Raw genomic sequence first — 487,587 nt, 5'->3', positions numbered from 1 at the left:
ACTAGTAAACTAAGACATTTTGACCAACTGGGGACATTTTGCTAGTTCCCTCAAGGAAAAAGGCTATTTCTAGGGGGTTTAGGGTTAAGGGTATAATTTGTGTTAGGGTTAGAATGAGAGTTAGGTGTTAAAGGTCAGGTTTAGGAGTTAGGGTTAAGGTTAGATTTTGGGATAAGGTTAGGGTAAGGGTTAGGGTTAGGGAGGGTTAGGGTTAGGGGTTAAATGAAAAAGGATTTTGAATGGGAAACAATTGTGTGTCCCCACAAGGTTAGTTAAAATGTGTGTGGTGTGTGTGTGTGTGGTGTGTGTGTGTGTGTGTGTGTGTGTGTGTGTGTGTGTGTGTGTGTGTGTGTGTGTGTGTGTGTGTGTGTGTGTATACAGTCACACAGATATCCTGTGTGTGTGTGTGCCATTATTTGATCAATGCAAATGCTCTCACAACCCTCTTTTGAGGGACATGGGTAAAACCTTTTTGGGGGGACCAAGTTGTAATCTACTGCAATGTCTTTCCAACTACATTTGATATTCTTTACCTTCCAAAAGAAGTGTGTAGATATAGCGCCCCTTAGTGTTCACATATGGAACAATATTGTCATCGTTTACAATCTGAGAATCTGTTAAATGGTCATTTCAATTGTTGATACGTACTTATTCATTATTTAAGTATATAACCAAAACAAGTGGTAATTATTTAAGTATATAACCAAAACAAGTGGCAGGGCTGCCATTTTGCTGAAATATGAATCCCAGATTGTCGCTTTAAGAGCCACAGCTGTTCTTGTAGGCAGGTTTTGACCAGACTGCAATAGGAACACCCATCTGTGTCTGAGCATCCCTAAGAGGTTGAGAGAAACATCCCAACAATGTGGAGACTTTAGCATAACATTTTATTTGCAAAAACAAACCAAAACGGATTAAAATAAAAATACAATACATTCTTAAAACTTTTTTCTCTACAAAACAATTTCACAGAAATTACCTTGGAATGTATATTCCTGTTTTTAACTTATATATGTATATATTTTCATGTTTCATTTTTAAATAGTCCTGTGTCAATGCTTAATGATATACAGTAGACCTTTCTTTAGAGGGGGAGAAGAGGAAGGGGCAAATAAGAGGGATTTTAACTATCATAGTCAATAACCAATCATTAGCAAGCTAACGCCCATATATGGCCTTCTTGAAGCCTTCCAGTCCATCCCGTCACAATAAGTACTGGGTAAGTAAACAAATTGGCCTCCAGTCATTCTGATGGGAGCAGGTGGCTTCCTGTTACACAGCTGAAGCTGCCAGTGTCTCTCCATCACACCTCACATACCCTTTAGGCCAAAGACCCCCCCCCCAACCACAGACCACCCTGGTCCTCACAGTTTCTATAGCTTTATACCTCTTTTCCCTCTCTCTCACAATCCCTTGTTCTTTCTCCCCCTCTCTCTCTCTCATTCTCTCTGTATCTTGGAACTTGTTTGTTCAGTGTATCAAGCTTTTTGAGTAGGATGTAACATTTATAGAATGTTCCAGATAGAAAAGTAATGTACAGAACTGACACGATTCCATCATTCTACCTGACAGGACATCCTTTTTGCTCTACAACATGTATTTCTATCTGACACTTCTGTAAAGTCACCCCTCTTGAAAAAGCCCCCTGGTATTCTCTTGATTCCCCTGCTTCTCCCCTCTTCACTACCTAAACTATAGACTCCCACCAAACCCAGGATAAAAGGCACACATTGTAAAATGGCCTTCCACTACCAAATCTCACTCAAATAAAATCTGTTTGACTTTATGTAGATCCACATCTTCAGGGAAGAGCTCCAGTGCTCTGAGTAACTCCGTCTGTCTCTGTGTGCGTTTCTCTGTTAGTATTCTTATGTAGCTAAAGAAATATGAAGCTTCATCCCGAAACCCAGTCATACTTTGATTAACCAAGTTCAGCTCAGCATATGTTTAAAACATCACAGGCCTTAAAGCATAAATGTAAAAAAAAAAAAAAAAATGTTTCAAAGTCTACCACTTATCACTCACAGTTCACTGCTCCCTTCCCAGTGCACTTCTTGGTTCGTTCCAGTTATATCTGAGGGTTTTTCAGAGAACTCTGGGGAATGGAGCGTACCATCAGCAGGATCAACGAGGGATCAGGGGATAAACCATGTGCCGATTCAGTGTCTGAGAGAAATAATAGTACACCCAAACCCAATATTAGTGCCTTTATTCAACCCACTCATCACTGTGACCTGAGATAGGTAGGCATCTGTTTTCTGAAATACCTCTGTAGGGGATAGTAGATCAACCTGGAATATTTTAATCAAATGCATCAAGTAATAAGTCAAGTAATTCATTAGTGTTGGCTAGCCTGACCATGAACACAGCACAATATCATCTGTAAATAGTAAGGGGAGAGTGGGGTAAGTTGAGCCTTTCTTTACATTCTGCATCACTCCGTGAAGGAAAATATGGCATTCTTTCTAACAAAGATATCTACATACATTTCAGGATGTTGTGTAATCCTGGAAATAAGCAGAATTCATGCAAACATTACAGTTATGAAAACATAGCTTGTCCAAAAAAAGTGGTCTCTTGGCACAGGTATCGGGCAAGTTGAGCCACAGGACAGGGTAAGTTAGGCCACCTACACATTTTTGCAATGATTTAAATATTACTAATACATTTTTAAAACTATGTCTATCTTTATTTCCCAAACACAATTCAACACAATCACTTTTCTGCCTTTAAATAATTTTAAGCATCTTTTAATACAAGCTTAAGTTAACACCTAACAGACACGTTGTAAAAAAACATTTAACATAGGCCAGGCCCTGTTGTTACCTCATATCCCAGTGATAAAATGCCTTGAATTATGGCTGGGAAGAAAACACTTCAATTTGCCAATGGCTGAACTTACCCCAAAGTAAACATTTTGACTATATTAGCCCACACAGCTACAATGATGCACTTTCATGCTAGGTTTAGGACCTCATATTGAAGCGTATATAGACCCCAAATGATTTAACAATCTTAAAATTATCCACATTGGTTTAAATACAAGCATCATGAAACCTGTAACACAATGAATTCATTTGACTTGGTGAAAACAATTTTTTTTTGGCCTAATTGCTTACCACTTTTTCGATGTGGTTTCTTCCTTCATAGACTCCATGAAGTGATGACCTCTTCCTAAATGTTAGGTCAAATTATTAATTACGTGTATGGTTTCCTAGAAATAAGGGCGGCTCAACTTACCCCTTTGACTCAACTTACTCCACTCTCCCCTAAAATTCTTCCAACAAAACAGCAGCGAGGCAACGCACAATGTTAGGAAAGATACAAGGAATCCATGTCAATGCCAGAAAAGAGAGAGAAACAGAGAGAGATAGCGAAAGCGAGAGAGAGAGATTGTAGAGAAAGAGAGCAATAGATAAGAAAATAAAAACAAAAAAGAGAGAGAAAGACAGACCAAAAGAAAGCAGGATAGACTGTGAAACGAAGTACGTTTTGCAAAGCACTTTGATAAATCTGATGCCTCACTGTGGATCCCCCACTCCATACGGTCCAGTGTCTGTGTCCTCCTCCCATAGAACTGTACACATAACAGAGCTTATATTTAATATGCAACAATTTAGGGTTAACTTTCCCAAAATTCCCAGGTTGGAAGATGTTAAAAGATATCCGTAATCAGGAGTAAATAAGCAGGACATTTGGGAAAGCTGCACATACCGCATCATAGGCCTCTATAGTACATATGAAGCACCCCGGTTAGGTTTATATGAAGAAGCACATCAGGTAGACCCACTACACACTGTTACTTTCAACACCCAGACATGTCGTTGCAGTACTAATATCTGAAATTTGACACCCGAGTGACAGAACACGTTTCCGGAACGACTACTGTTCGCACGTACCTGAACACAAACAAATAAACATACTGTCATCAACACAAAGTCCTTCTGACGTTCCTCAGACATCTCCTCACATGGATGTTTTTGTAGAAAATCTTAGGTTGTCTTTACAAATGTCTCGCTAGAAAATAAAATATGCTTCCTCTGAACAAAACAAACAAAATACAAATAAACAACATTTTTTAGTCTGTCAGGTAACATTGCACCAAAAAAGAAAAAGACATCGCCTCTACATTGAGTTCTGTTAGTGAGGCGAAAGGTCAAGTCTATCCGGGTAGACGTCAATACCAACATAAAAAACAGATTCCCTCGGTTTTCCCCCTCAATGTCCTCCATTGACGGAAAAAAACATCCTCAGGGAAAAGATGTTCCTCAGAGAAGCAGGGATGGGCATCCCTGAAAAGTGCCTATCTAAAAAAGGCAAAGTCAGGCAGTAAGTAAGCTTATTCAGGGTCTCTCCTCACACACAGTGGAGCTGCAGGTATAGGCCATGTGTTTTGGGTCCTCCAGGCCCATGGGGGGGGCATTAGCTAACCCTTGGGGGTTTTCTTGTTCTGAGCATTCCACATGCCCCTTTTGGAGTGGTAGTAGTGGAAGAAGTTCCTCAGTCTCAGTCTCTCCACCTCGAGACCGTTCTGTAGTACCCTTGAAGGAGGGAAGAGAGGAACAATCAGGTTAGGAGCCAGCGGTTGCTATAAAAATCACTCCTTTTCTTGTCGCCTCCAATGAGTATAAAATACTTAACAGGTGAAAACAATGTGGTGGAAGCTCAACATTAGCTCAACATTAGGCTGATTTCCATCTGGTCAGCTCTTTCAAATCAGTGCAATGAAGAAGAAGAGAATACATCATTTTAAGACAATTGAGAAAGAGCCCAGAAAGGGGGGAAAGAGGGTTCAAAAGCCGAGGGTGTTGTGTTTGCAATGGTGAGGGTTGCCAGTTTACCTGTCCAGTAGTTCCCAGTCCTCTCCTCCCCAGCGGTCTTTAAACTCCTCTGTGTTCATCCCTCCGATCTTATCAAAGTCCGACTTATAAATCCCAAACAGCCCAAAGCCATTCACCTCCCAGTAGCCTGCAGAGGGAAAGTAAATCCCAAACATGGTGTGTGTGTATATGTGTGGGCATGCTGCATGCGAGATATGTGTGCATGTGTGTGCATGCCGTGTGCGTGATGTGTGTGTGTCTAGCATGTGTGTATTACCATCAGGCTCTAGCGGGGAGCTGCCACAGCCCAGTCTCATGACGATAGGGGCAAAGGCCAGACGTCCCTCTACACAGTGCTTCCTGATGCTCTCCAGGATGTTGTGGGGGAAGTGGATGTGAAGGTCACACAGGAATGCTATACTGTGGTTGTCCTGTAAAACACACATACACAAATACGGTGTAATCAAAACTAAAGTACACACAATCATGGTTACAGACTCCCAACATACTCAGTCCCACAAACTCAAACGCCACCCAAAAACAGTTAATCTAAATGCTCTACTCTACTGTGTGTGTGTGCGTCTATGTTTGTGTGTGTATGTGTGTGTGCGTGCGAAGCATGCACTTGTGTGTCTGTATGTGTGTGAAAGGCTTTCATATAAAACACCCACAGTCATTCAACTGTGAGTGACACCCCAGTCTTCCCAATGTGACAGGCTTGACACTCAAATGACAGACAACTGTTTACCCAAATCATTGAGAGAGAGGGAGAGAGAGAGAGAGAGAGAGAGCAAGAGCGAAAGAGAAAGTCTACGTGAAAGTCATGACACTCCAATGATACATAACTGTCTGCCCAAATCCCTGTCGCACAGAGAAAGAGAGCGAAAGAGAAACAAAAAAAACAAGAAAGAGAGAGTTGAGAGAACGGAGAGAGAGAGATAGAGGGGAGGGTAGTAGTGGGAGAGGGAAAGAGAAATAGAGAAAGTCTATGTGACAGCTTTGACACTCCAATGACAGATAAATGTCTGCGCAAATCCCTGTCGCACAACAGAAAGAGAACCCCATTGAATACATGTCTGTCTGCCTGTCTGCCTGTCTATCAATCTGTCAGGCTATGGGGTCACAGAGAACTGGACAGTTTGTGACAGTCTGAATGTGTGCGTGACTCCCGTGGGAGCATCTGAGACCTCTTGACCTCTGCAAGTCTTCAGAGTCAGAAGCTAACCATAATAATTTAAAGGGAGCTCCGAATACGGCCCCTCACGATATCAGAGCATATACCGTGACTATCTCACTGTATTAAAAAAGACCTCACTGAGATTGAGTAACAGTTACAAGAGTTAGGATATAAATTGTGATGTATGTAGCTTTTTATATTACTCATCCTGTCAATGTGAAATTGTATGGTTAGTATGGTCATGGCGTGTCATTGTAAGAGTAAAAAGTTGTCTAGAAGCTTCAGCCTGCTCTCTATTGAGTGTGCATGTGTGTCACCTCAATCAGGGAATTTGCAAATGTATTGGCTGTATATTAATTTTCTTTCCCTTCCTGAAGGACCGCTATCTCTCACCTCGATAGTGTCCACTCCGATCTGTAGTCCCGCTGAGCGCTCAAAGTTCCCTTCTCTTCTCAAGTACTCATACCTGACAAAACACACAAACGACCACATCAGTCAACTCCAGAGTTTGGTCCAATTACATATCCAATATGTGTGTGTGTCAGTTAGAATTGCTCCATAGGACAGTTCATAAATTCCTGAATCAATTCAATTCCTGTAGTAATTCAAATGCACTCCCATGGGAGCTACGGATGAATTCTGAGACAAACACACACACACGCACCTAGGCACAGTGCTCTCTCGGAGGGCCTGCTCCACGTCCATGTCGGTGCTCTCGAAGTCGACAATGATGATGCTGAAGTTGTCGTCCTTAGTCTGACGGTGCAGCTCCTCCATGTCTGTGATGAACTGCTGCACCCAGCGAGCCTGGTTCTTCACTAGAGACACACAGAAAGAGTGGTAAGTGCATTAACTTTCCATGCCAATAAAGATTATTGAATTGAATTGAGGAAGGGGGAAAAATTGTGTTTACAACACAACATTACCTAAATCAGATAGAGCAATCTTCAATTCCCAAGCTTTCCTTTCAGATCTACAAGAGTGTCTGCTGTATTTTCCAAACCTCTCCCCTGCCATTCCATGTAGTTTATCTATTCCGGAGCTAGCACACTTTCCAGGGCTACAAAAAAAGGGTGAAACGTGTGGGAGTCCTTGAGGAATGGTTTGAGAAACACTACTGTTGGAGAAGGGACTATTGACCCAATGAGAGGTCAACCCTCCAGTACTGGGGCCTCGTTTATAACCGTAATAAATTGCACACAACATTTCTGCGTGCTGGTTTTTCTGAAAAGTCTACGCACGTACAGAAATACTGAGATTCATAAACTTGCCGCACGCCATGTTTCCCGTTATAACTCAGAACTGTCAAAACTGTGCACGCGTTAACAAGCATGAAAACTCTGCCTGGAAAATGCCTCCATTCACCTTTTATGGTGACAATAACTGTTGGCATTACGCCATGGCATGCAAAAGACAAATTGTTGTACAATATTTAGTTTTTCAATAGACTGGGTTTAAATATCCTGCCTGGGCATAGGCGCAGAGATTAAAAAGGCAATGATTATGCACTCTTATCACACAGCAATACTGTAGCCTGCCCATGCTGTCAAATATTTTACATACAGTGCATTGGGAAAGTATTCAGACCCCTTGACTTTTCCCACATTTTGTTACGTTACAGCCTTATTCTAAAATGTATTAAATACGTTTTTTCTTCATCAATTTACACACAATAACCCATAATGACAAAGAAAAAATATATTTTTAGAAAACAGAAATACATTATTTACATAAGAATTCAGACCCTTTGCTATGAGACTCAAAATTGAGCTCAGGTGCATCCTGTTTCATTTGATAATTCTTGAGATGTTGCAACAACTTTATTGGAGTCCACCTGTGGTAAATTCAATTGTTTGGACATAATTTGGAAAGGCCCACACCTGTTTATATAAAGTCCCACAGTTGACAGTGCATTTCTAAAAAACCTGCTTTTGCTTTTTCATTATAGGGTATTGTGTGTAGATTGATGAGGAACATTTAAAAAAAAACATTTTAGAATAAGGCTGTAACGTAACAAAATGTGGAAAAAGTAATGGGTGCCTGAATACTTTCCGAATGCACTGTGAGTTACTGTCCGCAAATTCTGAAACGTTGTAGGGCAGGCTACTCAGCTTTGGATGTGCAGTAGATTCTGCCAATTAAGGGCAGGCTACTCAAACAAATGCAGTAGTTACAGTTATTTATTGTGTATTTTTGTTCTACTTTACTTTTAAATTTATTTTTTTATAGTACTACTGATATACATTACTGCATTGTTGGGAAAAATCAAGCACGAAAGGCATTTCACTGTAGGCTACTTGTGCACATGACAATAAAAACATGAACCTTGATACATAGACCTACTTAAATGTAAAAGTTTGCGCTGCCTATGATGTTGCAAAACTTTAAATACATCTATTTACTAGGCTACTTGGTCCAATTAAATGAGAGATGCACATGGTAATTTGTTGTATTGGCCCCTTTGGGAATATGAACCAGTCAGAAAAGGTGGAGAATATATTCTGCAATGGGTATGAAAAAAAAAAATAGGAAAAAGATTCCTTTGTCTAATTATAAGCTTCTTATGTCTAATTATTTTAGACTATCCCTAATGGCAAATGGTTGCATTCTTGTTAATATGTTTTCCTGTTTTTAGTTTTTTTATGAGTAAGCTTTTCATCATATCTCCCATTTGCACAAAATACTTACTTTCCAGCTTGCAAAATAATATTTCAACCATTAGAAAATGTGCTTACACAGGGTCTAAAGTTTGCGGGGAGGTGAGCACATTCTTACGTCAAGTGAAAAATAAATAAATGCCAACTTTTGCGTGAAAACTGGTGCACACGCGAGGCGCCTGGTACCTACCTGGCACCACAAAATGCACCATCACATCCTTCCGCCACTGCAGCATGACCGGCTGGCACAGCAGGGGGTTGGCGTAGGCCGTGCCCCATGGGGTGGCCCCGGGCTGGGCAGGGGGGTGTGTGGAGGTTGGGGGTGCGGGGGTGCTGAGGATGAGACCAGGTGGGGACCCAGCAGGGGCCGAGGCGGGGATGAACTCCGTGTTCTCCAGGCTGTCTCCTCCCAACCGGCCACGGTGGAGGAGAAGGTATATGTATTCCGAGAGGCGCACCACGTTCCGACCGCGCTCCATCAGCTCCAGTTCCACCAGGTAGCGGTTTCCCCTGGCTGAGTCTCGCCTCTTCTCCACATTGATGATCCGCAAAAGGGTGTAAATACTGGGGGAGAAAGGGGAGGGTGTGTTTAGTAAAACAAACATGCAACTTCACTGCATTGCTTCCTTCAATACACATTGCTTCCACCAATACACACGCACACGCACGCATGCACAAACACACACGCATGCACAAACACACACACACACACGCACACACACACACACACACACACACACAGAGAGAGTTCAAATACTTTAGCTGGGCTTGATTGAGCTTTTCTGGGGCAATTGACCCAATAAAAAAGTTACAAGACTGTAAACCTCGCCCATCTAGTACTCCAGGCAGGATAAGGCAAACACTAAAAGTATTCATATAGTATCTGAACCCAGGTCTGGCACAATCACACACTAACCCTCCGTTGCGCTCGTTGAGCTTCTCCATGTACTGTGCCAGCACATCCACCACCTCGCTCTCGGCCAGCTGCAGGTTCCCAGACACGTTGCAGCGCAGGTCATTCCAGTCGGAACGCAGCAGCTCAAAGTCCATGGGGTTGACTGAAAACGTTCTCTGCCAGTTGATGCTCTCCTATTTATTCATAATTATGTTTATTTGACAGTTTCTACACTTAAAACATACATGTTTTATGCATTGTACCAGATATAGGTAGACAGTCCCTGGGCAAATGAACAATAAAATCATTCACCATTAGAGCTTGAGCGATAGGCTTTGGGATTTTTTGTGTCTGACTCCAATTTTTTGGAAGTTATTTTGTTGTTATTTTAGACAAGGGATGAAATATAGACGTGTTCTGCATAAATTGAATTTCAAATGAAAAACAGCTCAGATACTTTGAATGCTGATTTCTTACATTTGAAAAATAAACATTATTACAATGAACTGATTAAGATTAGCATGACGTGTTGTTTATTGTAGGGAAGAGTGGGGTAAATTGAGCCTTGTTTCGAGGAAACCATACACAAAATGAATCATGTGACCAAATATTTAGGAAGAGGTCATCATTTCATGGAGTCTGAAGGAAGAGGACCACATGGAAAAGAGGTAAGCAAGTTCGGTCCCCAAAAATGATTTTCACAAAGTCAAATGAATTTATTGTGTTATAGGTTTCGTGATGCTTGTATCTAAACCAAAGTAGATTGTTTTAAGATAGTTTTGTACATCAGTTGGGGTGTCTATAAGCTACAATGTGGTCCTAAACCTAGCATGAAAATGCATCATTATAGCTGTGTGGGCTAATATAGTCATAATGTTTGCCTTGGGGTAGGTTGAGCACATGGCCATGGGGTAAACTGAGCCCATGGTCACCACACCCCATACAAATTAGGATTAAATCCTGTTTGTTTTATGCATGCTATGCATAGTATTTTGGCAATGTGTCATGGATAGTGTATTTTTATTGTTCCAGAGCAGTCATCATCATGCCCCGTGCATACAAACGTAAAATAAGCAGGAGTCTAGCCCCCCGTGAGGTTCTTGAGAGAGCAGACAAGGAAGTGAGAGAAGGGTAGAAGTCCATTTGAACCGCAGCAAAGGGATGAAAAAAATGACACTGAAGAGGTACATTTAACATAAAATTAAACAAACATGTACCTGCGTGAAAGAGAGGCTATGATAGATGGGCAGAGGCACACAAGGTCTTCTCTGATGACATGGAGTCTGAGCTTGATAAACATATCAAGAATCTAAAAGGAGCAGTTTCATGGCCTACAAATTGGCACACAGAAACAACAACCCTGTCCAAGACAAGTGGTCAAGAAATGGAAGGGTAAGTGATATTGAACATAGAGCTCTATATCGGAATGTAGGCATACATTTAAGATATACAATATACCACACCCTTATTCCATAAACTAAACACAGCACCATCACCTACTGTCACAGGATACCATCACCAACTTACTCCAAGGCAGCTCAACTTACCCTGTCCCTATGCTCAATTTACCCTACTTACCCACTTACCCAGGGTAAATTGTACCAAGAGACCACTTTTTTTTGGAGAAGCAGATTATTTTCAGGGATACACAACATCCTGAAATATATGTTGATATATTTGTTAGAAAGAATTCTACATTTCCCTTGAGGGGTTGATTAGCCATCTGGCAATTCTGGCAAATGCCAGATGACTGGACAGTTTTTTACTTGGGTGGGCTGGACAGTTTTTTTAGTTGGGTGGGCTGGTCAAAATCGACACACGAACACACTATTTTTTTTATACAAATACAAATGGTGACATGGCCAGCAGGCCATGGGCCTGTTAAGATTTTTGTGCAATTTCTCTGTTATACTAATCTATAATGGCTGATCAGTGGGCAACGGCCACTGACCAAGATGGGCCGGCCCGGCTGGCTTATAGGCTGAGCTGAGGTCACACAAACTCACATTCAAAGTCAAACGTGGCATCAGCAAAAGAGACCTCAGATAAACATCAAAGATCATGGATCTTTACAAAATGGAAAGGGTGCCTATAAATGTAGAATATGCACATTCTACATCGTTACCTCAATCAAAGCACTCTATTTTTTGGCCTCTAAAACCATGTTTTGACCAAATAGTAAAGTGTATTATCCTCATGATTCCGTTCATGAAAGTATGTGCACCTGTGCCTGTTTCGCTGGGGCCTGCTACTGTAATGAACAAGTCACTGTCCTCTTCCCCCATCCGCTCGAAAAATGTGTTCTGAATGTATAACATTTTAAGATGCAATTGCTGAAAAAAACAGCTTTGGAAGCTTCATCCCTTGTCCCTGTCGACGAGACGAGGGCCTCGTCTTTCTGTATGTATAATTTGTATTTCTCAACTCTCAATATTCAGCTCAATAACAACTATTTTACAACCAATATATTTGATATTGCCTTGTGATGTTGGAGTGGCACACGTGCGAAATGCGCACCAGCAATTGCGAGAGCATAGGCATATAGGTCTACTACTGAATGCTGATTGGCGACCCTCTTAAGGATTCGCCCCTTTTTAAAGATTTTCGCATAAAATGACAGACCCAAATCTAACTGCCTGTAGCTCAGGACCTGAAGCAAGGATATACATATTCCTGATACCACTTGAAAATAAACACTTTGAAGTTTGTGGAAATGTTAAATTAATGTAGGAGAATATAACACATTAGAGCTGGTAAAAGATAATTCAAAGAAAAACGTGTTTTTAAAAAAAAAATTTGTACCATCATCTTTGAAATATAAGAGAAGGGAAATAATATTATTCCACCCCAGGCACAATTTAGATGTTTAACACTAGATGGCAGCAGTGTATGTGCAACGTTATAGACTGATCCAATGAACCATTGCATTTCTGTTCAAAACTTTGTATCAAGACTGCCCAGATGTGCCTAATTGGTTTATTAATACATTTTCAAGTTCATAACTGTGCACTTTCCTCAAACAATAGCATGATATTATTTCACTGTAATAGATACTGAAAATTGGACAGTGCAGATAGAATAACAAGAATTTAAGCTTTCTGCCAATATCAATATATGTCTTTGTCCTGGGAAATGTTCTTGATACTTACAACCTCATGCTAATCACATTAGCCTACGCTAGCTCAACAATCACGCGGGGACCCACCGATCCTGTTGAGGCGCATTCCAGCAGGAGTCTATTCCACAAGTTACCAGCAGCTAAATCTATGACGTTAAAATGACTATTTACTCTGTTCCAGAGTAGCAAGCAAGGGATAAGAACATCGCCAGCCAGTATGGCAATGGAACATTTAGAACAAACGACTGGCAACCAAACCAATAGAACAAACCACTCCATCTTGTGGAAGGATGAAATAGTATGAATAAATCCATAAAAATAATGTTTTTAATTAAAATATTTCAATCATTATTTTAATATGTTGCATAACAGTGATAATGCCCTCGAAGCCGGTGTTTGGAGGATACATTGGCATGGATTGTCAGCGCGGGCCTAACACCTGTGCCAATATATCCTCCAAAAACTCTAAACACTACCTATGATATTAGTTTGTACACATAAAGATGTATGTAATTAACCTCTATTGAACCAAAAAAATCAGGAAAGGAGTCCTATTTTGACAGTAAAATATAGCAATTACAGTCTTAATTGCCAACCCAAAATGAATGACAATCACTGGATTAGGTTGCACAAAATCTTGAAAAATACCTCCCTGCTTGGACGTGTAAGAAAAAAATATATAAAAAAAATATATAAATATATTGAATACCTCCGAAGTCTATTTATTACATTCTTAATAAAGCACTATGAAGTACTTTATTTGGCCAGGGGCTGGTGCTACCAACTGTAAAAGTTAGTGGGACCAGTGACACCAGGGGAAAATATCTGGAGCCCTGTAATAGTAATTAACACTTAGGGTGTGACAGGCACTAATTTGTATTATAAACTGGATGGTTCAAGCCCTGAATGCTGATTGGCTGACAGTTGTGGTACAGTGGGGCAAAAAAGTATTTAATCAGCCACCAATTGTGCAAGTTCTCCCACTTAAAAAGATAAGAGAGGCCTGTAATTTTCATCATAGGTAAACTTAAACTATGACAGACAAAATTAGAAAATTATTTTTTTACATTTTTGTAATGAATTTATTTGCAAATTATGGTGGAAAAAAAGTATTTAGTCACCTACAAGCAAGCAAAAATGTCTGGCTCTCACAGACCTGTAACTTCTTCTTTAAGAGGCTCCTCTGTTCTCCACTCGTTACCTGTATTAATGGCACCTGTTTGAACTTGTTATCAGTATAAAAGACACCTGTCCACAACCTCAAACAGTCACACTCCAAACTCCACTATGGCCAAGACCAAAGAGCTGTCAAAGGACACCAGAAACAAAATTGTAGACCTGCACCAGGCTGGGAAGACTGAATCTGCAATAGGTACGCAGCTTGGTTTGAAGAAATCAACTGTGTGAGCAATTATTAGGAAATGGAAGACATACAAGACCACTGATAATCTCCCTCGACCTGGGGCTCCACGCAAGATCTCACCCCGGGGGTCAAAATGATCACAAGAACGGTGAGCAAAACTCCCAGAACCACACGGGGGGACCTAGTGAATGACCTGCAAAGAGCTGGGACCAAAGTAACAAAGCCTACCATCAGTAATACACTACGCCGCCAGGGACTCAAATCCTGCAGTGCGAGACGTGTCCCCCTGCTTAAGCCAGTACATGTCCAGGCCCGTCTGAAGTTTCCTAGAGAGCATTTGGATGATCCAGAAGAAGATTGGGAGAATGTCATATGGTCAGATGAAACCAAAATATAACTTTTTGGTAAAAACTCAACTCGTCGTGTTTGGAGGACAAAGAATGCTGAGTTGCATCCAAAGAACACCATACCTACTGTGAAGCATGGGGGTGGAAACATCATGCTTTGGGGCTGTTTTTCTGCAAAGGGACCAGGACGACTGATCCGTGTAAAGGAAAGAATGAATGGGGCCATGTATCGTGAGATTTTGAGTGAAAACCTCCTTCCATCAGCAAGGGCATTGAAGATGAAACGTGGCTGGGTCTTTCAGCATGACAATGATCCCAAACACATCGCCCGGGCAACGAAGGAGTGGCTTCGTAAGAAGCATTTCAAGGTCCTGGAGTGGCCTAGCCAATCTCCAGATCTCAACCCCATAGAAAATCTTTGAAGGGAGTTGAAAGTCCGTGTTGCCCAGCAACAGACCCAAAACATCACTGCTCTAGAGGAGATCTGCATGGAGGAATGGGCCAAAATACCAGTAACAGTGTGTGAAAACCTTGTGAAGACTTACAGAAAACGTTTGATTTCTGTCATTGCCAACAAAGGGTATTTGTATCAACAGTATTGAAATTAACTTTTGTTATTGACCAAATACTAATTTTCCACCATAATTTGCAAATAAATTCATTAAAAATCCTACAATGTGATTTTCTGGATTTCTTTTCTCATTTTGTCTGTCATAGTTGAAGTGTACCTATGATGAAAATTACAGGCCTCCTCATCTTTTTAAGTGGGAGAACTTGCACAATTGGTGGCTGACTAAATACTTTTTTTGCCCCACTGTATATCAGACCATATACTGAACCACGGGTATAGCAAAATGTATTTTTACTGCTCTAAGTACATTGGTAACCAGTTTATAATAGCAATAAGGCACCTCAGGGTTTCTTGGTATATGGCCAATATACCATGGCTGTATCCAGGCCCTCCACATTGCGCCGTGTATAAGAACAGTCCTTATCCGTGTTATATTGTCCATATACCACACCTCCTCGGGCCTTATTGCTTAAATATAGCCTAAGTCATTATCTTTTATAATGTACAGTATAAGGCTTAAGCAGGCAGGCAGACAGACAGACAGACAACTAGAAGAAGCACAGTGACAGCAGAGAAGATGCGGAGACAGGTAGACAGCACAAAAGGGAGGCAAACAAAATGTCTAGAGCAGAGCCACAGTTACAGTGGTGGGTTGTATTTCCAGTGGTGTTTTTACATATTGTATTTGTTTTAAGGAAGTGGCTGCGGATCCAACTTTTCAGGATCTTTAGCATAACGTTACTGTAAGACAAAAACACAGCGCATTTTTCTCGTGGCCAAAACTCAACAGCTCGTGCCACTAGGCAAAATACACAGGTAGGCTATATTCTACAGTTAGTTAACAACTTCTGCTCTAAAATTCACTCTGCACATCAGTCAAAAAACAACACGGTAGGCTACTTCGAAACAACACTGTATAACTCAAGATCTAAATGCATATCTCCATGAAACTGATTGAGATGAAATGGTTGATGGGTAAAACATGAGGAATTATCATTCACGATTGAATGCGGTGGTGTGGATATATTTGGTTCCGTTATGTAGAATACTGTGATTATTATGTGAGACATTGATTCAACATGATCCAACTTTATTAAACAAGCACCAATCGCCTGAGCAGTCTGTTCTCTGTGCGTAAAAGTACCCCAAAAAGTCACAACCTTGTTTTAAACATGAGTTGGTTAAAAAAAAGAAGAGGAGGACCATGTCTCGCCACTTGTACCGAAATGGTTAAGAAACGCTATACTGTACAGCCCTAACGCCTGTGTCTATGTAGGGTGTGTGTGTAGGGTCAGGCTGTAGGATTTATGTTTGAGGATGGGGAGTGGGGGAGGCGGTGACTTGGTGACTCTGGCTCAATTCAATACAATCAGAAACAGTTAAATCACAACAAACCTCAGCCCAGCCTGGACGCGCCTCTTCAGCCTCATAACTGTAGTCGGACACCCCACCCTCCTCTGGTTCTGGGTCTGGGTCAGCGTTCGAGCGGATTGGATCAGGGTCTGGGTCGGGTTCTGAGGGTTCTTGGTCTGGGTCGGGTTGTTTTTGCTGTGACTCAGTGATCTCAGAGGTTTTGAGGTATGAGGTGACCCTGGTTTCTAGCCTGCTTTCAACCCTGCTCTCGATAGTTTGGGGATTCTCCAAAGAGTTGGGGGGAGTGGGTGAATGAGGTGGCGGGGGCTGGAGGTGCTGGGGCAATGGGGTGCCTCTTTTACTGGGTAAGGTGACGTCTGCGGCAGCCTCTCTTTCTGGGGGTATGTGGGGCTCCCTTCCCCCTCCTCTAACTCTCCTCCTCTCTCTGTCTCGGAGCCTCACTACCGCCACCCTGCTGGCAGCCTGGTGAACTGCGCCTTGTCTGCTAACACTAGCATTAGTGTCACGTGGGGGAGCTTTGCCGTCTCTTAGTGGGGGTTTGGGCCAGAGTTGGGGGGCAGTGACGAGCCCCCTGCTCCCCGCTCCCCCTCTCCCCCTGGATCGAGTGCTCTGGAGGTTGACCAGTCTGGTGGTCTTTCCACTCTGGTACAGAAACACCCCAGGAAAGACCTCTCTCGGATGACGCGACCCCGGACCCCTGCCCCTCTCCCTCTCCGCCCTCCTCTCCTCCTTCTCTCGCTCCCTTTCTTTGACCGGCCGTGGCCTGGTGATGTAGATCTTGTTTTCATCCTTCTTTTCCCTATTGTTGTTGTTGCCGGCGGCGGCGGCGGCAGCATTTTTGTCATTACCATGGTTACGGGCAGCGTTATCATGGAGGCGGGCGTTGGCGGCGTTGTTGCCGGGGGCGGAGTTACTAAGGATCTGCTTGGCATGGCTGGCAAGGGCCGAGAGAGAGGTCTTCTGGGGGAAGAGCAGGGACGACTTGCTCAGTTTGGGAGGGGTCTCCTCCCCTGCACCCCCTCCTCCTCCTCCCTTCCTGCCCGGCCCCCCGGGTCCTAGCTCAGAGGGACCCGTCCTGATCCAGGAGAGGGAGCGACCGTGGACCACGTTGTCCGACTGCGGGTGCAGCTCCTCGCTCTCTGCCTCGGGTCTCTCTAGAAGTCCCCTCCTGGAGGTCTGTCCCCCTCTTCTCCTCGGCCCGTCCTTGTCCCACTCTCTGTCTGTCTGTCCATCACTCTTGAGGAATTGTTTTTTCTCTCTACGGACCACAATACTGTTCTCCTCCTCCCCCTCTCTTTCTCCAATGGTGGGTCTGGAGGTGTGGATAGATAGGCTGGGGTGGGAGGTCCTCTTAGCTGATAGGCTAGGCAGAGCGGTCCTATTTGGTGATTGGGTACCTACGATCTCGGCCTCATCTTCCGGGTCCACCCCTTCCTCCTCTTCCGGGAAATCTGTGGCAACAGAGAAAGTTAATCGTTAAAGGGTGTGTGTGTGTATGTGTGTTGTGTATGTATATGTGTATCTGTGTGTCAGTGGGTATGTGTACTTACCGTCTGGGTTAGGGAAGAAGAAGGGTCTATCATCGTCCTCCTCGTCTATCTTCATGTACTTGTAGAAGCCAAACCTGTCAGAGAGAGAGCACGAGAGCGAGAGAGCGAGAGAGACAGTTAGCACACACATATACACAGAAGTCTAACAATACCCCAACTAAGTGTTTCTCTTTCTCGCTTCTTTCTTTTCTGTTTTATATATTTTTATGTTTGTATCTCTCCACCTATGCTTTTGAGAGTGGTTACATTTGTCCATCTTCATCCTTCCAAACCAAGTGGTGGAGCAGGCATATTTCTCTGCTCTGCTTCCATCTGTGAATTACAATATAATAATCAAATGGAAAATAGCCAACCGAACTTACTTCTCCAAGTAGATGGGCGACTCCCTGTAGAAACACTTGTTCTCTCTCTCCATGTGTGTCAGACGTGTAAAGTCATTGGGATAAATGAAGGACAGGTACACCTGAGGGGGAGACAAACAGGGACAAGTCCGTGAATAAAGACAGAACTAATAGATACAGTGCTAATAACATGTATGGATAAATACTGATCAAGTGCAGGGTCCTGTTCATTAAGGAAAAGGTTTTGCAAAGGAAAAGGAAAGTCCAGGGTAGCCCCTTACTGTTTCAGTCTGTTTTTATCCGTTTGGTGCCTAATGAATATGACCCTGGTATTCCTTCCTCAAAAAATATGATATTTATCTGATAATAATATTTTGGTGTAATAACACACTTTGACCAAATGAGAACCCTAGAGGTTTGTTCAGCGCTGTCTTCAATACAGAAGAGGAAGAAGATGAGTTTTAAACACTCAAACCAGTAGAAATCCATTTTTTCGAGCTGAAAAATGATGGCCAGAGCTTACCCATGAATTTGCACAACAATGTAAGTCAATAAGTCATAGTCTTTGTCAAAGTATGATATATTTGGGCTATGTTTCAGGGCTGGGTTAAATATGAATGGTAGCACCCATCATTGTTTATGAATCAGAAACACATGCAGCGTTTGAGAGTCGTGACTGAGCTGAGCAATATAATAGATCATCTTTGGCTATAGCAAACATGGTGGCTAAATGAAGATAGTTTACTCAGGCTTTTTACCATTTACCAAATGGTCAGTTCCGGTGTACATAATGCCTTTTGGTCCCGCTTTGAGGACAATACAGTGCCACTGACACGGCCTGCAACGAAAACATGCGGTCTCTCCTTCACTGCAGCCGAAGTGAGTAAGACATTTAAACGTGTTAACCCTCGCAAGGCTGCAGGCCCAGACGGCATCTCCAGCCGCGCCCTCAGAGCATGCGCAGACCAGCTGGCCGGTGTGTTTACGGACATATTCAATCAATCCCTATACCAGTCTGCTGTTCCCACATGCTTCAAGAGGGCCACCATTGTTCCTGTTCCCAAGAAAGCTAAGGTAACTGAGCTAAACGACTACCGCCCCGTAGCACTCACATCCGTCATCATGAAGTGCTTTGAGAGACTAGTCAAGGACCATATCATCTCCACCCTACCTGACACCCTAGACCCACTCCAATTTGCTTACCGCCCAAATAGGTCCACAGACGATGCAATCTCAACCACACTGCACACTGCCCTAACCAATCTGGACAAGAGGAATACCTATGTGAGAATGCTGTTCATTGACTACAGCTCGGCATTCAACACCATAGTACCCTCCAAGCTCGTCATCAAGCTCGAGACCCTGGGTCTCGACCCCGCCCTGTGCAACTGGGTTCTGGACTTCCTGACGGGCCGCCCCCAGGTGGTGAGGGTAGGCAACAACATCTCCTCCCCGCTGATCCTCAACACTGGGGCCCCACAAGGGTGCGTTCTGAGCCCTCTCCTGTACTCCCTGTTCACCCACGACTGCGTGGCCATGCACGCCTCCAACTCAATCATCAAGTTTGCGGACAACACAACAGTGGTAGGCTTGATTACCAACAACGACGAGACGGCCTACAGGGAGGAGGTGAGGGCCCTAGGAGTGTGGTGTCAGGAAAATAACCTCACACTCAACGTCAACAAAACTAAGGAGATGATTGTGGACTTCAGGAAACAGCAGAGGGAACACCCCCATCCACATCGATGGAACAGTAGTGGAGAGGGTAGCAAGTTTTAAGTTCCTCGGCATACACATCACAGACAAACTGAATTGGTCCACTCACACAGTCAGCATCGTGAGGAAGGCGCAGCAGCGCCTCTTCAACCTCAGGAGGCTGAAGAAATTCGGCTTGTCACCAAAAGCACTCACAAACTTCTACAGATGCACAATCGAGAGCATCCTGGCGGGCTGTATCACCGCCTGGTATGGCAACTGCACCGCCCTCAACCGTAAGGCTCTCCAGAGGGTAGTGAGGTCTGCACAACGCATCACCGGGGGCAAACTACCTGCCCTCCAGGACACCTACACCACCCGATGCTACAGGAAGGCCATAAAGATCATCAAGGACATCAACCACCCGAGCCACTGCCTGTTCACCCCGCTGTCATCCAGAAGGCGAGGTCAGTACAGGTGCATCAAAGCTGGGACCGAGAGACTGAAAAACAGCTTCTATCTCAAGGCCATCAGACTGTTAAACAGCCACCACTAACATTGAGTGGCTACTGCCAACACACTGTCAATGACACTGACTCTACTCCAGCCACTTTAATAATGGGAATTGATGGGAAATGATGTAAATATATCACTAGCCACTTTAAACAATGCTACCTTATATAATGTTACTTACCCTACATTATTCATCTCATATGCATTCGTAGATACTGTACTCTATATCATCGACTGCATCCTTATGTAATACATGTATCACTAGCCACTTTAACTATGCCACTTGGTTTACATACTCATCTCATATGTATATACTGTACTCGATATCATCTACTGTATCTTGCCTATGCTGCTCTGTACCATCACTCATTCATATATCCTTATGTACATATTCTTTATCCCCTTACACTGTGTATAAGACATTCGTTTTTTTGGAATTGTTAGTTAGATTACTTCTTTGTTATTACTGCATTGTCGGAACTAGAAGCACAAGCATTTCGCTACACTCGCATTAACATCTGCTAACCATGTGTATGTGACAAATAAAATTTGATTTGATTTGATTTTCCTAGACTTGACGCTCTGGCGATTCTCTCAAGCTCTGTCAAGTTGGATGGAGAGCATCACTGCACAGCTATTTTCGGTCTCTCCAGAGATGTTCAATCGGGTTCAAGTCAGGGCTCTGGCTGCGCCACTCAAGGACAATCAGAGAATTGTCCCCAAAGCAACTCCTGTGTTGTCTTGGCTGTGTGCTTATGGTCTTTGTACTATTGGAAGGTGAACCTTCACCCCAGTCTGAGGTCCTGAGCATCTCGATCCTGACTAGTCTCCAAGTCCCTGCCGCTGAAAAACATCCCCACAGCATGACGCTGCCACCACCATACTTCACCGTAGGGATGGTGCCAGGTTTCTTCCAGACGTGGAATGCCAAATAGTTCAACCTTGGTTTCATCAGACCAGAGAATATTGTTTCTCATGATCTGAGAGTCCTTTATGTCATGTGCCTTTTACTGATGAGTGGCTTCTGTCTGGCCACTCTACCATAAAGGCCTGATTGGTGGAGTGCTGCAGTGATGGTTCTCCTTCTGGAAGGTTCTCCCATCTTCACAGAGGAACTCTGGAGCTCTGTCAGAGTGACCATCGGGTTCTTTGTCACCTCCCTGACCAAGACCCTTCTCCCCCGATTGCTCAGTTTGGCCGGGCGGCCAGCTCTAGGAAGAGTCTTGGTGGTTCCAAACTTCTACCATTTAAGAATGACAGACTGAGTTCTTGGGGAACTTCAATGCTCCAGAAATATTTTGGGACCTTTCCCCAGATCTTGTGACTCGACACAATCCTGTCACGGAGCTCTACCGACAATTCCTTCGAGGTGTGTGCCTTTCCAAATCATGTTGAATCCGTTTAATTTACCACATCTCAAGGATAATCAATGGAAACAGGATGCACCTGAGCTCAATTTCAAGTTTCATAGCAAAGGGTCTGCATACTTATTATGTAAATAAGATATTTACTGCGACCTGGCCAATATACAGTGCCTTGCGAAAGTATTCGGCCCCCTTGAACTTTGCGACCTTTTGCCACATTTCAGTCACATATCTTTATGTTTGAAGCCTGAAATGTGGCAAAAGGTCGCAAAGTTCAAGGGGGCCGAATACTTTCGCAAGGCACTGTAAAGCAAAGCAGTGCAACAAAAACAACAACATAGAGTTACACATGGGAAAAACAAAAGTACAGTCAATAACACAACAGAAAAATCTATACACAGAGTGTGGAAATGGAGTAAAGAGGTATAAGGCAATAAATAGCCCATAGTAGCGAAGTAATTTCAATTTAGCAAATTAACACTGGAGTGATAGATGTGCAGATGAGGATGTACAAGTAGAAATACTGGTGTGCAAAAGAGCAAAAAAAGTAAACAAAAACAATTTGGGGATGAGGTACGTAGTTGGATGGGCTATTTACAGATGAACTATGTACAGCTGCAGTGATAGAAAAGCTCCTCAGATAGCTGATGCTTAAAGTTAGTCTTCAGCTTCAGCGATTTTTGCAATTCGTTCCAGTCATTGGCAGCAGAAAACTGGAAGGAAAGGCAGCCAAAGCAGGTGTTGGATTTGGGGATGACCAGTGAGATATACCTGCTGGAGCGCGTGCTACGGGTGGGTGTTGTTATGGTGACCAGTGAGCTGAGATAAGGAGGAGCTTTACCTAGCAAAGACTTATAGATGACCTGGAGCCAGTGGGTCTGGCGATGGATATGTAGCGAGGGCCAGCCAACGAGAGCATACAGGTCGCAGTGGTGGGTGGTATATGGGGTTTTGGTGACAAAACGGATGGCACTGTGATAGACTGCATCCAATTTACTGAGTAGAGTGTTGGAGGCTCTTTTGTAAATGACATCGCCGAAGTCGAGGATCGGTAGGATAGTCAGTTTTACGAGGGTATGTTTGGCAGCATGAGTGAAGGAGGCTTTGTTGCGAAATAGGAAGCTGTTTCTAGATTTAATTTTGGATTGGAAATGCTTAATATGAGTCTGGAAGGAGAGTTTACAGTCTAACCAGACACCTAGTTATTTGTAGTTGTTCACATATTCTAAGTCAGAACCGTCCAGTGTAGTGATGGTCGTCGAACGGGTGGGTGTGGGCGGCGATCGGTTGAAGAGCATGCATTTAGTTTTACTAGTGTTTAAGAGCAATTGGAGGCCACAGAAGGAGTGTTGTATGGCACTGAAGCTCGTTTGGAGGTTTGTTAACACAATGTCCAAAGTAGGGCCAGATGTATACAGAATGCTGTCGTCCGCGTAGAAGTGGAACAAGGAGTCACGCACAGCAAGAGCGACATCATTGGTATATACAGAGAAAAGAGTCGGCCCGAGAATTGAACCCTGTGGTACCCCATAGAGACTGCCAGAGGTCCGGACAACAGGCCCTCCGATTTGACACACTGAACTCTATCTGAGAAGTAGTTGGTGAACCAGGCGAGGCAGTCATTTGAGAAACCAAGGCTGTTGAGTCTGCCGATAAGAATACGGTGATTGACAGAGTCGAAAGCCTTGGCCAGGTCGATGAAGACGGCTGCGCAGTATTGTCTTTTATCGATGGCGGTTATGATATCGTTTAGTACCTTGAGCGTGGCTGAGGTGCACCCGTGACCAGCTCGGAACCCGGATTGCACAGTGGAGAAGGTACGGTGGGATTTGAAATGATCAGTGATCTGTTTGTTAACTTGGCCATCAAAGACTTTAGAAAGGCAGGGCAGAATGGATATGGGGGATGACTGCAGCAGCTTTCCAATCTCTAGGAATTTCGGACGATACAAAAGAGAGGTTGAACAGACTAGTAACAGGAGTTGCAACAATGGCGGCAGATCATTTTAGAAAGAGAGGGTCTAGATTGTCTAGCCCAACTGATTTGTACAGGTCCAGATTTTGCAGCTCTTTCACAATATCTGCTATCTGGATTTGGGTGAAAGAGAAGCTGGGGAGGCTTGGGCAAGTAGTGTGTGTGTCCAGAGGGTGCGGAGCTGTTGGCCGGGGTTGGGGTAGCCAGGAGGAAAGATTGACCAGCCATAGAAAAATGCTTATTGAAATTCTCAATTATCATGGATTTATCGGTGGTGACAGTGTTTCCTAGCCTCAGTGCAGTGGGCAGCTAGGAGGAGGTGCTCTTATTCTCCATGGACTTTACAGTGTCCCATAACTTTTTAGAGTTAGAGCTACAGGATGCATATTTCTGTTTGAAAAAGCTAGCCTTTGCTTTCCTAACTGTGTGTATTGGTTCCTGACTTCCCTGAAAAGTTGCATATCGCGGGGACTATTCGATGCTAGTGCAGTACCCCACAGGATGTTTTTGTGCTGGTCGAGGGCAGTCAGATCTGGAGTGAACCATGGGCTACATCTGTTCTTAGTTCAACATTTTTTGAAATGGGCATGCTTATTTAAGATGGTGAGGAAATGACTTTCAAAGAACAACCAAGCATCCTCTACTGACGGGATGAGGTCAATATCCTTATAGGAAAGCCGGGCCAGGTCGATTAGATAGGCCTGCTCGCAGAAGTGTTTTAGGGAGCATTTGACAGTGATGAGGGGTGGTCATTTGACCGTGAACCCATAACGGATGCAATGAGGCAGTGATCCGCTGAGATCCTGATTGAAAACAGAGGTGTATTTGGAGGACAAGTTGGTCAGGATAATATCTATTAGGGTGCCCTTGTTTACGGATATAGGGTTCCACCTGGTGTTCCTTGATGATTTGTGTGAGATTGAGGGCATCTAGTTTAGATTGTAGGTTGGCCGGGGTGTTAAGCATATCCCAGTTTAGGTCACCTAACAGAACGAACTGAAGATAGATGAGGGGCAATCATTTCACATATGGTGGCCAGGGCACAGATGGGAGCTGAGGGGGGTCTATAGCAGACGGGAACAGTGAGAAACTTATTTCTAAAGAAATTAATTTTTATAATTAAAAGCTCAAACTGTTTGGGCATAGACCTGGAAAGTATGACATAGCCTGCAAAGTTATCTCTGCAGTATATTGCAACTCCTCCCCCTTTGGCAGTTCTATCTTGATGGAAAATGTGGTAGTTGGGGATGGAAATCTCAGAATTTTTGGTGGCCTTCCTAAGCCAGGATTCAGACATGGCTGGCTCCTTGGAGGAGTGAGCTAAAGCAGTGAGTAAAACAAACTTAGGGAGGAAGCTTCTGATGTTAACATGCATGAAACAAAGGCTTTTACGGTTACAGAAGTCAACAAATGAGAGCACCTGGGGACACACAGGGCCTGGGTTAACCTCCACATCACCCGAGGAACAGAGGAGGAGTAGGACGAGGGTACGGCTAAAAGCTCTCAAATCTGGTCGTCAAGTACTTTGGGGACGGAGAATAAGAATAGATTCAGGGAATAATGTACAGACAGGGGTATGGTGGGGTGCGGGTACAGTGGAGATAAACCTAGGTATTGAGGGACAATAAGAGAGGTTGCATCTCTGGAGGCAATAGTTATGCTAGGTGACGTCACCCCATGTGTGGGAGGTGGGGCTCCGCAGTAAAATAAAATAATGATAACTACCCTAAACAACAGTATACAAGGCATATTGACAGAGAGAGACATAAAGCGAGGCATAAAGCAATCACAGGTGTTGATTGGGAGAGCTAGCTAAGACAACAACGGGTAAGACAGCAACAGCTAATCAGAAACACAGGGCCTGAGTTCGAAGGATGGGGCCGAAAGATAAACAAAATAAACTAAATGGAATACCGTGATTAATGAACAGTCCAGCAGGCACCAGCTATGTAGCCTTGTGATCAGCAAAAGATGAAACAGTTAAGTCGTTACTACGCTAGCAAGCGGGAGACACGGCGTTCATAAAGATAGCAGGCTGGGGCTAGCAGAAGCGTCTTCACCGACGTCCTACAAAGGCCGGTTGAGGGCACATCGGACAGAACATCGGACAGACCAGTCATGATGGATTGCTGGGGCGCCGTGTCGACAAAGGCTCCAGGCCAATTGGCAAAAGAGGTATTGTAGATGGAGTAATTTCGTAATTTTGTTTGCTAGCCAGGAGATGCGCCTGGCTCAAGGCTAACTGGTGCTAGCTTCGGGACAAGGGCGTTAGCCACTATAGTCACTCAGTAGCAGCTAGCTGGTTGTGATGATCCGATGCAAAGGTTCAGAGCTTACAGCAGGAATCCGGGGATGTAGTGGCTTCTAGTAGCGTTAGTGAAGAGTCCGGGAGGCATCAGCTGTGTAGCTCAGTGATCATATGCTCCACTGAGCAGGCTGGGAGATGGGCCTGGCTCAAAGGCTAGCTTCGGGGCTGGGCAACTCGGTAGCAGCTAGCTAGCTGTGATGATCTGGAGTAATGGTGGAGAAAAGCAGTCCGATATACTCAGGGTTGATATCGTGTTGTGCAGACTGGCGGGTATTATCCAGGGTAAAAGCGGCTGGTGTCAAAGCTAGAGGTAAAGGCCGCTAGCAGCGGCTAACAATGACTAAATAGCTAGTAGCTAATTAGCCGGTTAGCATCTGATGGCTAGCTGCTGATGGAGGTTCTAGCTATAAGGTATAAAAAAAGAAATAGCAGATCCATATCACATTCTGTGAGGCGGGTTGACGGAAGGTACATTTAATTTAAAAATGGAAAAAGATATTGAAATATGTTGAAATATATTTTAAAAAACGACGAAAAAGGACATTTACATGGGACAAAGACAAACACGTCTGCACTGCTATACCAACTTGGAATGTAAAAAATAAAGGTTAATTAAAATAATTCATTGATATATAGCTAGCTAGCTTGCTGAAATGAAAACAGAGAGAATAAAGAATATCGCTACAGTGCCTTCAGAAAGTACACTGCTCAAAAAAATAAAGGGAACACTAAAATAACACATCCTAGATCTGAATGAATGAAATATTCTTATTAAATACTTTTTTCTTTACAGAGTTGAATGTGCTGACAACAAAATCACACAAAAATGATCAATGGAAATCAAATGTATCAACCCATGGAGGTCTGGATTTGGAGTAACACTCAAAATTAAAGTGGAAAACCACAAAACAGGCTGATCCAACTTTGATGTAATGTCCTTAAAACAAGTCAAAATTAGGCTCAGTCGTGTGTGTGGCCTCCACGTGCCTGTATGACCTCTCTACAACGCCTGGGCATGCTCCTGATGAGGTGGCGGATGGTCTCCCGAGGGATCTCCTCCCAGACCTGGACTAAAGCATCCGCCAACTCCTGGACAGTCTGTGGTGCAATGTGGCGTTGGGGGATGGAGCGAGACATGATGTCCCAGATGTGCTCAATTGGATTCAGGTCTGGGGAACGGGCGGGCCAGTCCATAGCATCAATGCCTTCCTCTTGCAGGAACTGCTGACACACTCCAGCCACATGAGGTCTAGCATTGTCTTGCATTAGGAGGAACCCAGGGCCAACCGCACCAGCATATGGTCTCACAAGGGGTCTGAGGATCTCATCTCGGTACCTAATGACAGTCAGGCTACCTCTGGCGAGCACATGGAAGGCTGTGCGGCCCCCCAAAGAAATGCCACCCCACACCATGACTGACCCACCACCAAACCGGTCATACTGGAGGATGTTGCAGGCAGCAGAACTTTCTCCACGGCGTCTCCAGACTCTGTCACGTCTGTCACATGTGCTCAGTGTGAACCTGCTTTCATCTGTGAAGAGCACAGGGCACCAGTGGCGAATTTGCCAATCTTGGTGTTCTCTGGCAAATGCCAAATGTCCTGCACGGTGTTGGGCTGTAAGCACAACCCCCACCTGTGGACGTCGGACCCTCATACCACCCTCATGGAGTCTGTTTCTGACCGTTTGAGCAGACACATGCACATTTGTGGCCTGCTGGAGGTCATTTTGCAGGGCTCTGGCAGTGCTCCTCCTGCTCCTCCTTGCACAAAGGCGGAGGTAGCGGTCCTGCTGCTGGGTTGTTGCCCTCCTACGGGCTCCTCCACGTCTCCTGATGTACTGGCCTGTCTCCTGGTAGCGCCTCCATGCTCTGCAGACGCTGACAGACACAGCAAACCTTCTTGCCACAGCTCGCATTGATGTGCCATCCTGGATGAGCTGCACTACCTGAGCCACTTGTGTGAGTTGTAGACTCCGTCTCATGCTACCACTAGAGTGAAAGCACCGCCAGCATTCAAAAGTGACCAAAACATCAGCCAGGAAGCATAGGAACTGAGAAGTGGTCTGGTCACCACCTGCAGAACCACTCCTTTATTGGGGGTGTCTTGCTAAATGCCTAAAATTTCCACCTGTTGTCTATTCCATTTGCACAACAGCATGTGAAATTTATTGTCAATCAGTGTTGCTTCCTAAGTGGACAGTTTGATTTCACAGAAGTGTGATTGACTTGGAGTTACAGTGTGATGTTTAAGTGTTCCCTTTATTTTTTTGAGCAGTGTATTTACGCGCCTGGACTTTTTCCCCATTTTGTTGTGTTACAAAGTGGGATCCAAATGGATTTAACTGAACATTTTTTGCCAACGATCTACACAAAATACTCTAAAGTGAAAGAAACATTTGAATAAAATAAATTGTAATAATGGAAAATACACTTGAATATATCTTGATTATATAAGTATTCAAAACCCTGAGTCAATACATGTTAGAATCACCTTACAGCTGTGAGTCTTTCTGGGTAAGTCTCTAAGGGGCCGATCCCAACTTAGGAATTTATGCCTTTCCTACGCACGCCTTCCTATGCACTTCTCAGTATTTGGTATTCAGACTTTCCTTATTCAGTCGCGTAACACGCACTGCAGGTGTGGTTACCTTGCATACTCTAAATAAAAATCATTCAACTGCTGAAAACTCTCCCACTTGATGGCCAACAGATTTTCTTGTGGACTTTTCATTCAATGGGGCTTTCAGTACAACATCCCTTTACATATGGTGTTGCACCTTTAATTATAATTCTGTCGACAGAGTCAATAGAATACATTGAGAGAATAGATTCTGAACATATGGATCAATGAAAACGACAGGTAGCCTAGTGGTTAGAGCATTGGGCCAGTAACTGAATGGTTGCTAGATCGAATCCCTGAGCTGATAAGGTAAAAATCTGTCATTCTGCCCCTGAACAAGGCAGTTAACCCACTGTTCCTAGGCTGTCATTGTAAATAAGAATTTGTTCTTAACTGACTTGCCTAGTTAAATAAAGGTTCAATGTGAAAAAAAGAAAGCAGTCTATTCAAATTAGTCTCTGTTTCAGCACCAACTGGTAGATTTAATAAATACTATGATCTTGTAAATTATTTTGACACATTTTAGGGTTAGGAAAGTATGAACATTTTTATTTTCAAATGCACAAAACACTAGATAATGATGAATAAAAAAAACAGTGGTTTGATTCATCCTGAAAGTTGTCATATTCAAGTTCAATCCATTAAATGTTGGAAGGTGGAAAAAAATGTACAGTAAGAGTTGAACAATAATCTCTCTAATCATGGAACTGTATGACAAGGGTCCAGTTGTCGTGAACCGTGCGCCAGGCTCCAGGTGTAGCCTGCTACGTGTGGTCGGATTTCCATAATGATTCAAATAGGCTACATGTCCTTAATTATTGCACAACGTTAGCCTAATATGATCCACTAATGCTAGTGACCCTCAGGAACAATTTGCAAGGACATGACAGAAGAAACAAAGATAAACAGAATGGAATGATGCAAAAATAAATGTATGTGGGTTTTACTGACGGTGGCTCCCGAAAGCGGCTAATATTTAACATGATAAAAATTGTAAAATAAAATGGAGAAAAGCCCAGGTATATAATAAAAACATTCTAATCAACTCGGCAGGTTCATCCCCACAGAAGCCTCCAGTTTAGGTCTCCAAACTTCATCCATGCAAATTATGAGGGCACACAATTACAATTCTGAATAACAGCGCAGCTACTCATATCCTATTTCACTGTGGAAGAAGGGCTACAATAAATGTCTTGCATATAGCTGGTTTCATAAGAAATCAACTACAACAATTGCTGTGTGTATTTACAATCGCCTTCTCCCAACGGATTACTAATTTACCTAGCTCTTATGAATTTACAAATTACAGTGTATGGAGAATGCTGTTATTTCTATCGGAAAAAATGAAGTAAATGCTTTTTCCAATTGAAACCAGTAGGTTTGCTAGTCCTTATTCATGGTTTCCTCGCACGTAACGGTGGTGGAATTATTAGGGATTAAATCAAAGTCAGAATACGGTGTAATCTGTAGACACACATCCGCCACACCTTCATATATGCATGGTCCACCTCAAATGAATAGAGGGTGTATAGCATGCTATTGTCATGACGTGGCCCTTTCTTTGTGTAGATCGTGGAAAATTCTGAATGGTACTCTGAAGTATACATTGTAACCACCTACAACAACAAAAGACTTTGTAACTTCAATGAAAGTTAACCAGAGACTCTGATGAACCCTACAGGACGATCAAGGATTCCAACAGAGAAGACAACAACGACACACAGGCGTAAATATATATACATTGCAATTATTCTCGAATGAGCGCCCGTTCATGTGCAAAGGATTAGCATTTCAATTAATATAATTATAGACTGTCTAGTAAATCAATTTGTCTTTCACGCTCTTTCTCAGTCCCACCCCTTCCTTTTGTCTACCAAGCTGTCATATCAGCTTAGCCCACTAGGGACTTTTCTATCATTGTTAGTAACCAATATTTACAGTTGGTTTGTTATGTATTTCTGTGATTATTTAGTTAATTAAAAACAGTTGTATATTGCTGATTCATCATTTATACTAGGATTCGTGCAGATAACCAATAATTTTATGATGTTAAGATGAGTCTGATAGAAGGTAAAGAATAATCAATGATTGACTGCTATTGATATAAAAGATCTTTAAGAGTGGATTTGGGAGATAGCTTCCGTGGTACCCCAGATTCCTAATGAGTTAGTTATTGCCTGATTAATTTAGTTAGGTAATTGATTTGAAAATAGCATGTCATCTCATTTAACCATAGTAAAGACACAACACAACTATTCTCATGCTTAAATTCAAGGTCAGAATACGCACAGAAAGAAAAGCACATAAAAAGGGATTTGCGTTCCATTTAGTTTCAGTTTAGAATCTGGACCTAAAGGCTTTGCACACCTGGATTGTCCATTATTCTTCAAAGAAATCTTCAAGTTCTGTCAAATTGGTTGTTGATCATTGCTAGACAGCCATTTTCAAGTCTTGCCATAGATTTTGAAGCCGATTTAAGTCAAACTGTAACTAGGCCTCTCAGGAACATTCAATATATTTGGCCTTGTGTTTTAGGTAATTGTTCTGCTGAAAGGTTAATTTTTTCCCCAATGTCTGTAGGAAAGCAGACTGAAACAAGTTTTCCTCTAGGATTTGCCTGTGCCTAGCTCTACTTAGAATATTTCCTAAAAAAACTCCCTAGTCCCTGCAGATGACAAGCATACCCCTAACTTGATGCAGCCACCACCATGCTTGATAATATGGAGAGTTGTACTCGGTGATGTGTTGTGGTGGATTTGTATCAAACATAACGCTTTGTATTCAGGACAAAAAGTGAATTTCGTTACCAAGTTTTGTGCAGTATTACTTTAGTGCCTTATTGAAAACAGGATGCATGTTTTGGAATATTTTTATTTTGTACAGGTTTCCTTCTTTTCACTCTGTCATTATTTTTGCATTGTGGAGTAACTACAATGTTGTTGATCCATCCTCAGTTATCTCCTATCACAGCCATTAAACTCTGTAACTGTTTAAATCCTTATTGGCCTCATGGTGAAATCCCTGAGTGGTTTCCTTCCTCTTCGGCAACTGAGTTAGGAAGGTGCGTCTGTATCTTTATAGTGACTGGGTGTATTGATATACAAATCCAAAGTGTAATTAATAACTTTGCCATGCTCAAAGTGATATTCAATGTCTGCTTTTTATTACCCATCTTCCAATTAGATGCCCTTCTTTGCGAACCACTTTCATCAAACAACTTTTTTTCCAAAAGGTTGCTAAGCACGTAACAGGCTGATTGGTCGGCTGTTTGAACCATTAAAGGGTGCTTTGCTATTCTTGGGTAGCGGAATGACCTTTGCCTCATCCATGTCTGAGGGCACATACCATCTACTAGGCTTAAATTGAAGATGTGGCAAACAGGAGTCACAATGATTTTGCTACCAACCTCAGCATTTTACCATCCAGGTTGTCGGTACCAGGTAGTATGTCCTTATTTGTAGAAAGCAAAAAAACTACAGTGCTTGTCTTTCCTTATTTGGTCCATTATGCAATAATACGAAGGCTCAGCATTTGTTGTTTGCATGTCATGCCTAATTTTGCTAATCTTGTCAGCAAAAAAGTTATTAAAGTGGTTGGTAATATCAAAAGGTTTTGTTATGAACAAGCCATCTGCGTCAATGAAGGATAGAGCCGAGTTTGCTTTTTTGCCTAGAATTTCATTTAAAGTACTCCAGAGCTTTTTACTATAATTCTTTATATAATTTATTTTGTTCCATAATATAGTTCATTTTTATTTTTTTTATTTTTATTTGGTGTAGTTAAGTGATTTCTCAATTTACTGTATGTTTGCCAGTCTGCTATGTTGTCAGACTTATTTGCTATTCCATTTGCCTATTCCCTCACATCCATCTATGGGAATTTGGAAGTTTTGACAGTCAGTTTCCTGATGGGCGCATGCCTATCAGCAACAGAAAGAAGCAGTTTCTGTCACGCCCTGATCTGTTTCACCTGTCCTTGTGATTGTCTCCACCCCCTCCAGGTGTCGCTTACTCTCTGTGCCAGTTTGTCTTGTTTGTTAGTCAAGTAAATCAGCGTGTTTTTCCCCATACTCCTTCTGCTATTCTCTTTTCGATAGTCTTCCTGGTTTTGACCCTTGCCTGACTCTGGAATACTTTCCTGCCTGCCTGATCATCCTGCCTGCCCTGACCTTGATTTTGCCTTCCCTTCGGTACCTTTTGGACTCTGAACTGGATTTGACCCTTTTCCCTGTCCACGACCGTTCTCTTGCCTTACCCTATTGGATTAAAAAATATTGTAAGACTCCAACCATCTGCCTCCTGTGTCTGCATCTGGGTCTCACCTTGTGTCATGATAGTTTTGTGAATTCTTCAAGTCCGGCGTCGGGTTATTCCTCATAAAACACATCAGACCAACAAATATTTTTCACATCTTCAACATAGGAATCATCGCAAAACCTCTTGTATGATCATTTATACACAATCTTTGGAACTGAGTTCTCTCTGGATATGGCTATTATATTATGATCACTACATCCGATGGATGTGGATACTAATTTAGAGCAGATCTCTGCAGCATTAATAAAGATGTGATCAATAAAGGTGGATGATTTAGTTCCTGTTCTGTTTGTAAATACCCTGGTAGGTTGAACCAGATTGCAGGTATTGGTTACAGCTTCTTTTTTAGTAGACAGCTTGATGACAACCAGTCAATATTTAGGTCACCCAGAAAATGTACTTCTCTGTTGATATCACAGACATTTAAGTGATAATGCCCAAGAAACCGGTGTTTGGAGGATATATTGGGACGGGTGTTGTTAGGCCCAAGATGAAGTCCAAACACTGGCTTCGAATGCATCAATCACTTTTAAATGGGTTACCAACATATTCAAATACTGATTTCATATTTGTATTTTATTTTAATGAATTTATTCATATAATTTCATCCTTCCACAAGATATAGTCCCGACGCAAATCTATGGTTTCTTCCCAAGCTGGCTGGTCTGTCACGACTTAAGTCGGACCCTCTCCTTGTTCGGGCGGCGTTCGGCGTCACAGGTTTTCTAGCCATCGCCGATCCACCTTTCATTCTCCATTTGTTTTGTCTTGTTTTCCCACACACCTGGTATTCAATTCCCTCATTACATGTCGTGTATTTAACCTTCTGTTCCTCCCATGTCTGTGTGCATAATTGTTTATTGTTGAGGTTGGCATGCTTCCGGCTGGTTTGCGCCGGGTTAATTTTATTACCGTGCTTTGTGGCAGCCTGTACTTTGTACTTGTGTTTTTTGTACTTTGTGCTGCTTCACTGGTTCATTGGGCATTTGTTTTGTGACGCAGTTCCGTTTTGTGCATATGATTGCCTTAGTAAAGTGCTTTGTCCACTCATCTCTGCTCTCCTGCGCCTGACTTCGATGCACCAGCTACACTAACCTCTTGACATGGTCGTTCGTTCTTTCGGGTTTGGTTTGGTTGCCAGAGACGTGACCCAGTCATTTGGTCTTTTTGTATGCATCTATGGACGCGTCCAAGTCATTCGTTCTGAATGTTCCATTGCCATACTGGCTTGCAACATTCATATCCCTTGTTTGCTAGCTAGCAAACTGAGGCTAACTTAGAGTCATGTTAAGAAGTGCAGCCAGAATAACAGTCAAGAAGCCCCATTTGTTTAAGCTGTTTTCTAGTGACATTTATTTGGATACATTCATAACAATGAGCTAATGAGGTGCCATTTCGCCGGCATAGAAAATGTGCTCACTCGTCTGGACACTGTTATTCAGAGGAGCTAGCCAACAGCACATCTAACATAATGACTTCAAACTGGAACTGGAAAGACTGCAAACTAGCTGCACTTAATTTCGTTTGACCTTTTTTCAATTGACATTTCATTATATATAGCCATAAAAATTATGCCAGCTGATTCATGACTTTGACTAGCTGAGAAATTCTGCCTGTCTGTCTCTCTCCTCCCGATACGTTCGTTACTATGGGACAGCTGGAGATCAAATGTCAGAGAGACAGACAGCAAGGCTTATACAAATCTCTACTGTTGAAAACTAAATGTTAGTCTAAAAGAAATGTGAGATAATGTTTTTTAGGTTTTAGGTTTAGGTTTTTATAGTGGAGATCAAGTTTATAAATTGCTTGTCTGGGCTGAATAGACAGTGGATTGCGCAGTCAGATGGAACAGAGTAAAAAGGCATAATGTCATACATTTAGCCGTTGGTAACTTGTGGAATAGACACCGGCTGGAATGCAGTTTTAACCAATCAGCATACAGGATTAGACCCACCCGTTGTATAATATCCAGCATTTCACACATTTACTCCAAATAATGACTTCAAGCATGCAGTGGTCTATACCAACTTCCGACGCAAATAGTCTTTAGCTGAGGCAAATGAACCTGTAGCCATATTACTTCTACTTCACCTGACATGGAATATGACTCTGGACATACTTAGCAACACCTCCTCCATTTGCATTTCTATCTTTACTATATATTCTATAGCCATGTATAGCTACTATTGCATCAAACTAATTATCTAAGTGTGTTTCAGAGATGGCCAGAACATGAATGTTGCTAAATGCATTGTAGAATTCTTAGCTATCAGACATTCAACTTTGATTGAGAAACTATTTCATATAAACATTTTGTGTAAAAACAAAGTGTAGGAGAGAATGCTGTTTAGCTGCGTGCTCTGATGACCCCCTCCTTCTCTCTCTCTCCATCTCAGCCCCTGTGTGCTGTTCGTTGAATTCATTGTTGGCAGTGAGTAAGGGTACGGCCACACAGAGATTTTGTGTGTGGAAATTACGGATTGAGACAATGTTTTTTAAAGGGTGTCATCCTTTGATGGCTGATGGACAATGAAGAGGATTGTCAGAAAAAAATGCACAGTATATCCACCTTGCATGCAACCTTTCTGAAAAGGTAGAGATTAGTTGAACTTTTGACAGACAAAAACGGACAATGATGAATGCGTTTGCATTTTCATATGTGACTCGTTTCAGGAAACTTGGCGTATGTTGCTTCACAGTAGTGCCATTTGAATGTAAACTTATTTTTTCTTTTTTTATGCGTTCTTTGGCAGAAATGCCTTCATGAACTTTCATGTGCCTTAATAACAAACGTGTATACCATCTGTAAATACGAATAAAACGTTTAAATTACGAGCCTAGTTGGTATAGCCATGGAAAAAGGAAGGAACCTTCCCGCTAGCCATAATTGGCTAAGATAATGAGTGGGCTGGACATGCCAAGAGATGAGTTTGGATTGGTCTGCCATGTAGCAGGCTTCTGTCTACAATATGAGCTGGTCAGTATGTGTAGGTAATCCTTTCTAACACGTTTTTTAAAAAGATATCACGTAGTAGAACTGTAAAAGTGTTGCTCTCCACTTTCTGGAGGACCGAGTTTTGAAATCATTGGAATTAGAGTATGATAGCTAAGGAGATGGAGAAAATGCTGCCGTTTTATCGTAAATATGCAAGAAGGCTGTTGTCTAAAACACCTGTCTCCGAATTATATCTTCGAACTGGGCAACAATGGCATCCATGACAGAGAGGGAGAAGCATCCATCCATGAATACAGGTAAAAGAGAGTAAGAGAGAACATTTTCAGATATTACACATTTCAAATTTGGTCAGAAAGTTGTTTTCTTTTCAGGTTAAAGTGTACTATTAGCGACAACTGCGACAACTGTCGATAGACGTAGCTGGTTAATTCGTTCTGGCTATCTACTCCAATTTCAATCTCGTCTGAGTGTGCCAGAGCGCAGAATAACTGACTAATTTACAAACGCTCAACACCCGTTGAATATGGCCGGTGTCAGTAAACATTGGCAAAACAGCGTAATTCAATTCTTGGCAGCAGGACAGTTGCAGTCACCAAAGCTCTGGATAACATAAAAACAGCGTAACTAGCTCTGCTAGAGCGAGTGAAATGGTCAGAGTGAGTTGTTCTCTCATTTGTGTCTGGAAGTAGCTAGAAACCTAGCCAATGTTAGCCATTTAGCCTGGGTGCTTGACTGCTGTTTTTAGGGCAGAACGCTCAGATCAACCCTACTTTTCGTCCAGAGCTCCGAGGGTGAAATACTCTGAATTTACGAACGGACAATCTGACAATGCTCTGAGTTTACGAACGCCCAGAGCACACTCTGGCATTCCAGATTAAATTGACAAACACACCTGTAGTATAAGCCAGCTTTAAGTCTTGAAATATTTGGTTGTTTAGTACATAGTCTCACATGTGAATCCTTGAAGAAATGTGTGGGGCTAAAGCTTAAAAGGGTGTGAACGATGCTGAATGGGTGTAGACAAAGAAGAGCACTCCAGTAGGTACCAAAACATTCAAGAGCCATTTTCTCAAAAGTGAGGTTACAAGTTTATCAACTTTCAAAGCATAATTACTTTCCCATTGTTCCTCAACTGTAGTGTATGATATACCATTTTCTAGCTCTGAGTCTCTAATTTGATCCAATATAAAAAACAACATTTAAATTTTGCCACGTAAGACCGAATCCTCTCTGCTTTGTTCTAGGCTGAGGTCATTTGAATATGAAGTGTAAGTCCTTGATGTGTGCTGCTCTAAACAGGTGATAGGGCAGGGCAGCATCCCAAATGACCCCTTATTCCCAATAGGACTCTGGTCAAAGGTAGTGCACAATGTAGGGAGTATGTGCCATTTGGGACACAGCCTAATGACCCCACACAAGTGTGTGTGCATATAAAAATGCATGGATACACATCCACAAACACACACACACACACACCCTCTCTCTCTCTCTCACAAACAAACAAATGCAAACACACCCATTCATATCATGTTTCAAGTTCTCATGTTTACAGCATGTTTCACATGGAATACTCACACCCACACATGCCCACACACAGAAACGCGCACAATGTGTGACCGTCAGTCTTCCCTCCCATGAGGGGTTAGTTACAAAATGCCTTGATGGGTAAGTACCCCCTAAATAGGTGGACATGCGGACACCAACACGCACATGCACGCAGGAACGCACACACTTATGCATACACACACAGAACTGGAGGGCTGACTTACAAACTGTAGGCCCTGGTATCTGGCTATGGGGAAGTCTTTGACGACGTAGGTAGGGGAGTAGAGACAGGCTGGCAGCACGTTCTCCAGACGAGATGCCTGGATCATAGGGGCTAGAGAGAAGGATGGAGGAGGGAGAGAGAGAGAGAGGAGATAGACAGTGGAACGCAGTTTCTATACTAGAATGCATACTCTAGAAATACTTTTCTGAACAAACACTTGCACTTCAATCACCCCCCATTTCCATCTCTGACATTGCTGATAGCTACTTCATTGAGGAAAAGTGTACATACGATGCCTGTGATATGTGGTTGTCCCACCTAGCTATCTTAAGATGAACTAACTGTAAGTTGCTCTGGATAATAGACTAAAATGTTTGTTTTTTTAAATTTAAAAAAAAATATTGCTTCATTGTAGGTGTTATGCTATATATGGATACTGGAGTAGAGGCATGATGGAGTTTCTAGAAAAAGGAAAAATAGGGTAAGATTAAGAGAGAAAAAGACTGGTAGAGAGAGATGTGCATGGCTGCCTGCTGCTATACTATATACTTACTGCTATAGAAAGTGTCTCGGGGGTCTGGTTTGAGCATGTCTGCTCCGTGCTGGCTGCTGAAGTGACTGTGTTCTTGTGACTGTTCCTCTACTGATGATGGTCTACTGTGACTGGCCAGGGTCTGAGGGATGTGTTCCACACTGTTCATCTTCAGACTGGATTCATCTAGGACAGGGGGAGAGTGAGAAAGTGGGGTTGAGAGCAAAATAGAGAGAGGGAGAGTGAGAAAGCGGGGTTGAGAGCAAAAGAGAGGGAGAGGGAGGGACGTACATAGGCACCTGAGCAATAGAGCAAACGGAGCAGCTCCACCCCACTTTCAAAATAGAGGTGCAAATGATTTGTAATGTTTTAAGCTAGTCTGTATTCAAATAGATACAGTATGTCCGTATTATATAATGATCAACAGATTGTAATTTTTGCTTCGCTCTTACGCACCACTGTTTTGATTCCGTGCAGATAGAAAGCACTAGTTGCACCACTGGTGTTTAAAATGAAAAGCCACCTGCAAAATAAAATTGTTTATCTACTATTTTTAGCTGTGTCCAGTGGTGTTGGTTCAATGGAGTTGTTACAAATCATTTGAGCTGCGCACCACAAGCAAATGTATTGTATAATTTAAATGTGCCTGTAAGAACCATGATGAGCACGGGCATGTCTGATTCGCTGTAGAGCAGATTCTGACTCTGAGTAGCCTTCCATCAGCCTACCAAAGGTTGCACTTGAGCAGGAAACTGCATGTCTGGTACCTCACGGGCTGTCAATGAGTAGCTTGCAAGTAGATAGTGAGAAATAATCAGTAGTAATATTAAATATGTGAAATAATTTTCATCCTCAAGATTTACAGTCATCTACATTCTGCATTTTTGCTATCTATTTTCCCAACTTAAATCGGCTAAATCACATTGTTAAAATGTGTACATTCAGTTACAAAAGTAACAGTCCTGGCTGGGCAACCAGAGTATTATACATTTTTCTGTATGTAAATCTGAGACTCTCCATTCAGTGTGATGTGTTACATTTCGTTAAGGTATGTATTCATTGGTGGATGTCCATCATCCATTAAGTATGATATGTTCCAAATTACAATTCGTATGATAAGTTACAAATTTGCAAAACGTATAATATGTTCTAATTTGTTGTGAGTAACGTTAACTAGGTGGCTAGGTGCATAATGCTAACGTGGGGTTAGGGTTGAGGTAAGGGTTAAGGTTAGGTTAAAAGGTTAAGGGAAGGCTTGGATAAAAGTGTTAAGGTTAGCGTTAGGAGAAGGGTTAGCTAAAATGCTAAGTTGCAAAGTAGATCAAAAGTAGAAGTGGTTGAAAAATTGGCAATTACCAAAAATGCAAAAGTTTCCTTTGGGTTGCTAGACATTCGCCTTATACATAATGCCAAAATATGCAGGGTGTATATGAGTAGCTCGTGATTTTTTTTTTAGGTTGCAACAAAATGTTGGAAACCCCTGCTCTACCCCAAACTGTTTGAATATGTTGCAGATTTGGGACCGCAATTTATGGATATATATAGCTGCCCCCAAAAAATCACATTTGATAATGATAATGATAAATTATGGCCAAGTGCCAGTGAGACGTGAAATGAACTAAGCCAGCTCGGAGTCGGACTCCGCAAACTAAAGGCAAGTGGCTATACAAGTAAGCACCTAGAGACGCAGCTGACAGACTAGTGGATTTGGGAGACGCTGGACATAAGGCCTTTTATTTTACGACCGCGACTGCCTGCCGTGTCTACAAACCAATGACAGTATACAGTGGCAAGATAAAGTATGTGAACCATTTGGAATTACCTGGATTTCTGCATAAATTGGTCATCAAATGTGATCTGATCTTCGTCTAAGTCACAACAATAGACAAATATAGTGTACTAAAACAAATTTATATATTGAATACATAATTTAAACATTCACAGTGTAGATTGTGAACCTCTAGGCTAAAGACTTCTCCAAGATTAAGTTGCCACATTGAATTATGCCAATAAAGAAAATCTAAACACAACATAACGTAAAGTACTGGTTCCACGTTTCATGAGCTGAAATAAAAGATCCCAGAAATGTTCCATAAGCACAAAAATCATATTTCCCACAAATTTTGTGCGGAAATTTGTTCACATCCCTGTGCGACGAGATTGGAGATGCCTTGCCCTATAAAAAACACACACAATTTGAGTTTGCTATCCACAAGAAGCATTGTCTGATGTGAATCATGCCTCGAACAAAATAGATCTCTGAAGACCTAAGATTAAGAATTGTTGACTTGCATAAAGCTGGAAAGGGTTACAGAAGTATCTCTAAAAGCCTTGATGTTCATCAGTCCACGGTAAGACAAAATGGTCTATAAATGGAGAAAGCACTGTTGTTCAGCACTGTTGCTACTGTCCTGCAAAGATGACTGTAAGAGCACGGTGCAGAATGCTCAATGAGGTTAATAAGAATCCTAGTGTCAGCTAAAGAACATGCTAACATCTCTGTTGACGAGTCTACGATACATAAAACACTAAACAAGAATGGTGTTCATGGGAGGACACCACTGAAGAAGCCATTGCTTCACATCTGAAGTTTGCAAAAGTGCACCTGGATGTTCCACAGCACTACTGGAAAAATATTCTGTGGTCAGATGAAACTACAGTTGAGTTGTTTGGAAGGAACACACAACACTATGTGTGTAAAAAAAAGGCACAGCACACCAACATCAAAACCTCATCCCAACACTAAAGCATGGTGGAGGGAGCATCATGGTTTGGGGCTGCTTTGCTGCCTCAGGGCCTGGACAGCTTGCTATCATCGATGGAAAAATGAATTCCCAAGTTTATCAAGACATTTTGCAGGAGAATGTTAGGCTATCTGTCCGCCAATTGAAGCTCAAAAGATGTTGGGTGATGCAACAGGACAACGACCCAAAACACAGAAGTAAATCAACAACAGAATGGCTTCAACAGAAGAAAATACTACTTCTGGAGTGGCCCAGTCAGTCCTGACCTCAACCAGATGGAAATGCTGTGGCATGACCTCAAGAGAGCAGTTCACACCAGACATCCCAAGATTTTTGCTGAAGTGAAACAGTTTTGTAAAGAGGAATGGTCCAAAATTCTTTCTGACCGTTGTGCAGGTCTGATCCGCAACTACAGAACACGTTTGGTTGAGGTTATTGTTGCCAAAGGAGGGTCAACCAGTTATTAAATCAAAGAAAGGGTTCACATACTTTTTCCACCCTAAACTATGATTGTTTACACCGTGTGTCAAATAAAGACATGAAAATGTATCATTGTTTGTGTGTTATTAGTTTAAGCAGACTGTTTGTCTATTGTTGTGACCTAGATGAAGATCAGATCACATTTTATGACAAATTCATGTAGAAATCTAGGTATTTCCAAAAGGTTCACATACTTTTTCTTGCCACTGTACATGAATATACAAAGCCATTGGTCACATGACACCATTCATTCCTATGGGAAGACTCAATAGCGCATTAAAGACAAATGAAGTCGGTTAAGATATCTCATGGAGATTTAACATGCGCAATTCGAGCTACTCCAGGTTGTGACGTTGAAGTCTAGCTCAGTGCTGCCCCCTCTCATTGAGTAACTCAAGTTGAAGGCCGGCCGGGATACTGCAGGCTGTCATTAGCAGCTAAATTAACTTTAATAACCAGTTGTGCACTCATTCTACAAGAGTCAAGTTTTTTTTTTTTTTTTGGGGGGTGTTTGTAGCAGGGGAGACCCTCTCTCATTGAAGCCACGGAAGTTCAAGGCCAACCGTTCCAAATTAATCTTTGTGTAAATATTTTTTTTAAACTTGATGTTGTAGTCGCTTATACTGTAGATATGTCAGTCCGTCAGTCAGTTGGCTAGCTACCGCAGAGACTTCTATTACTATTGCAGTAACGTTAAATGGCTCTGGCAAGTGTTAGCCAGCTAGCTAGTTGGCTGGCTAGAAGGATGAAGTAAGAAGCGAGCGATAAACGGAGCTTGACCTCAGCAGGAGCAAAATATAAGCTACTCAATTCTAATCATAACGTTGCTTTACAGAGAGTACTAGTGAAACAGAGTGACGAGGGTGAGGCAGGCTGCAATGCATGCAGAAGAGACACAGAGAGAGGAAGCAAGCAGGGAGAGAGGTTATTACATTGGCTCCCAAACTTGGAATCGGGGCCCCATCTGGGATCCCCTGAGAAAATCTGTGTTAATCTTAGCAAACAAATTAAGAACTTTACAAAAGAAGAAGATATGTTTCAATATGAACATCTCTCCGTGACCTACCTAGTAGGTCTACATTAAAATGCAATCAAACTGCAAACAATACAGTTCTAAAAATGTAATACTCTTTTGTTTATATTCAGTGGTTGTTTGTCTTATCCCGATTTCCCATTACATCACTGGGTATTGTCATTATAGCAACCTTGGATCTCGACCAGGTGTTGGGTTGACGAGAAGAGAAGAGACGAGAAGAGGCAAGGAAAGGAGATGCAAGATGAGGAAAGGAAAGGAGAGATGGACGAGAGGAGAAGAAAAGAGGTGAGACGAGTGGGTATAATTACACCAATCAATGGTGTGCAGGAAGGAGTGAGTGCCAGTGATTTATAGAGTGTCAGTAGCAAGGCCTGAGATGAGGAATGCTTTATAATTAACAGGGCAGCCGAAGTCGTCTTTTTAATCCCAAATGGGATTGTGGGTAAAGCAGAGTGGTACTGTATGAAGCATTTTCCCGGTGGAGAAAGTAAGAGAAGATGTGTGTGTGTGTGTGTGTGTGTGACAGAGAGAGAGACCCAAGGAAGAGTAGCTGTTGGTAAAGGATTAGCTTTATTAAATAAATGAATCAATGCAAAAAGCTGGCAGGTGTCCCCCCACCTCCTACTTGGTTCACCTGCTCTTGGCACCATGTGCTGAAGGGCAGGTTCAAAGAGTGTGTGTGTGTGTGTGTTTGGAGGATTTTGGACTGAGGAATAGAGCTGGATGAGAAAGGATTGGCAAGAGAGTTCACATTGAGTTGAGGATCAGTTTCAGAGCCAGAGAGTTACTTCAGTGTGTGTTTGTGCTGCATACTGTAACAGCTGGGCCCTTCCTGAGCCAAGAAGAAGCAGTGAGGTATAAGTGGAAAAGATCTGTAGGGCACTTCATTAAGTTTGCACCAACGACACGCGCACACGCACTCCTCCCTTATCACTTATTTGATGGAGCGGTCAGAATGGAGAGGGTTAACAGGATGCCAGCCTCTGACATCATGGTTGCCAAGTGAACTGTTGCTAGTGTCACGTTCATTTAAAGATGGATTGGAACAAGGTGCAGCGTGGTAGGCGTACATTTGTCTTTATTTTAAATGACACCGAAAAAACAACCAAACACAAAAACGAATGTAAAGCTACATGCAGTGCAGAAAGCAACTACACACAAACAAGATCCCAACAAACTAAAGGTGGAAAAAAGGCTGCCTAAGTATGATCCCAAATCAGAGACAACGATAGACAGCTGCCTCTGATTGGGAACCATATCCGGCCAACAAAGGAATATAAAAACTAGAATGCCCACACAAATCACACCCCGACCTAATCAAATAGAGAAATAAAAAGGCTCTCTAAGGTCAGGTCATGACAGCTAGGCAACAATCTGCATCTGAGACCCAGTAATACGGAACTTGTTAAAACCTCTTTGGGCTGCAATCCCGTTAACGGGATGATAGGACAACAGCCAGTGAAAGTGCATGGCGCCAAATTCAAAACAGAAATCTCATAATTAAAATTCCTCAAACATACATGTATCTTATACCATTTTAAAGGTAGTCTTGTTGTTAATCCCACCACAGTGTCTGATTTCAAATATGCTTTTCAGCGAAAGCACCACAAATGATTATGTTAGGTCACCACCAAACCACAATAAAAACAGGCATTTTCCCAGCCAAAGAGAGGAGTCACAAAAAGCACAAATAGAGATAAAATTAATCACTAACCTTTGATGTTCTTCATCAGATGACACTCATAGGACTTCATGTTACACAATACATGTATGTTTTGTTTGATAAAGTTCATATTTATGTCAAAAAATCTGAGTTTACATTGGCGCGTTACATTCACTAGTTCCATAAACATCCAGTGATTTTGCATAGCCACATCGATTCAACAGAAATACTTAAATGTAGATGATAATACACATGGAATTATAGATATACCTGTCCTTAATGCAACCGCTGTGTCAGATTTTTTATTTTTTATTACGGAAAAGGCAAACCTGAGACGGCGCTCATAACAATCAAGTCAAATTAGCCGCCATGTTGTAGTCAACATAAACCATAAATTACATGCTAAATGTTCCCTTACCTTTGATGATCTTCATCAGAATGCACTCCCAGGAATCCCAGGTCCACAATAAATACTTGATTTGTTCGATAGTGTCCGTTATTTATCTCCAATTAGCTACTTTGGTACACCTATCCAAACGCTGGTGATGCTCGACCATTTTTTCTGACAAAATCTTCAAAAAGTTATATTACAGGTCAAAGAAACATTTCAAACTAAGTACAGAATCAATCACTAGGATGTTTTTACCATAAATCTTCAATAAAGTTCCAACCGGAGAACTTTTGTCTTGAGGAGGAACGGAACGCAAGTGGATATCATGTGGAATGCACGTGGCCAGGAAATGGCTGACTGCCAGACACATGGCTAATTCTGCTCTTATTCAGTCCCACAATACAGTAGAAGCCTCATTCAAATTTCTATAGACGGTTGACATATATTGGAAGCTCTAGGAAGTGAAACTTCATTCATATCGCAATGGGATTTCAATAGGGAATGGTTAGAAAATATACCAACCTCAGATTTCTCACTTCCTGTTTGGATTTCTTCTCAGGTTCTTGCTTGCCATATGAGTTCTGCTGTACTCACAGACATCCTTCAAACAGTTTCAGAAACTTCAGAGTGTTTTCTATCAAATACTAATAATATGCATATATTAGCAACTGAGACTGAGGAGCAGGCCATTTACTCTGGGCACCTTTCATCCAAGCTACTCAATAGTGCCCCTGCAGCCATAAGAAGTTAATTATCGTTAATGATCATGAGGTCATAGATTCATCAACCTTCCATTACAACACTAGAATAAAGTGTTTTGAGATGGGGTGTTGTTAAATGTGTTAAAATTAAAGTATTCATAGAGCTATTGGAAATCTTTGGACATCCATTGTGACACTCCATGATCTAAGGGGGCCAAGGGACTGTAACATACTCTGTTTCAGGGGAATCATGGCTCTCTCCAGATATACTGTCCCCATCCATACAGCCAGCAGGGTTCTCTGTACATCATGGTGACAGGAAGAAAAAACTCTGGGAAAAAGAAAGGCAGGTATATGTTTCATGATGTGATTGTGGTAACATACAGGAACTCGGGTCCAATTGTTCTCCCCATATGGAATAACTCACTATCAAATGCCGACAGCATTACCTCCAAAGATAATGCTCTTCATTCATCGCCACGGCCGTGTATACTTGACTTTTTCCACATTTTTCTTTATTTCAGCCTTATTCTAAAATTGATTGAAATGTTTTTTTCCTCATTAATCTACACACAATATCCCATAATTAAAAAGCAAAAGCAGGTTTTTAGAAATGTTATATATATATATATATATAGTAAATGTCACATTTACGTAAGTATTCAGCCCCTTTTACATTGAGTGTTCTTGGGTATGACGCTTCCATCTCGGCATACCTGTATTTGGGGAGTTCCTCACATTCTTCCCTGCAGATCCTCGTAAGGTCTGCCAGGTTGGATGGGGGGCGTTGCTGCACAGTAAAATTCAGGTCTCTCCAGAGATGTTAGATCGTGTTCAAGTTGGGGCTCTGGCTGCAACATTCAAAGACTTGTTCCGAAGCCACTCCGGTCTTGTCTTGGGTCGTTGTCCTGTTGGAAGGAGAGCCTTACCCCACCCAGTCTGAGCGCTCTGTAGCAGGTTTTCATTAAGTATCTCATTGACTGCTCCATTCATCTTTTCCTTGATCTTGACTAGTCTCTCAGTTCCTGCCACTGAAAAACATCCCTACAGCATAATGCTGCTCCATGCTTCACCGTAGGAATGATGCCAGGTTTCCTCCAGACGTGAAGCTTGGCATTCAGGCCAAAGAGTTCAATCTTGGTTTCATCAGACCAGAGAATCTTATTTCTCATGGTGTGACAGTCTTTTGGCAAACTCTAAGTGGGCTGTCATGTGCCTTTCACTCAGGAGTGGCTTCCGTCTGGCCACTCCACCATAAAGCCTTGATTGGCGGAACGCTGCAGAGATGATTGTCCTTCTGGAATGTTCTCCCATCTCTACAGAGGAACTCTGGAGCTCTGTCTGAGTGACCATCAAGTTCTTGGTCACCTCCCTGACCAAGGCCCTTCACCCCCGATTGCTCGGTTTGGCCAGACGGCCAGATCTAGGAAGATTTTTGGTTCTTCCAAACTTCTTCCATTTAGGAATGATAGAGGCCACTGTGTTCTTGGGGACCAGACATTTTTTGGTACCCTTCCCCAGATCTGTGCCTCGACACAATCCTGTCTCAGAGCTCTACAGACAATTGTGCCATAGAGCACACTGCATTGCAGTCTGGCGTCACTACAGGCATCACTATCTTTGGCCTGAATGATAAGCATCATATCTGGTGGAAACCTGGCACCATTCCTACAGTGAAGCATGGTGGTGGCAGCATAATGCTGTGGGTATGTTTTTCAGCGGCAGGGACTGGGAGACTAGTCAGGATCGAGGCAAAGATGAACAGAGCAAAGTACAGAGAGATCCTTGATGAAAACCTGCTCCAGAGTGCTCAGGACCTCAGACTGGAGTGAAGATTCACCTTCCAACAGGACATCTACCCCAAGCACACAGCCAAGACAACGCAGAGTTGTGGCTTCGGGACAAGTCTCTGAATGTCCTTGAGTGGCCCAGCCGGCGCTTGGACTTGAACCCGATCTAACATCTCGGGAGAGACCTGAAAATAGCTTTGCAGGTGTGCCAAGCTTGTAGCGTCATACTTCAGATGACTCGAGGCTGTAATCGCTGCAAATGGTGTTTCAACAACCTACTGACTAAAGGGTCTGAATACTTATGTAAATGTTTTTTTCGTTTTTTTATTTTAATACATTTGCTTCAATTTCTACAAACCAGATTTTGCTTTGTCATTATGGGCTATTGTGTGTACATTGATGAGGGAAAAATTACTTTAAATCCATTTAAGAATAAGGCTGTAATGTAACAAAATGTGGAAAATGTTAAGGGGTCTGAATACTTTCCAAATGCACTGTATATTTATTTTCCGCACTCTGACATTGCTCGTCCTAATATTTTTATATTTCTTAATTCCTTTCTTTATATTTTTGTGGGATTTGTGTGTATAGTTTTGTATAGTTAGTAGTACTGCACTGTTGGAGCTAGGAACGTAAGTGATAATATCTGCAAAACATGTGTACGCAACCAATACAATTTGGTTTGATTTGAAGAGGAATATGTAAGACATTGGAAAAATGTCATGGAATGGAAAGTAGCTAGGTTTCTGTCTAAGTTAGTCAAACTTAACCATGGGTGAAAAACTGTAGTTGTGTGTGTCCATGATAGAGAATATTTTGGAAAATTGTGATGCAAAAGATTCCATGAATCTATGACTGCGTCCCAAATTTCACCCTATTCCCCATATCGTGCACAAATTTTGTCCAGGGCCAATAGGGCTCTGGTCAATAGTAGTGCTCTATATAGGGAAGAGGGTGCCTTTTGGGACGCAGGCCATGTTTCGATTATTGAATGTTTACGAGAGATTTAAGTCCATTCCTCCAGTATGTCCCAAAATTACAGCAGTGTATAAATGAAAGGATGGTGGAAAGAAAAGAAAGATAAAGAAATGGAAATTGAGAGTGAACTCATTGAATAGATCATGGCTTAGATTCTTGCCATCTCTCTGTCCCTCCATCACATCACCATAGAGATTATACGTAATGTTGTCAAGCAATTCTCCTGTGTTTATGTCTATGGTGGTCACCCTGGTCTCTATGGTAAGAAAGGGGTCAGTGTTGTGTTTCCCTGTGTCCAAAATGTGTTCTTACATTTTTGATTTACTTGAACTTGATCCTCATATGTTTATGAAAGGCAGGGTGAATGACAACAATATGGCAGCCATTTGGGGGTAGCCCAGACTGCGATTCAAAAACCCGGAACCAGTGACTGTCATTCCATCACCTGAGCCATTATGCCAGAGCTCCAATCCTCTTGCAAGGTTGGGTTAAGGTTGTTACAAAATGATGGACACAACCATGAAACACAATACTTCCTGATATAGTATTTCTAGTCCATTGGTCCAGAGCGAAGGGACTGCACTTTGTTCCTTAGGTCTGCCTTCCTGTCTGCTGTGGAACAACAGGGCAGTGCAGCCTGGAATAGCATCTGTGCTCCAATCTACCTCTATCACCCTAATCAACCCCAGGGAACAGTGTGTGTGTGTGTGTGTGTGTGTGTGTGTGTGTGTGTGTGTGTGTGTGTGTGTGTGTGTGTGTGTGTGTGTGTACCAAAACTACAATGAAAGCAGCAAGACTCGTTCTTTCGCCATTGGGTAGATATGTGCCTAAGGGGAGCTTCTAGCCAGAGCATTACGGCCAGAGCCAACCAAAAAACAACAAACACAGCTTACCTGTGTAGAGGGAAATGTAGGCAGAATCGATGACCTCATACTTCAGACCTGGCAGGAATGGACGCCACTGAAAGAGAGGAGAGAGAGAGAGCAGGTGAGACAGACTGCTCGAACGTACAATTTAACTTCATGTGTCATAGGCTGCGTCCAAAATGGCATTGCAAAGGCGCCTGGTCAAAAGTAGTGCACTATATAGGAAATGGGTGCAATTTGGGATGCAGTCATAGTACAAGATTTGCCCTGTTCATTTTCACACTCAGTAGTACTTATGTAAAGATGGATTCAGGGGAGGGGAGGAGAAGAGAAAAAGGAGAAGAGGGGATGAGAGGAGAGGAGAGAAGGGGAGGAAAGTCTGAACCTCTGTCTTATCTCAGAACAGGGGTGAAATGTTGCTGGTTCGAATACCCGAGCCGACTATGTGAAAATCTGTTCAAGGCACTTAACCCTAATTTGCTCAAGGGGTGCCGTACCACTATGGCTGGCACTGTAAAAACAACACCTACCCGGCATATGTGACAATAAAAAATAAACATAAAATTACCCTCTAACTTCAAGCGCCACTATGCCCAGAGGTCTACCATTACCAGAAAGACGGAGAGATGCAGAGGAGAGACGGAGATGGACGCAGAGGAGTCGCAGAGAAACAGAAAGGGTAGAACACCAGACAGAAGTATCGATAGACACAGAAAGATAAAGAGGGCTTAAGAATGTGGGAGCAACAAAAGAGAGAATAAGTACAGCAGTGGGAGAAAGAGGCAGACAGACCAAAATGAGGAGACAAAGTAGAGCAAGCAAGGAGAGTGCTTGGCTGGTCTGTGAATCCTGTGCTTGGGTAATACGCAGAGTGCTTGCAGCAGCACAAACAGAGACTGCGTCCCAAATGGTACCCTATTCCCTATATATTTCTATTTGGTAAAAGGTAAGGCATTATATAGGGAATAAGGAGTCATTTGGGACACAAACAGAGAGAGAGACAGGCTACAATCATTTTAAAGAGATTCTGAATTGACCAAGTCACTACTGGTTACCAGCAGTGTATTCATGGGAGGCAAGTCATTTTCTACATTTATTTAATACATTTGTATAACTTTTATGTCGTCAGGGGAAACCCTTTGAGACCAGGGGCTCATTTTTTAAGCTGCCCTGACCACAGCAATAGAACATTACAAAATCACCAACAAAGATACAAATAAATAAAAAATATATAAACAAATAGTTACAACTTTCAACATTACAACCACAACAATCTAAAAACAGGAACTCTCATTATACCCATCTTATACTACAGTCTTAAACTGCTCTGGCGGCACCAGGGAATCAAGATGCAAGGAGTTTTGCAGACGATTCCAAGAAAACTGAAAGCAGATCTACCTAGATTGGTATGGACGAGTAGAACCTTGAGAGTTAACCATCCCTGTGAATGGTTTTGGTGTCTCATATTTTACATTGTAACAGTGGGTTGGAAGATTTTTCCTACAGAGCTCTGTAAACAAAAAGGGAGTAATGAAGTGATCAACAAGATGTTAGTGAGGACCAGCTGACACAGGGATGAGTATTAAACCTTATTTATTTATCTTTATTTAACTAGGCAAGTCAGTTAAGAACAAATTCTTATTTTCAATGACGGCCTAGGAACAGTGGGTTAACTGCATGTTCAGGGGTAGAACAACAGATTTGTACCTTGTCTGCTCAGGGATTTGAACTTGCAACCTTTTGGTTACTAGTCCAACACTCTAACCACTAGGCTACTCTGCCGCCCCAAATGGTTTTACCATAGTCCAAAACTGGCAGGAGAAGTTGATTGTACAATCTGCTTCCTGCTTTTTAGAAAGAGGCAAGATCTATTTCAATATTAGTAAGTTTTTTAAAGGCCTCTTTAAATATATATATTTTTTTACTTTATCCATCCAAATGCCCAGATATTTATAGGCGGGGATCTGCTGGATGAGAGAAGCATCCAATCAGTATATGTGTAGCCCATCTAAAGAGTTTTAAATCAACAAGGGATTTCTGCAAAGTCAGATTGCAGCTCTAACATAGCTTGGTCAACAGCATATACTGTATAACCATATCATCTGCATACAGATGAAAAATGGCGCCGATAGATAGGGCAGCCGTGCTTCTAGCCCCTAGACAACTTTGCAGTATTTAGCTTTTTTCATTGTTATTTCTTACATTATGAGCCCAGAATTTATTTTGTGTTATTACATACAGCCGGGAAGAACTTTTGGATATCAGAGAGACGGAAACTCACCAAAATTACCAGCATGACGACCAGGAATATGACTTTCCCAAATCGGATTCTTTGTTCGTACCCCTCAGGGCAATTGAACTGATTCCAACGGCTGATCCAAAACACTGCAGGCGGAGAAGAGGTATTTGGAGTGGACTTCTAGTCCGACTCGGGAGGCGCACACACCACCCACCACTTCCGAGTATATTACTCGCTAATGTTCAGTCTCTGGATAATAAAGTTGACTCGCTCAGGGCGAGGATTTCCTTCCAGAGAGACAACAGGGATTGTAACATACTCTGTTTCACAGAAACATGGCTCTCTCGGGATATACTGTCTGAGTCGTATAGCCAGTCGGGTTCTCCGCAGAAAGGAATAAATAACCCTTCCGGGAAGAAGAAGGGCGGGGGTGTATGTTTTATGATTAACTACTCATGGTGTGATTGTGATAACATACAGAAACTCAAGTCCTTTTGTTCACCCGACCTAGAATACCTCACAATCAAATGCCGACCGTATTACCTCCCAAGACAATTCTCTTTGGTTATAGTCACAGCCGTGTATATTCCACCTCAAGCCGATACCACGACGGCCCTCAAAGAACTTCACTGGACTTTATGTAAACTGGAAACCACATATCCTGAGGCCGCATTTATTCTAGCAGGGGATTTTAACAAAGCAAATTTGAGGAAAACGCTACCAAAGTTCTAGTACTCGGGCTGGTACCACAGTCAATGTGGTACTCCAACCACTGGTACTCCAACTTCCGGGATGCGTAAATGGCCATTCCCCGCCCTTCCTTAGGCAAATTTGATCACAATCAATGTTGCTCCCCCCTTCCGACAGACAGAAACTCAAACAGGAAGTACCCGTGCTAAGGACTATTCAATGCTGGTCACACCATTTGGAATCCACGCTTCAATATTGTTTTGATTCCGCAGACTGGGATATGTTCTGGGTAGCCTCCGAGAATAACATCGATGAATACACTGATATGGTGACTGAGTTTATCAGGAAGTGTATAGGAGATGTTGTACCCACTGTAACTATTAAAACTTACCCTAACAAGAAACCGTGGATAGATGGCAGCTTTCGCTCAAAACTGAAAGCGCGAACCACCGCATTTAACCGTTGTAAGGTGACTGGGAATATGGCCGAATACAAAAAGAGTAGTTATTCCCTCTGTAAGGCAATCAAACCATCAAAATGTCAGTATAGAGACAAAGTGGAGTCGCAATTCAATGGCTCAGACACAATAGGTATGTGGCAAGGTCTACAGACAATCACGGACTACAAAGGGAAAACCAGCCACGTCGCGGACACCGACGTCTTATTTCCGGACAAGCCAAACAATTTCTATGCCCACCTTGAGGATAACACAGTGCCACCGACGTGGCCCGGTACCAAGGACTGTGGGCTCTCCTTCTCCGTAGCTGACGTGAGTAAGTAATTTAAGTGTGTTAACTCTTGCGCATGTGCAGACCAGCTGGCTGGAGTGTTTACGGACATATTCAATCTCTGCCTATCCCAGTCTTCTGTCCCCACATGCTTCAAGATGGCCACCATTGTGCCTGTACCCAAGAAAGCTAAGGTAACTGAACTAAATGACTATTGCCACATAGCACTCACTTGTCATCATAAAGTGCTTTGAGAGACTAGTCAAGGATCATATCACCTCTACCTTACTTGACACCCTAAACCCACTTCAATTTGCTTACCGCCCCAATAGATCCACAGACGATGCAATCGCCATCGCACTGCACACTGCCCTTTCCCATCTGGACAAGAGGAATACTTATGTAAGAATGCTGTTCATTGACTATAGATCAGCCTTCAACAAAATAAGCAAGCACCAGTTAGCCTGGAACTATCCTAGTGCTAGGCCCATCTCCCAGCTGGCTGAAGAGGTCCATCAGCCACTCTTTGGGCTACAATAGCTATTTTGAGAATTGGCCTGGACTCCTTTTACTGCCGACACGGCGCCCCGCCGATCCATCACGACTGGTCTACCGACGTAATCCACCCGAGGGGGTTTCAACAGGCTCCTCCGTCACAACGTCCCCTGAAGGCCCATCTGCTAGCTGTCTAGAGCATATCTGCTCAGCTATCTGAGCAGCTTACCGATCTCTGCAGCTGTACACAACTCTAAATAGCCCAACTACCTACCTCATCCCCATATTGTTTTTATTTACTGTTTTGCTCTTTTGCACACCAGTAGTTCTACTTGCACATGCTCATCTGCACATCTATCACTCCAGTGTTTATTTGCAAAATTGTAATTACTTCACTACTATGGCCTATTTATTGCCCTAACTCCTTACTCCATTTGCACACACTTTATATAGATTTTTCTACTGTGTTATTGACTGTACTTTTGTTCATCCCACATGTAACTCTGCATTGTTTGTGTCGCACTGCTTTGCTTTATCTTGGGCAGGATGCAGTTGTAAATGAGAACTTGTTCTCAACCAGCTTACCTGGTTAAAAAAGGTGAAATATATATTTTTTTAAACTGGGGCCCCACAAAGGATGCCTGCTCATCCCCCTCCTGTTCTCCCTGTTCACCCATGGCTGCGTGGCCATGCACACCTCCAACTCAATCATCAAGTTTGCAGATGACACAACAGTAGTAGGCCTTATTACCAACAATGACGAGAAAGCCTACAGGGAGGACGTGAGGGCCCTGGGAGTGTGGTGCCAGGAAAATCACACAACGTCAACAAAACAAAGGAGCTGATCGTGGACTTCAGGAAATAGCAGATGGAGCACCCCCCTATCCACATCGACGGGACCATAGTGGAGGAGGTGGAAAGCTTCAAGTTCCTCGGCGTACACATTACTGGCAAACTAAAATGCTACACCCATACAGACAGCGAGGCTAAGGAGGCTGAAGAAATTTGTCTTGGCGCCGAAAAACTCCCACAAACTTTAACAGATGCACAATTGAGAGCATCCTGTCGGGCTTCATCACCGCCTGGTACGACAACTTCACCGCCCGCAACCTCAGGACTCAACCTCCCTATCACCGGGGGCAAACTACCTGCCCTCCAGGACACCTACAGTAACCAATGTCACAGCAAGGCCAAAAAAATCATTAATGACAACAACCACCCGAGCCACTGCCTGTTCACCCCACTACCATCCAGAAGGTGAGGTCAGTACAGATGCATCAAAGCTGGGACCAAGAGACTCAAAAACAGCTTATATCTCAAGGCCGTCAGACTTTTAAATAGCCATCTAGCACATTAGAGGCTGCTGCCCTGTATACATAGACTTTAAATCACTGGCCACTTTAATAATGGAACACTAGTTGTCTGTCCTCACACTAGTCACTTTAATAATGTTGAAATATTTTGCATTACTCATCTCATATGTATATACTGTATTCTATTCTACTGTATCTTAGTCTATGCCACTCTGACACTGCTCGACATCTCTATGTTTTGGAACATAGATCCAGTAACACCATCATACTGCAATAGACTTAGGGCAATATGTGTTAGTGCATACTCCCGCTTACAAACAACACACCCGTACATGATGCATAAAACCTCTGCTAAAGTGTGTACAACTAAGCACTGTTCAAGTGCCTACTACCCTTTGGTGTATCTTTTCATCTACTCTTTGTGATGCACCAAACACACACACACACACACACACACACACACACACACACACACACACACACACACACACACACACACACACACACACACACACACACACACACACACACACACACACACACACACACACACACACACAAATCACACTCTCTCTCTTACTCACACTCGAACACATGCACACGCACACACACACTGCAGAAAGACAGCACAGCAGGGCATGTATGAGGTTTTAGCATGCTGCCATTGTCTCTTCTCAAGGTCGACTCTGCCTGTCCTCTCAGGGATCAATGGAAACTGGCACCCCAACACTGTCAGAACAGCCCAGGAGACAGACACACACCACTGCACCGAGCAAGCACGTGAAATGTGCTACATACTTTTCATTGTGTCTTGCTGAAAAGGCGTAAACATTTAGATTTGAAAAAGGACTAGGGTTCAATTAAATAGCAATGACAGCAAAAAAAAGTAATGGCATTCTAACATCTAGAAGATTCTCCTTGATAATACATGTAGATGTTGAAGAGTTATGGTGGGGACAATCTAAATATGACGATTCAGGAGAAAGTGTGTGTGTGTGTCTGCATGTGCGTGCATACACAAGCGTCGATGCGTGTGCATGTGTAGGTCTGCATGTGTTTGTCTGTGTGTGCTCTGACACAGCTTGACGGGAGAACCTGAGTACTGCTAACTGGCACTGCAAGATCAACAGAAAGGAAAGAAAATCAATATAGTTGGGGGAAATAATAAAAAGGACGAATCGGACATCAAAATGGAGTAGGCGGCCAACAGTCTCAGTCTTTCAGCCCCAACACGCCCTGTGACATATAGGGATATAATATTGTTTTTTTAAACTACTTGACTTTTAAAAATCTAAATACTTACTTCCAAATGTCTATAAAGGTCATTGAAATACCCTAAATAGTACTTGAACCCAGGTCTGCTTTCACCCCTAACCTTACCGTCCTCTTCTTCACGGACTCAAATCCCTCCCTATTCTCCTCATCTCCTCTCCTTTATAACTACTTCTGAAAAAGCTCTACTCCTTCTCTCCTGATCAGAAAAGGTCAGAGTAAAAACAACAACAAAAAATGGCAGAAACGTTTCTAGTTCTTTCACCAGGACATGGGAGGAAAGAGAAGGCCTTTGAATGGAAAAGGACAGTCCGGTGGAAAATACCAGGCAGACAGTTTACTCAGTGAGGTCAGAGTGGAGAGATTTACTGTACTTACTCCACACACACACACACACACACACACACACACACACACACACACACACACACACACACACACACACACACACACACACACACACACACACACACACACACACACACACACATACACATACACACACACAAAACACACAGGCACACACACACACACACACACACACACACACACACACACACACAAAACACACAGGCACACACACACACACACAAAACACACAAAACACACAGGCACACACAGTGAGAGCCCTCTGGCAGAGTGGACAGCAACACAAGACAGATGTTACAACTACTATGGGGGAACAATGGAAGACTACAAGACACTATTTAACTTCTTATGGCTGCAGGGGCAGCATTGAGTAGCTTGGATGAAAGGTGCCCAGAGGTACCCAGAGTAAACGGCCTGCTCCTCAGTCTCAGTTGCTAATATATGCATAGTATTATTAGTATTGGATAGAAAACACTCTGATGTTTCTAAAAATGTTTGAATGATGTCTGTGAGTATAATAGAACTCATATGGCAGGCAAAAACCTGAGAAGAAATCCAAACAGGAAGTGAGAAATCTGAGGTTGGTCGATTTTCAGGCCCTATTGAATTGAAAGTGGGATATGAATGAAGTTGCACTTCCTAGGGCTTCGACTAGATGTGAACCGTCTTTATAAACTTGAATGAGGCTTCTACTGTTTTGTGGACTGAATGAGAGCTGAATGAGTCAGGTTACTGGCAGAGAGCCATTTCCTGTGCAATGTGATTTCTTTTGCAAACAAAGTCGGGCTGCTGGGCAGGTCATGTTAGTGGGCAAACGTACATTGCCAAATCAAAACCAAACCTTCATTTACCCGTTGTGAAGAACGAATGTTCCAAAGATTATGGTTAATTGTTTAGCTAGCTAGCTACATATCTTAACAATAGATTCCACTATGCAAGTACCCATTTCAAGATAGTCTAGCTAGCTACATTTTCAGATATTACATGTTTCTAATTTTGACAAATTATTTTCATTTTAAGTGTACTGTTAGCTAACGTGGATGTCGAGGTTATCTTTTAGTCTTGATTGCAGCCAACATTTTCAAGACAATTTCACCCTCTAGTTGGTATATTAGTTCTACTGTTACAGAATGACCCTGCTGTGGCACTAATTTTCAGCATGTGTGTTGTTTATGTCCGGCAAGTGCTGTGTAGAATAACTCCCCCCTCACGTGAAAGATATTGATCACCTCCAGCTCATGCCTTCAGCCAATCAGACTGTCCCCATGCACCCCACACTCTGCCCATGTACTGATCTTGCATCCTGTGATTGGTCAGATGTTCCTAGCTAGCCCAGCACTGGCTCGTCTGGTTTGTTGCATGCTCTCTCAAACGTATATGTATTACCCGGGCCTGAACTGTGTTTTCCCACATGTGCATGAGACGCGTAAACAAAGTAAGTTGCCGCTGAACATCACAGAATGTTCTAGAGCTCTTTTGTGGTCCTTTATCTGGCCGGATTTGTGACTTTTCTGACACGGAGCAGACTAAGGGCGATTTATGTGGTTGACAATCATTCCGTGGCAATTTACCTGACATGTTGTTTGAATGGAAAACTAATGTTGATGGTCTATCCTACTCTTATATTTTTATCTGTTTCCAATTTATGTAATCCATTAAATACAACTGTCTTTAAAATAAAATGATCTGATATGGTAATTTCTTATCAGGATCGGAGGTAAAATATCTCTGGACCAGCCATACTTGAAATGTGTAACTAAATCAAGTAAATTGTGATTGAGTTATATGATCTATAGTCATAAGTTTTTCACAATTCCTGAATTTAATCGTAGTAAACATTCCCTGTTTTAGGTCAGTTAGGATCACCACTTTATTTTAAGAATGTGAAATGTCAGAATAATAGTAGAGAGAATGATTTATTTCAGCTTTTATTTCTTTCATTACATTTCTAGTGGGTCAGAAGTTAACATACACTCAATTAGTATTTGGTAGCATTGCCTTTAAATTTTAATTTGGTTTAATAAAGTTTAATTTGGGTAGCCTTCCACAAGCTTTCCACAATAAGTTGGGTGAATTTTGGCCCATTCCTCCTGACAGACCTGGTGTAACTGAGACAGGTTTATAGGCCTCCTTGCTCGCACATGCTTTTTCAGTTCTGCCCACAAGTGTACTATAGGACTGAGGTCAGGGCTTTGTGATGGCCACTCCAATACCTTGACTTTGTTGTCCTTAAGCCATTTTGCCACAACTTTGGAAGAATGCTTGGGGTCATTGTCCATTTGGAAGACCCATTTGCGACCAAGCTTCAACTTCCTGACTGATGCCTTGAGATGTTGCTTCAATATATCCACATAATTCCTACCTCATGATGCCATCTATTTTGTGAAGTGCACCAGTCCCTCCTGTAACAAAGCACTCCCACAACATGATGCTGCCACCCCCGTGCTTTACAGTTGGGATGGTGTTCTTCGGCTTGCAAGCATCCCCCTTTTTCCTCCAAACATAATGATGGTCATTATGGCCAAACAGTTCTATTTTTGTTTCATCAGACCAGAGGACATTTCTCCAAAAGGTACAATCTTTGTCCCCATGTGCAGTTGCAAACCGTAGTCTGGCTTTTTTATGGCGGTTTTGGAGCAGTGGCTTCTTCCTTGCTGAGCGGCCTTTCAGTTTATGTCGATTTATGGCTCATTTTACTGTGGATATAGATACTTTTGTACCTGTTTCCTCCAGCATCTTCACAAGGTCCTATGCTGTTGTTCTCGGATTGATTTGCACTTTTCGCACCAAAGTAAGTTCATCTCTAGGAGACAGAGCGTATCTCCTTCCTGAGTGGTATGATGGCTGAGTGGTCCCCTGGTGTTAATACCTGCGTAGTATTGTTTGTACAGATGGACATGATACCTTCAGGCATTTGTAAATTGCTCCCTAGGATGAACCAGACTTGTGGAGGTCTACATGTTTTTCTGAGTTACTGGATGACCTCCTTTGATTTTCCCATGATGTCAAGCAAAGAGGCACTGAGTTTGAAGGTAGGCTTTGAAATAAATCCACAGGTACACCTCCAATTGACTCCAATTATGTCAATTAGCCTATCAGAAGCTTCTAAAGCCGTGACATTATTTTCTGGAATTTTCCAAGCCTTTTAAAGGCACAGTCAACTTAGTGAATGTAAACTTCTGACCCACTGGAATTGTGATACAGTGAATTATAAATGAAATAATCTGTCTGTAAACAATTGTTGGAAAAATTCACAAAGTTGATGTCCTAACCGACTTGCCAAAACTATAGTTTGTTAACAAGAAATTTGTGGAGTGGTTAAAAAACGTCTTGTTAATGACTCCAACCTAAGTGTATGTAAACCTCCGACTTCAACTGTATGTAGTCTATATGTAGTCTATAAAGTTATTTTGAATATATTATATTATTTTGCCATTTTGAAACGTTTGAATGAAATATAGGCCTATACTTCTGTCATGACGTTGGCCTGGGGGGTAGGTTTATGACAGTCATAAATACCTCATCCCCCCCTGTTTACTCTCTCTACCCTACTGATGTGACATTTGAAAACCCCTTGGTTAACATAGTGATTCTGGGAACATCAGAAGGTGGGGGAAATGAACTATATTCTTGTAATCCAACCAATTGAACATATGCGATGGTACTTAAAGAATGTGATGTCAGTTCGGGTGTCATCTGAGACATTCTCATCAATGACAGGATGACATAAACTCTACAGTGGAAAGTCTGCACACTGTAGTTATCGAGATTCACATGGAATTGTTGTTCAATTTAAATGTTTGAATATTAAATTATTGGTGAAGAGATTAAATGTAATTTTAGCTTCCAAATGAGAGATTTGGGTTTTCATAAGGTTAGGGCTCTGCTCAATCAGTGGCCCGCCCCTGTGAAGAGACATGGGTTATAAAACTTTTCAAACACACCCTTCTCGCTCCACTATATAAAGCCTTGACGAAAATGTAACCTCCTGTTCCAAGTATGTGAGGTCTGCAGCCTCTGCGTTAAAAGGACTAACATGTCAACTACAGAACTAAGCCAACCTCAGCGTGAGCTTTGGTTGAGAATGGTATGAACTTTGAACTGTTATTCACTACAGAAGTGATACTTCCTAGCCGTTGAGTTAGCAACAGCAGCTGCAAACGCGGCTAGGAAAGAACAGACAGAGTATCCCGTCTACCACACAACGACGTTACTACAACGTATTCAATTGACCACCAGAGACATTCTTCAAAGGACAAAGAACTCGGTTTGGCAACACGGCCTTCCATCTACCACCAACCTACCAAAGCGCGGCTCAGAGTAAATATTTTTTTGCATTTTCCTTTTCCAAATGGGCGGTAATTTAGAATGCATAAGATACTGTATTTACGATAGCAAAGCTTCTCCCTTTTGTCCCTCAGTCTTCCCGCTCTTTCACTCAAACCCAGCCCCTTTTCTTTTGTGTAACTGTTATCTGTTCCTTCCGCTAGGGACGTTTTCCTTTTTGACGTAATTTGTAATCAAGGTATAATTCATTCTGTGTATATGTAATTCTGTGTGATTAGTTAGGTATTTAGTAAATAAATAATTAAACCCAATTTTGTTTTGCTGATTCAAGTTGTTAGCCAGGGTTCGTGAAGATTTAAAACTTTCAGATGAGACTGAATTAAGGTGACGATTAATATTGACTGCTATTGATGTAAAATATTACTAGGTCTTTAAGAGTTTATTCGGAAGATCAAAGCTCTATAAATATTATTTTGTGGTGCCCCGACTCTCTAGTTAATTACATTTACATGATTCGCTCAATCAGGTAATATTAATTACGGAGAAAGGATTTTATAGAATAGCATGTCATATCACTTAATCCGTCATAGCCAAAGACACGACACTTCTATATTCCTATACTCAAATAAGTATTTTTGCATTCACCAGCCTTATAGTTACCAATGCTCCTGATAAGTGAATATTTAATTTGGGGAGGCAGTAGAGAATCTAGACCACTTCCTGGTATCATAATCACTTGACACGGTAATAACATTAAATAAACTGATCTGCTGGTTTATCGTTGTGTTTTTTTTTGTTGAAATCAAGCTTAGTTTAGCCCGCAGGTGCATACCATTAGTAGCGTTTTAAGAACATCAGCGGTAACCTGAGCACGCTATGTTCTGCCTGTTTGTGGCAATCAAGTGCCTACTCTGGCACCAGGCACTGAATTAGGGCAAACAGAATTGGGCTAAGTTAAAGCTAATTCGATTGAGGTGGCTAACAGCACACAATTACATAACCTACTGTATCGTTACGACTACATTAATATATGACCTGTCTCAAGAAGCTAGGCATATGTTGCACGTCACTACTTCACAGGAGAGGCATTTGATTAGATTTTTTTGTTGCAAAATGTGCTTTTGGGCAGAAATGCCTTCTGGAACACATGAACTTTCATGTGCCTTAATAACAAACGTGTATGCCATCTGTAAATACAAGTAAAATTGTTAAATTATAAGCCTATTTGGTTTAACCATGGAAAAATAACCTTCCCGCTACCTATGATTGCTTGAGATAATGGATGGGCTGGACATGCTGAGAGATGAGTTTGGATTGGTATCCCATGTAGCACGTTTCTGTCTTTAACATGAGCTGCTCAGTATGTACAGATAACCCTTGCTCCCGCAGCTTTTTAAAAATATATAACTTTAGCCATAGCTACTGCTCCCAACAACATTGCTGCCCAGAATATAGCAGGCGCTACTGACAATGATCAGTGGGCAAAAGTTGTGATGGACTACATTCTGCACACAATCAGTGTGAACCAGAGTAACTTGACATAACAATGGGCCAAACAAGCTGTAACTAGCGACATTGCATTGCTAGTTACAGCCTAATGTTAGCTAGCCTCTTAAGGATCAGCCCCTTTTTTAACATTTTCGCCTAAAATGACATACCATAATCTAACTGCCCTGAAGCAAGGATATGCATTTTATTGGTACCATTTGAAAGGAAACACTTAGAAGTTTGTGGAAATTTGAAAGGAATGTAGCATTAGGAATGTAGCTTTATAACACATTAGATCTGGTGTAAGATAATACAAAGAAAAAACAAACATTTTTTATTTATTTTTTGTACATCTTTGAAATGCAAGAGAAAGGCCATAATGTATTATTCCAGCCCAGGTGCAATTTAGATGTTGGCCACTAGATGGAGCAGTGTATGTGCAATGTTTTAATTGATCCAATGAACCATTGCATTTCTGTTCAAAATGTTGTATCAAGACTGCCCAAATGTGCCTAATTTGTTTATTCAAAACTTTATGTTCAAAAGTGTGCATTCTCCTCAAATAAAAGCATGGTATTATTTAAATGTAATAGCTCATGTAAATTGGACAGTGCAGTTAGATTAAGAAGAATTTAAGCTTTCTGCAATATCCGATATGTCTATGTCCTGGGAAATGTTCTTGTTACTTACAATCTCATGCAAATCGCATTAGCCTACGTTAGCTCAAACGTCCCACAGGGGACACACTGATGCTGAATAAGCTAGCTAACATTAACCATGTTACTACAGCATTTAATGCATGGTGGCTATCTATGACAATCCGTTTGTATTACTAGTAGTATGGGATGGGTTTATGGTTAATTGTTTAGCTAGCTACTCTACTTTGCCAGATGATTACATGACCCATCAAGTTAGCCAGGTGTGTCTGGGGGTGATTACGGCCATCCATTGTATTTCATGAACATGTGTACATGTCTAGACAATAGTGACCCATCCACTTTCCATTTTCCATTTTCCATTTCTTTCACATGACCCATCAATTTAGACAAATGTGTCTGATAGGGGTGTGCCGATATGGCCATACTCAGACTCATAATTATATCAGTAAATTGACAGTTGGATCAGATGAGACTCGTGATCGGAAAAAACGGAAGTGTTTTAATATGCCTAAATTGATGTCGGGAAAATACCTTCCTGCACGTTCTCACTGGGAAAAAATGCAGATTAGAAGCAGTGCGTGGAGGTGTCACGCCCTGACCTTAGATATCGCTGTTTTCTATATATTTTGGTTTGGTCAGGGTGTGACTAGGGTGGGGACTCTAGGGTTTTTGTATGTCTAGGGTGTTTGTATGTCTAGGGGTTTTGTATGTCTATGTTGGCCTGATATGGTTCCCAATCAGAGACAGCTGTTTATCGTTGTCTCTGATTGGGGATCATATTTAGGCAGGCCTTTCTCTCACTTTCTGGTGTGGGATCTTATCTATGTGTAGTTGCCTGTCAGCACTATATTGTATAGCTTTGCGTTTTGTTTGTTATTTTGTTAGTTTGTTCGGTGTTCATTCTTTTAATAAGAGAAAGTATGCATACCACGCTGCGCCTTTGTCTCCTTCATACGACGAACGTGACAGGAGGGGTGTGTGTGTCTGTGTGTCCTCAATTTGCAGCAGGCAGCTGGGTTTGCTGTCACTCAGTCAGAATGTGCATTAGCATTTCATATTTTTTCCTACCCTTGCCCCACTTGTTAAATATTATTCTCATTGATAGCTTGATAGCAAATATACTGGCCATGTGATTTATCATAGTAGCGGGCAGCAGCAAGCTAAATCTAAAAAATCTGATTAGGATATAGGCCAAGGATTTGATTAACTGTATTTTTACCTGGAGATTTTCTTTATTGTAGGCTACTACTTTCACCACTTTTAGTCTTGAAGATATTGGTTGTTTACTACACTATGTTGATCAATCTGATTAGCACATGGTCTCACATGTGTATCCTTAAAGAGATGGATGGGGCTAAGGTTTAAGAGGGTGTGAACGATGCTGAATACATGTAGACAAAGAGCTCTCCAGTAGGTGTACCAAAATATTCAAAGGCCATTTTCTCAAAAGTGGGATTACAAGTTTATTAACTTTCAAAGCAGCATTACTTTCCCACTGTTCCTAAACTGCATTGTAAGATATACCATTTCATAGCTCTGAGCCTCTACTTTTATCCAATTTAAAAAAACACAATTTTGTTACATAAGACCGAATCGAGGTGGTGGTCACATATGCTAACAGAACCAATTTAAGCGAAAGTTAACACCATAGAGGCGACACTACGGCTATACTTTGGCTATGCTACAGCTAACAACCAATACTAAAGCATTTGATTAATTGTTCAGCAGTCTTATGGCTAGGGGGTAGAAGCTGTTAAGGAACCTTTTGGTCCTAGACTTGTTGCTCCGGTAGCGCTTGCCATGCGGTAGCAGAGAAAACAGTCTATGACTTGGGTGACTGGAGTCTCTGACAATTTTATGAGCTTTCCTCTGACATGCCAATTATATAGGTCCTGGATTGCAGGAAGCTTAGCCCCAGTGATGTACTGGGCCATACGCACTATCCTCTGTAGCACCTTAAGCAACCGGTCAGGTTGCGTACGCACTACCCTCTGTAGCGCCTAATGCAACCGGTATTTTATTGGATGACATAAGTATTTGATACATCAGAAAAGCAGAACTTAATATTTGGTACAGAAACCTTTGTTTGCAATTGGCTAGGCCACTCTGGCTAGGCCACTCCAGGACCTTGAGATGCTTCTTACGGAGCCACTCGTTATAGTTGCCCTGGCTGTGTGTTTCGGGTCGTTGTCATGCTGGAAGACCCAGCCATGACCCATCTTCAATACTTTTACTGAGGGAAGGAGGTTGTTGGCCAAGATCTTGCGATACGTGGCCCCATCCATCCTCCCCTCAATACGGTGCAGTCGTCCTGTCCCCTTCGCAGAAAAGCATCCCCAAAGAATGATGTTTCCACCTCCATGCTTCATGGTTGGGATGGTGTTCCTGGGGTTGTACTCATCCTTCTTCTTCCTCCAAACACGGCGACTGGGGTTTAGACCAAAAAGCTCTATTTTTGTCTCATCAGACCACATGACCTTCTATCATTCCTCCTCTGGATCATCCAGATGGTCATTGGCAAACTTCAGACGGGCCTGGACATGTGCAGGGGGACCTTGCGTGCGCTGCAGGATTTTAATCCATGACGGCGTAGTGTGTTACTAATGGTTTTCTTTGAGACTGTGGTCCCAGCTCTCTTCAGGTCATTGACTAGGTTCTGTCGTGTAGTTCTGGGCTGATCCCTCACCTTCCTCATGATCATTGATGCCCCACGAGGTGAGATCTTGCATGGAGCCTCAGACTGAGGGTGATTGACCGTCATCTTGAACTAATTCCATTTTCTAATAATTGCGCCAACAGTTGTTGCCTCATCACCTAGCTGCTTGCCTATTGTCCTGTAGCCCATCCCAGCCTTGTGCAGGTCTACAATTTTATCCCTGATGTCCTTGCACAGCTCCCTGGTCTTGGCCATTTTGGAGAGGTTGGAGTCTGTTTGATTGAGTGTGTGGACAGGTGAGATTTATACAGGTAACGAGTTCAAACAGGTGCAGTTAATACAGGTAATGAGTGGAGAACAGGAGGGCTTCTTTAAGAAAAACTAACAGGTCTGTGAGAGCCGGAATTCTTACTGTTTGGTTGGTGATCAAATACTTATGTCATGCAATAAAATGCAAATGAATTACTTAAAAATCATACAATGTGATTTTCTGGATTTTTGTTTTAGATTCCGTCTCTCACAGTTGAACGGACAACAAAGTCAAGGTATTGGAGTGGCCTTCACAAAGCCCTGACCTCAATCCTGTAGAAAATTGGTGGGCAGAACTGAAAAAGTGTGTGTGAGCAAGGAGGCCTACAAACCTGACTCAGTTACACCAGCTCTGTCAGGAGGAATGGGCCAAAATTCACCCAACTTATTGTGGGAAGCTTGTGGAAGGCTACCCGAAACGTTTGACCCAAGTTAAACAATTTAAAGGCAACGCTACCAAATACTAATTGAGTATATGTAAACTTCTGACCCACTGGGAAAGTGATGAAAGAAACAAAAGCTGAAATAAATCAATGGGAAAATCAGACTTTTGGAAATTGTTCCCAAGAATGAACCAGACTTGTCTATAATTTTTTCCTGAGGTCTTGGATGAATTCTTTTGATTTTCCCATGATGTCAAGCAAAGTGGCACTGAGTTTGAAGGTACATACAAGGATTCCACTAATTGACTCAAATTATGTCAATTAGCCTATCAGAAGCTTCTAAAGCCAATACATAATTTTCTGGAATTTTCCAAACTGTTTAAAGGCACAGTCAGCTTAGTGTATGTAAACTTCTGACCCAGTAGAATTGTGATATAGTGAAATAATCTGTAAACTATTGTTGGAAAAAATGACTTGTGTCATGCACAAGGTAGATGACCCAACCAACTTGCCAAAACTATAGTTTGTTAACAAGACATTTGTGGAGTGGTTGAAAAACAAGTTTTAATGACTATAACCTAATGTATGTAAACCTCCGACTTCAACTGTACATGTACGACAACGTGCTCCTGTTCCCGCCAATATCTTTGCTTAGCCATTAAAGATGAATAGGACAACATTCCACAGGCCACAATCAACAGCCTGATCAACTCAATGCAAAGGAGATGTGTCGCGCTGCATGAGGCAAATGGTGGTCACACCAGATATTGACTGGTTTTCTGATCCACACCCCTACTTTTTTTTAAGGTATCTGTGACCAACAGGTGCATATCTGTCTTCCCAGTCATGTGAAATCCATAGATTAGGACCTAATGAATTCATTTAAATTGACTGATTACCTTAAATATGTCACGTATATTTAAAGAGCTCGGGAGACAGGCGAAGGAATGCATGTAAAGGCATGGGAACGAAGACCAAACAAACACATATACAAAACACAGGGTTGTAACCCAAACAAAAGAGGAACGGAGTACCTCGAATAAATAAACGGGGAGCACAATGATTAACACATGGGATGAGACCCATAATCATCTGCACAATACAAGTGGCAAGAAAGCCAAAACAACAAAGCACAGGTACACACATGACATTGTAACAATAATGGATAGCACCATGGTGAACAAAAGGGCACATATATACAAATACACCCCCAACGCAGCAAATTCGGTCTCGAGGACGATCACAGTAACGTAGTGCGGGTCAATCAGGACCCGAGCTGCCGAAGTTGCGTCGTCGGATGGGCCAGTTTCTGCTGTCGAAGTTGTGGCGGCATCGAATGGACCAGTAGCAGTGTTGTCGGATGGACCGGTTGTGGCTGCTGAAGTTGTGTCGGATGGACCCGTTGCGGCGGCGCCGGATGGACCAGTCGTAGCATCATCGGACGGGCCATTCCCGCTTTCTCCCTCAATGGTCCATTATTCTGTCACATTGGTATGAAGGGTTGAGAGACAGGCGCAGGAATGCGAAATAGTTTTTTTTATTATACCCCAAATTATGGAATACCATGTAAGGCCACGGGGACGAAGACCAAACACTATTCAACACACAGGGTTGAAACCCAAACAAAAGAGAAAGGAGTACCTCAAATAAATATCACTAGCGCACAATGATTATCACACAGGACTAGACCCGTAATCATCTGCGCACTCAACAATGGCATGAAAGCCAAAACACACAGCACAGGTACTCACACGCACCATCGGACATTGTAACAAAAATTGACAGCCCAACGGAAACCAAAAGGCACACTTCTACAAGTACTAATCAGTGGGAATATGGGACAGGTGTGCGTAATGAAAGTTCCGGAGGGATCCGTGACAATATAAGATAAGAAACAATACTGTTCAGCCGTATTCATTGACCTGGCCAAGGTTTTCGACTCTGTCAATCACTACATCCTCATTGGCAGACTCGACAGCCTTGGTTTCTCAAATGATTGCCTTGTCTGGTTCACCAACGACTTCTCTGATAGAGTTTAGTGTGTCAAATCGGAGGGTCTGTTGTCCGGGCCTCTGGCAGTCTCTATGGGGGTGCCACAGGGTTCAATTCTTGGACCGACTCTCTTCTCTGTATACAGCAATTATGTTGCTCTTGCTGCTGGTGAGTCTCTGATCCACCTCTACGCAGATGACATCATTCTGTATACTTCTGGCCCTTCTTTGGACACTGTGTAAACAACCCTCCAGGTGAGCTTCAATGCCATAAAACTCTCCTTCCGTGGCCTCCAATATACAAGTAAAACTAAATGCACGCTCTTCAACCGATCGCTGCCTGCACCTCCCCCCCTGTCCAACATCACTAGTCTGGATGGTTCTGACTTAGAATATGTAGACAACTACAAATACCTAGGTGTCTGGTTAGACTGTAAACTCTCCTTCCAGCCTCACATCAAACATCTCCAATCCAAAGTTAAATCTAGAATTAGCTTCCTATTTCGCAAACAAAGCATCCTTCACTCATGCTGCCAAACATACCCTTGTAAAACTGACCATCCTACCAATCCTCGACTTCGGCGATGTCATTTACAAAATAGCCTCTAATACCCTACTCAATAAATTGGATGCAGTCTATCACAGCGCAATCCGTTTTGTGACCAAAGCCCCATATACTACCCACCACTGCAACCTGTACGCTCTCGTTGGCTGGCCCTCGCTTCATACTCGTCACCTAACCCACTGGCTCCAGGTCAGCCACAAGACCCTGCTAGTTAAGTCCCCCCTTATCTCAGCTCGCTGGTCACCATAGCAGCACCCACCTGTAGCACGCGCTCCAGCAGGTATATCTCTCTGGTCACCCCCATTTGGCCGCCTCTCCTTCCAGTTCTTTGCTGCCAATGACTGGAACGAACTACAAAAATCTCTGAAACTGGAAACACTTATCTCCCTCACTAGCTATAAGCACCAGCTGTCAGAGCAGCTCACAGATTACTGCACCTGTACATAGCCCATCTATAATTTAGCACAAACAACTACCTCTTTCCCTACTGTATTTATTTATTTATTTAGCTCCTTTGCACCCCATTATTTCTCTCTACTTTGCACATTCTTCCACTGCAAATGAACCATGCCAGTGTTTAACTTGCTATATTGTATTTACTTCGCCACCATGGCCTTTTTTGCCTTTACCTCACTTATCTCACCTCACTTGCTCACATTGTATATAGACGTATTTTTCTACTGTATTATTGACTGTGTGTGTGTTTACTCCATGTGTAACTCTGTGTTGTTGTACGTGTCGAACTGCTTTGCTTTATCTTGGCCAGGTCGCAATTGTAAATGAGAATTTGTTCTAAACTTGCCTACCTGTATAAATAAAGGTGAAAAAAATATATATATTTAAAAAATATGAACAATAACTCAGTAAAACCTTTGAAATTGAAAGAGCACATATTGCACCAGTTTTAAGCACTGGCTGCCTGTGAGTTTTAGAATTAATTTAAATATTATTTTACTGGTTTTTAAATCAATCCACGATTGTGCACCCCGATACATGTCAGACAGGCTTTTTAAGTTAAGTACCCAGTAGGTCACTCAGGTCCTCTGGCACTAGCCTTTTAACTATCCCATAGCCTAGCACCAAGAGGCATGGAGAGACAGCCTTCAGTTATTATGCCCCCAGCCTCTGGAATAGCCTGTCAGAGAACCTGAGGGGGACCAAGAGGCATGGAGAGACAGCCTTTAGTTATTATGCCCCCAGCCTCTGGAATAGCCTGTCAGAGAACCTGAGGGGGACCAAGAGGCATGGAGAGGAAGCCTTTAGTTATTATGCCCCCAGTCTCTGGAATAGCCTGCCAGAGAACCTGTGGGGGACCAAGAGGCATGGAGAGGAAGCCTTTAGTTATTATGCCCCCAGCCTCTGGAATAGCCTGCCAGAGAACCTGCGGGGGCCGAAACTGAGGACATATTTAAAAGAGATCTTAAAACACATCTTTTAGCTTTGCTTTTCCTTAGGGTGCTTTTAAGTTGTTCAGTTTGTGTCATTCTTAATTTTTTTATCTTACGTTTGTGGTGTAGTAAATATTTAATATTTTTTATTTTCATTATTCATTTGTTTGTTTTCCTGTAAAGCACATTGCATTGCATTTCATGTCTGAAATGTGCTGTATAAATAAATCTTGATTTTATTTATTCCATAATTCTAACCTGTGAAAAGAAGGGAGTATTTTATTCTCTCTTTTTATTCGCTCTCTTTTAAAGATCCACATGGACGTTTAGTTGCACATTTTTTAAGTAAAATGTTGGTGTGAATGTTAGCTGTGTGGTTCATATACACATTTCTTATCTCATGAAATCACACAGATCCATTGTTTTAGGCAAACATACTGTACCAGTGGAGGCTCCTCCTCAGTGAATTTCATAAAAATGTAATTTGTAAAATATTTAAAAAGTTATACTTTTTAGGTAAAACTATACTAAATATAATCATGTCACCAAATAACTGATTAAAACCTGGGGAATAGTTACAGGGGAGAGGAGGGGGGGATGAATGAACCAATTGTCATCCAATGTAAAGTAATAGAAATAAGGCCATGCTTATGAAAAAAACGAATTCTCCCTCATCTTAAATGGCACTGACCACCACTGTACTGTACTGCACTATACTTTTTCTCATGCAGGTGGGGAGGACTGTACATTTCTATCCAATAAGGTAATTTCTGCACAATATTTCTGTCCATTTAGGGGGCCCCCTCAAGGGTTTGCCCACATGGGCAAAAGATGCGCATAGCTTCTCACTGCTGAAACTAATGCTAACAAAACATCTCAGCTGATCTACAGCTCCCCAGAGAGACATCATACCTTTAGCCATGGTATCGTGGGCATTTCAGTATAAAGACGAGTGTGAATCCGTTTCTATCTTTTCCTTTATAAATCAGTGTCTTGGCCACTGCAATTTATTGCGCCCATTGGCTAATGCGGCTGCGGCGGCCTAGTCACGGTAAATCTGTTGTTTCTGTCAAAGTGTGAAATTAATTCCGCTATTAAATCCAGCACAGGGGCCTTGCTAAGCCAGTGTAACCAGTAAGATAGCTCTCTCTCACACACACACGCACACACACACACACATACACAGCTATATATACACACACAGCAATATATATACACAAACAGCAATATATATACACACCCACACACACATGATTTGCAGCGTGTCTTTTCTATGCAGTTCAAACTGACTTTTACAGCCTCTGGGGTTGGTTTCCTATTCTCTGTGCAGTCTCAGGTTTCGTCCCAGGTTCGTAGTACATTAAATATAGGGTATTGGGTGCCATTTAGGACACATTTCAGAGGAGAATGGAGACGGGTGCCCATATGACCTTGCTACTATAGATATAATCAGGTTCTTCAAAATAATGGCTGCCGTCTTTATGACACTGATGATGATGATATAAAGCTTATATAGTCTTACTCAGAAATACCATGAAGTGGAAAGAAAAGACAACCATAGATCCATTGATTTCTCCTTTACTCGCTGTCTCCCTCCCTCTATCCATCTTTTCAAATAAAGTTGAAAGTTCACATTTTCCTCTCCTCTCACTTTCTCATTCTCCTCTTCTCTTCTCCTCACCCCCTCTCTTCCCCCATGTTCTCCCTTCCTCTACCTTCAATCCCCTCTCCTCTCACCTCCTTCTCCTCATCTTCTCTCCCTTTCTTAGACAAGTCTGTTCAGTCGCTCTTTGTCTCCACATAAAGCAAGGCCAGCTGTGTGTTAGGACGGTACAAATGCCAGTGTGTCCGAGTGGAGTTGGGCACTCACATACACGCACATATGCATGAGCACATGCATATACTGTATACGCTTGCATGCATGCACACACGTACACAGACACAGGCATACATGCGCATGCTGTCTCTCTCTTTGTTGCTTCTCTCCAAACTTTACAATGAAACCACCACAGAATGTCATCATCACCAGCCATCTCAGAGTTCCATCTCAGTTCAGTTCAGTTTCCAATTTCCATGACAACCTGGGCAGCAGAGATGGTGTGTGGATGATGGGCCCAACTCAATGTCTCATATACGTCTGTCTGTCTGGATACACATTTTTACTTCAGCATGTAGGCAGCTCTGGACATTCAGTTTACTCCGGACCAGGCCCTAATCCCCTGGACTCGAAAGCGGAAGCGGCGGCTTGGGAGCAACCTGACGAGACTACATCGGCAAACAAATGGACCGCCATTGCCATAGACCGTGGCGTTCCAAGATGGCGTAGCAGTCAGATGTGTGTTTTCTCTTCTCCTGTCCGTTGTAAATATCGTTTTCCTCATTTTGTTTTCCTATATTTTTCGTATAAATTTTAATCTCACTTTCTATCTACAGACTGAATATACTGTCCTGCAACCTGCCTCACCCAATGTGGTAAGGATCTGCTATTTTTATACTTTAGAACCAGAACCCCCATCAGAAGCTAGCCAGCTAACTAGCTACTAGTCAGTTAACGGTGAAGGCCGCTAGCAGTGGCTAACTCGGACACCAGCCAGCCTCAGCTCGGTCAATAACTGCCAATCTGCACAGCGCGATATCAACCCAGAGCATATCGGACTGCTTTTTCTCTACCACATCTCCAGATTCCTACCGCATGCTCTGAACCTTTACACCGGGTCATCGCAGCTAGCTAGCTGCATTTTGAGTGGCTACTCCTGGCTAACGTCTCTGTCCTAAAGCAAGCACCAGTTAGCCTTGAGCTAGCCTCGAGCTAGGACCATCTCCCTGCTAGCCGTAGAGGTCCACCTGCTAATTCTTGTCACTCAATGCCTAGGTTTACCTCCACTGTACTCACATCTTACCCTTGTCTGTACATTATGCCTTGAATCTATTCTTCCACGCCCAGAAATCTGCTCATTTTACTCTCTGTTACGAACACACTAGACGATCAGTTCTTATAGCCTTTACCCTTATCCTACTCCTCCTCTGTTCCTCTGGTGAATTAGAGGTTAACCCAGGCCCTGCAGCCCCCAGCACCACTCCTATTCCCCAGACGCTCTCATTTGTTGACTTCTGTAACCGTAAAAGGCTTGGTTTAATGCATTTTAAAACCTGTTAGGGATAGGGGGCAGCATTTTCACTTTGGATGAATTGCGTGCCCAAACTGAACTGCCTCCTACTCTGTCCCAGATGGTAATATATGCATATTATTATTACTATTGGATAGAAAACACTCTGAAGTTTCTAAAATTGTTTGAATTATGTTTGTCAGTATAACAGAACTCATATGGCAGACAAAAACCTGAGAAGAAATCCAAACAGGAAGTGAGAAATCGATTTTCAAAACAGTGCCAACTGAAATCCATGTTAGTTATGGATGTGCATGCACTTCCTAGGGCTTCCACAAGATGTCACCGTCTTTAGATTCTGGTTTTAGGATTCTACTATAAAGGAGGGGCTCATAGGAGCTCTTTTACTGAGTGGTCTGCAGAAAGCCTCGGTCTCATTACGCGTGGTCACGAGAGAGTATGCTCTCGTTCCAATGCTTTTCTTCAGACAATGAAACTCAAAGGTAAGTAAATATTTATAGTGTTTTTTTTCTTTGGCTATTTTGGGTTCTGAGCGCCGTTCTCAGATTATTCTTTTTCCGTAAAGTTTTTTTGAAATCTGACACAGAGGTTGCATAGAGGATAAGTTTGTCTTTAATTCTGTGAATAACACTTGCATCTTTTATCAATGTTTATTGTGATTATTTCTGCAAAATCCCTTATCTTGGAATCAAAACATTACTCCACGTAACGCGCCAATGTAAACTGAGATTGTTTTATATATATATATATATATATATATATATATAACATGATGTTTATCTTTTTATCATTTGCTGTATTGGACTTGTTAATGTGTGAAAGTTACATATTTCTAAAAAAATATTTTTGAATTTCGCGCACTGCCTTTTCAGCGGAATGTTGTGGGTGTTCTTCTAGCGGAACCCCTGGGCGAGAAAGGTTAACCTCAGACGCCTCCTCCCTAAGTTGGTTTTATTCACTGCTTTAGCACACTCCGCCTACCCTGATGTCCTAGCTGTGTCTGAATCCTGGCTTAGGAAGGCCACCAAAAATCCTGAAATCTCATCCCCAACTACAACATTTTCTGACAAGATAGAACTGCCAAAGGGGGCGAAGTTGCAATCTACTGCAGAGATTGACAGAACTCTGCAGGCTTACTATCCAGGTTTGTGCCCAAACAATTCGAGCTTCTACTTTTAAAATTCCACCTTTCCAGAAACAAGTCTCTCACTGTTGCTGCTTTTTATAGAATCCCCTCAACCCCAATGCTGTGCCCTGGACACCATATGTGAATTGATTGCCCCCCCTTCTACAGTGGGGCAAAAACGTATTTAGTCAGCCACCAATTGTGCAAGTTCTCCCACTTAAAAAGATGAGAGAGGCCTGTAATTTTCATCATAAGTACACTTCAACTATGACAGACAAAATGAGAAAAAAAATCCAGAAAATCATATTGTAGGATTTTTAATGAATTGATTTGCAAATTATGGTGGAAAATAAGTATTTGGTCACCTACAAACAAGCAAGATTTCTGGCTCTCACAGACCTGTAACTTCTTCTTTAAGAGGCTCTTCTGTCCTCCACTCGTTACCTGTATTAATGGCACCTGTTTGAACTTGTTATCAGTATAAAAGACACCTGTCCACAACCTCAAACAGTCACACTTTTCAGGGAAGTCAGGAACACACAGTCCATTAGGAAAGCTAAGGCTAGCTTTTTCAAACAGAAATTTGCATCCTGTAGCACTAATTCCAAAAAGTTTTGGGACACTGTAAAGGCCATGGAGAATAAGATAATCTTCTACCAGTTGCACTGAGGCTAGGAAAGACTGTCAACACCGGTAAACCTACGATAATCTATAATTTCAACGTCTGGCTATGCTTTCCACCTGGCTACCCCTACCCCGGCCAACAGCTCTCCACCCCCTGAAGCAACTTGCCCAAGCCCCCCTGATGCAGCCAGTCAAGATACTCTCAATGGTGCAACTGTATAACTTCTTGAGGTTCTGAGGGCCCATGCCAATTCTTTTCACCCTCCTGAGGGGGAAGAGGCACTGCTGTGCCCCCTTCACAACCGTGTGGGTGTGTGTGTGGACCATGTTAATTCCTTAGTGATGTGGACACCAAGGAACTTGAAGCTCTCGACGAGCTCCACTACAGCCCCATCAATGTGGATGGGGGGCGTGCTCGCCCATCTGTTTCCTGTAGTCCATGATCAACTCATTTGTCATGCTGACATTAAGGGCGAGGTCATCGTCATGGGTGATCAGTCCTACCACTGTTGTGTTGTCAGCAAACTTGATGATGGTGTTGGAGTCATGCATGGCAACACAGTCATGGGTGAACAGGGAGTACAGGAGGGGCTAATCACACACCCCTGAGGGGCCCCCGTGTTGGTCAGCGTGGCAGATGTATTGTTGCCTACCATCATCACCTGGGGGTGACTTGTCAGGAAGTCCAGGACCCAGTTGCAGAGGGAGGTGTTCAGTCACAGGGTCCTGAGCTTGGTGATAAGCTAGGAGGGGACGATGGTGTTGAATGCTGATCTGTAGTCAATGAATAGCATTTTTGCATAGGTATTCCTTTTGTCAAGGTGGGTGAGGGCAGTGTGGAGCACAATAGAGATTGCATCATCTGTGGATCTGTTGGGGCGGCATGCAAATTTTAGTGGGTCAAGGGTGTCTGGGATGATGGTGTTGATGTAGGCCATGATTAGCCTTTCAAAACATTTCATGGCTATAGATGTGCATGCTACGGGGCAATAATAATTTAGTCAGGTTACCTTGGCATTCTTTGGGCACAGGGACTATGGTCTGCTTGAAACAAGTTGGTATTTATTACAGGCCGGGTCAGGGATAGGTTAAAAATGTCAGTGAAGACACTGGCCAACTGGTCAGCGCGTGCTCTGAGTACGCGTCCTGGTTAGAGGTCTTCATGGATCCACCTGTACCCGAATACCTGAGACCCAATCCGGTACCCAAGTGTGTCCAGATCCAGAATTCTAAATAGTTTCACGGGTCTGGATCGGATCTGATATGATTGTCATGGATCTCGGGTATTTATAATTTTAACTGACTACAGATCCGTATGCGACTTCAGCTCTTGCTTTTCACAAGAGTGGAGCGTGGCGCATGTAGCTCGATGTTGGCCAATCATAAGTCATTAAAGCAGCAATAGTAACAGTCACAGAGCCTCGCTCCATGTGAGGCAAAAGTTATGAGATATCTAATCAATGGAAGATGGAATTAAAATGACAAAATTAAAAGTTAAAGGAGAAGGATAGGCTACAATGACTAAGAGCCAACAGGTAGGCAGGCTGCTACTGAGAAAACACATGCACTGCAGCCTCTGTTAGCCTACCTAGATACAGTGGATGCTCCACTAAAAGTTTTGTGATTATGCTGCAGGATTTAGAGGTAATTTATGGTTTAGTACGGTACCCTGCGTCACTACTTCATTGCTCCAGACCAGCGCAAGGGGGAGTTAGAGAGCTGATTATGCTTTTGGATCCCAGGGCGCTACTGTCTCATAGTGACAATGAATGGGTGACATAAACCTAAATAGAAACTGATAATTGTGCACGACTTCAGTATTACTTACTAAAACTAAGGTTTTTATTCTAAAGGAAATGTGCTCTTACTGTAGTGTAGTCTACTCCCGACCAGTCATGTTGTACAGTGCCTGAAAGGTGTAGTGGTCTAAAACACTGCATCACAGTGCAACTGTGTTGGCACAGATGCTGGTTCAAAACCTTAGCCAGCCTTGACTGGGAGACCGATGAGATGACTGTAGGTTTTTGGTTTCTCTCCCTCTAAAAACATAAATAAATAATTCAAAATAACAAACTGGATTTATTTACAAATTAGTAACAATGTCTCACCCCATGTTCAAGAATGGCCTTTTCTCGCTTATTTTACATTATTTGAAAATGAAATAATCTCCAAAATATTGTTATATTGTAAACAAATCAATTATTATTATTATAAATTTAGAATGATAAAAAAAGCCCCGTGGATATGGTCACAGATATATTATTAACCCTGTTATTAGCAGGACAATATATATTGGTCATATTGGTCATGGCTCCCGAGTGACGCACAATGGGATTGCCTTGCAGTTCTCCAGCTGTATCCACTGAAACAGCGGTGGGCGCGCGAAGTTCAAGGAACGAGGGCAGGGGGCACGGGATGGCCGCGCACAGAAGACTGACCTAGCCCATGGGTAAGGGAGGAGGGGGAATGGGGGAGGAGGATGGAGGGGGAAGGGGGGTAGCACACCTCACCCCACTGGGTAGCACAGAGCAACACTAAAGGTGCATTGCACCAATAATTGCGCTGACTAGGGAAATGTTCCCGCTGTTCTTGCCAGTCTCTCATTTAAGGCGTCAGTCAAAAGTTATACTTAAGGGCCTCCCGGGTGGCGCAGTGGTTGAGGGCACTGTACTGCTGTGCCACCAGAAACCCTGGGTTCCCGCCCAGGCTCCGTCGTAACCGGCTGCGACCGGGAGGTCCGTGGGGCGATGCACAATTGGCCTAGCATCACCCGGGTTAGGGAGGGCTTGGCTGGTAGGGATATCCTTGTTTCATCGCGCACCAGTGACTCCTGTGGCAGGCTGTGCACAGTGCACAAGGTCGCCAGGTGCACAGTGTTTCCTCCGACACATTGGTTGTCCAGGCTGGCTTCCGGGTTGGATATGCGCTGTGTTAAGAAGCAGTGCGGCTTTGGTCCTAGACTTGGCACTCCAGTGCCATGCAGCAGCAGCAGCAGTAGTAGAGAGAACAGTTTATGACTAGGGTGGCTGGGGTCTTTGACCATTTTTAGGGCCTTCCTCTGACACCGCCTGGTGTAGAGGTCCTAGATGGCAGGCAGCTTAGCCCCAGTGATGTACTGGGCCGTACGCACTACCCTCTGTAGTGCCTTGCGGTCGGAGGCCGAGCAGTTCCCATACCAGGCAGTGATAAAAGCAGTCAGGATGTTGCAGCTGTGGAACCTTTTGAGGATCTGAGGACAAATCTTTTTAGTTTCATGAGGGGAATAGGCTTTGTTGTGCTCTCTCCACGACTGTCTTGGTATGTTTGGACCATTCTAGTTTGTTGGTGATGTAGACACCAAGGAGCTGAAGCTCTCAACCTGCTCCACTACTGCCCCGTCGATGAGAATGGGGGCGTGCTCGGTCCTCCTTTTCCTGTGCCCTCTTCACGACTGTCTTGGTATGTTTGGACCATTCTAGTTTGTTGGTGATGTAGACACCAAGGAGCTTGAAGCTCTCAACCTGCTCCACTACTGTCCCGTCGATGAGAATGGGGGCGTGCTCGGTCCTCCTTTTCCTGTAGTCCACAATCATCTCCTTAGTCTTGGTTACGTTGAGGGATAGGTTGTTATTCTGGCACCAACTGGCCAGGTCTCTGACCTCCTTCCCATAGGTTGTCTTGTCATTGTCGGTGATCAGGCCTACCACTGTTGTGTCATCTGCAAACTTAATGATGGTGTTGCAGTCGTGCACACACCCCTGAGGGGCTTCAGTGTTTAAAAATACAGTGTATTAAAAATACAAAATGTAAGGATTCAGAGGCTTTACTCAATACTTTGTTGAAGCACCTTTGGCAGCGATTACAGCCTTGAGTCTTCTTGGGTATGATGCGACAAGCTTGGCACACCTGTATTTGGGGAGGTTCTCCCATGCTTCTCTGCAGATCCTCTCAAGCTCTGTCAGGTTGGATGGGGAGCGTCGCTGCACAGCTATTTTCACAGGCAGAACACTGTAAGAACGGCCCATCTTCTGAATTCTGTCGCTGTACATTTCAAAAGTGCTAAACAAATAGTTATATTGACACTGTCCAGTCTGGCTTGCTAATTAATGTCTTAATAAAAATTATGGATTGCCTCTTATCTGCTTGTCATCCCCTTATGCCATAGTTTGTACATCTCATGAGAAACCACATTTGTTTAAGCAAGTCAGACGTATCAGCTATGTTTTTAAAAGACAGTAAATGAGGCTGACAAGGCTCCACTTAAAGCTAGGTATAGCAGTGGTAAGATGTTGGGATGGCTTTATGTAAGGCCCTAACATTTTGTGGGCACTGTTTGTCACCATTATGGTGCAATTAATATATTGTATAGTGTTGTGTAGTGGCTTTGCTGGCATGTATCCCACTTTCTTTTTTTGCCCCACCAAGAATTACATGCTAAAATAGCCACTGCAAGAGATGTTTGATCCGGTTCAAGTCTGGGCTCTGGCTGGGCCACTCAAGGAAATTCAGAGACTTGTCCCGAAGCCACTGCTGCGTTGTCTTGGCAGTGTGCGTAGGTTAGTTGTCCTGTTGGAAGGTGAACCTTAGCCCCAGTCTGAGTCCTGAGTGCTCTGGAGCAGGTTTACATTAAGGATCTAACTGTACTTTGCTCTGTACATCTTTCCTTGATCCTGACTAGTCTCCCAGTCCCTGCCGCTGAAAAACATCACCACAGGATGATGCTACCATCACCATGAATTACCACAGGGACGGTGCCAGGTTTCCACTCTACCATAAAGGCCTGATTGGTGGAGTGCTGCAGAGATGGTTGTCCTTCTGGAATGTTCTCCCATCTCCACAGAGGAACTCTGGAGCTCTGACAGAGCTGACAGACCAAGGCCCTTCTCTCCCGATTGCTCAGTTTGGCCAGGTCTAGGAAGAGTCTTGGTGGTTCCAAACTACTTCCATTTAAGAATGATGGAGTCCACTGTGTTCTTGGACCTTCAATGCTGCAGAAATGTTTTGGTACCATTCCCCAGATCTGTGCCTCGACACAAACCTGTCTCTGAGGTCTACTGACAATTCCTTCGACCTCATGGCTTGATTTTTCCTCTGGCATGCACTGTCAACTGTGGGACCTTATATAAACAGGAGTGTGGCTTTCCAAATCATGTCCAATCAATTGAATTTGCCACAGGTGGTCTCCAATCCAGTTGTAGAAACATCTCAAGGATGATCAATGGAAACAGTATTCACCTGAGCTCTATTTCGAGTCTCACAGCAAAGGGAACTTAATACTTATATAAATAAGGTACTTCTGTTTTAAATTTAAATACATTTGCAACAATTTATAAAAACCTGTTTTCCTTTTGTTATTAAGGGGTATTGTGTGTAGATTGATGAGAGCATGTTTATATTGAATCCATTTTAGAATAAGGCTGTAACTTAACATAATGTAGAAAGGGAAGGGGTCTGAATACTTTCCAAATGCACTGTATCTTCTAGATGCACTGTAGCTACCTCAATTACCTCCTATACCTGCACATCAACTCGGTACTGGTACTCCCTGTATATAGCCATGAGATTTTTACTGATTATTTTTTATTCATTATTCACTGTGTATTTATTCCTTGTCACTATTTGTGTTTTATTGTATTTGTTATCTTTATCTTTGACTATACATAGTTAGTTGGAAAATTACCCGTAAGTAAGCATTTCAATGTTAATCTATACCTTTTGTTTACAAAGCATGTGACGAATACATTTGATTTGACTTGACAATACAGCCCACTTAGGTCTATGTGTCTGGAAGTAGGCAGTGGAGCATCCCAGAATAGACAGACAGTGTTACTGTATAGGAATGGTAAGAGAGAGAGAGAGGGTGTGAGGGAGAGAGAGAGGAGGCATGAAATAGAGAGATAGAGTAGGAGAGAGGGTGAGGGTGGGAGATGAGAGAAGAGAGAGAGATACATCTATACAGTATATGTATGTAGAGAGAGGGAGATGAAGAGTGGCAGGGATAGTCCCTCTGGATAGTTTGGGGGGAAAAAGGAATCCAATGTGAGATAATAAAGCACATTTTCAGAGACAACACATCACACCATGTATTATCAAGAGCCCAGCTTACCCAGTCACACACACACACACACACACACACACACACACACACACACACACACACACACACACACACACACACACACACACACACACACACACACACACACACACACACACCAGGTGTGTGGAGTACTTTCTGAAACTTTACCCTTAAGTTAGCTCTCTCCATTACATAAAGAGTGAACATTTAGTTTGCAAAACAACTGTAGGAGTGAAAAAGTGAGAGGGGGAAAAGGAGAGAAAGAGAGTCAGAGGGACAGATGCAATAGTTGTACTCAAAAGCCCTAACTAGGGTTGCAAAATTCTGGTAACTTTCCCCAAATTTTCCAGAAATATTAGATGGAATATTAGTGAACTCAGGAGTGAATAAGCAACTCAACTTGGCTCCAGACCGAGGCAACAACAACAAGGTGTGACCGTATGACATGAGCATCTCTCTGTCTCTCGCTCTCTCAGCATTCCTCCACTTCAAACGCCGCCTGTTCCCTCCCTGTACCCTGCCCACCTGTCTGCATGCAGTGGGAAGGGATTTTGTTTATTATCTACTTCACTTGCTTTGGCAATGTTAACATATGTTTCATATGCCAATAAAGCCCTTAAATTGAAATGTAAATAGACAGCAAGAGAGAGAGGGAGGGGGGAAGGGTGAGAGAGAGGGACAGAGACCCAGTATTGAGCAAGTTTAGAGAGCACTTACACAGGGTCTAGTTCAGTAGTTTCGTACAACTTCAGCTAGTAGCCTAGCCCCCCATAAATGAATAAAGTTGTATGGACTTACCCCAACCTCCACGTGGTCTGACCCCTTGTCATCCTGCTTGTGAAGGATCTCAAAGTAGTACCGTCTGGATGAGATAAGGCTAGAGAGAGGTAGAGAGAGCGAGAGGGAGAAAATGTTACATTACAATTAGGATTTAAAACATTTGCCAGATGTTATTTTTCCACCTCATGAGCTGCGAGGAGATTGAGCTGGAAAGCTGGAAATTGAGGCTACAGTGAATGTTAATGCTGAGGAACCCAAGACTACTTACAAGTCAAGTCGGAAGTTTGCATACACTTAGAATTTCCGGTCACAACTTGTGGACTTGTTTGCGTGCTGCTGTGCGTTTTGTTTGCTAACCTTACTTTGCTACCTGCCAATTTGACTGTTTTTACTTTTTAATTACCGTTTATATATAAAAAAAATTCCCTTGCTTGAATTTTTTCATTCAACTTTTTCACACCGGATGCTTTATCTGGACGTGGTTCGTCAGGACCTCCACCAGCCGAAACTAAGTAGTAACATTAACATGATGCCTTCTAATTGCAGTAGCTGTACTCATAATATACAGGAGAACGATTGCCTTATGGCGAGGATAGCTGTGGTACAAGCCCAGTTTCAGACGCAATTGTTAGGCAAGGCAGCATATGTGCAACTAGTAAGTACATACAGTAGTAAAAATCCCCTCGCACAGTCCCCGCAGTTGGACAATTTTCTCATGGTTTCTGGAAGGAAATGCTTTAGGAATGCTCAACCAGTGTCGCTCATTCAGCTGACAGAAACTTTCAACCAGTTCTCCCCATTAAGCAGCGAGTCGGAGTCAGAGGCTGAGCCTTCTCTCTACTCCTCCTTTTGCGGGGTCTGAGATGCCGACGCCTCCCACCATTAGCTCTGACAAATTGAAAACCCTAGTCATTGGCGACTCCATTACCCGCAGTATTAGACTTAAAATGAATCATCCAGCGATCATACACTGTTTACCAGGGGGCAGGGCTACCGACGTTAAGGCTAATCTGAAGATGGTGCTGGCTAAAGCCAAACTGTGGAGTGTAGAGAATATAGGGATATTGTTATCCACGTCAGCACCAACGATGTTAGGATGAAACAGTCAGAGGTCACCAAGCGCAACATAGCTTCAGCGTGTAAATCAGCTAGAAAGATGTGTCGGCATCGAGTAATTGCCTCTGGCCCCCTCCCAGTTAGGGGGAGTGATGAGTTCCACAGCAGAGTCTCACAACTCTATCACTGGTTGAAAACTGTTTTCTGCCCCTCCCAAAATATAGAATTTGTAGATAATTGGCCCTCTTTCTGGGACTCACCCACAAACAGGACCAAGCCTGGCCTGTTGAGGAGTGACGGACTCCATCCTAGCTGGAGGGGTGCTCTCATCTTATCTACGAACATAGACAGGGCTCTAACTCCCCAAGCTCCACATTGAGATAAGGTGCAGGCCAGGCACCAGGCTGTTAGCCAGCCTGCCAGCTTAGTGGAGTCTGCCACTAGCACAGTCAGTGTAGTCAGCTCAGCTATCCCCATTGAGACCATGTCTGTGCCTCGACCTAGGTTGGGCAAAACTAAACATTGCGGTGTTCGCTCTAGCAATCTCACTGGAATAAAGACCTCTTCCATTCCTGCCATTATTGAAAGAGATTGTGTTACCGCACATCTCAAAATAGGGCTACTTAATGTTAGATCCCTCACTTCCAAGGCAGTTATAGTCAATGAACTAATCACTGATCATAATCTTGATGTGTTTGGCCTGACTGAAACATGGCTTAAGCCTGATGAATTTCCTGTGATAAATGAGGCCTCACCTCCTGGTTACACTAGCGACCATATCCACCATGCATCCCGCAAAGGCGGAGGTGTTGCTAGTATTTACGATAGCAAATTTCAATTTACAAAAAAAAAAAACGTTTTCATCTTTTGAGCTTCAAGTCATGAAATCTATGCAGCCTACTCAATCACTTTTTATAGCTACTGTTTACAGGCCTCCTGGGTCATATACAGCATTCCTCACTGAGTTCCCTGAATTCTTATCAGACCTTGTAGTCATGGCAGATAATATTACAATTTTTGGTGACTTTAATATTCACATGGAAAAGTCCACAGACCCACTCCAAAAGGCTTTCGGAGCCATCATCGACTCAGTGGGTTTTGTACAACATGTCTCCGGATCTACTCACTGCCACAGTCATACTCTAGACCTAGTTTTGTCCCGTGAAATAAATGTTGTGAATCTTAATGTTTTTCCTCATAATCCTGGACTATCAGACCACCATTTTATTAAATTTGCAATCGCAAGAAATAATCTGCTCAGAACCCAACCAAGGATCATCAGAAGCCGTGCTATAAATTCTAGGACAACTCAAAGATTCCTAGATGCCCTTCCAGACCCCCCTGCCTACCCAAGGACCCAAGTACAAAAATAAGTTAACCACCTAACTGAGGAACCCAATTTAACCTTGCGCAATACCCTAGATGCAGACGCACCCCTAAAAACGAAAACATTTGTCATAAGAAACTAGCTCCCTGGTATACAGGAAATACCCGAGCTATGAAGCAAGCTTCCAGAAAACTGGAACGGAAATGGAGCTACGCCAAAATAGAAGTGTTCTGACAAGCTTGGAAAGACAGTACCGTGCAGTATCGAAGAGCCCTCGCTGCTGCTCGATCATCCTATTTTTCCAACTTCATTGAGGAAAATAAGAACCATCCAACATGCATTTTTGATACTGTCGCAAAGCTAACTAAACAGCAGCATTCCCCAAGAGAGGATGGCTTTCACTTCAACAGTGATAAATTCATGAACTTCTTTGAGGAAAAGATCATGATCATTAGAAAGCAAATTATGGACTCCTCTTTAAATCTGCGTAGTCCTCCAAAGCTCAGTTGTCCTGAGTCTGCACAACTCTGCCAGGACCAAGGATCAAGGGAGACACTCAAGAATATAGTACTATATCTCTTGACACTGATGAAAATAATCATGGCCTCTAAACCTTCAAGCTGCATACTGGACCCTATTCTAACTAAACTACTGAAAGAGCTGCTTCCAGTGCTTGGCCCTCCTATGTTGAACATAATAAACAGCTCTCTATCCACCGGATGTGTACCAAACTCACTAAAAGTGGCAGTAATAAAGCCTCTCTTGAAAAAGCCAAACCTTGACCCAGAAAATATAAAAACTAAATTGGATATATCGAATCTCCCATTCCTCTCAAACATTTTAGAAAAAGCTGTTGTCCAGCAACTCACTGCCTTACCTGAAGACAAACAATATATACTGTACAAAACGCTTCAGTCTGGTTTTAGACCCCATCATAGCACTGAGACTGCACTTGTGAAGGTGGTAAATTATCTTTTAATGGCGTCAGACCGAGGCTCTGCATCTGTCCTCGTGCTCCTAGACTGCTTTGATACCATCGATCACCACATTCTTTTGGACAGATTGGAAAACCAAATTTGGTCTACACGGACAAGTTCTGGCCTGGTTTAGATCTTATCTGTCGGAAAGATATCAGTTTGTCTCTGTGGATGGTTTGTCCTCTGACAAATCAAGTGTAAATTTCGGTGTTCCTCAAGGCTCTGTTTTAAGGCCACTATTTTTTTCACTATATATTTTTACCTCTTGTTGATGTCATTCGGAAACATAATGTTAACTTTCACTGCTATGCGGATGACACGCAGCTGTGCATTTCGATGAAACATGGTAAAGCCCCAAAATTGCCCTCCCTGGAAGCCTGTGTTTCAGACATAAGGAAGTGGATTGTGGCAAATGTTTTACTTTTAAACTCGGACAAAACAGAGATGCTTGTTCTATCTAGTTCCTAAGAAACAAAGAGATCTTCTGTTGAATCTGACAATTAATCTTGATGGTTGTCCAGTCGTCGCAAATAAAACTGTGAAGGACCTCGGCGTTACTCTGGACCCTGATCACTCTTTTGACAAACATATCAAGACTGTTTCAATGACAGCTTTTTTCCATCTACGTAACATTTCAAAAATCAGAAACTTTCTGTCCAAAAATGTAGAAAAATTAATCCATGCTTTTGTCACTTCCAGGTTAGACTTCTGCAATGCTCTACTTTCCGGCTAGTACTGAGATGTAGTGCCTTAGACCGCAGTGCCAATCGTGAGCCCTGATATTGTCCTGTGCGTAGTCCCAATCAACAGTATGCTCACTAAAACACACACAGGCAGATGCAAACATACTGGCCCCACCTTGTGATGTGACTAATCAAAAACACATCTCATCTATTTGGCCAAAATATGCTGGGTGAGACAGAGAGGAACGCCCCGATACTGGCTGCTACACATCATTAGCTCTTAATACTATTATTCTATTGACCTATGGTCAGCCCCATCTTAAATTGCCATAGTAATGTTTGACACTAAAGCATCATTGGTAGGAGTGACCAAATTGTCTGTGGTATTGCGTTTTGGATAAAATAACAGGCCACGAATTTCTCAGTGGCACCCCCCTTGTGTGACCGCGGAGAGTGAATAGAAGAGTGAGCAGCGCACAACGAAGATTGCAACAAGTAATTCAAAAGTGAACTGTAGTTCCAGGCTGTACTAATTGCTACAAAAACAATCCTTGTGTAAACAACCATCGGCTACACAGGGACCCACAATGATGGGAAAAAGTGGCTCCAGGTCCTGAAGGATGTGCCAGCTCAAGGCAGGGTCTGCAGCAAGCACTTCGCAGAGGAAGACTTCATTTCGAAGGGCACTTTTGATGTCGCAAGCGGGAGTTTCTGAATGGAAATAAGTTACACATTGAAACCCTCCATTTTCCCCTACATCTTCAACTTCGAGGGTTAAGGACCGACCATCATCGACAGCATCAGTGACTTCAGTGTCAAGGAATGAACGGAGGATGCGGTGCGAGTCAGTGAAGGTAAACTTAGCTAGATTTGTTTTAGCCTGCAGCGGCTAATGTTAGCCAGTAACATTAGCTGTCAACAAGTGTTACTAGCTAGCTACCTGGTTTTGTTAGTTCCACCTTAGATACATGTGTTATGCATCACAATGACCCACAAAGATAAAAAGTGGAAGTTGGCAATATCCATAATATCATTAAACAGCCATCACATATTATATAGTATGCACATAGCCCACTGTTCAACAGTATGGATGGGGAAGGTCGGTTAGATGGGAGCTCATCTGCTATCTTGTTGTAGGACCATCCCAGCAGACCCTCCTGAGTGCCTGAAGATAAAGAAAAGCAGTCACCTTGGGGGAGCGGGCTAGGGTTCAGAAAATGGAGAAGGAGCAGGCCATTCAAGTCCGAATCCAAAGATACACCCGTCCACAGAGGGAATCACAGTATAGATCGCTATTATGTTATGTGGTACTTTTACATAATTACATGTGTGTGTATTAGCCAGTGTTGAGTGTTATAATGATTTATGGTACGTTCCAGGATGGCCCTGTTTTGGAAAATTGACTGGGGAGGCTGCTTTAGCCTGGTGAGCCCCAACCTGTCTAGCTAGCTAAGGTAACAACAGGGCAAGCCTGCTTGAGGCTCAGTTTTTTCTTTTTTGTTATCACCGGTAAGTCTATTAATCCAGTTTGTCTTTGTAAATATCTTTACTGGATACCACTACTTGAAGACTATAAATAAATATCAACATTTATGCACCCAAACCTTCTGCCTCCTGCTGAATATCTGACCGCATTTCTGCACTACTTACCTTTGCAATGTATGCCTTTTGTCAAACAAAGTGACAATTTGAGTGTCTTAAGATCTTCAACTAGCTGCTCAGTGTAGTTACCATTGTTTTCCACTAGATGGTAGCCTAAGCTAGATGAAGTCACCACTCTAGCAACCAGGCCAGTGGTGCGTGTTCAAAGTAGTTTTATCTTCCAAGCTAGTTTCTCTGGTTACACTTGAACCTGTTGTTATAGTCGACTAAGCGAACGTCTAATATTTTTAGAAACCTTGTCTTAGAATTATAATATACAAAATGTATGGGAATGTTATTAATAATTTGAGCAGGTAAGATTGTCTAGCTTTTTGACATAATGTGTTTTTACATAATGCACAATTTTGTTTTTTAAATGTAACCTTAATTTAACTAAGCAAGTCAGTTGAGAACAGATTCTTATTTACAATGACGGCCTACCCCAGCCAAACTCGGACAATGCCAGGCCAATTGTGCACCCTCTACGGGACTTCCAATCACAGCCAGATGTGATAGAGCTTAGACCACTGCACAACTCGGGAGGTAAAACAAACTCCATGTATAGTCATTGTATTTGGTAGTAGAGGCTAGATCCAATTGACTTGTTGTATTAATGCTCAAAGCAGTGGAGGCTGCTGAGGGGAGGACGGCTCATAATAAAGGAAGGAACAGAGCAAATAAAATGGCATCAAACACATGGAAACCAAAATAGTTTGATCTATTTGAAACCATTCGACCATTTCCACTCCAGCCTTTACCACCAGCCCGTCCTCTCCAATTAAGGTGCCACTAATCTCCTGTGGCTCAAACCCTATGTAGATGCCACTTAAATCTGGGTATGCGAGCCTAATAGAAGAGACCACACACGAAGGGATGATGCGTCGTACACCTCTTCAAAGTCTCCCTTGTACTCATAGGGTGAACTGGCGGTAAGCAGCCAGTCTGCTCTGCAAAGTAAAAAACATAAATTACATTGATAGTACTTTAATCCACCATTGAAACAAAATCTCACTGTATTTATGAATTTACATTTTCCATGCTTATATTCGAGCCCCGGTCGTATAATCAAAATGTAAGATCTTTACCATCGGTAGTGATAGTAATTACTCTAGTTCTTACATTAACCTCACCATTATTGGTTGTCATTAACTGGTTTACCGGCTGCTGACTGGTTGAGTAAGCTCATCTGCCTGTTGTCCGGACCTCTGGCAGTCTCTATGGGAGTGCCACATGGTTCAATTCTCGGGCCGACTCTCTTCTCTGTATATATCAAGGATGTCGCTCTCGCTGCTGGTGATTCTTTGATCCACCTCTACACAGACGACACCATTCAGTATACATCTGGCCCTTCTTTGGACACTGTGTTAACTAACCTCCAGATGAGTTTCTTTGCCATACAGCTCTCCGTCCGTGGCCTCCAACAGCTCTTAAAAGCAAGTAAAGCTAAATGCATGCTCTTCAACCATTCGCTGCCCGCACCTGCCCGCCCGTCCAGCATCACTACTCTGGACGGTTCTGACTTAGAATATGTGGACAACTACAAATACCTAGTTGTCTGGTTAGACTGTAAACTCTCCTTCCAGACTCACATTAATAAACATCTCCAATCCAAAATTAAATCTAGAATCGGCTTCCTATTTGGCAAAAAAGCATCTTTCACTCATGCTGCCAAACATACCCTCGTAAAACTGACCATCCTACTAATCCTTGACTTTGGCGATGTCATTTACAAAATAGCCTCCGTTTTGTCACCAAAGCCCCATATACACTACCCACCACTGCGACCTGTGTGCTCTCGTTGGCTGGCCCTCGCTTCATATCCGTCACCAAACCCACTGGCTCCAGGTCATCTACAAGTCTCTGCTAGGTAAAGTCCCGCCTTATCTCAGCTCACTTGTCACCATAGCAGCACTCACCCATAGCACGCACTCCAGCAGGTATATCTCACTGGTCACCCACAAAGCCAATTCTTCCTTTGGCCACCTCTCCTTCCAGTTCTCTGCTGCCAGTAACTGGAACAAACTGCAAAAATCTCTGAAGCTAGCTTTAAGCAGGTAAGCTAGTTGAGAACAAGTTCTCATTTACAACTGCGACCTGTTCAAGATAAAGCAAAGCAGTGCGACACAAACAACACCACAGAGTTACACATGGAGCGCGTGCTACGGGTGGGTGTTGTTATCGTGACCAGTGAGCTGAGATAAGGCGGAGATTAAGATGGGCAAAAGAACACCGACACTGGACAGAGGAACACTGCCTAGAATGGCTGCATCCCGGAGTATCCTCTTCACTGTAAAGACTGGTGTTCTTCTGGCAGGTTCTCCCATATCAGTCAAGGAACTTTGTAGTTCTGTCAGAGTGGTAATTGGGTTCTTGGTCACCTCCCCAGCTGTATGCCTCATCACAATCTGAGAGATCTACGGACAGTTTCTTGGACTTCGTGGTATAGTTTTTGCTCTGGCATGCACTCTCGCACCTTATGTAGACAGCTGTGTTTATTTTCGAAATCACGTCCAAACAATTTAACTGGCCACAGGTGGACTTCTATCAAGTTGTAGTGACGTCTCAAGGATGATCAAAGAAAATGTGATGCGCCTGAGCTCAATTTGGAGCGTCGTAGCAAAGTTGTGTTCCAAAAACATGTTTCCACTTTGTCATTATGGGGTATTCTGTGTAGATGGGTGAGAGAAAAGATTACATGAATTCAGGCTGTAACACAAAATATACAATAAGTTTAGGGGTATGAATACTTTCTGAAGGCACCGTATGTACGTGTGCATGCTTGTGCATGTGTATGCATGCACACATACAAGTGGCATTGCCCGTGTGTGTGAACATTTGCAGACGTGTGTCTGTTCCTGGTAATAGCAATCACATGGACAGAGAATGACGTTCATTGGAGGGGGACGATGACATTGCCAAGTTACCTTCTGGTACACAAACAGACTGTCTCCTCAGGCCTGGATGCCCAGGGCTCTGAATATTATACATCACTGCAAGTGTGTGTGTATGAGAGAAAGGTGTGACTGTGTGTATGTGTGTATATAGATGGGATTGCTGACAACATTACGAAAACGATGCACACACTTCAATGGGGCAGAAGGCTGGGTATTGTTGAAAATCTGGATGGCCAGTTAGCAAGCAACAATGACAAAAACCTGCCATGTGGGGAATCGTAGGTGGCTCTTTTCAGCTAATTGTATCATATTCTTGATATCATGTCTTGCTTTGAGGTGTTTTGACTGAATAATTCGCTAGCTACTACTGTAGCTAACCAACAACAACTGTAACAAGGTATTTTAGAGGCAAGTGCTCATTGTGCATATATATTTATGTTTTCAATATTAGAGGAGAAATTAACATACTCTGAACTGTTTGTGTGCGTGTGTGTAATAGATTATCCTAAATAACAGCGAAAAGAGTGTTTTTCTATTTTCCAGGGAAACATTTCATTTCCTGTCTATGTTTGGTGAGGTGGTGGTTTTGAGGTGTCTGACTCACTCTGCCACCCACACACACAGGTACTGTCTGACATTTCACATAACTCCTGTCTGAGTCTGCTCTAGTGCTAGATCACTTGCCTTGTCTCCTCTCTTTCAACTCTCCTATAACCTTACTACAAACCCCCCTCACTAACGAGAAATCAAACAGACATTTTACCAGAGTCAGTTGTGGGTGCGTGTGCCTCCATATATGCTTGTGTGTGTGTGTATGCCTTTTTCCGTGCGCACGTGGTTCTGCATGCATGGGTTGGGAATTGACTCCCTCAATGACTGTTTCACCCTGAGAGGTGCTGATCGATATTAAAATGGCCGGCGGTGACCTTTGACATTTGCGTTGGGGAAAAAGGTACGGCTGAGATCAGATCCAGGTTGTGTTTGATGTCACAGCTGGCATTTGGTCCAGGAGGAGCGGCTTTCTGTTGAACTGCAGAAAGGGGCTGACATTTTCCCCATTCCTCCTGACCTCGAGCTGTCGGCGGAGGTGTCGGGTGGGTGTTTGTGTGATTATGTATTAGAGAGAGAGGGAGTGAGAAAGAGAGCTAGAGAGAGACATGTATGTATCGGTAATGACCTTTCATGGATCTTCATTGAATCATTTAAAATAACCTACACTGATCATTAAAGAAAAACTATATCCCTTTCTTAGAATGTTCAGAATCCTCTCCTCTGATTGTTTCTGTCCTCCTCTAAGCCAAACCCTTAGCTGACAGCGCTGCAGTCATATTAAAATGCATAAGCTCCAATCAGATAATTCATGGCTGTTTTTATAGTCTTTCACAGTGTTTCACTTTTGCCTCAATGTCATCTCCATTTCAAATTATACAGTTTATACACTCGGCGAAGCCTCGTTCTCCGCTAACCTCTTTCTCATCATTCTGTTAAACAGATGCTACAGTAACATGCCTGAGGGGAGGAAAGCAGAGTTTCACTCAAAGCCTCATTCGGGCTTTCAGGCTACAGCTTTATTCAAATTCTGCATGAACCCAATTACCTTGAATAGATAGAGATAGGTCTGAGGGTAAAGGAGGCTAGTGGAATTTAGTGGATTCATGCATATTGGCATGTGCAAGTGCAAACACACATGCTGCTCACTACATAAAGATGTGTCTATCTATGGCAGTGAATAAGAATGTAGATGTGTTTGTGCTAATGGACCACAAGCACACTAATAACCAAGAAGGGCTGAATTAAATCAACTTTGTCTCAAAGTAAATCTGAAACTGCTCTGTTCGCAAGTTAACAACCTATGCATTGAAATGCAGTAACGTGCAGTTCGTAATATCACCACAAGCTGTCAGCATCAGCATATATATTGAGTAGATTCACTACAGTGCTTTACAACAGTCAAGGTCATTTAAATAAACCACTTTGTCAACCTTGCAATGATAGTTTGTAATAACTAGAATACGCTAGCTATTCATTACGGCAGTGTTTTCTTACTGAAACCATAATGTAAAATACACTGTTATTCAAAACTAAATGTATTGGCTATATATTTCAACTGCAAATGGCATGCGCTGATGACTGAAACCGTTCATGCAGGAAAATGCCACACTGGGTTTAGTCACACACGTTCTAATTTAGCTAGCTAGCTAGCTAGTATGAGGATTCTGTGTTATGCACTATAGCCCGTTACCATATATGTGATCGAATATTATCTGCTGTTGGCTTGTGTCGATGTATGTATGTGTTTTGTAACATAGCTGACTTGAAACATTGTTAACAGTTTCAGGGCCATGGGCCTTTCTCATGATGGAAAAATACAGAATAACATGAAGACAGGAACTGTGCAATGAGTTGGGGGGGCACATTCAGAACGTAGTGTTGCGAGAACAAACAGTCTTTTGTTAGATAACAGGAGCCAGGTGCGAGATAACGGTATCGAGCATGAGCGCATAGATACTCGACACAGCAAGTTACATCTATCAACTGGAGTGCCCGGGGGCTGGTACCAGCTCGTACGACAACAATCAACAATAGGCTGGGTGAGTCTAAACCACGCCCAGTCTGTACTCTGACAGGCCGGCTCGGAAGCAGGAACTACTACTGTCATCAGGGTATATTATAATATCTTTGTCAGGAACAAGTCAGTTCTCTGTTTGCCCTGCGAGGTGGGACAGAGAGCCCGTATATACGAAAATTGCATTTACCACTTATTGCTTGGCTAATAAAAAATACATAGCATTCAATCGGTGACTCATTGTCATATTTATCCTGATACCAGATTCAAATTGACACAACTCTAACACTAGCCAACAATCTAGCAAACAATTAATGCAAGCACATGGCTTGAATGGTAGATCTGTGCCAACTGTCTTGCGGATTGCATAGTTTGGAAAACTAACTAACATAATAAGCCCAGACAGTAACAGTGTTATTTTAGTTTCAAGGATGAGCCCAGTGTTCACACTTAAATAACTGAGATTGCCAGCTAGCTAGCTTGGTTAACTACCTTGCTGGCTAGCGAGCCAGCTAACGTTAACTACGTGAGAATGTGATGAGGACAGGGTTGCTTGCTTGGTGAAGTGTACTTTTGATTATTTACTTATTCAAATACGCTGTCGCTGGCTGTGGCAAGCTACTCACCATCAAACCACCATACGTCCTCTCTCACGTCGTGACTTAGGGCTGAGTAATGGTCAATGAGTAGCACATAGACCACTCTCTTCAGGAAACCATTCAAAAATTCAAAAAATTACCGCAAACGAGCACATATTTATTTTTTCAGTCTATGTATATAATATTGGTGCTTTATCTGTTGAATAAAAACAGATACAAATATTTCTGGGGAGGTCATCCAATTTATCAGTCAGGCTCTAGGATTTATATACCATTATGGGTATGAGTTTCTGATAAAGTCAGAGGCATTATGCTACTATTGATGATGCTAGTTCGTCAGTAAAGGAGTTAGTTATTTATAATAAGATAACATGGAGAAAATCAGACCACTCTGAAATTAAAATGGGCCCTCCCTTCAGCAAAATATATTTAACCTAAACCCTCCCTGAACGCTTAAAAAAAAGTGATCCTCCCCTATACACAAAATAATAATTAAAACAGAGCAGAAAACAGGTCTACTGTTTACCCTCACTTCTTAGACAGACCAGAGCCTTAGATATGCAGTTTTAGAAACTGTTCTTCATCCTGTAAACATTACATGGCAACGCAGGGATTTTAATAGGGCACAGGGCTGCGGCCCAGAAAGTTCTGGGTTCGCAGACAATTGTGGACAAGAGTAAGGGTGGAAAGATCTCCTTAATAGTAAAGGCATTGCAAGAATATTTGCAAGTCTGAGAAAAATAGCTTTTTATTAACATTTCATGCAACTTTACAGAATTGGATTATTTCCCAAGCAAAGTCAGCCTCTGAATGTCATGAAACAATGACATCCTCATGTGCATCGGAGTCATGTCTTTCCCGGGTTTATTACAGATTGTTTCTAGCATAAAGCATAGCAGACCAAAGTGCTGTTATAGATCACTTTATATAATTGGTTTAATTTTCTTCAAAATCTTAAGCTAACAAGGGGTAGAGCTGTGCATTTGTTTAAAAAATATATATATTTTTAATAAAAGGTAGGCATGGTGGGTGGAGGAACTGACTGACAAATCTCTGGATATAGAAGCCTATAGCCTCATTTCGCCTGTCAAACAGGTAAGCCCGCCTCTTATTTCTTAAATAGGAAGAAATAGGCTCCAACACAAATGTTCCTACTTTCAGCACGATGGTTCCTTTCCGATTGATTGTGGATTGATTGCTCCAAGGCTGCTGCTTCAAGTTTCAGCACCACAGTCTAAGTCACTCGAATCTGGTTTATTGTGAGGTCAATAACTCTCAATAACTCTGAGAAATACATCATGGGCAAGAAACATATTATTTTTAATAAAATCAACTATAGTAGCAAGCTATCGAAGTTGACCTCCGGTCCTCCTATTCGCGCTCTCCTTCTCAAACTTAACAGAATGGAAGAAACCTTTGACTCTCCTCCTGAATTGCCACTGTAGCCCTACACACCACAGTCATTGGTTAAGCAGCACACAAAACATTTTTTTGATCAGCAAGATCAGAGCAGGCGGAGGCTCAGGGTCGGAATATCCATTGAAGTTGTTACGCAACCTAGTTGTATTTACATCATCCCAGCAGCTATCTTAGAAATATATCTTTGCACTGTGCTTCTCTGAGCATGAATTTCATAGCCTATAGCCTATATCTCATAATTTCTTGGCTTGCAATGTTTTGCAAGTTCACTAAAGTAGAGGCTATCAATGAGTAGTCTACCTTAAGCTATTCTACACACATCAGACCAAAGACTGAACACACACATTTTTCATAGTGATGGAGCTTACAGCATCTGCTATTCGCAGATGGTCTCCCATCCAAGTACTAACCAGGCCTGACCCTGCTTAGCTAGCAAGATCAGACAGGGTGGTATGACCACAAGCTTATGTTTTAATCCCATTTTTTCCCCGAATTATGACCTTGGCTCATCACTGCAACTCTCCAATGGCCTCCAAAACATGATTTGCCTGGCCTCTTATCACACTGGTCGCGTATTCCAGAAGTCAGCCACACCAAATGTGTCGGTGGAAACACCGTTTGACTGATGACTAAAGTCAGCTTGCAGGCTCCCGGTCCTGCCATAATGAGTCGCTAAAGCACGATGAGCCAAGGAAAGCCCCCTGGCCAAACACTCCCTTTCCCCGGACGGTGCTGGACCAATTGTCCGCCGTCCTATCGGGCTCCCAGTTACGGCAGGCTGTGACACAGCCTTGGATCGAACTCCAGGCTGTAGTGGCGCCTGAGCACTGCGATCCAGTGCTTTTGACCACTGCGCCACTCAGGACCCAAATGTGTAAGTTTAATTATGTCTACATGTGCAATAAAAATGATTGTGTCTATAGCTTATTTAATGAAACCCTGGCTGTTGATTTCAAGGCAACAATTCACAAAGGATGGCATCCTTGACTCCACTCTGAGGTAAACTTTTGGTTCACTTTCTCATTCATAAACACTCAAGTGCAAATACTGTTCAGCAGCTCAAATCAGCAGCTCAAATCAGCAGAATGGTAGGCATTTTTATTAGGAGGCACGTTTACTGTGGATCACTAAAATCTTTATTTTACCTTTATATAACTAGGCAAGTCAGTTAAGAACACATTCTTATTTTCAATGACGGCCTAGGAACAGTGGGTTAACTGCCTGTTCAGAACAACAGATTTGTACCTTGTCAGCTCGGGGGTTTGAACTTGCAACCTTCCGGTTACTAGTCCAACGCTCTAACCACTAGGCTACCCTGCCACCCCAATTATGAACACACTTCTTCAATTTAAATATTATGAGGACACCTATACATTTGGCAGCCAAACATGAGTTATCAGTGTAACCTATTATCGGCTAAACATGACGTTGAAATATCTTCATGCCTAGAATAAAATCCTTCAATCAAGGCTTCCGGTATAAGAATTATAGGGGACAGTTTGTAAAAATTAAATGAGATAGTGTGTACGTGTAGGCTATATGCAGCCGTTTCAGAGCAAAAATCCTGGAGTTGTGCACACCTAATGAGAGAGCCAACTTAAAACGGAAGAGAGAAGCACCATATAAACGAATTATTTTAAACCTTATCATCATGGTGAGCATGGTTATAAAGAATAGGATATGAAACATCAAGTTAAGAGGAGTGTAATGATATTTTCATTATTTTTCTATGACGTTTGGGTTCCCTTTGTTGCAAAAACCAAAAATGTGGGAGAATGTGAGATATATGGTAGCCTAGTCTTTGGCATTTTGTAAGGATTTATTTATGGTCAAGAAGTGTTGTGCTTTGCCGCGGCCCGCAGAAGGAGACTCACGCTAGCCAAATTATTTTAAACCTTATCTTTACGGTGAGCGAGTTATAAAGCAGAGGATATGAAACACCAAGTTAAGTGGAGTGTAATGATATTATTGTTGTCATTTTTTATGACATTTTGAATCGATATTTTAATTCATTTATAAAAAATTAGCCTAGAAGCTAACGTCGGCTAACGTTAGCTCCAGTCAAGCTAGCCTGTCTTGTTTTGCACGCTTTGTACAAAATAATAAAATGCAGTACTACAGGATATTTCTTAACGTAGCTCTTTATTAGCTAGCTATAACTTTTATGTTCACGTATCTCCAACCATGATCAACTGACCATGACCTAACCATTTGGGTGATCTTAACCAATCACAGCACAGTATGATACGGCGGTAAAATGCATCCAATTATAAGTCAGTATGTTTACACATATGAATATTACATAGCCTGTCGTAGTCATGGCGATAGAGGACTCATTGTAACTTGCTTTTGTTAGGGATATGTTGAGAATGACATGATGCAAATAACATGGTATTTTCCTGCCATGGAACAGTAGGACAATGAAAACAATACCACGGTACTATGATATTTTCTTGGTCACTACCGTGGCAGGAAAATATCATGGTAATGACCAAAAAAACATGATACTACCATGGTATTTTTTTCATTGTCCTACTCTTCCATGGCAGGAAAATACCATGGCATTTGCATCATGTCATTCTCAACATATCCCTAACAAAAGCAAGTCAAGAATGACCACATTTATAGCAAAGTGTTTCTTTTGTTTTGTTTCACAGCTGATAGCTAATCATACAAAGAACTACGAATACTATAATATATATCCTACCTTGTGCAATGCGCAGCAACAGTGCCTGGCAAGTGTTGAACATGAACTTTTAGAAGCGCTGTGCAGAGGCATAAATGTTGGTCTAATTTATTCGAAAGTCTACTAAAGCCAGATTTTGTTCTTGTGTTTCTTGGCTATATACATTATTTACAACTGTCAATGCTACTCTTATACATTTCTAAATAGCCAAAAAACTAAAAAATAATTTGTAAAAAGCTATTAATTATCATCTTCTCATAAATACATTTTCATCGTGTCATTCTGAACATATCCCTAACCTCAACAAGTTACAATATTTCCATTTGTTGGAGTCCTCTGTCACCATGACTACAACAGGATAGCTTACATTTACATTTTAGTCATTTAGCAGATGCTCTTAAACAGAGCTTAAGATGTTTGTTTGTTTTTGTCAGCACATTGAAAATATGTTGTTAACGAGATGATCTAACATGCTAACCAAACCGCTCACGCGTGTGTGCCTGCGTGAGCCATCGTGTGCATGTTGATTTTGTACCCCCTCACCAGACACGATCGGGACACGCAAATATCAAAACTGGACCAACTGAAAATATCAAAACTGGACCAATTATATTCATTTGGGGACAGGTCGAAAAGCATTAAACATGTATGGCAATTTAGCTAGCTACCTTGCGGTTGCTAGCTAGTTCGTCCTGGGATATAAACATTGGGTTGTTATTTTACTTGAAATGCACAAGGTCCTCTACTCTGACAATTAATCCACAGATAAAACGGTAAACCAAATATGTTTCTCCTCATCTTTCCTCCTTCCTTCAGGCTTCTTTTTCTTCTCTAGACTTTATATGGCGGTTGGCAACCAACTTTACAGTGCATTACTACAACTGACTGGAGTGTGGATGTAAGTTCATCTTTCAATCATCTACGTGGGTATATGCTCCTAAAAACCAATGAGGAGTTTTGAGAGGCAGGACTTGCAGTGCGTTGAGCGTCACAAATAGAACCAACTTCTATTTTAGCACCTGGCCACGCAGACGCTCCCTGTCGCGCAGGAGCAGTGTGGGTGCAATGATTGAATAACAAATGTGTACATTTATTTTGCAACACTCGCACACTTGACGTGTCCGGTCTGGTCAGCATGTAAGAATGTACAGAGCACTTTACTGATTAATAATTATTTTAAGCAACTTTGGCTTGCTGTATTTTTGTTCTGCTGCTAATGTCATTCTCTGTATATATTTGTATTGATTGTTGTCAGCCCTATGAATTGATGTGCTAGCTAGATCACTGTATTAACTATAACTGTCTAATTGTGATCCATGTGGATTTTATATGTTCAATGTTGTTTTTTATACTCCTTTGCTGTAAAACCATTAGCGACAATAAAATTGAAACTCGAACTTGAAGGCGCAATTAGGGTTAAGTGCCTTGCTCAAGGGCACATCGACATATTTTTCACCTAGTCAGTTCTGAGATTCGAAATATCGACCTTTCTGTTACTGGCTCTGTGCTCTTCAGGCTACCTGCTGCCTGGAGCTAATGTTAGCCTACTTTAGCTTCTCTGCTAACTGACATTTATAAATTAATTAAACTATCAAAACCTTATAAAAAAATTACAACACCAATTCATTACACTCCACTTAACTTGGTGTTTCATATCCTCTGTTTTATTTCTCGCTCACTGTAAAGATAAGGTTTGGCTAGCACAAGGCTCCCTCTGCAGGCCGCGGCAAGCACAACACCCCTTGACTTTAAATCAATCATTACAAAATGCCAAAGACTACCATATATTTCACATTCTCGCACATTTTGGATGGAAACACAGGGAACCCAAACATGAGTGAAAAAATGTACTATTAATATAGAACATATTACTACTTTTTGACAGTAACATAATACCAACCAGCGTACTGCCATTGTAATGCACAATTATCATACTTATACTTTACCATGGTATAAATCATGAAATACCATGGTAATGTTTAGGTGCAATGGCAGTACCATTATACTTCAAGGCTAAAATCAAAAACCATGCTACATTTCCATGATTCAGACTATACTATGGTATAAGTGAAAGTACCATAGTAGCATAGTACATTTTTGTAAGGGTGCTAGCAAAGGCACATTGACCACTAGCTACACTGTCACAATGATTAGAGCAGCTTGTGTGACCTCATTGTCACGGTTACCGCCCACCCTTAAAGGGGCAGCTGAACATTTCTGCCTCATCTGTGACAAAAACATTTTTAAAGTCAGGTCACAAAAATGTTTATAACATTGAGCAATATACCACATCACTTCTTACTAGTTTGGTGTAACTATGTTTTACTCAATTTGTCTTTGGGGGCTTATGTAGAATATACGTTATTTGCTTCTTTTTTTTACATTGTATAAAAGCCCAGACTCTTCTTAATGGTATATCATACAGTTGGAGAAAGCTATGGGAAAGCTATGCGGCTTTAAAAGTTGATAATCTTGTATACCCAGTTTTGAGTAAAAGCCTTTCAAAGTTTTTAACTTGCCAGAGAGCTATTCTTTGTTAACGCCCATTCAGCATCCTTCACACCCTCTTAAGCCTTAGCCCCCACCCATCTCTTTAAGGAATCGCATGGGGACAAGTGTCTGTCTATGGCCTTGTGCTAAACTGAGTGCAAGTGACAGTGGTGAAAGTAATAGCCTACAGTAAGTAATAACCCCAGGTAAAAATACAGTTGATCTAGTCCTTGCCCTATATCAATATAAAAAAATATAAAAAAAGTCAACATTAAAGTATCAGTATAAACATTTAGAAAAAGTGCCAATGCCAGTAGTAACATTTCCATTTTAGCAGACGCTCCCATCCAGAGCGACTTACAGTAGTGAGTGCATACATTTTCGTACTGGTACCCCATGGGAATCAAACCCACAACCCTAACATTTCAAGAGACATGCTCTATCAACTGATCGACATGAGACCACAAGAATTTAAACTATGTACAAGAACAATACCAATATCAATAATGATGGCAGTGATGCTGACGATAGATGAGGTAGTTATATGCATACAATCAGGGGTAAAGTGGCTTAGCAGCAGGATAAATATAATAAATAGTAGCAGCAACGCATGGTAGTTGTGTGTGTGTGTGTGTGTGTGTTATGCGAGAGTCAGGTGAATGTGCATAATCAGTGCAAATATTCAGAGAGTGCAAGTAGACAGCCGTTGATTAGCAGTTCAGCAGTCTTACTGTAGTGATGGACTGGGTCGTCTATTTCATGCTTCAACCAGGGAATCTATATTCTGAGAGCCTGTTTCTGTCCTGCGTTCGATTTTGGTTCAGGCCATGTGATGTCCATGACCTCTTAATCGCAAAACTCCCTGATCTTTTCAAAAGATATGCTCTTCGAGCTGTGTCCAGTCCGGGTAGTGTTCGTACAGACAGACCAGGGAGGATGGACGTCCGGTTTGCGCAGCAGCTGAAACCGGGTCCCGACTGAATCCGAATGCTCCTTGGAATCAACAACACCAGGCTCCAGAGCATTGAAGCTGTAAAACAGGGAAATAGACAAAACATGGAAATCTAGCTACAGTAAGAGGATGGTTCTCTAGTGTCTAGACATATTAACATTTTCATTAAACATAATATGGCTGTAGTCACACCGACACACCTGGCTAAATTGATGGGTCATGTAATCATCTGATGAAGTGAAGTCTTTTGTTAAGACATGTAGCTAGATAGCTAGGTAAACAATTAACCATAATACCAACCCATACAGTATAGCAACACAAACGGATTGTCATAGCTAGCCAACATGCATGAAATTATGCAGTATGAAAAATATCAGCTCATACACGTAACTTGCTAGCTAACTAACAGTAAGCTTTATTTAATTTTCAATTAAATTTTCTTTCTGTTCTAATTAGAAACATATATCTGAAAATGTAGCTAGACTCTTACCCGTATACATGGATGAGTGCTTCACGGGAGATGGGGAACTCCTTCGATTAGCTAAGTAAGAAGTCCTCTGTCGTTTGCGTTTTATTTGTACAGTTTGCTTGGGCCGTTGTATGAAGTCATTTCGGTTCACACTGATAGTGTGCAATGCCATAAGAATTCTGAGTTCTCTTTTCCACTCTCATTTGCAATCAAACTTCAGAATGTTCTCCATCTCCTTCTCATTCTCCGCTTCCAATGGGCATACATGTGGTAAATAGGTCAATCAAAAATGCGTGGGGGAAAGATCCCGAATCTCCTCAATGCCCCCCAGCAACATTAGCCTTTAGGCCTATGTCAATTTTATCAACAAAAATAGTGACTAAAATATTTGGAAAACACCTATTTTTCAGTGGCAATTGATGAGACTATAACTAACTAAATAGACCCAGAAAAAAACAAACTCAACAAAAATGATTTCTCATTTCAGTTGACTAAAATGAGATGAGATTAAATTATCTGTATGACTAAAATCTGACAACTAATTTGACTGGACAAGGACGCGCCACACCCGGAACACACATCCTACTTCAGCTGGTGAGCTATGGGGGAACAAGCGATGAGTGTGGGCAGACAGGCTCCGCTCAGGCTACACCTCAGATTATACACATCACGCAGGTGACTCTCTTGCTTCCACGTGGCTAACCAGTCACCACCAGCTGTCTAATTAGCTACCTTTTGACTGGTTAAGAAACACAAGCTGCATTATGAAATTAAAAACAATAGCAGCATTGAGTTTAATAGTAAAACAGTCTAGCTATGTGTTTTAAGTGTAGAAAAGTATGCCATCTTTGATTTTGTAGTCTCATTTTCCCCACCACATTTCATAGCCAGGTTATATGGCCAACACAGCCAAGTGTTTGGCTCTTTTCATCAGAGAAAATGTCATGATTCTAGCCCTTACCGTTCAAATGATAATACCCATAATACCGGCACAAATAATCTTTTTTCTATGGTGCATTGGCGTGCTGCATATGTGGGCCATTCTACAACTAGGCTACTTCCAGACTGGACCATTAACTATTTCTTCAGGCTACACCTTGTTCAGTCCTGTTAACTCATTAGCTGGCTATAGCTAACAACCTGGGGTGCGTACAGCAGCATGCAACGTTTTGAAACGTTCAGATAGAAATATTCTATGTTGAACAAACATCCCTCTCTGACATGTTGAATAAGGAATAACGTCAGCTCTATTCATTACCAGTAGCCTATATGCAAAGATTTGGTGGCAGAGAAAGAAAGGAAAAGGGATAGCCAACAATTTATTGACAAAATTCCTCTTGCCATTTTACTATATCTGACTGGGTAAATAACTTTATTTTGAGCACTGGTACTCAGACTTCAGACTCGACCTTGGACTCGAGCAAAGGGGACTTGGGACTCGATTCAGACTTGAGGTTTAGTGACTTGACTACATCACTGGGCGAAACAGTCATTAGCTCACATTCAAAGTCATTAGCCCCTGTTCTACTTTTGGACATCAATGTAGCCGCAGTGTCTGTGGAACGTTGATAACAATGGCAATGAAGTGACCGAGTGACAGAGGTGCAACCCATAATACTTTGCAGAACCATCTAGTGATTGTGGTACTCTTTCTCGCTCTCTGTCTGTCTCTCTCTGTCCCTCTCTCTAGCTGTCTGCGCTTGTGTGTCTCATTGTTTTCTATGTAACGTGCACTGTGTAAGCTGAATTAGGAATGTACATGGCCAGATCATTGTTATACAGTATATTACTATACACTTTGTCATATTTCTCCTGTTTTGAAATGAATAGGATGTTATACAGAAACATATGTTGGTAGGACAAGGCTATGTATGTTTGTGCACATGGAAGTCAGTGGTTTATGTTAACTATAGGTTAATGAGGCAATACAAATGTGATGTGACTAAAATGAAAGGGCATTTAGTTACTAAAATGGCCCACTGTTTTCATAATTTTGACAATAACTAGACTACATCATTATTCAAATTAGAAAAATTTGACTTGATATTTTTGCCAAAAAACATTTTTTTAAGTGTCAAAATTAACACTGATTTAGGCTATTGTTTATGTGTACTGCACACTATGTTGAAGTAAAAATCAGAATGCAATGCTTGTTGAGAGTTGTAGCAACACTTTTGCAGTTCTACATGGCTGTATCTTTCAAAAAGGCAGGCCTTCATGGTCGAATTGCTACAAAGAATGCACTTCTAAAGTACACCAATAATAACAAGAGACTTGCATGGGCCCAGAAACAGGAGCAATGGACATTAGACTGGTGGATATCTGTCCCAATTTGAGATTTTTGGTTCCAACCACCATGTCTTTGTGAGACGCAGAGTCGGTGAATGGATGATAACATGTGTGGTTCCCACTGTGAAGCACTTTGCTGGTGACACTGTCTGTGATGTATTTAGAATTCAAGGCACACTTAAAACCTGTTGCGAGTCTAGGGGGAGTATTTTAATTTTGGGGGAAAAAACGTTCCCGTTTTAAATGGGATAGAAAACGGGATAGAAAACTTAGGATAGAAAACACTCTAACGTTTCCAAAACTGTAAAGACATTGTCTGTGAATATAACAGAACTGATGTTGCAGGCGAAAGCCTGAGAAAAATCCAAACCCGGAAGTGCCCCATACTTTGAAAGCGCTGCGTTCCAATGAGTCCCTATTGAGCTGTGAATGTGCTATCAACCAGATTACGCTTTCTACGTATTCCCAAAGGTGTCTACAGCATTGTGACGTAGTTTTACGCATTTATGTTGAAGAATAGCCGTAGGCGGCTACATTGCGCAAGTGGTCACCTGATGCCCCCAGAGAGATTCTCGCGTAAAATACAGAGGTAGCCATTACTCCAATCGGTCCTACTGAAAAACGAATTATCCCGATGGATATATGATCGAATGGATATTTGAAAAACACCTTGAGGATTGATTATAAACAACGTTTGCCCAGTTTCTGTCGATATTATGGAGCTAATTTAGAATATTTTTTGCCATTTTCGTGACTGCAATTTCCGGGCGATTTCTCAGCCAAACGTGAAGAACAAACGGAGCTATTTTGCCTACAAAAATAATATTTTTGGAAAAAAGGAACATTTGCTATCTAACTGGAGTCTCGTGAGTGAAAACATCCGAAGCTCATCAAAGGTAAACGATTTAATTTGATTGCTTTTCTGATTTCCATGACCAAGTTACCTGCTGCTAGCTGGACAAAATGCTATGCTAGGCTATCGATAAACTTACACAAATGCTTGCCTAGCTTTGGCTGTCAAGCATATTTTGAAAATCTGAGATGACAGGGTGATTAACAAAAGGCTAAGCTGTGTCTCAATATATTTCACTTGTGATTTTCATGAATAGGAATATTTTCTAGGGATATTTATGTCCGTTGCCTTATGCTAATTAGTGTCAGGCGATGATTACGCTCCCGCATGCGGGATGGGGAGTCAGTAGAGGTTTAAACAGCAAGGATACCACAGCATTCTGCAGAGATATGCCATCCCATTTGGTTTGCGCTTAGTGGGACTATCATTTGTTTTTCTACTCGACAATGACCCAACACACATCCAGGTTGTTTAAGTGCTATTTGACCAAGAAGGAGAGTGATGGAGTGCTGCATCAGATGACCACAGTCACCTGACCTCAAACGAATTGAGATGGCTTGGGATGAGTTCGACCACAGACTGAAGGAAAAGCAGCCAACAAGTGCTCAGCATATATGGGAACCCCTTGAAGACTGTTGGAAAAGCATTCCAGGTGAAGCTAGTTAAGGGAATGCCAAGAGTGTGCAAAGATGTCATCAAGGCAAAGGGTGGCTACTTCCAAACATTTGACTAGTACTGTACATGGATAGTACCAAAACAAATAGTCTCTTCACAGCAAAATTTGCAGACCAGGAATGGTTGTATGCCCTATAATATATATATATATATATAATATATATACTGCTCAAAAAAATAAAGGGAACACTTAAACAACACAATGTAACTCCAAGTCAATCACACTTCTGTGAAAACAAACTGTCCACTTAGGAAGCAAAACTGATTGACAATAAATTTCACATGCTGTTGTGCAACTGGAATAGACAACAGGTGGAAATTATAGGCAATTAGCAAGACACCCCCAATAAAGTAGTGCTTCTGCAGGTGGTGACCACAGACCACTTCTCAGTTCCTATGCTTCCTGGCTGATGTTTTGGTCGGTTTTGAATGCTGGCGGTGCTTTCACTCTAGTGGTAGCATGAGACGGAGTCTACAACCCACACAAGTGGCTCAGGTAGTGCAGCTCATCCAGGATGGCACATCAATGCAAGCTGTGGCAAGAAGGTTTGCTGTGTCTGTCAGCATAGTGTCCAGAGCATGGAGGCGCTACCAGGAGACAGGCCAGTACATCAGGAGATGTGGAGGAGGCCGTAGAAGGGCAACAACACAGCAGCAGGACCGCAACCTCCGCCTTTGTGCAAGGAGGAGCACTGCCAGAGCCCTGCAAAATGACCTCCAGCAGGCCACAAATGTGCATGTGTCTGCTCAAACGGTCAGAAACAGACTCCAATGAGGGTGGTATGAGGGCCAGACGTCCACAGAAACAATCAATCAGATTCCAAACTCTCCACCGTGGCCAAGACAAAAGAGCTCTCCAAGGATGTCAGGGACAAGATTGTAGACCTACACAAGGCTGGAATGGGCTACAAGACCATCGCCAAGCAGCTTGGTGAGAAGGTGACAACAGTTGGTGCGATTATTCACAAATGGAAGAAACACAAAATAACTGTCAATCTCCCTCGGCCTGGGGCTCCATGCAAGATCTCACCTCATGGAGTTGCAATGATCATGAGAACGGTGAGGAATCAGCCCAGAACTACACGGGAGGATCTTGTCAATGATCTCAAGGCAGGTGGGACCAGTCACCAAGAAAACAATTGGTAACACATTACGCCTTGAAGGACTAAAATCCTGCAGCGCCCGCAAGGTCCCCCTGCTCAAGAAAGCACATATACATGCCCGTCTGAAGTTTGCCAATGAACATCAATGATTCAGAGGAGAACTGGGTGAAAGTGTTGTGGTCAGATGAGACCAAAATGGAGCTCTTTGGCATCAACTCGCCGTGTTTGGAGGAGGAATGCTGCCTATGACCCCAAGAACACCATTCCCACCGTCAAACATTGAGGTGGAAACATTATGCTTTGGGGGTGTTTTTCTGCTAAGGGGACAGGACAACTTCACTGCATCAAAGGGACGATGGACGGGGCCATGTACCGTCAAATCTTGGGTGAGAGCCTCCTTCCCTAAGCCAGGACATTGAAAAGGGGTCGTGGATGGGTATTCCAGCATGACAATGACCCAAAACACACGGCCAAGGCAACAAAGGAGTGGCTCAATAAGAAGCACATTAAGGTCCTGGAGTGACCTAGGCAGTCTCCAGACCTTAATCCCATAGAAAATCAGTGGAGGGAGCTGAAGGTTCGAGTTGCCAAACGTCAGCCTCGAAACCTTAATGACTTGGAGAAGATCTGCAAAGAGGAGTGGGTCAAAATCCATCCTGAGATGTGTGCAAACCTGGTGTCTAACTACAAGAAACGTCTGACCTCTGATTGCCAACAAGGATTTTGCCACCAAGTACTAAGTCATGTTTTGCAGTGGGGTCAAATACTTTTTGACATGCATTTTTCAGGATTCTTTTGTTGTTATTCTGTCTCTGACAAATAAACCTACCATTAAAATGATAGACTGATTATTTCTTTGTCAGCGGGCAAACGTACATAATCAGCAGGGGATCAAATACTTTTTCCCCCTCACTGTGTGTGTGTGTGTATATGTAGCATTCTATTGGTTGCAAGAATTTTGTATAATAATTTAAATAGAAAAACTCTACGTTTTTAATCGAGCGTTGTTTTGTGTATCAGTTCCGAAACCATTTGCCACGGAATCGGTATATAGAAAATCTATTCCCAACTATTTTGCAATCTGTATGGCACAGCTGTCCATTTTTAAATTCTTAAATTAAACTGGTATACGTTTTAATATATCGCTATTTTCTTTAGCCAACGTTGGTCTTTAATGCAGGGCTGACAGACAAGTTCCTTACTTTCTCCCCCTTTCACTTGACTCTTCCATTTTTGAGGTAAAGCTGCAATTAGTTGGTTGTAATTTTGAGTAGGGCAGACATTTCCATATATTATTGTTAGCTGCATGTGTGACATTAGAGACACAGATACAATCAAAAACATGTCAGTCCACCCAATCTTACAGGAATGCAAACAGAACATACACACCCTTCTCACACATTAACAGCTCTGTCACACTGACACACTCACAACAGGAACACACCATGATATCTGTGTCTGCTGTTTCTCTGAAGGCAGACCTTGTTAGCTCAGCAGTAGACAGACAGACACACAGACACACAGACACACAGACACACAGACACACAGACAGACAGACAGACAGACAGACAGACAGACAGACAGACAGACAGACAGACAGACAGACAGACAGACAGACAGACAGACAGACAGACAGACAGACAGACGAGGGGGCGGAAAGATTTTCTGTTTTAACTCCCTGCTTGAAAAACGACACCATATCTGGCAGTAACATGACAACAACAGGGTAAACCAACCGTGCAGGCAGAATATGGCAGGAACATTAACAATGATGTGTGTGTGTGTGTGTGTGTTTGTGTATGCACTTGTATGTGTGTGAGTGGGAGGGGTATAGATCAGTCCGACAAAACCATGCAGTGCTTTAATGAAATCTCTCCCTATAGGGTAGATGTTTGGTTGGCTGGCGATATAGAATCCCACCCGTGTGTTCAACAATCATGCTTAGAGAAAATAGAGAGGTCACCTGTAAGATATAAACACAAGGGCTGCAGACCTGAGAATAGTGTGAGAGGGAGTGGAGTCAAAGAGAGGCAGCTACTCTAAACGATTCAGATGCACGAGGATATATGTACAGTACCAGTCAAAAGTTTGGACACACCTACTCATTCAAGGGTATTTTTGTTACATACAGCTGAAGTCGGAAGTTTTACATACACTCAGGTTGGAGTCATTAAAACTAATTTTTCAACCACTCCACAAATGTCTTGTTAACAAACTACAGTTTTTGCAAGTCGGTTAGGACATCTACTTTGTGCATGACACAAGCAATTTTTTCAATAATTGTTTACAGACAGATTATTTCACTGTTTCACAATACCAGTGGATCAGACGTTTACATACACTAAGTTGACTCTGCCTTTAAACAGCTTGGAAAATTCCAGAAAGTTATGCCATGGCTTTAGACGCTTTTGATATGCTAACTGACATCATTTGAGTCAATTAGAGGTGTACCTGTTGGCGTATTTCAAGGCAAAACTTCAAACTCGGTGCCTCTTTGCTTGACATCATGGAAAAATCAAAATAATTCAGCCAAGACCTCAGAATTTTTTTTTGTAGACTTCCACAAGTCTGGTTGATCCTTGAGAGCAATTTCCAAACGCCTGAAGGTACCACGTTCATCTGTACAAACAATAGTACGCAAGTATAAACACCATGGGACCACACAGCCGTCATACCGCTCAGGAAGGAGATACGTTCTGTCTCCTAGAGATGAACGTACTTTGGTGCGAAAAGTGCAAATCAATCCCAGAAAAAAGCAAAGGACCTTGTGAAGATGCTGGTGGAAACAGGTACAAAAGTATCTATATCTACAGTAAAACGTGTCCTATATCGACATAACCCGAAAGGCAGCTCAGCAAGGAGTAAGCCACTGCTCCAAAATCGCCATTAAAGAAAGCCAGACTACAGTTTGCAACTGCACATGGGGACATCGTACCTTTTGGAGAAATGTCCTCTGGTCTGATGAAACAATAGAACTGTTTGGCCACAATGACCCTCATTATGTTTGGAGGAAAAAGGGGGAGGCTTGCAAGCCGAAGAAGACCATCCCAACTGTGAAGCACGTGGTTGGCAGCAACATGTTGTGGGGGTGCTTTGCTGCAGGAAGGACTGGTGCACTTCACAAAATAGATGGCATCATGAGGGAGGAAAAGTATGTGGATATATTTAAGCAACATCTCAAGACATTAGTCAGGAAGTTAAAGCTTGGTCGCAAATGGGTCTTCCAAATGGACAATGACCCCAAGCATACTTCCAAAGTTGTGGCAAAATGGCTGACGGAAACCAAATTCAAGCTATTGGAATAGAAAATGTATGGGCAGAATTGAAAGTGTCTGTGAGCAAGGAGGCCTAAAAACCTGACTCAGTTTCACCAGCTCTGTCAGGAGGAATGGCCCGAAAATTCACCCAACTTATTGTGGGAAGCTTGTGGAAGGCTACCTGAAACATTTGACCCAAGTTAAACAATTTAAAGGCAATGCTACCAAATACTAATTGAGTGTATGTAAACTTCTGACCCACTGGAATTGTGATGAAATAAATAAAAGCTGATATAAATCTTTCTCTCTGCTATTATTCTGACATTTCATATTCTTACAATAAAGAGGTGATTCTAACTGACCTAAAACGGGCAATTTTTACTAGGATTAAATGGCAGGAATTGTGAAAAACTTAGTTTAAATGTATTTGGCTAAGGTGTATGTTAACTTCCAACGTCAACTGTATGTAAGCCCCAAAATAATTTTGGTCAGTGGTAGGACTATCTAACTGCCACGTTTTACAAACAATGGACAACATGCTTGGAACAAAGTAACTATATATCAATGAATCAGTAAAAATGAACATTCTAAAGAGTAAAGTTGATCCCCGCAGTAAAAGGTCAGTGGTCACCAAGACGATAGATTTGTGCAGAATAAAACATATTGGTGGCATGCTTCTCCTATTATTCTACACAGGCCTGCATATAATCTGTGTAATATTAACACAGCCAATATTAATTGGTATATTTTCAGTTGCATTTCCTCAATTCCCTCCATCCTCTCTCCTTGATTCCTCGTGTCCTCCAATGGGTTTTGAGAAGGAGGAGACAGGACATAGAAAATACAAAATATGGTCTATGGTCTATGGTCTCCCTCTGAATCCCACTGTCGGTTACCACAACTTCACTCTCCAAGATAATGGAAATCTTGACCGGATTGTAGTGGACTTTCTTTTTGGCGCCGTCACTGACGATTGTAAGTAGGGCTACAGTTGCGTCACCAAGCTCTGGCTCATCAGAATCCTCCACCTGAAATCCACAAATACACTTGAGATGAGAATACTAAATTGACATGTTATAGAACAATATATCCACCCTGACCGATGGTTGACTGGATAAAGTTAACACCATACTCACCCATCTAATCCTGTCAGATAGCCACAGGTGGATAGGGACTAGGTGAGTTAATTGGGAATTGGCACAATAATCAACAGTAACCAGAAACCTACCTTGCATGTTTTGAAAAATCCTAAACTTCTTCACGTAGCAACACAGGATGAGCACGGAGAACAGTGGTATGCCCTGTTGACATCATGTACTTCCTAAAAGGATAAATAATGATAAATACATTTTATGACAGACTTACTAATCTAACCTGGTACATCAACAATAAACATTTAAAAATTATCCACCAGAGAAACATTCTTATGTTTAGGGCTCTATTTCCGGGTGGCGTTAAGGTGGTGCTAGTGTGAACTGGCACACTGGCCTTTTCCAGCCCTAACACCAGGTCCAGAAATGTACCTATTTGATATCAACTTGCTTGCGCTCAGATGGGCAGAGTGGAAATATTTGAGGTCCAAAGCGCTGATAGGGATATTTAAGATATCCAGCTGTGATGCACACTGCCATAATGTTTTTTCCCCATTTCATTTTATTTAATAAAAAATCAAGCATAGACACTGTTTTTTGTCTGCCCAATGCAATCGCGAAGTAGTCAATACTAGAGGTCGACCGATTATGATTTTTCAGCGCCGATACCGATTATTGGAATACCAAAAAAGGTGATACCGATTAATCAGCCAATTTATTTATTTATTTATTTGTAATAATGACAATTACAACAATACTGAATGAACACTTATTTTAACTTAATATAATACATCAATAAAATCAATTTAGCCTCAAGTAAATAATGAAACATGTTCAATTTGGTTTAAAAAAAATGCAAAAACAAAGTGTTGGAGAAGAAAGTAAAAGTGCAATATGTGCTATGTAAGAAAGCTAACGTTTTAGTTCCTTGCTCAGAACACATGAAAGTTGGTGGTTCCTTTTAACATGAGTCTTCAATATTCCCAGGTAAGAAGTTTTAGGTTGTAGTTATTTTAGGAATTATCGGACTATTTCCCTCTATACCATTTCTATTTCATTAACCTTTGACTATTGGATGTTCTTATGTTCTTGTATAGCTTCTGTCCCTCTCCTCGCTCCTCCCTGGGCTCGAACCAGCAACACAACAGCCACCATCGAAGCAGCGATACCCATGCAGAGCAAGGGGAATAACTACTAGAAGGCTCAGAGCGAGTGACGTTTGAAACGCTATTAGCATGCGCTAACTAGCTAGCCATTTCACTTGGTTACACCAGCCTCATCTCGGGAGTTGATAGGCTTGAAGTCATAAACAGCGCAATGCTTGATGCACAACAAAGAGCTGCTGGCAAAACGCACGAAAGTGCTGTTTGAATGAATGTTTACGCACCTGCTTCTGCCTACCACCGCTCAGTCAGATACTTAGATACTTGTATGCTTGTATGCTCAGTCAGATTATATGCAACGCAGGATACACTAGATAATATCTAGTAATATCATCCACCATGTGTAGTTAACTAGTGATTATGATTGATTGTTTTTTATAAGATACGTTTAACGCTAGCTAGCAACTTACCTTGGCTTACTGCATTCGCGTAACAGTCTCCTTGTGCAGTGCAACGAGAGAGAGACAGGTCATTATTGCGTTGGACTAGTTAACTGTAAGGTTGCAAGATTGGATCCCCCGAGCTGACAAGGTGAAAATCTGTCGTTCTGCCCCTGAACGAGGCAGTTAACCCACATTTCCTAGGCCGTCATTGAAAATAAGAATATGTTATATAAGAATTTAAATCGGCGCCCAAAAATATTGATTTCCGAATGTTATGAAAACTTGAAATCAGCCCTAATTAATCGGCCATTCCGATTAATCGGCCGACCTCTAGTCAATACTGTCGATAAAGAGCTTGGCTCCTGAGACCGTTTGGAAACAAATCTTAATCCCAATCTGGCCTTCAAACAATCACGGTCACCTAATCATCCACATTTTACCATAGGCTTATTCATCCCCCCTCCTCTCCTCTGTAACTATTCCCCAGGTTGTTGCTATAAATGAGAAAATGTTCTGTCAATTTACCTGGTAAAATATGGGTAAATTAAAATAAAAAATTTAGAAATATATATAAAGAAATTATATAAAATTATATAAAGAAATATCAGGTTAAAAGAGGTAACTGAGCCGCCATTCCCTTTTTTATCTATGCATAGGTAGGCCCCCATTATTTTAGCCATGCAGGTCCCATTTTGGACAAGCATAAAACCCTATTCATGATGTAGGCTACGTGTCCATTCCCATCATAAAAGGTGAGAGGAGATCCTCAGTGAATACCGTGAACCTTGTATTTAGAAATGGTATGAAACCTGTAAAAATGTGATGTTTTCCATTTCATATGTTCGAAACCCAAGCCCTTTTTATCCTGGCTATATTATGATATCATTACATTTGACATGTTTTTATTTTTTAACTGATTGCTTGTTTTTTCGTAAAATGTTACAACCAAACTTATTAGAATGGTTCACCTTCCTGGTTTTATGGTGACAACGTCCGTGGCATGCTTGCAATGCAACTACTGGAGATGTGTGAATGCAATCTTATCTGTAAAATGGTTCCGATTATGTTCATAAACAGGCCTATTTGGGAGCAGTAATAAGGTGATTGGACATTCTCCCTTTCTATTTATATTGGATCAAAACCCATTGGATAAGGTCAGAATGGAGGGACCTCTTGAGAAAGAGTGTGGAGAGAGGATGTGAGGAATCAAGAAAATGCAATTGATATTCTCCCCTGTACAATAGTTTTGACTAGGTGGAATACAGCTGTCACGTTTACTCCCCCTCTCTGGCGCTCAACGTGGCCAGTTGTCTCATTATTATGCACACCTGCCACCATCGTTACGCGTACCTGCACCTCATGAGATTCACCTGGACTCCATCATCACCTTCCTGATTACCTCCTCTATATCTGTCACTCCCCTTGATTTATTCCTCAGGTGTTTCATGTACGCTAGTCTTGTTTCTTCCATATTTGATTTATTATTCAATTTGCACTCCCTGTACTTGCTTCCCGACTCCCAGCATACACATTATAACAGCTATGACCGGAAGTGACTTTTTTGTATCAGAATTTACACTGCAGGTTAGGAATATTAACATAGCAGGTTAGGAGAATTAGGTTAAGGTTAGGAAAATGGTTAGGGTTAGCTAAAATGCTCTCCTAACCTGCCACGAAAACTCACTTCCCGTTGTAGCTATAGTCTATCTAGTCACAACCTTGTACAACCCTTTTGAAAAATCTGTCACAACAACAGAGCATTATTTTGTGTAACTCCAGATATTTAATACAAAGCTTACCTTTAATTGGTAGCATGAAGCCTAGATGAGCACCATCATCATTCAGTATGGCCTGAAGAGAGAAAGTGTAAGTGTTAGGAGTGTTACTATTCTTAACATACAGTAAGTTTAAATGTTAAGTAGTCTACATGTAAAAGTATGTTGCCCCCATAACTGTTCATACACATGACAAAATAAAATGGATCAAATAAAATTAAAAGTTATTTACGTCCACTTCAGAAAATAAACCTTTCATTAGAACGTAAGCATCCCATTCAGAATTGGTTTGTAATCGAATGTTTCACTACTCTAAATGTGCAATTCAATTCCCTTACTGCAATGCTGGCAGTGCTACAATGTAGGCAGGCAGCACTGCACTCAGAGCTCTGCCAATTTGTGCACCTCCATGCCAGATAACTTTGTGGCCTGTAGCTGCTCTCCAACAAGCTAGCTAGGTGGCATAGTTATATACTGCAAAAAGCATGATTAGATTGAGAAGATGATTTATTTCTCAAAGCCATACTTCCATCCACACATATCAAACCGATATCATTCAATGTTTTGTATTACAAGGTGTGGGTTAGATAGCTAACTAGCTTGTCTATTGGTTAGTTAGCTAACCTGAAAACATGGTGCCTGGCAGGAGGCGTGTTGTTGCACAATTCGGATAGGGATAGGAATCCTAACACTAGAAATTATCCAAAACTATGCCACACACAAATAACGGTAAAATATATCCTGTTAATATCGAGCGTTAGCTAAGTAAAGCAAATGACTCACCGTGTGAAACCTTTGGCCGCAGCGTGCACTCCTGTGTTTGTAGCTTTTTGTGTATGGAAAACAAAACAGTGCATAGCATCCTTTCAAGTCCAGTTAGCTTCACATCGTCACGCGTAGTCACAGAACTTGGCTTGTTGCATTTATTTTCCAGATTTCAGAAGTGTTCAAAATGCACACCGAACGCTCTGGCCGAAAAGTAGGGTTGATCCGAGGATTCTGACCTAACAACAGCAGTCAAGCACCTAAACTAACTGGCTAACTACTTCCAGACACAAATGACAGCTCACTCTGACCATTTTACTCGCCCTAGCAGAGCTGGTTAGGCTGTTTTCAAGTTATCCTGAGTGTTGGTGACTGCAACTGTGCTGCTGGCAACAATTTAATTATGTGTTTTTGCCAATGTTTACTGGCACCGGCCACATTCAATTGGTGTTGAGCGTTTGTAAATTTGTCAGTTACACAGAACCCAAACCGGCTGCGCGCGTGCGCCATCGTACGCTGTCTTGCATAAATGTATTTTGTCCCTCTACACCAAACGCAATCACGACACGCAGGTTAAAATATCAAAACAAACTCTGAACCAATTATATTAATTTGGGGACAGATCGAAAAGCATTAAACATGTATGGCAATTTAGGTAGTTAGCTTGCACTTGCTAGCTAATTTGTCCTATTTAGCTAGTTTGCTGTTGCTAGCTAATTTGTCCTGGGATATAAACATTGAGTTGTTATTTTACCTGAAATGCACAAAGTCCTCTACTCCGACAATTAATCCACACATAAAACGGCCAACCGAATCGTTTCTAGTCATCTCTCCTCCTTCCAGGCCTTTTCATCTTTCAACTTATATGGTGATCGCATCTAAACTTACATAGTTTTACCACGATGGCACGTGGGTGCCTGCTTCTATAAACCAAAGAGGAGATGGGAGAGGCAGGACTTGCAGCGCGATCTGCATCAGCAATAGAAAGGAGTTATATTTTAGCCCTTGGCATCGCAGACGCTCGTTGTCGCGTAAGCAGTGTGGGTGCAATAATTGAATAACATGGATTTCTACATTTATTTTGCAACGCTCGCGCACGCAACGTGTCTGGTTTGGTCAGCATGTTATTCTGCGCTCTAGCACAGTCAGGTGAGAGGCTCTTAAAATGGAGTAGATAGCCAGAGTGAATTTACCAGAGGCATCTATCGACAGTTGTTGCAGTGACATCATAAACATTCTAGTGAAATAGTTTCGTTTAGACATGTAGCTAGCTAGCTAAACAATGTACCAAAATCCGAATTTATAACATTACTACCCTGCATGAATCTGCAGGTAGCAAACCACCCAGGTTCAATGTAAGCTAGCTAACATTAGGGTATAACAAGCAACGCAAATGGCTCTGAGATACGAATGCTACACATATCATACACATAACGTTAGCTAGCCAGCCAACTAATGTTAGCTACCTAGCTAACAGTACACTTTAACTACTTTTTGACTAAATTAGAAATGTGTAATATCGGAAAATGTGGCTAGCTACATTATCTATGGACGCTTCTCCCTCTCTGTCACAGATGCCATGGTTGCCCTTAGTTTGAAGATGTAATCTGGAGTTAGGTGTTTTATACAACAGTGTTCTCTTTTCAACTCTGTCTGCATATTTGCAATCAAACGGCACATTTCTCCATCTCCTTAGCTATCATACTCTAATTCCACTGATTTCAAAACTCGGTCCTCCAGAAAGCGGACAGCAACACTTATACAGTTCTACTACATGATATCTTTAGAAAAAGCTGCATTAGAAAGGATTACCTACACATACTGACCAGCTCATATTGTAGACAGACGTGTGCTACACGGCAGACCAATCCGAACTCATCTCTCGGCATGTTCAGACCACTTATTATCTCAGCCAATCATGGCTAGCGGGAAGGTTTCTTACTTTTTCCACGGCTAAACCAACTAGGCTTGTAATTTAACAATTTTATTTGTATTTACAGATGGCATACAAGTTTGTTATTAGGCACATGAAAGTTCACATGTTCCAAAAGGCCTTTCTGCCAATAAATGTATTTGGATTTTTTTAAAGTAGTGACACGCAACATTTATATTATTTTTAATTTAACTAGACAAGTCAGTTAAGAACAAAATCTTATTTACAATGACGGCCTTCCCTAGTAAAAGCTGGGCCAATTTTGCGCCAACCTATAGGACTCCCAATCACAGCCGGTTGTGATACAGACTGGAATCGAACCAGGGTCTGTAGTGATGCCTCTAGCACTGAGACGCAGTGCCTTAGACCACTGCACCACTCAGGAGCCTGACAGATGCCTAGTTTCCTGAAACCAGTCACATATTGTCACCCATCAGACTATTCTTAATTTCATGTTGTCTTTACATATATCCTAAATAATATATGTGTGAAATTAGTTTTGATTTAGAATGGACCATTATCATGCTCCAGTTTCAGAACATGGGTATGGGGGGAAAAAATGCACTTAAATAGCATCTCTGCACTTAAATATCAAATGAAGGACGCTTTTCCCGTGGTTCATTTTCATGCCAGCCAGGTAGGCTACACTCTTGTTGTAAAGCTAAGCAATGTGCTTAATATTAAGAAAGTTGATAAATAAATATAGTAGGCCTAGCCTATATCAAATTGATGGGATCCTCCTTTTTTTAAGAGGCCATCAAAACTCTGATTTCTTACGCAATTGCATAGCCCATAGAAATGTAGCACAACATGAGCTCATGGGCTGTAATGAAGTGTTTGATTAGATTTTCGATCACATTTGCATTGATGTCAGAGTGATTAGAGGGACAATAGAGTGCTGAGTACGAGGCAGTTAGCAAGTTTGGTAGACTACTAATGACCATCAGCAGACCGTGACTAAATGGTCACGTGGATTTGGACTTCCACCATGACTCGTGACCGCCGGTGTTGCGGTAATAAGGCCACCGTAATAGCCCTAGTGTGTGTGTGACTTCCGGCGCCGACAGAGATGGCCGCCTCGCTTCGCGTTCCTAGGAAACTATGCAGTTTTTTGTTTTTTTACGTGTTATTTCTTACACTAGTACCCCAGGTCATCTTAGGTTTCATTACATACAGCCGAGAAGAACTACTGAATATAAGATCAGCGTCAACTCACCATCAGTACGACCAAGAATATGTTTTTCGCGATGCGGATCCTGTGTTCTGCCTTACAACCAGTGCAACGGAGTGGATTACATGCAGCGACCCAAAAAAACAACTCAGAAAAAGAGGGAAACGAAGCGGTCTTCTGGTCAGACTCCGGAGACGGGCACACCGTGCACCACTCCCTAGCATTCTTCTTGCCAATGTCCAGTCTCTTGACAACAAGGTTGATGAAATCTGAGCAAGGGTAGCATTCCAGAGGGACATCAGAGACTGTAACGTTCTCTGCTTCACGGAAACATGGCTAACTGGAGAGACACTATCCGAAGCGGTGCAGCCAGCGGGTTTCTCCACGCATCGCGCCGACAGAAACAAACATCTTTCTGGTAAGAAGAGGGGCGGGGGCGTATGCCTTATGACTAACGTGACATGGTGTGATGAAAGAAACATACAGGAACTCAAATCCTTCTGTTCACCTGATTTAGAATTCCTCACAATCAAATGTAGACCGCATTATCTACCAAGAGAATTCTCTTCGATTATAATCACAGCCGTATATATCCCCCCCCAAGCAGACACATCGATGGCTCTGAACGAACTTTATTTAACTCTCTGCAAACTGGAAACGATTTATCCGGAGGCTGCATTCATTGTAGCTGGGAAGACTCCCTAAATTTTATCAGCATATCGATTGCGCAACCAGGGGTGGAAAGACCCTGGATCATTGTTACTCTAACTTCCGCGACGCATATAAGGCCCTGCCCCGCCCCCTTTCGGAAAAGCTGACCACGACTCCATTTTGTTGATCCCTGCCTACAGACAGAAACTAAAACAAGAAGCTCCCACGCTGAGGTCTGTCCAACGCTGGTCTGACCAAGCTGACTCCACACTCCAAGACTGCTTCCATCACGTGGGCTGGGAGATGTTTCGTATTGCGTCAGACAACAACATTGACGAATACGCTGATTCGGTGTGCGAGTTCATTAGAACGTGCGTTGAAGATGTCGTTCCCATAGCAACGATTAAAACATTCCCTAACCAGAAACTGTGGATTGATGGCAGCATTCGTGTGAAACTGAAGGCGCGAACCACTGCTTTTAATCAGGGCAAGGTGTCTGGTAACATGACTGAATACAAACAGTGCAGCTATTCCCTCCGCAAGGCTATCAAACAAGCTAAGCGCCAGTACAGAGACAAAGTAGAATCTCAATTCAACGGCTCAGACACAAGAGGCATGTGGCAGGGTCTACAGTCAATCACGGACTACAGGAAGAAACCCAGCCCAGTCACGGACCAGGATGTCTTGCTCCCAGGCAGACTAAATAACTTTTTTGCCCGCTTTGAGGACAATACAGTGCCACTGACACGGCCTGCAACGAAAACATGCGGTCTCTCCTTCACTGCAGCCGAAGTGAGTAAGACATTTAAACGTGTTAACCCTCGCAAGGCTGCAGGCCCAGACGGCATCCCCAGCCGCGCCCTCAGAGCATGCGCAGACCAGCTGGCCGGTGTGTTTACGGACATATTCAATCAATCCCTATACCAGTCTGCTGTTCCCACATGCTTCAAGAGGGCCACCATTGTTCCTGTTCCCAAGAAAGCTAAGGTAACTGAGCTAAACGACTACCGCCCGTAGCACTCACATCCGTCATCATGAAGTGCTTTGAGAGACTAGTCAAGGACCATATCACCTCCACCCTACCTGACACCCTAGACCCACTCCAATTTGCTTACTGCCCAAATAGGTCCACAGACGATGCAATCTCAACCACACTGCACACTGCCCTAACCCATCTGGACAAGAGGAATACCTATGTGAGAATGCTGTTCATCGACTACAGCTCGGCATTCAACACCATAGTACCCTCCAAGCTCGTCAACACTCGTCAACACTGATCCTCAACACTGGGGCCCCACAAGGGTGCGTTCTGAGCCCTCTCCTGTACTCCCTGTTCACCCACGACTGCGTGGCCACGCACGCCTCCAACTCAATCATCAAGTTTGCGGACGACACAACAGTGGTAGGCTTGATTACCAACAACGACGAGACGGCCTACAGGGAGGAGGTGAGGGCCCTCGGAGTGTGGTGTCAGGAAAATAACCTCACACTCAACGTCAACAAAACTAAGGAGATGATTGTGGACTTCAGGAAACAGCAGAGGGAACACCCCCCATCCACATCGATGGAACAGTAGTGGAGAGGGTAGCAAGTTTTAAGTTCCTCGGCATACACATCACAGACAAACGGAATTGGTCCACTCACACAGACAGCATCGTGAGGAAGGCGCAGCAGCGCCTCTTCAACCTCAGGAGGCTGAAGAAATTTGGCTTGTCACCAAAAGCACTCACAAACTTATACAGATGCACAATCGAGAGCATCCTGGCGGGCTGTATCACCGCCTGGTATGGCAACTGCACCGCCCTCAACCGTAAGGCTCTCCAGAGGGTAGTGAGGTCTGCACAACGCATCACCGGGGGCAAACTACCTGCCCTCCAGGACACCTACACCACCCGATGCTACAGGAAGGCCATAAAGATCATCAAGGACATCAACCACCCGAGCCACTGCCTGTTCACCCCGCTGTCATCCAGAAGGCGAGGTCAGTACAGGTGCATCAAAGCTGGGACCGAGAGACTGAAAAACAGCTTCTATCTCAAGGCCATCAGACTGTTAAACAGCCACCACTAACATTGAGTGGCTACTGCCAACACACTGTCAATGACACTGACTCTACTCCAGCCACTTTAATAATGGGAATTGATGGGAAATGATGTAAATATATCACTAGCCACTTTAAACAATGCTACCTTATATAATGTTACTTACCCTACATTATTCATCTCATATGCATACGTAGATACTGTACTCTATATCATCGACTGCATCCTTATGTAATACATGTATCACTAGCCACTTTAACTATGCCACTTGGTTTACATACTCATCTCATATGTATATACTGTACTCGATATCATCTACTGTATCTTGCCTATGCTGCTCTGTACCATCACTCATTCATATATCCTTATGTACATATTCTTTATCCCCTTACACTGTGTATAAGACAGTAGTTTTTTGGAATTGTTAGTTAGATTACTTGTTCGTTATTACTGCATTGTCGGAACTAGAAGCACAAGCATTTCGCTACACTCGCATTAACATCTGCTAACCATGTGTATGTGACAAATAAAATTTGATTTGATTTGATTGATTTGATTTGACAAGCTATGCAACAGTTACAGCTTTATGTACCTCAGTGTATAAAAAGGCATTTTTAGAAAGGATGGAGGAGGAGGGTGAGGTAAAGGAAGAGAGGAAGAAGGATTGAAGAGGAGTGAGGAGAGGGGAGGGGGAGGAAGAGAGGAAGAACAGTGGAAAAGGAGAGAAGGTAGAGGAAGGGCAAAGGGAAGTCTTAAACTAGATCTCATATTACACTTCAAGTGTCGTATAAATAACACAGAGACAGAAACATGAGAGTCTGCACAAACTCACGCTGTCACTCATACACAAACAAACACGATCCCCCACACCCAGGGGTGTAGTGCTGCCTGAGCGTGACACTTTTTTAAATTTGAAAATACACGATGCTGTTAAAACTATTTCTAGTTAATTTTAAATTAATTATATTTCACTACCACAAAAATTCCTTGAAAAACGATGGAATGAAAAAACAAATATGTATAGCAGCCTAGAAGTAAATGCTGGTTTCAACCCTGTCTTCTCTCTGGTGGTGGCAAGCCTCCTTTGATAAATTTGAACTCAATGATATGTGAACGATATGTGACCACTTGGTTAAGGTGACACCGTTCCTGCCAAGGACACCCAAACCAGAGTGGCCACCGCAAAGCTCAAGGAACTTGACTCCTGCTGTAGCCCTCTGCTTGGGATATTGAGCTATTGGCTATTGGGTAAGACACAAAGCCCATTCTACTTTGGTATGTCAGGGTGGGAAATTGGACATGTGAATTGGGCCAAGTTGGAGGTAAAAATGCATTTAGGTTATATTTTATTGAGATGCATGAATACAACGCACCAAAATCTTGATTTTTAAGGCTGTTTTAAAACAAATTTCCTGCAATTCTGCGTAGTAGGCTGATGATTTATGTTCAGTAGACCTATTTGGACTGATAGTTCACCTCTGTTTTCTTAATATGGAATGAAGATAATCAAACCAAAGTGTATTTATGATACAGCGTAGTACAGCTACACAATAAAATGAAAATGCATACTCATAAATAAAGCTCTCCTCGCAAACAGTGCAATGAGATCAAACTATGTATTTGTATATACAGTGCATTCGGAAAGTATTTACACTCCTTTTTCTACATATTGGTACATGACAGCATTATTCTAAAATTGATTAAAACAAATTTCCCTCATCAATCTACACACAATACCCCCAAATGACCAAGCAAAAACAGGTTTAGAAATTTTTGCAATCTAGTAAAAATGTTAAACTGAAATTCGACATTTACATACTGTAAGTATTCAGACCCTTTACTTAGTACTTTGTTGAAGCACCTTTTGCAGCGATTACAGCCTCCAGTCTTTTTGGGTATGACGCTACAAGCTTGGCACACCTGCATTTGGTTGAGTTTCTTCAATTCTTCTCTGCAGATCCTCTCAAGCTCTGTCAGGTTGGATGGGAAGTGACGCTGCACAGCTATTTTCAGTTCCCTCCAGAGGTGTTAGATCGGATTCAAGTCCGGGTTCTGGCTGGGCCACTCAAGGACATTCAGAGACTTGTCCCGAAGCCACTCCTGCGTTGTCTTGGCTGTGTGCTTAGAGTCGTTGTCCTGTTGGAAGGTGAGTCTTCGAGCGCTCTGGAGCAGGTTTTCATCAAGGATCTCTCTGTACTTTTCTCCGTTCATCTTTCCCTCAATCCTGACTAGTTCCCCAGTCCCTACAGCTGAAAAACATCCCCAAAGCATGATGCTGCCACCACCATGATTCACCATAGGTATGGTACCAGGTTTCCTCCAGACATGACTCTTGGCATTCAGGCCAAAGAGTTACATTTTGGTTTCATCAGACCACAGAATATTGTTTCTCATGGTCTGAGAGTCCTTCAGGTGCCTACTCCAAGTTGGCTGTCATGAGCCTTTTAGTGAGAAGTGGCCTCCGTCTGGCCACTCTACTATAAAGTCCTGATTGGTTGAGTGCTGCAGAGATGGTTGTCCATCTGGAAGGTTCTTATGCAGAAATGTTTTGGTACCCTTCCCCAGATCTCTGCCTCAACACAACACTGTCTTGGAGCTCTACTTCCAATTCCTTCGACCTCATGGCTCAGTTTTTGCTCTGACATGCACTGTCAACTGTGGGATCTTATATTTGTGTGCCTTTCCAAATCATGTCCAGTCAATTGAATTTTCCACAAGGGGACTCCAATCAAGTTGTAGAAACATCAAGGAACTTCAATGGAAACAGGATGCATCTGAGCTCAATTTCGAGTCTCATACCAAAGTTTCTGAATACTCCTGTGAATAAGGTATTTCTTTTTAAAAATTTTAAATACATTTGCAAAAATCTATTAAACTGTTTTTGCTTTGTTAATATGGAGTATTGCGTGTAGATTGGTGAGGAAATGTATTTATTTAATCACTTTTAGAATAAGGCTGTAACATAACAAAATGTGGAAAATGGGAAGGGGTCTGAATACTTTCCGAATGCACTGTATATTAGCATGCACTGTATATTAGCCTACAAATAGCTATACCATGTAGTCGTAGGCCTTTTAGGCTATTCTACAAATTAGTGTTTGTTTTTTCCTGAACAGGCCAAATGGCAGAGATAACATTCAGCTGTCTTTCAGCACCACAAGTTGCTGAAGGAAAATAAAACTCATCATGATCTGTTGCCTACACCTAATTGTGCTATTCATCACTTATTATTAGTATTACAAATATAAGATTATCACTTCTTATAATGGTGCTCATTTAGTAAAGTTAAATCAAAGCTGAATCAATGTCTGGCAAGATCACATAATGATGAATTAGGATTTTACATAACAGAACCCAAATACCATGGCATAGTAGTTCTATAACTTTCCTGTTACACCAAAAAGCACCTAATTTCTAATGAGACTGTAGGATGGTTAGCTGAAGCTGAATAGCTGAATAGTCCCCTTAAAAAAAACGAATGCACCGAAACTCAACAGATCACGCAACAAAGGTAGGATATAGACCTATGCTAGGTTTTACTGCACTGTTGGACCTAGGAACATAAGCATTTCACTACACCTGCGATAACATCTGCTATATATGTGTATGGGACCAATACAATTTTATATGATTTTGATTTGATTGAAACAAAATACAAGAAAGGCTAATAGCACCATCTGCTCTAATTAATCTCACGAAACAGTAATTCAAGAAGATGGAAATGCATAGGCTATTCCCGTGAAACTAACTGAGATCAATCAAATGACTGGCATGCCATGCAGTTAAACTGTTAAATCGTGAATATTTGTCATTCACAATTGACAATGATGATGGCCTATTTTTATATTAAGTATGCATAGGTTGAGGTAAAAAAAAAATATATATATAACATTTTATTGAGACAATATGTGTGGATATAGGATATTCAATAGGCTACATCTTTCGGTACAAACTTTGATTGAGGAAATTGCACTCTCTCACTTGCGCTCCCTATGAGAGTCTGCATAAACACTCACACTCTCCATCTCTCTCACACACACACACACACACACAAACAAACCCACACAACCCCCCACACACAACACACACACACTGCTATCAAGTGTCCAGTCAGCACTCCAACACAGTGCTGTGTCCTGTAGCCATCTTTTTTAAAAGCCACTCAAGTAGATCCTCTTTCAACAGAGACAATTTAATGTAGTAGGCCACCAGAGTCAGAAACTATGTCCCAAATGGCACCTTATTCCCTATATAGTGCACTACTTTGGGCCATATGGGCCCTGGTCAAAAGTAATGCACTATAAAGGGAATAGGGTGACCGACAGAAGGCTACTTGACACAGGGAACACTGAAGGGCACTTCTGTGAGTGTTATGGTAAGACAGAGGGGCCTCTTCAAAGGAAACAATGAGAACAGAAGTAGAGAGAGCGAGAGGTCAAGAGTAGACGAGCTCCTGAATTTTTCAGCATTTTTTTTACAAAAAGATAGATTTACAGTTAGATAAACTTGGAGTTTTCCACAGGAACAGGATACTTACTACCTTCCACAACATAACCTTCACTGAAAAATCTAGACTCCAGACCTACAACCTGATTTTGGACAAAATTACCTGGAAAGATTCCTGCTACTAAAGATTCTTATTCCCAAGGACTATACAGAAAATTCTCTGGCAAACCATACAGTGGATCAGCAAAAGAATCACAACAGAAACCTGAAAAAACCATCCAACCTGGAACTGAGTGAGTAATCTTTAGTCTGAAGCTACTTTTAAAGCCATGAAGAAAAATACATTTTAATAATATTTTTTACTTTATAAGGACTGAATGCTAAATTAAGACTACCAAGCTTGCTAAAACAGAACAGATCCAGCTGGAATTTCAATTAGCATGGAGGTGTGAAGTGAGAGGTGTCAAAGCCCTGGATCCCAACAAGGACAGGAGAGTTCCACAGCCTTCCCCACCCAAATGCAGAGGATTTTGAAGCCCCTGCTCACTGGCCTCCCTCTGTGCAGAGGTCATTACAATAAAGTACCCCTTGGATGTAAAAACTTAGAAGGCATGGAAAGAGTACAAAATAAGCTCCTCATGGACAACCCATAGACATGTTTTGCTGACTGCTACAACTTAATCTTCCGCACAGACCATCCCATGGTATGGCACAGTTGCATATCAACACACTACCCATGGATTAACAGAAAAAAAACAGTATTTGGTAAGTATCATGCTTTATAATAAGCCTATGTTCATCCTCATTAGTATAGCTTGAGATCAGAACTCAAATGAGAAAGAGAAAGTACTAGGATACTAGACAACAAGAACTCAGTCTGCCAATGTCAACCTGTACAAGTCTGGAACAGTATTGGTACTGGGCAACCCCAAACAGTTTCAGTTGGACTTTCCCAAAATTGAAGACTAGAGAAGCTCTATCTTGAGAAAGACTCCCCCACCCCAAGCGAGTCAGACCAGACCTCTTCATTAGACAACCCCACAGACGAACAACCCCATGCTGAAAGAACCTCCCAGCGCAGAGCACTACTCCCTCACTGAAATGAAGGAAAAATGAACGCAGATGGAGGTAAGGCAGGTGGAGCTGGAACAGCAGGTGAACACACTCCAGTCAGCACAGACCAAGACAACAGTCCAGCACAACACCACCCCCTCAACCAGACCCGGAGAGCTGGAGGGGGAGAGAGACGTTCCTGCACTCTGGACTGTGGTGAGACAACTTCAACAGGAGAAAGAGCAGGAGCAGAAGAAGAAGGCCCAGCGGCAGGAAAAGAACAGAGCACTAGAGGTGAGAGTGCTGAAGAAGAAGGTGAGAAAGATGACATGTGACAGAGAACAACCCATTAGAGAGCTGGCCACCCCTGCAGAGAAGCCAGCAGAACAGCCCACCTCAGATCCTGACCATAGCCTCGACATCACAGCAGGAAAGATAAATGAAGAAGCCCAAGCCCAGGGGATCTCATCCCCTCGGAGAACCCCCTGTCAGCCTCCTGATAGCTCTCCAGACCCCCTCCCCCCCCACACACACCCACACCCACTGAGGACATACACAAGCCAGATTGTACTCCTAATGGACCCCCCAAAAAAACTTTCCCTAAACACACAGTCTCTAAACTCTGGTGTCCAAACACCCAGTGCACCCTAGACCTTATGGCTGTAGACCAACTGGGGTCACCCAGCCACATAATAATACACACAGGCACAAATGACCTGAGAGCACAGCAGGAAAGGGTGGCCATAGCAGTCAAGGGAGTGATTGAAAAATATCATTCTACTTCCCCCAACGTACAAATGTTTTTTCTCCAACTTGCTACCATAGAGTGGGTAAATGCAAGTATTTCCCATGACTGTGCCTGAAAACCAAATGTTTACCTGGCCCACCACTCCACCCTGGACTTGAACAGCCTTTACCTTTATGATCAGGTCCACCTATACAAGACGCAGTGCCCACCTTCGCCAGGACCCTAAAAGGACATCGCCCTCAACCGCAGCCCTACCACCTCACACAGGAGCAACAGATCATCAGACACCCCATCCAGACCAGTGAGACACTCTTCCAGACCTGCGGGACCCACCCCCCGGACCTACACATAGATGACCCACGCCGAGAGGACCTACATCCAGACCACAGCACCACCAGCCACATTCACCCCCCCCAATCAACCATGTCCACACCCCTCACTCCCGCAAAGAGGGCCTCAAAGTCACACATAAACCCAGGCCGTGAGCAGGCAAACAGGCCCAACTCCCACTCTTACACTAGACCAAGCCAATGGCATGCTCAGCAGGCTCTGCTCACACTTACTGGTCTGAGGCCCAACCACACGACTAATAACATTGGACACTTTCACTATTTCATCCTGGAATATCCAAGGCCTGAGGTTATATGGGGCGGCAGGTAGCCTTGTGGTTAGAGTGTTGGGCCAATAACTGAAAGGTTGCTAGATCAAATTCCCAAGCTGACAAGGTACAAATATGTAATTCTGCCCCGGAACAAGGCAGTTAACCCAAAGTTCCTAGAACATCATTGTGAATAAGACTTTGTTCTTAACTGACATGCCTAGTTAAATAAAGGTAAAACAAAAATATCTGCCTTTTGCCTAAACAGCCACCTGGACTTCACCAAAGAAATCTGAAATACAGACATTGTCATCCTTCAAGAAACATGGTATAGAGGAGATGGACCCACTGGTTGCACTCCAGGTTGCAGAGAGCTGGTAGTCCCATCCACCGAACTACTGAGTGTGAAACAGGGAAAGGACACAGGGGGTATGTTAATTTGGTAGAGAGCAGACCTGACTCACTCGATTAAAGTAATCAAAACAGGAATGTTTTCATTTGGCTAGAAATTAAGAAGGAAATGATCTCAACAGAGACAAATGTCCTCCTGTGTGATACCTATATCCACCTACTAGAATCCCCATACCATCCTAGATTGTGAAATCAATCATTTCCAGGCCCAGGAACATGTACTAGTCTGTGGCGACCTACATGCCAGAACTGGAAAATAACCTGACAACCTCAGCACACAGGGGGACAAACACCTACCTGGAGGTGAACGCATTCCCTCCCCCATAGGCATAACTACAACAACATAAACAACAACAATGGTTCACAACTCCTGCATCTCTGTTGCATGCTGGGTCATGTACAGTCATTGGCAGGCTTTGTGGGGACTCCTACGGTAGGTACACCTATAGCTCATCTCTTAGCAGTAGTACTGTAGACTATTTTATCATTGACCTCAACCCAGAGTCTCTCAGAGCGTTCACAGTCTGCCCACTGACACCCATATCAGTTGACAGCAAAATCACAGTCTACTTGAACAGAGCAATACCCAATCATGAGGCATCAAAGCCAAAGGAAATGAATAATATTAAGAAATGCTATAGATGGAAATAAAGTAGTGTAGAAACCTACCAAATAACAATTAGGCAACAACAAATTCAATACCTTTTAGACAACATCCTGGACAAAATGTTTCACAGTAATAGTGAAGGAGTAAGCAGTAGAACACCTAAACAGTATATTTGACCTCTCTGCTTCCACTTCAAATCTACACATTGCAAGCAGACAACCTAAGAAAATTAACAACAATGACAAATGGTTTGATGAAGAATGCAAAAACCTAAGAAAGAAATTTAGAAACCTATCCAACCAAAAATATACCCAGGAGACCCAGGAAACCTGAGCCTACGCCTTCATTATGGTAAATCCCAAACGCAATACAGAAATACACTATGGACAATAAGGAACAACACGTCAGAAATCAGCTCAATGTAATTGAAGAATACATAGAATCGAACTACTTCTGGGAAAATTCGAACACACTAAATGAACAACAACACAAAGAGTTATCTATCCAAAATGGAGATGTATGGATAAACCACTTCTCCAATCTTTTTGGCCCTATAACAAAGAAAAAACAGCAAAAACATATACAGGATCAAATGCAAATCTTAGAATAAACTATTAAAGACTACCAGAACCCACTAGATTCTCCAATTACGTTGAATGAACTACAGGACAAAATACAAACCCTCCAAGCCAAAAAGGCCTATGGTGTTGATGGTATCCTAAATTAACTAATAAAATATACAGACCACAAATTCCAGAATTTTCGAAAGATATAACGTTAGCCATTGAGAACTGCAAATATGTTGCTACTGCTATCAATAACATTGCTGCCTTTAATTTTTCAGGTGCTACAAAGGTCAGTGGGAAAAAGTTGTGATGGACTACTTTCTGGAGGACAATCGCGCCATGCTGACTCTGAAAATGAATCAGACGATGAGGAAATCCCTGATTGAGGTAAAAACATTTTCACAGAAGAAGACATTGTAGTCTTCTGATGACAGTGATGGGGAAGAAATGGCAATCAACAGTGTTGTTGTCCCGGAAGAAGTTGACCTACGTGTATGAAGTGTGTGTAACGTTAGTATCTGGAATTTGTCTTTCAGCATCAGTAGAACACGCCTGACTCTCCTCCACCAGTCATACAAGGTGAATGGTCTAATGTCTCCCATCAAAAAGAGAGATGGCCCAAGCAAACAAAGGTTACACACTTTGCTGGAAAGCTGCTGCCATCCCATGTGACAAAAGCAGCAGTGTAGTGTCTTTACAAGGAATCGATCACACCACTTGGCATGTTAAGCATAAACACATTTTGAATATTTAATTGACATGATTGGCACAACATTTTATTGATCTCACATTATTTCTATATTTTCCAGAGTTACGTGTAGTCGGGCTGTCTTCCTTCAGGAGTCTGTGGAGAAAACTTCTGCCCCACATCACAAGCACTAAGCCCAGGACAGACCTGTGCTGGCATTGCCAGAGGAACAACTATCAGGTCTTCATATCTGACAATCTACCAGAAGCTATTAAATCAGCCAAGCTGAAGAAGCAAGAGCAGCATCTCCTGTTTGTTCAGAGTGAGTGGTCTGTTTACCAGAAGATGTTTGCTGACTGCAAAACAACCAGTCAAGACCTGCAGTTGTCTCATCAGGATGCATTACAGATTTGATTTTGCTTAACAAGTAAGCAACATTTCCTCCTTTATACTGATTAAGGATATAGTTGGATAGATATATATACACAAACAAATAAGTATATGTATATAGTATATAGATATATATATATATATATATATATATATATATATATATATATATATATATATATATATATATATATATATATATATATATATATATATATATACATACATACACACTGCCGTTCAAAAGTTTGGGGTCACTTAGAAATGTCCTTGTTTTCCATGAAAACATACATGAAATTAGTTGCAAAAAAATAAGAAATATAGCCAAGACTGACAAGGTTATAAATAATGATTGTTAATTTAAATAATAATTGTGTCCTTCAAACTTTGCTTTTGTCAAAGAATCCTCAATTTGCAGCAATTACAGCTTTGCAGACCTTTGCAGACCTTTGGCATTTTAGTTGTCAATTTGTTGAGGTAACCTGAAGAGATTTCACCCCATGCTTCCTGAAGCACCTCCCACAAGTTGGATCGGCTTGATGGGCACTTCTTACATACCATACGGTCAAGCTGCTCCCACAACAGCTCAATAGGGTTGAGATCCAGTGACAGTGCTGGCCACTCTATTATAGACAGAAAAACAGCTGACTGCTTCTTCCCTAAATAGTTATTGCATAGTTTGGAGCTGTGCTTTGGGTCTTTGTCCTGTTGTAGGAGGAAATTAGCTCTAATTAAGCGCCGTCAACAGGGTATGGTATGGCGTTGCAAAATGGAATGATAGCCTTCCTTCTTCAAGATCCCTTTTACCCTGTTGAATTTGACAATTAATCTTGATGGTTGTACAGTCGTCTCATATAAAACTGTGAAGGACCTCGCCGTTACTCTGGATCCTAATTTCTCCTTTGACGAACATATCAAGACTGTTTCAAGGACAGCTTTTTTTCCATCTACGTAACATTGCAAAAATCGGAAACTTTCTGTTCAAAATTTATGCAGAAAAATTAATCCAACCTTTTGTTACTTCGAGGTTAGACTACAGCAATGCTTTACTTTCCGGCTACCCAGATAAAGCACTAAATAAACTTCAGTTAGTGCTAAATACGGCTGCTAGAATCCTGACTAGAACCAAGAAATTTGATCATATTACTCCAGTGCTAGCCTCCCAACACTGGCTTCCTGTTAAGGCAAGCTGATTTCAAGGTTTTACTGCTAACCTACAAAGCATTACATGGGCTTTCTCCTACCTATCTTTCTGATTTGGTCCTGCCGTACATACCTACACGTACGCTACGGTCACAAGACGCAGGCCTCCTAATTGTTCCTAGAATTTCTAAGCAAACAGCTGGAGGCAGGGCTTTCTCCGACAGAGCTCCATTTTTATGGAATGGTCTGCCTACCCATGTGAGAAACGCAGACTCGCTCTCAACCTTTAAGTCTTCACAAGACTCATCTCTTCAGTGGGTCAGAGTGTAGTCTGGCCCAGGAGTGTGAAGGGGAACGGAAAACTTAAGTACATTTTAGTAATTTCATTTACTCTCATTTACCATTGTGTTGAAACGCCTGATGTTTATTAACAGTGAGAATCGCAGAATGGTGAATTTAACTAAATGACGGAGAGTTTGACTGTGTGATATTAGATTGCTTCTTGTGTAAATATTTTCTGTCTGGATTTGAATGATTTGTATGTCATTAAGTATTTTTTAAACCAAATACTTTTAGATGTTTACTCAAATGCTATTTTACTGGGTGACTTTTACTTTTACTTGAGTAATTTTCTATTAAGGTATCTTTACTTTTACTCAAGTATGACAATTTAGGACTTATTCCACCACTGGATGCGGCTGGGGGTTATAGCATTTATTTCACATGATCCATCAATTTAGACAAGTGTATCTGGGTAAGCTCCATCTAATATTTATAAATTATTTTCATCTGGACACTTTGTTTACCTGGATTTTTTCCATTTTGTAGGCTACTACTTTTACCACTTTTAGTATTAATCTTTACTACACTATTCACTGTTTAGAACATGACCTCACATGGGGGCTAGCTTAAGAGGGTGTGAACAATGCTGAATGGGTGTAGACAAAGAAAAGCTCTCCAGTAGGTACCAAAACATTCTAAGGCCCTTTTCTCAAAAATGAGTTTTTCAAGTATATCAACTTTCAAAGCAGAATTACTATGATATACCATTTTGTAGCTCTGAGTCTCTACTTTTAACCAATGTAAAGAACAATTTCAAATGTTGCTACATAAGACCAATTTGAGCTGGTCAGTCACAAATGCAAAGTCTTTTCATGCTTTGTTGATTTCAAAAAAGCTTTTGACTCAATTTGTCATGAGGGTCTGCTATACAAATTGATGGAATGTTGTGTTTTGGGAAAACATCCGACATTATAAAATGTATGTACACAAACAAGTGTGTGGTTAAAATGGACAAAAACAGCCATTTTTTTCCACAGGGCTGTGGGGAGAGACATGGATGCAGCTTAAGCCCCACCGTCCTCAACATATTTATCTACTAATTGCGATGGCACTGCAACGGTCTACAGCACTCGGCCTCACTCTACTAAAATCTCAAGTCAAATGTCTACTGTTTGCTGATGATCTGGTGCTTTGGTCCCCAATCAAGGAGGGCCTACAGCAGCATCTAGATCTCTGCAGAGTTTCTGTCAGATCTGGGCCCTGACAGTAAATCTCAGTGAGACAAAAATAATGATGTTCCGAAAAAGGACCCGTTGGCAGGACCACAAATACAAATTCCATCTAGACACCGGTGCCCTAGATCACACAAAAAACAATACATACTTCGGCCTAAACATCAGCGCCACAGGTAACTTCCACAAACCTTCTTCTACGCCATTAAAACGGAACATAAAAGTTGACATAGAAAAGAAAACAAAAATATAATTACTTGACAAACTGGAAAGAATTAACAAATAAAACTGAGCAAACTAGAATTCTATTTCACCCTAAACAGAGAGTACACAGTGGCAGAATACCTGACCACTGTGACTGATCCAAAATTAAGGCGAGCTTTGACTATGTACAGACTCAGAAAAGGGCAACCATTGAAGAACAAACACCATTGTAAATTACAACCCATATTTATCTTTATTTATGTTACATTTTGTACCTTATTTGCACATTGTTACAACACTGTATATAGACATAATATGGCATTTGAAATGTCTTTATTCTTTTGGAACTTTCGTGAGTGTCATTTTTATTGTTAATTTTGTATTGTTTATTTCACTTTTGTTTATCTATTTCACTTGCTTTGTTTAATGTAAATATATGAGTCCCATTCCAATAAGCCCCTTAAATTGAAATGTAATTGAATTGAGGAGGCTCATTGTCCTGATTAGCTATGTTTGGTGTTGTTATTGTTTGGGCTGTTATTGTTGACAGCTTAGACTTCCAAGTTCACTCTGCATGGTCTGCATCAGATGCAACAAATTGTTGGTGAAAACTCTGCTGCTTTCCACTTTTCTGTGTGCCACTCTGTGTGTGTGCATGTGTGTGTTGTCACAGGTACTTACTGCACAGACTTTGAGGACTGGGACCTGAATTTGCTGAACTCCCCTGGAGCAGTCCACTCAGTCCCCAGCTGTAACATACAGGAGAGAAAGATTAGAAGAGTATGGGAGACGGGGAGGAAAGAAAGGCAGAAGAAAGATAGAGGGAGAGAGAGAGACAGAGAGGAGGGAAGGAAAGATATATAGAGGTAGAGCGAGGGAGAGGAAAGAGAGGTGTACAAAAAATAAAGAAGAAAATGATAGAGCAAGCATAAAAACATGAACATAATATACTTGGTTGTACATTGAGTATACAAAGCATTAAGAACCACTCATCTTTCTATGACATAGACTGACCAGACTGACCAGGTGAATCCAGGTAAAAGCTATAAACCTTTTTTGATGTCACTTGTTAAATCCACTTCAAATCAGTGGTTCCTCCTTTAAAAGTTGCATCATACTGCGGCACACCTTGAGGACTGCCGCAGCATTCTGTGGTACATCATTTAATTGTCAGACATTTTTTCTGTTAATACAAGTTAGTGCTTCTTTTGACCACCAGAAGGCATCTTTGAGAACCATTCGATAGTCTTCCATATTGCAAGCTTGCGGGAGACCGGGGTTCAATTGTCCGACCGGGAGGAAGGAGTAGGCTGTCCTTGTAAATACGAATTTGTTCTTAACTGATTCCATATATGTTATTACATAGTTGTGATATTTTCACTTTAATTTACAATGTAGAAAATAGTAAAAAATATAGACAAATCCTGGAATGAGTAGGTGTGTCCAAACTCTCGACTGGTAATTTGATTAATTTTATGGTGTTTCTATTCCATGAAAAATGAAAAACCTTCTGGGTTTCTCTTAGGATGGAATGGAAAATATGGTGCTGCACAACGTGATGGTCGGCAGTACAGTACCAGGGGAATTTAGCTAAATAATCCCTGTGTTAGAATAAAAAATAAAAAAAGCTTAATCATGCTCTCTCTCTATCCTTCTGTCTCTCGTCTGCAGGTATGATTTGATGTTAGAGAGGAAGCCAGTCCCGTCCTCGCCACCTTACCCGCTCTTAAGATCACCTTTGGGCTGACTGGGAGCCCAAGGCTGGTTCGGAGACACCGCAAGAGACACTATGTAATTGTGATGTGACTGAGAAATTATTAGGGTAGCACTGTAATTCATTAATCATATGCTGTCTTCTTGACGGCGTAGTGTGTTACTAATGGTTTTCTTTGAGACTGTGGTCCCAGCTCTCTTCAGGTCATTGACCAGGTCCTGCCGTATAGTTCTGGGTTGATCCCTCACCTTCCTCATGATCATTGATGCCCCACAAGGTGAGATCTTGCATGGAGCCCCAGACCGAGGGTGATTGACCGTCATCTTAAACTTCTTCCATTTTCTAATAATTGCACCAACAGCTGTTGCCTTCTCACCAAGCTGCTTGCCTATTGTCTTGTAGCCCATCCTAGCCTTGTGCAGGTATACAATTTTACCCCTGATGTCCTTACACAGCTCTCTGGTCTTGGCCAATGTGGAGAGGTTGGAGTCTGTTTGATCAAGTGTGTGGACAGGTGTCTTACAGGTAACGAGTTCAAACAGATGCAGTTCATACAGGTAATGAGTGGAGAACAGGAGGGCTTCTTAAAGACAAACTAACAGGTCTGTGAGAGCCGGAATTCTTACTGGTTGGTAGGTGATCAAATACTTATGTATTGCATTAAAATGCAAATTAATTACTTAAATAATATACAATGTGATTTTCTGGATTTTTGTTTTAGATTCTGTCTCTCACAGTTGAAGTGTACCTATGATTTTAAAAATTACAGACCTCTACATGCTTTGTAAGTAGGAAAACCTGCAAAATCGGCAGTGTATCAAATATTTGTTCTCCCCACTGTATATCAGGGATGGGTAACTGGCGGCCCGCGGGACGCATGCCCCCCCCTCCCACCCCTCCTTTGCCCTCAGAACAGCTTCAATTTGTCAGGGCATTAGAGCCTTCCACAGGGATGCTGGCCCATGTTGACTCAAATGATTCCCACAGTTGTGTTGTATCATTACACCCACACAGTGATGGAGGAATGAAGTTGTATTATTCAAAGCAGAGCTCTCTTAAGCTCCTCAAGCATTCACTCACTGCATCCCAAATGGAACTCTAATTCCTACATAGTGCACTACTTTTGACTAGGGCCCACACCTCTGTCTGTGTCCTTGATGGCTTAAACCTGATCACCAGCTTGGCATCGTGAATGAAAAACTTCATTACAGGGCAGAGGATGAAGAGTTGTGCCACTGGTACAAGCAAGGTAAATTAATGGAAGAACAAACTGGAGGGATATGAGAATGTTTTCGGGCCACGTTTGGAGGACAGTGAACCGGTTCATATCAAAAATACTTTTCTATGCATGCATTTGTTATTGGGACCCCATTCACTCCATATAAACCGGTATGCTGTCACTACTAGCAGTAGATCTGTTATACAATTGTTATAGCAATAGCATAATATTCATAATAGCAGTTACAGCATGTTTTTTTTTGCAATCCTCTCCACAAACTCATACTAGCACTCTTATAAAATAGCATGTCATTAAATAGTAGTATATGAGCTAAGAGCCCGTTCCCTCCCTCCCAGCTTCCCTCACCTTTAGCTCCTACTGTATGCTGCACGGTTGAGAGATGCATCTATTTTTTTATTTAACCTTTATTTAACTAGGCAAGTCAGTTAGCATCAAATTCTTATTTACAATGATGGCCTACATTGGCCACGACGCTGGGCCAATCGGGCACTGCCCTATGGGACTCCCAATCACAGTCGGTTGTGATACAACCTGGTTTCAAACTGAGATGCAGTGCTTTGGACCGCTGCGCCACTCAGGAGCCAAATAAGAGAGGGAGTGTGATGGAGAATAGTAGAGAAAACCACAGGGGATCACTTCTTCCTCCAGAATACTGACTAAATTATTTGTTTTATTTATTTATTTAAAGGGGACAATGCACATTAATCAACATCAATATTACAATAATGCAAAATCCATGTAAATGTAAAAAAAAGAATTGTGCCGAGGTTAGCCAAAGCTAATTTGCCCCTGTAGTCGCAGGGCAGGTGAGGTCAATTACACAGCCATAATACTGACTAAAACAAAATGGAAATACATTACATCCAATAATATATCATTTTAGCAACATCAACAACAACACTATCATCAACTGTCGTATTACATATACTGGGGGAGACCAGATGCTGCTGGAAGTGGTGTTGGAGGGCCAGTAGGAGGCACCCTTTCCTCTGGCCTAAAAAATAAAATATCCCAATGCCCCAGGGCAGTGATTGGGGACATTGCCCTGTGTAGGGTGCCATCCTTCGGATGGGACGTTCAACGGGTGTCCTGACTCTCTGTGGTCACTAAAGTTCCCATGACACTTATTGTAAGAGTAGGGGTGTCCTGGCTAAATTCCCAGTCTGGCCCTCATGGCACCTAATCATCCCCAGTTTACAATTGGCTCATTCATCTTCTCTCCTCTGTAACTATTCCCCAGGTCGTTACTGTAAATGAGAGTGCGTTCCCATTTAAATAATGGTTCAATAAAAATAAAACACACAAGGAACCAGAGATAATGTGTATAGATTTGAGCCATGTTTTCTATTTAAATGTAAAAGCACAATAATCAGTGCTTTTGTTTTCTATTTAAATGTAAAAGAGAAGTGAAAAAGAAAGGATGAGATTAAACAGATGAGAAATGAGAGATCGAGAGAGCCTGCCTGCCAGGAGCCTCTACGAGATGCCGGACTCATGAGGCTCCCCAGCGCCTCCTCTCTGCCCCACAGTCGCATCCCAGCCCATTAATTTCCTCAACCAGCCGAGGAAACTAACTAGAACCCTGCTGTTGCTGATCCGTAATGAAAGAATAAGGCCAGGATCACAGCGGGCTCAGCTTTAATTGTTAGTGTTGGCATTCTCTCTGGTTTGGAAGCAGGGGAGGGCACATTTTGTGGTGTAGTAACTGATCCCCCCTTCTTAGTTAGTACACAGAGAGAGAGAGAGCTTATTTCTGGGCTGCTGTGTTGGTCTGACAGGAACACACACAGAGAAATACACAGAAACACACAGAAATAATTAACGCAGGCACACACAGACACACAGACACACACACAAACAGTATGAGACACGCACACACACGAACACACATACACACACACAAACTTCCTAAGAGGGATGTACAGACTGTCCCTTCACACTCTCAGGAGCCTGTAGAACATGAGCTGTGGAGCTGCAGCTAGTACCACTGCATAAAATGACCTGTATCAAAGTGTGTCTGACAGTGTCATTTTGTCTTGACATCAAATGTTTCAGACCTAAATAGTGGAGTTTTGAAGTGTATCAGCTTGAAATGTGTCTGTTTCTGATAAATAGTGGCAGTGTTTGACACAATCAATCCAGATGCTTGAATATATCCTGACACATTGTGTCTGACAGTTTACAGTAATGTCAGTATTCCCACAAAGTAAGGTCATTGGCTATTGGTGAGATGGTGTGGAGGCTACGTCGGAGGGAACATCCAATGAAATCAAGTCAGATTTTGAACTGTTAACGTTGATGTGGTTATTTTTCAAGTGCAGTCTTAAGAAAATGGCAAGGCACTCCACAAGCAGTGACTTGATTTCAACAAGAACATTTTAATTGACCCAACAAAGTCTACGAAGGATTTCAATAACTAGCTGGGGTAAGGGAACAATTTATACATTAGATCTAATGTCTGAACATCTAATGTTTGCTGTAAATTTCAATTATTTTCTACCACCTGAATGAAGAGAGCTAGCTAGATAGCCAGCTGACTTTTGGCTAGCTACCAATTTAGATAATGCAATTTAGATAATAACATTGCTAACTAGCAGAGAGGAATACAAGTATTTTATAACTAACTAGCTAGCTAGCTTGTGTGTAAGAGACAATTTATACTTGACCACTGTATAGATGTTGTAGGCGCCGTCTGGATGGTGTGAAGCAATTGCGGAGATTCCATAGGAATGCAGAGGCCAAATTGAGCTCTGTACCACATCGCTGTGTGCTTCTCAAATTATTTTAACTATGCGGAGGGCTCCGCATAGGTCTGCACTGACATGATTGATTGATTGACGGTAGGTGAGGGCGGGAGGTCCTGTAATAAACACAAAATCCCTTCCTTGACAATTTCCTTCATAACAACTCTGCACTGCTCGGCGAAGCGCAAGAAGTATGAATGCCCTGACTTCTGCAGAGGCCATATTATCATAAATGCTGCACGGCCAATGCAGACGTCAGATTGACCATGCAGCGCCTTTTACATTAGTTTAGGGGTTTTGCTAGCTAGTTAACCTGGAGTGTTTGCCTGGGAGTTCCAGCTAGCTAGCTTCCCTCATTCATCACACAGTTGTATCATAGCCAGCCAGGATTAGGCAAGCCCATGGGTAGCCTAGGCAGCCAGTTGTGGGCAATAGATGTGCACTATCGTCTAGAATTGATTCAGGCTACAAAGGCATAATTTACCTTTAAGGGCGGGCTGTAAGAATATAAACTGGAAAAGAATGTGTACTGTCTAAAACAACGTTTTTAAATACATTTTATTTTATGAACAACTTAAGATGTTCCACACAATTGACTGAATGCGGTGTGCAACATGCTAATTGTCTGAAAGTCAGAAAATTGTGGTGGAAAATTGTGTTTTATTAAGACAGTACACATTTTTTTTGTTATTTTCCGATGGCCCTTGAGGAGAATTTCATCCATGGGGTATCTGGGCTTGTTTCATCATGTCCAAGGCATTTCTAGGTCAGTGAGATGTGTTTCACACTTAATTTCCCAGGAGGAAGACAGGTCTGGGCTTCGCGTGCTGATTGATATACCCTGTGATACCTTTTAAATACAAGCTGTCACATTTTTTACAGTCTCTGAAAGACCAGAACTCGTATGGGTTGGTACTTCGTGGGAGGTAGACACTAACAACACAATCCTTTGGGCAAAACTGAAACAACTGACCAGACCACAATGGCTTCAAGTGATTATGGAGCATATTTTTTGCTACCTGGTGACTTTCAACCACACGTTTCAACCGGAATATAGTGAAGAGGATTTGAAACAAAGAGTTAGATTTAGCTAGAAGCTTAGCTACAGTCGATGCCAGCATCAAGAAGGCAGATGACAAATACAGTGTCTTAGCTATGTAAGACATTTTTCCTGAAAGTCACATAGGTAGTTACAGTAGCTAACTTTAGTTTATCTATAAGAAACCCATATTGTGTATTCCTGGTAAACATACTACTGTGTTACAGTTTTTCTGTTTGCTAACTTAGGTAGCTAGGTATGTAGCTAGGTAGGTAGCTGAGCATCTAGCTAAATCCAACTTCGAATCCTCTTCACTATACTTCAGTTGAAACATGTATGGTTGAATGTCACCAGAAGATGTTTTACAATTGGATGAGATCTATTGTATCTTGATTGTAAAACCTATTCTCTTTTTAGTCATTTATATGGCTACTAAATATGGCCACTAAACAGCAAGCTATAACATTACAACCAGCCACCTAAAGCTAGGTTTACTAGCAAATGTTAGCACATGACTGAAGTTGGCTAGCTAATTAACCTGGCACCTGCTAACTTGTTACTATGCGCCAGGCCTCCCATTGTAACTTTTTAGCAAATGTGTAACATCAGCAACTTTAAATATTTTTACTAGCTAGCTATGTAACATCATTGATGAGCGTTAACATTGGTTATGATTATGACCGTGGATGCATTTCAAAATCCCCAAATTATAGGCATAGAATTCCAAACAGTTGTAAAAAGCAATTATTGGCTATCCAGCAAGCTAGCTAGCAATGTTTACTAGCTAACAGTGAGGAGAAACAATAATGCAACAATCTAACTGCTGTAAATATATTAAACTGATAAGGTGGTTTTATTATGAAAAATATTGGCCTAAGTATGCCTGTCAGATACGGCTGTAGCTAGATACTGTCTGCCTACCTACCTACCTACCTACCTACCTACAACTAGTCTACACACATGGAGATATGCTGGCATATTTCAACTGTCATTCAAACTGTGCAATGTATAATTTAGAGTATAATTTATTATATATTTTTGTCTTATATACAATACCGTGTGATGCCTGGGCTTCTTTGTGAAGTGGATTCTTGGAGAGAAAAATAATTCCTTGGCCTGCGTATGTCATTGTAGCAGAACTGTATACTGTGAACTGTATCCTTCTCAATGGATTGGACATTATGCTGCATTTCAAGCAGAAAATGACTCAAGAGGAGATGAATGGCAGTTTGATTTTGGAAATACACCTCCCACAGCTATAAAAGTGTTTCCTGAACTTACTGTATGTTTCTTTGGAATGGTACTTTCATCATGACCACCTCCCCCATCATCTGTTGATCACAAGTTCTCTTAGCTGCAGATTATTAAACCAGATAATGTTATTCATGCAAAGAAATTTGATATCCATTACTCCGAGTTAAAGGAAAGGTACTGCTTGGTGTAGCACATCATTTTTGACCAACCTTAACTTGGCGATGCAGTCTTGATTCATAGAAACATGAATTTCATAAAATGTCTGTGTCCAGTTGCAGGGGATCAGTTTGTATTTAGAAAACACTCAGTTATTAAAATAAATACTTTATTTGCTCCATGAAGTAATCCAACAATGTGTACGCCGCCATCTTGTATATTTCATGTCTTCTCTCATTGATCGAGACAGGTGTCTGTCATCATGACATGCGGCACTTTGGGGTGGACGCTCACTTGTCTCGATCAATGACAGAACAATTGAAAAGGGGATACCTAATCAGCTGTACAACTAAAATGTGTCTTCTGCACCTCTCTGATTCAGAGAGGTGAGGGGGGATGCCTTAATCAACATCATCAGCACCCAGGGAAGAGCTGCCTTGCTCAGGGGCAGAACAACAGATTTTTACCTTGTCAGCTCAGGGATTCGATCCAGCAACCTTTCGTTTACTGTCCTAACGCTCCTACCTGCCAGGCTACCTACCACCCCGTGTATTTTTGGATTACTTCATTGAGCAAAACAATTGTTTATTTTAACTCTGGAGCATTTTATTTATTCAAACGGATGCCCTGCAACTGGACATGGACATTTTGATACTCCTGTTTCGAGGAATCAAGGACAAAGACAGCATCGCCAAGCTTAGGCTGTGTTACACGAAACAATACCTATTCTGTAACTCCCAGTAATGGACACCAAAAATCTTTGGTTCAATCACATTATCTGTAAAAATCTGTAGCTACAGTTCTCTGCACTTCACTACACCTTAGACACACTAAAATGTACTGTTCATTCTGATTTTTTGGGGGGCATGTTACTTTTACAATATAACATTCTTGTTGAATACCCAGTTACCTTTTTGAGTTAGCCTTAAATATTGTACACTCTGTATTTTAGATTGACAAATCAATATTATTTGGACATTATTAACATTATTAACATTATTTGGATATATCTGAATGTCTAACATCTGTTTGATGCAACAGAGCCCTGTAGAGATTATATAAATATATTCTGTGAATGCATAAAGGCAGACACATTTTTAGGAGATTGATATCCTTTATACAGCTTCAGTACACTGGCAATGGTGTTAGGCATGCTGGGCTGTGGGCTGTGGAAGTAGAGTGCTTGTGGCGAATGGTCTTGTCCTATCTGTGGTGTAAGGCCAGTTGGATAAGACTGCTGGAAGTGGTGTAGGGCTCGTAGACCTTAACCACCAAGTGTTTGGACCTCTTGCAGAATATTTGCTGGCACTGCATGTCTCCTGGAAAGATATGGTTGTGTTGTTACCATTTTACAGTGCATTTGGAAAGTATTCAGACCACTTGACTTTTTCCACATTTTGTTACGTTACAGCCTTATTGTAAAATGTATAAAATATTTTTTTCCTCATCAATCTACACACAATACCCCCTAATGACAAAGCAAATGAGTTTTTTTTTGAATTTTTAGCAAATGTATTTGAAATAAAAAAACAGAAATTTACATTTACACATTTACATAACTATTCAGACCCTTTACTTAGTACTTTATTGAAGCATCTTTGTCAGCAATTACAGCCTAGAGTCTTCTTGGGTACAGTGGTTCTTCCTTTAAAAGTTTTGAGTTTATGCCATGACCATTAGTGGTAGATTGTGGCATTGCGTCATTGCACCACACTATCACAAGGGGGAGTTAGAACTCTGATCTATCGGTAGTCTAAACTGTGGCACAAATTGACTCGCTTTTTGTAAATTAATGGAGGTGTTTTCAGTCTGATAGTCTTTAATAAATAAATGTTTTGACTGTTTTGACCAAGTTAATCTGCTCATGGTGTGTGTGTTCAATTATTTTTGACATTGTGGTTACAATGAAGAATGTAAACAAAATAAATAATCAGATGCGTGTTGCAAGCTTTATTTTTCCTTATTTTATTTTTTACTCATTTATTTTCTCCCCAGCGCCCACATCACTCACAGCCACATGGCCTCAACCTGCACCATTTTGTTTCTCTCTGTGGCCCACACGCACTTGAAACATTTGGATAATAAAGCATTTCAAGTATATTGAAGACAGAAGCCACCTCTTAATGAGTTCCGAGAGCTGATCTGTTATCCAACGATTATTATTATTATTATTATTATTATTATTAACCCTGCATTATAATGATATAAAAGCCCCTTAGATATTCTCACAGACCAGATTTGCCCTAACGAAAAGTGCCCCTTAGATATTCATTTAGAATCCTCCAATCCTCTCAATTTGATTAGATCTACAGTACAAGGACATGTTATTGATCTGCAATTATTTTCAGAGTTCCGAGAGCCGTGTCATACCAATTATTAGTGGATTATTCACTAATTAATAGCTTTGGATCAAAATAAATAAGTACCAACATTATTTCTTCTTGTTTTTAATAAATAATATTCTGCTCATGTTGTGTGTGTTCAAGTATTACTATATTACGTTTTGGATCACAAAAAAAAAAGTACAATTTTTTTTTAAATTAAAATTCCGCAAACAGAAGTATTTCACACCATTTTAAAGATACACTTCTTGTTAATCCCACCAGTGTTTGATTTCAAATAGGCTTCACGGCAAAAGCACCACAAACAATTACGTTAGGTCAGAGCCAAGTCACAGAAAAACACAGCCATTTTTCCAGCCAAAGAGAGGAGTCACAAAAATCCGAAGTAGAGATAGAATTAATCACTAACCTTTGATGATCTTCATCAGATCACACTCATAGGACTTCATGTTACACAATAAATGTATGTTTTGTTCGATAAAGTTCATATTTATATAAAAAAACTCACGTATGACATGATATGTTCAGTAGTTCCAAAAACATACAGTGATTTTGCAGAGAGCCACATCAATTTACAGAAATTCTCATAATAAATGTTGATGAAAATACAAGTGTAATGCATGGAACTTTAGATACACTTCTCCATAATGCAACCACTGTGTCAGATTTCAAATAAGCTTTACGGAAAAAGAAAACCATGCAATAATCTGAGTACGGCGCTCAGAGACCAAACAAGCCAAAAAGATATCCGCCATAATGTGCAGTCAACAGAAGTCAGAAATAACATAAATATTCACTTACCTTTGATGATCTTCATCAGAATGCACTCCCAGGAATCCCAGTTCCACAATAAATGTTTGCTTTGTTCGATAATGTCCATAATTTATGTCGAAATAGCTACTTTTGTTAGCGCGTTTTGTAAACAAATCCAAACTCACGAAGCGCGTTCACTAGGAGCAGACGAAATGTCAAAAAGTTCCGTTACAGTCCGTAGAAACATGTCAAACGATGTATAGAATCAATCTTTAGGATGTTAACATAAATCTTCAATAATGTTCCAACCGGAGAATTCCTTTGTCTGTAGAAAAGCAATGGAACGCGAGCTACCTCTCACGTGAACGAGCGTCACGAGCTTGTGGCACTCTGCCAGACCACTGACTCAAAGAGCCCTTATGAGCCCCTCCTTTACAGTAGAAGCCTCAAACAAGTTTCAAAAGACGGTTGACATCTAGTGGAAACCTTAGGAAGTGCAACATGACCAATATCCCACTGTATCTTCAATAGGGAATGAGTTGAAAAACGACAGATTTCCCATTTCCTGGTTGGAATTTTTTCTCAGGTTTTTGACTGCCATATGAGTTCTGTTATACTCACAGACATCATTCAAACAGTTTTAGAAACTTCAGAGTGTGTTCTATCAAAATATACCAGTAATACGCATATATTAGCAACTGGGACTGAGTAGCAGGCAGTTTACTCTGGGCACCTTATTCATCCAAGCTACTCAATACTGCCCCCAGCCATAAGAAGTTTAAGGACCAAAACAAATACAGCTATGCCATATAGATTGCAAAATAGTTAGGAAGAAATGTCCGATGTACCGATTCCATGGCACATGGTTAATGAATTGACATTTTTCTGTTCCTCCTGAAAGCTCTAATATTTAAAAAAAAGTCTAATGCATTCTCTCCATCGCCCACACGCACTTGAAACATTAGGATAATAAAGCATTTAAAGGCTGACTTTGATTGATTTAAAAACTTCTGACACCCAAAATTCTAACTCCACCCATACCTTTGGACATTTAAACATACCCAGAAGGCATGGATTATTATAACCTACTGCAGGCCTAAAACCTATGGGTGCAAACATCGTTTCCATGATGGGCTATTAGCTGGACAGTAAACTCTTTACAAAAGGATAGCTCAGCTAGGTGTGAAAAAAATCCCCCCAATTTGCAAAGTATTAAGTACTCTAAAGTTTTACATTTCTATCTACAAACATCATGCAACCGCAAAATGTCGGGTAAAGCATATACTTTACAGTATTTCTTCATCAACATCTTTATTCTTTCGTTAATAAAAGAATGATAAAAATACTTTCAAAATGCAGATGTTTATTTCAACTATCAGCAGGACAATACTCTTGCCGAGTTTAGAGACTTTAAATATATTAATGGATCCCATAACGAAATACCATGGGAATACATTTCACTGAATGACATAGCATGGGGGCTGGTCTTGATAAATCAATCAGATTTTTATTTGTAAATGTTAGGATTATTTTGCTCTTCACTATCACAATATTAAAAACATTAAAATGCATTCATGAATTAAATCGCTTTAGGCAACATGTTTCAGTTCATCTGATGAAGGTGCACATGGGCCTATTTATATAATGAATCTAAAATTCGGAGGGCAGAAATGATTAAATATTAAAGCATTAGACCTCTCACTACAGGCATCAGTCATACAAAAGTTGCACTTAAATCCAAACTGGTTCTCTAGCAAATTAGTAAGAATGTCTCACCCCATGTTCAAGAATGGCCTTTTCCCTTTGTTCAGATTACAACAGCTAATTTTCAGGTATTTGAAAACGAAATCATCTACAAAATATCATTTTTTTAACCAGCCATAGAAAGTTGGTTGCAATTTCAGTTTAATCCACCAGAAAAGACAGATCAAATACTCCATCAAATATTGTGGTTAAAAACTAGATTTTTTGATAACATTTCAAAAAAGGTATAATCTTTGTAAATTATATCATAAATAGGACTGGTGGAGTTATGTCACACATGGAGCTAACACAAATATATGGAAATGTCGGCTCTACCCAAAATTACAACCAAATAATTGCAGCATTACCGCAAAAAAGGAAGAGGCAAGTGGAAGGGGAAAAACGTAAGGAACTTGTCTTTCAGCCCTGGAGGCTATTAGCAGGACAATAGACACGATGTGGTCCCAAAAACACCTTTCTGACATAGGGTCCAGCATATCTCTTGATGATGTCATTGAATGTCTCGCCAGCTTTGATCCATGCCTTGGCCTGCAGCACACACATTTCTTTGTTTGTCAGATGAATCATTGGGTCGAAGCTACAGAACAGTACAAAAGAAGAGAATACACATGGTTAATGTTCTGAATTATATATATATATATATATTTCCCCCCTCTGTTTCTCCCCTTTAGAATAAAGGGGTTGCAAGACGGCTGGTCCAGTTAGGCTGAGAATCGTCTTTAGAGGAGACCATGACTCCAGAGAATGAACCCTTGTGTCAGGAAGTCTGGATGAACTATGCCTTGAGATAAAGAACATATTGGGACTGAGAGAGAACTTCAGGCTCCAGTACAAGGATGTTGAATTTGGAAACAAATACATGAATCTGACATCTACAACTGAAATTGAAGGTAAAAGTACTTTGAAATGTATATACTTACCCAGTGAGGACACTAGCTCTGGCATACCAGTAGCACCATTCAATGTGAATTAAACTTTCTTATCTCAAAGCTGAAATAATACATTATTGAAGGCATGACAGAGGAAATAATCAAGTACACAGCATACCCAAATGATTCCCAATTAGAAGAGGTGGCTGAAACCTTAAGAAAGACCCACCATTGTTTCAGAGATAAAAGCATCCCGCACCGGCCTTGATGGATGGAAACACTGCCTTAAGTACAAGATGGCATACTACCCCAAGTTTGACTGGCTTGGATGCCCAGGAGTCCACGTCAACTTCATAAAATAGAAGTGGCAAGGCCGGTGAAAGGCTGCCTCAAACAAAGAAACCGAGGATGACAGGAGGGCCTAAACCACCCTAAAGGGAAAACCTCTTGATGGAAGTGAAAAAGAGGTACAACAAGATGGTGATCAATGAAAATAATTGAGTGAACCTTTCTCATACAGAAGACAGGAGGTGGTTCTGGACAAACCAATGATTGCTGAATCTGAAACAGATGGCCGGTATTGTTCAAAGTGAGCGAAGTAAGTAAAGTGACGTGCTAGATTGGTGTAAGCGCTTGAACAATCAATTGTGTGATTTAAAGCTAGAATTCTTACTTGCTACTTATAAATGAATGATATATACCCATTGATTCATTATCCTGCAGTTGAATGACCAAAAGCCCCTTCTAGTGGAGCCATGGGTGGGATTTAATTAATGTTGTTTATAATTTAGTAATTAATCAACTTTTTTTTTTACAACGAAAATCCGGGCTCTCAGCCAGCCAAATCACCAGTTGAGATCTTTATCAGCCTTTCTCCCCTCCAACACAGGGCCATAAATCGTCAGCTGTCAGCAGGGGCATAAATCACCAGCCCCTACTCAGTCTTCCTCACGTGTCAAAAGTGCACCAAAACTGAGGACCTCAACTCTGACAACTCCTTTTTCAATGCACAAACAAAATTACCAACTTCAAAACTTGAATAAAAAAATCAATATTAGATATGTTATCCCTGCTCACATGTCAGTCTTTGAAACCCATCTACATCCGGTTTGATCACAACAATACATTTCTCAATAAACCACCAATAAGCCACTCTCTGTTTATGATCTATGCATAGCCACTTTACCTCTACAGACATGTACATATTACTGTTAGGAATTTTATGAATAATGACTCAACAATAATTACATTTAAATAGAACTATAATTAATTAAACTACCCTGTTTTACAATATTAATCAGATAATGTTAGTTCCTAAGAAAGAGGTTATGTAGCATGGATAAGGAGTAATTGGAAATGATAACCATTGTGTAGGAAGGAATGTGTGTGTGTCTTAAGTAAGCAAAGAGGGTCATTAACCTATGTTTGAACCGACTCAACTATAACTCTGTGGTGATCAAATAAGACAGCGAGAGCCCCTCCAGGTTTTCTGCATCTGGAACTGTCTGCTAAAGTGGTAATAAATGATGGTGAGACTTCAGGAGTTAATCCAGATATATTGTGTGTCATGTATGTGTGCCAGTGAGTTGGAATTAACATTTGAACCTGCTTTGTCCTGGTCGAGAGGAGGAAGGACATTTTAAAACCTATGACGTCATGAGAATAAATGCTATTGGCTAATTTTGATAGACTGGTCTCTGTCTATTTTATGCAAATAAGGATCTTACAAATTCTTAGAAACAGACAGAGTGATTTTAATTGAATATGGTTAATGAACACATATAGGAATTATTAAATTCCTTTGACAATTATCTCCATTACCTGGACTAACCGATGCCCCCACACATTGAATTTGTACCGGTACCCCCTGTATATAGCCTCATTACTGTTATTTTACTGTTGCCCTTTTATCATTTGTTATTTTTCTATTTTCTTATTTTTTTCATTTTTATTTGTATTTATTGTTTCTTCAGTTTATTTAGTAAAAACTTGAACACTTATTTTTTCTTAAAACTATTGTTGGTTAAGGGCTTGTAAGTAAGCATTTCACTGTAAGGTGTACATACACCTGTTGAATTCGGCGCATGTGACAAATAACATTTGATATGATAATCATTTCAGATGTACTAGAAAATATGTCCTCATTTGCATAGTGCAAAATGGCTAATGCTAATGTGTTGATGTTTTGGCTACACAGAAATTGATTTCTGGAAAAGATGCACAAATATTTTGCGCAGCACCTATGCACATTTGGTTTACTCTTTCAGCTTTCCCAAGATGTATAACTTGTCCTATTCGGTTGAAGTATCACTATAGCATGTATGCGTGGCCCTCTCTTTGTAGTGAATTAGCGTGTGCCTCTCAGAAAACACAGTGTTGTACACAGCTTGTATGCAAGGAACACAATGACCTACTAGCCCACTGCGCTTTTGTATCGATCTGGGAAACAATTGGATAAGTCTTTGTCATTTAACAGCATCCACCTTCAGTCTATCCTGATAGTATTTGAGTCACATATACAAAGCCAGCTCTGTCCATGCTTGGACCTCAACATGGCTAGCTGTTGTTCAGCACATGGATTTGCTTTGGTGGCAGACACATTCGAGCAGGCAAGAGATGGCCTAATTGCTGCTGGACATTACTTGTAAGTAGAAACATTGCTTATTTGTATTGATTATTGGTATTATTGTTATAGCTAGAATGTGTAGTTATTGTTATAATGTTAGTTACATAGCGTGACGAGCGTTCAGGTTTCATAGAACGCCATTGTAGCCAGTAGCTTTCATATATACAGTCATTGGCTTAGCCTAAACAAAGGGGTGGAGCGGTATCATAAGACACATTATAAGGCAAACAAAACATTCAGATTGTATATTATAGAACACTATGCGTCTGCCGTAGTATTTAGAATCCTTTCAACTCTGTTCATCACATATCTTTCTGTCATGGAAAATGGATAACTTTATCACCGGAGAAACTTGAATCAGAGATGCTAGTCTACCAAGAGACTCAACCAGCAACTTCCTGTAATTATCCCGTGCGGATGGAAGATTAATGTAGAAGTCAATGGAAAATTGTGATGTTCTAAGCTACAGGAAGTAATCACATTTTGAGCCAAAGTTGGTTCTCTTGTTTTCTATTTAGCCTAGCGTGCACAAGCCAGAGATTCTTCTATCAAATACATTCCATTCCATTCCATGTCCAGTTTTAGAAGCGATATAAACAACAAATCAAATCACCAAAGAACACATTAGAAATTAGTATTTTGTCATGTTCAATGTGGATTATTCAATCAACCAGTTTGATGCTTCCAGTTTGATGCTTCCTTAATGGCTAACGCCACCATACATTCATGGACGTTGCCCTGTACACACTGTATTGTGTAGAACTGTGTTGGATTTATGGCATTTTTTTCTATTTGATGTTCCCCCTGCTCGGAGGGAACCTCTATCCTGAATGAAACCTACAAGTACTCCTGGCTGGCCAAGTTAGTGTTGTATAGCCTATTTTAGCCAATGCAAACACAACACTATTTAGGATATCTAGTTTATTCAAAATGGTATCCTGACTCGCTGAAAGAAATCCTGAACATGCTGCAAAGCAATTGTGATCCTATAAGGACCCTGTTTATAGAGTCTGTACACTATGCAGTTAAAAAAAGAATGTAGTCAGTTGAAATGCTACAGATAGTCTGTAGCACCTAGAGACTATCCAAATAAAGTGTTACCCACATTTAGTCTACTAATATGACATATTACATACATTATTCATATGTGTAAGATATCTTAAATTATCAACAAATACTGGTCCAATAATATTTTCAATGTTGCAAAGAACCTGTAAGTACACTACCCTAATTTACATTTGTTAACTGCTCGTTGCACGTATTCATGAATTGTTCACATACAGTTGAAGTCGGAAATTTACATACACCTTAGCCAAATACATTTAAACTCAGTTTCACAATTCCTGACATTTAATCCAAGTAAAAATTCCCTGTATTAGGTCAGTTAGGACCACCATTTTATTTTAAGAATGTGACATTTCTGAATAATAGTAGAGAGAATGATTTATTTCAGCTTTTATTTCTTTCATTACATTCCCAGTGGGCCAGAAGTTTACATACACTCAATTAGTATTTGGTAGCATTGCCTTCAAAATGTTTAACTATTTTGGGTAGCCTTCCACGAGCTTCCCACAATAAGTTGGGTGAATTTTGGCCCATTCCTCCTGACAAGAGCTGGTGTAACTGAGTCAGGTTTGTAGGCCTCCTTGCTCGCACACGCTTTTTCAGTTCTGCCCACAACTTTTCTATAGGATTGAGGTCAGGGCTTTGTGATGGCCACTCCAATTCTTAGACTTTGTTGTCCTTAAGCTATTTTGCCACAACTTTGGAAGTATGGTGTGCTTGAGGTCATTGTCCATTTGGAAGACCCATTTGCGACCAAGCTTTAACTTCATGACTGATGTATTGATATGTTGATTTAGTATACCCACATAATTTTCCTGCCTTATGATGCCAACTATTTTCTGAAGTGCACCAGTCTCTCCTGCAGCAAAGCACCCCCACAACATGATGCTGCCACTCCCGTGCTTCACGGTTGGGATGGTGTTCTTTGGCTTGCAAGCCTCCTCCTATTTCCTCCAATCATAACGATGGTCATTATTGCCAAACAGTTATATTTTTGTTTCATCAGACCAGAGGACACTTCTCCAAAAGTACGATCTTTGTCCCCATGTGCAGCTTCAAACCGTAGTCTGGCTTTTTTGTGGTGGTATAGGAGGTCATCAGGTTATGTCGATATTGGACACATTTTACTGTGGATATAGATACTTTTGTACCCGTTTCCTCCAGCATCTTCACAAGGTCCTTTGCTGTTGTTCTGGGATTGATTTGCACGTGATTTGCAAGTACTGTCACGCCCTGACCTTAGAGAGCATTTTTATGTCTCTATTTGGTTTGGTCAGGGTGTGATTTGGGGTGGGTATTCTATGTTTTTGTTTTCTATGATTTTGTATTTCTATGTTTTGGCCGGGTATGGTTCTCAATAAGGGACAGCTGTCTATCGTTGTCTCTGATTGGGAACCATACTTAGGTAGCCCTTTCCCTCCTTTCAGTGTGGGAAGTTAACTTTGTTTATGGCACTTAGCCCTTAAGCTTCATCTCTAGGAGACAGAAGGTGTCTCCTTCCTGAGCGGTATGACGGCTGCGTGGTCCCATGGTGTTTATACTTGCGTACTATTGTTTGTACAGATGAACGTGGCACCTTCAGGCATTTGGAAAATGCTCCCAAGGATTTGGCTAAGGTGTATGTAAACTTCTGACTTCAACTGTATGTATGCGCTAGAGCTTTGCACAGTCTCATGAATGCAATAATTTACTTAGTCAAGATTTTGAGAGCGTACTAGTACCAAAAAGCATAATCTTATGTGGATGAATAAATACATTATGTGATCATGTAAAAAAACAAACACTTCATAATACATATTCTATTGAATAATTTCAACTCACCCCCCTTTAAAACTTGTATTTTCCTTAATTTTTACACTATTTCCTTGAAGGTAAAGTGCAGTTTAAGACAATTTGAGGGCACACCACTTGTTATCCACTGGATAGAGTACATGTATAATTCTACACAGACATGATTTTAGTAATCCCCATGCTCTGCCAACACCACCTGATTGACAGTCACCTGCACACACACACACACACACACACACACAAACTACTATATCCTATCACACATGAAGTGGATGTATTGTAAAATGTAATTGCCCTGCCGGTCTAGCATGGGGTTGTGAAGAAGTTGACGAGAACCACAAAACAACTGAGTGGGCCCCACAACACTCACACACACCTCTCCCCCTCTGCCTTTCCTTCCTGCTCCTCTCTCTCACATGCACATAAACTAAACATTAAGAAGACCAATGTTCACTCCAATGGCAGTTGTGTCAAGTTGGTTGGATGTCCTTTGGGTGGTAGACCATTTTTGATGCCCATGGAAAATGGGCGTTCCTAGGAAACTATGCAGTTTTTTGTTTTTTTACGTGTTATTTCTTACACTAGTACCCCAGGTCATCTTAGGTTTCATTACATACAGCCGACAAGAACTACTGAATATAAGATCAGCGTCAACTCACCATCAGTATGACCAAGAATATGTTTTTCGCGATGCGGATCCTGTGTTCTGCCTTACAACCAGTGTAACGGAGTGGATTACATGCAGCAACCCAAAAAAACGACTCAGAAAAAGAGGGAAACGAAGCGGTCTTCTGGTCAGACTCAGGAGACGGGCACATCGTGCACCACTCCCTAGCATTCTTCTCGCCAATGTCCAGTCTCTTGACAACAAGGTTGATGAAATCCGAGCAAGGTTAGCATTCCAGAGGGACATCAGAGACTGCAACGTTGGGCGTATGCCTAACGGTGGGCGTATGCCTTATGACTAACGTGACATGGTGTGATGACAGAAACATACAGGAACTCAAATCCTTCTGTTCACCTGATTTAGAATTCCTCACAATCAAATGTAGACCGCATTATCTACCAAGAGAATTCTCTTCGATTATAATCACAGCCGTATATATCCCCCCCCAAGCAGACACATCGATGGCTCTGAACAAACTTTATTTAACTCTCTGCAAACTGGAAACGATTTATCCGGAGGCTGCATTCATTGTAGCTGGGATTTTAACAAGGCTAATCTGAAAACAAGACTCCTAAATTTTATCAGCATATCGATTGCGCAACCAGGGGTGGAAAGACCCTGGATCATTGTTACTCTAACTTCCGCGACGCATATAAGGCCCTGCCCCGCCCCCTTTCGGAAAAGCTGACCACGACTCCATTTTGTTGATCCCTGCCTACAGACAGAAACTAAAACAAGAGGCTCCCACGCTGAGGTCTGTCCAACGCTGGTCCGACCAAGCTGACTCCACACTCCAAGACTGCTTCCATCACGTGGACTGGGAGATGTTTCGTATTGCGTCAGACAACAACATTGACGAATACGCTGATTCGGTGTGCGAGTTCATTAGAACGTGCGTTGAAGATGTCGTTCCCATAGCAACGATTAAAACATTCCCTAACCAGAAACCTTGGATTGATGGCAGCATTCGTGTGAAACTGAAGGCACGAACCACTGCTTTTAATCAGGGCAAGGTGTCTGGTAACATGACTGAATACAAACAGTGCAGCTATTCCCTCCGCAAGGCTATCAAACAAGCTAAGCGCCAGTACAGAGACAAAGTAGAATCTCAATTCAACGGCTCAGACACAAGAGGCATGTGGCAGGGTCTACAGTCAATCACGGACTACAGGAAGAAACCCAGCCCAGTCACGGACCAGGATGTCTTGCTCCCAGGCAGACTAAATAACTTTTTGCCCGCTTTGAGGACAATACAGTGCCACTGACACGGCCTGCAACGAAAACATGCGGTCTCTCCTTCACTGCAGCCGAAGTGAGTAAGACATTTAAACGTGTTAACCCTCGCAAGGCTGCAGGCCCAGACGGCATCCCCAGCCGCGCCCTCAGAGCATGCGCAGACCAGCTGGCCGGTGTGTTTACGGACATATTCAATCAATCCCTATACCAGTCTGCTGTTCCCACATGCTTCAAGAGGGCCACCATTGTTCCTGTTCCCAAGAAAGCTAAGGTAACTGAGCTAAACGACTACCGCCCCGTAGCACTCACATCCGTCATCATGAAGTGCTTTGAGAGACTAGTCAAGGACCATATCACCTCCACCCTACCTGACACCCTAGACCCACTCCAATTTGCTTACCGCCCAAATAGGTCCACAGACGATGCAATCTCAACCACACTGCACACTGCCCTAACCCATCTGGACAAGAGGAATACCTATGTGAGAATGCTGTTCATCGACTACAGCTCGGCATTCAACACCATAGTACCCTCCAAGCTCGTCATCAAGCTCGAGACCCTGGGTCTCGACCCCGCCCTGTGCAACTGGGTTCTGGACTTCCTGACGGGCCGCCCCCAGGTGGTGAGGGTAGGCAACAACATCTCCTCCCCGCTGATCCTCAACACTGGGGCCCCACAAGGGTGCGTTCTGAGCCCTCTCCTGTACTCGCTGTTCACCCACGACTGCGTGGCCATGCACGCCTCCAACTCAATCATCAAGTTTGCGGACGACACAACAGTGGTAGGCTTGATTACCAACAACCACGAGACAGCCTACAGAGAGGAGGTGAGGGCCCTCGGAGTGTGGTGTCAGGAAAATAACCTCACACTCAACGTCAACAAAACTAAGGAGATGATTGTGGACTTCAGGAAACAGCAGAGGGAACACCCCCCCATCCACATCGATGGAACAGTAGTGGAGAGGGTAGCAAGTTTTAAGTTCCTCGGCATACACATCACAGACAAACTGAATTGGTCCACTCACACAGACAGCATCGTGAGGAAGGCGCAGCAGCGCCTCTTCAACCTCAGGAGGCTGAAGAAATTCGGCTTGTCACCAAAAGCACTCCCAAACTTCTACAGATGCACAATCGAGAGCATCCTGGCGGGCTGTATCACCGCCTGGTATGGCAACTGCACCGCCCTCAACCGTAAGGCTCTCCAGAGGGTAGTGAGGTCTGCACAACGCATCACCGGGGCAAACTACCTGCCCTCCAGGACACCTACACCACCCGATGCTACAGGAAGGCCATAAAGATCATCAAGGACATCAACCACCCGAGCCACTGCCTGTTCACCCCGCTGTCATCCAGAAGGCGAGGTCAGTACAGGTGCATCAAAGCTGGGACCGAGAGACTGAAAAACAGCTTCTATCTCAAGGCCATCAGACTGTTAAACAGCCACCACTAACATTGAGTGGCTACTGCCAACACACTGTCAATGACACTGACTCTACTCCAGCCACTTTAATAATGGGAATTGATGGGAAATGATGTAAATATATCACTAGCCACTTTAAACAATGCTACCTTATATAATGTTACTTACCCTACATTATTCATCTCATATGCATACGTAGATACTGTACTCTATATCATCGACTGCATCCTTATGTAATACATGTATCACTAGCCACTTTAACTATGCCACTTGGTTTACATACTCATCTCATATGTATATACTGTACTCGATATCATCTACTGTATCTTGCCTATGCTGCTCTGTACCATCACTCATTCATATATCCTTATGTACATATTCTTTATCCCCTTACACTGTGTATAAGACAGTAGTTTTTTTGGAATTGTTAGTTAGATTACTTGTTCGTTATTACTGCATTGTCGGAACTAGAAGCACAAGCATTTCGCTACACTCGCATTAACATCTGCTAACCATGTGTATGTGACAAATAAAATTTGATTTGATTTGATTTGAAACTGTTGCGCTTCAGAAACCCAGCAGCGTTGCAGTTCTTGACACAAACTGGTGTGCCTGGCACGTACTACCATACCCTGTGCTTAATTTGTCAATTGGGAGGTGGAAAAATACAGAACAAAAAGCCAGAGAGGTGGTTGACCTGGGGGGCTCAGAGGTACCGGAACACATGAAAGAAAAATCCCTTATAATAAAGCATTTCATGCATTATCATCACTTTTGCATACTGGCATAGAACAGTAAAGTAGAGAGAGGCACTGCCAGAAATTGCACCCATGGGGAAAATGTTTAATAGCCTATGGTCCGGAAAAACATTTTCCTTCTACATAATTTTAGATGACTGGAGACTTCAGCAGAATATTTATCAATAGCTTACAAATGATCGAAATGACATGCTATACTGAAAATCTGAGATCAATAAAAACGACACTGTTTTGAATCCATCAATAGCCTAGGCCTAGGTGTGTGGAGACCCACATATTGTACAATATGAGGAGGAAATTATAGTCCTAAAAAAGCTTTCCAGTTTCACTGACTCACCCAATGAGGCGCAGGCCACTCACCAGCCATGGCCTATGCACTCGTGACAAAAGCTTATCTCTCTCTTACTTTGTAAAACAATGATGTTAGCTCAAAAGGTCTATTTGGAAGTTGATAACTTGGTAGCCCACAGACAGATTATTATTCTCTTTTCAGCATGATCTGTGTTTTCCCGCAATTGTATTTGAAATATCGTGAAAGGCCTGTTTTGGATGACAGCAGTATTTCTATAACTTTGGCAAATGTATTTCAATTTATCAGGGGTGTTGCGGCACCTCCAGCACCCTTCCCACGACTATGATTCTATAAGGAAATAAATGATTAAGTACAACGCTGGAAAGATGGGAGTTTCATGCTCAGAGCAGGGATATGGAGAAAGATCACTTAAAGTGAATCTCATTCTAGTTCTGTGAGAAATGCAGGTGGCTTCTCTCTTTCACCACAGCAATGGCCACACATTGGTCTATATAAATGTAAATAGTCCGGGTGGCCATTTGATTAATTGTTCAGCAGTCTTATGGCTTGGGGGTAGAAGCTGTTGAGGAGTCTTTTGGACCTAGACTTGATGCTCCGATACCACTTGCCTTGCGGTAGCAGAGAGAACAGCCTATGACTTGGGACACTGGAGTCTTTGACAATTTTTTGGGCCTTCCTCTGACACTGCCTAGTATATAGGTCTTGGATGCAGGAAACTTGGCACCAGTGATGGACTGGGCCATACACACTACCCGCTGTAGCGCCTTACGGTCAGATGCCGAGCAGTTAACATACCAGGCAGTGATGCAACCGGTCAGAATGCAGCTATAGAATATTTTGAGAATCTGGGGACCCATGCCAAAAAATGTTTGTCTCCTGAGGAGGAAAAGGTGGTGTCGTGCCCTCTTCACAACTGTCTTGGTGTGTTTGGACCATTATAGTTTGTTGGTGATGGGGACATCAAGGAACTTGAAACTCTGAACCTGCTCCACTACAGCCCGTCGATGTGGGGCCTGTTTCAGCCCTCCTTTTCCTATAGTCCATGATCAGCTCCTTTGTCTTGCTCACACTGAGGGAGAGGTTTTTGTCCTGGCACCACACTGCCAGTTCTCTGACCTCCTCCCTATAGGCGGTCTCATCGTTGTCAGTGATCAGGCCTAAACACTGTTGTGTCGTCAGTAAACTTAATGATGGTGTTGGAGTTGTGCTTGGCCATGCAGTCGTGGGTGAACAGGGAGTACAGGTGTGGACTAAGCATGCACCCCTGAGGGGCCCCAGTGTTGAGGATCAGTGTGGCAGATGTGTTGTTGCCTACTCTTACCACCTGGGGGGCGGCCTGTTAGGAAGTCCAGGATCCAGTAGCAGAGGGAGGTGTTTAGTCCCAGGGTCCTTAGCTTACTGATGAGCTTTGTGGGCACTATAGTATTGAACACTGAGCTGTAGTCAATGAACAGCTTTCTCACATAGGTGTTCCTTTTGTCCAGGTAGGAAAGGGAAGTGCGGTGTGCAATTTAGATTGTGACATATTTGGATCTGTGGTATTCGAATTGGAGTGGGTCTAGGGTTTCCGGCATGGTGGTGTTGATGTGAGCCATTTTAAAGCACTTCATGGCTACCGACATGAGTGCTACAGGGCGCTAATCATGTAGGCGTGTTACTTTTGCTTTCTTAGGCACAGGGACTATGTTGGTCTGTTTGAAACATGAAGGAATTACATACTCGTTCCGGGAAAGTATGAAAATGTCAGCGATGACAGTTGCCAGTTGGTCCATGCATGCTTTGAGTACACGTTCTGGTAATCCTTCTGGCCCTGCGGCTTTGTGAATGTTGACCTGTTTACAGATCTTGCTCACATCGGCAATGGAGAGCGTGATCACACATCCAGAACAGCTGGTGCTCTCATGCATGCTTCAGTGTTGCTTGCCTTGATGCGAGCATAAAATGCTATTAGCTTGTTCGGTAGGCTCCCATCAATGGGCAGCTCGCGGCTGGGTTTCCCTTTGTAGTCCTTAATAGTTTGCAAGCACTGCCACCTCCGATGAGCGTCAGAGCCGGTGTAGTAGGATTCAATCTTATTCCGGTATTAACTCTTTGCCTGTTTGATGGTTCGTCTGAGGGAATGGTGGGAGTTCTTATAAGCTGTTCTGTTCTGACAGGATCCGGCTCAAATTAAGTAATGACCATACCCCGTTCAAAGGCACTTAAATCTTTTGTCTTGCTCATTCACCTTCTGAAAGGCACACATACACAATCCATGCCTCAATTGTATTAATGCTTTAAAATCCTTCTTTAACCTGTCTCCTCCCCTTCATCTACACTGATTGCAGTGGATTTAACAAGTGACATCAATAAGGGATCATCGCTTTCACCTGGATTCTCCTGGCCAGTCTGTCATTCATAATGTTTTATACAATCAGTGTACATACACATACATACACACACATATGTGCCTTGATCACTAGATAAAAAAAAACTAGATTAAAGAATAAAAAAACAAATGGTAAGAAACCCATATTATACATGTTATATCCCGTCACGCCCCTCTCATAAAAACCCCATACACGCCACCCTCATATATCACAACGTTGACACGCAAAGTATCCTATATCCCTACTACTGTGATAGTACCATAGTACTGGTATATTTTAAAGGGATATATTGTTCAGTGTTTTACCCTAATCTTAATCTGGAAAACTATCCATTTAAGGGTGAATAGAAACTAAATGAAACATAATCGAAAGAAAATAATAGAATAGAATAGTATGTGTTTGATGCAGTCCTTACCTGTCCAACGTAGACCAGTAGTCTGGCATTGAGAGGGCTCTCGTCAGGACTCACCCAGAACTCAGAGTTATCATCTGACGACACCGAAAACTGGAAATCACCTGGGAAATAGAAATACAGTCAAAATGGTTAGGGTGTGTGTGTGTGTACAAGATGTGCGTTACTGAGGCAGGACTGACAGACAGTGTCCTCAGTCCACACCTAGAGCCAGGCCCCAGCCTTCAGTAACTCTCTATATAACACTCTGTCAGTTGCTGTATGGGGATTTGGGGCCTGGTTCTGTAGCTATATTTATACAGCTGACCTCACTAAGAGAAAGAGTGTGTGTGTGTGTGTGTGTGTGTGTGTGTGGCAACGGAGTAGCAGCGGCACAAGTACACATTATGCTTCTGCTCTGGAGTTAAAGCTCACAGAGGCCAAGACAGGAATGGCCAAAAACCACAGACTGAGTGATAAGTGTGGTATGGTGGAGAAATTACAATATTATGTTATAATACTGTTATTGCATCAAATGGTTGTTTTATGCAACTGAATAGAGGATTATTATAAATCTATTGTGTTTGTGTGAATTGAAAGAGGGCCTCTGGGAGAATTAACACTGACAGTGGATTTACGATGGATTGGTGATAAAGACCGCATTCCATAGCATGATTAGTGTCTGTGTGACTGACTGTAAGGTACCAGGGAGAGATGGCTCAGGGCCAGACCCTGGTTTCTACACAATGAGGACAGTATTTACAGCAGATACGGTTGGCTGTGAATTGTTAGTAACATTGTGACCCATTGCATACATCTGTTTGTCATGAATGGACTTGGCTATAAAATGCTGTGGCTCAAACCAGCTGGTTGAGTTCTCAGTGATCACCTTCAGGGGTGATTACTGACCAGCTCCATTACTGCAGTAATTAAATAATAACGTTTGGTTGTTCTGAAGAAATCTAAAAGTCTCTCCTTTTGATTACAATAATTCCACCACAGTGGTTTGATACTATGGGGGTTATGGTGTGTGTTGGGTGACTCTTAAAGGGACATTTCACTCAGAAAGTAAAGTAATGTCAAGATGAAACCGTGTCCCAAGACATCAATAGTGAAGATCGATAGTGTAGATCCAGCTGTACGCCTCAATCTCAAATGAATGGAAAAGATAAGCACTGTCTACTTTCTTGTTTTTGGAAAAACATATTTTCCATTCATTTGGAATGGAGGCATATAGCTGGATTTATACAACTGATGTCATTGGACATGGTTTCATCTTGACATTAGACTACTTTAGAGGTTGGAAAATGTCTGGAAACAATGTTTACTTACGAGTGAAATGTCCCTTTAACTGATACAATGGGGGTTATCCATCTAACCTTTTGCAATAGCCCTTGAGAGGGTCTGAGAACCTCTGATAGGGTTCTACTAGGGGTACTTGTCAAAGGCCTCATTAGTGGATGGCATTTAGCCCAAGTTGAATTGAGTCAGTTGGTAGGGCACTTGGTGTAGTGTTGGGCACTTGGTTGGGCACATATAGGCAACTCCACCCATGGGCACTTAATCTAATGGAACTCAACCTCTAGGGTGTAAGTAGAAAGTATGATTAGGGGTTTCTCACCATCTCTGTATGGATGAATGAAACCAAATATTCGCAGGCCGTAGTTCTTCCATTTTGGAGCCACAGCCAGCTTCTTCACCGTAGTTCTCGTCTGGAATGATAGACGTGTACAAACCATAAGATGAAGACCTGAACATGTCTGGCGGACGAACGGACAGACATAGAGAAGGCAGACAGACGGACGGACAAACAGACAGACAGAGCTCTACAGTATACTCACATGGGGATATAGAGGGAAGTGCAGGTTCTTTCGGAGCTGGGCTACAGACGAGCCACACCAGTCCTCAAACACATGGAGGTTGGCCTGCCCTTTGAACTGTGAAGAGAGAGAGAGAGACCAGAGAGAAGGGATTCATTAAAATATATAATAACAATACTGTACTGTACAGTGAGTGCATATGTTTTCAGTGTGTGTGTGATCCTTTAGGGAACTGAACGAGCAGCATTGGCATGGCTAGCATCACACTCTTACCAGCTAAGCCACATAGGTTCACTTTCTGTTCATCACTTCATAACAACTGACCTAATAACCTAATAACTCCAACCTTACTCAAAACACTACAACTGAGTAGCACAAATGGTGTGATGATCAAGCCATTACTGTTATTTCTACCAATCTATAATACCATGGATTCTAGCATAGTGATCCCCTCCATTTCCCTCAGGGACGGGCATCAGAGCATTTGACATTGACAAAATAAGAGGAACTCAGAGCTGAGCCTGAACATTGTGTGTCTAAGACAGCTCGGCAGAAAAAGACCAGCCCCAGATTTTGACATTTGTCTGCATTAGCTCAGCTGCATGGGGGGAAACAGAGGACGCTCTGAGGACAAAGAGTTTGGAGCACACACATCAGAAGACATAACAGACTCAGAAGGTTTGTGTGTCATCAGAACATAAAGGGAAATTAAGGGTGACTGGTTTGAGTCCCTCGCATACATTGCAGCCTATGGGTAAACAGCAGGGGGTGGTGAAGCATACCCCACACGCCCATGCACACTCACACAGACGCACAGACATACACTAACATGAGCGCACGTATGCACACACAGACAGACAGATGTGTGTGTCCAAACTTTTTACTGGTACTGTACCATTTTCTAGCCCTGAGTCTCTACTTTTATCCAATGTAAAAAACACAAATTTTGCTATATAAAACTGAATCTAGCCGGTCGGTCACAATTATCTGTAAGGTCCCTCAGTTGAGCAGTGAATTTCAAACACAGATTCAACCACAAATATATTTTTTTACCCTATTGGTAGATGGGTAAAATGCAGATATTGAATATCCATTTGAGCATGGAGAAGTTATTAATTATATTTTGGATGGTGTATCAATACACACAGTCATTAAAAAGATGCAGGCGTCCTTCCTAACTCAGTTGCCAAAGAGGAAGCAAACCACATTTCACCATGAGGCCAATGGTGTAAAGGCTCTCCTCTTCCTCTTCTGAGGAGGAGTAGCAAGGATCGGACCAATACGCAGAGTGGTAAGTGTTCAACTTGGTTTTTAATAAGCACACTGAACAAAACAATAAAACAACAACATGACAAAAAACTACCGAAACAGTTCCGTGTGGAAACAAACCCCGACACTGAAAATAAACACCCACAACTCAAAAGTGAAACCAGGATCCCTAAGTATGATTCTCAATCAGGGACAACGATTGACAGCTGCCTCTGATTGAGAAACATACCAGGCCAAACACAGCAATCCCAAATCAATAGAAAAAAGAACATAAACAACCCACCCAACTCACGCCCTGACCATACTAAAACAAAGACATAATAAAAGAACTAAGGTCAGAACGTGACAAATGGGGAATTTAAAACAGTTACAGAATTTCATGGCTGTGACACACAGACGTGCTGTACACCCCCATGCTGTACACCCCCCCTCCCTCCACACACACACCCCACACGCACACACAAATGCTGCTAGACGAATATTATTATGATTTCTAAATACTGCACAATTTAAACACTTGCTCCCCCAATCCCCCCTTCCCCAATACACATGTAAATATTGGACTATAAATTGTGCCTTGCTGTTTTATGCTTGCGTATGTAAAAATGTATATTCTATTCTCCTGAGCCATTTACTTTATGTTTGTAGTCTTATCTTTTCTTATTTCTTATTGTTGTTGCATTGTGGAGAAGGAACTTTCCGGTAAGCATTTAGTTGGACAGTATATACCATGTGTATCCCGTTCATACGACTAATAAAACCTGACACTTAAAACACACAGCCGTCTAACTCTGTTTTGACGGCAGCCACTAAATCCTGTGTCTCGTCAGACAGTAGATCAAGCAGGGCAGAATTTTCAATAATCACATTGTTTCATTTACAACTGATATTCACCAGAGATGGGTTGGCACATGACTTTAAAATCAGAGTTATCTGTACAATATGGGGAGCTAATGTAAGTCTCAAACAAGTTTATTCACGATGCTTGGGATATTCACCGAACAACCTCTGTTACACGTTGTAATTCGCCCCCAGGATTTAATACCATATTTCCACCTAAACTCGCCAAGTTACAGATAGTATCACAAGTGAACTGCAATTATAAACTGTTCATGTATAGGACCAGTTTCCAAAACACATATTTAGTCTACTGACTTGGACTCACCATTGAAAGTGCTTATTAGTGTAAAACTAGGCTTAATCTGTATCCAGAAAAAAATGCCTTTATGTTTCAGGGGGAGCAGTTACTTCAGCTCTTAGTGAAGGTGACATCCCTCCATGCAAGGCTAAACTAAACCTAGTTTGATAACCCTACTCTGCACGGCGAAAAAGAAAACAATCAAACAAAACCAACAAACAAGAAAGGTTAGAGAGGCCAAACGGAAGGGTAAGCATCCCTTTCTGATTCCACATTCCTGCCGGCGACTGCTGCTGTTGATGGTCAAAGTCACGTTTGCTTAGTGTCACACAGGCATTCTCATGGACGGCTTGACCGGGGTCCTACTCAGTTCTGTACAGGCACTGTATTCTAGCCACCCTGCACGATAACAGCCAAGCAGTGATTATGAATCATGAATAAAGCATAAGTGATTTGTTTACAAATCTGCTGCACTCTAGTCCTTTACTGAGTGTGTGTGTGTGTGTGTGTGTGTGAGAGAGCGAGCGAGCGAGAGAAAGGAAAGAGAGAGAGAAAATAGTAGAGAGGTGAGTGTGGTAGAGAGGGGGACAGGGATTGGAGATAAGGATGGAGTGGTGGAGAGAGGGATTGGACAGGGCTGGGAGAGGATGAGGAGGGAGGTAAGGGATTTATCTGATACCAGGATGTCCCAGTATAAATATGTACCATGCAAAGCTTTTAATAGATTTCCTATGGCTTTTTAAAAGCAATCCTTTTTTAGGCTGTATTTTTTACCCTGCCTGACAAAACATGAATAAGCCACTATTCACTTTATCTACAGCAATTACATTAAATCCAATGCAATTCTGCAGAGGCTAAAGGAGATAGTAATACGTTTTGGGATGCTAAAACACTATAGAATACTTGCAGTATAGCTTTTCTGGTCACACACTGTGTACTTGTTTACTAAAAGTAGTAAACAATGGAGGGAGGCAAAAATGGGAGGAGAGAGAGAGAAAGAATGATGTATTTTGACCAGTATCAGAGTCACTCAAGGATCTGTCATACATTATTGGGAAACAGACATGTTCTTTACTCAAGGTCAATATATAGTTCAATTGGTACAGAAAGCGGTTTTCAGACTGCACTTTCAGAAGTGTGTTTGAGTAGCCCAGCAGTGTGTCCTGGATAGAGTGACTTGACACATGATTCAGAAGTCACATTTGTTAATAACATTATATTATGCCACATTATCCAAAAGTGTATTATTTTTTTCACATGTGAATCTTGCGGGAATTGAACACACAAGCTTGTCATTGCTAGCACCATGTACTTACCAGCTAAGCTACACAGAACCACATACTGTATGTGATTTTCTACTGACAAATCTAAATTGTAACATATTGAGCCCATCATGTCTGCTATCTCCAGTACCATGTGTAGAGAGAGGTATTCCTATAGAAGATCCCACCTTGAGGTTACATCCCAAATGGCACCATATTCCCTACATAGTGCATTCATAAGGAATAGGGTGCCATTTGGGACACATCCAGACTCTATTTCTGCTATGCTTTCACGTGTAACCGATGTGAAATGGCTAGCTAGTTAGCGGTGGTGTGCACTAATAGCGTTTCAATCGGTGATGTCACTCGCTCTGAGACGTTGAAGTAGTTGTTCCCCTTGCTCTGCAAGGGAAGGGGCTTTTGTGGAGTGATGGGTAACGATGCTTTGAGGGTGGCTGTTGTCTATGTGTGCAGAGGGTCCCTGGTTCAAGCCCAGGTAGGGGTGAGGAGAGGGACAGAAGCAATACTGCTACATTGGTGCAGTGACCCAGATCACTGGTTGCTACGGAAAAGGAGGAGGTCAAAAGGGGGGTGAGTATAACAGATGTGAAATGGCTAGCTAGCTAGCAATGGTGCGCGCAAATAGCATTTCAATTGGTGACGTCACTTGCTCTGAGACCTTGAAGTAGTTGTTCCCCTTGCTCTGCAAGGGAAGGGGCTTTTGTGGAGTGATGGGTAACGATGCTTTGAGGGTGGCTGTTGTCTATGTGTGCAGAGGGTCCCTGGTTCAAGCCCAGGTAGGGGCGAGGAGAGGGACGGAAGCAATACTGCTACATTGGTGCCGTGACCCAGATCACTGGTTACTGCGGAAAAGGAGGTCAAAAGGGGGGTGAATGTAACCGATGTGAAATGGCTAGCTAGTTAGCAGTGGTGTGTTTCAATTGCTGACGTCACTCACTCTGAGACCTTGAAGTAGTTGCTCTGCAAGGGCCGCGGCTTTTGTGGAGTGATGGGTAACGATGATTCGAGGGTGGCTGTTGTTGATGTGTGCAGAGGGTCCCTGGTTCGGGGTGGGGAGAGGCACGGAAGCAATACTGCTACACACGCATACCATGATGGGATGAGTGTGCTTATCTCTGTCTGTCCGTTGATGCTTCCCCATCTCTCTACCACTGTTGCTCTTTTCTCTGTCTCTTCCATCCCTCCCTCCCTCTCCATTTCTCTTTCCTCTCTCTGTCTTTTCCGTCTCTCTTTTCCGCTGTCTATATCCCCTCTCTTTTTCTATCCCTCCCTCCCTCTCTCCCTTCAGTCATCCCTCCAGGATCTGTCCTATATATAGCTCTGAGCTACATTCCTCTCACAGCAGCTCACGCACAAACACACACACACACTATGCCTGGTGTGGATTTAGAGAAAAGAGAGGAATATTTGAAGGCTCTTCCTATGGATTCGGCATATACTGTATGTCTAGAAGAAAGACAGAGGTAGGGAGGGAGAGAGAGATGGAGAGAGCGAGAGAGCATGAAAGAGAGAGAGTGAAAGAGAGCGAAAGAGAGAAAGACAGGTTATTAATAACGGTTAAATAAAGAGCTTTTCAAAACCAACGTCTTCTCTCCATTCTGTTATCAGCACCAGAATACAGCAGCCCATCTCCTACGGGACACAAACATCTTTCTGGGAATGTTGCTCTTACATTGTGGGAAGCCTCAGCTTGCCAGTTGGCTTGGCACTGACAAATGACTGAGCGTCGCTCCAGCTGACGAGCCAGTCGCACCGGCTGACATTGAAAATCCCCTTGGGAGGAAGAAACTGAGACGCAATGTTCCCAACAACAGCCCATCAGTGTATACCTAATACCACAATCCCTGTGTCAGTGGATAAGGTATTACAGTAGTGTGACTCAATACAATGATACACCTCAATAACGTGCGATTTCCAGTACATACACATACAAAAATATACAGGTTTTTGGAGAGATGTGGGTGGCTGCCACACTGGGCACCCCAAAAGCAGTTATTGTGGGGGAGTAAGTGCCTTGCTCAAGGTCACAATGGCAGGCATCAATGATTTGATACCAGCAACACTCCAGTTGCCAGCTCACTTCACGACAGATTTTTGTTGTCGGACCCATGATTCAAACTGGCAACTCCGGTTGCTGGCTCACCTCTCTAACCGCTAGGCTACCTGTCACCCCATGTGACTCAATGTCTCAACCTGGTCTCAGAGCATTTCGTATTATTCTGTACGTAAATCCAAGACCTCTATTTCGTATGATATGTTACGTTTCATATGGTATGTATTAATTTGTGGATGTCCATCATCCATTTTGCATGATATGTTACGAAGTAAAATGCATATTATATGTTACGAATTTGCTTAACCCTCTTGTTGTGTTCGTTTCATGATAATTAATTGTGTTCCCGGTCCAAAATATCCACCCCAATATAGCTGATTATAAATCCATAATAATGTTAGATCTTTTTATCAACTTAAGTTATTGTGAACATTACAATTTTTGAACTTGTATTTGCTATTTATGGCCTGCAGGCCTCATTGACCTGAGTTCATAGAACTCGTTTTTGAGTTTTAAAAAAAGCATAATGTATGGATTATTTTGACTATAACAAATACTCAGATAAAACATATTGTGCTATTTATCACAGACTACTTTGTGTCAAAGTTTAACAAGGACTCTCTCCTCCTCACCAGTGTCATGATCCAAGATATGATCAAGAGCCTCACATACAGAATGTTGTTTGGTCATTGTGCTGCCACAATGTTGTGAGCAAGGCCTCAAAAACTTTATATACCAGAGCTGCGAGAAAAGCTCTAAACTCAGCAAAAAAATAATCGTCCTCTCACTGTCAGCTGCGTTTATTTTCAGAAAACTTAACATGTGTAAATATTTGTATGAACATAAGATTCAACAACAGACATAAACGGAACAAGTTCCAAAGACATGTGACTAACAGAAATGGAATAATGCCAGTTCTTACTGTGAGATGTTACCCCACTCTTCCACCGGGCTCTTCGCTGGCTATGGCATTCCTGTCGTGCGGAAAACCCCACACAGAACTAGCAGCATGGCTGGTGACACTGTCATATGCTGGAGGGTCATGTCAGGATGAGCCTGCAGGAAGGGTACCACATGGAGGAGGATGTCTTCCCTGTAACGCACGGCATTGAGATTGCCTGCATTGACAACAAGCTCAGTCCGATGATGCTGTGACACAATGCCCCAGACCATGACGGACCCTCCACCTCCAAATCGATCCCGCTCCAGAGTACAGGCCTCGGTGTAACGCTCATTCCTTCGACGAAAAACGCGAATCCGACCATCACCCCTGGTGAGACAAAACCCTGACTCATCAGTGAAGGGCACTTTTTGCCAGTCCTGTCTGGTCCAACGACGGTGGGTTTGTTGCTGGTGATGTCTGGTGAAGACCTGCCTTACAACAGGTCTACAAGCCCTCAGTCCAGCCTCTCTCAGCAGATTGCGGACAGTCTGAGCACTGATGGAGGGATTGTGCGTTCCTGATGTAACTCGGAAAGTTGTTGTCATCCTGTACTTGTCCCGCAGGTGGGATGTTCGGATGTACCAATCCTGTGCAGATGTTGTTACACGTGGTCTGCCACTGTGAGGACGATCAGCTGTCCATCCTGTCTCCATGTAGCGCTGTCTTAGGGGTCTCACAGTACGGACATTGCAATTTATTGCCCTGGCCAAATCTGCAGTCCTCATGCCTCCTTGCAGCATGCCTAAGGCACGTCCACGCAGATGAGCAGGGACCTTGGGCATCTTTATTTGGTGTTTTTCAGAGTCAGTAGAAAGGCCTCTTTAGTGTCCTAAGTTTTCATAAATGTGACCTTAAATGCATACCGTCTGTAAGCTGTTAGTGTCATAACGACCGTTCCACAGGTGCATGTTCATCAATTGTTTATGGTTCATTCAACAAGCATGGGAAGCATGGGAAACAGTGTTTAAACCCTTTACAATGAAGATCTGTGAAGTTATTTGGATTTTTACAAATTATTTTTGAAAGAAAGGGTCCTGAAAAAGGGACGTTTCTTTTTTTGCTGAGTTTATATATTACTGAAACAATGTTGTGATTGTGAGAATGCCAATTGCTATTGGGGAAAGGTTCTCTTGGGGGTTGCCATGGAAGCCAAGAAGCGGAGTGAGGTGTGTGTGTGTGTGTGTGTGTGTTCAAACATACAGTACATGCATGTGGGGATATGGGAGAGGAAGTGTGTCCATCTAATGAATGGGCATGTGCCTGAATTCAATTTTATACACTAATTGTAGTCTCATCCATTCATTTCTAATGACTGGTCATTTTTGACCGGGAACACCACAGCAGTTAAATAAAACACCCAAAATGTTATGAAAATCATCCAAATGTATTTTGTGTGTTCAGATGGCCTGTGTGGACAAAGTCATGGAACCTTATGACAATCAGATTAAATTAACTACATTTTTCAGAGAGAAAACTTGTAAATCAGTCCAATTTGACCGGAACACAGCAGGAGGGTTAATGTATGATCTGTTACGAATTCTAGCTAGGTGGCTAACAATAGCTGGCTTGCTAATTTAAGCAAGGCTACACTCAAGGCTACAAAAAAGTTGCTATATAGAACCTAAAAGTGTTCTACCTGGAACCAAAAAGGGTTCACCTATTGGGAAAGCCAAAAAACACTTTTTGGAACCCATTTTTCTAAGAATGTAGCAGTTAGGGTTAGGAGTTAGTTTAAAGGGTTAGGGAGTTTGGTTAAAAGGTTGGGGGAAGGGTTAGCTAACATGATATGTAGTTGCAAAGTAGCTAAAAAGTAGTAAGTAGTTGAAAACTGCTAATTAGCTAAAATTTTGAAGTTGTCCGTGATGACATTTGAAATCCCAACCTTCGGGATGCTAGACGTTCGTGTTGCTAGACTTTCGTGTTATACACCCACCCAATCTCCCACCCTAATTTAATTTTTGCCATAGCCCTTTCCTGCAATCAAATGACTAGAGACCCCATGGGTGGAATGTTATTCTCTATTTTTTTTAAACAGCTGGAAATCTGGTCTTTATGTCAAACTGCTGTGTTATATTTCAGACTTCTGTGATGTAGAGTACCTGTCAAAAGTCAAGCGCTGTGATGAAACTGGATCTCATGAGGACCGCCACGGGAAAGGAAAACCCAGAGTTACCTCTGCTGCAGAGGATAAAATTTATTAGAGTTACCAGCCTCAGAAATTGAAGCCCAAATAAATGCTTTACAGAGTTCAAGTAACAGACACGTCTCAACATCAACTGTTCAGAGGCGACTGCGTGAATCAGGCCTTCATGGTCGAACTGCCGTAGAGAATCCACTACTAAAGGACACCAACAAGAAGAGACAGCATGGCCAATGTATTCAACCTTTTCTGGCCCATTGTGTTGTATGTGAATGTTTAAACCCAGAGTTGGACCACACCCACTCCACTGAATGGCAGGCTAGTGATTGCTTTGCAATTGCTTGCAGTTAGCCACTGATTCCTTACAAGCCACTCGTTGTTGAATTTGCGATTTCCAACTTGTTGTGTAATGTTTATGTCCAATAGCCGATGACCACCAATATGTTTTATCTCTAATTTCTCTTCATATGACAAGGCTTGAAAAGGATTTTCCAGTAGATTGTTGACTTGATTCATAACAATGAGTGCTTTCTAGCTTGTTTGCTAAGATTTTGAAAGTATGATGTTGACATGACAAAACCAATTAAAGCTATGGTAGATATGTTATTTGACATTTTATCTGTGGCCAATGACCTTGAGCATTCTTGGATGGGCACTTCTAATGTAACTCTATGGCAGCAACCAACGGGCTTGAAGTTCTCCCTGTAGATTTTGCGGTGGCATAGCGTCCCCATGAATGACAGAACACTGAGCCAATCACGGCACAACTACTACTCCTACTCATATATATATATATATTCAGCTGGCTGCACCACCATCACAGAAAGCACCAAGCTAGGCTGGAACAACTGCATTTTGGAGCTGCCTTACTCAAGAAAGTAAAAAAGGAACCATGTTTGTATGTGGCTTAAATAACTTTATTAATATTAAATTGTTCGCAAACTGATATTTGACACGTATTAATGGCAATATAACATGCAAAACAAGCAAAAAACAAATTATATATCTACGGTGTATTCGGAAAGGATTCAGACCTCTTCCCTTTTTCCACATTTTCTTACATTACAGCCGTATTCTAAAATGGATTTTAAAAAACAATTTCCTCATTAATCTACACAGAGTCACTCTGAAAGAGCTCCAGAGTTCCTCTGTGGAGATGGGAGAGCTTTCCAGAAGGACAACCATCTCTGCAGCACTCCATCAATAAAGCTTTTGTGGTAGAGTGGCCAGAAGGAAGCCACTCCTCAGTAAAAGGCACATGGCAGCCCACTTGGAGTTCGCAAAAAGGCACCAAAAGGACTCTGACCATGAGAAACAAGATTCTCTGGTCTGATGAAACAAAGAATAAACTATTTGACCTGAATGCCAAGCGTTATGTCTGGAGGAAACCTGGCACCATCCCTACGGTGAAGCATGGTGGTGGCAATATCATGCTATAGGGATGTTTTTCAGCGGTAGGGACCGTGAGACTAGTCAGGATGGAGGGAAAGATAAACGGACAAATGTAGAGAAAGATATTTGATGAAAACCTGCTCCAGAGTGCTCAGGACTTCAGACTGGGGCGAAGGTTCACCTTCCAACAGGACAACAACCCTAAGCACACAGCCAAGACTCACACAGCCAAGACAACAAAACAAATAGATTTCTAAAGCCCTTTTTACATCAGCCGATGTCACAAAGTGCAATACAGAAACCCAGCCTAAAACCCCAAACAGCAAGCAATGCAGATGTAGAAGCACGGTGGCTAGGAAAAACACCCAACGCAGGGGTGGCTTCAAGACAAGTCTCTGAATGGCCCAGCCTGAGCCCGGACTTGAACCCGATGGAATATCTCTGGAGAGACCTGAACATAGCTGTGCAGCGATGCTCCCCATCCAAGATGACAGCGCTTGAGAGGATCTGTAGAGAAGAATAGGAGAAACTCCCCAAATAATGACGTTTTTGCTTCGTCATTCTGGGGTACTGTATGTAGATTGACGAGGGGAAAAAAACAATTTAATCCATTTTAGAATAAGGCTGAAAGGAAACACAATGTGGAAAAAGTCAAGGGGTCTGAATACTTTCCGAATGCACTGTATATATACAGTACCAGTCAAAAGTCTGGACACACCTACTCATTCAAGGGTTTTTCCTTCTTTTTCTACATTGCAGAATTAATAGTGAAGACATCAAAACTATGAAATAACACATATGGAATCATGTAGTAACCCAGAAAAGTGTTAAACAAATCTAAATATATTTTAGATTCTTCAAAGTTGGCACCCTTTACCTTGATGACAGATTCGCACACTCTTGGCAATCTCTCAACCAGCTTCATGAGGAACGCTTTTTCCAACAGTCTAGAAGGAGATCCCATATATACTGAGCACTTGTTGGCTGCTTTTCCTTCACTCTGCGGTCCAACTCATCCCAAACCATCACAATTGGGATGAGGTCAGGTGATTGTGGCCAGGTCATCTGTTGCAGCACTCCATCACTCTCCTTCTTGGTCAAATAGCCCTTATACAGCCTGAAGTGTGTTTTGTGTCATTGTCCTGTTGAAAAACAAATGATAATCCCACTAAACCAGATGGGATGGTGTATCGCTGAAAAATGCTGTGGTAGCCATGCTGGTTTTAAGTGTTCCTTTAATTCTAATGAAATCACTGACAGTGTCACCAGCAAAACACACCCACACCATCACACCTCCTCCTCCATGCTTCACGGTGGGAACGACACAGAGATCATCCGTTCACCTATTCTGCGTCTCACCAAGACACAGCGGTTGGAACAAAAATCTCAAATTTGGACTCATCAGCCAAAGGACAGATTTCCATGCGTCTAATGTCCATTGCTCATCTTTCTTGGCCCAGACAAGTCTCTTCTTATTATTGGTGTCCTTTAGTAGTGGTTTCTTTGCAGCAATTTGACCATGAAGGCCTGATTCAGGTAGTCTCCTCTGAATTGTTGATGTTGAGATGTGTCTGTTATTTGGGCTGCCATCTGAGGTGCAGTTAAAACTTCGGGATCGGTGTCCGTTCCACGGGACGGTTGAGCTAACATAGGCTAATGTGATTAGCATGAGGTTGTAAGTAACAATAACATTTCCCAGGACATAGACATATCGGATATTGTCAAATCAAATCAAATTTTATTTGTCACATACACATGGTTAGCAGATGTTAATGTGAGTGTAGCGAAATGCTTGTGCTTCTAGTTCCGACAATGCAGTAATAACCAACGAGTAATCTAGCTAACAATTCCAAAACTACTACCTTATACACATAGGTGTAAAGGGATAAAGAATATGTACATAAAGACATATGAATGAGTGATGGTACAGAGCGGCATAGGCAAGATGCAGTAGATGGTATCGAGTACAGTATATACATATGAGATGAGTATGTAAACAAAGTGGCATAGTTTAAAGTGGCTAGTGATACATGTATTACATAAAGTATTACATAAAGATGCAGTAGATGATAGAGTACAGTATATACGTATACATATGAGATAAATAATGTAGGGTATGTAAACATTATATTAAGTTTAAAGTGGCTAGTGATATATTTTACATCAATTCCCATCAATTCCCATTATTAAAGTGGCTGGAGTTGAGTCAGTGTGTTGGCAGCAGCCACTCAATGTTAGTGGTGGCTGTTTAACAGTCTGATGGCCTTGAGATAGAAGCTGTTTTTCAGTCTCTTGGTCCCAGCTTTGATGCACCTGTACTGACCTCGCCTTCTGGATGCTAGCGGGGTGAACAGGCAGTGGCTCGGGTGGTTGTTGTCCTTGATGATCTTTATGGCCTTCCTGTGACATCGGGTGGTGTAGGTGTCCTGGAGGGCAGGTAGTTTGCCCCCGGTGATGCGTTGTGCAGACCTCACTACCCTCTGGAGAGCCTTACGGTTGTGGGCGGAGCAGTTGCCGTACCAGGCGGTGATACAGCCCGACAGGATGCTCTCGATTGTGCATCTGTAGAAGTTTGTGAGTGCTTTTGGTGACAAGCCGAATTTCTTCAGCCTCCTGAGGTTGAAGAGGCGCTGCTGTGCCTTCTTCACGATGCTGTCTGTGTGGGTGGACCAATTCAGTTTGTCTGTGATGTGTACGCCGAGGAACTTAAAACTTACTACCCTCTCCACTACTGTTCCATCGATGTGGATAGGGGGGTGTTCCCTCTGCTGTTTCCTGAAGTCCACAATCATCTCCTTAGTTTTGTTGACGTTGAGTGTGAGGTTATTTTCCTGACACCGCACTCCGAGGGCCCTCACCTCCTCCCTGTAGGCAGTCTCGTCGTTGTTGGTAATCAAGCCTACCACTGTGGTGTCGTCCGCAAACTTGATGATTGAGTTGGAGGCATGAGTGGCCACGCTCAGAAAGCTTAAATCCGTGTTAATCTAACTGCACTGTCCAATTTACAGTAGCTATTACAGTGAAAGAATACCATGCAACTGTTTGAGGAGAGTGCACAATTTTGAACATGAAAAGTTATTAATAACCAATTAGGCACATTTAGGCAGTCTTGATACAACATTTTGAACAGAAACGGACGCAATGGTTCATTGGATCAGTCTAAAAATGTGCACATATACTAAATTGCACCTGGGCTGGAATAATATATTATGGCATAATATATTATGGCATTGCATTTCTGTTGCATAACAAAGATGATGGTACAAAAAATAAAATATTTGTTTTTCCTTTGTATTATCTTTTACCAATCTGTGTAGCATTTATTTGGGCTTCAATCTGAGTTTCAGTTAACTCTGAAGAATGTGTCCTCTGCAGCAGAGGTAACCCTGGGTCTTTCATTCCTGTGGCGGTCCTCATGAGAGCCAGTTTCATCATAGCGCTTGATGATTTCACAACTGCACTTGATGAAACTTTCAAAGTTCTTGAAATTTTCCGGATTGACTGACCTTCATGTCTTAAAGTAATGATGGACTGTTGTTTCTCCCTGCTTATTTGAGCTGTTCTTGCCATAATATGGACTTGGTCATTTACTAAATAGGGCTATCTTCTGTATACCACCCCTACCTTGTCACAACACAACTGATTGGCTCAAATGCAATAAGAAGATAAGGAATTCCACAAATTAACTTTTAACAAGGCACACCTGATAATTGAAATGCATTCCAGGTGACTACCTCATTAAGCTGGTTGAGAGAATGCCAATAGTGTGCAAAGCTGTCATCCAAGGCAAAGGGTGGCTACTTTGAAGAATCTCAAACATAAAATATATTTTGATTTGTTTAACACTATTTTAGTTATTACATGATTCCATATTGTTATTTATAGTTTTGATGTCTTCACTATTATTCTACAATGTAGAAATAGTAAAAATAAAGAAAAACACTTGAATGAGTAGTTGTGTCGTCCAAACATTTCGACACCAAACATAACATATCATACTAATTTGAGTGTCCAGGATTTACATTTACTATGTCACGTCTAATCTATGACGCCACGCTGCATGTCTGGAGTGATATATTTTAGATTAGTGCAGTGGTCCTCTTCCTATGAATTTCTACTGAAGACCCTGGCATGGATTCCATAGATTGTACTATTGTATACTGGCCTAATAATCTTATGGGAGTCATCATCCAAATGCACAAAACTAGTTCTTCCATATTTTCCCTGCAGCAGGGAGACTTTTCACACAGAGAGAAGAACTAAGTATGATGCCATAAATTAATAAATTACAAGTTTGGAGTGTAATGTCCCTTTAAGACCAATCAGCCATTACTTGACTCACTATGGTCTCCCAATATAAATCAAAATAAACTATAACTACCTGTATGTTGTTTATTGTCAACATTTCCATCCGCCTTTGACCCTTTACATGACACTGTCTATGATTGATAATCTACCACTCCTTATAATTACATGCTGTTTGTCATGCTTTGGTTTATATAACTGTATTAAAGGCACTGAGATGACTGTGTACTGTAAAGTCAAGTGTTCTGGAGGATATAGCCTAGCGCATCCAGATGCCATTCAGTAGACTAAGTTTGACTCTGAAGCCTGACTCGTGTGGCTGCTGAGAGAGTGTGTTGTGCATCCCAAATGGCACCCTTTTCCCTATATAGTGCACTTCTTTTGATCAGGCCAATAGGACTCTGTTAAAAAGTAATGCACTTTTAAGGGAATAAGGTGCCATTTGTCTTTGGATTTATATTGACACGAATCCCGCCGAAGATGGTGCCTCTTCCTGTTCGGGCGGCGCTCGGCGGTCGTCGTTGCCGGCCTATTAGCTGCCATCGATTCCCTTTCCGTTGAGGGTTGAACCTGCGCCTTCACAGTGTCCGACCGGTCTTAGGTACGTGCCGCTTGGTGTCCGTGATGAATTGATTCGGTGGGCTCACACACTACCTTCTTCTGGTCATCCGGGGATTGATAGGACAGTGCGGGATCTTAGGGGGAAATACTGGTGGCCCACCTTAGCTAAGGATGTGAAGCTCTATGTCTCTTCCTGTACGGTATGCGCTCAGAGTAAGGCTCCTAGGCATCTGCCTAGAGGGAAGTTACAACCCCTCCCGATTCCACAACGGCCATGGTCCCATCTCTCGGTAGATTTCCTTACTGATCTTCCCCCATCTCAGGGGAACACTACCGTTCTGGTCATTGTGGATCGGTTCTCTAAGTCCTGCCATCTCCTCCCATTGCCTGGTCTCCCTACGACCCTACAGACTGCTGAGGCTCTATTTACCCACGTCTTCCGGCACTACTGGGTTCCAGAGGACATTGTATCTGATCGAGGTCCCCAGTTCACGTCCCGGGTTTGGAGGGCGTTTATGGAGCGTCTGGGGGTCTCGGTCAGCCTTACCTCTGGTTATCACCCAGAAAGTAATGGGCAGGTGGAGAGAGTAAACCAGGAAGTGGGTAGGTTTCAGGAGAATGGGCGAGGTACGTCCCTCTGGACGTCGAGGGCCCCTCGGCGTACATAGTACGAGCTATTCTGGACTCCGTCCTCCGGGTCGTCCTCGAGGCCGGGGTCGGCGCCCTGTGGGTGCCGCACGTCAGGGGGGGGGGGTACTGTCACGAATCCCGCCGAAGATGGTGCCTCTTCCTGTTCGGGCGGCGCTCGGCGCTCGTCGGCCTATTAGCTGCCATCGATTCCCTTTCCTTTTGTTTCTGTTAATTGGGTCTAATTGGTTACACCTGTTTTGAGTTAGTTTTTTTTGTAGGCTATTTAAGGGCACTAGGCCCGCTGGGTATTGTGAGGGCTTGTTTTCTGTTTATTGGTGTTGGTGTATTAGTGTGATCTCTATTTTTCCAGACAGTTTTAGTCCTGTGTATTTTGGACGGGTTGTTTCATGCGCCCTTGTGTTTTGCATGTCCGTGTCTCCGCTGTCTTTGGAATAAAATATCCACATACGGAATTACCTTCTCTCTGCGCTTGACTCCTCCACTCACCATTCATAGAAGACATAACATATATAAATCCTATGTACAGTTGAAGTCGGAAGTTTACATACACCTTAGCCAAATACATTTAAACTCAGTTTTTCACAATTCCTGACATTTAAATCCAAGTAAAAATTCCCTGTTTTAGGTCAGTTAGGATCACCACTTTATTTTAAGAATGTGAAATGTCAGAATAATAGAAAAGATAATTATTTATTTCAGCTTTTATTTCTTTCATCACATTTCCATTTGTTGTCCTGAAGCCATTTTGCCACAACTTTGGAAGTATGCTTGGGGTCATTGTCCGTTTGGAAGACCCATTTGCAACCAAGCTTTAACTTCCTGACTGATGTCTTGAGATGTTGCTTCAATATATCCACATAATTTTCCTGCCTCATGATGCCATCTATTTTGTGAAGTGCACCAGTCCCTCCTGCAGCAAAGCACCCCCACAACATGATGCTGCCTCCCCCGTGCTTCACGGTTGGGATGGTGATCTTTGGCTTGCATGCATCCCCCTTTTTCCTCCAAACATAACAATGATCATTATGGCCAAACAGTTCTATTTTTGTTTCATCACACCAGAGGACATTTCTCCAAAAAGTACAATCTTTGTCCCCCTGTGCAGTTGCAAACCATAGTCTGGCTTTTTTATGATGGTTTTGGAGCAGTGGCTTCCTCCTTGCTGAGAGGCGTTTCAGGTTATGTAGATATAGGACTGGTTTTACTGTGGATATAGATACTTTTGTACCCTTTCCTCCAGCATCTTCACAAGGTCCTTTGCTGTTGCTCTGTGATTGATTTGCACTTTTCACACCAAAGTACGTTCATCTCTAGGAGACAGAACGCGTCTCCTTCCTGAGCGGTATGACGGCTGCGTGGTCCCATGGTGTTTATACTTGCGTACTATTGTTTGTACAGATGAACATGGTAACTTCAGCCGTTTGGAAATTGCTCCCAAGGATGAACCAGACTTGTGGAGGTCTACAATTTTTTTCTGAGGTCTTGGCTGATTTCTTTTGATTTTCCCATGAAGTCAAGCAAAGAGGCACTGAGTTTGAAGGTAGGCCTTGAAATACATCCACAGGTACACCTCCAGTTGACTCAAATGATGTCAATTAGCCTATCAGAAGCTTCTAAGGCCATGACATCATTTTCTGGAATTTTCCAAGCTGTTAAAAGGCACAGTCAATTTAGTGTATGTAAACTTCTGGCCCACTGGAAGTGTGATACAGTGAGTTATAAGTGAAATAATCTGTCTGTAAACAATTGTTGGAAAAATTACTTGTGTCATGCACAAAGTAGATGTCCTAACAGACTTGCCAAAACTATAGTTTGTTAACAAGAACTTTGTGGAGTGGTTGAGAAATGAGTTTTAATGACTACAACCTAAGCATATGTAAACTTCAGACTTCAACTGTATTATTAACATAGGAGAGATGGAAAGCAGTGACTGCTCCTCTATTGTCTCTAGTCCCACAGCTGCCTGTCTACAGAGCACCAACGGGAGACAGGTTGAGGCACAGAAAACTAACCAACCACATGGCATCCTAACTATCTGCCTCATATGAATTTGTATACAAGCTAGAGAGAGATGGGGTGGCCAGAAACAGAGAGTGTGGATAAGAGAGAAAGAGAGGGAGGGGTCGGGAGAGAAAGACGAGAGGGAGCTGTTTCACTCTTCTTCCTTACCCCCATACTATTCATCTTCCTCTTATTCTTTTTTCCTACTCCTCCTCCCGTCACTCTGTATGCCTCTCTGACAGGCCTGCTGTAATTTGTCTCTGTCTTCCCCCTGAGTCTCTGTCAGAGTAATGCCCTGCAATAACTTCTTCACTGGCCCACCAATCACATCCCTATAAATAACAGCCAGCTCTTCCAGCTTGGCTGCCATAGACTCACAGAGACCGGACAGAATTCCCAGAACAGATTATTTTTTTATTTTTTTTTATTTTACCTTTATTTAACCAGGTAGGCAAGTTGAGAACTAGTTCTCATTTACAATTGCGACCTGGCCAAGATAAAGCAAAGCAGTTTGACAGATACAACGACACAGAGTTACACATGGAGTAAAACAAACATACAGTCAATAATACAGTATAAACAAGTCTATATACAATGTGAGCAAATGAGGTGAGAAGGGAGGTAAAGGCAAAAAAGGCCATGGTGGAAAAGTAAATACAATATAGCAAGTAAAACACTGGAATGGTAGTTTTGCAATGGAAGAATGTGCAAAGTAGAAATAAAAATAATGGGGTGCAAAGGAGCAAAATAAATAAATAAATAAAAATTAAATACAGTTGGGAAAGAGGTAGTTGTTTGGGCTAAATTATAGGTGGGCTATGTACAGGTGCAGTAATCTGTGAGCTGCTCTGACAGTTGGTGCTTAAAGCTAGTGAGGGAGATAAGTGTTTTCAGTTTCAGAGATTTTTGTAGTTCGTTCCAGTCATTGGCAGCAGGGAACTGGAAGGAGAGGCGGCCAAAGAAAGAATTGGTTTTGGGGGTGACTAGAGAGATATACCTGCTGGAGCGTGTGCTACAGGTGGGAGATGCTATGGTGACCAGCGAGCTGAGATAAGGGGGGACTTTACCTAGCAGGGTCTTGTAGATGACATGGAGCCAGTGGGTTTGGCGACGAGTATGAAGCGAGGGCCAGCCAACGAGAGCGTACAGGTCGCAATGGTGGGTAGTATATGGGGCTTTGGTGACAAAACTGATTGCACTGTGATAGACTGCATCCAATTTGTTGAGTAGGGTATTGGAGGCTATTTTGTAAATGACATCGCCAAAGTCGAGGATTGGTAGGATGGTCAGTTTTACAAGGGTATGTTTGGCAGCATGAGAGAAGGATGCTTTGTTGCGAAATAGGAAGCCAATTCTAGATTTAACTTTGGATTGGAGATGTTTGATATGGGTCTGGAAGGAGAGTTTACAGTATAACCAGACACCTAAGTATTTGTAGTTGTCCACGTATTCTAAGTCAGAGCCGTCCAGAGTAGTGATGTTGGACAGGCGGGTAGGTGCAGGTAGCGATCGGTTGAAGAGCATGCATTTAGTTTTACTTGTATTTAAGAGCAATTGGAGGCCACAGAAGGAGAGTTGTATGGCATTGAAGCTTGCCTGGAGGGTTGTTAACACAGTGTCCAAAGAAGGGCCAGAAGTATACAGAATGGTGTCGTCTGCGTAGAGGTGGATCAGAGACTCACCAGCAGCAAGAGCGACCTCATTGATGTATACAGAGAAGAGAGTCGGTCCAAGAATTGAACCCTGTGGCACCCCCATAGAGACTGCCAGAGGTCCGGACAGCAGACCCTCCGATTTGACACACTGAACTCTATCAGAGAAGTAGTTGGTGAACCAGGCGAGGCAATCATTTGAGAAACCAAGGCTGTCGAGTCTGCCGATGAGGATGTGGTGATTGACAGAGTCGAAAGCCTTGGCCAGATCAATGAATATGGCTGCACAGTAATGTTTCTTATCGATGGCGGTTACGATATTGTTTAGGACCTTGAGCGTGGCGGAGGTGCACCCATGACCAGCTCTGAAACCAGATTGCATAGCAGAGAAGGTATGGTGAGATTCGAAATGGTCGGTAATCTGTTTGTTGACTTGGCTTTCGAAGACCTTAGAAAGGCACGGTAGGATAGATATAGGTCTGTAGCAGTTTGGGTCAAGAGTGTCCCCCCCTTTGAAGAGGGGGATGACCGCAGCTGCTTTCCAATCTTTGGGAATCTCAGACGACACGAAAGAGAGGTTGAACAGGCTAGTAATAGGGGTGGCAACAATTTCGGCAGATAATTTTAGAAAGAAAGGGTCCAGATTGTCTAGCCCGGCTGATTTGTAGGGGTCCAGATTTTGCAGCTCTTTCAGAACATCAGCTGAATGGATTTGGGAGAAGGAGAAATGGGGAAGGCTTGGGCGAGTTGCTGTTGGGGGTGCAGTGCTGTTGACCGGGGTAGGAGTAGCCAGGTGGAAAGCATGGCCAGCCGTAGAAAAATGCTTATTGAAATTCTCAATTATGGTGGATTTATCAGTGGTGACAGTGTTTCCTATCTTCAGTGCAGTGGGCAGCACATGGACTTTTTCCCAGAACTTTTTTGAGTTAGTGTTGCAGGAAGCAAATTTCTGCTTGAAAAACCTAGCCTTGGCTTTTCTAACTGCCTGTGTATAATGGTTTCTAGCTTCCCTGAACAGCTGCATATCACGGGGCTGTTCGATGCTAATGCAGAACGCCATAGGATGTTTTTGTGTTGGTTAAGGGCAGTCAGGTCTGGGGAGAACCAAGGGCTATATCTGTTCCTGGTTCTAAATTTCTTGAATGGGGCATGTTTATTTAAGATGGTTAGGAAGGCATTTTTTTAAATATCCAGGATCCTCTACTGACGGGATGAGATCAATATCCTTCCAGGATACCCCGGCCAGGTCGATTAGAAAGGCCTGCTCGCAGAAGTGTTTCAGGGAGCGTTTTACAGTGATGAGTGGAGGTCGTTTGACCGCTGACCCATTACAGATGCAGACAATGAGGCAGTGATCGCTGAGATCTTGGTTGAAGACAGCAGAGGTGTATTTAGAGGGGAAGTTGGTTAGGATGATATCTATGAGGGTGCCCGTGTTTAAGGCTTTGGGGAGGTACCTGGTAGGTTCATTGATAATTTGTGTGAGATTGAGGGCATCAAGTTTAGATTGTAGGATGGCTGGGGTGTTAAGCATGTTCCAGTTTAGGTCGCCTAGCAGCACAAACTCTGAAGATAGATGGGGGGCAATCAGTTCACATATGGTGTCCAGAGCACAGCTGGGGGCAGAGGGTGGTCTATAGCAGGCGGCAATGGTGAGAGACTTGTTTTTAGAGAGGGGGATTTTTAAAAGTAGAAGTTCAAATTGTTTGGGTACAGACCTGGATAGTAGGACAGAACTCTGCAGGCTATCTTTGCAGTAGATTGCAACACCGCCCCCTTTGGCAGTTCTATCTTGTCTGAAAATGTTGTAGTTTGGAATTAAAATTTCTGAATTTTTGGTGGTCTTCCTAAGCCAGGATTCAGACACAGCTAGAACATCCGGGTTGGCAGAGTGTGCTAAAGCAGTGAATAGAACAAACTTAGGGAGGAGGCTTCTAATGTTAACATGCATGAAACCAAGGCTATTACGGTTACAGAAGTCCTCAAAAGAGAGCTCCTGGGGAATAGGAGTGGAGCTAGGCACTGCAGGGCCTGGATTCACCTCTACATCGCCAGAGGAACATAGGAGGAGTAGAATAAGGGTACGGCTAAAAGCTATGAGAATTGGTCGTCTAGAACGTCTGGAACATAGAGTAAAAGGAGGTTTCTGGGTGCGGTAAAATAGCATCAAGGTATAATGTACAGACAAAGGTATGGTAGTATGTGAATACAGTGGAGGTAAACCTAGGTATTGAGTGATGAAGAGAGAGATATTGTCTCTAGAAACATCATTGAAACCAGGAGATGTCATTGCATGTGTGGGTGGTGGAACTAATAGGTTGGATAAGGTATAGTGAGCAGGACTAGAGGCTCTACAGTGAAATAAGCCAATAAACACTAACCAGAACAGCAATGGACAAGACATATTGACATTAAGGAGAGGCATGCTTAGTCGAGTGATCAAAAGGGTCCAGTGAGTGGAGAGGTTGGTTGGGGGTCACGGCGATTTAGACAGCTAACCAGGCCATCGGTAGCAAGCTAGCATAGGATGGAGGTCTGTTGTTAGCCACCTCTTGCGTTCCGTCAGTAGATTAGTGGGGTTCCGTGTGGTAGAGGGGATTAATCCAAATCACACAACAACAACAAAAATAAAAACAATAGATATAGTTATAGAGGCCCAAGAAGAAAACAATAATAATAAAAATAAATAAATTGTCCGATTGTCTATTCAGATAGCAGCCGGTAAGACAGCTAACGGTTAGCAGGCCGCAGATGGGCGTTCAGGTAACGTCGCGATGGAGGAGCCAGCCGGATCTCCTTCGGGTAGATAACGTCGGCAGTCCAGTTGTGAAGGCCCGGTGGGGCTCCGCGTAGGCAGTAAAACGGGTCCGGATAGGTGACTGCAGCCCAGGAGTGATTGATGGAACTCAGGAGTGATTGACGGAGCTGGCTAGCTCCGGAATAATTGATGTTTGCTCCGGAATCGACGAAGGCCGATAGTCACACGGATAGCAGCTAGCTAGCTGTGAGATCCAGGTATGAATGTCCAGAGAGCAGTCGAAATCCAGGGACATGGAGAGAAAAATTGGTCCGGTATGTTCCGTTCCGCGCTGCGACGTACAGAACTGGCGATAGATTTTCGAGCTAAAGGATAGCTGATGACCACAAACCGTGGTTAGCTGAATACTAACGATTTGCCAGTAAAGAAGCTAACTAGATTCTGAACTAGCTTCTGATTAGCTTCTGGCTAGTTTCAGGCTAGCTTCTTGGAGTTTCTGGCTAGCTTCTTGGAGGATTACAGATTTGAGGTAAATAATACTTTTTTATAAATATAAATTGGTGAGGCGGGTTGCAGGAGAGTGTTTTGAAGATGAGTTGATGGAAAATAAAAATAAAATGTATGTGAAAAAAGTTGTAAATATATATATATATATATACATACACACAGGACACGACAAGACGAGGACAAAAGACGTCTGAACTGCTATGCCACCTTGGAGTAAAGATCAATACTGCCTCCACGACACATGACAATAAACATAATCCTGCATGTTTTATCCAAACATTGTATAATAATCAGCACGACTGGACAGTTTTTGTGTTATATGAGAACATTTGCCACAACACAACGAATGTTCTGATTTGCTGGGAAAACATTACTGATGTTATTACATTACCTGGTAACCTAAGAGAACTTTTGGGCAATGTTCTGTGGCGGTTGTTCTAGACGTTGTGCACAGCATGTTACTGACTGTGAGGAGAACATTGATAATGTAAAAATAATAATACTGTTAGCAAAAACGTTATTTACGTGTTTTTGGGATGTTATCATCCTAATGTTACATCTTAACTTAACGGGATTCTTAGCTAATGTTTTGGGAATGTATACCCGGTTTGCTGGTAGTCACTCCAGCTAGATTCACTCAACCCTGCCCCTACCCACTCCAGTCCAACGCACACCTGGTCAAGAACACACACACTTTTCTGATCTGTTTTAATCTGTGTTTGAAACTCACTGCTCGACTGAGGGACCTTACAGATAATTGTATGTGTGGGGTGTGGGGTAGTCATTCAAAAATCATCTTAAACACTATTATTGCACACAGAGTTCATGCAACCTTTATGTGACTTGTTAAGCACATTTTTTACTCCTGAACTTATTTAGGCAGGTAGCCTAGTGGTTAGAGTGTTGGACCTGTAACCGAAAGGTTTCTAGATTGAATCCCCGAGCTGACAAGGTATAAATCTGTCGTTCTGCCCCTGAACAAGGCAGTTAACACACTGTTCCTAGGCCATCATTGTAAATAAGAATGTGTTCTTAACTGACTTGCCTCATTAAATAAAAAATGTAATACATTTAAAAAGGTTTGTCATAACAAAGGGTTTGAATACTTAGTGACATTTTAGCTTTTTCTTTTTTTATGAATTTGTAAACATTTTGAAAAACATAATTCCACTTTGACATTATGGGGTAGTGTGTAGGCCAGTGAAACAAAATCTTTTAAATTCAGGCTGTAAAACAAAACATTTTGGTAAAAGTCAAAGGGTGTGAATATTTTCTGAATGCACTGTAGGTAGGAAATACATTTCAACTCATGATATCTACCAGTAAATGCTAAGGCAGCAATAGGTATGCAAACCAGGTACTTAAAAAGTATAGTCTGAAGTCTTTGTTCAATTTTTGCTATGTGCTATTCAGTTATGAATTTTAAATGTTGACTGCAAACTGCCATCATATGTGCGTGACTGTACATTGTAGCCTGCAGTAGGCTACTGAAACACTGCTAGCAAACCACAATGGGTCTCTTGCTAGGTGCGGAATTTAATTAAAGGGGAACTACACATAAATACTATGTTGTGAATAGTTTTTTATTTTTTTCGGTCAAAATACTCTGAGTTTCTCTCTGAGGTGCACAGTCAACAAGTGGTGCTGGTCATGGTGCTGGCAGGCTTAAATAATAAATTCATGTCAAATCAATTGGACTACTGTAAGTAGTTGCTATTTTTGTTTGTAAAACAATTATAAAACTATATTTGTATGTAGTACTTAAGCAATTTTCTGACCAGATACTTTATTACTCTTATTTACAGTTTTTTTTCGATTGCTAAACGACAGTGGGCACAACTGAGTCACATGTGCAAAACTCTAACTACAGTCTGCACTACCAACAGTCACCTGAGCTAAACAGTTCACATCACCTGCAAAACTCATTCCAAGCAACACAACTCTTAACACATGGCTCAAAACACGCTCAGTGCAGCCAAACACTATGCACAACCCTCACTGAGATAACACACCCTGTCACTCAGAACACACTGAGAGTAAAAACACTAGCATCAAACACCAATACAGAAAATACAAACTTTTCATCTTTACAATTTGAATAATTTCAGTGACTTCATACAAAGTAATATTTTCTTCAAAGAAAAGAGTGACATTCACATGATTTATATATATTTTTAGAACATAACTCTTTAAGGTAAATGAAAATTAGCAGTTTGCTTCAATAGTCTGTAGTAATTTACAGAATTACAGTAATGAGAAAAAAAAAGGTAGAAACTAAAAGTACATACTGTAATTCGAACAAATAATTGAGGGGCTAATCCTGCCTCTCTCTAGCATCAGGCCACAGGTTTTCAACATCACATCTAATGTTTTCTCTTGCCATGCACCTGGGGAAGAACCTTCTGGAGTGCCTTATCCATCCCTGGCAGTCCTCTGGACTCGTGTCCTCACATCCAGCACGCATGGCTTCCAAGAGACATTTGGTCATGTGGGTGGTGACCAAACACTTTCCACCTCCAGGCAGAGAAAAACTCCTCTATTGGGTTGAGGAAGGGTGAATATGCAGGCAGGTACAAAACCATAAATTTGTGTGCTGCAAACCAATCTGTGACAGCTGCAGAGTGGTGAAAAGCAACGTTATCGCAAACTATGACAAAAACTTGGGGGTTTATACTGGCTCCCCCTGTTCTGCTGGCACTAGCTGAGCATAGAGCTGTTCTAGGAAAGCTATAAGCCTTTCTGTGTTGTATGGGCCAATGAGTGGTGTGTTGAGAAGCAAACCATCATTGGCCATTGCAGCACACATGGTGATATTTCCCCCCCTTTGGCCTGGAACCTCCAGTGGCCCTTTGACCTATAGCATTCCTTCCTCTGCACTGTGTTTTGGCAAGGTTAAATCCAGCTTCATCGATAAATACAAATGAATGTGGTCTTTCCAGTGCTTCCACCTCCATTACTCTCTGAAAAACTGTAAGTGTACAGTTTTACTGTAGAAATGCTAGTGTTTTTTTTTACTGTAAATATTTTGTATAGCTGTGTACGTAACCTCAGACGTCTTACCTGGACATATTGGTATCTTTGCTCTTTTACCCGTTCACTGTTTCTCTCGAACGGTACAGTGTATAACTGTTTCATTGTAACTTGGTGTTTCTTTAGGACTCGAGCAAAAGTTGTTGTGCTGACAGAATTAACATTTTCAAATATATCATTATCAGCCAGCACTCTATCTTGAATCTCCCACAGTTTTATTGCATTGTTGACAACAACCATGTCAACAATAGCATTTTCCTGCGCATCTGAAAATATTTTTCCTCTTCCCCCTGTTGGGGGCAGCCTTTGGGTCCTGTTGTAAAAATATATTTTACAGTCAAACTTACTGTAATATATATCTGTGTAAATATTCTACAATTGCAATACAAAATAGATTCCTGTAATGTTTTCATTTACTGTAAGGATGTAACTCTCACCTGTTTGCATGATGGAAAATTCACATTACAGATGCCACTGTGGATCTTTGCAGATTGGGTTGCACCCTCAACCTTGCCTCTCTCAATGAGATACCATGGTTCACGACATGGTCTATAAGTGTAGCCCTTATTTCATCTGAAATAACAGCTCTTTGTCTTCTTTGTTTTCCTCCACGCATCCGCCCTCTCCCTGCCACCCTTCTCCCTCCATGAACCCATCTTCCATTTCCAAACTGAGTCTTTCTGAGCTCTACCTATATATACTGTAATATGTGTTCACTAACAAGTCTAAAACAAGACACCTGCTTAGCCTTTCAGCTGAAATTGCAATCAGCAGTGTTTGAAAGGCACAAGGCTGAAATCTATTCTGTTTTGAATGTGTGGTTCAGTTTTGACAGCAGTGTGTTAGCATTTGAACAAAGTGCTGTAAATCCACAGTGTTGTGCAGGTTGTGGTTAAAGTCATGGGATAAGTGTGTAGAGTTTTGAAAACTGTGTTCAAGCAATGAAAAACGAACTAGAGTTTGGTCCACATGAACTGCTGCTGTGCATACTGTAGTTAGAGTTTTGCACATGTGACTCCAGTTGTGTCCACTGTCGTTTAGCAATCGAAAAAAACTGTAAGTTGTTTCTTAAGAGGGCTACTTTTACTTGATTAAATTACAATCTAAGTAAGTACTTTTACTTAAGTACAGATTCTCAGTACTCTACCCACCTCTTACAGCATTTCAGTTTTACATGCCTAGGACTTCAGTGGTCCAGAATATATTTTAAATCTTGGTTAGAGTGCCAGCATACTATCATTTACATAATGGTATAGGTCTGCTTATCACACATTATAGAGTTGCCTCTATTTGATATGCTAATGCAAAGTCAGCTCTGGGCTACTTTGACAGGTCTGGAGGCACTCTCATGTCATAATTAGTGGTAGAAAGGAACCTAACTACTCGGCCAATGTCAAGGCAGAGGGCAACTCATTATTGGTAACCGACAGCTGTGTTTGTGTGTGTGTGTGTGTGCATGTGCGTGTGTAAATATGCATCTGTGTGTGTATGCTTGTTTGTGCATGTCTGTAAGTGTGTCGGAATGTGTGTGTGTTCAGCAAACCCTGCTGTGTGACAGTTGGCATATGGAAGCAGTCTGGTTCTGTGTGTCTGATGGTGTGCCACTGACAGTGCCAGCCTGGTGCCCCTCAGGCCTCTGTCCTGGCACCTGGGAACCCAACATGGCACAGTGGTGCCTGGAGAAAAGGGCTAATAAGACCACAGCTAAGGCTTCAGCCAGCCGGAGATGGATGATATGCACAAAGAATGTACTATGCCTCTTTTTTTATACATTTGACATTTTAGTCATTTAGTAGACACTCTTATCCAGAGTGAATTACAGTTAGGGAATTCGTCTTAAGATAGCTATGTGGGACAACCCATTATCACAATCATTGTAAGTACATGTTTTCTCAAGAAAGTAGCTATCAGTAAAGTCAGAGCTAGTAAGAGGGAAAAAAGTGTGAGTGTTAGTTCACAAAAGGCTTAGTCTTTCCCTCTACGCTTATTTGTTAATCTTATCCGGGATCGATTACCTTGCCATATACATTTTGAAACCGCACTATGGATTTTATCCCAAAAACCATAAGGTGGAGACATGGGAAGAGTTGACTACAGAAATTGAGGCGTGGCAAAATATTTGTTTTGACAGATATTTTGCCTGTTAAAGCAACTGGGATGTTAATTCATCTACTGAGGTCGGATTTAATTGATTTGAGTTTTCTGTTTAAGTTTATGGCAGTGCTTTTTATCTAAGAAAGAAAATATTACTACTTCCAATTATATAAAGTGGGAAACTATTGGGATTCCATAGGTAGAGATGGAGTCCTCTGTCGGGGTCTTGAAAGGCAGTAGGGCTGATTTGCTTAGATTCATTTTATAACTTGAGATGAAGCTGAATGTACCTACGAGTTTCAAAGAATTTGGGAGTGATTGAGATACACTACCGGTCAAAGGTTTTAGAACACCTACTCTTCAAGGGTTTTTCTTTATTTTTACTATTTTCTAGATTGTAGAATAATAGTGAAGACATCAAAACATATGGAATCATGTAGTAACCAAAAAAGTGTTAAAGAAAAATATGCATTTCAATTAACAGGTGTGCCTTGTTAAAAGTACATTCGTGGAATTTCTGTCCTTTTTAATGTGTTTGAGCCAATCGGTTAAGTTGTGACAAGGTGTGTGTGGGGGGGGGGGTAGACCTATTTGGTAAAATACCAAGTCCATATCATGCCAAGAACAGCTCAAATAAGCAAAGAGAAATGACAGTCCATCATCACTTTAAGTCATGAAGATCAGTCAATACTGGAAAATGTCAAGAAATCTGAAAGTTTCTTCATGTGCAGTTGCAAAAAACATGAAGCGCTGTGATGAAACTGGCTCCCATGAGGACTGCTACAGGAAAGGAAGACCCAGAGTTACCTCTGCTGCAGAGGATACGTTCATTAGAGTTACCAGCCTCAGAAATTGCAGCCCAAATAAATGCTTCACAGAGTTCAAGTAACAGACACACCTCAACATCAACTGTTCAGAGGAGACTGTGAATCAGGCCTTCATGGTCGAATTGCTGCAAAAGAAATCATTATTAAAGGACACCAATAAAAATATGTTACCGCACGGCAAGCAGTACCGGAGCGCCAAGTCTAGGTCCAAGAGGCTTCTAAACAGCTTCTACCCCCAAGCCATAAGACTCCTGAACAGCTTCATCAAATAGCTACCCAGACTATTTGCTACTCTTTGTTATTATCTATGCATAGTCATTTTAATAACCCTACCTGCATGTACATAATTACCTCAATTACCTCGACACCCTGGTGCAACCGAACATTGACTCTGAACCGGTACCCCGTGTACGGTATATAGCCCCGCTATTGTTATTTACTGCTGCTCCTTAATTATCTCAACTTTTTTTCTGTAGGTATCTTCTTAAAACTGCATTGTTGGTTAAGGGCTTGTAAGCATTTCACTTTCACTGTATTCTGCGCATGTGACAACTAAAATGTAATTTAATTTGACTTGCTTGGGCCAAGAAACATAAGCAATGGACATTAGACCGGTGGAAATGTATCCTTTGGTCTGGTGTCCAAATTGGAGATTTTTGGTTCCAACCACCGTGTCTTTGTGAAACGCAGTGTGAGTGAACGGATGATCTCCATGTGTTTATTTCCCACCGTAAAGCATTGAGGTGGTTTAATTGTGTGGGGGTGCTTTGCTGGTGACACTGTCTGTGATTTATTTAGGATTCAAGGCACACTTAACCTGCATGGCTACCACAGCATTCTGCAGCGATATGCCATCCCATCTGGTTTGGGCTTAGTGGGACTATCATCTATCATTAGTTTCCTGTCAAAATATAAGGAGTACTTTTGGGGGTCGGGGAAAATGTATGGAGTAAAAAGTACATTCTTTTCTATTGGAATGTGGTGAACTCAAAGTAAAAGTTGGTGACACCCAAAAGTACTCGTTACGTATCGAATGCTTAGCAGGACAGAAAAATGGTGCAATTCACAAACTTATTAAAATAACATCACTGGTCATCCCTACTGCCTCTGATCTGAAGGACTCACTAAACACAACATCTTCATTTGTAAATTATGTCTGCGTGTTGTAGTGTGCCCCAGGCTATCTGTAAATAAAATAAAATATAAAATTGTGTTTCCTGGTGTGCTTAATATAAGCATTTTGAAATGACAGTATAAATTTCAATTACATTTACTTTTGATACTTAAGTATATTTAAAAACCAAATACTTTTAGACTTTTACTCAAAGTGTTTTACTGGGTGACTTTCCCACTTACTTGAGTAATTTTCTATTAAAAGGTATATTCACATTTACTAAAGTATAACAAATGGGTACTTTTTCCACTACTGAATCTTTGATTAATTTTGGTTCTGATAGAAATTCCCCTGCTTCAAATTCAATAGTTGCTATATTAGCTATATTAGATAATTGATCAGCAGCAAATGTGTAAAGTACTTAAGTAAAAATACAAGTTGGGTTTCTGGGCCAGAGTGCACATTATACCGTGACATTCTGGGGCCTTAATTTTTTTAGTGGGGCCTATGTGTGCATGCACTAGCATTTTCTATTTATTATGGGCCTAATAGTAAAGATGTAATTTAACAAAAAAAAGTGTTTCCTTTTAATTTGGCATGAACACAATCATGATGTTTTCATCTTATTGTCAAATACATAACTTCAAAAAGTAGACTACCTGAGCATTTTTGTCCACTCCAAAATAACTCCAGCATCCAAACAGTGCACTGTGCACTCACGCCAATTGATGAATGGAAAGAGAACCATCGGTTGCAAAACACCAAAAGTGTTATGCCATTCGGCTATTGTCACTGGGTCTACATTCTTGTAGCCTAAATTAATTGATGCGTCATGCTGACAAAATTACCTTTTTTTGTAGAAAGAAAAGTTGGGACACCTGAAAAGGGTCTGAGAAACGGGACAGTCCCAGGATGAGAAGTACAGCCACATGGGATAGTTAAAAAAAATCATGAAACAGAGGTGGGGGTGGAGTTCCGTAAATCTGATTAGGAGCACCTGCTCTTTCCACGACAGACTGACCAGGTGAATCCAGGTGACCGCTATGATTCCTCATTGATGTTACCTGTTAAATCCACTTTAATCCGTGTAGATGGTGCTTGCAACTCCAGGGTTGTGGGTTTGATTCCCGAAGGGGAACCAATATGAAAAAGTATGACAGCTGTATGCACTCACTACTGTATGTCGCTCAAGATAAGAGCATCTGCTAAATTACTCAAATGTAATTGTGTGTGTGCAATTCAGAGTGAATGGGCAAGGCAAAATATTTAAGTGCCTTTGAATGATGTATAGAATTAGGTGTCAGGTTTGAGTCTGTCAAGAATTGCAATGCTGCTGTTTTTTTTTTTTACGCTCAACAATTTACTTTGTTATTAAGAACGGTCCACTACCCAAAGGACATCCAGCCAACTTGACATAATTGTGGGACACATTGGAGTCATCATGGGCCAGCCTAACTGTGGAATGCTTTCGAAACCTTGTAGAGTCCATGCCCCGACAAATTGAAGCTGTTCTAAGGGCAAAAGGGGGTGCAACTCAATATTAGGAAGGTGTTCCTAATGTTTTGAACACTCAGTGTACATCATTCCTAAAGACACACAGAGCCTGCAGCAGCACTCAGAAGTGAAGGACAGAGACATTGTGTGCGAGTTGACAAATCATGAGGCAAATTGGTATAAAAAAAACAGCACTTTACCCCTCTTTTTAAAGATTTTGCCTCAATATTTTGTATTAAACTAAATCAAAAGAAGTGGGACGTTGCCCCACCTGATTCAAAAGTGATGGGGGGGAATGCCAGCTCGTCACATGTTTTTTTCTTCTTGGTGGCCCTGACTCATCCTGTGTTTACTTATGAGGTAGGACCATACACATAATTCCGAATGGTCAGTAACACTATGCCCATAGCTGTGTCCATATGCCTGTTCTACACCCAATGGTTCTGGGTCCCTGTTCTGTGGACTCACTTCTGCATGCTGAACACTATTTTGGATACCCTGGGGGAACAATAGTGGAATAACTGAAGAATGAATAGCCTAGGAGAACATGGGTGGAATAACTATACAGATTTTAGTGTCTCCCCGTACTATATAGAACACACTGCATCCTGGCATATTTTAATTGTTGTCTTTTGTGGAGGAAGTAGGGTGTTGATATGCGTCTTGATCAAAGGGTAGTGAAGGTGGATCACGTGATGTGTAAACTTTCCGAGACCTGGAGACTTGCTTAAGTACATTCCATCACACACCCTTGAATGTCCTTGTGTCTCTCACACACACTAAAGAGCCAGAGAGCCATTGAAATAATAAAGGCTAAATTGGTCAGTTGTCTTCTCACTTGACCAGTTCACAGATGTGCTTTGCATTAGGTCCTCTGAGACACACAGGGCCTCCGCGGACAGAGTTCATTACACTGTGCTGAGCAGGTTACACATCGAGCACGGCTCTTCTTATCACACTTTCTCTGCTTAATTGGCCTGCCTTCTGTTCCCTATTGTTATAGCAGTTAGATGTGTGTGTGTGTGTGTGTGTGTGTGTGTGTGTGTGCGTGCGCGTATATGCGTGTCCGTGCGTGTCTGAACTGCTTACAGCTTGGAAATTAGAGTACCTTCTAGTGCTCTGGTCTAAGGTGACATTTTAGAAGGTGAAAAATGGTTTTGGAGAAACGTTCTCATCCACAAGCTAATGCAAAATAGATGGAGAGTATGTTTTCACTACTCAGGCTCTAATGTGAGGAAATGACAGTAAGTCTGCAAACCATATTTCCTATTTTGACCAGGGCCCACAAGAAAGGACAACATGGAGAGAAAACATCTCTTGAATTACAGTGCAAAAAACACCTATAATTACTTTTTATTCATTTTCTTGAATAAAATCATTTTTTCAAAGGGTACAGTACCTTTGGAAAGTATTCAGACCCATAGACTTTTCCGAAATTATGTTACATTACAGCTTTATTGTACAATGGATTAAATTATTTTTTTTAAATCCTCAGCAACCTACACGCAATACCACATACTGACAAAGCGAAAGCAGGTTTTTACAAATGTTTGCCAATTTATAAAAAAAAGAATGTATTTAAATAAGTATTCAGACCCTTTGCTATGAGACTCGAAAATGAACTCAGGTGCATCCACTGTTTCCATTGATCATCCTTGAGATGTTTTTACAATTTGATTGGAGGCCACCTGTGGTAATATCCATTGATTGGGCATGATTTGGAAAGGCACACACCTGTCTATAGCAGGTCCCACAGTTTACAGTGCATTTCAGAGCAAAAACCAAGACATGATGTCGAAGGAATTGTCTCAAGAGCTCAGAGACAGAATTGTTTCGAGGCACAGCTCTGGGGAAGAATACCATAACATGTCTGCAGCTTTGAAGTTCCCCAAGAACATAGTGCCCTCAATCATTATTAAATGGAAGAAGTTTGGAACCACCAAGACTCTTCCTAGAGCTGGCCGCCCGGCCAAACTAAGCAAACCGGTGAGAAGGGCCTTGGTCAGGGAGGTGACCAAGAACCCAATGGTCACTCTGATAGAGCTCTAGAGTTCCCCTGTGGAGAATCTTCCAGATGGACAACCATCTCTGAACCACTCCACCAATCAGGCCTTCATGGTAGTAACCAGACGGAAGCCACTACCCAGTAAAAGGCACATGACAGCCCGCTTGGAGTTTGCCAAAAGGCACCTAAAGGACTCTCAGTCCATGAGAAGCAAGATTCTCTGGTCTGATGAAACCAATATTGAACTCTTTGGCCTGAATGCTGAGCACCTGGAGGAAACCTGGTACCATCCCTACAGTGAAGCACGGTGGTGGCAGCATCATGCTGTGGCAGCATCATACCTTCCAATAGAACAACGACCCTAGCACACAGCCAAGACAACAAAGGAGTGGCTTCGGGACAAGTCTCTGAATGTCCTTGAGTGGCCCAGCCAGCCTGGACTTGATCGAACGTCTCTGGAGAGACTTGAAAATAGCTGTGTAGCAACGCTTCCCATCCAATCTGACAAAGCTTGAGAGGATTATGGTAGAAAAATGACAAGATTATGTTTACATACTGTTTATGCATCAAATAAGGTTTGATGAGTACTCTCTCACCTGTGTCTGTGGGACTGAGTTGGGCCTCTGGGGCTCAGCGCTGGCAATTGATTATTGATGGCTTGGTGATAAAACCTACAGCCTGCATTCCATATAATGAGTTGGTGTTTGTGTACTTTGAGGTACCAGGGAGGAGATGTCTCTCGTGTGGATGGCTGATAGGAGGAACCTTGTCTTAGGGGGCAAACCCTGGATTCTTTCAAATTGGAACAGTCTTCACAATAAATGCTATCTGGCTGGGGAATACTCCTTTCTCACATACAAATCCTAACCTTTTGACCTATTCCAGACACATGTTGTAAGTCATGTATTCAGGAGGATGTGTCTTAACTATAAAATACTGTGGCTCTGTTCTGCTCTTTGAGCTCTTGGCATCACACTTCAGAGTGTGGGATCGACCAGCTTCGCTATTGCAATAATTAATCAATATTAAATAAAGATGAATGTTTGAAAAAATGACAAAGTCTCTCTCACTGAATTAAAATATTCCACAACAGGATTTGCAGAGAAGAATGTGAAAAACTATGTCATACCCAAGAAGAGTCGAGCATGTATATATACAGGATATATATATTTGTAACAATTTCAAAACACCCGTTTTCGCTTCGTCATTATGGGTACACCGATTAGATTTGTTTAGAATAATGCAGTAACATAACTAAATGTGGAAAAAGGGAAGGCGTCTGAAAACTTTCCAAATGCACTGTATATACACTACTGTTCAAAAGTTTGGGGTCACTTCAATCCAGGTGTGTGGCTTAGCCAAGTCTTTAAGAGGATTCATGCCATGTTTGTTATTCTAGCCAGGGCCTCAGATAAGTTTCTCAGATACTAAGAGAGGGAGGCAGATTTTTGATCATTTTTGTTTACATTTAGATCATAAAAATGTATATCACTGGGGTAGGCAGCACCTGATTCTAGATCGGCACTCCTACACTGAGATGGTTTGTTAATAAGGGACCTGGTCTCAGAGCAGATTCCAAACACTAAATCCTTCCTGTGAACTTACCTCAGGTTTCCATGGCAACTTCTTGTGGCGCTGGCTGAGAAACTTCCTGATGTGGCCATGGTCTCTGGGGTCAGCTCCAACAGCATTGGACTCATCCTCCTGGAGAAGGACAGAGAACATGTTCAGTTGGGGTTGAGACAGGGATGACAGTTATGGAGAAAAGAGAGAGAAAGAAAAAGCATCCAAAGGACCTAGAAATTGAAGAAAGTACAGGTCTAGATGAAAGATGGATTATGGTAAAGAGGAAGAGGGAAAAATATGCACATTACAGGATGAAAAAGCAGATGAGAATATGAGAGAGGGGTAAAGGGAAAGATTGTACAGTTACTCTTTCAGTGTATAAATCAAGAAGTGCAACAATAGAAATGTGGTATCACTTGCAGTGCACATAAATAGCTAATTTATCCACTTATCCATCCATCCACAGTTCTAGCCTCCTGTGACCACATCAACAGAAACATTTTTACATTTCTTATTTAACCAGATTGGTGTCCCCCACGCGGGATGGTTGAGCTAACCTAGGCTAATGTGATTAGCATGAGGTTGTAAGTAACAAACAAAAATCCCAGGACATAGACATAATCTGACATGGGCAGAAAGCTTAAATTCTTGTTAATCTAACTGCACTGTCCAATTTACATGAGCCATTACAGTGAAAGAAAACCATGCTATTGTTTGAGCAGTGCGCACAATTATGAACTTGAAAATGTATTAATAAACCAATTAGGCACATTTGGGCAGTATTGATACAACGTTTTGAACAGGTATACAATGGTTCATTGGATCAGTCTACACTTTGCACATACACTGCTGCCATCTAGTGGCCAAAATCTAAAATGTGCCTGGGCTGGAATAATGCATTATGGCCTTTCTCTTGCATCTTTTACCAGATCTAATGTGTTATATTCTCCTACATTAATTTCACATTTACACAAACTTCAAAGTATTTGCTTTCAAATGGTCTCAAGAATATGCACATTCTTGCTCCAGGTCCTGAGCTACAGGCAGTTAGATTTGGGTATGTCATTTTAGGCAAAACACATTTTTAAAGGGTCAGATCCTTAAGACGTTTAGAACAAATTCTTATTTACAATGATGGCCAACTCCGGCTAAATTCGGATGATGCTTGGCCAATTGTGTGCCACCCTGTGGGACTGCCAATCACAGCCAGATGTGATAAAGCCTGGATTCAAACCAGGTACCATAGTGACACCTACTGCACTGAGATGCAGTGCCTTAGACTGCTGCGCCAGTCATGGATGTGTCCCAAATGGCACCCTATTCCCTATAGAGTGCATTACTTTTGAACAGAACCCTATTTCTTTAACCTTTAATTTGACAGGGAGTCATGCTCAGACCAATGTCTTTTTTTTACAGATGATCCCTGTATCAGACATACACATCAATACACACCAATATACACTATTGTTGTATTTTATCTTGAAATACACTTATTCATGTTACCTTACAATAACTTATTGATTACTTGACATGCATAATGATTGTATATGTTGGGGTCAATGGACGGAGGATAAGAACTAGGTGTATGGAAAGTTACTGAGTGAGAAAATGGAGGGAGGCAAAACATTTACATTCTGTCAAACATGTTATTCTTAAATCTCATGGATCCTATGGAGGGAGGCAAAGGGCAACAGTCTGGTTTCAGTCACTGATAAGGTAGGACAGCCGTGGATAAGGGAGGAGTGAGGAATTTGGCCCGATGTCAGGTCAGATGAAGTGACATGGAACACACATATACTTACATGCACACAAATGTTCTAGCAGGAGGCGGGGCCATGACTACACAAGTGAGAGGAACAAATTAAGACCATGACTAGCAACAGAGATGTATTGGCTGTCTACACTCTACCTAGTAGGAGGGTATAAATATACAGCACCAGTCAAAAGTTTGGACACACCTACTCATTCAAGGGTTTTTCTTTATTTTTACTATTTTCTGCATTGTAAATTAAAGTGAAAATATCAAAACTATGAAATAACACATATAGAATCATGTCGTAGCCAAAAAAAGTGTTAAATAAAAATATATTTTAGATATTAGATTAAGTGTTCATCCTTTGCCTTGATGAGAGCTTTGCACATTCTTGGCATTCTCTCAATCAGCTTCATTAGGTAGTCACCAGGAATTAATTTAAATTAACAGGTGTGCCTTGTTAAATTAATTTGTGGAATTTCTTTCCTTTTTAATGTGTCTGAGCCAATCAGTTGTGTTGTGACAAGGTTAGGGAGGGGGGGGTATACAGAAGATAGCCCTATCTAGTAAAAGACCAAGTCAATATTATGGCAAGAACATGTCAAATAAGCAAAGAGAAATAACAGAACAGTACATCATTACTTTAAGACATTAAGGTCAGTCAACACGGATCATTTGAAGAACTTCAAATGCAGTCGCAGAAACCATCAAGAGTTATGATGAAACTGGCTCTCGAGGACGGCCAAAGGAAATGAAGACCCAGGTTACCTCTGCTGCAGAGGTTCATTAGAGTTAACTGCACCTCAGATTGCAGCCCAAATAACAGACACATCTCAACATCAACTGGTCAGAGGAGACTGCGTGAATCAGGCCTTCATGGTCGAATTGCTGCAAAGAAACCACTACTAAAAGACATCAATAATAAGAAGAGACTAGCTTGGGCAAAGAAACACACGCAATGGACATTAGATCAGTGGAAATCTGTCCTTTGGTCTGATGAGTCCAAATTTGAGATTTTTGCTTCCAACCACCAAGTCTTTAATTAATAATTGTATCTTTATTTAACTAGGCAAGTCAGTAAAGAACAAATTCTTATTTTCAATGACAGCCTAGGATCAGTGGGTTAAACTGCCTTGTTCAGGGGCAGAACGACAGTTTTTTTTACCTTGTCAGCTCAGGGATTTGATCTTGCAAACTTTCAGTTACTAGTCTAACGCTCTAATCACCAGGCTGATTGAATGATCTCTGCATGTGTGGTTCCCACCGTGAAGCATGGAGGAGGAGGTGTGATGGTGTGGGGGTGCTTTGCTGGTGACACTTTGATTTATATAGAATTCAAGGCACACTTTACCAGCATGACTACCACAACATTCTGCAGTGATACACCATCCCATCTGGTTTGCGCTTATTGGAACTATCATTTGTTTTTCAACTGGTCAATGACCCAACACACTTCCAGGCTGTGTAAGGAGAGTGATGGAGTGCTGCATCAGATGACCTGGCCTCCAGTCACAGCCAATTGAGATGGTGTGGGATGAATTGGACCGCTGAGCGAAGGAAAAGCCGGCAACAAGTGTTCAGCATATGTTGGAACTCCTTCAAGACTGTTGGAACAGCATTCCTCATCTAGCTGGTTGAGAGAATGCCAAGAATGTGCAAAGCTGTCATCAAGGGAAAGGATGAACACTTTGAAGAATCTAAAATATATTTTGATTTGTTTAACACTTTTTTGGTGACTAGCTGATTCCATGTGTTATTTCATAGTTTTGATGTCTTCACTATAATTCTATAATGTAGAAAATAGTACAAATAAAGTTAAACCCTTGAATGAGTAGATGTATTCACTTTTGACTGGTACCATATGTGCTTGTGTAAACATGTATTTTTCTTTTCAGGTGTTTGACCCAGTGGGTGAATAAACTTGGTTTGAGCTTTTCCAAATCATCCATTTGAGTTTTTACACTGTTCGTTTAGAACCTAACACTATACACATCAACTGAGTGAACAAAACATTAGAAACACCATCCTAATATTGAGCTGGAACTTCCCACCCCTTTTGATTTAGTTTAATACAAAATATTGAGGGAAAAGCTTTTTATATCAATTTCTCTGTCCTTCACTTCTGAGTGCTGCCGCAGGCTCTGTGTGTCTTGACAAATGATGTTCACTGAGTGTTGAAAACATTAGAACAGCTTCCTAATATTGAGTTTCTTAGAACAGCTTCAATTTGTCGGGGCATGGACTCTACAAGGTGTTGAAACTGATCTACAGGACGCTGGCCCATGTTGACTCCAATTCTTGCCACAGTTTGTCAAGTTGGCTGGCTGTCGTTTGGGTGGTGGACAATTCTTGATACACATGGGAAACTGTTGAGCATCAAAAACCCAGCAGCTTTGCAGTTCTTCATGCACTCAAACCAGTGTTGCCTAGCACCTACTGCCATACCCCGTTCAAAGTCACTTAAATAATTTCTTGCCCATTCACCCTCTGAATGGCATACACTGCATTCGTAACGTATTCAGACCCCTTCACTTTTTCCACATTTTGTATGTTACAGCCTTATACTAAATTGGATTAAATATTTGTTTTCCTCAATCTACACAAAATACCCCATAATGACAAAGGAAAAATAAAAACTGAAATACGTTATCTACATAAAATATTCAGACTCATTGCTATGAGACTCGAAATTGAGTTCAGGTGCATCCTGTTCCCATTGATCATCCATTACATGTTTCTACAACTCGATTGGAGTCCACCAGTGGCAAATTCAATTGATTTGACATGATTTGGAAAGGCACACACCTGTCTATACAAGGTCCCACAGTTGTCAGTGCATGTCAGAGCAAAAATCAAGCCATGAGTTCGAAGGAATTGTCCGTAGAGCTCCAAGACAGAATTGTGTTGAGGCACAGATCTGGGGAAGGGTACCAAAACATTCTGCAGCATTGAAGGTTGCTAAGAACACAGTGACCTCCATCATTCTTAAATGGACGAAAAGTTTGGATCCACCAAGACACTTCCTAGAACTGGCTGCCCAGCCAAACTGAGAAATCGGGGGAGAAGGGCCTTGGTCAGAGAGGTGAGCAAGAACCCGATCGTTACTCTGACAGAGCTCCATAGTTCCTCTGTGGAGATGGGAGAACCTTCCAGAAGGACAACCATCCATGCAGCACCCCACCAATCAGGCCTTTATGGTAGAGTGGCCAGACGGAAGCCACTCCTCAGTAAAAGGCATGTGACAGCCCGCTTGGAGAGTGCCAAAAAGCACCTAAAGGACTCAGACAATGAGAAAAAAGATTATCTGGTCTGATGAAACCAAGATTCGACTCTTTGGCCTGAATGCCAAGCATCACGTCTGGAGGAAACTTGGCACCATCCCTATGTTAAAGCATGTTGGTGGCAATATCATGCTGTGGGGATGTTTTTCAGGGACTGGGATACTAGTCAGGATCAAGAGAAAGATGAACGGAGCAAAGAACAGAGATCCTTGATGATAACCTGCTCCAGAGCACTCAGGCCCTCAGACTGGGATGAAGGTTCACCTTCCAACAGGACAACGAATCTAAGCACACAGCCAAGACAACACAGTAGTGGCTTTGGGACAAGTATCTGAATGTCTGTGAGTGGCCCAGCCAGAGCCCGGACTTGAACCCCATCGAACATCTCTGGAGAGACCTGAAAATAGCTGTGCAGCTTGAGAGTACTTGAGAGGATCTGCAGAGAAGAATGGGAGAAACGCAACAAATACAGGTGTGCCAAGCGTGTAGCTTCATGCCCAAGAAGACTCGAGGCTCTAATCGCTGACAACAGTGCTTCAACAAAGTACTGAGTAAAGGTTCTGAATACTTTATATGTGATGTTTCAGTTTATTTTTGTATTTTTGTTTGTTGCAAAAATGTCTAAAAACCTGTTTTTGCTTTGTCATTATGGGGTATTGTGTGTAGATTGATGAAGGGGAAAAAAACAATTAATCCAGTTTAGAATAAGGCTGTAACTTAATAAAATGAGGAAAAAGTCAAGGGGTTTGAATACTTTCCGAATGCCTTGTACACACACAATCCATGTCTCAAGGCTTAAAAATCCTTATTTAATCTATCTACACGGATTGAAGTGGGTTTAACAAATGACATAAATAAGGGATCATAGCTTTCACCAAGGTTCACCTGGTATGTCTAAGTCATTGAAAGAGCAGGTGCTACTAATGTTTTGTACACTCACATCAATACACAAGATGCGAAACAAAATCACATAAAACAGACACATTCTTCAGTAAAAAAAAGAATTCTATGAGCCATCTGAATTGTTCTACAGGCACCAACTCTTCTAATTTTAGAGAGTTTAGGAAATTATTTCACAAGTGCGGTGCAAAAGAACTAAAAGCAGATTTAAGTAACTCATTGGATATCGAAGGGATCTTCAGAGTTAGCCATCCTTGGTAGTTTGTATGTCTATAGGTTAACAATGAAGTTAGGCACAGGTTCCCAAACTGTGGGGACGCCAACAAGAGGGGTGTGAACAGTGTGTGTCATGAACAGTGCTTGTGCCCATAGAAATAAATGTGGCATGTGCGCGCATGCACACGGGCGGGGGGTTTGGGAACCCCTGATGTAAGGTACAGCAGAAGTTTATTCAAGAGGGCTTCAAAAACAAGAGTGCAATGCATTGATCTACAGGACTTCAAAGAGGGCCAGACTACTTTCTGAAAACGAAAGCAATGATGTGTACAGAACCTGTCGCCAATAATGAAGTGTAGTTTGTTATGATAAACTGTGTCCAAACACAGTGGAAGCTGCATTCATATAAACAATATCGCCATAATCTATAACCGGTATGAATGTCGACTGAATTATTTGTTTTCTGCTATTTAACGAAAGGTATGCCCTATTCCGATAAAGGAAGTCCATTTTAATTCCTAACTTCTTAACTTACTCATCAATATGCTTTCTGAAAGATAGCTTTTTGTCCATGCAATTTACAATGTAATGTATCCCCAAAGAAGCAGCACATATGAAACCAGACTGAGATCAAGTGAATATTAATCAAGTCAGAGGGGTCACCATCTTTGTGGAGAGGGAGCACATGAGCAGACTTCCAGACCCTAGCAGCACATGAGCAGACTTCCAGGCCCTAGCAGCACATGAGCAGACTTCCAGACCCTAGCACCCAAGATAATTGTCAGGTAAAAAAAAGTGTCACTAACCAGGTTTCCATCCAATTATTTTATGCAAGTCCATAAAAATTTCAGGACAGGCCTGATAGAACATTTTTCAATAAACTTTCCAAATGTCAATATAACCAAATAATACTAGGAAATACATAACACTAGGAAATACACTGGGATCATTTGTGTCTGTAAAATTAATTATGCGAGAAATGTCAGTGGAACACGCAAGACAAGGTGGGATCTTTTATGTCGGTAAAATTAATCACGCCAGAAATGTCAGAGGAAAATGTATGCTCAAATATGGATATATTTACCTCATATCGAAGTAAACTTGGAGACACGTGCTGACATGTGGTCATCCCACTACGACTCATCGGGAAGCATGTAGTTTATTAGGCTACAGATGAAATAAGTTATGATGAACTTCACAGGGTGGTGAAAGTGCAAGGAGATGAAATTGATGCTCCTTTCCAATAAATATTGAGGGTCTTATTCTGGTGACTGAATCATCGATGCTCGGCTATCATTTGACAAATAAAAATTATCTGATGCGCGCTGTTGGCTAGAGCACACGTGCCAATACCAGAGTGTGCCCACTCGCTAAATAACGTAACATTTTTGTGAGAAAACCATCAGTAGAGTTGAAAATGCGATGGACACCCATTTAACATTTTTTTTTCGGTACAAAAGCTCTGACGAAGGCCGTGAGGCCGATACGTAAGCTTATTAAAGATCAGTGATACTATCAAGAGCAGTGTGCGGTTTCCTTTTTCCTCCGTCTTGTTCGACTGTTACCATGCACCTGCAAAAAAAGATTGCTCGGATGTGCCTTTTGAATTTTGAGGTAAATGGGAATTTAACAAAATAGTATTTTTATGTGCACTACTTCATCACACACAGCCATTTAGCTGCAACAATTCAATTTGATGGAAACATCTCTGGAAGGACCATTTTGAAAACATTCCCATGAAAATCTGTCGCCAATTGAATGGAAACTGATACCACAATTAGGGGACTAGAAAGCTGCAGCAAGAAAGGCTCAAGTGCCCTGATCAAAAGTAGTGCACTGCATACTGTACAGTAGGGAATAGTGTTGTCACGATACCAGAATTTTGACTTCAATACCAATACAAGGTTAAGTATTGCGATACGCGATACCATCACGATACTCAATACCAAAACGATACCACAGCAAAAAAAGGTATATTGGCCAAAGTCACAGAATAGCAGTTGATCTAGACATATCTTTTGAGTTCAATCTCATACAATATAAAATAAAAAAATATGCATACATTCGAGAAAATCAATTATATAATCATACAATCAATTTGATTTTCTTTTCTTTTTAAAAAACAAATGTTTAACTGCATAACATAATGGTAATCATTCATTTCAATGGTAAATCTCTAGTCTGGTGATAAACTGGGTAAATCAAGATGTACTGTAGCCTAGGCCAGTTCATAATACAGGTAAATGCATATTCAACAGGAGTTTGTGCATGCATTGAGTTATTGAGCTTGTTTTGGCTGATTTCATTGGAGTACAGATGACAATCTGTTTCCCTTCCATCTGGGAATTATTTTATTGTACTGACCAACACTATTTGCATAGAAAAAGCAATCTCCTCTTTTTATAAAAGTGTGCACTGTCTCTTTAAGACCCATGACTTCTGAGGCGCTAGAGGGTGCAATGAAGTAGACGTGCTTTGCTTGAGCTCTGCTCAATTTTGAAACAAATTCATATTTATCTTAACCTCTCACAACCTATAACTTCAAACATTGTCTGGCAATATGAAAGGGAAAAGGCACCAAAAAGGGGGCGCTAAACAAGAATTTGATTTTTAATTTTTTTTTATTTCACCTTTATTTAACCAGTTAGGCTAGTTGAGAACAAGTTCTCATTTGCAACTGCGACCTGGCCAAGATAAAGAATAGCAGTGTGAACAGACCACAGAGTTACACATGGAGTAAACAATTAACAAGTCAATAACACAGTAGAGAAAAAAAAGGGGAGTCTATATACATTGTGTGCAAAAGGCATGAGGAGGTAGGCGAATAATTACAATTTTGCAGATTAACACTGGAGTGATAAATGATCAGATGGTCATGTACAGGTAGAGATATTGGTGTGCAAAAGAGCAGAAAAGTAAATAAATAAAAACAGTATGGGGATGAGGTAGGTAAAATGGTGGGCTATTTACCGATAGACTATGTACAGCTGCAGCGATCGGTTAGCTGCTCAGATAGCAGATGTTTGAAGTTGGTGAGGGAGATAAAAGTCTCCAACTTCAGCAATTTTTGCAATTCGTTCCAGTCACAGGCAGCAGAGGACTGGAAGGAAAGGCAGCCAAATGAGGTGTTGGCTTTAGGGATGATCAGTGAGATACACCTGCTGGAGCGCGTGCTACGGATGGGTGTTGCCATCGTGACCAGTGAACTGAGATAAGGCGGAGCTTTACCTAGCATGGACTTGTAGATGACCTGGAGCCAGTGGGTCTGGCGAAGAATATGTAGCGAGGGCCAGCCGACTAGAGCATACAAGTCGCAGTGGTGGGTGGTATAAGGTGCTTTAGTGACAAAACGGATGGCACTGTGATTACTCAGCAAACAGGATGCAGTTTGAGTGTTGGAAGCAATTTTGTAGATGACATCGCCGAAGTCAAGGATCGGTAGGATAGTCAGTTTTACAGCGTGAGTGAAGGAGGCTTTGTTGCGGAATAGAAAGCCTACTCTTGATTTGATTTTCGATTGGAGATGTTTGATATGAGTCTGGAAGGAGAGTTTACAGTCTAGCCAGACACCTAGGTACTTATAGATGTCCACATATTCAAGGTCGGAACCATCCAGGGTGGTGATGCTGGTCAGGCGTGCGGGTGCAGGCAGCGAGCGGTTGAAAAGCATGCATTTGGTTTTACTAGGGTTTAAGAGCAGTTGGAGGCCACGGAAGGAGTGTTGTATGGCATTGAAGCTCGTTTGGAGGTTAGATAGCACAGTGTCCATTGACGGGCCGGAAGTATATAGAATGGTGTCGTCTGCGTAGAGGTGGATCAGGGAATCGCCCGCAGCAAGAGCAACATCATTGATATATACAAAGAAAAGAGTCGGCCCGAGGGTTGAACCCTGTGGCACCCCCATAGAGACTGCCAGAGGACCGGACAGCATGCCCTCCAATTTGACACACTGAACTCTGTCTGCAAAGTGATTGGTGAACCAGGCAAGGCAGTCATCCGAAAAACCGAGGCTACTGAGTCTGCCGATAAGAATATGCGGCAGCTTTCCAATCCTTGGGGATCTCAGACGATATGAAAGAGAGGTTGAACAGGCTGGTAATAGGGGTTGCGACAATGGCGGTGGATAGTTTCAGAAATAGAGGGTCCAGATTGTCAAGCCCAACTGATTTTTACGGGTCCAGGTTTTGCAGCTCTTTCAGAACATCTGCTATCTTGATTTGGGTAATGGAGAACCTGGAGAGGCTTGGGCGAGTAGCTGCGGGGGGGAGCTGTTGGCCGAGGTTGGAGTAGCCAGGCGGAAGGCATGGCCAGCCGTTGAGAAATGCTTCTTGAAGTTTTCGATAATCATGGGTTTATCGGTGGTGACCATGTTACCTAGCCTCAGTGCAGTGGGCAGCTGGGAGGAGGTGCTCTTGTTCTCCATGGACTTCACAGTGTCCCAGAACTTTTTGGAGTTGGAGCTACAGGATGCAAACTTCTGCCTGAAGAAGCTGGCCTTAGCTTTCCTGACTGACTGCGTGTATTGGTTCCTGAACAGTTGCATATCGCGGGGACTATTTGATGCTATTGCAGTCCGCCACAGGATGTTTTTGTGCTGGTCGAGGGCAGTCAGGTCTGGAGTGAACCAAGGGCTATATCTGTTCTTAGTTCTGCATTTTTTGAACGGAGCATGCTTATCTAAAATGGTGAGGAAGTTACTTTTAAAGAATGACCAGGCATCCTCAACTGACGGGATGAGGTCAATGTCCTTCCAGGATACCCGGGCCAGGTCGATTAGAAAGGCCTGCTCACAGAAGTGTTTTAGGGAGCGTTTGACAGTGATGAGGGGTGGTCGTTTGACTGCGGCTCCGTAGCGGATACAGGCAATGAGGCAGTGATCGCTGAGATCCTGGTTGAAGACAGCGGAGGTGTATTTGGAGGGCCAGTTGGTCAGGATGACGTCTATGAGGGTGCCCTTGTTTACAGATTTAGGGTTGTACCTGGTGGGTTCCTTGATGATTTGTGTGAGATTGAGGGCATCTAGCTTAGATTGTAGGACTGCCGGGGTATTAAGCATATCCCAGTTTAGGTCACCTAACAGAACAAACTCTGAAGCTAGATGGGGGGCGATCAATTCACAAATGGTGTCCAGGGCACAGCTGGGAGCTGAGGGGGGTCGGTAGCAGGCGGCAACAGTGAGACTTATTTCTGGAGAGAGTCATTTCCAAAATTAGTAGTTCGAACTGTTTGGGTATGGACCTGGAAAGTATGACATTACTTTGCAGGCTAACTCCTCCCCCTTTGGCAGTTCTATCTTGACGGAAAATGTTATAGTTGGGTATGGAAATCTCCGAATTTTTGGTGGCCTTCCTGAGCCAGGATTCAGACACGGCAAGGACATCAGGGTTAGCAGAGTGTGCTAAAGCAGTGAGTAAAACAAACTTAGGGAGGAGGCTTCTGATGCTGACATGCATGAAACCAAGGCTTTTTCGATCACAGAAGTCAACAAATGAGGGTGCCTGGGGACATGCAGGGCCTGAGTTTACCTCCACATCACCCGCGGAACAGAGGAGGAGTAGAATGAGGGTGCGGCTAAAGGCTATTAAAACTGGTCGACTAGAGCGTTGGGGACAGAGAATAAAAGGAGCAGATTTCTGGGCATGGTAGAATATATTCAGGGCATAATGCGCAGACAGGGGTATGGTGGGGTGTGGGTACAGCGGAGGTAAGCCCAGGCACTGGGTGATGATGAGAGAGGTTGTATCACTGGACATGCTGGTTGTAATGGGTGAGGTCACCGCATGTGTGGGAGGTGGGACAAAGGAGGTATCAGGGGTATGAAGAGTGGAACTAGGGGCTCCATTGTAAACTAAAACAATGATAACTAACCTGAACAACAGTATACAAGGCTTATTGACATTAGAGAGAGACATACAGCGAGGCATACAGTAATCACAGGTGTTGAATTGGGAGAGCTAGCTAAAACAGTAGCTATGAGATGGACAATGAACCAATTTCAACATCACCGACCCATGAGGAGTTAGCTGAAGATGCTAGCTCCCAAGAGTTCCCCACATAACCTACTCAAAGTGACCTACTGGCTGCTATAAACTTGTAGCGGTATTTATTAGAGGGGTAAAGAAAGATTTGTTCGGGCGCCAGGCAGGTATTAACCATGCCGAAAGGAGTAGAATAGAAAGAGTACCACTACCAGACCCACACACATCAGCAGAAGAGACTGCCTAGAGTGTAGCCTGTTTACCAGATAGCCAGTGGAGAGAAAAAAGAATACACACCATATAAAACCCACATCACAGCACAGGGGTAACCAACAAGAATACCTCATACAATAATAATAATGGCAGAGCAATTTAACAGCAACTTCATATAAGAAAGAACCCAGTCATCAACAGAGGATTTGCAATAATATGTATTATCGTCCAGTGGAGGAGTGCAGAGGGTATGAATGTGGGGGGTGTTCATAGACACAAAGGCCTTAAAAATGTCCACAATCTTCTCGGCCACATGTCATTAGTACACCTCAATACAGTTCACATAACAATGCATAACTTGCAAGCAACCTCCCTTTTAACTAAAATGTCCACCCAAATACTTCTGGCAGGGCAATAATAGTCCAGCTCTAATTAACTTCCATGGGAAGTGCATTGGAAAAATAGAGAGTCTGTTGCAGGGTAAAGCACTGGAACGATAGAGGGGGGAGAAAAAGAGAAAGAGAACAAGAGAGATCTTAGCTGTGGTCTTTAGGCGTGCCGGTGTACTGTCTGACTGTCCGATGGTTTGTATGTTAAAGCTTCGCAACAATGTTGCTACTAATCCATGCGATCCATAACGGGCGCGGTCCCAAACGAAAACAACCACGACCTAGCGCGATTACACCGATGATTGAGTTAAATACTTCATAAACTACACACGCTGAAAACAAACAAAACTTCTGCAGCACAGCACACACAATCAAACTGTCGCGCCACCCAAGAGCTCCTTCCCAAAGCTGAATGAGCTCTCTTTATTTCCTCCTTCCTTACTGCTCATGCGCTCTTAAAGTGGCGGTGCATGGTGAAGGCTCCGTGCAGATTTCGCCACAAACTCACTAAGCAAGAAGGTGGACACAAGGTTGGCTGATATCGGAGTATTGGGACTTTGAGGTTGAGCAGTCGATCACAAGGCCAGGACATAGAGAAACAATACACAATGTTCAAAAATTACAATAAAACCCAGAAAGCCCGATTGGAAATGCTCAAGTCGGATTCAAGACACCAGAGCATCCAAATATTTGGGATCCAGGAGGACACTGAGAAAGGGAAAACCACTGAATTTGTCTAGGAGCTGATAACTGTATTGCTGGGGAGTGAAAACTTCAAAATGGCCATCCTGATCGACCACGCGCACAGATCACAGGCAACGAAGCCGGCCAAGGGCGCGCCACCAAGGCCATTTATTGAAAGGCTGCACTAACCCCAGACCAAGGATTTTATCCTCAAGCTGGCTAGTCAAAAGTTCCCCCTTAACTACAACGGAGCCAGGGTGTCTTTCTAACCAGATCTTACTTAGGAGGTGAGGAACCAACGCAAAGAGTATGATGAGTTACGCAAGAAATTCCTCTTCCCAGCCCGGTTTAAGGTGACAGTCAAGGGATCAACACATACGTTTGACAACCCAAAAGAGGCCGATCTGTTCTTGTCAAGCAAACTCCCTGGCTGAGGATACAGAACGGCTGTGTCAACCGGCAAAATGGCCAAATACAGGCCAGGACTGTGTTTGAATGTGTTTGAATGTGTCTTTTTGATCAGAAGATCAGAAATTGGGACTTATATGATGGGTGAGATGTTATGGCTTATATAGCATTGTTTAGCTTATCATGTTTTAGCACCACTCACCCCCTAAAGTGAGAGTTATATGTCTACAGGTTGGCGACCGTGGCGCTTAGACGCATACTCGTTGAAAGATGAGACTTTTTGTCAGTATTTGAAGGAGCAGATTGCCTTTTTCCTCTGAGCTAACGACATGGTGGATGTTGACGACTCCACCCTTTGGGAATCTCTAAAGGCTGTGATTAGAGGTTACATAATTTCTTATACATCAGAGAGGAAGAAATGCGCCAATACTAGGCTGAGAGAAACTGAAAGAGAGTTAGGGGAACCGGAGAATGTTTTTAGGATGAATTCCTCGAATGCAGTCCTTGAGAAGATCACAAAGTTGAAATATGAATACAATACCATCCTTTCGAAACGAGGGGGCTCTTTACTTGCTAGTCATTACAAAGTTATTTTGAACTGGGTGACAAACCACATAAATTATTAGCAAGACAGCGAAGGCATGTACGGGCATCTAGAGCTATTCACAAAATAAAAGACGACAAGGGTCAAGTAGTAACAGAACCACAGGATATTAATAAATGCTTTGTGCAGTTTTACTCAGAGTTATATCAATCAAAATGTGATGCTACTGATCCACAAACTAGGGCACGCTTTCTCGCTGAATGTGAACTTTCTAAAATAGACAGAGGGGCAGCTGCTGCTCTCGATGCTGGGATAACTTTAGAGGAGATTCACAATTTCCAAACAGCAAGGCCCCTGGGCCAGTCTAGCTCCACTTATATTGCGAATGTTTAAACATTCCAAAGACAATGCCAAACTCCGCAAACACTGTATGAGGGTACAATAGTGCTGAGCTTGTAAAATATATAGATTCCATTGAGATGCCGTCTTATCGCCCCATGTCGTTACTCCCCATAGGTGTTGACAAAAATATAGTTAAACCGATTGAAAACATATATTCCTAACATCATACACCCTGACCAGACAGGTTTTATCCTGGGCCGACATATACTGTATACTACAATTTGAGACGCCTTTTCAGCGTAATGTATCATGATCATAACGTTGAGACAGTGGTAATTGCTCTTGACGCAGATGAGGCATTTGATCAGATTGAGTGGAAGTAGATGATGTCGGTTCTGGAGCATTTCAGGTTTGGAAAGGAATTTATTAATTGGATAAGAATTATTTATGCACACCCAATGCTGTCCGTGGTAACCAATCAGGAAATGTCGCAGTCATGCCGCCTGTTCAAGGGCTGCCTGCTCTCTTCGCTATAGCCATGGAATTCGTGCATGTGCCAATATAGCTCCGTTTAAAATAAAAGACACGCAGCACGGAATTTTCCTATAGGCAGACGATGTTCTTTTGTTTTTATCCAAGCCTAAAACTTCTATCCCCCCCTTAACCTGATAAATATATTCGGCTCATTCTCTGGCTACAAGATAAACTGGTAAAAAAGCGAATTGATGCCGAATATCACGGTCTGTGATATGGTCTGGGATATGCCATTTCTGCAATCTACCCCATTTAGGACAGTGGTGGACAGGTTCACAAGCCTTGGCATTGTAGTGACAAGAAAACTTGATCAGCTATTGAAAGCGTATGGGGAATGAAAATGTAACAGCTTAAAGAAAATATCGATTTTTGGAAAACTCCTTGGTTGGTCGTATAAAAACAATTAAAATGGTTGTCCTACCCAGGTTTCTTTACCTCTTCCAATGTCTCCCGGATTTCATACCACAAAGCTATTTTAAGAAACTGGATTCAATAGTAATTACATTTTTATGGGATAACAAGGAATTTCAAAGAAGCCTCTATGCAAGTACAAGATAGAGGGGGGGCTTTGGCCTTCCTGCCAACGTTCCTCACTCCCTGCACTTGTTAATAGTCCAGCATATGTGAAGAAAGCCACTTATGCCTCTAAATCAGTCATTTGTCATACTCTTAGGATCTGGAAACAAATGAGGTATTTTCTTAACATACCGACTGTAATACAGTTAAAAGTTATACAGGCTAATAGTTTTGAGAATGACAAATATTAATTTCTACAAAGTTTGCTGCTTCAGTGTCTTTAGATACTTTTGTCAGATGCTACTATGGAATACTGAAGTATAATTAAAAGCATTTCATAAGTGTCAAAGGCTTTTATTGACAATTAAATGAAGTTGATGAAAAGAGTCAACATTTGAAGTGTTGACCCTTATTTTTCAAGACCTCTGCAATCCGCCCTGGCATGCTGTCAATTAACTTCTGGGCCACACATGATGACAGCCCATTCTTGCATAATCAATGTTTGGAGTTTGTCAGAATTTGTGGGTTGTTGTTTGTCCACCTGCTTCTTGACGATTGACCACAAGTTCTCAATAGGATTAAGGTCTGGGGAGTTTCATGGTCATAGACCCAAAATATCAATGTTTTGTTCCCCGAGCCACTTAGTAATCGCTTTTGCCTTATGGCAAGGTGCTCCATCATGCTGGAAAAGGCATTGTTCGTCACCAAACTGTTCTTGGATGGTTGGGAGAAGTTGCTCTTGGAGGATGTGTTGGTACCATTCTTTATTCATGGCTGTGGCAAATTAGGCAAATTTGTGAGTGAGCCCACTCCCTTGGCTGAGAAGCAACCCCACACATGAATTGTCTCAGGATGCTTTACTGTTGGCATGACACAGGACTGATGGTAGCGCTCACCTTGTCTTCTCCAGAAGACATTCTTTATTCATGGCTGTGTTCTTAGGCAAAATTGTGAATGAGCTCACTCCCTTGGCTGAGAAGCAACCCCACACATGAATGGTCTCAGGATGCTTTACTGTTGGCATGACACAGGATTGATGGTAGCGCTCACCTTGTCTTCTCCGGACAAACTTTTTTTTTTGCCCCAAACAATCGGAAAGAGGATTCATCAGAGAAAATGACTTTACCCCAGTCCTCAGCAGTCCAATCCCTGTACCTTTTGCGGAATATCAGTCTGTCCCTGATGTTTTTCCTGGAGAGAAGTGGCTTCTGTGCTGCCCACCTGGCCATCCTCCAAAAGTCTTCGCCTCACTGTGCGTGTAGATGCACTCACACCTGCCTGCTGCCATTCCTCAGCAAGCTCTGTACTGGTGGTGCCCCAATCCCGCAGCTGAATCAACTTTAGGAGACGGTCCTGGCGCTTGCTGGACTTTCTTGGGTGCCCTGAAGCCTTCTTCACAACAATTGAACCGCTCTCCTTGAAGTTCTTGATAATCCGATAAATGATTAATTTAGGTGCAATCTTACTGGCAGCAATATCCTTGCCTGTGAAGCCCTTTTTGTGCAAAGCAATGATGACGGCACGTGTTTCCTTGCAGGTAACCATGATTGACAGAGGAAGAACAATGATTCCAAGCACCACCCTCCTTTTGAAGCTTCCAGTCTCTTATTTGAACTCAATCAGCATGACAGAGTGATCTCCAGCCTTGTCCTTGTTAACATTCACACCTGTGTTAACGAGAGAATCACTGACATGATGTCAGCTGGTCCTTTTGTGACAGGGCTGAAATGCAGTGGAAATGTGTTTTGGGGGTTCAGTTCATTTGCATGGCAAAGAGGGACTTTGCAATGAATTGCAATTCTTCTGATCACTCTTCATAACATTCTGGAGTATATGCAAATTACCATCATACAAACTGAGGCAGCAGACTTTGTGAAAATTAATATTAGTGTCATTCTCAAAACTTTTGGGCACGACTGTTCAATGACAGACCGATTTGCCTGAATCATGCTTCCACCCTGCATTGGATGATATGTTTTCTTTCACAGTGGAGCGAGAAGGGGCTCACAACAATTGGGAACTTATACATTGATGGTCAGTTAGCTGAGTTTAACATGCCAACAACATATTTTTCCAGATACTTCCAAATCAGGAATTTCTTAAGGACACATATCCCAGTGTATGGCATTAAGCTAAGTAATCCTACATTAGATGATCCTTGTCAGACCCCATCCAAAAGGGTCGGTCTCTAGACTGTATGAGGTGCTACAGGCCCATGTAGAGGTATACACAGACACTATTAAAAGGGCTTGGGAACAAGAACTTGGTTCAGAAATCTCAGATGAGGACTGGGTAGAAACTCTCAGGAATATAAACCACAGTTCAGTGAATGCCAGACACAAGCTTGTACAGTTTAAGGTGATACACAGGTTACATACCTCAAAAGTGAAACTGCATAAAATATTCCCAGACACCTCACCACTGTGTGAGAGGTGCAATCAGGATGAGGGGACATTGACCCACTTATTTTGGACATGTCCTAAGTTACATGCTTACTGGGCTCTCATTTTTGATTACTTATCTAAAGCCTTCGATAGAGTTATAGCCCAGACCCATTGATCGTTCTGTTTGGTACAGTTGTTGGGAATAACCAGGAAGGGAAGGCTGTCTCTCTTTGTACTCTATTAGCCAAAAGGCTCATATCGCAATTTTGGAAATTGGAGACTGTACCTACCTTTGAAATGTGGTTACGGGATTTAGGGAATGTAATACATATGGAGAAGATTCGATACCTCCAATAGAAGTCCAATGTTTTACAAAATATGGCAGCCGATACTGGATAAATGGTCTAGTCCCGCTTCATAACTGGGTTGATGATCTGCTGCTACTCTGTGCTGTACTCCACTCAATATTTATTTTTGGCTTAACTACACTGCTTGTACTGACTATATGCTGTCTTCTTATACATGTGCCACCTAATAGGATTTAGTTTTATTTTGTGTATGTGTGAGTTAAGTTTTGTTTTGTCCTCTAAATTGGCCATCCCATTCAACAGTACAATGAATGTCAATGTTTGTATTGCTGTCTTTTTTTATTTCTTTTTTTTATTGGAAAATAATAAACATATTATAAAAATGTAAAAAAGACCCATGACTTCATTCACACACACATTGAGTTTGAGGTTTAAGAAAATACTGTATGATCTTGACTGGGAGAGACATGAGGCGGGGGAGACGACGGAAAGTAGAGACAATGGGAATTAATAATGTTTTTTGGTGACAATCAGCGTTAAAATCAGCAGTCTTTTGGTTTATGGTTATCGTTCACAAACAAGGTACTGGGGCAGGCCTGGGTAAAGGCCGGCCCGGGGGGCATATACGGCCCGCGACCTGATTCAATACGGCCTGCGGAATCATGCTCAGATCACATAAAGAATTTGCGATGGTAAAGTTTTGAAAAACGTATTTGTTATTCAAATTAAAAGCCCAACGAATAATCGCCTTTGTGTAATGATTTAACTCCCTCCGCTTGTGGGACATTTATTTTGAAGGCACGTATAGATAACAACTGCACAGGACAGACAGTGACTGACAAGCTGACACAAACATCACAGTTAGAAATAGTAGCTAGCTAGAAATTGCGCAAAAATTTGTTTTCCAAAGATTTCAAATAAAAGGAAAGAAGACAATGAATGTTGGGTGTTCCAGCAAGAGTGGAAATCTTAATATTTATTTATTGAGGTATCAGGGAAAGCTGTGTGCTTATTGTGAAAAGAGAGCATCGCTAACTTGAAAGACTACAACTTGTCCCGACACTTCCAGGCGAAGCATGCAGAGAAATATAGGAATATGTCTTCTGAGCAAAGGGAAAGTGCATTGAAAGAGTTGCTATCTCATTTGCTAAAGCAGCAAGGGCAGCAGCAACAATGGCCGAAGAATCAAGACTCCTGGACGTGGGAGGAGATCCTAGACGGGAAAGGACCCTGGGCACAGCCAGGGGAATATCGCCGCCCAAAGGCAGAGCTTGAGGCAGCCAAAGCGGAGAGGTGGCGGTTTGAGGAGGCAGCACGGCGGCGCGGATGGAAGCCCGAGAGTCAGCTCCAAAAATGTATTGGGGGGACGCACAGGGAGAGTGTGGCAGAGTCAGGAGTCAGACCTGAGCCAACTCCCCCTGTTTATCGTAAGGAACCAAGGAGGAAACCAGAACCAGAGCCGGTGTTGGAGTTGAGCGAAGCAGAGACCGTGAAGGAGTTAATGGGGAAATTGGAGGAGAGAGTTATGAGGGAGTTGCTGTGTTGGTGAATGAGGTACGGCATTCGCCCGACGGAGCGTGTCGGGGATTTGATGGCACCTGGGTCAGCTCTCCATACTCGTCCTGAGGTGCGTGCTAGTCGTCTGGTGAAGATTGTGCCAGCCCCACACACCAGGACTCCTGTGCACCTCCCTAGCCTTGCACGTCCTGTGCCAGCTCAGCGCTACAGTGCTCCTAGCAGTGCTAACCGTGGCGGGCGTGGTACTGGTCAGGCACTGTGTTATGCGGTGGAACGCACGGTGTCCCCAGTACGCGTGCTTAGCCCGGTACGCTTCCTGTGCGTGTCCAGAGCCCAGTAATCCCTGTTCCTCCTCCCCGCACTCACCCTGAGGTGCGTGTCCTCGGCCCAGTACCACCAGCGCCGGCACCACGCACCAGGCCTACAGTGCGCCTCGCCTGTCCAGAGCTGCTAGTCTGCCCAGCGCCACCTGAGCTGCCCGTGTGTCATGAGCCGCCAGAGTCTCCCGTCTGTCATGAGTCCTACTCTCCTTCCCAGGAAGAAAGCCGTTACAAAAACTGCATTCAGCAAACGACAGAATTGTGAGAGCTAGCTATGTACTGTCCCACAAAATTGCTAAACATAGCAAGCCATTCGCTGAGGGCAAATTCATTAAAGAATGTTTAATTGACTCTGCAGCAATACTTTGCCCCAAAAAGAAAGAGCTGTTTGAAAATAATTCCCTGTCAAGACGAACAGTGTTGAGGACATCGCAGAGAATATGGAACAACAGTCGAAAGACAAGGTAAAGGATTTCACCCATTTCTCCTTGGCCCTAGATGAGAGCAGTTGTTGATATTCTTACGAGGCATAACTCCAGACTTTGAAATTACAGAGGAGCTTGCTTCAGTGCAGTCAATGAAGAGCACAACCACAGGGAAAGATTTATTGGAGGAGGTTAATAAGTGTGTGGCAAAGCTGGGACTGGGACTGGCTTTTTGAAAAGGATACAAGATCAAGTAGCTGAGCTGAACCCAGATCAGAAAATAATATTTATCAGGAGGTGCTCTGTAATTGTGTTCTGAAAATGAGACATGTTGTGGATACAGTCACTAAAGTGGTAAACTTCATAAGAGTAAAATCTTTAAACCACAGGTAGTTTGTCTCACAGTTGGAAGAGACAGAGTCGGGTCATGCAGATCTCCCCTACCACACAAACATGAGATGGCTGAGTTTGGGGAAGGTGCTTAAAAGGGTGTGGGACCTGAAGTCGGAGATTGCTGAGTTTTTGCAAATGAAAGGAAAATATGTGGATCTCCCTCAACTGCAAGATAAAGAATGGCTGGCTGATGGACATCATGGCCCTCAAGAAGGAACAGAATTCCAAACTACAAGGGAAGGGCCTTTTTGCACATCAGATGTAGGAGTCATGCTCAGAAGATGTTTGTACTGTTAGGGTCAACCTATGTAAATAGACATTTTCAGTGAGGAAATACAACAAGTCAAGGCACAGGTCATCTCTTACTGACTCTCACCTCTCAGCAATCCTGGGCATAGCGACATCAGAAAATATACCTGACTTCCCTGATCTAGTCAATGAGAGGCAAATCAGTTAAGAACAAATTCTTATGTTCAATGACAGCCTAGGAACAGTGGGTTAACTGCCTGTTCAGGGGCAGAACGACAGATTTGTATCTTGTCAGCTCAGGGATTTGAACTTGCAACCTTTTAGTTACTAGTCCAACACTCTAACCACTAGGCTACCCTGCCGCCCCAGTTGATGTGAGACATGTCAAAGAAGTAGTGAAAGCAATACGAATTCTAGTACCAAACTGTTTTTCATGTTCTTGTATCTTGTATCAAAAAAGTACAAAGGTTCCGGTATACCTTGCAACATTAGTAGGGAATAGGGTGCCATTTGGGTCAAATTCCATATCACCCCACAGTCATCTGTCTTTAATTCATGAAGCTATGCCTTTTTAAAACATACTGTGCATTATGCAATGCTGACGTTTAGTAATATCTCAACATCTCAATTACACTCTGGCAGCATGGCTCGCTGTTTCATTTTGCATTGGTAGGAGCTGTAGTGGTGCTTTTATGTACTTAGTGGAGTAACAGACGTGCGCAGACAGGCGTACACACACACATGTGCATGAACACACACACACCCCCCCATACATGCATACACACTCCCTCACCAGTACTCGCCTTGCCAGGGCTAAGCCTGCGGACCACAATTAAAGTGCCAGTGGAATCTCCTTTCACTATTCATGCCCTTGTCCCGCATTTGACTTCCTAAAGCCTAATCTCTGACATACTCCTGCCATCCGCCCTATTGGCCAACAAACCACTTCCTAGGACCCCTGAAGTCCTTCCCCTGATCAGGGATTTACACTACTACTCAGAATGCTCCGTGGCTCTTTTCTCAGCAGCTCTGGTAAAAAGCATGTTAAATGGTAATGTTGTTGTAAAGGCAGCCCACAGGAGTAGCTAAGCAGGCAACAAAAAAAGGAATGGCGCTCAGATCCCTGAGGAGAGAGAGTGAGTGTGAGTCGGAGTGCTGTTAAACAAGCCTCCTCTATTTGCCGGGGATGTTGGAGAGAGAAAGGTACAGCCCCGGAGAGATGGATCTATTTAAACAGGTGCCTGCCTCACACGCAAAACAAGAGAAGAACAATGGCTTTGTCACGAAAGCTTGAGCAGTATGAGAAAACGGAGAAAATCACACACAAAAAAAAAAGAAGTGAAAAGTTTGGTGCTGAACTTTTGATTACATTTTTTACTTCCAACAGAATGAAACAAAAGGGGAGGGAAGAGGGTTTGCACACACAAAATGAGCAAACATGCATGCATGCGCATGCATAGGCTTCTCTGAACAACTAAACTCTTAATTGTGGAATAAGGGAGTGATTATGAAGGAACCATCAGGGAAAGAGATGTAAGCTTCCCTTTCAGGGTAAATGGAGCAGGGGAGGAGAGAGAGGGTAGTATATAGTTTCTACATTGTAATTCTCTACCCTTCACCGGAAGTGTGCCCTCGTACAAATTAAAAGGAGTAGATTGGTGTTAGGAATATGGTGGAAACTCCCTCCAGCCATGCTTGCACCAATCCAATGATTTGAAATGCATGAGTGGGAGAGAATGAGTGCACACTTCTGGAGAAGGTTAGAGAATTGGAACACAGACGTGCGTTCGGTTCGCTTGAATGTTTGCTACATTCCGGAACGATTTGTATTGAACAAAACATTCTTGAACGGACTTTGAGGTACATTATCTCCCATTTGGTGGGTGTGGCAAGTTGTAGTTTGAAGCAAGGAGTGACACATTTAAACGACAGTGGCCACGCTGACAGTGTTCCTTAACCCACAACCCTCCCCATTGTTCAACTGGTCATACAGCACACACAAACTTACTGAACAGATCCCAGTTAGGCTAGTGGGTCAGACAGGAAGGAAGGGGGGGGAGTCTTTTCCTGTCAATGAGGTTACTCTTCTAAACACAGTTGTGATTGCATCCAAGTAAAAAAAAGTCTCAATACTTCCAAGGAGAGTCAAAGTACTAACACTGCAACATGCCATGACATCACTTGTTTCAATGCTTCATCATTCACATTCAATATGAATTAAAATACACATTGAAATAGTCCGGTACTGACCTGAGATTGTAGAATTATGCCCATTAAATATGAATTAAAGTACACATGAAAACAGTTCTGCAATTGACCTGAGAATGCAGAATTATGTTTTTCTTAAATGGCACATCTTTACTTTCAGCATCTGCTGTGTTGACCCTCTCGATGACCATGGATGATACTACTATGTATTCTGTGAATGTTTACCCTATTTGAAATCAGTCATTATTTTCTATTTCAAACATAAATGTATTTCTCAATCTATTTTTATCTGGCAGTGGGCCCGATGCTTGTGTTATCACATTTCACTTTTAATTAAGGAGTGCGTTCCCTACTTTTGACCAGGGCCCATAGGGATCTTGTCAAAGTAGCGCACTATGTAATAGGGTGTCATTATGTAGGAAATAGGGTGTCATTTGGCACACAGACAAGGTTTATGCCTGAAGAGCCCATCAGATAGCCTCATGCATTAAGCATGATGGTATTGAAAGTCGTCATGGAATATCAATCAAATGCTGACTAGACTGGTGATTTATTCAGCGTTTACATTACCGTGTTGACTTTAAATCGGAGAATATGATAAACGATCGACTATTTAAGAGCTTATGGTAGGGAAATGCATCTTAACTGACTTTCTACATCCGTTACCATAAAAGTGTAAGCCATAAAGTAGAACCCAGGGTGTCAGGAAAATTATTTAAAGATGAAACGTGTCTATCTTTTTGCAACGGAAAACTACAATTAGCACTTCTAATTGGACAAATCCAGGAAGACTCTCCCTGTTTCAGTCTGCTTTCTTCCAGTTGGTGCCTTATGAACACAACCCAGACTTTTCAATGTGATAGGTTTTGTGTGTAAACAATTTAACCAGATAGAATCCTCTCATCCATATATTTCCTCTCTCCCTGTCTTACATTTCTTCCCTCTCTTCCCCTCTTCCCCTCAGCCACTTTTGAAACGAGCGAGGAATAACGACCCTGTTGATCCCAGCCCAGAGAAACAGCTGGAACCACAGCCCCTGAATACCAATCATCTTAATTAATTCCACCCGTTAAGCACAAACACGCCCCAGTCTGAGAGAGCAGAGAGAGAGAGAGAGCAAAGGGGGAGAGGGAGGGAGACGGCGGGAGAGAGCAAGGAGGGAGAGATTAAAGGGGGAGAAATAGATAAAGAGAGAGCAGTAGGGAGGGAGCAAGGAGAGAGAGAGTCCACAAATCATAGTTTCAAATCTAGCGACCCAGCGACATTGCACAAGTTAATAACCGGAATGGAATAATTGATACGGTAGCATGTGGCCTCGGTGGTCTAGGCGTTTGGGCTGCAGCCTCCGGCACGCATGTTGGCATGGGCTTGAATCTCACTTACTGCCTTCTGACACGTTCTCCCTCTCACTTTCCATTCTGTCATTCTCGCTGATGGGTGTTCAATAAAAAAACAGAAAGAAATGATACAGTAGCATGTATCCCAAGGTGCCGGTGGAGAAATTGTGATGCTTTAGAGCTGACCACCAAGTGTACCCTTACAAAAAGGAGATTGGGGTGGCAGGGTAGCCTAGTGGTTAGAGCGAAAGGTTGCAAGTTCAAATCCCTGAGCTGACAAGGTACAAATCTGTTGTTCTGCCCCTGAACAGGCAGTTAACCCACTGTTCCTAGGCTGTCATTGAAAATAAGAATTTGTTCTTAACTGACTTGCCTAGTAAAATAAAGGTAAAAAAAAAAAGATTCACATATGAAAATTGTGTTTTCGAAATTTGAATCGAATTTGCAGTTTTACATGTGAGAAACATTCACATGTGGAATTGCAAGTTCACATGTGGGGGTGAAATAGTGTTATTCTCCTCACTTGTGAAAAGGCGGTGTTAACATGTTGCAGTAGCATTGCTCATTCTGTGATGCCATTCTCTAAAAAGGTTACTTAGCCAGGGACTCCCAAACTAGGGTCCTGGGGTCCCCCTGGGTGCACATTTTGCCCTAGCACTACACAGCTGATGAAAATAATCAAAGCTTGATGGTGAGTTGGTTATTTGAATCAGCTGTGTAGTGCTAGGGGAAAAAACACAATGTGCACCCAAGGCATACAATTTTAACTTCATAATTATTGTAATCCTCCATGGTGTTGCATTGATATACAGTGGGGCAAAAAAGTATTTAGTCAGCCACCAATTGTGCAAGTTCTCCCACTTAAAAAGATGAGAGAGGCTTGTAATTTTCATCATAGGTACACTTCAACTATGACAGACAAAATGAGAGAAAAAAAATCCAGAAAATCACATTGTAGGATTTTTTATGAAATTATTTGCAAATTATGGTGGAAAATAAGTATTTGGTCACTTACAAACAAGCAAGATTTCTGGCTCTCACAGACCTGTAACTTCTTCTTTAAGAGGCTCCTCTGTCCTCCACTCGTTACCTGTATTAATAGCACCTGTTTGAACTTGTTATCAGTATAAAAGAGACCTGTCCACAACCTCAAACAGTCACACTCCAAACTCCACTATGGCCAAGACCAAAGAGCTGTCAAAGGACACCAGAAACAAAATTGTAGACCTGCACCAGGTTGGGAAGACTGAATCTGCAATAGGTAAGCAGCTTGGTTTGAATTGATTGAATTGTTTTTGTCCATCATCAATCTATACACAATACCCCATAATGACAAAGCAAAAACAGGTTTAGAAAATGTAGCTAATTTATAAAAAATAAAAAACTTAAATATAACATTTACATAAATATTCAGACACTTTACTCAGTACTTTGTTGAAGCACCTTTGGCAGCGATTACAGCCTCGAGTCTTCTTAGGTATGATGCTACAAGCTTGAAAAAACTGTATTTGGGAAGTTTCTCCCATTCTTTTCTGCAGATGCTCTCAAGCTCTGTCAGGTTGGGTGGGGAGAGTCACTGCACAGCTATTTTCAGGTCTCCAGAGATGTTCGATAGGGTTCAAGTCCGGGCTCGGACTGGGCCACTCAAGGAAATCTAGAGACTTGTACCAAAACCACTCATGTGTTGTCTTGGCTGTGTGCTTAGGGTCATTGTCCTGTTAGAAGGGGAATCATCATCCCAGTCTGAGGTCCTAAATGCTCTGGAGCAGGTTTTCATCAAGGATCTTTCTGTACTTTCCTCCGTTCTAGGATTCCCTAGATCCTGAATAGTCTCCCAGTCCCTGCTGCTGAAAAACATCCCCACAGCATGATGCTGCCACCACCATGCTTCACCGCAGGGATGGTGCCAGGTTTCCTGCAGATGTGATGCTTGGCATTCAGGTCAGAGTTCAATACTGGTATCATCAGACCAGAATCTTGTTTCTCATGGTCTGAGAGTCTTTTAGGTGCCTTTTGGCAAACTCCAATCTGTGCCTCGATACAATCCTGTCTAGGAGCTCTACGGACAATTCATTTGACCTCATGACTTGGATTGTTCTCAGACATGCACTGTCAACTGTGGGACCTTATATAGACAGGTGTGTGCCTTTCCAAAGCATGTCTAATCAATTGAATTTTCCACAGGTGGACTCCAGTCAAGTTGTAGAAACATCTCAAGGATGATCAATGGAAACAGGATGCACCTGAGCTTATTTTCTGAAAATTGTCTGAAAATTGTCTGAATACTTATGTAAATAAGGTGTTTCTGTTTTTTAATATTTTTTAATACATTTGCACACATTTCTAAAAAAGTATTTTCACTACGTCATTATGTAGGTTTGTGTGTAGATTGATGAGGGAAACAATAATTTTATACATTTTAGAATATGGCTGTAACGTAACAAAATGTGGAAAAAATCAAATGGTCTGAATAACTTCCAAATGCACTGTATAGCAGTGCTTTGAAAGGCTGGTCATTGCTCACATCAACACCATCATCCCAGACACCCTGGACCCACTCCAATTCTCATACTGCCCCAACTGATACACAGATGGCCTCACCCACCTGGACAAACGGGAATACCTATGTAAGAATGCTTTTCATTTCTATACACTAGAGCATTCAACACCATAGTAACCTCCAAGCTCATAACCAACCCTGGGACTGAACACATCCATCTCCAACAGGATCCTGGACTTTCTGACATGCCAAACCCAGGCAGTGAGGGAAGGCAACAACACATCTGTTACGTTGACCATCAACAAGGGGGCCCCTCAGGTGTGTGTGCTAGGTCCCCTCCTGTACTCCCGTTTAACCCACGACTGCGTGGCCGTGCATGACTCCAACACTATCATCAAGTTTGCTGATGAAACAGCGGTGGTAGGACTGATCACCTACGACGATGAGGCATCCTATAGGGAGTAGGTCAGAGACCGGGCAGTGCGGTGCCAGGGCAACAACCTCTCCCTCAACTTCAGCAAGACAAAGGAGCTGATCGTGGACTACAAGAAACAGGGGTGAGCACGCCCCCATCCACATCGATATAGTGGTATTGGAGTTTCAAGTTCGAGAGCTTCAAGTTCCTTTCTGTCCACATCACTAAGGAATTAACATGGTCCACACAGTTGTCAAGACAGCACAACAGCTAATCTTCCCCCTCAGGAGGCTGAAAAGATTTGGCATAGGCCCTCACATTCTCAAAAATGTCTACAGCTATGCCATTGAGAGCATCTTGACTGGCTGCATCACCACTTGATATAGCAACTGAAAGATACCTGACCGCATGACCCTACAAAAGGTGGTGAGTAATACCCAGTACATCACTGAGAGCGAGCTCCCTGCAATCCAGGACCTCTATTCCAGACGGTGTCAGAGGAAGGTCCAAAAAACTCTGCCATCTGAATGGCAAGTAGTACCAGTGCCCCATGTCTGGAACTGACAGGATCCTGAGCAGCTTCTACCCCCAAGCTGTAGAACTATTTGTGTGACTGTCCTTGTCTATTTGTGTGACTGTCATTGTCTATCAGTATATCAGTATTTTGTTACTTGTAATGTTGTGTGTCTTTTGTGGACCCCAGAAAGTGAAGATGCTACTTCTGCAAAATCTAATGGGAAGCCGAATAAACCATAAGACTGGTAAACAAGGCTACTACGGTAAATAGATCATCAAAATGGCTACCTGCATTTTTCTAATTATCTTGCACACTCTATCCACACACAGTGGACTCTATCAACACACACTTACACTAACACCCCAACACACATACAGTTTAGTGTCTATCCTGCTGCTTACTGGTACTTCCTGCATATAGCCATGTTATATTTCTCATGTGACTATTTCTATCTTTATTTTTAACTCTGCATTGTTAGACCCATTGGTAAGCATTTCACTGTTGTTTTCATAGCATGTGACAAATACAATTTTAATTGAAGCACCAATGTTTGATGACTACATTTTTGTCATTTAGCAGACACTCTTATCCAGAGCAACTTACAGTACTGAGTGCACATATTTTTGTATTTGTCCTCCATGGGAATAGAACCCATACCTCTGGAGTTTCAAGCAACATGCTCTACACACTGAGCCACACAGTACACAGTTAATAAACACTTGTAAAGGTTACATTGCATTAATAAATATTTGTGAAAATATTGCATAAAGAAATGGAAATATTCATGAAAATACCCTGAACACAATTTTCGAGAATTTCAAAGATTTCAAGATTTTATAGTTCATATGAGGAAATCAGTCAATGTAAATCAATTCATCAGGCCCTAATATATGGATTTCACACAACTGGGAATACAGAAATGCAAAACACCATCTGCCTGGGACAGTTGAAACCGGGATTCATCTGTAAAGAGCACACTTCTCCACTGTGCCAGTGGCCATCAAAGGTAGGCATTTGCCCACTGAAGTTAGTTACGACGCCGAACTGCAGGCAGATCAAGACACTGGTAAGGACAACGAGCACGCAGATGAGCTTCCCTGAGACGGTTTCTGACAGTTTGTGCAGAAATTCTTCGGTTGAGAAAACCCACAGTTTCATCAGCTGTCCGGGTGGTTGGTCTAAGACAATCGCGCAGGTGAAGAAGCCAAATGTGGAGGTGCTGGGCTGGCATGGTTACACATGGTCTGCGGAATGAGATGCAGGTTGGACGCGCTGACAAATTCTCTAAAACGAAGTTAGAGGCAGCTTATGGTACACAAATGAACATTCAATTCTCTCACAACAGCTCTGGTGGACATTCCAAATAATAGTGAAGACATCGAAACTATGAAATAACACATATGGAATCATGTATTAACCCAAAAAATGTTAAACAAATCAAAATATATTTTAGATATTAGATTCTTCAAAGTAGCCACCCTTTGCCTTGATGACAGCTTTGCACACACTTGGCATTCTCTCAACCAGCCTCATGAGCATTGCTTTTCCAACAGTCACTCTGCGGTCCAACTCATCCCAAACACTCTCAATTTGGTTGAGGTCGGCTGATTGTGGAGACCAAATCATCTGATGCCGCACTTCATCACTCTCCTTCTTGGTCAAATAGCCCTTACACAGCCTGGGTCATTGTCCTGCTGAAAAACAAATGACAGTCCTGCTAAGAGTAAACCAGATGGGATGGCGCGTACTGCTGCAGAATGCTGTGGTAGCCATGCTGGTTAAGTGTGCTTTGAATTCTAAATAAATCACTGACAGTGTCACCAGTAAAGCACCCCCACACCATCACATCTCCTCCTCCATGCTTCACGGTGGGATTCATACATGCATAGATCATCAGTTCACCTATTCTGCGTCTCAAAAAGACACAGCGGTTGGAACCAACAATTTCAAACTTGCACTCATCAAGCCAAAGGACAGATTTCCACCGGTCTAATGTCTATTGCTCGTGTTTCTTGGCCAAGCAAGTCACTTCTTCTTATTGGTGTCCTTTAGTAGTGGTTTCTTTGCAGCAATTTGACCATGAAGGCCTGATTCACACAGTCTCCTCTGAACAGTTGATGTTGAGATGTGTGTGTTACTTGAACTCTGTGAAGCATTTATTTGGGCAGCAACTTCTGAGGCTGGTTTTCCTTTCCTGTGGCGGTCCTCATGAGACCCAGTTTCATTATAGCGCTTGATGGTTTTTGAAACTGCACTTAAAGAAACTTTCAAAGGTCTTGACATTTTCCGCATAGACTGACTTTCATGTCTTAAAAGTAATGATGGACTGTTGTTTCTCCCTGCTTATTTGAGCTGTTCTTGCCATATTATGGACTTGGTCCTTTACCAAATAGGGATATCTTCTGTATACCACCCCTACCTTGTAGTAACTAACACCACAACTGATTGGCTGAAACATATTAAGAAGGAAAGAAATTCCACAAATTAACTTTTAACAAGGCACACCTGTTAATTGAAATGCATTCCAGGTGACTACCTCATGAAGCTGGGTGAGAGAATGCCAAGTGTGTGCAAAGCTGTCATCAAGGCAAAGGATGAACACTTTTAAGAATCTTCAATACAAAATATATTTTGATTTGTTTAACACTTTTTTGGTTACTACATGATTGCATATGTGTTATTTCATAGTTTTGACGTTTTCACTATTATTCTACAATGTAGGAAATAGTACAAATCAATAAAAAATTAATGAGCAGGTGTGTCCAAACTTTGACTGGTACTGTTTATAGCATTGTGTTGTGTGACAAAACTGCACATTTTAGTGTGGCCTTTTATTGTCCCAACAAGGTGCACCTATGTAATGATCATGCTGTTTAATCAGCTTTTCGATATGCTACACCTGTCAGGTGGATGGAGATTTACAGGAATGTAAACAAATGTATGCATAATATTTGAGAGGAATATGCATTTTGTGTGTCTGGAACATTTCTGGGTTATCCTATATCAGCTCGTGAAACATGGGACCAACTGTAGTGACGTTCGTACTGGCAGCAGAGAAGTCAGGCGCAGGAGAGCGAAAATGGATTTACAACAGTGTCGTTTTAATATCCATAAACCACCGTCAACAGCACAATACAATAAATGGGTCAAACAAAACCCGGTAAATACCAGCATACCGTTGCATAAGCACTACAAGAAACAATTACCGACAAGGACATGGGGGGGGGGAACAGAGGGTTAAACACACAACATATAATTGATGGAATTGGAACCAGGTGTGATGGAAGACAAGACAAAAACAATGGAAAATTAAAAGTGTATCAGCAATGACTAGAAGGTCGGTGACTTCGACCGCCGAACGCCGCCAGAACAAGGAGAGGGACAACTTCGGCGGAAGTCTTGACACCAACACTTTACATGTATATTTTTGCTCAGTGTACGCTCATGAAAAGTTATAAAAACATATTGAGTCAAGGGCTCTTATGCATTATTCTACAAAGGCATACTGCAACACATAGGCGTTACTTATTTTAATGTCTCTTACAATAAAAACATTACAGTGTAATACATTTGATACTTTTTATTTGTAGATTTTATTAATACTAGAGTTATAGTGAGTAATACAGTCCAGTTACAGCTTCTTCTGATCAAGTAGAAACGAAAAGGAGGAGTCTTTTTCCCAGGTGTGAGCTATTTCCCGGGAAGAGCCAGGTGCGTTGCTGCCACAATTCTTACACTATTGTTCTAAATTAAAATACCCTCTTCACCCTCCTCTCTTCATTCTCATTATTCAGTTCATTCAAATTCAATCGTGAAGTCATGTGCAGAATAATTGAGGAGAGAGACAAATTGCCGCCTGGGTTCCAAAGCCTTACTTATAATTTGTCTTGGCCTTAATGTAGTAATATCTGTAAAAGAAAAAAGGTCAATGGCATCTACATACGTCACTGCTTGTGATTTGATTTTAAAAGTCTGACAACTTAGCAACATATAATACAGATATTTAGGAAAAGTCAGGGAAGGACGTTGCTACGCATTGCAATGTGGAGATGTTTAGGTGTGGGGTTGCTAAGATCATTTGTTTTCCCTGCATTGCTGATGACTATTTTTGTCCGCTCATACAGGAATAATAAAGGCCGGGTGCACACATTTTGGGTTTGGCAAATGCCAGGAAAATGCCCCAATGCCCCAACGCTACATGCCCCAATGCATACTGCCAACTGTAAAGTTTGATGGAGGAGGACTAATGGTTTGGGGCTGTTTTTCATGGTTCAGGCCAGTTCCCTTAGTTTCAGTGAAGGAAAACCTTAACATTCTAGACGATTCTGTGCTTACAACTTTGTGGCAACAGTTTGGGGAAGGCCCTTTTCTGTTTCAGTCTAACAATGCCCCAATGCAGAAAGCGAGGTCCATACAGAAATTGTTTGTCGAGTTCGGTGTGGAAGAACTTGACGGGCCTGCACAGAGCCCTGACTTCAAACCCATCGAACACCTTTGGGATGAATTGGAATACTGACTATGAGCCTAATCGCCTAAGTCCCCGAAGCAATGTTCCAACATCTGGTGAAAGCCTTCCCAGAAGAGTGGTGGCTGTTAGAGCAGAAAAAGGGGTACCAACTCCATATTAATGACCATGATTTTGGAATGAGATGTTTGACAAGCAGGTGTTCGCACATTTCAAGTGACTATACTTCGCCCCCCCAAAAAAAGATTTTTCTTTTAAAATGTGCTGAGGCGTCTCTGGATATCTTATGAGCATTTTGCATCCATTGATTTTCAGAAATTTGATTTGTGATTTGTTCAAACGATACAAGTGTTTTTGTTGTTGCTGTAAGGGTAGGACACAAGCCCTCGTCTAAACCCACTCATACAAAGAGTCATCCAAACAACTTGAGTGACATGGGTCAACAATATCAACTCCCTTTCTGTGTGAGGGAGACCAGGGTCATGTTCATTAGGACATGCAACGGAAAACAGTTTAGAGTGTTTTGCAACGGAAAATGTGTTTCTTGTTGGAAAGTCTCTCCCTGTTTCAGTCCGCTTTCTTCCATTTGGTGCCTAATGAACACGACCCTGGTCAAGAAGCGAGAGGCAGCAGGATAAGGTATAGACTCTCAAGCAGCCATTCCTAATTGGCATACAATAACTCCAGGATGTACAATAATACTATTATATTCTTGCACAGTCACCTCCTTTCCATAAGCACAGAGACACCTGAGGAGCAGAGAGAGAGAGGGAGTAAGAGAGAGAGAGAAAGGGAAACAAAGACAGACATGTAGACAATCCAAAAGACAGACAGACTGACAGAGAGCGAGTGAAAAAAGATAAAGGGATAGAGAGCCAAAGAGACGCGAGGGAGAAGTAACCTCTAAAAACAGCCTCTGGGCATCGTGGGATCTCGCCAGACTGGCACGGGGAAAGGAAACACTCTTAATCACTGATTACACTCCCTGAGTGCCAAGCAAACTATCTGAGGCTGCTATGGATTGATTCACCCCTTGCACCTGCACTGCTCTTACAAAGAAAAGTCAGTTACACCAAAGAAACAGAATCACACCATTACAGGCCAATTGACGTGAATGGGGATGCCTATTCTAATGATTATATTTCTATGGGTAACACTTAAAGCCTGTAGATATAATGCTTTATGACTTTTATAGACGCGTATGAGGTTTTATAATAATATAATAATGCTTTCTGATTTTCTCTAATTTTGCATATTTTTGATACTGAATGTTATTAGATCTTCAACTAAAACCTAATATTAGATAAAGGGAATCTGAGTTTACAAATAACAAAAAATAGATCTACTTATTTTCTTTATTTAATTAACAAGTTATGCAACACTCAATTTCCCTGGGTGAAAAAAGTAATTCCCCTTTCACTCAATAACAGGTTGTGCCACCTTTAGCTGCAATGACTGCAACCAAATGCTTCCTGAAGTTGTTGATCAGTCTCTCACATCACTGTGTAGGAATTCTGTCCTACCCTTGCATGTAGAACTGTTTTAACTCAGCAACATTTGCGGGTTTTCAAGCATGAACTGCTCTTTTCAAGTCCTGCCACATCTCAATTACGATTAGGTCTGGACTTTGACTAAGCCATTCCAAAACTTCAAATTTGTTGCTTTTTAACCATTTTCATGTAGACTTGATTGTGTATTTTGAATCATTGTCTTGCAGCACGACCCAGCTACGCTTCAGCTCACAGACGGATGGCCTGACATTCTCCTGTAGAATTCTCTGATACAGAGCAGAATTTGGTTCCTTCTGTTAAGGCAAGTCATCCAGGTCCTGAGGCAGCAAAGCATCCCCAAACCATCACACTACCACCACCATGCTTGACCGTTGGTATGAGGTTCTTATGGTATGAGGTATGCATTCTTGGAATGCAGTGTTTGGTTTTCACCAGGCGTAATGGGACCCATGTCATCCAAAAAGTTGACTCAAGTTTGCCAAAAACCGCCTGGAAGCACCCGGATGATCATCAAGACTCTTGGAAGAATGTTCCATGGACAAAAGTCAAAAGTAAAACTTTCTGGATGACATGGTTCCCATTATATACAGTGGGGAGAACAAGTATTTGATACACTTCCGATTTTGCAGGTTTCCCTACTTACATGTAGAGGTCTGTAATTTTTTATCATAGGTACACTTCAACTGTGAGAGACGGAATCTAAAACAAAAATCCAGAAAATCACACTGTATGATTTTTAAGTAATTAATTACTTACATCATTTACAAACAAAGCATTTGTGTTTAGTGGATCTGTCACATCAGAGGCAGTAGAGATGCCAGGGAGGCTGTTTTGATAAGTGCGTGAATTGGCCATTTTCCTGTCCTGCTAAGCATTCAAAATGTAAGGAGTACTTTTGTGTGTCAGGTAAAATGTACAGAGTAAAAAGTACAATATTTTCTTTAGGAATCTAGTGAAGTAAAAGTAAATGTTTAGATACCCTGAAAAACTACTTAAGTAATACTTTAAATTATTTTGACTTAAGTACTTTACACCACTGCACACGCACATGCACGCACATGCACACACACACATGCATCATTGATGCTGCTAGTTATATTGTTTTTTATATAAGCTGCACATTTCATAGTCTATTCCAGGGGTGGCAAACTCATTACATGGAGGTCCTAGTGTCTGCAGGTTTTTTGTTTTTCTGCTCATAACGTCCATACACACCATCTAATTATTCAGACCTCTTGACTTTTTCCACATTATGTTACATTTCAGCCTTGTTCTAAAATTGGTTCAATTGTTTTTCCCCTCATCAATCTACAGACAATACTCCATAATGACAGTTTTTCTTACACTTTTTAAAGTAAAAAATAAATCAAATGAAATATGACATTTACATGAGTATTCAGAACCTTTAGTCAGTACTTTGTTGAAGCACCTTGGGCAGTGATTACACCCTTGTTTCTTCTTGAGTATGACACTACAAGCTACACCTGTATTTGGGGAGTTTCTCCCACTTTTCTCTGCAGATCCTCTCAAGCACTGTCAGGTTGGATGGGGAGCGTCACTGTATAGCTATTTTCAGGTCTCTCAAGAGATGTTCGATAGGGTTCAAGTCGGGCTCTGGCTGTGCCACTCAAGGACATTCAGAGACTTCCCCGAAGCCACTCCTGCGTTGTCTTGACTGTATACTTAGGGTCATTGCCCTATTCAAAGGTGAACCTTAGTCCCAGTCTGAGGTCCTGAGCGCTCTGGAGCATGTTTTCATCAAGGGTCTCTCTGTACTCCCTGCCGCTGAAAAACATTCCCACAGCATGATGCTGCCACCAACATGCTTCACCGTAGGGATGGTGCCAGGTTTCCTCCAGACGTGGCACTTGGCATTGAGGCAAAATAGTTCCATTTTGGTTTCATCAGACCAGAGAATCTTGTTACTCATGGTCTGAGAGGCCTTTAGGTGCCTTTTGGCAAACTCCAAGCGGGCTGTCATGTGCATTTTTACTGAGGAGTGGCTTCGGTGGCCAAACTGGGGACCTTCAATGCTTAATACATTTTTTGGTACACTTCCCCAGATCTGTGCCTCAACACAATCCTATCTCTGAGCTCTACAAACAATTCCTTCAACTTCATGGCTTGGTTTTTGTTCTGACATGCACCTTCAACTTTAGACAGTTGTGTGCCTTTCCATATCATGTCCAGTCAATTGTATTTACCAGAGGTGGATCAGAATACTTATGTAACTAAGGTAAGGTTTTTAATTTTAATACATTTGCAAACATTTCTAAAAACCTGTTTTCACTTTGTCATTATGGGGTATTGTGTGTAGATTGATGAGGATTTTTGAAAAATGTAATCAATTTCAGAATAAGGCTGTAACGTAACAACATATGTAAAAAGGATATACAGTGAATTTGGAAAGTTTTCAGACCCCTTGACTTTTTCCAAATGTTGTTAAATTACAGCCTTATTATAAATTGATTCAATAAAATTTGACATTGCTCATTCTAATATTTCTACATTTCTTAATTCAATGTTTTATTTAGTTTGGGGATTTGCGTGTATTGTTTTATATTGTTAGGTATTACTGCACTGTTGGAGCTAGGAACAAAAGCATTTCACTCCACCCGTGATAACATCTGCTAAATATGTGTATGCAACCAATAACATTTTATTTTTTTGAGCAAGGAAGAGAGAGAGAAAACGAACAAGGGAAAGCGAGAAAGAGGCTGTGTTATTCATATTCATTCCCCCAGCTCTTACCCAGCAGAGGTGGCGCCCCACTTGTGATTGGTCCCCCCAAAAAAAGTTATTGGTAAAAAAACGTTAACATACTTTTGTTAACTAATATATATAATATATATATTATAATTTATGGATTATGTTCTAAATGCTCATGAAGGTGTGGTAAATGTGCACATTTTTCTGTTTCAAAAATATATTATTCAAAACAATCTGTTCAGTTACTACTCTGCCCCTCGGTCACTGCCAGCAGTGGCAGCTCCACCTCTGTGGGCGCAGGGGCCTTGTGAGCAGTGCTTGGATTGTGTTGCCAGCTATTTACTATGAGGTGGAACTTCCCCTAGCATAAAAATATAACAGAACAAAGTAAGTCAGAACTTCTGGGGCTGTGCTCTAGTCTCCTTCCAATGAGTCTTTCTCGCCAGACTGCTTACTCCCGCACGTGACTCTAGGTTGAAGATGGGAACCTAGACTTGACTATATCTGCTGTCAGATTGGGCTTAAGCAAAAAATGAATCGTAATTAACTTGTAAATAAATAATAATAACAGTCATAGGAGCCAGGGACCTGATAAACCGGAAAACTACATCCAACGAGAGTCGAAGGACAGAGGGATAGACTAGATAGAACCTTCTCATCGCAGATCTAGTAGGATAAAAAATCATGGACAATTTTATTGTTTCCCCCTGATGATGTTTGTCAGGTTCTACTGTAGGTGACAGGGCAACATGTTGTACCAACTAAAACAGCATAAAACTGGGTGTATCACAAAGCATGATCAAATTAATTAGCCAGCTACAGTCATTTTGAGAAATAGTTTGGTCGATTTTTGGTGTCAAATTAACCAGTTATCTACTGTAAAGACTTCGTCATTTATCAAGACACATTCTGACACCCCCTTGTCGTCAAAGAATAGAGAGTGAACAAATGTGAATTATGATTAAGGCCAGTGGTGAAGATGCGTCGAGCGACTTGCTGTCACCGAGACCGAGCATTGTATTGATGGCTCGCCATCTGTGGGCTATCACCAGGACTGCTCATTCAAGCTTGTAATTCACGCTGCTCATTGGTTAGCGAATGCTCCTGCTACCTGTCTCTCCCTAACTTGCTCACAATGTTTTGGCTCTCTGCCCTGCATTTTACTGCTTGTTTCTACAGAACCAACTTGCGAGTTGGTCATCTCCCGCTCGTATAGTGCATGTGCAGCTAGGATCAATACAGTGAGTAAGTCATCCTCTTTCCTTCTATTTGCCGTACTGGTGTGTGGCTCGGGTGTGTGTTGCTTGTGTGTTTGCCATTTCACTTGCTGTTCTTTTTTGGGAGGTGGGGTGCGGGATGTATTTGTGAACCCACTGTAGCTCATAGCAAACTTTTTGTGAATTCCTGTCAAGAAGAGACATGCTATCCTAGCTAGCCTGTAGTTTCAAATGGAGGTCACTAATGAAAGTGTTCAATGCTGCAGGAGCTGTGTTGATTTTTGCTCTATTCCGGGACAAGGTGATCCGTCTGGACTGATCAATGTAGCAACTGTTTGCTTGCTACAGGGTCGAAGTGGCTACTCATAGCAAACAAGTAGAACATTTACACAAGCTACTGGGGAATCCACACCCACCTATTTTCTCTTTCTCTTCTACTCCAAAACTGGACACCGCTTTGGCCTGGTGGGAGTGTTCGGCGCCTCTCTCTATAGCCGACTGGCCATTTCTCTGCTCTGCAGAGATACCTCCCCGAAGGGCGACTGGAGTTAATAGGTTGCTTCTGGATGACTTAGTGTATATTCCTATCCTACCAACCAGCCATGGAGGCACGTCACTCACCATGGAAGTCGAAAGCATCGGCCTTTGGTAATAGGAGCCTCCTTGGCGATTGGAAAGCCCAGACTGGATCCAGAGGTTTTGACGCTTTTATTCCTGGGGGCTTCCACTTTGAGATCGGGTCCGAAGTTCCCTGCACCTTCCCCCTCTGCTCTTTCTCCATTTCCAGTGGCTTCTACCATGGGTTCAGACCTTCAGAGCTCACCCTCATTAAACTGTGAAGGTCTTTGAGACTCTGGACCCTTCATCAGCTACGATTGGTTCTACGGCTGGCTCGGGTCCATTGGGCCCCACCTCAAGTGGTCTTCTAAACCACTCGAGGCGAAAGAATGCCCAGACGCCATCAGCCATTTCACCAGCTTGGAACTGCTGAAAATTGACTTTGAAGAACTGATTCTAGCTCTGAAAGATTCCAAAATGACCCGGTACCATTGCTGAGTCTCGGCTGTGAAAGATTCAGCAGGCTACTGGCATTATACACCTGGCTAAAAGACTACTGTAGCTCTTTTGGCATAACGTTTAAAGATAACTTTGAAACATTTAGGAAACAAAAGATGCTCTACAGCCTTCAAACTCAACTTTGGACCTTGAAGCCAGTTCCATTAAATTTGTTTATTGCTCCTCTCTAATCAGGGACTGATTTAGACCTGGGACACCAGATGTGTGCAATTAATTATCAGGTAGATCAGAAAAACACCAAGCTCTGGACCGTTGAATACCGCTGCTCTACAGGAATGACGGAGTCCATCCAAATCATCTTGGCTCCTGGACCCCGTTAGCACATTTAAAGGCTACGTTGTGACAATTAATGATCAGTGACCCAAGCCCTGCTCAGATAATCCCTACCATAGTGTCGCTGAGTTGTTTTAATGCTGCTGCAAATGTACATTGTCCCAGGGTCGTTGGCAGTCATAATGTAAGTAACCTAATAACCGAATAACCTAATAATAATAACCTAATAACCTAGTAATCTAACGTAAGTCCCTCTAACTGCCCCGAATGCCTCTGCTGATCCCACAGCTATTGTATGCAGTTATACTGTTAGCATTTAGGTGGATTGCACTAGTAGGAAGTCCACCATGTGCAGCTCACTCTGCACTCTCAGCTCAAATATGAATATCACTGTCATGTCTACCTCAGATATGCCTCCCAGTAAAGCAATAAAAATCATGGAGAATTCTTGAAAAGTAAAAAAAAAATTGCCCACATTAGTTAAGAACAAATCCTTATTTACAATGACGGCCTACCCCAGACAACGCTGGGCCAAATGTTTGCTGGGCCAAATGTGATGCAGCCTGGATTTGAACCAGAGACTGCAGGTACGCCTCCTGCACTGAGATGCAGTGTCTTAGACTGCTGCACCACTAACTCATACTGTGCTTAGCTTAAGGAACAAGGTTCATGAAATAGATAACTTGCTAGTAACAGAACATCCATTGACAGAACTTTCGGAAAGTATTCAGACCCCTTGATCTTTTCCACATTTTGTTACATAACAGATGTATTGAATAAAATGTATTAAATACAATTTTAAAAACGAAGCAATCTACACACAATACCCCATAATGATAAAGTGAAAACAGTTTTTTTTAAATGTTTGCAAATGTATTAAAAATACAAAACATAAAAACCTTATTTACATAAGTATTCAGACCCTTTGCTATGAGACTCGAAATTGAGTTGAGGTTTCCAATAATCATCCTTTAGATGTATCTACAACTTGATTGGAGACCACCTGTGGTAAATTCAATTGATTGGACATGATTTGGAAAGGCACATACATGTCCATATACGGTCCCACAGTTGAGAACGCATGTCAGAGCAAAAACCAAGCCATGAGGTCGACGAAATCGTCCATAGAGCTCCAAGACAGGATTGTGTGGAGGCACAGATGTGGGGAAGAGTACCAAAAAGATTCTGCAGCATTGAAAGTCCCCAAGAACACAGTGGCCTCCATCACTCTTTAATGGAACTACCCGGCCAAACTGAGCAATGGAGGAGAAGGGCCTTGGTCAGGGAGGGGAAAAAGACCCAACGGTCACTCTGACAGAGCTCCTCTGTGGAGATGGGAGAACCTTCCAGAAGGACAACCATCTCTGCAGCACTCCACCAGTCAGGCATTTATGTTAGAGTGGGCAGATGGAAGCCACTCTTTAGTAAAAGGCACATGACAGCCCGCTTGGAGTTTGATACAATGCTATTTCAGAGTAAACAAATGAACAACATATTTTCAGCACACTTATAGGAAAGAACATTCAACATGTACAGCACTTACACAAATGACTGATGTTTGGCTAAGAGAAATTAATAATAAAAAGATTGTGGTGGCTGTTTTTTTAGACTTCAGTGCAGCTTTTGAAATTATCAATCATAATCTGCTGCTGGAAAAATACATGTGTTAAAGCTTTACATACCCTGATATATTGTGGATCGAGAGTTACCTGTCTAACAGAACATAGAGGGTGTTCTGTAATGGAAGCCTCTCCAACATCAACATAATCCAGGTCGAGTCAGGCATTCCACAGGGCAGCTGTCTAAGCCCCTTACTTTATTCAATATTTACTAATGCCACTGGCTCTGACTAAAACCTGTGTGTCTATGTATGCTGACAACTCAACACTATACAGGTCAGCTACCACAGCAACTGAGTTTCAGAATGGGTGGCAAGAAATAAGATAGTCCTAAATATAAAAAAAACTAAAAGCATTGTAATTTGGACAAATCCTTCACTAAACCCTAAACCACAACTAAATCTTGCAATGGATGTGGATATTTAGTAAGTTGGGGAGAGTAAACTGCTTGGAGTAACCCTGGATTGTAAACTGTCATGGTAAAAATATATTGACGCAACAGTAGCTAAGTTGGGAAGAGGTTTGTCCATGATAAAATGCTGCTCTGCTTTCTTAAACAACACTATCAACAAAGCAGGTCCTAGAGGCCCTAGTTTTGTCGCACCTGGACTTCTGTCCAGTCATTTTGTCAAGTGCTACAAAGAGGTACTTAGGAAAATTACAATTGGCTCAGAACGGGGCAGCATGGCTGGCCCTTAAATGTACATAGGCTCTCTTGGAAGAATAAAACCTGAATTTAAACTTTGATCAAGGAGTCATTGGTAATTGGTAGTGGGGATTTGTAGTAATTTGAAAAAAAAAAATCTGAAGATTTCTGGTATGTACCATTTGATAATTGTATTCTTATTGCATAACTGTAATACATTTGACTACTTTTAAATGGAAACGAACCGTAGTCCTTACATTTCTGAGTAATATTCCTTGAATTATTGTTTGGTGTATTGTCTTATGGCAAATGTTATTCACAATACACATAGCAATATATGCTTGGCCTCTTAACTATGCAGCTCTGAGTTAAGGTTAACTCAATCATTTAATTCTAGGACACTGATTGCAAGATATTAGCTCCTTGTCCCTTTGTCTCTTAATAATTGCATAACAGTACACCTAAACACGTGCGTCTTATAGTATTCCGAGAAGTGGCGCAAGGCTCCCTACCTTAGCTAGATTCATTAGATATGATTATGGGCCTCTAGCATTCACATGATAATGGAGTCAGTTGGTAGTATGGTAATATTCCACTACACTAATTCTCTGTCATCCTCAGAGGAAGTGGATTTTCACTAATCTACACTCTCACCATGGAAACAGAGGGTCTGTCGACACGAACATGCGTCGCTAAAACATTCCCATATCAATGCAGAAATTACATTTTTGTTCCCACATTGACGGAGACAAGTCTAACGGGACTTGTAACTGTCTGTAACTCATATTCATTAGAGACATTTTCACAGTAATTGGCTCTCTCTCTCTCTGTGTGTCTGTGTGTCTGTGTGTCTGTCTGTCTGTCTGTCTGTCTGTCTGTCTGTCTGTCTGTCTGTCTGTCTGTCTGTCTGTCTGTCTGTCTGTCTGTCTGTCTGTCTGTCTGTCTGTCTGTCTGTCTGTCTGTCTGTCTGTGTGTGTGTGTGTGTCTTTGTGTGGGGGTGTGTGCATATGCACGTAAGTTTGCACGCTCAAATATAAAGTGAGTGTACTAAACATTAGGTGCCACTGCTCTTTTCATGACATAGACTGAACAGTTGAATCTAGATGAAAGCTATGATCCCTTATTGATGTCAGTTGTGAAATCCACTTCAATCAGCGTGAATTAAGGCGAGGCGACAGGTTAAAGAATATTTTTTAAGCCTTGAGACAGTTGAGACATGGATTGTGTATGTGTGCCATTCAGAGTGTGAATGGGCAGGACAAAATATTTAAGTGTCTTTGAAAGGGGTATGGTAGTATGTACCAGGTGCACCAGTTTGAATGTGTCAAGAACTGCAACGCTTCTGGGTTTTTCACGCTCAACAGTTTCCATTCCATCACCCAAAGGACATCCTTGACACAACTGTGCAAAGCATTGGAGTCAACATGGGCCAGCATCCCTGTGGAACGCTTTGGACAACTTTGTAGAGTCCATGCCCAGACAAACTGAGTCTGTTCTGAGGGCAAAAGGGTGACTCAATATTAGGACGGTTTTCCTTTTTTCTTTATTTTGCATCTATTGTTCAATGAGCATAAGGCAATGTGCACACATAGGCCTAAATGTCTTTACGCATAACATTCGCACATCTACACAAATTACTAGGCTCCTGTAAAGTCTATCATTGCCTATGTGTGAGGCACAATATCTCAATAAACAAGATAAATCTACCATTGATATGGCATTATAGGAGGACTGAATAATTTCAATACATTTGGAGAAGCATGTTTTCTGAAATTGGATGAGGGGCACTCTTTGAAAATGGGGATGGATACCTTAACAAGATGTAATGCAGGTATTTGAATTGTGAATCATGAAAAAGCAGTTTGGCAAAAATCTCCCAAAAATGTCAAGGCACTTTCAGTAGACAATTAAAAACTCCTTTATTGTTGGGGTTTACTTGGATGATGCATGGCCAGGATAAAAAAGACACACCTATGTGAAGCTGCTAAACCAGCCTTGATTTAGGGGAGGGGACAGTAGGCTATGCTTGGTTTGAAATCAAATTAACCTATTAAATTAAATATTTTCTAAATATGTATCTAAATACGAGGTTCAAGGCACATCTCTCGTTCCATTGGCACAGTGTGTCACGGCTGGATAGGCTCCACCTCCTCACTCAAAATCCATGCCATAACCAACTGCCTTAACTCTAAGACCAGCTTTTGATTTTTCTTAAATACCCACACCAGCGCTGCATCCATTTGGAACTTTAGGACACACCTCAGATATTGCCACAGGTCCATTACGAATCCTAGTGCAAGGGTTGGAAAATAGTAGAGCGCTGGCTTTAACAGGTCCAAATTGCCACCGAGAGCGCGTCTGACAATTGTGCTGACAATTGTGCTGGCTTAACGCCAGACGGAAATAGAGCCCGTCATGCATCAATGTCATTTGGAGGTTTTTACTAAAATAGTCACAATAACAGCATATTTCAGGTAATTCAGGGATTCAGCCCTCAGTGGTCACTTTACCACCTTCCCTAAACAACAGCCATATAAATATAATTACTAGATGGGACACAGTGCTTCAGACTGCAAGGGCTGATTTCAAGGTTTTACTGCTAACCTACAAAGCATTACATGGGCTTGCTCCTACCTATCTCTCTGATTTGGTCCTGCCGTACATACCTACACGTACGCTACGGTCACAAGACGCAGGCCTCCTAATTGTCCCTAGAATTTCTAAGCAAACAGCTGGAGGCAGGGCTTTCTCCTATAGAGCTCCATTTTTATGGAACGGTCTGCCTACCCATGTCAGAGACGCAAACTCGGTCTCAACCTTTAAGTCTTTACTGAAGACTCATCTCTTCAGTGGGTCATATGATTGAGTGTAATCTGGCCCAGGAGTGGGAAGGTGAACGGAAATGCTCTGGAGCAACGAACCGCCCTTGCTGTCTCTGCCTGGCCGGTTCCCCTCTTTCCACTGGGATTCTCTGCCTCTAACCCTATTACAGGGGCTGAGTCACTGGCCTGCTGGGGCTCTCTCATGCCGTCCCTGGAGGGGGTGCGTCACCTGAGTGGGTTGATTCACTGATGTGGTCATCCTGTCTGGGTTGGCGCCCCCCCTTGTGTTGTGCCATGGCGGAGATCTTTGTGGGCTATACTCGGCCTTGTCTCAGGATGGTAAGTTGGTGGTTGAAGATATCCCTCTAGTGGTGTGGGGGCTGTGCTTTGGCAAAGTGGGTGGGGTTATATCCTTCCTGTTTGGCCCTGTCTGGGGGTGTCCTCGGATGGGGCCACAGTGTCTCCTGACCCCTCCTGTCTCAGCCTCCAGTATTTATGCTGCAGTAGTTTATGTGTCGGGGGCTAGGGTCAGTTTGTTATATCTGGAGTACTTCTCCTGTCCTATTCGGTGTCCTGTGTGAATCTAAGTGTGCGTTCTCTAATTCTCTCCTTCTCTCTTTCTTTCTTTCTTTCTCTCTCTCGGAGGACCATGCCCCAGGACTACCTGACATGATGACTCCTTGCTGTCCCCAGTCCACCTGGCCGTGCTGCTGCTCCAGTTTCAACTGTTCTGCCTTATTATTATTCCACCGACCATGCTGGTCATTTATGAACATTTGAACATTTGAACATCTTGGCCATGTTCTGTTATAATCTCCACCCGGCACAGCCAGAAGAGGACTGGCCACCCCACATAGCCTGGTTCCTCTCTAGGTTTCTTCCTAGGTTTTGGCCTTTCTAGGGAGTTTTTCCTAGCCACCGTGCTTCTACACCTGCATTGCTTGCTGTTTGAGGTTTTAGGCTAGGTTTCTGTACAGCACTTTGAGATATCAGCTGATGTACGAAGGGCTATATAAATAAATTTGATTTGATTTGATTTGCAACAATTTAAGTGGAAAATTTATGGGTACACATTTATATCTCATCCTAATTTTACTCCTATGGCTCCACCCAGCACATGGCATTGACTTGAATGGGAACCTCATTCTGCCAATAACATTTCAATGGTATGAACATTCCCTACCACAGTCCTAATCTTAAAACAAAAGAATATGTGAAACACACACACTACTCTCAAATAGGGGGTTAGATGGCCCAGACAAAGATATCTTGAAAACAACATTCACTACCTGACAAAAAGTGTGTGGGCATCTGCTCATCAAACATCTCATTCCAAAATCATGGGCATTAATATTGAGTCCTCTGCTGCTTGGAATATTGATGTGGGGACTTGTTTCCATTCAGCCACAAGGGCATTAGTGAGGTCATCCCAAAGCTGTTCGATGGGATTGAGGTCTGGGCTCTGTGCAGTCCAGTCAAGTTCTTCCACACCAATCTTGACAAACCATTTCTGTATGAACCTCACTTTGTACACGGGGTCATTGTCATGCTGAAACAGGAAAGGACCTTCCCCAAACTGTTGCCACAAAGTCGGTAGCACAGAATCGTCTAGAATGTCATTGGATGCTGTAGCGTTAAGATTTTCCTTCACTGGAACTAAGGAGACCAGACTATTATTCCTCCTCCACCAAACTTTACAGTTGGCACTATACATTGTGGCAGGTAGCATTCTCCTCCTAGCATCTGCCAAACCCAGATGTGTCTGTTGGAATTCCAAAAGGTGACGTATGATTCATCACTCCAGAGAATGAGTTTCCACTACTCCAGAGTCCAATGTCGGTGAGCTTTATTCCACTCCAGCCGACGCTTGGCATTGTGCATGGTAATCTTATGGCTTGTTTGTGGCTGCTCGGCCATGGAGACCCATTTCATGAAGCTCCCTACGAACAGTTCTTGTGCTGACGTTGCTTCCAGAGGCAGTTTGGAACTCGGTAGTGAGTGTTGCAACCAAGGACAGACTATTTTTACGCACTACGTGCTCCAGCACTCAGCGGTCCCATTCTGTGAGCTTGCGTGGCCTACCACTTCGCGGCTGAGCTGTTGTTGCTCCTAGACGTTTCCACTTCCACAATAAGAGCACTTACAGTTGACTGGGGCAGCTCCAGCATGGCAGAAATCTGATGAACTGACTATTTGGAAAGGTGGCATACTATGACAGTGCCACATTGAAAGTCACTGCGCTCTTTAGTAAGTCCATTATGCTGCCAATGTCTGTCTATTGAGATTGCATGGCTGTGTGCTCAATTTAAAACATCTGTCAGCAACGGGTGTGGCTGAAATAGCCAAATCCACAAATCTGAAGGGCTGTCCAGATACATTTGGATATACAATGCATTTTGGAAAGTATTCAGACCACAATACCCCATAATGACAATTATTAAAAATTAAAAATTAAAAAATAGCTTATTTACAAAAGTATTCAGACCCTTTCCTATGAGACTTGAAATTGAGCTCAGGTTCATCCTTATTCCATTGAGTATCCATGAGGTGTTTCTAGAACTTGATTGGAGTCCACCTGTGGTAAATTCAATTGATTGGACATGATTTGGAAAGGCACACACCTGTCTACATAAGGTCCCACAGTTGAAAGTGCATTTCAGTGCAATAACTAAGCCATCAGGTCAACGCAATTGTCTGTAAAGCTTCGAGACAGGATTGTGTCAAGGCACAGATCTGGGGAAGAGTACCAATAAAATTGCTGCAGCATTGAAGGTCCCCAAGAACACAGTGCCATTCATCATTCTTCAATGGAAGAAGTTTGGACCCACAAAGACCCTTCCTAGAGCTGGCTGCAAGGCCAAACTGAGCAATCGTGAAAGAAGGGCCTTGGTCAGGGAGGTGTCCAAGAACACAATTGTCACTCTGAAAGAGCTTCAGAGTTCCTCTGTGGAGATGGGAGAACCTTCCAGAAGGACAACCATCTCTGCAGCACTCCACAAATCAGGCCTTTATGGTAGCGTGGCCAGGCGGAAGCAACTCCTCAGTAAAAGTCACATGACAGCCCGCTTGGAGTTTGCCAAAAGGCACCTAAAGGACTCTCAGACCAGGAAAACAATATTCTGTGGTCCAATGAAACCAAGATTGAACTCTTTGGCCTGAATGCCAAGCGTCACGTCTGGACGAAACCTGGCACCATCCCTAAGGTGAATCATGGTGGTGGCAGGGTCTTGCTGTGGGGATGTTTTTCAGGGACTGGGAGACTAGTCAGTATTGAGGGAACGATGAACAGAGCAAATAATAGCGAGATCCTTGATGAAAACCAGATCCAGAGCGCCCCATCCAACCTGACAGCGCTTGAAAGGATCTGCAAAGAAGAATGGGATTAACTCCCCAAATGCAGGTGTGCCAAGCATGTAGCGTCATACCCAAGACAAATTGAGACTGTAATCACTGCCAAAAGTGCTTCAACAAAGTACTGAGTAAAGGGTCTGTCATATTTCTGTTTTTACTTTGTCATTATGGGGTATTGTGTGTAGATTATTGAGGAAAAAATACAAAATCAATTTTAGAATAAGTCTGTAACATAACAACATTTGGAAAAAATAAAGGGGTCTGAATACTTTCCGAATGCACTGTATAGTGTACTTCTGAGAGAAAAAATATATTTAACTGTGCATAATTCTAATATCAAAAGTTGCCAAGTGTGAAAAAGAGCAGCAATACTAAATGATTCAGTCCATTGAACTTCACAGTCTGGCATCCCTCCAGAACCACCTACATTACAATAAATCTACAGTACGTTATATACTCAAATATGAGAAGAGTAGCTCTTTAAGGCTATGTAATAACTACATGTTTCACTTCTCAATGTGAAAGCCAGAATACTATACCACTGCAAGGAAGGCTAAACCCAAACCAATCTACAGTATATCATCATCTGTAGTCCTATGTGCTTGACTTTGCCATTGTCTCAATGGTCATCTATGATGTGTGAAGTCACAGAGCTCAAGAAACACAAGTCAAATTCATGTAAAGGGCTAGCAGGCTAACATGGTGAAAGATCATACATTCAGTTTTCAGATGAAAGAAGCCCATAACACTGTCGATACCGTGACAGACCAAAACCTAGAAGCCAAGAGAAGAGGTTTTGGTCTCTTTTCCTGCATTATTCATACTCGTCGACAGGAGAGCAAGAACGAGAGAAAGAGAGAGATGGAGAGATGAGAGAGATGCTAAAAAGGGAGAGGTAGAGGGGAAGAGGGAGGGAGCTAACAAACGACGAGTGAGCTGGAGTCGATAAAACTTCTGATAGAGAGGCTCTGATTCATTTGCTGAAAGATAAATGAGCCAGCAGTAAGAATGAGGGGCGAGACAATCAGACACTATGGATTGTGTGTGTGTGTGTGTGTGTGTGTTTGTTTGTTTGTGTGAGTACAAGCATTGCAGGGAGAGAAGGGCAAGGGAGAGAGAAGGGAGGAAAAGAGGGAGAGAGAAGGGAAAGAAGAGAAGAGAAGTAAGAGCAATTAGCGACTTCATATGTAGTTACACACCATTGAGTGCAACATGATTCATATGATAAAAGGGGTGCATGTTTTGTGTCTGTGTGTGTGTGTACAAAGGTTATACATGCAAGTACATCTTTAAGGGAGAACTATTGAACTGTCATCCTTGGGACTTGGTCAATATCTCCCGTTTACAGCCAAAGGTGAGTATATCTGGAGTGAATCCTCTAGAGATCGATGGAAGCATTCACAGAAACACAGCTTTCTCTCGGACTGTGTCACAAACGGCACCCTATTTCTTATTTAGTACACTATTTTTGGACCAGGGCCCATAGGGCTCTTGTCAAAAGTAGTGCACTATACATGACCCGATTCAGGAAACTAGGCGTATGTCACAAGTCACGACTTCACAGAAGAGCTGTTTGATTGTAAAAAACATTTTTTTTTATCAAAATGTGTTTTTTGGCAGAAATGCCTTCTTGAACATGTGAACTTTCATGTGCCTTAATATCAAACTTGTATGCCATCTGTAAATACAAATACAATTGTTAAATTATGAGCCTAGTTGGTTTAGCCACAGAAAAAGTGAGCAACCTTCCCGCTAGCCATGAATGGCTGGGATAGTGAGTGGACTGGACATGCCAAGAGATGAGTTTGAATTGGTCTACCATATAGCACACGTCTGTCTATTGGAGCTGGTCAGTATGTCTAGGTAATCGTGTTGAACACTGACTTTTTTATGTATCGCGTAGTAAAACTGCATAAACCTAATGTCCAGTTAAAGTGTACTGTTAGCTAGCTAACTTTTGCTGGCTGGCTCGCTAGCTAACGTTGCGTGTATGATCTCCACTTTCTGGAGGACCGAGTTTTGAAATCAGTGGAATTCGAGTATGATAGCTAAGGAGATGGAGAAAACACCCGTCTGGATTACATCGTCAAACTAAGGCAACCATGCATGGCATCAGACAAGAGACGTTTCCAACTATGATGTATACTGGTAAGATTTTCAGTTTATTACACATTTCGAATTTTGACAGAAAGTGGTTTCATTTCAAATGTACTGTTAGCTAGCTAACGTTAGCTGGCTGGGTTGCTTGCTAACGTTATGTGTATGATCTTATTCTTCGTATCTCAGACACATTTGCTTGACTAGTTATAGCCATAAAACCTGGTTGGTTAACTACGTGCAGATTCATGCAGGCTAGTAACGAGTTCTGATTATGGTCCACTGTTTAGCTAGCTAGCTACATGTCTTAACAAAATACTCAAAATAATAAAATAATAATAACAAAATAATAACAAAAGTTTCAATTCAAGTTAAAGTGTAATGTTAGCTGGCTGGCTCGCTAACTAACGTTACGTAATGCGTTGGGATTCGTATTTATCTAGCTAGCTATCGATCTACATTTCGTCTTAGTGTGCCAGAGCGCAGAATAACTGATACATTTTTGAACGCTTCACACCCGTTGAATATGTCCGGTGTAATTAAATTGTTGCCAGCAGCACAGTTCCAGTCACCAACGCTCTGGATAAAATGGAAACAGTCTAACCAGCTCTGCTAGGGTGAGTCAAATGTTCAGAGTGGGGTGTTCTCTCATTATGTGTCTGGAAGAAACTAGCCAATGTAAGCCAGTTAGCTTGGGTACTTGACTGTAGTTGTGAGGTCGGAGCTTTCGGAACAACCCTACTTATTGGCCAGAGCGTCCAGTGTGCGCTCTGAAAGCGAAACTACAGATTGAGCGATAGGAAGAGTAATGTTCATTGAGCTGTCCTCTATCTCTTAGATGTCTGGAACTATCTGAAAAGTTGGTACAGAACGGTTGGCTCAATCCTTAAAGAGATGGGTGGGGCTAAGGCTTAATTTTTTTATTTCACCTTTATTTAACCAGGTAGGCCAGTTGAGAACAAGTTCTCATTTACAACTGCTACCTGGCCAAGACAAAGGAAGGAAGTGTGACAAAAACAACAACACAGAGTTACACATACACAAACGTACAGTCAATAACACAATAGAAAAATATATAGAGAATAGGTTGCCATTTGGGACACTGCCTGTATCTCCCCTGTCCTGTAACCTGCATGCTGAACACCAGCTGGGTCTTGTTTATTAGGACATGCAATTGAAAATAAATTAAGACGAAAATGAGTGTTTCTTATTGGACAAGTCCAGGTAATCCATCGCTGTATCAGTCCATTTTCTTCCTTTTGCTGCCTAATGAACACGACCCAGATATTTCATATAGTCTGAGAATGTGGTGATGTAAGGAGGATAAGTGGGAGAGAAGGAAGAACGAAAGAGAAAGAAAGAAAGAAAGAAAGAAGAAGAAAGAGAAAGAAAGAAAGAACAGAAGGAAGGAGAGGTAGAGAGGACATAGTTTAGTTGGTCATCAGTGTCAGAAACCGTTGTGTCCTCTCTGATTAGCTCCGATTTGGCTGTGATTTAGACCAGCCGGGAAACTGAGCTGTCAATCACCTCTGGTAGCCCTAGGTTGCCTGCTGCTAACTGCTCAGCTCGGGCCTCATCAGTGGCTTATATATGGTTAATGATCAAATACAGTTGTGTGTGTGTGTTGTGTGTGTGTGTGTATAGAGAGAGAAGTGTGTGGGGGGTTGACAGAGAGAGAGGGAGAGGAGTGTGACTGTGTGTGTGTGCGTTCCTGCCTGATATGTGTATTTAAGTCACATAGGACGGCGCACATTTGGCCCAGCATCGCCTGGGTTAGGGGAAGGTTTGGCCGGGGGGGTAGGTCCTCATTGTAATTAAGAATTTGTTCCTAACCGACTTGCCTAGTTAAATAAAGGTTAAAGTAAAGAAAATGTGAACAAATATTTCTGTGTGTGTTTCTCTGTGTGTGTCCATGCATGTGTGTGTGTGTGTGTGTGTGTGTGTGTGTGTGTGTGTGTGTGTGTGTGTGTGTGTGTGTGTGTGTGTGTGTGTGTGTGTGTGTGTGTGTGTGTGTGTGTGTGTGTGTGTGTGTGTGTGTGTGTGTGTGTGTGTGTGTGTGTGTGTGTGTGTGTGTGTGTTATGAATGCCTGTGTCTCAAACCCGAATGTGAATGAGAATGGGTGGATCTCAAAGGGTAATATTAGCTATTAATCAATCAGTCTCTCTCCACCCATGCTGGTCACTCCAGGTCAACCCAGCTATAACTTATGGTGCACACACACACAAAAACACACCAACAAAAAACAAGTATTTAGCCTGCAGAGAAAGACAGATCAACTGTATAACCAAAGAACACCACAATGTACTGTACTAATACTGTAGAAGGTTATTACAGTGAATATATTAAAGAGGCTAAATTATGAATGAATGAAATATAGGCCGGGAGTAGCAGATTAATTACATGGAAACACAATTAGCTACTCCAGAGCCTCTGGCTGGGGTTGAACTCCTCTAACCTCCACCTCTACTACACATAAACACAGATGAACAGACATACACACACTTAAGTGCATCACACACACGCATATAAAACATACACAAATAAGTGCATCACACACAGGCCTGCACGACAATGTATTGCGAGCTGACATTTGCCCCAGCATGGTCTAATGTAGCAAAATTAGAAATTGTGTTTTTACATTAGGATAAAAGTAGAGACTCAGAGCTAGAAAATGGTATATCATGGAGGAACAACGGAAAAGTAATTCTGCTTTGAAAGTTGATAAACTTGTAACCTCACTTTTGAGAAAATGGCCCTTGAATGTTTTGGTACTTACTGGAGAGCTATTCTTTGTCTACACCCATTCAGCATCATTCACCCCCTTGTAAGTTTTAGCCCCACACATCTCTTTAAGGATTCAGATGTGAGGCTATGTACTAAACAACCAAAGATTTCAAGACTAAAGGCGGGCTAATACTACAGGTGTGTTGGTAAATTTTATCTGGAGTGTGCTCTGGGTATTTGTCGGATTGGCCGTTCGTAAATTCAGAGCTCTTCACACTCGGATCATTCAGAGCACACACTGGACACTCTGGCTGAAAACTAGGGTTGATCTGAGCGTTCTGACCTAACAACAGCAGTCAAGCACCCAAGCTAACTGGCTAATGTTGCCTAGCTTTCTAGCTACTTCCAGACACAAATGAGAGAACAGCTCACTTTTACCATTTTACTCACCCTAGCAGAGCTGGTTAGGCTGTTAGAAACGTGTAATATCTGAAAATGTAGCTAGCTAGACTCTCTTACCGTATACATGGATGGACACTTCTCCCTCTCTGTCACAGATGCCATGGTTGCCCTTAGTTTGAAGATGTAATCCAGAGACAGGTGTTTTACAACAGTCTGTTCTCTTTTCGACTCCGTCTGTATATTTGCAATCAAACGCCAGAATTTTCTCCAACTAGCTATCATACTCTAATTCCACTGATTTCCAAACTTTGTCCTCCAGAAAGTGGAGAGCAACACTTATGCGGTTCTACTACGTGATATCTTTAAAAAAATCTGCGTTTGAAAAGATTACCTACACATACTGACCACCTCATATTATAGACAGAAGCGTGCTACATGGCAGACCAATCCAAACTCATCTCTCGGCATGTCCAGCCCAATCATTATCTAGCCAATCATGGCTAGCGGGAAGGTTGCCAGCTTTTTCTGTGGTTAAACCAACTAGGCTTGTAATTTCAAATCAAATTTTTTTTAAACTTTGTCACATGCGCCGAATACGTGTAAGCTTTACTGTGAAATGCTTACTTACAAGCCCTTAACCAACAGTGCAGTTCAAGAAGAAGAAAGTATTTACCAAGTAGACTAAAATAAAAAGTAATAATAAAAAGTAACACAATAAGAATAACGAAGCTATATATAGGGGACACCGGTACCGAGTCAGCGTGTAGGGGTACAGGCTAGTTGAGGTTATCTGTAAATGTAGGTGGGGGCGAAGTGACCATGCATAGGTAACAAACAAGCAGCGACTAGCAGCAGTGTACAAAAGTGGAGGCCAAACAAGTTCCTTATTAAGGGACAGGAAAGTTCACGTTCCAGAATGCATTTCTGCCACAAAAAAATGCATTTTGATAAATAAATAAAAGTTCAAATGGCTCTCCTGTGAAGTAGTGATGCGCTACATCTGCCTAGTTTCCTGAAACGAAACAAACAAACCAAACAAATTTGGTGTATATTCAAACTTGGGTTGACTAGGCTACCTATACTTTTTCAATTCAAATATATTAACTGGAATTAATTAATAAACACAATAGCTGAGAGTTTGACAGGGTTTTCATCCTCCCCGAGGCCAGGAGTTGTTCCAGGAGATTTTTAAAACCATGTGGATTAGAAAAAACTCTGATTCCATCATAGCCAATATTTTTTTTTAAATCCGACTGAATAATCATGTCATACCGTATCAGGTCCAGAGTTTAACCTGGTTAGGTTACCAGATCAGAAAAAAACTATGGGTCCCAGAAAAGAAAATGCCCCAGCACTCTGGGACCTGTGGTGCCAACTCTGAGTACACATGCACATACACACATCAAACAAACAAACACACACACACACACTCACGTATAGACACTTATCACACACACACAGACACACAAAGTTCACACACATAAGCGTATAAACTAGGACGCACACACACATTTGCACATAAACACACACACAATCAAACACACTCGATAATATTCCATGTCAGTGAAAAGGATTCTCATCAAAAGAATGGAACAGCACAGATGAATGTAAAGACACTGGCAGCTGGAGCCAAAGCCCTGGTATTACAACTAGCAAAACACACACACACACGAACACACACACACACACACACACACACACACACACACACACACACACACACACACATACACACACACACACACACACACACACACACACACACACACACACACACACACACACACACACACACACACACACACACACACACAGTGTATGATGAGTTGTGTGTGAGCTGAGGACCAGGCAGATCGCTCAAGATTGACTCTGAAAGTTGTCATCTGTCCATGTCTTGAGGACATTGGTAAATACCTTAAAAAATGTCCACTAGGGGCAACATTGAGTGCTACTACCATCGAGTAGGCTTTGGTTTTGCTAGGGTGTTGTGGACGGTGGTTGGCGGATAGACGTAAAGGTTGTTTGTTCAATCCCAGAGGTAGACACTCTTTTTTTTTTTACCCAATCCCAAACCTTAAAGGCCGATTGCACTTGATGTGGCCTTGTTTTTCATCAATGTTCATAAAAAATGCTAGCGGCCATAACTGAAGAAAAACGAGTGTTGTACTGGGGGTGGTGGTTTGATTTGGGTGTTTCTTGGGTGTGTTTTTTCCATTCAATCACAACAAAGGGCAGTAGTGAGTACAGCGAGGTAAGCTAAACTAGCTTTGCTATGGAGAGAACAACATTTTTAAATTGAGGACTTCTCCCCTCCCGACTGACTCGCCATCTCAAGATGGCCAGCTAATTCAGTTCTATATGTAGGCTAAACCTTGTGTAGCAAATACAAATAAATTGTGTGTAGAGTACAACTTCAGCTGTCTGACCAGAACTAGAATGGCATTCTAGAATGGCAACTAGAATGTCTATTTGGGGAAATCTAAGGGTTTGGCTGTCTATCCACACACTGACATGCACTGCACTGACATGCACAGGTTCAGTATTCAAGTCTCCAGTGGGTGATGAAGTCCTTTCAATCTATTTAATGTATTACAGGTTATGGACAGCTGCAGTCGGGTAACAGGAGGGGTGGAGTGCATGACACTCCATCCTAGATAGAGTTCACCTCAGCCCATGGGTCCAGCAGGCAGACTTCAATAACCACAGGCAGGTGTGAGATGCAGGAGGATGGCACTCCCTGACATGTTTGAAGAATACATATCATGAGCCTGTTTGTGTGAACAATGTTGATCCTGTTTATGGGAACATTATTGAGCCTGGTTGTGGGAATACTATTGAGCCTGGCTGTGAAAACAGTCTGGTGGGAAAGATATGTTCCCAAAACAACAAAAAACGGTCCAGTTGTGTGGATGACTCTACAATGTTTTTTTTAGGGTAAAAAAAAAGAATTCACCTGATTTTACAAGAACATTCCCAGAACACATTTCACCTGTTCTTTAAAAGGCCCCCAGAATGTTTATTTAGGTTGTAGGAACATTGTGGGGATATGACAAAACACAAAAATCGGCCAGATGTGCAGACATTCAGATAATGTTTGTAACAGGGTGCACAAAATACACCGGATAGGTGCAGTGAAATGTGTTATTTTAAAGGGTCAGCCATAGAGTATGGCGCCCCTGGAGCAAATTAGGGTTAAGTTCCTTGCTCAAGAGCACATGGGCAGATTTGTTACCTTGTCGGCTCGGGTATTCGAACCAGCCACCTTTTGGTTACTGGCCCAACGCTCTAACATTAAATGTTCCCAGAACATTTAATAAGGTTGTTGGAATAGTGTGGGTACATTACAAGAGATAAGTTCCCAAAACACAAAATATGCTCAGTTGAGATGACATGAATTAAATGCTATGTTTAAGTTAGGTGCACAGGTTAGTTAGTTAGGTGCACTATAAGTTAGGTGCACTATTAAGTTAGGTGCACAATAATAACACCTGGTCTTAGGTCTTTAAAGGTTCCAAGAACATTTAATTAAGTTATGGGAGTATTCTGGGATGTTGCAAGAATATAATTGTGATATTCACATGGGTTGCACAGAACATTCCCGCAATTAAGTCAGTTTTATAACGTTCACAGGATATTTGTTTTCGGTTAAACATATTATTCAATTGATGTTCAGAAGATTTCAAGAACATTTAGAAAATGTGATATTTTAAGCAACAATATGTCACTTTTTGGGTGACCCGACAAAATTCCCTTAGCAAGTCTAAGAAGCGGTAGATACAGTATGTGTGCTATTTCTATGCTTCCTGTTCTTCAGTTTTGTTTTTGCGTCTTTTACTTTCGGTTTTGTACACTAGCTTCAAACAGCTGAAAATACAATATTTATGGTTATAGAACATATATTTCACAGCGGTTTAGATGATACAACAATTCTCTACACAATGACTGCTTGTTTTGTCAGATAAACTGAAAATAGGCAAACTATTAGAATTTTAGCAACCAGGAAATGGCGGAGCTATTTCCTCATAGTGCATCTTTAAATTTGACTTAATATTACTGTTCTGCCTCTCATTTGGGGTATGTATGCAATTTGAGATTTAGCGCCATCTGCTGACCTCTTTATTTATTGCATAGTTAATGTTACCTTTTGTGGTACTAGCAGTATAAGCAGGAAGCAGGAAGTGTTAAATTTCATTTAGCACATTTTATTAGAACGGTTATGCACTCATGATGCTCTGTTGTCATAATTGTGTTATGCATTGCTAGTTATGTTAGCCCTTTGCCTTCCATTGTACAGATGCTACCTAGCATGGTTATAGCCTATTATTTTACTTCAGCAGAGTGCTGTATTTTGTATTTTATGTGCTTGGAACATTTTACACTGAACAAAAGTTTAAACGCAACATGCAACAATTTCAACAGTTTTACTGAGATACAGTTCATATAAGGAAAACAATCAATGGATTAGGCCCTGAACTATATATTTCACATGACTGGAAATACAGATATGTATCTGTTGGTCACAGATAAGTTAAAAAACGTTAGGAGCGTGGATCAGAAAACCAGTCAGTATCTGGTGTGACCACCATTTGCCTTATGCAGCGTGACACATCTTCACATAGAGTTGATCAGGCTGTTGATTGTGGCCTGTGGAATGTTTTCCCACTCCTCTTCAATGGCTAAGCAAAGTTGCTGGATATTGGCGGGAACTGGAACACTCTGTCGTACACGTCGATCTTGATCATTCCAAACATGCTCAATGGGTGACATGTCTGGTGAATATGCAGGCCATGGAAGACCTGGGACATTTTCAGCTCCCAGGAATTATGTACAGATCCTTGCGACATGGGGCCATGCATTATCTTGCTGAAACATCTGGTGATGGTGGCGGATGAATGGTATGACAATGGGCCTCAGGATCTCGTCACGGTATCTCTGTGCATCGAAATTGCTATTGAAAAAATGCAATCGTGTTCATTGTACGTAGCTTATGCCTGCCCAAACCATACCCCTACTGCCACCATTGGGCGCACTTTGGCATCAGCAAACCGCTCACCCACATGACGCCATACGTCTGCCATCTGCTGGGTGGAGATAAAACCGGGATTCATTCGTGAAGAGCACACTTACCCAGCGTGCCAGTGGCCATCAAAGTAGAGCATTTGCATACTGAAGTCGGTTACGATTTCGAACTGCAGTCAGGTCTAGACCCTGGTGAGGACGGCGAGCACGCAGATGAGGTTCCCTGTGTCGGTTTCTGACAGAAATTCTTTGCTTGTGCAAACACAGTTTCATCAGCTCTCCAGGTGGTTGGTATCAGATGATCCCACAGGTGAAGAAGACGGATGTAGAGGTTCTGGGCTGGCGTGGTTACATGTGGTCTGCAGTTGTGAGGCCGGTTGTACATACTGCCAAATTCTCTAAAACGATGTTGTAGGTGGCTGATGGTAGAGAAATGAACAATCAAATTCTCCCCCAACAGCACTGGTGGAAATTTCTACAGTCAGCATGCCAATTGCACGCTCCCTCAAAATAAATTTGTGAACAGAATTTGAGAGAAATAAGCTTTTTGTGCATATAGAACATTTCTGAGATCTTTTATTTCAGCTCATGAAACATGGTACCAACACGTTACATATTGCACTTATATTTTTATTTAGTATAAATACAGGCTCAGTACCTTCAAACTAAATATGAAAACAATTGGACCTTTTCTCAATTTAAATCAAAACACATAAATGCAAGCAATACCCATTCTGAAAAATGATGATATATAATAAATACACAAAAACAAATTCACATGCAAAAAATGTGATTATATTTGATTGATTTAAAGGTCCAATGCAGTCATTTCTGGGTAACAATTAAGAAACTTACTGTGATTGCTTTCAATAAAAATTGTTTAAAAAAACAAATAAACGCAATAGCAAAGAGCAAAATCATAAAACACAGTCTTACATGTACACGGCATATGAAGAGGATTGGGTAATTGTTTCCAGATTGACCATATTGGACAAAACAAAAAAACGCAATGCCACAGCTTTCCCCTGGTGCAGAGGGTTAACCCTTTACACTCGCAGGAATTGGCCTATATGGATAGGGCTAAAATGAAATGTTTCTTACAGAATAAATATGAAAATGCATACCCATGGTATCAATTGAAAGGGAACAGTTTAGAGATAATGGGAAAATTATTAGACCAAAGGTGAGGAGGACACGACACTTCACCTGACTGACACAAGACTGAATCCAAATATTACACTGTTTATTTTGTGCCTTTTACTGTACTTTTGGCCTCATTTGTTGATAATGAAATCTGAAAATAATCTGGATACATTCAGTAACACGATAAGAATATTCCTGGAAAATGTGGGGTAGGTGCAACATGAAAAAATAATTACAAGGGTTTGAGTGAGAGGACTTTTTACTAGTGCACAAAGTAGATGTCCTAACCAACTTGCTAAAACTATCGTTTGTTAACATGAAATTTGTGGAGTGGTTGAAAAACGAGTTTTAATGACTCCAACCTAATTGTATGTAAACTTCCGACTTCAACTGTATATATGAAGGTAGGAGTAAAGTGACTATGTATGAAAAATAAACAGCGAGTAGAGGCAGCGAAAATAAAAAATAAAAAGGGGGGTTCAATGCAAAGAGTCCGGGTAGCCATTCGGGACCTAGACATGGCTCTCCGGTAGCTCTTGCAATGAGGGACTCCTTTCCTGTAGTCCACAATCATATCCTTTGTCTTGATCATGTTGAGTGAGAGGTTGTTGCCCTGGCACCACACTGCCAGGTCTCTGACCTCCTCCCTATAGGCTGTCTCATCATTGTCGGTGATCAGGCCTACCACCGTTGTGTCGTCTGCAAACTTAATGATGGTGTTGGAGTCGTGCTTGGCCACTCAGTTGTGAGTGAACAAGGAGTACAGGAAGGGACTAAGTACACACCCCTGAGGGGTCCCCATGTTGAGGATCAGTATGGCAGATGTGTTGTTGCCTACCCTTTCCACCTGTGGGTGTCCCGTCAGGAAGTTCAGGATCCAGTTGCAGAGGGAGGTGTTTAGTCCCAGGGTCCTTAGCTTACGGAGGCGCTTAGAGGCCACTATAATGTTGAACACTAAGCTGTAGTCAATTAACAACATTCTCACACACAGTGGGGAGAACAAGTATTTGATACACTGCCGATTTTGCAGGTTTTCCTACTTACAAAGCATGTAGAGGTCTGTAATTTTTATCATAGGTACACTTCAACTCTGAGAGACGGAATCTAAAACAAAAATCTAGAAAATCACATTGTATGATTTTTAAGTAATTAATTTGCATTTTATTGCGGGTCTTTCTGACAGGCTACAGTGAAGACAGACACATCGGGGAAGCAACTGCATGCGTCCTTATCCAATTCCAAGGTGCATATTGAAGATATTGGAAGAACTGTCCACATTTACTTTTCTTTAGCCAACAAGATGAGTAGGCCTAACGAACAGAAAAAGCACTGGCCTTTGTCAATCTACTATCCCCCATAGTACAAAAGTTGACCTATTCTGTGCGAGAAATAAATATTCCAAACATAGTCTGGGACAGTTGTGGAATGCGATAGATCCTAAACCACTAGCATCAAGAAATGTTTTTTTACTCAATGTGGCTGACGCAAAAAATGTTGATAATCTATTAGGCTATTTCTTCACAATTTAAGCGCAGCAATGTGCACACTGCAGTAGGCTATAAGCACACATGTTCCATTAAGGGGGAAACACCATTATCAAAAGTGACCGCAAATGTGATTATGCATTTTATCTTCCCCAAACTTGAAACTCATGCGTTGCTTATGTATGCCAGTCAGGCTCTACACCCCTTGTAAAGTGGATTAATGTGCTTCATTTTAAGAAGTTATCTGGCCACAAACCCAAATGTTGTTTCTTGCCACAGTGGAAGGGCACACTTAAATAGCGAATGGAGGACGCTTTATTTTCATGCCAGCCTGGTAGGCAATACTCCTGTTGTAAAGAGAAGCAATGTGCTTAATATTAGAAAAGTTGAGAAATGAATATAGTATGCATAGCATATAGAAAGCTGATGGGATCCTCCTCTTTTTAATAGAGGCCATCCCTCTGTGTTCTTGCGCAATTGCATAGCCTATAGAAATGTTGTGCAACATTGAAAAGCTCATGGCCTTTCATGAAGTGTTTGATTAGATTTTCGATTACATTTGCATTGATGTCAGATGATTAGAGGGACCATGGAGTGCTGAGTACGAGGTAGTTAGCAAGTTTGTTAGGCCACTACTGACCATCAGCAGCATCAGAGCTTGGAGAAGCCCAATTACCTTGACTAAACGGTCAAGAGGAATTTGACTGCCTTCCTGACTCGTGACTGCCAGTGTGGCGGTAATATGGTCACCGCAACAGTCCTGGACACAGACCACCACCCGTCATCTTACCGGAGGTAGCTGTTCTCTCTTGCCGATGCACAGAAAACCCAGCCAACTGTATATTATCCATGTCATCGTTCAGCCACGACCCGGTGAAACATAAGATATTACAGTTTTTAATGTCCCATTGGTAGGATAGTCTTGAACAGAGTTCATCGAGTTTGTTCTCTAATGATTGCACGTTGGCCAATATGATGGATGGTAGAGGCGGGTTACCCACTCACCGACAAATTCTCACAAGACACCGGATGCGAAGGACGGGATTCGGGCCTGGTCCGGTAGCAGCAGGAAATCCTTTGCGTCCAGTTCCAATATTAGCCAGTTCGAGGTGAGTAATAGCTGTTTTGATATCCTTAAGCTCTTTTCGGTCATAAAACAAAAATGAGAAAATAAGTTACAAACAACACGAAAAAAACGCAAAATAGATCAACTGGTTAGGAGCCTGTAAAACGGCAGCCATCCCCTCTTGCCACATTCTGCTCAGACAACAACTACTCAAAAGAAGCCCAATCAACGGGAGGGATGGGGTGCTCAAATTTAGATTGTCTCTCAGTCAAAACCCAAACAGTGCTGTGAAATGGAAACCCTGAGCTCTGACGTCATGTATGGCATGTTACTGTATAACCAGGTGCTTATTAATGACCAAATCTGCCACTTTCAGCGTCTTTAGTGACGACTTGCGGCAGTGGGTTCAGAACAAAAATAGATTAAAAAAAACAACATTTTGGAGAAAAGAGAGGGAGCTGCAATGAGATTCAGCTGAGCCAAGATTTCTAATCAATTCACACCATGTTATTCATCCCATTCTTATAAATAGATAAAATACATAAAATAGCACTTCACACAGCCAGAAGTGTATTCCAGTTCACCAGCGGCTCTATAAACAAATTATACACACATATACTCGCGCACACACACGCACGCACACGCACACGCACACACACACACAATACATTAGTATGCATACACAATACATTAGTATGCATACACACACGTTGGCATGGTCCTGTATAGAGTCTAATTGATTGAACACAATAACGGGGCCTGGCAGTTCTGCTGACCAGCACTCCCTAGTCTTCTACCCCTCCTCTACTCCCTTTTCTCTTCCTTTTCCTCTCCTATCTTCCACTCCCTCCGCTCATCTTTCCCTCCTCTGCTCCTCTCCTCCTAATCACTACATCTCCACTGTAGACATGAATAGAATGTCTCAAACATTCTCTCATGGGTCCTCTCTCTCTCTGTAATATCTACTGTGGGTGTGTAAGACTGTGGTTTATAAAAAGTGAACCTTATTTTACTATTGCTTGAACAAAAATCTAAACTTTATATACTGCAAATTTTCTTTAATTGAATCATGTTAATTTGTTTTTGCAAGATTGGATCGCTTACAAACTCACACTATTAAAAAAACATAACCACTTGTTGCTGGTACGGTATAAATAAAACCATATCAAAACTTGGTTAACAGTGTGTGTGACTGGGCCAGGATTGAGGAAAGAAAGGAAAGGGGAAATAGAGGAGAGAGCAGCCATGCCAGACATTTTTATCTCAGTAAATAAACTATGCATTCTGCCAGTAAAGCCTGTGGCGTCAGGGGACATATTTCCCTCCTTCCTACTCACACCTTTTTATTTTCCTTCTCTTTTTCTCTCTTTTAACTTCCCTGGTCATCCTCAGACCCGGGGAGAAGTCAGGCACCATCGCTTATCTCAAACAAGGTGTGTGTGCATGTGTGCATGCGTGCGTGTGTGCTGCTTGCGTATGTGTGTGTAAACCTAACCTGTCTTTGAACTGAAGCATCCCAAAACACCTTTTTCCCCTCTTGGTATCTTTTCCTCTCTGTCCCTCTCTCATCAGGAGGAGCAGACAGACCAGAGGGGAGCAGCAGTGGAGAGCAGCAGTCTGTCCGCCCACTTGTTTGTCTATCTGCCGGTCTGTCTGCCTGCCTTCCTGTCTGTCTGCCTTCCAGTATGTCTGCCTTCCTGTCTCAGTCTCTCTCTTTTATTCATCCCGTTCTTATGAATACATAAAATAACACTTCACACTTCTACAGTGCATGCATACACACACAATGGTAGTGTATTGGGTATGGGCCTGTATGGTCTCGCTCTTTCGCTCTCTCTTTTTTCTCTCTCTCTGTCTCTCTCTCTCTGTCCTTCTCCCCCTCTCGCAATGTGCTGTGAGCAGCCATCTGCAAACATCCCTCACCTCCTTCATCTCCATGACAACAACAGACCGAGAGTAATTAAAAATGCACCTGCAGCTTGGTGCTTAATGTCCCTGTCAGGCCACCATAGTGTTGAGAGCCATACGCTACCAATGTTCCAAATGGCACACTATTCCCTACATACCTTTGACCAGGCCCCACCTACTAAAGTAGTGTACTATGTAGGGAATAAGGTCTCATTTGGTTCACAGACACACCCTATCGATATGCCAACCACAGTTGCCACTTGATGACTTTGAAAAGTGCCAGCTTCCAAGTACACACTGATCCAAGGTCTTAAGTCTCTTACTTTAATGTTTAAGGTTAGGGTTATGGTTCGGTAAACTAATCCTAGACCTGTCACTGAGCTGCTGTCAGGCGACTTCTAAACCGACGCTCCACTTGAAACTGTAATGTTTCATCAGGGGCTTCTCTTACAGTGTGCGTGTGTGATCATGCATTATCCAACAGTGCAAAAACACCCTGCATGCATTCACTGTATAAAACCAGAGCTATACTTTTATTATCACCTTCTGCACTTCATTTTGGTTGAGAAAAATTTGTCCTATCTCTCACGAGATAACTTTTTATCTTAATGATTGTCTGAATGTACACAGCAGGGATCGGTCCTGTGTGCGGTGATTGTTTGACTGGCCTGCGTGTGCTGGTCTCTGTGCTGGTCTTGTTGGCCTGGGTGAACATGGATTAGTCGCCAGTACCGTTTTGATTAGTTGCATTATATAAACATGACGCTAGCATCAGTTCCCTCTCTCTCACTCCCACACACACTCCCCCACACGCTTCTATGCTCCCACAAACAATTGAAGCACCCACTGCAATAAACACATAGCATCAAACCTGTCAATCCAAAATGCACATCTCTCTCCAGACTGAGAGGGGTCACAGTAGTCCAGGCCATGCCTGCTTCTCAAATGGCACCCTATTCCATGTATATGCACTACTTTGGACAAAGCCCTATGGGTCCTGGCCAAAAGCCCTGGTCAATAGAAGTGCACTACATAAGGAATTGGGTACCAATTTGGGATGCATCCCACGCCTCCAAGCCTGCTGTATCGACCTGGAATGTCAATAATCATGGACTCCTACTACCTCATGTGAGGAAAATCAAGCCGAATGCTTGTCTAACGACAGAATAAATCCAGAAGGAAGCTTAAAGGAGTCTAAAACCTGGCAAAAAGAATAAATCGCTTGACTGACTTGATGTGTGGCACTACTGTAGTCATGGAGAGTGGAGTGGATCTGTTTATAAGATGAATCAGTCCAAGGAACACATGGATCAATGGAGAGAGGGATAGGAAAAAGGAGAGAAAGAAAACAGTCCACTGGGCCCACACTCGTTGAATCAACGTTGTTTCCACGCCATTTCAATTAAATGACTTTGAACCAGTGTCAAATTGGCATAAGTGCCCAGTGGGGAAATAATAGGAGGGATAAAATCTCATCCGTTTCACTTTCTTGGGACTGTTATCCAAATAGTCTCTCAGACATGCACATACACACACACACACACACACACACACACACACACACACACACACACACACACACACACACACACACACACACACACACTAATAATCAATATATATCTCTGTGTCCATCTAAAAATATAGATTTTTAATTTGTCGTCCGATCCCATCACAACCGAGATACACTACAAATCTCAGTGACTTTCAACGTGGCATAGAATGCCACCTTTCCAACAAGTCAGTTCGTCAAATCTCTGTCCTGCTAGAGCTGATCCAGTCAACTGTACGTGTTATTGTGAAATGGAAATGTCTAGGAGCGACAGCGGCCCAGCCGCGATGTGGTAGGCCACACAAGCACACAAAACTGGACCGTCGAGTGTTGAAGCACGTAAAAATCATCTGTCCTCGATTGCAACACTCACTAACGAGTTCCAAACTGCCTCTGGAAGCAACATCAGCACAATAACTGTTTCTTCGGGTGCTTCATGAAATGGGTCTCCATGGCCGAACACAAGCCTAAGATCACCATGCGCAATGCCAACCGTCAGCTGGAGTGGTATAAAGTCGGCTGGAGTGGTGTAAAGCTGGCTGTCATTGGACACTGGAGCGTTCTCTGGGGTGAGGGGCTCCAGGATGGGTTGGGGGTGCAGGCAACAATGGATCAGTGAGGAGATCAATCAGGCCTGATCAATGACAAGTGAGGCCCACAGGCATTTTATCAACAGGAGAAACTACATTATGGACGATACAGAGATGAAGGAAGAGAGACAGGTGGAGAGGGAGGGGAAGACAGGGTGAGAGGAAGTGCGAGAGTGTGAGAGGGAGGGAGTGGAGAGAGAGAGTGGACAGGATAGAGAGAAAGAGAGAGAGAGAGGTAGTGCTAAGGCCAGGCCCTGACCTTTACCCATTAATCAATGAAATTAAAATGTATAAGGTGGTTTGACCAGCTCCCGGACATCATACAGGCCAATAGAAGGTGCCAGAGGTTAATAATGGAGCAAACCACCCGAATCAATCAACCAACCAAAAATGCATTTGTTTCAAAGTGGAACAGAACCCCTTACAGAGCAAGTGACAAACAACAAGAAACCTTAAGAGGAGCAGAGAGCGTAGGTATATTTATTTAAGCAATAGTTTCTTCTCAAAAATCTGGGGTCTTGTGTAATAATAGCAATAAACTGACTAGAATGTTGCCTTGGTATGGTTGTGGTATAGATTGTAATGTTTCTTGCTCATCCCAGATTTTTTTTAAAGAAAGTATTCTATAGGAGCCACTCTGCTGCTCACACCTATAGAAATACCTGGGCGAAATAGACATACACATTCTAAAAAATAAACCAGAAATGAAACGTAAAATCCCCTCAGTGTCCAAAGAGATATAGCACAGCCTCTCTTTCTGTGATCCAGACAAACAGCCATGATGATGAAAGCCAAAGTAGGAGGTGCTCCCACGGGAACCCCAGTGAATGCACAGCTCTTTCACGTGAATACAGGAAATTAAAGAGAATTAAAAAGCTAGAAAAAAAATAAAACGCAAATCCAGAGACTTCAGTCTTCGCATCCATAATTCATAGCATTCAAGCCGTCCACGCTGCTAGGTTGCCAAATCTCTCGTTAACTCCTTTAGTCTTTGAGGTAAATGCTTCAGACATAGGAGATTAAGGAGAGGAGATGGAGCCTGAGTGTGAAAAAACACTTTTTTTTTTTTTTTTTTTTTTTTTTTGGTAGGGCCTCATTCCTCTCTTTGAATCTCTCTGGTAGAGGAGGGTGTTTGTAGAGAAGAGGAAATAACATAGAGTTGTTTTTCTTTTCTTTACCACATTCTCTTTGTCCAAGTGCAAGAGCAGCAGCACCTGCTCTTACTACACCCACTCGAATCCCCCTCTAACCCTCCCATAGAGAAACAGGAGGTACAGAGCAGACTGGTATTATCGGGGAAGAACGCTTTTATTGTTTCCCCCCCTGCTGAGTACCCACCCTCTCGCACTGTGATCTGGCCCTCTGTGGATGCTTAACATAGGCCTAATTTGTCTTGTGATTTGTCTTGATTCTTGTGAGGGGGGGTACAGGGCCCCTGAGTTCAAGACACTCCCCGCTGTCCAAATGTACATACAAGGGTGTTCAGAATTGCACCACTGCTACAGGTACAGGTGAGCTCCCAAAGTATTGGGACAGTGACCATTTTTGTTGTTGTTTTGGCTCTGTACTCTACAACATTGGATTTGACATGGTATAATGATTATCAGGTTAAAGGGCAGACTGTGTGTAATGGTCGTTAGTGGTGGAAGAAGGTGAGGACCAATGCGCAGCGTGGTAAGTGTCCATCTTTTTAATAAAGTAAATGAACCCTGAACAAAAACAACAAAGTGAACGAACAAAACCGAAACAGTTCTGTCTGGTGCAGATACAAACACTCAACAGAAAACAATCACCCACACCACACAGGTGGGAAAAGGCTACCTAGGTATGATTTTCAATCAGAGACAACTAACAACACCTGCCTCTGATTGAGAACCATACCAGGCCAAACACAAAAACACCACATAGAAAAAGGAACATAGACAACCCACCCAACTCACACCCTGACCATACTAAAACAAAGACATATCAAAAGAACTAAGGTCAGAAGGTGACACTGTGAGCTTTCATTTGAGGGTATTTTGCATTTACTGTTTGTTTTGGTTGTGTTTCAGATTATTTTGTGCCCAATAGAAATTAATGGTAAATAATGTAATAATGTATGTTATTTTGGAGTCACTTTTATTGTAAATAAGAATAGAATATGTTTCTAACCACTTCTACATTAATGTGGATGCAACCATGATTAGGGATAAATGAATCGTGAATAACGATGAGTGAGAAAGTTAGAGGCATAAATATCATACCCTCCCAAAAAATACTAACCTCCCGTTATTGTAATGGTGAGAGGTTAGCATGTCTTTGGGGTATGATATTGTGTGTCTGTAACTTTCTCACTCATCATTATTCACAATTCATTCAGGATTATCCCTAATCATGGTAACATCCACATTATTGTAGAAGTGTTTAGAACCATATTATATTCTTATTTACAATAAAAGTGACTCCAAAATGACACATACATTATTTACCATTCATTTCTATTAGACACAAAATAATCTGAAACACAACCAAAACAAACAGCAAATGCATCCAACACGTTTGTACAGGCACAAGCTTAATGTAGTCATTGCATGCTAGGAATATGGAACTAAATGCTTATATTTTTACTACTTTAATACACATGCAGTATAAGTGAATTTGTCCCAATACTTTAGGTCCACAAAATGGGGGTGACTATGTACTAAACGGTTCATCCGATATGAAAATACCCTCAAATTAAAGCTGACAGTCTGTACTTTAACCTCATTGTGTCATTTCAAATCCAAAGTGCTGGAGTACAGAGCCAACAGTCCCAATACTTTTGGAGCTCACTGTAACTGCACGAATAGTGCAGAACGGCTGAAAACTGTCAGATTTGGCTGATTAACGCCTAACGTCTAAAATGAATGAACGCCTAAAATGGATGCAGCGGCTGTACAGTAACATGCTCTGGCGTTGCGCTTCACAGCGCTGTATGGGTTTTGACTGACAGCCGTTCTGAACTTGAGCATCTCGTGCGACAAGAAGTCGTCCCCATCCCTCCCGCTAATTGGGGAACTTGTTCATTGTCTGGGTGAGGGAAAGGCTGTAAATTAAGAAGACTTAAGACTCTTATGTATTTTGAAAGACGAGAAAATGAGGATTATAATAAATACCGCTTTGATGTCATACAAGCAAGCCAAACACCAGTGAGTCCAAATGTGCACATTTCCAAATCATAAAACTAATGTCATATACAGTGCCAACGTTTATGATGACTATGTTTGATGTACAGTTACAAGATGACATGGCGTCATACCCTGGGTTGTTTTGAACAGAATGAGCCTATGTTTGTCTACATGCACCTCAATGCACTCATGACTCCTTTCTATGCGCATCAAAATTATGATTGGTTTCCCTGAATTGCATTGTGAAAGCCCAACACTGTTGGCAATAGAACAATCTTATACCCACCTGACCCAGGTTGTGATTTATAATGGACCGTTTTTGGATTGCGTAAACAACAACAGTAATTGTGTGATGGCGGGGATGCAGGGATCCAAATACAACAAGTCCAAGTGTTCTTGCTCTAGTTCCTCAATGGCACAGCTAGGAGAGCTCAAAAAAGCCCTTTATAGTTAAAGACTATTATTTGAGTCATTAAAGTGCATGAAAGTGACTTAGGAACCGTGCACACTTCAGTGAGATGTGTGGCCACTTGGAGACACCAGTCGGTCCTCTCACTCAAACCCTTGTAATTATTTTTTCGTGTTGCACCTACCCCACATTCTCCAGGAATATTCTTATCATGTTACTGAACGTATCCAGAGTATTTTCAGATGTATTTATCAACAAATGAGGCAAAAAGTACAGTAAATGTAAAAGGCACATAAAATCAGTCATATTTGGATTCAGTCTTGTGTCAGATGAACTGTTGTGTCCTCCTCACCTTTGGTCTAATCATTTTCCCATTATCTCTAAACTGTTCCCTTTCAATTGGTACCATGGTTATGCATTATGCTTTCACATTTATTCTGTAAGAAACATTTCAATTTAGCCCTATCCATATTGACCAATTCCCACGAGTGTAAACGTTAATCAACACTACAAAGGGATTTCACGACTGCGTCAATAGTCCACAACTGTTTCACAACGGCATTAAAGGAAAACATCGGGCCCTTTTTCTACTTCCCCAGAGTCAGATGAACTGAACTGGTTGATACCATTTGTATGTCACTGTGCAGTTTGAAGGAAGCTGCTAAACATGGTATCCACGAGTTCAATTCAGCATTGAAAAAAGGCGTAAGTTTAAGTTTGTTCCACCTGAGCGAGTCTGACCAAGTCAGAGACCACTATGATGACACACCAGATGCGATTGATGGACCCTTTTTGTCTTCTTCTATTGACTATTAAGGGAAAGTAATCCAAAATTAAGGTAATCAAATTACATTACTGAGTTTGGGGATAAAAGTTACGTTACTGATTACAATTTTTGGACAGGTAACTAACTAGTAACTGTAACGGATTATATTTAGAAAGTAACCTACCCAACCCTGGCTAGGAGCGAGGATGAGAGGCACAGACACCATTGTGTAGGCAGATCTCTCTCCGTCTCTCTGATTCGTCTCAAAAATACTGCGTTCACATAGGATTTACGATATTTTAGATGTAATTTTTTGAGACATTGTTTATATCACCCCCTTACAAACAGGCCCATTTTTTCCACATTCTTGCCTACAATTACAGTTGAAGTCGGAAGTTTACATACACTTAGGTTGGAGTCATTAAAACTTGTTTTTCACTCCACAAATGTCTTGTTAACAAACTATAGTTTTGGCAAGTCAGTTAGGACATCTACTTTGTGAATGACACAAGTAATTCTTCCAACAATTGTTTACAGACAGATTATTTCACTTATAATTCACTGTATCACAATTCCAGTGGGTCAGAAGTTTACATACACTAAGTTGACTGTGCCTTTAAACAGCTTCGAAAATCCCAGAAAATTATGTCATGGCTTTAGAAGCTTCTGATAGGCTAATTGACATAATTTGAGTCAATTGGAGGTGTACCTGTGGATGTATTTCAAGGCCTACCTTCAAACTCAGTGCCTCTTTGCTTGACATCATGGGGAAATACAAATAATTCAGGAAATTCCTCCCCAAAAAATGGGAGACCTCCACAAAAGTCTGGTTCATCATTGGGAGCAATTTACAAATGCCTGAAGGTACCACGTTCATCTGTACAAACAACAGTATGCAAGTATAAACACCATGGGACCACGCAGCCGGCATAACGCTAAGGAAGGAGACGTGTTCTGAACATACTTTGGTGCGAAAAGTGCAAATCAATCCCTGAACAGCAGCAAAGGACCTTGTGAAGATGCTGGAGGAGACAGGTACAAAAGTATCAATACCCACAGTAAAACGAGTCCTATATCGACATAACCTGAAAGGCAGCTCAGCAAGGAAGAAGCCACTGCTCCAAAACCGCCATAAAAAAGCCAGACTACCGTTTGTAACTGCACATGGGGACAAAGATCGTACTTTTTGGAGAAATGTCCTCTGGTTTGATGAAACAAAAATATAACTGTTTGGCCATAATGACTATCATTATGTTTGGAGAAAAAGGGGGAGGCTTGCAAGCTGAAAAACACCATCCCAACTGTGAAGCACAGGGGTAGCAGCATCATGTTGTGGGGGTGCTTTGCTGCAGGAGGGACTGGTGCACTTCACAAAATAGATGGCATCATGAGAACGGAAAATTACGTGGATATATTGAAGCAACATCTCAAGACATCACAAGTTAAAGCTTGGTCGCAAATGGTTCTTCCAAATGGACAATAACCCCAAGCATACTTCAAAAGTTGTGGCAAAATGGCTTCAAGACAACAAAGTCAAGGTATTGGAGTGGCCATCACAAAGCATGCATGCCAGCATACCGATGACGAGTGGTAGTAGTGGTGTGCTGATGGGCATCTATTTTGATAAATCCATTGAATATACACATTCAAAAATAAAAATCCATTCTGAATTATTTTAGGCAGGTCCTAAGAAACATTATAAGACTAATAAAATGTATTTTCAAAACAACAGAAAGGCATATTTTGAGTTTAATTATGCTACATCCAAATAAATGAAATCGATTAATACCAATTCTATTTTCAAAAGCATCTGAGTCTCGAGCTATACCACCTCCACTTATTTGCCCAGCCAGAAACCAATTAACCAAATAGCCCACACAGATGGAGATTCAGTTGAACAAAAGCACATTGATTGAGACAAGTCAGTGAAGTCACAGGCTTTTGGTCGGGAGTAGGATTAGGCTACTAGTGACTTTGAGTGGAAAGCAAAATAATCCACTTGTTAATAACCTCTTGAGACTAGGGGGCTTTGATGTTTGGATGAATAATGTACCCAAATGAAACTGCCTATTTATCAGGCCCAGAAGCTAGAATATGCATATAATTGGCAGATTAGGATAGAAAACACTCTAAAGTTTCCAAAACTGTCAAAATATTGTCTGTTAGTATAACAGAACTGATATTGCAGGCGAAAACCTGAGGAAAATCCAATGCTGTTATTTTGAAACCTCTCTGTTCCATTGCAAGCCTGTCCACCATTTAAAGGGATATCAACCAAATTAATTTCCCTATAGCTTCCACAAGATGTGAACAGTCTTTAGACATAGTTTCAGGCTTTTATTCTGAAAAATGAGTCGAGAATGATGTCATTGCATCGGTGGATGGCTGTGTCCCCAGAGTTTTGCATGCGCGAGCAGCTTGGAACAGACCTTTTCTCTCTCTCTCCTATTGAAAAGGCTGCCGCCCAGTTGAAATATTATCGATTATTTATTGTAAAAACAACCTGAGGTTTGGTTATAAAAAACGTTTGACATGTTTCTATGAACTTTATGGATACTATTTGGAATTTTCGTCTGCCCGTCGTGACCTGCATCAGCCTGTGGATTACTCAACAAAATGCGCCAACCATTTGGTTATAAAAATAATCTTTATCGAACAAAACAAACGTTTATTGTGTAACTGGGAGTCTGAGTGCAAACATCCGAAGATCATTAAAGGTAAGCGATTAATCTTATTGCTTTCTGACTTTTGTGACCAATCTACTTTGCTGCTAGCTGTTTGTAAAGTTTTGTCTGCTGAGAGAGCTATCCTAACATAAACGCTTGGTTTGCTTTCGCTGTAAAGCTTTTTTGAAATCTGACATGCCAGGTGTCAGATTAACAACAAGCTAAACTGTGTTTTTGTATATTGCACTTGTGATTTAATGAAAATGTAATATTTTTAGTAATTTAATTTGCAATTCAGCATGTTGACAAAAATGATCCCGCTAAATGGATCGGTGCGCCAAGAGGTTTTAAACTACATAAAATGCTGGCAAAATGTTCTAATAAATGAGCCAACTAGACAAGATGATCATGAGCAGCACTCACCTCAACTTAGCAAACATTTCCCCCATATAATTGTAGGCTGCGGAGATTCAGTGAAAATCTGACATCAATTGATTTATCAAGACGAGTTCAGATGCCTGTCTCAAAGCAGTGCAATGGCGCTGTCCCAATCCAAATGGTGCTGAAATGATCATCTAGTTGACTACATGTGGATAGGCTATTGATTAAAATTTACTACAACGATTGGATAACTTTGAGAGTTTGAGGAAGCAACAATTTCAGACATGCCTTTAATTGCATTAGCCTAATTTATTCCAATATTTTTGTAATTCAGTGATATTTATTCCCAAAGTAATACTTATTGACCCACCCAGTTGTGGTAAAGAAAACATTGCATGCTTAGTGTAACAGTGCATGCTTCGTGGTGGGATATGTGAAGAGATGGGAGAAGTGACATGTCTAGCAAAGTTTAGGACAGGCAGGAGGATGGTTAACTGGCACTGCCTTGCAATCATAAACACTTCCGGCGCCGACAGAGATGGCCGCCTCGCTTCGCGTTCCTAGGAAACTATGCAGTTTTTTGTTTTTTTACGTGTTATTTCTTACACTAGTACCCCAGGTCATCTTAGGTTTCTTTACATACAGCCGACAAGAACTACTGAATATAAGATCAGCGTCAACTCACCATCAGTACGACCAAGAATATGTTTTTCGCGATGCGGATCCTGAGTTCTGCCTTACAACCAGTGTAACCGAGTGGATCACATGCAGCGACCAAAAAAAAAACGACTCAGAAAAAGAGGGAAACGAAGCGGTCTTCTGGTCAGACTCCGGAGACGGGCACATCGTGCACCACTCCCCAGCATTCTTCTTGCCAATGTCCAGTCTCTTGACAACAAGGTTGATGAAATCCGAGCAAGGGTAGCATTCCAGAGGGACATCAGAGACTGTAACGTTCTCTGCTTCACGGAAACATGGCTCACCGGAGAGACGCAATCCGAAGCGGTGCAGCCAGCGGGTTTCTCCACGCATCGCGCCGACAGAAACAAACATCTCTCTGGTAAGAAGACGGGCGGGGGCGTATGCCTTATGGCCAACGTGACATGGTGTGATGAAGGAAACATACAGGAACTCAAATCCTTCTGTTCACCTGATTTAGAATTCCTCACAATCAAATGTAGACCGCATTATCTACCAAGAGAATTCTCTTCGATTATAATCACAGCCGTATATATCCCCCAAGCAGACACATCGATGGCTCTGAACGAACTTTATTTAACTCTCTGCAAACTGGAAACGATTTATCCGGAGGCTGCATTCATTGTAGCTGGGGATTTTAACAAGGCTAATCTGAAAACAAGACTCCCTAAATTTTATCAGCATATTGATTGCGCAACCAGGGGTGGAAAGACCCTGGATCATTGTTACTCTAACTTCCGCGACGCATATAAGGCCCTGCCCCGCCCCCTTTCGGAAAAGCTGACCACGACTCCATTTTGTTGATCCCTGCCTACAGACAGAAACTAAAACAAGAAGCTCCCACGCTGAGGTCTGTCCAACGCTGGTCCGACCAAGCTGACTCCACACTCCAAGACTGCTTCCATCACGTGGACTGGGAGATGTTTCGTATTGCGTCAGACAACAACATTGACGAATACGCTGATACGGTGTGCGAGTTCATTAGAACGTGCGTTGAAGATGTCGTTCCCATAGCAACGATTAAAACATTCCCTAACCAGAAACCGTGGATTGATGGCAGCATTCGTGTGAAACTGAAGGCACGAACCACTGCTTTTAATCAGGGCAAGGTGTCTGGTAACATGACTGAATACAAACAGTGCAGCTATTCCCTCCGCAAGGCTATCAAACAAGCTAAGCGCCAGTACAGAGACAAAGTAGAATCTCAATTCAACGGCTCAGACACAAGAGGTATGTGGCAGGGTCTACAGTCAATCACGGACTACAGGAAGAAACCCAGCCCAGTCACGGACCAGGATGTCTTGCTCCCAGGCAGACTAAATAACTTTTTTGCCCGCTTTGAGGACAATACAGTGCCACTGACACGGCCTGCAACGGAATCATGCGGTCTCTCCTTCACTGCAGCCGAAGTGAGTAAGTCATTTAAACGTGTTAACCCTCGCAAGGCTGCAGGCCCAGACGGCATCCCCAGCCGCGCCCTCAGAGCATGCGCAGACCAGCTGGCCGGTGTGTTTACGGACATATTCAACCAATCCCTATACCAGTCTGCTGTTCCCACATGCTTCAAGAGGGCCACCATTGTTCCTGTTCCCAAGAAAGCTAAGGTAACTGAGCTAAACGACTACCGCCCGTAGCACTCACATCCGTCATCATGAAGTGCTTTGAGAGACTAGTCAAGGACCATATCACCTCCACCCTACCTGACACCCTTGACCCACTCCAATTTGCTTACCGCCCAAATAGGTCCACAGACGATGCAATCTCAACCACACTGCACACTGCCCTAACCCATCTGGACAAGAGGAATACCTATGTGAGAATGCTGTTCATCGACTACAGCTCGGCATTCAACACCATAGTACCCTCCAAGCTCGTCATCAAGCTCGAGACCCTGGGTCTCGACCCCGCCCTGTGCAACTGGGTACTGGACTTCCTGACGGGCCGCCCCCAGGTGGTGAGGGTAGGCAACAACATCTCCTCCCCGCTGATCCTCAACACTGGGGCCCCACAAGGGTGCGTTCTGAGCCCCCTCCTGTACTCCCTGTTCACCCACGACTGCGTGGCCATGCACGCCTCCAACTCAATCATCAAGTTTGCGGACGACACAACAGTGGTAGGCTTGATTACCAACAACGACGAGACGGCCTACAGGGAGGAGGTGAGGGCCCTCGGAGTGTGGTGTCAGGAAAATAACCTCACACTCAACGTCAACAAAACTAAGGAGATGATTGTGGACTTCAGGAAACAGCAGAGGGAACACCCCCATCCACATCGATGGAACAGTAGTGGAGAGGGTAGCAAGTTTTAAGTTCCTCGGCATACACATCACAGACAAACTGAATTGGTCCACTCACACAGACAGCATCGTGAGGAAGGCGCAGCAGCGCCTCTTCAACCTCAGGAGGCTGAAGAAATTCGGCTTGTCACCAAAAGCACTCACAAACTTCTACAGATGCACAATCGAGAGCATCCTGGCGGGCTGTATCACCGCCTGGTATGGCAACTGCACCGCCCTCAACCGTAAGGCTCTCCAGAGGGTAGTGAGGTCTGCACAACGCATCACCGGGGGCAAACTACCTGCCCTCCAGGACACCTACACCACCCGATGCTACAGGAAGGCCATAAAGATCATCAAGGACATCAACCACCCGAGCCACTGCCTGTTCACCCCGCTGTCATCCAGAAGGCGAGGTCAGTACAGGTGCATCAAAGCTGGGACCGAGAGACTGAAAAACAGCTTCTATCTCAAGGCCATCAGACTGTTAAACAGCCACCACTAACATTGAGTGGCTACTGCCAACACACTGTCAATGACACTGACTCTACTCCAGCCACTTTAATCATGGGAATTGATGGGAAATTATGTAAATATATCACTAGCCACTTTAAACAATGCTACCTTATATAATGTTACTTACCCTACATTGTTCATCTCATATGCATACGTTGATACTGTACTCTATATCATCGACTGCATCCTTATGTAATACATGTATCACTAGCCACTTTAACTATGCCACTTGGTTTACATACTTATCTCATATGTATATACTGTACTCGATATCATCTACTGTATCTTGCCTATGCTGCTCTGTACCATCACTCATTCATATATCCTTATGTACATATTCTTTATCCCCTTACACTGTGTATAAGACAGTAGTTTTTCTTTGGAATTGTTAGTTAGATTACTTGCTCGTTATTACTGCATTGTCGGAACTAGAAGCACAAGCATTTCGCTACACTCGCATTAACATCTGCTAACCATGTGTATGTGACAAATAAAATTTGATTTGATTTGATTTGATTTGAAACAGCTTAAGAGTGTAGTGTGTGCCAATGCTGCCTCAACAATACGGCTACATTTCATACTAAGCTGTAGGCAGAAGTTTACAGAAATTATTACTTCAGTGGTTCTTCCTTTAAAAGTTGTGTCATACTGCAGCACAGCTTGCCAGCTGCCGCAGAATTCTATGGCACGTTATTTAAGTGTCAGCCATTGCTGCCATTAATGCTAGTTAGTGCTAGTTTGACCACCAGAGGGCATCATTGAGAAGCTTTTGACTGTTATTAATATTGGCTGTACTAGAGAATTTAAAAACCTTTTTTGTAAGAACATAGTATATGGGATTGATTTTAAGAATTTTAACATTAATTTGATTACAATGATGGTGTTTCTATTCCAAGAAAAACAAAAAAGTAGATATCTAACAGACAGCGCCTGATTCAGTAACAATAAACAAGGATTAGATGGAGACAGATGTTATAGGAAGAGCCATGGATGTATAGCTGAGGGAAAGGTGGGAAGTATCTGGGCACTACAGTACCTTTTATTTAGCGAGAAGAAAATAGGAGAATAAAAAAGAGATAAAACGTTTTGTTAACATGGGGGTGGGGGAAGCGGTGACTTGCTTTCAAAAGTTGGCGCTGTACAACGTGACCGGTTGGGAGTAGGCTACTAAGTGACTGCAAGTGAAGAGCAAAATAATCCTAGCATCTCCACACCCTAATTGTAGGTTTACCAATACCCAAATGGAGATTCAGTGAAACATACAATCTAATTGATTGATCAAGACCAGTCCCCATACTTGTCTCAGAGCAGAAATAGCTGAAATAGTCGACAACACGCGGGTAGGCTATTGCTTCAAATCTAATTATAACAATGACTTTGGGTGTGCCAGTAAGCAACCATTTGTTGCCTTTATTAGCCTACTTTATTCTTAAAAGAACTCCAGCACAGAGAATAGAAAGGAGCCTTAAATAATTAAACAATAAAGCGATTGAATTCACAAATGCATTTGACTGTTTTTAATATTGGCCAGCAACCTAGATTTTTATTTATCACAATTTTCTTCAATTTTGGTCTTTAATGCAGGGCCGACAGACAAGTTCCTTACTTCTGTCTTTTCTGGTGGATTAATGTCACGATCGTCTAAAGAATAAATGGACCAAGGCGCAGCGTGCGTAGAGTTCCACATGTTTAATAAATTAAACTCACCAAAACAATACAGAACAAACGAAACGTGAAGTCAATGCAGTGCTCACAGGCACTACACAAAAACAAGATCCCACAAAATCCCAGTGGGAAAAAGCTGCCTAAATATGATCCCCAGTCATACACTACAGTTGAGGAATAATGGGAAAGTATTTCTGCTTTGAAAGTTGATTAACTTGTAATCTCACTTTTGAGAAAAGGGCTTTAGAATGTTTTGGTACCTACTAGAAAGCTCTCCTTTGTCTACACCCATTCAGCATTGTTCCCACCCTCTTAAGCCAGACTAAAAGACTAAAAGTGGTAGTAGCCTACAATAAGGAAACATTCCAGGTAAACAGATACAAATATTTAATAAATATAAGATGACGCTTAAAAAGTACTATGTTGTCACTTCAGTAAAAGTATAAATAATTTCAAATTCCTTATATAAGCAAACCAGACGGCACAATTGTATTTTTTTTTAAATGATTTGACGGATAGCCAGGGGCACAACTTACTTAAGTATCAAAAGTAAAAGTTGAAATATAAACCGTTTCAAATTCCTTATATTAAGCAAATCAAATTGCACAATTTCATAATTATTCTTGACGGAGAGCCAGGGGCACACTCCAACACTCAGACATAATTTACAAACGAAGCATTTGTGTTTAGTGAGTCTGCCAGATCAGACGCCGCAGGGATGACCAGGGATGTTCTCTTGATAAGTGTGTGAATTGGACAATTTTCCTGTCAAAATGTAACAAGTACTTTTGGGTGTCAATGAAGATGTATGGAGTAAAAAGTACATTGTTTTCCTTACGAATGTAGCGAAGTAAAAGTTCAATAGGGTAGGAAAGTATAAATAGGAAAGTAATAAGTAAAAACTACTTAAGTAATACTTTAAAGTATTTTTACTGAAGTACTTTATACCACTGTTACACATGCACTTATCACATAGTATTCCATACCTAAATTAAGGCCATGCAACCTGAGTTGAAACCTGAGTGAGTTTTTTTTACAGTACATAAACTGATGCATGCTCCATATATTTATGTGGTGGACACTGGATACAGTCACAAGATATTATTGTGGTATGTCATAAAATCATGTTACGACCACACATCAATATTGATTTTATATATCAATATTTTGCTAAGTCTTGCTAAGTGGATGGTCTCTACAGAAGGTGTAAATGATACAGCCAAATGGTTACTTGCTTAGTAGCAATATCAGAAATAGATAGTGTCAATATAGATAAAATATACAGTATGTAAAAAAAACAATATCAATAACGATATCAGTGACAGACGAGGTAATTAAATGCATACAATCAGAGGTAAAGTGGCTGAGCAGCGGGGTAAACAATAGTATCAGCAACATATAGGAGAGAGTCATGTGAATAGAGGCACTACAGATAGAGCTCATGTCTGGTCTGTCCAAACCACACATGAACAAAGGGAATCTATATTCCCAAGCAGGGAGCCTGCTTCTGTCCTGTCCTTGACTTTGGTCAGGGCATGTGATGTCCATAGTCTCTTCATCGCAAAACTCCCTGATCTTGTCAAAAATATAGTTTGTCTAGCTGTGTTCAGTCCAGGTGGTGCTTTTACAGGCAGACCATCTATGGGAGGAAGGATGTCAGCGTTGCGCAGCAGCTGAAACCTGGTCCCAACAGTCCGAACACTCCTTGGCGACAACACCAGGCTCCAGAGCAACGAAGCTGTAAAACAGAGAATAACAACAACAACAAAAAATGGAAAACATTACAACCCTGCACAAATATCAATTCACCTCCCAAGTTTAGATAAGAATAACCTCATACAATGATTTTTTTTATTTTTACCTGAAGTGCTGATACCGCTTGATCTGTGGCAGAGGCCTGGAGTACAGCGTAAGGTGTTGTTGCCAACCATAGCTTTCCACCGGCACTGTACCATCCTCCAGTCCAACCAGCTGTGGGATGTTGATTCCTGTCACAGTACTGTCCTTCACAACACCAGCAATCTCAGTGTTCACTCTGGTCTTTTGGAAGCACTGCTTGATGAGGCCGAAGCACCAGTCGGCGGCAAACTTGGTGTGGCCTGTGATCAGGAAGTGAAGGTCCAGATTCTGGTGGTCCACCAGGCACAATACCAGAGCACAAACTTGTTCTTGTTTTGGCCACTGCAGTTATCACAATTCAGGTCCACAGCTGTTTTTCCAACTCGGTCGTTGGTGAAGAAATGGTGCATGTAGTTGATGACTGCGCTGCTGCCTTTGCTTGCTAGCTCTCTTTTTGATGACTGTATGGCTGGTGGCTTTGAGTCAGGTGTGTTCTACTGATTGAAGCTGAAAGAAATTCCAGATAGAAATATTTGAGCATTATCATGCAATAGATGCGAAATGTCATTCTGAGAACATCACTGCACACAGTTCATACAGGTAATGTTAGCTACTGTAGCTAGCCGGCCATCTAACTGCAAGCTTTAACTAGCAGTACAAACCGATCGTCATAGCTAGAGTTAACCAATAGGTTCAATGTTAGCTAGTTAGCTAGCTAATATTAGGCTATAACTAGCAATGCAAAATGGCATTCTGAGAAAACATCACACATCACACACTAACATTACACACATACACATACACATAAGTTAATGTTAGCTAGCAAGCCAGCCATCTAACCTCAGCTAAAGTTAACTAGCTAACAGCAAGCTTTAGCTTGGGATCTTTTGTTTAGACAGGTCACGTTAACGTTAGCTAGCTAAAAAATGAACTATAATCCTAATCCACAGAGTAACATTACAAGCAATACAAACCATTGGTCATAGCAAGCTAAAGTTAACCAAATAGGTTATTCATTAGCTAGCAAGCCAGCCATCGAACTCCAACTGGCTAGCTAACAGCAAGCATTAGCTTGCAATGAAAACTGCTTTCTGCCTAAATTAGAAATGTATAATATCTGAATCTCTATCTGAAGCTAGATTCTTACCTGTATACATGGATGAAAGCTTCATGGCAGACTGCAATCCCGTTTATAAGAGTTCCTGTGTTGTTTCCATTTAGTTTGCACAGCTTGTTTGGCCTGTTGTGTTCCACTGATTATAAAACATGTTAATTTCAGAGCGAGAGAGCCAGCATTCCTCGTTCAGAAAATAGTCCATCACAACTTTTTCCCACCTTTGTCAACAGCGCCTGATAAATTCAGGGCAGCAATGTTATTGAGAGCAGTAGCAACATATTTGCAGTTCTCCATGGCTAACATTATATCTTTAAAAAATACTGCAGTAGAAAGGCCAATCCAAACTCATCTCTCGGCATGTCCAGCCCACTCATTATCTCAGCCAATCATGGTTAGCGCGAAGGTTGCTCCCTTTCTCTGTGGCTAAACCAACTAGGCCAGTAATTTAACAATTTTATTCGTATTCACAGATGACATACAAGTTTGATATTAAGGCACATGAAAGTTCACATGCTCAAGATGGCATTTCTGCCCCCAAAAATGTATTTTAATAAAAAATTAAGTTCAAAAGTTCAAAAGGCTCTCCTGTGAAGTCATGACCTGCGATATATGCCTAGTTTCCTGAATCGGGTCACATTTTCAAAGACTTTACTGAGTTACAGTTCATATAAATAAATCAGTCAATTTAAATAAAATTAATTAGGCCCTAATCTATGGATTTAACATGACTGGGTATACAGATATGCATCACAGACACCATCAGAAAACCAGTACCTGGACTGACCACCGTTTGCCTCATGCAATGCGACACAACTCCTTCGCATAGAGTTGATTAGGCTGTGGATTGTGGCCTGTAGACTGTTGTCCCACTCCTCTTCAATGACTGTGCGAAGTTGCTGGATATTGGTGGGAACTGAACCATGCTGTCATATACGTTGATCCAGAGAATCCTAAACATGCTCAATGGGTGACATGGCTGGTGAGTATGCAGGCCATGGAAGAACTGGGACATTTTCAGTTTCCAGGGATTGTGTACAGATCCTTGCGACATGGGGCTTGAATTACTATGCTGAAACATGAGGTGATGGCGGCAGATGAATGGACTCAGGATCTCGTCACGGTATCTCTGTGCATTCAAATTGCAATTGATAAAATGCCATTGTGTTCGTTGTCTGTAGCTTATGTCTGCCCATACCATAACTCCACTGCCACCATGGGGTACTCTGTTCACAACGTTGACATCAGTAAAACGCTCGCCCACAAGACACCATACACGTGGTCTGCGATTGTGAGGCCAGTTGGACGTACTGCCAATTTCTCTAAACCTACAATTATTTGGCAACAGCTCTGGTGGACATGACTGCAGTCAGCATTCCAATTGCATGCTCCCTCAAAATTTGGGACATCTGTGGCATTGTGTTGGGTGACAAAACTTCACATTTTAGAGTGGCATTTTACTGTCCCCAGCACAAGGTGCACCTGTGTAATGATCATGCTGATTAATCAGCTTTTTGATATGCCACACCTGTCAGCTGGATGGATTATCTTGGCAAAGGAGAAATTGTCCCTAACTGGGATGTAAGCTAATTTAAGCACAACATTTGAGAGCAATAAGCTTTTTAGTACATTTAGAAAATGTCTGGGATCTTTAATTGCGGCTCATGAAGCATGAGACCAACACTTTACATGTTACATGAATCTTTTTGTTCCGTGTAATATGAAGTAGACATCTTTATCAACTCTTTCTCTCCCTGCATCTGTAGCTCCGTCTCTCTTTCACTCACTATCCCACTCTATCTACATCTATGTCTCTGCATAGACTGAAGTTGTTGTATTTAATATGGATGATAAATCTTCAACACTCTCTCATTATCTTCCTCACTCTCTCTCTCTCTCGCCATGTCTTTCTGTCCATCTCTCTTTCATTCACTCTCCTCCGCTCTCCCACTCTCGCTCCTTCTCTGTCTCTGAGGAGAACTCACCTACTGACGGTGTTGTGCGTTTGTCATATGGAGAAGAAATGTTTATCAACTCTCTTCCACACCCTCTCTTTGTCTTTCTGTCCCTTTTTGTCTATGAGGAGAGCTCACCTACTTAAGGTTTTGTATTTAATATGGAGAAGTAATCTTTAGAACTGCCTGGGGAGGGATTTGACAGTCTCACTAACACCTCCATAAACCAGAGGTAGGAAGACCCAGAGGTACAATAGCTCTACCGGTACAGCCTTGTGCTTTTTAAAACAAGTCCAGGGTGCCTCAAAATCACTGTTATACTGAATCTAAATCACAGACGTCTAGATGGACCCTGAGCCCTATTCTGGTTGCGTGGCTGAAGGAACACTTGAGGAAAGTCCCATTTTAAATACATCTTATATCATTTAGCCAAAACAGGGAATGGACTGGCTATAATAGCTTCTAGCCTTGCCTTGGCAACTGAATAAGTGCTTTACTTCAAATCACAGAAGACTGAACAAACCTAGAGCCCTAAATGGGCTTGATGACACACTTGTGGAAAATGACACAAAGCAAACCCTGTGTCACACACACACTCAAGGCTAGGCTATGTACTGTAGAACCTCTGTGCCAAATGCCTCATGGGAGATCTACATCCCCTTAACCAACAAGCCAATCAGCTTATCGATAACAAAACCCAGCTCTATATGGAGGCACTTGTTCATTCATTCCTTTCATTCAGACATTTAGGTCAAGTTTAGGCCACCACTGTAATAACTCTACATAAATAAACCAATAAGATATTAATAAATCCACAAACCAGCATTGTGAATGCTCTGGTAACATTTCATTAGTTTGTGGGAAAGGTGTAGGAACATAAGTTAGCTAATGTCCTGGGGGTAGGAACAAAAGTAAGCTGATGTTTTTGTTTTCTTGTGTTAGGTTTGTGTTGAATCACCTAGCAAATTACAAAGTGTAACTGTGCATTGTATTCTATCACAGATTAAAGGACCTAAAAAGGTGGAGCTTAGGACCCAGATCTCCACATCAATGGAAGCCATTGTGAACTCCACCCAGTCCAGTCAGTGTATTCTGTCTGCGTTCTGTCTGGGAACCATACGTTTATTTACTAGCTGCTCCATCCTCTCTGTTATCCATCACGCCAAGGATGGGCGCTGGATGTGGCGGGCTCCGCCCCCTTCTCCCATAAAGCATCTGGCAAGGCCTCGACGGCCATATTTACTGCTCAGAAAGCAATCGGAGGTTAACAATGAGGCTGACTGCTTGGCTTTACGAGCGGCTGTAATCCCGCCAGTATGATTAAAATCGGCTTCAAACGGGAGCGTGTTGTAAATCTGTGGCTCGCCGTGACCTTATTTACTGGGGCCTCTCTGTGTCATTATACCGCCCCGTTGCCACTATTAGAGCGTTGTTCTGTGTTCCAATAGTTTCCTTTCCTTCCTCTACTTATCTCACTTATGCACTTTCTCTATTCTTCTTTCTCTTAAATACAGTGTTACCTGAGTCTGAAAGTGAGGACATTGGGCTCGATATCCAAATCAGGTCAGTGGAAAGGAGATGTGTATTTAGTGAAGTACAGTAGGGTGAGAGGTGTTACTGTACCTACAGTACCTCAAAAAGAGGTAGGGCTAGAGGGTGGACAGGTGGTGTTACCTGTATCTAATGGAGGTATAAATAGGGTGAGAGAATGGATAAATTATGTTAACTGTGAATGGGAGAGTTAGGGTCAGAGAAAGGACATTAGGCTACATGTCTAAGGGAAGGGCGAGGATATGAGGGCTGGTGTTACCCATGTATAATGTAGGTAAGGAGGTGAGAACAGAGAAAGACTAGTGGAGGGAGTGTGAACGAAAGGACAAATGCTGTTACCTATGTCTTGAAATGGTAGAGGGTGGATGGAAGTTGAGAGGGTGGATGGAAGGCGTTACCTATGTCTAAGTAAGAGGGCATTTGGCTAAATAGGGAGAAAGAGATGAGAGATGGTGTTACCAATGTCTAAAGGGTAGGTGAGAGTATGGACATTAGCTTTTACTAATTCTGCATCCCAATGAACATTAGCTTTTACTAAGGTTGCACACCAAATGGCACCCTAATCCCTATTTAATGCACTACTTTGAAACAAGCCCCATAGGGCTCTGTTCAAAAGTTTTGCACTATGTAGGAAATAGGGTACCATTTGGGAAGCAGCTAAAAGACCCACGCTAAAGTGCTCTCCTGTTCTAAAAGCTTTTACTTGTGTTTAGAGGAGAGAGTGGGGAGGAGTGGGGAGAGGGAGGAGAAAAGAGGGAGAGAAGAAGGGATGTTCCTTTGAGTAATTTCTGTAGCACAAATAATTACACACTTCTCTACTTCTATCACACGCCTGAGAACCTGGGAAATGGGTCGTCCTCCACTGCGAGAAAATGCACCTTTATCTCCCTCCTAAAATCATAGCTAAGGTTTTAACGGCTTTGCATTGCCTCAAAACCCAGAGTGTAACTGGAAAAATGATCATTTACTTTACAACTAGGGTATCTGACCATCTCCCTTGTTGCAATTAAATTCCATCCCCAGGAGTGACTTTACTATCCCCCTGACCCTTTCACCCCTTCCTAGGGACTTTCCAGGTGGCCCTAACTGACACACTACACTACTTAAAGATCCACTAAGCTGTGTGTGTGTGTTGTGTGAGTTTTGTGTGTGTGACTGTGTGCCTTTCTCTCCCAGGGAATGTGGCAGATCTGTCCCATGAGGCTGTACCTCATCACACATACCTGATGAGAGACTGGGGGGAGGAGAGGGATGAGGGTAGAGGACGATGACAGGGGAGGGAGTAGGACATTTTGAGTAAAGGGAAAATGGGAGAGAGGCGGTAGGGAAGATTGGGGTGGAGTAAGGAGATGACAGGGAAGGAAGGAAGGGCGTACACACATTAAAAAAAGGGATCCAAAAGGGTTCTGTCCCCATAGGAGAACCCGTTTTGGTTCCAGGTAGAACCCTTTGGGTTCCATGTAGAACTCTTGGTGGAAAGGGTTTTACATGGAACCCAATAGGGTTATACCTGGAACCAAAAGGGTTCTATCTGGAACCAAAAAGGGTTCTTCAAAAGTTTCTCCTATGCCAGCCGAAGAACCCTGTTAGGTTCTAGATAGCACCTTTTTCTCCTAATTGTTGACTTCCGGCGCTGACAGAGATGGCCGCCTCGCTTCGCGTTCCTAGGAAACTATGCAGTTTTTTGTTTTTTGACGTGTTATTTCTCACATTGGTACCACAGGTCATCTTAGGTTTCATTACATACAGTCGAGAAGAACTACTGAATATAAAAGCAGTGTCAACTCACCATCAGTACGACAAAGAATATGACTTTCCCGGAGCGGATCCTGTGTTCTGCCTTCCACCCGGGACAACGGAATGGATCCCAGCCTCCGACCCAAAACAACGACGTCGTGAAAGAGGCAAACGAAGCGGTCTTCTGGTCAGGCTCCGGAGACGGGCACATCGCGCGCCACTCCCTAGCATACTACTCGCCAATGTCCAGTCTCTTGACAACAAGGTTGATGAAATCCGAGCAAGGGTAGCATTCCAGAGGGACATTGGGGACTGTAACGTTCTTTGCTTCACGGAAACATAGCTCACTCGAGAGACGCTATCGGAGTCGGTGCAGCCAGCTGGTTTCTCCACGCATCGCGCCGACAGAAACAAACATCTTTCTGGTAAGAAGAGGGGCGGGGGGGTATGCTTTATGGTTAACGAGACGTGGTGTGGTCACAACAACATACAGGAACTCAAGTCCTTCTGTTCACCTGATTTAGAATTCCTCACAATCAAATGTCGACCGCATTATCTACCAAGGGAATTCTCTTCGATTATAATCACAGCCGTATATATTCCCCCCCAAGCACACACATCGATGGCTCTGAAGGAACTTTATTTGGCTCTTTGCAAACTGGAATCCACACATCCTGAGGCTGCATTCATTGTAGCTGGGGATTTCAACAAGGCTAATCTGAAAACAAGACTCCCTAAATTGTATCAGCATATCGATTGCGCAACCAGGGCTGGTAAAACCTTGGATCATTGCTATTCTAAATTCCGTGATGCATATAAGGCCCTCCCCGCCCTCCTGCAGGAAAAGCTGACCACGACTCCATTTTGTTGCTCCCTGCCTACAGACAGAAGCTAAAACAAGAAGCTCCCACGCTGAGGTCTGTTCAATGCTGGTCCGACCAATCTGATTCCACGCTCCAAGACTGCTTCCATCACGTGGACTGGGATATGTTTCGTATTGCGTCAAACAACAACATTGACGAATACGCTGATTCGGTGAGCGAGTTCATTATAACGTGCGTTGAAGATGTCGTTCCCATAGCAACGATTAAAACATTCCCAAACCAGAAACCGTGGATTGATGGCAGCATTCGCGTGAAACTGAAAGCCCGAACCACTGCTTTTAATCAGGGCAAGGTGACCGGAAACATGACCGAATACAAACAGTGTAACTATTCCCTCCACAAGGCAATCAAACAAGCTAAGCGTCAGTATAGAGACAAAGTAGAATCGCAATTCAACGGCTCAGACACAAGAAGTATGTGGCAGGGTCTACAGTCAATTATGGATTACAAAAAGAAAACCAGTCCAGTCACGGACCAGGATGCCTTGCTCCCAGGCAGACTAAATAACTTTTTTTCCCGCTTTGAGGACAATACAGTGCCACTGACATGGCCCGCAACCAAAACATGCGGACTCTCCTTCACTGCAGCCGAGGTGAGTAAAACATTTAAACATGTTAACCCTCGCAAGGCTGCAGGCCCAGACGGCATCTCCAGCCGTCTCAGAGCATGCGCAGACCAGCTGGCTGGTGTGTTTACGGACATATTCAATCAATCCTTATCCCAGTCTGCTGTTCCCACATGCTTCAAGAGGGCCACCATTGTTCCTGTTCCCAAGAAAGCTAAGGTAACTGAGCTAAACGACTACCGCCCCCGTAGCACTCACTTCCGTCATCATGAAGTGCTTTGAGAGACTAGTCAAGGACCATATCACCTCCACCCTACCTGACACCCTAGACCCACTCCAATTTGCTTACCGCCCAAATAGGTCCACAGACGATGCAATCTCAACCACACTGCACACTGCCCTAACCCATCTGGACAAGAGGAATACCTATGTGAGAATGCTGTTCATTGACTACAGCTCAGCATTTAACACCATAGTACCCTCCAAACTCGTCATCAAGCTCGAGACCCTGAGTCTCGACCCTGCCCTGTGCAACTGGGTACTGGACTTCCTGATGGGCCGCCCCCAGGGGGTGAGGGTAGGTAACAACATCTCCACCCCGCTGATCCTCAACACTGGGGCCCCACAAGGGTGCGTTCTGAGCCCTCTCCTGTACTCCCTGTTCACCCACGACTGTGTGGCACGCCTCCAACTCAATCATCAAGTTTGCGGACGACACAACAGTGGTAGGCTTGATTACCAACAACGACGAGACGGCCTACAGGGAGGAGGTGAGGGCCCTCGGAGTGTGGTGTCAGGAAAATAACCTCACACTCAACGTCAACAAAACTAAGGAGATGATTGTGGACTTCAGGAAACAGCAGAGGGAACACCCCCCTATCCACATTGATGGAACAGTAGTGGAGAGGGTAGTAAGTTTTAAGTTCCTCGGCGTACACATCACAGACAAACTGAATTGGTCCACCCACACAGACAGCATCGTGAAGAAGGCGCAGCAGCGCCTCTTCAACCTCAGGAGGCTGAAGAAATTTGGCTTGTCACCAAAAACACTTCTACAGATGCACAATCGAGAGCATCCTGTCGGGCTGTATCACCACCTGGTACGGCAACTGCTCCGCCCACAACCGTAAGGCTCTCCAGAGGGTAGTGAGGTCTGCACAACGCATCACCGGGGGCAAACTACCTGCCCTCCAGGAGACCTACACCACCTGATGTCACAGGAAGGCCATAAAGATCATCAAGGACAACAACCACCTGAACCACTGCCTGTTCACCCCGCTATCATCCAGAAGGCGAGGTCAGTACAGGTGCATCAAAGCTGGGACCGAGAGACTGAAAAACAGCTTCTATCTCAAGGCCATCAGACTGTTAAACAGCCACCACTAACATTGAGTGGCTGCTGCCAACACACTGACTCAACTCCAGCCACTTTAATAATGGGAATTGATGGGAATTGATGTAAAATATATCACTAGCCACTTTAAGCAATGCTACTTAATATAATGTTTACATACCCTACATTATTTATCTCATATGTATACGTATATACTGTACTCTATATCATCTACTGCATCTTTATGTAATACATGTATCACTAGCCACATACTCATACTTACATACTTACATACTCATCTCATATGTATATACTGTACTCGATACCATTTACTGCATCTTGCCTATGCCGCTCTGTACCATCACTCATTCATATATCTTTATGTACATATTCTTTATCCCTTTACACTTGTGTGTATAAGGTAGTAGTTTTGGAATTGTTAGCTAGATTACTCGTTGGTTATTACTGCATTGTCGGAACTAGAAGCACAAGCATTTCGCTACACTCGCATTTGCTAACCATGTGTATGTGACAAATCAAATTTGATTTGATTTTGATTTTAATTGTGTAGGACAGGCGAAGTAAAGGAAAGAGAAAAATATAAACAAAGGAAAGAGAGAGAGGAAATTAGAAAAGGAGAAGAGTGAGAAAGAGATACTGTCCTCCATTTGCCTAATCAGGTAGCGCTGAACCAACTGGTGAAGGTGAGAGAGGAACAAGCTGCTTAGGGCTGCTGAATTAAAAAAGGAGAAACAGAGAGAGAGCGAGAGTGAGAGCGAGAGAGAGAGACAGCGAGAGAGAGAGAGAGAGAGAGAGAGAGAGAGAGAGCGAGAGAGAGAGACAGCGAGAGACAGAGAGAGAGATTCCAAGATCTCTCGTGTATTTTCCTACTAGCACTGACTTCGCTGATAAATACTTTGTTGAGGGAGAATGTACTTGATACAATTGTGCTGTGTTGTTGTCTCATCTAGCGATCTTAAGATGAATGTACTAATTGTAAGTTGCTCTGAATAAGTGTGTTTGCTAAACGACAAAAATGTTCAATGCTAAAGAAGACAACAGGAGGTCATGGTATGAGACTGGGGAAGCAAACAGGTGATTGAGAGGGACTGGGAAAAAAGAGAAACACATTAGAAAGAGAGAGAAAGAAAGAGAATAAGTGTGTATGTCCCTCCTGCGAGTATAATTCATGACTTTCTGTCTGCTGACCTTAGCTCAGGGCCACGTACATGCCTAAAACATGGCTAACATGTCCCAGTGTTAGCCATGGCCTTTAAGGGTGCAAGTTATGCCTGCTGAACAGCTCTAAAAGTGTGCAAGATTGAAGCGATGTAGCCAAAAAACAACTGAAACATTAATAGTAATAGTAACAGTAATGTAAAACAAGTTTGGAATACCGCAGCACTCGTTTGTGTTGTGTACATGACATATGCGTGCTGTTTATGATACGTGCAGAAGTTATCACTGGACTTTTTAAGAAATGACTTTTCTATTAAATTACTTTTCTAAGGCCCATGGAAAGGCACTGATCACTCTCAAACCAAAATAATACCTATAAAATTGAATTAGTCACTATAGTACCAATAGGAATTTACGGTTTTGACAAACGTACATTGGAATGGTAAGAGAGGTGGAAGGAATAAACATGCATCAGCCATTCTCCAACCAACCTGGACTAGACGTGACACAGTAAACAAAAAACTGGGACACTCAAATTAGTATGATATGTTGTGTTTGGTATGGTATGTATTAGTTTGTGGATGTCCATCATCCATTTCGTATGATATGTTACAAATTACAATTGAATAATAACACATTACATTTGTATAGCGTTTTTCATTTGTGTTATCTCAAAACTCTACATTGGCAAAAAAATATACAGTGCATTTGGAAAGCATTCAGACTCCTTGGCGTTTTCCACATTTTGTTACATTCACACAGCATGATGGTGCCACCACCATGATTGACCTTAGGCTTGACTGTCAATGGTAGAGCAGATGACCTGCTTGGGTGTCCCAAAAAGCATAGCCTCAGTCTTGCTGCTGTTCAGCTGAAGGAAGTTTGCTTTCATCCATGCCCAGCTGTCAAGTTTTGCTAGCACTGATATGGTGTCTGGTTTGGAGTTAATACATACTTGGGTATTGCCAGCGCAGCAGTGGAAGTTGATGTTATAGTCTCTGAGGATTTGGCCGAGAGGGAGCATGTAGATTAAGAACATAACAGGGCCCAGCACTGACCCTTGTGGGACACCGCATTTGATTGTGGACTCCTCTGATCTTGACTCTCCAATCGTGATGTACTGCTTCCTATTAGAGAGGTAGGAGGAGAACCAGTTTAGAGCAGTTCCAGAAACTGCAGTGTGTTCTCCGAGATGCCCCAGGAGGATGTTGTGGTCAATAGTTTCAAAAGCAGCACTGAGATCTAGGAGGAGGAGGAGGTTAGGTGATCCAGATTCTGCAGTCACTAGTAGGTCATTGGTAACTTTCACCAGAGCCGTTTCAGCGCTGTGCAAGGGCCGGAAACCAGACTGAAAAACATTGTACAGCTGATTGGAAGACAGATGGGATTGAAGCTGGTTTTTGTATGATATGATATGCCACGAATTACCATTTTTATGATATTTTATGAATTGCAATTCGTACAATATGTTACCAATTTTCAATACATATAATATGTTACAAATTCCAATTTGTTGTTGTTAATGTTAGTTTGGTGGCTTGATGGCTAACGCTACCATTAGCTAGGTGGCTATGGGCTGGGGTTAGGGGTTAAGGTTAGGGTAAGGGTTAGCTAACATGCTAGGTAGTTGCAATGTAGCTAAAAAGTAGTAAGTACTTTCAAAGTTGCTACGTTCATGTTATACGTCCAGCCATCCACCCTAACCAACCACCCTTCTTTCATATTTGCCTTATGTATTCTTCTGTCTTATGTAACCCTAACAAACATAACATATCTTACTGATTTGGAAGTTCTGCTACGTCTAGCCTATGAGACCAGTGTGCACCAACTAAAAAGAATGTTGGGTTAACTTGTGTCACTGGTTACTCAAACCAATTGGAATGTTCTTTCCTAAAAACAATGTCCCTTGGAATGCGTCAGACGCTCTCTAACCAATCGGAATGTCCGATCGGAATATCTGTTCTTAGAAAGTGTCTGGTATGTACAGTTTAAGACCCCTCCAATTAATTGAAATCAGTTCTTAAGAAGAATCCTTTGGAATGCATGAGCCACTCTCTAACCAACATATTCATGACAGTGATGACTCATCACTGTGTGTTGCCTTCAAGTGCGGTCAGAAATGTGGAAATTCAGGTTCAGAATTAACCACCTGCATGACCCTCTGAGCCAGAATTACAAGTAGGAAAATCTGATTTCATGTTCGTCACTGACCCATCACTGTTTCAAACAAAGTAAATTTTTGACAATATCACATTTTTACAGTGTGGTTAATGTAGCTAGTTAGAATATAATTTCAATATTAGAAAGATAGCTAACTTTGTTTTTAGCAATGTTAGCTAGCTCATCCAGCTAGCTAAATCCTCATTGGTTGAAGAATCGTTCCAACTTCAAAAGCACTTGAGCACAATTGTGTTGTATTTGCGACTTCACAAATGGGAAATACAATTATCATAGGAGCATTTGTAGGCCTCCACACTATTCTATTGTTATATTAGAAGCCTTTTAAAAAATAAGTCTGGATCTGGATATGGATCATTGCACACATTGGTAAAGGTAAGGATGAAGCATTCTTCCTTTCTTATGGCAAAGTGTGTAAGAATAAATTATGCGGTGTTTCCCCTGTTATTGATTGAATATTGTTGTCTTGTTCACTTGACTGAATAAGAAACTTAGAATAGGGGGGTAACAAAAGTTCATCAGTGTGCATGTGTGTGTGCTTTCCTCAGAAACACACACATGCATACGCACACACACACTTACAAACACACGCACGCACTAACGCAGGCACAAACACATGCACACACCAAGATGAAGTGTAGCTAGAACAAAGAGCTGGTAAATGGGTGTGTTAATAATAGATGGGAGAGATGAGCCTGCAGTTGTTCAGCAGAGCTTGAGTCCTAAGGGTAAACCTCACTGACGCACAGCACACACTTACACGCACACACTTACACACACTCACACATCCCTCCTAGTTAAATGTGACAGCTTCTCACACACACACACACACACACACACACACACACACACACACACTAACTTACGCATGCACACATACCACACACACACACACACACCCACACATATGCATGCACACACAAAGTATATAGACATACACACACTCACTCACACGCACAGACACATCCCCACGGAGTACATAATGCCTCCTACATGTGCACTCTTAATCGTGATGTCTCCAAATAGAACAGAGTGATATACAGTAAAATGCATGAATCAGAATGACCTTTGTCCTCTTGCAAAGGAAGATGTACACAATAATAAATCATTGCTGTTGGTTTGGTGTAATGTACTCTACACGGGGAACATTGCTTTTATGTCTCAGCTGGTTATGGTGTTTTACTCATCTAAATTCATGTAATTCAGTGCACTTAAATGCATTAGACCCATACAGTATATACAGCACATACTGTAAAGTATGTTAAGTACAGTAGTGAAGCATGTCTTCAGTTAAAGCGTACTGTATGAGTCGTGCTGAAAACTCTACTTGATTGGAACATAGAAGAACAGTATAAAAAAAGTCAGGTTTAGAATAGAGAAAAACTCTTAGAGAAAAACCTTCCACTCCTCCAGTACTTATCACTTCAAGCGTATTTCCAAAAGCTTTGAGTTAAATTGATTTTAGGAAGTGAGCGTATAATTTTCTCTCTCCTTACTACAGTCCCTCAGTCACTATTCCCCTGTGCTAGATGTGAGCCCAGGTGTCAAATTACATAATTTTCACTTCTATTTAAACAATGTGCCCTAGCTAATGAACTGTTCCCACTCAGTAGTATGACACCTCAGTATATGACTTTAACGGTATGTGATTTCCATTTGTGACTTCTGTGACTTTGTAGTATGTGACTTTGTCAGTAACCTCAGTAGTCTGTGATTTACACATTTTGACTTATGTCTTCAACTTCAAGTATGTGATGTGGTAGTCTGTGATTTATGTCAGACTTCAGTAGTCTAGGACTTCCGTCGTCTGTGACCTCCGTCTCTAACTTCTGTCGTCTGTGATCTCCGTCTGTGACCTCCGTCTCTGACTTCCGTCGCCTGTGACCTCCGTCTCTGACTTCTGTCGTCTGTGACCTCCGTCTGTGACCTCCGTCTCTGACTTCCGTCATCTGTGACGTCCGTCTGTGACCTCCGTCTCTGACTTCCGTCATCTGTGACCTCCGTCTGTGACCTCCATCTCTGACTTCCGTCGTCTGTGACCGCCGTCTGTGACCTCCGTCTGTGACCTCCGTCTGTGACTCCTGTAGTGTGTGACTTCCATCTATGACTTATGTCTATGATTTCAGAAGTCTGACTTTTATCTATGGATTATGTCTGTGACGCCAGCCGTCAATTACAAGCAGGAGTCAAGAGATGTATCGCAATACTGTAATGTACAATATTTATTGATTACAATGAATGAACATTAATACAGTGCAGTGTTTCCCTAATGGAAGCTCAGAAACATTGGCTTTCAAGGACAAGGTCAAAGCACAAAATTGTTTGTGAGCTAAACTACCAAGAACCAATCTCGGATATCTACTCAGAGCAGATAGAAACATAGTTAAGTGACAATGCCCGAGAAGCCGATGTTTGGAGGATACATTGGAACGGGTGGCAAACCGTGCCAATATATCCTCCAAAAGTCAGCTTCGAGGGCATTGTCACTTGTATTTCAACAGGTTACAAACATATTCCAATTATTTACAAATTTTCATGAAAAATGTTATTTTGATTTTGACACAAATCTAAGGTAAACCCGGCTGCTTGATCGTTCTATCGGTTCGGCTGCCAGAGAAGTGACACAGTTGTTAAGGCTTTTTGTTCTGTATCTATGGACGCGACCCAGTCGTTCATTCGAAATGTTCTATTGCCATACTGGCTGTCAACATTCTTATCCCTTGTTTGCTAGCTAGCCAACTACGTTTAACTCACTGTACAGTCACTTCAAACAGTACAGCCACAAAGTAGCTGCATTTGCATTTGTTTAAGCTGTTTTCTAGTGACATTTATTTAGATACATCCATAACAATGTGCTAATGATGCTCGATTTAGCCAGGCATTGAAAATGTGCTCTCTCATCAGGACACTGTTGTTTAGAGGAACTAGCCAACAACACAGCTAACACAATCACTTCAAACTGAAGCTGGAAAGAGAGCAAACTAGCTGTATTTTGTTTCGTTGTACATGTTTTCTACTGACATTTCTTTGTATGTATCCATAAAAATTATACCAGCTGATTAGTGATTTCGACTGGCTGAGGAAAGCTGCCTGTCTGTCTATTTCTGACTCCCAACACATTCATTATTATCGGACAGCTGGAGACCGGATCGAATTTCAAATTTGAATAAAAATTTGTAAATTTCGGAGGAGCAGACAGCAAGATTTATACAAATATCCGCTGTTGAAAACCAAATGCTAGTCTTAAAGAAATGGGAGATAATGTCTAGATGCTTTTTATGGTGGAGATCAAGTTTATAAATTGAATGGCTGGGCTGATGAGACAGTGGATGGTGCAGTCAGATGGAACAGAGTAAATAGGCTTTTTAACGCAATATATTTTCTTCCCTATATCCATAGACATGGAATCACTGGTCACTTTAATAATGGAACAATAGTCACTTTAATAATATTTACATACTGCTTTACTCATCTCATGTGTATATATAGTATTCTATTCTACTGTATTTTAGTCAGTGCCACTCCAACATTGGTCATCCTAATATCTATATTTTTCTTAATTACATTCTTTTACTTTTAGATGTGTGCATTGTTGTGAACTGTTCGATACTACTGCACTGTTGAAGCTAGGAACACAAGCATTTCACTACACCCGCAATAACATCTGCTAAATATGTGTATTGTGACCAATACCATTTGATTTGATTTGATTTAGCTAGTGGTAACTTGTGAAATAGACACTGTGCTGGAATGCGGTTTTAACCCATCAGCGTTCAGGATTGGACCCACCCATTGAACAAAGAGTATTATTCCACTGCCACTCATCACATATAGCACATGTGCTGTTGATTGCATCATCGGCTGGTTCATAATACAGTTGCTAAATTCTGGAAACTATTCCCTCCTGATTCTAGGAACACTCCAACAAAGATGTATGAAAACCAGGGAACTTTTAGAAAATAAAGAAACATTCAGAATCACCCTTTTACATATTTTCCTGAATTATTTTTTTACCATGGAAAAAGACTGAAGCCCCCCTCTACTTGGTGGTAAATCAAAATAATTAAGTGGTTATAGGAAGGTACACAGAGAACAGAGCGGCACTGTTTCACGACAATTAAGATCTGGACTCGTGATTACTGCATGGAGTCCTGATGAGATTCCCTGCACTTGGGTGAACAGCAAACCTCATGAGAGCATTAGTTAGAGATGAAAATGAAAAGGGGAGAGAGAGAGAGAGAGAGAGAGAAGAGAGATGAGAGAGCGGTGAGATGTGGAGCGGCGCCTTCCCAGATGGCATAGCGGTTTTATGACACGTCCAATTGTCTGAGAGCGATGAGGAGAGAGGTCGGATAGGGAGAAAGGAAACATTTCAGATCGAAAACATGAGTGAGGAAAAGCAGTTGAGCAGACTTCAGTCTTTCTGAGAGGTAGCAAGGTGTATTAGACATTAGAACTTTCACCCAAGACTGTGGTGATGACACCATCATTATCAGCATCATCCACCATCATCATCATTGACCATAATCATTCCTGTACAATTCTGATAGAGAGGGAGAGACAGAGAAGGAGGGAGAGGAGAAGACAGAGTTAGAGAGGATTTGAGAGGAGAGAGAGAGAGCTGCATTTCCAAATACACTGTTAAAAATACTCAGACCTAAGATAATCTTTCTTTCACAAAATTAGCATTCATTACAAAGAATTTGAAACTATAACATTTGAAGAAAAATGATATTTATTGGGTGAAAAACCAAAATGTGCAGTTTTGGCAGCCAAATACAATGGGGCAAAAAAGTATATGTGATAGTTGAAGTGTACCTATGATGAAAATTACAGGCCTCTCTCATCTTTTTAAGTGGGAGTACTTGCACAATTGGTGGCTGACTAAATACTTTTTTGCCCCACTGTAATGTGGCATCCTGCCACAACCTGAGCGACATCCAGTGAAAAATACAATGTAACAGTAGTATGTAAGTTTGTTTTGTTTTGGCTTTCATACCAAGCCATGTGGCTTTTCAGTCATGTTAAAAGTATCCTGCTACTATTACTTTTCTTCTTTACTATTCTCCTTACTATTGTTGTTGTAATTGCTGTTAATGTTAATATCATTACCACTACTACTACTACTACTGTTATTATGATTATTATTATATTACTGTTAGATCAATCATTGTTGTTATATGTGTACTTTGAAAATGAATTTAACTTGCCATGTCAATAAAGTGTATTGGATTGAAAAAAACGAATAATTGAGAAAGAGAGAGAGATCTGGCCCTAAATCGACAGTATGCCGTGGCTAAATATTTGACCATGGTTACTGATCAAAACCTTAGAAAAACCTTGACAAAGTACAGGCTCAGTGAGCACAGCCTTGCCATTGAGAAGGGTAGACAGGAAAACCTGGCTCCCTGTAGAGGAAAGGCTGTGCAACCACTGCACAACAGCAGAACCTGAGACGGAGCTGCATTTCCTGACAAAATGTAAAAAATATAAAACAATTAGAGAGTGTCATTTTCCCAAATTTGAAACCCTTATTCAAGGTTTCAAAGACCTCTCTAATGAGGATAGGCTACCCGTCCAGTTGGGGGAGGACACAGAGAGCTGTGGGTTGGCAGCGCACTACATTGCTGCCTGCCATAAGTTGAGGGACAGTGTCTGACAGACCAATCAACCTGCACATGTACTCTACTGTATGCTTATTGTTATTGTTGAATGTATGGTTATTTTGACCCTTGGTTATTGTTGTTACTGTTGTCCCGTTGACCATTTTGATTCTCATTTGTATATTGTAAATATCCAAAATAAGCTTTGGCAATATGTACATTGTTACGTCATGCCAATAAAGCAAATTGAATTGAGAGAGAGAGAGAGAAAGAAAGAAGTAGAGGGGAGAGAGAAAGAAGGAGAGGGAGAGAGAAAAAAGAAAGGAGGGGAGAGACAGAAGGGGAGATGGAGAGAGGGAGTGAGAAAGAGCTGACGTAAGGTAGGTGTGATACTTGATACAAGAGAGCTCTCAGAAGTGGATAAAGTCTAGTACCTCTGTATGGAGCCTAAGGCTATAGAGGCACATCAGTCAGTCACTCCACCGAGCTAATGAGCTCTACCTGCCCTGAGTGAGAAACCTGAGAGGAGCATAGATACCCAAAGGGAGGTGTAGGCTGTGTGCTTCATCACAGACTCATGATTTAACGTGTATGGTATGTAATCCACCACAGCATCATTCTGCATTAATGCATACCCTTCAGAGAGAGAGAGAGAGAGAGAGTAAGAGAGAGAGTGTCAGAGTGTAGCTGGTGCATGAAGTCAGGCGCAGGAGAGCAAAATGAGTGAGCAATGTACTTTACTCAAAAATAAAGGCACAAGGTAAACAAGTACACTTGACCAAATACAAACGGTGAATATTACGCACGGGTGAAAAACAGCACCCGTCGAAAAACCAGCCATCATCAACCGAAATGAACATCGAAACTATCACGCACAAAAACATGGGGGAAGCAGAGGGTTAAATACATGAACAGCTCTCTGGTCTTGGCCATTGTGGAGAGGTTGGAGTCTGTTTGATTGAGTGTGTGGACAGGTGTCTTTTATACAGGTAACGAGTTCAAATAGGTGCAGTTAATACAGGTAATGAGTGGAGAACAGGAGGGATTCTTAAAGACAAACTAACAGGTCTGTGAGAGACGGAATTCTTACTGTTTGGTAGGTGATCAAATACTTATGTCATACAATAAATGCAAATTAATTACTTAAAAATCATACAATGTGATTTTCTGGATTTTTGTTTTAGATTCCATCTCTCACAGTTGAAGTGTACCTATGATAAAAAATCACAGACCTCTACATCTACATAAGTAGGAAAACCTGCAAAATCGGCAGAGTATTAAATACTTGTTCTCCCCACTGTATATTGGTAGATGGGTAAAAAACAACAGACATTGAATATCTCTTTGATCATGGTGCAGTTATTAATGTTACACTTTGGATGGTGTGTCAATACACCTAGTCACTACAAAGATACAGGTGCCCTTCCTGAATAAGTTGTCGGAGAGGAAGGAAACCGATCAGCGATTTCACCATGAGGCCAATGGTGATTTTAAAACAGTCACAGAATTGAATGGCTGTGATAGGACATAACTGAGGATGGTTCAACAACGTTGTAGTTACTCAAAAATACTAACATAAATGACAAGAAGGAAGCCTGTGCATAATTCAAATATTCCAAAATTAAAACACTAAAGCAATACTGCAAAAAATGTGGCAACGAAATAAACTTTTTTTTTCTGAATACAAAGTGTTTGGGGAAAATCCAACCAACACGTCACCAAGTACCACTCTTTTTAATATTTTCAGGAATGGTGATGGCTGCATCAAGCTATGATTAAGGAAAAGGGAGATTTTTTTAGGATAAAAATAAATGGAATAGATCGAAGCACAGTCAAAATCCAAGAGGAAAACATGGTTCAGTTAGCTTTCAACAGACACTGAGAGACACATTTACCTTTCAGCAGGACAATAACCAAAAACAGGCCAAATATACACTGGATGTCATGTTCTGACCTTAGTTCCCTTGTTTTGTCTTTGTTTTAGTATGGTCAGAGCGTGAGTTGGGGTGGGCAGTCCATGTTCTTTTTTCAATGATTTGGGATTTCTGTGTTTGGCCTGGTATGGTTCTCAATCAGAGGCAGCTGTCAACCGTTGTCCCTGATTGAGAACCATACTTAGGTAGCCTGTTTTCACCCTTGAGTTATGGGTGATTATTTTCTGTTCTGTGTTTTGCTGCACTATTCAGGACTGTCTGTTTTTGTTCAAGTATTCGTATTAAATACATTATGAACACCTACCACGCTGCGCATTGGTCCTCCGATCCTTCCTACTACTTCTCCTCGTCAGAGGACCGAGCTTGACACATTACCCAGAAAGACTCACAGCTGTAATTGCTGCCAAAGGTGATTCTGACATGTCTTGACTCATGGGGTTGAATACTTATCTAATCAGTATATATTTGTTTATTTTCCATTTAATAACCTTTTGTGACTAGGGGGCAGTATTTTCATTTTTGGAAAAATAACATTCCCATAGTAAACAGGATATTTTGTCAGGACAAGATGCCAGAATATGCATATAATTGACAGCTTAGGATAGAAAACACTCTAAAGTTTCCAAAACTGTAAAAATATTGTCTGAGTATAACAGAACTGATATTGCAGGCGAAAGCCTGAGAATTCCAATCCAGAAGTGCCTCATGTTTTGAAAGCGCTGCGTTCCAAGGCGTCCCTATTGAGCAGTGAATGGGCTATCAACCAGATTACTTTTTCTCCGTATTCCCCAAGGTGTCTACAGCATTGTGACGTGGTGTTACGCATTTATGTTGAAGAATACCCTTAAGCGGCTACATTGCGCAAGTGGTCACCTGATGGCTCTCAGAGTGATTCTCGCGTAAAATACAGAGGTAGCCATTATTCAAATCGGTCCTAATGAAAAACCAATTGTCCCGAAGGATATATTATCGAATAGATATTTGAAAAACACCTTGAGGATTGATTATAAACAACGTTTGCCATGTTTCTGTCGATATTATGGAGCTAATTTGGAATATTTTTCGGCGTTTTCTTGACTGCAATTTCCAGGCGATTTCTCAGCTAAACGTAAAGAACAAACGGAGCTATTTTGCCTACAAAAATAATATTTTTGGAAAAAAGAAACATTGGCTATCTAACTGGGAGTCTCGTGAGTGAAAACATCCGAAGCTCATCAAAGGTAAACGATTTAATTTGATTGCTTTTCTGATTTCTGTGACCAACTTACCTGCTGCTAGCTGGACAAAATGCTATGCTAGGCTATCGATAAACTTACACAAATGCTTGTATAGCTTTGGCTGTAAAGCATATTTTGAAAATCTGAGATGACAGGGTGATTAACAAAAGGCTAAGCTGTGTCTCAATATATTTCACTTGTGATTTTCATGAATAGGAATATTTTCTAGGAATATTTATGTCCGTTGCGTTATGCTAATTAGTGTCAGTCAATGATCACGCTCCCGGACCCGGGATGGGGAGTTACTAATATGTATAATTTTTTTTCTTCACTTTGACATTACAGACTAAATAATTAAATCCACTTTAATCCCACTTTGTAACAACAGAATGTGGAACAAGTGAAGGGGTGGGATTACTTTGTCTTCATAATGTGCCATCATCACAGCTGTTGTATATTCAATAAAATTCACAAGTTAATTTAAAACATATATTTAAACCTTTTTCAAGGTTGACAGATTTGTCCAAAATCATGTGACATAAAACACAACTTTTTTGTCCATGCATTTATGGCAGGGTAAATTGTTGTTATATTATATATCAAGCATTAGGCAGTTGAATTAGACATTACACTTGTAAGAACCCTGCAAGAATCCAGGATCAAACTGTCAGACGTTTTTCTGTATAGAGATCTCAGAAATTTAATGTAACTACGTAACATTTTGTGTCTCCTTATGTTTTGAGGTGAAAACAGTTTAAACGGGCACACAAATCCCCCAAAATGTATGCGATTGCAAAGTTGAACGCTTCTAACTGAAAGAGTCCTTTACATGTGATAATTAAAACCTAAATGATCCTGTCATTAACGTAGTTTTTCAATAATTATGCATAATATAATGAACAAAAACATAAACCGTACATGGAACAATTTCAAAGATTTGACAGAGTTACAGTTCATAGAAGGAAATCAGTCAATTGAAATGTGTCCCTAATCTATGGATTTCACATGACTGGGCAGGGGCACAGACATGGGTGGGCCATGCAGGGCATAGGCCCACTCACTGGGGAGCTAGGCCCAGCCAATCATAAATAGTTTTTCCCCAAAAAAGGGCTTTATTACAGACAGAAATATTCCTCAGCATCCTCCCCCTCCTCAGACAATCCCACAGGTGAAGAAGCCGGATGTGGAGGTCTTGGGGTGGCGTGGTTACAAGCGGTCTGCAATTGTGAGGCCGGTTGGATGACCTGCCAAATTATATAAAACAAAGATGGAAGTGGCTTACTGTCGAGAATTGAAAACTCAATTATCTGGCAACAGCTCTGTTGGACATTCCTGCAGTCAGCATGTTTTTTGGGGGGGACTATCTGTTCCATGTAGTGAATCTGTTACTCAATGCGTTTCTATGGGCTGATAGCAGTAAGGATAAATAAAATGTTTCAAATATATACAGTACCAGTCAAAGGCTTGGACACACCGACTCATTCAAGGGTTTATATTAAGTTTTACTATCTTCTACATTGTAGAATAACATTGAAGACCTCAACTGTCATGATCGTCATAGTGAGGAGACCAAAGCGCAGCGTGATGTGAATACATCTTTTTAATGAAAGATGAAAAAACACAAAGTACACTAAACAAAATAACAAGACGACCGTGACCTCTATCAAAACTGAGTGCAAACATGCAACATCACATACACAATAACCCACGAAATACCCAAAGAAGATGGCTGCCTAAATATGGTTCCCAATCAGAGACAACGATAAACAGCTGCCTCTAATTGAAAACCAATCTAGGCAACCATAGACATACATAAACACCTAGATGGTATACATCCCCAGTAAACCTATAAAACCCCTAGACAGTACAAAAAACACATACTTCACCCATGTCACACCCTGACCTAACCAAAATATATAAAGAAAACAAAGAATACTCAGGTCAGAACATGACATCAACACTATGAAATAACACATTTGGAATCATGTAGTAACCCAAAAAAGTGTTAAATAAAAATATATTTTTGATTTGATATTCTTCAAAGAAGCCACCCTTCGCCTTGATGACAGCTTTGCACACTCTTGGCATTCTCTCAGGTAAATGATATATTTCAGTTGTTGTTTTCTAAAATACATTTTCCAAAAATTCTAAATACCTGTCTTGCTTTTTCGTTATGGGATAGATTGATGAGAGAAAAAAAAGAGATTGATGAGAGAATTTTTCAATCCATTTTTGTACAAGACTGTAACATAACAAAATGTGGAAAAAGTGAAGGCGTCTGAATACTTTCTGAATGCACTGTATCTGTATTCCCAGTCATGTGAAATCGATAGATTAGGGCCTAATTAATGTATTTCAAATGACGGATTTCCTTATATGAACTGTAACTCAGTAAAATCTTGAAATGGTTGAACATTGCGTTTATATTTTTGTTCAGTATATATTTTTTGCTAGTTTATTGAAAATGAAATATTGACATATCTCATTTAGATAAGCATTTACACCTCTGAGTCAATACATGTTAGAATCAGCTTTGTCAGCGATTATAGCTGTGAGTCTAAAGCTGTGAAAAAACTATACTTTGTGCTGATGTAAAAGTGGTGTCTGGAGTACTCAGCAGAGTCTGTAGAATCTACAGTGCCTTCAGAAAGTATTCATAACCCTTGAGTTATTCCACATTTTGTAGTGTTACGGGTCTGAATTCAAAATGGATTACATTTTAGTTATTTTCTCACCCATCTACACACAAACCCAACAAGGACAAAGTGAAAACATGTTTGCCATTTAAAAAAAAATGTTTTTATGGAAAATTAAATACAGATATCTAATTTACATAAGCATTCACACCTCTGAGATAATACTTTGTGGAATCACCTTTGGCAGCAATTTCAGCTTTGAGTCTTTCTGGGTAAATCTCTAAGGGCGTTGCACACCTGAATTGTGCAATATTTGCCAGTTATTATTTTCAAAATTCTTCAAGTTATATCATATTGGTTGTTGATCCTTGTTAGACAAACATTTTAAAGTGTTGCCATAGATTTTCAAGCTGACGTGTCAGAACTGTACCTCGGGCACTCACTTTCAGTGTCTTTTTGATAAGCATCTCCACTGTAGATTTGGCCTGCTGAAAGGTATTTGGTTCAAAGCAGACTGAACCAGGTTTTCCTCTAGGATTTTGTATGTGCTTAGCTCCATTACTTTCCTTTTTATCCTGAAAAACTCCCAGTCCTTAACTAATACAAGCATACCCACAACATACTGTAATGCAGCCACCACTATGCTTGAAAATATGGTTAGTGGTACTCAGTAATGTGTTGTATTGCATTTGCCCCAAACATAACACTTCGTATTCTGGACACTAAGTTAATTTCTTTGCAGTAGAATCTGTTTTTTAAATTCACTGCTTGACTGAGGGTCCTTACAGATAATTGTATGTGTGGGGTGTGAGGTAGGCATTCAAAAATAATGTTAAACACTATTATTGCACACAGTGAGCCCATGCAACTTATTACGTTACTTTTTAAGCAAATTTTTACTTATTTAGGCTTTCCATAACAAATGGGTTGAATATTTATTGACTCATTGACTACAGCATTCAACACCATAGTACCCTGCCCTGTGTAATTGGGTCCTGGATTGGGGCACCCCCAAGTGTTGAAGGTAGAAAACAACATCTCCACTTCACTGATCCTCAACACTGGGGCCCCACAAGGGTGTGTGCTCAGCCCTCTCCTGTGCTACCTGTTCACCCATGACTGCGTGGCGATGCATGCCTCCAACTCAATCATCAAGTTTGCAGACGACACAACAGTAGTATGCTTGATTACCAACAATGACGAGACAGCCTATAGGGAGGAGGTGAGGGCACTCAGAGTGTGGTGTCAGGAAAACAACCTCACTCAATGTCAACAAAACAGAGATGATCATGGACTTCAGGAAACAGCAGAGGGAGCACCCCTTTATCCACATCGATGGGACAGCAGTGGAGAAGGTGTACAAACTGAAATGGATCACCCATACAGACAGTGTGGTAGAGAAGGCGCAACAACGCCTCTTCAACCTCAGGAGGCTGAAGAAATTTGGCTTTTCACCTAAAGCCCTCACAAACTTTTACAGATGCACAATTGAGAGCATCCTGTCGGGCTGCATCACCGCCTGGAATGGCAACTGCACCACCCATAACCGGAGGGCTCTCCAGAGGGTGGTGCGGTCTGCACAACACATCACCGAGGGCAAACTATCTACCCTCTAGGAAACCTACAACACCCAATGTCACAGGAAGGCCAAAAAGATCATCAAGGACAACAACCACCCGAGCCATGTTCACCCCGCTACCATCCAGAAGGCGAGGTCAGTACAGGTGCATCAAAGCTGGGACCGAGAGACATAAGTTATTTTTCAATCTTAAGGCCACCAGACTGTTAAACAGCCATCACTAACACAGTGAGGCTGCTGCCTACATACAGACTTGAAATCATTGGCCACTTTAATAAATGGATCACTAGTCACATTAATAATGCCACTCTACTAATGTTTACATATCTTACATTACTTATCTCATATGTATATACTGTATCTTATACCATCTATTGCATCTTGCCTATGCCACTCGGTCATTTGCTCACCCATATATTTATATGTATATATTCATATTCCATTCCTTTACTTAGATTTGTGTGTATTAGGTAGTTATTGGGGAATTGTTAGATTACTGCTATGTCGGAACTAGAAGCACAAGCATTTCGCTACACTCACAATAACATCTGCTAACCATGTGTATGTGACCAAAACAATTTGATTTGAAGATATTTCAGCTGTTCATTTTCAATTCATTTGTAAAAATTCTAAACACATAATTATACTTTGACATAAAGGAGTGTTTAGGCCAGTGACAAAAACATCTATTTAATCCATTTACATTTCAGGCTGTAACACAACATAATTTGGAAAAAGTCAAGGGTTGTGAATACTTTCTGAAGGCACTGTAGGTAGTACACATGTGGAACTGCATACAAATCTTTTTTATTTTTGATTCAAACCATTTTGAAATGTTGTTCCCAATGTCACACATCGGCTCCATTATTTATAGACCCATATGTGGTAGGATAAAAAAACAGAAGCTAAAATGGCAAGTCAATTTGGTTTATTTAGTCATATAAAAACACAATAACATATATGTACATACTATACACAAAGAGATGCTATTTGGTCATCATCAACGGCTAGGAGGGATTGTTCACAGATGCAAACTATCTATTAACCAGGCTTTGACCTTCCTTTTAAAGCTACTCAGACTGGGAATAAGTTTTAACAGACAGAGGCAGACCATTCCACTCAGAGGCTCCTGAATATTTAAAAAAGTACCTTTCCCTGTTATGCTTCTAAATCTATGCACACAACCATGTTAGCTATGGAACATTGTTTGGGTCTTTGCTTGTAAAAAGATATATAAATGTCAAATAACACTATTTAACATAATTTGACGCCTTAAATAACAAAATTATAATTTAAAATGTTGTGTGTGCTGAATTTGCATCCTCAAGCCAAGCCCCACCACTATGGTTAGTAGCACTGCCAAAGCTGTAAAAAAAATATGTATATAATCTACATTGACAGTTTGGCAGTTTGGAAACTAGAGCTAAATTGTCTCCCTACTACGCTGACTTCAGTATGCAGAATGACAGTCACTCACAAATATCTTTGATATTTTGATTACCTCGTACCCCTGCACATCGACTCGGTACAGGAACCCCTTGTATATAGCCAAGTTATCATTACTCATTGACTCAGGACTGGTACCCCTTGTATATAGCCAAGTTATCATTACTCATTGACTCAGTACTGGTACTCCATATGCATATAGCCAAGTTATCATTACTCATTGTGTATCTATTATTACTTTTATTATTACGTGTTTTACTTTTTATTATCTATCTATTTTCTATCTCTCTGCATTGTTGATAAGGGCCTTAAGAATTTAATTTCGCTGTTAGTCCACACCTGTTGTTACGAAGCATGTGACTTGATTTGATACAGGTAGGGGCAGCAGGTAGCCTAGTGGTTAGAGCATTGGGCCAATACCTGAAAGGTTCCTGGATTGAATCCCTGAGCTGATAAGGTAAAAACCTGTCGTTCTACCCCTGAACAAGGCAGTTAACCCACTGTTTCCCGGTAGGCCGTCATTGTAAATAAGAATTTGTTCTTAACTGACTTGCCTCGTGAAATAAAATAGATGCTTTTGGTCGAGCTAGCTTTAGCTTGGTACCTAGCTAGCAACTAGCCTGAAAACAATGACTAGATTGATTTAGCCACTTGTTGTTCTACTGAAATCGAACTTCAGTTCATGACCATAACTATCTAGCTAGCTAGACAATGAACTAAACCATCTAGTGTACACCCCTTCCAGTTTTCCATCTAGTGTACATCCCAAGTAAGTAACTGTTGTTTTGGGGCTCTGAGTACCTCTCTTGGTAGCTGTACCCTTTTGGACTTACTTTCATTTTGTACCCGAACATAATTGCTTCTGTTTTGCTGAGGTGCAGAGATAGCTTGTTGTCTATGAGCCATGCATTGATGTTAGTGAGCTCTGCACTCATTATACTCTCCAGTGTGGTTTGGTTTTTGTGAGACAACAGAAGTGCAGAGTCATCTCCATAAAGAAACAAGTGACATGAGCAAGCATCCTTCATAGCACGCCACAGCTTATGGGTTTAGCCTCTGGAAGGCAAATCATTTACATGAACCACTTGTTCCCGCCCAACAAGTAGGACTTAGCCCATTCAAGAGTGGTACTGCCCAATGCCAGAGCCTCTAGCTTGGCAAGTAGGATGCTACGATTAACTGTATCAAAAGCCTTCTGGAGGTCAAGCAGCACAATTCCACATAAGTTACTATTATCAATCTCCTTCCTTATGTGGTCATTTAAGTATAGGGGGCATGAGTCAGTAGATTATGATTTTCTGAACCCTGACTGAAATTCAAACATGAGATTGTTTGTTTACATACTCAGAGCTGCACATGAAACACTCTCTCCAATATCTTGGTCATGACACTGAGGATAGAGTGCAAAGGATTGACTGGCCATTTTCATATCCTTTGGAAATGTACCTTGATCGAGAGAGAGTTTTAAATTTTTTTATATTTTATTAAAAAATTACCCATTTTTTTTCTCCCCAATTTCGTGGTATTCGATTGGTAATAGTTACAGTCTTGTCTCATCGCTGCAACTCTCGCAAGGACTCGGGAGAGGCGAAGGTCGAGAGCCATGCGTCCTCCGAAACACAACCCAACCAAGCCGCACTGCTTCTTGACACAATGCACATCCAACCCGGAAGCCAGCCGCACCAATGTGTTGGAGGAAACACCGTACACCTAGTGACCTGGTCGACGTGCACTGTGCCCAGCCTGCCACAGGAGTCGCTAGTGCGCGACGAGACAAGGATATGTTTCTTAAAGGCCTTGTTCCTTGATTCAATGGCTTCAGTGATTTCATGATTAAACAAAGGGTTGGATCTCTGCTTTACTCTAACTTGTCTAATGGGACCCACAGTGTTAACAATTCAGAAGATTTGTCCAGAGGAACCTACTCTTGAAAGCCTCCCAGGGTCCATCAATGCTCACACTAGTCAGCACAGGTGATTAGTCAACTTTACCAAGTCGCTCTTTAAACATGTCAACACTATACTTTTTGAGGGGCTCAGACTATTACAGTTTTAAGAAAGAGATAGGGAGAGCGAGATGTAGTGTTTGAGACAGAGAGGAGAGATGGGGTGTGTCAAATCAAATCAAATTGTATTTGTCACATGCTTTCGTAAAAAACAGGTGTAAACTAACAGTGAAATATATAACAAATAATAACAATAGGAATAAATACACAATTGAGTAACAATAACTTGGCTATATACACAGGGTACCTGTACCGAGTTGATGTGCAGAGGTACAAGGTAATTGAGGTAGATACACTCCCGTTCAAAAATTTGGGGTCACTTAGAAATGTCCTTGTTTTCCATGAAAACGCACATGAAATGAGTTGCAAAATTAATAGGCAATATAGTCAAGAAGTTGACAAGGTTATAAATAAAGATTTTTAATTGAAATAATAATTGTGTCCTTCAAATGTTGCTTTCGTCAAATAATCAAATAATCAAATAATCAAATAATTTGCAGCAATTACAGCCTTGCAGACATTTGGCATTCTTGTTGTCAATTTGTTGAGGACTTGAGAGGGGTCTGTTTCTCAAACTAGACACTCTAATGTACTTGTCCTCTTGCTCAGTTGTGTACCGGGGCCTCTCACTCCTCTTTCTATTCTGGTTAGAGACAGTTTGTGCTCTTCTGTGAAGGGAGAAGTACACAGCGTTGTACCATATCTTCAGTTTCTTGGCAATTTCACACATGGAATAGCCTTCATTTCTCAGAACAAGAATAGACTAATAAGTTTCAGAAGAAAGGTATTTATTTCTGGCCATTTTGAGCCTGTAATCAAACCCACAAATGCTGATGCTACAGATAATCAACTACCCTAAAGAAAGTCCGTTTTATAGCTTCTTTAACTAGCACAACAGTTTTCAGCTGTGCTAACATAATTGCAAGAGGGTTTTCTAATGATCAATTAGCCTTTTAAAATTAGGAACTTGAGATAGCTAACACAACATGCCATTGGAACACAGGAGTGATGGTTGCTGATAATGGGCCTCTGTACGCCTACGTAGATATTCCATAAAAAATCTGCTGTTAACAACTACAGTGGTAATTTACAACATTAACAATGTCTACACTGTATTTCTGATTAATTTGATTTGATTTTAATGGACAAAAAATGTGCTTTTCTTTCAAAAACAAGGATATTTCTAAGTGACCCCAAAATTTTGAAAGGTAGTGTATATACATATAAGTAGGGGTAAAGTGAGTAAGCAAAAGGATAGATAATAAACAGCATCAGCAGTGTAATGTAATGAGTCAAAAGAGTAAGTGCATTGTACATGGTGATCTATGATGACGAGGATCTGATGTAATAGTCAGCGTAGAGCTCAGCAATAGGACTTATAGTATCTTATTCATAACTAACAGACTGCCCACAGGGCATTTGACTACTATTCTAAGACTGAGAGTAAGAGGAATAAGAACAAACAAGAGAAAGAGAGAGGGAGAACGAGAGAAAGGAATGTTGTCCACTATATGTATAGCCATCTCGAAAACCAACAGCAAATATTGGGTGCTATAGCTAGCTAGCAAGTTGAGGCTATGGAGTTCAAATCTGAAATGACGGAAGTGGACAGAAAACACCTATACGTTGGCCAAAGCCCGTACTCAGTCTCTCTCCTTAAAAAGCACCAAAAACAGCTAACCATACCCAAATATTATGACCCTATGTCACATCAACAGACTACGTACAGTAAAAGAGAGAGGTAAATAATATATGATATAGAAAAAAACGGAGAGTGAGAGTAGAGAGAGAGTCATGGACTCACCCGAGCATCGTCCTCGTGACTGTCGCTGGTGTCCTCGCTCTTGAGGTGGCCGGCTGAGGATCGAGCGTCCCTCTTGCGGCTGGCGTCTGTCCCCTCCAACTGCCTCTCCCCATCTGGAGGCAACACAGAGACAGCAGGGTCAGAGGGAGAGCCTTCGTCATCATCATCATCATCATCATCATTGCCATCATCTTTGGCAGCAACATCATTGTAATTAGTAGTATCATCATGATTATCATCCTCATCATCATAATCATCCCCATCATTACATCATCCTCTCTATCGTTAGCAGTGTCATTATTATCATTGTCATCAACATCACCACCACCACCATCATCATCATCAGTAGTCATTATCATTGGTGCCATCATCCTCATCATCACTGTCATCACAAGTGGCAAATATAATGTCAAATATCTTACACAATAAGTGAGAGAGAGAGAAACAGCAGCTAGCTGAGGAAGAGAGAAAAAGGAGGGAAAAAGAGAGAAATAAAAAATAGGGACAAATAGAGGGAGAGAAGGAGAGGTTTATCTTGTGAGGAACAGAGAAGGCTGGGCCTCTGTCATGCTGCAGATGAATTATGGGAGCTTTTTGGTGTGATGATGACTGCTGGGTTGGCCAAGAGAGACCGGGATTTAAACCCAGGGCAAGTCTACGGCAACGGAATTATACTTTGACACCGTTTTCTTTCTTTAAAATGTATGCCAAATAAAACTATTTACTTCAAAGTGTAACTAACAATACTCTATGCACAATAACTACTTTTAACAATTTCCACTAAAACTTTTACAAAAAACGTATCTAGTGGAAGAACTGTGCAGATGCAAACTTTGGTGACTGAATTATGGTAAAATCTCCCTCAGGTTTTTATGCGACCATGTTTTCCAAAAACGAAATATCACGTCCGAATTAAGATTCAAAGATGTCTGTAGAAAGAACCGTGTGTCATCTATGACCTGGCACTGTGAGATATGGACATGAATGTCATTCTCCTCATGTTTCACAACTTTGGACATCACAGTGCAGCACAGCAAAGTTCAATAAAGTGCAGTAGAGTAAAGTACAGTAAAGTAGCGTATAATTCAGTACAATAGAGTACCATACAACATATTGTACCGTATTGTACTATACTCTACAGTGCTCTACTCACTGTATCGTATTGTAATGTACTATACTTGGTATTTTATTAGGATCCCCATTAGCTTTTGCGAAAGCAGCAGCTACTCTTCCTGGGGTTCACAAATGAAACAGGGCATAATGACATAATACAGAAGATTAATAAACAAGAACAGTTCAAGGACAGAACTACATCAATCTAAAAATGGCACACGTAGTCTACATACAGTGGTTGCTCCTTTAAAAGTTGTGTCATGCTGCGGCACACCTTGCGTGCTGCTGCAGAATTCAGAATTCTTTAAAACCTTTTTTGTAATAACATAGTATATGGGATTGACTTTAAGAAATTTGGCTTAATTAATTTGATTAATATTATGGTGTTTCGATTCCGTTAGGATGGAATGGAAAATATGGAGCTGTACAAAGTGACGGTCGGGAGTAGCTTACAGGATTGGAGGATTCTAAATTGCTTGTCTTCATGAGAACTCTGTTCCAATTTTCTGTAAATCAGTGATATTTATTCCCATAGTAATTTGTTAAGGATCCATATCTAAATCATCATCTGCAATTTTAAATTTGAGTATTTGTTTTATCATTATTTTATTAACGAAATGTGTTTTGTTTATTAGGCTACAATACATACTGTAGTAAACATGGGAAAGTGCCTAATTCCTTACATAAGGGAGAGCAGGTCATGTTTGTACTACAGAATGTGGGGCACGCGGGAGACCGATGTTATTTCATAATTGTGATCTTCACTATTATTTTGTAGAAAATATACAATGTAGAAAATAGTAAAAATATAGAAATATTGTGGAATGAGTAGGTGTGTCCAAAATTTGACTGGTACTTGCTTAATTCATTTGATTAATATTATTGTGTTTCTATTCCATGAAAAATGAAAATATTATTGTGTTTCTATTCCATGCAAAATGAAAAACCCTCTGGGTTTCCGTCAGGATGGAACAGAAAATATGGCGCTGTACAATGTGACGCTCATAAATTCAGAGCGTTGTCAGATTGTCAGTTTGTAAATTCAGACTGTTTCACACTCGGAGCACACACTGGACGTTCAGGGCCGAGGAGTAGGGTTGATTTGAGCGTTCTGGCCTTACAACGACAGTCAAGCACCCAAGCTAACGTCGGCTAGCTTGCTAGCTACTTCCAGACACAAATGAGACCACTCTAGCAGAGCTGGTTCGACAGTTTTCGTGTTAACCAGAGTGTTGGTGACTGTAATTTTGCTCCTGGAAACAAATTATTTACGCTTTTTTGCCGACGTTTACTGACACCGGCCATATTCTTTTTACTGCTGTTTTATTTCTTTACCTACCTATTGTTCACCTAATACTTTTTTGCACTTTTTTGCACTATTGGCTCGAGCCTGTAAGTAAGCATTTCGCTGTAATACCTGTTGTATTGCACGTGACAAATAAACTTTGATTTGATTTGATTTTAATGGGGCAAAAATGTGCTTTTCTTTCGAAAAACGAGGAGATTTCTAAATGACCCCAAACTTTTGAACGGTAATGCATGTCTATGATAGGTACAGATTTGGTCCAGTCCGGTCCGTCTGTGGACGTTAACATCAAGGCCAGGATGGACCGACCAAATTTCAACTACTTTTCAAAGTCCATGGACGTCCGGAGTCATTCGGTGCTCAGTGGGTGAAGATGCTGGTTACAGTAAATGGAAAGAGAGGAGGCTCATGAGTAGGTGTCAGTGAGAGCTGGGAGAGGTGGCAATAACTGGAGAGCGAGAGATAACAAGAGGCAACAAGAGAGAGAGTGGGGGGAGGGGGAAGAGGGAGTGTTTTCCAGACTCAGGCTGTTAACACTCTTGGTTTGACTAGCAAATAACACAAAGACAAATAATATAGTTATGAGCTGAACATAACCATATGCCAGTGGATGCGAGGACCGTAGCAGGTGACCCAATTGTGGTTTGTGACTATTATGATTTCCCATTTTAGCCATTAAATTTTAGTAATTCTATTTGATTTCTTGTTAATACCATTACCAATTTGGTAACGAAACTACGAGTTATAATAACTTAATAATGAATAAACAAAATGTATTATCTCTATGAATTATTATAAGGCACAATATTTTTTTAACTTAAAGAAGTTGCTCCAAAACTAAATATTAGTGTTGATATTAGTTGGCACGGGTCCTTACGTCAACATCATTGTGTTTTGATGCATTTCTGATACCTTTGAAAGGTGCATTATTATTTGTTTGTGTGTATGTTTGTGTGTGTGCGTGTTTGTGCGCCAGTGTGTATACATGTGTGTGTCACCATATCACAGGGGAACCATTACGGGCCCAATTCAATTCCAATCAGTAACAGGGTTTTTAACACTATATGAAGGCTTTAGTTATTTGCAGATACCAGTTACTGGACAGGCCTCAATGTGTTTCACTATATCTTCAGGTGGAGTTCACATTAAATGCCATCTATATCCTATTCAGTTCAATCTCCTTTTATTTGTATTGCACTATATAGGGTCTTATTCGGGTGCCTGTTCAGAAATGCATAACATTGCCAAGGTTTGGAGAGGGGTATAATAAAAGGGTGGTGCCGGGGTCATCGACTCCATCATAAAAATCTGAGGATAACTTTTTGTGGTCCCACAATGCAATTACTGTGAAAGTGGCTCATCACTGCACACAGAGTAGATTGGCACACTCACACACACACTCATATATATATACACACACATGCATGTACACACACACACACACACACACACACACACACACACACACACACACACACACACACACACACACACACACACACACACACACACAAATGCACATATACTCAAACTCTTATCACACTTACTCAGTAGCAATAATATAATTCCTAAATGCTGTGTGCAAAATACAAAATATTGTATTCCTCTTTCACACAAACAAAAACAAACACACACACACACGCACTGGCTGAGTATGTGAGCTAGCAGAAGGCGCGGCAGTGATTAAATGGGAGCATGCGTGGAGAGAAAGCAGCCATAAAGCATAAATTGAGGTAATGGTTTTCCAATACGTCCTCTAAACGCTGAATGAGTGGCTGACTGGGGTTTATGTAGGGACGCCTGAGCACCAGGGAGGAGAGATGGAGTGGGGGGGGAGAGTGTATTACGACTCACCCATCCTTTCTTGCATGAGAGAGAGAGAGAGAGAGAGAGAGAGAGAGAGAGAGAGAGAGAGAGAGAGAGAGAGAGAGAGAGAGAGAGAGAGAGAGAGAGAGAGAGAGAGAGAGAGAGAGAGAGAGAGAGAGAGAGAGAGAGAGAGAGAGAGAGAGAGAGAGAGAGAGAGAGAGAGAGATTTTTATTTATTTTTTATTTATTTTTTACTTAGGATTCATGGTATTTTGGCTGTATTTTTCTTTTTTTACCACATTCTTGCCTGCATACACTTTTTATACCTCCCATGCGCATGCCGGTTAAGAGTGGTAGTAGTCATGTGCAGATGTGGGTGGGCGTCCATTTTAATAAATCCAGTGACTATACCCCATCAGAACTAAAAATCCACTATGAATTTATAACACTAATAAAACAAAATGTATTTTCAAAATGATAGAAGAGCATAGTTTGAGTTTCATTATGTTACATCCAAATGAATGAAATCAATAGTTCATTATTTTGTTCATTAAACAGACAAGACATACCTACCCATACTGGCCAAAACCCTATGGGCTCCTGAGTGGCACTGAAGCTTATAAGAAATCCCATCCGACAAACCATCAAACAGGCAAACCGTTAATACAGGACTAAGATTGAATCGTACTACACCGGCTCCAACGCTCTTCGAATGTGGCAGGGCTTGCAAACTATTAAAGACTACAAAAGAAAGCACAGCCGTGAGCTGCCCAGTGACACGAGCCTACCAGACGAGCTAAATTACTTCTATGCTCACTTCGAGGCAAGCAACACTGGAGCATGCATATGAGAGCATCAGCTGTTCTGAATGACTGTGTGATTAACGCTCTCCGTAGCCGATGTGAGTAAGAACTTTAAACAGGTCAACATTCACAAGGCCGCAAGGTCAGACGGATTACCAGTACGTGTTCTTCAAGCATGCGCTGACCAACTGGCAAGTTGGTCAGGGACAGTTTTCAACCTGTCCCTGACTGAGTCTGTAATACCAACATGTTTCAAGCAGACCACCATCTATTGATCTGCACACTGTCCTTTCCTACCTGGACAAAGGGAACACCTATGTGAGAATGCTATTCTTTGACTGCAGCTCAGTGTTCAACACTATAGTTCCCAGTAAGCTAAGAACCCTGGGACTAAACACCTCCCTCTGCAACTGGATCCTGTACTTCCTGACGGGCCATCCCCAGGTGGTAAGGGTAGGTAACAACACATCTGCCACGCTGACCTTCAACACGGGGGCCCCTTAGGGGTGCGTGCTCAGTCCCCTCCTGTACTCCCTGTTCACTCATAACTGCATGGTCAGTCACGACTCCTACACCATCATTAAGTTTTCCGACAACACAACAGCCTGATCACCGACAATGATGAGACAGCCTAAAGGGAGGAGGTCAGAGACCTGGCCATGTGGTGCCAGGATAACAGCCTCTCCCTCAAAGTGATCAAGACAGAGGAGATAATTGTGAACTACAGGAAGAGGAGGACAGAACACGTCCCCATTCCCACCAAAGGGCTGTAGTGGAGCAGGTTGAGAGCTTCAAGTTCCTTGGTGTCCACATCACCAACCAAACTATTATGGTCCAAACACACCAAGACAGTCGTGAAGAGGGTACGACAAAGCCTATTCCCCCTCGGGAGACTGAATTTGGCATGGGTCCTCAGATCCTCAAAAAGGTCTACAGCTGCACCATCGAGAGCATCCTGAGTGGTTGCATCACTGCCTCGTATGGCAACTGCTCGGCCTCGGACCGCAAGACACTACAAAGGGTAGTGCGTACGGCCCAATACATCACTAGGGCCAAGCTTCCTGCCATCCAGGACCTCTGTACCAGGAGGAAGGCCCTAAAAATTGTCAAAAATGCCAGCCATCCTAGTCATAGACTGTTCTATGGCTATGGCAAGCGGTACCGCACGGCAAGTGCTACCGGAGCACCAAGTCTAGGTCCAAAAGGCTCTTAACAGCTTCTACCCCAAGCCATAAGACTCTTAAACAGCTAATCAAATGGCTAAACAGACTATTTGCATTACCCCCCCCAAACCCCCATCTTTTGAATGGTAATGTATATATAAATCTGGGCATGCACCCTTGGCATTCAGGCTTGGTTTCATCAGACCAGAGAATATTTTTTCTCATGTTCTGAGAGTCTTTAGCTGCCTTTTGACAAATTCTAAACTTCTTCCATTTAAAAATTATGGAGGCCACTGTGTTCTTGTGGACCTTCAATGCAGCAGAAATGTTTTGGTACCCTTCCCTAGATCTGTGCCTCGACACAACCCTGTCTCAGAGCTCTACAGACAATTCCTTCGACCTCATATGGCTTGGTTTTTTATCTGACATGCACTGTCAACTGTGGGACCTTATGTGCCTTTCCAAATCATATCCAATCAATTGAATTTACCACAGCTGGACTCCAATCAGGTTGTATGAACATTTCAAGTATTATCAAGGGAAACAGGATGGACCTGAGCTCAATTTCGAGTCTCATAGAAAAGAGTCTGAATATTTATGTGAATAAGCTATCTATTTTTTATATTTAATAAAGTTGCACCAAAAAAATGTAAACCTGTTTTCGCTTTGTCATTATGGGTTATTGTGTGTAGATGCCTGAGGATTTTTGTTTATTTAATCCATTTTAGAATAAGGCTGTAACGTAACAAAATGTGGAAAAAAGTCTGGATACTTTCCGAAGGCACTGTATACGGCACATTGACCTTTAGATGCAAAACACCAGGGTTTTGTAATATCTTGTTGAAAATTCTTACAAAACATCTGTAGATTACATAAATAATGTATTACAAGGACTTGTAAACTGATACATCTTGAACATAAGGCTATGTACTCCAAAGAAAGTCTCACCGTGACTTCAAGGATAAAGTTCATAGTTAATGAACTACAGCATACATTAACAAAGAACAAACTATAGAGGTGCATTTCTCATCCACCTCCCTTATGTAACCAAACCCTGATCTTCAAATATGCATGAGTGAACGGAGTCTCTGACACACAGATCTCCCAAACTTCTTGATGCGAAGCAAATGTATACTTCAGATAGCATCTGAGACTGCAGAAAGAGAAGGTGGACAACAGATAGGGCTTGTAATCCTAAAATCCACCATGCAGCAGCCGAAGCTTTGGGATTCAAAGACCTTGCCCTATTCTCAAACTAGGCATTCACACAGAGGCTGGTGATGCTAAGTGTTTGATTTACTGAAGGAATTAATCATTGGACTGCACTGTACAGTACGTGCCCAAACTGAGCTTTTACTTAACAACTTCCATAAATAGAGATGAGAGATTAAGAGCATCATCCGTAACGAAACAAGAACCAGTAAAGAATTGGGTTGTCGGTTTGACCGGATTAGTAAAATCCTTTGGGATGGAATAACATGATTGCAAAATATGAGGGGCATTGTCTCTCCAAGGAAAGGGAGGGATGAAAGGAGAGGATGCACTGTGTGCAGGTCTTTATTCCAGCCTCGTGCTACTTAACACGCGGATTGAACTGATGAATGAATCATCAAGCCCTTGATTGGTTGCATCAGGTGGGTTAGTACTGGGTGGGCTCCAGGACCAGGTTTGAAGAACGTTGCGCCAACATTTAGATCTAACATCTGTGCATCCAGTTTTGTGTGTTGGAGTGTTCCGAAAGCGTTCCATCACAAAAGTTACACAAACAGCCCGGCCTCATTCCCAAAACTGCAGAGGGATGTTCCTTGACGGGTGAAATGTGACGCAAGTGGAACGCTTTCCGCCTACAGTACATTTAACAACATTTTCATTTGGATAAATGCATTCTGATCATTTTCAGAGGAACATTCTCTTCTAACATCATAATCGACACTCCCTCAGGGACCTGGAGTGAGAACTGTCTCCGTGTTCTAAAGAGCGGTACCGTATCTAGTTATCTGGGAAAGAAGTAGTGGAGTTAAATTAAGACTTGAGTCGTGAATAATGCTAGGACAGGCTCCCCGATGGGGAGGATGCAGAGGTTTGTGGGACAAATCCCACAATGAGAGAAAAAGCATCCGGAATGGGATTCCACAGACTAACTAGTTTAAACTGGTTTAATCCAAACCAAGATATGCACAGCTCCATAAAACAAGGACACTCACATCCAAACTTTAATCCACACAGGCTGAATCCTTGAGAAACACGACCCGGGCTACTTGGAGTTTTGTATTAATAATTTATGTCCATCGTCATGAAAATGTGAGGGATATGCTCGTATCACAAATTAGGATTTGGATCTGTATAAATACAACAGCCCTAAAGAAAATTCATTTTCCAAGTAGCACTATCCCACTGGGCCAAAACTTGTTGAATCAACGTTGTTTTCACGTCATTTCACCCCAAAATATATGTGATGATGTTGAATCAACGTGGAAACCTGATAGCATATGCAAAAAGTCATCAACATAAGGGCATTTCACATTTGAACCAAAATCCAATGACATGGTGAAATGTTTTGTTGCTTTCACATTGAATTCAAGTGACTTGACAACTCAACCAAATGTAAATCAAAACTAGATGTTGAACAGACATCTGTACCCAGTGGGATAGTGCAAGCGTGATCATGGCTGATGACATAACGGGGCAGGGGGCAAGTCGAACCGCTAGCTCCCAGATAATTGCTGAGAGAGAAGTGGCTGACCCAGTCCCTCTCCTGCGACCGGGCCTCCCCTCCTCGCCATGCTACGCCCCACCATGACGATTCTAATGAAATCATTAAGGTCCGACCGGCAGGTTAATGGGAGCCAATCGAGTGTGTGCTACACCAGCAGGCCCATCACCATGGGAACCAAGGGCAGAATAAAAAAGCACTCCGATATTACACACTGCAGTTCCAGACAGCCTAATCTGTTCCTGTCCCACGGTTCTAAAAACACCAAGGCTGGTTGGTATGGAGATAAGAGAAACAGAGCTTTGTCCTCTACGGGACAGAGATAGTGGGTTCTTTAGAGAGGGGTTTTAGGGCAAAGTCGATGACAGAAAGTACTAAGAACCACAAAAACAAAAGTCTTATCAACAGTTGATAAGGGCATACCCCGAAGAGATTCAGACAAGGATTGAGTATATGGGAAATGTTTAAGTCCTTGGCACAGCTGCCTTTTATCAACGATAATATTCCGTTTGCTGGCCCTTACTGAAATGAGTCTTAGCTTACTAGCAACCCTATGAGGTTCGGGTTACTTGCATCCCTACGAGGCTTGGGTTACTTGCATCCCTATGAGGCTCGGGTTACCATCTTCCTTGTCCAGCCTTTCACAGACATTGACAAACAGCCGGGCTAAAGTTACACTGCAAATCTGCCCCAGACAGTCATCAGTTACAGACAGTAGTCGATAGAAAGGGGAAGACAACAGAATACAAATCAAAGAGGTGTAGCATTACTAGAGCACAAAGAGAGACGAGAAGGGGTGGTTGAGCGAGAGGTGGGGAGAGAAAGTGGAGAATTGAGAGCAAATACAAGAAAGGATGGGTAAGTGAAAAAGAGAGAGGGAAGTTTGAGGTACTGAGGCAACGGTCTAGAAAAAATGGGAAACAGGTTAAATATGGAGCAATACAGTTGTGGACATTAAAACCTTATTTTTAAGAGCCCTGCTCCACGGTATAGGTTTTTGTGACCAACTACTGATAGAATATGCAAAAGTGTTGTGTTGCACACAACCTAACTTTTTAATGGCCACAGCTATAGGTTATGAGAAGAAGAGACCAGGAGATACAAGCTGTTAGCGAGAGAGATAGGGAGAGACAGGGAGTTAGACAAGGAATCAGAAGTTGGGATAGCGAGGGACTACCATAGAGGATCTAAGTTATTGACACGTTTCGTCTCCTCGCATTGGGAAAACTGTCCGAGGTAACACTGACTGTGCTCCTGACTGTGCTCTGACTATGCTGCTGACTGTGCTTTAACTGTGCTCTGACTGTGCTCTGACTATGCTGCTGACTGTGCTCCTGACTGTGCTCTGAGTATGCTCCTGACTGTGCTCCTGACTGTGCTCTGACTATGCTGCTGACTGTGCTCCTGACTGTGCTCCTGACTGTGCTCCTGACTATGCTCTGTGCTTTAACTGTGCTCTGACTATGCTCTGAATATGCTGCTGACTGAGCTCTGACTATGCTGCTGACTGTGCTCCTGACTGTGCTCTGACTATGGTCTGACTATGCTGCTGACTGTGCCCCTGACTGTGCTTTGACTATGCTGCTGACTGTGCTCCTGACTGTGCTCTGACTATGCTGCTGACTGTGCTCCTGACTGTGCTCCTGCCTGTGCTCTGACTATGCTGCTGACTGTGCTTTAACTGTGCTCTGACTATGCTCCTGACTGTGCTTTAACTGTGCTCTGACTATGCTGCTGACTGTGCTTTAACTGTGCTCTGACTATGCTGCTGACTGTACTTTAACTGTGCTCTGACTGTGCTCCTAACTGTGCTTTAACTGTGCTCTGACTATGCTGCTGACTGTACTTTAACTGTGCTCTGACTGTGCTCCCGAAACTTGCTGAATATTGCACTCAGTGTAATAAAGATAAAAAAGACATATGGTGCAGAAACAAGCCCTGAGCTTTTACAAACAGGAACTGTGGAATAGAGGGAAGAGAGAGGAAGAAAAAGAGAACATGAAGAGATGCGCAAAAAGGAATGAAAACTATTTTGCCACAGGCAATGCACCTTGGAGAGAGCTGACCATCAGAGAGAATGGCTAATATCAGAGAAGAGGAGGGAAAGAATAACCTATCTCCCCATCTCTCTCTCCATCTCTTTCTCTCTCACCCACACACAGCAGTGAATCTCTATAGCCTACAGTACCAGGTCTGCTATGTGAGGTTGCTATATTTTAAATATAAACTCTCAAGACAAAGCGACATTTCCAAGCAAAAACTTATACAATTATTAGATGACAACTTCAGGGAGAGAAAGCACATGTGACTAGTTATGAGCCTATCACCTGTGACTTAGTGTCTTGACATCGGCTACTCAACATCAACGTCTATTACCAGAGCATCCTCCTCCGTCCCTCTTCTCTTCGTTATTGAAGGCTGTGGAGTGAGGCTGAGCTAAAGGGCAGCCACTCAGACTACTGGGCTATTAATCAGTGTCACAGCAGCACTGGGCTCGATTACTGCATGTTAATTGCACAGATCAGTGCAGTTTATTTGCTATAATTAGCCAACCCCAATTGCCCATCCCAGCAGAGCCCGAGGTGGGCCGCCTCACCACACTTAATGAACGAGACAGTGTGTGTGTGTGTGTGTGAGAGAGAAAAAGAGACTGAATTGTGGATGTGGACAGTGTTTTGTAGAAAGAAACTCTTCCTCTCCTCGTCTCCTCGTCTCCGTACACTAATAGGACCTGAGAGGTGAAAACAAAACAACATAGTCCGTTCTTTCAGATCAGTGCAGATTAAAGTAGAAATGCTGTAGAGATCTGTTTAATTATGTGCTGTAATCTAGGTCAGGGGTACAGAGGCTGGGAGCCAGGCAGTGGGCTATAGCAGTCCGCTCTGCCTCTTCTTTCCTGCTCTCGGATTCTCAAAACTCTCTCTCAAAAAAAAGTTGATTCTGGGTAGTGTGAAAAGTGCAAAAACTTTGGCCTTTAGTGTGACTTGGCTAATATATGACAAGGTTAAAAAGACTCATCTTATTGTGGCTGCATGAGCCTAATATTAACGCTCCTTTTCCAACTATGCACTCTACTGCTACTCCTCCTTACCCGCTCTATCCAACTTTTGTTCTTTATTTGTTTCGTGTTTACCATCCTTTTTCCTTTCTCAGCTCTCTGTGTACTCTTTCCATCTTTCTGGCATTTCATAACTATGTCTGCCATACCTCTCTCTCTCTTTGTCTGTTGTCATCTCTCTATGTCTTCCCTCCTCCATGTCCCTCTCTGGGCTCTATTTTTGTCTGCTATTATAAAGCTGCACAATTAGTCAAATGCATGCTCGTTGGCAATATTGACCTGTTAAAGCCAGCGCTCTATAATTTTCTAACCCTTTGCGCCAGGATTGGTCATTTACCTGTTCTATATGTGCTCCCTTGCGCTGAGGTGGGAGGTGTGGCAATATCTTAGGTGTGTGCTTAAAAACTTGTGCCAAAGTGACAATTTCAGGAAACGCTGGTTGGGATATTTAAACCAACCAAAAGCTGGTCTTAGCAGTAAGGCAGTTGGTTATGGCATGGATTTTGAGAGCGGAAGTGCTGCCTATCCAGCAGTGATGCACAGTGCCCATGGAATGAGATGTGTCTTTTGTGCCAGTGAACCTCATATTTAGAAACATAAAAAAATATAGATTTTCCCTCATTTAGTTTAATTTGATTAAAAATCAAGCACAGCCTCCCCTCCCCTAAATCAAGGCTGGTTTAGCAGCTTCACATAGGTGTGTCTTTTTTATCCTAGCCATGCATCAGCCAAGTAACCTATCAATAAAGGGGTTCCATTACAAATATATCATCTCGATATCTCACTTTATGGGGATTCGCTCAGCTGGATTCTCTAACAGAAGTACTAATCGGAGCGTCTGTTGGAGACATCCTTGTGAAGAGTTTTCTCTAACTCCTGAAGCTCTCCTCAGCACTACTAGATTCTGTCTTTCTACTGAACTGTTCTCTGGCGAACCACGAGGTTGACGCTTCCGGACGTAGGACCCCAGCTCCTGTCAATAGTGTTTGACAGAAAGGAAAGAGTACTGACCCGAAAGGAAAGTTTTGCTTCGAGTACAATTCATTTTCTCCTCTTCAGTCTCCAGTTGGTAGCTAGCATCACAGGCTAGCTTTAGTTAACTTGGCAAACTAGCTGGGAAGCTAGCTAACCACACCAGCATCACTACTTGAAACACGGTAATATTGCTGGATCCCTTCTCTCGTCTTATTTTCACCTATTTTTACTCGTTTGTGTTAATTCAACTGACTGGTTGCCTCTTGGCACGGAGTTCACTTCAGCTAGCTACAGCACATCTTGGCCAAGAGGTATCTGCTAGCTAGATAACGCATCTTTAGCTTTACGGTTTAGCATTCACACGGTGCTCACCCTAGCTGGAATGAGCCGCAAGGCTTCTGACTAGCTAGCTCAACAACAGGTGCCTTCATATCATCACTGGTGGAAAAAGTACTCAAAAGTCATATTTTTGATACCTTAAAAGAAAATTACTCAAGTAAAAGTGAAAGTCACCCAGTAAAATATTACTTGAGTAAAAGTCTAAAAGTATTTGGTTTTAAATATACTTAAGAATCAAAAAATAAATGGAATTGCTCAAATGGAATTAAGAATCAAAAGTAAAACAATTAATAATTTCAAATTCCTTATATTATGCAAACCAGACAGCACAATTACTTTATTTTTTATTATTTTTATTACGGATAACCAGGGGCACACTACAATGCCCTGACAATAATTTACAAACAAAGCATTTTTAGTGAGTCCGCCAGATCAGAGGCAGTAGGGATGACCAGGGATGTTCTCTTGATAAGTGTGTGAATTGGACCATTTTCCTGTCAAAATGTAACAAGTACTTTTGGGTGTCAGGTCAAATGTATGGAGTAAAAAGTACATTCTTTTCTTTAGGAATGTAGTGAAGTAAAAGTAAAAGTTGTCAAAAATATAAACCAAAAACTATTTAAGTAGTACTTTAAAGTATTTTAACTTATTCAGTACTTTACACCACCGCATATCATCAACCCCTACTAATATTATAGCCACTGCTGCCCCTTCCCAAGGCGAACCAAGCCAGGCACTGGAACCACCACGTTCTTGTGTTTGCGGTTCTATGATTGCGGGGGAAGGATTTTCACCTTCTATGCATCAATTGCCTGGGAAGAGAACATGCTCAAGCAGGACTCGACAACCCCCAGTTCTGCGAGCATTGTGAAGTACTGACTAGATCGGGTTTGAGAAGGAGGATTAAACGCTCCACTATCTTTACCCCCTCCCTCGGCCATTGGCAGAGGTGAAATGTTATGGATAGCCTCAATTCCATTCTACTGTCTGACAACTTGTGTCAGGGGATGGCAAGCTAGGACAATGATGGGAGACAATGATGGGATTCATCCCGTGGGTCTCCTCAACTTTGAAAATGACATGGAGGGTGAAGAAACAGCTCTTCCACCATCTTGGCCGGTAGGGATATCCTTGTCCCATCGCGCACCAGCAACTCCTGTGGCGGGCCGGGCGCAGTGCACGCTGACCAGGTCGCCAGGTGCACGGTGCTTCCTCCGACACATTGGTGCGGCTGGCTTCCGGGTTGGGTGAGCGCCGTGTTAAGAAGCAGTGTGGCTTGGTTGGGTTGTGTTTCGGAGGATGCATGACTCTCAACCTTCGTCTCTCCGGAGCCCGTATGGGAGTTGTAGCGATGAGACAAGATAGTAACTACTAACAATTGGATACCACAAATTATTTTATTTTTTTAAGTTCCTAGTGATTGACGATGACAAGCCCTATTTGAGCTAGATAGTTTGTGTGTATGCATTGATATGTAGGGTAAAATAAAAAAAGTTATGTAGTTCTGTCCCTGAGCTGTTCTTGTCTATTGATGTTCTGTATTATGTCATTCTGTATTATGTTTCATGTTTTATGTGTACCCCAGGAAGAGTAACGGCTGCTTTTTCAGCAGCTAATGGGGGTCCTAATAAAATACCAAATACCCATAACATGTTCTATAGTTGCCATTGTGGCCAAGTAGCAGCCTAAGCAAAGAGCTCCTGTAAATGTGCCTTCGGAAAGTATTTAGACCCCTTGACCTTTTCTACATTTTGATACGTTACAGCCTTATTCTAAAATAGATTTGTACACACAATGCCCCATAATGACGAAGCGTAAACTGGTTTTTAGATTTTTGGGGGGGCAAATGTATAAAACATATTTTTTTTATGTCAAGAACAGCTCAAATAAGCAAAGAGAAATGACAGTCCATCATTACTTTAAGACATGAAGGTCAGTCAATCTGGAAAATTTCAAGAACTTTGAAAGTTTCTTCAAGTGCAGTCACAAAAAACATCAAGCGCTATGATGAAACTCGCTCTCATGAGGACCGCCACAGGAATGAAAGACCCAGTTACCTCTGCTGTAGACGATAAGTTCATTAGAGTTACCAGCCTCAGAAATTGCAGCCCTAATAAATGCTTCACATCTCAACATCAACTGTTCACAGGAGACCGTGTGAATCAGGCCATCATGGTCAAATTGTTGTACCAATAAGAAGAATCAGAAGAATCAGATGACCTTGCCTCCGCAATCACCCGACCTCATCCCAATTGGAAAAGCATTCCAGGTGAAGCTGGTGGAGAGAATGCCAAAAGTGTGCAAAGCTGCCATCAATGCAAAGGGTGGATACTTTGAAGAATCTAAAATCTAAAATATATTTTGATTTGTTGTTTGGTTGTTTGTTTTTGGTTACTACATGATTCCATATGTGTTATTTCATCGTGTTGATGTTTTCACTATTATTTACAATGTAGACAATAGCAAAAATAAAGAAAAACCCTTGAATGAGTAGGCATAATATAAATATATAAAAAAGAGTACATGCATTTTTTGGCAACATTATCAAATCGTAGTCGCATGCATCATGTAGCCTAGCGCATAGCCCTATATGTTTTGATAAGGTTTGTATCACACCTAAAGTGGCTAGATAGCTCTAAGTGTAGCATATAGCCCTAGGACCCCTGGAACAGGGTTGGATTAGCCCATAGCCTACAGAACCTATTGAAACGTGTTCTTATAAGCCCAGTCATGCAATTGCTTGTGAAAACAGAGTTTTGATTGGACCCTATTGAAAAGAGGAACCCAGCTTTCTCATGCTCTATATGTAATGCTCAATTCTTAAAATGAAGCACATTAATCCACTTTACAACCGGTTGTTGCCTACCTGGCCTATTAAAAATGTAAACGTGGGAAGCGCTATTCCATTAGCTATTTTTTGGTGGGACATTCTAAATAACAAAATATTCCACACATATATTAGTAGGCTATATTTAAAGACCAGATTACATTGTGAATAGTCTGATGGGTGAGAATATCATCAAGTGCTTGTCAAATTGTGAATGAGAGACTGATGAAATGTGTGCAGCCTGCGCAAGTAACAGAGCAGAGGGCATGTCTTTTCATGCAACTTTTTTTCATCCTTAAAATCGATTCATACAGCCATAAAATGTATTGTAAAAGGAGTGAGCGAGCCATTTGTGCCTACAGTTGCACAAGGATCTCGTAGGAACCTTGTTACCTGACCCCACCTTTGATGCCACCTTTGTTACCTGACCCCACCTTCAGCAGCAACTGCTTTGCTTCATCATAGAGCTTGTGGTTTCTCAGCTGTCACTCTCCCTGTGAACCAAGACAGAAGCTTTTCCTCTGCTTGTATCCGGTGTGCGCTTTGTATTTTACTTGGATAGAGTGAGAGTATTGCACAAGAGCTAGAAACAACCTCTGCAAGGAAGGCCCCTCTCTCATCAACTGGTATATTGGAAAGCAAAGGGTTGCAGGCCAGATGGGCTGATTCCACCAGAGGGCAGACACCACTTGGGCGCTGTTCAAGGGCATCTCCTTTGACAGGAGATTTGCACTATGGCTTTACAGACTGTCACTGCACTTTCATCAGCACATACTTCCTCAGTGTTGGGGCCTCTTGAGGGGTGTTTTGATAATATGAGTGACATATCTCACCACTTTTTCCTGCTTGCAAGAGCGCAAGGAAGCTAGGCATGCTTGTGAATGACCAAAGGCGAGGCGATTGGAGTCTTGTGAAGAGGAGAAGGGCTCACCTCATTCGACATCCGACCTGTATGTCTCCAACAGACGCTGTGATTGGTACTTCCTGAGCAAATCACCATAAAGTGAGATATCTCACTCATATTATCATAGAACTGGGTTTACGCAAGTTAACCTACATTATAAATTCTATACTGAGAGTACCGTCTTGAGCTTTAAAAAAAATTCACATACACTACATGGCCAAAAGAATGTGGACAACAGCTCGTCGAATATCTCGTTCTAAAAATTATGGGCATTAATATGGAGTTGGTTCCCCCTTTTCTGCAATAACAGCCTTCACTCTTCTGGGAAGGCTTTCCACTAGATGTTGGACTTGCTGCCACAAGAGCAAGTCGGGCACTAATGTTGGGCGATTAGGCCTGTCTCGTAGACGGTATTCCAATTCATCCCATAGGTGTTCGATGAGTTTGAGGTCAGGGCTTTGTGCCGTTCAGTCAAGTTCTTCCACACCGGTCTTGACAAACCATTTATGTATGGACCTCGCTTTGTGCACGGGGGCATTGTCATGCTGAAACAGGAAAGGGCCTCCCCCAAACTGTTGCCACAAAGTTGGAAGCACAGAATTGTCTAGAATGTCATTGTATGCTGTAGCGTTAAGATGTTCCTTTACTGGAACTAAAGGGCCTAACCCGAACCATGAAAAACAGCCCCAGACCATTATTTCTCTTCCAAACTTTACAGTTGTAACTATGCATTCGGGCATAGGATCTTTGTCCAGCTCCTGTGAAAAGTTTGGATGTGTGTAAAACTGTCCATATTCTACATTGCCTAAATATTATATTCCCACGGGGAGCGATTATGGTGCCTGTAACTGTATTTAGTCATGGCCTATTTAAAACAAGTTGGCGTTTCATTTATCATGGACAAACCTTTGAATTGGAGTTGATGACAACGCAATACATAAAAGGCTGTATATACACTAATTGAAACAACCATATATTTAGCCATGGAACATGTTCTGATTGGCCAGTGAGGTGTCAAGCTTTGACACACCTACAACTTATGTATTCATCAAAACCCAGGCCTTTTGCACCACTGTGCCCATTATTTCTACTGTAAAATCAGAAAAACTATTTCTGACATACCCAGACCTATAGCGCTACCGCCAGCGATGAGATTTGCCATTGCGTTAGGTTTTTTAAAATAGAGCCCTCTATCTATCTCTATTTATCAATGCCTCACACGTTGATTATCACTCCATCTCTAAAAGTTGGCTTCGTCAACTCTGCCTTTCTTACTTACACTACATGACAAAAGTAAGTGGAAGCCTGCTCGTCAAAAATCTTGTTAAAAAATGATAGGCATTAATATGGAGTTGGTTCCCCCCTGCTGCTCCACTCTTCTGGGAAGGCTTTCCACTAGAAGTTGGAACATTGCTGTGGGGACTTGCTTCCATTCAGCCACAAGAGCATTAGTGAGGTCGGGCACTGATGTTGGGCGATTAGGCCTGGCTCGCATTTAGCCTTCCAATTCATCCCAAAAGGTGTTCAATGGGGTTGTGCAGGCCAGTCAAGTTCTTACACACCGATCTCAATAAACCATTTCTGTATGGATCTCGCTTTGTGCACAGGGGCATTGTCATGCTGAAAAAAGGAAAGGGCCTTCCCCAAACTATTGCCACAAATTTGGAAGCACAGAAACATGTAGAATGTCATTGTATGCTGTAGCATTAAGATTTCCCTTCACTGGAACTAAAACAGCCCCAGACCATTATTCCTCCTCCACCAAACTTTACAGCTGACACTATGCATTCGGGCAGGTAGTGTTCTCCTGGCATCCGCTAAAGCCAGATTTGTCTGTCCGACTGTCAGATGGTGAAGCGGGATTCATCACTCCAGAGAACACGTTTCCAATGCTCTGTAGTCCAATGGCGGCGAGCTTTACACCACTCCACCAATGCTTGGCAGTCCGCATGGTGATCTTAGACTTGTGTGTGGCTGCTCGGCCATGGAAACCCATTTCATGAAGCTCCCGAAGTACCGTTATTGTGCTGACGTTGCTTCCAGAGGCAGTTTGAAACTTGGTAGTGAGTGTTGCAACCGAGGACAGACCGTTTTTATGTGCTTCAGCACTCGGCGGTCCCATTCTGTGAGCTTGAGTGGCCTACCACTTTTCGGCTGTGCCATTGTTGCTCCAAGACAATTCCACTTCACAATAACAGCACCTACAGTTGACCGGGGCAGAAATTTCACGAACTGACTTTTTGGAAAGTTGGCATCCTATGATAGTGCCACATTGAAAGTCACAGAGCTCTTCAATAAGGCTATTCTACTGCCAATGTTTTCTATGGAGAGTGCTCGATTTTATACACCTGTCAGCACCTGTCAGCAACTGAAAAAACTTCTGTCTATGAACAGTTGAACAGTTACCTATCCAATAGGACTTGGATTACTGTGCAGTTGTGTGGTCGGGTGCGGAAAATAAGGACATAGGCAACTTGCAGTTGGTCCAAATCTGAGCAGCATGTACCGCACTTAGATGTACACAGAGGGCATATGTCAATGATATGCATGTCAATCTCCCCTGGCTCAAAGCTGACTGCAACTCTATTGTCTTTGTGCGAGGTGTCGATGTTACCGAGGTACAGAACAGAGGTTGGGAAACACACCCAGGTAACTCAAGCTAGCAATAAAAGCAGATAAAAAAAGAACACCTTATGGTACAACGGGGTCAGTAAAAAGACACACAGACATATATGCATTTTGTATTGTATTTTGCATTGTATTACGTACAGTACCAGTCAATAGTTTGGAAAAACACATACTCAATGGTTTTTCTTTCTTTTTTACTATTGTCTACATTGTAGAATAATAGTGAAGACATCAAAACTATGAAATAACACATATGGAATCATGTAGTAACAAAAAAAGTGTTAAACAAATCAAAACATATTTTATATTCTTCAAGTAGATATCCTTTGCCTTACGGACTCTTGGCATTCTCTCAACCAGCTTCACCTGGTATACTTTTCCCAAAGTCTTGAAGGACTTCCCACTTATGCTGAGCAGTTGTTGGCTGCTTTTCATTCACTCTGCGGTCCAACTCATCCCAAACCACCTCAATTGGGTTGAGGTTGGGAAGATCATCTGATGCAGCACTCCATCACTCTCCTTCTTGGTCAAATAGCCCTTACACAGCCTAGAGGTGGGTTGGGTCATTGTCCTGTTGAAAAACAAATGATAGTCCCACTAAGCGCAAACCAGATGGGATGGCGTATCGCTGCAGAATGCTGTGGTAGCCATGCTGGTTTAGAGAGCCTTGAATTCTAAATAAATCACTGACAGTGTCACCAGCAAAGCACTCCCACACCATCACACCTTCTCCTCCATGCTGCACGGTGGGAACCACACATGAGGAGATAATGCTTTCACTACTCTGCGTCTCACAAAGACACGGTGGTTGGAACCAAAAATCGCAAATGTGGATTCATCAGACCAAAGGACAGATTTCCACCTGTCTAATGTCTATTGCTCGTGTTTCTTGGCCCATGCAAGCCTCTTCTTCTTATTGGTGTCCTTTAGTAGTCGTTTCTTTACAGCAATTCAACCATAAAGTCCTGATTCATGCAGTCTCCTCTGAACAGTTGATGTTGAGATGTGTCTGTTACTTGAACTCCGCAATTTCTGAGGTGCAGTTAACTCTAATGAAATTATCCTCTGCAACAGAGGTGACTCTGGGTCTTCCTTTCCTGTGACGGTCCTCATGAGAGCCAGTTTCATCTTTGAGAGCCAGTTTCATCTTAGCGCTTGATGGTTTTTGCGACTGCACTTGAAGAAACGTTAAAAGTTCTTGAAATTTAAAGTAACGATAGACTGTCATTTTCTTTTGCTTATTTGAGCTGTTCTTGCCATAATATGGACTTGGTCTTTTACCAAATAGGGCCATCTTCTAAATACCACCCCTACCTTGTTACAACACAACTGATTGGCTCAAATGCATTAAGAAGGAACGAAATTCCACAAATTAACTTTTAAAAAGGCACACCTGTTAATTGAAATGCATTCCAGGTGACTACCTCATGAAGCTGGTTGAGAGCATGCCAAGAGTATGCAAGCTGTCATCAAGTGGTGGCTACTTTGAATAATCTGTTTTGTTTAACACTGTTTTGGTGACTATTGTTAGGAATATTATGAATAAATGATGAAACAATATCCTAATTTTAAATAGAACTGCAACTAAGTAAACTTATACTCTGTTCATAAGAAGGGATTGTGTGACACGGACAAGGAGTAATTAAAGTTAATGAACACCATTCCAACTAGGCAGGGAGGAATGGGTTGTGGATTAACTAAGCAGATAGGGTCGTTAACCTATGGGGTGTTTTAGATAAGGCAGTGAGTGCATTCCTAGGTTTTCTGTTAATTAGAACTGTCAGCTAAGTGGTGATCGATAATGGTGAGGAGTCAAAAGTTAATTCAGTTATGTTGTGTGTCCTGTGAGTGTGTTAGTGAGTTGGAATAAACTTTTAAACTCACTTAATTCTAGGTCGGGAGGAGGGGATTCATTCTAGAAGCAATGAAATGACGTCATGTTATTGTATATAAACTGTTGCTCGTGGTAACGTGGCAGAGCGCTCCGAGAATAAATTATGTTACCTATTATTGATAAGACTGGTCTCCGTCTATTTTATGCAAACAATAATCTTACAAATTCTCATAAAATAGATTAACCTGTTGGTGTTAGGGGCAGTATTTTCATTTTTGGAAAAAAAACGTTCCCGTTTTAAACGGGATATTCTGTCAGGAAAAGATGCTAGAATATGCATATAATTGACGGCTTTCGATAGAAAACACTCTAACGTTTCCAAAACTGTAAAGATATTGTCTGTGAGTATAACAGAACTGATGTTGCAAGAGAAAGCCTGAGAAAAATCCAATCCGGAAGTGGCCCAGGTTTTGAAAGCGCTGCGTTCCAATGACTCCCTATATGGCTGTGAATGTACCATCAACGAGTGTACGCTTTCTACGTATTCCCCAAGGTGTCTACAGCATTGTGTCGTAGTTTTACGCATTTCTGTTGAAGAATAGCCGTATGGGGGCACATTGCGTAAGTGGTCACATGGTGGGTCCGAGAGAGATTCTCACGTAAAGTGCAGAGGTAGCCATTACTCCAATCGGTCCTAGAGAAAAAGGAATTGTGCCGACGGATATATTATCGAATAGATATTAGAAAAACACCTTGAGGATGGATTCTAAACAACGTTTGCCATGTTTCTGTCGATATTATGGAGCTAATTTGGAGAAGAAATTTGGCGCTGTGGTGACCGCAATTTCCGGGCGATTTCTCAGCCAAACGTGAAGAATAAACGGAGCTGTTTCGCCTACAAAAATAATATTTTGGGAAAAAAATGAACTTTGGCTATCTACCTGGGAGTCTCATGAGTGAAAACACCCGAAGTTCATCAAAGGTAAACAATTTAATTTGATTGTTTTTCTGATTTCCGTGACAAGGTTGCTTGCTGCTAGCAAGGCATAATGCTATGCTAGGCTATTATAAACTTACACAAATGCTTGTCTAGCGTTGGCTGTAAAGCATATTTTGAAAATCTGAGATGACAGGGTGATTAACAAAAGGCTAAGCTGTGTTCCAATATATTTCACTTGTGATTTTCATGAATAGGAAGATTTTCTAGGAAGATTTATGTCTGTTGCGTTATACTAATTAGTGTAAGATGATGAAAACGGTCCTGTTCACGGGATGGGGAATTCAATTAATGAAAACATATTGGAATAATGAAATTACAGTTACACTATATATTCCATATATGCTATTTCATAGTTTTGAAGTCTTCACTATTATTATACAATGTATAAAAGAGTCAAGAATAAAGAAAAACCCTTGAATGAGTAGGTGTGTCAAAACCTTTGACTGGTACTGTATATATTGTACGTTAATAGAAGAACTTGAATTACAATAGCAGAATACAGCATCAGTCTATACACTGCAACAAAATACAGTTCTAGTATGCATACATTGACAGTAAATTATAAACTGTCCATTCTCTGTCGTCACTGAGCTCTTTATGTCACTGACCTTAATGTTCTGACCCTAATTTCCTTTGTTTTGTCATTATTTAGTATGGTCAGGGCGTGAGTTGGGGTGGGCAGTCTATGTTTATTTTTTTAATGATTTGGGTATTTCTATGTTTCGGCCTAGTATGGTTCTCAATCAGAGGCAGGTGTCATTAGTTGTCTCTGATTGAGAATCATACTTAGGTAGCCTGGGTTTCACTGTGTGTTTGTGGGTGATTGTTCCTGTCTCTGTGTTTGCACCAGATAGGGCTGTTATGGGTTTTCACGTTTCTTGTTTTTGTTAGTTTGTTCATGTGAAGTGCTTTATTAAACATGAATCAAAATAACCACGCTGCGCTTTGGTCCGCCTCTCATGCAATGGAAGAAATCCCTTACAGAATCACCCACCACAACAGGACCAAGTGGCGTGGTAATGGGCAACAGCAACAGCGGCGCAAAGAGGAAAGGACATGGGAGCAGAATCTGGACTACACAACTTGGGAGGAGATAGACGGGTGGGCGGTCGACCCAGGGAGAGTGCCGGAGCCCGCCTGGGATTCGATGGAGCAGTTCAAGGAAGGTTACAGGAGAATGAGGTTGGCGAAGCCAGCACGGCAGTGCGACAGGTACGAGAGGCAGCCCCCCAAATCTTTTTGGGGGGGCACACGAGGAGTGGGGCTAAGCCAGGTAGCAGACCTGTGCTCACTCCTCGTGCTTATTATAAGCAGCGCGTTACTGGGCAGGCACCGTGTTATGCGGTTAAGCGCACGGTGTCGCCAGTACGTGTCCATAGCCCGGTGCGCTATAGGGCAGCCCCCCGAGAGTGTCATGTGAGTGCGGGCATCGAGCCAGGGCGTATGGTGCCTGCTCAGTGGGTCTGGTCGCCGGTACGCAGTTTTGGTCCAGGGTATCCTGCGCCGGCTCTGCGTGCTGTGTCTCCGGGGCGCTGGGAGGGTGCAGTGCGTCCTCTGCCTGCGCTCCGCTCATGCCGGGCAAATGTGGGAGTGGAGCCTAAGGGAGAGGTGCGCGTAGTAAGCACTAGATCTCCCGTGCTTACCCACAGCCCGGTTCAACCTGTGCCTGCACTCTGGAGGGTCCGGGCTAGAGTAGTTGTCCAGCCTGGTGAAGTGGTACCTAGGTTGCGCACCAGAGCTCCAGTGCTCTCCCACAGCCCGGTCCTTCAGGTGCCCCCTTCTAACACCAAGCCTCCTGACGGTCTCCCCAGCCTGGTGGTTCCTGTGGCAGCCCCACGCACCAGGCTGTCTCTCTGTCTCCTCCCTGCAGGTGGTCCTGTCTGTCCGGCGCTGCTGCCGTAGTCTCCCGCCTGTCCGGCGCTACTGCCGGAGTCTCCCGCCTGTCCGGCGCGGCTGCCGGAGTCTCCCGCCTGTCCGGCGCGGCTGCCGGAGTCTCCTGCGTGTCCGGCGCGGCTGCCGGAGTCTCCCGCCTGTCTGGCGCGGCTGCCGGAGTCTCCCGCCTGTCTGGCGCGGCTGCCGGAGTCTCCCGCCTGTCCGGCGCTGCTGCCGGAGTCTCCCGCCTGTCCGGCGCGGCTGCCGGAGTCTCCCGCCTGTCCGGCGCTGCTGCCAGAGCCCCTCAGCCCAGAGGCGCCAGAGCCCCTCAGCCCAGAGGCGCCAGAGCTTCCGTCCCTCTGTCCCGAGCTGCCCCTCTGTCCAGTGGGGTCATTGAGAAGGGTGGACATGGTTAGAAAGCCAAGGAGGTGGACAATAAGGCGGACTAAGACGATGGTGAAGTGGGGTCCGCGTCCCGCGCCAGAGCCGCCACCGTGGACAGACGCCCACCCAGACCCTCCCCTATAGGTTAAGGTTTTGCGGCCGAAGTCTGCACCTTTGGGGGGGTGTACTGTCACATTCTGACCCTTATTTCCTTTGTTTTGTCATTATTTAGTATGGTCAGGGCGTGAGTTGGGGTGGGTAGTCTATGTTTGTTTTTCTATGATTTGGGTATTTCTATGTTTCGGCCTAGTATGGTTCTCAATCAGAGACAGGTGTCATTAGTTGTCTCTGATTGAGAATCATACTTAGGTAGCCTGGGTTTCACTGTGTGTTTGCGGGTGATTGTTCCTGTCTCTGTGTTTGCACCAGATAGGGCTGTTTTGGGTTTTCACGTTTCTTGTTTTTGTTAGTTTGTTCAGGTGAAGTGCTTTATTAAACATTAATCAAAATAACCACGCTGCGCTTTGGTCCGCCTCTCCGTCAATGGAAGAAATCCCTTACACTTTAATAAACACTTCATTAAGTCAGGATTCCTATTTGACTCAGCCATGCCTCCTTGCCCGTCCAACATTTCCTCATCCCCCACCCTTTCTAATGTGACTGGCCCCGATGCTCCTCCCTCTTTTTCCCTGCCCCGCGACAAAGTTTCTCCCTGCAGGCAGTCACTGAGTCCGAGGTGCTAAAGAAGCTCCTTAAACTTGACCCCAAAAAAACATCTGTGTCAAATGGTTTAGCCTATCTCTGACCATTTTAACCTGTCTCTCCTCTCTGGGAAGGTTCCCATTGCGTGGAAGGCAGCCACAGTTCGTCCTTTATTTTAAGCTGATTTTAAGCTGATCAAGCTGATCATAACTGTTATTGGCCTATTTCTATTTTGCCCTGTTTATCAAAGGTGTTGGAAAAACTTGTAAACAATCAACTAACTGACTTTCTTGATGTCTATAGTATTCTCTTTGGTATGCAATCTGGTTTCCACTCAGGATATGAATGTGTCACTGCAACCTTAAAGGTCCTCAATGATGTCACCATTGCTCTTGATTCTAAGCAATGTTGTTATTTTGATTAACTTGGCCAACGTTTTTGATATGGTAAACCATTCCATTATTGTGGGCCGGCTAAGGAGTATTGGTTTCTCTGAGGGGTCTTTGGCCTGGTTTACTAACTACCTCTCTCAAAGATGGCAGTGTATAAAGTCAGAACATCTGCTGTCTCAGCCACTGCCTGTCACCAAGGGAGTACCCCAAGGCTCGATCCTAGGCCCCACGCTTTTCTAAATTTGCATCACCAACATAGCTCAGGCAGTAGGAAGCTCTCTCCTCCATTTATATGCAGATGATAAAGTCTTATACTCTTCTGGCCCCTGCCCGGATATTGTGTTAAACGCTCTACAACAAAGCTTTCTTAGTGTCCAACCAGCTTTTTCTGCCCTTAACCTTGTTCTGAACACCTCTAAAGCAAAAGTCATGTGATTTGATAAGAAGAATGCCCCTCTCCCCACAGGTGTGATTACTACCTCTGAGGGTTTAGACTTTGACTTGGGAGTGTGGCTTGACCAGGGGTGGGCAACTCCTGTCCTCGAGGGCCTGATTGGTGTCACCTTTTAATTCCATCTCTAGCAAACACAGCTGATTAATCAAATTGCATTCTAAACTGAAGATCATGATTAGGTGATTATTGGAGTCAGGTGTGTTACCTGGGGCTGGGAAAAAACTGTGGCACCAATCAGGCCCTTGAGGACTGGAACTGCCCATCCCTGGGCTAGACAGGACACTGTCCTTCTCTCAGCATATATCAGTCTTCCCAGCCTGGTGCAGGTCTACAATTCTGTTTCTGGTGTCCTTTGACAGCTCTTTGGTCTTAGCCATAGTGGAGTTTGGAGTGTGACTGTTTGAGGTTGTGGACAGGTGTCTTTTATTCTGATAACAAGTTCAAACAGGTGCCATTAATACAGGTAACGAGTGGAGGACAGAGGAGCCTCTTAAAGAAGAAGTTACAGGTCTGTGAGATCCAGAAATCTTGCTTGTTTGTAGGTGACCAAATACTTATTTTCCACCATAATTTGCAAAGAAATTCATTAAAAATCCTACAATATGACTTTCTGGATTTTTTTTCTAATTTTGTCTGTCATAGTTGAAGTGTACCTATGATGAAAATTACAGGCCTCTCTCTTATTTTTAAGTGGGAGAACTTGCACAATTGGTGGCTGACTAAATACTTTTTTGTCCCACTGTATGTGCCCTCTGTTCCCCATTGTTCTTGTCAGTTACTGTTCCCATGTCCGTTGGTCGTGTGAGTACCTATGCATTGTTTCAGCTTTTATGTATTACGGATCTCGTCCCGTGTCGTTCTACGATGTTTTCCCTCACTCTTTTGTTTGGGTACATCCCAGTGTTATGTATACGTGTTTGTTTTGGGTATATTAAAAACCACTGTTATGTATTCCTGCGCCTGTCTCCAAATCCTTTATAACAGCGTGAGAATCTCTTAATTCAAAGATTCAATCATGGACACTCTTACTGATAGTTGTGGTTGCTTTGCGTGATGTATTGTTGTATCCATCTTCTTGCCCTTTGTGCTGTTGTCTGTGTGCAATAGTGTTTATACCATGTTTTGTGTTGCTACCATGTTATTATCATGTTATGTTGCTCCCATGCTGAGTTGTCACGTGTTGCTGTGTTGTGTTGCTGCCATGCTATGTTGTCTTAGGTCTATTTTTGTGTTGTGTTGCCTCGTCGTGATGTGTTTTATCCTATTTTCTTTAAATCTCAGCTCCCGTCCCCGCAGGTGGCAGAGTAAATAATAATTTGTTCTTAACTTACTTGCCAAATTAAATAAAGGTTGAATGAAATACAAATGAATACAACCACAACTCACTGGATGGATGCAGAATTTACAATGCGCAGGCTAAAGAGAATGTCGTTGATTGGATAGAAAGTTAGGGGTGATTGACTGATGAACTGTCGGGCATTCTAACTAAGGGGACAAACTAGGGGTGCATAGGGAAATCTAAAAATAAAAGCCTGTCCTTTTCTACACACCCTGTGTGTGTGTGTGTGTGTGTGTGTGTGTGTGTGTGTGTGTGTGTGTGTGTGTGTGTGTGTGTGTGTGCTGCTGGTAGCGCTACTACGGTCAATACATTTCTCATCATACCACCCTAGCGTAAAGAATCCCCATCGGGTATGTAGCATAGAGGTTTAACCATCCACATTAGCTAGCTTGAGTGTCTGTTTGCCTTTCTAGGGCCCGCCTCGGCCTCAGGGCTTGGTTGCCAGAGCAATGGGCGGGAGCGAAAGGAAAACATTCCCATCATGCTCAATAAAACAGGACATGAGAGAAAGTGAGATTGTTAAAACACTGTACACAGCTGATAATGTAACATTTGAAATGGCTATATCTTTTTGAAATTTTTGAGTGCAATGTTTTGTGTTAATTTCTAATTGTTTTTTGTTTTGAATTGATAGAGGGCTTCAGGCGGATGTATACAGCAGCACATACACACATGCTCGACAAACAAAGCAGAGAGCGAGATGGCGAGTGGGAGAAAATGAGTTTGTTTGTGACAACGGGGAGGCTGGAAGAAAAAGGGGGGTGCACTTCCATAGCTTTAGGTCCAGCAGGTTGCGTTAGGGGGTTGTGATGAATGTAGACTTTGTTCGAGGGGGAGGTAGATGTGAGGGGACTTGTGTCTGGGCCCACCTCCAAACGCATAGGCTGAATGAATGTCTGTCCGCCCCTGCCTTTTACACAGAGGCGTGTGTGCGTATATGAGCATGAATGTGTTTGAGTTTGTGTGTACCACACAGAGGGATGTTTGTACCTCCGCACACATGACACAGCCCCCATACTCCCAGCCCATGGCCCATGCCACACAAACATAGCTACTATAAAGGGCAATTCTAATGGAATTATGTTTTGACTCAGAATTACAGTAAAATCTCCCTCAGTTTTTATGTGACCACATTTTCCAAAAACTCTTAAATATCTGCTCTGAATTAAGATTCAAAAATGTCTGCAGAAAGAATCGAGAATCGTGAGCTGAGTGGGCATTCTATGTTGTATGTCTAGTTTTCCCATTTCTATGTTTGGCCTGATATGGTTCTCAATCAGAGGCAGGTGTTAGTCATTGTCTCTGATTGGGAACCATATTTGGGTAGCCTGTTTTGTGTTGGGTTTTGTAGGTGGTTGTCTTTTGTCTTCGTGTGTCTGCACCAGACAGAACTGTTTCGTTTTTTTCACATTTGTTGTTTTGTATTTTGTAGTGTTCACGTTTATCGTCTTTATTAAACATGATGAACACTAACCACGCTGCGTTTTGGTCCTCTCCTTTGTCCACAGAAGAAAGCCGTTACAGAACCACCCACCACAACCGGACCAAGCGCCGTGGTAACGGGCAGCAGCAGCGGCCAGCATTGCAAGACTCATGGACATGGGAGGACGAGTTGGACAGAAAAGGACCCTGGGCACAGCCAGGGGAATATCGCCGCCCCAAAGCAGAGTTGGAGGCAGCGAAGGCAGAGAGGCACTGGTATGAGGAGGCAGCACGGCGGCGAGGTTGGAAGCCCGAGAGTCAGCCCCAAAAATGTCTTGGGGGGGGGGACACACACGGGGAGTGTGGCGAAGCCAGGTAGGAGACCTGCGCCAACTCCCTGTGCTTACCGGAGAGCGAGAGGGACCGGGCAGGCACCGTGTTATGCTGTGGAGCGCACGGTGTCCCCGGTGCGGGTGCATAGCTCGGGGCGGTACATTCCAGCTCCTCGTATCGGCAGGGCTAGAGTGGGCATCGAGCCAGGTGCCATGAAGCCGGCTCTACGCTTCTGGTCTCCAGTGCGTCTCCTTGGGCCGGCGTACATGGCACCAGCCTTACGCATGGTGTCCCCAGTTCGCCAGCACAACCCAGTGCGGGCTATTCCACCTCACCGCACTGGCCTGGCTACCGGGAGCATGCAACCAGGTAAGGTTGGGCAGGCTCGGTGCTCATGAGCTCCAGTGCGCCTGCACGGTCCGGTCTATCCAGTGCCACCTCCACGCACCAGCCCTCCGGTGGCAGCCCCCCACACCAGGCTGTCCCTCTGTCTTTTGCCTACAAGTGCTTCCTCCTCTCCAGTGCTGCCAGAGCCTTCCTCCTCTCCAGCGCTGCCAGAGTCTCCCGTCTGTCCAGAAATGCTAGAGTCTCCCGTCTGTCCAGAGCTGCTAGAGTCTCCCGTCTGTCCAGAGCTGCTAGAGTCTCCCGCCTGTCCAGAGCTGCTAGAGTCTCCTGCCTGTCCAGAGCTGCTAGAGTCTCCCGCCTGTCCAGAGCTGCTAGAGTCTCCCGCCTGTCCAGAGCTACTAGAGCCGCCAGTCTGTCCTGAGCCGTCAGTCAGCCAGGACCTGCCAGAGCCGTCAGCCAGCCAGGACCTGCCAGAGCCGTCAGCCAGCCAGGACCTGCCAGAGCCGCCAGCCAGCCAGGAGCTACCAGAGCCGCCTAGCCAGCCAGGGTCTGCCAGAGCCGTCAGCCAGTCCTGAGCTACCCCTCAGTCCTGAGGTACCCTTCAGTCCTGAGCTACCCTTCAGTCCTGAGCCACCCTTCAGTCCTGAGCTACCCTTCAGTCCAGAGCTACCCCTCAGTCCAGAGTTGCCCCTCAGTCCGGAGTTGCCCCTCAGTCCGGAGTTGCCCCTCAGTCCGGAGTTGCCCCTCAGTCCGGAGTTGCCCCTCAGTCCGGAGTTGCCCCTCAGTCCGGACTTGCCCCTCAGTCCGGACTTGCCCCTCAGCCCGGAGTTTCCCCTCAGTCCGGAGTTGCCCCTCAGTCCAGAGCTGCCCCTCAGTCCAGTGGGGCCATTTAGTAGGCTTGCCAATCCTAGGTCAGCGGCGAGGGTCGCCGTTCCTAGGAGGACACTAAAGCGGACAAAGACTATGGTGGAGTGGGGTCCACGTCCTGCGCCAGCGCCGCCACCGCGGACGGATGCCCACCCAGACCCTCCCCATATAGGTTCAGGTTTTGCGGCAGAGTCCGCACCTTGGGGGAGGCTACTGTCACGTTCTGACCATAGTTATTTTGTGTTTTCTTTGTTTTAGTGTTGGTCAGGACGTGAGCTGAGTGTGCATTCTATGTTGTGTGTCTAGTTTTCCTGTGTCTATGTTTGGCCTGATATGGTTCTCAATCAGAGGCAGGTGTTAGTCATTGTCTCTGATTGGGAATCATATTTGGGTAGCCTGTTTTGTGTTGGGTTTTGTGGGTGGTTGTCTTCTGTCTTCGTGTGTCTGCACCAGACAGAACTGTTTCGGTTTTTTCACATTTGTTGTTTTGTATTTTGTAGTGTTCACGTTTATCGTCTTTATTAAACATGATGAACACTAACACTTGGTCCTCTCCTTCGTCCACAGAAGAAAGCCATTACAGAACTGTGGATTTACACCCATTAATGGAATTGCATCATGGGTCACTGAGCTGCTGTAAGGAGTGCGTACTGATGGCAGAGAAGTCAGGCGCAGGAGAACAAAAACTGTGTATTTACAACAGAGCAGTTTAATAATAAAAACCACCGTAATCAGAACAAACAATCAAATGGGTACAAAACCCATCACACAGCAGATAAATGTGCACAAGATCTTACAATAAACAATTCCGGACAAGGACATGGGGGGAACAGAGGGTTAAATACACAACATGTAATGATGGTATTGAAACCAGGAGTGTGGGAAGACAAGACAAAACAAATGGAAAATTAAAAATGGATCGATGATGGCTAGAAGACCGGTGACGCCACCCGAACAAGGAGAGGAACCAACTTCGGCGGAAGTCGTGACAGTTGCGTGCCGACACCGGACTCGGGGATGGCCCGGAGGGCGAGGTGCAGGGCGATCTGGACGAAGACAGTGGAACTCTTGCAGCATTGAAGCGTCCAACACATCCTCGACCGGAACCCAGCACCTCTCCTCCAGGCCGTACCCTCCCACTCCACGAGTTACTGAAGGCCCCTCGCCTGATGTCTCGAATACAGTATGTAGCGAACGGAGTACGCCGGGGCACCCTCGATGTCCAGAGAGGGGGGGGGGGCAGAGTAATCTCCCGCACCTCGGACTTCTGGAGCGGACCAGCCACCACCGGCCTGAGGAGAGACACATGGAACGAGGGGTTAATACGGTAATCGGGGGGAAGCTGTAACCTATAACAAACCTTGTTCACTCTCCTCAGGACTTTAAATGGCCCTATGAACCATCGACCCAGCTTCCGGCAGGGCAGGCGGAGGGGCAGGTTTCAGGTCAAGAGCCTCACTGCGGTGATGGTCTGCATTCTTTATTTGGCGTAGCACAGCCCGCTGAAGGTGAACACTGGCAGCTTTCTATGTCTCCTCCGCGCACCTGAACCAGTCGTCAGAACCGCCTGGTACCCCAGTACTCACTGGGAGGGAGAGAGGTTAGTGGAGGAGTGGCGAAGCGAGTTCTGTGCCATCTCAGACCAGGGCACGAACGCCGCCCACTCCCCCGGCGGGTCCTGGCAATAAGACCGCAGAAACCTGCCCACATCCTGGTTTACTCTCTCCACCTGCCCATTACTGTCGGGGTGAAACCCTGAAGTAAGACTGATCGAGACCCCCAGATGTTCCATGAACTCCTTCCAGACCCTAGACGTGAACAGGGGACCTCGATCAGACACTATATCCTCAGGCATCCAGTAGTGCCATAAGACGTGCGTAAACAAGGCTTCCGCAGTCTGTAGGGTCGTAGGGAGACCGGGCAGAGGGAGGAGGTGACAGGACTTAGAGAACCGATCCACAACGACCAGGATCGTGGTGTTACCCTGTGAGGTGGGTAGATCGGTAAGAAAATCCACCGACAGGTGCGACCAAGGCAGTTGTGGAACGGGGAAGTGGTGTAGCTTCCCTCTGTGCAGATGCCTAGGAGCCTTACCCTGGGCGCACACCGAGCAGGAGGAAACATAAACTCTCACGTCCTTAGCCAAGGTAGGCCACCAGTACCTCCTGCTCAAACAGCGCACTGTCCGACCGATCCCAGGATGACCAGAAGAGAGTGACGTGTGGGCCCAACAGATCAACTGGTTACGGACAGCAGACGGGACGTACAGATGCCCAGCGGGACACTGGACGAGAGCGGGCTCTGCACGTAACGCCTGCACAATGTCCGCATCCAGCTCCCACACTACCCGCGCCACCAGGCAGGAGGCCGGGAGTATGCGAGTGGGATCCATGGGCCGCTCCTCTGTGTCATACAGCTGGGACAATGCTTCTGACTTTAACATTCTGGGAGCCTGGTCTGTAGGAAAGGTGAACACAAAACGGGTGAAAAACATGGCCCTCCTTGCCTGGCGAGCATTCAGTCTCCTCGCTGCCCGATGTACTCCAGATTGCGGTGGTCAGTCCAGATGAGAAAAGGGTGTTTAGCCCCCTCCAGTCAATGTCTCCACGCCTTCCGAGCCTTTACGACAGCCAACAGCTCCCGGTACCCTACGTCATAGTTTCGCTCCGTCGGGCTGAGCTTCTTCGAGAAGAAGGCACAGGGGCGGAGCTTCGGTGGTGTACCCGAGTGCTGAGAGAGCACGGCTCCTATCCCAGCCTAGGACGCATCCACCTCCACTATGAAAGCCAAAGAGAGATCCAGATGGGCCAGGACGGGAGCCGAGGTAAATGACCTTTACTTCAAGGCTGAGAAGTGCCTGTTCTTCCAGCAGTCCGTCTCCTTCCTGGGATACCGCATTTCCACCTTGGGGGTGGAGATGGAGAGTGACCGCATTGTAGCCGTGCGTAATTGGCCGACTCCCACCACGGTAAAGGAGGTGCAGCGGTTTCTTGGGTTTGCAAATTACTACCGGAGGTTTATCCAGGGTTTACGTCACTGCTGAAGGGGGGCTGGATGAGTTTGCAGTGGTCGGCTGAGGCAGACAGTGACGTAATAGAGCCCTCAGGTGACCAAAAGTCTCTTATTATTATTGGTGTCCTTCAGTAGTGTTTTCTTTGCAGCAATTCGACCAAAAAGGCCTGATTCACACACAACAGTTGATGTTGAGATGTCTCTGTTACTTGAACTCTGTGAAGCATTTATTTGGGCTGCAATTTCTGAGGTGCAGTTAACTATAATGGATGTATCCTCTGCACCAGAGATTACTCTGGGTCTTCCTTTCCTATGACGGTCCTCATGAGTGACAGTTTCATCATAGCGCTTGATGGTTTTTGCAACTGCACATTTCCAGATTGACTGACCTTCATGTCTTAAAGTAATGATGGAATGTCGTTTCTCTTTGCTTATTTGAGCTGTTGGGCTATCTTCTGTTTACCACCCCTACCTTGTCACAATACAACTTATTGGCTGAAAAGCATTATGAAGTACAGAAATTCCACAAATGAACCTTTTACAAGGCACACCTGTTAATTGAAATGCATTCTAGGTGACTACATCATGAAACTGGTTGAGAGAATGCCAAGAGTCTGCAAAGCTGCAAAGCTGTATTCAAGGCAAAGGGTGGCTACTTTGAGGAATCTCAAATATAAAATATATTTTGATTTGTTTAACACTTTTTCGGTTACTACATGATTACATATGTGTTATTTCATAGTTTTGATGTCTTCAATATTATACAATGTAGAAAATAGTACAACTTAAAGAAAAACTTGTGAAAATGTGTCTGTGTGTACATTTGTGTCTGCGTGTGTGTGCATGTGTGACATGAGCGTGGCACAGTAAAGCCCCATGGGCAGAAAAGTGTAGCAAGCCAAAGCAGGACGTTATGATGTTATGGGTGTGTAGCTACCTTTATGTTTATCTATACAGTACCGAAACATGTGTGTATCTAAGAGAGAGAGAGCGAGGTACAGAGTAGAGGGATACAGTTGAAGTCGGAAGTTCACATACACCTTAGCCAAATACATTTAACCTTTTTGGAATAGGGGGCAGCATTTTCACATTTGGATGAATAGCGTGCCCAGAGTGAACTGCCTTCTACTCTGTCCCAGATGCTAATATATGCATACTATTATTAGTATTGGATAGAAAACACTCTGAAGTTTCTAAAACTCTTTGAATGATGTCTGTGAGAAAAACAGAACTCATATGGCAGGCGAAAACCTGAGAAAAATCCAACCAGGAAGTGGGAAATCTGAGGTTTGTAGTTTTTCAAAACGTGGCCTACCGAATACACATTGAGATATGGATAAAGTTGCACTTCCTACGGCTTCCACTAGGTGTCAACCATCTTTAGAAACTTGAATGAGGATTCTACTATAAAGGAGGGGCTCATGAGACCTCTTTGAGTCAGTGGTCTGGCAGACTGCCTTGGTCTCATGACGCGCGCTCCCGACAGAGTTACCTCTCAGTGCTTTTCTTCAAAGGAATTCTCCAGTTGGAGAATGTTTTATGTTAACCTCTCTAGGGTAGGGGGCAGCATTCAGAATTTTGGATGAAAAGCATACCCAAGTTTCCAAAACTGTTAAAATAGTGTCTGTGAGTATAACAGAACTGATTTAGCAGGCGAAAACCTGAGAAAAATCCATTCAGGAAGTTTTTGGTTTTGTAGTTTTCTATTCAATGGCATTACAGCATCCATTGACTTAGGACTCCATTTGCAGTTCCTATGCCTTCCACTAGATGTCAACAATCTTTAGAAATCGTTTCAGGCTTGTATTCTTACAAATGAGGGAGTAAGACCAATTCTGAACGAGTGGACCCTAACGTGACGCAGAGTTATTTCAGGCGCATGTGCATTTCTTGTTTACCTTTTATATTGACTTATTGTCCGGTTGAAATATTATAGATCATTTAGTCTAAAAAACAACAAGAGGATTGAATATAAATATCGTTTGACATGTTTCTATGAACTTTACGGATACAATTTGGATTATTTGTCTGAGTTTGAGCCTGTGGATTACTGAAGAAAACACGTTAACAAAACAGAGGTTTTTGGATATAACGAGACTTCATCGAACAAAAGGAACATTTATTGAGTAAATGAATGTCTTCTGATTGCCACCATATAAAGATAATCAAAGGTAAGGGATTCATTTTATCTCTATTTCTGAGTTTTGTAAAGCTTCTGCTTGGCTGGTTACTGTTTGTAATAACTTGTCAACTGGGCTATGTTCTGGGCTAGGTATGTTCTGGGCTAGGTATGCTTTCGCCAAAAAGCATTTTATAAATATGACACTGTGGTTGGTTTAACAAGAAGTTAATCTTTTAAACCTATGTAAAATATGTTTTGTTTTCTGAATTTTTAAAATGAGCATTTCTGTAAATGAATTTGACGCTCTGCAACCTCACTGGATGTTGGCCAGATGGGACGCTAGCGTCCCACATACCCTAGAGAGGTTAAAAACATCCTAAAGATTGATTCCATATATCGTTTGACATGTTTCTAAAGGACTGTAACGGAACTCTTCAAGTTCTTGTCTGGACGAAGTGCCTGCGCCTCATGAAGATGGATTACTGGGCTGAACATGCTAACAACAAGTCGATATTTGGACATACATGATGGTCTTATGGAACTTTATGGAACAACTCAGTCATTTATTGTCGAACTGGGATTCCTGGCAGTGCCTTCTGATGAAGATCATCAAAGGTAAGTGAATATTTATGGTGTTATTTCTAACTTTGTTGACTCCAAAAGGGCGGATAATCCTCTGGCTGTTTTAGGGTCTGAGCGCCGTTCTCAGATAATGCTTTTTCTGTAAAGTTTTTAAAAAATCTGACACAGCGGTTGCATTAAGGAGAAGTCTATCTTTAAATCTGTGAATAACGTGCCGGGTGGCGCTGTGGTTAAGGGCGCTGTACTGCAGCGCCAGCTGTGCCATCAGAGTCCCTGGGTTCGCACCCAGACTCTGTCATAACTGGTCGCGACCGGGAGGTCCGTGGGGCGACGCACAATTGGCCTAGCGTCGTCCGGGTTAGGGAGGGCTTGGTCTGTAGGGATGTCCTTGTCTCATCGCGCACCAGAGACTCCTGTGGTGGGCCGGGCACAGTGCGTGCTAACCAAGGTTGCCAGGTGCACGGTGTACCCTCCGACACATTGGTGCGGCTGGCTTCCGGGTTGGATGCATGCTGTGTTAAGAAGCAGTACGGCTGGTTGGGTTGTGTATCGGAGGACGCATGACTTTCAACCTTCATCTCTCCCGAGCCTGTATGAGAGTTGTAGCGATGAGACAAGACAGTAGCTACTACAACAATTGGATACCACGAAATTGGGGAGAAAAGGGGGTAAAATTCAAAAAATAAAAATGTAATCTGTGAATAACACTTGTTTAATAACAATGTTTATTATGAGTATTTCTGCAAAATCACTGGATGTTTTGGAATCAAAACAATACTGCATGTAATGCGCCAATGTAAACTGAGATTTTTGGATATAAATATGCACATTATCGAACAAAACACACATATATATATATATTGTGTAACATGATATCCTATGAGTGTCGTCTGATGAAGATAATCAAAGGTTAGTGATTCATTTTATCGATATTTCTGCTTTTTGTGACTCCTATCTTTGGCTGGAAAAATGGCTGTGTGTTTTTTTGACTAATGACCTAACATAATCATATGTTGTGCTTTCGTGGTAAAGCATTTTTGAAATCGGAAACGATGGGTAGATTAACATTTTTATTTTTCATTTGCTGTATTGGACTTGTTAATGGATGAAAGTTACATATTTCACCCCAAAAAAATTTAATTTTGCGCACTGCCTTTTCATCAGAATGTCGTCGAAGGGCTCCGCTAGCGGAACGCCTGCGCTAGAAAGGTTAAACTCAGTTTTCCACAATTCCTGACATATAATCCTAGTAAGAATTCCCTGTCTTTAGTATTTAGTTAGTATTTAGTTACAATTAGTATTTGGTAGCATTGCCTTTAAATTGTTTAACTTGGGTCAAACGTTTTGGTTAGCCTTCCACGAGCTTCCCACAATAAGTTGGGTGAATTTTGGTCCATTCCTCCTGACAGAGCTGGTGTAACTGAGTCAGGTTTGTAGGCCTCCTTGCTCAAACACGCCTTTTCAGTTCTGCCCACACATTTTCTACAGGATTGAGGTCAGGGCTTTGTGACGGCCACTCCAATACCTTGACTTTGTTGTCCTTAAGCCATGTTGTCACAACTTTGGAAGTATGCTTGGGGTCATTGTCCATTTGGAAGACCCATTTGCGATCAAGCTTTAACTTCCTGACTGATGTCTTGAGATGTTGCTTCAATATATCCACACAATTTTCCATTCTCATGATGCCATCTCTCATCATGCTTTGCTCCAGTCCCTCCTGCAGCAAAGCACCTCCACAACATGATACTACCACCCCTGTGCTTCACGGTTGGGATGCTGTTCCTTGGCTTGCAAGCCTCCCCCTTTTTCCTACAAACATAATGATGGTCATTATGGCCAAACAGTTATATTTTTGTTTCATCAGACCAGAGGACGTTTCTCCAAAAAGTACGATCTTTGTCCCCATGTGCAGTTGCAAACCGTAGTCTGGCTTTTTATGGCGGTTTTGGAGCAGTGGCTTCTTCCTTGCTGAGCGGCCTTTCAGGTTATGTCAATATAGGACTCGTTTTACTGTGGATATAGATACTTTTGTACCTGTTTCCTCCAGCTTCTTCACAAGGTCCTTTGCTGTTGTTCTGGGATTGATTTGCACTTTTCACACCAAAGTACGTTCATCTCTAGGAGACAGAACCTGTCTCCTGCCTGGGCGGTATGACAGCTGCGTGGTCCCATGGTGTTTATACTTGCGTCCTATTGTTTGTACAGATTAACGTGGTACCTTCAGGCATTTGGAAATTGCTCCCAAGGATGAACCAGACTTGTGGAGGTATACATTTTTTTTCTGAGGTCTTGGATGTTTTCTTTTGATTTCCCATGATGTCAAGCAAAGAGGCACTGAGTTTGACGGTAGGCCTTGAAATACATCTACAGGTACATCTCCAATTGACTCAAATCATGTCGATTAGCCTATCAGAAGCCTCTAAAGCCATGACATCATTTTCTGGAATTTTCCAAGCTGTTTACAGGCACAGTCAACTTAGTGTATGTAAACTTCTGACCCACTCGAATTGTGATACAGTGAATTATAAGTCAAATAATCTGTCTGTAAACAATTGTTGGAAAAATTACTTGTGTCATGCACAAAGTAGATGTCCTAACCGATTTGCCAAAACTATAGTTTGTTAACAAGAAATTTGTGGAGTGGTTGAAAAACGAGTTTTAATGACTTTGACCTAAGTGTATGTAAACTTCTGACTTCAACTGTAGGTCATTCTAATGCCTGTGTTCAGTAAAATCAACATTTGATGTGTGTCAGCTGTCCTAATCCATCTGTAGGAGGTTAATCATGCCTCTCTGTGCAATCATACAAACACACACACCCTTCTGAACGATCCCACAGCTGCCTCCGACACACAGGAGCGGCCACTCTAATCACAGCAAAAAAGATAAGCTTTCCTGTGCTGCCGACACAGAACTAGTACAAACCACAGTCTCTGTGTCACTGGGGAAGGAATTAGAGCTTGCGCAGAGAGGTAATATGTTCTCCGAGCCCCCATCCTCATTAGCGTCAGCCCCCACACAAAACAGCGCCCCCTGTCAGTCATCTAGCGTATATAAAACATTTGGAAAAACAGGTAGTCAAAAAATGTGACAAAAGGAAGTATGTTTTGAAGTGGCTGTCCTATATTTGAGAGAGCTAGATTAGGCCCTAATCTATGGATTTCACATGATTGGGCCGGGGCGCAGCCATTGGGGGGGCGTGTCCAACCACTGGGGAGCCAGGCCCAGGCATTCAGAATGAGTTTTTCCCCACAAAGGGCTTTATTACAGACAGAAATACTCCTCAGCACCTTCCCTCCCCTCCACAAGTGAAGAAGCCGGATATGGAGGTCCTGGGCTGGAATGGTTACATGTGGTCTGCGGTCGTAAGGCCGGTTGGACATACTGCCAAATTTTCTAAAACGAGGTTGGAGGTGGTTTATGGTCGAGAAATTAAGATTTAAATATCTGGCAACAGCCCTGTTGGACATTCCTGCAGTCAGCATGCCAATTGCACGCTCCCATAAAACTTGAGACATCTGTGGCATTTTGTTGTGTGACAAAACTGCACATTTTAGAGTGGCCTTTTACGGTCCTCAGCACAAGGTGCACCTGTGTAATGATCATAATGTTTAATCAGTTTCTTGATATGCCACACCTGTCAGGTGGATGGATGTTCTTGGCAAAGGAGAAAGGCTGACTAACTGGTATGTAAACAAGTTTGTGGAAAACGTTTAGAGAAAAAAGCGTATGGCACATTTGTGAGATCTTTTATTTCAGCTCATGGAAAATGGGACCAACGCTTAAATGTTGTGTTTATATTTTACACATATTTAACCACTTTTTTGGCACAAAGGTACTTCCATAATATACTGCCTTTAGACGAGTCTTTTGAGGCAAGTCTTTTGAGGTGGGTGTCCTAGAGCAAAACAACTGACATGTACTTGTTTGTGAGACTCACCTTTCAATGGTGGGGTTATATTAGTGTGTAACCTTAACTGTTCCAACGCTACAGACAGAAGATGGCAGATCTGCGGTACCAACATCAGACGAGTTCCCTGACGCTTGTTAGGGTCGTAAAGCAAAATGGAGAACCCCATTGTGTTATTGAGAGGCTCATCTTTCCACAGAGGGGTTTGTAGATGGCCAAATCGTTTGGACGCTACAGACGATTTTGTGAGAAGATTTATTTTTGGGATGTCTCATTGTATGACAAACATTGCTCTAGCTCTGTCACCTTTCACCACAGATGTTGAACTGCGACATAGACGAATGTGGTGGATGGAGACGCATCCCATGCAAAAAAAATAACATATCTCTAGCTTAAAATAACAGATTTTTATGGGGATTTTTTTATTATCATAATTAGATTTCCGTGGGGGCGCGGACATCAACCTTAGGGGTTTAACTCAAACCCTGGTAATCAATCAATACCGATACTGATACAGTCAATACAATTTCCTATCATGTGTGGAGAAAAAGAACATTCAACCATGTAGGCAACTATGGAGATGAAACCTTGACCATGACCTTCTGCTTGCACTGATGCCTATGTTTCACGAACAACAACAATAACAACAACAACATCAGAAGCATCAGGACTCCTACACCAATCAAGGACAAAGGGATAAGCAGAGAATAGATGGAGAAAGAGGAGGAAAGAACATCCACAGAACAGAGACAAAGAAAGCAAGGTGTCTTTTTGTTTCAGTCTGACACCGTGTCAGAAGATGACAGGAGAGGTGTGTGCGTATCTGATGAGGGTATAGTCTGGACCTGCCACCATCCATTTTCGCTCTCCCCTGCTATCAGGTTTGTGTGATGAGGATTGTCTGGAGAGGACACACCCAATACCTCCCTATATTCTTATAGTTTACTGTTACTTCCTTTTTTATCTCTTTTCCCTCTATCCTTTTATTAACTATTACTTTATTTTCTCTCTTTTTCTCCCCTTTCCCTCTATCCCTTAATTTACCACTACTTCCTTTTCTCTATATTTTCCTTCTATCCCTTAAAAGTCAAAAATGTGATTAACCTTTGTTTGATATATATTTACAAACTATGAGGTTGAAAAAATACTGTGAAATGTCTCTCTTTTCCCTCTATCCCTGCATTTACTGTTACATCCTTTTCACTCGCTTTCTCCCTCTCCCACTACCAGACACGGTGGCAGCGATTAGTGTGTGATTACGGCTGCTCCTTACATTCCCAAGGTAGTGATTATCCTGCATACATATCTGATTACAATCACCACCAACAGTAATTAAGTATCTGATAGGATCAGGTGTGAGCCGGGGGAAGGAAGGAAGAGGAGAGGATGAAAAAAAGAGAGAAGAGAACAAGACAATAGAACCGAACAAGGAAAGGGGGTGAAGGAAAAGAGGAGGATAGGGGCAGGAGGAGCAGGGGAGGGAGGGAGAACAAGCAAAGTGAAGAAGGATGAAGAAAAAATAGGAAGAAAGAAGAGGGAATTTGTGAAGTAGGGAGATGGACAAAGAGGAAGGATGTAGGCAATGAAGGAGAGGAATGCGAAAAGAAGAGGAGGAGAAGGAGGAAGGGAAGGAGATCTGTTACAAGCACGGGAGGGAGGCAGAGGAGAGGAACTTGGAGAGGAGTAATGAGAAAGCGAGGGAGGAGGATGGAGGAGGGAGAAAGACAGGAACAATAATAGCCTTGTCCTATAGCTCTGCAGTGATAAATTCCCTTCTCATTGGAGAATCGGGGTCTGGCTGTGGAGTAGGGTAGGCCTAATAGATTGCCTGATGACAAATGTCCTTCCTCCCACACCATAGCAGCTATTTATGATCAGGCAGTTCGACTGGGCAGTCCAACAAGACCAGTGTCGCCTTCCATCCCCACAGCGTGTCATCATTCCTGAGACGAAGTGACAAATTTAAATGGATCACTTTGTCTCAGTCTACCATCCACCCACCGCTCTAAGACAAAGTTTCCATTATGTACAGATCTGGGATCAGCTTCCCCTCCCCCAATCGTAACCTTAAAGGGAAATTTCACTGCTTATATTTCACTGTATATGTACATTAATATGTTATAACATAAACATAACAATTTAGAATTTCTTCACTGCACGCAAATTCAAACGTTTCCGCATCTCACTAATAGAAACAGGCCATCTACATTTCCTGGCTGTAAGTAAACCAAAATATCCAGAATTCATAGGGATTCCAGGACGTAATACCACCACGTTGGAGGTGGATCCAGTTGAGAATGGGCATCAACAGGTAGCTCACTACTGTACTATCCAACACACCTCCCAACTATAACCAACGTTAGCCACTTGTTCACAAAACATCAGATTGCAAATGACTATTTATGTTTTATTGACAACAGCTGTAAAGTTTAGTCATGGTGTGGTGCACAGTACCTGGACGTCCAAACTACATGCAAGCACAGGCTGTTGGAGTAGCATTTCATTGGTTACCTGCCGGAGGTATTCCTCAGTGCCGACAGTGGCTGGCGGCAACAAATACTGGTGCCTATGATGTGAATATTCCCGGGGAAAAATATCCAAATGTCCATGTTTGTAGCCAGCAGTTTCAGACAGAGGATTTGGAAACAGACCTGAAGCTTTAACTGATGGGGTTTGCCAGGTCGTCGAACGTTGAAAAGTGATGCTATTCACAACAAAGAGGAAGGCATCCAATCAGCCAACTTCAGCGCAGCAGATAATAAGTTGAGCTTAGGTAACGTAGCTAACTAACTAGCTAGCGAACGACAGTACATTTGTTTATCTAAATCAAAATCTAACTAGCTAGCTTTCATAATACGCTGGCTAGACATTCCAAAGCAAACAATGTAATTTGCCAGCTGCTATACGGCGATGTGATTTGTAACCTTGCAAGCTAACGTTAGGTTACGTTAGCTACAGCCTACCAGACCGTATCTAACCGTTACCTAGTTTAGCGGAAAATACACCACCTATTTCCTGATGACACCAACGAGAATGTGCAGAGCGAACTGATCCAGGTACAGTACAATGAATACAGTTTATAGTATGACGGTCAATGACATGTTGTGTTATCACACCTGGTGACTTGGTTGTAATTCTGTTATACTTTGCCTGTTACAGGTTACGGAGGCATACTGCTCTGTAGCGATGCAGGTAATTGGCTTCAAGCTGGCCCTGACAGAGCGATTGGACATGGGTGGGGTCACAACTGACAGTTCCCCATCTAGTCGCAAGATGATGAGGGAGCTCTTCTGTGACATCCATCATGAACTCATTGTGTGGCATCCACTGGAAGATTAACACTGCAGAATCCAACCTAACAAGACTATTTATATGGTTTCAGAAATTGTACACACAGCTTTCTGACCTAGTATCAAGAATGCATGATTAATGTGTTGTTTACAAACGTTGAATGGTCAGTCAGATATTTCTTTCAAACAGTCTTCCAAAAGAAACCTCTGCTGAAGGCCAAGAAGTGAGGGAATAAGGCCTTATGTCCATGAATACACTCTAATCACAAATCACATGTTTTGGTGTGCAGCAAGGTGTAATGGAGACCCAGAGGTAAATGCGTATGTTGTGAGTCACTACGTTTGAACGTAAACTTTTTTTTTAAATCGAAAAGCATTTTTTGGCAGAAATGCCTTCTCGAACATGTAAACTTTCATGTGCCTTAATAACAAACTTGTATGCCATCTGTAAATGTGAACAACATTGTTAAATTATGAGCCTAGTTGGTTTAGCCACCGAAAAAGTGAGCAACCTTCCCGTTGGCAATGATTGGCTGAGCGAATGAGTGGGCTGGACATGCCAAGAGATGAGTTTGGATTGATGTGCCATGTAGCACGCGTCTGTCTATTTGATCTGGTAAGCATGTCTAGATAGTCCTGTCTAACACAGCTTTTTATTTTAATATATTGCATAGTAAAACTACATAAGTGTTGCTCTCCACTTTCTGGAGAACCAAGTTTTGAAATCAGTGTAATTTCAGTATGATAGCTAAGGAGATGAGGAAAACACCTGTCTCCAGATTACATCTTCAAACTAAGGGCAACCATGGAATCTGACAGGAGACGCATCCATCCATTATGTATACAGGTAAGATAGTCGAGCTAGCTACATTTTCAGATATTACACATTTCTAATTTTGACAGAAAGAGGTTTAATTTAAAGTATACTGTTAGATAGCTAACATTAGCTGGCTGGCTCGCTAGCTAACGTTATGTGCATGATCTTATTATTTGTATCTCAGAGCCATTTGCATGGCTAGTTATAGCCTAATGTTAGCTATCTAACATTGAACCTGGTTGGTTAGCTAGCTGCAGATTCATGCAAGGTAGTAACATCATGAGTTGGGATTATGGTTCATTTTTTAGCTCGCTAGCTAGTTACATGTCTTATCAAAAAAGACGTTGGTTTCAGAGTGAGCTCAGAATAACTGATATATTTACGAACGCTCAACAGCCATTGAGTATGGCTGGAGTCAGTAAACGTTGGCAAAAAATAGTAATTAAATTGTTGCCAGCAGCACAGTTACAGTCACCAATGCTCTGGATAACATGAAAACAGCCTAACCAGCTCTACTAGGGCGAGTAAAATGGTCAGAGGTTGGGTGGGGGCTAAAGCTTAAGAGGGTGTGAATGATGCTGAACAAAGATGAGCTCTCCAGTAGATACCAAAACATTCAAAGGCCATTTTCTCAAAAGGGAGGTTACAAGTTTATGAACTTTCAAAGTAGAACTACTGACCCATTGTTCCTCAAATGCAGTGTATGATATAACATTTTGAAGCTCTGTGTCTCCGCTTTTATCCAATCTAAAAAACACAATTTCAAATGTTGCTACATAAGACCAAATCAAGGCCTTAAGTCACACATAAGCTCCCACAGTTGACAATGCATGTCAGAGCAAAAACCAACACAGGTTTGTGTTGAGGCACAGATATGTGAAAGGGTACCAAAAAATATATGCTGCATTGATGGTCTCCAAGAACACAGTGGCCTCCATAATTCTTCAATGGAAAAAGATTAGAACCACCAAGACTCTTCCTAGAGCTGGACGCACGGCCATAATGAGCAATCAGGGGAGAAGGGCCTTGGTCAGAGAGGTGACCAAGAACCCGATGGACACTCTGACAGAGCTCCAGAGTTCCTCTGTGGAGATGGGAGAACCTTCCAGAAGGACAACCATCTCTGCAGTACTCCACCAATCAGGCCTTTATGGTAGAGTGGCCAGACAGAATACACTCCTCAGTAAAAGGCACATGACAGCCTGCTTGGAGTTGACCAAAAGGCACCTAAAGGACTCTCAGACCATGAGAAACTAGATTCTCTGGTCTGATGAAACCAAGATTGAACTCTTTGGTCTGAATGCCAAGCGTCACATCTGGAGGACACCTGGCACCATCCCTACGGTGAAGCATGGTGGTGGCAGCATCAAGCTGTGGGGATGTTTTTCAGCGGCAGGGACTGGAAGACTAGTCAGCATCGGAGGAAAGATGAACGGAGCAAAGTACAAAGTACCTCAGGCTGGGGCGAAGGTTCACCTTCCAACAGGACAATGACCCTAAGCACACAGCCAAGACAACGCAGGAGTGGCTTCGGGACAAGTCTCTGAATGTCCTTGAGTGGCCCAGCCAGAGCCCAGACTTGAATCCAATCAAACAGGGTCGCCTAGTGGTTAGAGCGTTGGACTAGTAACCGGAAGGTTGCAAGTTCAAACCCCCGAGCTGACAAGGTACAAATCGGTCGTTCTGCCCCTGAAAAGGCAGTTAACCCACTGTTCCTAGGCCGTCATTGCAAATAAGAATTTGTTCTTAACTGACTTGCCTAGTTAAATAAAGGTAAAATAAAAATAAAATAAAAACATTTCTGGAGAGGCCTGAAAATAGCTGTGCAGCGACGCTCCCCATACAACCTGACAGAGCTTGAGAGGATCTGCAGAGAAGAATGGGAGAAACTCCCTAAATACAGGTGTGCCAACCTTGTATCGCCATACCCAAGAAGACTCAAATCCGTAATCACTGGCAAAAGTGCTTCAAGAAAGTACTAGTCAAGGGTCTATCATATTTACATAATGTGTAATTATGATATATATATTTTTTTATAAATGAGCAAAACTTTCTAAAAACCTGTTTTTGCTTTGTCATTATGGGTTATTGTGTGTAGATTGATGAGGGGAAAACATATCTAATATATAGCCTTTAGAATAAGGCTGTAGCATAACAAAGGGGTCTGAATACTTTCCGAAGGCACAGTATACTGTATTTCCATAAATCATTTCAACTAGTACCGGGAGCCCTTCATACAAGTCTTGTGAGGCCTGCACAGTACCAGTCAAAGGTTTAGACACACCTAAATCATTCAAGGGTTTTTCTTTATTTTTACTATTTTCTACACTGTATAATAATAGTGAAGACATCAGAACTATGAAACAACACATACGGAATCATGTAGTAATCAAAAAAGTGTTAAACAGATTCTTCAAATAGCCACCCATTGCCTTGATGACAGCTTTGCACACTCTTGGCATTCTCTCAACCAGCTTCACCTGGAATGCTGTACCGACTTCAGACGAGTCCCAAGATGCTTGTGTGGGTCATAGGAAAACATTGTGTTTGTGAGAGTCTCATCTTTCCATAGAGGGGTCATAATAGTTTGTAGGTCAAACCGTTCGACACCGTTTACTTCAGATGCGGAAGATATCTCTATTAAACTGACAGCTTTTTATGGGGACTGTGGTGTGGTATCTGATAACACTGCCAATGGGTAACATACAGTTGAAGTCGGAAGTTTACATACACTTAGGTTGGAGTTAGTAAAACACATTTTCAACCAATCCACAAATTTCTTGCTAACAAACTATAGTTTTGGCAAGTCGGTTAGGACATCTACTTTGTGCATGACCCAAGTCATTTTTCCAATAATTGTTTACAGACAGATTATTTCACATATATTTCACACACTTTATCACAATTCCAGTGGGTCAGAAGTTTACATACACAAAGTTGACTGTGCCTTTAAACAGCTTGGAAAACCCCAGAAAAGTATGTCATGGCTTTGGAAGCTTCTGAAAGGCTAATTGACATCATCTGTGTCAATTGGAGGTGTACCTGTGGATGTATTTCAAGGCCTACCTTCAAAGTCAGTGCCTCTTTGCTTGACATCATGGAAAAATCCAAAGAAATCAGCCAAGACCTCAGAAAAAAAATGTGTAGACCTCCACAAGTCTGGTTCATCCTTGGGAGTAATTTCCAAATGCCTGAAGGTACCACGTTCATCTGTACAAGCAATAGTACACAAGTATAAACACCATGGGACCACGCAGCCGTCATACCGCTCAGGAAGGAGATGCGTTCTGTCTCCTAGAGATGAACGTACTTTACCGCGAAAAGTGCAAATCAATATCAGAACAACAGCAAAGGACCTTGTGAAGATGCTGGACGAAACAGGTACAAAATTATCTATATCCACAGTAAAACTAGTCCTACATCGTCATAACCTGAAAGGCCAATCAGCAAGGAAGAAGCCACTGCTCCAAACTGCCATAAAAAAGCCAGACAACGGTTTGTAACTGCACATGGGGACAAAGATCGTACTTTTTGGAGAAATGTCCTCTGGTCTGATGAAACAAAAATATAACTGTTTGGCCATAATGACCATCGTTATGTTTGGAGGAAAAAGGGGGAGGCTTGCAAGCCGTAGAACACCATCCCAACTGTGAAGCACGGGGGTGGCAGCATCATGTTGTGGGGGTGCATGCTGCAGGAAGGACTGGTGCACTTCACAAAATAGATGGAATCATGAGAAAGGACAATTATGTGGATATATTGAAGCAACATCTCAGGACATCAGTCAGGAAGATAAAGCTTGGTCGCAAATGGGTCAAAATCTATTGAGCAGTCAGTACTGTTAATAAATGGAAAGCACAATGTCCATTGTACAGTATACAGCCTACAATGCACTGTACTACAGTATCCATTCTCAGACTTTCTCCTTCCCACCTTCAACAACCTGTTTGCTCTCTGAACTGGCTTATATTGGTTGTGTCGCATCATTTGAAACAGGTTCAATCAATTTTTAGTGGTTGTGTTCAATCAATGACATATGTTCTCTATTTGTATTTGATTGTTGCCATTTGTGTTTACCAGTATGGATGACATGTGCATTGGAGTGCAGAATGTGTTTTGAGAATGAGAATGTGTTTAGAGTTTTGCTGAAAAGTCTAAGTGAGATCTGCAAATTGTGTTTTACCATGTGAAATGGTTTAAGGTATTGACAACAGACAGCATAATTAGCTAAATGAGTCCAAGCAACTGAGAACTTTGTTCAGCCAATGGGTTTTAGTGTTTTAGCAATTGAGAAAAAATGTAACTCCCCGTCCACCCTCCCTCCATTATAAAAAAATATTTTAATGACAATATTGATTGAAATAATTAATTGTTTATTTAGTGGCACATCAAATGTGAATTAATATTTACAAAACAATTTACCAAACAAAACACAAAACAAAATTGCAACATTCTTTTTTATTTAACTTTTATTTAACTAGACAAGTCAGCTAAGAACAAATTCTTATTTACAATGACCACCTACACCGGCCAAACCTCGACGACACTGGGCCAATTGCGTGCCGCCCTATGGGACTCCCAATCACGGCCGGTTGTGATACAGCCAACCTACCTAAGAAATACATTTGACGATACAATTATCCCCCTACCCTCCTTATTGTCCTGCTAATAGCCCATAATGGCACTGTATGACATGACTGGTTGGGAGTAGGCTACAGTACTACAGTAAGAGCAAAATAATCCTAACATTTCCACACCCTAATTGTACCCTAACCAATACCCAAACGGAGATTCAGTGAAAATAAAAATCTCATTGATTAATCAAGACCGGTCCCCATGCTTGTCTCAGCGCAGCACTGTCTTTTCCCCCATCCACAAAGCATAATCTGTCACGTCCTGACCTTAGTTCCTTTTTTATGTCTCTATTTTGGTTTGGTCAGGGCGTGAGTTGGGATGGGCATTCTATGTTCTGTTCTGTGTGTTGTATTTCTATGTGTTTGACCTGGTATGGTTCCCAATCAGAGGCAGCTGTCAATCGTTGTCTCTGATTGAGAACCATACTTAGGTAGCCTGTTCCCACCTTTGTTTGTGGGTAGTTGATTTCTGTTTTTGTACAAAATGGACAGAACTGTTTCGGTTTCGTTGATTCTCTTTTGTTGTTTTTTCATTCAGTGTTCAATTCATAAATAAAGATGAACACGTACGACGCTGCACCTTGGTCCTCACCTTCTTCAGCCCACGAAAGCCGTTACATAATCAGTGTAACTCCCCCTTGCACTGGTCTGGAGCAGTGGTGCAGTGATGCAGGGTACTGTACTAAACCACAAATCACCTCTAAATCCCGCAGCATAATGTCAAAACTTTTAGATGAGCAACCACTATTGTACTTTATAAAACTGGTTGTTTGGATCCTGGATGATGATTGGACGAGCAGCGTTCCAAGCCATATTGGCCGTCACAGACACACATAAGAATACCTCCATAAGAATATAGTCCTGTAAACACCTTACTCTGCCTATCTTAATCGCCATGAGGTCAAAATAAAAGAAAGCTGATGCCGATTAAAACACCTGGTTTTCTGAGTAATCTATTAGGACATGTAAACACCTTAACAGCTTCCACATACAACCTTCATATGTCCGAACTCAGAATTAAATATGCTTCCCAAAAATAACATGGTAGAATGTTTATTTTAATTGGTGATTTTCTGCATTTATCAGAGTGCCATCGGGTAGCCTGACTACAGGCTTATTAGGGAAATCATTCTTCTTGCAAAGCATGTAAACGTTTTTAATCAAACTATTATATTCATCTGACTATCCATAATAATCACATTATTGTGTGCATGTCACCGTACTCAATGTTTCACTTTGAATTTTCATTTCTCTAGTTCCTTAGACGAGAACTTTTTCTGAGCCAGTTGAAATCACGCATCAATGTCATTTTCATGGACATATCCAAGTAAATGCCAATATAAAAAAAAAACTAAAGCAAATGAAAATGCAGCTATTGTACTGTCATTCCAGGTTCAATGTTTAACGCGACTAAGTTAGCAGAAGTTGGCTAGGTCACTAGCAAGTGACAAGAATGTTAGCCTGCATAGCAACCATTTTGTTTGGAACGGACAACCAGTCCCTTTGTATAGCAACTATACAAAAATAATTAACTGGGTCGCGTCTGTAGCAACATGACCAAAAGAACAACCAGATTTTTGTCCAGACTATATCTTCTGGTGGAAGAATGAAATTGTATGAATTGACTTCACATTTTAATGCAAATATGTAATTGTTATTTAAATATGTTGGTAACAGTTTTATAAAAGCTATCGTGTCGGGCCGAACAACCGTTTGTGCCTTATTGCTTAAGTAATGTATTGTATTGTACTGTCCTGTGCTCTACACAAATCAAATCAAATTGTATTTGTGTCACATGCTTCATAAACAGGTGTAGACTAACAGTGAAATGCTTACTAATGGGCCGATCCCAACAATGCAGAGAGAAAATAGAGAAATAATAGAAAAGTGATAACATGTAATGATAAATATACAATGAGTAACGATAACTTGGCTATATACATTGAGTATTGACTTGCTGTGCAGGGATACGAGGTAATTGAGGTAGATATGTACATAACATATGTTGGTCTGAAATATGAACACAGAAACACTGGACATTTTGAACTCGTATTATGGTGGTGATTAGACAAAATTACAATCATGGTCTTGAAATGGACTCTCATTTTTCTGGTCTTGGTCTTGAATCGGACTCGCTTTAGGTGGTCTTGAACACAACACTGACTAAATGTGTTGGTAAGTCACAGTATTTAGGAGAGAGTGGTCTGCGTGCAGGCAGCAGGCAAGCTGCTCCAGTTATTTGATTGACAGATCTGGTTGCCTAGTGATGGATTTTAGTCCAGACAAGTAAAATCTCTGTTCATATCACCCGAGAAGGTTTCGTGGTGTGAATTTTTAGCCTACCCTAACAGACAGACAAATATGCTATAGTATGAGGCGCTTTCAAGAGGCAAGATTCCATTATGTCTGAAAAGTGTAAATCGATACAGGTTACCGGTAGCCTATTGTATTTCATATGAGGCAAAAACGAAGACTGGCTGCCCCATGCTCACAAGACCGGCATTGGTGCCATGAATTAGAGGCTATTCCACATGCAACAGAACGAAGACTGAACACGCACATGCATCATTAGCAAAGAGACAGAGTAGGCAGGCCAGTGTGAGGGAGAGAGAGGCAGAAAACTGCTCATATGTTTTGGTAATCTGCATCTCGCAATGTCTTGTCTTGCATGACTTTACCAAGTAGCCTAAAGTTTGCCTCTTTCTCTCTGGTTTTATTTTAATTACACATCTTCCCTTTATGGCCTATGATGTACACAGAAAACAGTATCATTTGTGATAACTGAACTGTGATTTTTATAAAGTGGGGATTTTTCTTAACGGTAAGCATCACAACTTTGTTTAAACGTTCACACTCCTACTTGAAAGCACAGCGATAACACATTGTTTAACTCCCAAACTAATGGTTGGGTGAATAAAGTTTGAAATCTCATTGATAAACGTCTCAACCAAATATTACCCGCATGGTAATACAGGCACAGTCCGCTATTCTACTGTGCATCATAGATTCTATGAATGTAATATCTAACTGCTATGCTACATTGCATGCAATGATTGAACACTTGATTCCAGACCAGGTTTGTCTACCCCCACCCTGCCCACACCAGTATTACTGTATAAAAACAGACACTGAAGCAGTTTATAAGGACACAACGGTAACAGGCCAACTAAGGTTCAGAGAAAATATCTTGCTCTTTAAATTTATGCATGCTGCAATAGTTAGCATTTTGTTTCATCTGTCTGTTTACCCATTTATGTATTCCTGCTCGGATTAAATCATTCATTGATGTATTCTCCAAACGAAGCGGATACAGAAATGTGTGGAAGTGTCGAGGATGATGGATTGATCGACGGATTGAATGGGGAATTAGAAATGAGAGAGAGGTAGAGTAACAAGATCAGGCGAGAAAGTGAAGCAGATACAAAAGCACCCACACACACACACCCACACGCACGCACGCACACCCACGCACACACAGACACACAGACACACACACACACAGACACACAGACACACACACACACACACAGACTGATCGTTTCTAAATTCTAGCTGCATTTTAAACCAGATGTTAACCCCTCTCTGAGGATAAGGGTCACCATAAAACAGCACTTAGACAGCATTTATGGTCCTAAGTGACATTCCTGGGGCTAAGGTCGATGGCTGTAATTCAACTAAAGGCCCTTTAAAATCCGCCTCCCCATATGCATATGCCTGTCTATTGTTCGTCTATTACTAAACCTTTAAATACAGCAGTCATTCGCCATATCTTTGGGTTCAGCATTTTCCGCACAAATATATTATTCCTAACACACAGACACACAGATACACAGACACAAACACACACACAGAAATGCAAGCAATGTATGCTTGGCTCCAAAACAAAACCATACAGCATAAGCAAGCCCATAAATTATATTCTCAAAGACACTAATAAGTGTCTGGCCATGCACACAGACACACACACTAACTGATGAGTGTGTGTGTGCGTGTGTCTGATTCCTCTCTTCACCTTTGGACAGCAACTGTCAGGCTCACGCGGCCTTCGGATCCGGAGTCAAGCCTACTTGATGGTAGTAGCGCTCACTGTTACCCCTAGCGGTTGATTTCGAAGGCATTTTCCTACATCATCCAAGTCAATCTTGAGCGATCTCCCTTCCCTGTAGTGTTCACAGCACCTTCCCATAGCTTCTGTAGTGTTTGTTTCAAGCTCACCAAGACTGTTATCTTTGAATAAACTCAAGCGTAAATATTTATAGATCTATATATGCATGCTGTGGAAGTCTCCTGCCTACCACAGCGTGGCTCTTCTCTCTACCAACGAGGCCAACAGGATCAAGGGGAAGAGAGGAGGACATAGGAGACAGAAGAGAGGAGGACATAGGAGACAGAAGAGAGGAGGACATAGGAGACAGAAGAGAGGAGGACATAGGAGACAGAAGAGAAGAAGAGAAAAGTTGAGTAGAATGGTGAGAGCATATTGAGCTGACAAATAATTTTTTGACTGATTTGCCCAATGATATACCCCATTACTGAAGCGTAATATTGCAATCATCATCATCACCATCACGATCTTCATCATCAATGTCATCATCATCATCATCATTGTAGAGCATAATACTATGGTCAACCTTGTCAAATGCATTCTGGAGATATGATTAAAAAACATGCCTCTGAGGTCAAATAGACCCCGGTTGGTAGTTTTGAGGGTTGTTTAAATAAAATAATATGTTTTTGATGGTTAGTGTGTCACGCCCTGACCTTAGAGAGCCGTTTTACTTCTCTATTTGGTTAGGTCAGGGTGTGATGTGGGGTGGGCATTCTATGTTCTATTTTCTATGTTTTGTATTTCATTTTAAATAAAAGAAAATGTACGCTCACCACGCTGCACCTTGGATTTCTTCCAGCAACGGCCGTGACAGAACTATCCACCACAAAAGGACCAAGCAGCGTGGCCAGGAGTATGAGACAACCTGGGAGGAGGTAGCGAGGTGGTCGGTCGACCCAGAGAAAGTGCTAGAGCCAGCCTGGGATTCAATTGAGCAGTACGAGGAGGGATACCGGAGAATGGAATGGAGGTCCCCAGTCCGGGGCCCGCAACGAGGGTGCCCAGTCTGGGGCCCGCAACGAGGGTGCCCAGTCCAGGGCCTGCAACGAGGGTGCCCAGTCCAGGGCCTGCAGCGAGGGTGCCCAGTCACAATAATGTTGACGTTGTCACGCCCTGACCTTAGTTATCTTTATTTTCTTTATTATTTTGGTTAGGTCAGGGTGTGACGAGGGTGGTTTGTGTAGCTTTTGTATTGTCTAGGGGTTTTTGTATATCTAGGTGCTTATATGTCTATGGTTGCCTAGATTGGTTCCCAATCAGAGGCAGCTGTTTATCGTTGTCTCTGATTGGGGACCATATTTAGGTAGCCATATTCCTTTTGGGTATTTCGTGGGTTACTGTCTATGTGTAGTTGCCTGTCAGGACTCGTGTGTCATAGCTTCACGTTCGTTTTGTTGTTTTGTTAGTTTGTTAGTTTCCAATCACGCTGTGATGTAAAGACCCCTGCCAACTAACATCAACACTTATTTTGTTTTGGAGAAATTGTTTACGTTCTTCTTACGTTACCAAAACCCCACAAATAGGTAACAGTAACAGGTATTGGTCGACCTACCAATGAGTAATAGTGATTTTACTGATATCAATTTTGTTGAATTAAAAAGTGATTCAAATTCGTATTTCTGTTAACAAATTGAAAACAGAATTACCAAAAAATCCATAACAGAATTACTGCAACTTAATTGGCTACAATTTGAAATCATTATAATCACAAACCACAGTTGGGTCACCTGCTACTGTCCTCCCTGGCATACAGTTATGGTTTTAGTTTGGCATACATTTTAGTCAAAGCGTAATTCTGTTTTCATAGAATTGCCCGTATGTCGACCCCAACCCATCATCATCTCTGTGATCCCTCCAGCAAAGTATCTCCATGGGTAACCAGTCACGCATCCTGTATTAGGGTTTAATGTGGGGAAACGTTCGCTGTGGGCAACGGGGATGACCGGAGCACCAGGTAAAGGAAAAGCAGCAGTATTTTCACATTTTAAACTGTTGCCTCTAGCAACAACTACACCCCCCTATTGTGTCTGTGAGTTGGAGAAGGACTTCTGAATAGGACTTCACAACAGTGGGTTAGTCGGAGGAACGACAGAAAGTCTGGCTATTAAGCTGAGCTTGTGTTCAATTATTGTTCGAAACAGGTTTCTTTGAAGAGTGAAGAGAAAGAAGAGAAAGAACAGAACATAGAAAGAGATAGAGAAAAGGGGGCAGTGGGGTGGGGGGGTCGAAGGAAAAAAGGGATGATGGAAAAAGACAGGTGAAAACATTGGAAGAAAAAGGTCCTGAGTGGCTGGGGCCACCCATCCAAAAAATGTATGCATGCATAAATGGCAATATTAAGAATGGGGAAGAGTTTAAAAGAGCAACAAGCTCTCACAGTCTCACTTCAGGTTAAGTGTAACGTTAAGATTTCGGAGTGAATGCCTCAAGTTAAGGTTAGACATTAACTCTGAATGGTTAACATTAGGGTTAAAAGTTTGGGATAGGCTTAAAACAAAAATATCAAAAACAACTTTCTATCGCTGGATTCAAACTTCCAACCTTTGGAGGCAGATAATTACAGCCATCCGCCATCCCTGTCCACAAGGCCCTAGCAAAACCGAAACCTACTTGAAAGTAACAGCGCTCAATATTGCCCCTAGTGGCTTCCACGTTATCTGCCGACGTCCTCAGACATGGATGGATGTCGAATACTGACTTGTATCACGGGTGACCTGGCTGAACAGGAGATAGATATAGTGGAGGGTAAAGGAGAGAAAAATTGGTAAACGAAGGACAGGAGAGAACAGTAGAGAACAGAGAAAGTGATGTGCTGAGAGAAGAGTTGACCTTAATCAGACTGACTAGGCTCTCTGTCTCACACACACATGCACATCCATCAAGCACACACACACACACACACACACACACACACACACACACACACACACACACACACACACACACACACACACACACACACACACACACACACACACACACACACACACACACACACACACACACACACACACACACACACACACACACACACACATACCCACTATAAGACCTAGTGGACCTCTTGTTTGCCTAGTGCTACTCTCTTTCATTAGCACTCTATTTCGCCAGCCTAATACACAGACAGGGAAAGGGGAAAGACTACTCCTTGTTTGGAGAGGGATATTGGAAGGAAAGAAGCGAAACTGGATTAGAAGGCAAGATGAGAAGAATGGTGAGCAAGAGTGAGTGAGAGGGTAAAAACTGGAGGGAGAAGGAGAGAAGGAGGGATGTGGTGAAAGAGAAAAGAGGCAGGTGAGGAAGAGAGGCAGAGAAAGAGGAAAAGGTGTGACCTGAAGAAGGGAGATGAAGGAGAGACTGAAGAGAGAGGAAGAGGAAAAGGGAGACTACTCTGGGTTTGGAGAGAAAGAGCATATTCCCTAAAAGCACACTTTGGGTCGAGACAAGCGTTACAGAAATAGAAATGGGAGAACTACTGCTCACTACACCAAACTCATCGAAACATTTCATGGGGCAATTCAAGGGTCACAGAAAGAGCGAGAATGCACTATTGCTCACTACACCAAACCCTCCAGAGCACTGGGCTGTCAAGAGTCAAAGAAAGAGAGAGGTCATACTATTCCTCACTACACTAGAGAACTAGGCTGAATCAAACTAGTGTCACAGGCTGAATCAAACTAGGGTCACAGGCTGAATCAAACTAGTGTCACAGGCTGAATCAAACTTAGGGTCACAGAAAGAGAGACGGCCACTATTGCTCACATCAGTCTTCAAGGTTACAGAAAGGAGGGAGGAAGCACCATTGCTCACTATACTCACCCAGCCAAGGGGAACACAACCAAATCTGTATTAATGCATGGTAAACAGGAGACAACAACAGAGTAGGAAAAACCAAGACTGCTCTGGGCATGTAATCAAATCCACCAGTGAGAGGAGAAGATACAAGGAGCATTGCAGTCCAGGGGGGCAGTTTATAAAGCTGTGTTCATTCTATACAATTACTTCAAATGAAAATACATTTTCTATTTTGGTTTCAAACAGGTGTGTGTGACTGTCTGTGTGTGCGTGTGACTCTGTATATATGTGTATGTGTGTGTGTGTGCATATACAGTTTTACACCTTCATGTATTCATTTTCAGTGGTAAAGACAAACATGATATTTGTGTTATAGTACTTAGTAGTACATAAGGGACTGTTTCTATGGTTCTGTAGAGCTCTCTGTGTGTATGAAAGGTACACTATACATACAAAAGTGTGTGGACACCCCTTCAAATGATTGGATTCGGCTATTTCAGCCACACACATTGCTGACAGGTTTATAAAATCGAGTACACCGCCATGCAATCACCATAGACAAACATAGGCAGTATTGAAGAGCTCAGTGACTTTCAATGTGGCACTGTCATAGGGTGCCAGCTTTCCAACAAGTTCGTTTGTCAAATCTGTGCCCTGCTAGAGCTGCTGGTGTTGTGAAGTGGAAACGTCTAGGTTCAACAGCTCAGCATCGAAGGGGTAGGCCACACAAGCTCACAGAACGGAACTGGCGAGTGCTGAAGCGCAAAGCATGTAAACAATTGTTTGTCCTCGGTTGCAACACTCACTACTGAGTTCCAAATTTCCTCAGGAAGCATCACAATAACTTTTCATCGAGAGCTTCATAAAATTTGTTTCCATGGCCGAGCAGCCACACACAAGCCTAAGACAACAACGTGCAATGCCAAGTGTCGGCTGCAGCGGTGTAAAGCTCGCCTCCATTTATTTTTTAAAAATGTATTTCACCTTTATTTAACCAGGTAGGCTAGTTGAGAACAAGTTCTCATTAGGGAGGGAGATATGGTTCTCCAGCTTCAGTGATTTTTGCAATTCGTTCCATTCATTGGCAGCAGGCGGGTCTGTGTGTTGAGGACATGGGTTCTACTAGAGATACTTTGAAGCTGACAACTGATTTGTGTTGGTGATAAAAACCTAAAAGCTAGCATTCTATAGACAAGATATGGTGTGTGACTCGAGATAGAGATAGCCTGGAAGAGTTAAGAACAATGCCTCATTGTCTCATCTTCCTGGCATCTGGGAAACTAAGTAAAATACCATCCTGTGTAGATAACCAAGGTGGCTCATGGGGAGGTTATAGGTGACTGACTAAGCAATCTTGGTATCAGCTATACAAAAACTGTGCATCGTCTGTAAAGGCTAGACTCTCAGCCTAACAGTCAGTCAAGACTGGTGGGCTGGCGGTCTCATTATTGCAATATTTAATCAATATTAAATAAAGATGATTGTTTGAAGAAATGACCAAGACCAAGTCTCTCTCAGTACTGCATTTCCACGACAGGGTGACCAGTGAAATATAGATGATGGAACGCGTGCTGTGGGTGGGTGCTGCTATGGTGACCAGTGAGCTGAGATAAGGCGGGGATTTACCTAGCAAGGACTTATAGATGACCTGGAGTCAGTGGGTTTGGCGATGAATATGAAGCGAGGGCCAGCCAGCGAGAGCATACAGGTCACAGTGGTGGCTAGTATATGGAGGTTTGGTGACAAAACGGATGGCACTGTGATAGACTGCATCCAATTTGCTGAGTAGAGTGTTGGAGGCTATTTTGTAAATTACATCGCAGAAGTCAAGGATCGGCAGACTGGTCAGTTTTACGAGGGTATGTTTGGCAGCATGAGTAAAGGGTGCTTTGTTGCGAAATAGGAAGCTGATTCTAGATTTAATTTTGGATTGGAGATGCTTAATTTGAGTTTGAAAGGACAGTTTACAGTCTAACCAGACACCTAGGTATTTGTAGTTGTCCACATATTCTAAGTCAGAACCATCGTGATGTTGGACGGGCGGGCGGGTGTGGGCAGTGATCGGTAGAAGAGCATGCAGGCCACGGAAGGAGAGTTGTATGGCATTGAAGCTTGTCTGGAGGTTAGTTAAAACAGTGCCCAAAGAAGGGCCAGAGGTATACAGAATGGTGTCGCCTACGTAGAGGTGGATCAGAGAATCACCAGCAGCAAGAGCGACATCATTGATGTATACAGAGAAAAGAGTCTGCCGGAGAAATGAACCCTGTGGCACACCCATAGAAACTGCCAGAGGTCCGGACAACAGGCCCTCCGGTTTGACACACTGAACTCTGAGAAGTAGTTGGTGAACCAGGCGAGGCAATCATTTGAGAAACCAAGGCTGTTGAGTCTGCCGATAAGGATACGGTGATTGACAGAGTCGAAAGCCTTGGCCAGGTCGATGAATACAGCTGCACAGTATTGTTTCTTCTCGATGATGATTATGACATCGTTTAGGACCTTGAGCGTGGCTGAGGTGCACTCATGACTAGCTCGGAAACCAGATTGCAAAGCGGAGAAGGAACGGTGGGATTCAAAATGGTCGGTGATCTGTTTGTTAACTTGGATTTCAAAGACCTTAGAAAGGCAGGGTAGGATAGATATGGGTATGTAGCAGTTTGGGTCTAGAGTGTCTCCCCCTTTGAAGAGGGGGATGACCGCGGTAGCTTTCCAATCTTTGGGGATCTCAGACGATAGAAAAGAGAGGTTGGACAGGCTAGTAGTAACAGGGGTTGCAACAATTTCGGCTGATCATTTTAAAAAGAGAGGTTCCAGATTGTCTAGCCCTGCTGATTTGTAGGGTTCCAGATTTTGCAGCTCTTCCAGAACATCAGCTATCTGGATTTGGGTGAAGGAGAATGTGGAGGCTTGGGCAAGTTGCTGTGGGGGGTACAGGGCTGTTGACCAGGGTAGGGGTGGCCAGGTGGAAAGCATGGCCAGCCGTAGAAAAATGCTTATTGAAATTCTCAATTATTGTGGATTTATCGGTGGTGACAGTGTTTCCTAGCCTTAGTGCAGTAGGTAGCTTGAAGGAGGTGCTCTTATTCTCCATGGACTTTACAGTGTCCCATAACTTTTTGGAGTTTGTGCTGCAGGATGCAAATTTCTGTTTGAAAAAGCTAGCCTTTGCTTTCCTAAATGCCTGTATATTTTGGTTCCTAACTTCCCTGAAAAGTTACATATCGCGGGGGCTATTCGATGCAAATCCCATATGCTACAGGATGTTTTTGTGCTGGTCAAGGGCAGTCAGGTCTGGAGTGAACCACGGGCTATATCTGTTCCTGGTTCAATATTTTTTGAATGGGGCATGCTTATTTGAAAGCACTTTTAAAGAATAACCGGGCATCTTCTAATAACAGAATGAGGTCAAAATCCTTCCAGGATACCCGGGCCAGGTCGATTAGAAAGGCCTGCCCGCTGAAGTGTTTTAGGGAGCGTTTGACAGTGATGAGGGGTGGTCGTTTGACCGCAGACCCATTACGGACACAAGTAATGAGGCAGTGATCACTAAGATCCTGGTTGAAGACAGCAGAGGTGTATTTGGAGGGCAGGTTCGTTAGGATGATATCTATGAGGGTGCCTGTGTTTACGGATTTGGGGTTCTACCTGGTAGGTTCATTGATAATGTGTGTGAGATTGAGGGCATCAAGCTTAGCTTGTAGGACGGCTGGGGTGTTAAGCGTGTCCCAGTTTAGGTCACCTAACAGCACAAACTCTGAAGATGGGGGGCAATAAATTCACATATGGTGTCCAGGGCACAGCTGGGGGCAGAAGGTGGTCTATAGCAAGGGCAATGGTGAGAGACTTGTTTCTGCAAAGGTGGATTTTTAAAAGTAGAAGCTAAAATTGTTTGGGCACAGACCTGGATAGTAAGACAAGCTATCTCGGCAGTAGATTGCAACTCCACCCCCTTTGGCAGTTCTATCTAGTTGGAAAATGTTATAGTTAGGGATGGACATTTCAGGTATTTTGGTGGCCTTCCTAAGCCAGGATTCAGACAAGGCTGGGACATCTGGGTTGTCAGAGTGTGCTAAAGCAGTGAATAAAACAAACTTAGGGAGGAGGCTTCTAATGTTACCATGCATGAAACTAAGGCTTTTACGGATACAGAAGTCAACAAATGAGAGCGCCTGGGGAATGGGAGTGGAGCTAGGCACTGCAGGGCCTGGATTAACCTCTACATCACCAGAGGAGCAGAGGAGGAGTAGGATAAGGGTACGGCTAAGGGCTATAAGAACTTGTCGTCTGGTATGTTCAGAACAGAGAGTAAAAGAAGCAGGTTCCTGGATACGGTAGAGTAGATTAAATACATAATGTACAGACAAAGGTATGATAGGATGTGAATACAGTTGAGGTAAAACTAGGCATTGAGTGACGATGAGAGAGGTATTGTCTCTAGAGACATCAATTAAACCAGGTGAGGTCACCGCATTTGTTGGAGGTGGGACAAGAAGGTTAGCTGAGGCATATTGAGCAGGGCTGGAGGCCCGACAGTTGAGGTCCATACAGAAATGGTTTATCGAGATCGGTGTGGAAGAACTTGACTGGCCTGCACAGAGCCCGGACCTCAACCCCTTCGAACACCTTTGGGATGAATTGGAAGGCTGACTGCGAGCTAGGCCTAATCGCCCAACATATGTGCCTGACATAACTAACGCTCTTGTGGCTGAATGGAAGCAAGTCCCCGCAGCAATGTTCCAACATCTAGTGTAAAGCCTTCCCAAAAGAATGGAGGCTGTTTTTCCCTCGCTTCTGCCATTTAGATGTTTTCAGAGACACAAAGGATACATAACATGTTAAAAAGTAAAGCTTCCTAGCTACATTTTGGTGTATGGATTGTCCAGTGGTGTAAAGTACTTCAGTAAAAATACTTGTAAGTCGCTTTTTGGAATAGAGTAAAGCACAGCCAAAATCCTAGAGAAAAACCTACTTCAGTCTGCTTTCTAACGGACATTTTTTTTTCATAACTTCCACCGAAGTTGGTCCCTCTCCTTGTTCGGGCGGCGTTCGGCGGTCAAAGTCACCGACCTTCTAGCCATCGCTGATCGTCTTTTCATTTTCCTTTGGTTTTGTCTTGTCTTGTATCACACCTGGTTCCAATCCCATTCATTACATGTTGTGAATTTAACCCTCAGTTCCCCCTCATTGTCCATGTCGGTGATCGTACATTTAAATACATTTCCCCAAATTATATAATTACTATTTCAAAATATTTCACCAGAGGAATGAAGAACCATTAGCTTCTTTAAAAATATTACTGTGCATTGGTTCAAATCAAAAGCTCCTACTCCCCATAGGAGAACCCTTTGAAGAACCTTTTTTTGTCACCATCACTACGCTCATCAGTGCTCATTGGACTCACCTGGACTCCTTTACCTTGTTGACTTCTATCTATATCTGTCTGTTCCTCCATTGGTTCCCCGTGTCAGCAGAAATGTTGTTAAGTTTTCATGTCAAGACGCTGTCCTGTTTCATGTCCGTTGTTCATTATATGTTCACTCCAGGTACTTGCTTCTTGTCGATCCTTACAGAGTCGATCATTACAAAATGCATATTTGGGAAGCACACAATTTAGGCAGTGGGCCTAGCAATAGGCCTAGCAGATTGAGTTGTGGCAATCAGTGAAAAACATCTAAAATATGTTGAGTATATTTTTAAATGTTGAATTGTTTGCCCATTGATTGTTTATTTTGATCAATTCCCCATGACATATGTCACCAGTAGTAAATGTAAATTGTGTGGAGGTGCTGACTGACGGTGAATAAACTACAAACTATAAATAAAGTCACACACTCCACATATAAACTACCAGTAATTTAATGTGTATTTACCAACGTTTCGGCATCACTGTGCCTTCTTCAGGGTAATGTCATGAACCAGGTTATGTAGAAAAACAGTGCAATTAGTGCAACCAATGACAATAGTGAAGTGTGTGTCATAATGATTAAGTTAATTAGAACGAATTAGTGAAACTGTTAAAAGCAACTATAGTTTATGGCATATTAAATATATTAGCCTATTGTTATCATATGGAAACATCATTGAATATTGTACATAATATTAGCATCAACATACATTATTGTTCAATTCAATTTCACATATTTAATTATTTCGTAATTAATTTCATATTTGTTACATGTAATCTTTTGGTTCAACCTTAATGCATAATGAGCATCATCAATGCGGTGTACGCTAATAAGCTGTAGAAAGAATATATACATTTATAAGACTTGTTCATAAACAATTGTTCATAAGAAGGGCCTGAGATCAAAGTCAATATTCAGACCACTAGGAGTCAATGTTTTTGTAGGCTTTTCCACATGAACAGGTGATGAGATAGATTACTCCCTTGGTCTTGCATGAGATGATACTTCTAACAGGGATTTTTCAACCTGTATGTGGGTGTCTGAAGAAGGATGTTTTTATAGCTTTCCAGAACATGCAAACTGCTTGTTATACTGTTCAACATACCTTGTGGCAATTGAAGCTTATCCTCAATACTGACAAAACTAAACTAATGATGTTTTCTAATGCAAGAAATAGACCTCTGAACCTTTCACCTATTACTACTGTCAGGGCAAGGAGATTGCGGTTGTAACCTCATATAAATATCTTGCAATTTTAATTGATGACGGCCTCTCTTTTAAATTGCATATTCAACAATTTACAAAGAAAATTTAAGCTGAAATTGGGATTTTATTTTAGGAATAAGGCCTGTTTTTATTTTGAAGCCAGAAGCAGGCTAGTATCAGCTACATTTATGCCTTTACTAGACTATGGGGATATTTTATATAGGAATGCTTCCGCTCAGTGTTTGAGATCAATTGACACTCTTTACCATGGCACTTTGAGATTTATTTTAAACTGCAAAACCCTTACGCACCACTGCACTTTGTATACCAGGGTTGGCTGGCCTTCTCTAGTCACTCGTAGGCTCAGTCACTGGTATACTTTTATTTACAAAGCCATTTTGGTTTACTACCTTTTTATTTGTGCATTTTTATTGTTCAGAAATGTGGTGGGTACTCTTCGTTCGCTGGACTTTATCCTGCTAACAAAATACTTTTAAACTGGAAGAACTTGTCCCGATTGGTGTTTATATATCACTGATGAATGATTTTGAGGCTGATTCCCTGGCCTGTCAATGTTTTTAATTTGCTGTTTTATACTCTTGTGAATTCAATGGTTTTTACTAGATTACTTGTAGTTTTTCATGTTGGTGTTGCCTATCTTGGCCAGGGCGCTCTTTAAAAATAGATTTTAATCTCAATGAGCCCTTCCTGGTTAAATAAAAGTGAAATAAATTGCTTTAATTTTCTCCGAACCCTTGGTGTACTTGGTGCAAAAGACAGTTGCGTTGTTTTTCTTCTTAGGTTGAGTTTTTAGTAATTCCTCTCTTGCTTTTTGAGATATTTTCATCATTGCAGCATCAAGATTTTTGTGCTTGTAGCCTCTCAGTTTGGATTTATCTGTCATTTTTTTTGCATTGCTCTCAAAATCTGTCTGGTGGCCACAGATTCGTTTAGCCCTGCATAACTGGCTATATGGTAGACGGTTCTTGAGGGGAAGGGGATGCATACTATCTGCACATAGCAGGGTATTGCGGTCTGTGGGCTTTGTGTATAAGTCTGTGTGTAATGCATCATTCTTTTTGATAATCCATAAATCCAGGTATTTTGTTTTTCTCTCATCAGTCTGCATGGTGAATTTGAGGTATTCAGAGCTCTCGTTTAGTAGAGTTTGGAATTCATTTAGTTCCTGCTGACTTCCTTCCCAGAGCACAAAGACATTATCTACGTATCTCTTCCACAGGAGGATTTTAGAAAGTAAGGTGTGTCTCTCTGTTTTATAAAGGAGTGCTTTCTCAAATTGTCCCACATACAGGTTTGCATAGCTGGGAGAAAAGGGGGAGCCAATGGCTACACCACGAATTTGAAGGAAAAAGTCTGACTCTAAGACAAAGTAGTTATTGGATAATACCAGTTCAGTAAGTTGTAAAATGCATTCATTGGATGGAGCAAGGGTCGAGTCTCTCTGCTGAAGGATGTGTTGCAGCGCCTACACGCCTTCAGTGTAGGATGTTAGTGTATAAGCTCTCCACATCAAAAGTGGCCAGCAGGGTGCCCTCTGGTATCCTTCCTAAGCCCTCTATCAATGAGATCATGTGACTAGTGTCTTGGACATAAGATGGGAGATTCTCAACCATCGGTTTAATGTGGTAATCCACAAACTTAGAAATGTTGTATGTCAGAGAGTCGATCGCTGCCTCAATACCTGGAGGAGGAGACACTTGTAATTGTAATTTAGCGACTGTATAGAAAGTTGGTATCTTGGGGAAATTCACACATAGAAAATCAAATTATTTTTCGGTAATTTGTCCTGATTCCAAACAGCTTTCCAATGCGGATTAGATATTATGCTGGAATTCTAGGGTAGAGTCATAATTCAGTTTGCGATCGAAGTCACCTTTAGATAGTTGTCGGCAACATTCATTCACATAGTCACATTTGTTTTGCATACAAATTCCTCCTCCCTTGTCACATTTTTTTTATGATAATCAAAGGATCTGACTTTAAGTCCTTAAGAGCCATTCTCTTGTCTCTACTCAGGTTATCATAGGATTTGTGTTTCTTTGTCTTTCAATAGGTCACCTATATAATTTTCAACAATCCTACAGAAGGTTTCTAAGGACGCAATGCGTTTGGGGGAGGTACAAATTAACTTTTTGCTCTAAATGTAGTTCTCTCAGAGTTCTCAGGTTCCTCAGCTGGGTTAATGGCTCCATCTCCTCCTTGACTCACAGTAGGACAGGTAAGTCTATTGATTAGTGTGGTAGACCTATGTTAACATCTCACCGAGGATGACATTTCAAGTGGAGTCATGTAAGTTTCACTGTTATCAAAGAACTCACGCAATCTCAGATTACAGAAAAAGTTGAATAGATCTATCTGGACGTCAAAGTCATTAATGTATGCAGTGGGTACAAATGATAACCCCTTATTGAGAACAATGAGGTGAGCTGATGTCAGGGTCCTACTTGATAAGTTGAAGATATTTAGCTCCTTTTGGACTGAGGGCCCGTCCTGGATCTCAATTGATAGGAGTCGCGGGGTGGTAGTGGATTTCTTCTTCCCCCGACGTATGCGCAGAACCCTCTTATGTGCTGGGGTTGTCCCCGGTGTCCACGCCCTCTGTTGTAGAAAAAACTCTCACCGGTGGTAGACGATCCACAGTTAGCGTTGTCTGTGGATAATTGGTCTGACAGAGGAACTCTGCGTCTGTCATCGGCTTGTCTCTTCTGGTTTTGTGGTTTCTTGTGCTCAGAATCTCACCAGAGGAAAACTAGTCCGTTGTTCTTCTCTCCCAAATCGCGTTTATACTTCTTGATTTTCTTCCCCTTCAGTTCGGTCATAAAGTAGTCTGAAGGTCAGCGTTACTGTTAATGAGATCATCCAGTTTGACAGGGTCATTAAGCTCATCTCGTAGAGCTTACTGTGAATTTTCAACTGAGGTTGCAATCTCGATAATATCCTTTCTAAGTTGTACAATGATCAGAGTCATCAGGTCCAATGAACATGTATTAACTATAGCACACCATCGTTCACACAACTCTTCAGTGTGTTGGCCAAGTGAAGGCTCTTTTTGCCAACGTAGTCCGTGTGGGATAACTCCGTTTCTAACATACTCAAAGTGACGATGTACAGGTGTGTTCTAGTTTTCTTGAATGAACAGTCTTGGAATTCTTTAAAAAGATCAAATAGAGACTCTGTTACTAAAATGTTGTCTCGTTGTTGTTGGCTGTATTCAAAAAGGCTCCATTGAGCATCGTTTGAATTTGGTTCAGTTCCCATGTTGGCAAGGGAGTTGATTTATTGCGGTGTTGTCAGTGAGAGATAATAGTAGATTAAAAAACATGAGCTGGCGCACACTCAGAAAAATGTGTTTGCGTGGAGGTGCTGACTAACGGCGAAGAATAAACTATAAACTATCAAAATAAAGAAAGTCGCACACTCCATGTATAATCTCCCGGTAATTTATTGGGTGCTTACCAACGTTTCGGCATCATTAGCATACACCTAATATGTTCCCCCTGTTGACGATGCTCATTATGCATTAAGGTTGAACCAAAATATTACATGTGACAAATATGAAATGAAATACAAAACAATGAAATATGTGACATTTAATTAAACAATAATGTATGTTGATGCTAATACGATGTACAATATTTAGTGATGTTTCCATATGATAACAATAGCCTAATATATTTAATATGCTATAAAGTATTGTTTTTTTAACAGTTTCACTAATTTGTTCTAATTAACTTAATCATTATGACACACACTTCACTATTGCCATTGGTTGCACTAATTGCACTGTTTGTCTACATAACCTGGTTAAACTATTCAGATATTACCCTAAAGAAGGCACAGTGATGCCGAAGCACCAGTAGTAAATGTGCCATTAATTCGCGTCATTTGGTTACATTAATTTCTGTTACTGTATGTATGTGTTAATTTCAGTAATTTACCGTTCTCATTCTCAGAGTGGAAATGTTGTTTGCAGAGTTCACAACCTGCTACACTTATGAGAAACACATTTTGCTATATTTCATAACCATCATTTATGAGTTTTGTCAATGTTTTCATTGTCATTTGTTTGGAGTGCTCCATGTGAGCAATGAGTATGTGTCTGGTTTCTCAGTCCTGTTGTTGAGGGAGTGCACCCGCCTGAGCAGGCATAGAAGTACCTTGCTGTCTCTGCCTGGCCGGTTCCCCTCTTTCCACTGGGATTCTCTGCCTCTAACCCTAATACAGGGGCTGAGTCACTGGCTTACTGGTGCTCTTCCATGCCGTCCCTAGGAGGGGTGCGTCACTGAAGTGATCTTCCTCTCCGGCTCTTTCTCTCTCTCTCTCTCTCTCATGCCTCAGGACTACCTGGCATGATGACTCCTTGTTGTCCACCTGGCCGTTCTGCTGCTCCAGTTTCAACTGTTCTGCCTGCGGCTATGGAACGCTGACCGATTCAACTGACATGCTACCTGTCCCAGACCTGCTGTTTTCAACTCTCTAGAGACAGCAGCAGCGGTAGAGATACTCTGAATGATCGGCTATGAAAAGCCAACTGACATTTACTCCTGAGGTGCTAACCTGTTGCACTCTCGACAACCACTGTTGTCAAAAATACCTTATTTATTTAAGGTATTGAAATTGAGCTCAGGTGCATCCTGTTTCCATTGATCATCCTTGATGTTTCTACAACTTGATTGGAGTCCACCTGTGGTAAATTCTATTGATCAGACATGATTTGGGAAGGCACACACCTGTCTATATAAGGTCCCTCAGTTGACAGTGCATGTCAGAGCAAAAACCAAGCCAGGAGGTCAAAGGAATTGTCCGTAGAGCTCAGAGACAGGTTTGTTATGCAGCATTGAAGGTACCCAAGAACAGAGTGGCCTCCATCATTCATAAATAGAAGAAGTTTGGAACCACCAAGACTCTTCCTAGCGCTGGCTGCCAGTCAAACTGAGTACCCCACCAATCAAGCCTTTAAGGTAGAGTGGCCAGACAGAAGCCACTCCTCATTAAAAGGCACATGACAGCCCGCTTGGAGTTTGCCAAAAGGTACATAAAGGACTCAGACCATGAGAAACAAGGTTATCTGGTCTGATGAAACAGAGAATGAACTCTTTGGCACCATCCCTACGGTGAAGCATGGTGGTGGCTGCATCATGCTGTGGGGAGGATTTTCAGTGGCAGGGACTGGGAGACTAGTCAGGATTGAGGGAAGATAAATAAATACAAAGAGATCCTTGATGAAAACCTGCTCCACAGCACTCAGGACCTCAGACTGGGGTAAAGGTTCACCTTCCAACAGGACAATGACCCTAAGCACACAGCCAAGACAACACAGGAATGGTTTCGGGACAAGTCTCTGAATGTCCTTGAGTGGCCCAGCCAGAGCCCGATCAAAGATCTCTGGAGAGACCTGAAATTAGCTGTGCAGTGACGCTCCCCATCCAACCTAACAGAGCTTGAGAGGATCAGCAGAGAAGAATGGGAAAAACTCCCCAAATACAGGTGTGCCAAGCTTGTAGCGTCATACCCAAGAAAACTTGAGGCTGCAATCGCTGCCAAAGGTGCTTCAACAGTAGAGAGTGTAAATGTGATATTTAATCAATTTTAGAATAAGGCTGTAACGTAACAAAATGTGGAAAAAGTCAATGGGTCTGAATACTTTCCAGTTGCACTATATAGTGGAAACATCATAAAATATCTGAACACTTTTCCATTGGGCAAAAACAGCTCTGTCTTGAGCTCACTGGCATGGGAACGGGCTAGTTGATAAGATGTTGCAAGTTCGCTAGCGGGCCTGACACAGTTGATTGATTTGATACAATGTTGCACTTCACTATAGCGATAGCTCAAGTCAAGACAGTTATTATTTGTCAGCTTGATGTATTTTTACTTGACAATGGAAGTTATAGGCCGACGGCTACATTGGCCTATAGGCTATGTGTTCCATGCACTCGTTTATTTATCTGCCAATGGTTCATGGTGTATCAATGTGTGATACAGGTGCTCTCACATTAGTTGAATTTTAACTTTTAGATTTTTTTGTGCATTTAAATTCAGATTTGTATGATTAACCGCGTGACAAAGACAACGAAAACTGTATTATTAAAATGAAACTGCTCCACGAAAATCTGCATATGAAAATCATAACTGGCACGCAGATTGGTAGAAATGGAGGGATAAATTGTAAGTTTCCCCAAACTTAAAACTCCCCCACTGCCTGTGAAGTCTTTATAAAATCATTGCCTCCGCGTTTCCATGGTCGGATTTTGCAAAAAAGCTACTTTAAAGCAAGGTAACACATGCCTCTTAATATGAAGTAAAACATGTAGGTTTATAACAATTAAGTATGGGGAGGGGGGCAGTAACCAAAAGGTTGCTGGTTTGAATCCCTGAGCCAGCAAGGTGTAGAAATCTTTTGCCTACCCTTGAGCAAGGCAGTTAACCCCCAACAACAGCTGCTCCTTAGGTGCTGTGGAGGTTCATTAAGGCAGCACCTCTCTGATTAAGAGGGGTTGGGTTAAACACGGAAGACACGTTTCGGTTGAATGCATTCAGTTGTGCAACTGACTAGGTATCCCCTTTCCCTACTTTGATATGTATTCTAATTTCTTCTTTATTCTCCTGTACGTTTGTACAGTATATAACCTGTTACCAATGCTGCCAACTGCACTGTGACTGTACACTTATGCCAATATAAGTCACCCTTCCTGCACTAAGTACCATATTAATGATTGAAGAGAGAGAGCGAGAGACGCCCACGTGTGTGTGTGTGACTGTGCTGGTGTGTGTGTACATATGTCATGTGCACATACGTGTGTGTGTGTGTGTGTGTGTGTGTGTGTGTGTGTGTGTGTGTGTGTGTGTGTGTGTGTGTGTGTGTGTGTGTGTGTGTGTGTGTGTGTGTGTGTGTACACTACCGGTCAAAAGTCTGGACAGTCATTTAAGGGTTTTTCTTTATTTTACCTATTTTCTACATTGTAGAATATTAGTGAAGGCATCAAAATTATGAAATACACATGGAATCGGGTAGTAAACAAAACAAAATATATTTTATATTTGACATTCTTCAAATAGCCACCCTTTGCCTTGATAACAGTTTTGGACACTCTTGGGATTCTCTCAACCAGCTTTATGAGGAAGTCACCTCGAATACATTTCAATGAACAGGTGTGCCTTCTTAAAAGTGAATTTGTGGAATTTATTTCCTTCTTAATGCGTTTGAGCCAATCAGTTGTGTTGTGACAAGGTAGGGGTGGTATACAGAAGATAGCCCTATTTGGTGAAAGACCAAGTCCATATCATGGCAAGAACAGCTCAAATAAGCAAAGAGAAATGACAGTCCATCATCACTTTAAGACATGAAGGTCAATCAATCCGGAAAATTTCAAGAACTTTGAAAGTTTCATCAAGTGCAGTCGCAAAAACCATCAAGCGCTATCAAAAAACTGGCTCTCATGAGGACCACCACAGGAATGGAAGACCCAGAGTTACCTCTGCTGCAGAGGATAAGTTCATTAGAGTTACCAGCCTCAGAAATTGCAACCCAAATAAATGCATCACAGAGTTCAAGTAAAAGACACATCACAACATCAACTGTTCAGAGGAGACTGTGTGAATCAGGCCTTCATGGTCGAATTGCTGCAAAGAAACCACTACTGAAGGACACCAATAAGAGGAAGAGACTTGCATGGTCCAAGAAACACAAGCCATGGACATTAGACTGGTGGAAATGTGTCCTTTGGTCTGGAGTCCAAATTGGAGATTTTTGGTTCCAACTGCCATGTCTTTGTGAGACGCAGAGTAGGTGAACGGATAATCTCTACATGTGTGGTTCCCAATGTGAAGCATGGAGGAGGAGGTGTGATGGTGTGGGGGTGCTTTGTTGGTGACACTGTCTGTGATTTATTTAGAATTTAAGGCACACTTAACCAGCATGGCTACCACAGCATTTTGCTTTGATACGCCATGCCATCTGGTTTGTGCTTAGTGGGACTATCATCTGTTTTTCAACAGGACAATCACCCAACACACCACCAGGCTGTGTAAGGGCTATTTCACCAAGAAGGGGAGTGATGGTGTTCTGCATCAGAAGACCTGGCCTCCACAATTACCCGACTTCAACCCAATTGCGATGGTTCGGGATGAGTTGGACCGCAGAGTGAAGGAAAAGCAGCCAACAAGTGCTCAGCATATGTGGGAATTCCTTCAAGACTGTTGGAAAAGCATTCCAGGTGAAGTTGGTTGAGAGAATACCAAGTGTGTGCAAAGCTGCCTTCAAAGTAGGGTGGCTATTTTTAAGAATCTAAAATATTTTATATATTTTGATTTGTTTAACACTTCTTTGTTACTACATGATTCCATATATGTTATTTCGTAGTTTTGCTGACTTCACTATTATTCTACAATGTGGAAAATAGTAAAAAATAAAGCAAAACCCTTGAATGAGTAGGTGTGCCCAAACTTTTGACTGGTGCAGTATCTTCCCCCACTACTCAGGATGGATAGAAAAAAAGGACAGAACAAGAGAGATGCCCAGAGGCTGATGTCTAGACCTGCTGACCCTGTGACCCTCAGCATTCATCATTGCTTAATTAAACATTTCTGTGTGTGTTCTATGTAAAGATTGCCCCTTCCTCTTGCCTTCTCCTCAGGCTAATCTACCTCACACTGTTTAACTCATGATAAAATGAGAATGAGACGCCATCTCCTCCTCTACCCCTAATCTCGTTCTCAACCAAACAACCATGCCTCTCAACCAAACAACCATGTCCCTCCTCTATCTCCTCTAACCCTCTTTCCTCTACCAATGGTCAGGTCAATGCAACCAACTTTCTTAACTTTTTTTAAGGCTAAATCACAATTTTGTTCTGCATTAAAGAGGTTGAGAGTTTTGCCCTCTGCGCCTCTCTAGAGAGAAGAATTTCATTAACTGTTAGGCCCCGGATGAATCGCTGTTCATCTGAGTTCAAAGCCATTGATTTGCACAGTGGCACCAGTGCCTCCCAAAAAAGGCCCGGAAACAACTCCCTATTGATTTCTGGCATTAAAAGAACCAGTAGGGAGCCAATGGGATGCAGGGACAGTGTGACTGTACTGGCTAACCATCTGTGGTGACAGTGGGGATCCCTTCAAGCCATCAAGATATGGAAATGAACTCCCACTAGGTAACACATTTTCTCCTTTTAACAATTATTTGTTGACGTTTCGGTCAAGTCGACCTTCAAGACAAGGAAACCTGGGAACCTAGCCAGTAGAGATCTGGTTACGAGGAGTGAAAGACGGAAAGCAAGAAAGGCCCTGGGTCTCAGAGTAGGAGAGCTGATTTAGGATTCATTTAGCCTTTTAGATCACAATGAATAGGATTACATGGACAGGGAAACCTAGCTCCATATTCATACAGCTTTTCAGAGAAGAAGTGCTGATCTAAGATCAGAATACAAAAGTTATATAGACTTGGGGGACCTGATCCTAGATCAGCACTTCTACTCTGAAACATTTTATGAACACGTGCCCTGATCCTAAATCACCACTCCTACTCTGAGACGCTTGATACATATGGCCACAGAGGCAATATGGCAACCCAGTCAATGTGGATCAAGCTTTGAAAGGATAGATCAGCCCAAAATCTAAGTTTGTCAGATATTTGCATATGTCCAATGACATCTAAAGTAGGTATGAGATTATATTCCAAACCATTAATCAGTTAATAGAGAGTTCCAACTATATGACTATGCTTTCCAAATCGCATCCTATTCACTACACAGTGCACTACTTTTGACCAGAACCCTATGGCCCCTGATCTGACTCTGATCTGGTTATGACCTTTTACCTGTCCGCGACCATTCTCTTGCCTATTCCCTTTGGATTTATTAAACATCTTAAACTCCAACCATCTGCCTCCTGTGTCTGCATTTGGGTCTCGCCTACTGACATAAGCGTGCCATTTGGGATGCAATGTTTGTGTCAGGAGAAATATTCAGGCCTCAAATCATAAATGAAATGAATGGTAAAGATTAAAAACATCTAATTAGATGGTTTTAGCCGGAAATTAGACTATACCAATCTTTCCAATTAATTTGGGATTGAACCCTCATAATGCATTTAGCAGGATCTACACAACAGACGGCTGTGTACTATGGAGTTTTGAAAACATTGGAACAACTTTCAGGTTAGGGTGATCTACCCCTTAACCTTAACCTGGTAAAGAGAAAGTGTGATAGGAATACAGTTCCAGTCAAAAGTTTGGACTGCCGATTTTGCAGGTTTCCCTACTTACAAAGCATGTAGAGGTTTGTAATTTTTTATCATAGGTACACTTCAACTGTGAGAGACGGAATCTAAAACAAAAATACAGAAAATCACATTGTATGATTTTTATGTAATTAATTTGCATTTTATTGCATGACATAAGTATTTGATACATCAGAAAAGCAGAACATAATATTTGGTACAGAAACCTTTGTTTGCAATTACAGAGATCATACGTTTTGTGTAGTTCTTGACCAGGTTTGCACACACTGCAGCAGGGATTTTGGCCCACTCCTCCATACAGACCTTCTCCAGATCCTTCAGGTTTCGGGGCTGTCACTGGGCAATATGGACTTTCAGCTCCCTCCAAAGATTTTCTATTGGGTTCAGGTCTGGAGACTAGCTAGGCCACTCCAGGACCTTGAGATGCTTCTTATGGAGCCACTCCTTAGTTGCCCTGGCTGTGTGTTTCGGGTCGTTGTCATGCTGGAATACCCAGCCACGACCCATCTTAAATGCTCTTACTGAGGGAAGGAGGTTGTTGGCCAAGATCTCGCAATACATGGCCCCATCCATCCTCCCCTCAATACGGTGCAGTCGTCCTGTCCCCTTTGCAGAAAGCCATCCCCAAAGAATGATGTTTCCACCTCCATGCTTCACGGTTGGGATGGTGTTCTTGGGGTGGTACTCGTCATTCTTCTTCCTCCAAACACGGCGAATGGAGTTTAGACCAAAAAGCTCTATTTTTGTCTCATCAGCCCATATGACCTTCTCCCATTCCTCCTCTGGATCATCCAGATGGTCATTGGCAAACTTCAGACAGGCCTGGTCATGCGCTGGCTTGAGCAGGGGGACCTTGCGTGCGCTGCAGGATTTTAATCCATGACGGCGTAGTGTGTTACTAATGGTTTTCTTTGAGACTGTGGTCCCAGCTCTCTTCAGGCCATTGACCAGGTCCTGCCGTGTAGTTCTGGGCTGATCCCTCACCTTCCTCATGATCATTGATACCCCACGAGGTGAGATCTTGCATGGAGCCCCAGACCAAGGGTGATTGACCGTCATCTTGAACTTCTTCCATTTTCTAATAATTGCGCCAACAGTTGTTGCCTTGTCACCAAGCTGCTTGCCTATTGTCCTGTAGCCCATCCCAGCCTTGTGCAGGTCTACAATTTTATCCCCGATGTCCTTACACAGCTCTCTGGTCTTGGCCATTGTGGAGAGGTTGGAGTCTGTTTGATTGAGTGTGTGGACAGGTGTCTTTTATACAGGTAACAAGTTCAAATAGGTGCAGTTAATACAGGTAATGAGTGGAGAACAGGAGGGCTTAACAGGTCTGTGAGAGCCGAAATTCTTACTGGTTGGTAGGTGATCAAATACTTAAAAATGCTAATTATTTACTTAAAAATCAGACAATGTGATTTTCTGGATTTTTGTTTTAGATTCCGTGTCTCACAGTTGAAGTGTACCTATGATAAAAAGTACAAACCTCTACATGCTTTGTAAGTAGGAAAACCTGCAAAATCGACAGTGTATCAAATACTTGTTCTCCCCACTGTATATTTAGATTTGTTTAACACTTTTTTGGTTACTACATGATTCCATATGTGCTATTCCATAGTTTTGATATCTTCACTATTATAAAAAAAATGGAATGAGTAGGCTTGTCCAAACTTTTGACTGGTACTGTATATAGGTGTGGAGAAAAGGGCTGGATACAACATATACTGGCAAACCAGCAGTGTCATATTCATTGAACACCAAATTGAAGAAAATGCCCTGAAGAAGGGAGGGACTACCTGAACTTGTCCATTATGAAACGCAAGTTTTCCTTTTCCATTGCAAACATTTTTGCTATGTTGTGCTCTAATGAATACGACCCAGGTCTATGTATTTGGTGCAGGAAGCCTCAGGCTGCAGTTGAGGTCTGTGTTTTGACTGACCCAGTCATTAACCTAACTGAGGTGCCAGATTAAACAGAATCAGATCAATATACCATCCCAAGCCTGTTAGTCAATTAACCCTGACACTAATGTCGTCACTTGCTGTTTGTATTGCCACAACTACTATAAGATTATGTTAATGAGACCTGTGTTCATTTTGTATAATGCATTTACCTGCGACAGTACAAGAGCTTGTTCATTATCAGAAGATTTGTATGGTACTGGTAAGACTTGCAGTAAAGGCATTTTCATAGAAAGACTTGATATTTATCTATTATTCAAATAAATATGACAGAATATTATTCTATGAAGACAAGTTTTAATACTTGTTTCTAATTGGCTAGAAGGGCATTATAGAATGGACATTAAAAGTAGATAACAGTTGGAAAAGATAACGGGACACCTTGCAATCATGACGCAATATGCGCCTACAAACATGCGTACTTGCTGCAAAGTTACAGAATGCTAAACAGACAACTACACAAAATTAAATTGGATACATTGTAAACGCAGGTCCAAATAATTTGTAATTTTTTTGCATCTGATTGTGACCTAACGTGGTGGTGAGTGATGAACATGAAGATGCTTCCAAACCTGCCAATATGCTATCAAATTCTCCCGCATGTTTCTAGTCGGACCAGCTGTTTTCAGCAACGGGTATTATTATTGTCATTTTGGCAGGTTTGCTGGCAATAAACAGTTTAGTAGCCTAGTGTTTGATATGCAATGCAATCTCCTCACAATTAACAGTCAGTGTTGACAATTGTCCTGACGAGAAGGCAGACTTTTCTAGCTATGCCAGGCAAAATCATGAATCAACAGCTCATTGTTATGGATGTATCTCAATTAATGTCAATAGAATACAGCTACTTTGCTGTTATTCTGAATGTAGATGTTGTGACTTTGATAGCCATAGCTAGCTAACAAGCAAGGGATAGGAACATTTCCAGCAAGCATGGCAACGGAACATGAAGAACGAACAACTGGGTCGCGTCCATAAATATTGAACTAATCAAACAAACGACTGGGTGGCGTCTTTAGTAACCAAAGTATGAGAAAGTCTGAATTATCTTATCTAAAATATCAACATATATATATATATATATATATTTTTTTTTTTTTTTTTCTACCGGTAAATGTGTTCTTAGTATTGTTTTCTTTGGCAACTGTGGTATAAGTTTATCAAACCATACAACTCACACAATGACTATGCACACACAATGACTATGCACACACAACCATGCACAATGACTACTTTTAACAATTTTCACTGACATTTTCACAAAAACACATTTACCGGAGGCACTGTTTGGTAATGGGATTTCTTTAATAGCTCCATCTGAGTTTTATGTGTCCACGTTTTCCAAAAACTCTTAAATATCTGCTCCGAAATAAGATTCAACGATGTCTGCAGAAAAAAATGGGGTGTGAACATGACACTTTGACTTATTCAACTACAGTAAGTGGAGTGGATTAACACCCAGTAATGTCATTCTCTTCATGGTGATGTATCCTAAATAGGTACACAACAGGTAGAATTATGCATTATCCTCCTTTGCATAGTTGGGAATTATTTTACACACTGGTTATTATATTAATGAGCTCTGCCCCCAAACAAAACCAAATGTGGTTGGCCCGGACCGGACCAAATCTGAAGCTGTATCTCCACTGTACTCTACTGTACTTGTTCTGTGCTATACTGTACTCTACAATACTGAACTCTACCTTACTGTACTGTACTACTGAACTCTACTGTTCTGTGCTGTGCTTTTACTGTTTTACTGTACTGTACTTTAGTGAGCTCTACTGTGCTGTATTTTGATGTCCAGGCTTTCGAAACATAGATGTCTATGATTGTAAAGTACAGTAGAGAAGATTTATAGTTCAGTACAGCATAATACAGTACAATATAGTGTACTCAACTCTAGTGCGCACGACTGTGTACTGTATTACAGTACAGTACTTTTCTTTACTGCACTGTACTCTACTGTGCTGTACTTCTTTACTGCACTGTGCCGCCCAGAATTGTGAACCAAACTCTGGTTTGTGAATACTGTGATTTCCTGTTGTAGCAAATTCAATTGCAGACATTCCGTTAACGATTCCTAAACAAAATGTAAATCAGAAAAAACACTCTAATTAATAAATATGGTCTACATTTACTTGTTACTTCTGTGAAATGACATTATCTTCCCTCCATGAGGGAGAGAAATTAGAAAATATCTTAAAGATATGTGGGCATTTGGTCACAGAATCTTAAGGCACAAGGCAATGCTTCTTAAACTTACAGACGGCAGAACAATGTCTCTAAAGCTAAATATACCGTAAGTGTTGATATTAGTTGGCAGGGGTCTTATTATTAACACAACATTATTGTGTTTTGATGTATTTTTAATACCTTTTAAGACTTTTTCTGGTACATGTTTTCGAAGACTCTTTTCAATCTGTTTTTCCTGCCTTTGCTTATTCCATTTATTTTAAGATGGCAAATGGATGAAAAATGTATTTATGCTTTAATTTATAAATAAATAAACTCAGCATTCTTTTGTCCTCTAATTTGACATGCTCCTATGAACTTCACATACTGGTGCTCATGGGTCCTTTTTTTACATGGAAATGACCTACATGCATCTAATAACAACCAGAAGTATTACAGCGATGACAAAAGGAAGAGTAGAAGAATGTGCAAGCAGAGTTACATCAACCACGTGGACATGAGTGTTTTTCCATCCTCTCCTCTCTCCCTCTCTCTCTATGCCCCTGTCCCACCCAACACAGTGGGGCACAACCCTGCAGGGAAATGACCAGAGCTCTTTGTGTGATTCGATATCACGCTTGTGTGCTTGTGAATGGACGCCAACATGTCCGAGTACACAGCTAAAGAATGGAGCAAAGAGGGAATCAAGGGCATTTGGGGAGCGATTGGTGAATGTGAGAGAGAGAATGGAAAATTGCACCCACACAAAGTTACATGTTACATTTCACTGATAATCAATACAAACTAAAAATGTTATTGTCATGATAGCTGTAGTTCCAATGGAATCTAGCTTGCCAAACTGTGTACTCTATCTACAGTAATGCTATAAGCTATAAAGTATTGAAGCCTGCCACCTCAGATCAGATCGAACTCCTTAGACTGCTTTAGCCCACTAAGCTAAAGGCTGTCTACTCACCCAAGAAATTTAAAAAAAGCATTATTGTTAATCTGTTCAGGCCTCAGGCAACTCGGTACAGCAACCAATGAATACCAGGCCTCTAACACAGGTAAACTTACATGTCAGTGCACATATCCCTCTATGATGCCGTTCCCCTCTGCTAAGTGAGCGTGTACGTAAAGGGAATTTTGAATCATGAAATGGAATTTCGAGATTGGGAATTCTCTGCAAGTCTTTTCCCTGTTCAACACAGTGGATTGAAGGGAAATATTGTGGTGGAAAACATGCGAATAGGGCTGAAGGCTGCATCCAAAATGGCACCTTATTCCCGATATTTGTATTTATTAAGGAATGACATTAGCTGCTGCCAAGGCCTGGGGTCCAAACAAGATTAAGGCAATTACATTAAAAAACTGTATGTCATACACCACTACCAATTTACAATACAAAATGTATAATACCACAATACAACAAAAATACAACATTATAATGTACGTGTGTGTAAAGTGCGTGTGTTAGCGTGCAATACAGTGGCAAGAAAAACTATGTGAACCCTTTGGAAATACCTGGATTTCTGCATAAAGTGGTCATAAAATGTGATCGGATCTTCATCTAGGTCACAACGATAGACAAACACAGTCTGCTTAAACTAATAACACAAACAATTATACAGTTTTCATGTCTTTATTGAACACACTGTGTAAACATTCACAGTGCAGGGTGGGAAAAGTATGTGAACCCTTGGATTTAATAACTGGTTGACCCTACTTTGGCAGCAATAACCAAACGTGTTCTGTAGTTGCGGATCAGACCTGCGCAACAGTCAGGAAGAATTTTGGACCATTCCTCTTTACAAAACTGTTTCACTTCAGCAATATTCTTTTACATATTTTTTATTTATTTCACCTTTATTTAACCAGGTAAGCTAGTTGAGAACAAGTTCTCATTTGCAATTGCGACCTGGCCAAGATAAAGCATAGCAGTTCGACACATACAACAACACAGAGTTACACATGGAATGAACAAAACATACAGTCAATAATACAGTAGAAAAAAAAGAAAACAAAGTCTATATACAGTGAGTGCAAATAAGGTCAAATAAGGGAGTTAAGGCAATAAATAAGCCATGGTGGTGAAGTAATTACAATATGGCAATTAAACACTGGAATAGTAGAGGTGCAAAAGATGGATGTGCAAGTAGAGATACTGTGGTGCAAAAGGAGCTAAATAAATAAATACAGTATGGGAATGAGGTAGATAGATGGGCTGTATACAGATGGGCTATGAACAGGTGCAGTGATCTGTGAGCTGCTCTGACAGCTGGTTCTTAAAGCTAGTGAGGGAGATGGGAATCTCCAGCTTCAGTGATTTTGCAGTTCGTTCCAGTCAGTGGCAGCAGAGAACTGGAAGGAAAGGCGACCAAACGAGGAATTGGCTTTGGGGGTGACCAGTGAGATATACCTGCTGGAGCGTGTGCTACGAGTGGGTGCTGCTATGGTGACCAGCGAACTGAGATAGGGCGGGGCTTTACCTAGCAGAGACTTGTAGATAACTTGTAGCCAGTGGGTTTGGCGACGAGTATGAAGCGAGGGCCAGCCAACGAGAGCGTACAGGTCGCAGTGGTGGGTAGCATATGGGGCTTTGGTGACAAAACGGATGGCACTGTGATAGACTACATCCAGTTTGCTGAGTAGAGTGTTGGAGGCTATTTTATAGATGACATCGCCGCAGTCATGGATCGGTAGGATGGTCAGTTTTACGAGGGTATGTTTGGCAGCATGAGTGAAGGAAGCTTTGTTGCGAAATAGGAAGCCGACTCTAGATTTAATTTTTGATTGGAGATGCTTAATGTGAGTCTGGAAGGAGAGTTTACAGTCTAGCCAGACACCTAGGGATTTGTAGTTATCCAGGTATTCTAAGTCAGAGCCGTCCAGAGTAGTGATGCTGGATGGGCGGGCAGGTGAGGGAAATGATCGGTTGAAAAGCATGCATTTAGTTTTACTTGCGTTTAAGAGCAGTTGGAGGCCACGGAAGGAGAGTTGTATGGCATTGAAGCTCATCTGGAGGTTAGTTAACACAGTGTCCAAAGAAGGGCCAGAAGTATACAGAATGGTGTCGTCTGCATAGAGGTGGATTAGAGAACCACCAGCAGCAAGAGCAACATCATTGATGTATACAGAGAAGAGAGTCGGCCCGAGAATTGAACCCTGTGTCACCGCCATAGAGACTGCCAGAGGTCCGGACAACAGGCCCTCCGATTTGACTCACTGAGCTCTATCAGAGAAGTATTTGGTGAACCAAGCGAGTCAATCATTTGAGAAACCAAGGCTGTTGAGTCTGCCAATAAGAATGTGGTGATTGACAGAGTCGAAAGCCTTGGCCAGGTCGATGAATACAGCTGCACAGTAATGTCTCTTATCGATGGCGGTTATTATATCGTTAAGGACCTTGAGCGTGGCTGAGGTGCACCCATGACCAGCTCGGAAACCAGATTGCATAGCGGAGAAGGTATGATGTGATTCAAAATGGTCAGTAATCTGTTTGTTAACTTGGCTTTCGAAGACCTTAGAGATGCAGGGTAGGATAGATATAGGTCTGTAACAGTTTGGGTCGAGAGTCTCTCCACCTTTGAAGAGGGGGATGATCGCGGCAGCTTTCCAATCTCTGGGAATCTCAGACGATACAAAAGAGAGGTTGAACAGGCTAGTAATAGGGGTTGCAACAATTTTGGCAGATCATTTAAGAAAGAGAGGGTCCAGATTGTCTAGCCCGGCTGATTTATAGGGGTCCAGATTTTGCCGCTCTTTCAGAACATCAGCTATCTGGATATGGGTGAAGGAGAAATGGTGGGGGCTTGGGAGGGTTGCTGTGGTTGCCGGGGTAGGGGTAGCCAGGTGGAAAGCATGGCCAGCCGTAGAGAAATGCTTATTGAAATTCTCAATTATAGTGGATTTGTCAGTTGTAACAGTGTTTCCTAGTCTCAGAGCAGTGGGTAGCTGGGATGAGGTGCTCTTATTCTCCATGGACTTTACTTTTTTTGAGTTTGTACTGCAGGATGCAAATTTCTGTTTTAAAAAGCTAGCCTTAGCTTTCCTAACTGCCTGTGTATATTGGTTCCTAACTTCCCTGAAAAGTTGCATATCACGGGGGCTATTCGATGCTAACGCAGAACGCCACAGGATGTTTATGTGCTGGTCAAGGGCAGACAGGTCTGGAGTGAACCAAGGGCTATATCTATTCCTGGTTCTACATTTTTTGAATGGGGCATGCTTATTTAAGATTGTGAGGAAGGCACTTTTAAAGAATAACCAGGCATCCTCTACTGTCGGGATGAGGTCAATGTCGTTCCAGGATACCCCGGCCAGGTCGATTAGAAAGGCCTGCTCACAGAAGTGTTTTAGGGAGCGTTTGACAGTGATGAGGGGTGGTCGTTTGCTCGCAGACCCATTACGGATGCAGGCAATGAGGCAGTGAAAGCTGAGATCTTTGTTGAAAACAGTAGAGGTGTATTTGGAGGGTGAGTTAGTTAGGATGATATCTATGAGGGTGCCCGTGTTTACGGATTTGGGGTTATATCTGGTAGGTTCATTGATAAGTTGTGTGAGATTGAGGGCATCAAGCTTAGATTGTAGGATGGCCGGGGTGTTAAGCATGTCCCAGTTTAGTTCACCTAGCAGCACAAGCTCAGAAATAGATGGGGGCAATCAAATCACATATGGTGTCGAGGGCACAGCTGGGGGCAGAGGGTCATCTATTGCAAGCGGCAACGGTGAAAGACTTATTTCTGTAAAGGTGCATTTTTAGAAGTAGAAGCTCAAATTGTTTGGGTACAGACCTGGATAGTAGGATAGAACTCTGCAGGCTATCTTTGCAGTAAATTGCTACACCGCCCCCTTTGGCAGTTCTATCTTGTCGGAAAATGTTATAGTTAGGAATGGAAATTTCAAGGTTTTTGGTGGTCTTCCGGATTGGTGGAGTGTGCTAGGGCAGTGAATAAAACAAACTTAGGGAGGAGGCTTCTAATGTTAACATGCGTGAAACCAAGGCTTTTACGGTTGCAGAAGTCAACAAATGAGAGAGCCTGGGGGATGGGAGTGGAGGTAGACACTGCAGGGCCTGGATTAACCTCTACATCACCGGAGGAACGGAGGAGGAGTAGGATAAGGGTACGGCTAAAGGCTAACAGACCTGGACGCCTAGTACGTTCAGAACAGAGAGTAAAAGGAGCAGATTTCTGGGCACGGTAGAATATATTCAAGGCATAATGTACAGACAAAGGTATAGTAGGATGTGAATACAGTGGGGGTAAACCTGTGCATGTAGTGATAATGAAAGAGATATCGTCTCTAGAAATAGCATTTAAACCAGGTGATGTCACTGCGTGTGTGGGGGGTGGAACTAAATTGTTAGCCGGGGCGTGTTGAGCAGTGCTAGAGGCTCTACAGTGAAATAAAACAATAGTTACAAACCAGAACAGCAATCAACATGGCATGGTGACGTTAGGGAAAGGCATGCATAGCTGGGTGATCATACAAGTCCAGTGCGTGGCTTCAAGCAGCTAGCGGCACGGGGCTAGCAGGCTAACAGAAAGGCCTTTGAGGGATGACGCGACGGAGAGAAATAATTATTGAAATGACACATCCGTTGTGCCCCCCTCGTGTAGTTACATCAGCGGACGGATCAGCAGGGCTCCGTGTTGTAAACCAGGCCAATTGGCAAAATATGTATAGTGGCCGAAGAAATATGTCTGAAGGGCCTCTTAAGTCAGCAGTCCAATGTGCTTCTTGGGATGTCTGGTGTGAACTGCTCTCTTGAGCTCATGCCACAACATCCCAATCAGGTTGAGGTCAGGACTCTGACTGGGCCACTCTAGAAGGCGCATAAAGCCATTCTGTTGTTGATTTACTTCTGTGTTTTGGGTCGTTGTCCTGTTGCATCACCTAACTTCTGTTGCACTTCAATTGGCGGACAGATAGCCTAACATTGTCCTGCAAAATGTCTTGATAAACTTGGGAATTGATTTCTCTGTCGATGATAGCAAGCTGTCCAGGCCATGAGGCAGCAAAGTACTTTACAGTTGGGATGAGGTTTTGATGTTGGTGTGCTGTGCCTTTTTTTCCATACATAGTGTTGCATGTTCCTTGCAAACAGCTCAAATCAAATCAAATCAAATTTTATTTGTCACGTACACATGGTTAGCAGATGTTAATGCGAGTGTAGCGAAATGCTTGTGCTTCTAGTTCCGACAATGCAGTAATAACGAACAAGTAATCTAACTAACAATTCCAAAAAACTACTGTCTTATACACAGTGTAAGGGGATAAAGAATATGTACATAAGGATATATGAATGAGTGATGGTACAGAGCAGCATAGGCAAGATACAGTAGATGATATCGAGTACAGTATATACATATGAGATGAGTATGTAAACCAAGTGGCATGGTTAAAGTGGCTAGTGATACATGTATTACATAAGGATGCAGTCGATGATATAGAGTACAGTATATACGTATGCATATGAGATGAATAATGTAGGGTAAGTAACATTATATAAGGTAGCATTGTTTAAAGTGGCTAGTGATATATTTACATCATTTCCCATCAATTCCCATTATTAAAGTGGCTGGAGTTGAGTCAGTGTCATTGACAGTGTGTTGGCAGCAGCCACTCAATGTTAGTGGTGGCTGTTTAACAGTCTGATGGCCTTGAGATAGAAGCTGTTTTTCAGTCTCTCGGTCCCAGCTTTGATGCACCTGTACGGACCTCGCCTTCTTGATGACAGCGGGGTGAACAGGCAGTGGCTCGGGTGGTTGATGTCCTTGATGATCTTTATGGCCTTCCTGTAGCATCGGGTGGTGTAGGTGTCCTGGAGGGCAGGTAGTTTGCCCCCGGTGATGCGTTGTGCAGACCTCACTACCCTCTGGAGAGCCTTACGGTTGAGGGCGGTGCAGTTGCCGTACCAGGCGGTGATACAGCCCGCCAGGATGCTCTCGATTGTGCATCTGTAGAAGTTTGTGAGTGCTTTTGGTGACAAGCTGAATTTCTTCAGCCTCCTGAGGTTGAAGAGGCGCTGCTGCGCCTTCTTCACGATGCTGTCTGTGTGAGTGGACCAATTCAGTTTGTCTGTGATGTGTATGCAGAGGAACTTAAAACTTGCTACCCTCTCCACTACTGTTCCATCGATGTGGATGGGGGGGGTGTTCCCTCTGCTGTTTCCTGAAGTCCACAATCATCTCCTTAGTTTTGTTGACGTTGAGTGTGAGGTTATTTTCCTGACACCACACTCCGAGGGCCCTCACCTCCTCCCTGTAGGCCGTCTCGTCGTTGTTGGTAATCAAGCCTACCACTGTTGTGTCGTCCGCAAACTTGATGGTTGAGTTGGAGGCGTGCGTGGCCACGCAGTCGTGGGTGAACAGGGAGTACAGGAGAGGGCTCAGAACGCACCCTTGTGGGGCCCCAGTGTTGAGGATCAGCGGGGAGGAGATGTTGTTGCCTACCTCACCACCTGGGGGCGGCCCGTCAGGAAGTCCAGTACCCAGTTGCACAGGGCGGGGTCGAGACCCAGAGATTTCTGTAAGTCTTTAGCTAACACTATAGAATTTGTCTTAACCTCATTGAGCATTCTGCACTGTTCTATTACAGTCATCTTTGCAGGATGGCCACTCTTAGGGGAGTAGCAACAATGCTAAACTTTCTCCATTTATAGAGATTTTTCTATCGTGGACTGATGAACATCAAGGCTTTAGAGATACTTTTGTAACACTTTCCAGCTTTATGCAAGTCAACAATTCTTAATCTTTAGGTCTTCTGAGATCTCTTTTGTTCGAGACGTGGTTCACATCAGGAAATGCTTCTTGTGAATAGAAAACTCACAATTTTGTGAGTGTTTTTTATAATGCAAGGCAGCTCTAACCAACATCTCTAATCTGGTCTCATTGATTGGACTCCAGGTTAGCTGACTCCTGACTCCGATTAGCTTTTGGAGAAGTGATTAGCCTAGGGGTTCACATAATTTTCCCAGCCTACACTGTGAATGTTTAAATTATGTATTCAATATAGACAATACAAATACAATAATGTTTGTGTTATTAGTTTAAGCACACTATGTTTGTCTATTGTTGTGATTTAGATGAAGATCAGATCACATTTGATGACCAATTCAGGTAATGGATCCAGAAATCCAGATAATTACAAAGGGTTCACATACATTTTATTGCCACTGTATGTGTGTGCCTGTGTGTGTGTCTCTTTACAGTTCACTTTGTTCCATAAGGTGTCATTTTATCTGTTTTTTAAAATCTGAGTTTACTGCTCGCTTGAGTTACTTGATGTGGAATAGAGTTCCTGGACTCGGGGACTTTGAAGAAACCCCTGGTGGCATGTCTTGTGGGGTTTTTATGGTTGTGTATGGTTTAAGATGTGTGCTAGTCATTTGAACAGATAGCTCATTGCTTTCAACATGTCAATACCTCTCACAAAGACAAGTAGTGATGCAGTCAATCTCTCCTCTACTTTGAGCCAGAAGAGATTGACATGCACGTTATTGATGTTAGCTCTGCTTGTACATTTAAAGTGGAACTGACAGTGTTTTGATAACTTTGCAGACATGAAACAAACAGACAATCATATTATCAGTTAAGAATATAAAATTCCCAGATTATGCTACAAAACCAACTTTATAAGAGCTTTTAAAAATAGGTTCTATTTGACTCTATTTGACGTACAGTAAGGAATTGTTGGCAGAATGGATGGATGCAGTTCAATGCATGAGTAATATAATTCACCAATACATTTCTTGGTTGTCCAAAAAATATTGCTATCAGGTTGTAAATCACAGCTGGCCTGGTATCCTCTTTGATATGTGAGTGACTGACTAAATAAACAAAGCCAACTCACTGACAGACAAGCGAAAGAAGAATTGTTGAGAAGAACACTTAACCATTAATTATTCTGTAACATTCACACAAACACACCTCACAGACACAGAGAAAAAGACAGACACACAAACACAGACACAGAGAGACATACACACCAACACACACACACAAAGTACAAGAACCATCTAATTAAGCAATGACTTGGCGGGGCTTGAATACGTCTCGACGCCTCCTTTCCCTGCCTGCCTTGCTGCGAGGGGGAGAAGGCAGCGGATGGCGGGCGGTAGCACGACGCACTTGCCTGCCACCACGGGCAAAAGATGACGTCTGCCTGAGAACCATGGCAACACGCGATGACACCTCAATCAGCCTAGACATCTCAATAAATTCAACAACGACTTTTACACACAGAGAAAACAGCAGCAGAACAAAAACATCACAGGGACTGTGTTAGAGGAAGAGGAAGGAACAGAGATGTAGACAGTTACTGTGTTCTAGGTGATTGACAAACTGCATGGGATACTACCACCTGGGGAACACATGCTTTAAGGCACATGTCAAACTCATTCCACGTAGGGATAAGAGTGTCTGCGGGTTTTTGCTCCACCATTTACTTGATTGGTGAATTAAGGTCACTAATTAGTAAGGAACTCCCCTCACATGGTTGTCTCGGTCTTAATTGAAAGGAAAAAGCAAAAACCCGCAGACACTCAGCCCTCCGTAGAATGAGTTTGACACCCCTTCTCTAAGGGGTAAATGAGCGAACTGGGATACTTAAAATCGTTAAGGGCACCAGTTGGTCGTAAATTGGTTGTAACTCTACGTCCGACGTAAAATGCGCTCTACGCCGGACCTAAGGCAGTGGCACCACCAAGCAAGTGGCACCATGAAGACCAAGGAGATCTCCAAACAGGTCAAGGACAAAGTTGTGGAGAAATACAGATCAGAGTTGGGTTCTAAAAAAATATCAGAAACTTTGAACATCCCACAGAGCGCCATTAAATCCATTATTAAAAAGTGGAAAGAATATGGCACCAGAATAAAACTGCAAAGAGAGGGCCGCCCACCAAAACTCACAGACCAGGCAAGGAGGGCATTAATCAGAGAGGCAACAAAGAGACCAAAGATAACCCTGAAGGAGCTGCAAAGCTCCACAGTGGTGATTGGAGTATCTTTCCATAGTACTACTTTAAGCCGTACACTCCACAGAACTGGGCTTTACAAAAGAGTGGCTAGAAAAAAGCCATTGCTTAAAGAAAAAAATAAGCAAACATGTTTGGTGTTTGCCAAAAGGCATGTGGGAGAATCCCCAAACATATGGAAGAAGGTACTCTGGCCATCAAGGAAAATGCTATGTCTGGCGCAAACCCAACACCTCTCATCACCCTGAGAAAACCATCATGCTGTGGGGATGTTTTTCCATCGGCAGGGCCTAGGAAACTGGTCAGAATTGAAGGAATAATGGATGGCGCTAAATACAGGGAAATTCTTGAGGGAAACCTGTTTCAGTCTTCCAAAGATTTGAGACTCAGACAGAGGTTCACCTTCCAGCAGGACAATGACCCTAAGAATACTGCTAAAGCAACACTCAAGTGGTTTAAGTGGAAACATTTAAATGTCTTGGAATGGCCTAATAAAAACCCAGACCTCAATCCAATTGAAAATATGTGGTATGACTTAAAGATTGCTGTATACCAGCAGAACCCATCCAAATTGAAGGAGCTGGAGCAGTTTTGCCTTAAATAACGGGCAAAAATCCTAGTGGCTAGATGTGCCAAGCTTATAGAGACATACCAAAAGAGACTTGCAGCTGTAATTGCTGCAAAAGGTGGGTCTACAAAGTATTGACATTGGGGGTGGGGGGTGGGAGTGAATAGTTATGCACGCTCAAGTTTTCAGTTTTTTAGTCTTATTTTCAAGTTTGTTTCACAATTAAACATATTTTACATCTTCAAAGTGATAGGCATGTTGTGTAAATCAAATGATACAAACTCCCAAAAACTCTATGTTCATTCCAGGTTGTAAGGCAACAAAATAGGACAAATGCCAAGGGGGTGAATACTTTCGCAAGCCACTGTAGTGGGGAGCAGGCATAGGGTGTTAAATTGGGATGATCTTCATCATGATATTCATAGAAAATATTAGCAATCTATATTTTCAAAAGCATGCAAGTTCCATGTTCATATTTGACAACCTCTGCATCATTTTGGAGTTGCCTAAATGTGTGAATTAATAATAAAAGAATACACTTTTTAGGCTAAATTAAAACTATTCAAGTAAAACTCAAATCCGAGTAAAACTAAATTACATAGCCTACCATGCTAGCAAAATGTTATCAGTCCTGCTAATAGATGAGCAAACTAGACTAATGAACACTCACCTTAACATAGCTAATAATTCCCAGCCTAATATCCAAACGGAGATTCAGTTAAACCAAAAATCTGACATTGATTGATTTATCAAGACGAGTCCTCATTTATCAAGACGAGTCCCCATGCTGAGGACTCAGCGTGATGACACTGTCCCAATCAAAACGGTACTGAAATTATCATCTAAACTGCACATGGCTATTGCTTTACATTTATTATAACAGTTGAATGACTTTAAGTTTCATTAAGCAACAATTTTATAAATCATTCATAAATCATAAATTATTCATCATTCAGTGATATTTATTCCCACAGTAATTCTTTATGGATCCATCCAATTGTGGTTGAGAAAACGTGCATGCATAGTGGTGGGCTATGCGAAGTGATGAGCGATGTACATGCCTGACAAAGTTTAGACCTGCCACAAGCATGGTCACAGCTTAGTAACGGGTGCTGCCTAGCAACCATCATTATGAGGCGTCTAATCTCATGAAGGTACATTGCTCACTCCGGACCCTGCTATGACTAATCTTGTTTTTGGTTAGTGCAACAGGTGTAAACTCGGATCACAAAGTCGGACGTAGCAACGACCGATTAGCATTTAAGACCAACCTTTTTACGCCCAACTGGTGCAACCGGCCACAGATGTTCAGTGCATATTTTAGCATATTTTACTGACATTATCAATTTAGTGTAAATGACATGTAAACCAGGGTTGGTGTCAATTCTGGAATTAAACTTAATTTTCCTTTTTTTCAGTTAACTTTCAGAATTGACAACATTTTTATTGAATTGACTCCGACCCTGATGTGAAGACGCTATGAACTGGTCCTTAGCTGAGTAAGTCAACAAGCAAAATGTATCCATAAAGAGTTGTCAGAACATTTAATCATTAATAGATCTTACTAGGGGTAAACAGATAGCGAAAGCTTGCGAAGACACAGTTCTCGGTGAGCTGAGGCTCCCTAAAGCAGCAGCATTCTACTTGGTGAGATCCAAGGCTGTGTTGTCTGAAGGGAGGAAAAGGCTCTCGGAAAGGGGTTGCGTTTTCCCCTGACCTGAAGAAATCGCTGGAGTTGCTCCTGCGTCTCCTCCAATTGCCCACGCATGCACGTAGTATATCCGAGGAGGCGAGGATTCGGAGAGATGCTCAGTCGAGCACAAACAATGCAAGTGGTTTTCGGGGGCCTGGACAGGTGACCGCCATTTTTAGCCGGAGTGTAACTGATGTCAGCTCGACTCACGGCAGTGTCCGTACAGCTTTGACGATGGGGCAGTGAGGGCTGGCACATGTATCTCACTCACAGAGGTAGGTGCAGAGGTGTGTGTGTGTGTGTGTATGTAGGGGCATAGTGTCACACACTTGGCAACTAACGCTGAGTGGCTGAGTGATTCAGACTGCTAACGGGAGAGAGAGTGTGGAGGTAGAGAGCTGTACTGATGCCCGTTTTAGGTGTCTCCACTGTCATTTATATTACTCACTCACACACACACATATGCTCTCTTTCTCACGCAGAGTCACACCTACACACACTCTCACAAATCACTATTTCACACAATCTGACTCTAGCACACACACACTTATAATTTGTCTCCAACATGATATCCCTCCTAATTCACAGTGACAGTACATCTGTATCCAACACCCTCCTTCTCTCGTCCTTCAGGTTTCTCACTCAGCCGTTCCCACAGGCCACTGCAGGTGTCTGACAGAATTACCACCAAAGCACCTGGAAAAGAGATGTCGGGTGAAGCTGTTCACTGAACGTACGACAGGAGAAACCACAGTTATTCAGTCACATTTCTGTGTTCAATCCAAACTTAAATGCGCTTGTGTAACTCAATGTTTAGCATAAATCATATACGAATTAAACCACAAGTGGAATCTCCACTGTCATGACTTTGGTAATGCTTACTTCAGAGAAAGTGTTATCATGCAATATCACACGGCAGGTTTGACATAAATTATACTATAATTGCTCTGTTATTTTCTCCTCCCTGTCGGCGCTTTATAGACAGTATAAAATAGATTAAACAGACTGATCTCTCCTCGTGTGTGTGTGTGTGTGTGTGTGTGTGTGTGTGTGTGTGTGTGTGTGTGTGTGTGTGTGTGTGTGTGTGTGTGCGTGCGTGTGCAACACACACAGGTGCTAAGACACTGGCTGTGCTGATTAGGCAGCAGAGCAGAGCTTCCTCGGAAATATGAATGAGCATGAATGAATGAAAGAGAGAGAGAGAAAGAATACGAGAGCTTTAAGAGCTCTAAGGAAACGGACAGAAACCCAGGACGATAGAAAGAGAGACTGAGATAAACCAAGAGAGAGAGAGTGAATAGCAGGCCAGATGAAACCTAACCCAGAAAGAGAGACGGAACAGAACTCAAAATTGTCAAATTGCACAGGGAGATCAGAAACGAGCGAGGAGAAGGAAGTAAGGAGGGAGGGAAGGAGAGGGGGGAATAGAGTCAACAAAAAGAGGACAGTGAGAGAAGAAAGGAGAGAGCTTGACTGAGAGAGATATATGGGCAGGGAAAGTATGAAAGAGAAGTTGGGGGGAAAGAGAAAGGGAGGGAAAAAGAGGGAATAAGAGAGGGAGAAAAATGTATAAGAAAAAAAAGAGCAAAGGAGAGAGCTTGAGTATTTGATACGACTTACTGTGAATATGGATAAACAAAAAAAAGGAAGGGAACAATAAGAAGGGAGAAAAATAAATAAGAATAAGAAATAAACTGACTGTGACATACGGATACAATATACAGTCTAGAATACAGTTCTCCAACTCACACACCTATACACTTAGTTTGGCTACTACCGAACTTGATGTCCTCCTGTACCATGTTGGTCGCATCAGACAGGCTACTATTCACTAGCTCTGGGGGGAAGTTTCCCCTAGTACAGATCTAGAATCAGCTACTCCTCCCCCCAATCCTAATTGACTCAAGATCGGTGTCCATAGGGGCAACTTCACCCTAGTCCTATTCACTACACCCAATTAAAGGCCAGAAAACATAGTCTATGTGGTGTTACATTACCATAGCTAGATGTGACTACAGCAGATAGATGATAATAATTAAATGCCACCCATATGCGATAACCTTTATGAGCGGACACAGATACGCACGCATGCATCTGCATCCATGACAGTTTGTTAGTGATGTGGACACCAAGGAACTTGAAGCTCTCAGCCTGCTCCACTACAGCCCCGTCGATGAGAATGGGGGCGTGCTTGGCCCTCCTTGTGTTAGCTGTGTTGTTGGCTAGCTCCTCTGAACAACAGCGTCCTGATGAATGCGCACATTTTCTCTGCCAGGTGAAATCGCTGATCATTAGCTCATTCTTATGAATATATCCAAATGAATGTCACTAGAAAATAGCTTAAACAAATGCAAATGCAGCTACTTTTCTGTTATTCTGGCTGCCCTGTTTGAAGTGACTGTAAGCAAGGGATAAGAACATATAGAAATAGAACATTTAGATGAAACGACTGGGCCGCGTCCATAGATACAGAACAAAAAGACTTAACAACTGGGTAGAGTCTCTGGCAACTGAACCAATAGAACGAACGGCGGCTTGGGTAGTAACCCTAGATTTGTGTCAGGACAATATCTAGTGGAAGGATAAAATAGTATGAACACATTTATCAGAATAAAGGATTTAATGAAAATATGTCAATCATTATTAGAATAAGTTGGTAACACGTTGTAAAAAAGTGATAATGCCCTCAAAGTCGGTGTTTGGAGGGTATATTGACTTAGTCCCAGGCCTAACAACACCCGTGCAAATATATCCTCCAAACACTGGCTTCTCGTGCATTATCACTTAGTTATTTTAGCAGGAAGTCATATTGAGACACCAGAAATACACCAGAAAAATGTAATAGAAAAAAAGAGAATACAAAAAATCTAATAAAACACACTTATGAAAAACGATCTAATTTCTCAGCGAAGAGGTAGTCAAGCAACACTCTGAACTGCCAGAAAGGCACCAATGCATTCATTTTTAGGGATCTCTGAAGATGGTTCCATACACAGTGGTGTATTAAGTAAAAATACTTTAAAGTACTATTTAAGTCGTTTTGTGGGGTATCTGTACTTTACTCTACTACTTATATTTTTCACAACTTTTACTTCACTACATTTCTAAAGAAAATATTTTACTCCATACATTTTCCCTGACAACAAGATATCATATCAAGATATGATCTGGCGGACTCACTAAACACATGCATCTTTTGTAAATAATGTCTGAGTTTTTAAGTGTGGCCCTGGCAATCCGTACAGTTTAAAAACAAGAAATTTGTGCCGTCTGCTTTGCTATATATAATGAATGACATTATTTATGCTTTTACTTTTGATACTTATGTATATTTTAAACCAAATACTTGTTAGACTGAGAGGCCTCTCTCATCTTTTTAAGTGGGAGAACATGCACAATTGGTGGCTGACTAAATACTTTTTTGCCCCACTGTATGTGTGGGGTACAGAGGTGTGTGGGGTAGTCATTAAAAAATCATATTAAACACTATTATTGCACACAGAGTGAGTCCATGCAACTTATTACATGACGTTTTGAGCAAATGTTTGCTCCTGAACTTATTAGGCTTGCCATAAAGATGTCAGGTACTGTGAGAGTTTTTGCAAAAGGGCTTTAAAAATGAATGAAATATGTGAGGTAGCAGAGGGCCATTCTACTTTCTGATAGAGCAAGCAGTGATTTGTGCAAAACCTGTCACCTGTGAGAAAAATTAAATGACCAACTGCATCACGTAGATGTCGCCATAGTCTAGGACAGGAAGGAACATGGACTGAATGATCTGTCATTCTACTGTTTAGTGAGATGCATGGCTTATGTCTATTGGTAAAGTCCATTTTAACTCTGAATTTCTTAGTTAACTCATCAATATGCTTTTTCAAAGACAGCTTATCATGTATCCAAATGCACAGATATTTGTCAGCAGGGGCACGATCAATGTGGGCACCATCCAAGGTACATACAGTGCATTCGGAAAGTATTCAGACCCTTTGATTTTTTGCAAATGTATCATAATAAAAAAACAGAAATACTTTATTTACATAAGTATTCAGACCCTTTGCTATGAGACTCGAAATTGAGCTCAGGCGTATCCTGTTTCCATTGATCATTCTTGAGATGTATCTACAACTTGACTGGAGTCCACCTGTAGTAAATTCAATTGAATGGACATGATTTGGAAAGGCACACATCTGTCTATATAAGGTCCCACACTTGACAGTGCATGTCAGAGCAAAAACCAAGCCATGAGGTTGACGGAATTGTCCGTAGAGCTCCGAGACAGGATTGTGTTGAGGCAGAGATCTGGGGAAGGGTGCCAAAAATTGTCTGCAGCATTCAAGGTCCCCAAGAACACAGTGGCCTCTATCATTCTTAAATGGAAGAAGTTTTGAACTACCAATCATCTTCCTAGTGCTGGCCCTTCAGCCAAACTGAACAATCGGGGGAAAAGTGCCTTGGTCAGGGAGGTGACCAAGAACCCGATGGTCATTTTGACAGAGCTCCAGAGTTCCTCTATGGATATGAGAGAACCTTCCAGAAGGACAACCATCTCTGCAGCACTCCACCAAGGCCTTTATGGTAGAGTGGCCAGACAAAAATCACTCCTCAGTAAAAGGCACATGACAGCCAACTTGGAGGTTGCCAAAAGGCACCTAAAGAACTCTCAGACCATGAGAAACTAGATTCTCTGGTCTAATGAAACCAAGATTGAGCTCTTTGGCATAAATGCCAAGCGTCACATCTGGAGGAATCCTGGCACCATCCCTATGGTGAAGCATGGTGGTGGCAGCATCAAGCTGTGGGGATGTTTTTCAGCGGCAGGGACTGGGAGACTAGTCAGGACGGAAGGAACGATGAACAGAGCAAAGTACAGAGAGATCCTTGAGGAAAACCTGCTCCAGAGCGTGGAGCATGGGAGAAACTCCCCAAATACATGTACTCCCCCTTCACAAAAATGGTGACCCTTGTGACCTAGATAACTATCGCCCTATCGCAAAACTCACTTGTCTAAAAATATTAGAATCCGTGATTAGTTCTCAGCTAAGATCTTTCATATTTATGGTTTGTATCCTGAACGTTCATCAGTCTGGCCATAGACCAGGTCATAGTACTGTCTAGGACCATGCCCCAGGACTACCTGACATGATGACTCCTTGCTGTCCCCAGTCCACCTGGCCATGCTGCTGCTCCAGTTTCAACTTCCACCTGACTGTGCTGCTGCTCCAGTTTCAACTGTTCTGCCTTATTATTATTCGACCATGCTGGTCATTTATGAACATTTGAACATCTTGGCCATGTTCTGTTATAATCTCCAGCCAGAAGAGGACTGGCCACCCCACATAGCCTGGTTCCTCTCTAGGTTTCTTCCTAGGTTTTGGCCTTTCTAGGGAGTTTTTCCTAGCCACCGTGCTTCTACACCTGCATTGCTTGCTGTTTGGGGTTTTAGGCTGGGTTTCTGTACAGCACTTTGAGATATCAGCTGATGTACGAAGGGCTATATAAATAAATTTGATTTGATTTGATTTGTCTCTGCTGCATCCCTTGTTATAAATTACGTAGTTAACTGTATGGATAACAGGCAACAGTGTGCTGCCCTCTTCATAGACCTGTCAAAGGCCTTCAATACTGTTGATCACTCACTGATAATTCAGATTTATTCCTCAACCAGGCTGCGTGTAACTGGTTTAAAAGCTACTTGACAGATAGAACTCAATGTGTGTGATAGAACTCAATGTTATATCCAGTTTTCTATAATATAACGAATGGTGTCCAACAGGGGTCAGTTCTGGGTCCAGAACTTTTTACTGTATACATAAAAAAAATATTGGTTTGTAGGGAAATAATTGGACGCTGCACCTGTATGTGGACGATACTGTTGTTAATTCTACTGCCCCCATTGTTGATCAGGTTCTGTCTGAATTACAGTCTGCTTTCATTGTTTTACAGACAACCTTTATTGACCTGAAATGAGTATTGAATGTGGAGAAAACAAAGTATATGTTGTTTTCTAGAGCACACAAAAATGATTCCAATGAAGAAATTGTATTCTAAAATGTATTAAATAGTTTTTTTCCCCCCTAATCAATGTACACACACCCCATAATGACAAAGCAAAAACAAGTTTTCGAAATGTTTGCGCATGTATTACGAATTTTTAAAAAACGAAATATGCCATTTATATGCCATAAGTATTCAGACCGCTTTGATAGACGGCCGAGCAGCAAAATTAAATAAGAAGCAGAAAAGAAAGTTCAGTAGACCCCCCCACCCTCCCACTGCTCCTCCCCACAGGAACACCCCTCCTCCAACAAGTCAGCTGTACCCACCCACCCACAGGACCACCCCTCCTCCCACAAGTCAGCTGTACCCACCCAACCACCCACTGGACCGCTATAGGTACTCAAGTTAATTAAAGGTATGATTTCATCTTAACCCCCACAGAACTCCAATAGTGAATGTTAGGGCTTTTTGCGCCACCGAAAGCTCTAATTGAGCTAGGTCAATAAAAGAAAGGAACAATTCATGTTTAGACAGTGAATGGGGAGGTTTCCATTGACAGGCAACCATAATCGCTTTTCCTGCAAAAATCCAATTTGGATGTGTCATTGAGGAGTATAATCTGCGGTGAGAGAATTGTGAAGAAAATAGTGGAACATATTGGAACATATTGGAGACTAGTCTCCAGAATTGGGATACCTCAGGGCACTCCCAGACCATATGAATGAAGGTCCCGGGAGAAAGTCTCCAGAATTCGGATACCTCAGGTCACTCCCAGACCATATGAATGAAGGTCCCGGGAGAAACATAAGGACATAGAGAGCATTCCGGGGTTGGATGCATTTTCATATGGAACAGTCTGGGCAAACAGTAAGTATTGACTAGTTTATAAAAGGTGTTGAACTGATTGAGGGCAATTCTACGGGTCCCCGATCTGCACTACACAGAAATGCATAATTATGGATATGAAATTCATTATCTTAATGGTGATGTATACACAAAAGTAGAAATATGCAATATAATCCTTTGCATATATGGCTACTATTCTACACACGGGCTATTATTCCAATGAGCTCCACCCCAAAATAAGACCAAGTGTGGTTGGTTCGGACCGGACCAAATCTTAAACAATCAGACGTCTACGTTTCACAAGTTTCAACATCACAGTTCAGCACAGTAGAGCACAGTAAAGGATAGTTTAGTACAGTAACGTATAGTTCAGTAAAGTACAGTACATTATATTGTACTCTAGTATGATATACTATACTGTACTGTACTCTACGTTTACGTACTGTGCTGTCCAAACTTGTGAAACATAGAAGTCTATGATTGGTTCAGATTTGGTCCGGTAACCAATCATGGATGTCTATGTTTGGGTCAAATCAAGGCCGGTCCGGACCAGCCCAAGAAACAACGTCTGTGGATGCTAAAGTCAAGGCCAGGGCGGACTGACCAAATTTCAACAATTGTTCAAAGTCCATGGACGTCCGTTGTGAGTCGGTGCTCAGTGGGTGAGGATGCTGGTTACAGTAAATGGAAAGAGAGAGGGCTCATGGGTAGGTGTCAGTAAGAGCCGGGAGAGGTAACATTAACTAGAGAGAGAGAGAAGAGAGAAGCAGAGAGAGGGAGGGGTTGTCCAGACTGTTTTCACACCCTCGCTTTGATCACCAGACAACAGAAAGAGAAAGACAACTGTTATGAGCTGAACATAACAGTATGCTAGTAGAAGAGAGGACAACAGCAGGTGACCCAACTGTGGTTCGTGACTACTATGATTTCCCACTTCAGTTCCAGCCATTCTGGTATGGATTTTTCAGTAATTCTGTTACAGATTTGGTAACAGAATTAAACGTTTTAATCACTTAATAATTCATAAACAAACATGTATATCCTCATGAGGGAGAGAAATTAAGAAAATGTGATTTACCTGTGTTTTAAATATACTGTATATATATCAACACTATGCGGTTGGAATAATACAGCGAAACCGTGAAAATTATGATAATGCCCTTGTAGGGCCCTGTTTTGGTGGTATGGAATTTTGGCCTCCCTGGTTACATCACCGGGTGGTAAATTAATTAATTGAACAATAAGAAAGAGAGTTACAAACTCTGCCAATAAGAGCTAGTTTTCATTTTTTCCCTCTCCATTCAGACCACTCCCAATACAGTCCTAGCAAAATTATTGCTTGAGAAATTGCTCTTTGCCAAGAAGGTATTTTTGTTTAAAAAAAATATACAATTTTCATTGAAAACAATCACAGTAGGGTACTTCATTCTTACCCAGAAATGATTTAGTATTGAGATAAAAATGGCTGCATTGAACCTTGAACGATATCTCGGTTTTTGGTAATGGATTTTCAAAGCACAAAACAATGGTTCAAACTTAGATTGTAGCCAATTCAGTTAAGTAATTACAAGGCACAGGGCAATATTTCTTAAACTTACAGAAGGTAAACAATTCCTCCAAAACAAAGTTGACAGGGGTCTTTACATCAACATTATTGTGTTTTGATGTATTTCTGACTTTTCTAAGACCCCTTTTCTAAAAACCCTTTTCTAAGACCCCTTTTCCACCTGTTTATCCAGAAATCACAGCCTTTACAGATGAATGGTTGGAAATGTATCTATACCTTCACTTCCAAGAAATATAGACTCTAAGATTTCATTTGACACCCAATTTGATATGCTCCTATGAACTACACATGTGGGTTCTCATGGGTCTTCTCGATGGAAATGCCCTTCTTTTAGGGGTCAAAATATGTTGGTGCTTTTAGGGTTAACAAAACGTCCCTGTACAAGAAATACACAACCTTTACACGAAGTCACAAAATGTTATGATGAAGCAACCAGTTGTGCCAACTGGGTAAGAGTCTGTGCAACATGTCTGTTAACTTTCGAGATTCTGAACTGCAGTTGAACTGATGGAAATGTTCTGATGAAAGCTGCTAGACTGGCTGGCATAAAAAGGATGCCACAGTGAATATTAAAACAATCTAGTCGATTATAGAAAAAAATCCCAGCTGATGTTAAAATTCACAGTACATACAGCGACTTGGTTCCCTACACTCAAAGCCCAACAGAAAACAAAGACATTTTTCCCCTCCCTGATATCTTATGTTTGTCCTAAATGGCACCATATTCCCTACATAGTGCACTACTTTTCATCAGAGCTCAAGTAGTGCACTATATAGAGAATAGGGTGCCAATTCGGACACAGACCATTTTTCCATAACTGGTCATAAAAAATTGGGAGAAGAAGTGTTTGACAGCCCTCAGAGAAAAAGAAAGGCTCAATCCCAATACCCTTCCTTAGCCCTCCCCTCTGTTTAGCGCGATCCTGCGAGTACAAATATATGTGATGGGATGTATAGAAATGATGGACAGTATGTAGCTAGAACATGTAGTATCTGAAGACTACGTGAATAGAATAGTACATGTACAATAATAATTGAATAGGTTGGCCTTGACTAAAATACAGTACATGCATTTGAAATGGGTAAAACAGTACGTAAATATTATTAAAGAGACCAGTGTTCCATTATTAAAGTAACCAGTGTGACATGTCCATGTACATAGGGCAGTAACCGGGTGTTGGCCGGCTAGTGACAGTTCAGGGCAGGGTACTGGGTGGAGGCCAGCTAGTGATGGCTATTTAACAGTCTGATGGCCTGTTTTTTAGTCTCTCTGTCCCAGGTTTGATGAACCTGTACTGACCTCGTCTTCAGGATGATAGCACTGTTGCACCTTCTTCACCACACTGTCTGTGTGGGTGGACCATTTCAGATTGTCAGTGATGTGTACACCGAGGAACTTTAAGCTTTTCACCTTCTCCACTGCGGCCCTGTTGATGTGGATGGGGGCGTGCTCCCTCTGCTGTCTCTTGAAGTCCAAAATCAGCTCCTTCGTTTTGGTGACGTTGAGGGAGAGGTTATTTTCCTGGCACCACTCCACCAGGGCCCTCATATCCTCCCTGTAGGCTGTCTCGTCATTGTTGGTAATCAGGCCTACTACTGTTGTGTCGTCTGCAAACTTGATGATTGAGTTGGAGGCATGCGTGGCCACGCAGCCATGTGTGAACAGGGAGTACAGGAGGGGGATGAGCAGCACCCTTGTAGGGCCCCAGTGTTGAGAATCAGCGTAGTGGAGATGTTGTTTCCTACCTTCACCACCTGGGGGCGGCCCGTCAGGAAGTCCAGGTCACAGTTGCACAGGGCGGGGTTCAGACTAGAGGTCTACCGATTAATCGGAATGGCCAATTAATTAGGGCCGGTTTCAAGTTTTCATAACAATCAGAAATCGGTATTTTGGGGCGATTTACGATTATTTTTTATTTTTTTTATACATTTTTTTAAATACCTTTTATTTAACTAGGCAAGTCAGTTAAGAACACATTCTTATTTTCAATGACTGCCTAGGAACTGTGGGTTAACTGCCTTGTTCAGGGGCAGAACGACAGATTTTCACCTTGTCAGCTCAGGGGTTCCAATCTTGCAACCCCACAGTTAACTAGTCCAACGCTCTAACCATTCCACTCCACGAGTAATCTGCCTGTTACGTGAATGCAGTAGAAGCCAAGGTAAATTGCTAGCTTGCATTAAACCTATCTTATAAAAAACAATCAATCGTAATCACTAGTTATATCTACTCCAGTTTAGAAGGCAATATTATCCAGGTGAAATTGTGTCATTTCTCTTGCGTTCATTGCACGCAGAGTCAGGGTACATGCAACAGTTTGTGCAGCCTGGCTCTTTGCGAACTAATTTGCCAGAATTGTACGTAATTATGACATACATTGAAGGTTGTGCAATGTAACAAGAATAATTAGACTTAGGGATGCCACCCGTTAGATAAAATACCGAAAGGTTCCGTATTTCCCTGAAATAATAAACGTTTTGTTTTCGAAATGATAGTTTCCGAATTCGATCATATTAATGACCAAAGGATCGTATTTCTGTGTGTTATTATGTTATAATTAAGTCTGAGTTGATAGAGCAGTCTGACTGAGCAGCAGCAGGCCCGTAATCATTCATTCAAACAGCACTTTCGTGCGTTTTGCCAGCAGCTCTTCGCAAGCACAGCGCTGTTTATGACTTCAAGCCTATCAGCCTGGTGTAACCAATGTGAAATGGCTAGCTAGTTAGCTGGGTGTGCGACAATACTGTTTCAAACGTCACTCGCTTTTAGATTTGGAGTAGCTATTCCCCTTGCGCTGCAAGGGCCGCGGCTTTTGTGGAGCGATGGGTAACGATGCTTCGAGTGTGGCTGTTGTCGATTTGTTGCTGGTTCGAGCCCAGGTAGGGGAAAGGAGGGGAACGAAAGCTATACTGTTACACTGGCAATACTATATTGCCTATAAGAACATCCAATAGTCAAAGGTACATGAAATACAAATGGTATAGAGAGAAATAGTCCTATAAATACTATATTAACTACAACCTAAAACCTCTTACCTTGGAATATTGAAGTCTCATGTTAAAAGGAACCGGCAACTTTCATATGTTCTCATGTTCTGAGCAAGGAACTTAAACGTTAGCTTTTTTACATGGCACATATTTTACATGGCACACATTTTTACATGGCACATATAACTTTCTTCTCCAACACTTTGTTTTTGCATTATTTAAACCAAATTGAACATGTTTCATTATTTATTTGAGGCTAAATTGATTTTATTGATGTTTTATATTAAGTTAAAATAAGTGTTAATACAGTATTGTTGTAATTGTTATTAATCATCCGATTAATCGGTATCGGCTTTTTTGGTCTTCCAATACGATATCGGCGTTGAAAAATCATAATCAGTCGACCTCTAGTTCAGACCCAGGGTCCCGAGCTTAATGATGAGCTTGGAGGGTACTATGGTGTAGAAGGCTGAGCTGTAGTCAATGAACAGCATTCCTACATAGGTATTCCTCTTGTCCAGATGGGATAGGGCAGTGTGCAGTGTGATGGCGATTGCATCATCCGTGAAGCTATTGTGGCAGTATGGAAATTGCAATGGGTATCTAGGGTGTCAGGTAAGGTGGAGGTGATATGATCCTTAACTAGCCTCTCAAATGGGTGCGTACTGTAGCTAAGTAGCCAATCTGCAATGTTATTACGGACCCTAAAACATTTGGTATAAATATTAGTTCAGAACAGTTGTTTTAATTGTTCTACAATGCTTATACTGATTAATCATTAACCCCTTCCACTTCGTGGAATTTGGCCTATTTGGATAGGGCCAAATTGAAATATTTATAACAGAAGAACTATGAAAAGCATATGCATGACCATGGTAGCAATTGAAAGAGAACACTTTGGAGATTATGGGGAAATGATCAGACCAACGTTGAGGACACAACAGTTCCTCTAACACAAGACTGAATCCAGACATCACACTGTTGCATTTTACATTTACTGTACATTTCACAGAATTTGTCAATAACAAAATCTGAAAATACTCTGGATACATTCAGTAACATAATACAAATATCCATTTATATTTTGGAGTATGTGCAAGATAAGAACAAATATATTATAAGGGTACAGTGTGAGGTCTAACTGGTGTTACCAAGTGGCCACAGAGCTCTCCAAAACTGTGCACAGTTCCTAAGTAATTTCAATGCACTTATGACTAAATGAAAGAGCTTTCAACTGTAACTTTTTGGAGCACACTTGCAGTTTCTTGTTTGAAACACAGCCCCACGTCTCCACCATCACACAATTACAGTTATTGTTTACGCAATCCAAAAATGTTCCATTATAAATCGGAAAGGGCTACTACCACAATTAATTGCAGAAAATAACTGAGTGAAAGAAATGCGTCTGGTACGTCAAGCTTTACTTATCTTTACCTACCACAAAGTTGCTCCTTTTTCAAGTGCCAATCCCCCAACAAGGGACACTCGAAAACGAGGGGGAGAGATAATCGAGCCTCGTATTGGGATCGAGACAAAGTCTTTCGTTTCATCAGAAACATCGTCCCCATGCCCTAATCAACCCCCAGGGCAGAGCATTCAAAGAGAAGACAAAGGAAGACCAAAGTGCCCAGTTAGCGGTGTCATGGCAGACTGAACACAGAGGTGCAGAATGCCTCAAGATAAAAAACGTAATATTCAATATCTCTAATTTTGACTAAATATTAGCACTTCACTCCACATACTCGTTGGTAATAACCTTCAATCTAGGTAACAACAGAAAACAAATTATGAGGCAAGAGAAATTTATTGACCAATTTTTTAAAAACAATACAAACCCAAACATGTTGGAGAGTAAAGCATGGAGAACCAATCCCCAAAAGAAAATGAGACTCCTCGACGAACACAGACAATTTATTGTTTTCACCACCGGGAATGGTAAGTGTATACACCGACTTGCTGAAGTTGATAAATGATAAACGGCATACTTGAACAAGTCAGTAAAGATATAAAGGAGTTGAAGGCGAGCCTCGAGATGAGTGACAAAAAAGCTGCGACAATGGAGAAAGAAACAAACAAGTTAACAAGTGCAGTCAATACAATTGAAATAGACGTTAAATAACTTAAAAAGGAGAACATGTTTCTGAGAGAAGCCTTACTTGAAATACAGACTGGTATCAAAGAAAAAGAGGGTGAATATCCTGAAATTGTGATATGAGAGCCCAATCCTTGCCAAATTTGCATACTTTGAAGATAAAATAATGGTTAAATGCCTGTGTAAAGACTCGCTGGCACAAAATAGGCATGAATGATCAGTTCCCAAAGGAAATTGCAGACCGGGCAAAGTTCTGTACCCACTCTTCAAGATGAATAGATTAAAAGGGAAAAGTGTTGCTCTTGTAGTCAATGAACTACATATTGATAACCAATTGCTCCGAGACACCAAGACTACTCCATGGCTATTATACATTTTACAAAGTTCCCATAGAGGAGTCGAATAATGGAACACCTAACACTATACATGGTAGGGATTATAATTCAAAAAAAGGAAAATAATCAAATACAACAATTGATAAAGAAATAAACTACAAATGTGCTATACCATTCAAGATAGGGATGTTATAAAATAATTAGTATTCGACTTTCTATTTACAGTATTGTAACGACCCTGGGTTTATAAGCCGCACTAGCATGCTTTTTAATGTAATGAAACAGGCAGGGAGCAGGTCCCGAACCCTTGACCTTCTAGCGCTATCGACCGTGCCGCAAAAGCATGCTCAAGCGCTTATAAACCCAGGGTCGTTATAAATATAAGGAAATGGAACACGAAAGCACTCAAAAGCCTGAAATGAGGTTGGAATCAACATGGTAGTGATAAAAAGACAGCAAACAGAGGAAATTGAAGGTACGATATCTGGGTATGTGCAGGTTCATTGTAATGGAAGGTGGTGTGTGTCTTTGTGTTTGGGAAAGTTACGGGAGTGAAAAGGGAAAATGATTGCAAATGCCAGAGTCTATGTTTGTCTGCGAGAAGGAGTTGTGACAGAGAAGAGCGTTCACTTTTGTGCAGATATGGGACATATATTTTAAAATAAAATAAAATAAAAATAAAATTTGTATATATAGTTTATTTATTGTCCTATCATGAAGAGGCCCCAACCCTATATCCTAGACACCCACCTGAGTGACCCATACATTAAGGAGAAGTTCTTATCTGCTTTATAGGCCTACTGCAAGTAGCCTATACGCAGCCAAGACAGAAAGATACATTTGGTCAGAGACCCACTAAAGCAGCACCGCCACCTCAAGATTCTGAGCCTGCCTGGCAGGGTTGGTCCTACAAAGCTAAAGTCCCCGGATGGAAGAGCATAATATACAAGGAATTTCTCAAATCTGCTAATGAGAACTTTGACGACCTTGTACTGAGCCAGTGGGGATTCCAGTGGGGTACCCCCAACCTGGTAGTGGCAGTGCTGGCAACACTAGCTGCAGCAACCCATGGGGAGCGGGTCACACTCAGACAATCAGAGAGGGGGCAAATTATTGTGGCCCTGGTGGCACAAAATAATCAATGATCTGACTGCACTGAGATATTGGGAAAATGGTCACAACGGGGGACCAGCGAGAGTGTGTTTCAGGGGAAGGGGGTGTATCTGAGATCCATCAGCTAGGACTTGACATTGGTTAATCAAATCTCCCCATTCTTGCTCAATTTTGCATGCCTTCTCAAACAGCTACAACTGTTTATGTTTTGCACATCAAGTACTTTCTTGAGTTGGCCTTGGGGATGGAACAATTGTTGAACATTTGAGCTTGTGGTTGTTTGTGGGGAAGGGTGGGGAGTGTGTATGTGTGTGTATGTACCCCATATCTGTTGCTATGGGAAAGTTATGTTAGGGACAATACAGGATGAATCACAAAAACTGTTTGCTAAAATAATATTTGCTTGCCAAAAATGTAATTTTTGTAAAGGCAATCCTGGTTATAGGTAACAATCCTTCGCATGAACTGCCTGTAAGGACCAGCGCTGGAGATGAGAAGCGGGTATAGGGAGTTAAACATGTAATATAGCAGAGACATGGAACAGGACAGGAACAGCGTCAGAACAAGGTAACAACAATAAATGAACATTTCTGCGGAAGCAGGGAACAGAGCTGGGGGACAGACAGATATAGCGAAGGAAATAACACAGGTGATTGAGTCCAGGTGAGTCCAAATGATCGATGATGCGCATGACAAGCGAAGCAGGTGTGCGTAATGATAGTGGCAGGAGTGTGTAATGCAGGGCAACCTGGCGCCGTCGAGTGCCAGGGAGGGAGAGCAGGAGCAGCTGTAACACTGCCTAAATGATTATTTGTTAATTGTGGAAATTAAGATACGCAAGATTTTTTAATATACAGTACCAGTCAAAAGTTTGGATACACCTACTTATTCCAGGGTTTTTCTTTATTTAGACTATTTTATACATTGTGGAATAATAGTGAAGACATCAAAACCATGAAATAACACATATGGAATCATGTAGTAACCAAAAAAGTGTTAAACAAATCAAAATATATTATATATTTGAGATTCTTCCAAGTAGACTCCTCCTCCTCCATGCTTCATGGTTGGAACAACACATGCGGCGATGATCTGTTCACCTACTCTGCGTCTCACAAAGAACTGGGGGTTGGAACCAAAAATCTTCAATTTGGACTCATCAGACCAAAGGACAGATTTCCACCGGGCTAATATCCATTGCTCATGTTTCTTGGCCCAAGCAAGTCTCTTCCTCTTATTGGTGTCCTTTAGTAGTGGTTTCTTTGAAGCAATTAGACCACGAAGGCCTGAACGCAGTCTCCTCTGAACAGTTGATGTTGAGGTGTGTCTGTAACTTGAAATCTGTGAAGCATTTATTTAGGCTGCAATTTCTGAGGTTGGCAACTCTAATTAACATATCCTCTGTAGCAGAGGTAACTCTGGGTCTTCCATTCATGTGTCGGTCCTCATGAGAGCCAGTTTCATCATAGCGCTCAATGTTTTTTTGACTGACCTTCATGTCTTAAAGTAATGGTGGACTGTCGTTTCTCTTTGCTTATTTGAGCTGTTCTTGCCATAATATGGACTTGGTCTTTTACCAAATAGGGCTATCTTCTGTATACCACCCCTACCTTGTTACAACATAACTGATTGTCTCATATGCATTAAGAAGGAAAGAAATTCCACAAATCAACTTTTAACAAGTCACACCTGTTAATTGAAATGCATTCCAGGTGACTTCCTCGTGAAGTTAGTTGAGAGAATGCCAAGAGTGTGCAAAGCTGTCATCAAGGCAAAGGGTGGCAACTTTGAAGAATCGCAAATATAACACTTTTTTTGGTTACTACATAATGTGTTAATTCATAGTTTTGATGTCGTTACTATTATTCTACAATGTATAAAATACTAAAAATATAGATAAACCTTTGAATGAGTAGGTGTGTCCAAACTTTTGACTGGTACTGTATGTAAACTTTTTAAACTCCTCGGTCTGTATTATGTCTCTAAATGTTGTATATCACTAGCAGCCTCATGTCATCAAGGAAAATTCTGAGTATATGTAAATGTGCTTGGCGAATAAAGGTGATTCGGGCCTATGTAATGAGAGATGGGCAAAGAGAGAGGCAGTGAGAGAGAAACAGTGAGAAATACCTAGGCAAAGAAAAAAATGAGTGAGAGAAAGAGAGAGAGAGAAAAAAAGAGAGAGATTAGTGAATGAGATAAAGCTTTCATCTCAGGGGGGGTCTAACCATTATCTAGCCAATTTCCTTCTTCCTCTTTTTCAATGTTTACAAGAGACACAACAGCGTTACACTGACACCAGCCAAACCAACCTTCCCATGTTTAAAAAACACTATCGCTGACTATCACTATCCCTCTCATGTCTTCAGTTCTCCTCCCCCTCCCTCATCACTTCATCATGCAAGTGCCTACCGAAAGGCGACACGACTCTTTGGAAAGGTGACCTTTCCCAATAACCACCACTACAAAGGCTGATTCATGGAGCAGTTGGAGAACTCCAACACGGCTCGCTCTTTGATGATTGATTGAAACCCTGCTAGGTCTGGATCACTTACTGTAAGGTTACACCAGGGCCGATACTGAGCTGCCCTCTTACTGCAAGGAGTATTTGGGCTGTGTAAGGAGAGCCGCATTGAGCAGAGCTACTGGGAAACCCATGATAGATCTTATCAGGAGTGAAGATCCTGTCTGTCTCTGTCCAGTCCCACTGTCTCTCTGCTAACCAGCCAGTCAGCCTGCTTGTCCATCTGTCTGTCAGTCTGTCTGTCTATCTCTGTCTGTCTGTCAGTGTGTCTCTCTCTCTCCTTCTCCCGCTCTTTCATTCTCACTAAATGGTCCAATTTGTAGGCTTATAACTGGATGGTTAGGAAACCCTCTGCTGAGTAAATTGGGATTCATTAGGAGTTGATGGCACGGTTAAACACTATGATTGCCATGTGATTACCCCTGATGTTTGAGCTGGGTACTGTGTGTATCCCTCCTCATATCTACCTGGGTCGCCTTCATTAGGCACCAAAACACACAGAACCAGGGGAGACTACCAATACTTTTGGGGGTTGCCCGCAATGTTGCTGCAGACGGCTATATCGGTCCGTTAATACAGGATTATTAAAGGCCCAGTGCACAAATGTAGCAAAATATATATACTGTATAGCTTATAAAAAATATACATATCCTTTTTTAAATATATAGAGATTTTTCAGTGGGTGCTGCAGCACCTGCAATACCCCCTAGTTCCCGAGGCCATGGGCCCTGGTATGTTTATGGTATAAATACGTAGTGTTTTAGGCTTCCATTATCTCCCCCTATGCTCTCCACAATTTTCTCCCTATCCCTTTCCTCCGTCATTTCATAGTCTCTCTCTTCCTTCTTGCTTCCTCCCTTTTTCCATCCACATCCTTCCTTCACCAGTTCTGAACAATTCAAAGTGAGAAAACGAAAATGAGAGAGCAAATAGCAATTTCACATGCAGCAGCTAATCTTCCTGGGGTCCACATTAAAGTACTGAACAGTTATAGACAAGAACAACATGAGAAACTATTACATAAAATTTAAATTAAATTAAATACTATTCACACACAATTCATATATACATATTCATATTATTATATCAGTACACTTAAATTATATCTTTAGAAAGAGGTACTGTGGGGGCCTCCTGGGTGGCGCAGTGGTCTAAGGCACTGCATCGCAGTGCTAGCTGTGCCACCTGAGACTCTGGGTTTGAGCCCAGGCTCTGTCGCAGCCGGCCACTACCGGGAGGTCCATGGGGCGACCTACAATTGGCATAGCGTCGTCCGGGTTAGGGAGGTTTTGGCCGGTAGGGATATCCTTGTCTCATCGCGCACTAGTGACTCCTGTGGTGGTCCGGGCGCAGTGCATGCTGACCAGGTCGCTAGGTGCACAGTGTTTCCTCCGACACATTGGTGAAGCTGGCTTGCAGGCTGGATGTGCGCTGTGTTAAGAAGCAGTGCGGCTTGGTTGGGTTGTGTTTCGGAGGGTGCATGGCTCTCGACCTTCATCTCTCCTGAGCCCGTACGGGAGTTGTAGCGATGAGACAAGACAGTAACTACTAACAATTGGATACTACGAAAAAGGGGGTAAAAATCATTTTTTTAAAGAAAAAAAGAAAGAAAGAGGTACTGCGATACAAGCTAATGTTGCATTTTCCCTGAGTCACCTCCGGTGGCAGAGCATTCCACAATGACATGGCTCTATATAAATCAATTTTTGGTTTGGGTAGAAACGTTTGGGTAGAAACGGTGAAGAACGGTGAAGAAACCCATAGTGGCGTGTCTGGTGGGATATGTGTTGTATGTCACGTTCTGACCATAGTTATTTTTGTGTTTTCCTTGTTTTAGTGTTGGTCAGGAGGTGAGCTGACATACAGGTGGTGGTGACATACAACATATGTTGTATGTCTAGTTTGTCTATTTCTATGTTTGGCCTGATATGGTTCTCAATCAGAGGCAGGTGTTAGTCATTGTCTCTGATTGGGAACCATGTTTAGATAGCCTGTTTTGTGTTGGGTTTTGTGGGTGGTTGTTTCCTGTCTTTGTGTGTTCTGCACCAGATTAGGGCTGTTTCGGTTTTGCCACGTTTATTGTTTTGTAGTTTGTTCATGTTAAGTGTCTCTTATTAAAGAACCATGAACTTCAACAACGCTGCGTTTTGTTCCTCCTCTCCTGCCAGAGTCTCCTGTCTGTCCAGAGCTGCCAGAGTCTTCCGTCTGTCCAGAGCTGCCAGAGTCTCCTGTCTGTCCAGAGCTGCCAGAGTCTCCCATCTGTCCAGAGCTGCCAGAGTCTCCCGTCTGTCCAGAGCTGCCAGAGTCTCCCGTCTGTCCAGAGCTGCCAGAGTCTCCCGTCTGTCCAGAGCTGCCAGAGTCTCCCGTCTGTCCAGAGCTGCCAGAGTCTCCCGTCTGTCCAGAGCTGCCAGAGCCGCCAGTCTGCAGAGAGCCGCCAGTCTGCAGGGAGCCGCCAGTCTGCAGGGAGCCACCAGTGCCGCCAGTCTGCAGGGAGCCGCCAGAGCCGCCAGTCAGCCAGGATCCTCCAGAGCCGCCAGTCAGCCAGGATCCTCCAGAGCCGCCATTCAGCCAGGATCCTCCAGAGCCGCCATTCAGCCAGGATCCGCCAGAGCCGCCATTCAGCCAGTATCCGCCAGAGCCGCCATTCAGCCAGGATCCGCCAGAGCCGCCAGTCAGCCAGGATCCGCCAGAGCCGCCAGTCAGCCAGGATCCGCCAGAGCTGCCAGGATCCGCCAGAGCCGCCAGTCAGCCAGGATCCGCCAGATCCGCCATTCAGCCAGGATCCGCCAGAGCCGCCAACAGTAACAGCACAAGGCAACTGCCCTGATGGACACCACACCGTACAAATCTAATGTTAGAGAAGCTTCCATTGAATAACACTGTGTTCTTTTGGATAAGTAACTCTTCAACCATGTAACACATGCACACACACACAGGGATACACAGGGACACACAGCAACACACACACAGCCCCCATCAGGAGAGCCATGGCAGGTGTCCAACTACCCTAATTTGCGTAGGCATTAGTTAGTACTTTGAAGGTGGCTTGTTAGGCAGGCCAACACAAATTGCATTAGCCCCATGGTTAAAACACTCTGAGTTTCAGTTTTTTTGGCCCCCCCTCAGCTTGCTCCCATCAATCCCCTCAGTCTTCATCTGTTTTTCCTACACAGTCGATATACTGGATGAGATCTCCAGCCAAATGTACTGGCAGACTATCGTTGAGTCCCAAATGGCACCCTATTAGTGGGACATAATGCATTTATTTTGAACAGAGCCCTATAGGGGACCCTACGAGGCCTGGTCAAAGTAGTGCACTACTACAGGGAGGCAGCCTACTTGAGGAGAGGGGAAGCAGGGGTACTTTGCATCCACAATAAATTCTAGAATCAATATGGACATAACACCTACTGTTACATACAGGGAAGTGAGGGGCCGGCCTCTACAGAGATAAAACTCATGGTGTACTGTGGGGGAGCGATTTACATTTTACAACCATTATAAATATTACTCAAGTTGGTTATATGACACCTATGTATTCAGGGAACTGACCACCACCCGCTACAAAGTTAAAAATAAAATGTTGGGTTGAATCCTCACTTGAGATGTGCATGCATTACTAATATGATACGCACTTTCACATCATTGCATTGATGACCGATTTGACCGAGGCTGGTGCACATAACTGGACATTTTCGTTTGAAAAGGCTATTTTTTTACCCATCTGTCACCTGTTGCATTACGGTTTCTTGTCACAAAATACAATCTATAACACACACCAATAAACTACCCAGCAAACCAGGAACATTCCCAAAACATTAGCTAAGATTCCCATATTTTGCATCGTTTAGAAAATGCCACCAGAGGGCTGGTAACTTTCTGGCTCTTGTCCATGCTCTTGTCCATGCTCTTGTCCATGCTCTTGTCCATGCTCTTCTCCATGCTGTGAGTGACAATTACATTCTCCTGAAGGTCAATCAAGTACCCCATCTACTTCTATTCCTTGACATGTTAGGACAGTGTTAACATCATTCGGTAGCATAAAAACTTAAGAAAACGTAAGAAGTTAAGTTCTAGGTAGGGTTTTATCTAATATTAGTATGATAACATCCCAAAAACATTCCAAGTTTAAAATGAAATATCATTGGAATGTTTTCCTAACATTCACTAAAATCTTCCCAGCAAACCAAATTTGGTTCTGTTTAAGTTTGTTAGGTTGCGGAAACTGTTGGCATAACACAAAATCTGTCCAGTCGTGCTGATGATTATACAGTGTTTGCATAAAACATTCTCCTGATGTTGCAAGAATGTTCCCAGAACACATTTTGTCTGTCCTTTAAAGTTTGCCAGAACATTTCATTAGGTATGGTGGGAACATTGTGGGGTTATCACAAAAGATAAACTGTCCAGTTGTGCGGAAGATTATAAAATGTTTATTTTAGGGTGCAGAAAACATTCAACTGATGTTACAAGAATGTTCCCAGAACACATTTGTATATTCTTTAAAAGTTCCTAAAAAAATTCTTTAGGTTTTGGGAACATTGTGGGGATATGACAAGAGATAGGTTCCCAAAACACTAAAATTGTGTTGTGCTGGTTGGCGCAACTATAGTATGCACTGGTTGAAGCTCAATGTTAAATTAAAATCTCCCTACCATCATATGTAAGCCAATGACACCAATGTCAATGAAAATTCGCAAATCAACTTGGAGGTACAGTGGTTGCTCCTTTAAAAGTTGTTTCATACTGCAGCACACCTTGCGGGCTGCTGCAGTATTTGATAGTCTTCCATATTGGCATTACCAGAGAATTTAAAAACCTTTTTTGTAATATCATAGTATATGGGATTGATTTTAAGAAATTGCGCTTAATTTTTTTGATTAATATATGCTGTTTCTATTCCGAAAATGAGACCACTCTGACCATTTTACTTGCCCTAGCAGAGCTGGTTAGGTAGTTTTTGTGTTAACCAGAGCATTGGTGACTGTAACTGTGCTGCTGGAAACAACAGAATTATGCTTTTTTGCCGACCTTTACTGACACTGGCCATATCCAACGGGTGTTGAGCACTTATAAATTCATTATTCTGCACTCAGATGAGAGTGCTCAGAGTAGCTAGCAAGAGCGAATTTACGAAAGCACCCGAATGTCCATTAAGAACGCACAACGACTATACCATTTAGCTAAACTAAGAATGACGGGAGTAATCAAGTCAATAAAGATTGGCTAGTTAGATAGCCTATAGTTAATATACTGGCAAGATTGATGTATAACTACTAACGTTAGATAGATAGCTAACATACCGGTACAAATTGCTGTAATGATATGCTATGTGGTTCGTAAGGACAGCTTAGCTAACAAATTGTCAGCCAACATAATTTGAAAAGTCATTACTTTATTACATTGAATAGCAAGCTACCGCGAGGACGCACTCTATCGACTCTGCGGCTTGAGCATGCTTTTGGTGCACAGTCGATAGCAAGCTGGGCTTTGGGCAAGAAGGTTGAGGGTTAGAAACCTGCTCACTGTTTGTTTCATTTGAAGTCGTGCACACTTATGAGTTTATTATTTGGTTTATATTGCCCATTCATTGTCAGTTAGAGACACAGTAGTGCTATGTGACCCAAAAGCATAATCAGTGCTCTAACTCCCCCTTGGTCGTTAGGCCAAATCTGGTCTGTGATAGGAGGGTATTTTTTCACACCTAGCTCGGCTATTAGACTATTCTTTAGTAAAGGTTGAATAGTCTATTATTCAGCTATTAGCCCCCCTCCCCAACTTGCAATAAAAATTGTTGCATTCCTCGCCCTCTTCCACACGCCATTCTCCGCCTGCGTAATTCGCTTGTGGGCGTGCTGGCAGGATATGTCAGCACCTTCAGTTGTGCGCCAAGAATTCTGCATAGCAAATTTGTATGAAGGTCATTCACAGGCAAATTGCTATATGCTATGGAGGTACATTTGTGCCTTTTTGTCAAAAGCAAAATCTTTTTCTATTCAATCAAAAATAATTGATCTGAAAGCAACTTTTTAAATTTTCAATCAAAAATGATTGTTCTGAAAGCAAAAACGAGGCTTCAAAGTAAAACATTTTTTGCAATCAAATATTTTTTTTATAGAGCGCAAAACTTTATGCATTTTATCCCAACAACCTTTTAGAGAACAAAAAATGTATTTGAAAACAAAACTCAAATGTAATTATGCTATCAACCACCCTCCATTTTGGCACATTTTTCGAGTGTCAGTTTGGCTACAACCAATACTGTTCAGCCTTTCGTTCCAACACAAAGGAAGTCATAGCGGATACCCACGAAGGACTGTGTGATGATGGCATCTCAGGTAAGCAGCACTGGGTGTTCTTCCGTCCAACTTCTACATAGCTAGTAGTTAGCTCATACGATTCAGTGTCGGTTCATAACATTCTACAATATTACATAGATACATACAGTTGAAGTCGGAAGTTTACATACACTTAGGTCAACTCGGTTTTCAAACACTCCACAAATTACTTGTTAACAAACTATAGTTTTAGCAAGTCGGTTAGGACATCTACTTTGTGCATTACACAAGTAATTTTTCCAACAATTGTTTACAGACTATTTCACTTATAATTCACTGTATCACAATTCCAGTGGGTCAGAAGTTTACATACACTAAGTTCAGTAAGAACTGTTTGGCCATAATGACCATTGTTATGATTGGAGAAAAAAAGGTTAGACTTGAAGCTGAAGAACACCATCCCAACCGTGAAGCACGGGGATGGAAGCATCATGTTGTAGGGGTGCTTTGCTGCAGGAGGGACTGGTGCGCTTCACAAAATAGATGGCATCATGAGGCAGGAAAATTCTGTGGATATATTGACGCAACATCTCAAGACATCAGTCAGGAAGTTAAAGCTTGGTCGCAAACTGGACAATGACTCCAAGCATACTTCCAAAGTTGTGGCAAAATGGCTTAAGGACAACAAAGTCAAGGTATTGGAGTGGCCATCACAAAGTCTTGACCTCAATCCTAGTGGTGGGCGATATGACAAATCAATTATCACAATATCTACATTTTTTTTTTCATCCGATAACGATAATTATCACGATAATCAAATAATGTTTAAAAGGTGCATATCTGCTTCAGACTCAAGAATATCTAATGCCTGAACAAACCACTAGACAGGTAGCTTGGTGGTTAGAGCGTTGGGCCAGTAACCAAAAGGTTGCTAGATTGAATCCCCGAGCTGACAAGATAAAAATCTGTTGTTCTACCCCTGAACAAGGCAGTAACCCCACTGTTCCCCGATAGGCCGTCATGGTAAATAAGAAGTTGTTCTTAACTGACTTGCCTAGTTAAATAAAGGTTACATTTTTAACCTTTATTTTTAATTATGTGAGCTACACATAAAATTATATTTTAAGGAAAATTGTTCCATGTTTGCAGCCAGGGAGCACGTACCTGGGGTCAATTAAAATGATAAGCCTCTTGAAACCTTCCTTTTTACCAGTGCTAATTGGTAGCCTGTCTTTAGCAATGCAATGCATAATAGCATTTGTGATGTCTTTGTCTTTTTTATGTTTGAATGTAGGGCATAAATGCTGTCAGTGTTGACTGCTTTGAGCAAACATCCCTAGATTGGCTCGTGCTTGAAGGGCGTTTATCAATACCGAGGAGCAAACTCAAACTTCCTTTTGCTTCAGATGTTGAAAAAAGTTTGTCATATTACCAGACTTTGTAGCCACCTGTCTACGGCACAATTTGCACCGAACATTGCTCTGCTATTTGTCGGACATCAAACCGTCAAACCACTTCCAAATTACTGAAACAGTTTAACCCTTTTTATCAATAATTTATTTGTATGAAGCTGCTCCTTCTCCATGGCTATCACTGCCACTGTTTTTGCCTACATCACTCATTTTTCGTGGTTAATAGTGGCTACTCCATCACACGAGGTGCTAATGTGTTTTTAGTGGACCTCTCCAGGTGAATATTGTCACTTCTCCGCATGTTCCTGCTGCGTCACAGAGGTGAAATAGACTGCTGTACCTAATGATTCTATATCGACATTATCGAAAATGAATCTAAAATGTTTTTATATCGTTATTGAGGGAAGTAATTACCTCGATATTTATTGATATTGATTTATCGCCAAGCCCAAGAATCCTATGTAAAATTTGTGGGCAGAACTGAAAAAGCGTGTGCGAGCAAGGAGGCCTACAAACCTGACTCAGTTACACCAGCTCTGTCAGGAGGAATGGGCCAAAATTCACCCAACTTATTGTGGGAAGCTTTTGGGAGGCTACCCAAAGTTAAACAATTTAAAGGCAATGCTACCAAATACTAATTGAGTGTATGTAAACTTCTGACCCACTGGGAATGTGATGAAAGAAATAAAAGTTGAAAGAAATTGTCACGAATATTACCGAAGGTGACTCCCCTTCTTGTTCGGGTGGCGCTCGGCGGTCGTCGTCGCCGGTCTACTAGCTGCCACCGATCCTTTGTTCTGTGTTCGTTCGGTTTTGTCTAATTGGTATCACCTGTTTCTTGTTTGGTTGTTAGGGTGGGGTTATTTAAGTTGGCTCAGCCCGCTTCTGTTTGTGCGGGCTTGTTCGCCTGTATGTGTTAAGAGGGGTTTGTGTTTGCATTTCGGGTTTCTCGCTGTCCTTTATTTTTTCATATTATTGTTTCTATTTTGTTCATGTTATTTTTCCTGGACATTAAAGCGTGTTTTTCCCGCATCCTTTTGCTCTCTGCGCCTGACTCCACACCTATTCACTCATTGAACGTTACAGAAATCATTCTCTCTACTATTATTCTGACATTTCACATTCTTAAAATAAAGTGGTGATACTAACTGACCTAAGACAGAATCTTTTTACTAGGATTAAATGTCAGGAATTGTGAAAAACTGAGCTTAACCTCTCTAGGGTAGGTGAGACGCTAATGTCCCACCAGGCCAACATCCGGTTAAACTGCAGAGAGCTAACATTATAAATACACCATTTGTTATAGTAAACATTCTTGTAAATACATGTATCTTACATCGTTTAAAAGATGAATGTCTTATTAATCCATCCGCTGTGTCAGATTTCAAAAAGCCGTTACTATGAAAGCAAACATGCTATTTTCTGAGGACGGCGCCACGCACACACAAGTATTACTAGCATTTTCCAATGAAGCATTAGCGTCATGAAAGTCAGAAATAACAATAAAATAAATCGCTTACCATTGAAGATCTTCCTCTGGTGGCAATGCCAAGTGTCCTAACTACACAGTGAATGTTCGTTTTGTTTGATAAAATCCATTTTTATAGCCTATCACGAAACATTTGTAAACCGCTTGCGTCATGATTTCCGTTCAACTTTGGAAGATGTGTTTGTGGTAATTACACACACTAAACAAACGTTTATCCAGCATTGGTTGGTTTCATTGCAATCCTCTGGTTGTCACTAACACAACCATACTTGATGGTTCTTTTCCCGGGACATATTGACCGAAACAAACCGATTTGAAGACACCAATCAATAACATCATTGCGCACCAATGGTAGGACCGGTCTATCGTTGATTGACTGTATTTTGGCCCAATGACCACTGATCATCTTGAAATCTAGCTTGGAAGATAGCCAATGAGCTGAGGTAAACGGCAATATGTAATGGTTATACGTTTGAAGACCAGCCTTTGTCGTAAACTCTGGCGTAAAAGAGGTTCATTCACCATTGCAAATCCTACTTGACGGAGCCACGGGTGTTACGCATAGCAGTACATATTCAATAACATTTTCAAAAAGTTTATATATTTAAAATATGGCGAATAAATCAGGAAAAGCTAAAACAAAGTCTAGGTATACAGATTTAACCCAAATTATAGAGGAAATAGATAGATACGTCGTCAGGCATGTGAAGGACCGTGCCGGGGCATGGACCACAAAAAATGTCCCCATTCCAGCTGCTGTGAAGGACTACAACAAGAGCATTGGAGGTGTGGATCTGTCATATGCGCTGATAGGATACTACAATGTTCTCCACAAGACCATGAAATGGTACAAGACATTTTTTTATCATTTCATTGTAGTAAGATGTATAATGTCTCCATCAAATATAAGAGGTTATTTAAACTTTTTTATTCTTACTTATTCGTAGACACATTTTCATTTATGTGTGAAAGTGTAGTTGTTCTTCATCAACTGGTAATAGATAAAAAAATGAAGCAGGTTAATAGGTTAAACATTTCACTTTTAATTCCAATGCTGTTTTTCCAAGATATAACATTGTCATCTTTGGCGGTATTGATGGATTTTCAAGGAAGGTAAGTATATTCTTTTGTATGCATTTTGCATATTGCCCTTCACCTAATGAACAACCACAATAGTAGTCTGGTGTTCAGCTTTCTGTGCTGTATTGACATATCCTGAAAATGACATCTACTGCTTCAGATTGAACAGTCATATCTCAGTTATTGTTTTCATATCTACAAAAAATAAGCTATTTTCTTTACCTTCCGAGTGCGATCTGATCAAAGGGTCAAAAATGTAGATATTGCCAGATGTATGTTCACTGTCCGAGGAACAGGCAGTGGAAGTTTTATTGCTGGCAAAAGTGTCCATAACCAGTAGTAATTAAACTGTTCTGTGTTATTTTTCTCTCTTCCTCTCTGCCTGTCTTGTTGTACATTAAACCTGTCTCACATGCATTAATTTAAAAAAACTTAAGATGTCAGCTACTCATTTTCAGATTTACAGCCCCTGTTGCTGCCAAGTCATGATTTCCCTGGGGGTTAGCCTTGCAATAACCAAGTGGTGAGACACATAGCCCTCTATATTTAAATGTTTCAGGTACACTCAGATAGGTGTCTGCGTCACATACAGTCAGTAACTAATCACAGAGGCACACACAACTTGCATTTCTATAACCGCGGACCCACCTCAGTGTTGACTATTGATGGAGGAAGACCACAGGACCACAGAGATTAGGGTCCTCCCCCACAAAACATTTTATTTCTCTCTGTTAAGGTGGAACGCTTATGGAGAGATGTTTGGAGTGCTGTGACATGTCAGTACTACAACTTGCTGCACAGTTTGGAGGACGAAGGCTACCTTGACCTGTCAAATTCTATCCACCGCTTCTGTGTGGGATATGTGTTCCTACCTCATCTGCGGGCAGATCTGCAGCATTTCACGGAGAGTTGGAATAATCCCCCTTTAAGTACAGGGGCGAACCTGACACCTCACCAGCTGTTGCCTTAGCACTACACTGATTCAAATGATCAAGTCATCATCAAGCTTTCTGTGGTATTTATGTATTCATTTGTGATCTGGTAATGTAAAAGTCTAATAATGACATTATCTTCTATTGTTTGTCCTCGTGTGTCTGTTTTAAAGCATAAAGTATGCTCTAGCCACTTAGTGTGGACACCAGGTGAGACTACACACACACAGTTATATCAGCTGTGTTGGTGAACCCCTCCCGCATCTGAACTGGCTGACAAAGAGGGCACAGCATGATCATAGGTGAGAGGTCACTTGGTCGGCTCAACAGGAATTATTATTAAAGAGATGCTTTACATTGAAATATAGATAGAGATGTAGTAGTCCCAGAGTTAATGATCCAAGGTCAGTTTTGCATTTCACTTCCTATTTATTATGATGACTGACCATGTTAGAATAAAAAAACAAGCTTAATCATGCTCTCTCTCTATCCATCTGTCTCTCGTCTGCAGAGATGTTTTGATGTGAGAGAGGAAGCCAGTCCCGTCATCGCCACCTCACCAGTTCTTAAGATAACCTTCGGGCTGACTGAGAGCCCAAGGCTGGTTAGGAGACACCGCTAGAGACACTATGTAATTGTGATGAACTGAGAGAATATTAGGGCAGCACTGTAATTCATTAATCATATGCTGTCTTCCCTGATCCTCTGTTTTACCTCTTTCCTTTTGTCTTCTACACCTCTTTCCCCACCTCCTCTTTCTTTCTCTTTTTTATAATGCACACCATGTGTGCATTGAAGTACAGATTGAACTTGTATTTATAATATAATATTACAACTATAATATTTATAATGCATGTATTATGTATTTATAACACCTGGATAATGAACTTTCAATAAAGCATTTCACATTCTCCACTGGTTGAAATTAAGTGTCTCATTAAAGCACTACACCTATCCTGTGTCCTCAGGTTAATGCAGATGAAGGGAGTTAGATATGCATAGGAAGTGTAGTGTACTGTTTTTTCTTCTTCTGTATATATGAATTACAAATCAGCCTTTACTTAAATCATGTTTCTAGTCTATTGCATAGTTACAATGTGTAATCATGGATGTCCCAGGAGCAGGAGTGGTAAACACTGTTGAAGTTTATAATTGTAATACATACATGCAGACACAGCATTATTCAAAGTATGGAGTTTGATACACCTGGTATTGGATATGACTGAAAAAGAATGTCTCACAGAGATTCATACCTGAACCGCACCTTTATTTGCCAAGGAAGAGTACATGATCAGTGAATATATTCAATGTACAGACTACAATGTGGGGATCTCATGTGTGGTAATAACCACAGTACATGTATATAGGACTTGCATCCTTGGCACAATAAAGTTATTATATTCTACTCAATCCTTAGGCTGCATTAATGCAATTCAGACTTGAAGTCGATACAACAACTATGATAACTGAGGTTCATAGGTTCCGAACTAATATTCAAACGTTTTACGGTCCATACACAGATGGACTACATACTGTAGCTAGCTACACATCCATAGGCATACAGTTATATTTATCCTCCACTACACAATAAGCAAATAAATAGTTAGCTAGTTATGCTACTTCAGCAGCATTGCATGACAAATATAAGCAAGGCAAGCTAACACAATTGTACATTCAATTTGCAGCAAATGCATCAGCCAGCTAGATTCCTTACAACCACTGTTACATAAGACGACAGCCTGGTTTGTTGGTTTTCTCAGGAAACCCTAAACATTAAACAACACAAATTACAATTTCATACTCATGTCATAACACAAGCTAGCTAGCTGGCTAATATTAGCTTGTCAGCTAACTTGCTAAATACCGATTTTCGTAAATTAACTTTAGACAAAAAATAGGCACAATCGTTTGTCTCTACATTAACTAACATATTCCTCTCAATTGTACAATATTTGCTTGACTCGTTATGACGTTATAATTACTTACATTTGCTTCCACCATAATGTTTTGACAGCTATCTTTGCTGAAGAAAGTCACCAGCGACGGATGGCTCACTTCAAATTTGTCATTGGAACCACTCGATATGATTGGTCATATAAAAACCTTTCTAGCCATATGTATGTAACTCCCTCTTGCGGGGGTCTGGAGTAATGAAGCCATGATGCTGGATACCTCTAACTCCAGCGGTGTAAGCTCGCAACTTTTAAAGAAGGAACCACTGTACACAACACCCTTCCCGCCGCTCATCATGATCCATCCGGCCGTTACCAAGAACCACTATACCAGATTTTTGACAGGGTCATTAGCATTATGGCCATCAGACATTTTTTGTTGTTGCCCAAACCTAGCTCAAATTATAGACCTCGGATTAAAACAAGACTACAGTGTCCATAAGGTGACCATTAGACTTTGATCCATTCGGACTGAATAAGTTTGTGGGTGCAACAGTTTTGATTAAGTTCACAATTTACCGCTCTCACGTGCAAATTTCTGCCAAATTAAAGCCAATGATGTACCTACAATTTTCTTATATTATAGACAGTTAGATACACCAAACTTTGGGAAAACTTCCACGCTGCTAATTCATAATATGATAGCCATATGGCCAGTGGTAAGGGAACATATTGAGAAGGCCCAAGCTCAGGTCTGCAATCAGGGAACCCAGCACCGAGAATTCAAGGTGGGAGACAAGGTGTGGGTCTTAATCCCCACGGCCGAAAGTAAGTTCCTGGCAACATGGCACATGGTACGAGGTGATAGCGAAGCTGGGATCCGTCAAATACCGCGTACGGCAGCCCCAGCAGATTTACCACTTGAACCTATTGAAGATGTGGCACGAGAGGACAGTTTTGGCCGTGTTATGGTCAGGACCCAGGACGCCAATGGTACCAGTGTTGGTCGCGAGCAATGAGGACCTCGACCCGGGCCCAGCTTGTCGATCAGAATATGGCGGTGTTCTCCAGGGAAACGGTACAAAAGAGGCCATATCAGATCCCGAGGAAAGTCATGAAGCAGGAAGTGGAGGATATGCTGAGGATGGGGGTCATCGAAGAGTCCCACAGCGCATAATACAGCCCCATTGTGTTGGTGCCCAAACCTACCCCATGCTGAGGGTGGACGAGCTCATCGACCAATTGGGATAGGCCCGGTACATCAGCACAGTTGACCTGACTAAAGGATATTCGTAGGTACCTTTGGCAGCCTCCTCCAGGGAGAAGAGTACGTTTTCAACACCGAATGGCTTATGGAGCCCCTCCCACATTCCAGCGCCTGATGGACCGAGTCCTCTGACCCCACCAACAGTACCTAGCGAGTTAATTGGATGATATCATTATTCAAAGCCAAGGTTGGGAAGAGCATCTGACACGCCTCCAGGCGGTGCTGGACACGCTCAGGCAAGCTGGGTTGACAGCAAACCCCAAAAATGCAAGCTAGGGTTCGAGGAGATGGAGTACCTGAGGTTTTGAGGAAGGTCCACACGGTACGCAACTGACCCGTGCCACGCACCAAGACACAGGTTAAGTCCTTGCTGGGACTGGCAGGATACAACAGCCTGCTTATTCCCCTGACCTATCTAACTAGGGCCCGCCTCCCGAAAACAGTGAAATGGACGGGTGAGACTGAAGCGGCGTTCAGGTGCCTGAAGGAAGTGCTGTTCTCCCATCCGATTCTCGTAACGCCCGATTTCCAGGTACCGATGTTGGTCCAGACCGACGCATGCGACACGGGACTGTCCCAGGTACAGGCCGCCCTGTCCCAGGTACACAATGGGGAGGAGCACCCCATCATGTACATAAGCTGAACGCTGATACCCAGAGTAAAAAAGTACTCTACTGTTGAGAAAAGAGTGCCTAGAGGTGAAGTGGGCATTTCTGACAAAAAAACGCATTTTGATTTTTTTTTCAAGTTTATGTTCAAACAGCTCTCCTGTGAAGTAGTGACCCGTGACATATGCCTAGTTTCCTGAAACGGGTCGAAATTGAGGTCACCTGATAAAATAATAGTTCCTGTCTGGATTTGATCTAATATAGCTTGAATCTAAAAACACCAGATTTGCCCCTGGTGAGATATACAATGAAATCAATGTGTATTTTTCACCATGTAAGGTACAATTCAATATTAGAAAACGGCCTTCTTGGTCCATGTGCTGGGATATAAGGAAAAAGGGTGTACCTTTTATTTATCAGGGTGCCTACAGTTTCTATAGTAAAGAAAGCATAGGCCTCTCCAACCCAGTTAAATGTAAAATGTCTCAGTTTTTGTGTAATTCTTGGAAGAAAACCACATCTGCTGACAATAAGTGTTTGAGCACCTTATACTTTTTTCTCCATCATGGAGCCTGTGCACATTCTAGGTTAACCATCGTTGACGAACCAAGTAAAAATATTTTATCAGACATATGAGGGTGGTGGGCATTCAATGGGAGGATCGTAGTATAAATACATAGTTGTTGTATGGACTCATACATTGAACATACATTTGAAAAAAGACTGTCACGATCGTTATAATGAGTGGACCAAGATGCAGCATGGTATGGTTCCATCCTCTTTATTAGGTAGTGAAACTCAAAGAACAAAAACAATAAAGCGAACAAACAAACCGTGAAACTCAGAGTAGTGCTCGCAGGCAACTATGCCTAGACAAGATCCCACAAAGCACAATGGGGAAATGGCTACCTAAATATGATCCCCAATCAGAGACAACGATAAACAGCTGCCTCTGATTGGGAACCATACCAGGCCAACATAGATATATAATTCACCTAGATAAACCACCGTAGTCACTGTCAGGCACCAACCAACATAGAGAATAAACAGCTCTCTATGGTCAGTACGTGACAAAGACTACCACTTAAGTACTGTGGTTGATTTGTATTACCTAACAAAGTGGCTGGTGAGGGTCTACCTGGGGTCAGTGGGTCCTCAAAGAGAATGAAATGTGATGATTATAAATATCATTAAAATTCCTCACCTTTTCTGTCCGTGATGGGTTCATATTGTCAAAGTAGCCATAGGCTACAACAAATTACAGTGCGCATATCTCATTTTGTTGGACACAGTAGCCTAGTAAATAGATAGGCTAGGTATTTCAAGTTTTGCTGTACGTGATCCCATAGGTGGCACAGTTTATAACATCACCTACAGTCGAATTTAACAGGTGAACATGCAGACAGTTGATATTTTACTACTTTATGTAGCCTACTTTCCTTTTTTTCAGTATCCTACAGTAGATATAGTGTTCGGCATTCGTTATCCATTTTTTACTTGAAAAAGTCATTGCAAAAGATTAAAACATTCTGCCCACACCTCTATAGAAATACTATAAAATTTGCCATTCTGCTTTCTTTTAGAAACTGACATGGCCCAGTTCCAACATTTCTAAATTATACAGCAAATGAGGGCGTTTTTGATACCATAACAGGTGAATGGAGGGCATTTTCCAGGCAGTGTTGTAGCACCTGTTCATGTATGGTTGGAATCTCCCTGCATTTCTAAATGATCTGCAATCTTTTAAACTAAACCGACCAACTGGGTTCACTTGTGACTTGCATTTGGCATTGGCTAACACACTTACAAATCACAAACTGCTCCCTTCAGAGAAGTATAATTTAACTTGGCTTGCCTTGAACATCTTTCAGATTTTCAAATGAAAGTACATGAGTTTGTACACTGTACATGAGTTTGAAATGGCTCGTCTATAGTAGCACTGTGGTTTCTGGTAACACATAACAATAGTACCACATGGAAACATTGAAATTGGTTTGGAGAGTGAGATTAGCAGTTCAGAGTCTACAGACAATTGTTGCTAAAGCAGATGCACAATAACAGCAACAGAAATAATGAATAATGCAGCGTGTTAGCGTCTGTGTGTGTTAGCGTGCATGCGTGTAACTGTGTGTTAGTGTGTGTACTAGTGTTTGTGTGTCAACATGTGTTATCATGTGTGTGTGTGTTAGCATGTGTTAGCAAGATAATTTAAGTGTGTATGACCGTGACAACCGCCACGGCTAAATTTAGAGAGGTGACATCGGAGTGCATTGTTGCCATGACAGCAGAGAGGCCTGTGGGTATTGACGAGGCAAGAGAACAACAATGCAGATACAACTCATTAGATATCTGTGTGTGTGTGTGTGTGTGTGTGTGTGTGTGTGTGTGTGTGTGTGTGTGTGTGTGTGTGTGTGTGTGTGTGTGTGTGTGTGTGTGTGTGTGTGTGTGTGTATACACATTATATGGACTAAGCCAGTCATATCTGCTTCAGTTTTCACCTGCACCACCATTGTGTTTCACTGCCAAATACTGTTTTCATGACACTCCAGTATGCTGTAAATGTAATTTTGTTTTTTATTGCAAAATGGTTTTCCACAGTGTGCCCTTTTGAACATGAGCCTGCTTTGTCTCATGACGAAAATGAACATGTTCTCTACTAGTTCTAGAAGCAAAATTCACAATGCTTTTCCTCCAATCAGGAGGTCTGGTTAAGGAATGTTTGGGCATTCTATAACACTACGCCCTCTTCCATATGTCGTCTCCCTGGGCAACCCAGCAGCCAATCTGTCCGGACTTCTGGGACTTCCTGTTACTGCCTTCCTGTCCCCTAGAGGTGTGATGTCAAGCTGGTCGAGTGGTGAGAGTGTGTATAACACAGGAAAAACCACTACACAACTGTGCAAGTGTGTGTGTGTGCGGTGTGCATATTCCCGTCTGTGTACGCACGCATGTGTGTGCGATTGTGGTCAATCAAAAGAGCTCTCTATTCCCCAGACATCTCTCTCCATCCTCCATCCTCCCCCATCCAGCCCCTCAATGGACCTGTTGATGGGGAACAGGGTGTCTGTTGTGCTGCTGGCTGACATGTCCCTCATCTAAAATGCACCGCTGCCTGCCAACCAACACTCTTCCTCATTCAAATTCAGATTAAATAAACTCTGTTCCAAAATCCACCGACTCCACGAACTTCAACCAAACCAAAGTGACTTTGCTCCCTACCAAAAAAAATGGAAATCATGTTTCACCTCATTTGTCCAGTCCGTATCATATGATTTTACTCACAATACAACCACACACACAAGTTGTTCGGAGTTCAGTTGTTCTCGAGCAACCAGAGGCTGATACAAAACCACCATCAATCAGTCTATAACTGCCTAAGCTACCACCACAGTACATGAGTGAGTGCTTTTAAAGCAGGAATCTGTGCACGTGTGTCTGCCTGCCTGCTTACTTACTTGCGAGCGTGTGTGCGTGCACGTGTGCCTGCGTGTGTGCTTGCGTGTGTGCTTGCCTCCCTGTGTGTCTCCCTGCCTGCTTGCCTGCATGCAAACACTCACAGAAAGGACTCAGACCCGGGTTCAAGACCACCGACTCCTCTGGCTGGGCCACTCAAGGACTTTCAGAGACTTGTCCTGAAGCCACTCCTGCATTGTCTTGGCTGTGTGCTTAGGGTCGTTGTCCTGTTGGAAGGTGAAACTTCGCCCCAGTTGGAGGTCCTGAGCACTCTGGTTTTCATCAAGGATCTCTCTGTATTTACAGTAGCTCCGTTCATCTTTCCCTCGATCCTGACTAGATTCCCAGTCCCTGTCCCTGAAAAACATCCCCACAGCATGATGCTGCTACCACCATGTTTCACTGTAGGGATGGAGCAAAATTTCCTCCAGACGTGACGCTTGGCATTCAAACTTTTTGGAACCCTTCCCCAGATGTGTGCCTCGACACAATCCTGTCTCAGACCTCTATGGAGAATTCATTGGTCGTCATGGCTTGACATTTTGCTCTGACATGCACTGTCAACTGTGGGACCTTATATAGACATGTGCCTTTCCACATCATGTCCAGTCAATTGAATTTACCACAGGTCGACTCCAATCAAGTTGTAGAAACATCTCAAGGACGATCAATGGAAACAGGATGTACCTGAGCTCAATTTCGAGTCCCATCGCAAAGGGTATGAAAACTTATGTAAATAAGGTACTTCTGTTTTTATTTTTAATACATTTGTAAACTTTTCTAAAAACCTGTTTTTGCATTGTCATTATGGGGTATTGTGTGTAGATTGATGAGGATTCATATTTATTTAATCCATTTTAGAATAAGGCTTTAACATAATAAAATGTGGGAAAAGTCAAGGGGTCTGAATACTTTTCGAATGCCATAATACGTAGGCGAGTAGTAAACCATACACAGCAGCACACAGGGACTGATCTGTGCAAAACATGCTAGGAGATAACATCAGTGTGTGCAGAATACACTCTCCGTGTGATCATGGTACAGGCTAAATAAGGAACTACTCACATATACTGTAGCTCTGAGAAACGATAAGATCGCATCACAATTAATGGTGAATAGCGGTGACTTATCCATTATACTAGGGTTGTCACAATACTATCGATATTATGGCAAGGAAACAAAACATGAGGCAAACTTGTTGGAAACAAACAACCTTTTGTTGTCACCCGTATGTAGTCAAATTTGTTTTTGTTTTTTTAAGCAAAAACACACACTATTATACATGCAGGTTTCTACAGGACTATACAGTGGAGTCTGCTTCTTGTTTTTCTTTTTGCCATGGGAAAGCATCAGCATTGTAGTATCGGGATACTGGTACCGTGACAACCCTGGCTCATACTACTTGCTGTGTTACCCCACTCTTCCACCAAGGCACCTGCAAGTTCCCAGACATTTCTGGGGGGAACGGCCCTAGCCCACACTCTACGATCCAACAGGTCCCAGATGTGCCCAATGAGATTGAGATCTGGTCTCTTCGCTGGCCATGGCAGAAGACTGACATTTCTGTCTTGCAGGAAATCACACACAGAGAAAGCAATATGGCTGGTGGCATTGTCATGCTGGAGGGTCATGTCAGGATGAGCCTGCAGGAAGGGTACCACATGAGGGAGGAGGATGTCTTCCCTGTAACGCACAGCGTTGAGATTGCCTGCAATGACAACAAGCTCAGTCCGATGATGCTGTGACACACCGCCCCAGACCATGACGGACCCTCCACCTCGATCCCGCTCCAGAGTACAGGCCTCGGTGTAATGCTCATTCCTTCGATGTTAATCGCGAATCCGACCATCACCCCTGGTGACACAAACCGCGACTCGTCAGTGAAGAGCACTTTTTGTCAGTCCTGTCTGGTCCAGCAACGGTGGGTTTGTGCCCATAGGTGACGTTGTTGCCGGTGATGTCTGTTGAGGACCTGCCTTTCAACAGGCCTACAAGCCCTCAGTCCAGCCTCTCTCAGCCTATTGCGGACAGCCTGAGCACTGGAGGGATTGTGCATTCCTGGTGTAACTCGGGCAGTTGTTGATGCCATCCTGTACTTGTCCCGCAGGTGGGATGTTCGGATGTACCGATCCTGTGTAGGTGTTGTTACACGTGGTCTGCCACTGTGAGGACGATCAGCTGTCCATCCTGTCTCCCTGTAGCGCTGCCTTAGGTGTCCCACAGGAAGGACATGGCAATTTATTGTCCTGGCCACATCTGTAGTCCTCATCCCTCCTTGCAGCATGCCTAAGGCATGTTCACACAGATGAGCAGGGACCCTGGGCATCTTTCTTTTGGTGTTTTTCAGAGTCAGTAGAAAGGCCTCTTTAGTGTCCTAAGTTTTCATAACTGCAACCTTAATTGCCTACCATCTGTTATCTATTAGTGTCTTAACGACCGTTCCACAGGTGCATGTTCATTAATTGTGTATGGTTCATTGAACAAGCATGGGAAACAGTGTTTAAACCCTTTAAAATGAAGATCTGTGAAATTATTTAGATTTTTACTAATTATCTTTGAAAGACAGGGTTCTGAAACAGGGACGTTTATTTTTTTCCTGAATATATTTGAAATTGATTTTCAATTGCGGTACATTTCTGTCACGTCCTGACCTTAGTTCCTTTTTTATGTCCCTATTTTAGTTTGGTCAGGGCGTGAGTTGGGGTGGGCATTCTATGTGTTGTTCTACATTTTTGTATTTCTGTGTTTGGCCTGGTATGGTTCCCAATCAGAGGCAGTTGCGGTACGGTTTTGGAAGCATAAGGACCTTGTCTTTCATATCAGTGAGAAATCACAAAAAACAAAAGGTTAAATTGATACATACCTTTTAGAGGGTTAGGGTTCACACACAGCCATATTTCAATGTTACAGCACTTGATTACGTGCTAATTAGCTATCTGCATCCAAACACCTGTGTGTAAACGGAAGACAGATTGTCACTGAAAAATACTGTTGGCTGCAACTGTGTTAAAACCGGTTAAAACAGGTGACAGGAAGTGTGTATTTTGAATTTGTTAAATTACTTTGATGTGATATGAAAGTAAGAGGGATTTATGTTTCTAGAACTTGTAACAACCCCAACTCACGCCCTGCCCTGAGCACCAAACTGAATTGGTTATCTCAAGGCCATCAGACTGTTAAACAGCCACCACTAACATTGAGTGGCTGCTGCCAACACACAGACACTGACACTGACTCAACTCCAGCCACTTTAATAATGGGAATTGATGGGAAATGATGTAAATATATCACTAGCCACTTTAAACAATGCTACCTTATATAATGTTACTTACCCTACATTATTCATCTCATATGCATACGTATATACTGTACTCTATGTCATCGACTGCATCCCTATGTAATACATGTATCACTAGCCACTTTAACTATGCCACTTTGTTTACATACTCATCTCATATGTATATACTGTACTCGATACCATCTACTGTATCTTGCCTATGCTGCTCTGTACCATCACTCATTCATATATCCTTATGTACATATTCTTTATCCCCTTACACTGTGTATAAGACAGTAGTTTTGGAATTGTTAGTTAGATTACTTGTTGGTTATTACTGCATTGTCGGAACTAGAAGCACAAGCATTTCGCTACACTCGCATTAACATCTGCTAACCATGTGTATGTGACAAATAACATTTGATTTGATTTGATTTGATAACTTAAGGCCTAGTAGGGCAGGAGGCTGTAAACATGGCAGACTAGGCAACTGCCTACCAACTAAGGCAGGGGGCTGTGATCTGAGAAGTGCAGGAGACTGCAGACCTGCAAATGAATGTAGGGCCTAGCTGGGTAGGACACTTAGAGGCTGCTAGTGCAGGGGACTGTGGACTGAGGTCCTAGTACTAAGACAGAAGTCCAGGGGCCTAAGCCAGAAGTCTGAGCCTGCAACTAGGGCCAGAGACTAAGGGCCTGGTATATCCAGAAACTTGGAGTCTACCGGGGGAGCAGGAGTCTGTGCCAGAAGTTGGCAGGGGTGGAGACGTGGCTTAAGGTTCCAGGGTAGCAGACAGTCAAACCTCGGGCAGACGAGCATCTGCCTCGACCAATAGGGGATCCTCACAGGGAATAGAGGATGGCAGCCAGAACAACGGCAGCCAGAACAGGCCCTGTGTCAGCAGCTGGCTGTAGCTCCACAACTGAAGCAGAAGCCTCCTTAACTATGGCTAGTCGAGGCTCTGGATGAAGGGGGTGCAGACCTTGGTGTTGTGGACTGTGCACTGCGGAATTGTGATGATCTGCTGGTGAGCTAGGCTGCTCTGGGGGCTTGCCTGGGTGGGCCTGGATGGATGTCGGTCAGGAGAGCAGCTGGGCCACCTCTGGGGGGAGTGGTGCTCCCAATGCTCTGGTAAATACAACGTAGGTTTCAGCCAGGGGGACCTGGAGTGATGTAGTTCTGGTAAGTAGCTGGGTCACCTCAGGACTTAATGGAATTCCCAATGCTCTCATGGAGGTAGCGAAAGCTCAAGCCGGGGGGCCCTTGGGTAGTGTCTTTCAGGGGAGTAGCAATGTAAAAATCCATTACGTACGTACAGTATTTTAGGAAACGTTTTTGTAAAACATCCATCTTACACTGCAGAGCTAACTTTTCTAACCTGTGCCCCCGCACATTGACTCAGTACCGGTACACCCTGTATATAGCCTCGCTGCTGTTATTTTACTGCTGCTCTTTAACTATTTGTTATTTTTATTTTTTACTTAACACTTATCTTTCTTCAAACTGCATTGTTGGTTAAAGGGCTTGTAGTAAGCATTTCATTGTAAGGTCATATTCGGCGCATCTGACAAATAACATTTGATTTCATCAAGGTTTAATATAGTCTACAATTGGTTTCTCTTTTTATATTGTAAATATCCATTTTCAGTGTTGTGATATTTGTGACATCCATAACAGTTGTGAATGTGATGGATCACATGAGCTGTGTTTACACAGGCAGCCCAATTCTGATATTTTTTCCATTAATTTGTGTTTTGACCAATCAGATCAGATCTTTTCACATTAGATCTTTTTCAGAGCTGATCTGATTGGTCAAAAGACCAATTAGTGGAAAACATATCATAACTGTGCTGCCTCTGTAAACGCAACCAACTTAGCTTCAGAAGTATGTAATTTCACCACATTTTGTGTGCTTGTTCTGAGAATTATTCTTTAGACTTTTAGAGAAGCAATTGTCGATATCTTGAAAATCATGTGATATCATAGAAAATATACGCAGAAATGCATTTCTCAAACATGGCAGTAGTGTTGTTTAGATCGAACGATGAAAAGATTTGTTTCTGTGTTTTAGACATCCATAATGGAGGGAGTAACATCCATAACGGTCATTTTTCCTCTCCAAAGTAATAATGAAAATGACAGTCTTTTCAAAATTATCGTTTTTGTTTTGAGCCAAGCCTTTCCCTCGAAATGGCTATCCATGTTTTACCTTAAGACTCACAAACTTACAGAGTTTCACGAATAAGTTCAGTTTCCCAAAAAAGCTGAGGTGTATTTCTGTCTGTAATAAAGCCTTTTTGTGGAGGAAAACTCATTCTGATTGGTTGGTTGGACCTGGCTCTCAAGTGGGTGGGCCTATGTCCTCCCAGGCCCACCTATTGCTGTGCCCCTGTCCAGTCATGTGAAATCCATAGATTAGGGCCTAATTTATTCATTTCAATTGACTGATTTCCTTATATGAACTGTAACTCTGTAAAATCGTTGACATTTTTGCATTTTGTTGCATGTTGCGTTTATATTTTTGGTCAGCATAGTTTGTGATTTTGTGCGCTAATGTCACATCCATAATGCTGGAATTGCCCTATTCTATCCTTAAATAAAGGTTAAATACAAAATGAAAAAAATGTAATCCCAATTCCATATTTAATGTAGGATAATGAGAAGAAACCTGACCACCCTGGATAATAACGTTAGAAATGTATCATTTTCAACTTCATTTTCAATTTGAAGTTGACTTGGTAACAGTTGTTTGGCATAGCTGGGTAGGGGGCACTGTATGAGTAAATTTGATTTGTTTAGCCAAAATGAAACTAAGGCACAAGCAGAAATGGGGGTTTACCTCAACGTGTACTTTCCTAGACAGCTAGAATTATCCCAGGTTAATAATGGACTTAAGACAAGCACAGAGAGAAAAAAATGACCAACAAACTCAAAAAGCACAACCCATAATTTTCATCCAAGAATATTAAAACCCTTTTTAGAGTCCTTGTTTTGCATATTCGTGATTATTACACTAATAAAGCCTCGGACTATGAAATACATTTTGTCCATTTGGCTAGGTGAAGTGGACTGCTGACCTGTTGAATGACTTTCAGTGTGTGTGCAAGAGACATCTGTGTGTGTGTGTGTGTGTGTGTGTGTGTGTGTGTGTGTGTGTGTGTGTGTGTGTGTGTGTGTGTGTGTGTGTGTGTGTGTGTGTGTGTGTGTGTGTGTGTGTGTGTGTGTGTGTGTGTGTGTGTGTGTGTGTTTCAGACACACTAATGTACGGTGCTTTCAGAAAGTATTCACATCTCTTGACTTTTTCCACATTTTGTTGTGTTACAAGATAGGACTAATATTTAATTGTCATTTTTTTGTCAACATGCTATACAAAATACTCTGTCATGTCAAATTGGTCCATACATGTTAGAATCACCTTTGGCAATGATTACACCTGTGAGTCTTTCTGGGTAAGTCTCTAAGAGCTTGGCACACCTGGATTGTACAATATTTGCATATTATTCTTAGAAAATTCTTCAAGTTGGTTATTGATCATTGCTAGAGAGCTATTTTCAAGTCTTGCCATAGATTTTCAAGTCGATTTAAGTCACATTTTTAACTAGGCCACTCAGGAACATTCAATGTCATCTTGGTAAGCAATTCCAGTGTATATTTGGCCCTATGTTTTATGTTATTGTCCTGCTGAAAGGTGAATTTGTTTCCCAGTGTCTGTAGGAAAGCAGACTGAACCAGGTTTTCCTCCAGGATGTTGCCTGTGCTTAACTCTATTCCCTAGTCCTTGACAATGACACACATACCCATAACATGGCGCACCCACCACCATGCTTGAAAACATGAAGAGTTGTACTCTCTTTTGTACTCACTTTTGTATTCAAGACATTCATTTCTTTGGCAATTTTTTTTGCAGTTTTGCTTTAGTTCCTTATTGCAAAGAGGATGCATGTTTTGGAATATTTTGTTTTGTACAGGCTTCTTTCTTTTCACTCTATCATTTATGTTATTATTGTGGAGTAACTACAATGTTGTTGATCCAGTCTCAACAGGGCCTAAAACTAACTTTGTCTACCAGCCACTGTGGCATGTAGATACATTTTTTTAAATCTACCAGACACTCATATTTTTTTTACCTGGCAAAATATTTTTTGCTGCATTAACTACACAAAAAACACAAAAATGCATGTTAAGTAATGTTTCTAATACAAGGAATGTATTATTTATGTATTTTTAGACCTGAGTCATTAAATTCAAATATCACAGATGAGACAAATGTTCAGCTGCCTCTTTAAGGTTACCTTGGTAACGTGGCCATTCCAGTCTTCACAGGTGCCTGAGAATCTCACTAGTAGAGGGCAACACGACATCTCTTCTCTTCAATAGCAGTGGAAACTAATTCAAACATTTAAAAACAACCTAACTTTTGAACAAAACAATGTAAATATCCAAGAAACATGAGGATAATATCTCACTTCAGTAGTTAGACCAACTTTTATGCCTGTGCACATTGCTTCCGAAAACAAATCTTTCAACATTTCATTCACAGTGAACAAAGTCCCCCAGCAGGCAGTGTTGCTGCGCGAGGTGGGATAGCTATAACAGTAGCAGTCCTATTTCTTTGTGCATCACCAGATATGAAGCAAAACGGTAGAAATCATTTGAAAACATCTACTGCAGCATTTATCTTGCTATAAATCACTACTCACACATGGCTCACACTTGACTTTTGACTATTTGTAAGAAATGCTTGCATTGTAGAGCCCTGTGTGTGACCACCCGCCAATGTGGCTGGTGAGTTAGACATTCTTACCCGCCATTGCCAAAATCTACCCACATTTGGTGGGTGGCAGGTGTTCATTTTAGGCCCTGATCCTCAGTTTTCTCCTATCACAGCCATTAAACTCTGTAGCTGTTTTAAAGTCACCATTGGTGAAATCCCTGAGCGTTTTTTTCCCCTCTCTGGCAACTGAGTTAGGAAGGACGCCTATATCCTTGTAGTGACTGGCTGTATTGATAACTACAACATGATCAAAAGGATATTCAGTGTCTGCTTTTTTTTTACCCATCTACCAATAGGTGCCTTTCGTTGCGAGGCATTGGAAAACTTCCCTGGTCTTTGTGGTTGTATCTGTGTTTAAAATTCACTGCTTCACTGAGGGAACTTAAAGATAATTGTACGTGTGTTGTACAGAGATTAAGTTGTAATTCAAAAATCATGTTAAACACTATTATTTCTCACAGAGTGAGTCCATTCAACTTATTATGTGACTTGTTAAGCACATTTTTTTGTCCTGACTTGAGCTTGCCAAAACAAAGGGGTTGAATACTTAGACTGAAGACATTTCACATTATAATTTGTTTTGTTTCTAAAAACATAATTCCACTTTGACATTATCAGGTATTGTGTGCAACCCAGTGACACAAAATCTAAATTCAGGCTGTAACACAACAACATTTGAAAACAGTCAAGTGTTGTGAATATGGCACTGAAAGTATAGCAAGAATGCAAAACCTGCCAATCTGTTTGAACAATTTAAGCCCCTCCAACCCCTGTCATTTAACTAAAGCCCACTCACCTTCAGTAAGGCAGCAACAAGCTGGGGCAACACCCACCAGCCTTTCAAACACACGCGACATACACACACACACACGCAGCCCTGTCATCATCAGTAGGCTCTAGCGCAGGGAAAAACCCTCACTCAGCCAGAGAACATCAGAAGGAAAGGGTCTCCACTGCACTTAGCCTATACCAATACGGGGGTTACACACATGTCAAGGATTCAATAATTACAAGGTGTCACTTTACATCATTCACAAGGAACATGTCAAGCCACCAAAAGCAATGTACACAGCTGTGACAAGCCTTTTAAGAACCCAGCGGTTTCCACTGGGTACAGATGTGAGTTCAACATGTCGTTTTGATTTACATTAGATCAAGTTGCCAACTAACGTGAACTCAACTTGAAATCAACAACAATTTGAACCCTGTCATTGGATTTAGATGTATAGTTGGGTGACTGAAAAAGAGTGGGTGGTGTTTTTCCCACATTTTCCCATGTGATTGGCATGTCATGACCTCTGTAGCTGCTTCCATGATCCGCCTGTTCATTATTAATGAGACTACAGCCTCTTATTTCGACCTGGCTGCAGCACATTGCACTTTGGCTTGGCCTCGCTACGCAGCCATGTTGCGTCCCAAATGGCACTATATTCCCCTATTTAGTGCACTACTTTTGACCAGGGCCCATAGGTGAGGTTGGAGAGAGAGGAAAGGTACACAGTAAATCAAGGATAGTTAAAATCACAGTGTTAGGGTTGAATTGACTCTACTGGGAGTTATCTTAACCCTCAAGAGAGTGATACGCTCCCTGGAGTTAGTGTTGATAACTGGAGTTGATTGGGACGGAGTATTTTTCACTCCATCAAGAATACTTTGTATTCAGTGAGGCTGGGAGGGGCCTCATTGTAAAAACTGTATATCCCAGCATGCTGCAGGTTGAATGTTTTTATTGTTGGTTTCAATATCTGGGTTTTCGCATGTCCATTGATGCTACACAAAGATAAGAAAGTAATCCAATCTGTAAGTGGTTGGATTTATAGCAACCATTAGTGAGATAGTTGTTCCAGTTTACATGGTGTAGGTCGGTGGTGGTTCTAGCTTGTATGGCTCCCTGGGCTCCCTTGGCATTTCGTAGTGTGACTGATTTTACTAATTGCATTAGTACTGTACAAAGTTAGAGGTGCGCTATTTGATAGGCTGCCCCACTACCCCTACCTCGGGCTTCCAGTGGAGACCTGAGGTCAACCTACCCCGCGCCCCCCTTCCCATCTCGTACTTCTGAGTGGGAGACCTTCCCAGGCAGTAGCCTGCCTCGCTCAAAGACTAGAATCAGGGCGCCCACTCCGACGAGGTTAATTGACCCACAGTCCCACACAGTGACATAATATCATTGACGTGACGTGCAAATGAGCGATAGAAAACCGATCGTGCAAATGTCACCGTTCTGATTGTTTTTTGTGTGGGTGTCCCGTGCCAGCCCCGGCAAGATGCCACCCTGGGCATCTGCCCATGTCGCCTATACCTAAACCCGCCACTGGTGTAGGTGGTCTCCATGCACTGTATTTCTTCCCTACTCTGACAGGCGATCTAATTGCACGTTGTGGGTTGTATAAAAGTGCTGCGTGTTTTCCTGCAAGTTGGATCTAATAGACATTGGATATCACATTGCAAACCACCACAATGTAAAACATTAAGAAATATTAAAATAAGACTTTACACCCTATTAACTCAAAGGAAGTAAATTGAAAGAGAAGTGAACTCTGCTGGAGTTGATTGTTAATTCAGAACAACACAGAAAAGTGTAAAATGGCAAGGAAGTTGATTAAAAGCAACACTGAAAATAATAAAATGGCAGGTCAGTGTGTTAAATTAAGCAACTCTGTCAGTTTGACATTTACTCTATTTAGGCCTAGTGTAGTTTTAACTCCCAAAATATCCATGCCGTGACCAGAGTAGTGTTAACACAAAATGGGGGTGGGACCATATAAACCCCAAAATAATGTTACATTTGATCGTATACGAGTTGAATTAACTCTTGCGATTTGACTGTGTATTGGTCATTATTGAGGAGATGTTGTTTTCGCGACTATTTCTACTCCTGCAAAATGATACTACTTCAGCACTAAGTGACAAACAACCAAGCTACCAGGATATTAGGGAAAAACAACCACAGAAGTCACAACACCAGCAGCACCGCATATTGTTTATAAATCAAAAATACATATTTCCAATTCACATTGGACAAAGTTCATAAAAACCAAACCCTATGAAACATGACTTCACTTACCACTTCACTCAAAAACACAACTTCACACATGAAAGGCAGTTTAAAATGCATCATACCTTTGCCGTAGTTGAAGTGGAGTTTGATAGCTTTGCCCTGATTGATGTGTAGGTAGGTGAACCACACGGCAAAGGTGAGCAGCACAAGCAGCAGAAGGAGTTTGAACTGCTTCCGAATTTTCTTCACGGGGAAGCGCAGCATCCTCGCTCAAACATCATCCGTTTACCGGCTGCAGAATGGGGAGAATGCCTGATGCTCGTTAACCGAACTAACCGTCCGCGGTTCTGGAGGAGTAGGTTACTGAAGTAATCGTGTCTAACCGGTACTCCTTGGATGAGATCGAGGTGTAGTCCCCTAGTCCATCCGTGGTGTATCCATTGTCCGACACTAAAGCCAACAGTGAATTTAGTTGAGTTCTAAAAGAAAAAAACGCATTCTCTGATGCTCCAAATTTGACCGTAAAATAGCGCTCCAGACTCGCTTCATGTCATTGCTATAGACTAACTTTATCAATTGTAAATGAGCTATTATTTGCGTTCTTACTCTGCAAGAGAACCGTTGTCCACGGAGACAAACTCCTAGAAAAAACGAAGAAAGGGTCCCCAAGTCGCATTCCAGGCGCTCTGCGGTGGCAGTTTGGGCAGGGAAAAGGCGGCAGATAAGAAGCCGCGGTTCGGTCAGTGTTCGACCAAGGGAACAAAATAGCAGTCCAGCGATAATCTAGCCAAATCTCCTACTCGCTCTAGCCTCGTTGACACCCCGACGCTGATTATTTCAACGATTTCTCACACGAGGATCATGCCCCAGATTAAGGCGAATTCGAGGGCACAGCTGAGCGGCTTCCACAGAAAAAATCAGAAAACGTACAATTGTAAAATAGACGTGTTTCTATTCTAAAGGCTGCCAATTCGCGGCTAAATAAGTATCCTACTACTTTCGCTCCCACGACAGCGTGCAGTGAGTTTCCATGACATAGTAAACACTAAACAGAGCGAGTCACAGTTCTAGATTGTACATGCGCATTTCCAAATAGACTAGAGGGTTTGATCTATCCAAATCAACACCCGCGCGTCGTACGTAGCATTATAGGGTTGCTCTCGTGTGCTCTCTGTTTATTATGTGGCACTGTAGAAATGGCCTGATCCACCTTACTCCGTAATAACCAACTGTCATATCTAAACTCCACGCGTCCCGTTCCTAATCGTTAAACACCGATGAAACCGTAATCTGGAGAAGTCATTTGGCTAATGATAATGGATCAGTTGGACCGCTTTCCTATATTCCCCAGAGAAGTGATTCGATATCAGCTGGCATCATCCTCATAACCTATTCTGGCTAATTTAAAGACCCAGTTGAGAAATATAAAACGCTATCAACAAAATACCTCCGTTGAGAACAGAACAGCGCGCTGGGTGCCAGGTGAGAGGAGGAGGCCTAGACTAAACATGAAACGTTAAATGTGCCGGTTCGTTTCGAGATCCACGGGATTCCTCTCAGAGGTCCATGTGCACCTTCACGTGCCCCGATCGTCGGTACTGCTGCTCTCAGTCGCTGCATTTGACCGAAATGCTCCCGAACAGGTCCCGACCCTTGTCAGCGTTCCCGGTGCAAGCGAAACGCAAGCTCTCACGAAACAATAACATCCACATTCAGGAGAGATGCAGTATGGATGAACGCTACAATGTTGCTATCTGCGATGCACTGGCTAGCAGTGTTATTCCATTCGTGAGCTCTTCTTCGTTATTACACCGTAATAACATCGTCCTCCTCTGCCCTTACATGGCGCATCATGTCGAAATGAACCCTTGCTCAATGCAAGGTGTCGCAGAATATGGAGATATTTATAATATTATAAATAATAATACATAATATTTAAAAAATGCTATACCCTAGTAAAGCACAGGCAGAGGCTATTCTCCCTTGCCCATGTCATCTATATACTCCTCTTCTAGTCTCCCACAATTTTTAAACGCTTCGGCTGTTGCCTATGATCTGGTTTTTGAGACTACTCCTCTTCGTCCATAAAATTGGGCATCAGAAACGCTGCTGGGCAACCGAACTTGGGAGAGCCCGTGATCGACAGGTCCGGCATCCAACCGGAGCCTGCGCTCGTAGGAGGTGGGATGACGACATTGGCCATTAGACGTCGTCGCCTTTTCCCAATGATGAGAATGGTAAATATTGTAGTGACCCGTTATCTAGCATGGAAAACAGTTATACATAGCTCGACTATCAGCTTATTATTTTAAATGTGGTTTTAAATCGGGTCAGGTCTATTGAATGTAATTCCTACCCCGTGATGTGGCGTCCAAAGTAAGTAACGTGTCCTGTCCAAATGTCATAATACACCGTCCAAGGCAAGGCAAGGCAAGGCAGTCCACGCTCACAGGTGATGCTGCTTTGGAGATAGACACTCCAAGATGCGCCCTTGAGTGCCGCCTTTTGGTCAGAACAAAAATACCCACTTGAAATGTAACAGGAAACTGAGCATACAGACTTTGAAACCCGTTTCAAATAGTGTAAAGAATTTCGTCAATACTATCATTACAACTGATTGTGTGGTAGGGTTTGAAGGCCTAATGTGTTTGCGCTGTTTTCAGAACTATGTACACTGGGCAGTTAATTTGCCCCGAGGTGTTCTATAATTCTACAGTAGATCCTAAACAGAAAATGATCACATTGCTACATAGGGGTGAAGCATAACAAATCTATCAAATCAAATAGCAGATGTTGTCTCGAGTGTAGCAAAATGATTATGCTTCTAGATCTTACAGTGCAGGAGTATCTAACCGGTAATATCTAACAATTCCACAACAAAAACCTAATATTTAACAAATTCCACAACAAAACCTAATACACACAATCTGGTAAAGGAATGGGATGAGAATATATATACACAAGTATAAAATATATGGATGGGATGAGCAGTGACAGAGCGGCTAAGGTACAATAAATGGTAAAGAATTGATAGTGAAGGATACAGTATACTCTATATACAGTGGGGCAAAAAAGTATTTAGTCAGCCACCAATTGTGCAAGTTCTCCCACTTAAAAAGATGAGAGAGGCCTGTAATTTTCATCATAGGTACACTTCAACTATGACAGACAAAATGAGAGAAAAAAAATCCAGATAATCACATTGTAGGATTTTTAATGAATTTATTTGCAAATTATGGTGGAAATTAAGTATTTGGTCAACAACAAAAGTTATACTTTGTTATATACCCTTTGTTGGCAATGACAGAGGTCAAACGTTTTCTGTAAGACTTCACAAGGTTTTCACACACTGTTGCTGGTATTTTGGCCCATTCCTCCATGCAGATCTCCTTTAGAGCAGTGATGTTTTGGGGCTGTTTCTGGGCAACACGGACTTTCAACTCCCTCCAAAGATTTTCTATGGGGTTGAGATCTGGAGACTGGCTAGGCCACTCCAGGACCTTGAAATGCCTTGAAATGCCCCCGGTGATGTGTTGTGCAGACCGTACCACCCTCTGGAGAGCCCTGCGGTTGTGAGCGGTGCAGTTGCCTTACAACGGTGATACAACCCGACAAGATGCTCTCAATTGTGCACCTGTAAAAGTTAGTGAGGGATTTTGGTGACAAGCCACATTTTTTCAGCCTCCTGAGGTTGAAGAGGCACTGTTGCGCCTTCTACACCACACTGTCTGTGGGCGTGGACCATTTCAGTTTATCAGGGATATGTACACCGAGGAACTTAAAACTTTCCACCTTCTCCACTGATGTGGATAGGGGGATGCTCCCTTTGCTGTTTCCTGAAGTCCACAATAATTTATTTTGTTTTGCTGACATTGAGTGAGGTTTTTGTCCTGACATCGCCCTCACCTCCTCCCTGTAGGCTGTCTCGTCGTTGTTGGTTATCAAGCCTACCACTGTAGTGTCATCTGCAAACTTAATGATTGAGTTGGAGGCGTGCATGGCCACGCAGTTGTGGATGAACAGGGAGTATGGTAGAGGGCTGAGAACGCACCCTTGTGGGTCCCCAGTGTTGAGGATCAGCGGAATGAAGATGTTGTTTCCCTACCTTCACCACCTGGATGCAGCCCGTCAGGAAGTCCAGGACCCAGTTGCACAGCTTAATGATGAGTTTGAAGGGTACTATTATGTTGAATGCTGAGCTGTACTCAATGAACAGCATTCTTACATAGGTATTCTTCTTGTCCAGATGGGATAGGGCAGTGTCCAGTGTTATGGCGATTGCATCGTCTGTGGACTTATTGGGGTGGTAAGCAAATTGGAGTAGGTCTAGGGTAACAGGTAAGGTGGAGGTGATATAATCATTGAGTAGTCTCTCAAATCACTTGATGATGACAGAAGTGAGTGCTACAGGGCAATAGTCATTTAGTTCAGTTACCTTAGCTTTCTTGGGAACATGAACAATGGAGGCCAACTTGAAGCATGTGGGGACAGCAGACTGGGATAGGGTTTGATTGAATATGTCCGTAAACACACCAGCCAGCTGGTATGAGCATGCTCTGAGGATGCGGTTAGGGATGACATCTGGGCCGGCAGCCTTGCGAGGGTTAACACGTTTAAATGTTTTACTCACGTCTGCCATGGAGAAGCAGAGCCCACAGTCTTTGGTAGCTGACCGTGTAAGTGGCACTGTGTTGTCCTCAAAGTGAGCAAAGAAGTTGTTTAATTTGTCTGGGAGCAAGACGTCGATGTCCGCGATGGGGCTGGTTATCTTTTTGCAATACCTGATTGTCTGTAGACCCTGCCACATATTTCTTGTGTTTGAGCCATTGAATTGCAACTCCACTTTGTCTCTATACTGACGCTTTGCGCTTTGATTGCCTTACGGAGGAATAACTACACTGTTTGTATTCAGTCATGTTTCCAGTTGCCTTGCCATGATTATATGCAGTGGTATGTGCTTGCAGTTTTGCGCGAATGCTGCCCTCAATACACAGTTTATGGTTAGGGAAGGTTTTAATAGTCACAGTGGTTACAACATCTCCTAAACACTTCCTTATAAACTCACTCACAGACTCAGCCTATACGTCAATGTTATTGTCTGAGGCCACCCGGAACATATCCCAGTCCACGTGATCGAAGCAATCTTGAAGTGTGGAATCCGATTGATCAGACCAGCGTTGTATAGACCTAAGCACAGATGCTTCCTGTTTTCGTTTCTGCCTATAGGAGGGGAGCAACAAGATGGAGTCATGGTCAGATTTGCCAAAAGGAGGGCAGGGGAGGGCCTTGTATGCATCGTGGAAGTTAGAGTAGCAGTGTGTTACTCACTCGTGTACTGCAATCGATATGCTGATAGAATTTAGGTAGCCTTGTTTTCAGATTAGCTTTGTTAAAATCCACAGTTACAATAAATGCAACCTCGGGATATATGGTTTCCAGTTCGCATTAAGTCCAGTGAAGTTCCTTGATGGCCATCTTGGTACATGGCTGTGACTGAGGAGAGTTCTCTTGGGAGATAATACGGTCTGCATTTGATTGTGACAAATTCGAGGTCAGGTGAACAAAAGGACTTGAGTTCTTGTATGTTGTAACAATTACACCTTGAGTCGTTAATCATTAAACATAAACCCCCTTCTTACCAGAGAGATATTTGTTCCTGTCGGCTCGATGCACTGAAAATCCCATTGGCTGTACAGACTCCGACAGCATGTCTCCAGCTAGCCATGTCTCCATGAAACAAAGCATGTTTACAATCCCGTATATCTCTTTGGAAAGCAACTCTTGCCCTAATTTCGTCAACTTTGTTAACTAGGGACTGGACATTAGCAAGTAATATACTCAGAAGAGGTGGGTGGTGTGCACGCATCTATCTATGTCAGTGTTTGTCTCTTTCTCTGTCTCTCTGTTTGTCTATATGACCATTTCTTTGCTTGTGTGTCTTGGTAATAAGTAGGTTACATTCTTGTGATGTTTTTTTCCAGAGCTTATCAGTGTAGCCCATAAGCTGGTGGGTTCTGATTTCTTGACATATGAAATCATGAAATAGACTTATTCCTTTCACAGAGGGAGAGAGAGTAATAATAATGTTTACAATTATGTCAGGATATGTATTGTATTGTTAACCATCAGGGATAAGTAGGCAACATTCTTATCATGTTTTTTCCCAGCGGTTATCAGTGTTGCCCATAAACTGGGAAGGCAATCCAGTCTGCCCAAACAGGGGACAGTAGGGCAAGGGTTTGCCCTAAAAATGTAACTACTGACCTCTCATCAGTCCATCTTTGTATTTGGCCAATGAAAAGAGGTTATTCCACAAAGCGTAATTCCCTCTCACAGTGGATTTACCAATAATCCTACAACAAAAACCAGGAAGTAAATTAAATGCTTATGTATTCGTCCCATCATCTAGGCCTTATTGGAATACATACACTATATATACTACATGGCCAAAAATATATAGGTAGATAGATACGTAGATAGATAGATAGATAGATAGATAGATAGATAGATAGATAGATAGATAGATAGATAGATAGATAGATAGATAGATAGATAGATAGATAGATAGATAGATAGATAGATAGATAGATAGATAGATAGATAGATAGATAGATAGATAGATAGATAGATAGATAGATAGATAGATAGATAGATACGTAGATAGATACGTAGATAGATGGATAGCTGGATGGATGGATGGACGGAGAGACAGACAAGATAGATACTACATGACAAAAAGTATGTGGACACCTGATCATCGAACATCTCATTCCTATGGAGTTGGTTCCCCCCCCCCTTTGCTGCTATAACAGTCTCCACTCTTCTGGGAAGGCTTTCCAGTAGATGTTGGAACATTGCTGCGAGGACTTGCTTCCATTCAGCCACGAGAGCATTAGTGAGGTCGGGCACTGATGTTGGGAGATTAGGCCTGACTCGCAGTCAGGATTCTAATGATCCCAAAGGTGTTTGATGGGGTTGAGATCAGGGCTCTGTGCAGGCCAGTAAAGTTTTTTCACACCGATCTTAACAAACCTTTTCTGTATTCACCTCGCTTTGTGCATGGGGGCAATGTCATGCTGAAACAGGCAAGGGCCTTCCCCAAACTGTTGCCACAACATTGGAAGCACAGAATTGTCTAGTTCAGTGGTTCCCAACCTTTTTATAAGACCTGTACCCCTTCAAACATTCAATCTCCAGCTGCGTACCCCCTCTAGCACCAGGGTCAGCGCACTCTCAAATGTTGTTTTTTGCCGTCATTGTAAGCGTGCCACACACACACTATACAATATATTTTATTAAACATAAGAATGAGGGTGAGTTTTCGTCACAGCCCAGCTCATGGGAAGAGCTCTTATAGGACCAGGGCACAAATAATAACATAATAATAATAATCAATAATTTTGCTCTTTATTTAACCATTTTACATATAAAACCTTATTTGTTAAACGAAAATTGTGAATAACTCACCACAGTTGCAATGTTGGGTTGTATTGGAGAGAGTCTCAGTCTTAAAACTTGACTGGCCTGTTTGGCCCTGTCCGGGGGTGTCATCAGATGGGGCCACAGTGTCTCCTGACCCCTCCTGTCTCAGCCTCCAGTATTTATGCTGCAGTAGTTTATATGTCGGGGGGCTAGGGTCAGTTTGTTATATCTGGAGTACTTCTCCTGTCCTATCCGGTGTCCTGTGTGAATTTAAGTATGCTCTCTCTAATTCTCTCTTTCTCTCTTTCTTTCTCTCTCTCGGAGGACCTGAGCCCTAGGACCATGACTCAGGACTATCGGGCATGATGACTCCTTGCTGTCCCCAGTCCATCTGGCCGTGCTGCTTGCTCCAGTTTCAACAAGGTTTTGGCCTTTCTAGGGAATTTTTCCTAGCCACCGTGCTTCTACACCTGCATTGCTTGCTGTTTGGGGTTTTAGGCTGGGTTTCTGTACAGCACTTTGAGATATCAGCTGATGTACGAAGGGCTATATAAATACATTTGATTTGATTTTGATTAGATTTTTTTTTTAAATCACATACAGTCTGTGCCTGTATTTAGTTTTCATGCTAGTGAGGGCCAACAATCCACTCTCACATAGGTACCTGATTGCAGGTAGCCTAAAGGGGTGGCAGGTAGCCTAAAGGGGCGGCAGGTAGCCTAAGTGTTGGACTTGTAACCGTAAGGTCGCAAGATCGAACCCCCGAGCTGACAAGATAAAAAATCTGACGTTCTGCCACTGAACAAGGCAGTGAACCCACTGTTCCAAAGCTGTCATTGAAAATAAGAATTTGTTCTTAACTCATGTGCCTAGTTAAATAAAGGTTAAAAAAAGAGCATCAGTGTCTGAACAGTGTGATTTGCCAAGGCAAGCTACTCTAAGTGCAGCCCAATACAGAAATCTGTCAGTGGCTTCGGATTAAATTCAATTTTCACAGAGCCACTTGTTGCAATTTTGATGAGGCTCTCTTGTTCAGATATCGGTAAGTGGACTGGAGGCAGGGCATGAAAGGGATAATGAATCCAGTTGTTTGTGTCATCCGTTTTGGGGAAGTACCTGCGTAATTGAACAAGTTCTCATTTACAACTGCGACCTGGCCAAAATAAAGCAAAGCAGTGCGACACAAACGACAACACAGAGTTACACATGGAATAAACAAACATACAGTCAATAACACAATAGAAAAAAAAGAAAGTCTATATACAGTGTGTGCAAATGGCGTGAGGAAGTAAGGCAATAAACAGGCCATAGTGTCACGACCTGACCTTAGAGATCCTTTTTTTTGTCTCTATTTTGGTTTGGTCAGGGCGTGAGTTGGGGTGGGAATTCTATGTTTTGTGTTCTATGTTTTCTATTTCTGTGTGTTTGGCCGGGGGTGGTTCTCAATCAGAGGCAGGTGTCTATCGTTGTCTCTGAATGAGAACCATACTTAGGTAGCCTTTTTCCACCTGTGTTTTGTGGGTAGTTATTTTCTGTTTTGTGTGTCTTTACCAGACAGAACTGTTTCGTTTGTTCCGCTTTGTTATGTTTTGTTCTAGTGTTCAGTTTTATTAAAAATCATGAAAACGTACCACGCAGCACCTTGGTTCTCTTCTTCAAACAGCCGTTACACATAGTAGCGGAGTAATTACAATTTAGCAAATTAACACTGGAGTGATAGATGAGCAGATGATGATGTGCAAGTAGAAATACTGGTGTGCAAAAGAGCAGAAAAGTAAATAAAAACAATATGGGGATACGGTAGGTAGATTGGGTGGGCAATTTACAGATGGCTATGTACAGCTGCAGCGATCTGTTAGCTGCTCAGATAGCTGATGTTTAAAGTTATTGAGGGAGATAGAAGTCTCCAGCTTCAGCGACGTTTGCAAAACGTTCCAGTCATTGGCAGCAGAGAACTGGAAGGAAATATGGCCAAAGGGGGTGTTGGCTTTGGGGATGACCAGTGAGATATACCTGCTTGAGCGCGTACTACGGGTGGGTGTTAGCGTGACCAGTGAGCTGAGATAAGGCGGAGCTTTACCTAGCATAGACTTATTGAGGACCTGGAGCCAGTGGGTCTGTCGATTAATATGTAGCGAGGGCCAGCCGACTAGAGCATACAGGTCACAGTGGTGGGTGGTATAAGGGGCTTTGGTGACAAAACGGATGGCACTGTGATAGACTGCATCCAGTTTTCTGAGTAAAGTATTGGAAGCTATTTTGTAAATGACATCGCTGAAGTCTAGGTATGGTAGGATGGTCAGTTTTACAAGGGTATGTTTGGCGGCGTGAGTGAAGGAGGCTTTGTTGCGAAATAGGAAGCCAATTCTAGATTTAATATTGGATTGGAGATGTTTAATGTGAGTTTGGAAGGAGAGTTTACAGTCTAGCCAGACACCTAGGTACTTGTAGTTGTCCACATATTCTAAGTCAGAACCGTCCAGAGTAGTGATGCTAGTCGGGCGGGTGGGTGCGGGCAGCGAATAGTTGAAAAGCATGCATTTGGTTTTACTTGTGTTGAAGATTAGTTGGAAGCCACGGAAGGAGTGTTGTTTGGCATTGAAGCTCGTTTGGAGGTTAGTTAACACCGTGTCCAAAGAAGGGCCAGATGTATACAGAATGGTGTCCTCTGCATAGAGGTGGATAAGGAAATCACCCGCAGCAAGAGCGGCATCATTGATATATACAGAGAAAAGAGTCGGCCCGAGGATTGAACCCTGTGGTACCCGCATAGAGACTGCCAGAGGTCCAGACAACAGGCCCTCCAATTTGACACACTGAACTCTGTCTGAGAAGTAGTTGGTGAACCAGGCGAGGCAGTCATTTGAGAGAAACCAAGGCTGTTGAGTCTGCCGATAAGAATACGGTGATTGACAGATTGGCTGCACAGTACTGTCTTTTATCAATGGCGGTTATGATATTGATTAGCACCTTGAGCATGGCTGAGGTGCACCCATGACCAGCTCGGAAACCGGATTGCACAGCGGAGAAGGTATGGTGGGATTTGAAATGGTCAGTGATCTGTTTATTAACTTGGCTTTCGAAGACTTTAGAAAGGCAGGGCTGAGATGGATATAGGTCTATAACAGTTTGGATCTAGAGTGTCACCCCCTTTGATGAGGGGGATGACCGCGGCAGCTTTCCAATCTTTAGGGATCTCGGACGATACGAAAGAGAGGTAATAGGGGTTGCAAAAATGGTGGTGGATAATTTTAGAAAGAGAGGGTCCAGATTGTCTAGCTCAGCTGATTTGTATGGGTCCAGGTTTTGCAGATCTTTCAGAACATCTGCTGTCTGGATTTGGGTGAAGGAGAAACTGGGGAGGCTTGGGCAAGTAGCTATGGGGGTTGCGGAGCTTTTGTTCGGGGTTGGGTTAGCCAGGAGGAAAGCATGGCCAGCCGTAGAGAAATGCTTCTTGAAATTCTCGATTATCGTGGATTTATCGGTGGTGACAGTGTTTCCTAGCCTCAGTGCAGTGGGAAGCTGGGAGGAGGTGCTCTTATTCTCCATGGACTTTACAGTGTCCCAAAACTTTTTGGAATTAAAGCTACAGGATGCAAATTTCTGTTTGAAAAAGCTAATCTTTGCATCCGGACTTCCCTGAAAAGTTGCATATCGCCGGGACTATTCAATGCTTGTGTAGTCCGCCACAGGATGTTTTTGTGCTGGTCGAGGGCAGTCAGGTCTGGGTTGAACCATGGGCTATATCTGTTCTTAGTTCTACATTTTTGAAAGGGGCATGCTTATTTAAGATGGTGAGGAAATTACTTTTAAAGAACGACCAGGCATCCTGGCATGAGGTCAATATCCTTTGTCATGATGTTGGCTTGATGGGGGAGGTTTACCCCCATAAATAGCCCCCCCCCCGTTTCTCTCTCTCTACTCTATAGAGTTGAGTCTTGAAAAAGCCCTTTGTTAACATAGAGATTCCGGGGACATCAGAAGGTGGGAAACGGAACCATATTTCGGTAATCCAACCAGTTGAAATATGCGTTGGTACTTAATGAATATGATGTCAGTTCAGTTGGCGTCTGAGACATGATTACTGATGATAGGACGACATAAACTGTATCTTGGAAAATCTACACATTGTAGTTATCAGATTTATATGGAATTGTTGTGCAATTTAAATGTTTAAATATGCAACTATTTGTGAAAAGATGAAATGTAATTTTTTAGCTTCTTAATGAGAGAACAGTATGTCAGAAGAACACCACTCTGCTCATTCAGAGGCTCCGCCCATGTGAACAGACACTGGTGGTAAACTATGAAACACGGCCCTCTCTCTCAATCCTATATAAGCCCCTTTACGAAAATGTAACTTCCTGTTCCAAGGACATGTAGAGTTGAGGTCCCCGCGTTGAAAGGACAAAGATCACCTACAGAACTAAGCCAACCTCAACAAGTGCCCGATGAAAATTAGCATCGAATTTCAATGTGAAGGTGACGACCTACATGCCGGAAGGATGAATATCGACTATACCAGCCAGAGTATAGCATGAGCTTAAAGTATGGCAACTTGGTATGAACATTGAACTCTTATTCACTAAAGAATGATACCTCCTAGCCATTGCGTTAGCGCAGCAGCTGTAAACGTGGGCTAGGAAAGGACGGACGATGTATCCAGTCTAACACACTCAGCGATACTACAACGTATTCAGTTTACCACCAGAGACATTTTTCAAAGTATAACCCGGCCTACCATCTATGACCAATCTATCGAAACGCAGTTCAGTGTAAATATTTACTGCCTTTTCCTTTTTCAAATGGGAAGTTATTTAGAATGCATAAGATTCTGTATTTACGATAGCATAGCTTCTCCCTTTGTTACTCAGTCTTCCCGCTCTTTCACTCAAACCCAACCCCCTCTTTTTGTGTAAACATCCATCGTATCTGTTCCGTCCACCAGGGACGTTTTTTTTATGACATAATTTGTAATCAATGTGCAATCCATTCTGTGTAGATGTAATTCTGTGTGATTATTTAGGTATTTAGTAAATTAAACCAAATTTTGCATTGCTGATTAAACTTGTTAGCCAGGGTTCGTGCGGGTACAGTGGAGGTAAACCCAGGCACTGAGTGATGATAAGAGAGGTTGCATCTTTGGACGCGCTAGTTATGCTGGATGAGGTCACCGCATGTGTGGGAGGTGGGACAAAGGAGGTATCTGAGGCATGTTGAGTGGGACTAGGGGCTCTGCAGTAAACTAAAACAATAATAACTATCCTAAACAACAGTATACAAGGCATATTGACATTTGAGAGAGACATAAAGCGAGACATAAAGCAATCACAGGTGTTGATTGGGAGAGCTAGCTAAGACAACAATGGGTAAGACAACAACAGCTAATCAGCTAAGACAACAACAACAGGTAAAATGGCGATGAATGGGCAGAGAGGGTCGGTTAACTACACACAGGGCCTGAGTTTGAGGCTGGGGATAAGCAAAAAAATAAACAAAATGGAGTTCCGTGATTAATGAACAGTCCAGCAGGCATCAGCTATGTAGTCAAGTGATCATAGGGTCCAGTGAACAGCAATAGATGGAACAGGGAAGCCGCGGGGTAGTCGTTACTACGCTAGCATGCGGGAGACACAGCGTTTACAGTTAGCAGGCCGGGGTTAGTAGAAGCGTCTGCTCCGACATCCGCCAAAGGCCGGTTGAGAGCGCAGCGGAAGGAGTTCTGTCAGCGACCAGTCGTGGTGGTACGGCGGGGCGCCGTGTCGACAAAGGGTCCAGGCCAGATAGCGAAAGAGGTATTGTAGTTGTAGCAATTTAATTTGCTGTAAATTTCGAGTAACGGTTAATGTGATTGGATGTTAATTATTTAACTAGGCTACCTGTATTTGACATTGTGTTGTTATTTTGCTGAACACTAGATGGTTTAATTTTATTTTTGGCAGTGAAACGAGGCTACTCAGGTGAGAAAAAACCCCACCCAAATGTATAGCCCTGTTGGAAAATATAAACGGACTGTTTGAAAATGTGAAGAAAAAAAATAAAAATAAATGTTTTTATTTTCTTAGATGTGAATCACATTTTTATTTGACCTACCCCCGACGGCATTGTGCATACCCCTGGGAGTTTGTGTACCCCAGTTTGGGAATACCTGGTCTAGAATGTCATTGTATGCTGAAGCATTAAGATTTCCCTTCACTGGAACTAAGGAGTCCGAACCATGAAAAACAGCCCCAGACCATTATTCCTCCTCCACCAAACCTTACTGTTGGCACATAGCAATCGGACAGGTAACGTTCTCCTCGCATCCGCCAAACCCAGATTCGTCCGTCGGACTGCCAGATGGTGAAACTTGATTCATCACTCCAGAGAACGCGTTTCCACTGCTCCAAAGTCCAATGGTGGCGAGCTTTACACCACTCCAGCTCATGATAACTGTTATTTTTTTTCTTATGACAATTAGGCCTGCATTTACTGTAGCATAGTCTATGATACACTAACATAAAGACAGAATGCAGGTCTAATTAGGCCACACGAGCTCGTCTGTCGTCAATTGCAACACTCACTACCGAGTTCCAGACTGTCTCTGGGAGCAACGCTAGCACGAGAACTGTTCGTCTGGAGCTTCATGAAACGTGTTTCCATGGCCATGGCCGATTAGCACACAAGCCTAAAATCACCATGCGCAATGCCAAGCATCGGCTGGAGTGGTGTAAAGCTTGTCGTCGTTAGGCCTGCATTCTTTCTCTGGAGTGATGAATCATGCTTCACCATCTGGCAGTCCGACAGAGGAATCTGGGTTTGGCGGATGCCAAGAGAACACTACCTGCTCGAATGCATAGTGCCAACTGTAAAGTTTGGTGAAGGAGGAATAATGGTCTGGGGCTGATTTTCATGGTTCGTACTAGGCCCCAGTTAAGGGGACTCTTAATGCTACAGCATACAATGACATTCTAGACAATTCTGCGCTTCCAGCTTTGTGGCAATAGTTTGGGGTAGGTCCTTTCCTCATTCAGTCGAGATCGGTGTGGAAGAACTTGACTGGCCTGCACAGAGCCCTGACCTCAATCCCATCGAACACCTTAGGGATAAGTTGGAACGCAAACAGCGAGCCAGGCCTAATCTCCACACATCACTAATGCTCTTGTGGCTGAATGTAAGCACGTCCCACAGCAATTTTCCAACATCTAGTGTAAAGCCTTCACAGAAGAGTGGAGGATGTTATAGCAGCAAAGAGGGGACCAACTCCATGTTAATGCCCATGATTTTGGAATGAGATGTTCGACGAGCAGGTGTCCACATACTTCTGGCATCTGTAGTGTATTTAAAGGACAGGCACATGCACAGATAGGGCTCTACCTGAGCAGAGCATATCCCCCTTTGCCTTTCCAGTCTCCAAAGTGACCTTTTGGTTGGTGGTATAGTTTCCTCCCACACATTTTATTTTGTATATGTGTTGTCATTGTTGTTAGGTACACACTGCCCGCAACTGCCCCAAGTCGTTGTCATGTTCGCCACACCATCCCTTGGTTGCGCCTGTTGATCTGCCATGTTCGGTCAGTATGCCCGGTATCCAAACATTATTGGCTTGAGATATGTTGTCACCGGTTGAGTGTGTAGCTAGATACCTAGTTTAAACAGTACTACCACAGCAGCATAAAATTTGATTAACATGTGATTTAGCCTTAATCATCATCATCATCATCAATATTCAGTCTGGTTGGCTAATATGTGTAGCAGAGAGAGGCAGAAAGACATAGAGGTAAATCACAATCAGTGAAAGAAATGGAGTTAGCTAACGTGCTAGCTAATGTGCTAAAGGACCCTGGACAAATTGCATGTATCCGGACTAGAGAGAAAAATAAAAGCTTGGTAATCTATCTGTTTCCTCTCTCTTTCATCCGAAGGTGGGCACAACCCCAATTGTTAGCAGGGGGCCAACAAGTAAAAGGACATTTTACTCCAAAAATCATATTTTAGTATTTTGTTCATTAGTCCACTGTTTATATGGTTGATATGGTCCCAGAAATTGTAAAGTTTTCAAGATAAAATACTTTTTTCAAGACAACACAGAACTTGGAAACACATTGTAAAACAATTGTCAGAGTTTCCCACTTGGAAAGTATCAGAATCAACCAATAGGAAGTTCTATGCAAAAGAACGTACGTACATTGTTGCTCAGAGGTTCTGAGTTTCTGAGGTTTCTTGGAACGTGGCCTGTGTACAAAGCCAAAAATTGTGAAAACTCAAAAAACGCAAGTTTGAGTAAAATGTCCCTTTAAAATGGCCATCAGTGATTGGCATGTCTATTTTTTTACTTTTAAATTAACAATATGCTCAATCATTTGGTTACAAACTTGCATAAACAATAGTTTTGTCAACAATAAAGATTGGAGAACTTGGTCATGGCAATAATACTGTATTTGATAGGAAGAATGCCGCGTTCAAGACAACTCAGAATCGCAGAAATGTCAGAACTTGGAAACCTGCAGAAAGATGAGAAAAATATCAGAATCGACCAATAGGAAGCTGTTAGCAAAAAAGTACCTTTTAACTGTGAGGGTCTGAGATTCCGCGATATACTCAAAGCACCGAAAGAAAGGGTTTATACATAAACTAACAGATTAATGACTCAGTAAACAATACAAATATTAATGTCAGACCCAACAATCCAGAAAGCACTCAAACGTAAACTCAAAGCTTTATTCCTACTAGAACCTTTGGCATGAGTCCTTGAGTGGAAGTCCAAATTACTTGACACAGGTTACACCAGTGGGAGGAGTTTGCCCAGGTTGAAAAGTGGTTGCATTCATTTTGGAACTGGACTGCCTCACAGGCCTAAGATTCAAAGCCCATGGTTTTGTCTGCTCAAAACAAAAGTGACAGTGCACCGCTGCTCAGGTTAATAGAAATGCCTCATTGCTAGGCTCTCTCAAAAAAAGGCCTACAGACATAATTCACGCCTCTAACTACATCATACAGTATCTGCAGGCTGAGGCCTACTGCCTAATTGCCAAATATCGACACAATACAGTTTGTGTTCAAATATTCTTGGCATACATAACATATCCTTGCCAAGCACATTTCAATCGTCATTTCATACTGTAAATGTTTCACTTTTATATAAGTGCAAGTTTACATTTGATTCTTGCTTCATGGTTTCGTGGTAACAGTTGTTTTCACAAATTCATCTCCTCTCCTCTCATCCTTCATGTTCACTCTATGACCTTGGAAAAGACTGGCCACAGGGTCGTTCTGACGAATGCCAGATCTGCTGACCCATCTTTAGTCAAGTGGGCCTGTCAATTTTGTTGTTGTTGTTTCATGAATGATTGTTAGTTGACTAATAATGTTGGCTTCAAAGGTAAAAAATGGACTGTTATGGGGGCCTCGAAGAAAAAAATGGACTGTTATGGGGGCCTCAAAGAAAATAATGGTCCGGTGTGTTCTAAATGTCCCGTCCGATTTCTGGTCCCAGACTATCCCTGCCCCCTCCTCTCCTTCCATCTCACCTCTCCTTACCCCTCTCTCCTCCTCTTTCTTGCACCTATCCCCTTCCTCACCCCAACTTCTCTTCTCCCGTCCTCTCCACCCTCCACTCTCTCCATCACCATTGGAAAAAGTTGACGTGTGGCTGCCTTCTCTGCTGATCATCATGGGTTGATGGATAGAGGAGAGAAAAGGCTATCTGGGGACTGATACAGAAGGATGGAGGGTGTGCTGTATCTGTGTGGAGTGATATGGGTGGAGGACTTTCTGTCTCCAGAAGCTAGGCCCTCAGAGGCATGTGTCAGTGCGTGGCAGTGAGGTTGTAACACCACTGAACATGGCCAACGGGGTAGAAACCAGTGGAGAGATTCGATTGCTCCTCAAACCGCTACACAGATCGGTTGACATTTCAGCAGAGCCACAGTGTGTGTTTGTGTGCAAGGCCATGTGTGTGTGTGTGTGCTAAACATGTGTGAGTTTGGAGCTAAGATCTTAATTTGATCACCCAGTTGTTGCAGGACATTTTTAACAGTAGCGTATGTGATAAATCCAAAAAGTTTGTGCAAAAAGGGTCCGTGCGGATAGTCCGGGTAGCTATTTGGTTACACTACACTAAACAAAAATAAAAACGCAACATGTAAGGTGTTGGTCCAATGTTTCATGAGCTGAAATAAAATATCCCAGACATTTTCTAGACGCACACAAAAAGCTTATTTCTTTCAAATTTGGTGCACAAATTTGTTTACATCCCTGAGCATTTCTCCTTTGCCAAGATAATCCATCCACCTGACAGGTGTGGCATATCAAGATGCTGATTAAACAGCATGATCATTACACAAGTGCACCTTGTGCTGGAGACAATAAAAGGGAGCGTACAATTGTTATGCTGACTGCCGAAATGTCCACCAGAACTGTTGCCAGAGAATTGAATGTTCATTTCTGTACCATAAGTCGCCTCCAACATTGGTTTAGATCATTTGTTTTAGATCAGTATGTCCAACCGGCCTCACAACAGCAGACCACGTGTAACCACGCCAGCCAAGGACCTCCACATCTGGCTACTTCACATGCGGGATAGTCTGTAACCAGCCAACCTGGACAGCTGATGAAACAGCGGGATAAACTGGTTTGCATAACCAAAGTATTTCTGCACAAACTGTCAGAAACCGTCTCAGGGAAGCTCATCTGCATGCTTGTGGTCCTCACCAGGGTCTTGACCTGCCTGCAGTTGGATGTCGTCACCAACTTCAGTGGGCAAATCGTCCATTTTGATGGCCACTGGTACGGTGGAGAAGTGTGCTCTTCACAGATGAATCCCAGTTTCAACTGTACCGGGCAGATGGCAGACAGCGTGTATGGCATCCTGTGGGCCAGCGGTTTGCTGATATCAATGTTATGAACAGAGTGCCCTATGGTAGAGTGCATTCAAATGGCATTTTATTGATGGCAGTTTGAATGCACTGAGAGACCGTGACCAGATCCTGAGGCCCATTCTCGTGCCATTCATCCGCCGCCATTACCTCACTTTCAGCATGATAATTCACCGCCCCATGTCACAAGGATCTCTACACAATTCCTGGAAGCTGAAAATGTCCCAGTTCTTGGCCTGCATACTCACCAGACATGTCACCCATTGAGCAGGAGGAAGAGGTGGCACGAGAGAAGAGTAGGGGAGAGGAAAAGCAATGGAAGGAAAGAAGAGGGAAATGAGAGGAGAGAAAAGTGATGGGAGGAGAGGGGAGGAGAGGATGAGAAAATTGAAAGACAACAACATATTTTCCCTTGGATGTTGAATGTATGACAGAGATACACCTTTCCAGGAAATTATTATTCTCTATCACTCCTATAGCTTTAGGAGATTGATGGGCAGATAAACATTCAAGCTAAATGGAGAGTCAAACTGCAACCGATAAATTGTTTAGGAACTTTGATCTTTTGCATTATGAGAGATATTCATTGCAAGACTCATATTCAACTTAAAGCCAAAGCACTATACTCTCTCTCTCTCTCTCTCTCTCTCCTACACATTCTCAAAACACACACACATGTGCACACCCATATGCATGTACATGCATGTACGCAGACAAACACACATAGGAAGAGGATGATAGACGTTCTTCTAACCCAGACAGTGAGTGCGTGCACATTCTCACCCACATGTACTCTCTCTCTATTTTACGCACACACACACACACACACACACACACACACACACACACAATCCTCTCCAGCTGCCATCTCCTAACATAGTCAGATAGATTGGAAGCTTAAACATCCCAGGAGATGTAAAAGGAGCTTTGAACATCAGATACTCATAATGCCCAGTCTCCTCCCATCTTCAAAGGGCATTCCGTACACAGAACTCCCAGGAATTCTGCTGTTCCGTAGAGAAAACTTCCGTTCTCCCGAAGTGTACACTTGTTCACTTCTCTTAATTGATTTCAAAATAAATGACTGGTATATGGAGCTCCCTTTAGACACACCCTAGATTTCCTCTTTGTCACACCCACTCACCCATCTTTTGAAGGCATTCTGTACAGAACTTCCAGAAATTTTGGACAACACCCAAATAACCCTCACCCCAAAAAAATAAGAAATTGCATTCCTTTACAAAAAGGTCATACAGCTAAAGGAAGCTCCAAATAGGCCTTCTGTCAGGGTCTTGTTTAAGCTAATGAACTAATCATGATCTTCACAACTCCTCGTCATTTTGCTGAGGATCCTATGAGGATACTGAGAGCTTTGAGAGAGAGGAAGAAAGAACGATGGGGAGAGAGAGAGAGCAGAGAGAGACAGAGTGAGTGAGAGAGAGATAGAAGAGAGGAATCTACAATAGGCCAGATCCTCTTCATTACTATGCCAGCCAAGTGTAGCATGGAGAAGGATTAACAGGGGAGTATAATGCTGCTGGGATCTCTTTGATTACTGAGAACACAATGAGACACAACACCCCCTCCCCACCCCTTCATTCCCAAACAGAGCAGTGTCTGAAATTACGAGTGGTCTGATGTTAGGTAACAAGGGTTCATGTTTATTTTGCAGCGGTGCATTCAAGTCCTCAGAGGCAGCTGAGAGTTTGGGCTGTGTCACTTTTCAGCAGTGACAAATAGGAGAAAATTATTCTGGAACAGAAGATCAAAATCAATCACCATGTCCGATTACCCGTACTTGCGTTCTAAATAGTATGCGGATTGTGCATGTTAAAAGTGTAATAGTATGTTAAAATGTTGAAGTATGAAGTCATTTAGTATGCTTTAAAAAAATATGTCAAAATTATTTCGGCTTTTCGTCTAGTACGAATTTGCTGCATACTTTTGAGGAAGACAATAGTATTTCTTTAGGTCATTGTTTGTTTGACAACAATAATCAGATAAGGGGACGGGCAGTACCAAAATGAACTAATGGCAGGGAACAACCAAATTACACCTATTTGATGCCTTCTCAGTATGTATAATCCCAGTGTGTTGATATTTGTTGCTTCCTGCATATGTTTTCACTAAACATTGCATTCTAAATAGTATGTAGTATGATTAGTACACAGTATATAGTGTGACGGTTTTGGCACAATGATCTTGGTAAGGCAGGGTTTACACATACAAACACACACCACCAGGCCACGTGAAGGGTTAACATAGTTTATTTTTTTATCAGGTACCGGCAGTGTTCCTGATATACAAAAGTCAAACAAACAAAGTAAATACGTCGTCATCAGTGGAAGGTCCTCCACTCTGGGTCTTTGGGGTTCACTCCGTAATGAAATCTTCATTTTCTTTATTCCGATAAACCTCCTATGCTCAGTCTCTCCAATAGCCGCCTCTTTGTTCACCTGTCAGGGTCAAAGGAAAGACAAAGAAGCAAACCCAGGGTGCAGTTAATTAGAGGCCCCTGATTGGTTTCACCTGTCTGCCGTTTAGTCTCTAATTACAACTGGAGACAGGTGTGGCTGTTCTGCTGCAGTCTGCAGCTTCCCCTGAGCTGTCCGTGGTCCTGCCTCTAGGGAATACTTCCCATTGCTGTCCGTGGTCCTGCCAGCCAGAAAACACAGAAATCTTGCAGGAATATACCGTCCATCCACCACACAACCCCTGAAACCACTACAATAGTTTTTGTAAGTAGTAGGCAAGACAGAATTGGGACATGACCATTGTTCTTGTTGAACTAGTTCAGGGTCATGCAGGGTCGTGCATTGTGGTCTACCCAAACTCCTTGCTCCGGCCAAACACTATGCCATGCCCATGGACGTTAATTTCTTCTTTGCAATTAGTCTGGATCTGAGTACCTCCCTGATGATTTCTACAACGCAAACACATTCTAACCGTTCTGATTGGTCCCAGAAACTAATGGGTTGGGCCAGAAACTTGGGTAAAGTGGCTTTGATACTCTGATTGGTTAGAGATTATCCAATCACTGATGACTTGTTTTTGTACAACACACCTTATTTTGATGTCACCCCAAACAACTTCAACGATGGCAGTCTCAGACTGAAGTATGTAGAAAACATAGAGCAAGGGAAGAATTCAGTTAATTTGGATAAACTGAATACCAATAACCCTTTGGGAGATGACTTAAAGCTCGGAGAGTCAAACCCATCCCAGATCAGCTAAGAGCAGCTTTAGACCAACCTAGCTCTGCTCAGACTCAGATCACAACCTTATTTGTCCTGATAGGACTTACCAGGTGCTAGCCAGAGTTAAGATCCATCAATTCATAGGTCATCCAAAGTGGAGGGACCAAGTAAGGAGCAAACAAACCAGGCACACAAGGAACCATGAGGAGAAAACTTGAGGCATTAAAGCTTGGTTTGACAATCCTCATATAAGGGAACCTGAGGGTCCGATTGTTGTACAAGAAGAAAATGTGGCCTCAAACAGGTACATTTTACATGTTTTGTGTGGCTTGATACAAATTAGAAAGAAGGAAAAAAAATAGATAGATGAGGTTGGCTACTGCGCTGGATCATCCATCATGTTATAACTTGTTTAATAATGCTAATTTTCTGAGTTGAGAGGGGAGCTTGCGTCAAAGTCTCTTTGAATTTTCTTGATGTAAAATGACATGCAATTTCAGAAGCTTTTGTGCTGTGCTTTCACACAGACACACATGCACGCACACACAGACACACACAGACATCACAGCCAGAGTCAGTTGGGTTTCTGGCACAACATTCCGAGAGCGGCACTTTTTCAAGTGATAATTGATGCTTCTGCGTTGTGCTGAAGGATTATCCCAAATGCTAATCAATAAAATGTCTTTGCTGCTCTGTTTTGCTTGTTTACCAGCAGGTCATTTCATAAGGAATTGTCGTATGCGCTTTCGTATTGTTACATCACTCAATTTTGGAGAATGAAGGCGCTAACATGGAAGCCGTTCTAAAACCTGGCCTAACACTCTATATATGGCTCTGATCAAAGTGGTTTTGCACCTTCAGAGACAAGAGGAAGTTGGTTTCATTGGGGAAGGGCCAGGATCTTTTTGTTTGATTTGTTTATTTACCCAGGTATGTCACTAATCCTTGCATTAATTATTTCACTGGCATGCCGGGAGTTGGGCAGGAAACACAGATGTGAAGTATTATCCTTCCCAAGACAAAGGCAGACACATAAACAAACACACACACAAACACACATATGTAAATGTGCGCACATACACATACACACACACACATAAATATCCCTCCACCTTCCCTTTGGAGTATGTGAGTAGTGCCTGAGTGTTTGAATATACGAACTGCGAGTGACACTTAATTACTGGATAGGGGTTGAGTCCGCCACGCAGGTAATTGGCTGCTCAGGAGAGAAATCCCTCTCTCGCTCTCACTCTCACACACACGCACACACACGCGTGCACACACATAGAGAGAGATAGAGGTGGGGAAATGGCAGTGAGAAAGAGTATTGGAGGAGTGTTAGAGGGAGAGAAAGAAGAGAGAAAAAGGAGACAAAATGCAGGGCCGCGGCTTACCTTTTCAACTGGGGTAATGGTTCAAGTGTAAGTCAAAAGGCTATTCTATTCACTGGTGCAGGGAAGATAAAGGAGGGAGAGAAGAGGTGGATGTGAAGAAAGCACAGGATGAGAGGAGGTGTATTTCAATCTTCTTTGGAGCTTGCTCCAGGAAATACTAAGCCGATTCCGACTGAGATGGGGGGAGGTGTATTAATCAGCATTCACACACCCACACATGCACACACACACACACACTGACACACTATACTCACATATCCACAAGAAGGTGCTTCTGCCCGACTGAATGAAGATCACCTCTTTTGCCGTCAGACACCGCTCAGGAACATTAGAGACACCTGCGTGTGAATATAGAAGACATGGTTAGTGCTGTTTCCTCTCTCTAATAGGGTAAAATATACAGTAAAGTGGCATAGTACAACTGTAGGAGACACCTACTGCTCCAATTAAATATTCAAAGACTGCATGTTTTTTAGTGGATGGGTTGAGAAAATAAACGACCATTATCTTTTAAATCTAGGTAAAAAAATTAAAATGAAGGCTGGTTCGCAGACAAAACGTTTTTGGGTAAACAACAACAGAAATGTTGGACTCCCCTGCCCCATATCACTTAAGTCATTATCATACATTATCTCAGGTTCAATATTAGATCTAATCATATATGACCCTTCATTAGCCTACACATTACCATAAATCAGAGGATAAGGACTACTGTATGACTCAATATTATCTCCTATAACAGTATTTCTATGGTGCCACACTGTGACAAAAATTTGACAATTTCGACACCTATTTTGAAAATACTCTTCTTGTCTCTCCCCAGCGTTCTGACCCAAACCACGGTCCGGCTCACCCAACCCACTCACCAATCACAGGCCAGGCTATCAACCCACCTAATAACCACAGACCACCCTACCAGCCCGCTGACCAATCACATGCAAGCCTACCAGCCCACCCACCAATCACAGCCTCCAGCTTCTATGGTGGCAATGGCTACAGAGGTCCTAAAAGCCAGTGGGAGCAGCATGATGGAGCAGTTAGCAGAGATGCAGATGTCGTCTTCCTCCTCCTCTTCCTCATCCTTTTCCATTAGTTCCACCAAGCTATGCAAGGTCTCTACCCACACCTCTTCATTCTCTTCATCCGAGACCATGGGAAGGTAAGGACCAGACCTCTCATAATAAACCTCTAAAAAATGTATTAATAACCTAGTTTTACAAGGTCAAGCTCCCTCAAGTTCATGGATGATAAGTCCTAAATGTTAAGTACTTATTAGAACAAAACACAGGTATAAACAAGAAAATACAAAATAAATAAGTAAAAAAATTCTAGTGCAATTGTATTCACTCAGAAAAAGACTCATTATAATGAAATATGAAATAGAAATATGTAGTTCTTATTGTTGTTCACTATGTGTAATGTCTTAACAAGATTATTAAATTCAATCAAAAATATAAATAAATAAAAATATGTGTAATTTTGATAAAGAATTCTAGAATATTTGTTTGTGTAAAGTATTTGGCAACAAGAATAAAACAATTCACAATCATTTCAATGGTCTTGGTATCATTGCAATAGTAAGATATTACGTATATCCTTCATGTCATAAACATGGGTACTGTTAAAAAAGGTAAATAAGTATTCTGGAAGGTTTTTCCAAAAATCTATCACAGATTTGCATTCATAGAACAAGTGAGTCAGAGTTTCACCTTTTTTGTAGAAAATGCAGATATCATCAATATCAACACATTTGGAGAACATAGAATAACATGGATATGGATATAATAACATGTTATATAGAATCTCAGTCACTTCCTTAAATTTGTTTGCTATACAATATTTGTAAGGCATCAACCAAACTTTTTTCAAGACAATGTCACGAATAAGCATGATCCATAAAAATGTTCCTCTATGCGTAAATTGGATCCGTGAATGAAAAATGTGTCTTATGTATTTGTTACAACAAGATTTCTCAAGTATGCCCATGCCTTCCAAACTGAGTTTTGGATTAGGTCTGTGATCATCACCAAAGATAAGATGAGTTTTCATTAGTGTAGTAAGACCACTGTGAATGGCTTTGATCACGGAAATAAACTCTGAAAGGTATTGGAAACTCATTCAAAGTTATAAATTGTTCATATGAAAGAATATTACCCCTGTTGTCAGAAACATCAAGAACATAGTCAATAATCCTCTCATGATACCTAGGGTAGGACAATGAGTTATTCCTTACAGTTATATCTGAATTGTTCTTAAAAAGAGCTTTATGTGTGGGAAAATTGTGCAGGAAACATATTTTCAAGGACATTAAAGCTTGTTGGTGAAACCTAGCCAATTTAGCAGGTAATCTTTCGGGGATATAATTACATTTCAGTAAAAATGGAAGACCTCCCAACTTATTAAACAAATTGTTTGCAATGAAATACCAAATTGATTCTGTATTGACCAAACATCTTTTCACCCAATTGATCTTGAATCCAACACTTCCAGACCTCCTACAGATCTTTTATTTGGGAGCACTGACTTTTTTAGTTTGCGAGACTTATTTTTCCCGATAAAGTCAAGATAGGACTTTACAAATAAAGATAAGAAGGGGTACACAAAGCAAGATAGTCCCTCTGCCTTGGAAAGAAACACTCTCCCAAGTTAATAATTGGATCCCTTTGTATCCAATTATTAAATATATTCTTGTTTTTCTTAATTTTAGGAGAGAAATTCATATGTTGTCATACAAAGGGTTTTTTGATAGATGTATTCCTAAATAGTTAACACAGTCCTTTTCCAGGAATATTTTATATTTCTTTATCATCAGAGTTATATAAACAAAAGATTTCACATTTAGAAACGTTCAGTTTTAATCTAGATCCAATAGAGTATGCAGTGATAGCATTAAGGGCATGGGCGACCTGGTCTTTGTCTTTAAAAAAAAGAGTAGTATTGTCAGCCAGTTGGTAAATTTAGATTTATTTTAAAAATGGAAAAGCCATGCAGATTTGCGTTATTCAGAATATCTAGAGATAGAAGTTCCACTACCAAAATGATTAAAAAGGGTGAAATTGGGCATCCCTGTCATACACATCTGTTGATTCTGAATCTTTTGGAAGTATTAAGGTTTAGAATTACATATCTATTTATATCTTTGTAAAACATGCAAATTACTGTAATACAATTTTCACCAAAACCAAAAAGTTTAAGAGACCGAAATAGAAATTAATGTTAAATTATGTCAAAGGCTTTACAGAAGTCCAAAAAGAAACAACAGCATCTAAATCAATTGCATCTGAATAATATAAAAGGTCCAATACTAAACGAATGTTGGAGCGTATGTGACGGCCCTTCAGAAATCCTTTTTGAGTCACATTTATAACGTTATCTATTCCTTTCTTTAATATTTTGGCATAAACCAGTAATTAGTCTCCAATTGTCAATAAGAGAAGGGTATTTTTTAGGCTTTGGAATCAGTGAAATAAAGGCCCTGTTTCTTGGTGAAGACCGTAGTGGAGTTTTCATAACTGTGACCTTAATTGCCTACCGTCTGTAAGCTGTTAGTGACATAACAACCGTTCCACACTTGCATATTCATTAATTGTCTATAGTTCATTGAATAAGTATGGGGAACAGTGTTTAAACCCTTTACAATGAATCTGTGAAGTTGGATGTTTATGAATTATCTTTGAAAGACAGGGTCCTGAAAAAGGGATGTTTCTTTTTTTGCCGAGTTTAGTAACTCCCAGAACTGCCTATATAATTCAACTGACAGACCATCAGGGCCAGGTGATTTCCCTTTTTTCATTGAATTCAATTAATTCAGTCTCCTCTTTTCAGTCTCCTGAGGGGGAATAGGTTTTGTCGTGTCCCCTGTCTTGGTGTGCTTGGACCATTTTAGTTTGTTGGTGATGTGGGCACCAAGGAACTTGAAACTCTCAACATGCTCCACTACAGCCCCATCGATGAGAATGGGGGTGTGCTCAGTCCTCCTTTTCCTGCTGTCCACAATCATTTCCTTTGTCTTGATGATGTTGAGGGAGAGGTTGTTGTCCTGGCAAAACACGGCCAGGTCTCTAATCTCCTCCCTATAGGCTATCCCACTGTTGAGTCATCAGCAAACTTAGTTATGGCGTTGGAGTCATGCCTGGCCATCATGAGTCATGAGTGAACAACACAGGGGCCCCCGTGTTGAGGATCAGCGTGGCGGATGTGTTGTTACCTACCCGTAGCACCTGGGGGCAGCCTGTCAGGAAATCCGTTTAGTATGAGCTTTGAGGGCACTATGGTGTTGAACGCTGAGCTGTAGTCAATGAATAGCATCTCATATAGGTGTTCCTTTTGTCCAGGTGTGAAAGGGCAGTGTGGAGTGCAATAGAGATTGCATCAACTGTGGATCTGTTGGGGCGGTATGCAAATTGGAGTGGATCTAGGGTTTCTAGGATAATAGTGTTGATATGAGCCATGACCAGCCTTTCAAAGTATTTCATGGCTACTGACGTGAGTGCTACGGGTTGGTAGTCATTTAGGCAGGTTACCTTAGTGTTCTTGGGCACAGGGACTATGGCGGTCTGCTTGAAACATGTTGATATTACAGACTCAGACAAGGAGAGATTAAAAATGTCAGTGGAAACACTTGCCAGTTGGTCAGTGTTTGCTTGGAGTACACATCCTGGTAATCCTTCTGGCCTTGCGGCCTTGTGAATGTTGACCTGTTTAAAGGTCTTACTCATATCTGCTGCGTAGAACGTTATCACACAGTCGTCCGGAACAGCTGATTCTCTCATGCATGTTTCAGTGTTACTTGCCTCAAAGCAAGCATAGAAGTAATTTAGCTCATCTGGTATGCTCGTGTCACTGGGCAGCTAGCGGCTGTGCTTCCCTTTGTAGTCTGTAATAGTTTACAAGCCCTGCCAGATCCATGTAAAGCTGTTCTAATTCTAGTTGTAAAGATTTAAATGCAGAATCTTCTTCTTGAGATAGATAATCTTTCTTTAGAAAACCGTCAAGCTTGCCCATGAAATCTTTTTCTCTAAGGTTCTTCAGGTGCTTCAGCTCTTTGGAACGTTTAATGGCTACAACTGACTTTATACACTGCTCAAAAAAATAAAGGGAACACTTAAACAACACAATGTAACTCCAAGTCAATCACACTTCTGTGAAATCAAACTGTCCACTTAGGAAGCAACACTGATTGACCATAAATTGCACATGCTGTTGTGCAAATGGAATAGACAACAGGTGGAAATTATAGGCAATTAGCAAGACACCCCCAATAAAGGAGTGGTTCTGCAGGTGGTGACCACAGACCACTTCTCTGTTCCAATGCTTCCTGGCTGATGTTTTGGTGACTTTTGAATGCTGGCGGTGCTTTCACTCTAGTGGTAGCATGAGACGGAGTCTACAACCCACACAAGTGGCTAAGGTAGTGCAGCTCACCCAGGATGGCACATCAATGCGAGCTGTGGCAAGAAGGTTTGCTGTGTCTGTCAGCGTAGTGTCCAGAGCATGGAGGCGCTACCAGGAGACAGGCCAGTACATCAGGAGACGTGGAGGAGGCCGTAGGAGGACAAGAACCCAGCAGCAGGACCACTACCTCTGCCTTTGTGCATGGAGGAGCAGGAGGAGCACTGCCAGAGCCCTGCATATTGACATCCAGCAGGCCACATATGTGCATGTGTCTGCTCAAACGGTCAGAAACAGACTCCATGAGGGTGGTATGAGGGCCCAACATCCACAGGTGGGGGTTGTGCTTACAGCCCAACACCGTGCAGGACGTTTGGCATTTGCCGGAGAACACCAAGATTGGCAAATTCGCCACTGGCACCCTGTGCTCTTCACAGATGAAAGCAGGTTCACACTGAGCACATGTGACAGACGTGACAGCGTCTGGAGACGCCGTGGAGAATGTTCTGCTGCCTGCAACATCCTCCAGGGGGGTCAGTCATGGTGTGGGGTGGCCTTTCTTTGGAGGCCGCACAGCTCTCCATGTGCTCGCCAGAGGTAGCCTGACTGCCTTTAGGTACCGATGAGATCCTCAGACCCCTTGTGAGACCATATGCTGGTGCGGTTGGCCCTGGGTTCGGTTGGTCCTTTGCTATGAGACTCGAAATTGAGCTCAGGTGCATCCTGTTTCCATTGATCATCCTTGAGATGTTTCTACAACTTCATTGGAGTTCACCTATGGTAAATTCAACTGACTGGACATAATTTGGAAAGGCATACACCTGTCTATATAAGGTCAGACAGCTGACAGTGCATGTCAGAGCAAAAACCAAGCCATAAGGTCGAAGCAATTGTCAGAGGCAGGCTTGTGTCGAGGCACAGATCTGGGGAAGGGTACCAAAAAATGTCTACAGCATTGAACATCACCAAGAACACAGTGGCCTCCATCATTCTTCAATGGAAGAAGTTTGGAACCACCAAGACTCTTCCTAGAGCTGGCTACCTGCCCAAACTGAGCAAGGTTCAGGGAGGTGCCCAGGAACCCGATGGCCACTCTGACAGAGCTCCAGAGTTCCTCTGTGGAGATGGGAGAACCTTCCAGAAGGACAACAATCAGGCCTTTATGGTAGAGTGGCCAGACGGAAGCCACTGCTCAGTAAAAGGCATAAGACAGCCCGCTTGGAGTTTACCAATGAGACACGGAAAGGACTCTGACCATGAGAAACAAGATTCTCTGGTCTGATGAAACCAAGATTGAACTCTGGCCTGAATGCCAAGAGTCACATCTGCAGAAAACCTGGCCCCATTCCTACGGTGAAGCATGGTGGTGGCAGCATCATGTTGTGGGATTCTTTTCAGTGGCAGGGACTGGGAGACTAGTCAGGATCAAGGGAAAGATGAACGGAACAAAGTACAGAGAGATCCTTGACGAAAACCTGCTCCAGAGCACTCAGAATCTCAAACTGGGGTGAAGGTTCACCTTCCAACAGGACAATGACCCTAAGCACCAAGTCAAGACAACGCAGGAGTGGCTTCCGGCCAAGTCTCTGAATGTCCTTGAGTGGCCCTGCCAGAGCCCAGACTTGAACCCGATCAAACATTTCTGGAAAGACCTAAAAATAGCTGTGAAGCGATGCTCCCAATCCAACTTGATAGAGCTTGAGAGAATCTTCAGAGAAGAATGGGAGAAATGCCCCAAGTACAGGTGTGCCAAGCTTGTAGCGTCATACCCAAGACTCAAGGCTGTAATCTCTTCCAAATGTGCTTCAACAAAGTACTGAGTAAAGTGTCTAAATACTTATGTAAATGTGATATTTTATAAATGTTTATGAATTTGCTAACTTTTCTAAAAACCTGGTTTTCCATTATGGGGTATTGTGTGTAGATTAATGAGGGGGAAAAATAATAAGGTTTTAACTTATCAAAATGTGGAAAAAGTCAAGGGATCTGAATATTTTCTGAAGACGCTGTAGGCCTACCGGATGATATGTGACTGCTGTGTTAACCTCTTACAGCTTCCCCCCTACTTTGTGCAATTTCCACCTGAAGACATACCCAGATCTAACAGCCTGTAGCTCAGGCACAGAACCAAGGATATGCATATTCTTGGTACCATTTGAAAGAAAACACTCTGAAGTTTGTGTACATGTGAATTGAATGTAGGAGAATATAACACAATAGATCTGGTTTAGATAAAACAATGAAAAAAACAGTTTTTTTATATCATCTTTAAGATTAACAAGATAAAACAAACATTCAGATAGGATGATGGGGACAATTTCAGTGAAAACATAAGAGGGCAACAGTACTTGTGCAAAGTTTCAGAATGATAACTTCCAAAATGATTGTGCTATATGACATTTATCATGAAGTCGCCCAGGTGTCCCACACAAGTCACCCAAATGAATCCAAGTGGCCAAATTGGTGAAGGTATATATTTTGAAACAAATAACTATATACAAAATACCATAATGTTATTCTAACATTAACCACCACCCCCCCAAAAAAATTTGAGAAAAATAAATGGAAAAGAAATTATTTTTTAAAAATTATTGATTAAAAAAAATATATATTTTTTAAAAATTATTGATTAAAAATAAATAAATAAATATATATATATATATATATATATATATATATATATATATATATATATATATATATATATATATATATATATATATATATATATATATATATATATATATATATATATATATATATATATTACACACACACTTACATAATAACATGGGTAACTATTTACACACTTTCAATATTTGGAAGACCCTCAGTCCTCTATCAAATCATTTTATATAGCCCCAGCCTAAAACCCCAAACAGCAAGCAATGCAGGTGTAGAAGCACGGTGGCTAGGAAAAACTCCCTAGAAAGGCAAAAACCTAGGACGAAACCTAGAGAGGAACCAGGCTATGAGGGGTGGCCAGTCCTCTTCTGGCTGTGCCGGGTGGAGATTACAGTGGTTGTAGAGGGTGCAACAGGACAGCACCTCAACAGTTAAAATGAACAGTTTAGTGTTCCATAGCCGCAGGCAGAACAGTTGAAACTGGAACAGAGGCAAGGCCAGGTGGACTGGGGACAGCAAGGAGTCATCATGCCAGGTAGTCCTGACGCATGGTTCTAGGGCTCAGGTCCTCCGAGGGAGAGAAAGTGAGAATTAGAGAGAGCATACTTAAATTCACACAGGACACCGGATAAGACTCCCATTCGGAGTTAGTGTCACTGTGAAAGAAAATGTTCAGTTAGAATAGTTTCACATATGAGCCCTGTATCAACAGGTATAATAAACAGATATAGATATATATATAAATATATAGAGTTGAAGGTTGAATATATTAGGTTGAATATATTATTCTATTATTATTACCTGCTAGATCTACTGTCTCTTTTATATTATGACATTTCAGCTAGATCTACTGTCTCTATTATATTATGACAGACCAGCTAGATTTACTGTCTTTATTATATTACAACAGACCAGCTGTATCTACTGTCTCCATTTCACTTTGGCCATTGATGTGGTCCTGCCCTCTCCTCGACAGCCTCAAATAGAATATTTCATGTGGGTTGGGGTGGGGCGGCAGACACACGCATCTCACATTTCTTGACATTACATGTTTATATATTGCTCCTAAAATAAATTTTTAAAAAATCAAATAATATTTTATATTATTAATTTCAAACAAGGGCATTAGCATGATAAGAATTTACCAGTCCAAAACGATTCTCTCCCGTTCAAAAAAAATATTCCTCCACAATCGCTAAGTGAATCGTCCTACAACAATCTCTGTCTCACCTTCCCAATCAATTTATTCTAAAATTGTGTGTACATCTGTATATCTAGACTAATATTTAGCTTTCCCCAACCTTTGGGGTGGTAGGGTAGCCTAGTGGTTAGAGCGTTGGACTAGTAACTGGAAGGTTGCAAGTTCAAATCCCGGAGCTGACAAGGTACAAATCTGTCGTTCTGCCCCTGAACAGGCAGTTAACCCACTGTTCCTTGGCCGTCATTGTAAATAAGAATTTGTTCTTAACTGAATTTACTAGTAAAAAAAAAAAAGATTGATATATAAACAGCTGAATCTGCAAGTTCACCAAACAATGCAGTGCGTAACATGTGTTTCTCCTTCCGGTATGAAACTTCAATAGAGAATGACTCTACATGGGTTGGTCAGTCAATCAACGAAAGAGCGAGCAAATCATTGGTGCACAATGATGTCTTCAAATTGGTTTCTTTCAGTCAATACGCGGTTTCTTTCAGTCAATACGTCCCGCGAAATGGCCCATCACGTTTGTGTTACAAACAAACCAGTTGATTGCAGTGAAACCAAACATGACTGGAAAAGTCACGTTCTGTGTGGGTTATTTACCTGGAATGTGTCGTCGAAAATGGAATGATATTGGAATTCACGACACAAGCGGTTCACAAAATGTAGAGGCTGTTAGGCTTTAAAAACGGATTTTATCAAACAAAGGATCATTCATTGTAAACAATGAGTATTGGAATTGCAAACAGACGAAGATCGTCAAAGGTAAACGATTTATTTTAATGCAGTTTGTGAATATGTTACGCCTGTGCTGGTTAAAATAGTTGTTTTTTATGGGTCTCTATGCTCAGATAATCGCATCGTATTCTTTCGCAGTAAATCCTTTTTTAAATCTGACAACGCAGTTGGATTAGCAAGATTCTAAGCTTTCGATACATGTGAGACACTTGTATTTTCATGAATGTTTAATATGACTATTTATGTAGCGATCACCGTATGTTGTGGAATTTCAGCCCGCTAGCGGGTTCCGTGCGCAGAGAAGTTAATGGTGCTCCGTGGGATGTTGAAAGTTTGATATTTTTTTAGAACTTAACCCTGATCTGTACTTCTTCACAACTTTGTCCCTGACCTATTTGGAGAGCTCTTTGGTCTTCATGGTGGTGCCGCTTGCATGGTGGTGCCGCTTGCATGGTGGTGTTGCAGACTCTGGGGCCTTTCAGAATAGGTGTATATATACTGTGATCATGTGACAGATCACGTGACACTTAGATTACACAGGTGGACTAATGTTGTGACTTCTGAAGGTAATTGCACCCCAGCATCTCTACTTGCACATTCATCTTCTGCACATCTATCACTCGTGTTTAATTGCTAAATTGTAATTAATTCGCCACTATAGCCTATTTATTTATTTCCCTCCCTAATCTTACTACATTTGCACACACTGTATATAGACTTTCTATTGTGTTATTAACTGTACGTTTGTTTATCCCATGTGTAACTCTTGTTTGTGTCGCACTGCTTTGATCTATCTTGGCCAGGTCTCAGTTGTAAATGGGAACTTGTTCTCAACTGGCCTACCTGTTTAAATAAAGGTGAAATCATTTTTTTAGGGGCTTCATAGCAAAGGGGGTGAATACATATGCGTACACCACTTTACCGGTTTGAATTTATTGAAGTTATTTTATTAATTTCAACCAATTTTGACTATTTTGTGTATGTCCATTACATGAAATCCGAATAAAAATCTATTTAAATGTATTTAATGCAACAAAATAGTAAAAACGCCAAGGGGGAGGAGTACTTCAGTTCACACAGAACGATTTGGATGTATTGAAGACCACACAGGACACACTTCCCAGAAACTGTTCCTCTATGCGGAATGAAATCACCACAGTCAGGGAGGGCCTCCAGAACATGTCTGGGAAGGCTGAGTACCTGGATAGACAATCGAGGAGAAATCATCTTGTAATAGATGGTATCCAGGAGAGACAAAGTGAGACATGGGCTGAATCAGAGGACAACGTTCGAAAGCTGTTTTCTGAGGAGATTCAATTGGGAAACCAGGGGGCACTGGTGGTGCCAATGGAACCAGACCCAGGCCAATTGTAGTGAAATTCCTCAGGTTCAAAGATAAACCCAAGCCAAGGACAAATTGCCTTAAATCTACAGTTTTATATAGAGCCATAGCTGAACGAAACTCTTTACCAATCCATATTTCTCAGGCAAAAAGTAAATCCACCTTCAAGAAAAAAATAAGAACATCTAATGCAATAGACCATGACTGGACAGGAAATAGAAAGATTCAACTGAATGTTAAATGCGTTTCCTGTCAGGCATTTTAATTGTTTGTATTGTCTACTTGTTAAATGTTTGTAAAGACTTAATTTGTAATTGTTTGTATTAGTGTGGCAGGTTGCCTAGTGGTTAGAGCGTTGGACTAGTAACTGAAAGGTTGCAAGATCAAATCCCCGAGCTGACAAGGTAAAAATCTGTCATTTTGCCCTTGAACAAGGCAGTTAACCCACTGTTCCTATGCCACCATTGAAAATAAGAATTTGTTCTTAACTGACTTGCCTAGTTAAATAAAGGTAAAAATAAAAATAATAAAAAGTAGAGTGATGTTTTCAGAATTTTTACAAAATAATAAAAAATGAACAGCTGAATCAATTAGCTTTCAACCCCTTTGTTATGGCAAGCCTAAATAAGTTCAGGAGTAAAAATGTGCTTAACAAGTCACAAAAAGTTACATGGACTCACTCTGTGCGCAATAATAATGTTTAACATTACATTAACATTATGACGACCTCATCTCTGTACACCACACATATAATGATCTGTTAGGTCCCTCAGTCGAGCAGTAAATTTAACGGCAAAGACACAGGGAGGTTCTCCAGTCCCTCGCAAAGAAGGGCACCTAAGCAAACATTGAAAATCCCTTTGAGCATGGTGGAGTTCTTAATTAGATTTCAGATGGTGTATCAATACATCCAGTCACTGCAAAGATACAGGTGTCCCTTCCTAACTCAGTTGCCATAGAGGAAGGAAACCCCATCAGGTATTTCACCATTAGGACAATGGTGACTTTAAAACAGTTACAGAGTTTAATTGCTGTGATGGGAGAAAACTGAGGATGGATCAATAACATTGCAGTTACTCCACAATATTAACCTAATTGACAGAGTGAATAGAAGTACTGTACTTAATACAAATATTCTAAAACATGCATCTTGTTTGCAACAAGGCACTAAAATAGTACTGTACTTACTTTTTGTCCTGAAAACAAAGTGTTATGTTTGGGGCATAGCCAATACAACACATTACTGAGTACCACTCTCCATATTTCTAAAAACATGTTTTCACTTTCTCATTATAGGGTATTGTGTGCAGATGGCTAAGAAAATCCCTCCAAGTGGGTTAAAATTATTGATGTGATGTGAAGGGTATCCTAGTGGTTAAGCGCATTGGGACAATAACCAAAAGGTTGCTGGTTTGATTCCCTGACCCGGAAAGGTGGAAGAATATGCCGTTCTGCCCTTGAGCAGGGCAGTTCATCTCCAACAACAACTGCTCCCCGGGTGCCGATGACGTGGATGTTTATTAAGGCAGCCTCCTGCTGATTCAAAAAGGGTTGGGTTAAGTCTGGAAGACACATTTCAGTTGAGCAAGTGACTAGGTTTTCCCTTTAGAAGAATATGCCATTTCGTATACACTTTTTTATTAAAGTGACATACATTTTCATGCTTGTCGCCCATGGGAATCAACCCCACAACCCTGGTGTGCTCTACCAACTGAGCTACCGTGGACCATTCACACCAGTGACCCTGTTTTGCATCCCTGCCCCGCCTTTCGCTACACTGGTGTCAGAAGTGGGATGGCGGCTATGGGGCCATTGGAACCCATGGTCACTTGGGGACTGAGTAGTCTAAGCACGGGGACGTGCCTTCCCGATGCACCACAATTCCCACCAAGTGGATTAACCCTATTGGTGCGATGCGTATGGTGTTTGCTTTTCACGCTAGTGGCCCGGGTTTGCTTCGGAAGTTTACATACACTTAGGTTGGAGTCATTAAAACTCGTTTTTCAACCACTCCACAAATTTCTTGTTACAAACTATATTTTTGGCAAGTCGGTTAGGACATCTACGTTGTACATGACACAAGTCATTTTTCCAGCAATTGTTAACAGACAGATTATTTCACATATAATTCACTGTATCACAATTCCAGTGAGTCAGAAGTTTACATACACTAAGTTGTCTTTACCTTTAAACCGCTTGGAAAATTGCAGAAATTATGTCATGGCTTTAGAAGCTTCTGATAGGCTACTTGACATCATTTGAGTCAAGGTGTACCTGTAGATGTATTTCAAGGCCTACCTTCAAACTCAGTGCCTCTTTGCTTGACATCATGGGAAAATCAAAAGAAATCAGCCAAAACCTCAGAAAAAGAATTGTAGACCTCCACAAGTCTAGTTCATCCTTGGGAGCAATTTCCAAATGCCTGAAGGTACCATGCTCATCTGTATAAACAATAGTACACAAGTATAAACACCATGGGACCATGCCACCGTCATACCGCTCAGGAAGGAGACGCGTTCTGTCTCCTAGAGATGAACGTACTTTGGTGCGAAAAGTGCAAATCAATCGCAGAAGAGCAAAGGACCTTGTGAAGATGCTGGAGGAAACAGGTATAAAGTATCAATATCCAGAGTAAAACGAGTCCTATATCGACATAACCTGAAAGGCCGCTCAGCAAGGAAGAAGCCACTGCTCCAAAACCGCAATAAAAAAGCCAGACTACGGGTTGCAACTGCACATGGGGACAAAGACCGTACTTTCTGGAGAAATGTCCTCTGGTCTGATGAAACAAAGATAGAACTGCTTGGCCATGACCATCCTTATTTTTGGAGGGATAAAGGGGGAGGCTTGCAAGCCGAAGAACACCATCCCAACCGTGAAGCACGGGGGTGGCAGCATCATGTTCTGGGGGTGTTTTGCTGCAGGAGGGACTGGTGCACTTCACAAAATAGATTAAAATGATGTGGATATATTGAAACAACATCTCAAGACATCAGTCAGGAAGTTAAAGCTTGGTCGCAAATGGGTCTTCCAAATGGACAATGACCCCAAGCATACTTCCAAGTTGTGTCGAAATGACTGCCCTCTCTATGTGTGTACCATTTGCTGGGCCTCCGTGGACACCCCTTCATGCTAATGAGCAGTCATTTTGACTGCAACATTCTAAAAATGTAGTTAATATATTTAATATATGTTATACCAAAAATTATAATTGTGTTGCGTTTCTGAAGGCATTCGGTAACATTGGACTCAAATTTGTATTTTATTTCAGGTAAAACATTAGCATTTTCCTTAGTTTATGTTACTGTAGGCTGTAAAAACAAAAAAGCATTAAAGTGTTCAAGAAATGTTCTTGGTGGAGTGTCTTTGATAGAACTATGAAACAGAAGGCATATGTGTTGGAACATGGTAACAGCTTATTTTATAATGCCAAAATAAAAATACCCCAACCAACAATAAGCACGTACATAATTATGCATCGTTCGCTTCCCCTCGCTCATCAACTCACCCATTCTCCCCATTTTTCCTACTTAATTTATTTAATCTGTTATATGTGTGAAATTAGTTTTGGTATATTTTAGGTTCAGTTGAGGAAATTATTGGGTTGATTATCAGCTAGACACTTCACTTTCAACTGTCGGAAGCCTTCAGTGATCGTCCAGAGGTTCAAGTTTAATTGCAATTATCTGAAAACAGGTTAGTCTGTTGCCAACTTTGTTGCTAAATTATGTCAACTCTTTTAACATTTTGAGTTTAGGGTTGTGTTAGAGGACATGAGCCGTGACAGATTAGTCTGTTTTATAATGCGTTAGTAAGGACAGAATGCAGCTGGGGGAAGCCACACTGACTTTTACAATGGGCATTTAGCTAAAACGTGCAGGGCTGCTAAGAGCAAGCCAGAGGGTGGGCAGACAGGGTAGGACAAGTTCAAATTAAAGAGCACCTAGAAAGCACAGAAGAGGATTGGTCATACGACATGTTTAATGTGAGTGAGCGGTAGAGGTAGATCATCAAGTTTGCGGACGATACAACAGTGGTAGGCTTGATTACCAACAACGACGAGACGGCCTACAGGGAGGAGGTGAGGGCCCTCGGAGTGTGGTGTCAGGAAAATAACCTCACACTCAACGTCAACAAAACTAAGGAGATTGTGGACTTCAGGAAACAGCAGAGGGAACACCCCCCTAACCACATCGATGGAACAGTAGTGGAGAGGGTAGCAAGTTTTAAGTTCCTCGGCATACACATCACAGACAAACTGAATTGGTCCACTCACACAGACAGCATCATGAAGAAGGCGCAGCAGCGCCTCTTCAACCTCAGGAGGCTGAAGAAATTTGGCTTGTCATCAAAAGCACTCACAAACTTCTACAGATGCACAATCGAGAGCATCCTGGTGGGCTGTATCACCGCCTGGTACGGCAACTGCCATAAAGGCCATAAAGATCATCAAGGACATCAACCACCCGAGCCACTGCCTGTTCACCCCGCTATCATCCAGAAGGCGAGGTCCGTACAGGTGCATCAAAGCTGGGACCGAGAGACTGAAAAACAGCTTCTATCTCAAGGCCATCAGACTGTTAAACAGCCACCACTAACATTGAGTGGCTGCTGCCAACACACTGACAATGACACTGACGCAACTCCAGCCACTTTAATAATGGGAATTGATGGGAAATGATGTAAATATATCACTAGCCACTTTAAACAATGCTACCTTATATAATGTTACTTACCCTACATTATTCATCTCATATGCATACGTATACACTGTACTCTATATCATCGACTGCATCCTTATGTAATACATGTATCACTAGCCACTTTAACTACATACTCATCTCATATGTATATACTGTACTCGATATCATCTACTGTATCTTGCCTATGCTGCTCTGTACCATCACTCATTCATATATCCTTATGTACATATTCTTTATCCCCTTACACTGTGTATAAGACAGTGGTTTTGGAATTGTTAGTTAGATTACTTGTTGGTTATTACTGCATTGTCGGAACTAGAAGCACAAGCATTTCGCTACACTCGCATTAACATCTGCTAACCATGTGTATGTGACAAATAAAATTTGATTTGATTTGATTTGATGGTTGAGGTAGATGGAAAAGAGATGGATGGAAGTTGACACAGGGGCCTCTGCATCTATCATCAGTAACGAGACCTACAGAAAGACCTGGGATTCAAAACAGGCTCCTGCCATCACGCCGGCAGGGATCAGATTTGGTACATACACTGGAGAGACCATACCATTGTTGTGGGCTCTAGAGGTGGACACTGTGTGGTGTGGTGTCCAGTCCAACCATTTTCCAGAGGCCAATGGACAATCTGTTGCATGGGATCCCTCATGTAGCAGTGTACCTGAATGACATCCTGGTTACAGGGGAGCTGGAGGAGCAGCATTGCAGCAATCTGGACCAGGTGTTAAAGAGACTCTGATGCATGGCTGTGTCTGAAGTGTAACAAGTGCACCTTACAAGTGACATACCTAGGTCACAAAATCACAGCACAGGGTCGGTGTCCTGTGAAGGACAAAGTCAGAACAATTAAGGATGCTCCAAACCCCAAGGACTTGTCTGAGCTCAGGTCGTTCCTGAGCATGGTGAACTATTATGGTAAGTTCCTCCCTGAGCGGATTGTATTTATCATCATTAGTCATTTAGGTCAACATTGGATCATTCAGAGATCCTCACTGAACTTCTGGAGAGAGTTTGCTGCACTGAAAGTAAAGGGGCTGAATAATTTTGCACGCCCAATTTTTCAGTTTTTGATTTGTTAAAAAAGTTTGAAATATCCAATAAATGTCGTTCCACTTCATGATTGTGTCCCACTTGTTGTTGATTCTTCACAAAAAAATACAGTTTTATATGTTTATGTTTGAAGCCTGAAATGTGGCAAAAGGTCGCAAAGTTCAAGGGGGCCGAATACTTTCGCAAGGCACTGTACCTGTCTATTTGTGTAAAAATCACCCTGATAAACTCTTTAGTCACATCACAGTTTACCTATTTGCTTACGGTTTTGCCTACACCTAGTGACCTGCTTTTGAAATTATATGAACAAAAAAATATTCCATTTTATTTGGAACGGCAAGCCAGACAAAATTAAAAGGGTCTATTTGTATACCAAACATGAATTCGGAGGGCAGAAAAAAGGTATAATTTTTGTGAATGATATCATAAATAGGACTGGTGGAGTTATGCCACACATACAGCTAACACAGACATATGGAAATGTCTGCTCTACCAAAAATTATAACCAAGTACTTGCAGCATTACCACAAAGTAGACGGGAGAAAAAGTAAGAAACTTGTATGTTGGCCCTGTACTAAAGAACATAAATGGTTAAAGAAAAGTTGTGATAAATAAAAACATACCAATTTCATTTGAGGACCAAAAAATGGACACCTGTGCAATATAGATTCCAAAGTAGTTGGGAAGAGATTTTTGATGTACCCATTCCATGGCACATGGTTTATGAATTGATACACAAAACAGACGCTATACAAACCATTCCTACTGAAAAGATGGTGTACTTAACTGCAGAGTAATATTATTAATATTCATGGGAGCATTGTTATTATGGGCACTGGTGTTGACCGTGACCTTTATCCTCCTGTGATGTCATCACTCAGCATTAATGTATAGTATTAACATGACACTACCTCATGTTGAGTTGGGTATATCGCTCTCCTGTTTTCCACTGTTTGCATATGGCTGTACCCCCTTATTTTGTAGTTTGCAAATACAGGCAATGAACATTGAAACACTTGTGGATATTCCAAGTTACCACGCTAGTATGTGTGTGAGCCTGTTTGTGATGCAGGGCACAGAGTTGTTACATATCCAGTACTCTCTGGGAAAATGCGAGCAGAAGTGAATGGGAACTAAGTACATGCTGTGCATTTCCATTGTGGGACTTGATGATATGAGTACATACACCCTGACAGTCAGAGAGAAGAGCCTTTCAGCCAAGCTCACTGTCATTGGCAAGTTCATTACTTTCACACACTAAATCAGGCTCATAACATCCTTATTAATTGGGTAAACGGGTAATACTGTCAAGATCTGCAGTATGCTTTTATTTTGAAAGTCATACTTTTATTTTGGCACACCCTGCAATGTTGGACCCCATTATGAGACCTCACTAATATGTATTGGTTAATAAACAGGCAGTATAGTCTCTGTTGTTCCTTTCTGAGCTGAAGCTAACATCAAAATAACCTTCAGATAAACACTCTCTCCTCCTTCCATCCCCCTCTCTTTCTCTCATCCTTCTCGCAGACAAGTCTCTTAGGTTTGTTTCTGATCTGAAGCCCATGCATGTGAGAGAGCGCCAGACGGCTGTGTCCGAGGTGTTTCCCTCCGGAGGGAATTGGTCTCCTAACCAATTGTGCTATTATGTGTTTTAAATTATTTTGTACATAATGTTTCTGCAACCGTATCTTACAGAAGAAAAGAGTTTCTGGATATCAGGACAGCGATCACTCACCTCGGATTAGATGATTTCTTCAACAACAAGCAGGAGTCACACGATATTCTCCAAACACCCCACAGGGCAGGCATCCCAATTATTCACAAAAGGAATGGACGCAGAGGACGAAGAGCCGGATGCCTCGTCCGGACCCGCAGAAGGCAACTAGGAAAGCTGCCGTTAATGTCAATATTACTTGCCAACGTGCAATCATTGGACAATAAACTAGACGAGGTACGATCACAAATATCCTACCAACGGGACATCAAAACTAATATCCTATGCTTCACGGAATCGTGGCTGAATGACAACATGGATATTCAGCTAGCGGGATACACGCTGCACCGGCAGGATAGAACAGCACAAGACGAGGGGGGCGGTCTGTGCATATTTGTAAACAGCTGGTGCACGAAATCTAAGGAAGTCTCTAGATTTTGCTCGCCTGAAGTAGAGTATATTGTGATAAATTGCAGGCCACACTACTTGCCTAGAGAGTTCTCAGCTATACCTTCCGTGGCTGTTAATTTACCACCACATACAGATGCCGGCACTAAGACCGCACTCAGCCAGCTGTATAAGGAAATAAGCAAACAGGAAACCAGTCACCCAGAGGCAGCGCTCCTAGTGGCCGGAGACTTTAATGCAGGGAAACTTAAATCAGTTCGACCAAATCTCTATCAACTTGTTAAATGTGCAAACAGAGGGGAAAAAAACTCTAGATCACCTGTAGTCCACACACAGAGACGCGTACAAAGCATTTGGTAAATCCGACCACAACTCTATCCTCCTGATTCCTGTTTACAAGCAAAAACTAAAGCAGGAAGCACCAGTGACTCGGTCTATAAAAAATGGTCAGATGAAGCAGATGCTAAACTACAGGAATGCTTTGCTATCACAGACTGGAACATGTTCTGGGATTCTTCCTATGACATTGAGGAATACACCACATCAGTCACTGGCTTTATCAATAAGTGCATTGAGGACGTCGTCCCCACAGTGACTGTACGTACATTCCCCAACCAGAAGCCATGGATTACAGGCAACATTCGCACTGAGATAAAGGGTAGAGCTGCCACTTTCAAGGTGTGGGACTCTAACCCAGAAGCTTACAAGAAATCCCGCTATGCCCTGCGACGAACCATCAAACAGGCAAAGCGTCAATACAGGGCTAAGATTGAATCATACTACACCGGCTCCGACGCTCGTCAGATGTGGCAGGGCTTGCAACCTATTACAGACTACAAAGGGAAGCACAGCCGCGAGCTGCCCAGTGACACAAGCCTACCAGACGAGCTAAATCACTTCTATGCTCTCTTCGAGGCAAGCAACACTGAGGCATGCATGAGAGCATCAGCTGTTCTGGATGACTGTGTGATCACGCTCTCTGTAGCCGACGTGAGTAAGACCTTCAAACAGGTCAACATACACAAGGCTGCGGGGCCAGACTGATTACCATGACGTGTTCCCCGGGCATGTGCTGACCGACTGGTAGTTGTCTTTACTGATATTTTCAACATGTCCCTGATTGAGTCTGTAATACCAACATGCTTCAAGCAGACCACCATAGTCCCTGTGCCCAAGAACACAAAGGCAACCTGCCTAAATGACTACAGACCCGTAGCACTCACGTCCGTAGCCATGAAGTGCTTTAAAAGGCTGGTAATGGCACACATCAATACCATTATCCCAGAAACCCTAGACCCACTCCAATTTGCATACCGCCCAAACAGATCCACAGATGATGCAATCTCCACACTGCCCTTTCCCACCTGGACAAAAGGAACACCTATGTGAGAATGCTGTTCATTGACTACAGCTCAGCGTTCAACACCATAGTGCCCTCAAAGCTCATCTCCAAGCTAAGGAACCTGGGACTAAACACCTCCCTCTGCAACTGGATCCTGGATTTCCTGACAGGCCACCCCCAGGTGGTGAGGGGAGGTAGCAACACATCTGCCACGCTGATCCTCAACACTGGAG

The 487,587-nt window shown here is 42.2% G+C and overlaps 1 protein-coding gene across 1 annotated transcript; it reads right to left on the bottom strand.

Moving 5' to 3' along the window:
- Positions 1 to 870: 870 nt before the first annotated feature.
- b4galnt4a (beta-1,4-N-acetyl-galactosaminyl transferase 4a) lies at positions 871 to 446,343 on the bottom strand. The gene is made up of 21 exons (XM_024380395.2): positions 444,078 to 446,343; positions 306,942 to 307,054; positions 195,888 to 195,986; positions 161,087 to 161,182; positions 160,867 to 160,957; positions 159,270 to 159,370; positions 133,417 to 133,484; positions 81,476 to 81,554; positions 48,937 to 49,003; positions 38,282 to 38,446; positions 37,730 to 37,839; positions 18,235 to 18,335; positions 17,873 to 17,946; positions 16,344 to 17,773; positions 9,571 to 9,743; positions 8,845 to 9,218; positions 6,662 to 6,815; positions 6,391 to 6,463; positions 5,098 to 5,251; positions 4,842 to 4,968; positions 871 to 4,541 (listed from the first exon to the last, which is right to left on the bottom strand). Exons 1-21 carry the CDS (start codon positions 444,217 to 444,219, stop codon positions 4,427 to 4,429), a joined length of 3,906 nt encoding a protein of 1,301 aa, XP_024236163.2. The 5' UTR covers positions 444,220 to 446,343; the 3' UTR covers positions 871 to 4,426.
- Positions 446,344 to 487,587: the final 41,244 nt, after the last annotated feature.

The sequence above is a fragment of the Oncorhynchus tshawytscha genome, linkage group LG19 (genome assembly GCF_018296145.1).
Source record: "Oncorhynchus tshawytscha isolate Ot180627B linkage group LG19, Otsh_v2.0, whole genome shotgun sequence".
Classification (NCBI taxonomy): domain Eukaryota; kingdom Metazoa; phylum Chordata; class Actinopteri; order Salmoniformes; family Salmonidae; genus Oncorhynchus; species Oncorhynchus tshawytscha.
The sequence above is the reverse complement of the archived record's forward strand: the minus strand, read 5'-3'. Positions and strand labels throughout refer to the sequence as shown.

Coding starts and splice junctions, on each gene's coding strand:
- b4galnt4a (XM_024380395.2), bottom strand. CDS start 444,219: ATGCTGCGCTTCCCCGTGAAGAAAATTCGGAAGCAGTTCAAACTCCTT. Junction 49,004..81,475: donor CAGACCACGTGGAGGTTGGG/GTAAGTCCATAC, acceptor CCTCTCTTTCAG/TGGCGTCCATTCCTGCCAGG. Junction 17,947..18,234: donor TCGCCCATCTACTTGGAGAA/GTAAGTTCGGTT, acceptor TCTCTCTGACAG/GTTTGGCTTCTACAAGTACA.